This window comes from Phyllobates terribilis, unplaced genomic scaffold, assembly GCF_046119375.1.
Source record: "Phyllobates terribilis strain yellow unplaced genomic scaffold, ASM4611937v1 Scaffold_8__6_contigs__length_399053987, whole genome shotgun sequence".
Classification (NCBI taxonomy): Eukaryota; Metazoa; Chordata; class Amphibia; order Anura; family Dendrobatidae; genus Phyllobates; species Phyllobates terribilis.
Window position 1 is genome coordinate 308,688,265 of NW_027362768.1, and position 576,716 is coordinate 309,264,980.

At 44.4% G+C, this 576,716-nt stretch overlaps 1 protein-coding gene and 1 long non-coding RNA gene across 9 annotated transcripts; one reads left to right on the top strand and one right to left on the bottom strand.

Moving 5' to 3' along the window:
* Window positions 1–171,300: 171,300 nt before the first annotated feature.
* On the top strand, window positions 171,301–175,793 carry LOC141156539 (uncharacterized). Its single transcript, XR_012247660.1, has 3 exons — window positions 171,301–171,373; window positions 175,231–175,275; window positions 175,628–175,793. It is a non-coding gene; the product is annotated as an uncharacterized lncRNA (long non-coding RNA).
* A 9,915-nt stretch (window positions 175,794–185,708) lies between these two features.
* On the bottom strand, window positions 185,709–425,514 carry PHF2 (PHD finger protein 2). 8 transcript variants are annotated; one of them, XM_073644532.1, is made up of 23 exons: window positions 425,196–425,514; window positions 309,469–309,554; window positions 298,061–298,175; window positions 281,574–281,734; window positions 279,384–279,525; window positions 277,728–277,914; window positions 276,188–276,350; window positions 254,288–254,375; window positions 252,855–252,961; window positions 250,566–250,657; window positions 247,960–248,049; window positions 246,109–246,516; window positions 244,106–244,228; window positions 237,852–237,970; window positions 235,506–235,684; window positions 234,987–235,060; window positions 232,832–232,989; window positions 229,070–229,338; window positions 222,068–222,163; window positions 206,577–206,686; window positions 201,016–201,084; window positions 200,107–200,377; window positions 185,709–191,266 (listed from the first exon to the last, which is right to left on the bottom strand). In XM_073644532.1, the coding sequence occupies exons 1-23, from the start codon at window positions 425,291–425,293 to the stop codon at window positions 191,184–191,186; spliced, it is 3,288 nt and encodes a 1,095-aa protein (XP_073500633.1). In that variant the 5' UTR covers window positions 425,294–425,514; the 3' UTR covers window positions 185,709–191,183. The 8 variants fall into 8 exon arrangements, with proteins under 8 accessions (XP_073500633.1, XP_073500635.1, XP_073500634.1 ...); XM_073644534.1 differs by lacking the exon at window positions 222,068–222,163; XM_073644533.1 differs by lacking the exon at window positions 201,016–201,084.
* Window positions 425,515–576,716: the final 151,202 nt, after the last annotated feature.

Consider the following 576,716-nt stretch of genomic DNA (forward strand, 5'->3'; position numbering starts at 1 on the left):
AGGAAGAGGAGCAGAGCAGCCCCAGGCCCAGAGAGAGTGAGAGAGGAGAAGAAAGAGAGACCCAGAGGGGGAAACGAAAAGGAACTCTAAGAACCCATATACAAACACAGGGTGAAGAGTTGGCAAAAGGGAACCGGATCCCAAACTGGTGGGGGCTAAAGCACACCTCAGCCGGAGGCCGTGGGCAGGATCTGCCACGGCCACCCACCACATCCACCCTGAAGGCAAACCACGAGTAGGGTCAGGGAACCCAAGGCCAAGGGTTTCCCAACAGAAGGCCCGAGGGAGCTGGACCTAGGTGGATCCCTGGTGGGGACGGCCAGAAGACAGGACAGGAAGGAGGGCTCAGGGTCACGCTCCGGACTTGCTTGGGGGTTGGCTGAATCCAGGACCTGGTGGACGCAGCACGGCTCGGGTGGTCACTTGAAGCTGGAGTGACCGGAACATCAGCAGTAAGTAAATACCCTAAACTGCACAACCCGACTCTGTCTTTAATTACCATCTATGCTGCACCACCACAACCCCCATCCTCTGCACCTGACCCCCTGAGGCTATACCCCACCCGTTGGGGGTTATACTATCAAAAGCTGCACCAACACCATCAGCCTCAGCGGACCCTGCTGCAGCGGCGGCCGTAGTGACCGCAATACAACGGGTGGCGTAGTCGACATTAAGAACTTTATAACATCTGTAGGACTGCCACATACTCTGAGCTTGACACCCTGGGCACGGACCGGGTCACAGCCACTCGGAAGACTACAACCCCCATCTGATCCGGCTCCGGGTATTCCCCTAAAAGAATATGGCCCAGGGGGTGCGTCACATGCAGCTCCCTAAATACATTATGGGGCCGCACGCAGCTCCCTATATACACTGTGAGGCCGCACGCAGTTCCGAAGATAAAGTGTGAGGCCGCACGCAGCTCCGAAGATAAAGTGTGAGGCCGCACGCAGCTCCCTAGATATACCGTGAGGCCGCACGCAGCTCCCTATATACACTATGAGGCCGCACGCAGCTCCCTAGATACAGTGTGAGGCCGCACGCAACTCCCTAGAAACAGTGTGAGTCTGCATGCAGATCCCTAGATACACTGTGAGGCCGCATGCAGCTCCCTAGATATAGTGTGAGGCCGCACGCGGCTCCCTAGATACAGTGTGAGTCTGCACACAGATCCTTAGATACACTGTGAGGCCGCACGCAGCTCCCTATACAGATTATTAGACTGGACGCAGCTCCCTAGATGCACTGTGAGGCCACACGCAGTTCCCTAGATACACTATGGGGCCACACGCAGCTCCCTAGATAGACTATGAGGCCGCACGCAGCTCCCTAGATAAACTGTGAGGCCGCATGCAGCTCCCTAGATACACTGTGAGGCCGCAGGTAGCTCCCTAGATACAGTGAGAGGCTGCACGCAGATCCCTAGATACACTGTGAGGCCGCACACAGCTCCCTAGATACACTGTGAGGCCACATGCAGCTCCCTAGATAGAGTGTGAGTCTGCAGGGAGATCCCTAGATACAGTGTGAGGCTGCACGCAGATTCCTAGATACACTGTGAGGCCGCACGCAGCTCTCTATATACACTGTGAGGCCGCATGCAGCTCCCTAGATACACTGTGAGGCCGCAGGTAGCTCCCTAGATACAGTGAGAGGCTGCACGCAGATCCCTAGATACACTGTGAGGCCGCACACAGCTCCCTAGATACACTGTGAGGCCACATGCAGCTCCCTAGATAGAGTGTGAGTCTGCAGGGAGATCCCTAGATACAGTGTGAGGCTGCACGCAGATTCCTAGATACACTGTGAGGCCGCACGCAGCTCTCTATATACACTGTAAGGCCACACGCAGCTCTCGAGTTACAGTGTGAGGCCGCACGCAGCTCACTGGATACAGTGTGAGGCCGCATGCAGCTCCCTGGATACAGTGTTAGGCCACACGCAGCTCCCTAGATACACTGTGAGGCCGCACACAGCTCCCCAGATACAGGGTGAGGCCGCAGGCTGTTGCCTAGATACACTGTGAGGCTGAAAGCAGCTCCCTATATACACTGTGAGGCAGCACGCAGCTCCCTAGATAGAGTTTGAAGCTGCATGCAGCTCCTTTGATACAGTGTGAGTCCGCATGCTGCTCTCTAGATATAATGTGAGGCCGCATGCAGATCCCTAGATACACTATGAGGTCACACGCAGCCCTCGAGATACAGTGTGAGGCCACATGCAGCTTCCTAGATACACTGTGAGGCCGCACGCAGCTCCCTATATAAAGTGTGAGGTCGCTCACAGCTCCCTAGATACAGTGTGAGGCGGCACGCAGCTCCTTAGAAATAGTGTGAGTCTGCACGCAGCTCCCTAGATACACTGTGAGGTCGCAAGCAGCTCTCTAAATACAGTGTGAGGCCGCACGCATCTCCCTAGATACAGAGAGAGTCTGCACGCAGATCCCTAGATACACTGTGAGGCCGCATGCAGCTCCTTATAAACATTATGAGGCCGCAAGCAGCTCCCTAGATACAGTGTGAGGCTGCACGCAGATCCCTAGAACACTATGAGGCTGCAAGCAGGTCCCTATATACACTGTAAGGCCGCACGCAGCTCCCGAGATACAGTGTGAGGCCGCACGCAGCTCCCTAGATACAGTATTAGGCCGCACGTGACTCGCCCCCTGGGCCGTGGGGCACTCGGATCCAGGCAATAGGGAAACGGTGGGAGTAGTAGTGGCAACCTGGTTCCGTGGCTCAGGGTGGTCAGGCCAGTGGTAGTCCGTTATGCGCTGATGATTATGTCCGACTAAGCCACCCGTGGATTGCGGTTATTAGGAACCGCCGCTGCATGCAGAATGCTGGGGCTGATGAGGTGTGCAGCTAGGGTAGTGTGACTCCCCACGGGAAGAGTGCGGCCCCAGGGCAGTATAATGGATGGTGGGAGTGATGGTGGTGAGAGTCCCAGTACCGGTAGTGCTGGAGGCACGAAGGATCACACAGACAACAGGTTGCAGTCCAGGGCCTTTACTAAAACAGGTAAATAGACCCATAAACAGTCCCAGCTAGGAGGGGACCTGGATGTCTGAGAGCAATGGGGAAATTGGCCCTGGTCAGGGTGAGGGTGTAGGCCTACCGTACTTTCTGCGCTCCTTCTGGCTATCTCCTCCTTATAGGGTAACAGCCCACGTTTCCGAGCTTTCCGTGTACTCTCGCCTGTATGGCCTGCGACGTGGGTTCCTTTCTGCTCCCGGCCTGGTACGGCTTTACTGGTCCCTTCTGTTGTGGCAGAGCCTCCAGGTTTCTTAGGCCAAGGAACATACAGTCCCCTGCGGACTGGTTATCTGCTGTGGGATGTGGAATCCTCCCAGCCTCAGACACCAAAGTCTGGTTAATTAAGTCCTTTATCTGCCAAGACAGGCTCACTTCGCCTCTTGTCTCTGGCTTGTGGCTCTCCCCCTGCCACACTTCCTCTTAGGTGCAATACAACTTTCTGTCCCTGCTCTGCTCCGGGACACGTCTCAGTACCGAGACAGGTCATCCAGTTCTCCCTAACCCTGCCCCCAGCACCAGCTTTTATAGGGGCAGCCTGCTCCCCCTACTGGCCTGAGACAGGAGGTACTGCATGCTAATGTTCCCCTGACTAGAGAACCTCCCCCTTGCTCTCAGACACAGCTTTATTACATTTTGTGGCATCCAGGCCAGGGTGACACATTCCCCCCTAGTAAAATTTAGTACTCCGGGACTAAACAGTAAATAAAGAATAACATGCATAACCATAAAACATTATCAGGAAAGTGACGCACAAATTGAGTTCTTTAGGTCACAGTGTGGTCTGTGACCGGGTGTCCATATCACCAATACAACGGGGAGCCTTAACCAGGTGGGGGTCTGTCCTACCCCAAGTCCTTTACAGTCTTAGTTCATTCCTTGGTTAGGCTCCGAATGCAGTCCATACAAGGTCCCGGTTATAAAAAGTCCATAACCTTTGAGTCCTTACGGTAGCTGCAAGAAACTGAAACACAGAATTACCAAACATGCATGTAACTTGGCAATCAATTCAACATTTGGCAACAGGGTTATTTACAATTTTAGTGCACTCTATATTCTCCAGCGAGCGGGTATCTGTCCCTTTGTGCTCCTGGTTGACCTCCTTAACCCACTGTCTGGTGGTGGACTGACCTGGCTTTCCCCACTAGCTTTAGGGGTACAGCTACCAGCTGGACTTACAGGCAGGGCAGGCAGCTGTCTGCGGGTCCTTTGGCTTACCGCAGGCATGGCAGGCTCACTGTCAGCAGAGGGTTGACTCTCCTGGGCTGCTGATACAGGCTCTTCTGCCTCTGGAACCGCTTGCTCCTCTTCACCTTCCGGCTCTGGTGTTGGTTGTTGCTGTGCCGGTTGCAGGAAATGCAGGACGGGTACCACTATGGCATCATTAATTCGAGTCCAGGACTGAGGGAACTCTCCGAGAACGGTGCTGATCATTTCTTCCTTGTCCTCTGCGGGTTCAAGGTCACTCTGATCCTCTTCTGCACTACGGAGTTGCTCGGGGCACCTTTTGAGGTGGTCTCTGGAGACGGTACTAGTGGTTTCTCCTCCGTCCTTGGTGATCACGCACACCTTCGGGTTGTCGTGGTCAGACTGCAGTACGGTGTAGGGCTCCCTTTCCCACTGGTCGTCTAACTTATGTAGCCTTCTCTTCCGCTTCAGGACCTGCTCACCAGGTTCCAGGGGACCAGCAGGGGCGTGTTGGTTGAAGAGTTTTTCTTGCCTCTCTCTCACCAGGGCCAGGCTCTTCTCCACACTCTCCTGTACCTTCTTGTACTGCAGTTGCCTTTCCGTATCCCAGTCCGCATCCGGGGAGGTGTCCTCAGGTGTTAGGACTCCCATCTCCAGGTCTAGGGGCTGCTTACCTGGTCTAGCTCGCATCAGGTAAGCCGGGGTGCAGTTGGTAGCATTCACCGGGATATGATTGTATAAGTCTATCAGGTCCGGTAGTTTTTCTGGCCACAGGCTGCGTTCCTCCAGGGGCAACGTCTTTAGGAGATCAATGACTATGTTGTTCATTTTCTCACACATCCCGTTGGTTTGTGGGTGGTAAGGCGTTGTCCGAATCTTCTTACAGCCATAGAGGTTGCAGAACTCTTGGAAGATTTCAGCCTCGAACGCTGGACCCTGGTCCGCCAGGACCTGTTCCGAATACCCGTGTGGACGGCAGAAGTATTGCTAGAAGGCTCTGGCCGCTGTTTGGGATGTCAAGTCCTATACCACTAGAAAACGGGAATAGTGATCCACGATTGTCAGGGCATGGATGTATCCTGACCGGCTTGGAGCCAATTTGACGTGGTCCAGAGCTACCAGCTCAAGAGGCTGCGTGGTGACGATGGGCCTCAAGGGTGTCTTCTGGCTGGCACGGTCCTTCCTCCTTAGGTGACAAGGACCACAGTCTCTGCACCACTTCTCTACCGCCCCCCTCATGCCGACCCAAAGGAACCGTCCTCTTAGCAGGAATTCCAGTTTCTTCCAACCGAAGTGCTCCGCTCTGTCATGGTAAGCCCCCAGGACCATAGCTGCATCCCGCCTTGGGACCACGACTTGCCAGGTCAGCTCGTGCGTCCGGTGGTTGACAATCCTTCTGCACAGCTTGCCTTCGTAGAGGAACAGCTTGCTCCTCTCCTTCCACAGCTGCTTGGCTTCCTCTGGTGCATCCGGATCCATGCGGGCGTCCTCCTGGGTCAGCAGATCTTTCACCAGGCGGATGGCAGGGTCACTATCTTGGGTCTCGGCCCAGCTGTGGTGAGGTAGGGGATTGATCATCACGGCTGTTAGATCCTCCTCCTTCACGCGGTGGGAGTATTGAGAGGCTCCATACCGGTGAAACACGGGGAGTTCTACCTCCTCCAGCTCTTCTGGGTCTTCGTCACCTTCAGGTAAGTGAGGCATCCTCGATAGGGCGTCAGCGTTGGCATTGGTTTTGCCGGCCCGGTACTTGATCACAAAGTCATAGTTGGAGAGACGGGCCATCCACCGCTGTTCTAGGGCACCCAGTCTTGCATTGTCCAGGTGTGTCAACGGGTTGTTGTCCGTGTACACGGTGAACTTTGCGGAGGCCAGGTAATGCTTGAAGTGTTCTGTCACGGACCACACCACTGCCAAGAATTCTAGCTTGAAGGAGCTGTAATTCTCCGGGTTCCTCTCGGTGGGCCTCAGCTTCCAGCTGGCGTACGCGATCACCCTTTCTCTGCCCTGTTGGTTTTGGGACAGTACTGCTCCCAGTGCCACTTACTGGCGTCCGTGTGGAGAATAAAAGGCTGACCATAATCAGGGTAGGCCAGGATCTCATCCCCCGTGAGGGCCATCTTCAACTGGCGGAAGGACTCCTCTTCCGGTTTATCCCACTTGAAGGGCGGCTTTTGGCTCCTGGACTTAGACTATCCGATTAGGAGGTCCTGCATAGGAGCTGCCATCCTAGTGAACCCGGGGATGTACCTTCGGTAGTAGCCTACCAATCCGAGAAACTGTCTCACCTCTTTGATGTTCGAGGGGCTTGGCCAGCTCTTGATTGCTGTGACCTTGTCAGGGTCGGGGGCCACTCCTTCCGCGCTTACCACGTGCCCTAGGTACTGGACCTTTGGTTTCAGCAGGTGACACTTCGATGGTTTCACCTTCAGGCCATAGCCTGCCAGGGCTTCGAACACCTCGGCCAGGTGCTTTAGATGATCCTCGTAGGTTTTCGAATAGACGATCACGTCGTCCAGGTAAAGGAGGACCGTCTCGAAGTTTCGGTGCCCTAGACAGCATTCCATCAACCGCTGGAAGGTCCCTGGTGCGTTGCAGAGCCCGAAAGGCATACAGTTGAACTCGCTCAGTCCCATCGGGGTGGTGAAGGCGGTCTTCTCCTTGTCAGTCTCTGCCACAGGAACCTGCGAGTACCCGCTAGTAAGGTCCAAAGTAGAAAAGAAGTTAGCTGATTTTAGTGCGGCTAAAGACTCCTCTATTCTAGGCAGCGGGTATGCGTCTTTATGGGTGATACGGTTGATTTGTCTATAGTCTACGCACATTCTCATGGCGCCGTCTTTCTTTTTCACCAGAACCAAGGGGGCTGCCCAGGGGCTACAGCTATCTCTAATGACCCCAGCTTCTTTCATTTCTTTTAGCATGCCCCTTGCGTTCTGATAATGTGCAGGGGGTACAGGTCTGTGTCTTTCTTTTATCGGTGGGTGACTCCCTGTGGGGATGTGGTGTTCTATCCCCTTTACTCTGCCGAAGTCTAGCGGGTGCTTACTAAAAATTCTCTCGTACTCCTGGACCACCCGGTAGACTCCTTGTTTTTGGTGCAGGGGAGTGGAGTCAGCACCCACATGGAGTTTCTGGCACCAGTCCTCCTTTTGTTTCTGGGAGCCATTACCCTCCGCCTGTGGAGATGGAGGCAAGGGTTCCACGGCCCTGATAGCTTTGTGTTCGACAACAAACAGTTTGGCTAGTGTAGCGTACCTGGGTAAGTGTACTTCCCTCTCCCCAATGTTGAGGATGCGGACGGGCACCCTCCCATGACGGACATCAACCACCCCCCGGGCTGTCAAAATGGTGGGCCTGCTGTCTGAGTACACGGGTTCTACCATGGTTTGGTAGTCTCTACCTCTCAACCCGATTGTAGTCCGACACCAGATCATCATTTCACTTTTGGGAGGCATGGAAATGGGGAATGGGTCACTCAGTCTTATGCTACCGATCTCACCACCAGACAGTTCTACCTGCTGCCGTCTCATCAGGGCTTTTATCTCCTTGTTGAGGACTCTCTGTTGGCTGGAACTAGCATTCACCGCCACCTGTTGTAGAATTACAATTACCTCTGAAAGACAATTTTCAATCACGTTAGTACCCACATTTATTTTAGGGTGACTTTCACGACGGTCAATGTCCACAATAATTACTCCCTGTGCCGGCAGTTCAACTTTACCAATTTTAATGGTCATCTCCTTGAACCCCATCTGCGGCACGGGTAAGCCATTACTGGCGATGATGCTCAAGTTACTGTCTGGATACCGTGTGATATCAGCATCAGTCCAATACTGCTTAAAAAGTACATAAGGGATAGTGGTTACTTGCGACCAGTATCCAGCAAGGCGCTCATGGGGATACCGTCCAGCACCACGGGTAAAACCGGGCGCCCCCCAACATACTTATTACGCCAATTGTAAGGGCCTGGTGATCTTATGCCTGGGGGTTGGCCCTCTGCCCCAGGTTGGACCCGTTTAAATTACAGTACCTGGAAAAGTGTCCGGGCTGGTTGCATCGGCGGCAAATGGGCAGTTCATCCTCTGCGTAGCGGTCTGTGGGTCTCCCTTGGAACGACGGGATCCTCCTCTGTTGACGCCACGGGACATCCTCCGGACTTGAAGCCAGCTCGATGGATCTTGACGGGTCCACTTGTAACGCCTGGACGGTCCTAGTCAACGCCGCGACGCTCCTGGTGAGCTCCTGGACTTGGTGGTGCAGATCTTTCGACGGGGCTTGGTTCAGGGCCTGTGCATCAGCCCCCACGGAGTTCATAGAGGAGGGCGCCGTCTCCTGGTGGTAGGTGAGAGCAGGGCGCCGGGGGTTTATAGCGCCACTTGTTGCGGATTCACAGAGCACCCTTATGGCCTTGTCCTTGAATTGGGCAAAGGTCAGATCAGGGTTCTGAAAGAACATGAGGCGCAGCTGGGTCCTGTGGGCGCTAGACAGCAGACCTTCTATAAACTGTTCTGTTAGTAGCTTATCCGTTTCCTGCACGCTGCCAGGGTCAGCTTGTTGGATGGCCCTCAAGGCTTCCTGCAAATTTAGGGCATAGTCTCTGATGCTGTCCTGTGCCCGCTGCTTACATCCATAGAACCTCATTTTAATTTCAGCGGAGGTACGTGTGTCAAAGGTACCCCGCAGCCGGGCCAGAATACCCTTCACGGTACTTTTCTCCTCAGTGAGCCATGATTTTACCTCCCTTTGGGCTGCACCAGTTAACTGCCCTGTTAATATGCTGACCTTCTGTTCCTCTGTCAGGGGGTAGACTTGGAACAAACTGTACAGCCTTTCCTTAAAGTCAGTTAGGGCATGGGGCTCCCCTGAGTACTTGGGCAGCCAGGCCGCTCCAGGGTTTAGGGCAGGGAAAATGGCATCACCGCTGCTGCAGCTGCGTTGGTGGTAGTGGGCGCCTCTGTGTCCGACATCTTCCTTCCCCCTAGTTAAGCGTTGCCTACCTTCCGACGATCCTCTTCTGTAGGCCGCGGCTCCGCTGATGCTGCTCTGGACGAGGACCTTGCGTCGCGTCCTGGTGACGTCAGCGTCGCTCTCTTTCCCTTCCAGGACCTTGCGCAGCGTCGGTGCGTGGGGCGGAGCTTCGGGTCTCGCGCAGTTTGGACGTCCACGCCCCTCTTCTTCCCGCGCGGCGTCCTGAAGATGGCGTCCGACGTCGGGAAAACGGCTGAAGATGGCGGGAACCGATGGAAGATGGCGGGAGACGGCTGGAAATGGCGGGAAACGGCTCCGGACGGCGGGAAACCTCTTTTCAGGTAAGTGCAAAGTCTTTTTCAGGCACGCAATACCCGTTTGTGGCGGATTGGTTGCGATCCTGCCGACTACGCCAAAGCTGACTCGCCCCCTGGGCCGTGGGGCACTCGGATCCGGGCAATAGGGAAACGGTGGGAGTAGTAGAGGCAACCCGGTTCCGTGGCTCAGGGTGGTCAGGCCAGTGGTAGTCCGTTATGCGCTGATGATTATGTCCGACTACGCCACCCGTGGATTGAGGTTATTAGGAACCGCCGCTGCATGCAGACCGCTGGGGCTTATGAGGTGTGCATCTAGGGTAGTGTGACTCCCCACGGGAAGAGTGCGGCCCCAGGGCAGTATAATGGATGGTGGGAGTGATGGTGGTGAGAGTCCCAGTACCGGTAGTGCTGGAGGCATGAAGGAGCACACAGACAACAGGTTGCAGTCCAGGGCCTTTACTAAAACAGGTATACTGACCCATAAACAGTCCCAGCTAGGAGGGGACCTGGATGTCTGAGAGCAATGGGGAAATTGGCCCTGGTCAGGGTGAGGGTGTATGCCTACTGTGCTTTCTGCGCTCCTTCTGGCTATCTCCTCCTTATAGTGTAACAGCCCACGTTTCCGAGCTTTCCGTGTACTCTCGCCTGTATGGCCTGCGACGTGGGTTCCTTTCTGCTCCCGGCCTGGTACGGCTTTACTGGTCCCTTCTGTTGTGGCAGAGCCTCCAGGTTTCTTAGGCCAAGGAACATACAGTCCCCTGCGGACTGGTTATCTGCTGTGGGATGTGGGAATCCTCCCAGCCTCAGACACCAAAGTCTGGTAAATTAAGTCCTTTATCTGCCAAGACAGGCTCACTTCGCCTCTTGTCTCTGGCTTGTGGCTCTCCCCCTGCCACACTTCCTCTTAGGTGCAATACAAATTTCTGTCCCTGCTCTGCTCCGGGACACGTCTCAGTACCAAGACAGGTCATCCAGTTCTCCCTAACCCTGCCCCCAGCACCAGCTTTTATAGGGGTAGCCTGCTCCCCCTACTGGCCTGAGACAGGAGGTACTGCATGCTAATGTTCCCCTGACTAGAGAACCTCCCCCTTGCTCTCAGACACAGCTTTATTACATTTTGTGGCATCCAGGCCAGGGTGACACACACGCAGCTCCCTAGATACACTGTGAGGCCGCACACAGCTCCCTAGAAACATTAAGAGGCCGCACGCAGCTCCCTATATACACTGTGAGGCCGCACGCAGCTCCCTAGATTAACTGTGATGCTGCACGCAGATCCCTAGATAGACTGTGAGGCCTCACGCAGTTGCCTAGATACACTGTGAGGCTGCACGCAGCTCCCTATAAACACTGTGAGGCCACACGCAGTTCCCTAGATAGAGTGTGAGGCCGCACGCAGCTCCCTAGATACAGTGTGAGGCTGCATGCAGCTCCCTAAATACATTATGGGGCCGCACGCAGCTCCCTATATACACTGTGATGCCGCACGCAGCTCCGAAGATAAAGTGTGAGGCCGCACGCAGCTCCCTAGATAGTGTTAGGCTGCACACAGCTCCCTAGATATACCGTGAGGCTGCACGCAGCTACGTATATACACTGTGAGGCCGCAAGCAGCTCCCTAGATACAGTGTGAGGCCGCACGCAGCTCTCAAGAAACAGTGTGAGTCTGCATGCAGATCCCTAGATACACTGTGAGGCCGCACGCAGCTGCCTAGATATAGTGTGAGGGCGCATGTGTCTCCCTAGACACAGTGTGAGTCTGCACACAGATCCTATACAGATTATTAGACTGCACGGAGCTCCCTAGATGCACTGTGAGGCCACACGCAGTTCCCTAGATACACTATGGGGCCGCACGCAGCTCCCTAGATAGACTATGAGGCCGCACGCAGCTCCCTAGATACACTGTGAGGCCGCATGCAGCTTCATAGATACACTGTGAGGCCGCAGGTAGCTCCCTAGATACAGTGAGAGGCTGCACGCAGATCCCTAGATACACTGTGAGGCCGCACACAGCTCCCTAGATACACTGTGAGGCCACATGTAGCTCCCTAGATACAGTGTGAGTCTGCACGCAGATCCCTAGATACACTGTGAGGCTGCACGCAGCTCCCTATATATATATTATGAGGCCGCAAGCAGCTCCCTAGATTCAGTGTGAGGCTGCACGCAGATTCCTAGATACACTGTGAGGCCGCACGTAGCTCCCTATATACACTGTAAGGCCGCATGCAGCTCTCGAGTTACAGTGTGAGGCCACACGCAGCTCCCTGGATACAGTGTGAGGCCGCATGCAGCTCCATGGATACACTGTGAGGCCACACGCAGCTCCCCAGATACAGTGTGAGGCCGCAGGCTGTTGCCTAGATACACTGTGAGACTGAACGCAGCTCCCTATATACACTGTGAGGCCGCACGCAGCTCCCTAGATAGAGTTTGAAGCTGCATGCAGCTCCTTTGATACAGTGTGAGTCCGCATGCTGCTACCTAGATATAATGTGAGGCCGCATTCAGCACCCTAGATACACTATGAGGCCGCACGCAGCCCCCGAGATACAGTGTGAGGCCACACGCAGCTTCCTAGATACACTGTGACGCCGCACGCAGCTCCCTACATACAGTTTGAGGCGGCACGCAGCTCCATAGAAACAGTGTGAGTCTGCACGCAGATCCCTAGATACACTGTGAGGCCGCATGCAGTGTCACTAGAAACACTGTGACACTGCACGCAGCTGCCTAGATACACTATGAGGCTGTACGCAGATCCCTAGATACACTGTGAGGCCTAAAGCAGCTCCCTATATATACTATGAGGCCACACGCAGCTCCGTAGATAAACTGTGAGGCCACATGCAGTTTCCTAGATACACTGTGAGGCTGCACGAAGCTCCCTTTTTACACTGTGAGGATGCACGCAGCTCCCTAGAAAGAGTGTGAAGCCGCACGCAGCTCCCGAGATACAGTGTGAGGCCGCATGCAGCTCCCTAGATACACTATGAGGCTGCACACAGCTCCCTATATACACTGTGAGGTCGTACAAAGCTCTAGAGATACAGTGTGAGGCCGCCCGCAACTCCCTGGATACAGGGTTAGGCCGCACGCTGCTCCCTAGATACACTATGAGGCTGCACGCAGCTCCCTATATACACTGTGAGGTCGTACAAAGCTCTAGAGATACACTGTGAGGCCCCACGCAGCTCCCTAGAAACAGAATGAGTCTGTACGCAGATCCCTATATACACTGTAAGGCCGCACGCAGCTCCCTAGATAAACTATGAGGCCGCCCGCAGCTCCCTAGATACACTATGAGGCTGCACGCAGCTCCCTAGATACACTGTGAAGCCGCACGCAGCTCCCTAGATGCACTGTGAGGCCGCATGCAGCTCCCTAGGTACACTATGAGGCCACGTGCAGCTCCCTAGATACAGTGTGAGAATGCACGCAGCTCCCTAGATACACTGTGATGCCGAACGCAGCTCCCTAGATACACTGTGAGGCCGCACGCAACTCCCTAGATACACTGAGAGGCCGCACGCAGCTACCTATATACACTGTGAGGCTGCACGCAGCTGCCTAGATACACTATGAGGCTGTACGCAGATCCCTAGATACACTGTGAGGCCGAAAGCAGCTCCCTATATACACTATGAGGCCATACGCAGCTCCCTAGATACACTGTGAGGCCGCACGTAGTTGCCTAGATACACTGTGAGGCTGCACTCAGCTCCTTATATACACTGTGAGGCGTCACGCAGCTCCCGAGATTCAGTGTGAGGCCACATACAGCTGCCTAGAAACAGTGTGAGGCGTCACGCAGCTCCCGAGATACAGTGTGGGGCCGCATGCGTCTCCCATGATACAGTGTTAGGCCACATGCAGCTCCATAGCTAAACTGTGAGGCCGCATGCAGCTCCCTATATACAATGTGAGGCCGCACGCAGCTCCCTAGAAACAGAGTGAGACTGCACGCAGATCCCTGGATACACTGTGAGGTAGCACGCAGCTCCATAGATACAGTGTGTGGCCACACGCAGCTCCCTATATACACTGTGAGGTCGCACAAAGCTCTAGAGATACACTGTGAGGCCCCACGCAGCTCCCTAGAAACAGAATGAGTCTGTACGCAGATCCCTAGATACACTGTAAGGCCGCACGCAGCTCCCTAGATAAACTATGAGGCCGTCCGCAGCTCCCTAGATACACTATGAGGCTGCACGCAGCTCCCTAGATACACTGTGAAGCCGCACGCAGCTCCCTAGATACACTGTGAGGCTGCATGCAGCTCCCTAGGTACACTATGAGGCCACACGCAGCTCCCTAGATACAGTGTGAGAATGCACGCAGCTCCCTAGATACACTGTGAGGCCGAACGCAGCTTCCTAGATACACTGTGAGGCCGTACGCAACTCCCTAGATACACTGAGAGGCCGCACGCAGCTACCTATATACACTGTGAGGCTGCACGCAGCTGCCTAGATACACTATGAGGCTGCACGCAGCTGCCTAGATACACTATGAGGCTGTACGCAGATCCCTATATACAGTGTGAGGCCGAAAGCAGCTCCCTATATACACTATGAGGCCACACGCAGCTCCCTAGATACACTGCGAGGCCGCACGTAGTTGCCTAGATACACTGTGAGGCTGCACTCAGCTCCTTATATACACTGTGAGGCCGCACGCAGCTCCCGAGATTCAGTGTGAGGCCACATACAGCTGCCTAGAAACAGTGTGAGGCGTCACGCAGCTCCCGAGATACAGTGTGGGGCCGCATGCGTCTCCCATGATACAGTGTTAGGCCACATGCAGCTCCATAGCTAAACTGTGAGGCCGCATGCAGCTCCCTATATACAATGTGAGGCCGCACGCAGCTCCCTAGAAACAGAGTGAGACTGCACGCAGATCCCTAGATACACTGTGAGGTAGCACGCAGCTCCCTAGATACAGTGTGAGGCCACACGCAGCTCCCTATATACACTGTGAGGTCGCACAAAGCTCTAGAGATACACTGTGAGGCCCCATGCAGCTCCCTAGAAACAGAATGAGTCTGTATGCAGATCCCTAGATACACTGTAAGGCCGCACGCAGCTCCCTAGATAAACTATGAGGCCGCCCGCAGCTCCCTAGATACACTATGAGGCTGCACGCAGCTCCCTAGATACACTGTGAAGCCGCACGCAGCTCCCTAGATACACTGTGAGGCTGCATGCAGCTCCCTAGGTACACTATGAGGCCACACGCAGCTCCCTAGATACAGTGTGAGAATGCACGCAGCTCCCTAGATACACTGTGAGGCCGAACGCAGCTCCCTAGATACACTGTGAGGCCATACGCAACTCCCTAGATACACTGAGAGGCCGCACGAAGCTACCTATTTACACTGTGAGGCTGCACGCAGCTGCCTAGATACACTATGAGGCTGTGCGCAGATCCCTAGATACACTGTGAGGCCGAAAGCAGCTCCCTATATACACTATGAGGCCACACGCAGCTCCCTAGATACACTGTGAGGCCGCACGTAGTTGCCTAGATACACTGTGAGGCTGCACTCAGCTCCTTATATACACTGTGATGCCGCACGCAGCTCCCGAGATTCAGTGTGAGGCCACATACAGCTGCCTAGAAACAGTGTGAGGCGTCACGCAGCTCCCGAGATACAGTGTGGGGCCGCATGCGTCTTCCATGATACAGTGTTAGGCCACATGCAGCTCCATAGCTAAACTGTGAGGCCGCATGCAGCTCCCTATATACAATGTGAGGCCGCACGCAGCTCCCTAGAAACAGAGTGAGACTGCACGCAGATCCCTAGATACACTGTGAGGTAGCACGCAGCTCCCTAGATACAGTGTGAGGCCACACGCAGCTTCCTAGATACACTGTGAGGCCGCACGCAGCTCCCTATATACAGTGTGAGGCCACACGCAGCTCCCTAGATACAGTGTGAGGCCGCACGCATCTCCCTAGATACAGTGTGAGTCTGCACGCAGATCCCTTGATACACTGTGAGGCCGCACGCAAATCGCTAGATACACTGTGAGGCCAAAAGCAGCTCCCTATATACACTATGAGGCCGCACGCAGCTCCATAGATAAACTGCGAGGCCGCACGATGTTGCCTAGATACACTGTGAGGCTGCACGCAGCTACCCATATACACTGTGAGGCCGCACGCAGCTCCCTAGATAGAGTTTGAAGCCGCATGCAGCTCTTTAAATACAGTGTGAGTCCACATGCAGCTCCCTAGATATAGTGTGAGGCTGCATGCAGCTCCCTAGATACACTATGAGGCTGCACGCAGCTCCCGAGATACAGTGTGAGGCCACACGCAGCTTCCTAGACACTTTGTGAAGCCGAAAGCTGCTCCCTATATACAGTGTGAGGTTGCTCGCAGCTACCTAGATACAGTGTGAGTCTGCACGCAGTCTGCATGCAGCTCCCCAGATACACTGTGAGGCCACACGCATCTCCCTAGATACAGTGTGAGTCTGCACGCAGATCCTTAGATAAACTTTGAGGCCGCACGAAGCTCCCTATAAACATTATGAGGCCGCAAGCAGCTCCCTAGATACAGTGTGAGGCTGCACGCAGATCCCTAGATACACAATCAGGCCGCAAGCTGCTCCTTATACACACTGTAAGGCCGCAGCAGCTCCCGAGATACAGTGTGAGGTCACACCCAGCTCCCTAGATACAGTGTTAGGCCTCACGCAGCTCCCTATATACACTGTGAAGCTGTACGCAGATCCCTAGATACACTGTGAGGCCGAAAGCAGCTCCCTATATACACTATGAGGCCGTACGCAGCTCCCTAGATAAACTGTGATGCCTCATGCAGTGCCTAGATACACTGTGAGGCTGCACGCAGCTCCCTATATACACTGTGAGGCCGCACGCAGTTCCCTAGATAGAGTGTGAGGCCGCACGCAGCTCCCTAGATACAGTGTGAGGCCGCATGCAGCTCCCTAGATACACTGTGAGGCCACACGCAGCTCCTTAGATACACTCTGAGGCCGCACGCAGCTCCCTAACAGTGTGGGGTGATCAAGGGGTGCCATGCATTCCAGGATAGGTGATAAATGGGTGCCATGAAAACTAGCATGGGGATCAGAGGGTGCCATGCAAACCAAGATGGTAGATCAAAGGGGTGCCATGAATACCAGGATGGGGGATCAAGGGGTGCAATGCATTCCAGGATGGGGATGAGGGCCACGTATACCAAGATGGGATGGGGGCCACATATACCAGGAAGGAGGGGCCATACATACCAGGATGGAGGATATTAACAGAATTGGGGGACATTACCCCGATACCAGTGTCAGCAGCAGACTCCCTCCCCTATAACAGGGCATCATTACCACATTTTTTGCTTAAATATTCTTTTTCCTATTTTCCTCCTCTAAAACCTAGGTGTGTCTTATGGTCCGGTGCGTCTTATAGTCCGAAAAACACGGTAAGTGGTGGAAAAGAAATCCATAGTTTGCTAAAAAAAAAAAAAGAAAGTTGCAATTTTCCGAGACCTCTAGCTTCTCGATTTTTCATCATCTGGGGCTGGGTGAGGTCTTATTTTTTGCACACCGAGCTGACGTTTTTATTGATACCATTTTGGGGTAGATCTGATGTTTTGATCGCGTGTTATTGCATTTTATTCCAATGTTGCGATGACCAAAAAACATAATTCTGGCGTTTAGAATTTATTTCTCATTACGCCGTTTACCGATCGGAATAATTCTTTTTTTATATTGCTAGATCAGGCGATTCTGAACACGGCGATACCAAATATGTGTATGTGGGGGTTTTTTTTATTATTTTATTTTGAATGCGGCGAAAGGGGGGTGATTTAAACTTTTATGTTTTATTTTTTTAATATTTTTAAAAACTTTTTTTTACACTTTCTGCTTGCTTCTATATTCTCCACGGGAGAATAGAAACAGCACTTATCTGATCATTTCTGTTACACACAGGCGATCAGCATATCGCCGGTGTAGCAGAAACAGCGGCTCTCATAGCAATCTAGACATGACAACCACATGGGTCTGCTGCAGACCCCGGGTTGTCATGCCAACCCATCGGTGACCCGCGATCATGTAACGGGGTCACTGATGGGCGGGGCAAGTGACGCACATCCGGTTTGCGTGAGTTAAATGCTGCTGTCAAAGATTGACAGCGGCATTTAGCTAGTTAACAGCCTTGGGTGGATCATGATTCCACCCGCGGTTGTTGCGGGAACATGTCAGCTGTATAAATCAGCTGATATGTGCCCGGTTCAGTGCAGGCTCAGCGCTGGAGCCCGCACTGAACCGGGGGTTACGACGTGGGGCGCACTATTACGTACCACGTCGGAAAGGGGTTAATAATAATTGTATCACTTAATATTGAGCAGTATATTGTACTGTCATCTGTTATATAAGAACTGTGCCTTCTATACTGGTACTGTCATCTACTATCTGGGTACCGTGTCCTCTATACTCTTACTGCCAACTAATATATAGGTACTGTGCCCTCTATACTTGTACTGTCATATATTATATAGGTAGTGTGCATTCTATACTGGCACTGCCATCTATTATATAGGTGCTGTGCCTTCTATACTGGTACTGTCATCTATTATATAGGTACTGTGCCTTCTATACTGGTACTGTCATCTATTATATAGGTACTGTGCCTACTATACTGGTACTGTCATCTACTATCTGGGTACCGTGTCCTCTATACTCTTACTGCCAACTAATATATAGGTACTGTGCCCTCTATACTTGTACTGTCATATATTATATAGGTACTGTGCCTTCTATACTGGCACTGCCATCTATTAAATAGGTACTGTGCCTTCTATACTGGTACTGTCATCTATTATATAGGTACTGTGCCTTCTATACTGGTACCGTTATCTATTATATAGGTACTGTGCCTTTTATACTGGTACTGTCATCTATTATATAGGTACTGTGCCATCTATACTGGCACTGCCATCTATTATATAGGTATTGTGCCTTCTATACTTGTACTGTCATATATTATATAGGTACTGTGCCTTCTATACTGGCACTGCCATCTATTATATAGGTACTGTGCCTTCTATACTGGTACTGTAATCTATTATATAGGTACTGTGCCTTTTATACTGGTACTGTCATCTATTATATAGGTACTGTGCCATCTATACTGGCACTGCCATCTATTATATAGGTACTGTGCCTTCTATACTAATACTGCCATCTATTATATAGGTACTGTGCCTTCTATACTGGTACTGCCATCTATTATATAGGTACTGTGCCATCTATACTTGTACTGTCATCTATTATATAGGTACTGTGCCTTCTATACTGGTACTGCCATTTATTATATAGGTACTGTGCCTTCTATACTGGTACTGTCATATATACTATCTGGGTACCATGACCTCTATACTCTTACTGCCAACTAATATATAGTTACTGTGCCCTCTATACTTGTACTGTCATATATTATATAGGTACTTTGCCTTCTATGCTGGTACTGTTATCTATTATATAGGTGCTTTGCCATGTATACTGGTACTGCCATCTATTATTTAGGTACTATGCTCTGTATATCGGTACTGACATCTATTATATAGGTACTGTGCCTTCTATACTGGCACTGTCATCTATTATATAGGTACTGTGCCTTCTATACTGGCACTGTCATCTATTATATAGGTACTGTGCCTTCTATACTGGTGCTGTCATCTATTATATAGGTACTGTGCCTTCTATACTGGCACTGTCATCTATTATATAGGTACTGTGCCTTCTATACTGGCACTGTCATCTATTATATAGGTACTGTGCCTTCTATACTGGCACTGTCATCTATTATATAGGTACTGTGCCTTCTATACTGGTGCTGTCATCTATTATATAGGTACTGTGCCTTCTATACTGGCACTGTCATCTATTATATAGGTACTGTGCCTTGCATACTGGCACTGTCATCTATTATATAGATACTGTGCCTTCTATACTGGCACTGCCATCTATTATATAGGTACTGTGCCTTCTATACTGGTGCTGTCATCTATTATATAGGTACTGTGCCTTCTATACTGGTACTGCCATCTATTATATAGGTACTGTGCCTTCTATACTGGTACTGTCATGTATACTATCTGGGTACCATGTCCTCTATACTCTTACTGCCAACTAATATATAGGTACTGTGCCCTCTATACTTGTACTGTCATATATTATATAGGTACTTTGCCTTCTATGCTGGTACTGTTATCTATTATATAGGTGCTTTGCCATGTATACTGGTACTGCCATCTATTATTTAGGTACTATGCTCTCTATATTGGTACTGACATATATTATATAGGTACTGTGCCTTCTAAACTGGCACTGTCATCTATTATATAGGAACTGTGCCTTCTATACTGGCACTGTCATCTATTATATAGGTACTGTGCCTTCTATACTGGCACTGTCATCTATTATATAGGTACTGTGCCTTCTATACTGGCACTGTCATCTATTATATAGGTGCTGTGTCTTCTATATTGGCACTGTCATCTATTATATAGGTACTGTGCCTTCTATACTGGCACTGTCATCTATTATATAGGTACTGTTTCTTCTATACTGGTACTGTCATCTATTATATAGGTACTGTGCCTTCTATACTAGTACTGCCATCTATTATATAGGTACTGTGCCTTCTATACTTGCACTGTCATCTATTATATAGGTACTGTGCTTCTATACTGGTACTGCCATCTATTATATAGGTGCTGTGCCTTCTATACTGGCACTGTCATCTATTAATATAGGTACTGTGCCTTCTATACTGGCACTGTCATCTATTATATAGGTACTGTGCCTTCTATACTGGCACTGTCATCTATTATATAGGTATTGTGCCTTCTATACTGGTACTGCCATCTATTATATAGGTACTGTGCCTTCTATACTTGCACTGTCATCTATTATATAGGTACTATGCCTTCTATACTGGTACTGCCATCTATTATATAGGTGCTGTGCCTTCTATACTGGCACTGTCATCTAATATATAGGTACTGTGCCTTCTATACTGGCACTGTCATCTATTATATAGCTACTGTGCCTTCAATACTGGCACTGTCATCTATTATATAGGTACTGTTCCTTCTATACTGGTACTGTCATCTATTATATAGGCACTGTGCCTTCTATACTGGTACTGCCATCTATTATATAGGTACTGTGCCTTCTATACTTGCACTGTCATCTATTATATAGGTACTATGCCTTCTATACTGGTACTGCCATCTATTATATAGGTGCTGTGCCTTCTATACTGGCACTGTCATCTAATATATAGGTACTGTGCCTTCTATACTGGCACTGTCATCTATTATATAGGTAAAGTGCCTTCAATACTGGCACTGTCATCTATTATATAGGTACTGTTCCTTCTATACTGGTACTGTCATCTATTATATAGGCACTGTGCCTTCTATACTGGTACTGCCATCTATTATATAGGTACTGTGCCTTCTATACTTGCACTGTCATCTATTATATAGGTACTATGCCTTCTATACTGGTACTGCCATCTATTATATAGGTGCTGTGCCTTCTATACTGGCACTGTCATCTAATATATAGGTACTGTGCCTTCTATACTGGCACTGTCATCTATTATATAGGTAGTGTGCCTTCAATACTGGCACTGTCATCTATTATATAGGTACTGTGCCTTCTATACTGGCACTGCCATCTATTATATAGTTACTTTGCCTTATATACTGGCACTGTCATCTATTATATACAGTTATATGAAAAAGTTTGGGCACCCCTATTAATCTTAAGCTTAATGTTTTATAAAAATTGGTGTTTTTGCAACAGCTATTTCAGTTTGATATATGTAATAACTGTTGGATACAGTAATGTTTCTGCCTTGAAATGAGGTTTATTGTACTAACAGAAAATGTGCAATCTGCATTCAAACAAAATTTGACAGGTGCATAAGTATGGGCACCTCACCAGAAAAGTGACATTAATATTTAGTAGATCCTCCTTTTGCAAAAATAACAGCCTCTAGTTGCTTCCTGTAGCTTTTAAAGAGTTCCTGGATCCTGGATGAAGGTATTTTTGACCATTCCTCTTTACAAAACAATTCCAGTTCAGTTAAGTTTTATGGTCGCCGAGCATGGACAGCCCTCTTCAAATGATCCCACAGATGTTCAATGATATTCAGGTCTGGGGACTGGGATGGCCATTCCAGAACATTGTAATTGTTCCTCTGCATGAATGCCTGAGTAGATTTGGACCGGTGTTTTGGATCATTGTCTTGCTGAAAGATCCATCCCCTGCGTAACTTCAACTTTATCACTGATTCTTGAACATTATTGTCAAGAATCTGCATCCCTCAACTTTAACAAGATTCCCGGTGCCGGCATTGGCCACACAGCCCCAAAGCATGATGGAACTTCCACCAAATTTTAATGTGGGTAGCAAGTGTTTTTCTTGGAATGCTGTGTTTTTTTGCCACCATGCATAACGCCTTTTTGTATGACCAAACAACTCAATCTTGGTTTCATCAGTCCACAGGACCTTCTTCCAAAAAGAAATTGGCTTCCCCAAATGCGCTTTTGCATACCTCAGCCGACTCTGTTTGTGGCGTGCTTGCAGAAACGGCTTCTTTCGCATCACTCTCCCATACAGCTTCTCCTTCTGCAAAGTGCATTGTATAGTTGACCGATGCACAGTGACACCATCTGCAGCAAGTTGATGCTGCAGCTCTCTGGAGGTGGTCTGAGGATTGTCCTTGATTGATCTCACCATTCTTCTTCTCTGCCTTTCTGATGTTTTTCTTGGCCTGCCCCTTCTGGCCTTAACAAGAACTGTCCCTGTGTTCTTCCATTTCCTTACTATGTTCCTCACAGTGGAAACTGACAGGTTAAATCTCTGAGACAGCTTTTTGTATCCTTCCCCTGAACAACTATGTTGAATAATCTTTGTTTTCAGATCATTTGACAGTTGTTTTGAGGAGCCCATGATGCCACTCTTCAGAGGAGATTCAAACAGGAGAACAACTTGCAAGTGGCCACTTTAAGAAGCTTTTCTCATGATTGCATACACCTGGCTATGAAGTTCAAAGCTCAATGAGGTTACAAAACCAAAAAAAGTGCTTTAGTAAGTCAGTAAAAAGTAGGTAGGAGTATTTAAAGCAAGAAAATGATAAGGGTGCCCATACTTATGCACCTGTCAAATTTTGTTTGAATGCAGATTGCACATTTTCTGTTAGTACAATAAACCTCAGTTCAAGGCAGAAACATTACTGTGTCCAACAGTTATTACATATATCAAACTGAAATAGCTGTTGCAAAAACAACAATTTTTATAAAACATTAAGCTTAAGATTAATAGGGGTGCCCAAACTTTTTCATATAACTGTAGGTGCTGTGCCTTCTATACTGGTACTGCTATCTATTATATAGGTACTGTGACTTCTATACTGGCGCTGCCATCTATTATATAGGCACTGTGCCTTTTATACTGGCACTGTTATCTATTATAGAGGTTCTTTGCCCTCTATACTGGTACTGTCATCTATTAGATACTGTGCCTTCTATACTGGTAATACTGTTTGTAATATGGGTAATGTGGTACTGAAGCCAGATGCTGCACCTTTCCTTCTGAGCCTTCTGCCCAAACAATAGATTCCAATCACATATGCGGTATTGCTACTTTCATGAGAAATTGCATAAATAAATTATTGGGTGCATTTTCTCCTACTCCTTATAAAAATGAAAAATTTGTGGTTAGCACCCCATTTAAGTAGAAAAAAAAAATCTCATCTTTTTTTCACATTACAATTCTATAAAATTATGTGAAACACACCTGGGTTGAAAATGCTCATAACACCCATAGGCGGATTATAATGAGGGCAATCTGGGTTACCGCCCGGGGCCCAAGGCTCTGGGGAGGCCCACGGCCAGTTTGCCCCATGATAATGTTTTGTATTTCGCCGCCAGTGAAGCACATCTCCGAGAGGGAGCTTTCCTGGTACTTCGCTTCCGGCTATGCTGAATGGCTGTTCAGTTCCAGGGGAGCTCCCGAGTAGTGTTGAGCCACCCCCGTAGTGTTCGAGTTCGGTTCGGTTCATCGAGCACCCGTGTGTTCGCCAAACTGTTCGTCGAACTGTTCGTCGAACACCGTTAAAACCAATGGCAGGCAAACAAAAACACATAGAAACACATAGAAAACACCTTCAAAGGTGTCCAAAAGCTGACAAACTGCTCAGAAGACATAACTAACACATGGAAAAGTGACAAGTACATATAGTCATGCGAAAAGAAAAGAGGTGGAGGAGTAAAAGGAGGGGGAGACACAGATATAGGCATGTCATGCCCTTCTAAAATCCAAAAAGTGAGAAGCCGACACGGCCAGTCCGTTCCTGCCTGTGCCACCTCTGTGTCGCCGGGTTTGTGCCAGAACCGCGGTGGACCCTGACGGCCAGCCCCCCTCTCCCAATACTGGTGCCTGTCTGCTGGTGGGTCGAGCCCCCCTTGCAGTGGGGGGGGAGTAACATCTGCAGAAGAAAGACCATCTTCCAGCCAAACTAAGATGTCGACTTCTTTTCGTGGACAATGTGATACGATCCCTTTCTTACGGACACGCCCATCGCTACAAATTCCAGATGAGGCACAAAAACAGCAGGTGCTTCAGCGGATATCAAGTGCTCCTTCAAGTGGGCTCTCCTCCACCTCAATTTCAACATCACAAATACTCCAGTCCTCAGAGGTGTCACCCCAATCGCACTTGCTTCCTCACAGCTCCCAAGTCTCCAGCTGCCCATCTGAGTATGAGGTAACACAGATGGTTGAGTCTGCAGAGCTGTTTACTCATACTATAGCCTGGGAAACGGAGGTCTACTCCAGAGCTTCTGTTAATCCAGACGAGGAAATGATCTGCACTGATGCCCAGAATCTTTATAAGTCGGATCCAGAACCAGATGAAGAAGGTTCTGAGCATAATGTAGACCCTCGTTCCCAAACTGTAACTCCTCTTGGTGGAGACAATGATGAAGACGATGATGAGACTCAAATACCTGATTGGAGCGACAACTTGACTTTTCGGTCAGGGCAGGAAGAGGTTGGCTTTGAGGACGACGGGTGTGATAACACACAGGGTGATGATGACGAGGATGGAGATCCCACTTACTGTCAACCCACAGTCAGCCAGTCGATGAGGTCAGTGGAGGGGGTGGAGGAGGATGTGACTAGCCCAGGGGATGGGGATGACTCGGTACCCGGGCCTTTGCCTGGCCTTGGGGATGTCGCGGTGGTCGGCTCCCTGGCCCGTACCCTGTCACTCTTTAAAAGGGTGGATAATTGTTAATTTTATAAGAGTTCGTGACGCCACCTGTGGTATCTGGTGAGAAGCACCAGTACTGCAGCAGTCCACTGAGACCCGTGATAAGGCAGCTCGATGGTATAGCTCCCCACAGGTGGAGCTAGGTCTCAGGGCAGCGTATAAAGGGGGAATGCAGGACAGGCGAGACCCAGCTGGGTCAGAGCAAGAACGGGAACGGACACGGTAGTCACTTCAGTACCTTTTACTGGAGGAAATTCAGGCACATCCCGGAGCACTGTAGGGTGAAGGGTGCATATCAGGATCCTCCCCAATGAGCGGGTGTAGGGCCTCCTGTTTCTTGCCTCTGCATAGTAAGTTTCTGACCTGCCTGGAGCTAGGCCTAACTTTGTCTCTGTCCTGCGCTGGCTGACCTTGTGGTAGGGCCTTCTCTTGGAGTTCACGCTCCCAGTATGCGGGGCCTAAGCGTTTCCTGGCTCTGTTACGTATCAGCACCTTAGCGATCCTGGGACTTGTAGTTCTCCAGGGATTCCGGTTATGCCTTACTGGGTCATAGAGATCCCGGTAAGCTCGGATCCGGTGTCCGGTAAATGCTTCGGGGTGAGCTGGTTAAGCTCCTCTGCCCCTTATGTACTAACTCGCCACTCGCCTTCGGCCTACTCGGGCCCTCTCTAGGCTATACACACTAACGGCAGCTTGCCGCGCTTCACCGATCTTATGGCGCCGGCACACCTTAAGCTCTATCTGGGCTCCCTGAATCTAGCTAGCAGGAGCCTCATGCTCCACTGCTGAACTATTAACTGAGTTCTCTAGACTAGACTGAGCTCCACTGCAGACTGACCTCTCTTAGGCTTCTCTACTGCAGGAACTCTTAAGAGGAACTGAACTGCCTAGCTCCACCTTCCCTATTTATATCCCAAACGGGCTCCCTCTGCTGGTCTGAGGTGGAAGGTGGAGATGTGTGAATGTTTATGGGGGCCTCTTGTGGAGGATTCCATCAATACACTCTTCTAGGATCTGTGATACCAAGCGCAGCGGGGCGTCACAGATGCTATTGACGACGAGGTTAGGTTGCGCCTTCCTGGACAGAGACGGAGTACTGGAAGCACGTCAACAACTGAATCCTCAACCACAACTATGCCTCTGACCACAAGTCGTAGTGGCTCTTCAGGTCGCATGGGCTCTAAGCCTTGCATAGCCTGGGCATTTATTCAGATCGATAAGGATGACCCAACTCGTGTTATCTGTATTATTTGTCACCAAAAGCTAAGTAGAGGCCAAAAAATCCATAGTTTGAGTACTTCATGCATGTACCGTCACATGGATATGAAGCATAAGTTGCAGTGGGAAGCTCACTGTGCTACAATGCGGCCTAGCAGGCTGGGCCAACCACCGTCTGCCCCATCTTGTGCATCCGCGGCCTTTTCATCCTCTGTGACTGGGGGGACAGCAGTCACACATGTTTTTGGACGCAGACCTGCCACCTCTTTACCTGCAACAGCCAGTGTGATTGGCAGGTCGTCAGTTCATTGGGAAGTGGAAACACCTGCTGGTGTTGAGCGCTCTCTGACATCGAGAGCACCACCTTTGGATCAAGGCAATCTAACATGTCTGTCTGCATCTTCCTCACAGACCGGCAGTTTGCCAGGGACACCCTACTCAACCCAGTCTAAGCACAACAGCCAGCCCTCGGTCCCTCAGATGTGGAAAAGTAAAAGACCATTTCCTCCTAGCCATGACAAAGCTAAGAGGTTGAATTTCACCATCTGCAAGCTGTTGGCTACAGAAATGCTGCCTTTCCGCCTGGAGGACACAGTGGATTTTCGAGACCTTATGTCCGTCGCAGTGCCCCAGTACCAGATGCCCAGTCGGCACTACTTCTCAAAGAAAGGTGTGCCTGCGCTCCACCAGCATGTCGCACACAACATCACCGCTTCTTTGAGAAACTCTGTGTGTGACAGGGTGCATTTCACCACAGACACTTGGACGAGTAGGCATGGACAGGGGCGTTACATGTCGCTGACTGGGCACTGGGTAACTATGGTGACAGCAGGACAAGGGGCTGCTGTCCAAGTCTTACCGTCCCCACGAGTTGTGCGTCAATCCTCTTTATCTCGAAGTTCCTCCACTGCTTCTGCCTCCTCAACCTCCTCTCGGTCCTCCACCTGCACCCAAAGCCTGTCTGGTAATGCCACCTGCTTTCTAACTGCGCAGAAGGAATCCTGCACACCTCCTTACTATGCTGGTAGCAGGGCTCAACGGCATCAGTGTTTACTTTGAAATGTCTGGGAAATGTGAGTCACACAGCTGAGGAGTTGTGGTCAGCTCTGGAGACCCAGTTTCATGAACGGTTGTCTCCACTGGACCTGCAACCAGGGAAGGCCGTGTGCGACAATGCTGCAAACCTGGGTGCGGCCCTTCGCCGGGGCAATTTCACACACGTGCCTTGTATGGCTCACGTGTTGAACCTGGTTGTCCATAAATTTTTAGCCCACTATCCCGGACTAGATGGCCTTCTGCAGAGGGCACGGTCGCTGTGTGCTCACTTCTGCCATTCGCATCCCACAGCTCAACGACTTACATCTCTACAGAAGTCGTTGGGCCTGCCAGTTCACCGGCTGAAATGCGATGTGCCGACATGGTGGAATTCAACTCTGCACATGTTGCAGCGACTGTGGCAGCACCGACAAGCCCTGGTGCAATACGTTCTGACGTATAGCCTGGGCCAACGAGATCCAGAGGTGGGGCAAATCACGCTGCAGGAGTGGTCTCAGATCATGGACCTATGAAGTTGACGCGCCCCCTGGGTCATGGGGTACCCTGAGCCGGGCCGGTAGACACTGGGGGTTGTAGTCACTGTGGCGGTGACCCGGTCCGTGACCCAGGGCGGTCAATCCAAGGGTAATTTGTATATATGGATTTTATAATGTCCGACTACGCCACGTGTGGAGTGCGGCCAAAGGGGCCGCCGCTGCGGAACAGTCCTCTGAAGCTGGTGGTTTTGCAGCAATGGTATTATTACTCACCACAGGAAGAGTGTAGCTTCAGGGCAGTGTGGGTGGATGATGGTGGTTGTAGTGCAGGGAGTCAGTAATGAACACAGAGTCCATGTGATGCAGTCCCAAGATCTTTACTCACAGTTGTTGCAGTCCAGATTACAGATACCAGAGCAATCTCACCCGTCGTGCTGTGTGTACTCAGTGAGGGGCTCAGTCCACCCCCAGATAGCTCCGGAGTACTTAGCAGGACCCCCTTCTGTGTGTCCTTTCTCTGGCCTTCTCCCTGCACCTCACACCCAGTGACACTGCTATCCGGTATCCTCGGGCCTTGGCGGGCGACTTGTGTTCCGTCCCCTGGGTCCTATGTGGCTACCTTCTTAGTGAGACTGGTGTGGACTTTTGCCTGCAGTACATGAAATGCTGCAGCCTCCGGTTTCTAGTTGAGCCTTGCTGTTTCTCCGCTAGTTGAGGGACCGGTTCCCCTTATCTGGCCTGACCCCTCTACCTCCTGGTAGCAGCGGAAGTACGGGTAGCCTTCTGCACGGCCCGTAGCCCTAGGGTCCCTTCGGTTCCTGGAGCCTTCCTGCTCCCACTCCTCTCTTCTCTCCTTCAGTCCTGGGCCTCCCAGGCTAGGCCCGCCTCCGGAGCAGAGCTCATGCCGAGCCTCTGCTCCTGTCACTTTTCCTCCTCTGACTGGCTTGCTCTTTCTAAGATGGCTTCCTATTTATACTCTCCCTGTCATGTGCTCCCCTAAGCTGCTCCCCTAAGCACCCACTACATAGGACCCTCCCACCAGCTAGGGACCTGGGACTGTGCTCTCCCTTAGGAGCAATCTCACCCTACCCCCACTGCGGGTATGTGTTGGATGCAGGTATTAGGGTCCCAAGCCATACGCCTTCCTTACCTGAGGGTGAGATACCACACCTCTGGGAGAGATGCAGTAACTCTGTGGCGACTGAACCCTCAGGGGCGCCACACACCCTTCTGCACAGTTTTGAAATGGTGACGAAGATGTTTAGTGCTGACGACGATGCCATTATCAGCATGACTATTCTGGTGATTTACATGCTGGAGCACATGTTAAACAGAATTCAGAGTCAGGTGGTGGGACAAGAGGAGGTGGAGGAAGTAGAGGAGGAGTCGTATGCGGAAGGGATAACATCTCCAAGGTCCAGACGGTTGGCAGCACCAAGGCGGCAGGCATGGAAGGATGGGGGAGAGGGATTAACCAGGGCGCATGGTAGCAGCCAAACTGTTGAGGAAGGTGCAGGAGCCGAGGAAGAAGTGGAGGACGAACTGGCGATGGGCATGGAAGACTCATCAGTTGAGGGAGACCGTGATCACATTTCTGTTGTGCGAGGTTGGGGCGAGAGGGCAGAGGAAGGAAGCATGATTGTTACCTCGCTACCAACACAACAAGAACTTGGTCCTCCTGGATGCGCAAGACACATGAGTGCCTTCTTGCTGCACTACCTGCAACATGACCCTCAGATTGTCAGAATTCGAAGTAATCCCGACTACTGGGTTGCCACACTCTTAGATCCCCGGTACAAAAGTAAATTTGCCGAAATAATTCCTGCCATAAAAAGGGATTGACGCATGCAGGAGTATCTGCAGACGCTGTTGCAGAATCTTACATGTGCTTTTCCACAAAGCACCAGTGGTGCACGTAGTGAATCTCACAGTTCTAACTTGCCAACCGTGGGACTGTCGAGTCTTCATCACTCAAACCGTAACAGTAACACAGTATCTGCTGGTAACAGCAATTTTGTGGAATCGTTTCACCACTTTTTTAGACCATCTTTTGCAAGGCCACAGGAGACAAGAAGTCTGATACATAGTCAATGCCTAGAGAGGATGGTGCAGGAGTATCTTCAAGTGAACATCGAAGCCATGACTGTGTCACTGGACCCTTGCTCATTTTGGTATTCCAATCTGGAAAAATGGCCGGAGCTCGCCACTCACGCCTTGGAGATCTTGTCATGCCCTGCAGCCAGTGTTCCCTCTGAACGTGTGTTCAGCGCTGCTGGTGGTGTGCTGACAGATAAGCGCACGCGGCTGTCCACTGAGAATGTAGACAGACTCACGTTCATAAAGATGAACAAATCATGGATTCGCAAGGACTTTTCTACCCCTGTGTTATCCTTGGGAGACTAAAAGCTTGAGGATTTGGTAAAATCACCTCACCAACCGTTTTAAGCAACTGTGGGGCAATTGATGCCACTTAACCCTAGAACGCATGACCATAAAAATCTACACTTTCATATACCTAGGGCCTTTCAGGCCCGTGTGCAAATAGCATGGAATAACTCAAACTCAAATGACAAACAACTATATACATGAAGAATACCTAGAGTTTCAAAATTCTAACTAAAGTAATCTTGCAGAAAATAGAAAACAATTAACAGGGCGGGCCTGCGAGGCCCCAGGTATGCGTTCTAGGGTTAAGTGGTGTCTGTGCCACAATTTTGGGAAAAAATGGAGACTCTTTTTGGAGTCCCCTTGCTGTGTCTTACGTGACGTTGGCATTGTCAATTCCAGGTGGGTTGGGTCGCTCCCCCCCCTTTTAACTGTAAGAAACTACATACACTATGGCTTGGGGTAACACAGATGGTTGAGTCTGAAGAGCTGTTTACTCAGAGGTCTGCTCCAAATCTTCAGTGTCTGCTAGTCAGCGTAGAATTTTTAACTGCATCTAGCCTAGGCAATACTTTGGGCGTAGTAGCCCAGCTGCGAAGCAAGCTGCACCGCCTGTGTATCTAATAAGAATTTTTAAATGCATCTAGCCTAGGCAGACTGTGGGGACCCCCAACCAAACCCAGACGCTCAGCCCCCCTACCGCCCCCCTTTCCTTGACAATACAATAATGTAACTCTTACAACTGGATGGGTGAGGATCGGTCACAGCTTTATTAACTCTTTATACTCATTCCTTCAAAAAGGCATTTTATTTCTAAAATAATTCAGCTTGTTGCAGCATGCCCTGGGTCTCCACTCCGGCAAGTTGGCCAACAAGTGTAACTCTCCAACATGTCCTTTCTATTTCTAGGCCACGGAGGATCCTGCGTACTCGTATGCAGGACTCTGACCCCCACCCATCACTCTTAACGCTTGTTCCACTCCGTCCTGGAGTCCTGACAGGAATATGTCCAGTACAATATCCATTAAGTGAACACCGTCGGGCCGTATGAGGCCTGCTTTATCTCCTTCCAGTTGTCAGTGTCGTACCACTACACCGCCTCTGTCTCTTCTAAATTTTGCCATCCGAATATTTATTACCCGCCTTGTCCGTTCGATGGCCGTGATGTCTCGTGCACCTTGCCATACCGCTATCGGCACAATCTCTGACCATACTATAGCTAGTTTTGTGAAAAATTCTCTGAAGCGCTCAGTGTCTAGTTTCATTATTGCCATTAGTTATGCGCTCTTGTGATGACCTAGGTTGTTTCCCCCGGCCTGTATAACTAAGATGACCGGACATCTTGCCTCTCTCCCTACCTTGATTACCTCCATTAGTACCTGTGGCCATAGCAGGCCTCTAATACCTCTCCAGTTGAAATATGTGTTATGAAACTCTAATTTCCTCCCGCCTGGGCGGACTTTCGCCCTTTTTTCTGCCCAATATATATACGAGTGGCCTATCACCCACACTGTTGGCTTAGCGTCACCTGTAAAAGAAACAAACCACGTTAGGATAACAAGTCCGGTCTTATGTATCTTGCCAAACACGTGGATCGCCATCTCCCTATCCTCTGAACTTCCATTTCTGACAGTCCTGCTCTTGCTGCTTCCGTGGCCGAGCCTATGCAGCATGAGTGTGTCCCGTAATCTTTGGAGTGGTTCCCTGCCGATGTTATGCATTTATTAAATATAGCTTGGAACTGGTATCTTGATAATGGCATTCCATCAATGTGTGATAGGAAGAAATTACTTTGTGATCTGATGGTTAGATATGTTTTTACTATTGTTACCCGACTCAGTGTACCGTTTGTGGGTTGTAGAAGTACCCAAGTGCCCCTGCCCGCTGGAACCGTTTTCGATTTGTGTATGCGTAGACATACTGCATTATTGGCTATGACTACGTCCTGGTGTAATAAGCCTCCACTGGTGGTAATTTTGGATTGAGGGACTAATTCGCTTATGCATAGCGCCCTGAAGAAGGCGATCACAAATGCAGTAGACAGTAGTGTTGCTTCAAATTGTGAGTGTCATGTTAATGGTGTTAGGGATATGATGTGAGAAATCAGTTTTAGTGACACGGGACGGGACGTCTACACTCCTGACTTGGCTGACCCCTTTTCCACCCTTTTATGGATTGTCTGATGATGAATCTTTGTCACATCTCCCCAATTCAGTAGTTGGAAGTGAAATGCTACTCCGGTCAGACACCGCTGCGCTGACGCCCCTGATATACCCCTCATCATTAGCTGGTGGAGACATTCTATGGTGACTTGTGATCTGGCTTGTTCACATTGGTCAACCCGTCTGCCTGCTACTAGTCGTGTCCACTCTTCCCATGCCTTACCGTATGCTTGCCACGTCGACGGGGCAACTGACGCTCTGATTAATGGCATCAACTATTCGCCACTAGATCCCATAGGGAAGGTGGGCAACTGTTGCCCGATGGGTGGGCGTTGTGGAAGAGCTCTGTGAAAATCTGCCAATTGAATTGTTATAAAGCGTTAGCAGCAGCTTTAGACCCCTCAGCATAGTGGCTAGCGCGGACCCATACATTGTGTTTTAGGCACAGGAATGCTAGCCTGGGTAGTAGGCCTAGCACTGGGAGAGACGATGATGCCATCTTATTAATGCAGTGCGCTAGGCTGGTGTTTTTTGTTATGAAGCGTATATTTTTATAAGCCAGGCGCACGCCCCATATTTCTATTGCTACCACTATTGGGAAGAAAAATTATTTTCAGGGCTAGATGCAGCTAAAAATTATTATTAATTTAAAAGCTGGTGGAGCTTGGTATAGATGGCCTAATACAATGAGTCCCACACACTGCTAGAAGGCCAAATATTTTTTCAGAGCTAGATGCAGAAAAAAATTATATTCAATTTGCAACCTGATGGAGGTCAGTATAGATGGACTAATAGACCAAGTCCCACACACTGCTAGAAGCCCAAATATTTTTTCAGAGCTAGATGCAGAAAAAAATTATTTTTAATTTGCAACCTGATGGAGGTCAGTATAGATGGACTAATAGACCAAGTCCCACACACCGCTAGAAGCCCAAATATTTTTTCAGAGATAAATGAAGAAAAAAATTATTTTTAATTTGCAACCTGATGGAGGTCAGTATAGATGGACTAATAGACCAAGTCCCACACACTGCTAGAAGCCCAAATATTTTTTCAGAGCTAGATGCAGAAAAAAATTATTTTTACTTTGCAACCTGATGGAGGTCAGTATAGATGGACTAATAGACCAAGTCCCACACACCGCTAGAAGCCCAAATATTTTTTCAGAGCTAGATGCAGAAAAAAATTATATTCAGTTTGCAACCTGATGGAGGTCAGTATAGATGGACTAATAGAATGATGCTATGCCCAAAAGATTTTACTTCACTAGGTGCAGTAAAAAAATTGGTATTCTATACACAGGTGGTATATCTTGCAACACAGATAGGCTACTCCACTGACTAACACACTCTGCAATAGGCCAAAAAGGATTAGCTTTGCTAGATTTAGCCAAATGCTGTGAAAAAAACTTGCACAGCACTGGCACAGACCTGCCTGGCAAAAACTGATAGGAACTGATGTAACTTAGTCCTGAAAAGGACTGCAATTACAATTAGTCTTTACTCCAACAACCTATCTATTTAAGAGCACAGACCTGCCTGATAAAAGTCGTAGGAAATGCTGTAACCTAGTCCTTAAAAGGACTGCAATCACAACTATTCCCTACTCCCAAGCTATCTGTAGATTTGTGCGAAAATTGGCTTGAAATTAACAAGGTATAGCGCACACAGCAACAGCGGTGCCGTCTAACACGCAGCTGCAGCAGTGAGAAAATGGTGGCGACGGGGAAAATGCCTGGGTCTTATAGGGCAAGGACATGTGACATACACTGCCAATGACACATGCCCTTGCTTGTGTGAAAAAAGCACTTCGCTCCGTGTGTGCGCTGCTGATAGGCTGACAGATTGCACCTCCCCACTGCAAATGCGGGAAAGAGAAAAAAAAATGGAGATCTTCATTGTTCCTGCAGAGATCCATCCCCTGCCCCTCCCCCCACCCCGCTGTACACTCAAACTGCGTATTAACATTAATTTTCAGCATTACTGAGAAAAAATCCAGTTATGATTTTGGTGCACGAACAGTTATCGAACATAACCTCGAACAGCCGAATTTTTCTCAAATTGTTCGTGTTCGCCGAACGGCTCGAACACCGCCCAAAACAGCTCGAATTTGAGATTGGCGAACAGTTCGAGTCGAACAACGCTCATCTCTACTCCCGACGCCTCTGACGCATGTGTGACATCATCAGCCAGATGTCATCACTCTAGCACCAGCATGTACGCACCACCAATGAGAAGAAATGGAGCTCTGGGTACCTGAGGACAGCTCCGGGGAGCGAGGTGAGTATGTGCTGTTGTTTTTTTTTAGTAATATGTGTATGGGATGTGTACCTATATATATGGGCTATGTGAGGGCTCATACTGTTTATAGGCAGCTATGTGGGGTTCTTACTGTATATAGGCGGTTATGTGCAGGCTCATATTGTAAATAAGCAGCTACATAGGGGCTCATACTGTATATAGCAGGCTATGTGGGCGGCTCATAATGTATATAGGGGCTATATGGGGGTTCATATTATATATAGGCAGCTATGTGGGGGCTCACATAGGAGGTTATGTGGGGCTCATACTGTATATAAGCAGCTATATGGGGGCTCATACTGTATATAGTGGATATGTGGGGGCTCATACTGTATATAGGAGGCTATGTGGGGGTTCATACTGTATATAGGAGGCTCTGTGGGGGTTCATACTGTATATAGGCTATGTGGGGACTCATACTCTATATAGGTATCTATGTGGTGTCTCATACTGTATATAGGAGGCTATGTGGGGGCTCATATTGTATATAGGCACATATGTGGGGATTCATACTGTATATAGGCACCTATATGGGGGCTCAGACTGTATATAGGAGGCTATGTGGGGGCTCATATTGTATATAGGAGGTTATGTGTGAGCTCATACTGTATATAGGAGGCTATGTGGAGGCTCATACTGTATATAGGAGGCTATGTTGGGGCTCATACTGTACATAGGAGGCTATGTGTGAGCTCATACTGTATATAGAAGGCTATGTGGGGGCTCATACTGTATATGGGAGGCTATGTGGAGGCTCATACTGTATATGGGAGGCTTTGTGAGGGCTCACATTGTTTAAGCTGGCTGAGGAACTAGGTGGTTTATCTAGGACAACGAATGTCCATGTGTGAGACAAACTACTACTGATTGTAAATAATAGATTTCGTTACTAACTACAATAAATACGTTTCTTAAAGCATCACTCCAGAGTTTTTTTTTTTATTGCACTGCTGGAGTGGTGCTTTAAATGTAAATCCCCTGCCCCCTGTCTGATACTTACCTGCTGCCACCTTCATCCGTTTCCAGCGTTGCTCCAGTTGGTCTCCGGTGAAAAGTGACCTGCACGCAGTTCCAGTGTTTCATGGAGCGGCGCGGAGGTCACTTTTCAATACAAGTCTATGAACGCCTTGTTTTGGCCTCATTCTGCCTCTCATAGACTGGCATTGCTCTGTTGTTACTTCCAGACAGTCAGAAGTTGCGCTCACTTAGATGACCCTGGGGCACCAGAACCGAGAAAACTATGATGACGCCGGGGGGGGGGTGAGTATATGACCATGGGCAGGGGGCTAACATTTAAAGCACCACTCCAGCGCTGAAAAAAAAACAAAATGCTGGAGTGGTGCCTTAACAAGAAATACTTTGATATAGTGCAGTGCACAATACAGTTCTTTTGCACACTGTATAGTTTGCTAAAAGGCACACATTTTAGTGAGAGGTTGAAAAATTAACAAGTAATAAAACTGTTTATGGTAGCTGTAGCATGGGCCCCTAGAGCCAATTCCACTGGTGGGCCCCAGTCCGACCCTGGATGGGTCCCAGTACGATATTTGGACCTAAGCCCCCCAGCATGTTGGTCAGATGTATGGACCTTTTTAGCATTCTAAATGCTATAGAGACATACGTGTTTGACCCCCTTTCATTATGTAGTAATGTCCACAATGCTGTACTAATGTCCACCATCCTGGTATATATGTCCCCCATCCAAGGCCCCTTCCCGGAATATATGTCCACCATCTTGGTTTTACTCTTTGGATTTTGGAGTCTGAAGAAGAAGCCTGTATTGGGCTGGTTTCAGAATTGGGCTGGTTCCATGTACATTTTACTCTTTTGATTTTCAGAAAAAAATATACTTTAACAAGCCGACTAGGGACTACACGTTTCAGCTGTTTAGTCAGAGGCAGGTCACTAGTGGCTTCTCCTTGACCCAATCCTCTAGACTTACAGGTCTCTTCCTATATTCATAAGAAGAGACCAATCAGTCAAAGGGACTGGGACGGGAGAAGTCACAGGAGACCACCTTGGACTACTCCTCTGAAACGTGGTGTAGTCCGCAGCTGCCTTTTCTATGTATGTTTTCTATAAAATGGCACAATGGTCTAGAACAGGGATGTCAAACTCAAATACAGAGAAGACCAAAATGAAAAACTTGGACATAGTCGCGGGCCAACCTTGATATCTATTAAAAATGTCTACAAGTTTTTCCTTATTATCAAATATAACGATAAACCTTTTCATAAGGAAACAAACTTAAAGAGGTTGTCCCACAAACAAAGTACATTTCAATTAATATATCTTAGAATATAATAAACACATAATCACAAATGGGGCATACTGGAATAATATAATATGTTATGTTAGAGCAGTAATAAGCACATGGCCCAATGGCCTAATATAAATATGTACGGTAATAACAAAGGATAAAAAAACGTAAATGAATAAATACAGATAATAAAGTATGATGCCAACAAAAGTGCCTTCCAAACAAAGTATGATATCCCCACAGTAAATGCCTCAACAGTACCCTCAACACGCACAGTATAATGACTCTACTGTACCCCCACAACAAAGTGTGGTGACCTCAACACAGTATGATGCCCCAACTGCGCTCCCCACACAGCCCTCCACACAGTATAATGGGCCCCACATAGTATTCCATACAATATAATGAGCCCCTCATAGTCCTCTATATAGTATAATGGGCCCCATATAGTGCTCCATACAGAATAATGGACCCCACATAGTCCTCCATACAGTATAATGGGCCCCCACATCGTCCTCCATACAGTATAATGGGCCCCACATAGTCCTCCGTACAGTATAATGGGCCCCACATAGTCCTCCATATAGTATAATTGGCCCCACATAGTGCTCCATACAGTATAATGGGCCACACATAGTCCTCCATACAGTACAATGGGCCCCACATAGTCCTCCATACAGTATAATGGGTCCAACATAGTTCCTTCATACAGAATCATTTGCCCCACATAGTCATCCTTACAGTATAATGGGCCTCACATAGTCCTCCATACAGTATAATGGGCCCCATATAGTGCTCCATACTGAATAATGAACCCCACTCAGTCCTCCATACAGAATAATGAGCTCCACACAGTCCTCCATACAGAATAATGAGCCCCACATAGTCCTCCATACTGAATAATGGGCCTCACATTGTCCTCCATACAGAATAATGGGCCCACATAGTCCTCCATACAGTATGATGGGCCCCCACATAGTCCTCCATACAGAATAATGACCCCCACATAGTCCTCCATACAGAATAATAGGCCCCACATAGTCCTCCATGCAGAATAATGGGCCTCACATAGTCCTCCATATAGAATAATGGGCCTCACATAGTCCACCATACAGAATAATGGGCCTCACATAGTCCTTCATATAGAATAATGGGCCTCACATAGTCCTCCATATAGTATAATGGGTCCCACATAGTCCTTCATACAGAATAATAGCCCCACATAGTCCTCCATACAGAATAATGGGCCCCACATAGTCCTCCATATGGTATAATTGGCCCCCACATAGTCCTCCATACAGTATAATGGGCCCCACATAGTTCTCTGTACAGTATAATGGGCCCCACATAGTCCTCCATATAGTATAATTGGCCCCACATAGTGCTCCATACAGTATAATGGGCCACACATAGTCCTCCATACAGTACAATGGGCCCCACAAAGTTCTCCATACAGTATAATTGGTCCAACATAGTTCCTTTATACAGAATAATTTGCCCCACATAGTCATCCATACAGTATAATGGGCCTCACATAGTCCTCCATACAGTATAATAGGCCCCACATAGTCCTCCATACAGTATATAGGGCACGACATAGTGCTCCATACAGAATAATTATCCCCACTCAGTCCTCCATACAAAATAATGAGCCCCACACAGTCCTCCATACAGAATAATGAGCCCCACACAGTCCTCCATACAGAATAATGGGCCTCACATTGTCCTCCATATAGAATAATAGGCCCACATAGTCCTCCATACAGAATAAGAGGCCCCACATAGTCTTCCATACAGAATAATGGGCCTCACATAGTCCTCCATACAGAATAATGGGCCTCACATAGTCCTCCATATAGAATAATGGGCCTCACATAGTCCTCCATATAGTATAATTGGCCCCCACATAGTCATCCATACAGTATAATGGGCCTCACATAGTCCTCCATACAGTATAATAGACCCCACATAGTCCTCCATACAGTATAATTGGCCCCACATAGTGCTCCATACAGAATAATGAGCCCCACTCAGTCCTCCATACAGAATAATGAGCCCCACGCAGTCCTCCATACAGAATAATGAGCCCCACACAGTCCTCCATACAGAATAATGGGCCTCACTTTGTCCTCCATACAGAATAATGGGCCCCACATAGTCCTGCATACAGTATGATGGGCCCCACATAGTGCTCCATACAGAATAATGAGCCCCACTCAGTCTTCCATACAGAATAATGAGCCCCACACAGTCCTCCATACAGAATAATGAGCCCCACACACTCCTCCATACAGAATAATGGGCCTCACATTGTCCTCCATACAGAATAATGGGCCCCACATAGTCCTCCATACAGTATGATGGGCCCCCACGTAGTCCTCCATACAGAAAAATGGCCCCCACATAGTCCTCCATACCGAATAATTAAATGCCTCACATAGTCCTCCATACAGAATAATGGGCCTCACATAGTCCTTCATACAGAATAATGGGCCTCACATAGTCCTCCATATAGAATAATGGGCCTCACATTGTCCTCCATACAGTATAATGGGCCCCACATAGTCCTTCATACAGAATAATGGCCCCACATAGTCCTCCATACAGAATAATGAGCCCCACACAGTCCTCCATACAGAATAATAGCACTACATAGTCCTCCATACAGTATAATGGGCCTCACATAGTCCTCCATACAGTATAATAGGCCCCACATAGTCCTCCATACAGTATAATGCGCCCCACATAGTGCTCCATACAGAATAATGAGCCCCACTCAGTCTTCCATACAGAATAATGAGCCCCACACAGTCCTCCATACAGAATAATGAGCCCCATACAGTCCTCCATACAGAATAATGGGCCTCACATTGTCCTCCATACAGAATAATGGGCCCCACATAGTCCTCCATACAGTATGATGGGCCCCCACATAGTCCTCCATACAGAAAAATGGCCCCCACATAGTCCTCCATACAGAATAATAGGCCCCACATAGTCCTCCATACAGAATAATGGGCCTCACATAGTCCTTCATACAGAATAATGGGCCTCACATAGTCCTCCATATAGAATAATGGGCCTCACATAGTCCTCCATACAGTATAATGGGCCCCACATAGTCCTTCATACAGAATAATGGCCCCACATAGTCCTCCATACAGAATAATGAGCCCCACACAGTCCTCCATACAGAATAATAGCACCACATAGTCCTCCATACAGTATAATGGCCCCTCATAGTTCTCCATACAGTATAATGTGCCTCACATAGTCCTCCATACAGAATAATGAGCCCCACACAATCCTCCATACAGTATAATGGGCCCAACATAGTCTTCCATACAGTATAATGGCCCCACATAGTCCTCCATACAGAATAATGGGCACCACATAGTCCTACATTCAGAATAATGAGCCCCACATAGTCCTCCATACAGTATAATGAGCCCCACGCAGTCCTCCATATAGTATGATAAGATGCAGTGCCAGTGTCGTGAGCCAGATATTATCACCCTCCAGGCCAGATTAGTCTCGCGGGCCAGAGTTTGACATGTGTGGTCTCGGGTAAAACATACATGACTGCCAAGGCGCATGGGTCATGGTTAAGGCAGCATGAAACAGTTGACATATTCCTTTTAAAGACGATAATTTCAGTGGGTTCAAGAACTTTTAGACAACTCCTTTACACATACAAACTATACTACCTGACCCTTGAGTGGGAGTCGAAATGGGGGAACCCCTGTATCACCTCGATCTTCCATAATAAGATCTATAGATAAGGTTTTCTTCATCAGTTAACCTCCTAAAATAACTCAAGACAACACTGTCATGATTACAAGGAAGGAACAAGAAGGCTCGGACTAGTCATGTCTTGACAATCCATATTTCAGCCTGCATTATTCTCAATGCTGTCCTTCAGCACATGGACAGATTTTAGCAATCATAGTTTGGGAGTGTTCATGATATTACGTTTTATACAGTTTTCTTTCCTTCCTTTTCTGTAAATTACACCATTCTGACCAACAGAGCACATTATGTTTGGTGCCGAAAGCATTTTTTCAGCTGTCTCACAGTAGAGCGGAGCGCATATGGAGGCCACATGGAGCAGAATCCTATATATTTGCAGGCGAGGAGTCAGGGCTGTGCTGCATGTGTCAGAATATTAACAATGACGTAACCGATTAATGAAACTTTCATTGTATTTAACACTAAACAGAGGCCGAAGACCATACAGAACAAGACATCATCCGGATGTTAATAACATGGCAAGATAAATTGATTAAAATCCCCGGACCAGTGATGTGCTAACCTACAAATGTGCTGAGCTGTGTCTGCTGTGCTACACACACATATCTTTCAAAGCAGTCAACCCAGAAGCCTCCTGAGAAAGGAAAGACCTCCTGGGTGCGTTGCCTGGAAGAATAGTAAGGCTCTCCAGCACAGAAAGTTCTCACTCCCATTGGCAGAATACTATACTTCAGCATTTATCTTTTCTGATAGAGAGGTGGGAGCAAGGAGAAATTCAGGGACCAATTCATCAAAGCAATTTTGCCAGAATTTTCACCAGGGACTGGAGTAAGATTTCGCGAATGGCACATGGAGGTGCATGCCACTGGTTAGATGCTCGTAATTCATTAAGAGGAGTGTACCCCTTAATCAAGGAGAATCTGACTTCTACATGCCCCCTCATCAAGACTGGCGAGAAAATTGAATCAAGGACTCAATTAGTGTACAAGTGTATGGAGTGAGGCCACGTCCACTGGACGGGCTTTGGCCTGGAGTATATATAAGTCAAACATACCCTACAATCCCGACTCAGAAACCGGCAAATACCCACAGCGCACAGTGCGTGAGTTAGGTGGATTCATAAGTCTGCAGTCACATGGAGTGACTGCAGACTTATTGATTTGGACTGGACAACCCCTTTAATTTTTCATGGGTGCCATCTGACTGGATCTATTTAAAGGGGCACTTTTTCTTTATTTATCCTGGCCAAAACTATTCGTAGAGCATTCCTACTGGCCCTATTAATGGTGTCACTGTGGCTTTAACTATCCATCGATCACTCTTGCCAGAACTACAGTCTTTACGGAGGCATTCTGGCATAAACTATTTATGGGGCTCTCTGGATGGCACTATGTATAGTGGGCACTATGTGAGGACATTTATGAGGACTCTGCAGTTGGAAAATATTCATGAAGCACTTTGGGTTGAATTTTTCATGGGTACCCTGGCAGGTACTGTATAGGGCTATATATTGGCTTACACTATCTCTGGGTACACTCCAGAAAATATTAATGAAGTAGTCTGGGCTGAAATATTTATTGGGCACTATGGCTTGCTCTATGTATAGGATCAAACTATATATGAGTATGCTCCAGACAGAATATTTTAATAAAGACGGCACTATTAATGGGGGGCACTATGGCTAGAACAATTTAGAGGGTACTCTGGTTGGCTCTATGTATAGGATAAATAGAATCAAGCCATTTATGGGTATGCTCCAGACAGTAAATTTTAATAAAGCACTCTGGCTGGCACTATTAATGGGGGGCACTCTGGGTGACACTATTAATGGGGGGCACTCTGGCTGACTCTATTAATGGGGGCACTCTGGCTGGCTCTATCTGGCTGGCTCTATTAATGGGGGGCTCTCTGGGTGACACTATTATTGGAGGGCACTCTGGCTTACTCTATTAATGGGGGGCTCTCTGGGTGACACTATTATTGGAGGGCACTCTGGCTTGCTCTAGTAATGTGGGGCACTCTGGCTGGCTCTATTAATGGGGGCACTCTGGGTGACACTTTTTATGGGGGGCACTCTGGGTGGCTCTATTAATGGGGGGCACTCTGGGTGACTATTAATGGGAGCACTCTGGCTGGCTCTATTAATGGGCGCACTCTGGCTGGTTCTATTAATGGGGGACACTCTGGGTGACACTATTAATGGGGGGCACTCTGGCCAGCTCTATTAATGGGGGGCTCTCTGGCTGGCTCTATTAATGGGGGGCACTTTGGCTGGCTCTATTAATGGGCGCACTCTGGCTAGCTCTATTAATGGGGGCACTCTGGGTGACACTATTAATGGGGGGCACTCTGGGTGACTCTATTAATGGGGGCACTCTGGCTGGCTCTATCTGGCTGGCTCTATTAATGGGGGGCACTCTGGGTGACACTATTATTGGAGGGCACTCTGGCTTACTCTATTAATGGGGGGCACTCTGGGTGACACTATTATTGGAGGGCACTCTGGCTTGCTCTAGTAATGTGGGGCACTCTTGCTGGCTCTATTAATGGGGGGCACTCTGGGTGACACTTTTAATGGGGGGCACTCTGGGTGGCTCTATTAATGGGGGGCACTCTGGGTGACTATTAATGGGGGCACTCTGGCTGGCTCTATTAATGGGTGCACTCTGGCTGGCTCTATTAATGGGGGGCACTCTGGGTGACACTATTAATGGGGGCACTCTGGCCAGCTCTATTAATGGGGGGCTCTCTGGCTGGCTCTATTAATGGGGGGCACTTTGGCTGGCTCTATTAATGGGCGCACTCTGGCTAGCTCTATTAATGGGGGGCACTCTGGGTGACACAATTAATGGGGGGCACTCTGGCTGACTCTATTAATGGAGGTACTCTGGGTGACAATATTAATGGGGGGCACTCTGGCTGGCTCTATTAATGGGGGCCACTCTGGCTGGCTCTATTAATGGGCGCACTCTGGCTAGCTCTATTAATGGGGGGCCCTGGGAGACACTATTAATGGGGGGGCACTCTGGCTGGCTCTATTAATGGGGGGCACTCTGGGTGACACAATGGGGGGCACTCTGGCTGGCTCTATTAATGGGGGGCACTCCGGGTGACTATTAATGGGGGCACTCTGGTGGGCTCTATTAATGATCACACTCTGGGTGACACTATTAATGGGGGGCACTCTGGCTGGCTCTATTAATGGGGGGCACTCTGGGTGACTCTATTAATGGGGGCACTCTGGCTGGCTCTATTAATGGGCGCACTCTGGCTGGCTCTATCTGGCTGGCTCTATTAATGGGGGGCACTCTGGGTGACACTATTATTGGAGGGCACTCTGGCTTACTCTATTAATGGGGGGCACTCTGGGTGACACTATTATTGGAGGGCACTCTGGCTTGCTCTAGTAATGTGGGGCACTCTGGCTGGTTATTAATGGGGGGCACTCTGGGTGACACTTTTAATGGGGGGCACTCTGGGTGGGTCTATTAATGGGGGGCACTCTGGGTGACTATTAATGGGGGCACTCTGGCTGGCTCTATTAATGGGCGCACTCTGGCTGGCTCTATTAATGGGGGGCACTCTGGGTGACACTATTAATGGGGGCACTCTGGCCCGCTCTATTAATGGGGGGCTCTCTGGCTGGCTCTATTAATGGGGGGCACTTTGGCTGGCTCTATTAATGGGCGCACTCTGGCTAGCTCTATTAATGGGGGGCACTCTGGGTGACACTATTAATGGGGGGCACTCTGGCTGACTCTATTAATGGAGGTACTCTGGGTGACACTATTAATGGGGGGCACTCTGGCTGGCTCTATTAATGGGGGCCGCTCTGGCTGGCTCTATTAATGGGCGCACTCTGGCTAGCTCTATTAATGGGGGGCCCTGGGAGACACTGTTAATGGGGGGCACTCTGGCTGGCTCTATTAATGGGGGGCAATCTGGGTGACACAATGGGGGGCACTCTGGCTGGCTCTATTAATGGGGGGCACTCTGGGTGACTATTAATGGGGGCACTCTGGCTGGCTCTATTAATGATCACACTCTGGGTGACACTATTAATGGGGGGCACTCTGGCTGGCTCTATTAATGGGGGGCACTCTGGGTGACTCTATTAATGGGGGCACTCTGGCTGGCTCTATTAATGGGCGCACTCTGGCTGGCTCTATTAATGGGGGGCACTCTGGGTGACACTATTAATGGGGTACTCTGGCCAGCTCTATTAATGGGGGGCTCTCTGGCTGGCTCTATTAATGGGGGGCACATTGGCTGGTTCTATTAATGGGCGCACTATGGCTAGCTCTATTAATGGGGGACACTCTGGGTGACACTATTAATGGGGGGCACTCTGGCTGACTCTATTAATGGAGGTACTCTGGGTGACACTTTTAATGGGGGGCATTCTGGCTGGCTCTATTAATGGGGGCCACTCTGGCTGGCTCTGTTAATGGGTGTACTCTGGCTAGCTCTATTAATGGGGGCACTCTGGGTGACTATTAATGGGGGCACTCTGGCTGGCTCTATCAATGGCCACACTCTGGCTGGCTCTATTAATGGGGGGCACTCTGAGTGACACTATTAATGGGGGGCACTCTGACTGGCTCTATTAATGGGGGGCACTCTGACTGGCTCTATTAATGGGGGGCACTCTGGCAGGCTCTATTAATGAGGGGCACTCTGGCTAGCTCTATTAATGGGGGGAACTCTGGGTGACTATTAATGGGGGCACTCTGGCTGGCTCTATTAATGGTCACACTCTGGCTGGCTCTATTAATGGGGGGCACTCTGGGTGACACTATTAATGGGGGGCACTCTGACTGGCTCTATTAATGGGGGGCACTCTGGTTGACTCTATTAATGGGGGGCACTCTGGCTGGCTCTATTAATTCGGGGCAATCTGGGTAACACTATTAATAGGGGGCACTCTGGCTGGCTCTATTAATGGGGGCCACTTTGACCAGTTCTATTTATGGGGGATACTCTGGTTGGCTCTATTAATGGGGGGCACTCTGGGTAACACTATTAATGGGGGGCACTCTGGAGGGGGCACTCTGCGTGACACTATTAATGGGGGGCACTCTGGTTGACTCTATTAATGGGGGGCACTCTGGCTGGCTCTATTAATTCGGGGCACTCTGGGTAACACTATTAATAGGGGGCACTCTGGCTGGCTCTATTAATGGGGGCCACTTTGACCAGTTCTATTTATGGGGGATACTCTGGTTGACTCTATTAATGGGGGGCACTCTGGGTAACACTATTAATGGGGGGCACTCTGCGTGACACTATTAATGGGGGGCACTCTGGCTGGCTCTATTAATGGGGGGCATTCTGAGTGAAACTATTTATGACGGGCACTCTGGCTAGCTCTATTAATAGGGGGCACTCTGGGTGACACTATTAATGGGGGCACTCTGGGTGACACTATTAATGGGAGCACACTGGCAGGCTCTACTTATAGGGACACTCCATACAAATTATTCTTGGGTTAAAACATTTGTGGGGACACTCTTACATGAACTCTACATAGGGCCATTCTGCTTTGAGCTATTTTTTTTTACTTTTTTTCTAGGATAAAGTTTTAAAGATGCACCTTATGAACATAATATTTTCCAATAATTTAATCTCAAATGGTAATGCTTCAAGGTGAAAATCTTCTTAAATATTTTTCTTAAATGTCTTTTTTTTTTCTTACGAGAAAGTGAGATTATATTCATTTTACATGGAGTTCCAGGCTCTTTAGTTTAATCCTGGGCATTAGAGCAAGAATTTTCCCCATTCATTGCTGATTGATCATATAGTAAGGGGATCAGTCATTAGATGACATCTGTATACAGAGATAACGTCGTTTATCAAATATTCACTTACTGAAATGGAACGTTAATCCTCCATTGACAGAAAGGAAGGGATGGCACATCTATTATTCTTCTCTATTTTAACAGTCAATGGTATACACAGCTTTTTTATTTTTGCATAGGGATTATCGGAACGAACAGTGTGACCATTGAATTCAATTCTATTATGTGTTTTAAACTGAATGAACTGGTTTATGTGAATGTAGAGTCTACTATACAGATATTGAAGAATAACTTCAGCTTCCCAAATAATTACAAAAAGGTCCATTGTGATATGCTTAAAGGTATTTTTATTATTGGGAACATCTTATTGCAGGTATCCCCCAATAATAAGAAGTCAGTTGGTGTCCCACTACAGGGTTCATCAGTAATCAGCAGGAATTGTAATTATTATTCTAAAATTGTAGCTGAGTGATCACAATGTGAATTTTCTTCCAAATGATAGTAGAGATGTCAATCCTTCTTTTGCTCGCTCCTTCCCGTTCTGGCACAGTCCTTCCACGTTCCTGGTCTGCAATGCCAGGAACCGGTGCATGACGCTCATGTTACCAGCAGACCACTTTATTCAGAAAGCATAGCTAATTCTAAGGCCCCGAGACATCAAGACCAGCTCACGTCCATTTAATTCGCTTGTCTGAGCGAACCCTTAGGGTTCGTGCACATGACCATATTTTTGGTCCAAGTGTGATCCGACAAAACATCAGATCGCACTTGGACCAATTTTATTCTATGGGCTGCACTTGGATGACGTCCGAGTGCAGTCCAATTTGATGATAGAATCTACAGTCGTCTGCACCTGTCCTTAGGCTGTGTTGCCCTTTCTCCGTTTCATATGACAAATTCTTACTGCTGCAGGAAGGCCATTGTTAATTGTTCCAGGTTATGAGCTCTGCTACTCTGCAGCTGTTTCTCATGAGGTCATCAAAGGTCCGCAATATAATCCAGCTAGCCAAAGTTAGTTTATCACTCTGAAAATGCATTTTAAATGGGCTATACAGTTTTCTAGGGGACTTAACCCCTATAACAACCACACTACAACTGTGCCTGTTACTGGTACTGTGCCTGAGAAAATAAGTTTTAATTAATGTGCAAAAAAGGAGGCATCGGTGCACCCTTGGTGTGGCCAATAGTTTGGTGCACAATTACAAATCCTCATTTGCATATTCTGGGCCTTCTACCACTTCTGATTGACAGCGCTCACTTCCCAGAGCAAGCACTGCCTGAATGCTGCTAGTGTGTGTGTGCAACCACATGCGCACGTAGTGGCCGTGCGCTGTGTTCTTTTTTGTAACTAACAAATAAAGTTGCACTCAGCGCTATAGCATGTAAACGTGAAATATATGAAATTTGAATTGCATTACTGATTCAGATAATAGGAAAAAATCAAGATACTTAGCTCATAATTTGACCAATTCATGCATGCCCAGCAGACAACGACAAGGTGATCTCCTTTTGTTGGGGGCCTATCCTAATTTGAATCCTCTCCAAGGCTGAAGCCTACATTTATATGGGTAGGTCTGACTGAGTTCTCCACCTATCAGCATGTGGTGGTTTTAATTACAGCAGAATCCTACCTACCACTATAAATAAAGGCTTCAGCATAGGAGAGGATTCACATTAGGTTAGGTCCCGAACAAAAGGATATCACCTTGTCGTTGGCTGCTTGGCATGCATGAATTGACCAAATTATGAGCAAAGCATCTTGATTTTTTCCTATTATCTAGAGTAGCAATGCAATTAAATTTCATATATTTCATGTTTACATGCTATAGCGTTACAGAGTGCAGCTTTATATGTTGGTTATATATGGAGAATAGATGGCTACTCCTAGTATGCACCTGTACACACCAGTGTTCTGTTTGGAAGAAACGGTCAGTCTTTTTTTTTATTTATGTGTCTTTTTTGTGACGTCGCTTGCTGCAGTTCCTGGTGTATTAGTGCAGAAGGAAGGAGACAGAGAGGAGAACGTGCGCGGCTGCACACACGCCAGTAGCATTCAGACAGTGGTCGTTTTAGGGAGCAAGTGCTGTCAATCCGAAGCGGAGGAAGGCCTAAATATACAGATTAGGAGGCGTAACAGTGCACCAAACTTTTTGCACCGAAGCCTCTTTATTTGCATATGATTAAAAGTTACTTTCTCAAGCACTGTACCAGTAACAGATACAGAGCTAGTATGGTTATTATAGGGGCTAAGTCCCCAACAACACTGTATAGCCCATTTAAAAGGCATTTTGGGGGTGATGGAGTCCCCTTACGTCCAATAGTGACAATGTGTGAAGTTAGTTTTTGTCAGTTACTAATGTGGGGCAGGAATATTGCTGCTGATTGCCTGTCTATGACCGAGCTCCGCATCTGGATTCTGCAGTTTTACACCAGAAATTTGCTTCTGACTTATCTTCTGCCTTGTCCCAATGGAGTCACATCTGTTACATGCAGGGCCGGCTCCAGGTTTTTCTGGGCCCCGGGCGAAAGAGTCTCAGTGGGCCCCTTTAACACACATACACGATTCATGATGCACAGATACCACAGAGAAATATATATATAGTACAAGGCAAAGATTTCACTTACTACATTACATGAGTGATATCTATTGTAAATTCTACAATAGCTCAGAAACCGGCGAATCCTCAACGCACAGTGCAGACCGGACAGTATAGTCCTCCATACAGTATAATGGACCCCATATAAAGCTCCATACAGGATACTGACCCCCATATAACGCTCCATACAGGATACTAGCCCTCATATAATGCCCCATACAGGATACTGACCCCCATATAACGCTCCATACAGGATACTGGTCCCCATATAAACTTCCATACAGAATACTGGCCCCCATAAAATGCTCCATACAGGATACTGGTCCCCATATAAAGCTCCATACAGGATACTGGTCCCCATATTATGCTCCATACAGTATACTGGTCCCCATATAACGCTCCATACAGAATACTGTCCCCCATAAAATGCTCCATACAGGATACTAGTCCCCATATAAAGCTCCATACAGGATACTGGTTCCCATATAACGCTCCATACAGAATTCTGGCCCCCATATAACACTCCATAGAGAATACTGGCCCCCTTATAATGCTCCATGCAGGCTGTTCCCCCTTTATAATGCCCCATGCAGGATGTCACCCCCCTTATAATGCCCCATGCAGGATGTCACCCTCCCCCCCTTTTAATGCCCTATGCAGGATGTCACCTCTCCCCCCATATAATGTCCCATGCAGGATGTCACCTCTCTCCCCCATATAATGCCCCTTGCAGGATGTCACTTCCCCCCTTTAATGCCCCATGCAGGATGTCACATCCCCCCTCCCTTATAATGCCCCATGCAGGATGTCACCCCCCTCCCTTATAATGCCCCATGCAGGATGTCACACACACCCCCTCCCTTATAATGCCCCATGCAGGATGTCACACCCCCCTCCCTTATAATGCCCCATGCAGGATGTCACACACACCACCCCTCCCTTATAATGCCCCAATCAGGATGTCACACCCCCCCTCCCTTATAATGCCCCCATGAAGGATGTCACTTCCCCCCTCCCCCTCTTATAATGCCCCATGCAGGATGTCGCACCCCCCCTCACCTTATAATTAATGCCCCATGCAGGATGTCACCCCCCCCTTCCTTATAATGCCCCATGCAGGATTTCACATCCCCCCCTTATAATGCCCCATGCAGGATGTCACACCCCCCCTCCCTTATAATGCCCCATGCAGGATGTCACACCCCCCCCCTTATAATGCCCCATGCAGGATGTCACACACCCCCCCCCCTTATAATGCCCCATGCAGGATGTCGCACCCCCCCTCACCTTATAGTTAATGCCCCATGCAGGATGTCACACACCCCCTTCCTTATAATACCCCATGCAGGATGTCACCCCCCCCAACCATATAATGCCCCATGCCTACATGAAAAAAAAAATCCAATACTCACCTCACTTCTCACCTGTTGCTGCTGCTGTTCCGGACTCCAGCGTTGCACTGTGTCGGCTCAGGAGAAAGCGCGCACGGTGTACAGACGTCACCGCGCCCTCTGACCTGAGACGTCACAGTCAGAGGACACGGAAGACGCTGCGGAGGCTCGGGGAGGGGTAAGTATTGTGCCAGCTGCTGGGGCCCTGAGCCAGCGGGGGGGGGGGTGGCGGGCGCTGACACAGCTCTCCTCCGCTCACGGATCCCATAGCGCGGCGGGTGCCCAATGGCAGTGGGCCCCTCCGCCTGCTCAGGGCCCCGACACTTGCCCGGGTGCGCCGGGTGCTGACGCCGGCCCTGTGTTACATGTAGTTCTGATTTCAGCCTTGACTTTTCTCCTATCTTCCACCCTCTTTGGTCGCAGCCTCAATATCAGAATTTGGTCAGTATTTGGTCAGTAATTTTTCTCAGAAGTGGGAGCCAAAACCAGGAGTGGGTGATAAATGCAGAATTGGTGACTTGTTTCTGTGGCACCCCAGGGGTCTGGTCTCCACAATAATAGCAATATTATGTCTGAGAGCAGGTGGGAGGTCTCTTGGTCAGGGATCCTATGCATGCCACACCTCCTGCCCAGTCCTGGGAGGGGAAGAACTTCCCCTATATAAACCTGGGGCTGAGGCAGGGTAGAGAGGGAGAGAGAACAAGAGTAGAGAAGAGAAGCAGCATAGGAAGAAACAACAGGAGCTCTGTGGGAGCAGTGCTACAAGGAGTCAGGGGCTGGCAGCTGCAGAGCTCGCCCTGACTGAGAAGTTATCACCGGACCCGGAGTCCGAGGCTGTGGGGACTAATCCTTACCCAGCAGCAGAAACCAAGCGGCAGGGGATTGCAGGTCCTCTGGCCCAGAAACCCGAAGGCACGGCCACACGCGTGGGACCAGCACCGCCATCGTGGAGCGGAAGCCATTAGAAGGCCCCGAGTCACCGGCCATACGGGTGAGCACCACACGGTACACTCAGGGACGTGGGCTACTTTTACCCGCCTCTAGCAAGGTAGCCAGAAGAGTACAGTTAGCTGGGAAGGCCTACAACTCCGGATGGCCAGGGGAGATCCCATCTGCTCAAGGACTGACCAGGCCCCGATCGCTAGCAAGTACTCCGGGAGGGTCTATCTTTGTCACCAGTAAAGACCCTGAACTACACGCATCGTCTCTGAGTGGTTCCTGCTACCCCCATCATCCACGTCGGCTGCCCTGAGGCCATACCCCTCCCGTTGGGGGTTATACCATCCCCGCTGCACCATCCTTCCACCGGCCTCAGCGGTCTGCCCTGCAGCGGCAGCTCCAAAGCTGCATTCAACGGGTGGCGTAGTCATCCAACATCTACTGCTAATAGACTCGCCACTTAGTTTGACTCCCTGGGCACGGACCGGATCACCGCCACGAGACTACTACCCCTATCAGATCCGGCTCCGGGTAGTCCCTGCGTGCGCAACACTACATCACATAGGCCCAGGGCGCGTCAACTTTTGGCGTAGTCGGCAGGATTTCGTGCCCGCAACCACCGGGTACTGCGTGCCTGAAAAAGACTGTTCAAACTTACCTGTGGTGAAGATTCCCGCCATCCGGCGCCATCTTCAGCCTTCTTCCCGCCATCGGTGAAGATTCCCGCTATCCGGAGCCATTTTCAGCCTTCTTCCCGCCTTCCGTGGAGTTTTCCCGCCTTTGGACGCCATCTTGAAGACGCCGCGCGGGAAGAAGAGGGGCGTGGACTCCGAAAGAGCGCGAGAACTGAAGCCCCGCCTCACGTCCGGACGTCGCGTAAGGTCCTGGAAGGAGCCCAGCAGACGCCGACGTCACAGGAGCGCGACGGAAGGTCCTCAACCCTGACGATCCACTGCGGAGCCGCGGCCTATGGAAGAGGATCATCGCAAGGTAGGCCACGGTCCACTAGGGGGGAGGAAGATATCGGATACGGAGGAGAGCTTCACTGCCTCAACCCCCGCCAGCGCCAGCGCTGCTGCAGTCATGCCTTTCACCATGCCCTATATCCCGGGAGCAGCCTGGCTACCCCAATACTCAGGGGAGTCACATACCCTGAATGACTTTAGAGAAAAGCTGGATAGCCTCTTCCAGGTGTACCCCCTCACAGAAGAGCAAAAAGTGAGCATCCTGGTGGCCCAACTAACCGGGGCAGCCCAAAGGGAGGTAAAGTCCTGGCCACCTGGGAGGAGGACTGTCGCAGGGATACTAACCCGGCTGAGGGACACCTTTGATACCCGCACCTCAGCCGAGATTAAGCTTAAATTCTATGGGTGCAAGCAGCGAGCACATGAGAGTATAAGGGACTATGCACTAAACCTACAAGAGGCCCTGAGAGCCATTAAGCAGACCGACCCCGACAGCGTGGGAAACGAGGACAGGCTGTTGACCGAACAATTTATAGAGGGACTATATTGCAATGTCCACCGAACCCAGTTGCGGGCCATAGCCTTACAGGATCCTCATCTGGACTTTGCACAGTTCAAGGACAGAGCCATCCGGGTGCTCCGAGAACCGGCACCGGGTGGCGTTGTGACCCACAGGCGCCCAGCTATCACTTACCACCAGGAGGCGGCGCCCTTGTCGGCAGGGCCTGTGGGGGCTGATGCGCAGGCTTTGGACAATGACCCGGCTCCAGACCTGCACCATCAGGTCCAAGAGCTAGCTAAAAGCGTTGCTGCGCTAACCCGAACTGTGCAGTCTTTACAGGTTTCCACTCCAGGGAAGATCCAGCTGGCATCCGGACCGGAGGACATCCCGTGGCGTCGACCAAGGAGGACCCCACCGGCCAGAGGAAGACCCAGCGACCGATACAACGAGGACGGACAACCCATCTGCCGCCGCTGCAATCAACCCGGACGCATGAATTAATCTGGCAAGTAATGGTGCCAAGAAGAGACGCAGCTATGGTGATGGAGGCATACCACGACGGAGCTGGGCACTTCGGATGGAAGAAGCTGGAGTTCCTGCTGCGTGGGCGGTTCCATTGGGTGGGCATGAGAGGAACCATCGAGAGGTGGTGCAGAGACTGTGGCCCGTGCAACCTAAGAAGGAAGGACCGTGCCAGCCAGAAGACTCCCCTGCAGTCCATCGTCACCCGGCAGCCGTTGGAACTGGTAGCCTTGGATCATGTAAAACTGACCCCAAGCAGAAGTGGCTACGTCTACGCACTAACCATCGTGGATCACTACTCCCGGTTCTTGGTTGTCGTCCCCGTCAAGGACTTAACAGCTCGAACAGCAGCTAGAGCCTTCCAGCAGCATTTCTGCCATCCACACGGGTACCCGGACCAAGTGTTGACGGATCAGGGACCTGCCTTTGAAGCGGAGGTCTTCCAAGAATTCTGCACTCTGTATGGCTGCCGGAAGATAAGGACGACACCCTATCATCCGCAAACTAATGGACTTTGTGAGAAAATGAACCAGGTGGTGATAGATCTTCTAAAAACATTGCCCCTGGAAGAACGCAGTCTGTGGCCCGAGAGGTTGCCCGACCTAGTGGACCTATACAACCACATCCCGGTAGGTTCCACTAACTGTACCCCGGCTTACCTGATGAGGGCAAGACCTGGTAAGCTACCTTTTGACCTGGAGATGGGAGTCCTGACACCCGAGGACACTTCACCAGAAGCAGACTGGGACACAGAGAGGCAGCAGCAGTACCGGAAAGTACAGGAGAGCGTGGAGCGTAGTCTCTGTCAAGCTAGGGAAAGACAAGAGAAAACTTACAACCAGTATGCTCCCGCTGTTCCCCTGGTGCCCGGAGAGCAGGTCTTGAAGAGGAAAAGACGGCTCCATAAGTTGGACGACCAGTGGGAGAAGGACCCGTACACCGTACTGCCCTCAAGCCACGACAACCCGAAGGTCTGTACCATCAGCAAAGACGGAGGGGAAACCACAACCATTGTATCCCGGGATCACCTGAAGAAGTGTCCCGAACAGCTACGGAACCCTGAAGAGGAACAAGAAGACCCTCGACCCGTAGAGGAAGGGAAAGATATGGTTAGTACTGTGCTCGGAGACTTCCCTCGGTCCTGGACTCAAGTCAATGGTGCAGTTGTGGTACCCGTCCTCACGTTCCTCCAACCAGCATCCCAAGTACTTACAGAGCAACCGGTAGAGCTGGAAGAACAGCCGGTCCAGGAGGCAGAAGACTCCACACAAGCAGACCAGGAGGATCAACCCTCTGCTTATAGTGAGCCTGCCATACCCCTAGTGAGCCAAAGGGTCCGTAGACGGCTGCCCAGTTTACCCTTGACAGCTCCTATACCCTGTAGCTCAGGACCAGTCAACCAGCTTCGTAGGTCCACTAGGGTCACTAGAGGCCAGCTGCCCGTACGGTGGAGGATCTAAGTGTTTAAGTTATTTTATTAATGTTTATCTGTTATTGTTGCTTGTGTATAATTTTGTGTTTCTAGTTATTTACAGGAGTCTTTGGTGGATTTACCGGGAATCCTTTGTGTATAGTTGGAGCGTAACCCAGGACGGACTAAAGACTGTTAAGGACTCGGGGCAGGACAGACCCCTACCTGGTTACGTCTCCCTGTTTTGGTGAAATGGACACCTTTGTTTTCTTCAAAGACTGCACTCGGTTGCGGACACACCGTGACCATCTTTATGTGTTTCCTTATTGTATTTTATTGTTGTTGTTATACCCTGTTATGTTTTTGTAAAATATGTTTAGTCCCGGAGTACTAAATTTCACTAGGGGGGAATGTGGCACCCCAGGGGTCTGGTCTCCACAATAATAGCAATATTATGTCTGAGAGCAGGTGGGAGGTCTCTTGGTCAGGGATCTTATGCATGCCACACCTCCTGCCCAGTCCTGGGAGGGGAAGAACTTCCCCTATATAAACCTGGGGCTGAGGCAGGGTAGAGAGGGAGAGAGAACAAGAGTAGAGAAGAGAAGCAGCATAGGAAGAAACAACAGGAGCTCTGTGGGAGCAGTGCTACAAGGAGTCAGGGGCTGGCAGCTGCAGAGCTCGCCCTGACTGAGAAGTTATCACCGGACCCGGAGTCCGAGGCTGTGGGGACTAATCCTTACCCAGCAGCAGAAACCCGAAGGCACGGCCACACGCGTGGGACCAGCACCGCCATTGTGGAGCGGAAGCCATTAGAAGGCCCCGAGTCACCGGCCATACGGGTGAGCACCACACGGTACACTCAGGGACGTGGGCTACTTTTACCCGCCTCTAGCAAGGTAGCCAGAAGAGTACAGTTAGCTGGGAAGGCCTACAACTCCGCCTGGCCAGGGGAGATCCCATCTGCTCAAGGACTGACCAGGCCCCGATCGCTAGCAAGTACTCCGGGAGGGTCTATCTTTGTCACCAGTAAAGACCCTGAACTACACGCATCGTCTCTGAGTGGTTCCTGCTACCCCCATCATCCACGTCGGCTGCCCTGAGGCCATACCCCTCCCGTTGGGGGTTATACCATCCCCGCTGCACCATCCTTCCACCGGCCTCAGCGGTCTGCCCTGCAGCGGCAGCTCCAAAGCTGCATTCAACGGGTGGCGTAGTCATCCAACATCTACTGCTAATAGACTCGCCACTTAGTTTGACTCCCTGGGCACGGACCGGATCACCGCCACGAGACTACTACCCCTATCAGATCCGGCTCCGGGTAGTCCCTGCGTGCGCAACGCTACATCACATAGGCCCAGGGCGCGTCATTTCTATTATACCTTTTCTCTGATTGTTCATCATGGTTTTGGCTCCCACTCCTGAGAAAAAATTCTGACCGAATACTGACCAAATACTGATAGTGGGGACGAGGCCTTAGTCTCTTTCTCTTGTTTGCATTTCTTCTTTGACTTATCCATGTCCACGCACAATACTATGACCACACTCCAGACCAACACTCATAGCTCCTACTTGTATCCAGTTCTGTTCAGGCTCCTGTCTTCTGTCATCACTGCAGTTTCTTGGTGCCAACAGGTGGCTACAGTGAGGACTACAACCTGCCCGGGGCCGCACACAGGCAGAAAAGGGCTCCTGTGCAAGAACAGCATATGGGCCCTTTGCAGTCCATTAGTTCTGTCTATGGGAGAAGCTGCTTGCTGATATGTAAGTAATCATGGGCCTGTTTACTCCTTGGGCCCCTGTGCTGCTACACCAATGATATACCAAAGAACCTGTCAATACCTTGCAGCAAACGCTCATTTCGATATTACATTTGAACCATTTTTATGTAGTTTTTTTGCTTGTTTTTTATTTGCTTCAAATTCTTTTAATTTACACTTTTTTAAGAATCTTATATTTATTCTCCTGTTTGGTTTCATGTTCTCGATTATGGCCGAGGTTAGACCCAGACTGCTAATCTGCATTATAGGGCAGATGCCCGGTGGGCTGGTCTGTTAGGTCATAAAATGGACTGCCTGGCTACTGTTGTCAGAGTACCATTGTGTATCAGTGAGTCATGCATTCTGTGTGGAGTCTGAGGTTATCTGCTTATCTACTTATCTTTATGGTAGGCAAATAAACAAATGACTGGACAACTCAGAGTTCTAAGGCTGTGTTCCCACGATGTGTTCTTTAAGCGTTTCCGCAGGGTCAAAAACGCTGCAGAAACGCTTAAAAAACGCATGGTAGAAGGCCTGCCATGTTCCTCAGTGATAATCCGCATGTGCTGTGCACATTCTGCAGAAATTTCCGCTGTGGATTATCTTTGCGGAAAAAAACACAGCACTACCAATTATTTTGCGGAAACGCTGCATTTTCACCGCCATTGACTTGCATTGGAACGCTTGGATTCCGCATTTATTTTTTTATTTTTTACCATTCTTTATGGTCACACTATATAAATCCATGCTGTTTGTATGGATTTATATAGTGTGACCAAGTTGTCAAGCACTTTCCAAGTGATGCTAAAATCGCTTGGAAAGCGCATGACAACCCGCATGCGGAAATGCATGTGAAGAACGCTTCACATCCGCTTGTCCCTGGCAGGAAAAACGCATGTACAATCCACATGTACAATCCGCATGTACAATCCGCATGTATAATCCGCATGTACAATCCGCATGCGTTTTTTTCTGCCAGGGAGATGCAGAAACGCTCAGGAAAAATCCAGAGCATTTCTGCATCGTGGGCACATAGCTTAAAAGTGTAGGATGGGCAAACCAGACACAGATTTGACTTTGAAAAGCTGGTCTTGTTTATTGTGCACTAATTAATAGCTTTCTAATGCCTCTAACTGCAGAGTTTGCTCTGAAGAGTTTGTCATTGTCAGAACAGTCATTTACAGTCAGAACAGTCAATTATACCATTCCTCCAGTATTCACTGGGAAAATACTAAAGTGGTTACAAAATGACAGTGTTCATGAAGCAGAGCTGGGCTATGGTAAGGTGGCAAGGGTTCCAGAAGTGACAAGGTGCCAGACTGAGACTGTGCAAATCTAAGTATCTGTATATACACACACTGCACAGTGCCACTTCTCCTGTCCTGTATATATACACTGCACAGTACCACTTCTCCTGTCCTGTATATATACACTGCACAGTGCCACTTCTCCTGTCCTGTATATATACACTGCACAGTACCACGTCTCCTGTCCTGTATATATACACTGCACAGTGCCACTTCTCCTGTCCTGTATATATACACTGCACAGTACCACGTCTCCTGTCCTGTATATATACACTGCACAGTGCCACTTCTCCTGTCCTGTATATATACACTGCACAGTACCACGTCTCCTGTCCTGTATATATACACTGCACAGTGCCACTTCTCCTGTCCTGTATATATACACTGCACAGTGCCACTTCTCCTGTCCTGTATATATACACTGCACAGTGCCACTTCTCCTGTCCTGTATATATACACTGCACAGTACCACGTCTCCTGTCCTGTATATATACACTGCACAGTGCCACTTCTCCTGTCCTGTATATATACACTGCACAGTGCCACTTCTCCTGTCCTGTATATATACACTGCACAGTGCCACTTCTCCTGTCCTGTATATATACACTGCACAGCGCCACTTCTCCTGTCCTGTATATATACACTGCACAGTACCACGTCTCCTGTCCTGTATATATACACTGCACAGTGCCACTTCTCCTGTCCTGTATATATACACTGCACAGTGCCACTTCTCCTGTCCTGTATATATACACTGCACAGTGCCACGTCTCCTGTCCTGTATATATACACTGCACAGTACCACGTCTCCTGTCCTGTATATATACACTGCCCAGTACCACTGCTCCTGTCCTGTATGTATACACTGCACAGCACCACTTCTCCTGTCCTGTATATATACACTGCACAGTACCACCTCTCCTGTATATATACACTATACAGTGCCACTCCTCCTATCCTGTATATACACTGCACAGTACCACTTCTCCTGTCCTGTATATATACTCTGCACAGTACCACGTCTCCTGTCCTGTATATATACACTGCACAGTGCACTATACGGACTTTGTGATTATTTCTGCACCGCGACACCCTGCACAACCACCATCATCCACACTGCCCTGAAGCTACACTCTACCTGTGGGGAGTTATACCACCCTTACTGCCAAACATCAGCTTCAGAGGACTGTTCCGCAGTGGCGGTTCCTATTGACCACATTCCACAGGTGGCGTAGTCGGACATTTACATTCATATACAAATACTACCCCTTGGATTGACCGCCCTGGGTCACGGACCGGGTCACCGCCTCAGTGACTACAAACCCCAGAGTCTACAGGCCCAGCTCCGGGTACCCCACGGCCCAGGGGGCGCGTCAACTTTGGCGTAGTCGGCAGGATTTCGTGCCCGTTGCCACCTGGTACTGTGCGCCTTCACGAACTGTGTCGCATACCGTGGTGAAGTTTCCCGCCAATTGCCGCTGTTTCCCGCCATTGTCCGCCATTTTCGGGTCGACGCGCAGGAAGAAGAGGGGCGTAACCGCTGGAAGCACGCGAAGCCCAAGCCCCGCCTCACGCACTGACGCAGCGCCAGGTCCTGGAAGGAGCCCCAGCGAGCGCTGACGTCAGACGCGTGCGATGCCAGGTCCTACAAGGAGACCATCACCTGCAGAACTGCGGCCTACGGAAGAAAAGTGAAAGAAGGTAGGCCACGGTTCACTAGGGGGGAAGAAGACGCCCAATATGGAGGGAACTTCAGCCGCAGGTGCGGCCGCTGCCGCGGTAATGCCATTCTCCATGCCATATATACCGGGGGCGGCGTGGTTGCCCCAGTACTCAGGAGAGTCGCACACCCTGAGTGACTTTAAAGAAAGACTGAGCAGCTTATTTAAAGTATACCCCCTGTCTGAGGAGCAGAAAGTGAGCATCCTCATAGGCCAGTTGATTGGTGCAGCCCAGAGAGAAGTAAAGTCCTGGTCAGCCAGGGACAAAGGGACTGTAAAAGAGATACTGACCCGCCTAAAGGACACTTTTGACACCCGCACTACGGCTAAAAATGAAGTTTTACGGGTGTAAACAACGGGCGCAGGACAGTGTACAGGACTATGCTTTAAACCTGCAGGAGGCGCTGAGGGCCATCAAACAGGTAGACCCTGACAGTGTGCGTGATGAAAACAGACTATTAACTGAGCAGTTTATTGAGGGTCTACTGTCCAGCGCCCACCGGACACAGCTGCGCATAATGGCTCTGCAAAACCCTGATCTGGACTTTGCTCAATTTAAGGACAGAGCCATCCGGGTACTGCGAGAACCGGCACCAGGTGGCGCTATATCTCACCGGCGCCCAGCTATCACCTACCACCAGGAGGTGGCTCCCTTTTCCCCAGAGCCTGTAGGAGCTGATGCACAGACTCTGGACAATGCCCCGTCTACAGACCTGCACCTTCAGGTCCAAGAGCTAACTAAAAGTGTCGCTGCGCTAACCAAAACGGCGCAGTCCTTGCAGGTGTCTCCCAAAGGAAAGATCCAGCTGGCTTCCAGTCCGGAGGACGTCCCGTGGCGCAAACAGAAGAGGATTCCACCATCCAGAGGGAGGAACAGCGACCGCTACCACCAGGACGGACAACCCATCTGCCGCTGCTGTAACCAGCCAGGACATTATGCAAGGTACTGTCATTTATACGAGCAAAACCTGGGGCAGAGGGCCAACCCCCAGCATAAGATCACCAGGCCCACGCAGCTGGCGAGACAAGTACGTGGGAGAACGACCGGTCCTACCAATCGTGGTTGATGGCTTCCCCATGAGCGTGTTGCTGGACATTGGATCACAGGTGACCACTATCCCCCACGTTCTGTACCAACGATACTGGACTGATTCAGATATCACCCGCCGTCCAGATGAACATTTGAGTATTTATGCCAGCAATGGTCAGCCCGTACCTCAGGTGGGGTACAAAGAAGTGACCATAAAGGTTGGCAAAGTGGAACTGCCTGCGCAAGGAATGATAATTGTTGACACTGATCGCCGAGAAAGTCATCCCATGATAACCTTAGGCACTAATGTCATTGAAAATTGTCTTTCAGAAATAATTGTATTGTTACAGCAGGTTGCGGAGACCGCCAGTTCCAGTCAGCAGCGGGTTCTACAGAGAGAGATCAGAGCCTTGATGAAAAGACAACAGGTTGAACTGTCTGGTGGTGAAATTGGCAGTGTCAGGATGAGTGACCCATTCCCTATTGCCATGCCCCCAAGAAGTGAAATGCTGGTATGGTGCCGTGCAGCCATTGGCCTCAGAGGTAGAGATTACCAGGCCCTGGTAGAGCCCGTCTACTCTGACAGTAGGCCCACCATCTTGACAGCCCGGGGGGTGGTTGATGTCCGCCATGGGAGAGTGCCCGTCCGCATCCTGAATATTGGGGAAAGAGAAGTCCATTTGCCCCGGTATGCTACCCTGGCCAAACTATTCACCGTCAGTCAAAATTCTATAAAAACAGTGGAACCCTTACCTCCATCCCAACAGGCGGAGGATAATGGCTCCAAGGGACAGATGGAGGACTGGTGTCAGAAGCTGCATGTGGGCACTGACTCTACCCCTCAACACCAAAAACATGAAGTATACCGGGTGGTCCAGGAGTATGAAAGGGTCTTCAGTAAACACCCATTAGATTTCGGGCAAGTAAAAGGGGTTCAACACCATATACCCACGGGAGACCACCCACCAATCAAAGAAAGGTACCGGCCTGTACCACCAGCACATTACCAAAATGCCAAAGGGATGTTACGAGAGATGAAGGAGGCTGGGGTAATAAGAGACAGTTGTAGCCCCTGGGCAGCTCCATTAGTTCTTGTAAAGAAAAAGGATGGCACAATGAGAATGTGTGTAGACTACAGGCAAATTAACCGCATTACACATAAAGATGCATACCCGCTACCCAAGATAGAGGAGTCACTAGCTGCATTAAAATCTGCTAATTGCTTCTCTACTTTGGATCTTACTAGTGGGTATTGGCAGGTTCCTGTAGCAGAGGCGGATAAGGAAAAGACCGCGTTCACAACCCCGATGGGCCTCAGCGAATTCAACTGCATGCCGTTCGGGCTCTGCAACGCCCCAGGAACCTTCCAGAGTTTGATGGAGTGTTGTTTGGGACATAAGAACTTCGAGACAGTCCTGTTGTATCTGGATGACGTCATAGTATACTCCAGGTCGTATGAAGATCATCTGGAGCACCTGGCAGAAGTGTTTGAAGCCCTAGCTGGTTTCGACCTGAAGGTGAAGCCGTCAAAATGCCACCTGTTGAAGCCCAAGGTACAGTACTTAGGTCACGTGGTAAGCGCTGAAGGTGTAGTGTGACGCCTCTACTCAGAGAAGCCCATGTTTTACCCTGGGTGATGGGGGGACTCGGTGTCGGGCCCTGTGATGGAGAGATGGGATGCAGCCGTGGCCTGGGCCCGACCCGTGCTCAGGGCCGTCACCTTAGAAAGAGATGGTGTGGGCTTGTCCAGGTTGAGTGGCTTATTTTAACGACTACGCCACCTGTGGTGCCTGGTGAAGGGGTCACCAGCGCCGCTGCAGTCCGCTGAGGCCCGGTGTCATGGCGGCTAAAGTTCTCGCTGCTCTCCACAGGCGGAGCAAGGCCTCAGGGCAGGCAAACAGGAAAGAGAGGGGGTAGCAGTGCGGGGAGTACGGGCACCACGTCGCATGGTATGGCGCGTAATGAACAGTCCGGAGGCCATAGGGGTGAACTTCCAAGGCTTTACTTACTTAGAGATGTCAGCGGGAAGGCGACTCCCTGCTCCCCGCGGAGTCCTGCGGCCACCAGGGATGGGGGTCCGACTACCTCCGAGAAAGTCCAGTGTTCGGTAGCGACCCTACACCAGAGTGTTCCTGCACTAGAAACTTCACCCATTCCCGTCTGTGCTTGTGTAGATAGGCCGGGTCTCCCTCTGAGCTCCTCTCAGGACTAGGGTACGGGTGGCAATTCCTCTCCATCCGATGCCCGGTGGGATCCTCAAGGCCTAACCGGGCTTTCCCATCCAGGACATAGAGTACAAGGTCGGGTGTCGGGGGCCGGTACCCCTCTTGCAGCCGGAATCCCTCTGAATAGATCAGGTAGGCGAGGACAGGTGGCGAGCTCTGCTCCGTCTGCATCCTCCCCATTTGCTGGGGAGCCACACTCTAAAGCTCCCAGGGCCTTCTTGATCCTGGCCCTTGGCCGGGTTGAGACATTCCTTGTCTACAACCTACCTCTCGTCCCAAGGCCAGGGTACGAGGTCTCGGTCCCTAGCCGGCGCAGGCCCACACAGGATCTGCGCTCCCGGAGGGAGGTCACATTACACACAGTAGTTTGACAGCAACCAGGACCGCTTGACAGACCAAAGACCAAGAACAACAACAACCACGATCCTAACCACCCAGGATCAAAGATGGCTTACTATTAAATATTAAATTTAAGGTGTAACTAACTTGTAAGTTCTCCACCCTCACCCACTAACTTGTTCCTACCACTTTGTGTTCCCCAGTCTCCCTGTAACCAGGGGAGCAACACCTAATGCATACTAGCTCCCTCTGGTGGAGAAGTGTGGTGTTGGATGCAAGGCTGGGTCACAACTATCACACCGGGCTTACCTCAGAGGAGGAACACTACACTCCATTAGAGAAGTGCAGCATTCCTGTGGCGGTCGAACCCTCAGGGGCGCCACAGTAGCACCAGACCCTGACAAGGTCACAGTAATCAAGGACTGGCCAAGACCCTCCACGATCAAGGAAGTGCGGCAGTTCCTCGGGTTGGTGGGCTACTACCGAAGATTTATCCCAGGCTTCGCAAAGATGGCAGCATCCATGCAGGACCTCCTAGTAGGACAGTCCAGGAAGGCTAAAAACCTGAAGCCTCCATTCAAGTGGTACAAGCTGGAAGATGAATCCTTCACCAGACTGAAGATGGCCCTCACAGGAGAGGAGATCCTGGCCTACCCCGACTATGGTCAACCCTTCATCCTCCATACGGACGCGAGCAATGTGGGACTAGGAGCGGTGCTGTCCCAGATCCAGCAAGGCAGGGAGAGAGTAATTGCCTACACCAGCAGGAAGCTCCAGCCTACAGAAAGAAACCCCGAGAACTACAGCTCCTTCAAGTTGGAATTCCTCGCCATAGTCTGGGCTGTGACAGAGCGCTTCAAGCATTATCTCGCCTCCTCCAAATTCACCGTCTTCACAGATAACAACCCGCTGACACACCTGGACACTGCAAAACTTGGTGCCCTGGAGCAAAGATGGATGGCCCGACTGTCTAGTTTTGAACTCACCATCAAGTACCAGGCTGGGCACAAGAATGCAAACGCAGATGCGCTGTCCAGGATGCCTAACTTGCCAGATGGGGGAGAAGACCCGGAGGAGCTGGAAGAGATAGAGATCCCCACTTTCCACCGTCACGGGGTAACTCAGTGCTCCCACTGTGTGAAGAACAGGTGCTCTGCCAACAGGGAGGCCACATTTAATCCATTGCCCCACCATGGATGGGCAGAAACACAAGACAGTGACCCGGCTGTCCGCCTAGTCAAAGAGTTGCTGACCCGAGCTGACGCACACCCTGATCCAGATGCTCCTGAGGAGACCAAACAGCTGTGGAAAGAGAAAGGCAAGCTGTTCATCTATGAAGGGAAGCTGTGTCGAAGAGCCATCAACTCCCGGACACATGAACTGGTCTGGCAGGTGGTAGTCCCGAGGCGGGATGAGTCTATGGTCTTGGAAGCGTACCACGATGGAGCAGGACACTTCGGATGGAAAAAGCTGGAAGTCCTGCTACGTGAATGGTTCTATTGGGCTGGCATGAGGAAAGCAATCGAGAGGTGGTGTCGAGAATGCGGACCATGCAACCTGAGAAGAAAAGACCGTGACAGCCAGAGGGTTCCCCTGCAGCCCATCATCACCAAACAGCCACTCGAACTGGTAGCCTTGGACCACGTGAAGCTAGCCCCAAGCAGGTCAGGCTATGTCTACGCCCTCACCATCATAGACCACTACTTCCGGTTCCTGGTAGTAGTGCCAGTAAAGGACCAGACAGCTCAGACAGCAGCCAAAGCTTTCCAGCAGCACTTCTGCCACCCGCACGGTTACCCTGACCGTGTGCTTACTGACCAAGGTCCAGCCTTCGAAGCGGAGGTGTTCCAGGAATTCTGCAACCTGTACGGCTGCAAAAAAATCAGGACAACGCCTTATCACCCCCAGACCAACGGGTTGTGTGAGAAGATGAACCAGGTGGTGATAGACCTGTTGAAGACGTTGCCCCTGGAAGAACGCAGTCTGTGGCCGGAAAAGTTGCCAGATCTGGTGGACCTCTACAATCATATCCCAGTGAATTCCACCAACTGCACACCTGCTTACCTGATGAGAGCCAGACCTGGTAAGCTGCCCATCGACCTGGATATGGGAGTCCTAATGACGCGCCCCCTGGGCCGTGGGGAACCCGAAAACGGGCCTTTTAGGATGAATGCTGGGGGTTGTAGTCTCCGTGGCGGCGACCCGGTCCCGTGGCTCAGGGTGGTCAAACCAGTGGCAGTCTTTATAGGGTTTTTGTGGGTTACTGTCCGACTACGCCACCCGTGGATTGCGGTCAGGGTGTACCGCCGCTGCGAGGCAGACCGCTGAGGCTGGTGTTGTATGCGCAGCAGAGAATGGGATGACTCCCCACGGGAGGAGTATAGCCTCAGGGTAGTGAGTGTGGATGATGGGAGTGATGGTGCACGAGCGCAGCAGGAACGACTCAGAGTCTTTGCAGTGCAGTTCAGGGTCTTTACTGATGATAATAAGGCAGACCCTCCTGGGAGTACTGGCTAGCATAAGAGGCCTGGTCAGTCTGTGAGCAAATAGGAGTTCCCCTGGCCAGGTGGAGTTGTAGGCCTCCCCTTCTATCTGCACTCTTCCTGGCTACCTTGCTGTAAGCGAGTAGAAGTAGCCCACGTCCCTGAGTGTACCGTGTAGTGCTCACCCGTATGGCTGGTGACTTGGGGCCTTCTGATAGCCTCCACTCCTCGATGGCGGTGCTGGTCCCTTGCTCGTGACTGAGCCTCCGGGCTTCTATGGCCAGAGGACCTGGAATCCCCTGCTGGCTGGTTTCTGCTGCTGGACTTAAAGATCCTTGCAGCCTCGGACTCCGGTGTCCGGTTCTGAGATTCTTCTGCCAGGGCGAGCTCTGCTCAGCTCCAGCCCCTTGTCTTCAGCTCCTGCTCCTACAGAGCTCCTTGCTGTTACTTTCCCTGTGTCTGGAACTAACTCCAGGCTCTGACTGTCTAACCCCACCCCAGACCCAGTTTATATAGGGCAGATTCCTCCCTTCCCAGGACTGGGCAGGAGGTGTTGCATGTTTAAGGGCTCCTGACCAGGTAACCTCCCACTTGCTCTCAGACGTAATATTTCTATTACTGTGGTAACCAGACCCCTGGGGTGCCACACTAACACCAGAGACCGTCTCACCAGATGCAGATTGGGATACTGAGCGGCAGCAGCAATACCGCAAGGTACAGGAAAGTGTTGAAAGAAGTCTGTCTCAAGCAAGACAAAGGCAGGAGAAGACTTACAATCAACATGCACCTGCTGTTCCCCTGTCACCTGGAGAGCAAGTCCTAAAGAGGAAGAGGAGACTCCACAAGTTGGATGACCAGTGGGAGGAAGAACAGTACACCATTCTACCCTGAAGCCATGGTAACCCCAAGGTGTACCTCATTAGTAAGGATGGAGGAGAAACATCAAGAACAGTTTCCAGAGACCACCTGAAGAAATGTCCCGAGCAGCTGCAACATCCTAAAGAAGACCAGGATAGCCCTCAACCCGCAGAGGAAGTGGAAGAAATGGTCAGCACGGTACTCGGAGAATTTCCCCGGTCATGGACACAAGTGAATAATGCAATAGTTGTGCCAGTCCTTACATTTCTCCAACCAGCCCCTCAGGAAACTGCAGAAGTCCCAGTAGAGTTGGAAGAACAATTGGCCCCGGAGGCAGAAGATTCCTCATCAGCAGACCAGGAGAATCCACCCTCTGCTAGTAGTGAACCTGTCGTACCCACAGTAAGCCAAAGAGTACGTAGGAAGTTGCCCAACCTACCAGTGTCACCTCAAAGTACCTGTGGTACAGTTCATGCAGAGCCCACTACACCAGGGGTAGATACAGGGGACCAAGGTAGAACACAGACAGACAGTGTGTTACGTAGGTCTACCAGAATTACCAGAGGTCAGATCCCTGTCGATGGAGAATTTAAAGTGTAATGTATAACTGTATTATTGCAAATGTTGAAATGTTTATATGTGTGTACTAAATATATTTTTCCAGTTACCCGACAGGGTTCAAAGACTTTCAGGTTATGGACAGTGGATAACCAAAAACTTTGCCTGTAAATAGTTGCACCTGTAAAGTGCCCCTTTGTGCCGGACCACTGAACAAAAACTCGTGGAGGTGGCTGAAGACGTGGTCCAACACAGGATCATCAATGCCCTGCAGCCACCCCAGGGCCTCCGTGGACAGTTTGAGACCGGTCCCTCAAGAAGCGCACCTTGTTTCAGTGGAATGGACACCTGGTTATGGATTATGCCGTGACCTCTAATGACTATAATGCCTTGTAAATATTTCTAATGTATCCTTATTGTTGTTGTTACATGTTATTTTGAAAAATGTGTTCAGTCCCGGAGTACTGAAATTTACTAGGGGGGAATGTGGCACCCCAGAGGGTCTGGTTGCCACAGTGGTAGTAATGCCATGTCTGAGAGCAAACAGGGGTTTCCTGGTCAGGGACACAGTGCATGCAACACCTCCTGCTCCAGACCAGAAAGGGGAGGATCCTGCCCTTTATAACTGGGTCCGGAGGCGGGGTTAGGTTAGTCAGAGTCTAGTGTCAGAGTCGAGTTGTAGACACCCAGGAGCAAGGGCTGAGGACTGGAGCTGGAGATAGCTCGTCCTAGCCAGAGCATACACGGAGAACCGGACACCGGAGTCCGAGGCTGTGGGGATTGCATACCCAGCAGCAGATACCGTAGGGCAGGAGATTGCAGGTCTCCTGGCCCCATCAGAAGCCCGGAGGCTCAGCAGCACCAAGGGACCAGTACCGCCACAGAGGAGCGAGGAATCCACAAGGCCCGAGTTGCCAGCCATACGGGTGAGCACAGCACGTTACACTCAGGGATGTGGGCTACAACACAGCTGCAAGCAGAATAGCCAAAAGAGTATAGTCAGAACGGCAGGCCTACAACTCCACCTGGCCAGGAGGACTCTATGATTGCTCCCAGACTGACCAGGCCCTCATCACTAGCCAGTACTCCCATTTGGGCCTACATCATTGCCACCAGTAAAGACCCTGGGATTGCACTATACAGACTTTGTGATTATTTCTGCACCGCGACACCCTGCACAACCACCGTCATCCACACTGCCCTGAAGCTACACTCTACCTGTGGGGAGTTATACCACCCTTACTGCAAAACATCAGGTTCAGAGGACTGTTCCGCAGTGGCGGTTCCTATTGACCACATTCCACAGGTGGCGTAGTCGGACATTTACATTCATATACAAATACTACCCCTTGGATTGACCGCCCTGGGTCACGGACCGGGTCACTGCCACAGTGACTATAACACCCAGCGTCTACAGGCCCGGCTCCGGGTACCCCACGGCCCAGGGGGCGCATCATATACACTGCACAGAACCACGTCTCCTGTCCTGTATATATACACTGCACAGTGACACTCCTCTTGTCCTGTATAAACACACACTGCACAGTACCACTTCTCCTGTCCTGTATATATACACTGCACAGTGACACTCCTTCTGTTCTGTATAAACACACACTGCACAGTACCACTTCTCCTGTCCTGTATATATACACTGCACAGTACCACGTCTCCTGTCCTGTATATATACACTGCACAGTGCCACGTCTCCTGTCCTGTATAGATACACCGCACAGTACCATTTCTCCTGCCCTGTATATGCACTGCACAGTACCACTTCTCCTGTCCTGTATATATACACTGCACAGTACCACTCCTCCTGTCCTGTATATGACTCGCCCCCAGGGCCGTGGGGTACTCGGCAGCCGGGCCTTATGGCTGCTTTTGGGGGAGGTCACGGTGGCTGGCCCGGTCCGTGACCCAGGGCGGTCAGTGCAAAAAGGGGATATTTATAGGGGATTTGTCGTGACGCCACCTGTGGTGTCTGGTGAGGATCACCAGCGCTGCGACAGTCCTCTGAGGCAGGTGTTAGGGCATCTTGAGATGGAACGTCTCCCCACAGGTGGAGCAGGCCTCAGGGCAGTGTAAATGAATGGAGGTGCGCTGGGCGTTGTAGTGCAGGGAGGGAAATGGCGCCTGTGAAAGAAAGGAACGGAGGCCACTCAGTGCAGTCATCTAAGATTTACTCACAGTTCTTAGACAGCCCACAGGTGCACTGTACTGGTGCAAGCCTCCCGCGTCGCACTGCGTTCACCGGGCAGGGGTTCAGTCCTTCCTCAGGCAGCTCGGGTGTACCTGGCAGAACCCCACTTTCTTATGTGCCTCTCTAGACCGACTTCACGCTGGGTCTTACTCCCTCCTGCCCTGCGCTTCCCACTGTGAATCCTGTTCGGGTGCTGCGAGGTCCCCCCTGTCCGTCGGAGTTGCTCAGACCTGCTTGACCTTACTTGGATTGAAGTGGGGGTTTGGCTTCTGGCTGTAGAAGTCAGAAGCCTCCGGTTTTTCCAGCCGAGGCCTAAAGCTGCAAGACTGGGCCAGGGGCCGGTCCCCTTCTTGCGGCCAAGATCCTCCTGACACTTGGCAGGTTCGGGATGTACGGGTCCTGCCTGCACTCGCAGTACCCCCCTAGGATCCTTTCTGCAGAACAGAGCCTACTCCCTGCTCCCCTCCTGGGCCTCTGTCCTAGGCCCTTGTAGTGGAGCAGAGCTCCTACTGAGACTCTGCTCCCGGACTGTTCCTCTGAACTGTCCCTCCTCAACCACGCAACCTTTTAAGATGTCTACCTTTATATATATCTACTGTGTGAGTGCTCCCCTAAACTACTTCCTCCACCCACACCCACTACTGGTTCCCCCTACCTTTGGGTTCCCCCCACCTCAGCCAGGGACAGGGCTCAGCAGAAAACTACATTGCGTCTTGCCCCTCCTGCTGGACTGGGGTAGTGTAGTGTTGGATGTAGGTGTTGGGGTCCCCTGCAGCACTCCATCCTTACCTGAGAGAAGGGAGACACTACACCTCTGGGTGAGGTGCAGTACCTCTGTGGCGACTGAACCCTCAGGGGCGCCACATATATATACACTGCACAGTACCACTTCTCTATATACACGGCACAGTACCACTCCTCCTGCCCTGTAAACATACACTGCACAATACCACTCCTCCTGTCCTGTATATATACACTGCACAGTACCACTTCTCCTGTTCTGTATGCGCACACTGCACAGTACCACTCCTCCTGTCCTGTATATATACACTGCACAGTGCCACTTCTCCTGTCCTGTATACATACACTGCACAATACCACTCCTCCTTTCCTGTATATACTCACTGCACAGTACCACTCCTCCTGTCCTGGATATACACACTGCACAGTACCACTTCTCCAGTCCTGTATATATACACTGCACAGTACCATTCCTCCTGTCCTGTATATATACACTGCACAGTACCACTTCTCCTGTTCTGTATGCACACACTGCACAGTACCACTCCTCCTGTCCTGTATATCTACACTGCATAGTAGCACTCCTGTCCTGTATATATACACTGCACAGTACCATTCCTCCTGTCCTGTATACATACACTGCACAATACCACTCCTCCTTTCCTGTATATATACACTGCACAGTACCACTCCTCCTGTCCTGTATATACTCACTGCACAGTACCACTCCTCCTGTCCTGGATATACACACTGCACAGTACCACTTCTCCAGTCCTGTATATATACACTGCACAGTACCACTCCTCCTGCCCTGTATATATACACTGCACAGTACCACTTCCCCTGTCCTGTATATATACACTGCACAGTACCACTTCTCCTGTCCTGTATATATACACTGCACAGCACCACTTCTCCTGTCCTGTATACAGTATAGACCAAAAGTTTGGACACACCTTCTCATTTAAAGATTTTTCTGTATTTTCATGACTATGAAAATTGTACATTCACACTGAAGGCATCAAAACTATGAATTAACACATGTGGAATTATATACTTAACAAAAAAGTGTGAAACAACTGAAAATTTGTCTTATATTCTAGGTTCATCAAAGTAGCCACCTTTTGCTTTGATGACTGCTTTGCACACTCTTGGCATTCTCTTGATGAGCTTCAAGAGGTAGTTACCAGAAATGGTTTTAACTTCACAGGTGTGCCCTGTCAGGTTTAATAAGTGGGATTTCTTGCCTTATAAATGGGGTTGGGACCATCAGTTGTGTTGTGCAGAAGTCTGGTGGATACACAGCTGATAGTCCTACTGAATAGACTGTTAGAATTTGTGTTATGGCAAGAAAAAAGCAGCTAAGTAAAGAAAAACGAGTGGCCATCATTACTTTAAGAAATGAAGGTCAGTCAGTCTGGAAAAATTGGGAAAACTTTGAAAGTGTCCCCAAGTGCAGTTGCAAAAACCATCAAGCGCTATTAAGAAACTGGCTCACATGAGGACCGCCCCAGGAAAGGAAGACCAAGAGTCACCTCTGCTTCTGAGGATAAGTTTATCCAAGTCACCAGCCTCAGAAATCGCAGGTTAACAGCAGCTCAGATTAGAGACCAGGTCAATGCCACACAGAGTTCTAGCAGCAGACACATCTCTACAACAACTGTTAAGAGGAGACTTTGCGCAGCAGGCCTTCATGGTAAAATAGCTGCTAGAAAACCACTGCTAAGGACAGGCAAAAAGCAGAAGAGACTTGTTTGGGCTAAAGAACACAAGGAATGGACATTAGACCAGTGGAAATCTGTGCTTTGCCCTGATGAGTCCAAATTTGAGATCTTTGGTTCCAACCACTGCGTCCTTGTGCGATGCAGAAAAGGTGAACAGATGGACTCTACATGCCTGGTTCCCACCGTGAAGCATGGAGGAGGAGGTGAGATGGTGTGGGGGTGCTTTGTTGGTAACACTGTTGGGGATTTATTCAAAATTGAAGGCATATTGAACCAGCATGGCTACCACAGCATCTTGCAGCGGCATGCTATTCCATCCGGTTTGCGTTTAGTTGGACCATCATTTATTTTTCAACAGGACAATGACCCCAAACACACCTCCAGGCTGTGTAAGGGCTATTTGACGAAGAAGGAGAGTGATGGGGTGCTACGCTAGATGACCTGGCCTCCACAGTCACCAGACCTGAACCCAATCAAGGTGGTTTGGGGTGAGCTGGACCGCAGAGTGAAGGCAAAAGGGCCAACAAGTGCTAAGCATCTCTGGGAACTCCTTCAAGATTGTTGGAGTGCTAAGCATCTCTGGGAACTCCTTCAAGATTGTTGGAAGACCATTTCCGGTGACTACCTCTTGAAGCTAATCAAGAGAATGCCAAGAGTGTACAAAGCAGTCATCAAAGCAAAAGGTGGCTACTTTGAAGAACCTAGAATATAAGACATATTTTCAGTTGTTTCACACTTTTTTGTTAAGTATATAATTCCACATGTGTTAATTCATAGTTTTGATGCCTTCAGTGTGAATGTGCAATTTTCATAGTCATGAAAATACAGAAAAATCTTTAAATGAGAAGGTGTGTCCAAACTTTTGGTCTGTACTGTATACACACTGCACAGTACCACTTCTACTGTCCTGTATATATACACTGCACAGTATCATTCCTCCTGTCCTGTATATATAATACACTGCACAGTACCACTTCTCCTGTCCTGTATATATATACTGCACAGTACCACGTCTCCTGTCCTGTATATATACACTGCACAGTACCACTTCTACTGTCCTGTATATACACTGCACAGCACCACTCTTCCTGTCCTGTATATATACACTGCACAGCACCACTCCTCCTGTCCTGTATATATACACTGCACAGCACCACATCTCCTGTCCTGTATATACACTGCCCAGTACCACTCCTCCTGTCCTGTATATATACACTGCACAGCACCACTTCTCCTGTCCTGTATATACACTGCCCAGTACCACTCCTCCTGTCCTGTATATATACACTGCACAGCACCACTTCTCCTGTCCTGTATATACACTGCACAGTACCACGTCTCCTGTCCTGCAGGGGCGGAACTACCGCCCATGCAGCCCGTTCATTGAACAGGGGCCCCGAAGGAGAGGGGGCCCCTCCAGCCTCCAGCAGGGCCGCCATCAGGGCATGACTGCCCTGACTCCAGTATGGGGCCCAGCCGGTAGGGGCCCCCTCGAAGCCCCTTTGGGGGCCCCCCTCTTGTGCGTCTCTCTCATGGGGCCCCCGGCCCCATGCTAAGCGCCGGGTCCAGGACATCTCAGCGCTGCGCTGCTGCGGCAGCGCCTTCATGATTCCCCTGACTTCCGGTCATGTGACGGCGCCGTCACATGGCCGGAAGTCAGGAGAACCTGGTGTCAGCGATTTGGACGAGCGCCAGGATTCTGCAGGGATCGCATGGGGGTAAGTATAACAAGTTTTATTTTTTTTTAAATACAATTAACTAGGAGTGGGGGGAGATGAGAGATGCACATGTGTGTGGGGGGGGAGATGAGAGATGCACATGTGGGGGGGGGTGAGAGATGCACATGTGGGGGGGTGAGAGATGCACATGTGGGGGGGTGAGAGATGCACATGTGGGGGGGTGAGAGATGCACATGGAGGGGGGGTGAGAGATGCACATGTGGGGGGGAGATGAGAGATGCACATGTGGGGGAGAGATGAGAGATGCACATGTGTGGGGGGGAGATGAGAGATGCAGATGTGTGGGGGGGGAGATGAGAGATGCACATGAGGGGGAGATGAGAGATGCACATGTGGGGGGGAGATGAGAGATGCACATGTGTGGGGGGGGAGATGAGAGATGCACATGTGGGGGGGTGAGAGATGCACATGTGGGGGGGGGAAGATGCACATGTGGGGGGGTGAGAGATGCACATGTGGGGGGGTGAGAGATGCACATGGAGGGGGGGTGAGAGATGCACATGTGGGGGGGAGATGAGAGATGCACATGTGTAGGGGGGGAGATGAGAGATGCACATATGTGGGGGGGGAGATGAGAGATGCAGATGTGTGGGGGGGGAGATGAGAGATGCACATGTGTGGGGGGGGAGATGAGAGATGCACATTGGGGGGGGATGAGAGATGCACATGTGGGGGGGGAGATGAGAGATGCACATGTGGGAGGGGAGATGAGAGATGCACATGTGGGAGTGGAGATGAGAGATGCACAAGTTGGGGGGGGTGAGAGATGCACATGTGGGGGGGGTGAGAGATGCACATGTGGGGGGGTGAGAGATGCACATGGAGAGGGGATGAGAGATGCACATGTGGGGGGGAGATGAGAGATGCACATGTGGGGGGGAGATGAGAGATGCACATGTGTAGGGGGAGATGAGAGATGCAGATGTGCGGGGGGGAGATGAGAGATGCACATGGGGGGGAGATGAGAGATGCACATGTGGGGGGGAGATGAGAGATGCACATGTGTGGGGGGGAGATGAGAGATGCAGATGTGCGGGGGGGAGATGAGAGATGCACATGGGGGGGAGATGAGAGATGCACATGTGGGGGGGAGATGAGAGATGCACATGTGTGGGGGGGGAGATGAGAGATGCACATGTGGGGGGGTGAGAGATGCACATGTGGGGGGTGAGAGATGCACATGTGGGGGGGGGTGAGAGATGCACATGGAGGGGGGGTGAGAGATGCACATGTGGGGGGGAGATGAGAGATGCATGTGTGGGGGGGAGATGAGAGATGCACATGTGTGGGGGGGAGATGAGAGATGCAGATGTGTGGGGGGGAGATGAGAGATGCACATGTGGGGGGGGGAGATGAGAGATGCACATGTGTGGGGGGGAGATGAGAGATGCACATGTGTGGGGGGGAGATGAGAGATGCAGATGTGTGGGGGGGAGATGAGTGATGCACATGTGGGGGGGGAGATGAGAGATGCACATGTGAGGGGGAAGATGAGAGATGCACATGTGGGAGGGGAGATGAGAGATGCACATGTGGGAGGGGAGATGAGAGATGCACATGTGGGAGGGGAGATGAGAGATGCACATGTGGGGGGGATGAGAGAGGCACATGGAGGGGGGGTGAGAGATGCACATGTGGGGGGGAGATGAGAGATGCACATGTGTGGGGGGGAGATGAGAGATGCACATGTGTGGGGGGGGAGATGAGAGATGCACATGTGGGGGGGAGATGAGAGATGCACATGTGGGGGGGGAGATGAGAGATGCACATGGAGGGGGGGTGAGAGATGCACATGGAGGGGAGGGGAGATGAGAGATGCACATGTGTGGGGGGGGAGATGAGAGATGCACATGTGGGGGGGAGATGAGAGATGCACATGTGGGAGGGGAGATGAGAGATGCACATGTGGGAGGGGAGATGAGAGATGCACATGTGGGGGGGGATGAGAGATGCACATGTGGCACCCCAGGGGTCTGGTTTCCACAGTAACAAGCAATGTTATGTCTGAGAGCAGGTGGGAGGTCTCTTGGTCAGGAATCTTATGCATGCCACACCTCCTGCCCAGTCCTGGGAGGGGAAGAACTTCCCCTGTATAAACCTGGGGCTGAGGCAGGGTTAGAGAGTTCAGAGGGAGAGTGCAGCCAGGAGGGCTGACAGGGAGCTGTGGCTCCGGCTGGGCCCAGCTCCTGGGCCATGCCAGAAGTAGAGAAGAGAAGCAGCATAGGAAGAAACAACAGGAGCTCTGTGGGAGCAGTGCTACAAGGAGTCAGGGGCTGGCAGCTGCAGAGCTCGCCCTGACTGAGAAGATTTCTTACCGGACCCGGAGTCCGAGGCTGTGGGGACTAACTCCTACCCAGCAGCAGAATCCGTCAGGCAGGGGATTTCAGGTCCTCTGGCCAAGAAACCCGAAGGCACGGTCACACGCATGGGACCAGCACCGCCGTCATGGAGCGGAAGCTACTAGAAGGCCCCGAGTCACCGGCCATACGGGTGAGCACCACACGGTACACTCAGGGACGTGGGCTACTTATACCCGCCTCTAGCAAGGTAGCCAGAAGAGTACAGTCAGTTTGGGAGGCCTACAACTCCGCCTGGCCAGGGGAGATCCCATCTGCTCAAGGACTGACCAGGCCCCGATCGCTAGCCAGTACTCCGGGAGGGTCTATCTTTGTCACCAGTAAAGACCCTGAATCACACCGCAGCGTCTCTGAGTGATTCCTGCTACCCCCATCATCCACGTCGGCTGCCCTGAGGCCATACCCCTCCCGTTGGGGGTTATACCATCTACGCTGCACTATCCTACCACCGGCCTCAGCGGTCTGCCCTGCAGCGGCAGCTCCATAGCTGCATTCAACGGGTGGCGTAGTCGTCCTACATCTACCGCTGATACAGCGCCACTTAGTCTGACTCCCTGGGCACGGACCGGGTCACCGCCACGAGACTACAACCCTCAACAGATCCGGCTCCGGGTAAGCTCCCGCCTGCGCAACGCAGCGCGACACAGGCCCAGGGGCGCGTCAACTTTTGGCGTAGTCGGCAGGATTTCGTGCCCGCAACCACCGGGTACTGCGTGCCTGAAAAAGACTGTTCAAACTTACCTGTGGTGAAGATTCCCGCCATCCGGCGCCATCTTCCGCTTCCTTCCCGCCATCGGTGGAGTTTTCCCGCCATCCGGCGCCATCTTCAGCCTTCTTCCCGCCATACGTGGAGTTTTCCCGCCATTGGACGCCATCTTGAGGACGCCGCGCGGGAAGAAGAGGGGCGTGGACTCCGAAAGCGCGCGAGAACTGAAGCCCCGCCTCACGTCCGGACGTTGCGTAAGGTCCTGGAAGGAGCCCAGCAGACGCCGACGTCACAGGAGCGCGACGGAAGGTCCTCAACCCTGACGATCCACTGCGGAGCCGCGGCCTACGGAAGAGGATCATCGCAAGGTAGGCCACGGTCCACTAGGGGGGAGAAGGATGCCGGATACGGAGGAGAGCTTCACCGCTTCAACCCCCGCCAGCGCCACCGCTGTTGCGGTCATGCCTTTCACCATGCCCTATATCCCGGGGGCAGCCTGGCTACCCCAGTACTCAGGGGAGTCACATACCCTGCATGACTTTAGAGAAAAGCTGGATAGCCTCTTCCAGGTGTACCCCCTCACAGAGGAGCAAAAAGTGAGCATCCTGGTGGCCCAATTAACCGGGGCAGCCCAAAGGGAGGTAAAGTCCTGGCCACCTGGGAGGAGGACTGTCGCAGAGATACTAACCCAGCTAACCGAGGAGGAGCTGCAGTACTACCAATAAGAGGAAAGCCAAGAGGACCCGGACGGGTCTGAGGACTACCCTCAGGAGGGAGCACAAAGAGGACATAGCTACTGAAGGAAAGTAGCGTGAATAAAGAGCTGTAAATAGTTACCCGTAAGGGTACAAGGACTGCTGCTAATTAAAATATGGTCCCCGTTGGGATTAGTGAATTGTTCCCCATGTGCCCCTATCTTAAACCAGGCTGAGGACTGTGAGCAGCCATTCCTTATCCCCACTGGCCGAGGACTGAGAGCGGCCATATCCAGTAAATAATTATGTGTTTCTAGTTATTTTTAGGAGTCCTTGGTGGATTTACCGGGAATCCTTGTACAATTGGTTGGAGCGTAACCCAGGAATGGACTAAAAGACTGTTAAGGACTCGGGGCAGGACAGACCCCTACCTGGTTACGTCTCCCTGTTTTGGTGAAATGGACACCTTTGTTTTCTTCAAAGACTGCACCCGGTTGCGGACACGCCGTAACCATCTTTATGTGTTTTTCTTATTGTATTATTATTGTTTATACCTTGTTATGTTTTTCTAAAAATATGTTTAGTCCCGGAGTACTAAATTTCACTAGGGGGGAATGTGGCACCCCATGGGTCTGGTTTCCACAGTAACAAGCAATGTTATGTCTGAGAGCAGGTGGGAGGTCTCTTGGTCAGGAATCTTATGCATGCCACACCTCCTGCCCAGTCCTGGGAGGGGAAGAACTTCCCCTGTATAAACCTGGGGCTGAGGCAGGGTTAGAGAGTTCAGAGGGAGAGTGCAGCCAGGAGGGCTGACAGGGAGCTGTGGCTCCGGCTGGGCCCAGCTCCTGGGCCATGCCAGAAGTAGAGAAGAGAAGCAGCATAGGAAGAAACAACAGGAGCTCTGTGGGAGCAGTGCTACAAGGAGTCAGGGGCTGGCAGCTGCAGAGCTCGCCCTGACTGAGAAGATTTCTTACCGGACCCGGAGTCCGAGGCTGTGGGGACTAACTCCTACCCAGCAGCAGAATCCGTCAGGCAGGGGATTTCAGGTCCTCTGGCCAAGAAACCCGAAGGCACGGTCACACGCATGGGACCAGCACCGCCGTCATGGAGCGGAAGCTACTAGAAGGCCCCGAGTCACCGGCCATACGGGTGAGCACCACACGGTACACTCAGGGACGTGGGCTACTTATACCCGCCTCTAGCAAGGTAGCCAGAAGAGTACAGTCAGTTTGGGAGGCCTACAACTCCGCCTGGCCAGGGGAGATCCCATCTGCTCAAGGACTGACCAGGCCCCGATCGCTAGCCAGTACTCCGGGAGGGTCTATCTTTGTCACCAGTAAAGACCCTGAATCACACCACAGCGTCTCTGAGTGATTCCTGCTACCCCCATCATCCACGTCGGCTGCCCTGAGGCCATACCCCTCCCGTTGGGGGTTATACCATCTACGCTGCACTATCCTACCACCGGCCTCAGCGGTCTGCCCTGCAGCGGCAGCTCCATAGCTGCATTCAACGGGTGGCGTAGTCGTCCTACATCTACCGCTGATACAGCGCCACTTAGTCTGACTCCCTGGGCACGGACCGGGTCACCGCCACGAGACTACAACCCTCAACAGATCCGGCTCCGGGTAAGCTCCCGCCTGCGCAACGCAGCGCGACACAGGCCCAGGGGCGCGTCACACATGTGGGGGGGATGAGAGATGCACATGTGGGGGGGATGAGAGATGCACATGTGGGGGGGATGAGAGATGCACATGTGATGGGGGGATGAGAAATGTGCACATGGGGGGGATGAGAGATGTGCACATGGGGGGGATGAGAGATGTGCACATGGGGGCGTGAGAGATGTGCACATGGGGGGGATGAGGGATGTGCACATGGGGGGATGAGAGATGTGCACATGGGGGGGATGAGAGATGTGCACATGGGGGGATGAGAGATGTGCACATGTGGGGGAGGGGGATGAGAGATGTGCACATGGGGGGATGAGAGATGTGCACATGGGGGGAGATGAGAGCTGCACATGGAGGGGGGGTGAGAGCTGCACATGGAGGGGTGAGAGCTGCACATGGGGGGGTGAGAGCTGCACATGGGGGGGTTTGAGAGCTGCACATGGGGGGGTTTGAGAGCTGCACATGGGGGGGTGAGAGCTGCACATGGAGGAATTGGGAGAAAATGAGCTGCACATGGGGGAATTGGGAGCAGGGGGATAATGAGCTGCACATAATGAATGTGGGGAGAGTAAATGATGATGGGGTGGGGAGAGCACGGACATGATATAATGAATTGGGGCAGGGGGTGCATGTAAATAATGAATGCGGGGAGCAGGAAGTATAGAGTAGGGGGCGTTGCGGATGCAGGAGTGTAACTGGTAACAAATTGTCGGAAAGAGTAGAGGTTCTAATTAAATTATATATTAAGTGCCTATTTACAGTTAATGGGGGCACCGTGGTGGATTACAATTTATATTTGGAATGGTAGGTTGTATAATAACTAACCATATATTGATGGTGGATGCATGTCTGTATTCAGCTGCGTAATGTAGAAGTTGGGGAATGTGCTATAGATAACTGTGTAAAATAACATGCAGAGACGAGTCCTGGCTGGAAGACGTGATGGCGGTCTGTGCTGGATGAAGGAGAAAAGCGTAGCTGAAGGACTTCACCTAGAGACGTCACCAGTGAGTCAGTGTATTACATGTACACTTACACTATATACTATGTACTATATACTATGTACCGGGTTCCTGTGTATAATGTCCCTGGTGATCACTGTATTACCTGTACACTATATACAGAGCTCCTGTGTATAATGTCACTGGTGATCACTGTATTACCTGTACACTATATACAGAGCTCCTGTGTATAATGTCACTGGTGATCACTGTATTACCTGTACACTGACACAATATACAGAGCTCCTGTGTATAATGTCACTGGTGATCACTAGATTACCTGGACACTTACATTATACATACCATGTATAGAGCTCCCGTGTATAATGACACTTATGGTAATATTAGTAATGTGGTGGTAATATTAGTAATGTGGTGGTAATATGTGGTCTGGTCATGGTGTGGCAGTTTTTCTCCCTTCTGTGTGGCATTATTCGGTCACTATGTTGTGGTAATATGTGGTCTGGTCATGGTGTGGCGGTATTCCCTGTATGTGGTATTATTGGTCATTTTAAAAAAAAATGTATATGACACATTCCCTTAAAGAAAACTAAATAAAAATATATCTAAAAAGAGTATTGGATATTTTAAGAAAATTTTGATAGGTTAGAGTAGGGCCCGGCCAGAAGAGTCTACCTTATCGTGGTGGCGGCTTTAAAAATCTTTTGGCCAAAACAAAAGCTGCTGGCTATGCATGTGGCGCCGTCACATGGCCGAACGTCAGGAGAACCTGGTGGCAGCGACGTGGACGAGCGCCAGGATTCTGCAGTGATCGCATGGGGGTAAGTATAACAAGTTTTATTTTTTTTAAATATAATTAATTAACTAGGAGTGGGGGGAATCAGAGATGCACGGGGGGGATGAGAGATGCACAGGGGGATGAGAGATGCACATGGGGGGATGAGAGATGCCTGGGGGGATGAGATGCACGGGGGGGGTGAGAGATGCACAGGGGGATGAGAGATGCACATGGGGGGATGAGAGATGTGACGCGCCCCCTGGGCCTGTGTTGTGCTGCTGCTGTACAGGGGGAATACCCGGAGCCGGATCGCTGGGGGTTGTAGTTCTCCGTGGCGGTGACCCGGTCCGTGCCCAGGGTGGTCAAACCAGTGGCAGTCTATTTGTATTGTAATAAGTGTCCGACTACGCCACCCGTGGATTGCGGTCAGTGGGGACCGCCGCTGCGCTGCCGACCGCTGAGGCTGGTGTTGGTTGCGCAGCTGAGTATGGGATAACTCCCCACGGGAGGAGTATTGCCTCAGGGCAGCTAATGTGGATGATGGTGGTAGTGATGGTGTGAGTGTCCCAGTACTGATGGTGCTGGTGCGGCGATGAAACACAGAGACTTGTAATTGCAGTTTCCAAAGCTTTACTCACGGTTGTTATTCAGGTCAATGCTGCAGGCGATGACTGCCCAAGCCGTGCTGCGTCCACCAGGTGAGGGACTCGGTCAACTCCCAGGCAATTCCAGAGCGTGGTTCAGAGCTCCCCTCTCTTCCTTTCTACTGGCCGTCCCCACCAGTGACCCACCTTTGTCCAGCTTCCTCGGGCCTTCTGTTGGCGAAACCTCTCCCGGTTTCCCTGACCCTATGCGGTATGCCTTTCTGGTGGATGTAGTGAGGGGTCGCACCAAGATGTGGTCACAACCTCTGGTTTTGGCTGAGGATTAGTCGCCTCCACCAATTTGGGTTTTGGTACCCTATTCTGCCAACCCTTCACCCAGTATCTCCTCTGGGCATATGGGGTTCCTTCTGCCTTCGTGTCTCTGGGCCTTTCTCTATGTTCCTTGCTTCCTTTCTCCTCTGTTCCAGTTCCTTTCTTACTTTCCTTTCTGTTCCTTCTTCTCTCTCTCTCTCTCTGGCTCCAGCCTCCTGACAAGGCCGGCCTGCAGAGCAGAGCCCATGCAGGGGCTCTGCTTCCTGTCTTCTCCTCAGACTGTCTCCACTGAACTGAACACTGATCTAAGATGGTGCCCACCTTATATACCTCCCTCTATGTGTGAGCCCAGGTGACTAGCAACCAATGGGCTCCTATCTATGCCCAGAAACCCACCCCTATCTGCTCCTACACCACTGGGTGTACTTTCCCCTCCCCACTCCAGCCAGGAACAGAAGCTGTCGTGCCTGCACTCTGTCTAGTGGGAGCACCGTTGGTCTGTTCCTCGGAAATGGGGTGTGTGTGGTGCATGCAGCCTACCGAGCCCTGGTCCACACTCCATCCTTACCCGGGAGTGGAATATCACACCTCTGGTTTGAGGTGCAATACCCCTGTAGCAGCCGAGCCCTCGGGGTGCTACATTCCCCCTTGGTAAATCACAGCACGTCCTCGGGCTGGAAAAGAGCAAAAACAATTCAAAAACATACAAAATTTTAGAATGCATTCGTATATAAGACATTAACTTTTCACCCATCCCTTTATGGGAGGTACCCTTCTCTTTTTAACGTTACTGGTATAAAACATTTTTATAAAACATTCTACTAATGCCACTGGAACTCTTTTTGCAAAACACCATATAAAACTTTTGGCATTACTATTTTAGCAGCATATTAAACTTTCCATTATAAGACATTTTCACATAAACATTTTCAAAACATATTCTTGAGCTCTGGCCGCTGTGCAACTTGCGACCAGGTAAAGGTGCAACAGTCCATTTTAATTTTGAGGTAGACGTTGCGGTTCTTGTATAAAACCAGTAGGGGGCGCTTTAAGAAGCGCAACTATGTACAAGGGTATGGCCACTCTCAGTCCTCGGCCAGTGGGGATAGGGGAATGGCTGCTCACAGTCCTCAGCCTGGTTAGGGATTAGGGGCACACAGGTAACAGTCCTTTAACTATTCCACACGAGTCCCAACGGGGACCACACTTCACTCAGCAACAGTTCCACAACAGTAAACAGTTCCTGTACCCTGACGGGTAACTATGTACAGTTTGTGTACCATCACCTTTCAGTGGCGATGTCCTCCTGCTTCATACTCTTCAGACCCGTCCGGGCCCTCTTGGCACTCGGCCTTGCGACCAGGCCGGTGGTCGCTTGTTGGTCGCGCCCGGGGGTGGCACCGCCAAGGTAGGGGGCGCTGGTGAGGCAGCGGCGCCCGGGTGTGCTGGGTCTTGCGTCCTGGCCCGTGACTAGTGTTGAGCCACCCCCGTAGTGTTCGAGTTCGGTTCGGTTCGTCAAACACCCGTGTGTTCGCCGAACTGTTCGTCGAACTGTTCGTCGAACACCTTCGAACACCGTTAAAACCAATGGCAGGCAAACAAAAACACATAGAAACACATAGAAAACACCTTCAAAGGTGTCCAAAAGCTGACAAACTGCTCAGAAGACATAACTAACACATGGAAAAGTGACAAGTACATATAGTCATGCGAAAATAAAAGAGGTGGAGGAGTAAAAGGAGGGGGAGACACAGATATAGGCATGTCATGCCCTTCTAAAATCCAAAAAGTGAGAAGCCGACACGGCCAGACCACTCCTGCCCATGCCACCTCCGTGTCGCCGGGTTTGTGCCAGAGCCGCGGTGAACCCTGACGGCCAGCCCCCCTCTCCCAATACTGGTGCCTGTCCGCTGGTGGGTCGAGCGAGCCCCCCTGTGGTGGAGGCAGCTCTAAGCTTTTTAATTTAAATTGTCTCTCTAATTTGAATGAATACACTTTAAATCCATTTACAAGGATCTATTGGAGGGCAAGTCTCATGCCAGCAGCCGCGGTAATTCCAGCTCCAGTAGCGTCCACTAAAGCTGCTGCAGTTAAAAAGCTTTTATAAGGATCGAGCTCGGCTGTCCACCGCAAGGCATCCTACTGCCAGTCCCAGCCCCTATGCCTTGGGGTGCCTCCTGATGCTCTTCACTAAGTATCCCATGGTCCCGAAGCATTTCCTTTGAAAAAATTAAGTGTCTAAACTACAGGTGGTGTAGCTTGCTTAACAGCCGGGATAATCCGCTGACTAGCAGACACTGCTACTAGGCACAAAGTATTTCCTGGGCTAGATGCAGTTAAAAATTTGTAATTAGATACTCTCGTTGGATGCTGAGAAAGCATTCCATAGAGTCTCCTGGCACGCCATATATGATTCTCTTAAAAAGCTTGGGGTAGGGGTCTAGGGGACCCTTTTATAGCCAAAATCACGGCCCTGTATCGCAATACGTCACCTAGGCTGAAGATAAATGGAACTGTAGCACCCTGAAGGCTCGGTTGCTACAGACGTATTGCACCTCACCCAGAGGTGTGATATCTCACTCTCAGGTAAGGATGGAGTGTGGATCAGGACCCGACACCTGCATGCATTACACCACATTGCCGTGGGGCAGGGCGACCAATATGCCCCTGAGATGGGCACGACAGTCCCTGTCCCTGGCTGGAGTGGGGGGAGGGAACACTGAGGAAGGGGAACCCTGTAGTGCAGGAGCAGGGAGGAAGCAGTTCCTGGGTGCATTGAGAAGGGAGTATAAAAGGTGGGCACCATCTTAGTTCAGTGCAGAGAAGTCTGAGCAGAAGTGGCAGGGAGCAGGGGCTCTGCATGAGCTCTGCTCCGGAGGCGGGCCTAGTAACAGAGGCCCAGGCCTGGAAGAGGGAGAAGGAAGGAAGAGGAGCGGAGAAGGCTCCAGGAACGAGGAATGAAGGGATCCCAGGGGTGCGGACGGGCGAGTTGCCACCGCACGCCCGAATCCACCTGCGTGGAGGGGTCAGGCCAAAGGGGGAGACCGGTCCCCGAACTAGTGGAGGCAGGAAACGACCCTCAGCTAGAAACCGGAGGCTCTGACATTTTATGTGGCGCAGCCCCTCGCTACACCCGCTAGGAAGGCACCACATAGGGTCAGGGAAACTGGCGCCAAGTTTACCAAGAGGAGGCCCGAGGCAGCCGGACAGAAGTGTTGGTAAGAAAGGCCAGACAAAGGACACACAAAGGGGGTCCTGTGAAGTGCTCCAAAGTTATCTGGGAGTTGTCTGAGCCCCTCACCTGGTGAGCACAGTACGACGTGGGCAGCCGTTACCTGCAGACGTGGTCTGGATAATAAGAACTGTGAGTAAAGGCCCTGGACTGCATCACTGACTCCGTGTCGTTACTGCTGCTGCCCTGCACCATCACCCCCATCCTCCGCATACACTGCCCTGAGGCTATACTCCTCCCGTGGGGAGTTATGCTACGCTCTGCTGCACCCACAACACCAGCCTCAGCGGTCTGCCCTGTAGCGGCGGTTCACTCTGACCGCAATCCACGGGTGGCGTAGTCGGACATTTAAACATCAAAACCACATAAATAGTTCCGCCACTGGTTTGACCGCCCTGAGCCACGGAACCGGGTCGCCGCCACGAAGACTACAACCACCAGCATCCACCAAAAAGGGTCCGGCTCCGGGTGTCCCAAGGCCCAGGGGGTGCGTCAGAACATTTTCATCACCTTTCACAATCACCAATGGGACAAGGCAGGGATGTCCTCTGTCCCCTCTCTTATACATCCTAGTGACGGAGCACCTGCTCTCATCAATTCGCCATAACCCCAATATTAGGTGGATTGAGGTGGGAGGCACCGAGTACAAGTGCTCTCTATTTGCTGATGATGTCCTAGTATATATCACTCAATCACATATATCCATCCCTGCTGTTATGGCTGAAATAGATCACTTTGTTACATGGTAAAATTTTAAAATCAATGCAGCGAAGTCTGAGGCCCTCGATGTCTCCCTCCCTAAATCCATATAGGATTCCATCCAGTCCAACTTTCCCTTTGCCTGGCCCTCACAGGGTATCAAATACTTAGGAATTCCTATTCATAGAGACCTCTCCCATCTATGTTATCTTAATTTTGGGCCCTTTATTGAACAATTCCATACAGACCACGGTTGGCAAGTTAGAACTGTAAGATTCACTACGTGAACCACTGGTGTTTTGTGGAAAAGCACATGTACACTGCGTTCCAAATTATTATGCAAAAAGTGTTTAGGAGTGATAAGGGAAGAATTTGTTTGTTTCGCAGTTAAACTCATTGATGGTGATGTGTGTCAGGGCTCTTTATATCACTGTAAGCAATTGCAGACACCTGTGCTAATTAGTTTGGCAGGTGTGTCCAATGAAAGGCAAGACTACTTAAGAAGGCTCTCTCACATTATTAAGCAGCCTACATTTTCTGCCAAAATGGGAAAGAAAAAGGATGTGTCGGCTGCTGAGAAGCAACAAATTGTGGAGTGTTTAGGTCAAGGCATGACTACAATCAACATTGTGCGATGATCAGGATGAAGTGTCTTGGCAATCAAGAAGTATGTAGCTGATTCACAGTACACACGTGTGCGTGCTGATAAGGGCAAATTGAGGACTCTTTCCTACAGGCAATTACGTCAGGTTAAAAGAGCAGCGGCAAGAAAGCCTTGTCATAGCAGCAGACAAGTTTTTGAAGCTGCTGGTGCCTCCAACGTCCCCCGAACAACAAGATGCAGGGTCCTTCAGAGGTTTGCAGCTGTGCATACGCCATCCTGTCGACCTCCTCTATCCACTTCACACAAGCAGAAACGGCTCCAGTGGGCCAAACATTACATGAAGACTGATTTCAAAACTGTTTTGTTCACGGATGAGTGCCGTGCAGCGCTCGATGGTCCAGATGGATGGAGTGGAGGATGGCTGGTTGATGGACACCCCACGCAAACACGGCTACAGCGCCAACAAGGAGGAGGTGGAGTAATGTTTTGGGCTGGAATCATGGGGAGAGAGATTGTCGGCCCCTTTAGGATCCCTGAAGGCGCTAAAGATGAACTCCATAATGTATGTGGATTTTCTCAAACAGCACTTCCTGCCATGGTTCAAGAAGAAGAACCGTGTATTTCACAGCAAGATCATTTTTCTGCATGATAATGCACCATCTCATGCTGCACATAAAACATCTGCATCTCTGGCTGATATGGGCATAAAAGGGGACAAACTTATGGTGTGACCCCCATGCTCCCCTGACCTCTACCCCATTCAGAACCTTTGGAGCATCATTAAAAGGAGTGTCTATGATGGCGGGAGGCAGTTCACATCTAAGCAACAGCTCTGGGAGGGTATTCTGTCCTCATGCAAAACAATTGAAGCAGAAACCATCCAAAACCTGACAAATTCAATGGACGAGAGAGTTCAGAAGCTCCTTTCGAACAAGGGGTCCTATGTGAAAATGTAACATCACCTACAATAAAGTTTTGAGTTGAAAACTGTTTGATTTCAGTTTCTAACAACCTGCTAATGCTTATAATTTCAAAAATGACCATTTTTTTGGTCTTTATTAAAATGAAAAGGTTGATCGAAAAGTTTGGGGGATCTAAGAGTGTGGCAACCCAGTAGTCATGATTACTTCGAATTCTGACAATACGAGGGTCATGCTGCAGGTAGTGCAGCAAGAAGGCACTTATGTGTCTTGCGCATCTCGGAGCCCCAAAATTATTTTCCGGGCTAGATGCAGCTAAAAATTATTTTTAATTTTAAATCTGGTGGAGCTTATTATAGATGGCCTAATAGGATCAGTGCTGCACACTGCTACAAAGCCCAAATTATTTTCCAGTCAAGATACAGATAAACATGATTAGTAATTTGAAAGCTTAAAACGGTTGGTAGGGTGATTTTAACCAATCATCAAGCTTTTACTCTCCCCAGGATGACACAGGGGTAGAAAAGTCGTTTCGGATCCATGATTTGTTCATCTTTATGAACGTGAGTCTGTCTACATTATCAGTGGAGAGCCGCGTGCGCTTATCTGTCAGCACACCACCAGCAGCGCTGAACACACGTTCAGACAGAACGCTGGCTGCGGGGCATGACAAGATCTCCAAGGCGTAAGTGGCTAGCTCCGGCCATTTATCCAGATTGGAAGCCCAAAAAGAGCAAGGGTCCAGTGACACAGTCGTGGCTTCAATGTTTACTTGGAGATACTCCTGTACCATCGTCTCTAGGCGTTGACTATGTGTCAGACTTCTTGTCTCCTGTGGCCTTGCAAAGGATGGGCTAAAAAAGTGGTGAAATGATTCCGCAAAATTGATGTTACCAGCAGATACTGTGGTTCTGTTACGGTTTGAGTGCTGAACACTTGACGGTCCCACGGTTGGCAAGTTGGAACTGTGAGATTCACTACGTGCACCACTGGTATTTTGTGGAAAAGCACATGTAAGATTCTGCAACAGTCTCTGCTGATACTCCTGCATGCGTGCATCCCTTTCTATGGCAGGAATAATTTCTGCAAATTTACTTTTGTACCGGGGATCTAACAGTGTGGCAACCCAGTAGTCAGGATTATTTCTAATTCTCACAATTCGAGGGTCATGTTGCAGGTAGTGCAGCAAGAAGGCACTCATGTGTGTTGCGCATCCAGGAGCACCAAGTCCCTGTTGTGTTGGTGGCGAGGTAACAATCATGCTTCCTTCCTCTGTCCTCTCCCCCCAACCTCGCACAACAGAAATGTGATCAAGGTCTCCCTCATCTGATGAGTCTTCCATCAGTTCGTCCTCCACTTCTTCCTGGGCTCCTGCACCTTCCTCACTAGTTTGTCTGCTACAATGCGCCCTGGTAAAACCATCTCCCCCACCCTCACATGCCTGCCGCCTTGGTGCTGCCGACCGTCTGGACCTTGCAGATGTTAGCCCTTCCGCATACAACTCCTCCTCCTCTACTTCCTCCACCTCCTCTTGTGCCACCACCTGACTCCGAATTCTGTTTAACATGTGCTCCAGCATGTAAATCACCGGAATAGTCATGCTGATAATGGCATCGTCAGCACTAAACATCTTCGTCGCCATTTCAAAACTGTGCAGAAGGGTGCATAGGTCCCTGATCTGAGACCACTCCTCCAGCGTGATTTGCCCCACCTCTGAATCTCGTTGGCCCAGGCTATACGTCAGAACGTATTGCACCAGGGCTTGTCGGTGCTGCCACAGTCGCTGCAACATGTGCAGAGTTGAATTCCACCGGGTAGGCACATCGCATTTTAGCCGGTGAAGTGGCAGGCCCAACGACTTCTGTAGAGATGTAAGTCGCTGAGCTGCGGGATGCGAACGGCGGAAGTGAGCACACAGCGACCGTGCCCTCTGCAGAAGGCCATCTAGTCTGGGATAGTGGGCTAAAAATTGCTGGACAACCAGGTTCAACACGTGAGCCATACAAGGCACGTGTGTGACATTGCCCCGGCGAAGGGCCGCACCCAGGTTTGCAGCATTGTCGCACACGGCCTTCCCTGGTTTCAGGTCCAGTGGAGACAACCATTCATGAAATTGGTTCTCCAGAGCTGACCACAACTCCTCAGCTGTGTGACTCACATTTCCCAGACATTTCAAAGTAAAAACCGCCTGATGACGTTGAGCCCTACTGCCAGCATAGTAAGGAGGTGTGCAGGATCCCTTCTGCGCAGTTAGAAAGCTTGTGGCATGACCAGACAGGCTTTGGGTGCAGGTGGAAGACCGAGAGGAGGTTGAGGAGGCAGAAGCAGTGGAGGAACTTTGACATAAAGAGGATTGACGCACAACTCGTAGGGACGGCAATACTTGGACAGCAGCCCCTTGTCCTGCTGTCACCATAGTTACCCAGTGCCCAGTCAGCGACATGTAACGCCCCTGTCCATGCCTACTCGTCCAAGTGTCTGTGGTGAAATGCACCCTGTCACACACAGAGTTTCTCAAAGAAGCGGTGATGTTGTGTGCGACATGCTGGTGGAGCGCAGGCACACCTTTCTTTGAGAAGTAGTGCCGACTGGGCATCTGGTACTGGGGCACTGCGACGGACATAAGGTCTCGAAAATCCTTTGTGTCCACCAGGCGGAAAGGCAGCATTTCTGTAGCCAAGAGCTTGTAGATGGTGAAATTCAACCTCTTAGCTTTCTCATGGCTAGGAGGAAATGGTCTTTTACTTGTCCACATCTGAGGGACCGAGGGCTGGCTATTGTGCTTAGACGGGGTTGATAAGGGTGTCCCCGGCAAACTGCCGGTCTGTGAGGAAGATGCAGACGGACATGTTAGGTTGCCTTGAACCAAAGGTGGTGCTATCGATGTCGGACAGCGCTCAACACCAGCTGGTGTTACCACCTCCAAAGAAAATGATGACCTGCCAATCACGCTGGCTGTTGCGGGTAAAGAGGTGGCAGGTCTGCGCCCCAAAACAGGTGTGACTGCTGTCCCCCCAGTCACAGAGGATGAAGAGGCCGCGGATGCACAAGATATGGCAGACGGTGGTTGGCCCGGCCGGCTAGGCCGCATTGTAGCACACTGAGCTTCCCACTGCAACTTATGCTTCATGTCCATGTGCCGGTTCATGCATGAAGTACTCAAACTATGTATTTTTTGGCCTCTACTTAGCTTTTGCTGACAAATGTTACAGATAACACGAGTTGGGTCATCTCTATCGATCTGAAAAAATGCCCAGGCTATGCAAGGCTTAGCACCCATGCGACCTGAAGAGCCACCACGACTTGTGGTGAGAGGCAGAGTTGTGTTTGAGGATGCAGTTGTTGACGTGCTTCCAGTACTACGTCTCTGTCCAGGAAGGCGCAACCTGACCTCGTCGTCACTAGCATCTTCCTCCACCTCCTCTGCTGACCTCATCTCTTGGCTGACTGTGGGTTGACAGTAAGTGGGATCTCCAACCTCATCATCATCACCCTGTGTGTTATCACACCCGTCGTCCTCAGAGCCAACCTGTTCCTGCCCTGACAAAAAACTAAAGTTGTCGCTCCAATCAGGTATTTGAGTCTTATCATCGTCTTCCTCATTGTCTCCACCAACAGGAGTTACAGTTTGGGAATGAGGGTCTACATTATGGTCAGAACCTTCTGCGTCTGGTCCTGGATCCAACTCATAAAGATTCTGGGCATCAGTGCAGATCATTTCCTCGTCTGGATTCACAGAAGCGCTGGAGTCAACCTCTGATTCCCAGGCTATAGTATGAGTAAACAGCTCTGCAGACTCAACCATCTGTTCTACCTCATACTCAGACGGGCAGCTGGAGATTTGGGAGCTGTGAGGAAGCAAGTGCGATTTGGGTGACACCTTTGAGGACTGGAGTATTTGTGATGTTGAAGTTGATGTGGAGGAGAGCCCACTTAAAGGAGCACTTGATATCCGTTGAAGCACCTGCTGTTTTTGTGCCTCATCTGGAATTTGTAGCGATTGGCGTGGCCGTAAGAAAGGGATCTTATCACATTGTCCGCTAAAAGAAGTAGACATTTTAGTTTGACTGGAAGATGGTCTTTCTTCTGCAGATGTTACTGTTGCTTTAACACCTACCCCACGGACACAACCTTTTTTCCCCTTCCCAACACGCCTATTCCCCTTTCCACCAGCAGCAGGCCTTTTTCCACTCATTTTGGTGGTTAACTAATTCACAACTCTGGAGTTGTTTGCACAAAAAAACAATGGATGGTAACCGAGCAGAGCTGAGTGGCCAAACTGTGGTATTAGGCCAAAACTATTGGCTGGGTTAGATGCAGAAAAAAATTATATTCAATTTGCAACCTGATGGAGGTCAGTATAGATGGACTAATACAACAAGTCCCACACACAGCTAGAAGCCCAATATTTTTTCAGAGGTAGATGCAGAAAAAAATATATTCAGTTTGCAACCTGATGGAGGTCAGTATAGATGGACTAATACAACAAGTCCCACACACAGCTAGAAGCCCAATATTTTTTCAGAGGTAGATGCAGAAAAAAATATATTCAGTTTGCAACCTGATGGAGGTCAGTATAGATGGACTAATACAACAAGTCCCACACACAGCTAGAAGCCCAATATTTTTTCAGAGGTAGATGCAGAAAAAAATATATTCAGTTTGCAACCTGATGGAGGTCAGTATAGATGGACTAATACAACAAGTCCCACACACAGCTAGAAGCCCAAATATTTTTTCAGAGGTAGATGCAGAAAAAAATATATTCAGTTTGCAACCTGATGGAGGTCAGTATAGATGGACTAATAGAGAAAGTCCGACACACTGCTAGAAGGCCAAATATTTTTTCAGAGCTAGATGCAGAAAAAAATATATTCAGTTTGCAACCTGATGGAGGTCAGTATAGATGGACTAATACAACAAGTCCCACACACAGCTAGAAGCCCAAATATTTTTTCAGAGGTACTGTAGATGCAGATAAAAATTATTTTGAATTTGCAACCTGATGGAGGTCAGTATAGATGGACTAATAGAGAAAGTCCGACACACTGCTAGAAGGCCAAATATTTTTTCAGAGGTACTGTAGATGCAGATAAAAATTATTTTTAATTTGCAACCTGATGGAGGTCAGTATAGATGGACTAATAGAGAAAGTCCGACACACTACTAGAAGGCCAAATATTTTTTCAGAGCTAGATGCAGAAAAAAATTATATTCAGTTTGCAACCTGATGGAGGTCAGTATAGATGGACTAATACAACAAGTCCCACACACAGCTAGAAGCCCAATATTTTTTCAGAGGTAGATGCAGAAAAAAATATATTCAGTTTGCAACCTGATGGAGGTCAGTATAGATGGACTAATACAACAAGTCCCACACACAGCTAGAAGCCCAATATTTTTTCAGAGGTACTGTAGATGCAGATAAAAATTATTTTGAATTTGCAACCTGATGGAGGTCAGTATAGATGGACTAATAGAGAAAGTCCGACACACTGCTAGAAGGCCAAATATTTTTTCAGAGCTAGATGCAGAAAAAAATTAGATTCAGTTTGCAACCTGATGGAGGTCAGTATAGATGGACTAATAGAATGATGCTATGCCCAAAAGATTTTACTTCACTAGGTGCAGTAAAAAAATTGGTATTCTATACACAGGTGGTATATCTTGCAACACAGATAGGCTACTCCACTGACTAACACACTCTGCAATAGGCCAAAAAGGATTAGCTTTGCTAGATTCAGCCAAATGCTGTGAAAAAAACTTGCACAGCACTGGCACAGACCTGCCTGGCAAAAACTGATAGGAACTGATGTAACCTAGTCCTGAAAAGGACTCCAATTACAATTAGTCTTTACTCCCACAACCTATCTATTTAAGAGCACAGACCTGCCTGATAAAAGTCGTAGGAAATGCTGTAACCTAGTCCTTAAAAGGACTGCAATCACAACTATTCCCTACTCCCAAGCTATCTGTATATTTGTGCGAAAATTGGCTTGAAATTAACAAGGTATAGCGCACACAGCAACAGCGGTGCCGTCTAACACGCAGCTGCAGCAGTGAGAAAATGGTGGCGACGGGGAAAATGGCTTGGTCTTATAGGGCAAGGACATGTGACATACACTGCCAATGACACATGCCCTTGCTTGTGTGAAAAAAAGCACTTCGCTCCGTGTGTGCGCTGCTGATAGGCTGACAGATTGCACCTCCCCACTGTAAATGCGGGAAAGAGAAAAAAAAATGGAGATCTTCATTGTTCCTGCAGAGATCCATCCCCTGCCCCTCCCCCCACCCCGCTGTACACTCAAACTGCGTATTAACATTAATTTTCATCATTACTGAGAAAAAATCCAGTTATGATTTTGGTGCACGAACAGTTATCGAACATAACCTCGAACAGCCGAATTTTTCTCAAATTGTTCGTGTTCGCCGAACGGCTCGAACACCGCCCAAAACAGCTCGAATTTGAGATTGGCGAACAGTTCGAGTAGAACAACGCTCATCTCTACCCGTGACGTCTCACGCTGTACGGCGCCAGGGTTCAGAGGGCACAGCGCAGGGCGGGGCGTGACGACGGTGCTTGCTGCCTGAGGCCTAGCTGGTGGCGGTGGAGGCGTGGTGTCAGGTACGGTCCCCGGGGCTTCGGGTCCCGCAACGGAGGGTGAGGGCAGGCTGGTGTTCCCCGGGCTTGGGGTGGTGGCGTCCCCATTACCTGCCTCGGTCTCCGTGGCCTCCTCCGCGGCTTCATCTGCAGCTGCCGGTCCCTCTTCTCCGCGCCCAGTGGTAAGCGCGCTGCCCGGTTCCGGCGGGGTCCTCTGCTGGTCACCTCCGTGCTGCCGGGCCATCTCCTCTCTCCACCCGGCAAACACATCCCGCTGCGCCCGGACCATCCTCCTATTCAGATCTTCCAGCGCTGCGCGCGCACGATCCGGGTCTCTAGGCAGTTGGGCCAGCAGTTCTGTCAGGCTGCAGGGTGGCTCCGCTTGCAGCAGGCTGCGGGCCAGGGTGCTGGTGGAGTTTTCTGCTCCCTCCATCTCCGGGTGCAGCAGGTCCAGACTGATCCAGGCCGCACCCAGCCCCTCAGTTTTCTTTCCTATCCGCCCCCATGGGGGTTGGTCTTGGGGGCATCTGCTGACAATCACCTTCAGGGGCAGCCCCCCCACGTTGATGGACATCTCCATTGCTGCATTCATGGCTGGTGGGGGCGGGCTCCTTCTTTGGCGCCACTCTGGGACCTGGCCCACGATGGGAGGTGGCTTCCTGCTGTCCTTTGGTGCGCACATAATGGCGTCCGCTCTGCCAGGGCGGGAAAAACTGATGAAGATGGCGGGAAACGGTCCAAAATGGCGTCTGATGGCGGGAATCGGCTCCGGATGGCGGGAAACGACTCCGGACGGCGGGAAACTTCTGGAAATGGCGGGAGACTTCTTTTTAAGGTACATGTGCAGTTTTCTTTAGGCACGCAATACCCGCTTGTGGCGGGTTGGTAATGATCCTGCCGACTACGCCAAAGTTGACGCGCCCCCTGGGCCTGTGTTGTGCTGCTGCTGTGTAGGGGGAATACCCGGAGCCGGATCGCTGAGGGTTGTAGTTCTCCGTGGCGGTGACCCGGTCCGTGCCCAGGGTGGTCAAACCAGTGGCAGTCTATTTGTATTGTAATAAGTGTCCGACTACGCCACCCGTGGATTGCGGTCAGTGGGGACCGCCGCTGCGCTGCCGACCGCTGAGGCTGGTGTTGGTTGCGCAGCTGAGTATGGGATAACTCCCCACGGGAGGAGTATTGCCTCAGGGCAGCTAATGTGGATGATGGTGGTAGTGATGGTGTGAGTGTCCCAGTACTGATGGTGCTGGTGCGGCGATGAAACACAGAGACTTGTAATTGCAGTTTCCAAAGCTTTACTCACGGTTGTTATTCAGGTCAATGCTGCAGGCGATGACTGCCCAAGCCGTGCTGCGTCCACCAGGTGAGGGACTCGGTCAACTCCCAGGCAATTCCAGAGCGTGGTTCAGAGCTCCCCTCTCTTCCTTTCTCTGGCCGTCCCCACCAGTGACCCACCTTTGTCCAGCTTCCTCGGGCCTTCTGTTGGCGAAACCTCTCCCGGTTTCCCTGACCCTATGCGGTATGCCTTTCTGGTGGATGTAGTGAGGGGTCGCACCAAGATGTGGTCACAACCTCCGGTTTTGGCTGAGGATTAGTCGCCTCCACCAATTTGGGTTCCGGTACCCTATTCTGCCAACCCTTCACCCAGTATCTCCTCTGGGCATATGGGGTTCCTTCTGCCTTCGTGTCTCTGGGCCTTTCTCTGTGTTCCTTGCTTCCTTTCTCCTCTGTTCCAGTTCCTTTCTTACTTTCCTTTCTGTTCCTTCTTCTCTCTCTCTCTCTCAGGCTCCAGCCTCCTGACAAGGCCGGCCTGCAGAGCAGAGCCCATGCAGGGGCTCTGCTTCCTGTCTTCTCCTCAGACTGTCTCCACTGAACTGAACACTGATCTAAGATGGTGCCCACCTTATATACCTCCCTCTATGTGTGAGCCCAGGTGACTAGCAACCAATGGGCTCCTATCTATGCCCAGAAACCCACCCCTATCTGCTCCTACACCACTGGGTGTACTTTCCCCTCCCCACTCCAGCCAGGAACAGATGCTGTCGTGCCTGCACTTCTATCTTGTGGGAGCACCGTTGGTCTGTTCCTCGGAAATGGGGTGTGTGTGGTGCATGCAGCCTACCGAGCCCTGGTCCACACTCCATCCTTACCCGGGAGTGGAATATCACACCTCTGGTTTGAGGTGCAATACCCCTGTAGCAGCCGAGCCCTCGGGGTGCTACAGATGCACATGGGGGGGATGAGAGATGCACATGGGGGGGATGAGAGATGCACATGGGGGGGATGAGAGATGCACATGGGGGGGATGAGAGATGCACGGGGGGGTGAGAGATGCACGGGGGGGTGAGAGATGCACGGGGGGGATGAGAGATGCACGGGGGGGATGAGAGATGCACGGGGGGGATGAGAGATGCACGGGAGGGGGGATGAGAGATGCACGGGGGGGATGAGAGATGCACGGGGGGTGAGCTGCACATGGGGGGATGAGAGATGCACGGGGGGGATGAGAGATGCACGGGGGGGTGAGAGATGCACGGGGGGGATGAGAGATACACGGGAGGGGGGATGAGAGATTCATGGGGGGTGGATGAGAGATGCATGGGGGGTGAGCTGCACATGGGGGGATGAGAGATGCACGGGGGGGGTGAGAGATGCACATGGGAGGGTTATGTTTACATAACCTTGTTGCCTTATGAAGGGCAGGGGGGGGCCCCCAAAAATTTCTTGCACAGGGGCCCACTACAGTCTGTGTCCGCCCCTGCTGTCCTGTATATATACACTGCACAGTACCACGTCTCCTGTCCTGTATATACACTGCCCAGTACCACTCCTCCTGTCCTGTATATATACACTGTACAGCAACACTTCTCCTGTCCTGTATATACACTGCCCAGTACCACTCCTCCTATCCTGTATATATACACTGCACAGCACCACTTCTCCTGTCCTGTATATACACTGCCCAGTACCACTCCTCCTGTCCTGTATATATACACTGCACAGCACCACTTCTCCTGTCCTGTATATACACTGCTCAGTACCACTCCTCCTGTCCTGTATATATACACTGCACAGCACCACTTCTCCTGTCCTGTATATACACTGCACAGTACCACGTCTCCAGTCCTGTATATATACACTGCACAGTACCACGTCTCCTGTCCTGTATATACACTGCCCAGTACCACTCTTCCTGTCCTGTATATATACACTGCACAGCACCACTTCTCCTGTCCTGTGTATACACACTGCACAGTACCACTTCTCCTGTCCTGTATATATACACTGCACAGTATCACTCCTCCTGTCCTGTATATATAATACACTGCACAGTACCACTCCTCCTGTCCTGTATATATACACTACACAGTACCACTTCTACTGTCCTGTATATATACACTGCACAGTACCACTTCTACTGTCCTGTATATATACACTGCACAGTACCACTCTTCCTGTCCTGCATATATACCCTGCACAGCACCACTTCTCCTGTCCTCTATATACACACTGCACAGTACCACTTCTCCTGTCCTGTATATATACACTGCACAGTATCACTCCTCCTGTCCTGTATATATAATACACTGCCCAGTACCACTCCTCCTGTCCGGTATATATACACTGCACAGCACCACTTCTCCTGTCCTGTATATACACTGCTCAGTACCACTCCTCCTCTCCTGTATATATGCACTGCACAGTACCACATCTCCTGTCCGGTATATACACTGCACAGCACCACTCCTCCTGTCCTGTATATATACACTGCACAGCACCACGTCTCCTGTCCTGTATATACACTGCCCAGTACCACTCCTCCTGTCCTGTATATATACACTGCACAGCACCACTTCTCCTGTCCTGTATATACACTGCCCAGTACCACTCCTCCTGTCCTGCATATATACACTGCAAAGCACCACTTCTCCTGTCCTGCATATACACTGCACAGTACCACGTCTCCAGTCCTGTATATATACACTGCACAGTACCACGTCTCCTGTCCTGTATATACACTGCCCAGTACCACTCCTCCTGTCCTGTATATATACACTGCACAGCACCACGTCTCCTGTCCTGTATATATGACGCGCCCCCTGGGACATATTCCTTTTTGAGGGGAATACCCGGCACCGGATCAGATGGGGGGTTGTAGTCTCCGAGCGGCTGTGACCCGGTCCCGTGCCCAGGGCGTCAAGCTCAGTGTTATGTGGCAGTCCTACAGATGTTATTAAAGTTCTTTTGTGTCGACTACGCCACCCGTTGTGATGCGGTCACTGTGGCCGCCGCTGCAGCAGGGTCCGCTGAGGCTGATGGTGGATGTGCAGCTTGGTGGGATAACCCCCAACGGGAGGGGTATAGCCTCAGAGGGGACAGGCGCAGAGGATGGGGGTTGTGGTGGTGCGGTGCAGCCGGCAATGAAGACAGACTCGGGTTGTGCAGTTAAGGGTGTTTACTTACTGCTGATGTTCCGGTCACTCCAGCTGCTAGTGACCACCCGAGCCGTGCTGCGTCCACCAGGTCCTGGATCCAGCCAACCCCCAAACAAGTCCGGAGCGTGGCCCTGAGCTCTCCCTCTGTCCTTTCTTCAGCCGTCCCCACCAGGGATTCACCTAGGTCCAGCTCCCTCGGGCCTTCTTTTGGGACACCCTTGGCCCTGGGTTCCCTGACCCTTCATGTGGTGTGCCTTCGGGGTGAATGTGGTGGGTGACCGTGGCAAACGCTGCCCACGGTCTCCGGTCTCTGGCTGGGGAATGTCTTTGCCCCCACCAGCTTGGGTTCCGGTACCCTCTTGCTGACTCCTCACCCGGTGCTCTAATTTGGGTTCTTGGGTCCCTTCAGTCTTCCCCCTCTGGGTCTTTCTCTTTCTTTCTCCTCTCTCTCTCTCCAGGGCTGCTGTTTCCTGCTCTCTGCATCTGACTTGTCCTCTGCAGCTGACTGACCCTGATCTAAGTTGGTGCCCTCCTTATATATCCCTCTATGTGTGAGCTCAGGTGACCAGCACCCAATGAGCTCCTATCACTACCCAGACTGCTCCCCCTATCTGCCCCTACACTACATGGGATGTACCACCCCCCTCCCACTCCAGCCAGGAACAGGCTCGGTTGTACCTGCACATTTCTAAGTGGGAGTACCGTCGGCCTGCTCCTCTGGAATGGGATGTATGTAGTGCATGCAGTCTATCTGAGCTCAGTTCCACACTCCTTCCTTACCCGGGAGTGGAATATCACACCTCTGGGTTGAGGTGCAATACCCCTGTAGCAGCCGAATCCTCAGGGTGCTACATTCCCCCCTGGTAAATCACAGCACGTCCTCGGGCTGTAAGACATAAAACACCAAAACATACAAAATTTTTATATGAACATAATAAAACATATAAAACATTATATATATAACATATCTTATCAGATAAAACTTTCTCGTAGACTTCTCTTGTCTCTGGTTCCTCCTCCGGACACTGTGCAACGTGTGTCCGGGAAAAGTGCGACAGTCTCTTAGAAAAAACTGGTTTTCTATAAAACCGGTAGGGGGCGCTTTAGGACGCGCAACTATATACAGGGAAAGTTGGCCGCTCTCAGTCCTCGGCCAGGTAGAGGGAAGGGAATGGCTGCTCACAGTCCTCAGCCTGTAGGATTAAGGGGTTAACGGGTAACACAGTTCACTGGTCCCAACGGGGACTATTTTAGCAGCAACAACAGTTCCAGTTTCAGTTCCTTTATACCCCGATTGGGTAACTATTTACATCACTTGCTCCGCCGCACTCAACGGCGTCTTCCTCCTGCTCTTTCTTGATATGATGTTTCTTCAGACCCGTCCGGGTCCTCTGGCTCCTCCTCTCCGTACCGCAACTCCTCCTCCGTCAAGCGGTGTACGTGGAGGGCGTAAGGTCCTTTGGCACACTTGTGCCGGGTGAAAGTGACCTCGTCTCCGACGTAGAGGTCACGGCCTTTGTGACCTTCCGGCAGGTGGGACTCGACGTCTCTGCGGGTCACAAAAACGTCACCGCGGTTGTTACGGTCCCGAATAAAGCCCCACCCATGCTGCGGGTTGAACTTTATCACTGTCCCGATGGTGCGGGGACAGTGCGCTGCACGGGGGTTCCTCCTAGTCCGGCTCTTCTGCTCCGCGCTCTGGATTTGGGCCTGTTGTTCTCTGACCCGCCTCTCCTCCCGTTCTCTCTTAAACTCTGCCAGCTGTTGACGGCAACACTCTGTACGTTCAGCTGCGGCTGCCCGAGTTTCTCCGGTGAACCCCATCAAATCTTCTCCCGTGGGGTCCCACACGAATTGGGCTTCTGCTAGAGGAGGCGAGACCCGAGCCACGGGCTTCGGAGCCGGGATTAGGGGCTCACACAAGGGCCCTAGTCTTTGCTGCCGTTCCAGCTCAGGGTACCCTTCGGGCCAGATGAAGGGCCGCCCGTCCGGCCATGTGAGCTGGCCGAAGAGGTCCTCCCCCAGGTGTGGCACCCTAGGTATTGCGGGCGCGGGCGCGGTGGTGGTGGCGCCCGGGTTGCCCAGGCCTTGCGGCCAGGCCTGGGGCACCTGGAAGGTGAAGGGCACCGTTAGGACGGCGGCGCCCTGGGCTACCTGGCCTTGCGGCCAGGCCGGAGGCTCCGCGGAGGTAGGGGGCGCTGTTGGTGGTGCGGCGCCCGGGGGTACTAGGCCTTGCGACCAGGCTGGTGGTATTTCCTGCTTTGTCACGCTCCGGGTCGGGGCGCGTGACGTCACAGGGGTCGCTGCGGCGGCTTCCGGTCGGGGCCTAGTCCATGGCGGTGACCTGGCGGCTACGGGCACAGCAGGGGGACTTTCGGGCTCTGCGACGGGGAGCTGGGGCAGGTAAGCGGTGTCACGGCTTGGGGTATAGGCGTCCCCTTTACCTGCCTCCATGCGTTCGGCTCCCTCCTCAGCGCCGTCTCCGGCCTTGGGTCCTCCCGCGCCATCCTCAGAGGCGGTCTGCTTCCTCTTCCAGGGTAGCGTGCTCCGTCGACTGGTCTCTGCTTGCTGGGCCATCTCCCGGCTCCATTCCGCCAGTATCTCGCGCTGTACCCGGGCCATCCTCCTTGCGAGGCCCTCCAGGGCAGTTTGTGCACACTCCCGGTCTCGGGGGAGCTGCGCTAGGATCTCCGCTAGACCTAGCGGGGTTGTGGACTCTAGCAGGCTCCTGACCATCGGGTCGGTGCTGCTCTGCTCGGCTTCCGGCAGGCTCCTGGCCAGCGGGCCGGTGCTGCTCTGCCCTCCTTCCTCGGTCTCTAGCAGACTCCTGGCCAGCGGGCCGGTGCTGTTCTGCTCTCTTTCCATCTCCGGGTGAGCTTTTCTGCTGCTCCTTTCCAGGCTTCCTGCCTCCGGGTGCGCTCGCTCCAGACTCTCCAAGCGACACCCATCTTTTCTCTTCTCTTTCGTCTCCTCCCACTTAGAGGGCGGTCCCGGGGCAACTCGGTGACTGTCAGCTCCAGGGGGAGTTCTTTCACGCTGACAGACACCTCCAGCATCACAGTCTCTGTTGGTGGGGGCGGTTTCCACTTTTGGCGCCATTTTCTGTCCTGGCCCACGATGGGAGGTGGCCTCTTGCCCTCCTTTGGCACGCCCATAATGGCGTCCGCTGCTCTTCCAAGGCGGGAAATCTGCGGTTTTGGCGGGAAGCGTCGCCCAGTGGCGGGAAACTCTGCAGATGGCGGGAACAAGCTGGAAATGGCGGACAATCGGCGGGAAACGACTGGTGATGGAGTCCGATGGCGTGGACCCTCCGGAACCGGCGGGAGACTTCTTTCTGAGGTAAACTTGCACTTTTCTTCAGGCACGCAGTACCCGGGTGTTGCGGGCACGTAATCCTGCCGACTACGCCAAAGTTGACGCGCCCCCTGGGACATATTCCTTTTTGAGGGGAATACCCGGCACCGGATCAGATGGGGGGTTGTAGTCTCCGAGCGGCTGTGACCCGGTCCCGTGCCCAGGGCGTCAAGCTCAGTGTTATGTGGCAGTCCTACAGATGTTATTAAAGTTCTTTTGTGTCGACTACGCCACCCGTTGTGATGCGGTCACTGTGGCCGCCGCTGCAGCAGGGTCCGCTGAGGCTGATGGTGGATGTGCAGCTTGGTGGGATAACCCCCAACGGGAGGGGTATAGCCTCAGAGGGGACAGGCGCAGAGGATGGGGGTTGTGGTGGTGCGGTGCAGCCGGCAATGAAGACAGACTCGGGTTGTGCAGTTAAGGGTGTTTACTTACTGCTGATGTTCCGGTCACTCCAGCTGCTAGTGACCACCCGAGCCGTGCTGCGTCCACCAGGTCCTGGATCCAGCCAACCCCCAAACAAGTCCGGAGCGTGGCCCTGAGCTCTCCCTCTGTCCTTTCTTCAGCCGTCCCCACCAGGGATTCACCTAGGTCCAGCTCCCTCGGGCCTTCTTTTGGGACACCCTTGGCCCTGGGTTCCCTGACCCTTCATGTGGTGTGCCTTCGGGGTGAATGTGGTGGGTGACCGTGGCAAACGCTGCCCACGGTCTCCGGTCTCTGGCTGGGGAATGTCTTTGCCCCCACCAGCTTGGGTTCCGGTACCCTCTTGCTGACTCCTCACCCGGTGCTCTAATTTGGGTTCTTGGGTCCCTTCAGTCTTCCCCCTCTGGGTCTTTCTCTTTCTTTCTCCTCTCTCTCTCTCCAGGGCTGCTGTTTCCTGCTCTCTGCATCTGACTTGTCCTCTGCAGCTGACTGACCCTGATCTAAGTTGGTGCCCTCCTTATATATCCCTCTATGTGTGAGCTCAGGTGACCAGCACCCAATGAGCTCCTATCACTACCCAGACTGCTCCCCCTATCTGCCCCTACACTACATGGGATGTACCACCCCCCTCCCACTCCAGCCAGGAACAGGCTCGGTTGTACCTGCACATTTCTAAGTGGGAGTACCGTCGGCCTGCTCCTCTGGAATGGGATGTATGTAGTGCATGCAGTCTATCTGAGCTCAGTTCCACACTCCTTCCTTACCCGGGAGTGGAATATCACACCTCTGGGTTGAGGTGCAATACCCCTGTAGCAGCCGAATCCTCAGGGTGCTACATATACACTGCCCAGTACCACTCCTCCTGTCCTGTATATATACACTGCACAGCGCCACTTCTCCTGTCCTGTATATACACTGCACAGTACCACAGAAAGCAAGACCCTCATATCGAGGAGTTTCTTCGGGAGGGACCTCACCTCCCACATTCCCAGACCCCACCGGCGGATCATTTTCAGAACCGGGGTAACATAAGCCGGGAGATGCCCGTGTGGTGTGCGAAGGTCCTTCAATCTTCCCCCTGTCTCCCATTCCTGGAAGAAAGGCTGAAACCATCCCTTGCAGGAGAATACCCACGGAGGAGCCCTCTCTTTCCAGAGGTTTGCCACGTTCACCTTCAAGAAAGTGTTCACTAGGAACACCACGGGGTTTACCATATTCAAACCCCCTAGTCTCCTCGTGCGGTAAGTGACCTCCCGCTTGACTAGGTTCAGTCCGTTCCCCCATAACATCTGGAAGAACAGACTGTAGACCCGTGTCCAGAGAGGCTCTGGCAAGACACAGACGCTGCCCAGGTAGATTAGCAAGGGGAGCAGGAAAGCTTTGCACAGGCCAACCCTTTCCCTCAGGGTCAAAGACCAACCCCTCCATTGGTCCACTCTTTGGGCGACACCTTTGATTCTGCCTTCCCAGTTTTTCGTGGGGTAATCACCCTGGCAGAATTCGATGCCCAGGACTTTGGCATGTTCTTGGGGTTCGGGGAGGGTGTCCGGAAGATCAAACCCGGGATCTCCGCCTCCCAGCCAGAGACTCTCACACTTATCCTGGTTGACCTTGGACCCGGATGCCTCCGAGTAGCGCTCCACTTCTGACATCACCGCCGCTGCCTCCTCTTGCGAAGAAACAAAGACGGTGACATCGTCCGCGTAGGCCACCACCCTCAGGATAGCCTCCGGCGCCGCCCCGCCCATCCGCACCCCCGCCAACGGTCTACAATCGATCCTTCTGAGGAAGGGATCGATCGCAAACGCGTAAAGCAAAGGGCTAAGAGGACAGCCCTGACGGACACCGGATCCTACCCCAAAAGGTCGTCCAATCCACCCATTCACCAGAGGGAAAGTCTCAGCCCCTGCATACAAGGTCTTAAGCCAGTCCACAAACCCTCCAGGCAGACCATACCTCAAAAGAGTGGACCAGAGGTACTCGTGGTTAACCCGATCAAAGGTTTTTGCCTGATCCAGGGTCAGCAAGAACCCCTTCCAGAGGCCCGCCCTGCCTTGCTCCACGGCCTCTCGGACACCTAGAACAGCACTAAAAGTGCTACGGCCAGGAACGCAACAGTGCTGAACCTCCGAAAGGAGCCGGGGTGCAAACTTCACCAGCCTGTTGAAAAGTATCTTAGCCAAAATCTTCCTGTCCACATTGAGAAGTGCTATGGGACGCCAGTTCTCAATGCGTGACGGATCCTTACCCTTTGACAAAATGATCAAAGCTGACCTCCTTAATGATCTCGGCAGAGTGCCCGAGGAGAGACACTCGTTAAACACCTGAGTCAAGAGGGGGACCAAAGAGTCCCTAAAGGTCCTAAAGAACTCGGATGTTAAGCCATCCGGACCTGGCGACTTTTTGGGCCTAAGCCCATCGATCGCCAGTCTCACTTCCTCTTCTTTGATCGCTTCTGCCAAATCGCCCAGCGAGAGGTCAGCCCCTGGCTCAGGAACAGATTCAGCCAGGAAAGCCGACATCCCGTCACGATCAAGCTCCCTCCTTCCCAAGAGGTGCGAGTAGTAGGAACTGACAACCTCCAAGATCCCTGATCTGGACATTCTCAGGGACCCCGTACTGTCCACCAGCCCCATCACTATCTTACTATTCACTGACATCTTACAGTTTCTGTAAGGGTCGGGTGAGCAGTACTTCCCGTAGTCCCTCTCGAAAACCAAAGATGCGTGCCTATCGTACTGACACCTCTTCAGCAAGGACTTCACTCTGGAGATCTCCTCGCGGCTACCTCCAGTCGAGACAAGATGCTCGAGTTTCCTCCTCAGGCTCTGATACAGGCGATCCCTGTTCAGGCTTCTGAGGTTCGAGAGCTGCCGGAAGAATCTCGCCACCTGATGTTTGAACATCTCCCACCACTCTGACTTAGTGTTACTTAGGCCCAGCAATGGTACCTGGCTCTGAAAGAATTCCTCAAAAGACCGTCTTACAGCTTCTTCCTCAAGGAGTGACGAATTCAGCTTCCAATAGCCTCTTCCCATCCGAGGAGTCTCTGTAACATTCAGAGAAAACATAATCAAACAGTGATCGGAGAACTCCACCTCCACAACCGACAACGGTGAAGAGACGGCCTCCTCCTTCAAATAAAACCTGTCTAGCCTAGACCTGCACTGACTACCTCTAAAAAAGGTGAATCCCGTTTCGCCCGGGTTGTGCCAGATGTGGACATCCACCAGGCGAGCCTCACTCACTATCCTTTTTAACGCGACGCAGTCATAAGCCAGCCGGTCTCCGGAACCTCCTCTATCACAGGATCTCGTGACATTGTTGAAATCCCCTCCAAAGACCACCTGCCGACTCGAAAATAAAAAAGGTTTCATCTTCAGGAAGAGACATTTGCGGTCCCACTTGGACTGGGGACCATAGATGTTAATGAGCTGAAGCTCTTGTCCCCCCATGGAGACATCTAGGATCAAGCATCTCCCCATTTCTAATTCGATCACTCGTCTGCATTCAACCGCTGCGGTCTTAAAAAGGACTGCCACCCCGCTATACGGCTCGGCCGCAAGAGACCAGTAGGGGGGCCCATGCCTCCACTCCCATCTTGCTTTATGCAAGGTTGATATATCGGTCAACCTGGTCTCCTGCAAAAACAAAATGTCGGCGTCAAGTTGGCCGAGAAAATGAAAGGCCGTGTACCTTGCCGCGTCTGACTTTATGCTGCAAACATTAATAGCTGCCAGCGTCAACGGGGTGGGTGCCGCCATCATGATCGATTGAATTAGATAGCCTTTTTCTTCCCACCACTGACAGTCCCAACCTCTTCCTCTGATAATGACGGGTTTTTAGTGCGCTTAAGACAAACAGACTCATCCATTCTCTCCTTACATACATTCTTGCACTCGTCTGGTGGTCCTGGGTTAGTCGTCCCCCCAGAGGGCTTTGTATTTGCCCCCCGAGAGGAAGACCCAGCCATCTCCTGAGCCCCAACCACCTTGTCCGCAACCTCTGGCCCCGGGTCCCCACTTCCCCCCTCCAGAGGGAGGTCCTGGAGAGCCCCAAACCGGTTGGAGAGATCCACCAGAGGGGGGGCGGCTGAACCCTCCAATGGCGCTTGGATCACGGCCAGAGAGTCAGAGGGGTCGCACTCCAAAGAGGCAGCTCGAGATCTGGTCCCCCTCCTACCTCTGGCCATTTTCCTGTTACCCTTTTTCTTTTTCTGTGACCACTCCCCCTCTCCCTCATCTAGACTGTCACCAGAAGAGGGTTCCTGGGAAGACGTGGCGTCCTCTCGCTCTTCCCTTTCAAGTCTCTTGACTTCCTCGCTCAATTCGCTGTCTTTAGGATCCTCAGCTGAAAGTGAAGTACCTGGGTCAGAGTTTAGGGACATTACTCCCTGCCCCCTGTCCCCACGGCGCTGCTCCTGCCGCCTGATGGTGGATGGTGGCAGCTTGCTCCTCACCGGTTCCCTGCCTCCCCCGCCCCTACTGGTTCCTTCACCGGCAAGATTAGTCCCGGCTTTCGCCTGTCCCGCACTCGCCGCTTTCAGGACCGCATTGGCGAAGGAACGCGGACAGCGACTGAACGGGTGACCGAGGTCAACACACAAGTTACTCCTAATCCTGCGACAGGCAGCAGCAAGATGACCAAGGTCCCCACACAGTGCGCATTTCTGGGTGGTACACTGCGCACTGAAGTGTGTGGGGCTACCGCACCTGTGACAGACCTTAGACTGCCCCCGGTAGAAAATCAAGATCCTATCCCTCCCCAAAAAGGTTGAGGAGGGGATATGGGTAACAGTGTTTCTCGAAACCTTCAATCTCACCATGAAGGTCCAGGCCCCTGACCAGATACCATGGTCATCCAGATTCTTTTTGGGAATATTGGTGACCTCTCCGTATCGACTCACCCAGGTCGTAATGTCAATACAGGAAAGCGACTCGTTACTAGTCAAAACGGTCACTTTCCTGACTGAATCTTGGCGGGTTATTGCCAGGGGAAAGAGACCATGCCATTCGGGGCGACTCCGAGCCAGCTCATGGCGAGACCAGAAAAGCTCAAGGCCCTCCGGTCTCACGAAGCTGACATCGAAGTAGGAGGTCCCGTAGGGATGGATCAAGGCAAAGATGTCATATGCCACAAAGCCCATCCCCAGCAGGAGCTCAACCACCTTCGACCTATCAGGACAGGCATCCTTGCTTACCCACTGGAGACGGACCACGTTCCTACGGTTACTCCTCTGCCCCGTTGTCGGCAGAGACCAGACAGTCTCTGCCCCTCTATCTCGGAAGGCTGAAAGACCATGTCTCTCTATCCAGAAAGACAGATCAACCTCCCTCCCCTCTACAGTGATGGAGCTCTCCCCTCTCCTCAGGGCGTCCAGGAGCTGCTGTTGCAAGTCACCATCCCCAGGGCCACCAGACGAGGGCGCACTACTACCCCCAGCACTGACAGCTCCAGAATAGCTTTGGGCTGAAGCCCCCGCCAATGCTGGGGGGGCAGCGGGACCAGCGCCTACTTCCCCCCCACCAACACCAGTGCTGCTCCCACCATTCACTCCACTATTACTCACACCATTCGCAGGACCATTACTCCCATCATTCACTCCACTACTTCTCCCACCATTTGCTGCATCACTACTCCCACCATTCATTACACCACTACCCCCAACATTTGCTACGCCACTACTCCCACCATTCCCACTACTCCCAGCATTCATTCCACCACTACCCCCACCATTTGCTGCATCATCATTCACTGCACCACTACTTCCCCCATTCCTACTACTCTCACCATCTGCTCCACCATTACTCCCACCATCTGCTCCACCATTACTCCCATCATTCACTGCACCACTACTTCCATTCCCTTTACTTGTCACCCCATTACCTCTGCTGTTCTCTTGCACAGTCACCTCCATTCCTTCTTCCCTTGTGTCTGGTGTCTCTGCACTCACACCTGCTGGGCCGGGGGAGGGGAGCACTTCCAGAGACTCCTTTCCCTGCAGCACCACACCCGTTTCCCTTTGGTTGCTGCTGGCTTTCTGCAGATCGTCTCCTGGAGCGCCCCGCCCCGCTACTGGAGCATTTTGGTCCTTGTGCTGGGCAGACTGTTTGTTTGGCACCGCTGCCCACCCTGCACCCACAGACTTTGGGGTCTTAGTGTCCCTGTCGCAGTAGTGTGCCCAGTGTTCCTCGCAGATGTGTTTTTCACTTCCTTCTCTGCCCCCCCCAGCCCCGGCTTAGCCGCAGAGGGCAGGGAGGGAAACTCCACAGAACTCCCTATGTCCGGCGCTGTGAGTACCTCCACATCCTCGCCCCCTGCACTGTTCCCCGCACAGATGGCAGCATCGCCGGACGTCCTTCTCCTCTCCCCACCTTGCCTCTGCCTCGAGCCCACTGCACAGCCCGTGCCTTTAGGTTTGGTGGGGTTTAAACAGAAGGTGGCAGGCGCAACATCAGACATTGGTACATACTTGTAACTCACCACCTCCTGTGCGCCTCCTCCGGTCTTCCTCTTCCTCCTCTTGGTCTCCTCCATTGGTTTGTCCTCACCGAAGGAAAACAGTGTCAGGTCCACTGGAGACTCCAGCAGTCGGATCTCCCTCAGCATTCCTCCTTCCTCCTCCTCCCCCGACACTCCAGCCTCTGCTGTCGGATTCCTCTGCACTGCAGGGAGACCACTTGGGCTCCGGCTCTGCCCCTCACTGGCTCCAGCAACTGAAACTCCTGTCACCTCTTCATCCTCCTCCTCCTCTTCACTAAGGACGCCAGCTGGCGGTTCTCCTGAGGTGTTTAACCCCTTCATTTCTGAGAACCGCCGCTGGTTCTTAAACCTCTCCAGGAAGGGACCTGCGCTTTTCTCAATCCCCTCCCTGAGGAGCACTAACCTGACCACCTCGTCTCTGAGGGCTTTAAACCTCTGGGAGGTCGCGGGTCTTTCCTTGTTGGACGCCTGGGTGTTCAGGATCCGGGCCTCCCTCAGCTCCTCTTTCAGCTGGGTTAGTGCTTTGCCGGCGTCCTCGTACTCTCGCAACGTGGCGACCACTCGGGAGGAGAAGGAACTTGTGAACTCGCTGGAGCTCATCTCCCCCCAGGATCTTGCTGGGCTCTTGTTCCTGGGGCCTGGGGTGCCCCGGTCTCCCTCTCTGGGCTGGCGGTGAACAGTCTCGGGGTTGGAGCAGGTGGATGTACTCTTCCTCACCCTTCCCGATCTCCTCACTCCCTCCTGGGCCGGTTGTTGAGGCTCCTTCTCCCCCGCCGGCATAGACCGGGGAATAGGAGGCTGGGAAGCCATGCCGGCCTCCCAGTAGGCCTGCCTCTCCCTTGGGAGAAGAGAGGCAGACGACGACCCTCCTCCTGGAAGTGCTTGAGCTCAGGAGGCAGGTGCTACTCTCAGCACCACTCCTCCTGTCCTGTATATATACATTGCACAGTACCACGTCTCCTGTCCTGTATATACACTGCCCAGTACCACTCTTCCTGTCCTGTATATATACACGGGACAGCACCACTTCTCCTGTCCTGTATATATACACTGCACAGCACCACTTCTCCTGTCCTGTATATACACTGCCCAGTACTACTCCTCCTGTCCTGTATATATACACTGCACAGTACCACTTCTCCTGTCCTGTATATATACACTGCACAGTACCACTCCTCCTGTACTGTATATGTACACTGCACAGTACCACTCCTCTTGTCCTGTATATATACACTGCACAGCACCACTTCTCCTGTCCTGTATATACACTGCCCAGTACTACTCCTCCTGTCCTGTATATATACACTGCACTGTACCACTTCTCCTGTCCTGTATATACACTGCACAGTACCACTCCTTCTGTACTGTATATGTACACTGCACAGTACCACTCCTCCTGTCCTGTATATATACACTGCACAGCACCACTTCTCCTGTCCTGTATATACACTGCACAGTACAACGTCTCCTGTCCTGTATATATACACTGCACAGTACCACTTCTCCTGTCCTGTATATACACTTCACAGTACCACTTCTCCTGTCCTGTATATATGACTCGCCCCCTGGGCCGTGGGGCACTCGGATCCGGGCAATAGGGGGAACGATGGGAGTAGTAGTGGCAACCCGGTTCCGTGGCTCAGGGTGGTCAGGCCAGTGGTAGTCCGTTATGTGCTATTGATAATGTCCGACTACGCCACCCGTGGATTTGCGGTCATTAGGAACCGCCGCTGCAGGGCAGACCGCTGGGGCTGATGATATATGCAGCTGGGATGGTGTGACTCCCCACGGGAAGAGTGCGGCCCCAGGGCAGTGTGGTGGATGGTGGGAGTGATGGTAGTGAGAGTCCCGGTGCCGATAGTGCTGGAGGAGCAAGGAGCACACAGACAACAAGTTGCAGTCCAGGGTCTTTACTAAAACAGGAAAACTGACCCATAAACAGTCCCGGCTAGGAGGGGACCTGGATGTCTGAGAGCAACGGGGAAATTGGCCCTGGTCAGGGTGAGGGTGTAGGCCTACCGTGCTTTCTGTGCTCCTTCTGGCTATCTCCTCCTTATAGGGTAACAGCCCACGTTTCCGAGCTTTCCGTGTACTCTCGCCTGTATGGCCTGCGACGTGGGTTCCTTTCTGCTCCCAGCCTTGTACGGCTTTACTGGTCCCTTCGGTTGTGGCAGGGACTCAAGGCTTCTTAGGCCAAGGAATATACAGTCCCCTGCGAACTGGTTATCTGCTGGGGGATGTGGAATCCTCCCAGCCTCAGACACCAAAGTCTGGTAAAGTAAGTCTTTTATCTGCCAAGATAGGCTTGCTTCGCCTCTTGTCTCTGGCTTTTGGCTCTCCTCCTGCCACACTTCCTCTTAGGTGCAGTGCAACTCTCTGACCCTGCTCTGCTCTGGGACAAGTCTCAGTGCTGAGACAGGCCATCCAGTTCTCCCTAACCCTGCCCCCAGTACCAGCTTTTATAGGGGCAGCCTGCTCCCCCTACTGGCCTGAGACAGGAGGTACTGCATGCTAATGTTCCCCTGACTAGAGAACCTCCCCCTTGCTCTCAGACACAGCTTTATTTACACTTGTGGCATCCAGGCCAGGGTGACACATTCCCCCCTAGTGAAATTTAGTACTCCGGGACTAAACAATAAACAAAGACAATATGCACAACCATAAAACATTAACAGACAGACGATGCACAGATTGAGTTCTTAAGGTCACAGTGTGGCCTGTGACCGGGTGTCCATATCACCAGCACAACGGGGAGCCTTAACCAGGTGGGGGTCTGTCCTACCCCAAGTCCTTTACAGTCTTAGTTCATTCCTTGGTTAGGCTCCGAACGCAGTCCATACAAGGTCCCGGTTACAAAAAGTCCATAACCTTTGAGTCCTTACGGTAGCTGCAAGAAACTGAAACACAGAATTACCAAACATGCGTGTAACTTTGCAAACAATTCAACATTTGGAAACAGGGTCATTTACAATCTTAGTGCACTCTATATTCTCCAGCGAGCGGGTATCTGCCCTTTTGTGCTCCTGGTTGATCTACGTAGCCCACTGTCTGGTGGTGGACCAACCTGGCTTTCTCCACTAGCGTTAGGGGTACAGCTACCAGCTGGGTGTACAGGTAGGGCAGGCAGCTGTCTGCGGGTTCTTTGGCTTACCGCAGGCATGGCAGGCTCACTGTCAGCACAGGGTTGACTCTCCTGGGCTGCTGGTACAGGCTCTTCTGCCTCTGGAACCGCTCGCTCCTCTTCACCTTCCGGCTCTGGTGTTGGTTGTTGCTGTGCCGGTTGCAGGAAATGCAGGACGGGTACCACTATGGCATCATTTATGCGAGTCCAGGACTGAGGGAACTCTCCGAGAACGGTGCTGATCATTTCTTCCTTGTCCTCTGCGGGTTCAAGGTCACTCTGATCCTCTTCTGCACTACGGAGTTGCTCGGGGCATCTTTTGAGGTGGTCTCTGGAGACGGTGCTAGTGGTTTCTCCTCCGTCCTTGGTGATCACGCACACCTTCGGGTTGTCGTGGTCAGACTGCAGTACGGTGTAGGGTTCCCTTTCCCACTGGTCGTCCAACTTATGTAGCCTTCTTTTACGCTTTAGGACTTGCTCACCAGGTTCTAGGGGACCAGCAGGGGCGTGTTGATTGAAGAGATTTTCTTGCCTCTCTCTCACCTGGGCCAGGCTCTTCTCCACACTCTCCTGTACCTTCTTGTACTGCAGTTGCCTTTCCGTATCCCAGTCCGCATCCGGAGAGGTGTCCTCAGGTATTAGGACTCCCATCTCCAGGTCTACGGGCAGCTTACCTGGTCTAGCTCGCATCAGGTAAGCCGGGGTGCAGTTTGTAGCATTCACCGGGATATTGTTGTATAGGTCTATCAGGTCCGGCAGTTTTTCTGGCCACAGGCTGCGTTCCTCCAAGGGCAACATCTTCAGGAGATCAATGACTATATTGTTCATCTTCTCACAAATCCCGTTGGTTTGGAGGTGGTAAGGCGTTGTACGAATCTTCTTACAGCCGTAGAGGTTGCAGAACTCCTGGAAGATTTCAGCCTCGAACGCTGGACCCTAGTCTGTCAGGACCTGTTCCGGATACCCGTGTGGACGGCAGAAGTATTGCTGGAAGGCTCTGGCCGCTGTTTGGGCTGTCAAGTCCTTTACCGGGACCACCACTAGAAAACGGGAATAGTGGTCCACGATTGTCAGGGCATAGATGTATCCAGACCGGCTAGGAGCCAATTTGACGTGGTCCAGAGCTACCAGATCAAGAGGCTGCGTGGTGACGATGGGCCTCAAGGGTGTCTTCTGGCTGGCACGGTCCTTCCTCCTTAGGTGACAAGGGCCACAGTCTCTGCACCATTTTTCTACAGCTCCTCTCATGCCGACCCAAAAGAACCTTCCTCTTAGTAGGAACTCCAGGTTCTTCCAACCGAAGTGTCCCGCTCTGTCATGGTAAGCCCCCAGGACCATAGCTGCATCTCGCCTTGGGACCACGACTTGCCAGGTCAGCTCGTGCGTCCGGTGGTTGACAATCCTTCTGCACAACTTGCCTTCGTAGAGGAACAGCTTGCTCTTCTCTTTCCATAGCTGCTTGGCTTCCTCTGGAGCATCCGGATCTATGCGGGCATCTTCCTGGGTCAGCAGATCTTTCACCAGGCGGATGGCAGGGTCACTATCTTGGGTCTCGGCCCAGCTGTGGTGAGGTAGGGGATTTATCATCACGGTTGTTAGATCCTCCTCCTTCACGCGGTGGGAGTATTGAGCGGCTCCATACTGGTGAAACGCGGGGAGTTCTACCTCCTCCAGCTCTTCTGGGTCTTCGTCACCTTCAGGTAAGTGAGGCATCCTCGATAGGGCGTCAGCGTTGGCATTGGTTTTGCCGGCCCGGTACTTGATCACGAAGTCATAGTTGGAGAGACAGGCCATCCACCGCTGTTCTAGGGCACCCAGTCTTGCATTGTCCAGGTGTGTCAACGGGTTATTGTCCGTGTACACGGTGAACTTTGCGGAGGCCAGGTAATGCTTGAAGCGTTCTGTCATGGCCCACACCACCGCCAAGAATTCTAGCTTGAAGGAGCTGTAATTCTCCGGGTTCCTCTCGGTGGGCCTCAGCTTCCGGCTGGCGTACGCGATCACCCGTTCTCTGCCCTGTTGGTTTTGGAACAGTACGGCTCCCAGTCCCACATTACTGGCGTCTGTGTGAAGGATAAAAGGCTGGCCATAATCAGGGTAGGCCAGGATCTCATCCCCCTTGAGGGCCATCTTTAGCTGGCGGAAGGACTCCTCTTCCGGTTTATCCCACTTGAAGGGTGGCTTTTGACTTCTGGACTTAGACTGTCCGATCAGGAGGTCCTGCATAGGAGCTGCCATCTTAGTGAACCCGGGGATGAACCTTCGGTAGTAGCCTACCAACCCGAGAAACTGTCTCACCTCTTTGATGTTCGAGGGGCTTGGCCAGCTCTTGATTGCCGTGACCTTGTCAGGGTCGGGGTCACTCCTTCCGCGCTTACCACGTGCCCTAGGTACTGGACCTTTGGTTTCAGCAGGTGACACTTCGATGGTTTCACCTTCAGGCCGTAGCCTGCCAGGGCTTCGAACACCTCGGCCAGGTGCTTTAGGTGGTCCTCGTAGGTCTTCGAATAGACGATCACGTAGTCCAGGTAAAGGAGGACCGTCTCGAAGTTTCGGTGCCCTAGACAGCATTCCATCAGCCGCTGGAAGGTCCCTGGTGCGTTGCAGAGCCCGAATGGCATACAGTTGAATTCGCTCAGTCCCATCGGGGTGGTGAAGGCGGTCTTTTCCTTGTCAGCCTCTGCCACAGGAACCTGCCAGTACCCGCTAGTAAGGTCCAAAGTAGAAAAGAAATTAGCTGATTTTAGTGCGGCTAAAGACTCCTCTATTCTAGGCAGCGGATATGCGTCTTTGTGGGTGATACGGTTGATTTGTCTATAGTCCACGCACATTCTCATGGTGCCGTCTTTCTTTTTCACCAGAACCAAGGGGGCTGCCCAGGGGCTCCAGGGGCTACAGCTATCTCTAATGACCCCAGCCTCCTTCATTTCTCTTAGCATGCCCTTTGCGTTCTGATAATGTGCGGGGGGTACAGGCCTGTGTCTCTCTTTTATTGGTGGGTGGTTCCCTGTGGGGATGTGGTGTTCTATCCCTTTTACCCAGCCGAAGTCTAGCGGGTGCTTACTAAAGACTCTCTCGTACTCCTGTACCACCCGGTAGACTCCTTGTTTTTGGTGCAGGGGAGTGGAGTCAACACCCACATGAAGCTTCTGGCACCAGTCCTCCTTTTGTTTCTGGGAGCCATTACCCTCTGCCTGTGGAGATGGAGGCAAGAGTTCCACGGCCCTGATAGCTTTGTGTTCGACAACAAATAGTTTGGCGAGTGTAGCGTACCTGGGTAAGTGTACTTCCCTCTCCCCAATGTTGAGGATGCGGACGGGCACCCTCCCATGACGGACATCAACCATCCCCCGGGCTGTCAAAATGGTGGGCCTGCTGTCTGAGTACACGGGTTCTACCATGGCTTGGTAGTCTCTACCTCTCAACCCGATTGCAGTCCGACACCAGATCATCATTTCACTTTTGGGAGGCATGGAAATGGGGAATGGGTCACTCAGTCTTACGCTACCGATCTCACCACCAGACAGTTCTACTTGCTGCCGTCTCATCAGGGCTTTTATCTCCTTGTTGAGGACTCTCTGTTGGCTGGAACTAGCATTCACCGCCACCTGTTGTAGAATTACAATTACCTCTGAAAGACAATTTTCAATTACATTAGTACCCACAGTTATTTTAGGGTGACTTTCACGACGGTCAATGTCCACAATAATCACTCCCTGTGCCGGTAGTTCAACTTTACCAATTTTAATGGTCATCTCCTTGAACCCCATCTGCGGCACGGGTAAGCCGTTACTGGCGATGATGCTCAAGTTACTGTCTGGATACCGTGTGATATCAGCATCAGTCCAATACTGCTTAAAAAGTACATAAGGGATAGTGGTTACTTGCGACCCAGTATCCAGCAAGGCGCTCATGGGGATACCAGCCAGCACCACGGGTAAAACCGGGCGCCCCCCAACGTACTTATTACGCCAATTGTAAGGGCCTGGTGATCTTATGCCTGGGGGTTGGCCCTCTGCCCCAGGTTGGACCCGTTTAAATTACAGTACCTGGAAATGTGTCTGGGCTGGTTGCATCGACGGCAAATGGGCTGTCCATCCTCTGCGTAGCGGTCTGTGGGCCTCCCTCGGAACGACGGGATCCTCCTCTGTCGACGCCACTGGACATCCTCCGGACTTGAAGCCAGCTCGATGGGTCTTGACGGGTCCACTTGCAACGCCTGGACGGTCCTGGTCAACGCCGCAACGCTCCTGGTCAGCTCCTGGACTTGGTGGTGCAGGTCTTTCGACGGGGCTTGGTTCAGGGCCTGTGCATCAGCCCCCACGGGGTCCATAGAGGAGGGCGCCGCCTCCTTGTGGTAGGTGAGAGCAGGGCGCCGGGGGTTTATAGCGCCACTGGTTGCGGATTCACGGAGCACCCTTATGGCCCTGTCCTTAAATTGGGCAAAGGTCAGGTCGGGGTTCTGAAAGAACATGAGGCGCAGTTGGGCCCTGTGGGCGCTAGACAGCAGACCTTCTATGAACTGTTCTGTTAGCAGCTTATCCGTTTCCTGCACACTGCCAGGGTCAGTTTGTTGGATAGCCCTCAAGGCTTCCTGCAGATTTAGGGCATAGTCTCTGATGCTCTCCTGTGCCCGCTGCTTACATCCATAGAACCTCATTTTAATCTCAGCGGAGGTACGTGTGTCAAAGGTACCCCGCAGCCGGGCCAGAATACCCTTCACAGTCCTTTTCTCCTCAGTGGGCCATGATTTTACCTCCCTCTGGGCTGCACCAGTTAACTGCCCTATTAATATGCTGACCTTCTGTTCCTCTGTCAGGGGGTAAACCTGGAACAAACTGTACAGCCTTTCCTTAAAGTCAGTTAGGGCATGGGGCTCCCCTGAGTACTTGGGCAGCCAGGCCGCTCCAGGGATGTAGGGCAGGGAAAAGGGCATCACCGCTGCTGCAGCTGCGTTGGTGGTAGTGGGCGCCTCTGTGTCCGACATCTTTCTCCCCCCTAGTTAAGCGTGGCCTACCTTCCGACGATCCTCTTCTGTAGGCCGCGGCTCCGCTGATGCTGCTCTGGACGAGGACCTTGCGTCGCGTCCTGATGACGTCAGCGTCGCTCTCTCTCCCTTCCAGGACCTTGCGCAGCGTCGGTGCGTGGGGCGAAGCTTCGGATCTCGCGCGGTTTTGACGTCCACGCCCCTCTTCTTCCCGCGCGGCGTCCTGAAGATGGCGTCCGATGGCGGGAAACAGCTGCGGATGGCGGGAAGACGGCGGGAAACGGTCCAAGATGGCGTCTGATGGCGGGAATCGGCTCCGGATGGCGGGAAACGACTCCGGACGGCGGGAAACTTCGCCACAGGTAAGTTACAAAAGTCTTTTTCAGGCACGCAGTACCCGGTGGTTGCGGGCACGAAATCCTGCCGACTACGCCAAAGCTGACTCGCCCCCTGGGCCGTGGGGCACTCGGATCCGGGCAATAGGGGGAGCAATGGGAGTAGTAGTGGCAACCCGGTTCCGTGGCTCAGGGTGGTCAGGCCAGTGGTAGTCCGTTATGTGCTATTGATAATGTCCGACTACGCCACCCGTGGATTTGCGGTCATTAGGAACCGCCGCTGCAGGGCAGACCGCTGGGGCTGATGATATATGCAGCTGGGATGGTGTGACTCCCCACGGGAAGAGTGCGGCCCCAGGGCAGTGTGGTGGATGGTGGGAGTGATGGTAGTGAGAGTCCCGGTGCCGATAGTGCTGGAGGAGCAAGGAGCACACAGACAACAAGTTGCAGTCCAGGGTATTTACTAAAACAGGTAAACTGACCCATAAACAGTCCCGGCTAGGAGGGGACCTGGATGTCTGAGAGCAACGGGAAAATTGGCCCTGGTCAGGGTGAGAGTGTAGGCCTACCGTGCTTTCTGTGCTCCTTCTGGCTATCTCCTCCTTATAGGGTAACAGCCCACGTTTACGAGCTTTCCGTGTACTCTCGCCTGTATGGCCTGCGACGTGGGTTCCTTTCTGCTCCCAGCCTTGTACGGCTTTACTGGTCCCTTCGGTTGTGGCAGGGCCTCCAGGCTTCTTAGGCCAAGGAATATACAGTCCCCTGCGAACTGGTTATCTGCTGGGGGATGTGGAATCCTCCCAGCCTCAGACACCAAAGTCTGGTAAAGTAAGTCTTTTATCTGCCAAGACAGGCTTGCTTCGCCTCTTGTCTCTGGCTTGTGGCTCTCCTCCTGCCACACTTCCTCTTAGGTGCAGTGCAACTCTCTGTCCCTGCTCTGCTCTGGGACAAGTCTCAGTGCTGAGACAGGCCATCCAGTTCTCCCTAACCCTTCCCCCAGTACCAGCTTTTATAGGGGCAGCCTGCTCCCCCTACTGGCCTGAGACAGGAGGTACTGCATGCTAATGTTCCCCTGACTAGAGAACCTCCCCCTTGCTCTCAGACACAGCTTTATTTACACTTGTGGCATCCAGGCCAGGGTGACACATATACACTGCCAGTACCACTCCTCCTGTCCTGTATATATACACTGCACAGTACCACTTCTCCAGTACTATTGTCGGAGAGGTGTCAATATTGGTTTAGTATATTCAATGTTACTATGGCCAAATAAAATAAATATTGGAAAACCTGTTAAAATTGATTATCACAAGTAATTCCCTCTCCTCTGAATAAGGGATAACTGTCCAATCGCTGGAGATCCGACTGTTGGGACCCCCATGATCCCGAGAATTGGAACTCTGTAGAGCACCATGTAAATGTAGTTGTGGTCGATCATACGTACTGTGGCGCCATTCACATGAGGCTCTTTTAGGAGAGTGAGGGGCACGACAAAGAAAAGCAAGATTCACTGATCGGGGGTAATGAGTGTTAGGGTACGTGCACACAATCAGTAATTGCTGCGGATTGCACGCAGCGCACTGTGCTGTGTGCAATCCGCAGTGGCCAGATGTTACAGCATAGTGGATGGGATTTGTAGAAATCCTATGCCCACTATGCGTCTCCATGCACCTGCGGATCAATTGCAGACACGGATATGTGGCGCGTCTTTCCACACCCCGCAGCATGTCAATTTCTCTTGCGGAGACGCTAGAGAAATTCTATCAGTGCAATGTATAGGATGCGGTGAATCTGCATAGTTCAATGAACACATGCGGATTCACCTGCGTGCAGCGCTTTGGATGCAGCATAAAGTATACTGCGTTTAAAGCGCTGCCAATACCAACTGTGTGCACATACCCTTATTTCATGTGGGCTGGGGAGTTTTTGTGGCAGGGTGACTTTTTTTACCCAGTCCAGCCCTGGCCGAGGTTTAGGGTATCAATTTGTTTTTGGCCAATTAGTCAATCACAACTTTTAAAAAAAAATGAAATCAACTAATGGGTGTACATACCCCTCTTGGGATGGAAATTCCTACATCCAAATTACCCAAAGAGTAAATAGACCCAAATAAAGGCATGTATTAAAAAGTAACTTTTATTATATTCTATTTAAAAATTATGAAGAGTTAAAATTACAGTAGTGCCCCTGTATTTTCCTTTTCAAACTGGACTCATACATATTTAATGTCCTCTCCTCTCTGCTGACAGGCTTCCTCAGGGGGCTGGGGCTATAATGTATAGCCTGTATAGGCGAAACTTGTTGGGGAGGCTATGTGCATTTCATAAATATTAGCTATGCTATAGTTAGGACAGTATATACTGTATAGTGCATTATCAGCGGAGAGGAGAGGACATGTTTAGAGTCCTCTCCGCTGATAATGCATTTGCACTGTACGGTATATACTGTCCTAACTATACCATGGCTGCAGTCTATGGGTCAATACAGCATCATTTGCATAGCTAATATTTATGAAATGCACAGGTATCACTAAAGCTGATAAGATCAACACATAGCCTCCTCAACAAGTTTTGCCTATACAGGCTTCCTCAGGGGGCTAGGGCTATAATACAGCCCCAGCCCCCTGAGGAAGCCTATCTGCAGAGAAGAGAGGACTATAACTACTTATGAGTCGAGTTTGAAAAGGAAAATACAAGTGCACTACTGTAATTTTAAATCTTTACCACTTTTAAATAGAATATAATAAAAGTTAATTTTAATACATCTCTTTATTTGGGTCTATTTACCCTTTGGGTAATTTGGTTTTTAAAAATTTTTGGCACAAATGTACTCAAGTCCTCCCCGGAGTGATTTTATGTACGTCAAAATTTTTTGCGCAAATCTTGCAAGATTTTAGCAGTATGTGTGGCATTTTTATCTAAGGTGGTAAAAGACAAAAATAACGAGCCATTTTTCTTTTGCTCAAAATTGATGAACCGTGAGCACCATTTTAAAGAATTAGGCAGAAAACAAAACAAATACAGGAAGGCGAAAAAAGAAAAGTGACTTAAAATGCAAATGATGATGTCCTTGGACTTGGATCTCCTTGCAGTGGCCTCCACATCTCAGTTGAGCCAGTGCTACCCAATTGAAGCCACAACAGTCCCCATTTCACTTTGTGACATGATCCTTATTTATCCATCCGTTAGATGTATTTATTCACATTTTTACCAGGTTACAGACAAAATATAGATGGTCTTATGGATCACCTCCATCGATGAAACATAACACTGAAAAATTCAGACTGTAAATTGACTTCTTCCTCTGCTTTCCACAAAGTGGAACATTCCTTCAATGGCACCGAACCTTTAAATTCTCACTTTTGCTAATTGGAACCTACGTCCTACAAATCGTTAATCTTTGTCCATGCCGTGGAAATGTATAATTGTGTAGACTGACTGTGGAAATTAGCTTATACAGAAGGAAGTTTTCTGCTCTAGTTGAAATGCACCAGCTGGTAACGTCATCGTACGGTATGGCGGTACTTAATAATTGCTTTCTAAATATTTGGCCAGCCGCCTAAGCATTGTAAGCCTTTAAAAGACTAACTGTGCCATCGCCAAATGCACAGTAGATCAGGGGCAGCCGCAGCGTATTGAAGCCCGGTGGAAAGTGAATACATATTTATTTAAGGACAACACAACTTGTAAGTAAGATCAAAGAACGCCCAGTTGGCTGTATACATGGAACTGTCTATGGTAGGGAACATCAAGGCTAAGCTAGAGGACATGTTTAGAGGAAAATTATGTTATGTAGGGTCTTGAAGAGAAAAGTGGAGAACGTCTTTGAGTTAATCACTATATATATGGATTCGATACATGTAAGAAGGATCATCTAAACACATTCTCAAGTCTAGATTAATTGTTTGCAATATATTAATTATACCTTTTCCAAATATGTCACTCGAAAAAACCCACTCCCGGAACTTAATAAAAGGATATTCTGTAGCAGTTTATTTTAGGGATAAACCAGCTTAGTCCCTTTATGTACTGTGCATTGCAGGAACATATCATGAACGATAATAGCAGCGGTGTAGCTGGCACCAAGGGGACATGCTCTGATTTTCTTGCTTGGTACCCTGGGCAGGGGTAGACATACCATTGGTGTAACCTGTAAGCTGCACAGGGGCCAAAGAGGTAAGGAGGCCCACTTATACCTCCAAAGCAGGTAGAATTGGGAATATGATGAGCTATTCAACTGCAAAGGTGACCTTTTTTGTCTGTGTTCACTCCTGACCCTGGGTCTCATAGTGACAGCGGTTAGAACATTAAAGAGAACCTGTCTCATTGCACATGCGATCTTATCTCTGGACAGCATGATATAGGGAAGGAGAAGCCGAGCAGAATGATATATTGGTTTGTTGGAAAGGATTCAATATAACTTGTATTTTATTCATTGAAATCCCCGGTGTTTGTATGTATATGAGTCCAGTGGGCGGTGCTACTAGTGATCACTGCTAGGACCGCCCACTGGACTCATATACATACAAACACCGGGGATTTCAATTAATAAATGCAAGTCTTACTGAAACTTTTCCCACAAAAATGTTTATCAATCTGATCAGCTCCTCCTGCTCAATAACATTTTGCCTGCAGATCAGAAATAATTTTCAACATGACAGGTTCCCTGCAAGTTGTGCCATGGTCCTACCGTTGTGCCAGTGGTTTATTGTGCCTCAGCTTCGATAAAGTTTACCAACACTCTTAGACAATAGCATTTATTGGCTATCAATTAATTACCCCTGTGCCCAGAAGGCAGAAGTAGCAGATGAGAAATCTAAGTTGGGAAATCAGAATATAGCATTGGATGCCAACAAAGTAAGTAACAAAACTTAAGATCATGAGATTTACTTAAAGGGAATCTGTCAGCAGATTTTTGCTAACTCATCTGAGAGCAGTCTGATGTAGGCAAAGAGAAGCTGAATCCAACGATGTATCACTTTGTTTACTGGGTGCAGCGGTTCTGACACAATCAGAGATTTTAGATTTAGCAATGCAGCAGAGCTGAGGAAGCTAACCCCGCCCACACCAGGCTCTGTATGCACAATGTCCATATACAGTGAGCTGCCTATCACAGAAGGGGGTGTGTCAGACTAGCATGCAGTGCTGCTGTGTCCCAGCAATGATAAGCTCCTGGTGCTAAAACAATCATTGCAAGCAAACAAATCTACACAGCTTGATAAGAGAGGCATGGCTGAAATCTGTGTTTTAACCCCTACCTCATGCTGTCTTCAGATTACATAGCAAAAACCTGAGGACAGATTCCCTTTAAAGCGTAAGTCTCATGATCTTAAATAGGTATATGGGTAAAACTGCAAAGTATAATGACAGGCACTGTTCTTAGTCACCTGCCAGCTCTAAGAATGGCTATCACATATAGACTAGGGGCTAGCCACTACGTTTACCAGATGCCATGGAGCTCACTTTTTGCTTTCAATCCCATTGTCCCATCCCGTAGATTAAACAATTTCTAAAAATGGCGCAGCAATAAAATAATAGTTTGATGTTAAGTGCCTTATATTTTAACCTGGAAATGTAATGTAATTACTGAACTCAATCACACGCTACCAGGGCAATATCCGGACTTGCGAGGAGATTTTTAGAAGGCGTTGTACCGTGTTTTTCTTCAAGTGAAAACTGTAAAACATCTAAATGATATGTAAATCACAGCTTTTTTCACATAATAAATCACTGAAGCTTATGGATGGAGGTGAATGTCCTAATTAACTGTTCTGCATGTAAAGCCAAGGAAAACAATGTAATATAGACCAGTAGATTTATTTTACATTACATTCAAAGACCTGGCGGCTATAAGCGGCACAGCACAATTCTTGCGGCCAGTATCATTGTCAGCAGGCTATTAATAAAGGAGTCAACGGTGAAACCTGAGGCAGACAACTAGATGGCGTAGAAATACTGCAGAACAATGAAAGAGAGTAAGCAGATGTGAAAATCCATGCAAAATACACAAAAAAGGAGCAGTGTGGGAAAATCACAGGAGGGGAACTATATACAGTACAAAAAGTTTAAAAAGTTTCTTAAAAACATTTTTGTGTTTCTGATCTCACGTTTGTTTGGTGTTTGGTCAGTTTTATACTTGTTGGTTCTGATTTGATTAGGCCAGTGACAAGCAATTTGTGGCCCAGAAACTTCCTGATAGTTGTCACTACTCTTCTCCTTTTCCTTCTGGGTGGTGATGAGCAAAATTTGAATTCACCTGTTTGTACAGTTTTTCCCAGGAAATTTGTTTCGTAGAGAAGTTATTCTGCGCACATTTATTATCCATAATTATGATCTGGGGTACAAATGTAATATGTAAAAAATAAAACAAAATCACAATACTCACCTCACCTCTCCAGACTCTTCACTCCTCACCGTCACCCCTCTGGTCCTCGTATTTTCTGATCCCTGCCAGTTGCATTGACATCCCTGGGCCTCTCATAAGGTTAGTTTTGTGCATGCGTCAGCAAGGTCTTGGTGCACATTTGACGCGCCCCCGGGGCCGTGGGGTACTCGGCAGCCGGGCCTCTGGTTGCTGGGGGATATCACGGTGGCTGGCCCGGTCCGTGGCCCACGGCGGTCAATCAACAACGGGGAATTATATTATTTATAGGGGATTTGGAAAGTGTTCGTGACGCCACCTGTGGATTGCGGCTAAAGGGTGCCGCCGCTGGGGAGCAGTCCTCTGGAGCTGGTGTTACGGCAGCAGGGATGGTGTGGCTCTCTACAGGTAGAGCTAGCTCCAGGGCAGTGTAGGGGTGAGGTGGATGCTGGGGAGAGATGGCAGGACGGTCCCGGAGGAAGGACGGACACTCACACGGGGGTAAGCTTCAATACCTTTACTGGTGATGATGCAGGCACGGTCCAGGGTACTCCAGACGAAAGGCGCACTTTTGGACTCTCCCCAGTGAGCGGGTATAGGGCCTCCTGATCCGTGGCTTTACTCGCTAAGCTTCTGACCTGCCTGGAGCTAGGCCTAGCTTGGTTACTGTCTCTCTCTCTCTCTCCCTTGCACCTGCTGACCTGGTGGTAGGGCCTTCTTTTGGAGATCACTCTCCCTGGTCGCGACTCCTAGCCCTGGTACTGTAGTCAGTGTTTGGTAAACCTGGGACCTGTAGTCCTCCAGGGGTTCCAGTGGTCCCTACTGGGTATGAAGGGTCCCTGTAGGCGCGAATCCGGTGTCCAGTATATATCTCGGGGTGAGCCTGGTTTGCTCCTCTGCCCCTTTGTTACTTCTTCCTTCTCCTCTCGCCTTCGGCCACACTCAGGGCCCTCACTAGGCCTTCACACGTGCTGTAGGCCTCAACTTGCCTCACACAGCAGCCTGCGTGCTGCTCTCTCACTGAGCACACTAAACTCTAAACTAGACTGAGCTGCCTGGCTCCACCCTCCCTATATATATCCCTGACGGGCTCCCTCTGCCGGTCTGAGGTGGTAGAGTGGAGGTGTGTGAATGTAGTGAGGGCCTCTTGTGGAGAAGTTCATCCATGCACCTTTCTGGGTTCTGTGGCACCATGCGCAGCAGAGAGCCACATCCCTCCCTAGTAAAACTCAGTACTCCTGGACTGAAGCATTTTTCTCAAAACAGGTTAACAAATAACAATAATAACAATAGAGTTACAGTAAGTCTCGTATCCTGGTGTCCATTTCACCGCTGAAAGAAAATGAGGGAACCGCCTGAAAACCCTCAACGTAGGCCCTGGGCGTGGCTACAGGGCATAGGTGATCTCGGTGCTGGACCACGTCTTCCGCCACGCCAAACGGGTTTTTGTTCCGTGGTCACTTAAGGGGCACTCCAGGGAGTGCAACTATTTACATGACAGTTTTTGGGCTGCTCACAGTCCTCAGCCACCGAGTCCTTTATATATACCCTTACGGGTAACTAAATGCAATTAGAAGTGTCCGTGTCACATAAATTGTCCATTAGCAAGGCAAGATAAATAAATAAATAAATACATGAAATTATTGCAAGAACATACCCTACGGGATAACTAATTATACTGTCAGTGTTTCTCTATTCACTCTCTATACCTGACAGGGGTCTGACCTTTTGTGCTACGTGATGACCTAGCAGTACTGGAATGCGTGTAGTGTGGATGCTTGCGCTATTTTCCGCTCTATCAGTTCTATGTGTTGGTGGACTGCAAGACTGCCCTAACCTCTCCATGGGACTGGCAAGTACACTGCTTACTGGGCCTGATGGCTCTGCTTCAACCAGTGATCCTTCTTCCGGGGATTCTTCCTGAGCAGGCTCTTCCGGGGCACTTACAGGTCTTACTTGCTGTGGAGAGTCTTCTGGCTGTCGGTAGAAGTGTAGCACATGTATTATTACCGCTCCATCCAGTTGAGGCCAATCTGCCAGGAAATCTCCTAAGACAGTATGGAGTACTTCTTCTTTAGGCTCCTCCTGTACGGTGAGAGGCACTTCCTCCTTGGGCTTCAGCGGACTTGGGCACAACTTAAGATGGTCTCTTGATACCGTTGCAGTTGTTTTTTCTCCGTCTTTGCTAATTAGACAGGTTTTTCTATTGTCGAATCTGGAATTCAACACAGTGTTAGGTTCCCTTTCCCACTGGTCATCAAGCTTGTGGCTTCTTCTCTTTCGTTTCAGCACAACTTCTCCAAGTGTCAAAGGTTCGGCTGGTGCACTCTTGTTGTACTGTGCTTCCTGCTTATCTCTCACCCTACTTAGACTGTCTTCGACACAGGCCTGTACTCTCCTGTACTGCTCCTGTCGAGTCGTATCCCAGTCTTCAGTGGACATATCTGCTTCTGGCTCTACCACTCCAAGCTCCAGGTCCATGGGCAACTTTCCAGGTCTTGCTCTCATGAGGTACGCTGGAGTACAATTGGTGGAACTCACAGGTATGTGATTGTACAGATCTACCAGGTCAGGTAGTTTGTCTGGCCACTGATTCCTTTCTTCTAGAGGTAAGGTCTTCAGCAGGTCTATGACGATATTGTTCATCTTCTCACATAGACCATTGGTTTGAGGGTGGTACAGCGTAGTCCGAATCTTCTTACACCCGTACAGATGACAAAACTCTTTGAACAGCTCGGCTTCAAAGGCAGAGCCTTGATCCGTCAGCACCTTATCCGGGTATCCATGGGGCGTGCAGAAGTATGCTTGAAACGTCCTTGCTGCAGTTTCTGCTGTCAGATCCTTGACGGGGGCTACCACCAGGAACCGGGAGTAGTGATCCACCGTGGTCAGTGCATAAGAGTAGCCCGACCTGCTGGTTGACAGCTTGGCTTGATCCAGGGCGACGATCACCAGGGGCTGGGTTGCCTTGATGGACTGCAAGGGTGCTTTCTGGCTGCTGTAGTCTTTTCTTCTGAAGTTACAGGGTCCACAATCCCGGCACCACCTCTCTATGGAGCTCCGCATTCCAACCCAATAAAACCGACTCTTCAGGAGAGTTTCCAGCTTCTTCCAGCCAAAGTGCCCTGCTTGATCGTAGTAGATCTCCAACACCATCTGGATGTCTGTCCTGGGCACTACGATCTGCCATACCATCTCATGGGTCCTAGGGTTGACGTACCTTCGGCACAGCTTCTCTCTATAGGTGAACAGCCGGCTTCTCTCATTCCACAGTTGCTTGGCTTGTGGAGAAGCGTCCTTCTCCAGGGAGGAACCTTCCTGGGTTATCAGTTCTTTGATACGGCTGACAACCGGGTCGCTGTCCTGGGTCTCCTTCCTACTGTGATGGGGTAAATGGTTTAATGTCTTACCACGATACCTCCTGGAGGTGCGCTGCTCGTGGACCATCCCATTTCTATGGAAGGCAGGTAAGCTCAATCTTCTCCAGGTCATCCACTTCTTCTTCAGTGTCCGACTGGTGAGGCATTCTGGATAGGGCATAGGCGTTGGCGTTCTTGTGGCCTGCCCTGTACTTGACGGTGAACTGATAGTTTGACAGTCGGGCCATCCAACGCTGTTCCATGGCACCCAACTTGGCTGTCTCTAGATGTGTCAGGGGTTTGTTGTCAGTATAAGCCGTGAACTTAATGGAGGCCAGGTAGTGCTTGAATCGTTCAGTGATGGTCCAGACCAAGGCCAGGAGCTCCAACTTGAAGGAGCTATAGTTTTCTGGGTTACTCTCGGTAGGACAGAGGTTCCTGCTGGCATAGGCAATCACCTTCTCTTTGCCATACTGTTTTTGGCTTAACACAGATCCTAATCCCTCGTTGCTGGCATCAGTGTACAGCAGGAATGGTTGGCTGTAGTCAGGGTAGGCCAGGATTTCTTCGCCAGTCAGGATCTCTTTCATCACTGCAAAGGACTCAGCCTGCTCTTTACCCCACTGGAAGGGGGGGGGGGTTTGCCTCTGTTGGACTGTCCTACCAGGAGATCTTGCAAAGGCGCTGCCTTCTTGGTGGAGTCCTTTACAAATCTCCAGTAATACCCGACCAGTCCCAGGAACTGACGTACCTCCTTGAGATTCTTCGGTTCGGCCATTTCTGGATGGCAGTGACCTTCTCCGGGTCTGGTGCTACTCCTTCTGGACTGACGATGTGCCCCAGCTACTGAACCTTCTGTTTGAGCAGGTGGCACTTGGGAGGTTTCAATTTCATTCCATACCGGGACAACGACTCAAATACCTCCGCCAGGTGCTTCAAATGGTCCTCATACGTCTTGGAGTACACTATCACGTCATACAGGTATAGCAGCATGGTCTCGAAGTTACGGTGTCCCAAACAGCACTCCATCATTCTCTGGAACGTTCCAGGGGCGTTGCAGAGTCCGAACGGCATACTGTTGAACTCGCAGAGTCCCATCGGGGTACTGAAGGCCGTCTACTCCCGGTCCTCCTCAGCAATAGAGATGAGCGTTGTTCTACTCGAACTGTTCGCCAATCTCAAATTCGAGCTGTTTTGGGCGGTGTTCGAGCCGTTCGGCGAACACGAACAATTTGAGAAAAATTCGGCTGTTCGAGGTTATGTTCGATAACTGTTCGTGCACCAAAATCATAACTGGATTTTTTCTCAGTAATGATGAAAATTAATGTTAATACGCAGTTTGAGTGTACAGCGGGGTGGGGGGAGGGGCAGGGGATGGATCTCTGCAGGAACAATGAAGATCTCCATTTTTTTTTCTCTTTCCCGCATTTACAGTGGGGAGGTGCAATCTGTCAGCCTATCAGCAGCGCACACACGGAGCGAAGTGCTTTTTTTCACACAAGCAAGGGCATGTGTCATTGGCAGTGTATGTCACATGTCCTTGCCCTATAAGACCAAGCCATTTTCCCCGTCGCCACCATTTTCTCACTGCTGCAGCTGCGTGTTAGACGGCACCGCTGTTGCTGTGTGCGCTATACCTTGTTAATTTCAAGCCAATTTTCGCACAAATCTACAGATAGCTTGGGAGTAGGGAATAGTTGTGATTGCAGTCCTTTTAAGGACTAGGTTACAGCATTTCCTACGACTTTTATCAGGCAGGTCTGTGCTCTTAAATAGATAGATTGTGGGAGTAAAGACTAATTGTAATTGGAGTCCTTTTCAGGACTAGGTTACATCAGTTCCTATCAGTTTTTGCCAGGCAGGTCTGTGCCAGTGCTGTGCAAGTTTTTTTCACAGCATTTGGCTGAATCTAGCAAAGCTAATCCTTTTTGGCCTATTGCAGAGTGTGTTAGTCAGTGGAGTAGCCTATCTGTGTTGCAAGATATACCACCTGTGTATAGAATACCAATTTTTTTACTGCACCTAGTGAAGTAAAATCTTTTGGGCATAGCATCATTCTATTAGTCCATCTATACTGACCTCCATCAGGTTGCAAATTGAATATAATTTTTTTCTGCATCTAGCTCTGAAAAAATATTGGGCTTCTAGCTGTGTGTGGGACTTGTTGTATTAGTCCATCTATACCAGGGGTCTCAAACTCGGCTGGGTATATGGGCCGCACATGGAAAAAATTTGAATTTGGGGGGCCGCATTCTTTGTTCAATGTGACATTTTTAGTGATACCAATTTTTTGTATACACCTTTTGAACATTTTTGCCGTGTTTATTTTTTTATGGCTTGGATGTGGCGATAATAAACGTGCACTTTTTTGTGTTTACTTTAGTTTACATATAAAACAGCATTTTTAGTGCCCAATATTTTTTCATGCTTTATTTTATTTTTTATTTTTTTTACAACTTTATTTCCCCCAATTGGCCACATACAGTAATATTGTCTTACAATTAGCATCATATAGTAATAATGGAAAACATCTTGTAGTAATGTTCCCCATCCAAGTCCCCATCTTGTACTAATGTGCCCCATCCAGGTCCCCATCCTGTGGCTATGTGCCCCATCCAGGTCCCCATCCTGTAGCAACGTTCCCCATCCTGGCGCCCATCTTGTACTAATGTGCCTCATCCAGGTCCCCATCTTGGGGCTATGTGCCCCATCCAGATCCCCATCCTGTGGCAATGTTCCCCATCCAGGTCCCCATCTTGTGGCTCTGGTCCCCATCTTGTGGCTCTGTGCCCCATCCAGGTCCCCATCTTGTGGCTATGTGCCCCATCCAGGTCCCCATCTTGTGGCTATGTGCCCCATCCAGGTCCCCTCTTGTGGCTATGTGCCCCATCCAGGTCCCCATCCTGTGGCTATGTGCCCCATCCAGGTCCCCATCTTGTGGCTATGTGCCCCATCCAGGTCCCCATGTTGTGGCTCTGGTCCCCATCCCTCTGATTGGCCAGCGGCTGGCATTGGAAATGCAGTGCTGGGAAACAGTCTCTGTGTGGCAATTCAGCGCTGCTGTCGGCGGCTCCTCCTGGACCAGGTCGGGATCGTCAAGGGGTCTGTGCCTGCGGGCCGCATAAAGCAGCCTCAGGGGCCGCATGCGGCCCGCGGGCCGCGTGTTTGAGACCCCAGATCTATACTGACCTCCATCAGGTTGCAAACTGAATATATTTTTTTCTGCATCTACCTCTGAAAAAATATTGGGCTTCTAGCTGTGTGTGGGACTTGTTCTATTAATCCATCTATACAGACCTCCATCAGGTTGCAAACTGAATATATTTTTTTCTGCATCTACCTCTGAAAAAATATTGGGCTTCTAGCTGTGTGTGGGACTTGTTGTATTAGTCCATCTATACTGACATCCATCAGGTTGCAAATTAAAAATAATTTTTATCTGCATCTACAGTACCTCTGAAAAAATATTTGGGCTTCTAGCTGTGTGTGGGACTTGTTCTATTAGTCCATCTATACTGACCTCCATCAGGTTGCAAATTGAATATAATTTTTATCTGCATCTAGCTCTGAAAAAATATTTGGCCTTCTAGCAGTGTGTGGGACTTTCTCTATTAGTCCATCTATACTGACCTCCATCAGGTTGCAAATTAAAAATAATTTTTATCTGCATCTACCTCTGAAAAAATATTTGGGCTTCTAGCTGTGTGTGGGACTTGTTCTATTAATCCATCTATACAGACCTCCATCAGGTTGCAAACTGAATATATTTTTTTCTGCATCTACCTCTGAAAAAATATTGGGCTTCTAGCTGTGTGTGGGACTTGTTGTATTAGTCCATCTATACTGACCTCCATCAGGTTGCAAACTGAATATATTTTTTTCTGCATCTACCTCTGAAAAAATATTGGGCTTCTAGCTGTGTGTGGGACTTGTTCTATTAATCCATCTATACAGACCTCCATCAGGTTGCAAACTGAATATATTTTTTTCTGCATCTACCTCTGAAAAAATATGTGGCCTTCTAGCAGTGTTTGGGACTTTCTCTATTAGTCCATCTATACTGACCTCCATCAGGTTGCAAATTCAAAATAATTTTTTGTCTGCATCTAGCTCTGAAAAAATATTGGGCTTCTAGCTGTGTGTGGGACTTGTTGTATTAGTCCAGCTATACTGACCTCCATCAGGTTGCAAACTGAATATATTTTTTTCTGCATCTACCTCTGAAAAAATATTGGGCTTCTAGCTGTGTGTGGGATTTGTTCTATTAATCCATCTATACAGACCTCCATCAGGTTGCAAACTGAATATATTTTTTTCTGCATCTACCTCTGAAAAAAATATTGGGCTTCTAGCTGTGTGTGGGACTTGTTGTATTAGTCCATCTATACTGACCTCCATCAGGTTGCAAACTGAATATATTTTTTTCTGCATCTACCTCTGAAAAAATATTGGGCCTTCTAGCAGTGTGTGGGACTTTCTCTATTAGTCCATCTATACTGACCTCCATCAGGTTGCAAATTCAAAATAATTTTTTGTCTGCATCTAGCTCTGAAAAAATATTGGGCTTCTAGCTGTGTGTGGGACTTGTTGTATTAGTCCATCTATACTGACCTCCATCAGGTTGCAAATTTAAAATAATTTTTATCTGCATCTACAGTAAATCTGAAAAAATATTTGGGCTTCTAGCTGTGTGTGGGACTTGTTCTATTAGTCCATCTATACTGACCTCCATCAGGTTGCAAATTGAATATAATTTTTATCTGCATCTAGCTCTGAAAAAATATTTGGCCTTCTAGCAGTGTGTGGGACTTTCTCTATTAGTCCATCTATACTGACCTCCATCAGGTTGCAAATTGAATATAATTTTTATCTGCATCTAGCTCTGAAAAAATATTTGGCCTTCTAGCAGTGTGTGGGACTTTCTCTATTAGTCCATCTATACTGACCTCCATCAGGTTGCAAATTAAAAATAATTTTTATCTGCATCTACCTCTGAAAAAATATTTGGGCTTCTAGCAGTGTGTGGGACTCATTGTATTAGGCCATCTATACCAAGCTCCACCAGCTTTGAAATTAATAATAATTTTTAGCTGCATCTAGCCCTGAAAATAATTTTTCCCAATAGTGGTAGCAATAGAAATATGGGGCGCGCGCCTGGCTAACAAAAATATACGCTTCATAACACAAAACACCAGCCTAGCGCACTGCATTAATAAGATGGCATCATCGTCTCTCCCAGTGCTAGGCCTACTACGCAGGCTAGTATTCCTGTGCCTAAAACACAATGTATGGGTCCGCGCTAGCCACTATGCTGAGGGGTATAAAGCTGCTGCTAACGCTTTATAACAATTCAATTGGCAGATTTTCACAGAGCTCTTCCACAAGCCCACCCATCGGGCAACAGTTGCCCACCCTCCCTATGGGATCTAGTGGCGAATAGTTGATGCCATTAATCAGAGCGTCAGTTGCCCCGTCAACGTGGCAAGCATACGGTAAGGCATGGGAAGAGTGGACACGACTAGTAGCAGGCAGACGGGTTGACCAATGTGAACAAGCCAGATCACAAGTCACCATAGAATTTCTCCACCAGCTAATGATGAGGGGCATATCAGGGGCGTCAGCGCAGCGGTGTCTGACCGGAGTAGCATTTCACTTCCAACTACTGAATTGGGGAGATGTGACAAAGATTCATCATCAGACAATTCATAAAAGGGTGGAAAAGGGGTCAGCCAAGTCAGGAATGTAGACGTCCCGTCCCGTGTCACTAAAACTGATTTCTCACATCTTATCCCTAACACCATTAACATGACACTCACAATTTGAAGCAACACTAATGTCTACTGCATTTGTGATCGCCTTCTTCGGGGCGCTATGTATAAGCGAATTAGTCCCTCAATCCAAAATTACCACCAGTGGACGCTTATTACACCAGGAAGTAGTCATAGCCAATAATGCAATACGTGTACGCATACACCAATCGAAAACGGTTCCAGCGGGCAGGGGTACTTGGGTACTTCTACAACCCACAAACGGTACACTGAGTCGGGTAACAATAGTAAAAACATATCTAACCATCAGATCACAAAGTAATTTCTTCGTATCACACATTGATGGAACACCATTATCAAGATACCTGTTCCAAGCTATATTTAATAAATGCATAACATCGGCAGGGAACCACCCCAAAGATTACGGGACACACTCATTCCGCATAGGTGCGGCCACGGAAGCAGCAAGAGCAGGACTGTCAGAAACGGAAGTTCAGAGGATAGGGAGATGGCGATCCACGTGTTTGGCGAGATACATAAGACCGGACTTGTTATCCTAACGTGGTTTGTTTCTTTTACAGGTGACGCTAAGCCAACAGTGTGAGTGATAGGCCACTCGTATATATATTGGGCACAAAAAAGGGCGAAAGTCCGCCCAGGCGGGAGGAAATTAGAGTTTCATAACACATATTTCAACTGGAGAGGTATTAGAGGCCTGCTATGGCCACAGGTACTAATGGAGGTAATCAAGGTAGGGAGAGAGGCAAGAGGTCCGGTCATCTTAGTTATACAGGCCGGGGGAAACAACCTAGGTCATCACAAGAGCGCATAACTAATGGCAATAATGAAACTAGACACTGAGCGCTTCAGAGAATTTTTCACAAAATTAGCCATAGTATGGTCAGAGATTGTGCCGATAGCGGTATGGCAAGGTGCGCGAGACATCACGGCCATCGAATGGACAAGGCGGGTAATAAATATTCGGATGGCAAAATTTAGAAGAGACAGAGGCGGTGTAGTGATACAACACCGACAACTGGAAGGAGATAAAGCAGGCCTCATACGGCCCGACGGTGTTCACTTAATAGATATTGGACTGGACATATTCCTGTCAGGACTCCAGGACGGAGTGGAACAAGCGTTAAGAGTGATGGGTGGGGGTCAGAGTCCTGCATACGAGTACGCTGGATCCTCCGTGGCCTGGAAATAGAAAGGACATGTTGGAGAGTTACACTTGTTGGCCAACTTGCCGGAGTGGGGACCCAGGACATGCTGCAACAAGCTGAATTATTTTAGAAATAAAATGCCTTTCTAATGGAATGAGTATAAAGAGTTAATAAAGCTGTGACTGATCCTCACCCATCCAGTTGTAAGAGTTACATTATTGGGTTGTCCATGAAAGGGGGGCGGTAGGGGGGCTGAGCATCTGGGTTTGGTTGGGGGTCCCCACAGTCTGCCTAGGCTAGATTAATTTAAAAATTCTTATTAGATACACAGGCGGTGCAGCTTGCTTCGCAGCTGGGCTACTACGCCCAAAGTATTGCCTAGGCTAGATGCAGTTAAAAATTCTATGCTGACTAGCAGACACTAAAGATTTGGAGCAGACCTCTGAGTAAACAGCTCTTCAGACTCAACCATCTGTGTTACCCCAAGCCATAGTGTATGTAGTTTCTTACAGTTAAAAGGGGGGGGTGCGACCCAACCCACCTGGAATTGACGATGCCAACGTCATGTAAGACACAGCAAGGGGACTCCCAAAATTGTGGCACAGACACCACTTAACCCTAGAACGCATACCTGTGGCCTTGCAGGCCCGCCCAGTTAATTGTTTTCTATTTTCTGCAAGATTGCTTTAGTTAGAATTTTGAAACTCTAGGTATTCTTCATGTATATAGTTGTTTGTCATTTGAGTTTGAGTTATTCCATGTTATTTGCACACGGGCCTAAAGGGCCCCAGGTATGTGAAAGTGTAGATTTTTATGGTCATGCGTTCTAGGGTTAAGTGGCATCAATTGCCCCACTGTTGCTTAAAACGGTTGGTGAGGTGATTTTACCAAATCCCCAAGCTTTTAGTCTCCCAAGGATGACACAGGGGTAGAAATGTCCTTGCGAATCCATGATTTGATCATCTTTATGAACGTGAGTCTGTCTACATTCTCAGTGGACAGCCGCGTGCGCTTATCTGTCAGCAGACCACCAGCAGCGCTGAACACACGTTCAGAGAGAACGCTGGCTGCATGGCATGACAAGATCTCCAAGGCGTGAGTGGCGAGCTCCGGCGATTTTTCAAGATTGGAATACCAAAATGAGCAAGGGTCCAGTGACACAGTCATGGCTTCGATGTTCACTTGGAGATTCTCCTGTACCATCCTCTCTAGGCATTGACTATGTGTCAGACTTCTTGTCTCCTGTGGCCTTGCAAAGGATGGTCTAAAAAAGTGGTGAAACGATTCCACAAAATTGCTGTTACCAGCAGATACTGTGTTACTGTTACTGTTTGAGTGATGAAGACTCGACAGTCCCACCGTTGGCAAGTTAGAACTGTGAGATTCACTACATGCACCACTGGTGTTTTGTGGAAAAGCACATGTAAGATTCTGCAACAGATACTCCTGCATTCGTCAATACCTTTTTATGGCAGGAATTATTTCGGCAAATATACTTTTGTACCGGGGATCTAAGAGTGTGGCAACCCAGTAGTCGGGATTACTTCGAATTCTGACAATCCGGGGGTCATGTTGCAGGTAGTGCAGCAAGAAGGCACTCATGTGTCTTGCGCATCCAGAAGGACCAAGTCCTTTTTGTGTTGGTAGCGAGGTAAGAATCATGCTTCCTTCCTCTGCCCTCTCCCTCCAACCTCGCACAACAGAAATGTGATCAAGGTCTCCCTCATCTGATGAGTCTTCCATGCCCATTGCCAGTTCGTCCTCCACTTCTTCCTCGGCTCCTGCACCTTCCTCAACAGTTTGGCTGCTACCATGCGCCCTGGTTAATCCCTCTCCCCCACCCTCCCATGCCTGCCGCCTTGGTGCTGCCAACCGTCTGGACCTTGGAGATGTTATCCCTTCCGCATACGACTCCTCCTCTACTTCCTCCACCTCCTCTTGTCCCACCACCTGACTCCGAATTCTGTTTAACATGTGCTCCAGCATGTAAATCACCGTAATAGTCATGCTGATAATGGCATCGTCAGCACTAAACATCTTCGTCGCCATTTCAAGACTGTGCAGAAGGGTGCATAGGTCCCTGATCTGAGACCACTCCTCCAGCGTGATTTGCCCCACCTCTGGATCTCGTTGGCCCAGGCTATACGTCAGAACGTATTGCACCAGGGCTTGTCGGTGCTGCCACAGTCGCTGCAACATGTGCAGAGTTGAATTCCACCGTGTCGGCACATCGCATTTCAGCCGGTGAACTGGCAGGCCCAACGACTTCTGTAGAGATGTAAGTCGTTGAACTGCGGGATGCGAACGGCGGAAGTGAGCACACAGCGACCGTGCACTCTGCAGAAGGCCATCTAGTCTGGGATAGTGGGCTAAAAATTGCTGGACAACCAGGTTCAACATGTGAGCCATACAAGGCACGTGTGTGACATTGCCCCGGCGAAGTGCCGCACCCAGGTTTGCAGCATTGTCGCACATGGCCTACCCTGGTTGCAGGTCCAGTGGAGACAACCTTTCATGAAACTGGGTCTCCAGAGCTGACCAAAACTCCTCAGCTGTGTGACTCACATTTCCCAGACATTTCAAAGTAAACACTGATGCGTTGAGCCCTGCTGCCAGCATAGTAAGGAGGTGTGCAGGATTCCTTCTGCGCAGTTAGAAAGCAGGTGGCATTACCAGACAGGCTTTGGGTGCAGGTGGAGGACCGAGAGGAGGTTGAGGAGGCAGAAGCAGTGGAGGAAGTTCGAGATAAAGAGGATTAACACACAACTCGTGGGGACGGTAAGACTTGGACAGCAGCCCCTTGTCCTGCTGTCACCATAGTTACCCAGTGCCCAGTCAGCGACATGTAACGCCCCTGTCCATGCCTTCTCGTCCAAGTGTCTGTGGTGAAGTGCACCCTGTCACACACAGAGTTTCTCAAAGAAGCGGTGATGTTGTGTGCGACATGCTAGTGGAGCGCAGGCACACCTTTCTTTGAGAAGTAGTGCCGACTGGGCATCTGGTACTGGGGCACTGTGACGGACATAAGGTCTTGAAAATCCTCTGTCTCCTTCAGGTGGAAAGGCAGCATTTCTGTAGCCAACAGCTTGCAGATGGTGAAATTCAACCTCTTAGCTTTCTCATGGCTAGGAGGAAATGGTCTTTTACTTTTCCACATCTGAGGGACCGAGGGCTGGCTGTTGTGCTTAGACGGTGTTGAGTAGGGTGTCCCCGGCAACTGCCGGTCTGTGAGGAAGATGCAGGCGGACATGTTAGGTTGCCTTGATCCAAAGGTGGTGCTCTCGATGTCGGAGAGCGCTCAACACTAGCAGGTGTTTCCACTTCCCAATGAACTGACGACCTGCCAATCACACTGGCTGTTGCGGGTAAAGAGGTGGCAGGTCTGCGTCCAAAAACATGTGTGACTGCTGTCCCGCCAGTCACAGAGGATGAAGAGGCTGCGGATGCACAAGATGGGGCAGAAGGTGGTTGGCCCAGCCGGCTAGGCCGCATTGTAGCACAGTGAGCTTCCCACTGCAACTTATGCTTCATATCCATGTGACGGTACATGCATGAAGTACTCAAACTATGTATTTTTTGGCCTCTACTTAGCTTTTGCTGACAAATATTACAGATACCACGAGTTGGGTCATCCTTATCGATCTGAATAAATGCCCAGGCTATGCAAGGCTTAGAGCCCATGTGACCTGAAGAGCCACTACGACTTGTGGTCAGAGGCAGAGTTGTGGTTGAGGATGCAGTTGTTGACGTGCTTCCAGTACTCCGTCTCTGTTCAGGAAGGCGCAACCTAACCTCGTCGTCAATAGCATCTGTGATGCCCCGCTGCGCTTGGTATCACAGATCCTACAAGAGTGCATTGATGGAATCCTCCACAAGAGGCCCCCATAAACATTCACACATCTCCACCTTCCACCTCAGACCAGCAGAGGGAGCCCGTTAGGGATATAAATAGGGAAGGTGGAGCTAGGCAGTTCAGTTCCTCTGAAGAGTTCCTGCAGTAGAGAAGCCTAAGAGAGGTCAGTCTGCAGTGGAGCTCAGTCTAGTCTAGAGAACGCAGTTAATAGGTCAGCAGTGGAGCACGAGGCTCCTGCTTGCTAGATTCAGGGAGCCCAGATAGAGCTTAAGGTGTGCCGGTGCCGTAAGATCAGTGAAGCTCGGCAAGCTGCCGTTAGTGTGTATAGCTTAGTGAGGGCCCGAGTAGGCCGAAGGCGAGTGGCGAGTTAGTACATAAGGGGCAGAGGAACTTAACCAGCTCACCCCGAAGCATTTACCAGACACAGGATCCGAGCTTACCGGTATCTCTATGACCCAGTAAGGCATAACCGGAATCCCTGGAGAACTACAAGTCCCAGGATCGCTAAGGTGCTGATATGTAACAGAGCCAGGAGACACTTAGGCCCCGCATACTGGGAGCGTGAACTCCAAGAGAAGGCCCTACCACAAGGTCAGCCAGCGCAGGACAGAGACAAAGTTAGGCCTAGCTCCAGGCAGGTCAGAAACTTACTACGCAGAGGCAAGAAACAGGAGGCCCTACACCCGCTCATTGGGGAGGATCCTGATATGCACCCTTCACCCTACAGTGCTCCGGGATGTGCCTGAATTTCCACCAGTAAAAGGTACTGAAGTGACTACCGTGTCCGTTCCCGTTCTTGCTCTGACCCAGCTGGGTCTCGCCTGTCCTGCATTCCCCCTGCATACGCTGCCCTGAGACCTAGCTCCACCTGTGGGGAGCTATACCATCGAGCTGCCTTATCACCGGCCTCAGTGGACTGCTGCAGCGCTGGTGCTTGTCACCAGATACCACAGGTGGCGTCATGAACTCTTATAAAATTAACAATTATCCACCCTTTTAAAGAGAGACCCCAGGGTACGGGCCAGGGAGCCGACCACCGCGACATCCCCAAGGCCAGGCAAATGCCCGGGTATCGAGTCATCCTCATCCCCAGGGCTAGTCACATCCTCCTCCACCTCCTCTGCTGACCTCATCGACTGTCTGACTGTGGGTTGACAGTAAGTGGGATCTCCAACCTCGTCATCATCACCCTGTGTGTTATCACACCCGTCGCCCTCAGAGCCAACCTCTTCCTGCCCTGACCGAAAAGTCAAGTTGTCGCTCCAATCAAGTATTTGAGTCTCATCATTGTCTTCATCATTGTCTCCACCAACAGGAGTTACAGTTTGGGAACAAGGGTCTACATTATGCTCAGAACCTTCTTCATCTGGTCCTGGATCCAACTTATAAAGATTCTGCGCATCGGATCAGATCATTTCCTCATCTGGATTAACAGAAGCTCTGGAGCAGACCTCCGTTTCCCAGGCTATAGTATGAGTAAACAGCTGGGCAGACTCAGCCATCTGTGTTACCCCATACTCAGACGGGCAGCTGGAGACTTGGGAGCTGTGAGGAAGCAAGTGCGATTGGGGTGACACCTCTGAGGACTGGAGTATTTGTGATGTTGAAATTGAGGTGATGGAGAGCCCACTTGAAGGAGCACTTGATATCCGTTGAAGCACCTGCTGTTTTTGTGCCTCATCTAGAATTTGTAGCGATGGGCGTGTCCGTAAGAATGGGATCGTATCACATTGTCCACGAAAAGAAGTCGACATCTTAGTTTGGCTGGAAGATGGTCTTTCTTCTGCAGATGTTACTCCCCCCCCACCGTGGGGGGCCTCGACCCACCGGCGGACAGGCACCAGTATTGGGATAGGGGGGCTGGCCGTCAGGGTCCACCGCGGCTCTGGCACAAACCCGGCGACACAGAGGTGGCACAGGCAGGAACGGACTGGCCGTGTCGGCTTCTCACTTTTTGGATTTTAGAAGGGCATGACATGCCTATATCTGTGTCTCTCCCTCCTTTTACTCCTCCACCTCTTTTCTTTTCGCATGACTATATGTACTTGTCACTTTTCCATGTGTTAGTTGTGTCTTCTGAGCAGTTTGTCAGCTTTTGGACACCTTTGAAGGTGTTTTCTATGTGTTTCTATGTGTTTTTGTTTGCCTGCCATTGGTTTTAACGGTGTTCGAAGGTGTTCGACGAACAGTTCGACGAACAGTTCGGCGAACACACGGGTGTTTGACGAACCGAACCGAACTCGAACACTACGGGGGTGGCTCAACACTACTCAGCAACTACTACTTGCCAGTATCCACTAGTGAGGTCAAGGGTAGAGAAGTAATTTGCAGACTTTAATGCAGCCAGGGATTCCTCTATATGGGGCAAAGGGTATGCATCTTTATGTGTTATGCGATTTACCTGTCTGTAATCTACACACATTCTCATGCTTCCATCCTGTTTCCTGACCAGGACCAGGGGAGCTGCCCAGGGGCTACAGCTATCTCTTATTACCCCTGCCTTCTTCATGTCATGCAACATTTCCTTCGCTTTCTGGTAGTGTGCTGGTGGTATGGGCCTGTAACGTTCTTTGATGGGTGGATGGTCACCTGTGGGTATATGGTGTTGTACCCCTTTAATCCTCCCAAAATCAAGTGGGTGTTTGCTGAATACCTGTTCGTATTCCTGGACCACCCTGTATACACCTTGTTTTTGATGGACAGGAGTGGCGTCAATCCCAACATGGAGCTGTTGACACCAATCCTCCAGCTGAGCTTCGGAGTCATTGTCTTCCATTGTATCTGGTGGGGTCAAGGATTCCACCGTGTGTATGGCATTATCATTCACGGTATACAACCTGGCAACAGTGGCGTATCTTGGTAATTTTACTTCATCCTCCCCACAATTTAGGAGACGTACGGGTACCCTCCCATTGCGTACATCAACCACCCCCCTGGCAGTTAAGAGTGTAGGTCTGTGCTCCGAGCTAATGGGCTCCACTAACGCCTGGTAGTTCTGTCCTTTGAGACCTATTGCTGCCCTACACTAAATCAGCATTTCACTCATCGGGGGAATCACAATGGGTATCGGGTCTGTCACCCGTACATTACCAATTTCACCACCTGTTAGCTTTACCTGTTGCTGGTACAGGAGGACTCGTATCTCTCTCTGGAGCACCTTCCTCTGCCCTGGTTTGGCAGTGTCAGCAATCTGTTGGAGCAAAAACAACACTTCTCCCAAACAGTTACCAACAATATTTGTACCAAGTATCATATACAAGTCTGTATCACTAGGGTTAGCTTCCACTACAAGCAGTCCCTGGTCCTTTAGCTCCGCTCTCCGCACCTTCACTGCACATCCTTAACCCCTACTAGGTTAAGAGGAAGGCCGTTAGAGGCATACACAGAGAGGTTCGGAGCTGGCGGCCGGAGTTCATCTACGGACCAGTACCTTTTGTAGAGGACATCAGATATGATGGTTACCTGTGAGCCGGTGTCCAGCAACGCAGGTGTTGCTATCCCGTCCAGCACGATGGACAGGAAAGGCCGTCCTCCTATGAACCGGTGGTACCAGCTTGATGGGCCTGCTTGATTTACTCCTGGGTGTCGGCCCTCGGCCCCAGGGTTTGCTCGTTTAAAGGACAGTTCCGCGCTGTGTGGCCTGCCTTCTGGCAGCGGTAGCAGATGTATTCTCCTGGAGGGTGACGTTGGTCATTGGTCCTCCCACAGGGTGGCATTGTCCTCCGCCGGGGTGGCGTTGTCCTCCTACGGGGTGGCATTGTCCTCCTTCTTCTCATCCAGGGGACATCCTCAGGGCTGTCGGCGAGTAGCATCCTTCCTTCCGGCTCGGGCTCCTACTTTAGCTGCAGGGTGCTCAGGACAGTAGCCAGGGTTTTACTTAACTGGCACACTTCAGAGCGTAGGCTGTCCAGTTCGCTAGGAGGCACTGTTTGCATCTTTGTTTCCGCCGTTAATGAAGGAGCAGTGGGTGCTGCGGGCACTGGGGTGGCCCCACCCTGGTAACGCTGGATAGCAGTAACTGATGTTTCCAGGGGCTGCAGACCCTTTATAGCCATGTCCTTAAGGGTGTCAAAGGTGGCATCTGGATGGTCTAAGGCCCACCACCTTACAGTTCTACTCTCTTCCTGGGACCTTAACCTCCGGATGAACTGTTCCGTCAGCATTTTATTTTCACTTTGTAAGCTGGCTGGACTAACCTGTTTCAGGGCCTGCAGGGCTTCCTGTAAGCGCCAGGCATAGTCCCGGATACTGTCCTCAGGTTTCTGGACACAGTGATAGAACCTCATCCGGAGATCTGTCTCAGTGCGGTTTTCAAACACAGTTTGCAGTCTCTTAAAGATGATGGATACTGATTCCTGGTCTGCGGCTGGCCAGGTTTCAACTTCCCGTTCTGCGGCATCAGTCACTTGTCCCAGCACAACAGCAGCTCTCTGCTTACCAGTCATAGAATACATGTCTAGCACACCGCATATTTTTCTCTTGAATCCGGACAGGGTGTCTGGTTTGCCATTATACTGGGGAAGCCATTTCCCTCCAGGGATATACGGCAGGGCTATGGGTATCAACGGAGTCACAACCCCTGCTGGTGGAGCGGCCGCTCCGGCCTCTGCAGCGCCGGGCGCAGGTTGGGCATCAGGAGCGTCAACCAGTGCTCATGCGGCTTGCTGGTCGTCGGCCATGGTTGCGCACTGCTAGTGAACCGGAGCCTACCTTCTTCACTTCTTATCAGGTAGGCCGCAGCTCCGCGGGCAACGGTCTTCTTCCAGGACCTTGCATCGCTCGTGTCTGATGTTAGAGCGTCCTTCTAGGACCTGACGCTTCCTGGTTCGACGTCAGGGGCGGCGCATGTCCTGGGCTTCACGCGCTTCCAGCGGTTATACCTCTCCAATTCCCACGGTTACGCCCCTCTTCTTCCCGCGCGGCGACAGGAAGATGGCGGACAATTGCGGGAAATCTCGGGAATGGCGGGAAACCTTCAACACAGTGAGTATTGCAGTCTTTTAAGGCGCACAGTACCCGGTGGCAACGGGCACGAAATCCTGTTCGTGATGCCAAGTTTGACGCGCCCCCAGGGCCGTGGGGTACTCGGCTGCCGGGCCTCTGGTTGCTAGGGTATATCATGGTGGCTGGCCCAGTCCGTGGCCCAGGGCAGTCAATCAAAAAAGCGGAATTATATTATTTATAGGGGATTTGGTAAGTGTTCGTGATGCCACCTGTGGATTGCGGCTAAAGGGTGCCACCGCTGCGGATTAGTCCTCTGGAGCTGGTGTTATGGCAGCAGGAATGGTGTGGCTCTCCACAGGTAGAGCTAGCTCCAGGGCAGTGTAGGGGTGAATGGTGGATGCTGGGAAGAGACGGCAGGATGGTCCCAGAGGAAGGACGGACACTCACACGGGGGTAAGCTTCAGTACCTTTACTGGTGATGATGCAGGCACGGTCCAGGGTACTCCGGACGAAGGGCGCACTTTTGGACTCTCCCCAGTGAGCTGGTATAGGGCCTCCTGATCCGTGGCATTACTCACTAAGCTTCTGACCTGCCTGGAGCTAGGCCTAGCTTGGTTACTGTCTCTCTCCCTTGCACCTGCTGACCTGGTGGTAGGGCCTTCTTTTGGAGATCACTATCCCTGGTCGCTGGGGCCTCCGCGGCTCCTAGCCCTGGTACTGTAGTCAGCGTTTGGTAAACCTGGGACCTGTAGTCCTCCAGGGGTTCCGGTGGTCCCTACTGGGTATGAAGGGCCCCTCTAGGCGCGGATACGGTGTCCAGTATATATCTCGGAGTGAGCCTGGTATGCTCCTCTGCCCCCTTGTTACTTCTTCCTTCTCTTCTCGCCTTCGGCCACACTCAGGGCCCTCACTAGGCCTTCACACGTGCTGTAGGCCTCAACTTGCCTCACACAGCAGCCTGCGTGCTGCTCTCTCACTGAGCACACTAAACTCTAAACTAGACTGAGCTGCCTGGGTCCACCCTCCTTATATCTATCCCTAACGGGCTCCCTCTGCTGGACTGAAGTGGTAGGGTGGAGGTGTGTGAATGTAGTGAGGGCCTCTTGTGGAGAAGTCCATCCATGCACCCTTCTGGGTTCTGTGGCACCATGCGCAGCAGGGCGCCACATCGTGACGTTGTGACTAGGGTTGAGCGAGTATGTTCTGTCCGAGTATGCTCGGGCCGAGCTTCCAGTATTTATAGCTGCTCGGTGATATGGTTGAATCGCTCCCATGTGCATGATTTGCAACTGTTTGACAGCTTTATTACATGTGAGGAATGTGTAAGAAATAGACATTCCTCACATGTAATACAGTAAAGCTGTCAAACAGTTGCAAATCATGCACACGGGAGAGATTCAACCATATCACTGAGCAACTATAAATGCTCGAAGCTCGGCCCGAGCATGCTCGGCGAAAGTGTGGCACCCAGGGGATGGGGACTACTCGGCGCCCGGGCCTTAATGCCTGGCCTTGGGGGATGTCGCGGTGGTCGGCTCCCGGGCCCGTACCCTGGGGTCTCTCTTAAAAAAAGGGGTTAAATGGAAAATGAAAGTTCGTGACGCCACCTGTGGTGTCTGGTGAGGACCACCAGCGCTGCGGCAGTCCACTGAGGCCGGTGTTACGGCAGCTATGATGGGGTAGCTCCCCACAGGTGGAGCTAGGCCTCAGGGCAGCGGTGTTCGGTAAGGTGCACTATATGGCGGTGACCCAGCCGGGTCCAAGGAAAAATGGGAGACACACTCACGTTTGGCTTCAGTACCTTTTTACCGGTGGAGTTGCGGTACCGGCCGGAGCACTGTAGGGTGAGGGGTGCACTGCAGGTCTCTCCCCAGTGAGCAGGTATAGGGCCTCCTGTATCCTTGCCGCTTGTGTAGTTTATGGCCTGTCTGAAACTAGGCCTAACTTAGTCCTTGTGTTGCGCCGGCTGACCTGGTGTTAGGGCCTTTTGCTGAAGAGCACGCTCCTGGTATGGCGGAGCCTCCGTGTCTCCTGGTCCTGTTACGTGTCAGCTCCTGGGCTATCCTGAGACCTGAAGTCTTCCAGGAAAGATCCGGTTGTTTTCCACAGAGGGTCTACTGCTCTGCAGACTCGGAGCCGGTGTCCGGTATATTTCTGGGGTGAGCTTATGAAGCTCCTCGGTCCCCGATGCTACTGTTCCACTAGCCTTCGGCCTACTCTGGGCCCTCACTAGGCTATACACACTGGCAGTAAGCTGGCTGCCTCTTCTGCCGCTCTTTAGAGCGTCGGCAACGCTCCTAGCTGTCTCTCTCTGAGCTGCTTGCAGCAGACTCCAAACAACTCCTCTCAGCAGAAACCTGCTGAGTCACTAACCTTCTGTGTCTCAGCAGAGACTCCTGACTGGACTCACTCCTTAGACAACTGACTGAACTCCCTTCCTGCCTCCACCCTCCTTTATATATTCACTAAAGGGCTCCCTCTGGTGGTTCTGAGGTAGGGTGGAGGTGTGTGTATGCTCTGAGGGCCTCTTGTGGAGAAAACCTGAAATGCACCCCCCTTTGGTTTGTGACTCCATGCACAGCAGGGCGTCACAAAAGGGTTAATAGAACATACTCGCTCAACACTAGTTGTGACCTTTTGAGCTCTTGCGCAGAACCCTCCGGGGCCTCATCAGAGCCAGAAGTCTCCGCTCAGTGTGAGAAGCCTGGGGATTTCAGCGCAAGTGGTGGGGATCAGAAGATGTGACGTTGACTGGACGGGTGACGCTGAAGAGCAAAAGGGTCAGAGAGCTTAGTGGTAAGGTAAGTATAAGTATTTTTTTATTTTTTAACCTTTTGATGACCCTATATGGTTCCATAAAATTACAGCCAGTGGGCCACCATTTTGCTCTATCCAAAAAAAATCCGCATTTTACTGAATGTAGATTTTTGTAAGATTCTAGAAGAATACAATTCCACTCAAGTTTATTCGCTCATCTCTACTTCCGGGAGATTACACAGTGAATTAGATTGAAGCATCTTGGCCCTAATGCAACATCTAATACAGGGCACCCCTCTGAGCATATGGCATTTTAAAGGGAACCTGTCACATCATTTGTCAATACTAAACTGTCCCCAATGTCTTATTAGGCTGTGTGCCCACGATGCGGATTTAATGCGTTTCCGCTGCTGCATTTCCGCCATGGAAGCACATTAAAATCACTTGTTAAGAGGTCTGGAATGTATCCCAATGATAATCCGCATGTGCTGTGGACATGCTTTGGAAATTTCCGCTGGGGATTATCATTGCGAAAAAATACGCAGCACAACCAATTTGGCCGTGATTTTGCGGCGAAATCACGCCCATTGACTTGCATTGAACCGCATGTATACATGTATACATGCGGATGTTATGCAGTTCAATGCGCAGATGGTACCCGGGTCTGGAGAAGAGGAGACTCTCCTCCAACCCGGGTACCATCGTACCTGTAAGTAAAAAGAGAATAAGGTAAAAAATAAAAAAAATTATTCATACACACCCCTCTAGAGGCCCCCGGTCTCCTCCCAGCCGCGTCCTCTCTCCTCAGCGCCCTGCGGTGTACTGGCAGGACCTGCGGTGACGTAATTTAGACAGCTGATGGTCATGTGACCGCTGACGTCAGCTGACTAAATGACGTCACCGCAGGTCCTACCAGTACACCGCGGGACGCTGAGGAGAGAGGACGCGGCCGGGAGGAGACCGGGGGCCGCTAGAGAGGTGAGTATAAGGTTTTTTATTTCTTTTTACTTTTTTAATTCTTTTTTTTACTTTAGATGCAGTATTTGAAGCAGAAATCTCCTCATAAGTTGGTCACACAATATAAATCCATGCCAGTTGCATGGATTTATATTGTGTATCCAACTTGTCAAGCCCTTTTTCCAAGTGATGCTCAAAATCGCTTGGATAAATGCTTGAAAAAAACGTATGCATAAACGCATGTAAACACGCTGAAAAATGCATGTAAAATCCGCATGTGTTTTTTTCTGCCAAGGAGATGCAGAAATGCTCAGGAAATTTCGGCTTCAAATCTGCATCGTGGGCACATAGCATCACTAAGGGTATGTGCCCACTATGCGTTTTCCAAGCGTTTATGCTGCGGAATTTCCGCAGCATAAACGCTTGGGAAACGCTTGGTAATCCACCCCCCATGGTCCCCAATGACAAGCCGCAATGTCAATGCCCATGCTGCGGATTTTTCCGCAGCGTTTATGCTGCGCTCAAAAATCCGCAGCATGTCCATTAATTTTGCGGACACGCAGTGTAATCGCCGCCATTGACTTGCATTGAAACGCATAATATCAGTGTCAGTACATTTGTACACACTGATATTATGCGTTTCTATGTGCGGATGGTACCCAAGTCTGGAGGAGAGGAGACTCTCATCCAGACCTGGGTACCATAGAAACTGTAAAAAAAAGAATTTAAAATAAAAAATAAAGTTTATACTCACCTTCCGGTGTCCTCCCGGTGTTTTGTCTGCTCCCTCCGGTGTCTTGCACTGCTTGCGCTGTTGTGAAGGACCTGCCATGACGTCACTGAGTCATGTGACCCATCACATGGCTCAATGACGTCACCGCAGGTCCTTCACACCACCGCGAGCATTGCAAGAGACCGAACGCAGCAGAGATAACACCAGGAGGACATCGGAAGGTAAGTATAAACTTTTTTTTATTATTTTTACCATTCTATTCTTTTTTTTAACTATTACTTGGTCACACTATATAAATCCATGCCGGTTGCATGGATTTATATAGTGTGAACAAGTTGTCAAGCACTTTTCCAAGTGATGCTAAAATCGCTTGGAAAAGCGCTTGATAACCCGTATGCAAAAACGCTTGACAAACGCTTCTACCTGGCGGGAAAAACGGATGTAAAAACGCATGCATTTTTCCTGCCAGGGAGAAGCGTAAAAAATATGCAGCATTTCTGCATCGTGGGCACATAGCCTAAGGCTATGTGCATCACTAACATGGTGTTCTCAAAGTAAAATGCCCAAGTATTCATGTCAATAAAACACTTTTTATGCTTAGGCAATTGACCTTGTCTTTTTTCAGTCATTTGGGTGGCACTTCCGATCGTTCCAGTCACAGTCCTCTTCATAATATTCACACCAACGGACTGTGATTGATGTTTTGGACTGCCCCAACATCACGGCAATCTCTGGGTAAATCCCTCGCTTGCGCACTGACAACCAGCTCCCTGGGCATGCGCAGTGAATCTGGGTGTAGGTCCCCAGCTTCATTTCCTATCTGCACAATCTCCAACGCTTGAGAGTGGCGCAAATGGTGTGCGCAGTCAGTCACGGACCCACTGAATCACAGCTGCTCCAAAGCATGTAAGAGGGTTGATCTGAGTGAATTTAGCACTACCATCTCACCCTCTTCTTTTTGGGCATATGCCAAAGCCCCATGAGCTTCATTCTGGACGGGTCCAGTATATTAATGACACAACAACCACACATCGTGGTCAGCAGAAGGTTATCAATAAGGGCGTATGACAAATCACATGTCAGCAAAATAGCGCAAAAATGAGCTACAGCAGTGATAGCACTTGAGGCTGGAGTTAGGTCTCAAATAGAGGAGAAAATCCTGAAATCCTCTAAAGTTATTGCAGACCATGGTATATCACCTGAGACGTGCTGTGGACTGTGGACGTGTGGCCTCCACACACATTATGACATTGACTTGTTCGGCTGACAGTATAAAGTGTATGGGGGCCCTTGACACTCCCCCAACCGGTGAAGTCGGAGGAGATAAGGATGTGACATGTCAAATTTCAGAATGTCGATCCTTTTGTTCTCAGCGAGATAATCCACTGAAAGAGATGTCTGGAGGCAGCTCTCTCATAAAGAAGCGAGAAGCGCTCGACAAAGTGGGTGATCCTATGTATGAGAGAGTTGGGTGAGATAGCTGCCGGCCGAGCCATCGTTCAGCCAACAGCTATCGGACGTGTATTGGGGGCTTTAGATAAACCTGCCGGAGGAATCACTTGTAGAAAGAAGTGCCCCAGATATATCGAATGATTACAGATAACACCATGATGAATACCATAGATAGGCAGCTATAGAAAGAGACATGTCCTGGCCAAAATTATGACTACCTGAGCAAGAACTGAGTGATTCATCCTTACGTGACCTGCCATAATGAACCGAGTCAGCCTGCCTGTCCTGCAACCGGTGTGGTCTGAAAAAATGAAAGGACTGTGGCCTGTGATGATAAGCTCTGCTTTGGCCAGGAGCTTTGTGTCTCCTGAGATTGTGATGAAGACTGAGTCCTACCCAGGCAGTTCTGTTGTATAATCAGGCTCATCTGTGTCCTTCATCCGCTTGTAAAATCACAGACTATTCTTGTGAGAGACCTACAGTGCCCTGAATACAAAGCCATTGGCATTCTTGCCAACAGTCCTGAATTTGCAGATTTTGTAGAAGCAGTCCTGGCAAATTCCAAAAAGATATGTAAAAAGCGTGGCACTCACCCACCACTAAACACATCACTTTATTAGTATCCAGGGCAAAGCGCTTTTACAATATAAAAAGGGAGCAGGTATTGTTACAGATGACGTGTCCTCATGCTTCTAGAGGTCTGTCCCAGCAAATGTGAGTTGGTATCAGAACCACCAAGCTCGGTGCCTCTGTACTAAAGTGTAACCCGCAAGCTAGATAATAATTACAGTTATTATCCGAGAGCCAACACATTATTAATCCATACTTCAAAAATGTTGCACTCATTGTTCCGTTGTGCCTTTTTCTGACCAGCAGGTAACCTCGGGGTCCATATTTCTCCCTTGTGGCTGTGATCCTGCTCTATGTTGCCCAGTCGATAACATACATGAGAGTTTTGCAGGCCATTCACGAGTATGGGAAGTCCATTCTCTTTTAGTTCTGGAGTTATCTCTTCAAAGAGTAACGTGGCAAGGGGCCGGTAGCCATGGGCGAGGTATTTGTCCCTTGTGCCTCAGCACGTTACATGAAGGTGGGGGTCCTGGCTGGGTGTGTGGACTTGTGCTATGGGGGCACTACAGTCCAGCAAGTAAGAGTCCTTTTCTTAACCTGCGGTTCTGCTTCCTCTTCCCTCTTAACGGAACTAGTTTACCAATATAGCCGGTACTTAGATTCTCTTCATCTTAGACGTTCTCTCCCAGGACCAGTCTCTGTCCTTTGGTCACTTCTCTCTCTCAAACCAGGATCACTCTATCCATAGCCTCGGTCTCCACTTGCATCAGGGACACCCACGTCACGCGGCTCTGCTCACTAGTCAGATCATAGGTCCTTTTACTGCATGCTGGGCCCTATCTGTCTTCCTGACAGGAACTGTCTCTGTCCCTTTACCTTATCTCCTCCCATTCTGGGCTAATCCCAAATATTAGCCCTAACTCTCCCTACTGTCGGGCAGAACACAACACTATCACCAATAATGCATGTCACAATACATATTATACTTTAGAATACACTTCAACAATACATGTGTCTTCAAGGGGAAATGTGGGCAGTATGTCCGTCTCCTTACAATGACATAGACTATTGGCAGAAGCAGAAATACTGCTGGTGCAACCTGGGCAGTTGCACAAGGGCCCGATGGGTAAGGGGGTCCACTGTCACATAAAAGCAGCAAACTACATGGAAATTTGATGCAAATTAATTTAATGGCTAATAATTAGTGATGGATTTTAGGAACCCTCATCATGATCCCTCATTGGGGTGCTTTTTTCTGTTTATGTTCACCAATGGTTACTGGAGTGTGTATTAGATCATATGCTTATAATTTTTCATTGACGTCAGGAGAAGTAATCACTGCAAAAATCTCAGCGTCCTAAAATCTAATTAAGACAAGGATACAAATCAATAATCACTTCCCTTTATAGTTACAACCTATTATAATATTGAGCTGACATTTTCCTTTCAGCACCTCTACGTCCTCATGTTCTTGATTTGTTCTTCATGTAGTGGGTTTTAGCCTACTTGACCACAACTATACTGTGGTTTGTTTTTCTTTGCAATCTGCATTTTCATACGAGGCTGTGAGATCAAAGCCGCGCGCTATGGTAATTGCTCAGATTGATCTCACTCTTGTGTGCTTATTGCAGATCAAAAACAAATTTGGGCAAAGTGCTGGGGGCCTGAATGTAATTATAAGGATTTCTTCATGTCCAAGGTTTTTGCAGAACATTTAAGATTTTTTCCCATATGGTGAGGGCCATACTGAGCCTCCTCCTCAGCTGCTCCCCAGGATTGATATGTACAGCTCTTTGGTAACAGAGGTTACCCCAATGATTTGATTCCTGCTGATACAGGAACATGAAACATTTGTTGGGTCAATGGGATACCTTGCCTTCAGATGAAGGGGAGCAGGGCTGTAGAGTGAAATGTGTATTATCCATGGACATCAGGGACTCATGGTCATCAGATAGAACCTGAAAGGGGTCATCCAGGACTAGAACAATTTTTTTGTGTTATGGGCCTAAGAACTAACAGGCAGCTACTTGCTAACTACCTGCCTTTTGTGCCCAGTGCCGATCTCTGCCGGCAGAGACCGCTCTTGCCAGCGATTCAGCAGCTTCTCTTCCTCTCTGCTCTATTGACAGGGTGTGATTTCCGACATCATGCTGATTGACAGCCAGCTCCCTGCAGTAAGGCAGCGGGGAGCCAGCTGTCAATCAGCATGATGTTGGCAGTCACACCCTGCTGACAGAGCAGCACAGAAGAAGAAGAGCTGCTTTGATGACTTGGAGCAGCTGAATCGCCAGCAGGAGCAGTCGGGTAGAACAGGCAGGTAGTTTCCTGTTTTAGCAACTACTTGCCTGTTATATTTTTTTTTTACTATGGGCCTAAAAGTCCTGGACAGCCACTTTAAAGTTATTTTTTGTATAATTTCTTAAAGTATCTTTATAGGATTAGACTTTAATAAACTCCAAACTAATGAAAGCTTAGGAGTTTAGTGCTTTTTAACACCTTCGCACTGTGGTTATTTATCTTCTTTTTTTTTTTTTTGCTTTAGTTTCTTCATCTTTATCTTCCAAGAGTTATAATTTGTCTCAGTCTCCTGTTTACATAGCGGTTTGACGTGTTTTGTTTTTTTCCTGCAGAACAAGTTGTAGTTTTGAAGATCACATTTGAATTTATCATATAATGTACTAAAAAAAAAGAAAAAAATTTGTGGAATGACATGAAACAAAAAAACACTATTATTGCGCGAGTTCAATTTTACAGGATTCTCTGTGTTACCAATTTACAAAGACAAAAATATAAGTGTGTATAAAGAGAGAATTATATAACCTACAAGAAGAAATACCCCACTTAAATAGAAAATTAAAATAACATGAGTTTTTTTAAATAAATAAGTTATTTATTTATTTCATATAATATACATACAAGAATTCCAGAGAAATGGTGAGCACAAACAACTAATTGGGTAAAGGGAGAATCAGTTATGCTGATAAATACTATATAAAGTTTGATGGATACAAAAATGATTAAAAACAAAAATAATAAGAAATCATGAAACATAAAGATAAACATTAAATAACTATAAATAAATAAGAATTCATATAATAAAAGTGCAAATGCATAGTGGTACCAATACTCTCATGCAAAATAGCACACACTAAGGAATAAGAATGTGATACACAATATATCAAATAGATGTATCAGGCTAGAGTCATATAAGGATGTCCCCCCTGAAGATGGAAATGTGCAAAGCGCGCGTCGGGGCATGGGTATTTGTTAACTAACTTGGGTAACTATTATTAATGATCGAGCACTAAAATGCTTGAGTGCTTGTTACTCGAATCGAACAGGTCAGACACTCAGACAGGCTCGACTTGAGTACTGAATATAATAGAAGTCAATGGGGAACTCAAGCATTTTTCCGGAAGACCCTAACAGGAGGGCTGGGGGGTGTTAAGAAAATCGCTGAAATGGATGTAAACAGCTCTGAAATGGAATGTGAACTGCACAGGGAAGACGCCTGGATGCATTTCTGACTCCCAGGTCGCTGTTGGGAACAATATTGTTAGAGTATTAGTCCACTTTTATGCACTGTCAATAAGACATACAAAACCAAAGATAAAATGGATTTTACAGGAAAAAATGTTAGGAAACATTCTTTCCTGTATAATGACTTGTATATAAGGCAAAATTAAAAAGTGAAAAAATAGACAGCCTCCTCCACCCCATTAACAGCTAGGCCATCTCTCACAGTATTTCCCCGTCACCTATGACTACAGTAGATGACATAGTAGAGGGTTGAAATAAAACTACACCCACCGGTAGTCACCAGTAAATGTAATTTTAATATTTTACTATGGTATCTGGGCATGTGGTGTGTGACATCGTCAGACACATCCTCACTGTATTTATGTACTGAGCTTTGTTGTAGTACTGCATCTAAATATTGAGCTTAGTTCTGTTAGCATATCTTAGAGCTAAGCTTGATGCTGTTAGTGTATCTATGTTTTGAGCTTGGTTCTATTAGTACATTTATGTATTGAACTTGGTTCTGTTATTGTATCAGTTTTATAAAGCTTGGTTCTGTTATTGCATTTATGTATTGAGTTTGGTTCTGTTAGTGCATCCATATTTTAATCTTGGTTCTGTTAGTTCATCCATGTGTTGAGCTTGGTTCTGTTTATGTATCTATGTACTCTACCTCCCGGTAGATTCAGGCGTACGGGTGGCTTCCAGCACTGCCCGTAGCCCTGGGGTCCCGTCTTCCGTTCCTGGAGCCCTTCCTGCTCCCTCTCCTCTTTCTTCAGTCCTGGGCCTCTCCTCAGGCCCTCTGCCTGAGCAGAACTCCTGCAGAGCCCTGCTCCACTCCTCTCACTGTAGACTGTTCTCTCTCTCTCTGCTCACTGTTCTGATGTCACTAAACAAGATGGCTTCTCTATTTATACCTTTCTTCCATGTGCTCCCCTAAGCTACTTCCTCCACCCACACCCACTACATAGCTCCTCCCAACAGCTAGGGACCCGGGACTGTGCTCTCCCTTAGGAGCAATCTCGCCCTACCCCCACTGCGGGTATGTGTTGAATGCAGGTGTTAGGGTCCCGAGCTGTACTCCTTCCTTACCTGAGAGTGAGATACCACACCTCTGGGTGAGATGCAGTACCTCTGTGGCGACCGAACCCTCAGGGGTGCCACACATCCATGTGTTGAGCTTGGTTCTGTTAGTGTATCCATGTACTCAGCATTGTTTTGTTAGTTTATCTAAGTACTCAGCTTGGTTCTGTATCAATGTGTCCATGCATCCACTAAACAACGGTGCACCAGCTAAAGACCCACTGAAAGCAGGGTTCAAAGGATAGTTTTCACTTGTCATCTTTGGGAGCATACCGTTCTTCTTCCTCCAGACTTCCTGTTTTCTGGGAGCTCTGTGCTTCTGAAGATTAACAATTCACATCAGATCCTGTTCTCCAACAATTCAGACAGATTTAAATCAGTGCTTACACTACTCTATTGAAAAGAGCTTGTCAGCACTGTGCATACCTGGCGAAAGCTACTAGACTGCAATGATGGCTGGAATTCTATGCAATGAGTATTAATTGATACAATTAGGGGCACAGTCAGACGGCCTTATAAATCAGACTGAGATTGGAAGGCAGTGCACCGACTGGCTGGCAGCTCTCCTGACCCGAATGTGATAGCTTTGTGTATTTCTATGCAGGTGTCATGCTTAGGTCGGGAGAGCCGCCAGCCATTCCGTGCACTGTGTTCCGATCGCAGTGCATTTATGCGGCCCTAAAAATTCCTCCATCCTTGAGAACGGAGAGGGATTTTAATATGATTAAAATTGCAAAGTTTCTTGTTTTTACAAATACTTTCCAATCTTAACCATTATTAAGACTACCCCTTAAAGGGGTGGTCCGAAGCTAATACTAATGTAATCCTAAATCTCTATTTCATGTAATAATCCAATTACTTTTCTAATATACTGCATAGAAAAAGAAAATCATCTCATAGTACTCACATTGAAGAAACACCTGTCTCAGGAGTGCCATTCCGATACTGCTGAGCAACAGAAATGTCCAAACAAAAAAAAGAAAAATGGATAGACACATCCAAATATAAAAAAAAATCTGCATCTTTAATAAAGTCTGAAGTTTTTTTTATATTTGGATGTGCCTTTTTCTTTTTTTTTGTTTGTGTTTTTCTAATATACTTTAATTAAAAATCCCCTACCATTCCCTCTCTACACTATCTTAACTGCTTTATTTTTTTTACCAACTTCCTGTTTGATGACAGTTAATTTGAAAATCCACAATACATGATGGGATACTCAAACAAGTTGTCATCAGGGGGTAGAGGCTGCAACCTATGTGCCCACCCTGAAACTAAGCATCATCAATGATTTCTGTCACTACTGAGCATGAGTCGGTTGTTAATTCCAATGTATGCTTAGTACAATATTGTCACTGTGCAATATTCTTTTTGATGCACAGTGACAGTGCGCTCCCTCATCAGTTTTGAAAGGTAAGGAGCTGGCAACAGAGTACACTGTAAGAGTGGCAATTGTATGGAGAGAGACCGGCAAGCAGGAAAAGCAAAATACAAGCCCCGTCCCTGAAACCAACATCACTTTCGGTGGTGGGACTTGTCTCTGTTCTCTCTGCTCGCCGGGTTATCTCCTTACAATGCATACTGAAAGTGCATTCTCGTGCCGGCTCGTCACTTCTCATCACAGCCGACGAGGGAGTGCACTGTCACTATGCATTAAAAAGAATATTGCATGGTGATAAGATCCTACTAAGCATACATTGGTATTGACAACTCACACATGCTCAGTAGAGCAGGGACTAGCCCAGCCCCTGGAGTGGATGTCACTGATGAAGCTTAGTTGCAGTGTGGGGACAGAGGCTGCGAAAGCGACCACAATTTTCTATGGCAATTTGTGAGCTAAGCATGAGTCTATGGGTACCCTTTACATTTATGTTGGCACTGTATGATACCTATTGGGCAAATTACAGTACTAACTGGATTGTACATGTACTGTGAAAAATATGCAGAAGATGTGCCCAGTATGGCACACACTATTGTATACTATTTATCTGGGCACTGAATGGCAATATACTCATATTAAGATATAAAGGTTACATTTTGAATGGAGGGGTCCTTTAAATATCACCCAGTATAATGTCAGATTATTCTCAGTTTTTGCACCTGGTACAGAATTTGGGAACACTTATTCTGTAGAAAGATGGACGTCTCCAGCTAACAATAAGTAATCAATTCTCTTGTCTGAATATATTGGACTTCAGAAATGGACAGTATTAAAAAGCGCGTATTAAAAATAAACCGTCAATTTACTGCGGCTGCCAAATGGAAATGGTGATCTACTTCATTGTACTTTGTCTCCTGATTACCTTCTAATGTCAGAGCCGAGCCAGAACAGAATGTTAAAATAACATGACGTGAGGTTATGAACTCTGCAGATATTAAAGCTGTCTTTCATTTAAATGCTGGCACTTTCAGAGCCTGTCTCCTTCCAATTTTCCCATAGTCTGAAGTTTAGTGAAGTCACCCTATAAAAACTAAAACAAATATTTTATTCAATTGTTACATGTGCTGGGGAGTGGTCCCATGCCAGGAATATACACAGCAAAGTGCCTAAAAACAGATATTACATGGTGCCGTAAATGGGGAGAAAGATTACTACAACTACTGCTGGAGGCTGATTCACTGATCTGTGCCAACCAGTATTTCTGGGATCCAGTGACCAAGAGCCATCCGTCACCAGTTTACAGACCGGGAGCTCGTGTCTTTCTAGTGGTTTTCTTTATCCTAAGTCACGTGAAAAGGCTTGTTAGAGAGTCGATATTGACTTTTAGGATTGCTACTTCCTATAGGTGGCACTAGAGTTCTATTCCTCTTCCTCTCTGAAGAGACAATTTGCATATTTCCCCGAAGAGCATTGCGTCTTAAAAGTCTCCTCACCTTGGCATGTCAGACTTGACATGTCACTCTCCGCAAGGATCCCGGTCAGACATCGCTCACCCAGCCAAACCAAATCTCACACTTTGCACTGATGAGGGGCAGTGCCCCGAAACACAGTGTCTGTAAATTGAGATTTTGGCTTTTATCCCAAGTCATGTGACAAGGCTTGTTAGAGAATCGATATTGACTTTTAGGATTGCTACTTCCTATAGGTGGCACTAGAGTTCTAGTCCTCTTCCTCTCCGAAGAGACAGTTTGCATATTTCCCAAAGGAGCATTACATCTTAAAAGTCTTCTCACCTTGGCATGTCAGGCTTGACATGTCACTCTCCGCAAGGATCCTGGTTAGACGCCTGTCACCCAGCCAAACCAAATCTCACACTTTGCACTGATGAGGGGGAGTACCCCGAAACACAGTGTCTGTACATTGAGATTTTGGTTTTGGCTTTTATCCTAAGTTACGTGACAAGGCTCGTTAGAGAGTCGATATTGACTTTTAGGATTGCTACTTTCTATAGGTAGCACTAGAGTTCTAGTCTTCTTCCTCTCTGAAGAGACAATTTGCATAGAGGTTTTCTTCAAAGAGTAACTATAGGGTTTTTTTTATAATTTTGTCCAGCATGGAAAGCTATGAAACTTTGCAAATCACTTTTTTAGGGGTTTGTCTCTATTCCTGTTAAAAAAATGCATGTAAATAGCTTCCAATCCCCTGCTTTTCCCCATTCATGTTATCAGAGCATACTCATTTGGAGTACAGATGATGGCAGTGAAGGCTCAGTGCCTGTATCTCACTGACTCTGGGGATAAGCTGCTGCAGGAGATTGTTCTAATAAGAAGAGCACTTAGAGGAGGAGACAGGAGCTGACCCATCACTGCCATCATCTGTACTCCACATGCTTACCGTCTGATTTCAGTGCAGCTGAAGGCAGGAAAATAGACTGGGAAAAAGCCGGGGTTTGGAAGCCAGTTACGTACAATTTTTTTTTTTACAGGAATGAAGACAAATTCCCTAATAAAGTGATTTGCAAAGTTTCATAACTTTAAATACTGGGAATAAAAACTTTGAAAACAAATATGAAAGTTTAGTTTTTATATATGTTATCCTATTGCTGATTAGTGCGCTCCTGGAAGAAAAGTAAATCTCACAAGCACCAACTATAGGAGATAGTTACTCTGTAAGTCAATGTTTGGAGCTTTAACAAGTCTGCGATATGATGACTTGGGACATTTGTGGAAACATGAGATCGTGCTCAAATGACAGCGCTGATTATCCCAGCGTTTCCACTGTAAATCTAGAATTAAAGTGTCCTACAAAGAGTCTCAGGTCACTTACTCCAGAATTATTGAACAGCTGGTACTCTAGGTAAAAGTCACTTAAAGATAGACATGTCAGCATTGGTGACAGGTTATTTTAGTAAGTAGAAAGTATTCTTATAAATAAATAAGTAAATAAAGTATGCTTAATTATTTCCTTTCTTAGAAGTCTGGGTTATCCAGCTCTTTTGGTATTCCTCCTATAAATTGATGAATAAATTAATAACCGGGTGCTCCAAGGATAAGTCCCTATTCAGTCCGTCACCGTGCATCAATCAATAAATGATATACTTTTTATTGAATTATACTGATACAATTCCTGATATAAAAACAGGTGAATACAGTCTGTTACTATTAGTGTCAGTCTATGTAAGGACACATCCCAATGGGTAACACCCTGTTGTCAATTTAGTCATACAGTTGTGGAGGTAATAACAGAGGAACCACAAACGCTCTAGAAATAGAGTTGGGAAACAAAATTCCCAGGACCCTGGTCCAGTGGCCAGGTAAGTAGTCCATGGTCCTTGCGAACCTTCTGATTAGTTGGCCCAGCGCGACATCATGCTTCAAAAATGACGTTGCCCTGGGATTACTAATCAGAACAGGCACCAGGAATGGCAGCAAGTAAGAGGAAATTCGTACTCTTTAGTCTCGTGGCCATGGATTACCAACATGACCATTGGACCAGGATCCTGCAAATTGTTTGCTCATTTTTATCCAGAATTGATATTTCATGGGGAATACAAGCATTTACTAAAAAATACCGGTAAGGAGTAGGGATAAAGTGCTCCCCTAGCCAACAATGAAATATCCATTGTAATGCAGCTACCGGACATATAGTTGATGGGAGGTATGTATCACAGAGATGGTTGTCATCTGTGATGTAATCCTTCAGTGTTACTCTAGTGCACATAGCACTAAGAGGATTGTTTGGTGTATCCAGACCCAGGTGTTATGGGCAACCAGAGATACGGGCGGGCCTGGCTGCCCACATACCTCACCTCTGGATGTGGTTAAGAGGTTAAAATGGAGTCCGCTGTTTAACACGTGGTCTGTGAGTGTGGAGGGAAAAGGCCTCCTGTGCATTGTTATCTGCAGACTGAGACAGTGTACTGGACGATATCCAGCCTGTGTGACCACAGGACTGGCTAACCAGAGACTTTGTCTAAAGAACTGTTTTCTTTGTTTTTGCCTGCACTGAAGGCTGTTTATTTTCCTTTTTGCCTGTGGACTGTTTATGGAGCAATAAACTGACTTGGACATTTAAAAGGAAACACTTCCTGTTTTGACTCCCGACACACCCTAGTGAGTAGCGCCCCTACATCATGTAGTCACGATCAGGAAGAGTCAAACCTTAGGTTGCAGTCTTGGTCTCATGGTCTCCGGTCTCTGCCTACAAGCAGTTTGTTATTAATCAACATGAATGCACTTCCCCTGTCCTTTCATATATGCAACCACTTGGTGAAGCAAAACATTTAAGGCTTGTAGATGTGCAGAAAGGAAGAAGTCAAGCATAGATTGTGCTGAAATGCCTCCACGCTAGGGACCATGCAGAGAACTAGGTTTATAGTGAAGACATTGAGAAGGAAGGTGCTGGCAGGGTTGTACCTGAATGTCTCCTAACAAGCACAGTATTATTATTATGTACTGTACAATACACCCTGGTTCCTATTCAGTGGACGTCTGTGGCGCCCTGCTGCGCATTGGTGCCACAGCACCCAGAAGGGTGCATGGATGGACGTCTCCACAAGAGGCCCTCACACATTCACACACCTCCACCCTACCACCTCAGACCAGCAGAGGGAGCCCATTAGGGATATATATAGAGAGGGTGGAGCCAGGAAGCTCAATTTCAGTTTAGTCTCTCAGTCAGAGAGGGACAGAGCTCAGAGTTGAGCTGAGAGCGTGCTGAAGCTCAGAGAGCAGCGAAGAGGTAGCGCGCTGGCTGCTGTGCTTAGGCGAGCCAAGGCCTACAGCACGTGTGAAGGCCTAGTGAGGGCCTTGAGTGGGCCGAAGGTGAGAGGAGAAGGAAGAAGTAGCGAGGGGGCAGAGGAGCATACCAGGCTCACCCCGAAATATATATACCGGACACCGGGTCCACGCCTACAGGGACCCTTTACGCCCAGTAGGAACCACCGGAACCCCTGGAGGACTACAGGTCCCAGGTTCACCAAACGCTGATTACAGTACCAGGGCTAGGAGTCACGGAGGTCCCAGCGTTCAGGGAGAGTGATCTTCAAGAGAAGGCCCTACCACCAGGTCAGCAGGTGTAAAGAGAGACAGTAACCAAGCTAGGCCTAGTTCCAGGCAGGCCAGAAGCTTAGCGAGTAAAGCAATGGATCAGGAGGCCCTCCGCTCACTGGGGAGAGTCCAAAAGTGCGCCCTTCGCCCGGAGTACCCTGGACTGTGCCTGCACCATCACCAGTAAAGGTACTGAAGTTTGTGAGTGTCCGTCATTCCTCCGGGACCGTCCTGCCGTCTCTCCCCAGCATCCACCATCTACCCCTACACTGCCCTGGAGCTAGCTCTACCTGTGGAGAGCCACACCATCCCTGCTGCCGTAACACCAGCTCCAGAGGACTGCTCCGCAGAGGCGGCACCCCTTAGCCGCAAACCACAGATGGCGTCACGAACTTTCCAAATCCCCTATAAATATTCCCCTTTTTACTGACCGCCCTGGGTCACGGACCAGGCCAGCCACCGTGATATTCCCTATACTGGCATCCATAAGAGGCCCGGCTGCCGAGTACCCCACGGCCCAGGGGGCACGTCAGCTTTGGCGTCACGAACAGGATTCCGTGCCCGTTGCCACCGGGTACTGTGCTCCTTAAGAGACTGTAATACTCACTGTGGTGAAGTTTTCCTGCCATTCCCGAGATTTCCCGCCATTGTCCGCCATCTTCCTGTCGCCGCGCGGGAAGAAGAGGGGCGTAACCGCGGGAATCGGAGAGGCGTAACCGCTGGAAGCGCGCGAAGCCCAGGACACAACCTGCCCCTGGCGTCGAACCAGGAAGCGTCAGGTCCTGGAAGGTGCCCAGAGGACGCTCTGACGTCAGATGCGAGCGACGCAAGGTCCTGGAAGAAGACCGTCGCCAACGGAGCTGCGGCCTACCTAATAAAGAAAAGTGAAGAAGGCAGGCTCCGGTTCACTAGGGGGGTGCAACCATGGCCAACGACCAGCAAGCCGCCGGGGCACCGATTAACTCTCCTGATGCCCAACCTGCGCCTGGTGCTGCACAGGCCGGGGCGGCCGCTCCACCTGCAGGGGTCATGCCCTGCCGTATATCCCTGGAGCGAAGTGGCTCCCCCAGTATAATGGCAAACCGGACACCCTGTCCGGATTCAAGAGAAAAATATGCGGTGTGCTAGACATGTATTCTATGACCGGTAAACAGAGAGCCGCTGTTGTGCTGGGACAATTGACTGGTGTCGCAGAGCGGGAAGTTGAAACCTGGCCAGCCGCAGACCAGGAATCAGTATCCATCATCTTTAAGAGACTGCAAACTGTGTTTGAAAACCGCACTGAGACAGATCTCTGGATGAGGTTCTACCACTGTGTCCAGAAACCTGAGGACAGGGTCCGGGACAACGCCTGGTGCTTACAGGAAGCCCTCCTTGCCCTGAAACAGGTCAGTCCAGCCAGCATACAAAATGAAAATAAAATGCTGACAGAACAGTTCATCCGGGGGTTAAGATCCCAGGAGGAAAGCAGAACTGTACGGTGGTGGGCCTTAGACCATCCAGATGCCACCTTTGACACCCTTAAGGACATGGCTATAAAGGGTCTGCAGCCCCTGGAAACATCAGATACTGCTATCCAACGTTACCAGGGTGGGGCCACCCCACTGCTCCTTCACTAATGGCCGAAACAAAGATGCAAACAGTGCCCCCTAGCGAGCTGGACAGGCTACGCTCTGAAGTGCGCCAGTTAAGTAAAACCCTGGCCACTGTCCTGAGCACCCTGCAGCTACAGGAGGAGCCCAAGCCGGAAGGAAGGATACTACTCGCCGACAGCCCTGAGGATGTCCCCTGGATGAGAAGAAGAAGGAGGACAACGCCACCCCATAGGAGGACAAAGCCACCCCGTGGGAGGACCAACGACCAATGTCGCCCTCCAGGAGAGTTCATCTGCTATCGCTGCCAGAAGGCAGGCGACACAGCGCGAAACTGTCCTTTAAACGAGCAAACCCTGGGGCCGAGGGCCGACACCCAGGAGTAAATCAAGCAGGCCCATCAAGCTGGTACCATCGGTTTGTTGGAGGAAGACCTTTCCTGTCCATTGTGCTGGATGGCATTGCGACACCTGCCCTGCTGGACACTGGATCTCAGGTAACCATCATGCCTGATGTCCTCTACAAAAGGTTCTGGTCCATAGACGAACTTCATCCGCCAGCTCCAAACCTTTCCGTGTATGCCTCCAATGGCCTTCCCCTTAACCTAGTCGGGGTTAAGGATGTGGCAGTAAAGGTGGGAAGAGTGGAACTGAAGGACCAGGGACTAATTGTAGTGGAGTCCAATCCTGATGATACAGACTTGTACATGACACTTGGTACTAATGTTGTTCGTTACTGTTTGGGAGAAGTGTTATTCTTGCTCCAACAGATGGCTGACACTGCCAAGCCAGGGCAGAGGAGGGTGCTCCAGAAAGAGATCCGAGCCCTTATGTACCAGCAACAGGTAAAGCTAACAGGTGGTAAAATTGGTAATGTACGGGTGATAGACCCGATACCCATTGTGATTCCCCCGATGAGTGAAATGCTGATTTGGTGTAGTGCAGCAATAGGTCTCAAAGGACGGAACTATCAGGCGGTAGTGGAGCCCACTAGTTCGGTGCACAGACCTACACTCTTAACTGCCAGAGGGGTAGTGGATGTACGCAATGGGAGGGTGCCCATACGCCTCCTAAACTATGGAGAGGATGAAGTCAAATTACCACGATATGCCACTGTTGCCAGATTGTACACTGTAAATAACAATGCTATCCACACAGTGGAGTCCTTAACCTCACCAGACAGGGTGGAGTATAACGACTCGGAAACCCAGGTGGGGGATTGGTGTCAACAGCTCCATGTTGGGACTGACGCCACTCCTGTCCATCAGAAACAGGGTGTACTCAGGGTTGTTCAGGAATACGAGGGAGTATTCAGCAAACACACACTTGATTTTGGGAGGATTAAAGGGGTACAACACCATATACCCACAGGTGATCATCCACCCATCAAAGAACGTTACAGGCCAATCCCACCAGCACACTACCAGAAAGCGAAGGAAATGTTGCATGACATGAAGAAGGCAGGGGTAATAAGAGATAGCTGTAGCCCCTGGGCAGCTCCCCTGGTCCTGGTCAGGAAAAAGGATGGAAGCATGAGGATGTGTGTAGATTACAGACAGGTAAATCGCATAACACATAAAGATGCATACCCTTTACCCCATATAGAGGAATCCCTGGCTGCATTAAATTCTGCAAATTACTTCTCTACCCTTGACCTCACTAGTGGGTACTGGCAAGTAGCAGTTGCTGAGGAGGACCGGGTGAAGACGGCCTTCACTACCCCGATGGGACTCTGCGAGTTCAACAGTATGCCGTTCGGACTCTGCAACGCCCCTGGAACGTTCCAGAGATTGATGGAGTGCTGTTTGGGACACTGTAACTTCGAGACCGTGCTGCTATACCTGGATGACGTAATAGTGTACTCCAAGACGTATGAGGACCATTTCAAGCACCTGGCGGAGGTATTTGAATCGTTGTCCCGGTATGGGATGAAATTGAAGCCTTCCAAGTGCCACCTGCTCAAACGGAAGGTTCAGTACCTGGGGCACATCGTCAGTCCAGTAGGAGTAGCACCAGACCAGGAGAAGGTCACTGCCATCCAGAAATGAAGAATCTCAAGGAGGTAGGTCAGTTCCTGGGACTGGTCGGGTATTACTGGAGATTTGTGAAGGACTACACCAAGAAGGCAGCGCCTTTGCAAGATCTCCTGGTAGGACAGTCCAACAGAGGCAAGAACCCCCCTTCCAGTGGGGTAAAGAGCAGGCTGAGTCCTTTGCAGTGATGAAAGAGATCCTGACTGGCGAAGAAATCCTGGCCTACCCTGACTACAGCCAACCATTCCTGCTGTACACTGATGCCAGCAAGGAGGGACTAGGAGCTGTGTTAAGCCAGAAGCAGTATGGCAAAGAGAAGGTGATTGCCTATGCCAGCAGGAAACTCCATCCCACCGAGAGGAATCCAGAAAACTATAGCTCCTTGAAGTTGGAGCTCCTGGCCTTGGTCTGGGCCATCACTGAAAGATTCAAGCACTACTTGGCCTTCAGTAAGTTCACGGCTTACACTGACAACAACCCCTTGACACATCTAGAGACAGCCAAGTTGGGAGCCATGGAACAGCGTTGGATGGCCCGACTGTCAAACTATCAGTTCACCATCAAGTACCGGACAGGCCACAAGAACGCCAACGCTGATGCCCTATCCAGAATGCCTCACCAGTCGGACACTGAAGAAGAAGTGGATAACCTGGAGGAGATTGAGCTACCTGCCTTCCACAGAAATGGGATGGTCCACGAACAGCGCACCTCCAGGAGGTATTGTGGTAAGACACTAAACCCTTTGCCTCACCACAGTTGGAAGGAGACCCAGGACAGCGACCCGGTTGTCAGCCGTATCAAAGAACTGATAACCCAGGAAGGTTCCTCCCTGAAGAAGGACGCGTCTCCACAAGCCAAGCAACTGTGGAATGAGAGAAGCCGGCTGTTCATCTATAGAGAGAAGCTGTGCCGAAGGTATGTCAACCCTAGGACCCATGAGATGGTATGGCAGATCGTAGTGCCCAGGACAGACATCCAGATGGTGTTGGAGGCCTACCATGATCAAGCGGGGCACTTTGGCTGGAAAAAGCTGGAAACTCTCCTGAAGAATCGGTTTTATTGGGTTGGAATGCCGAGCTCCATAGAGAGGTGGTGCCGGGATTGTGGACCCTGTAGCCTCAGAAGAAAAGACTACAGCAGCCAGAAGGCACCCCTGCAGTCCATCAAGACAACCCAGCCCCTGGAGACTGTCGCCCTAGATCACGTCAAACTGTCACCCAGCAGGTCAGGCTACTCGTATGCCCTGACCATGGTGGATCTGTGACGCCTCTACTCGAAAAGCCCTTTGTTTTACCCTGGGAGATGGGGGACTCGGAGTCGGGTCCTGTGATGGAGAGATGGGGTGCAGCAGTGGCCCGGACCCGACCCGTGCTCAGGGCCGTCACATTAAAAGGATGGTGTGGGCTTATCCGGGTTGAGTGGCTGATTTACGACTACGCCACCTGTGGCACCTGGTGAAGGCCACCAGCGCCGCTGCAGTCCGCTGAGGCATGGTGTTATGACGCCCAAAGTTATTACTACTCCCCACAGGTGGAGCAAGGCCTCAGGGCAGAGGGACATCATGGAGGGGGTAGTAGTAGAAGGAGACGGGCGCCACGTCGTGCGGTGTAGCGCAGAATAAACAGTCCGGAGGCCATAGGGGTGAACTTCCAAGGCTTTACTCACTTTAGAGATGGCAAAAGGAAGGCAACTCCCTGCTCCCCGCGGAGTCCTGCGGTCACCAGGGACGGGGGTCCGACAACCTCCGAGTAAGTCCAGCGTTCAGTTGGGACCCTACACCAGAGTGTTCCTGAACTACAGACCGAATCCTTTCCTGTCCGTGTGTGTGCGAATAGGCCGGGTCTCCCTCTGAGCTCCTCTCAGAACAAGGGCACGGGTGGCAGCTCCGCTCCGTCCGATACCCGGTGGGATCCTCAGGGCCTACCGGGCTTTCCCGACCAGGACATGGAGCAGCAAGGTCGGGGGCCAGTACCCCTCTTGCAGCCGGACTCCCTCTGAATATATCAGGTTGGCGAGGACAGGTGGCGTACACCGCTCTGTCTGCATCCTGCCTGGGATCCATTTGCTATGGAGCCACACTCTTAAGCTCCTGGCCTTCTTGGTCCTGGTCCTTGACCGGGTTGAGACATTCCTTTTCTGCAACCTGCCCCTCGTCCCAAGGCCGGGGTACGAGGGCCGTGTCTCCATCCGATGCGGGCCCACACAGGATCCGCGTTAGGGTGGGAGATCACAGTCCACTCAGCAATTGACAGTATAGAGACAGTCAAAGAGCGATTGAAGGCAGTCAAAAGAACCAAGAACCAAAATGGCTTTTTATTAAATATGAAATTTAAAGTGTAACTAACTTGTAGGTCCTCCACCCTCACCCACTAACTGGTTCCCCTCAGTCTTGGTTCCCCAGTCTCCCTGTAACCAGGAGAGCAGCACCTAGTGCATACTTGCCCCCTCTGGTGGAGAAATGTGGTGTTGGATGCAAAGGTTGGGTAACGACTATCACACTGTTCTTACCTCAGAGGAGGAACACTACACTCCATTAAAGAAGTGCAGCATCCCTGTGGCGGTCGAACCCTCAGGGGTGCCACAGATCACTACTCCTGGTTCCTGGTGGTAGCCCTCGTCAAGGATCTGACGGCAGAAACTGCAGCAAGGACATTTCAAGCCTACTTTTGCAGGCCCCATGGATACCCGGATAAGGTGCTGACGGATCAAGGCCTGCCTTTGAAGCCGAGCTGTTCAAAGAGTTTTGCCATCTGTACGGGTGTAAGAAGATTCGGACTACACCGTACCACCCCCAAACCAATGGGTTATGTGAAAAGATGAATAACATAGTCATCGACCTGTTGAAGACCTTACCTCTAGAAGAAGGAAACCAGTGGCCAGACAAACTACCTGACCTGGTATATCTGTACAATCACATACCTGTGAGTTCCACCAATTGTACTCCAGCATACCTCATGAGAGCAAGACCCGGAAAGTTGCCCATGGACCTGGAGCTTGGAGTGGTAGAGCCAGAAGCAGATATGTCCACTGAAGACTGGGATGTGACCCGACAGGAGCAGTACAAGAGACTACAGGCCTGTGTCGAAGACAATCTAAGTAGGGTGAGAGATAAGCAGGAATCACAGTACAAGAAGAGTGCACCAGCCGAACCCTTGACACCTGGAGAAGTTGTGCTGAAACGAAAGAGAAGAAGCCACAAACTTGACGACCAGTGGGAAAGGGAACCTTACACTGTGTTGAATTCCAGATTAGACAATAGGAAAACCTGTCTAATTAGCAAAGACGGAGGAAGAACAACTGCAACGGTATCAAGAGACCATCTGAAGTTGTGCCCAAGTCCGCTGAAGCTCCAGGAGGAAGTGCCTTTCACCGTACCGGAGGAGCCTAAAGAAGAAGTACTCCATACTGTCTTAGGAGATTTCCCGGCAGATTGGCCTCAACTGGATGGAGCGGTAATAATACCTGTCATACACTTCTACCAACAGCCAGAAGACCCTCCACCGCAAGTAAGACCTGTAAGTGCCCCAGAAGAGCCTGCTCAGGAAGAATCCCCGTAAGAAGGATCAGAAGCAGAGCCAATAGGCCCAGTAAGCAGTGTACTTACCAGTCCCGTAGAGAGGTTAAGGCAGTCTTACAGTCCACTAACACAGAGAGCAGAAAATAGCGCAAGCATCCAGACTACACGCATTCCAGTACTACATAGGTCATCGCGTAGCACAAAAGGCTAGACCCCTGTCAGGTATAAGGAGTAAGTTAAAAATACCTGTAGTATAAATAGTTACCCAGTAGGGTATTGCATAATGTTTATTGCATAAACTGAAATTAACTATATGTGTTTATTTAATTACCCATCAGGGTATATATAAAGGACTCGGTGGCTGAGGACTGTGAGCAGCCCAAAAACTATCGTGTACATAGTTGCACTCCCTGGAGTGCCCCTTGAGTGACCACGGAACAAAAACCCGTTTGGCGTGGCCGAAGACGTGGTCCAGCACCTGGATCACCTATACCCTGTAGCCACGCCCAGGGCCTACGTTGAGGGTTTTCAGGCGGATCCCTCATGTTCTTTCTTCGGTGAAATGGACACCAAGTTACGGAACTTACTGTAACCGAATTAATGTTATCTATAGTTGTAATTATTGTATTATAATGTTACCTGTAATGTTCAAGAAAAGTGCCTCCCATAAAGGGAAGAAATGTTATTGTTTAACCTGTTTTGGAAAAAAATGCTTCAGTCCAGGAGTACTGAGTTTTACTAGGGGGGAATGTGGCGCCCTGCTGCGCATTGGTGCCACAGAACCCAGAAGGGTGCATGGATGGACTTCTCCACAAGAGGCCCTCACACATTCACACACCTCCACCCTACCACCTCAGACCAGCAGATGGAGCCCGTTAGGGATATATACAGGGAGGGTGGAGCCAGGCAGCTCAGTTTCAGTTTAGTCTTTCAGTCAGAGAGGGACAAAGCTCAGAGTTGAGTCAGAGAGCAGCGAAGAGGCAGCGCGCTGGCTGCTGTGCTTAGGCGAGCCAAGGCCTACAGCACATGTGAAGGCCTAGTGAGGGCCTTGAGTGGGCCGAAGGCGAGAGGAGAAGGAAGAAGTAGCGAGGGGGCAGAGGAGCATACCTGGCTCACCCCGAAATATATATACCGGACACCGGGTCCGCGCCTACAGGGACCCTTTACACCCAGTAGGAACCACCGGAACCCCTGGAGGACTACAGGTCCCAGGTTCACCAAACGCTGATTACAGTACCAGGGCTAGGAGTCACGGAGGTCCCAGCGTCCAGGGAGAGTGATCTCCAAGAGAAGGCCCTACCACAAGCTCAGCAGGTGCAAGGGAGAGAGAAACAGTAACCAAGCTAGGCCTAGTTCCAGGCAGGCCAGAAGCTTAGCGAGTAAAGCAACGGATCAGGAGGCCCTATACATGCTCACTGGGGAGAACCCAAAAGTGCACCCTTCGCCTGGAATACCCTGGACCGTGCCTGCACCATCACCAGTAAAGATACTGAAGCTTACCCCCGTGTGAGTGTCCTTCTTTCCTCCGGGACCGTCCTGCTGTCTCTCCCCAGCATCCACCATCTACCCCTACACTGCCCTGGAGCTAGCTCTACCTGTGGAGAGCCACACCATCCCTGCTGCCGTAACACCAGCTCCAGAGGACTGCTCCGCAGCGGCGGCACCCTTTAGCCGTAAACCACAGGTGGCATCACGAACTTTCCAAATCCCCTATAAATATCGCCCCTTTTACTGACTGCCCTGGGTCACGGACCGGGCCAGCCACCGTGATATTCCCCATACCGGCATCCGTAAGAGGCCCGGCTGCCGAGTACCCCACGGCCCAGGGGGCGCGTCACGTCTACCTTACGGTGCTTGAGAAACTGTGGAATTTTGTAATCCAGGATTGTGGTAGAGTGTGTTCTGCGTCTAGCTTGCTTAATAGGCTCCAACATTATAAAGAATAAGAACAAGGCAAGTATAAGTAAAATCAGATCTTGTGCCTTTTAGAATTATCCTGTATGTCCCTTTAATTACAATTCTTATATATAATACATGAGCCAAACTTTAGTAATGCTATAATACCTGATGCACAATAGGGTTTACAAAGACAGAAACAGGAGTTAAGCCCAGTGATACCAGCTGTTCATATTTGCATATACAAACCATAAAAATAGGAAGTTTAAAGGGGAACTGTCAGCCCAAACTGCCAGGATAAGCAAATTACATAGCCTTGTAGGGGATATAGTCCCTATAAAAACTGCACCTTTAGTGATCTAATCACTGCCTCCCTACTGAAGTTTAATCAGGCATGCCAATTAGGGTGCTCGGTGCACCCTCGGTGTGGCAAAGAGGCTCAGTGCACCGTTCCGCCCACTGGTTTTGCATTTCCCGCCTCCAGCACTGGTAATTGACTGCACTGGCTTGCCTTGAGTGAGCACTGTCTGCAGAGAAAACTCAGGCTAACCAATCACCAGTGAGGGAGGCGGCGACATGCAAAACTAATGGGCGGTATGGTGCACCAAGCCTTTTGGTCACACTCAGGGTACACTGATCAACATAATTAGCATATTTGATTAAACTTCAGTTTCTGTAAAATGGAAGCAATGATTACAACACTAAAGGTGGGATTTTTATAGGGGTTGTGTCCCTAAATGGCTACGTGCTTAGTTTATACTGTCAGAATACTTTAATGACGCTATGACAAATCTGCTGTAGTTAATGGATATGATGTTAACATTTATTTCTGTAGCCCGATGATCAAAAGCCACCATCCCCACCAATAATGGAAGTCAGGTCCGCCAGTTAATAATGTGACATGATTTCCTTTCGTATGGCAAGAGGTTCTAAAAATGTTTCCAAATTTATTACATCCCAACAGAATATTGCTTTTGCTCATAGTGACCGATAATGACACTTGCTGGTAGTAATCGCTAAATCTCTTGTACTAAATGAAGTTTTAAAAAAATAAAATCTTAATACTTTTCTTTAAAAAAAAAAAAACTGACTAAAGATGTAAAATGTGAATGTAGTCTAATGGATCTGCAATTTCCTGCATTCATGGAATAGCAGGTGCAGTTTTTTATTTTTTAAAATCTTATTTGGGAATTGAATTTTAAAATGAAAGATATAAAGAAATAAAACATTAATATATTTAATAAATATGACGATAAAACTTCTTGGGAAAGTAAAATGTATCACGTATTGACATCAAGTCTTGGCCCTAAACAACATATATGATCTAACAGTGGTCATATGTTGTGTACGCACCTCACTACCCGGATGGAGGTCCGTGGCACTGGTTGTTTTGACTCATCTGGAGCCTATTGAGGATGTTTTAAGAGGTTGGGATAGCCATTGGTGAGTGGAGCTTTTATAACCTTAGGCTAAGTGCTGGCCAATAGATGTCTCCCTCCTGTCTATCTGTAATTTGTATCTAGCAGCAGAGGCACAGAGATGGATTATAGGAAGTGAGGCTGGGTTTTATCGCTCTGCTTCTATCGTCATGTTGGTCAAAAGTCATGGCAATGTAACAGAGAGGTGAGCTTTCAGTATGGGGCAGGCAATCCATTGGATAACAGCATGCTGGTAAGTTAGGGGAAAGGAAGTTCCAGCACGTTTAGTGCTGACAGAATACTGAAGAATAAGGATAGTTCCTGGACATATTAGACTGGACTGTGCACCAATAACAGTTTTATCTTCTTGTGGTGCACGAGGGTGGCAAGACCATGATTTTTTTTTTTACCAATTTTATATAAAAGGACAAGAACACTTTAAGAACAGGCTTTCACCTAGGCTTAAAAGGATTGCCAGCCTTACACTACAGGTCTGCAGTCACTCTATGTGACTAAAGATTTGTGAATCCTCATATCCTGCGCACTGCAAGGATTCTCCGATGCCGGGAGCGGGCAAGTATGCAATTTAAACACTTCTGGACACATTCTGATTAGACGTGTCTGGTCTTGCTCAATACACTTGCATTGAGCAAGGCTGCACATGTCTAGTCGGCATGTGACTGCATGTATGCAATTTGCATACTTGCGGTCATGCACATAGAGTCACTGCAGACTTGTACCCTAAGAACCTAATAGTCCAGCAGGTGCACATTCTTCAAAAGTGAGCGACCTCCCCCTGTTCTCAGCAATTAGTATCAGGAACCTTTCTGGAGTGATAAAATAATCACTTACATGATTTTCTTGTAAGTAACATAGCATCACTCCAACAATGGCAGACGCAATCACAGCATCTGTTACATATGTAGTTCATCTGGGTCCAAGAGTCCCATAGTATGAATCAGCCAGAGCAGATTTACTGTACTGCGATGCCGGGATATATAATAACTTTTCCCCATTGTAATGGTAATTCTTTTTGACTAGAAGACATTACAATCGTAATCCCAAGAGGAGAAGGCGATCGCTGATGGAGGCTAAAATAAGTAAGTAAATAAAGGGGTTTGGAGAAACTCTAAGATCCTTGGCCAAGATTTCTGGCAGGAGATAAATGGAGCGAACCCTTAATGATTGTTAAATTCAATCTACTCAAATTTGTGCCAAGTAAGACCTCCTGCAAATCTGCAAAGTGCTCTCAGCTCGCACGACCATGAGGCACCTCTCACTGGAGCATAACTACCATTATACGCTGGGCAGAGACGGTTACTGTATCTGTGTAATGAGCCACAATTAGCAGAATGACTTTATTAAGCAGAGGTCAGATTTCAGATTCCTCCTGTACGTTGGGAGCCAGGATCCAGGGTGAACGCTGGGAGAAGGGGACAGAATTCGGGTAATTGGCAGATATTACACCTAGCATGGATGGTGCAATCTATTGTTTGTCCTATCAACGTATTAAATGACCCCGAGCAAAGTGGTGAGAGATCCGATGAAGAACTTATTATACATGCATTAACAGATTAGGGCTGTCAAGAGAAATAGCCCAGTTGCTTTCATATAGAAGGAGGACTAATTAAGGTGGATTATTTTCAAGAAAACGACATATCCAATTACACAAAAAATCAAGCTGCCTGTTATACCAGCGAGGGTTCAGCAGTTGATATCGTGCTCTCTACATATTTTTACAGCACTGTAGGATTCCTATAGCACGGACAGTTATTTGGGAGTGGAAGGTATGCGGCTAACAAGGGCGCTAATGGGAATACAAATGTCCTTTAGGTCTCCTGTACAGGGCACAGAAAGGTAACATGGCGGCCAATGGAGCATGCCACGACTTATTGCCATCTGTTTAAAGGGAATCTGTCACCAGGATTTTCTATGTAATCGGAGAGCAGCATGATGTAGGGACAGAGACCCTGATTCCAACGATGTGTCACTTACTGGGCTGCTTGCTGTCATTTTCTTACAATCACAGTTTTCTCTGCAGTTCTCTGAATGCTGAGCTCCGTATAATCCCGCCAACACCACTGATTGGCAGCTTTCTGTGTACACTGCGCATAGACAGAAAGCTGCCAATCAGTGGTGGGGGCTCATGAATATGGAAGACTACATAGCAGCAGGTTTACTAGTCCTCTAGTGATAATCTCCTGCTGATAAAACAGTGATTTTATCAAAATTACACCAAGCAGCCAAGTAAGTGACACATCACTGGAATCAGCGTCTCTGCCCTTATATCATACTGCTATGTTATTCAGACCCCACATCATGGAACACCCAGCACACGTTTTGCTGTTGGCTTTGATGAGGGAATGAAGAAAAGGTAAGTATTATGGGTATTTAAACCCGAACTAGCCAATCAGATACTTGCCTTTTCCTCATTCCCTCATCAAAGCCACCAACAAAACGCGCGTCGGGTCTTCCATGCTGTGGAGTCTGTATTTACTTAATTTGTTTTGTTGATTTCTATACCATTTTTCTACCAGTATCTCCTGATGTTTTATTGATCTATATGTGTCTCTTGGTTTAAACATTTCAGTGGGGGCCATTTTAGTTTGGGCTCTTACCATCACCATACAAAAAATCGGTCCGATGTTGTTCCTGAAAAGTCGGACGAATGTCATGCAAGTGGCATGCAATTTTTATCACCTAGCATCCAATTTACATCCAATTGTCATGTGAATGCAATCTGTATGCAATGCAATTTTAACATGGTCTTTTACACAGTAATTCTCTGTCATTTAAACAGTGTTCAAAGGAAATATTCTTCAATTCATATAGATAGATATATGGATAGATAATAGAGATAGAAGGATAGATAGATAGATAATAGATAGATAATAGATATATACATAGATATGTGATAGATAGTTAGCTATATGGATAGATATAGATAGATAGATAATGATAGATATAGATAGATAATAGATAGATAGATAGATAGATTATAGATAGATATAGATAGATGGACAGATAGATAGATAGATAATAGATAGATATAGATAGATGGATAGATAATGATAGATATAGATAGATAATAGATATATACATAGATATGTGATAGTTAGATATATGGATAGATATAGATAGATATAGATAGATAATACATATATAGATATATGGATAGATCGATATATGATAGCTAGATAATAGATAGATGGATAATAGATAGAAATATGTGCGTGAGATATATAATCCGTGCTTTGCGTGTGTAGCTTACTGTAAATGTATTTTAGTAATAAATAAATAAATTTCTGAAAAAAATGGGGTGGGATTCCCTGAAATTTTATTAACCAGCAGAATTATAATTATATATCTCATGGACATCTTTCTACCTATTCTATTCTGACGGTTCACGCTGTGATTTTACTATACTCGGTTGATGAAATGTTGGGTTTTCTATGAGATGGGTGCATAAAAATCGGACGACACACGCATGGTCCGAGTGGTGTGCAATTTATTTTCTCGCGCTCATTGACTTGCATTGGCGAGTCTCGTCCGATATATGCGGTCACTCGCAGCATGCTGCCACTGTTTTCTCAGTCCGATCCGAGCTGAGCAAAAAAAAATTGCAGATGAGCAGGGAATCATTGAATAACATTAGTCAGAGTGCAATCCGATTTTTCATCCAATTGCACGCTTCCGGTTTTCTCACAAATGAGTATGAATTGCAATACAGATTAAGGACAAAAATGAAGAGAATATTAGATTTCGCGTAAAATTCCAGAACCATGTGCGTTCAATGTATCTTGCGGTCACCACATGCGGATCTACACTGCAGCGGTGGCCGCACGATACATTGACTGCGCACGCGCCGGGAGCCACAGGTCACAGCACGTGTGCACTGAAGCTGGTAATCACACAGCCTCAGTGCGCACGCGCCGGACCAGCAGCCCGACGTGTGGAAATGCGCATGCGCCCCTCAAACCTAGCGCTTGCCAGGAGCAGCATTCAAATGTCATGGGCGGCGCCAGCACTATCTGAACGCAGCGACCGCCCATGACTGAATCTGAGAATCACTCCCCTATGACTGAATACCAGCAGGTAAAAAATCATTAGAATACCTCCGATTTTCATGAAAACAGCTTGCTAGTGATGCACATTGCACATTGCATCACTAACAAACCAATGGAGGCAGTGTACATAGCAACTAGGACGTGACAGGTTCCCTTGAAATATTTTGTGTTTTAATTTCTCGTCATTTTCTAGATCTGTGTTTGCGGTCAGTGAATGAGAACACTTTTGCTTAGGCTTTATTCACACATCAGTATTTGTATGCCAAAAGCAAGAATATCTCCAAAACACAGAACAGGTGTCCATCTTTCAATTATAGGTTTTTCTCTGTAAGTTTCACTCCTGGCTTTGGCGTACAAACATTGATGCAAAATACTGACCAAAATTGTCTCCAGCCCAGGCAATGCTCTGCGAGATAAGGCTAAGTTCACATTTCCATGTCAGCATCAGACACAGTGTCGGATTGAGTTGGCAAAGGCCCACCAGTAACGTTGATTCTTCACTGTTCAGCTACATGTAAAAAAATCCTGATCCTAATACTCAAATTTACTTTTGTATGTAATATTAATTTGGCTAGCTTGTTTAATAAATGATTAGATGATACATTTTTCTACAAATTGTGACAAATATAATAAGATTACTCAGTAGCAATCCTTCACAGCGGCCTACCGGAGGATTCCCCTGTTCTCCTGTCGGCCAGTCCGAACCTGATCAGACATATACATAACGTACTGTTATATGCTTCAATACATCTCCCATTGAAAGTAATGGAGAAAAAACAAATATGACTTTCATGGGGGACCAAAAATGTGGTCAGTCACATTTCCTTTTTAATTTATCACAAAAAAAACGCAATCCACTGTAAGCCTGACCAAACTTAGTTTCTTTAACCACATCTTGCCCATTTTAGTCTATGGATATACTTCCATATATGTATAAATACAGGGCTTGTTTTTTTTTTTTTTTGCAATTCAGGCGTATACATCCAGCAGAATGTACTGTATAAATGTCAACCTAGCCTACAAAGGATCAATCTGGAGTCTAAGGGCTTGTTCACACAAAGCGCCTTTTTTTTTTCCCAGAAAAAAAACAGCATTTTACAGTAACAGAAAAATTAATGAGATTTTTAAAATCTCATTCACACAGTGCGTTTTTTTCCCTTGCATTTTTTGACCTATGGAGCTTTAAAAAAAAACACAAAAAAACGTAACGTCAATTTTTTCTGTGTTTTTACTGCAGTTTTACCCCAACTGAGATCAAAATGGCACAGCATCAAAAACGTGTGTAAGTTACACTTTATTTTTCTGACAATGGCCTGCATTTTTCATGCAGAAAAAAAGCTGTGTGTGAACAAATCTTCGGGGTATTTCACGTTTCATATTTGCTGTGGATTTTGTTGCAGAAAGTTCTGCAACTGGTCCATTCATCTGAAACAAACCCAATCAGTTACAGAATTCACCCAAAGGGTCAATGCACACATTGCATATTTTTATTTGCTATTTTTCACACACATATTTTTTCATGCGGAAAATTGTAGCAAAATACAGCTAACACTGACTTGTGGTGTGGATTTTAAGACCCGTGCTATGTCAATTGTTTCTGAGTTGTTGATGCACTTTCTTTTTTTCTTCTTTAGACTACAATAAGGAGCTCATCTCCCGTATACGTACAAGTGCTGCTGTGTTTTATGTCTTTTACATGCATTTTCACCCCAAACAATGCAGGAAGTGCCTTACAGAAGAAGGGGAGGTGAGGTCAAAGGAGGAGGGAGGTTCACCCCCCAAAAATACATGATTAAATGCTGCAGAGAAAAGGAAGAAAATCCAAGATAATTCATGTACAATACTTGTAGATTTTCAGCCTTTGATGCATTTCTTTAATGTGGAAATAAATGCTTAAACAGCACATTGTGTGAATTGTCCCCTGTGGTTTAACTAGAGTCTGATGGGCCCCGATGTCCCCCATCCTGGTATTATATATCCCATCCTGGTATGTATGTCCCCCATCCTGGTATGTATGTCCCCCATCCTGGTATGTATGTTCCCCATCCTGTTATATATGTTCCCCATCCTGGTGTATATATCCCCCATTCTGGTATGTATTTTCCCCATCGTGGTATATGTCCCCCATTTTGGTATATATATTCCCCATCCTGGTATGTACAGTTGAAACCAGAAGTTTACATACACTATATAAAAAGACACATATGATGTTTTTTCTCAATATCAGACATGAAATCAGAATAGACCTTTCCCGTTTTAGGACAATTAGGATTACCAGAATTTTTAATATTTGCCAAATGCCTGAATAATGAGAGAGAGAGAGAATGTTTTAAGGCATTTTTATTACTTACTGCAAAGTCAAAAGTTTACATGCATGTCATTAGTATTTGGTACCATTGCCCTTAAACTGAATGACTTGGGTCAAATGTTTGTGATATCCTTCCACAAGCTTCTCACAATAGTTGGTTGGAATTTGAGCCCATTCCTCCTGACAAAACTGGTGTAACTGATCCAGGTTTGTAGGTAGTCTTGCTCGCCCCTGACTTTTCAGCTTTCCCCACAAATTTTCAATAGGATTGAGATCAGGGCTTTGTGATGGCCACTCCAAAACATGGACTTTGTTATCCTTAAGCCACTTTGTTACCATTTTGGCAGTATGCTTTGGGTCATTGTCTATTTGGAAGACCCATTTTCACCCAAGCTTTAACTTCCCGGCTGATGTCTTGAGACGTTGCTTCAATATTGCCACATATCTTCTTTTCTCATGTTGCCATCTATTTTGTGAAGTGTACCAGTCCCTCCTGCAGCAAAACAACCCCACAACATGATGCTGCCACCCCCGTGTTTCACAGTTGGGATGGTGTTCTTAGGCTTCCAAGCTTCTCGTTTTTTCCCTCCAAACGTAACGATGGTCATTATGACCAAAAGGTTCAATTTTAGTTTCATCAGACCACAGGACATGTCTCCAAAAATTAAGGTCTTTGTTCCTGTGTGTATTTGCAAACATTAATCTGGCTTTTTTATGTTTCTTTTGGAGTAATGGCTTCTTCCTGGCAGAGTGGCCTTTCAGCCCATGTTGATACAGTGCTCGTTTCACTGTGGATATTGACACAATCTTTCCAGCTTCCTCCATCATCTTCACAAGGTCTTTTACTTTTGTCCTTGGGTTGATATGCACATGTCGGACAAAAGCACGTTCATCTCTGGAACACAGAACCCGTCTCCTTCATGAGCGGTATGATGGCTGGAGATTCTTATCTTGCTTGTACTTGCGTATAATTGTTTATAGAGATGAACAAGGCACCTTGAAATTGTACCCAAGGATGAGCCAGACTTGTGCAAGTCCACAATTCTTTTCCTGATATCTTGGCTAATTTCTTTAGAATTTCCCATGATGCTACAAAAAGAAGCAGTTTGTTTCAGGTGTGCATTGAAATACATCCACAGGAGTGTCTCTAACTCAGATGTTGCCAAAAACCTATCAGAAGCTTCCAAACACATGACATCATCATATGGGCAGTCCAGAATTGTTTAAAGGCATAGTAATCTTAGTGTATGTAAACTTTCGACTTTGCAGTAAGTAATAGTAACATAACATAGTAACATAGTTTTTAAAGCCGAATAAAGACTTGCGTCCATCAAGTTCGACCTATTAGTTCTGTAATTGCTAAAGTTGATCCAGAGGAGGGCAAAAACCCCAAATGATTTGGCCAATCTTCACCTGAGGAAAAATTCCCTCCCGACTGTGAAACCAGCAGTCAGAATAAATCCCTGTATCAACCTACTATTTTATTTTATTTTTAAGTATACGCTGAAATCTGCCTGGTATCTAGAAATGCATCCAGTCCCCGCTTGAACTGGTTTAGTGAATCCGACATTACCGTCTCCTCACTCAGTGAATTCCATATTCTCACTGCTCTTACCGTAAAGAACCCCTTCCTATGCTGGTGCTGAAACCTTTTCTCTTCCAGTCTTAGTGAGTGCCCTCTTGTTACCGTAATATCCCTCCTTTTGAACAAATCCCGGGCAAGATCTCTATACTGTCCCCTAACATATTTGTACACATTTATTATGTCCCCCCTCAACCTTCTCTTTTCCAGGCTGAATAGTCCTAGTTTTGCCAACCTCTCTGGGTATTGCAGTCCCTCCATTCCCTTTATTAATTTTGTTGCCCTCCTTTGTACCTTTTCAAGCTCATTTATATCCTTTCTATATATTGGGGCCCATAACTGAGCACAGTATTCCAAGTGTGGTCTGACCAGTGATTTGTACAGTGGAAGAACAATGTTCTCCTCCTTTGCAGCTATACCTCTTCTGATACATCCCATTACCCTGTTTGCCCTTACAGCAGCCGCCTGACTTTGGGCACTCCAATTTAGTTTGCTATCAATCAAGATGCCCAAGTCCTTCTCCATCTCTGAATTCCCCAATGATTTCCCATTCAGTGAGTACTGGTGACTTCCATTTTTCCTTCCCATATGTATGACCTTACATTTCTCCTCGTTAAACCTCATTTGCCATTTAATGCTCCACCACCTTTAATGCCTTAAAACATTCTCTCTCTCTCATTATTCTGGCATTTGGCAAATATTAAAAATTATGGTAATCCTACTAGACCGAAAACGGGAAAGGTTTATTCTGATTTCATGTCAGATATTGAGAAAAACATGCATATGTGTCTTTTTATATAGTGTATGTAAACTTCTGGTTTCAACTGTATATCCCCCCATCCTGGTATACAGTTGTGCTCAAAAGTTTACATACCCCAGCAGAATTTTTGCTTTCTTGGCCTTGTTTCAGAGAATATGAATGATAACAAAAAAACTTTTTCTCCACTCATGGTTATTGGTTGGGTGAAGTCATTTGTCAAACTACTGTGTTTTCGCTTTTTAAATCTGAATGACAACCAAAAACATCCAAATGACCCTGATCAAAAGTTCACATACCCTGGCTACTAAAGGTAACATCCTCACCTGTGACCTGTTTGCTTGTAATCAGTATGTGTGCATAAAAGCTGAGTGAGTTTCTGGGATCCAGACAGACTCTTGCACCTTTCATTCAGCCACTGACATTTGTGGATTGTGATTCATGGGGAAAGCAAAAGAATTGTTAACGGATCTACTGGAAAAGGTAGTTGAACTGTATAACACAGGAAAGGGATACAAAAATATATCCAAGGAATTGATAATGCCAGTCAGCAGCATTCAAACTGTGATTAACAAATGGAAAAGCAGGGGCTCTGTAAAAACCAAACCACGGTCAGGTAGACCAACAAAAATTTCGGCCACAACTGCCAGGAAAATTGTTTGGGATGCAAAGAAAAACCCACCAATTACATCAGCTGAAATTCAGGACTCTCTGAAAACTAGCGGTGTGGCTGTTTCAAGATGCACAATAAGGAGGAAAATAAGAAAAATGGGTTGCATGGTCAAGTCACCAGAAGAAAGTCATTACTGCGCAAATGCCACAAAGTATCTCACCTACAATATGCCAAACAGCACAGAGACCAGCCTCAAAACTTCTGGAACAAGGTAATTTGGAGAGATGAGACCAAAGTTTAACTTTTTGGCCACAACCATAAACGTTATATTTGGAGAGGTCAACAAGGCCTATGATGAAAGGAACACCATTCCTACAGTAAAGCACGGAGGTGGATCTCTGATGTTTTGGGGATGTGTGAGCTACAAAGGCACCGGAAACTTGGTAAAAGTTGAAGGAAAGATGAATTCAGCACGTTATCAGCAAATACTGGAGGCAAATTTGCACTCATCAGCCCGGAAGCTGCGCATGGGACGTACTTGGACGTTCCAACATGACAACGATCCAAAACACAAGGCCAAGTCGACCTGTCATTGGCTACAGCAGAACAAAGTGAAGGTTCTGGAGTGGCCATCTCAGTCTCCTGACCTCAATATCATTGAGCCACTCTGGGGAGATCTCAAGCGCGCAGTTCATGCTAGACAGCCCAGGAATTTACAGGAACTAGAGGCTTTTTGCCAAGAAGAATGGGCATCTTTACCATCTGAGAAAATAAAGAACCTCATCCACAACTACCACAAAAGACTTCAAGCTGTCATTGATGTTAGAGGGGGCAATACATGGTATTAAGAACTGGCGTATGTGAACTTTTGATCAGGGTCATTTGGATGTTTTTTGTTGTCATTAAGATTTAAAAAGTGAAAACACAGTAGTTTGACAATAAATGGCTTCACCCAACCAATAACCATGAGTGGAGAAAAAAAATTTTTTTGTTATCATTCATCTTCTCTGAAACAAGGCCAAGAAAGGAAAAATTCTGTCAGGGTATGTAAACTTTTGAGCACAACTGTATATGTCCCCCATCCTGGTATATATGTCCCCCATCCTGGTATATATGTCCCCCATTCTGCTGCTGTTCTTTAATGCATAGAAAAAAAAGATTTTACTCACCTTCCCAGACTTCAGCATGCAAGCGACGGGAGCACATGATGTCACTGCCATGCCCCCAGTCACGTACACGCCGGCATCAGTTGCTGGCCTGATTGGCCGTCAGCGTGTAATGCAGTGCATAGACCTGGTGGGTCTGTGCGCAGAAGTACACTTGAGCTGAACGTGCATCCAAGGACGCACATCCAGTTGAAGTTTGCGCTGGCGTTGGTAGCCCCTCACCCGCCCAAGGACCCGGTCGTGACCTCTGCGACCATGATCGTTACACCCCTGCCTATGGTGTATCCTGCCAGACTGAATATGATTGTAGCCACTTAACAGCTGAAAGTAGGTTGAATTGTTCAGTATCAGGCCCAGGGCCGGTGGCTTGCTCGGCCTCACTGGTGCCAATTGTTAGTTTGGATAGACCTATAGCCAATATACGGTACTTATAAACAGATTTAATCTAGATGACAACCAACATTACGACAATTACAGCTCCTGGAAAACCCCTAAAGGGCAACAGCTGAATATGCAGAAATACGGGATCCGGGTACAGTATTATTATTAGTAGATAATCAACCAGATTTCTATACGTCGGTAATGTTGAACAACTTGTGGCTTTTCTAGATTCTTATATTTTTGCACATATGAATATATGAATTCATTGTTTTCTGTCTGATTCTTGCAGAGCCCAATAGTTTTCATTGAGAAATCCAACTTATAGATCTTGTATTTTAACAAAGCAGAAACGATCACACAAGGCTGTGGAAGTAGCAAAAGTTGTAGGATAACGTTTTCTTATTTTTATTAAGAATATACAAGAGATGAAGTCTCAGATTTCACTCATTTAATATATAGATCGCTCGTAAATCACATGGGGGTCATAGAATTCATGGGCTAGAAAATAAAACGTAGGTGGGAGTCGCCATCTAGTGGACAGCCAGTGATAGGACTTTTTTTTTTATTATTTAGGAGACAACATAATATTAATAAGTGGCACGAAGGCTCCTCCTGTCCTCTTTTTGCAATGATCATAAAGTGTAACCGGTACAATGTGACAAAGATCAGCACCGATAATGCACAGAGCAGAGGAGATGGGCTTCTGTGGTGACGAGTTGTTGGAACACGTCAACTTGTGGGGGGGTTTTTTTGCATCATTTTCAGAATTTTTTTTTCCTGCAAAGGTAATCTGACAGCAGCATGACATAGGGGCAGAGACCCTGATTCCAGTGATGTATCACTTAGTTTACTGGGTGCAGCAGTTGTGATGGAATCACAGTTTTCCCTATCGCAGATTTAGCAGAGCTCGGAATGCTGAGCTGTGTATAACCCCGCCCACACCACTGATTGGCTGCTTTCTCTGTATATTGTATATGGAAAGAAAGCAGCCAATCAGTGGTGCGGGCGGGGTTGGACCAGGAGGCACAAGATCCCTAGTCCTGCAGTGATAATCTGCTGATAAAGCACTGAGGTTATTGAAACAGCAACACACAGCCTAGTAAGTGACACATCGCTGGAATCAGGATCTCTGCCACTACATGATGCTGCTCACAGATTACACAGCAAAAAATTGTTGACAGATTCCCTTTTAAAGGGGTTTCCACAGGCTGCAACCAATAAACTTACCATTATAGTTTAAGAGGTAACTGTCATTTAATTTTCATATATAGATTTCTCATGGGGTCTGTTATGTGCGGACAATCAGAGGAGTCGATCAGTGATCGGTCATAACACTGCTCTGAAGGTCAAGCTCAATATTAAGTCTATGGATCCACCGCTCTATGAGACTTACTACTAAATCATACGCCAATGTGGACATTTCAGAGCAGTGTTTTGACCAATAAGTGGGGGTTTCAGGACCCGGACCCCCACCCATCATATTTTTTTTTTCCCAATATTAGAGGTACCCTTTAAAGCTTAATGCAAACGTAGCATAATAATGTACCAGCAATGTAGGTGAGAATTAAAAAGGGTTGTCCGGGACTTTAACAATGATGGTCTATACTTAGGATAGGTCATCAATGTCTGATCGGTGGGGGTGCGACAGCATAGTGGTCGCCGCTGGGTCCTGCACATCCACCCCTTATGGATTTGAATAGGGGGCGGATGTGCAGTACCCGGCTGCGACCACTATACAGTCAGTGGAGCTGTGCAGCCCCGTAACTGAGCAGTTCCAGCTGCCAACACCGGGAACAGCTGATCGGCAGGGGGTGCCGGGTGTGGTCAATCATGTGGACTACTACTGCATTCACATGGGAGACATGGGAACCCCATTGTCAGACTCCCATCAGTCATACATGTTGTTGTTCATGGTGAAAGCTGCAGCAGAACTTCGGAGCGTTCCATCGCCGGCTGACAGCTCCATCTACCTCTGAATCAGGAACATATATGAAGGGGGCTGGCTGGCTGGATAAACCCGCTTACTTTTATGTCTCTACATGAAAGGAGAATTTAATAAATTAATCTGGAAATGTTAAAAATAATTAAAAAATAAATCAAATATTAATTACTTAATCTGTAAAATCCCCCTAGATCCAGCGCCGACGATCTCATGATTTCCGTCAGTCTCATTTTGTGCATGCTGTACATCCGCGCGATGGCTGCAGCTGACACATGGATGTCCGGCATGTCATTGGTGCAGGTAAAAAGACAGAGATTGATGGAGATTTAACTTGAACCTGTCACCAGGTTTCCTGGATGTAAATTGCGGCCACCACTGTCTGTGTCACTCCATTAGGACCCTCACCATCCGTTCTTTACAGCTCTGCTGCTTGGCATACCAGGAGAAAAATCAAATGGTCGGCTCTACTCAATTATTCCTCCTGGCACAGTTGTACAAAGCTTGAATCAAGCAATGGAGGACCTGGAGAAATTACAAATTATAGATCACTCTGCCTGTATGGTAATCAGACCCGAGCATGCCTGATGGGCGGGTAAGGACCGACCTCTGCGCCTGGAACCCAGTCCATCAAAGGCGGAGGAACTGGGTTACCAGGAATATGGAAGAAGCTAAGGATGGTCCCCACCTGCCCATCGGACCTTCTCGGTGCGGAATACCATTTAGGGAAAGTTACAGGTGCATCTCACTAAATTATAATATCAAAAAGTTAATTTATTTCAGTTCTTCAATACAAAAAGTGAAACTCACATATTATATAGAGTCATTACACACAGAGTGATCTATTTCACGTGTTTATTTCTGTTAATGTTGATGATTATGGCTTACAGCCAATGAAAACACAAAAGTCATTATCTCAGTAAATTAGAATAATTAACAAAAAACACCAGCAAAGGCTTCCTAGGCGATTAAAAAGGTCCCTTAGTCTGTTTCAGTAGGCTCCACAATCATGGGGAAGACTGCTGACTTGACAGATGTCCAGAAGGCAGTCATTGACACACTCCACAAGGTCCCAGAGTCTGGAGGAAGAGTGGAGAGGCCACAATCCAAGCTGCTGGAGGTCTAGTGTGAGGTTTCCACAATCGGTGATGGTTTGGGGAGCCATGTCATCTGCTGGTGTAGGTCCACTGTGTTTTATCAAGACCAAAGTCAGCGCAGCCTTCTACCAGGAAATTTTAGAGCACTTCATGCTTCCCTCTGCCGACAAGCTTTTTGGAGATGGAAATGTCATTCTCCAGCAGGACTTGGCACCTGTCCACACTGCCAAAAGTACCAATACCTGGTTTACACACAACAGTATCACTGTGCTTGATTGGCAGCAAACCCGCCTGACCTTAACCCTATAGAGAATCTATTATAGAGACTCTATGGGGTATTGTCAAGAGGAAGATGAGAGACACCAGACCCAACAATGCTGTCGAGCTGAAGGCTGCTATCAAAGCCACCTGGGCTTCCATAACACCTCAGCAGTGCCACAGGCTGATCACCTCCATGCCACGCCGCATTGATGCAGTAATTGATGCAAAAGGAGCCCCGACCAAGTATTGAGGGCATTTACTGAACATACATTTCAGTAGGCCAACATTTCGGATTTTAAAAACATTTTTCAAGCTGTTGTTATAAAGTATTCTAATTTACTGAGATAATGACTTTTGTGTTTTCATTGGCTGTAAGCCATAATCATCAACATTAACAGAAATAAACACTTGAAATAGATCACTCTGTTTGTAATGACTCTATATGAGTTTCACTTTTCGTATTGAAGAATTGAAATAAATTAACTTTTTGATGATATTCTAATTTAGTGAGATCCACCTGTATGTCTATAGGATCTTAATTAAAGGGAATCTGTCACCAGGTTTTCGCATGATGTAAGCAATATGTCACTTACTGGGCTGCTTGCTACAGTTTTCTCTCTGCAGCAGATCTACTAGTTCTCTGAATGCTGAACTGGGTATAGCCCCGCCCACACCACTGATTGGCTGCTGTTTACACTGTGAATAGTCAGAAAACTGGCAATCAGTGGTGGGGGCGGGGTTATACAGAGCTCAGGAAGATGGAGGGCTATGTGGCAGCAGGTTAATCTCCTGCTGATAAAACAGTGATTTTATCATAACTACAGTAAGCAGCTCAGTAAGTGACACATCACTGGAATCGGGGTCTGTGTCTCTATATTATGGTGTTCTTAGATTAGGTGGCAAAAACCTGCTGACAGATTCCCTTTAAGTGACATGGAAGGTGGTGGCAGCATCTTTGGGGATGTCCCTAACAATAGAAATACAATGAGAAATCTTATTAATATGTCATCCCATTATATAAGAATGTCCCTTAATGTAGTTTTATTTTCTCCTGGTTTGGGGCTAAAATAAATGTCTAATACTTGAACACAGTCATGTATTGCACAAGTAACACCGAAATGACAAATTCAGCTCTTGCTCCATCTGCACAAAACTGTGATATTTGGAGGTTAAAAAATAAAATAAAAATAAATAAATAATACACAGACACATTTGTATACAAAACCTGAAATATTTTACTTCTCTTAAACTTTGATCTAAGTTGACTTAGATTTCAGTGACTTAATACAAGAGCATTTGATTTAATTTTGTAAATAAAACACTGTAATAGCCACAATAAACTTCATTAAAAATGTACATGATGCAAAAATAAAAATAACCATAAAAAAACAGCATGAAAGGGGATGGAAGAAGGGGGGGATTATATGCTAGAATATAGATGCTGAGCAAGGACAATACACAATCTTAAAGGAAGCTTTCTGCAGAACTCTGGGACCCTATTAGATGCACGTGCCTGGACCACTTTCCCTACAGGGGTGAGGGGCGCTCGTAGCAAGTCGATACTCCTTTTAGTTAATAAGGCCGCCATTGTTTCCCATAGCTGGATTATTATTTTTTCTTTTTTTTTTTTTTAATAGACAGAACATCCGGATAATGTGTATATAAACGAAGGTCATACGAAATGTACAAGTATAAAAGATTACAAACATTAATAAATTATTACATCATCACAAAACACAGAACACTTCACAAGGTGCTATTAAAATAACTGCATCATCTTCTCATAATACAAGAATTCAGACAAGGAGCTGGTATATCACTTGAAGGCCAGTCTTCAAAATAGGATTTTTTTTTTTTATTTTTTTTTTTTTTTTTTTTTTTTACATTTTTTGTCCTGTTTTTGAATTTTACGTATTTTTTTTTTTTTTTTTTTTAACATTGCTGTGTTGTTTTTTTTTATTTATTATAAGACGTCTTTTATGGCTGCACAAATTACCTTGCGGGTTTTTTTTTACTTTTCCTTTCTTGTTTCCCAGCGAAAAAAAAAATAAAATATATATATATATATAATATAAAATAAAATAGTTTATTATACTTGGTAAAGTTCTGCATAAATGCAACTGAAATTGTCTATAGAAAAAAATGGAAATCCTAAAAGTTACTGTATTTGATCTTGTAGAAAAAAAAAAGTATTTAAAAAGCCATTTACAAGCTACATTCTATGAAAAAAAAAAATGATGTAGCCAACAAAAAAAAAAAAAAAGGAAAACCTAAAAGGGTGGGATTGCCTGAGAAACAATGGTGTCTCCTTATAAGTGCCAAAGTGCAGAGGAGTCAATCCTACACTACACAATACCTGTCCCAGTCACATTGACAGTACATGACACCTTCATATGGTACTGGGAAAAATTGGGGTTTTGTGCAGCCGCAAAGTTTAATAAAAACATCTGTGTTATTGATAGAGCACCGGTTGAGTATCTGATAGGGCGTAAGAATGGCCGTGGAAGTGACAGCTAGGAAAAAAAAAAAGGCAGTTTTGTACGTAGCATCATAAAAAAGAAAAAAATATATAAAGGGAATGGCTTACGTTAAGTGCTTGCCTTACTATTGTTTCCAGCAGTTAGATGCCATTTCTGATATTTCAACTAAAATATGTAAAATGTAACCAGAAAATGTATATAAAAAAAAAAATTGCTTCCCGTTTTGTGTATACAGCGTCTATGCAGATCTATATGTCTCCAAGGCAAAAGACTACAAACATGTGGCCCAACAAGATTGCATCATTTTCTCTCCGTCCCCCTTACTTCTTGTTTGCCTTGTAAATATATGTTGCTAGAACTTGAGGACAGATGGAAGAGAGGATTACAAGTCTACGGAATCAGACTACAGAGAGATCGTTTGTAGTCTGTTACCAAGGAGACGCAGGTTTGCTTAGGAGATGTAAACTCAAAACAGTTGAATAATTTCAATTAAGACTTTTGTTTCCCGAGTCTCGCATCATTTTTGATGTACTGCGGCAATACAAAATTGAGGGGCAAACTTGGAGATAAGTCTTTAGAGGATCACCCGATACGGTGTTACCCTAGTTTAGAAATTACGGGAGGGGAGCAGGACAGATTCTCTCTTCAGGTTCTGTATTAGGCATAACAGCCTTGAAGTGTTCGTTAAAGGGGTATTCTCAAGTTAGGAAGTCATCCCCTACCCTTTGGCTGGTCTTTGGCACTCCCATAAGAATGAATATAGTTGGCAGTGCGCATGATCAACCACAGCCCCATTTCACAGGGGTTCTCGGGATTGGTCGGACCCCCACTGATTGGGCAGTTATCTCCTATCCAATGGGAGATACAGGATAACTTCCTATTAGCGAATACCCCTTGAATGATGCAAAGATTCACCCTCTTCTCTGTGTAACTAGGCGCTGCTGATCCTCACTTTTGGGAAGTTTTTTAGGGGCCAGTTTGGGGAAACTAACTAAGGGCGGCAATAAAAACTGGAATATCTGGAGGAGGGTATTTATGAAGGAGACGGGAGCAGATCATGACAACATTGTGCGAGTGTGCCGATGGTGTTGAAAGCTGAGGGATTGAAACTCACTTACGAGATGGCCACTGTTGGGCAGTTTTTGGAGGCCAGTTTGGGGAATCTGGCTAAGGGGGCGGCAATAAAAACTGGAATATCTGGAGGAGGGTATTTATGAAAAAGATAGGAGCAGATCACGACAACTTTGTGCGAGTGTGCCGATGGTGTTGAAAGCTGAGGGATTGAAACTCACTTACGAGATGGCTACTGTTGGGCAGTTTTTGGAGGCCAGTTTGGGGAGTCTGGCTAAGGGGCGGCAATAAAAACTGGAATATCTGGAGGAGGGTATTTATGAAAAAGATAGGAGCAGATCACGACAACATTGTGCGAGTGTGCCGATGGTGTTGAAAGCTGAAGGTTTGAAACTCACTTACGAGATGGCCACTGTTGGGCAGTTTTTGGAGTTGGGAGCCCGGCCTAGAGCTGGTACCATTTTTGACCAAAGTTACATAAATATACGCTATACCGATATCACTTAATAACGAAGTGCTGTATGATATGACTAGGCTGGATCTAGCAGAAACCAACAAAACTTATAAAAGTTGGTCGGATTTCATTGGTAAAAACACTAATGAATGATATCTTGATAAAAGAAAGAAAGCAATGACGAATATTTAGGAAATGTTACACTGTGGTCCCTGCTTGCAGTGCAGAAGGATAAGAAGCCATTGGGACAGACATGTTTTTTTTTCCTTCATATATCAATAGTACACGTGAAAATAAGAAACAATGTAATATAGATATCAGAGAAATCTGCTTCTTTCTCTTCCTGGACTTTCATTTTTAAAATTCTCAATTCTTCAGTAAAAACTGTCTTCAGTGAAGGCAGATTTTCCCATTAATGAGATAGGAGATGACAGTTGGTGCTTATAAACTTCTATGGAGAATTGTAACTGTAATTTGATGAGAACTTGCAGCAGAATGTCGGTGTGTTCCTCTAGCTCCTCCCATTTCCATAGAATTTTAAAAGCACCAACTGTTGTCTTCTATCTCAGTAATGGGAAAATCTGTCTTCACTGAATACACATTTTGAATATGAAATGCGAGTAAAAAAATCAGTCCAGGAGGAGAAAGAAGCAGATTTGTCTGATAAGATATCTTATAAAGATGCTTATTTTCATGTATACTATTTATTTATGAAATAAAAAAAATTAAAACGTTGGTGACTCTTTAATTCTGCCATGTAAACCTTCCAATAGATGACGATGATATATTATAATATGGAGATCATGCAATCTCCCATCATTTCATTTTATAATCAGATTAATATCCGATAATCCAACCAAATCCATACCATTATGCCTATTTTATACTCTAATAAGTGCAATCATTAACCCTGTCATTTCCCTAATTGGAATCCTTTAAAAACCCTCCAGGTTTAGTACAAGGGGGGGCGGAGCATGACACAATGAAGAGAGGATTACCTTGTCATGCTCCACCCAGTCAGACCCTGCACTGAGCGTAACACAATATCGCCCATAGAGCTCCATTAATGGACTGCATTCAGTTCCTCAGAGTTCAGCTCCGCAGGTAAACAGAAGCTCAAAATTAAAGAACAAGAAAAACATACTATGGCTTCAAAATCAAATTAGACAGCAAGTGAAAGCAAAGGGAATTTTTTTTTTTTTTTTACACATGTTTTGGGTACGAATGTTTCTTTCTGAAACTGGTGTTGCAGGAGTTCTACAGTTTCCACTTTATTTTCTTGACAAAGAACTACCCTGAAAATGGATATCCTCTGGTAGAAATGACCCAACGTTGGCAGAATTCTCCATGCTAGTCTATGTAAGAATCCCATTTACAGATGTGGCCTTACGTTACTAGAGATCAGTGGAGTTGGGGGAGAATTGTGTTACTCTGTCGGATGTTGTTCACGCTATAAGTGACTGCATTGGAAGGCATCAAATTTGTATCATTTCCTTAATGATGTTCACATCTGTATACGAACAAGATACAAGTGACCTAACATTGCCCCAAAGTTTGGTGGTTGGTTATAAATGTAATACCAGTTTGAATAAATTTATTAAAAAATATAGAAACCCTGTAAATTCCAACTTTAATGAACATCCCCTTCTTTAAAGAGGAACCATCACTTGTCATAAATACAATATTTTTTATCCGGTGAAAATGCTGCTGTTCTCCTGAATCCGGCGTTATTTTTCGTTTGCTTCTACGCCTCTCTGATCTTGAGATATGGCCTCCTCTTTCCCTTATGTAAATCTAGTCTTGTTAGCCAAGTCTTCTTGAGGACCATGCCCAGTTGGCTAAAAACACTAGATTTCTATACAGGGAAGATGAAGTCATATCTCAGGAACGGAGAGGCGCAGGAACAAAAGAAAAACATCGCCGGATTCAGGAGAACAGCAGAATTTATACCAGGTTAAAAATATATAGATTTATGGCAAGTGACAAGGACTCAAAGTCTGTAAGGTGTTAATATGTCCATAAATCTACTAAGCTGCCGATGCCCAGCACCAGCCTTTGAACCATGAATACGTCACAATCTTGGAAAAGATAATTTAGTCAATAAGTTGTTTCCTTCTTTGAGATTTTTTTTTTTCTTAAATACCAACCTAAACCCAATGATAAAGCTAAATGGATGTTCCATGATTAATAAATAGTAAAGTGGATTCTGCACCAAAGTTGAGAAACAGCGCCATTATTGTCCTGAAGGCCATGTCTGATATTGCAGCTCCTCCATATTCACATGAATAATACTGCAATACCAGACACAGCCAGAGTGGCGCTGTTGTCCCAAAATACTGGACTTAATTGAAATTTGGTCCTCATTTGACTACGTGCTGACATAACTATGGACTGGGGTCCAGGAGGTGTCGGCTTGGGGACTCATCTGAGTGTAGAACACTTAGTCTTTATAGTTTTTCTTGGATATATCAACGTGGAAAGCCAAATAGGAAAAAATGAAATTTCATGGCAGTGGGTTAATGCTTTGATAGTTGGGGCTTTGAGTCGTAGTAACTTAAGAAGTGAACGATGATGACTCTGCTCATCAAAACAAGGAGGACACTGATGACACAAAGCACGTGACACTGGGATGAGTGAAGGGTTCCTGACCGGATGCAGCCGCCGTCTTGTGTGCTGTACGTCGGTAACATGGTGGCAAGAAACAAAACCCAAGCAATGCACTGACCGGGTTCTTTCCTAAGACTGGAATGATCCTTTTTTGTTTTTTTTTCTTTTTTTTTCGTTTTCTTCTTTCCTGCAAACTAGTCACTCTCAGCAATTTGAGAAAGGACAATATTATTATCATTATTAAAAAATATTAGCAGTATTCTGTACATGTCAACTGCTGGAAGGTAAAAAGAATTACTAAAGTGGTGGTAGGAAGGTGGAGCGGGGGGAGGGGTGGGGGGTGGGTTTCCTCCTAGCACATTTTGCTGAGCGCCACTGCAGTCCTTCGAGAGTTCAAAAGTTTAGTGTCGGCTCGCGAGTCCATGAGCCGCGAGGAGAAAAGTCAAAAAGTCTTGTCTGACTTGCGTACAAACACTAAAGGAGGAGTTTTCCGTTCCGGTGGATTTTCAGGATCTTCCCAAGCCTCTGTTTAGCTGTTGCCATGCCTTTTTTTGTACGTTTACCTGCAATGATAACACAAAAAGAAAAAATCAGAGCAAGGAAGCGACCATCACGATTTACAAGCTTTAATGGCTTCCTCGGTACTGCAGTACCATCAAGGTTGCAGCATCGGAGCCTCAATCCAGAAAATGTAAGGAAATCTACAAAATGCCAACACAGAGCACTCTGTATACCGATTGGTAAGATAAGGCCCTGTGCACATTAGATGAAAATCCAGCTGAACCCACTAACAGTCTGATGTATATGGAAGACTTCCAACTTTTCTCTCACAGATGTCGAGGAAAAGTATTGGGAAAAGTTGGAAGCTGTTTTCGGAAAAGATAAGTCATTGGTGGTCACTTTCTCCTCTCTCCCCATTAAAAGCACACAAACGCTTGGTTGAGCGCCCCTTGTGTATGGTGAAGTCGGAAGGGATGGTTGTCTACTGATCGACGGCTATCTCATGGGTATGGTCAGCCATAGTTTGATCTACCACCTTCTCTTCTCACGGCTCCAGGCACATGAACTCAGTTGAGGGTTCATGTTTCCAATGGGCAGAGAAGAGAAAGCTGCTGCTAGACTCCTCCAACAGAGGCTTATCTCCCTTGAAAACAAAAGCTAAAACTACCCAATCCATATCGCCCAGAACCTCAACTGTCAGGGGAGAGTCGGTAGACCCCTCATACACATCAGAGTTGGTCCCAAAAGAAATCGGCGAGTTTGGCTAACTTTAGTCTAATGGGTATGGAAGTGTTAAAGTGTGCATGGTGATTTATAGATTGGGAACCACTGTCAGACCAAATGTCTAAAATAAAGCCCCCTGCTCAATAAATTTCATTCAGCCTTCATTTGGAAAATTATTTTTATGCATTCATTATATGCAACCTCTTTTTTAATGCACCAAAAACATTTTGATGATAGACATAACGTGATCTTCAGGGGCTCTCAGGGGGTACACAATGTCGGCGAAACAGAGCACAAGATGTGCTTCATCTTCTAATAAACTCGCACAATCGCCCCCGCCCCCCGTGTGGATCATGAGGGCCGCAGCCGCATTGGAGAACTGAGTGTTTACTTCTGAGATGCGTCCGAAGGGAACGGTGTACAGATCCTATCCATATGGAGACACAACGTGGAGCACATTAGTAAACTACACCATGACTTGTGCACTGGCCTGTGTCCAGGAGGACATCATACACACAGGACAGCCTGCCGGCATCATGTTCCCAAGAAAAAAATCTGAATACAGAAGTGCAGTAGACTATTATGGCCCCGTTGCCTAACTAAGTTTAAAGGGTACCTGTCCTCAGATTCTAAACTTCTGCCACACTGTCACCAACTAAAAAGCTTTCTGTGTCCCCATGTAATCCTAATACCTGAGAAAAGAGACTTTATACTTGTCCTATGCCACTAGCAAATCAGGGCTGAGCAGTACAGATGGGCGGCCACTAGCAAATCAGGGCTGAGCAGTACAATGGGCGGCCACTAGCAAATCAGGGCTGAGCAGTACAGATGGGCGGCCACTAGCAAATCAGGGCTGAGCAGTACAATGGGCGGCCACTAGCAAATCAGGGCTGAGCAGTACAATGGGCGGCCACTAGCAAATCAGGGCTGAGCAGTACAGATGGGCGGCCACTAGCAAATCAGGGCTGAGCAGTACAATGGGCGACCACTAGCAAATCAGGGCTGAGCAGTACAGATGGGCGGCCACTAGCAAATCAGGGCTGAGCAGTACAATGGGCGGCCACTAGCAAATCAGGGCTGAGCAGTACAGATGGGCGGCCACTAGCAAATCAGGGCTGAGCAGTACAATGGGCGGCCACTAGCAAATCAGGGCTGAGCAGTACAGATGGGCGGCCACTAGCAAATCAGGGCTGAGCAGTACAGATGGGCGGCCACTAGCAAATCAGGGCTGAGCAGTACAATGGGCGGCCACTAGCAAATCAGGGCTGAGCAGTACAGATGGGCGGCCACTAGCAAATCAGGGCTGAGCAGTACAGATGGGCGGCCACTAGCAAATCAGGGCTGAGCAGTACAATGGGCGGCCACTAGCAAATCAGGGCTGAGCAGTACAGATGGGCGGCCACTAGCAAATCAGGGCTGAGCAGTACAATGGGCGGCCACTAGCAAATCAGGGCTGAGCAGTACAGATGGGCGGCCACTAGCAAATCAGGGCTGAGCAGTACAATGGGCGGCCACTAGCAAATCAGGGCTGAGCAGTACAGATGGGCGGCCACTAGCAAATCAGGGCTGAGCAGTACAGATGGGCGGCCACTAGCAAATCAGGGCTGAGCAGTACAATGGGCGGCCACTAGCAAATCAGGGCTGAGCAGTACAGATGGGCGGCCACTAGCAAATCAGGGCTGAGCAGTACAGATGGGCGGCCACTAGCAAATCAGGGCTGAGCAGTACAATGGGCGGCCACTAGCAAATCAGGGCTGAGCAGTACAGATGGGCGGCCACTAGCAAATCAGGGCTGAGCAGTACAATGGGCGGCCACTAGCAAATCAGGGCTGAGCAGTACAGATGGGCGGCCACTAGCAAATCAGGGCTGAGCAGTACAATGGGCGGCCACTAGCAAATCAGGGCTGAGCAGTACAGATGGGCGGCCACTAGCAAATCAGGGCTGAGCAGTACAGATGGGCGGCCACTAGCAAATCAGGGCTGAGCAGTACAATGGGCGGCCACTAGCAAATCAGGGCTGAGCAGTACAGATGGGCGGCCACTAGCAAATCAGGGCTGAGCAGTACAGATGGGCGGCCACTAGCAAATCAGGGCTGAGCAGTACAATGGGCGGCCACTAGCAAATCAGGGCTGAGCAGTACAGATGGGCGGCCACTAGCAAATCAGGGCTGAGCAGTACAGATGGGCGGCCACTAGCAAATCAGGGCTGAGCAGTACAATGGGCGGCCACTAGCAAATCAGGGCTGAGCAGTACAGATGGGCGGCCACTAGCAAATCAGGGCTGAGCAGTACAGATGGGCGACCACTAGCAAATCAGGGCTGAGCAGTACAGATGGGCGACCACTAGCAAATCAGGGCTGAGCAGTACAGATGGGTGACCACTAGCAAATCAGGGCTGAGCAGTACAGATGGGCGACCACTAGCAAATCAGGGCTGAGCAGTACAGATGGGCGGCCACTAGCAAATCAGGGCTGAGCAGTACAGATGGGCGGTCACTAGCAAATCAGGGCTGAGCAGTACAGATGGGCGGCCACTAGCAAATCAGGGCTGAGCAGTACAGATGGGCGACCACTAGCAAATCAGGGCTGAGCAGTACAATGGGCGGCCACTAGCAAATCAGGGCTGAGCAGTACAGATGGGCGATCACTAGCAAATCAGGGCTGAGCAGTACAGATGGGCGGTCACTAGCAAATCAGGGCTGAGCAGTACAGATGGGCGACCACTAGCAAATCAGGGCTGAGCAGTACAGATGGGCGACCACTAGCAAATCAGGGCTGAGCAGTACAGATGGGCAGTCACTAGCAAATCAGGGCTGAGCAGTACAGATGGGCGGCCACTAGCAAATCAGGGCTGAGCAGTACAGATGGGCGGTCACTAGCAAATCAGGGCTGAGCAGTACAGATGGGCGGCCACTAGCAAATCAGGGCTGAGCAGTACAGATGGGCGACCACTAGCAAATCAGGGCTGAGCAGTACAGATGGGCGGCCACTAGCAAATCAGGGCTGAGCAGTACAGATGGGTGACCACTAGCAAATCAGGGCTGAGCAGTACAGATGGGCGATCACTAGCAAATCAGGGCTGAGCAGTACAGATGGGCGGCCACTAGCAAATCAGGGCTGAGCAGTACAGATGGGCGACTACTAGCAAATCAGGGCTGAGCAGTACAGATGGGCGATCACTAGCAAATCAGGGCTGAGCAGTACAGATGGGCGGCCACTAGCAAATCAGGGCTGAGCAGTACAGATGGGCGACTACTAGCAAATCAGGGCTGAGCAGTACAGATGGGCGATCACTAGCAAATCAGGGCTGAGCAGTACAGATGGGCGGCCACTAGCAAATCAAGGCTGAGCAGTACAGATGGGCGGCCACTAGCAAATCAGGGCTGAGCAGTACAGATGGGTGGTCACTAGCAAATCAGGGCTGGGCAGTACAGATGGGCGGTCACTAGCAAATCAGGGCTGAGCAGTCCCGATGGGCCGCCAGTAGCAAATCAGGGCTGAGCAGTACAGGGGCGGTCACTAGCAAATCAAGGCTGAGCAGTACAGATGGGCGACCACTAGCAAATCAGGGCTGAGTAGTACAGATGGGCAGTCACTAGCAAATCAGGGCTGAGTAGTCCCGATGGGTGGCCACTAGCAAATCAGGGCTGAGCAGTAGAGATGGGTGGTGACTAGCAAATCAGGGCTGAGCAGTCCCGATGGGCGGTCACTAGCAAATCAGGGCTGAGCAGTCCCGATGGGTGGTCACTAGCAAATCAGGGCTGAGCAGTACAGATGGGTGGTCACTAGAAAATCAGGGCTGACCAGTCCCGATGGGCGGTCACTAGCAAATTAGGGCTGAGCAGTACAGATGGGCGGTCACTAGCAAATCAGGGCTGAGCAGTACAGATGGGCGGTCACTAGCAAATCAGGGCTCAGCAGTCCCGATGGGCGGTCACTAGCAAATCAGGGCTGAGCAGTACAGATGGGCGGCCACTAGCAAATCAGGGCTGAGCAGTACAGATGGGCGGTCACTAGCAAATCAGGGCTCAGCAGTCCCGATGGGCGGTCACTAGCAAATCAGGGCTGAGCAGTACAGATGGGCGGTCACTAGCAAATCAGGGCTGAGCAGTCCCGATAGGTGGTCACTAGCAAATCAGGGCTGAGCAGTACAGATGGGAGGTCACTAGCAAATCAAGGCTGAGCAGTCCTGATGGGTGGTCACTAGCAAATCAGAGCTGAGCAGTACAGATGGGCGGTCACTAGCAAATCAGGGCTGAGCAGTACAGATGGGCGGTCACTAGCAAATCAGGGCTGAGCAGTCCCGATGGGCCGCCACTAGCAAATCAGGGCTGAGCAGTCCCCATGGGCGGTCACTAGAAAATCAGGGCCGAACAGTACAGATGGGCGCTCACTAGAAAATCAGGGCCGAGCAGTACAGATGGGCGATCACTAGCAAGTCAGGGCCGAGCAGTTTTTATTTTATTTAAACGAGCTGGTGTTTATTTACCCTGTCTGCCCCATACTCCAGAGCGTAACTTGCTCGTGCCTTGGCTGCCATCTCTTCTAGTAACTGAAGTGTAACTAACGATTAGCTGCTTATTTAGTCAGGCAGGGATCCATGGAGGAATGTTAAAAGCCTCCGATGAATCAAAGGCCGGGTTACTACATTACTGGGTTATGTCAAGTGGAATCGCTGTCATTTTCTACCTCCGTGTCTGACTTCATTACAAGTGTCAATGCTTTAAGATCTTCCAATCAAAGGATTCAATGTTGACATCTGTAATGACAGGACTTCTGGGAACTGCCTGTAATCAGCGGCCGATCCACGGTGCGATCAGCGTCCAGTTCAAGGACTTTCTCTGGGATTCCTGGAAGCGGTGGTAGGCTTCATACCTGGACCTCACATTTCTAATATTATTATTTGTAGGAGGATTTTCTCTAGTTCCTGTCTCATTTACCTACTCGAAGACACATACATTTTAGAGAACAGATCTTAAATTGACATGACGTAATGGGTTTAGGAAAGTGTAAGAAATGTGTAGGAGTTACAACGGCTTCTTTATAGGGGAATTTTAAAGAATCCACTAGGAACCAATAGAGCACCTAAGGCCATGTTGAGAATTTGGTCAACATTTTCCATCAGTATTTGTAAGCCAAAACCAGGAGTGGAAGAATCAGAGGAAAAGTATAATAGAAACAAGTCACCACTTCTGTATTTATCACCCACTGTTGGTTTTGGCTTACAAATACTGATGTAAAATACTGACCACATACTGAAAAAGGCCTAAAGCAAGACAGAATTTCCAAGCAAAACTTGGTTCCAGTAGTCGACCTTGGCTCCGAGTCATTCAGACTTGTACACCAGTGTTAGACCTCATTCACAGGTCAGTGATTTTTCTCTTACTAAAAAATCAGTCTGAGTTTCATCAGTATTTTTTTTTTTTAACAGAGTTTGGTCAAAGTTTCATCAGTTTTTCTCAGATGAGAAACAAAAACAAAAAAGTTAAAGTTTTTCTAAAGTTTAACTTTTCCTATCAAGCAGTCAGTAAAAAACTGATGGCATCTGAGTGCGGTCAGATTTTTTCACGACCGATTTTGATTGGACACTTGGATCAAAATTGTACACCTGTTGGACAGGTGAATGGCCTCAGTCATTGTTATAGGTATGAGTGGAGAAAAATTAACATGTGAATGAGGCCTTAATGAGAAGTGCTCACTTTGGTGGAGCGGCCTGACCTGGTGTAAAAACTCCAAAAGTTGCAAAACGGCTGAAAACTGCATAAAGTCCTTGTGTCCTTGGTTGAGGAGGTGGTGTCCATTTACTTTGCCAGGTCGCAAAGGGTTATTCCCATCTCCGGCTTCCATGGCCAAGATAAGAATACCTGCTTTTAGGACTCAGCTATTTCCCACAGAAATGAATGAGAATTATAGACAAGGCTCAGCCAGTGAGGGAACACAATGCCATATACGTTATTTAGACAGTAAAGTTTCTTTACTATTTGAAATGATACCCATTGAGGCAAGGCCAAAAGTGATATTTTTCTTGTACCCCGAGGTCCAAAATAAAACGAATAGTCAAAAGTAGACCACGACAGAGAGGGCCAGAAGACAGTGATGTCTGGTTTCATGTACTCCTGCACTGGTTAGAAGAACTTCACCATCTTATTAAACGGTGCAGGATTTTTCCTTGCTAGCAGTGCAAAGGTTAAGCTATTCAGTAGAAGGTCCTGGAGCTTTCCTACCTGGATTGTCTCAGCTGTTCAGTGTTGGCCTCTCCCCTCTGCTATATATTCTTGCATCTGGCACTTAGAGATTGCCAGTGTTAGTTCATACTGCCTGGTTCTGAAGTTGGAGGTGAAGTTTGTGGTTGGAGTAGGCATTTGCAGATTTGTTAAGGAGACTGTTGCTTGAAGTTTGTTTGTATGCACATCCTCATCCTCTCCGATTTAGTTTCTCCTTAATTTAACTCCCGTGTCCCACTCTGTTGTTTGGTGTGTGAATTTAGTATGGTTGGTATTTTCATTTATCCCGGTCTGTCTTCCCTTGTTTGTCTGGTTAGTATGTTCCTATACACTTCAGCTTCCCACTACGCTGAGTGGGGAAGGGGACAGATAAGGGTAGATATAGAAGCATAGCAAGGCATGTGAACCCAGCGTCTCCACCGTCACGAGTAATCTGGGGACAGGGATAGACAAGGGAACTCCCTAGTTCTAATGAAGTGCTTAGAGCCCATAGTCCCTACACCATCAAGACACTAATATGAGGCCTGTCCATCTGGGGACCTCCTATAATTTAAATCCACATTGGGTCTTATAAACTTTTATTCATCTGCACACAAAAACACAAAGATAAAAAAAATAAATGAATTTTAGAATCATCGATCAATCACACAAGACCAGAGAAGCAGTGCTGAGGACCTTGCCATAGATACAAATGAGAAAAATTTCATAATGAATGCTTACAGAATTTAGTTAAAGGGGTTTTCCATTTAAATCTTTAAATGCAGAAGCCCCTTACAGAATTTGCAGGAGGGTAGAGCTGGGTTTACATCAGTCGACCAGTGGTGTTGAGCAACCACCAAGCGGCAACATATTTTGCTTCACAGAATGCATACAGAATAATCAGTAATAGATCGTTCAGTGCTCATAGGCTGCCAATGTTCTCTGCAGCTTGTGTCCTGTTTACACAAAACGATGCACCGCCGAGAACAGATTACCTTTTAACCAAGCCAAAAGATCAGGTCGATCTTTTTGCTCGTTCGTCTGGTGATCGACACCTGGTTTGCACTTACAATTATTCGTAAACAAGGGCTTCTAGACAATCATGCAACACAAATGCATCTTAAGATGGTACGGCTTTGTTTCGATTGTGCTAATTTTTTTGTCCTGTTTACATGGAACGATGTGCTGCCGAGAACGATGATCTTTTAACCAAGCCAAAAGATCATTTCGATCCTTTTCCTCATTCGTCGGGTGTTCGACACCAGGTTTGCACTTACAATTATTTGGAAACAAGGGCTTCTAGGACAATCGTGCAACACAAATCCATCTTAAGATGGTAAGGCTTTGTTTCGATTGTACTAATTCTTTTTGTCCTGTTTACATGGAACGATATGCTGCCGAGAACGATGATCTTTTAACCAAGTCAAAAGCTCATTTCGATCCTTTTGCTCATTCGTCGGGTGATCGACACCCGGTTTTCACTTACGATTATCAGGAAACAAGGGTTTCTAGGACAGTCGTGCAGCATAAATGGATCTTAAGAGTGAAAACAAGTGTATATGACTGGTGCGGAGAGTAATCGATATGTCTACCCATTGATCCTTTTTGTTGGCTACTGGTACGGCTTTGTTTCGATTGTACAAATTTTTGCATCTTTCCTCAAATGAGTCTTTCTATATTGGTCCTAATGAAGGTATAGGGATATATGGAAGATTTGTGTGCGTCTATGGGACTCACAATGTAACATAGCAAAACATATATGTATCTTAGCTCCGATCGGCATAATTCTAGTTCCCAAAACGGATCATAAAACCAATTCTGCAATAACACTATGACCATTTCCAAAGGAAATCCTGGAGTAACACCAACCGATAGGACCAGGGTCACATTTGCTGTGTTTCATGCCAAGCTCATGACGGCGATACTACGGACACATTGCTCAGGTAAGTCCAGCATACACTCCACACTTAGGTTTACCTTTGGCAGCTGAGTTATTTTGTGAAGACACAGACGGTCTCCTTTGTGTGAGGAACACCCCGGGGGCCATAGGCTGAGACCCTCTGTTTACTTGGGCTACACCAAACGTGCTGACGCCAGCCGTGTACTCGTGGTCTGTTAGACTAGTGTCCAGAGATTCCAGCTTTGTGGCTTCGGGAGAACTGCTTTCCTGACAAAGATTATTTGTGTTGTTAGGTGAAAGCTTCTTTTTTGTATTCTTTTTCTTCTTGACTTTTTTTTCCTCCTTTAAGGAAGCAAATCATTATCATGAGGCTGCTTTCACATAAGGATCGAAGCGAACAGCTGAGCAGAGACGTAGAAAAGAAACATCCACAGAAGGTGATGCCAGAAAGCGTGTGGCTCCCTATTTACCGGAATGGTGGACTTCGCTTTGTTACGTTAATAGCAGTGTCTAGATTTGAGTTTGGACATTTTTTTTTTAGAGGGGGATGTGGATTTATTACTTTTTTTTATTTAAAGGGAATGTTTTAATATAGAATTTAAGGGCATATTTGCTTACCCAAGTTAAAGGTCCCTATTCACATTAGACCAACGTTAGCCGAACCCACTGATATAGTTTTGGCCAAATTTCGGTATAGATAGTTTCGGCCAACGGTCTATTGTGTATGAGGGTCCCAGACAGATGATGTCAGGGCAGATAAGAATCTTGTATGTATGATTTCGGACTGCTGATCCTTTTGCTTTCTAAAAGAAAAGCTGCCGCTAAAGATGTCTCTCTCATAGTGAGTCGGGCAAGACATCAAACGATCAGTCGAACCATCATTTGGCTGACCGCCATTTATAGTGTATAGGGGGGCTTAACATCTTATATAATACTCTTTGTGCTGCCTATCACAAATGAAGGCACACAGCACCACTTACTCTCAGAACATCGGTTGGGGCCTCAGCTTGTAAACTCGGATTCCTACTGATGGGGCCTTCTAATAAGTCCTAAAAAAAAATAAAAAAAAGCATTTATGTTGTACATGATCTGTATTGTACAACCATGTAATGTGGACCAAGTTTTGTTTTTGTAATAAATGCCACTGCTATAAAGGTACAATCTGACACTCTGACATCCTCTCTAGTGTGCATATACAACTAAATACAATGGTGGAGTGGGGAGCGCCGGCTCCCTGCTCCACTGTGCCATCTGAGGCTTGGCGCAGGAGGCGGGATGACATAACTAGTTTTTAGTGTTGAAGGCAGACACAAGCCCACCAAGTTCAAGCCATAACTACACCGTGCCTCCTACGCTGGGACACCCACAGCCCATAGCGGAGAGCTTCTCCGCTCCTTCTGGGCACGGAGGTAGGGGAAAAGTTCTTTTTATTTGGCATTGAGGTGGAGAAGCATCATCCAGTAGAAGAACTGATCACTCTGGTGCATTATAATTGTCTGTCGGGGGGGTGGGAATTATGTTTGGGCATCATATTCTCTTGGGAGAACACTGGGAAGGTTATTATGCCGTCTGGGGGGACTGTAGGGACATTATACTGTGTTGGGGGGGTATCATTTGAGAAGGCACTGTTGGACGCACTGTGGAGATCTTAAAGTGTCTGGGGGGCATGGTACGTTAATCAATGTGTGGGTGGGCACTGTGGGGGCTCTATACTGTGTAAATGAGGCACGACAGATAATATACATGTGGCAGCTGGACCATACTGTGCATAGGGGCGTCGTAGGGGAAATCATACTGCATGGGGGCCTTAAAAGTGCTATTAAGGTTGGAGGGAACAGTAAGGGGCTTAACTATTTCTGCTTGGGCACACAAAAATTATTGGGTGGAGTTAGGGGGTTAAATAATTCGCCAAGGTGCTCTGCACTTGCCCCAAAAAGTGTCCCTCATTCTGTCCTTCAGCATTGGAAGGAACGTTCATGCTGCTGCTAAGTTGTCATGTAGTCCCCGCTTATGATAAAAACTGCAAAATAATTATGCTAAAATTTATATCCGCTACTAGAGAATTACAACGCAAGTATGATATTTTTGAAATATATATAAATCTAGTCCCCATCACCTTTAACTTTACCTGTTCTGGCCAAAGAAATGATCGCCTATGAGTGGTCAGACTCCATGAAAACTATGGAGTCATTGATATCAAAGCAGTAATTTTTTTTCCTCTGTATTGTTCCAGAATTTCCTAGAGCTATACAATACTGTGCCAACTCCATCTGTGCAAATAAAATAAATGACTACAGAAAGCTGAAACTCCCTTTCTTGGGGTCAGTTTGCAGCTGACACGCTTGTATTTAGAGAGCAGTATGCTCCAGACATGGAGGAAGACATCAGCCAATTACTCCCCCAATTTACATTTTTGATACCCCCAAAAATAGGAAAAAGTTATGCCAAACGTGAACTTTATTTAAAGTTTGTATATATAAAATATATGTATCCCATATATTTTATTACCAATCAAAATCTACTTATTTGCAGACATTTTACAAGCACCAACTGCATGTGACATGCCAGAGATCCAATCCACAACACTATAAATCTCTACTGATTGCTCTACAGGAAGATATAACATGGGTGTAGATGGGGGATCGCTGAGAACACTAGTCAGCATGCACAAGTTGCCTAAAACTACCGAAAAAAATTCTTATCTTTAATCAGAAAATAACTTCTTTTTTTTTTTATAATATCTAGTTGATTGACACTCAGGATCAGAAGGGGAAAAATTGTTCTTTCAGGGTAGATGAATTATGGTTGTATCTATCTACCTTTCCCTCCCCTCGATTGAACATTATGGACAAGTGTCTTTTTTTTTTTTTTTTTATCTCCAACTGAACCATCAGAAACGTTAAGGAATAAAACTGGTCTCACTACTAAATATTTTAGGTGTTGCTTAAAAATAATAAAGAGCCCAGGAGACAAATTTTGTGTACAAAAAATATTTTATATTTATATAAAATATTTATTTATATATATATATATATATATATATATACATATATATACATATATATACATATATATACATATATATACATATATATACATATATATACATATATATACATATATATACATATATATATATATATACATATATATATATATATATATATATATATATATATATATATATATATATATATATATATATATATATATATATATATATATAGTACAGACCAAAAGTTTGGACACACCTTCTCATTTAAAGATTTTTCTGTATTTTCATGACTATGAAAATTGTACATTCACACTGAAGGCATCAAAACTATGAATTAACACATGTGGAATTATATACTTAACAAAAAAGTGTGAAACAACTGAAAATATGTCTTATATTCTAGGTTCTTCAAAGTAGCCACCTTTTGCTTTGATGACTGCTTTGCACACTCTTGGCATTCTCTTGATGAGCTTCAAGAGGTAGTCACCGGAAATGGTCTTCCAACAATCTTGAAGGAGTTCCCAGAGATGCTTAGCACTTGTTGGCCCTTTTGCCTTCACTCTGCGGTCCAGCTCACCCCAAACCATCTCGATTGGGTTCAGGTCTGGTGACTGTGGAGGCCAGGTCATCTGGCGCAGCACCCCATCACTCTCCTTCTTGGTCAAATAGCCCCTTACACAGCCTGGAGGTGTGTTTGGGGTCATTGTCCTGTTGAAAAATAAATGATGGTCCAACTAAACGCAAACCGGATGGAATAGCATGCCGCTGCAAGATGCTGTGGTAGCCATGCTGGTTCAGTATGCCTTCAATTTTGAATAAATCCCCAACAGTGTCACCAGCAAAGCCCCCCCACACCATCACACCTCCTCCTCCATGCTTCACGGTGGGAACCAGGCATGTAGAGTCCATCCGTTCACCTTTTCTGCGTCGCATGAAGACACGGTGGTTGGAACCAAAGATCTCAAATTTGGACTCATCAGACCAAAGCACAGATTTCCACTGGTCTAATGTCCATTCCTTGTGTTCTTTAGCCCAAATAAGTCTCTTCTGCTTGTTGCCTGTCCTTAGCAGTAGTTTCCTAGCAGCTATTTTACCATGAAGGCCTGCTGCACAAAGTCTCCTCTTAACAGTTGTTGTAGAGATGTGTCTGCTGCTAGAACTCTGTGTGTCCAATAGGCAATTCTCTTAGCGCTCGATTTTCCAACCTGGGATCAGTAGTTCCACTGCCCCATATCAGGTGAAACCCACTGTCCCCCAACTTTTGGTTGGCCCACAGCTTTTTGTATCTCCCGCCGGTATATTGGCAGTGACAGCATATGCTCCTTCGGATGATGGATATCACGACCGCAGCCCATGATACCACCCAGCTTTCAGTCCGACTAGCAATGCATCTTCTCTTTCTCCTGCACAGGGTTCAGCCCCATGAATTGGCAGAAGAGCTCACCCCTCCCTCCCCCAGCTAATTGTGCCTTAGTGGAGATATTTTCTCAGGTGGAACCTATCCCCTGGGTTTGCATGTGAGACTACCTGTGGTGAGGGAGAGAACAATGGCCCAAGGTCTCGGAGATATGGTCACTGAATGGAATAGATACCTGAGGTTGAACTGATGAGCAAACAAATCACTAACAAAACACAGCAAGCAAATTTCTAACAAAATACAAAAATAAGATCAATGAAAATGGGTGCTCAGTGCTGGAAAAGTATTTAGTAAGTGGCCAGGTCCTCACATCATGTGAGCCAGTTTCTTTGTAGCGCTTGATGGTTTTTGCAACTGCACTTGGTGACACTTTCAAAGTTTTCCCAATTTTTCGCACTGACTGACCTTCATTTCTTAAAATAATGATGGCCACTCTTTTTTCTTTACTTAGCTGCTTTTTTCTTGCCATAATACAAATTCTAACAGTCTATTCAGTAGGACTATCAGCTGTGAATCCACTAGACTTCTGCACAACACAACTGATGGTCCCAACCCCATTTATAAGGCAAGAAATCCCACTTATTAAACCTGACAGGGCACACCTGTGAAGTGAAAACCATTTCCGGTGACTACCTCTTGAAGCTCATCAAGAGAATGCCAAGAGTGTGCAAAGCAGTCATCAATGCAAAAGGTGGCTACTTTGAAGAACCTAGAATATAAGACATATTTTCAGTTGTTTCACACTTTTTTGTTAAGTATATAATTCCACATGTGTTAATTCATAGTTTTGATGCCTTCAGTGTGAATGTACAATTTTCATAGTCATGAAAATACAGAAAAATCTTTAAATGAGAAGGTGTGTCCAAACTTTAGGTCTGTACTGTATATATATTAGTTTTAAGATTTCAATTATTATTTTTTTAAACAGAAAAGCAAAAAGGGAAAGTAAAAAGAGCAAAGAAGGAAAGCAAAAAAAGATGGAGACATATGGAGCTAAGAAAAAGTAGAACATAATAATGCAGATGACGGCAGAACATAATAATGCAGATGACAGCAGGGTTCCTGAGTGGGTATGACCTTCATCGCAACTTCTAAGAACCCCAAAACTTTTTTTTTTTTTGCATCCCCTGTTACTAAATTTCGAAACATTTCCCCAATTTTGATCCAATCAGATAGATCAGTGCTTCTCAAAACGTGTGGTTGGCTATAATGTATATAGAGGAGAGAGAACCTCAATTATGGTGGTGGGTTTGGCAGCTTCTGACCTGATGTTACTCTTATTTGTTCACTTCTTTCAATTTCCATCAACCTTGAGTCAATTCGCAACCCAACCCCTTGTTGGCTAGCACTGCAATTCCTTGCGGAGAGGGAAAAGCCCATAATTTCTAAGGCCTGGGAAAGCCCTGGTAGTTGGGGAGGTGCAACAAGAGCAGCCATCATGTTACATTGGACTTCGTTTGGCTGCATCAATTTCTCATTAAAAACTTATTTAATTTTTCTGGTTGGTGAGACCCAGTAGAAAGAAGGTTGAGAAGATTTGACATTTATCATAAATGGGAACCTAATTGACCTTGAGGACAACAGGGTTCTTGCTTTCCATTTTGGCAGGAGCGTCCTTTCATTCTTAGAAGTCAATGGTCAATGTGTCCTCCAGATCGGAACGCTAAGACTGACCATTTCTTAAATGTCAAATTTGGGGGGGGGGGGGGGGACCCTTTCATTGCTATTTAAAAAAAAACACTACATTTTTGGATTATTTTTTATTTTATTTTTTGAGGAAATTAGAAAGTGAAAATATAAAATAACCGCTGGCTCAAATGCAAAAAAAATGTATATTTTTTATTATATAACATGCACGTTATTATTTTAATTTTTCATGAAATGTACTAACATTTGGGCAATGGTGAGATCCAATTCTTGGTGAAATATATTGTTTCGTTTTTATTCCACATGCGTCTATTATAATACATTTCTTTAAAAAAGACAATTGGTACTGAGAGGTGTAGAACTACACTGCGTGTGATCTTTGGGGTTTCTCCACTACAGCAACAGTTTTTTGGGTTTTTTTTGTAAAGTGACATCACATAAAAGTCGAGGCTGTGTAAAGAGAGACTGTCGCATTGTCTCACCTGCTGGGATAACTTGGCTGCAGCAGCCGCAAGTCCAGTTTCAATGGAGGCAACTCTCGTACCTTCACGGATAGGTCTGTCTTGCCGCGGTATGGAGGGGCCAACTCTTGCTAAATAATAAACATTTAATAAGGAACCGGCATGAATATGATAACATGCGAGGACCTTACACAGTCAATCAATTCACAAGACCATCCCTGAGGATATAAATGGGGGGAGGGGGTATTTGTGTGGTGGTTTGGAGGGAAGCGGACAAATTTCTACAATAGGATCGAGTGAATAACCCTTACGAGTTCCCATCACAGGGCCAAAACAAGGCTCAGACAGATGGCTCACAGATTGGAAAAGACATTTGATGGGCTGTTTAAAAAGTAACCATTGTTTTATTTATTTATCTATTTTTTCCATAAATCAATAGTACCCATGAAAATAAGCAACTTTGTAATATATCTTATCAGAGAAATCCGCTTCTTTCTCCTCCTTGACTGAGGAGGAGAATCCTTTTTATTGCTTTTGGATTCCCTTGCAAGCCTCACTTCAGTACTGGCTTTAGCTCTTCTAACGCTCGCCCTGCATTCCCTGCAGACAGCATTATATTCTACTTTAGGTATAGCCCCCGCTTTCCAATTGATATACATTTCTTTTTAGCAAGAAAAAGAGGGAGAAGAAAGAAAGAAAGGGAGAAAGGGGGAAAGGGGGGGGGAGAGGGGGAAAGAAAGGAGGGGAAAGAAAGGAGGGGGAAGAAAGAAAGAAAGGGGGAAGGGGGGGAGAGGGGGAAAGAAAGAAAGGGGGAAAGGGGGGGGGAGAGGGGGAAAGAAAGGAGGGGGAAGAAAGGAGGGGGAAGAAAGGAGGGGGAAGAAAGAAAGGGGAAGAAAGAAAGGGGAAGAAAGAAAGGGGAGGGGCAAGAAAGGTGGGGGAAGAAGGGGGGGGGAGGGGGCAGGAGAAGGAGGGGGGTGAAGATTCACTGGTAAAATCTGTCTTCAGTGACTACAGAATTTCCCATTATTGATGACAGTTGGTGCTCATAAAGTTCTATGGAGAACTCTAGCTCCTCTCTCTACATAGAATCTTAGAAGCACCAACTGTCATCTCCTATCTGAGTAACGGGAAAATCGGTCTTCACTGAATACAAATTTTACCCATGAATTGAGAGTGAAAGATCAATCCAGAAGGAGAAAGAAGCAGATTTCTCTGATAAGATGTATCACAAAGTTGCTTATTTTCATGTGCACTATTGATTTATGAAACAAAAATGATGGTTACTCTTGAATAAAGCTCTGTCACTGGTCCTGACATGTCTGTTTCCGTAAAGAACAGAATTCCCCAATAATTAACAAGTCTTCATCATTTTTTTAGAACTTTATATTGTGCTGTTCCTCCAAAATATTAATGAATAAAATGACAACTGGGTGTAACAAATCATTCTTATCAAATGGGTGTGTCCATACAAAGTTGGGCACAATCAGCACTGATTGGACAGAGTCTGACTGTTTTAGGACACCCTCAACTCGTAAAACCCACTGTCAATTTATCGATGTATTTTTGGGAGGATCCGCACCATATAGAAGACTTCCAAGGCCAGCTTCCACATCCGACTTTCACAGTCCAAGTACTGACCGTGAGGTCCAGGCCAGCCGCCATCTCCTGACCTAAAGTTTACAGCCTCATAAGCATGTCTGAAATCGGGTCAGGAGACTCGCGGCCAGTTTGGACATTTCGGTCTGTACTCAGACCGTGAAAGTCGGATGTGTGAAAATGACCTGAGAAAAATGCTACAGAATTTTGATATCCTTTCATATACAATTATTTACTAAAAATTAACATGTCAGGACGGTTGACCAGTCGTCTTAATTGGGAATTTGTCAGCACAAAATGACTGTTCAGACCAAGCACAGGCACCAAACAGTTCAGTACATCTACCTACCTACTTGTTTTGCATATACAGGTGCTTCTCACAAAATTAGAATATCATCAAAAAGTTAATTTATTTCAGTTCTTCAATACAAAAAGTGAAGTTCATATATTATATAGAGTCATTACACACAGTGATCTATTTCAAGTGTTTATTTCTGTTAATGTTGATGATTATGGCTTACAGCCAATGAAAACACAAAAGTCATTATCTCAGTAAATTAGAATACTTTATAACAACAGCTTGAAAAATGATTTTAAAATCCGAAATGTTGTCCTACTAAAATGTATGTTCAGTAAATGCCCTCAATACTTGGTCGGGGATCCTTTTGCATCAATTACAGAATCAATATGGCATGGAGGTGATCAGCCTGTGGCACTGCTGAGGTGTTATGGAAGCCCAGGTTGCTTTGATAGCAGCCTTCAGCTTGTCTGCATTGTGGGGTCTGGTGTCTCTCATCTTCCTCTTGACAATACCCCATAGATTCTCTATAATAGATTCTCTATGGGGTTAAGGTCAGGTGAGTTTGCTGCCAATCAAGCACAGTGATACTGTTGTGTGTAAACCAGGTATTGGTACTTTTGGCAGTGTGGACAGGGGCCAAGTCCTGCTGGAGAATGACATTTCCATCTCCAAAAAGCTTATCGGCAGAGGGAAGCATGAAGTGCTCTAAAATTTCCTGGTAGACGGCTGCGCTGACTTTGGTCTTGATAAAACACAGTGGACCTACACCAGCAGATGACATGGCTCCCCAAACCATCACTGATTGTGGAAACTTCACACTAGACCTCCAGCAGCTTGGATTGTGGCCTCTCCACTCTTCTTCCAGACTCCGGGACCTTGATTTCCAAATGAAATGTAAAATTTACTTTCATCTGAAAACAACACCTTGGACCACTGAGCATCAAGGTCTTTTTCTCCTTGGCCCAGGTAAGACGCTTCTGGCGTTGTCTATTGGTCATGAGTGGCTTGACACAAGGAATGTGACACTTGTAGTCCATGTCCTGGATACGTCTGTGTGTGGTGGCTCTTGAAGCAATGACTCCAGCAGCAGTCCACTCCTTGTGAATCTCCCCCAAATTTCTGAATGGCCTTTTCTTAACAATCCTTTCAAGGCTGCGGTTATCCCGGTTGCTTGTGCACCTTTTTCTACCACACTTTTTCCTTCCATTCAACTTTTCATTAATCTGCTTGGATACAGCACTCTGTGAACAGCCAGCTTCTTTAGCAATGACCTTTTGTGGCTTACCCTCCTTCTGGAGTGTGTCAGTGACTGCCTTCTGGACATCTGTCAAGTCAGCAGTCTTCCCCATGATTGTGGAGCCTACTGAAACAGACTAAGGGACCTTTATAACCGTTTAGGAAGCCTTTGCAGGTGTTTTTTGTTAATTATTCTAATTTCCTGAGATAATGACTTTTGTGTTTTCATTGGCTGTAAGCCATAATCATCAACATTAACAGAAATAAACACTTGAAATAGATCACTCTGTTTGTAATGACTCTATATAATATATGAGTTTCACTTTTTGATGATATTCTAATTTTGTGAGAAGCACCTGTATCTCCGCCCTCCTTTTCCTTGATTCACAACTCTTCCTTTACATAAGTCAGAGAAGGGCAGTGATAGATGAAGAACAAGTAGGTGGGAGGTCCATTGAACGGTTTCGACACGCCCATGGTACATTGATCACCTGTGCTTGGTCTGAACAGTCATTCTGCGCTGACAGATTCCTGGTAAATATCATGACCCTCATTACAGTCATGAGGCCACCGTACAAGTATTGTTGCCTAATTTTTGCCAAAATTGTCCAACATTAATCTAAGGGCTCAAGCAAATGTTCATATACTTGGTCTGAGAGCGAACCGCAATGCCCGGACTGTCCGCAGGTCTCCCAACCTGAACTCGGCAGTGTCATATATGTCTATGAGGCTAACGAGCTTAGGTCAGGATACCGACAGACAGTCCGTGCACTGCGGATTCTCATAAAAAGGATAATTGCATTAATCAGAAAGAGATTTTACAACATATTGCATAACCTCCTTCTGAAAAATCACATGCTTCTTACCCTTCCATCTATCCTCCTTGGTGCGGTCTTATGGCTAATACAGGACTTGAGGGGTGACGGAGCGAGACTTGTCTCTTTGATGCTCTTTAAATACCCCATGTGCCACCCTCTTTAGCCCTGAAATTGGTGTAACACTGCATATAATTTAGCCTGGAGCCAAAATTGGCACTTATCCCTATTAATAATTTACACTTCATACCACTCTATTATTCTTGTGAAGCTGGCAATACATATAGCTGATCTTAGCAATGATTAGATAACTGGGAAAGTTGGATGCATGAAATTTATTTCCGAAAGAGTCATAACTGATCCTGCGACCTTCTTTGTTAACTTCTCGTACTAATCTACATGTAGATATATTTTGTTTTCAAATCAATGGGGTTATACCGAAAAAGAACAAGATCGTCGTTTTCTCCCAAAAACAGCGCTCTAACTATCCACAGGTTGTGTGTGGTATTTCAGCTCAACCATCATACAGTGTGGGGACTACTGTGGGGGCCATCATACAGTGTGGGGACTACTGTGGGGGCCATCATACAGTGTGGGGACTACTGTGGGGGCCATGATACAGTGTGGGGACTACTGTGGGGGCCATCATACAGTGTGGGGACTACTGTGGGGGCCATCATACAGTGTGGGGACTACTGTGGGGGCCATGATACAGTGTGGGGACTACTGTGGGGGCCATCATACAGTGTGGGGACTACTGTGGGGGCCATCATACAGTGTGGGGACTACTGTGGGGGCCATCATACAGTGTGGGGACTACTGCGGGGGCCATCATACAGTGTGGGGACTACTGTGGGGACTACTGTGGGGGCCATCATACAGTGTGGGGACTACTGTGGGGGCCATCATACAGTGTGGGGACTACTGTGGCAACCATTATACAGTGTGGGGACTACTGTGGGGGCCATCATACAGTGTGGGGACTACTGTGGGGGCCATCATACAGTGTGGGGACTACTGTGGGGGCCATCATACAGTGTGGGGACTACTGTGGGGGCCTTCATACAGTGTGGGGACTACTGTGGGGGCCATCATACAGTGTGGGGACTACTGTGGGGGCCATCATACAGTGTGGGGACTACTGCGGGGGCCATCATACAGTGTGGGGACTACTGCGGGGGCCATCATACAGTGTGGGGACTACTGCGGGGGCCATCATACAGTGTGGGGACTACTGTGGCGGCCATCATACAGTGTGGGGACTACTGTGGCGGCCATCATACAGTGTGGGGACTACTGTGGGGGCCATCATACAGTGTGGGGACTACTGTGGGGGCCATCATACAGTGTGGGGACTACTGTGGGGGCCATCATACAGTGTGGGGACTACTGCGGGGGCCATCATACAGTGTGGAGACTACTGTGGCAGCCATCATACAGTGTGGGGACTACTGCGGGGGCCATCATACAGTGTGGAGACTACTGTGGCAACCATCATACAGTGTGGGGACTACTGTGGCAGCCATCATACAGTGTGGGGACTACTGTGGGGGCCATCATACAGTGTGGGGACTACTGTGGGGGCCATCATACAGTGTGGGGACTACTGTGGCAACCATTATACAGTGTGGGGACTACTGTGGGGGCCATCATACAGTGTGGGGACTACTGTGGGGGCCATCATACAGTGTGGGGACTACTGTGGGGGCCATGATACAGTGTGGGGACTACTGTGGGGGCCATCATACAGTGTGGGGACTACTGTGGGGGCCATCATACAGTGTGGGGACTACTGTGGGGGCCATGATACAGTGTGGGGACTACTGTGGGGGCCATCATACAGTGTGGGGACTACTGTGGGGGCCATCATACAGTGTGGGGACTACTGTGGGGGCCATCATACAGTGTGGGGACTACTGCGGGGGCCATCATACAGTGTGGGGACTACTGTGGGGACTACTGTGGGGACCATCATACAGTGTGGGGACTACTGTGGGGGCCATCATACAGTGTGGGGACTACTGTGGCAACCATTATACAGTGTGGGGACTACTGTGGGGGCCATCATACAGTGTGGGGACTACTGTGGGGGCCATCATACAGTGTGGGGACTACTGTGGGGGCCATCATACAGTGTGGGGACTACTGTGGGGGCCTTCATACAGTGTGGGGACTACTGTGGGGGCCATCATACAGTGTGGGGACTACTGTGGGGGCCATCATACAGTGTGGGGACTACTGCGGGGGCCATCATACAGTGTGGGGACTACTGCGGGGGCCATCATACAGTGTGGGGACTACTGCGGGGGCCATCATACAGTGTGGGGACTACTGTGGCGGCCATCATACAGTGTGGGGACTACTGTGGCGGCCATCATACAGTGTGGGGACTACTGTGGGGGCCATCATACAGTGTGGGGACTACTGTGGGGGCCATCATACAGTGTGGGGACTACTGTGGGGGCCATCATACAGTGTGGGGACTACTGCGGGGGCCATCATACAGTGTGGAGACTACTGTGGCAGCCATCATACAGTGTGGGGACTACTGCGGGGGCCATCATACAGTGTGGAGACTACTGTGGCAACCATCATACAGTGTGGGGACTACTGTGGCAGCCATCATACAGTGTGGGGACTACTGTGGGGGCCATCATACAGTGTGGGGACTACTGTGGGGGCCATCATACAGTGTGGGGACTACTGTGGCAACCATTATACAGTGTGGGGACTACTGTGGGGGCCATCATACAGTGTGGGGACTACTGTGGGGGCCATCATACAGTGTGGGGACTACTGTGGGGGCCATCATACAGTGTGGGGACTACTGTGGGGGCCATCATACAGTGTGGGGACTACTGTGGGGGCCATCATACAGTGTGGGGACTACTGTGGGGGCCATCATACAGTGTGGGGACTACTGTGGGGGCCATCATACAGTGTGGGGACTACTGTGGGGGCCATCATACAGTGTGGGGACTACTGTGGAGGTCATCATACAGTGTGGGGACTACTGTGGGGGCCATCATACAGTGTGGGGACTACTGTGGCGGCCATCATACAGTGTGGGGACTACTGTGGCGGCCATCATACAGTGTGGGGACTACTGTGGGGGCCATCATACAGTGTGGGGACTACTGTGGAGGTCATCATACAGTGTGGGGACTACTGTGGGGGCCATCATACAGTGTGGGGACTACTGTGGGGGCCATCATACAGTGTGGGGACTACTGTGGGGGCCATCATACAGTGTGGGGACTACTGTGGGGGCCATCATACAGTGTGGGGACTACTGTGGGGGCCATCATACAGTGTGGGGACTACTGTGGGGGCCATCATACAGTGTGGGGACTACTGTGGGGGCCATCATACAGTGTGGGGACTACTGTGGAGGTCATCATACAGTGTGGGGACTACTGTGGGGGCCATCATACAGTGTGGGGACTACTGTGGAGGTCATCATACAGTGTGGGGACTACTGTGGGGGCCATCATACAGTGTGGGGACTACTGTGGGGGCCATCATACAGTGTGGGGACTACTGTGGGGGCCATCATACAGTGTGGGGACTACTGCGGGGGCCATCATACAGTGTGGGGACTACTGCGGGGGCCATCATACAGTGTGGGGACTACTGTGGGGGCCATCATACAGTGTGGGGACTACTGCGGGGGCCATCATACAGTGTGGGGACTACTGTGGGGGCCATCATACAGTGTGGGGACTACTGTGGCGGCCATCATACAGTGTGGGGACTACTGTGGGGGCCATCATACAGTGTGGGGACTACTGTGGGGGCCATCATACAGTGTGGGGACTACTGCGGGGGCCATCATACAGTGTGGAGACTACTGTGGCGGCCATCATACAGTGTGGGGACTACTGCGGGGGCCATCATACAGTGTGGAGACTACTGTGGCAGCCATCATACAGTGTGGGGACTACTGTGGCAGCCATCATACAGTGTGGGGACTACTGTGGGGGCCATCATACAGTGTGGGGACTACTGTGGGGACTACTGTGGGGGCCATCATACAGTGTGGGGACTACTGTGGGGGCCATCATACAGTGTGGGGACTACTGTGGCAACCATTATACAGTGTGGGGACTACTGTGGGGGCCATCATACAGTGTGGGGACTACTGTGGGGGCCATCATACAGTGTGGGGACTACTGTGGGGGCCATCATACAGTGTGGGGACTACTGTGGGGGCCATCATACAGTGTGGGGACTACTGTGGGGGCCATCATACAGTGTGGGGACTACTGTGGGGGCCATCATACAGTGTGGGGACTACTGTGGGGGCCATCATACAGTGTGGGGACTACTGTGGGGGCCATCATACAGTGTGGGGACTACTGTGGAGGTCATCATACAGTGTGGGGACTACTGTGGAGGTCATCATACAGTGTGGGGACTACTGTGGGGGCCATCATACAGTGTGGGGACTACTGTGGAGGTCATCATACAGTGTGGGGACCATCATACAGTGTGGGGACTACTGTGGGGGCCATCATACAGTGTGGGGACTACTGTGGGGGCCATCATACAGTGTGGGGACTACTGTGGGGGCCATCATACAGTGTGGGGACTACTGTGGGGGCCATCATACAGTGTGGGGACTACTGTGGGGGCCATCATACAGTGTGGGGACTACTGTGGGGGCCATCATACAGTGTGGGGACTACTGTGGGGGCCATCATACAGTGTGGGGACTACTGTGGGGGCCATCATACAGTGTGGGGACTACTGTGGGGGCCATCATACAGTGTGGGGACTACTGTGGGGGCCATCATACAGTGTGGGAACTACTGTGGGGGCCATCATACAGTGTGGGAACTACTGTGGGGGGCCAGGGCTGTGCAGTCGGAGTCGTGAAGTTGGTATAAAATGGACCAACTCCGACTCCTAACATATATAATAAATTGGGTACAGTAGTTCAATGCAGTTTGTGGGGAATATTTTTTCATAAGAATTTGGGAAAGTTATGAAATGTCCTATAAATGTCTGTCCTATTCTTGATCTAAGGGTCTAGACTTTTAGCTGAGATGAATCTGTGCTACAGTAAATTTATCACTTAAACATGAGCCATGTATGAGGGAGTCGGAGTAGTGGAGTCGGTGTCATGGAAATTGAGGAGTCGGAGGTTCGGCTTACCAACTCCACAGCCCTGGTGGGGGCCATCATACAGTGTGGGGGCTACTGTGGGGGCCATTATATAGTATGGGAACTACTGTAGGGGCCATTATACAGTATGGGAACTACTGTGGGGCCATCATACAACGTGGGGGCTACTGTAGGGGCCATTATACAGTATGGGAACTACTGTGGGGCCATCATACAATGTGAGGGCTACTGTAGGGGCCATTATACAGTATGGGAACTACTGTGGGGCCATCATACAATGTGAGGGCTACTGTAGGGGCCATTATACAGTATGGGAACTACTGTGGGGCCATCATACAATGTGAGGGCTACCGTAGGGGCCATTATACAGCATGGGAACTAGTGTGGGGAACTACTGTGGGGGCCATTATACAGTATGAGAACTACTGTGGGGGCCATTATACAGTATGGTCACTACTGTAGGAGACATTATCCACAGGTTGTGTGTGGTATTTCAGCTCTGTTCCCTTTAATAGAGCTAAGGAGCAATACCAGACACAAAATTATCAGAGGTGATTTCCTAAGGGCTAAGATTGTTGTAGGCATAAAAAATCATTCTTACGGCCCCCGTACACATTAGGCAGCTATCTGTCCAGACTCCTCCATACACAGGAACACTCCTGTGTCCCCTACAATAGATCTGCTGCCAGACTCCTCTCATGCAGGGGCTTATTTCTGGGGAGAACTTGGGGATCAGCCATTTGAAATTCAAAGACCTGATCCTTCTCACTTCCAATATCATCTTATGGTGGATAGTCAGGAGGTCCCCCATAAATAACACTGTCCAATCCCACCAATATCAATGGGTTGGACCAACTTTAGTCTAATGTGTATGGGGGGCTTAAGTCTGCAAACTCCAGAACAGTTTTACAGATAATACAGAGATCAACCCCTAATCCTCTCCACATTCACTAAAAACTAACCCCTCGAGTCGAGGTTTAGTTACAGGGGCGGGTTTCGTTTAAAGGGAATCTTTTTGCTATGTAATCTCTCAGCAGCATGATGTAGGGGCAGAGACCCTGATTCCAGTGATGTGTCATTTATTAGACTGTGTTTTACTTTTTCAATATATTAAGTGTTTTATTAGCAGGAGATTATCTCTGCAGGACAAAGTGCCTTGTGCCTCCTAGTCCGACTACGTCTCCTGGATTCCATAGAGAAGTTTTGTGCAAAAGGAATCCAAACTGGAGTGGTCTCCTCCAAGAGTGGATTATACTTAAAGGGAATTTCTCACCTGGTTTTTGCTATTTAATCTGAGAGCAGCATGATATAGGGGCAGAGACCCAGCTTCCAGCAATGTATCACTTACTTAGCTGCTTGCAGTAGTTTCCATAAAATCAGGGTTTTATCAGCAGGAGATTATCATGAGAGGACTAGTTGTCTTGTGCCTCCTGGTCCACATCCGCCCCCACCATTGATTAGCAGCTTTCTGCCTATGCACAGTGTACACAGAAAGGGCCAATTAGTGGTGTGGGCGGGGTTATACAGAGCTCAGCATTAAGAGAACTGATAGATCTGCATCAGATAAATCAGTGATTATATCAAAACTGCAGCAAGTAGCCGAGTAAGTGATACATTACTGGAATCAGGGTCTCTGACCCTACATCATGCAGCTCACAAATTACATAGCAAAACCCTGTTGACTATATCCACATCTCCATTTGATCTGTTAATAGCCTCTACCCTATTATTAGTTCACTTTTTTATACTAGTTCAATACTAACGAAAATTGTATTATGAGGTTTTTATAAAAAGCGCTTCATTGTTCATTAAAAATACCAAGTAAAAATCTAAAATACAATAGGATAGTGAAATGAAAATATGCAATGCAAGCAGAGTAAAAAAATGTTCTACATGCATATTTACCTGCGCTCATTTTATTAGAAAATTTGGGGGACTGTATCTCTACAAACACATCCCATATGTAATCAAGTAATGCCCAACATTGTCGTATAACATTGCCATCATTTAGTAGCTAATTGGGGGGTCCGATCTGTGGAACCCCACCTATTCTGGAGATGAAGGGCTGTAGCGCTGGTTTGGAGTTCCTTAGAAGAGGACAGTCTTGGCCACCCAGCTGTGCAGGGACCTGCAGCCAACCCCAAATGCTTAAATGGGTTATCCAATTTACGGGACACATTTTTTTTTCTACTTAAATACATGTATTTTTAAACTAAAAATAATTTTTGCAGTTAGGATTCAATAAAAAATTTACACCATTTGCCTTTTTATAGCCTTTGCGTGTTTAACCATCTGTTGGCTGCAGAATCTACTACTACCGCTCTCTGTTCCGTAGACCTCAGACCCGGTGCAGGCGCGACGACAACACCACCACGCTGGTCCTCCTGGTGCACTCAGCGGGATTCTGGATTAGGGGGGAGTATAAAATGTTTTTTTTTATTTTACTTAAAACTTTTTGTGTGATTATGGGGGCATCATATGGTATGGGGATTCTTCATACATTGTTGGGGTTACTGTGTCGAGCCCTGAAAGTGTGGGGGACATTATACAGTTTGAGGATTACTGTGGGGGCAATCATACAGTGTGAGGACTACTGTAGAGGCCATTATACAGTGTGAGGACTACTGTGAGGGTCATTATACTGTGTTTTGGGGAGTAGTGAGGACATCATACTATGTATAGGGGATCTGGGGGCCCATCACACTATGTATAGGGGATCTGTGGAGCCTATCATACCATGTATAGGGAAGCTGTGGGTCCATTATACAGTGTCTAGGGGGATCTGTGGGTCCATTATACAGTGTCTAGGGGGATCTGTGGGCCCATTATACAGTGTCTAGGGGGATCTGTGGGCCCATTATACAGTGTCTAGGGGGATCTGTGGGCCCATTATACAGTGTCTAGGGGGATCTGTGGGCCCATTATACAGTGTCTAGGGGGATCTGTGGGTCCATTATACAGTGTCTAGGGGGATCTGTGGGCCCATTATACAGTGTCTAGGGGGATCTGTGGGCCCATTATACAGTGTCTAGGGGGATCTGTGGGCCCATTATACAGTGTCTAGGGGGATCTGTGGGCCCATTATACAGTGTCTAGGGGGATCTGTGGGCCCATTATACAGTGTCTAGGGGGATCTGTGGGCCCATTATACAGTGTCTAGGGGGATCTGTGGGCCCATTATACAGTGTCTAGGGGGATCTGTGGGCCCATTATACACTGTCTACGGGATCTGTGGGCCCATTATACAGTGTCTAGTGGATCTGTGGGTCCATTATACAGTGTCTAGGGGGATCTGTGGGCCCATTATACAGTGTCTAGGGGGATCTGTGGGTCCATTATACAGTGTCTAGGGGGATCTGTGGGCCCATTATACAGTGTCTACGGGATCTGTGGGCCCATTATACAGTGTCTAGGGGATCTGTGGGCCCATTATACAGTGTCTAGGGGATCTGTGGGCCCATTATACAGTGTCTAGGGGGATCTGTGGGCCCATTATACAGTGTCTAGGGGATCTGTGGGCCCATTACAGTGTCTAGGGGATCTGTGGGCCCATTATACAGTGTCTAGGGGATCTGTGGGCCCATTATACAGTGTCTAGGGGATCTGTGGGCCCATTACAGTGTCTAGGGGATCTGTGGGCCCATTATACAGTGTCTAGGGGGATCTGTGGGCCCATTATACAGTGTCTACGGGATCTGTGGGCCCATTATACAGTGTCTAGGGGGATCTGTGGGTCCATTATACAGTGTCTAGTGGATCTGTGGGCCCATTATACAGTGTCTAGGGGGATCTGTGGGCCCATTATACAGTGTCTAGGGGGATCTGTGGGCCCATTATACAGTGTCTAGGGGGATCTGTGGGTCCATTATACAGTGTCTAGGGGGATCTGTGGGTCCATTATACAGTGTCTAGGGGGATCTGTGGGCCCATTATACAGTGTCTAGGGGGATCTGTGGGCCCATTATACAGTGTCTAGGGGATCTGTGGGCCCATTATACAGTGTCTAGGGGATCTGTGGGCCCGTTATACAGTGTCTAGGGGATCTGTGGGCCCATTATACAGTGTCTAGGGGATCTGTGGGCCCATTATACAGTGTCTAGGGGATCTGTGGGCCCATTATACAGTGTCTAGGGGATCTGTGGGCCCATTATACAGTGTCTAGGGGATCTGTGGGCCCATTATACAGTGCCTAGGGGATCTGTGGGCCCATTATACAGTGTCTAGGGGATCTGTGGGCCCATTATACAGTGTCTAGGGGATCTGTGGGCCCATTATACAGTGTCTAGGGGATCTGTGGGCCCATTATACAGTGTCTAGGGGATCTGTGGGCCCATTATACAGTGTCTAGGGGATCTGTGGGCCCATTATACAGTGTCTAGGGGATCTGTGGGCCCATTATACAGTGTCTAGGGGATCTGTGGGCCCATTATACAGTGTCTAGGGGATCTGTGGGCCCATTATACAGTGTCTAGGGGATCTGTGGGCCCATTATACAGTGTCTAGGGGATCTGTGGGCCCATTATACAGTGTCTAGGGGATCTGTGGGCCCATTATACAGTGTCTAGGGGATCTGTGGGCCCATTATACAGTGTCTAGGGGATCTGTGGGCCCATTATACAGTGTCTAGGGGATCTGTGGGCCCATTATACAGTGTCTAGGGGATCTGTGGGCCCATTATACAGTGTCTAGGGGATCTGTGGGCCCATTATACAGTGTCTAGGGGATCTGTGGGCCCATTATACAGTGTCTAGGGGATCTGTGGGCCCATTATACAGTGTCTAGGGGATCTGTGGGCCCATCATACAGTGTGTAGGGGATCTGTTGGCCCATTATACAGTGTTTAGGGGATTTGTGGGTCTATCATACAGTGTATAGGGGATCTGTGAAACCATTATACTGGGTCTACGGGATCTGTGGGCCCATCATACTGTATATAGGGGAGCTGTGGTAGCATCATACTGTATGTAGGGGAGCTGTTGGCCCAATAAACTGTGTATACAGGAGCGGTGGGCCCATTATACTGCATTTTTCTCTTAAGACAAAATATGTTAATTGTTGAGTTCTTTTGTCTAAGCTAAAACCTCAGTATTTAGGTTAAACTGCCATGTTGACGCTTTGCGATAAATAAGTGGGTTTTGGGTCACATTTTGGACAATCGATCTGCCATCACTGCCTTCTATGATGAGAATGGTCTGGTCTTAAACTGGTTAAAAAAAGTTTTCACTTCTGATCTAACTCTTTCTTGATGGAATTAATTTCATGCATCCAACTTTTTACATAAGTCAGCGATTGCAGCATTCTTGGTATCGTGGAATTGTTCGTTGTTCTTCCAACATTTCAGATATTAACATTAGCTATATGTATATATTTTCCCCCGTAAAATGCCCACTTAAAGATCATATTATGTAAAAACATTAAATTTGCTACTCCTTAATATACGGTCTGTTTAAATCCAAACCTCCAAATGCCTATTATAGGGGTGAAATTTATTGGGAGGAGTCCCAAAATAGGTTTTAATTGTAACAGAGAGTATAACAGAAAACTAGGGTATAAGCAATGCCCTGTTACTTGAGTTTCTATATATCTGCTTTACATATTAAAGGGGTACCCCAGACTACACTGGATAAGTGATAATTAATAGCTGGAGGTCCCCACCAATCACCAGATAAGGGTAGATTTTCCCCAAGCTCTTCACTTGCTGCAAGATCGCAGTCAGAAGTTGAATGGAGCAGCTAGTTGCGCGTGTGCCCTCCAACTCCATACAAAGTCTATGGCTCAAAAGAAAAATCGCTGAGTGCAGCGGTGCACTCAGCTGTCTTCAGTACCATAGACATGCAATAGAGAAAGAGGGAGCGCATGGGCAATCTGTTGCTCCACTCATGGTCAAAGTTTAGCAGCCAGGGGGAGAACCAGAGGAGAATGGGGGGACACAAACTCCTTATCCTGTTGATCAATGGGTGTCCTGGTGGATAGGTGATAGTTTTTGTAAACTGAAATACCCCTTTTACATAAATCAATCGCCAACAATCCTGTCCATCCCCCACCTCCAGCAGCATTTTTTCAGTTATCATCATCATCTGCTATTTATATAGTAGTAGTGATGAGATTGTTAATGTTTAATATTACACAATCCACTGCAACAATGAATTATGTGATGATTTGATGGTATGGGTGCTTTGACAAAATGACAAAAATTAAAAGTATATATAAACAAAATAAAATAAATAAAGGCCTAAACAAAAAAGGGATTACGTTTATATATTTTTTTTTTATTTTATAATTTTAGTTAGAATAAAAATTAGGCTCCACTGAGTTCAGATTCTTCTCAGTTGAGTTTTTGGTGTCTTGGGTAAACTGAAAAAACACTGCTGTGCTCTGTACAAAGACAAGGTAGTGGGCGGCTATACAGCAGGTGGATTACAGAGATGCATGCTCACCTGTGGGGCTATATGGAGCATCATCAGAACATTTTCTCTTCCGTGATCGAGATTTGAACACAGGATTATCTTCGTCTGACTCGAGAGATGGGTAAACTACACAAACAGAGATCAGTGTTACTGGAGCGTACGGCACAATCTCCAATACAAGCGGTGAGCAATTATTCTCGCTGTTCTGCGGACACACCATAAAGTTTAGACAGGAAATCAACTGGGAAATATACAGCACTTATCTATTTAAAGAGACGCTCCGATTTTGCAGCAGCCATAAAAAAAAAAAAAATTTAGGGAACTGATTGGCAATTTACTAAATATGGCGTGGTCCTCAAAAGGTACTACCAGTAGTGTGTGGCGCGAGAGATTCAATTTCAACACTACGTGGCTACAGAAAAAAAAAGGTCGGTAAACAGATGGCTTTGTAAGCAATTTGCTTAAAGGGGTTTTCTAAGATCCCAAAAGATTTGGCCAGAGGAAAGAAAATGGCCCTAAAATAACTTAAAGTCACCTATTAAAGAGCCTGACAGTCTGAGGGTCCTCATCATTTCATATTTACTCCGTCCAGTCCACCAGAATTGGCTCTTATGTTATTTTACACCATTCCCTTCCTATGGCCAAGGTTTTTAGAATCATAGAAATACCCTTTAAGGGCCATCATCAGAAAAAAAGACCTATTGTTTAAATCAGGTTTTTGTCTTACATGTATTTTTCCCCTTATCACAATCTGTATTAAAAGTAAAAAATAGAAATCTTGTAATTTTCACACCAGTCACTGGGGCTTTTTTAGAGGCTAATTTCCTGTTGTTTCAGGAAAAAACACATGTACATTGTCAGATTCCGTCTCTATCTTTGGTATTGAAGCATATAATGAGTGTAGGCAAAAGTCATTGTGAAAGGAGGGGGAGCTGTGACATTGCCTATTGTGATTGGTGAACCTTGTGTTATCAATTGTGTATAGAGGTGTTACCTGTCATTGTAATCCTGCCTCTGATGATAATGAGTCTGCTGAAAACGCTTCCTGAAAAGACCAAAAGTCTGAGTTTTTTATTAAAAATCATGATGTGAAAATGAAAAAAATAAATAAAAATCCCAATTTTTTTTTTTTAAAAAAAGACAGGGAGCACAAAAAAACAGATTTAAACAATAGGTCATTTTTTGATGCTTCCCTTTAAAGCTTACAGATTGCCACGAAGAGCAGCCAATGCTCTGATGAACATATCTGCTGGAACTTTATTACTTTCTCGTTCAGATCTCATATTTATGCAACTATTTTATGTTATTTGTTAAGACAGAGTTACCAAGATATTAGCTTATGGGGTTTTCCTACTTAAAACATTTACTACTTATCCACAGGATAGGTGGTAAATGTATAATGAGTGGGGTCAGACCAACAACGAAGGTCCGAAAGTCCACTGGGTAAATGGAGGAAATGTGAGCACTCTCTACCCCTGCTCTATTCACTTCTATGGGACTGAATAGACTCCGGATCAGTGAGGGGGCCAGGAGTCATCTTGTGGATTGAGGACACCCCCTTTAAATTAGTATAATTTTTAATACTCATTATTTAAACCCCTGGCAGCACATGTCTCCCACACTGCTGATCCCACACCCCAAACCCTTGCCTAATTATTAACCGTAATACTCCATTTTTAATAATGCAAAAATCTCTTTTTAAAGTGTATTTTAATTTCAGCAAATAAAATGCATTACCGTAATTCTATAACAAAATTTTTTTTTTTCAACTTTTCACTACACAATCAATAAGTTAAATTTGCTAAAAAACAGGAAAACTATTTAGAGGGAGGCAAAATTAAATTGTAATAAATCGGTATCTGTTAAATTAACAAAATATGATGAATGGTAAAGGGTGGTAAAAGAGCGACCGTCGCTCCATAAAACTTTTGACATGTCGGTGAAAGTCCTGGAGCCGAACCCCCAACTGATCACTAAGTGACAGCAGTAATGGGCCCCTGCAGCGCTGTATGGATCCATAGAAAGAATATGGGTACGTTCACATGCAGCATTTTGCTGTGCTTTTGTGCATAAAATTTGTGTGTTCTTTATCTCATTATTGTCAATGGGTAAAAAAAACACAAACGCTGAACAGAAAAACGCAAGTGTGCATGAAATTTTCGGAGTCTCATTTGTGTTGCTGCTACTGTAAAATGCTGCATTTTTTGGGCATTAAAAAAAAGTGCAGATAAAAACGCTACATGTGAACAAGCCCTATGGGTCCATACTGCATAAAGGAAGGTCAAGAACAGTTCTGCCATTCCATTTCCACAACGGTGGGATCTCGCCGGAATGTCCGATCTGTCACTAAGAGACGTGAAAAAGTTTTATGGAACTAAGAAAACCCTAAATTAGTTAATAACGGTCATCTAAACATTGGTGTATCTCAACAGCAGCTACCATGGATGAGGTACGCAACACAACAGAAAACCACAAAGGAGGGGTGAAGTGGCTGAAATGATCGGAGGACAAGTAGGTTCCAACTCCAAACACCGGTTGTACAATGTGAGGTGTAAAATGATGGTACAAACAGGAAAACAATGAAACAGACGCTGAAAAGTGATGAAACCAACGACAGAAAATGACTAATTAATAATCATCACTAACGAATTTGAAGGATATCCTGCCAACACCAACATTTAGGAACACAAAAGTCTTGAATCCCCATCCATGGGTCATGTTTTTGGCCATCAGGGTAGTACAGATATTGGGGGTAAGCAATGGTAGGCTCACTGTGTGTAGCACTTTTTGGTGGTTGGGTGCATTAGTATGGGAGAGCCCGCTGTATGGTGGGCACGGTGTAGCTGGCACCGGCACACTCATCTTATCTGCTGTAGACCCACATTTTCACTAAGGTTTAGTCCCATCTTATAAAGTGATGGCATGTCACTCGAATTACTTTATGATCAGTGTGCATTTAATGGGACCCTCTTCAAAGTTTTCCCTGAAGAGCAGCCCCTTCATTCCCTGGATCGGTGGGGGTCTCGGAGGTTGGGACTGATAATGACCGCCAGTGCTAATAACTATGGGATCCTATTGGCTTCAGCTTACAGACCACCAATATCCAAAATGTACAGTGTACGGGTGATCGGCTACACAGTTCTGCATGGGAGCCGTAGCACACAAAGCTGCGGTGTGCGAGTATTGCCCAGCACCACTTCTCTGACACTGCACACAGCACCACTTAGAGTAGGCGGCCAGGAGAGTAGGCGGCCAGGAGAGTAGGCGGCCAGGAGAGTAGGCGGCCAGGAGAGTAGGCGGCCAGGAGAGTAGGCGGCCAGGAGAGTAGGCGGCCAGGAGAGTAGACGGCCAGGAGAGTAGACGGCCAGGAGAGTAGACGGCCAGGAGAGTAGACGGCCAGGAGAGTAGACGGCCAGGAGAGTAGACGGCCAGGAGAGTAGACGGCCAGGAGAGTAGACGGCCAGGAGAGTAGACGGCCAGGAGAGTAGACGGCCAGGAGAGTAGACGGCCAGGAGAGTAGACGGCCAGGAGAGTAGACGGCCAGGAGAGTAGACGGCCAGGAGAGTAGACGGCCAGGAGAGTAGACGGCCAGGAGAGTAGACGGCCAGGAGAGTAGACGGCCAGGAGAGTAGACGGCCAGGAGAGTAGACGGCCAGGAGAGTAGACGGCCAGGAGAGTAGATGGGTCCTCTTTAATGATGGTAATAGTGACTAAGTGCAATTTAGGAAAAAATTAAAACCAGGATGAGGGGGAATTCCCGATTTCTGAGGAATACAAATGATGATCCTCTTGGAATATCTATACTTGCCTCCTTTTTTCTATAGAGCTGTTACAATGCTTCCCAATGCTGCATTCACCCCATATATTACCCTCGTATAGCCATTACGATGCACCGGGCAATGGATCGTCTAACGGGAACCTTTTTGGAATATGTATTTCAATTATTTACAATCTGAGTCTTCACAATTCTTAAAGAAAAAAAAATTCTGCGTTGAAGTCTGGAAACCAAATTTCGTTTACTGGCCTGCATTCACCACTGGAAGCAAAGCCGAAATCTATTTACATCGGACCGCCGGCTGTTTCTGATTTCAATCACAAATGGAGCTTTAAATTAAAGGAGAGCTATTGCCTAATGTGCGCCCGGGATCGGCCATCTCCTACATAGTCATTCGCCTTGAGAAAGAAATTGAGTTCACAGCATTAAACAAAATGATATAAGTTCCCTCCATCAATGCAAGGAGAGGAGAAGAACGACCCCCTCTCCACTCCCGAATCTCATGTAACCCCCATAGTGTCCAAATTGCTTCATTACTATGAGGCAGTGGGCTCCCATACATCTCAATGGAGCGGTGGTGGTCCTCTATGCTCATCACCGACCCAGTCTTCAGAATTTGTCCTAACTGTCCACCACCTACAGACTAAAATGTCCTAAAGGCGTCTGGTCCCTTTAAAGTGGATCTACTACCAGATCCATGATCGATAAATTATTAAAGGGTTATTCCCCAGACGACAGGGCATAACTTGGTGATCGCTGGGGGCGTCCTTATCAGTACGTTATCCCTTATACTATGGGCAGATCTTCTAGACCTGATGAGGCTGGTGTACTTAGTGTGAAATGTCAGAAAAGCTATGTAATGTTAAACTTGATCATTTTATGATTCCAGATCTAGTAAAACGCTCATGTTAATATCAGTCTTTCAAAGAGGATTATCCAGTGCTCTGAACTTGGGTTTCAAAGTAAGTCCACCAGCCTCATCAGGCCTAAGAGATCTATCTATTTCATATATGTATAGAGTTTGTATTGTAAAATCTGGCGGAGGATCTCATTGAAAGGGGAATTTTCAGCTTCCATTAAAAATAAATCAATCATTAATCCTCTTGGAAATATAAAAATAAATGACAAATAGGGGGTTTACCATTCCCTTTGTCAAAGGGGCATATCCCTACGGCAGTTTGACACTGTCCAATCCGACTGTGAACACAGGACACACTCCTATTGACCAGAACAGTGGTAAGACACATCGGTCATTCATTTTAGACATTTCCAGAAGGAACAATTGAGGGACAGCACAGTGCAGGATCCTAAAAAAGCATGCCCCAAATTGCTTATTTCATATGGAATAAAAGTATTAGCCTTTTGGCTTCTGATACAGATATAAGTATTGTTCACATCCTTCCGACGGACATTTCTAGTCATTCTGTCCATTCTATTAACCTTCCCAGTGGCCATTAATCCTGAGTTATAGAATAATACAGAGATATAATCACAATATATTCATCAGATCTCACAGATTTTGAGGGGGATGACATGTCTGCGGGTGTTCAGCGCGATGTGATGTTTAGGTTATTCGGATGTACGGTATATACTGTACCTGCTGCAGAGATCCTTTATGAACGGTCTGGCGGCACTTCTGTCCTCTATACTGAGAGCCCAGTAAATCCAATTATATATTCATATAAAAAAAATACTGCATCTTTCCTTGTATTGTACTGTTTTATGGAACTGATGGCCAATCATTAGTATTAGATGGATGGGGGTCCCCACTAACCAGATCCCCAGTGATCCGCCAGATATCCTTCCATGTCTACCAGGCTCAGCTCTGTACTTTTAAGACCCCCATACATATTAGACTAAAGTCAGCTGAAGCCGCTGATATCGAATGACAGTCTGTTGTGTATGGGGGTCTCCAGACTCTCCCCAGACAGATGATGTTGGGAGAGAGAAGGGTCCGGCACCAAAGATTTCTAATGACCGAATAAGCTGGTGACACAGGAGTATGGCAGCATCTTTCTCCTAGAGAACACAGGAGCGCTCCATCGAGCAGAGGGTCCCTGTGTTTGGGGATGTCACCTGATTGTCATCTAACGTGTATGGGAGTCTCCCGACTCTCCCCTGACATATGATGTTGGGAGAGAGAAGGGTCCGGCACCAAGGATTTCTAATGGCCGAATAAGCAGGTGACAGGAGTATGGCAACGTCTTTCTCATAGAGAACACAGGATCATTCCGTCGAGCAGAAGGTCCCTGTGTTTGGGGATGTCACCTGATTGTCATCTAACGTGTATGGGGGTCTCCCGACTCTCCCCTGACATATGATGTTGGGAGAGAGAAGGGTCCGGCACCAAGGATTTCTAATGGCCGAATAAGCAGGTGACAGAGAAGTATGGCAACGTCTTTCTCATAGAGAACACAGGATCATTCCGTCGAGCAGAGGGTCCCTGTGTTTGGGGATGTCACCTGATTGTCATCTAATGTGTTTGGGGGTCTCCTGACTGTCCCCTGACAGATGATGTTGGGAGAGAGAAGGGTCCAGCACCAAGGATTTCTAACGGCCGATCCTTTTGTTTTCCAAGAAATAAACCGGTGACACAGGAGTATGGCAGAGTCTTTCTCATAGGGAACACAGCAGCGCAGCGTCGAGCAGAGGGTCCCAGTGTTTGGGGATGTCACCTGATTGTCAGCTAATGTGTATGGGGGTCTCCCGACAGATGATGTCGGGGAAGTTAAGGATCCGCTAGGACAGATTTCCAACAGATTTCTGCAGGAGATAAGCCGATGTCAGAGGAGTCGGCTCTTTCGTATAGAGAACACCGGGGGGCCATAACTGGGGGAGATAGGTGTCGGCCAGAAAATCATTTGGACGCTGTCATCTAATGGATATGGGGGGGTTTTAGTAGCTGCTGTGCCTGGTATAACAGCTAAGTGTAGCTCATTTGCATTCAATTGTATGCAACCAAGGTGCCATACCGGGCACAGCCACCACTAAAGGGATGGCGCTGTGTCTGGTAAGCATAGGAGATACGGGCTCCTTTAAACAGCTGATTGGCCGTCTTCCTAGCTATAGCGACTCCCATGATAATAGAAGATCATCGGCGGCCTCTGATTCAGACCCTTGTGTTTAGAAGAAACCTTCTTGTATGTATGTTGCACAATAACATAAGCAGAAATCCTGCAAACCTGCGCCACTCCGGCCAGCGCTGCGGGGTGACCGTTTACTCATGCAGTGCGTATTATACAGCGGACGCATCTTACCAAAGTCGGAGTCCTTGAAGCACGCTCCTAGGTTGTCCTGCTCCTCCTCATAGTCGTCCACTGTGATGTTGATCTTGGCGGCTTTCTTGCTGACCCGCTTGCTCGGGCACTTGTTGTTGCCTGACTTCTTGGAGTTTTGGGCTGATATGGAGTTATTCTTAGACTGGTTTGTATTCCACGACGTCTGTAGACAGGAGTCAGAAGGCAGGTTAGCCATCGACAACATGCCCTGTATTGCTTCTTGTGTGCTTGGTGATGCGGGGGGCTGGCTGTGGGGCAAAACATAAAACCTGGTTACTACACAGCCCAAAAAATACCTTCTCCGACCGCTCCGGCACGTGCCTAATGCACAGATCTGGCCCTACCTATTGGATAATTTCACTGCCTTGTGATCCAGGGGATCTTTATAAGATTAAAGGGGATGTCCAGGATTACACAAACATGGTGGATTTCTTCCAAAACCAGCCCCAAACTGTCCATGGGTTTCTGCTCAGCTTCATGAAAGTGAATGGCACTGAGTTTCAATACCACACACAACCTGTGGACACATGTGGTGCTGTTTTTGCAAGAAAGAGGCCAAGTTTTCTCACCTTGGACAATTCCTTCCCATCACAGAGGGTTGAAGATTCAGGAGGCACCCAAGTATGTAAAGCCTAAATGACCAATTCTCGGAAGAGCAAACCTCTCTTCTTCTATCCCCCAGTTTGTATGCGTCTCTCTAAGCTTTGCATGAGTGGCTATTAGTCTTGCGAACTTAAAGGGGTTGTCCAGTGAAAACAAGTCCGCAGGATAGGGGATAACTTGCTGATTGGTGGGGGTCTGTTTAATTTTTGTTCCCAATGCAAAACTTTTATAACAGGAATAATGGGAATAAAAGTGCCCCAGTGCAAATCCCAGCGGCCGGACCCCCATTGATTAACAAGCTATCGCCTATCCAGTGGATTGGTGATAACTTGTTTTCCCCAGACACCCCCTTTAAGTTACCTTCAACTGCCAATCATCTCAATGGCGCCGTGGTATACCACATACTTCCCGCAAGGCTTGTGATTTTCCCCGGCAAAATCATGGTGACCTGGAGCAATTAGCTGATTGCCCCCAGGGGGCCACGTATAGAAATGAGTTGTGTCTGATGGAGTCAACCCCTTTAAAGACCAAGACTAACATCCCAATTCATCCGGTTTTCACCAGAAAAAGTTAGTGTCCTAAAATTTTTGAGCAAAAATTTTGCAAGATTTGGAGTTTTTACACTTTTTGAAAAGTGGTAAGAGCTTAGCTGTAGATAAAGGGGGCCAAGCACCAGAATTTATGCCGAAAAAAAGTTGTGGAAATTATAATAGAAATATACTCCAGTCCTCCAATGGATTACAATTCTTTTGGCAGTGCATACCAGCAGAAAGATGAGCCCAATCCATTTGGGGGCGCACCCCTCTCGATAAATTTCATCAAGCCAGGAGTGCACAACACCAACTTTGATGAATCGGGGTCTAATTAGCTAGATATTATGTCTATAATGTTTATAGTTATAATATTATGTCTTTCCGCCTTGCCCCAGATGTGTGAGTATATAGGATTGGTGGAAGTCCATGACCCCCAATGAAAGCTACAATGTAGGGCCCTGCATACCTCGATCCCTTTAATCTTTCTACGTCGCTGATCTGTGTTAATAGAAGCACCATCAATATATCTCAGAGATACGGATATCTCATAGCTATAAAGTATGTGCTCCTTGGAGAGCTTTGTACTAGCAGACACGGGTAGGACCAGCTCAGAGATCCCATCCGCCGCTGCCTTCTGATACGCCACAAGCCAAATGAGCGTTCGGCTCCTTTGATGCATTGTCCTTACATAACCTATTGATAGAACGGTAAGAAATCAGCACATCGCTGGTGAAGTCTGCAGCTTGTTCCTGCGTCTGATCTCCTCCCAGAGGTAATTGTAGGTGAAATAGACCATCAAACCTGCAGGAAGTACTGCTGCTGGGTGGATCTGGAGCTCTGCGCAATTAACCACCGCATAGAAGGGGCCAGATCATTGAGAGATGCATGTTCCCATTGATGAGCAGAAAACCTGGCAATGTATGGCTACCACCAGGACTGCCAGCAATGACGGACCTTACTAACAGATGAATGTAACATATGAGTAATTAATACCCATAATTTTTTTTCTTATTAAAATCATATCTCCAATCATTAGCTCACAATTCCTGGCAGATACAGTATGAAAATGTTATTTTTCTATACATCTTTAAAGGGGTCGTCTCCTATCAGAAAAGTTTTTCCTACAAGCTCCGTTAGTAAAAAAGAAAAAAAAAAAAAAACTTCCTTACTCACCCTCCCGAGGTCTAGCGCTGAGTCTCCTCTGCTGTTCCCGGTGTCTTTTATTATCTGGAGCGCTGCCGTGACATCGACAGCGCTGCCGTGACATCGACAGCACAGCGACTCGTGCCATAAACTCGGGCAGAGCCACAAATCTCACTGATTGGCTGCAGCGTTGTTGACGTGAGGTCAGCGTTGTAGACAATAATAGACGTAAAATAGGGGGAGTAAAGCGAAATTTATTTTTCTACTACTAAACGGAGCTTAAAGGAAAAACTTTTCTGAAAGGGGACAACCCCTTTTACTGTTCTTTCCATTAAAATAAAATGTAAAAAAAAACGTATTCGGTGGGCTGTTATGTGGCCATTTTTACTGTTGTTAATAGAGTAGCTACAGAAAGTGTGAGATTTGACAATGGGAGAATCATACAGCAGACAGACGAAGGCACTTTGCAATGTTACCCAATTATGATGATGTCTCATAGCTAAAAAGTATGTACTCTACGATGGAGAGCTTTGCACTAGCAGACACGGGTAGGATTGGCTCAGAGATCCATCTGCCGCTGCCTTCTGATATGCCACAGGCCAAACGTGAGAAAAAAAAAATACTTTACGTAATGAAAAAGCAGGAAGGGGTCTGTACAAAAGGTGACTACATCCAGTCCTCTTTAACTATTTCATCGGTTATGATTTTGCATTTTACACTAAGGAGTGCAGCTCTGCAGCACAAACTGCTGCGGCAAGCAAACTATATCAATAGCAGAGAGACTATTTTTTTTTAATACGATAAAGTCATAAAAAAATAATTAGCTATTTTATTTCAAGGGGTGGTCAGGTGCCGTTGTGTATACTGTTGGAGGCCCTTCATTCTTAAAATCATGGGGGTCCCAAGATGCCATTGCAATATTAGATGGGAATAACCCTTTAAGTCCCTTTTATTCTTTTTTTTTTCAACGTTTAACGTGGAGACATACATTCAAGTAGCTTTTAATAAATTCTCAGCATGACCAGTTCTAGTTTCTCAAGTGTAGGGCCGGCCATACACGTCAGATAGCAGACAGTCATCTCGGTCTAGCGTGCATGTGTTCCGCATGGGGAGAGGAGAGAAAGGCCATGTTCACACTAGGCATTTTTGATGCTTTTTTAAGTCAATTTTCTGCTGCGTTTTCCAGTACCAGCAAAGTACGGACAGACCCCAGATCATAATAGGGAACATTCAATTTGTGGCAAATAACTTTGATGCAAATTCCCTGATTTGAATTTACAGATTTGTCTGGTCCCACCAATATCAGCAGCTTTCCATTTCCAAAAATAATCCAGTACGACTGTCTGGATTATTACTCTCTGGATACAGCGCGGGGTTGCAGGCGTTCTCTATATAAAATGGTCATGACCCTTCACACCTCCGTCATATCCAGATAAATCCTGGGAAGGAACATTTCACCTACCTATTAGCGTTATAGTCCAAGCCTCCGACTTCCTTACTTGCTTGCAGAAGGTCCAGGATGCCCCCAGAACTGGTGCTGTCCTTCTTCACTTTGGAGTTTCGGGCTGGTTTTGCTTCTGTGTCAATGTGAAGAGATCCCTCGTCTGAAGAGTCGTCGCTCTGTATTGGAGGGGAGGCAGTGTTATAGATGATCTATCCGGGAAGCGATCTGAGCCATCGGAGCGCTTCCTCCACCGCGTTGTGTATCAAGATCAAAGACAACTCGGACAGATTGCTCTATATGTGCGTGACCATGATCAAAGACATACAACGCCCAGGCTTGTACATCTCTGCACCCACAAGAACAGAAGTGCACCCCACTCTCCTCTACGAATCTACCATGCGTATGGCTTTGCGTCCTGTCTTATGTATTGTGTCTTAATGGGGTCGTCCAAGACTAAAGTTGTTCATACAAATGAGATAACTGTTTCTCCGGACTCCAACATACACAAACAGTCGAGCATTCATGGGTCTTCAATGGGGAGAGAGGAGAAAGCTGCGGCAGAAACCCTGGAAGCTAAAGGTTCGGCCATTGAAATTCTAAATGCCCAAACTTTCTCTTCCCCCAACATTGGGAGAAAGTCCGAAGGGCCCCCCCATACACATCAGATGGTCGGGCGATCCAGCCGAGCTTGACAAGTTCGGCCAACATTCATCTAATGTTAGATATTGGTGACCTAACTTTACGATAGTTCATCATCATTGGATTGGTGAGGGTCGGACATCTGGTCCCACCACCGATCAGCCACTGTCTGTACACTGGTGGCTGAGCTGAACTGCAGCACCCACCAAAATCTAAGTCCTGCACAACTTCTGTAATACATGAACGGAGTTTGTCACCACCCCAAAACTGAAATAAAAGTATTTATATACAATCCTATAGGGGACTTAGCCCCTAGAAGAATCATATTTTAGTGTGGATTTTACATTAAAGAAATATTTGATCTTCGGTGCACCCTTGGTGTGGCGAAAAGCTTAGTGCAATGTTGCACCCTCTCAATTACAATTGTGCACACCTCCCCTTATGCTGATTGACATCGCTCCTGCCTGAGCTGAATCCTCAGCCCTGCACGCACTGACACTGCAAGAGCCGAGAGCGCACACAGTGTCAGTGCGGGCAAGCGTGTTCTCATCCGCTCGCTGCAGACAGGATTGCACAGTACTGCGCGGCTGATGCTGACAGGAGGTAGATGAGAGAGCGCTTGACACTGTGTGTGCCCGTACTGGCTGGGACCCTGCAGTGTCAGTGCGTGCAGGTGATAATAAACCAAAGTGTGAACAACCCTAGGTATGAACTATTCAAAATAACATAATACCCAGAGGGTAAATAGACCCAATATAAGGGATGTATTAAAAACTAACCTTTATTAATTTTATTTAAAAGTGGTCTATATTTAAAACTACTGGAGTGGACCTGTCTTTTATCCTTATGTAGGAGGTTTTCCCAACATTGGTACACCTCTATAATCAGTTACAGATAACCGGCATCTCTTTATATGGGATTGTTCCCCTAACTAGAATCATGGCTGCAGTCCATGCATCTAAGTAACCTATTATAGAAATATTTACATGTATTTAATTTCCATCCTGACAGGTGACACTTCAAAAACTAAAAATCACTCAAGACCAGTTTCGCCTATACAGGCTTCATCGGGGGGCCTGTATAGCTCTGGCCTCCTGATGAAGCCTGTATAGGCGAAACTGGTCGATTATCTGTAACTGATAAGGGGAATCCCTCCTACATGAGGATAAAAGATAGGTCCACTCCAACAGTTTTAAATAAAATTAATAAAGGTTAGTGTTTAATACACCCCTATAGTGTGTGCAGGTGTGCTCTCATCTCCCCTAAGTCCCTGTATTAAGCAAAACATGTGAATAATTTTTGCCTGGAGTGATTCTTACATAAGGACAGATCCCCTAATGCCTCTTGGAGAAATGTGAGGATGCAAATGGAGCCGTGAAGTCCATGGGTAGACGAATGCAGATGTATGGCAATGTTTGCACAGTACACAGTTGGATCCATCTAAAATATATTGATTCTTGAACTTCTAAGTACTTTTCTAATATGTTCAATGATTCACATGAAAATTACCTAATAGGAGCTACAAGATCCTTACCTTAAACTTCTTTTCCAGGATTTTGGGTTTCTTGGGCGGCACAAGAGGAGGCGTTTCCTTCGCATCTGATAAAACTGGACACAAATCACAAGTAAGTTCTACATTTATTGACAGATCGAGGAAGGATAGATCAGTTTATTTTTAATACAATATCTTTTTATTCCATCTTTACTAGACATAATACGTTGATTGCTTTACGTGACATTTTCATTTTGCGCAGTATTCTCAGCAATGCCACATGGATGCACAATCGTTGGGTGAAATGATTTTTATGCCGACACAAAAATCATCATTATTGGATTGTTTTTATAAAAAAAAAAACTAAAATGTAGCTAGAGGATAATAGTTTTCCCAAACTGTTAAACCACTTTAAATCATGCACTATGACAGGAATCTGTAACCTGCGGCGCTCCAGCTCGCCAGCTGTTGTTAAACTACATCTCCCAGTATGTCCTGACAGGGCATCCTGTGAGTTGTAGGTTGCTGACGCACGCTCTAGGTATTTGTGTGACATCTTACATGATAAGTCCCTCTTTGTCGTCGTTTTCTTTCTCCTGATTGGAAACTCGTCGATTTTGAGTTCTCCGTCATCGGAGACGTACTCGTACTCGTCCCTGATGGGCTTGTTTTTGTCTTCTTTGAAATTCTGCAAGGATCCGAAGATGCTGGGGCTGTTCTGCGGCTTGATTCCCTTATGACTGTGAAGAATAACCAGGGGTTACAAAAGAACAAAAACTCACATGAAAAAGAAAGTGAGGGACAATAAAGGCGAATTACAAGGGAATACTAAAAGCACCCGGCCAGCGGCAGTGGGATGTGAGTTTCTGCAATGTTCGGGGGTCTCCGTCATCTATCCACCTCTCTGATAAGTGCATCATTTACACCCTCAAGGCAATGTTAGGAAATGTTTAAAGCACAAATCAAACTCTGGTCAGCGGGCCAAAACTGGCCCACAGGGTGACTATATTTGGCCGGCGACGCCGGCACCGCCCACCCATTATACTATATGGAAGTCTATGTGGGGCCCATTATTCTGTATGGAAGTCTATGTGGGGCCCATTATACTGTATGGAGGACTATGTGGGGCCCATTATTCTGTATGGAGGACTATGTGGGGCCCATTATTCTGTATGGAGGACTATGTGGGGCCATTATTCTGTATGGAGGACTATGTGGGGCCCATTATACTGTATGGAGGACTATGTGGGGCCCATTATACTGTATGGAGCACTATATGGAACCCATTATACTGTATGGAGGACTATGTGGGGCCCATTATACTGTATGGAGCCATTATACTGTATGGAGCACTATATGGAACCCATTATGTGGGGCCCATTATACTGTATGGAGGACTGTGTGGGGCCATTATACTGTATGGAGCACTATATAGAACCCATTATACTGTATGGAGCACTATATGGAACCCATTATGTGGGGCCCATTATTCTGTATGGAGGACTATGTGGGACTATTTTACTGTGTGGAGGGCTGTTGATGTATATGAAGGTTGGCCCGCGACTTTGTCCAGGTTTTTTATTTTGGCCCCCTCTGTATTTGGGTTTGAAATCCCTGGTTTAAAGGAATATTCTCATCTACATAAATTATCATTGATCAACTAGATAGATCGCACAGGCTACATGAAGATAGCGATACGCTCTGTTATCTCAGTCAGTGACGCACACATGGCATAACGCAGCAGGGCGCAAGTGCGACCTGCCGATCCGCACAACATGACCATAGGAGAATAGTGGACACGAGTATCAAGTATCTAATTAACAGCTAATAATTTAGGTAGACCAGAAAACCAATTAATTTGCTGTATTAGCCCGATGAAACTAAATATCTCAGTGCCTAAGTGCCAAGACTGAAATCTCTTTATAGCTCTTTATAATTATTTTTTTTTTATCTAGGCTTTTTTTCCCCCTTTCTTTAATCTATTTGCATTTATTAGGTATTGTATTATACACTTCTCAACATTGAAATTGCTACACCAAGAAGGAAAAGTCGTGGAGTTATGAAAATCACAGGGTGAATAGACGTGTTAATGATAAGCAAATAGTGAAAAAATGCCAACAAAATATATGAGTGCCAAGTGCAGAAATCCCCGCACTTATACGTCTTGGCTGCAATCCAAGAGGTTAATAATGGTCGTATGAGGAATGTTCTGCTGCTGAAAGCACTTGGGCAAATCATCAAGGTCCGCTGCTGGCAGCTCCTTTTACAATTGCCGACCAATGACGTCCCAGATGTGCTTGATGAGAGACAAGTCCGAAAACACTGCAGGTCATGAACGATGTTTACAGTGGCACGAGCAACATACGACCTGGAGTTGTCGTGTTGAAAAACGGGACACTTTGGAGAAATGTTCGGAAATTGCAAAAGGAGCTGTCAGCAGCTGATCTTGATGATTTGCATTCGTAAGTGCTTTCAGTGTGGCAGGACATTCCTAAGACAACCATTAATAACCTCATTGATTCCAGCCAAGGGTGTACATGCGGGGATTTTTGAACGTGGTGCAATAGATTGTAAGCAGCACTCCAAAAATTTTCACTAATTTCCATTGGAGTGCTGCTTCCAATCTATTATACATGTGTATATAGCCCCCCCACTTTCAGTTTTAGCCTGGAGATTTACAAGTTACTGCTCGTAATAATCCGTGGGGTCCCTCTGCTTCCATTTGTATCAGTTATCTGATAGATCCGGTTTTTACATTAACTCCATTTGTCTGTTCTTATAAAAGGGAATAAATGGAATGTCAAAACGCAAGTGTGAACATGGCCTAAAATGAACGATAAATGTTGAGCAGGGGAACAGCTAGCATACATCAACTACATTTGCATTGTATCTTAAAACATCACAAACCTGAATAGTTTCTTCCCGGAGAAAGAGAACTTGAATTTGCTATCCTTAAGTGAGGAGAATGGACTTTTCTGTATTTTATGCTCTTCTTCCATTTTTAGTAAGGAATCTGGCTTGCTGTTCTGAAACGTAAGGAAGTAAATGGGTTAATCAGACTTGCAGCGCATTTCCCGTTAAACATCCCGCCATGATTGCTTTCGTGTTTACCGTTTCAGGTCCGCTTTGCGCATTTCCATTGTACTGTAAACACATTTGGCGCACGGCGGCCGACGGTACCAAGTTTATTTCAGTCTGCCGAGTGTGCTACTCATCATTACAACGACTGCACGTGCCCGTCACCGTCTACATTAATGTAATGATCTCATTTTTATTTTACCACTAAATTGCTTTAGAGAACAATAAGAATCGCTTAGGAAAAATGAAAAATTGCAATTCAAATTTTTCTTTTTTTTTGCAGATCTCGGTTTCCCTCGATGTTTATGTGAAGATGCAAGAAATACAGTCGGGGAATACAGCTCCCTGTAGATAGAATAATGTTTCTTCTTTTTTTTTTTCAGCTCATTGCTGGAGCGTGGAGACATCCCGCGACGTCGTGTATACCAGGGAAGAGACTATTTCTTGATTTCATGGTGCATTATTATAAAAAAAAAAAAAAAAATGAAGATAAAAACTTCCAAGTCTTATTCGTATCAATAGTAAGTGACTCCAGTAAGGAGACAGCAGATGTGCTCATAACCTTTAATTAGCGAGTTTGTTTTCGGAATATTTCCGCAAGTATGGAAGGTACGTAGATGACCGTTACGGTAGCTTCTAAGCTCGGCGCCTCTTCCCCGGCGTCGACTGGACGTGCCACAGTGAGGCGCGCGACTAATAGTGTAAGTATTATGGCGTGACTAACAATAGGTTAAATGGGTGATCCAGTGAAAAAAAGTCCTGTATATAGGTGATAACTTTCTGACTGATGGGTGACCGACCACTTGGACCCGTACTGATGGCTAGATTGGGAAACTTTTATCACTGTTACAGGCCGGATGCCAAACTGCCGATCAATTCATTCACTACCAAAAAAGTGGAGCGCAGTCTTACAGAGAATGAATGTATCTACGGTCGGACAAGTGCAATGCCGCTCCATTCTAACGGGATTCAAGTGCCCCACTCTGCCGATCGGTGCGGGTCCCAGCGGATCAAAAAGTTATCATCTATCCAGGTGATAGAAGACAACTCGATTTCACCAAACAAGGGTAATTCATTAGGAATAGAAACCCGTGATCACAAATCGTCCAGTCATACAAATGAGGCATTGCACGGCGCCAAACTATATGAAAGGCTGATAAAGCAATAAGGTCCCCAGAACAGCAGTCACTTACACTTAAAGGGGTATTCCCATCTACAAGATCTTATTCCAATATGTAGTAGGTGTAATAATAATAATATTAGCAAATACCTCCAATTAGAAAGGTAGTATAGTTTTTCTGATAAGCTACCGGTATGTCACTTACCCCATGTGCAGGGCATTGTAGTAACTTAGATATCCATGGTTACGCCCACTAACAACTAACTGTCACTATATGAGTGACCATAACCATGGATACATAAGCTACTGCAATGCCCTGCACATGGGGTAAGTGACATAGCGAATCAGAGGAACTATACTACATTTCTAATTGTAGGTATTTGCTAATATTATTATTATTACACCTAGTGGGTATTGGGATATGATCCTGGAGATAGGAATACCCTTTAAAGGCAGCTTGTCACCTCTTCTGACATGTCTGTTTTAGTAAGTCCTTGTACTACTCCCTGTGATATAACGATTCTGGGGCATCTTTTCTTTTTGATACTCCTAATAATTTACAAAATAAAAATTGACAAAGGGGCGTTTCCAGTAGGGGGCGTATCCCTACATACCCGCACGCCGTCCAATCAGTGCTGAGAGGTCAGACAGTGCAGGGACACACCCCCTTTGGTGAAGGAAATGGCAACACCTAGTTGTCAATTTATTCACACATTTCTAGGAGGAACTACAGAGGAACAATAACACAGAGTTATTAAAAAAATGCTATAGGATTATAAGTAATTACTAAAACAGATATCTAAGCAGTGGTGATGGGTCGCTTTTGAGAAACTCTCTGCCACCGCCAGTCCGTGCTTGGACCGATCTGCACGGATATCTGCATGAGTCCTTAGGGATTGACCTGATACAATAATGGCTTTTTAATAGTTTCCTTTAATTAAAATTGAACACCAAAATGTAGAAAGTAAAAATGGTTCTTTGATAAAACTTAGAAAAAAAAAAAAAATCCTCCACATACGCCCTGGGCGCCAAGCATCCATAAAAACAGTCGGATTTTTCCAGTGACTAATAGGTTTTATTTCTTCGCTTTCATTCCGTTCCCGCAGATCTGCGAGCGATGATAGCACAAGTGATAATTACATGTAATTTACCACGTATCAGATACATTGTGGCAGAGAAGTAAAATTACTGGTTCGGGTTTAATGTAACGGCATCAGAGACCAAGCAGCAAAACTAATCCCAGTGTTTAAAAGAGAATTTTTTTAAAAAATATGTCGGAAAATATCTTAAAAAGACAAAAAAAAAACTATTGAGGGAGTGATGGTAAAGTGATGGCCTCAGTGAGAAGTTCCTGCTTGCAAAGAGTAGGCAGCTTTTATTCATTTTAAATTTTACCATTTGATTCATTTTTTCTTTCTAATGTTCATCCCCTTACACATCCTGAGGACAGCTGGATCCTGAGCCCCCATCAATCACTCAGAAGACTGCTCGAGAGCACGATGGTTGGCAGTGAGAGTGCGCACAGAGTGGTGTACAGACCCACAGACGTTCTACTGAGCCCGTAACACCGCTGTGTGCACACACTCCTTGCTGAGCTGCACGCTTTTGGGCAGTCTTTTCAGTGATTGGTTGGGGTCTCATTTTACTTTGCAGTGATATCCTAAAATAGACATGGCAAACTCTGACCCGCAGGGTGGTTTTATTTGGACCAGAACCACAACCCCTATGTGGGGCCCATTATACTATATGGAGGACTATGTGAGGCCCATTATACTGTATGAAGGACTATGTGGGGCCCATTATACTGTATGAAGGACTATGTGGGGCCCATTATTCTGTATGGAGGACTATGTGGGGCCATTATTCTGTATGGAGGACTATGTGGGGCCCATTACACTGTATGGAGGACTATGTGGGGCCCATTATACTGTATGGAGGACTATGTGGGGCCCATTATACTGTATGGAGGACTATGTGGGGTCCATTATACTGTATGGAGGACTATGTGGGGCCCATTATACTGTATGGGGCCCATTATACTGTATGGAGGACTATGGGGGGCCATTATACTGAATGGAGGACTATGTGGGGCCAATAATACTGTATGGAGGACTGTGTGGGGCCCATTATTCTGTATGGAGGACTATGTGGGGTCCATAATACTGTATGGAGGACTATGTGGGGCCCATAACACTGTATGGAGGACTATGTGGGCCCCATTATTCTGTATGGAGGACTATGTGGGGCCCATTATTCTGTATGGAGGACTATGTGGGGCACATTACACTGTATGAAGGACTATGTGGGGCCCATTATTCTGTATGGATGAGTATGTGGAACAATTATACTGTATGGAGCACTATGTGGGGCCCATTATACTGTATGGAGGACAATGTGGGGCCGATTATACTGTATGGAGGACTATGTGAGGCCCATTATACTGTATGGAGGACTATGTAGGGCCATTATTCTGTATGGAGAACTATGTGGGGTCCATTATACTGTATGGAGGACTATGTGGGGCCATTATTCTGTATGGAGGACTATGCGGGGCCCATTATTCTGTATGGAGGACTATGAGGGGCCCATTATTCTGTATGGAGGACTATGAGGGGCCCATTATTCTGTATGGAGGACTATGTGGGGCCAATTATTCTGTATGGAGGATTATGTGGGGCCATTATTCTGTATGGAGGACTATGTTGGGAACATTATACTGTATGGAGCACTATGTGGGGCCCATTATACTGTATGGAGGACTATGTGGGGAAAATTATTCTGTATGGAGGACTAGGAGGGGTCCATTATTCTGTATGAAGGACTATGTGGGCCCATTATACTGTATGGAGGACTATGTGGGCCCATTATACTGTATGGAGGACTATGTGGGGCCCATTATACTGTATGGAGGACTATGTGGGGTCAATTATTCAGTATGGAGGACTATGTTGGGCCCATTATTCTGTATGGAGGATTATGAGGGCCTATTATTCTGTATGGACGACTATGTGGGGCCCATTATTCTGTATGGAGGAATATGTGGGGCCTGTTATTCTGTATGGAGGACTATGTGGGGCCCATTATACTGTATGGAGGACTATGTGGGGCCCATTATACTGTATGGAGTACTATGTGGGGCCCATTATTCTGTATGGAGGGATATGTGAGGCCCATTATTCTGTATGGAGGACTATGTGGACCCATTATTCTGTATGGAGGACTATGAGGGGCCCATTATTCTGTATGGAGGACTATGTGGGGCCCATTATTCTGTATGGAGGATTATGTGGGGCCATTATTCTGTATGGAGGACTATGTTAGGAACATTATATTGTATGGAGCACTATGTGGGGCCCATTATACTGTATGGAGGACTATGTGGGGAACATTATTCTGTATGGAGGACTAGGAGGGGTCCATTATTCTGTATAGAGGACTATGTGGGCCCATTATACTGTATGGAGGACTATGTGGGGCCCACTATACTGTATGAAGGACTATGTGGGGCCCATTATTCAGTATGGAGGACTATGTGGGGCCCATTATTCTGCATGGAGGACTACGAGGGCCCATTATTCTGTATGGAGGACTATGTGGTGCCCATAATACTGTATGGAGGACTATGTGGGGCCCATTATTCTGTATCGAGGACTATGTGGTGCCCATAATACTGTATAGAGGACTATGTGGGGCCCATTATTGTGTATGACGGACTATGTGGGGACAATTATACTGTATAATGGTTGGCCCGCAACTTTGTCCAATTTTTCCATTTTGGCCCTCTGTGTGATTGAGTTTCACATCCCTATCCTTAAACATAACTGTATAATAGAACAGCTGCGAGAGCGGGGAGCGGGCTATCATACACTGTTGAGCTCCCAACAATAAAGACAGAGATGATTTATTACCGTCTCTGCCTTCCCAATCACTTGTTTAGCTCTCTGAATGCAGTAATAGGAAGCTCTGACAGCGCTTCCTCCTCCGAACACAGTGGTCATGTGATCGTTGGGTGTAGGGAGAGAGCAGGAGCTGCTCTGTTTTAGGAGATCCAGTCAACCTTGCTATGCAGGCAGGAGGCTGAATTTCCCCTGTAACTGGGGCTAATATACATGCCACAGTTACAGGGGAAGTCAGCAAAAAAGTATTTAAAGACTGAAACGCCAGCTTTATTTTTATTTCACATATTGTGCCCTAATAAAATAAGAAAAGACCATTGGGTGGCATTTAAATATTTAAATACTTTTTTTTCTGACTTCCCCTGTAACTGCGGCATGCATCTATCCCCCAGTTACAGGGGAAATCAGAAGAAAACATATTTAAATATTGAAATGCCACCCAATGGTCTTTTAATGACTTTATTAGGGCACAGTATGTGGAATGAATGAATGAATGAATGAATGAATGAATGAATGAAAGAATAAATAAATAAAAAGCAGGAAAAAAATGTAAAAAAAAAAAGAAGGTGCTGACAATCTAAATCGCTGTTGCTATCTCTTTCCTCATCAAAACACTGAAAAATCAAGCCTGATGTATAAAAATATTTTTTTTACAGAAAGGGGAGTACATTTTAAAATGTATTTCAGTGCTCTTTTGTGGTCATAAAAAAAAATGTGAAAAGACATTTTTACTATATTTTCCCACCAATATCGGCAAAAAATAGAAAATGAAAAAAAGAAAAGAATATAAAAATTAAGCCCTATGTATCACAAAACAAATGCAAAAAGTCTTTGAATATCCAAGCGAGATAAAATTTAACAGCTCCTTATATCGGATGTATAAAAAAAAAAAAAAAAAAAAAACGAAAATGTGCCTGTTCGGGAATGGGGAGAAAAGGAGGAAGAGTAAATGGTCTGGTCTTGAACTGGCTAAAGCTTTGCCACCAATCCTAAAGTTCTGCTCCCATTTAATGTGCCTAGTTTTGTAGAAATCTCCCCGGCGCTCCTATAAGTATACTATACCATACCTTATATTTCCACTTTGCTTCTGTTTTGATTTTATTCTGCTCTCGGATCTCAAACTTTTCGATCTCGTTGTTCTGTTTAGCCGTTTCCTCTTTGTTCGGGATGCTCATCTCTTCTTTAGGTGTCTGAAAAAGAGAAACAGCCGTAAATACCAAAAAGGAGATAAAGAGATTTATCAGCACCTGTAAGGTCAGAAGTACCTTCCTACAGCTCGTGGTACCCATCATTAAAATCCACACTATGTAGTCCACCCTCCCTATTACAGACCATAAGGTGGCCATAAAGGAGAGTAATGATGGACAAATGATCGGATGCTGAAATTCAATATGCCGAAACCAACTGAAATCAGCGGGTTCAGCAAACGTTCATCTAATGTGTATGGAGACCTGAAATGCAAACCAATTTCTACCTAAAACCCATTTGTGGCTGGCTGAACTATCTATCCCTAGAATAAGTTATGTAAGGTTTATTGAATCAACCATCTGCCTACTTGTCTGTCTGTCTTTCTGTCCGCCTGCCCACTTGACTGTCTGTCTGTAAGCCTGCCCACTTGACTGTCTGTCTGTCCGCCTGCCCACTTGACTGTCTGTCTGTCCGCCTGCCCACTTGACTGTCTGTCTGTCCGCCTGCCCACTTGACTGTCTGTCTGTCCGCCTGCCCACTTGACTGCCTGTCTGTCCGCCAAACTGACTGCCTGTCTGTCCGCCAAACTGACTGCCTGTCTGTCCGCCAAACTGACTGCCTGTCTGTCCGCCAAACTGACTGCCTGTCTGTCCGCCAAACTGACTGCCTGTCTGTCCGCCAAACTGACTGCCTGTCTGTCCGCCAAACTGACTGCCTGTCTGTCCGCCAAACTGACTGCCTGTCTGTCCGCCAAACTGACTGCCTGTCTGTCCGCCAAACTGACTGCCTGTCTGTCCGCCAAACTGACTGCCTGTCTGTCCGCCAAACTGACTGCCTGCCTGTCTGCCAAACTGCCTGCCTGCCTGTCTGCCAAACTGCCTGCCTGCCTGTCTGCCAAACTGCCTGCCTGTCTGCCAAACTGCCTGCCTGCCTGTCCGCCATACTGCCTGCCTGTCTGTCCACCATACAGCCTGCCTGTCTGTCCGCCATACAGCCTGCCTGTCTGTCCGCCATACAGTTATCTAAGTTGTAAGGCCACGTTTAGAGGGAAGCTATTATCTGGCCTAGTATTTAAATCAGGTTTTGTGTTACATGTATTTTTTTTTTTTTAAATGGCAATTTTTTTTCATATCACTTTCTTTATTAAAACACAAAATTAGTCATCTTGAAATGTTTACACCGGCCACAAGAGCCATTTTAGGCTCTTACTTCCTATCCATTCAGGAAAAGTTTTCAGCAGTCTCATTACCATCAGAGGCAGGATTGCAATTATTGGTAACACCTCTATACACAACGAATAACAAAGCATCTACAAATCACAATAGGTGATTTTACAGCTGACCCTGCTGTCCTTCCCTTCACAATCACCTTTGCACACGCTCATTGGACGCTTACAGAAGATAGGGTCGGAGTCCGACCATTATGGCTATGTACATATGTTGTTTCCTGAAACAGGAGGTTAGAGTCTAAAGAATAGTCCCTGTGGCCAGTGTGAATTTATATTTTTTTAATTTTTAATACATGGGATATAGGAAAAAAAACATTGCCAAAAAAATGCACTAATACAAAAATCTCACTTTCTGATGATTGCTTTCCTTTAGTATTAATCAACTATTACCTTGAGGCTTGTTTTAGCAATGTAGCCAATAATCCTATAGTTCACAAAGTACTTAAAAATATATGTAGGATATGGTATAATACAAATAGGGGGAAATGGAGGAAACTACCCCCCAGTCTTCTAGTCATAAGGAATTAAAGATAAGCATTGATAAGAATATAAAATATAACATCAAGTACTAAAAGTCTTGTTCGTCCGCTGCCGTAGTGTTGGCCCGGAGGTCACATTAAAATGGGGGCATACATACAGGAGCTGTATACTCACTATCCCCTTCTTTGGTGTGTCAACTTTAATCAGAGCGTCCTTAGTGTGAGCTTCCAGAACATCGAGGTCAGGGGAGTCGGGCTCTGAAGATGGGGAATCTTTGACCTTCTTCGTCTTCTTTTTTCCTCCCTCTTTATTTTTAGGTGGTTTGGGAGGCTTGGGGGGTTTTGGAGTTTTGGGCGGTTTGGCACCTTTTGGAGGTTTTATCTCTTTGGGGGGTTTCGGCGGTTTTGGAGGCTTGGGTAACTTTTCGCTCTTAGGAGTCTTTTTTTTCAGAACTTTTTCCACAGGTGGAGGGGAGTCTGGCACAGGCGAGGGGGGTTCTTCTTTTTCGACTTTCTCTGAAATGTTGTTCCCCTCTGGAATCGTGTTGGCACAAATGTCCGTTTTACTGACTTTCGACGCATTCTAAAACCAGAAAAAAATGGTGACAAAATCGCATCTATATATTAAAGTCTACCTGTCTAGTCTAGACTGCACCTGTTGGAACAGCTTTGGAGACATCTGACATAGGTCTTTCCCCAACGGCGTATAGGACAATCACTAGAGTTGGTGCAAATCCATTTGTAGGACCTAGTCCATAGGCCACGTGATTAATCTGTGGCCACTGAATGGGAGACTGAGAATGGCTTCCTACTTGACGACTCTTCTTTTGATTAGCCGGCCTGGCGCGACGTCATATGGTATCCCGCAACAATGACTGGTTAATCAAAGGAAGAGCCGCGGATGCCAAGGGGAAGGTCTCATGGCCTTTCTAATATTCAAGCACAGCCAAAATGAGCAAGTGTGGTGATAGGAGACTTGGGGGAGACATCGGTCCTAACAGTTTGGTTAGCACTTGAGGGACATAACTCCTCCGGGCAATGAAGTTTATTTTTTAAGATATTTTCTGTATCCGTTTCTCATGGTTTTGCAATCAATGGACAGAAGCCCTCACTATTTACCTCCATGGGATATCAAATCTGTACTGATCATGTGAAGGGACACTCAGATGCCCAAAAATGTTACAGTACAGTTATCAGATCGCTCTACTTCCAATCACTTGTTCCTATTCAATGACTGCAAGACCAAAAAAATCTTGAGAGTGTGGAACAACGCAAAAAGTTGTATTACAAAACCGTATAACTTTTTATCACACGATAAATAAGCTTTTTGGCCGATAGCACTACGAGTTAACTCTTTACATCCTACCACACACAATTAGTCTGCATTCTATCAATGGGGTTTGTATTTCTGTGGCAGTTTTAATGTGAGATTGCAATAATATCAAACAAAATAAAAGGAAAGGGTTATTCTCATCGTGTTGTTCCCCTTTACCAGTTTCCTGCCCTGGAGAAAGAAGGAGCTGTGGTCTCCTGGATGATTGACAGTTTGGGCCGGCGGCATGGTTAAGGGGTGAGAGGCTGACCTGAACTGTGAGCCTTCTTGCTGCAAGCAGAGGCAGTATCGGAGGGATGTAGGGGGTCTGTCGTTGGCCGGATCCAGCCAAATGAATGAAGAAACAAGTGTGAGGTGCTCATACGTGTGGTGCACATATTAATATTTTCCTAATCTTTACCCAGGGCAAAGAAATGTTAACTACAGCGCTCACAGATTTCTGTACCTGAATCATTTTTGGAGAAATCAATGCACTGCAGAAACTGCCTCTTATAGATACACAGAAAACATATATTTTTCGCCACAGAAATTTCCGCAAAAAGAAAGGTCTTAGCAAAAAATTCTGACCTTCTTACAGTATTTGCAACTAATGTACAAAGTCATCAAGAATTATCACATTTGCTGCTGACATAAAAGAAATTAAAGCTAATTGGGCTGCCAATGTCTCAGCTGTCAGCTGCAGTCAAGACCCACCTCTGTTAACCGTATTTCTTTGGCGAGGTCCTTGATTATCTGGGAGGGTTTGAAATGTTCCGGAAGTTCATCTTCATGTTCTAATAGGGCCTAAAAGACAAAATGGTAATATGTTACCCACTGGAGACACAGCACAAGGCCTCCTGGATATGACGTCTACCACAGATCATGGCAAAGTTATGAATTGCTGGGATTGGGGACTGTCTATACAAAAGATGAAGAGGTGACATGCAGATCCAGATGTCATGGGATTCGGCTCTACTGGCCGGTTCCAGAGGTCGTTGCGTGTCTGCAAGTTTTTGATTTCGAAACTTTCAGTCAAATGCCGATTAGAGTCTCAGCCGTGTCTTTCAACACAACATCACGACATGTGGCAGAAACTCTGGTCGGCACATAATCACAAGTGTGCAAATCGCGTAATTGGGGCCACGTAATGACTGCATAACTGGTAACCGAGCCGAATCCTAAGGATGTGTGCATTACACACCATTAGGATTCGACATACTGCAGCACTTGCCAAAAAATTTCACCAGGGGTGAATGATACCTTTTTGGGAGAGAAACTGGCACCAATCAGACATTTAGGCTTATTTTTCAAATCTAACAATGTTTTAGATGGTAATACCCTTTAAAGTTTTATGGTGGCCATTGGGATTGGCTTAATTTGACAAGGGTGACCCTCGAACTAAGATTGGCTCAATCTCACAAGGGAGATCCTCGGATTGGGATAGGTTCAATCTGACAAGGGTGACCCTTGGATTGGGATTGGTTCAATCTGACAAGGGTGCATTTCTTTGGAGGGCCGCACAGCCCTCCATGTGCTCGCCAGAGGTAGCCTGACTGCCATTAGGTACCGAGATGAGATCCTCAGAACCCTTGTGAGACCATATGCTGGTGCGGTTGGTCCTGGGTTCCTCCTAATGCAGGACAATGCTAGACCTCATGTGGCTGGAGTGTGTCAGCAGTTCCTGCAAGATGAAGGCATTGAAGCTATGGACTGGCCCGCCCGTTCCCCAGACCTGAATCCGATTGAGCACATCTGGGACATCATGTCTTGCTCCATCCACCAACGTCACGTTGCACCACAGACTGTCCAGGAGTTGGCAGATGCTTTAGTCCAGGTCTGGGAGGCGATCCCACAGGAGACCATCTGCAACCTCATCAGGAGCATGCCCAGGCGTTGTAGGGAGGTCATACAGGCACGTGGAGGCCACACACAATACTCAGCCTCATCAGGAGCATGCCCAGGCGTTGTAGTGAGGTCATACAGGCACGTGGAGGCCACACACAATACTGAGCCTCATTTTGACTTGTTTTAACGACATGACATCAAAGTTGGATCAGCCTGTAGTGTGTTTTTCCACTTTAATTTTGGGGGTAACTCCAAATCCAGGCCTCCATTGGTTAATAAATTTGATTTCCATTGATGATTTTTGTGTGATTTTGTTGTCAGCACATTCAACTTTGTACAGAACAAAGTATTCAATGAGAATATTCCATTCATTCAGATCTAGGATGTGTTATTTGAGTGTTCCCTTTATTTTTTTGAGCAGTGTAGATGCCTAACGTTTGCCAGAGAAGATCTAAAATCTTCTCCTGATGAGACAACCCCGTTAACAGGGTTGGTAACTACTTTTTTTTATTGATTGCTTATCCTTCGGATAGGCTATCAATATCCGATCGGTAGGGGAGCACAACAGGCATCGCCAAAAATCAGCTGTTACCGACGTTGGTGAGTGCCAGAAACTCTTGAATCCTGCTGGAACACAGCAGCTCCATTAAAACTATAGTGGCAGTGTTCGGGTACTGATCCAGGCCCTACTCATCTAAGTGGATCTGCAGTATCCGGCCTTGGCCACTATAGTTTTGACGGAGCTGCTGTGTTCCGGAAGCATCCGAGACCTTCCAGCCACCACCAGTAACAGATGATCGGGGGTGGTTCCAGGTGTCATACCACCACCGATTAGATATTGATGACCTATCCCTAGGATATGAAGTAATGGCCAATCACTTTAAGCTTAATTTATATAAATGTTAAATACCCCATTAAATAAGAAAATAAAAGGATGTATGATTATTAGAGCTCATTCACACTACCGTATAACACGGCCGAGTGCTATGATGTTTTATCGGATAGTACACGGCCCAATGTTAACCTATGGAGCAGTGCAGATCTACAATTATTTTCTCATGCTAATTCGGCAGCATGCTTTAAGTGCATCCTATATTCGCATCACGTGCACCCATACAAGTCTATGGGTGCGTGTGAAACATTGGACTGCACTCCGATGTATGCAGGCGGAGACCGTGGGGAAGACGGAGACCGTGGGGAAGACGGAGACCGTGGGGAAGACGGAGACCGTGGGGAAGACGGAGACCGTGGGGAAGACGGAGACCGTGGGGAAGACGGAGACCGTGGGGAAGACGGAGACAATGGGGAAGACGGAGAAGATGGAGAAATTACGTTTTCCATCTTCTCCGCACCTGTGCTGTGAGTCTCTCTCAAGTGTCATTAGAATAATCGTTCTGATTCTCTCACATGAAAGAATCGACACCAGCGTGAGCGAGCCCTTAGAGTGATACTTACGGGTTACAGAGAAAACTTACATGTTTTTTCGTCCATGATCTAAAGGCTCCATTCAGTATTTTGGCCCCTTGCACAAGGTGAGGCGCTGGCTGCTTCCCCGACTTATGTAATGCTGGAGAAATACAACACAAGGGATGATTTAGTGCAAGTTCTGGCACACAGACATCAAAGGATCAGTCTGGAAATGATCCATAATCAAACTCAAAGTCAAAGGGAGAAATTCTGAAAAGTTTCTACAACCATTTTAGTGTTTTCAGTACCCCAAGATACTTCTCAGCCAGCAACACTGATATATCTTTGCCCCCCAGTTAGAGACTATGGTGTATGGGGGCTGTTAGCAGGAGGTGTAAATCCTGTAGGATGACATTGTCCAGATGGTGCATGGGATGTATCTAGCTCAGTGATTGAAATCATGAAAACATTAGTATTTTTTTTTTTTTTTTTTAAAAACAAACAATGTACAGTGCATTGTGAAAGTATTTGGCCCCCTTAAACTTTTCTACCTTTTACCACATTTTTGGCTTCAAACATAAAGATATAAAATTCTAATTTTTTGGGGAAGAATCAACAAGTGGGACACAATCGTGAAGTGGAACGAAATTTATTGGACATTTTAAACTTAAAAAATAAAAACTGAAAATGGGGCGTGCAATATTATTAGGACCCTTTACTTTCAGTGCAGAAGTTCAGCGAGGATCTCTGAATGATCCAATGTTCTCCTAAATGACTGGTAATGATAAATAGGATCCACCTGTGTGTAATCAAGTCTCTGTATAAATGCACCTGCTCTGTGATAGTCTCAGGGTTCTGTTTCAAGTGCAGAGAGCATCATGAAGACCAAGGAACAAACCAGGCAGGTCCGAGATACTGTTGTGGCGAAGTTTAAAGCCGGATTTGGATACAAAAAGATTTCCCAAGTTTTAAACATCTCAAGGAGCACTGTGCAAGCGATCATATTGAAATGGAGGGAGTATCAGACCACTGCAAATCTACCAAGACCCGGCCGTCCCTCTAAACTTTCATCTCGAACAAGGAGAAGACTGATCAGAGATGCAGCCAAAAGGCCCATGATCACTCTGGATGAACTGCAGAGATCTACAGCTGAGGTGGGAGAGTCTGTCCATAGGACAACAATCAGCCGTACACTGCACAAATCTGGCCTTTATGGAAGAATGGCAAGAAGAAAGCCATTTCTCAAAGATATCCATAAAAAGTCTCGTTTGAAGTTTGCTACAAGCCATGTGGGAGACACACCAAACATGTGGAATAAGGTGCTCTGGTCAGATGAAGCCAAAATCAAACTTTTTGGCCACAATGCAAAACGATATGCTTGGCGTAAAAGCAACACAGCTCATCACCCTCAAAACACCATCCCCACTGTCAAACATGGTGGTGGCAGCATCATGGTTTGGGCCTGCTTTTCTTCAGAAGGGACAGGGAAGATGGTTAAAATTGATGGGAAGATGGACAGAGCCAAATACAGGACCATTCTGGAAGAAAACCTGTTGGAGTCTGCAAAAGACCTGAGACTGGGACGAAGATTTATCTTCCAACAAGACAATGATCCCAAACATAAAGCAAAATCTACAATGGAATGGTTCAAAAATAAACGTATCCAGGTGTTAGAATGGCCAAGTCAAAGTCCAGACCTGAATCCAATCGAGAATCTGTGGAAAGAGCTGAAAACTGATGTTCACAAACGCCCTCCATCCAACCTCAATGAGCTCGAGCTGTTTTGCAAGGAAGAATGGGCAAGAATTTCAGCCTCTCGATGTGCAAAACTGATAGAGACATACCCCAAGCGACTTGCAGCTGTAATCGCAGCAAAAGGTGGCGCGACAAAGTATTAACTCAAGGGGGCTGAATAATATTGCACGCCCCACTTTTCAGTTTTTAATTTTTTTAAAAAGTTTAAAATATCCAATAAATTTCGTTCCACTTCACGATTGTGCCCCACTTGTTGTTGATTCTTCCCAAAAAAATTTGAATTTTATATCTTTATGTTTGAAGCCAGAAATGTGGCAAAAGGTAGAAAAGTTCAAGGGGGCCAAATACTTTCACAAGGGGCTGTATATTGTTTATATTGTGTAGAAACATTTGGGCATTTTGTGTTTTTTTGGAAACTAAATTTTGGACATTCTGATAGTGAAACAACAAGGTTGATAACGCCCAACAATTAAGCTGTCACCAGGCCAGTCAATGGTTGGAAGGAATAGAAGTGGAGCGATTTATGGTATAGTTTTCCTTTTCCTTTAATTACAGCCTTGTGCAGTGAATGGCGTTTTTCGGGAATAATCTATTTTGCATACCTTTGAACTTCTCGAGTAGGTGTCTTCCCACGTACCAACAGGCCGTCTCATAGTTCGGGAACTGCGTTAGGCTGACAATCTTCAGTCTCTTTTCTACCTCGTATGCTCTGTGGGATTGGTGATGGCAAACGAAAAAAAACAAAAACAAATACAATATGGTCATATGGGCTTTTAAAAAATGCTGTGCAGCTTATATCTTTTCAACGTATTTTAATAAAGGGTTATTCTCAAGTTTGCAAGATTTGACTTTTGCAATCTACTTGTTATAAATTACTGCCCATTGCTTAGGTTACCGACCACAGCTGCAGTTTATCAGCAGTGGCCGATCACCCAGGCAAGGAGATCAGCTGTCTGCAACAAAGCCTATAAGTGCCGTTATGAAACTGACCAATCTATGGATCTGGCCACCTACGACGCCCCTGCGCTCCTCCGATGCTGCAGAGGTAAAGCTGCAGAAAATAGCACGACAATGCTGCAGGTCCAAACTGTCAATCATTCAGGAGTGCACCGCCTACCAGCAAGCAGGAAGCTGGAGGGCAGGGGAGCAGTATGCTCCTGAAGAAAGAAGATGCAAAAACTCCTTTAAAGTGGGTTATCTAAATTTTGTAAATGAATGGCGTATCATAACGACAGGTAGTCTATAGGGAGTCAACACAGGCTACAGATCACCTGACAAACGCGCTTTTTTGCTCCTTGGTCGGGTGATTGGCAGCTAGTATCGACTCCACGATTATTGTTAAGCGAGCATTCTCAGGAAAGGTGTAAATACTCTCTGCAGCGCATTATCCTGTGTAAACAAGACATGTGCCGCCGAGAACACTGGCAGCGTCTGCTCACCGAGTGATGCAGAACTAATCATTCTGTGTGCAGCCGGCCTGTGTACACAGGATATTACATGGCCGGTATAGATCATGTATTTTAATACCGCAGAGTTGGCTAATGTAAATGCACCTTTGTTCGCAATAATACCGCACAGCTGGCATTTAACTATTGGCAGAATGATCACTCAGCTGACCGCCATCTCTTCCGGCTAAACCCGAGTGTTCCCGTGTCCTCCATAAAAGCCGCTGAAGACTCTACTGGCAGCGACTTATCTCGACACCAAACATCTCTACCTTCAGATCAGCGCCAATCGTGGGATATGCCACATGGTAACAACTTTTAAAAAGTTGGTGTCTATCAGGGAAAAATCGCCTGTCCCAAGTGACCCTGCTGTTGGCCCTGACACCTGCATGTATGCTAAAAGCAGACAATTCGCCACGTAAAAGACACACGATCAAGAGCAAAAATAGAGGAGAATGTTTTAGGTGACTCTCCCTCCAGAAGATGTGTCTGATTACACAGGGATCAGGGGGAATGCAAAAAATGACTTTTTCCCAATTCCATTTTTATTCATCCAGGATTTTCGTTTTTTAAGTGTAGTTGGATTATACCTCATCTGCATTTCCACGCTCATGCTGTGAAGAAAGTGACCGGAAAATGCTAAACAGTCCACGGGGGTTAATGTTGCGTAGATCCACCCTACAAGGAAAACAGAGGATTTCTTTAGTAAGTATGTAATGAAATCGATCACATTAATCAGTATATACTGTATATTCTCCCCGAGGGGGGAATCCGACCAAGCATGGACGCAGCATTACCAAAGTATTCCCCCTAAACACTGGAGAAAATCCCACATAATCCAGTCCGCAGACCGTGACATGTAAGCACTGAGCCATAGCGCCGCCGCCGGTGCAAACGGACGGCTCTGTCCACAATGTGCACAACTAATCTTAAAGACTCAAAAACAAGATCAGAATTGCGGTGGGGTTTTTTATTCCCCCCAGGTCATTTCATATGGATAATTTTCCAATTGTTCTGTACATTACATGGTAACACGAATGACGTCTTTCTAAACAACATCTCGTCCACCAAACAGAAGCCCTGAAATGGCTGTGTCAACGGGGAAAGGCAAAGAAAAATAATAAGAAAGCTCTTGGAATAAGGAGAGAAAAAAAATAATCGCCCAGTCATTAAGGGGTTAACGAGGTTGTCGCAAATGTCAAATTATCATGATATGTGACAACTCACTGATCGCTTGGGGGCCCACCAATAGGGCCCCTCAATAATCCTGAGAATGGGGCTCTGAAATGCCTGAATAAAATGGAGAGGTGGCCACAGATCTATTCATCATCTATGGGACTGTACCTGGCTATCTGCAGCAATCCCATACACAATGACTGTAGCACATCTATTCATCATCTATGGGACTGTACCTGGCAATCTGCAGCAATCCCATACACAATGAATGTGTAGCACATCTATTCATCATCTATAGGACTGTACCTATCAATTTCTGGTATATATTTTTCACTGCTTGTGTGATCTGTCCTGAAAACTGCATTATATCTCCATGCAATGCTCTGCAGCCTATCAATTTCTGGTATATATTTTTCACTGCTTGTGTGATCTGTCCTGAAAACTGCATTATATCTCCATGCAATGCTCTGCAGCCTATCAATTTCTGGTATATATTTTTCACTGCTTGTGTGATCTGTCCTGAAAACTGCATTATATCTCCATGCAATGCTCTGCAGCCTATCAATTTCTGGTATATATTTTTCACTGCTTGTGTGATCTGTCCTGAAAACTGCATTATATCTCCATGCAATGCTCTGCAGCCTATCAATTTCTGGTATATATTTTTTCACTCCTAGCTTTTTTATTCCATGATACTTAAAGGTCATCACACTTACTTTAAGAGTTTTTGATCCATGCCGAGTTTACTAGTCTGTTTTTTTTTTTTCCCCTGCACTTTATGGTCTCCTGTTGTCTTTTAAGCTAGTGATTGATTGTTAATGAGTTAAATCTGTGCAGATCTAAGCAGATACGTCCCTATATATTGAGACTTAGTTAAGGGGAGGCATTTATGCGGGGGCATTTATGCATATAGCATTTATGCATACTTTATCGAAGTGCCATAATTTAGCAAAGTGCCCTGGCAGTTAGAAAATGGCATTGCTAATATTCATCTTTCTTCTCTTCTTACAGGTATATATTTTTCACTGCTTGTGTGATCTGTCCTGAAAACTGCATTATATCTCCATGCAATGCTCTGCAGCCTATCAATTTCTGGTATATATTTTTCACTGCTTGTGTGATCTGTCCTGAAAACTGCATTATATCTCCATGCAATGCTCTGCAGCCTATCAATTTCTGGTATATATTTTTCACTGCTTGTGTGATCTGTCCTGAAAACTGCATTATATCTCCATGCAATGCCCTGCAGCCTATCAATTTCTGGTATATATTTTTTCACTCCTAGCTTTTTTATTCCATGATACTTAAAGGTCATCACACTTACTTTAAGAGTTTTTGATCCATGCCGAGTTTACTAGTCTGTTTTTTTTTTTTCCCCTGCACTTTATGGTCTCCTGTTGTCTTTTAAGCTAGTGATTGATTGTTAATGAGTTAAATCTGTGCAGATCTAAGCAGATACGTCCCTATATATTGAGACTTAGTTAAGGGGAGGCATTTATGCGGGGGCATTTATGCATATAGCATTTATGCATACTTTATCGAAGTGCCATAATTTAGCAAAGTGCCCTGGCAGTTAGAAAATGGCATTGCTAATATTCATCTTTCTTCTCTTCTTACAGGTATATATTTTTCACTGCTTGTGTGATCTGTCCTGAAAACTGCATTATATCTCCATGCAATGCTCTGCAGCCTATCAATTTCTGGTATATATTTTTCACTGCTTGTGTGATCTGTCCTGAAAACTGCATTATATCTCCATGCAATGCTCTGCAGCCTATCAATTTCTGGTATATATTTTTCACTGCTTGTGTGATCTGTCCTGAAAACTGCATTATATCTCCATGCAATGCTCTGCAGCCTATCAATTTCTGGTATATATTTTTTCACTCCTAGCTTTTTTATTCCATGATACTTAAAGGTCATCACACTTACTTTAAGAGTTTTTGATCCATGCCGAGTTTACTAGTCTGTTTTTTTTTTTTCCCCTGCACTTTATGGTCTCCTGTTGTCTTTTAAGCTAGTGATTGATTGTTAATGAGTTAAATCTGTGCAGATCTAAGCAGATACGTCCCTATATATTGAGACTTAGTTAAGGGGAGGCATTTATGCGGGGGCATTTATGCATATAGCATTTATGCATACTTTATCGAAGTGCCATAATTTAGCAAAGTGCCCTGGCAGTTAGAAAATGGCATTGCTAATATTCATCTTTCTTCTCTTCTTACAGGTATATATTTTTCACTGCTTGTGTGATCTGTCCTGAAAACTGCATTATATCTCCATGCAATGCTCTGCAGCCTATCAATTTCTGGTATATATTTTTCACTGCTTGTGTGATCTGTCCTGAAAACTGCATTATATCTCCATGCAATGCTCTGCAGCCTATCAATTTCTGGTATATATTTTTCACTGCTTGTGTGATCTGTCCTGAAAACTGCATTATATCTCCATGCAATGCTCTGCAGCCTATCAATTTCTGGTATATATTTTTTCACTCCTAGCTTTTTTATTCCATGATACTTAAAGGTCATCACACTTACTTTAAGAGTTTTTGATCCATGCCGAGTTTACTAGTCTGTTTTTTTTTTTTCCCCTGCACTTTATGGTCTCCTGTTGTCTTTTAAGCTAGTGATTGATTGTTAATGAGTTAAATCTGTGCAGATCTAAGCAGATACGTCCCTATATATTGAGACTTAGTTAAGGGGAGGCATTTATGCGGGGGCATTTATGCATATAGCATTTATGCATACTTTATCGAAGTGCCATAATTTAGCAAAGTGCCCTGGCAGTTAGAAAATGGCATTGCTAATATTCATCTTTCTTCTCTTCTTACAGGTATATATTTTTCACTGCTTGTGTGATCTGTCCTGAAAACTGCATTATATCTCCATGCAATGCTCTGCAGCCTATCAATTTCTGGTATATATTTTTCACTGCTTGTGTGATCTGTCCTGAAAACTGCATTATATCTCCATGCAATGCTCTGCAGCCTATCAATTTCTGGTATATATTTTTCACTGCTTGTGTGATCTGTCCTGAAAACTGCATTATATCTCCATGCAATGCTCTGCAGCCTATCAATTTCTGGTATATATTTTTTCACTCCTAGCTTTTTTATTCCATGATACTTAAAGGTCATCACACTTACTTTAAGAGTTTTTGATCCATGCCGAGTTTACTAGTCTGTTTTTTTTTTTTCCCCTGCACTTTATGGTCTCCTGTTGTCTTTTAAGCTAGTGATTGATTGTTAATGAGTTAAATCTGTGCAGATCTAAGCAGATACGTCCCTATATATTGAGACTTAGTTAAGGGGAGGCATTTATGCGGGGGCATTTATGCATATAGCATTTATGCATACTTTATCGAAGTGCCATAATTTAGCAAAGTGCCCTGGCAGTTAGAAAATGGCATTGCTAATATTCATCTTTCTTCTCTTCTTACAGGTATATATTTTTCACTGCTTGTGTGATCTGTCCTGAAAACTGCATTATATCTCCATGCAATGCTCTGCAGCCTATCAATTTCTGGTATATATTTTTCACTGCTTGTGTGATCTGTCCTGAAAACTGCATTATATCTCCATGCAATGCTCTGCAGCCTATCAATTTCTGGTATATATTTTTCACTGCTTGTGTGATCTGTCCTGAAAACTGCATTATATCTCCATGCAATGCTCTGCAGCCTATCAATTTCTGGTATATATTTTTTCACTCCTAGCTTTTTTATTCCATGATACTTAAAGGTCATCACACTTACTTTAAGAGTTTTTGATCCATGCCGAGTTTACTAGTCTGTTTTTTTTTTTTTCCCCTGCACTTTATGGTCTCCTGTTGTCTTTTAAGCTAGTGATTGATTGTTAATGAGTTAAATCTGTGCAGATCTAAGCAGATACGTCCCTATATATTGAGACTTAGTTAAGGGGAGGCATTTATGCGGGGGCATTTATGCATATAGCATTTATGCATACTTTATCGAAGTGCCATAATTTAGCAAAGTGCCCTGGCAGTTAGAAAATGGCATTGCTAATATTCATCTTTCTTCTCTTCTTACAGGTATATATTTTTCACTGCTTGTGTGATCTGTCCTGAAAACTGCATTATATCTCCATGCAATGCTCTGCAGCCTATCAATTTCTGGTATATATTTTTCACTGCTTGTGTGATCTGTCCTGAAAACTGCATTATATCTCCATGCAATGCTCTGCAGCCTATCAATTTCTGGTATATATTTTTCACTGCTTGTGTGATCTGTCCTGAAAACTGCATTATATCTCCATGCAATGCTCTGCAGCCTATCAATTTCTGGTATATATTTTTTCACTCCTAGCTTTTTTATTCCATGATACTTAAAGGTCATCACACTTACTTTAAGAGTTTTTGATCCATGCCGAGTTTACTAGTCTGTTTTTTTTTTTTCCCCTGCACTTTATGGTCTCCTGTTGTCTTTTAAGCTAGTGATTGATTGTTAATGAGTTAAATCTGTGCAGATCTAAGCAGATACGTCCCTATATATTGAGACTTAGTTAAGGGGAGGCATTTATGCGGGGGCATTTATGCATATAGCATTTATGCATACTTTATCGAAGTGCCATAATTTAGCAAAGTGCCCTGGCAGTTAGAAAATGGCATTGCTAATATTCATCTTTCTTCTCTTCTTACAGGTATATATTTTTCACTGCTTGTGTGATCTGTCCTGAAAACTGCATTATATCTCCATGCAATGCTCTGCAGCCTATCAATTTCTGGTATATATTTTTCACTGCTTGTGTGATCTGTCCTGAAAACTGCATTATATCTCCATGCAATGCTCTGCAGCCTATCAATTTCTGGTATATATTTTTCACTGCTTGTGTGATCTGTCCTGAAAACTGCATTATATCTCCATGCAATGCTCTGCAGCCTATCAATTTCTGGTATATATTTTTTCACTCCTAGCTTTTTTATTCCATGATACTTAAAGGTCATCACACTTACTTTAAGAGTTTTTGATCCATGCCGAGTTTACTAGTCTGTTTTTTTTTTTTCCCCTGCACTTTATGGTCTCCTGTTGTCTTTTAAGCTAGTGATTGATTGTTAATGAGTTAAATCTGTGCAGATCTAAGCAGATACGTCCCTATATATTGAGACTTAGTTAAGGGGAGGCATTTATGCGGGGGCATTTATGCATATAGCATTTATGCATACTTTATCGAAGTGCCATAATTTAGCAAAGTGCCCTGGCAGTTAGAAAATGGCATTGCTAATATTCATCTTTCTTCTCTTCTTACAGGTATATATTTTTCACTGCTTGTGTGATCTGTCCTGAAAACTGCATTATATCTCCATGCAATGCTCTGCAGCCTATCAATTTCTGGTATATATTTTTCACTGCTTGTGTGATCTGTCCTGAAAACTGCATTATATCTCCATGCAATGCTCTGCAGCCTATCAATTTCTGGTATATATTTTTCACTGCTTGTGTGATCTGTCCTGAAAACTGCATTATATCTCCATGCAATGCTCTGCAGCCTATCAATTTCTGGTATATATTTTTTCACTCCTAGCTTTTTTATTCCATGATACTTAAAGGTCATCACACTTACTTTAAGAGTTTTTGATCCATGCCGAGTTTACTAGTCTGTTTTTTTTTTTTTCCCCTGCACTTTATGGTCTCCTGTTGTCTTTTAAGCTAGTGATTGATTGTTAATGAGTTAAATCTGTGCAGATCTAAGCAGATACGTCCCTATATATTGAGACTTAGTTAAGGGGAGGCATTTATGCGGGGGCATTTATGCATATAGCATTTATGCATACTTTATCGAAGTGCCATAATTTAGCAAAGTGCCCTGGCAGTTAGAAAATGGCATTGCTAATATTCATCTTTCTTCTCTTCTTACAGGTATATATTTTTCACTGCTTGTGTGATCTGTCCTGAAAACTGCATTATATCTCCATGCAATGCTCTGCAGCCTATCAATTTCTGGTATATATTTTTCACTGCTTGTGTGATCTGTCCTGAAAACTGCATTATATCTCCATGCAATGCTCTGCAGCCTATCAATTTCTGGTATATATTTTTCACTGCTTGTGTGATCTGTCCTGAAAACTGCATTATATCTCCATGCAATGCTCTGCAGCCTATCAATTTCTGGTATATATTTTTTCACTCCTAGCTTTTTTATTCCATGATACTTAAAGGTCATCACACTTACTTTAAGAGTTTTTGATCCATGCCGAGTTTACTAGTCTGTTTTTTTTTTTTCCCCTGCACTTTATGGTCTCCTGTTGTCTTTTAAGCTAGTGATTGATTGTTAATGAGTTAAATCTGTGCAGATCTAAGCAGATACGTCCCTATATATTGAGACTTAGTTAAGGGGAGGCATTTATGCGGGGGCATTTATGCATATAGCATTTATGCATACTTTATCGAAGTGCCATAATTTAGCAAAGTGCCCTGGCAGTTAGAAAATGGCATTGCTAATATTCATCTTTCTTCTCTTCTTACAGGTATATATTTTTCACTGCTTGTGTGATCTGTCCTGAAAACTGCATTATATCTCCATGCAATGCTCTGCAGCCTATCAATTTCTGGTATATATTTTTCACTGCTTGTGTGATCTGTCCTGAAAACTGCATTATATCTCCATGCAATGCTCTGCAGCCTATCAATTTCTGGTATATATTTTTCACTGCTTGTGTGATCTGTCCTGAAAACTGCATTATATCTCCATGCAATGCTCTGCAGCCTATCAATTTCTGGTATATATTTTTTCACTCCTAGCTTTTTTATTCCATGATACTTAAAGGTCATCACACTTACTTTAAGAGTTTTTGATCCATGCCGAGTTTACTAGTCTGTTTTTTTTTTTTCCCCTGCACTTTATGGTCTCCTGTTGTCTTTTAAGCTAGTGATTGATTGTTAATGAGTTAAATCTGTGCAGATCTAAGCAGATACGTCCCTATATATTGAGACTTAGTTAAGGGGAGGCATTTATGCGGGGGCATTTATGCATATAGCATTTATGCATACTTTATCGAAGTGCCATAATTTAGCAAAGTGCCCTGGCAGTTAGAAAATGGCATTGCTAATATTCATCTTTCTTCTCTTCTTACAGGTATATATTTTTCACTGCTTGTGTGATCTGTCCTGAAAACTGCATTATATCTCCATGCAATGCTCTGCAGCCTATCAATTTCTGGTATATATTTTTCACTGCTTGTGTGATCTGTCCTGAAAACTGCATTATATCTCCATGCAATGCTCTGCAGCCTATCAATTTCTGGTATATATTTTTCACTGCTTGTGTGATCTGTCCTGAAAACTGCATTATATCTCCATGCAATGCTCTGCAGCCTATCAATTTCTGGTATATATTTTTTCACTCCTAGCTTTTTTATTCCATGATACTTAAAGGTCATCACACTTACTTTAAGAGTTTTTGATCCATGCCGAGTTTACTAGTCTGTTTTTTTTTTTTCCCCTGCACTTTATGGTCTCCTGTTGTCTTTTAAGCTAGTGATTGATTGTTAATGAGTTAAATCTGTGCAGATCTAAGCAGATACGTCCCTATATATTGAGACTTAGTTAAGGGGAGGCATTTATGCGGGGGCATTTATGCATATAGCATTTATGCATACTTTATCGAAGTGCCATAATTTAGCAAAGTGCCCTGGCAGTTAGAAAATGGCATTGCTAATATTCATCTTTCTTCTCTTCTTACAGGTATATATTTTTCACTGCTTGTGTGATCTGTCCTGAAAACTGCATTATATCTCCATGCAATGCTCTGCAGCCTATCAATTTCTGGTATATATTTTTCACTGCTTGTGTGATCTGTCCTGAAAACTGCATTATATCTCCATGCAATGCTCTGCAGCCTATCAATTTCTGGTATATATTTTTCACTGCTTGTGTGATCTGTCCTGAAAACTGCATTATATCTCCATGCAATGCTCTGCAGCCTATCAATTTCTGGTATATATTTTTTCACTCCTAGCTTTTTTATTCCATGATACTTAAAGGTCATCACACTTACTTTAAGAGTTTTTGATCCATGCCGAGTTTACTAGTCTGTTTTTTTTTTTTCCCCTGCACTTTATGGTCTCCTGTTGTCTTTTAAGCTAGTGATTGATTGTTAATGAGTTAAATCTGTGCAGATCTAAGCAGATACGTCCCTATATATTGAGACTTAGTTAAGGGGAGGCATTTATGCGGGGGCATTTATGCATATAGCATTTATGCATACTTTATCGAAGTGCCATAATTTAGCAAAGTGCCCTGGCAGTTAGAAAATGGCATTGCTAATATTCATCTTTCTTCTCTTCTTACAGGTATATATTTTTCACTGCTTGTGTGATCTGTCCTGAAAACTGCATTATATCTCCATGCAATGCTCTGCAGCCTATCAATTTCTGGTATATATTTTTCACTGCTTGTGTGATCTGTCCTGAAAACTGCATTATATCTCCATGCAATGCTCTGCAGCCTATCAATTTCTGGTATATATTTTTCACTGCTTGTGTGATCTGTCCTGAAAACTGCATTATATCTCCATGCAATGCTCTGCAGCCTATCAATTTCTGGTATATATTTTTTCACTCCTAGCTTTTTTATTCCATGATACTTAAAGGTCATCACACTTACTTTAAGAGTTTTTGATCCATGCCGAGTTTACTAGTCTGTTTTTTTTTTTTCCCCTGCACTTTATGGTCTCCTGTTGTCTTTTAAGCTAGTGATTGATTGTTAATGAGTTAAATCTGTGCAGATCTAAGCAGATACGTCCCTATATATTGAGACTTAGTTAAGGGGAGGCATTTATGCGGGGGCATTTATGCATATAGCATTTATGCATACTTTATCGAAGTGCCATAATTTAGCAAAGTGCCCTGGCAGTTAGAAAATGGCATTGCTAATATTCATCTTTCTTCTCTTCTTACAGGTATATATTTTTCACTGCTTGTGTGATCTGTCCTGAAAACTGCATTATATCTCCATGCAATGCTCTGCAGCCTATCAATTTCTGGTATATATTTTTCACTGCTTGTGTGATCTGTCCTGAAAACTGCATTATATCTCCATGCAATGCTCTGCAGCCTATCAATTTCTGGTATATATTTTTCACTGCTTGTGTGATCTGTCCTGAAAACTGCATTATATCTCCATGCAATGCTCTGCAGCCTATCAATTTCTGGTATATATTTTTTCACTCCTAGCTTTTTTATTCCATGATACTTAAAGGTCATCACACTTACTTTAAGAGTTTTTGATCCATGCCGAGTTTACTAGTCTGTTTTTTTTTTTTCCCCTGCACTTTATGGTCTCCTGTTGTCTTTTAAGCTAGTGATTGATTGTTAATGAGTTAAATCTGTGCAGATCTAAGCAGATACGTCCCTATATATTGAGACTTAGTTAAGGGGAGGCATTTATGCGGGGGCATTTATGCATATAGCATTTATGCATACTTTATCGAAGTGCCATAATTTAGCAAAGTGCCCTGGCAGTTAGAAAATGGCATTGCTAATATTCATCTTTCTTCTCTTCTTACAGGTATATATTTTTCACTGCTTGTGTGATCTGTCCTGAAAACTGCATTATATCTCCATGCAATGCTCTGCAGCCTATCAATTTCTGGTATATATTTTTCACTGCTTGTGTGATCTGTCCTGAAAACTGCATTATATCTCCATGCAATGCTCTGCAGCCTATCAATTTCTGGTATATATTTTTCACTGCTTGTGTGATCTGTCCTGAAAACTGCATTATATCTCCATGCAATGCTCTGCAGCCTATCAATTTCTGGTATATATTTTTTCACTCCTAGCTTTTTTATTCCATGATACTTAAAGGTCATCACACTTACTTTAAGAGTTTTTGATCCATGCCGAGTTTACTAGTCTGTTTTTTTTTTTTCCCCTGCACTTTATGGTCTCCTGTTGTCTTTTAAGCTAGTGATTGATTGTTAATGAGTTAAATCTGTGCAGATCTAAGCAGATACGTCCCTATATATTGAGACTTAGTTAAGGGGAGGCATTTATGCGGGGGCATTTATGCATATAGCATTTATGCATACTTTATCGAAGTGCCATAATTTAGCAAAGTGCCCTGGCAGTTAGAAAATGGCATTGCTAATATTCATCTTTCTTCTCTTCTTACAGGTATATATTTTTCACTGCTTGTGTGATCTGTCCTGAAAACTGCATTATATCTCCATGCAATGCTCTGCAGCCTATCAATTTCTGGTATATATTTTTCACTGCTTGTGTGATCTGTCCTGAAAACTGCATTATATCTCCATGCAATGCTCTGCAGCCTATCAATTTCTGGTATATATTTTTCACTGCTTGTGTGATCTGTCCTGAAAACTGCATTATATCTCCATGCAATGCTCTGCAGCCTATCAATTTCTGGTATATATTTTTTCACTCCTAGCTTTTTTATTCCATGATACTTAAAGGTCATCACACTTACTTTAAGAGTTTTTGATCCATGCCGAGTTTACTAGTCTGTTTTTTTTTTTTCCCCTGCACTTTATGGTCTCCTGTTGTCTTTTAAGCTAGTGATTGATTGTTAATGAGTTAAATCTGTGCAGATCTAAGCAGATACGTCCCTATATATTGAGACTTAGTTAAGGGGAGGCATTTATGCGGGGGCATTTATGCATATAGCATTTATGCATACTTTATCGAAGTGCCATAATTTAGCAAAGTGCCCTGGCAGTTAGAAAATGGCATTGCTAATATTCATCTTTCTTCTCTTCTTACAGGTATATATTTTTCACTGCTTGTGTGATCTGTCCTGAAAACTGCATTATATCTCCATGCAATGCTCTGCAGCCTATCAATTTCTGGTATATATTTTTCACTGCTTGTGTGATCTGTCCTGAAAACTGCATTATATCTCCATGCAATGCTCTGCAGCCTATCAATTTCTGGTATATATTTTTCACTGCTTGTGTGATCTGTCCTGAAAACTGCATTATATCTCCATGCAATGCTCTGCAGCCTATCAATTTCTGGTATATATTTTTTCACTCCTAGCTTTTTTATTCCATGATACTTAAAGGTCATCACACTTACTTTAAGAGTTTTTGATCCATGCCGAGTTTACTAGTCTGTTTTTTTTTTTTCCCCTGCACTTTATGGTCTCCTGTTGTCTTTTAAGCTAGTGATTGATTGTTAATGAGTTAAATCTGTGCAGATCTAAGCAGATACGTCCCTATATATTGAGACTTAGTTAAGGGGAGGCATTTATGCGGGGGCATTTATGCATATAGCATTTATGCATACTTTATCGAAGTGCCATAATTTAGCAAAGTGCCCTGGCAGTTAGAAAATGGCATTGCTAATATTCATCTTTCTTCTCTTCTTACAGGTATATATTTTTCACTGCTTGTGTGATCTGTCCTGAAAACTGCATTATATCTCCATGCAATGCTCTGCAGCCTATCAATTTCTGGTATATATTTTTCACTGCTTGTGTGATCTGTCCTGAAAACTGCATTATATCTCCATGCAATGCTCTGCAGCCTATCAATTTCTGGTATATATTTTTCACTGCTTGTGTGATCTGTCCTGAAAACTGCATTATATCTCCATGCAATGCTCTGCAGCCTATCAATTTCTGGTATATATTTTTTCACTCCTAGCTTTTTTATTCCATGATACTTAAAGGTCATCACACTTACTTTAAGAGTTTTTGATCCATGCCGAGTTTACTAGTCTGTTTTTTTTTTTTTCCCCTGCACTTTATGGTCTCCTGTTGTCTTTTAAGCTAGTGATTGATTGTTAATGAGTTAAATCTGTGCAGATCTAAGCAGATACGTCCCTATATATTGAGACTTAGTTAAGGGGAGGCATTTATGCGGGGGCATTTATGCATATAGCATTTATGCATACTTTATCGAAGTGCCATAATTTAGCAAAGTGCCCTGGCAGTTAGAAAATGGCATTGCTAATATTCATCTTTCTTCTCTTCTTACAGGTATATATTTTTCACTGCTTGTGTGATCTGTCCTGAAAACTGCATTATATCTCCATGCAATGCTCTGCAGCCTATCAATTTCTGGTATATATTTTTCACTGCTTGTGTGATCTGTCCTGAAAACTGCATTATATCTCCATGCAATGCTCTGCAGCCTATCAATTTCTGGTATATATTTTTCACTGCTTGTGTGATCTGTCCTGAAAACTGCATTATATCTCCATGCAATGCTCTGCAGCCTATCAATTTCTGGTATATATTTTTTCACTCCTAGCTTTTTTATTCCATGATACTTAAAGGTCATCACACTTACTTTAAGAGTTTTTGATCCATGCCGAGTTTACTAGTCTGTTTTTTTTTTTTCCCCTGCACTTTATGGTCTCCTGTTGTCTTTTAAGCTAGTGATTGATTGTTAATGAGTTAAATCTGTGCAGATCTAAGCAGATACGTCCCTATATATTGAGACTTAGTTAAGGGGAGGCATTTATGCGGGGGCATTTATGCATATAGCATTTATGCATACTTTATCGAAGTGCCATAATTTAGCAAAGTGCCCTGGCAGTTAGAAAATGGCATTGCTAATATTCATCTTTCTTCTCTTCTTACAGGTATATATTTTTCACTGCTTGTGTGATCTGTCCTGAAAACTGCATTATATCTCCATGCAATGCTCTGCAGCCTATCAATTTCTGGTATATATTTTTCACTGCTTGTGTGATCTGTCCTGAAAACTGCATTATATCTCCATGCAATGCTCTGCAGCCTATCAATTTCTGGTATATATTTTTCACTGCTTGTGTGATCTGTCCTGAAAACTGCATTATATCTCCATGCAATGCTCTGCAGCCTATCAATTTCTGGTATATATTTTTTCACTCCTAGCTTTTTTATTCCATGATACTTAAAGGTCATCACACTTACTTTAAGAGTTTTTGATCCATGCCGAGTTTACTAGTCTGTTTTTTTTTTTTCCCCTGCACTTTATGGTCTCCTGTTGTCTTTTAAGCTAGTGATTGATTGTTAATGAGTTAAATCTGTGCAGATCTAAGCAGATACGTCCCTATATATTGAGACTTAGTTAAGGGGAGGCATTTATGCGGGGGCATTTATGCATATAGCATTTATGCATACTTTATCGAAGTGCCATAATTTAGCAAAGTGCCCTGGCAGTTAGAAAATGGCATTGCTAATATTCATCTTTCTTCTCTTCTTACAGGTATATATTTTTCACTGCTTGTGTGATCTGTCCTGAAAACTGCATTATATCTCCATGCAATGCTCTGCAGCCTATCAATTTCTGGTATATATTTTTCACTGCTTGTGTGATCTGTCCTGAAAACTGCATTATATCTCCATGCAATGCTCTGCAGCCTATCAATTTCTGGTATATATTTTTCACTGCTTGTGTGATCTGTCCTGAAAACTGCATTATATCTCCATGCAATGCTCTGCAGCCTATCAATTTCTGGTATATATTTTTTCACTCCTAGCTTTTTTATTCCATGATACTTAAAGGTCATCACACTTACTTTAAGAGTTTTTGATCCATGCCGAGTTTACTAGTCTGTTTTTTTTTTTTCCCCTGCACTTTATGGTCTCCTGTTGTCTTTTAAGCTAGTGATTGATTGTTAATGAGTTAAATCTGTGCAGATCTAAGCAGATACGTCCCTATATATTGAGACTTAGTTAAGGGGAGGCATTTATGCGGGGGCATTTATGCATATAGCATTTATGCATACTTTATCGAAGTGCCATAATTTAGCAAAGTGCCCTGGCAGTTAGAAAATGGCATTGCTAATATTCATCTTTCTTCTCTTCTTACAGGTATATATTTTTCACTGCTTGTGTGATCTGTCCTGAAAACTGCATTATATCTCCATGCAATGCTCTGCAGCCTATCAATTTCTGGTATATATTTTTCACTGCTTGTGTGATCTGTCCTGAAAACTGCATTATATCTCCATGCAATGCTCTGCAGCCTATCAATTTCTGGTATATATTTTTCACTGCTTGTGTGATCTGTCCTGAAAACTGCATTATATCTCCATGCAATGCTCTGCAGCCTATCAATTTCTGGTATATATTTTTTCACTCCTAGCTTTTTTATTCCATGATACTTAAAGGTCATCACACTTACTTTAAGAGTTTTTGATCCATGCCGAGTTTACTAGTCTGTTTTTTTTTTTTCCCCTGCACTTTATGGTCTCCTGTTGTCTTTTAAGCTAGTGATTGATTGTTAATGAGTTAAATCTGTGCAGATCTAAGCAGATACGTCCCTATATATTGAGACTTAGTTAAGGGGAGGCATTTATGCGGGGGCATTTATGCATATAGCATTTATGCATACTTTATCGAAGTGCCATAATTTAGCAAAGTGCCCTGGCAGTTAGAAAATGGCATTGCTAATATTCATCTTTCTTCTCTTCTTACAGGTATATATTTTTCACTGCTTGTGTGATCTGTCCTGAAAACTGCATTATATCTCCATGCAATGCTCTGCAGCCTATCAATTTCTGGTATATATTTTTCACTGCTTGTGTGATCTGTCCTGAAAACTGCATTATATCTCCATGCAATGCTCTGCAGCCTATCAATTTCTGGTATATATTTTTCACTGCTTGTGTGATCTGTCCTGAAAACTGCATTATATCTCCATGCAATGCTCTGCAGCCTATCAATTTCTGGTATATATTTTTTCACTCCTAGCTTTTTTATTCCATGATACTTAAAGGTCATCACACTTACTTTAAGAGTTTTTGATCCATGCCGAGTTTACTAGTCTGTTTTTTTTTTTTTCCCCTGCACTTTATGGTCTCCTGTTGTCTTTTAAGCTAGTGATTGATTGTTAATGAGTTAAATCTGTGCAGATCTAAGCAGATACGTCCCTATATATTGAGACTTAGTTAAGGGGAGGCATTTATGCGGGGGCATTTATGCATATAGCATTTATGCATACTTTATCGAAGTGCCATAATTTAGCAAAGTGCCCTGGCAGTTAGAAAATGGCATTGCTAATATTCATCTTTCTTCTCTTCTTACAGGTATATATTTTTCACTGCTTGTGTGATCTGTCCTGAAAACTGCATTATATCTCCATGCAATGCTCTGCAGCCTATCAATTTCTGGTATATATTTTTCACTGCTTGTGTGATCTGTCCTGAAAACTGCATTATATCTCCATGCAATGCTCTGCAGCCTATCAATTTCTGGTATATATTTTTCACTGCTTGTGTGATCTGTCCTGAAAACTGCATTATATCTCCATGCAATGCTCTGCAGCCTATCAATTTCTGGTATATATTTTTTCACTCCTAGCTTTTTTATTCCATGATACTTAAAGGTCATCACACTTACTTTAAGAGTTTTTGATCCATGCCGAGTTTACTAGTCTGTTTTTTTTTTTTCCCCTGCACTTTATGGTCTCCTGTTGTCTTTTAAGCTAGTGATTGATTGTTAATGAGTTAAATCTGTGCAGATCTAAGCAGATACGTCCCTATATATTGAGACTTAGTTAAGGGGAGGCATTTATGCGGGGGCATTTATGCATATAGCATTTATGCATACTTTATCGAAGTGCCATAATTTAGCAAAGTGCCCTGGCAGTTAGAAAATGGCAGTTGGACAGGGCAGGAGACAGGTAAGACATGCAAGACAAACCAACAAACTTGCTTCCAGGTCATCTTTTTGGCAAACAGTATTCACCATTTGTATCTGTGCCATTTATACTCTGGTTGCTACAATCATCCACATTCACCGTTCACCCACAAATGCGGCACACTTCATCCATATTAATCCCTCACTCCTCTCTTCTCCTATGTACAGTTGTCATGCTCTCTTCACAATGTTATACCACGCAGATCCATTCATTCCCACCATACAACGCAGGAAACGCTCTCACAAATCACTCAATCATCTGCTCACTCTCTGTATCTTCCTTCTATTAGTCGCAGGTGATATTTCTCCCAACCCAGGACCCTCCAGTAATAATAACACTAACTCTTTCCCTGTTACATTCAGAAACCCTGCTAATCTCATTAATATTCCCTGCATATCTTCTGTCTCATTCAACTGTGCCCTTTGGAATGCACGCTCAGCTTGTAATAAACTCTCTTACATCCATGACTTTTTCCTCTCTAATTCCCTCAACCTTCTGGCTCTCACTGAAACCTGGATCCAGCAGTCGGACACCACCGCCGCTGCAGCTCTCTCCTATGGTGGCCTACATTTCTCTCATACCCCACGACCTGACAACAGATCAGGTGGAGGTGTTGGTCTGCTTCTTTCAAAAAATTGTACTTTTCAGGTTATCCCCCCTGTACCCTCCCTTATCTTCCCGTCCTTTGAGGCCCACACAGTCAGACTCTACCGGCCCTTCTCCCTGCGAGTGGCGGTTGTCTATCGCCCCCCAGGTCCCCCCCGTCAATTCCTGGATCACTTTGCTGCCTGGCTTACAAATTTTCTATCCTGCGACATCCCCACGATAATCATGGGAGACTTTAACATCCCAATTGGCGATCCTCTTTCCCCATCTGCCACGCATCTTTTATCATTAACCTCCTCCTTCGGCCTTTCACAGCTTGCTAATTCTCCTACACATGAGGACGGGAACACATTGGACCTGATCTTCTCCCGGCTTTGCTCAGTACATGACTTTACTAACTCTCCCCTTCCACTCTCTGACCATAATCTTCTTTCATTCTCTGTCAAGAACTGTGACTCTACTCAAGACACTCCCACCGTCCACACTTATAGAAATTTACGCGCCATTAACACCCAGAAATTTATAAAAAGGTTGCAATCATCATTGGCCCCAATCTCCTCCCTCTCATGTCCCGAATCTGCATTGAAGCATTATAACAAAATAATGCTATGCACCCTGGATGAAGCCGCACCTCCTACACAAAGAACAATTCGGCATAGACGGCGACAACCCTGGCACACGCCTCAAACACGTCTTCTCCAGAGGTACTCCAGGTGCGCTGAACGGCTGTGGAGAAAATCAAATCTGCCCGAAGATTTCCTCCACTATAAATTTATGCTGAAAACATATAACTCTGCCCTTCACCTCTCCAAACAAACCTACTTTAACAACCTCATCATCTCACTTTCCAATAATCCTAAACGACTCTTTGACACGTTTCATTCTCTCCTCAATCAAACAGCACAGGCCCCGACCACCGACCTCAGCGCTGACGATCTGGCTAACTATTTCAAAGAAAAAATTGACCATATCCGACAGGAAATTTTCTCCCAATCCCCAAATGTTATGCATGCATTGTATCTTGCTCATTTTCTGACTTCGAACCAGTCACGGAAGATGAAGTGATCAGGCTCCTTGCATCTTCTCGCCCTACCACCTGCACCAGCGACCCTATTCCCTCACATCTCCTTCAGTCCCTTGCTCCAGCTGTCACCTCTCACCTAACTAAAATTTTCAACCTTTCCCTCTCATCTGGTATCTTTCCCTCTTCTTTTAAACACGCCAGCATACAACCATTACTTAAAAACCATCCCTTGACCAGAACTGCACGGCCAACTACAGACCTGTTTCCAATCTTCCCTTTATCTCTAAACTCCTGGAACGCCTGGTCCACTCCCGTCTAATCCGCTATCTCTCAGACAACTCTCTTCTTGACCCTTTACAATCTGGTTTCCGCTCTTTACATTCTACTGAAACTGCCCTCACTAAAGTCTCTAATGATCTACTAACAGCTAAATCTAATGGTCACTACTCCCTGCTGATTCTCCTGGATCTCTCTGCAGCATTTGACACGGTGGATCACCAGCTCCTCCTCACTATGCTCTGCACTATTGGCCTCAAGGACACGGTTCTCTCCTGGTTCTCCTCTTATCTCTCTGACCGCTCCTTCTCTGTGTCTTTTGCCGGCTCCTCCTCCTCCCTACTTCCTCTTACTGTCGGGGTTCCTCAAGGATCAGTCCTAGGCCCCCTTCTTTTCTCCTTATACACCGCTCCTATTGGACAAACAATCAGTAGATTCGGTTTTCAGTACCATCTCTATGCTGATGACACCCAATTATACACCTCTGCTCCGGACATCACCCCTGCATTACTACAAAAGACCAGTGATTGTCTTTCTGCTGTGTCTAACATTATGTCCTCCCTCTGCCTAAAACTGAATCTGTCAAAAACTGAACTCCTCGTCTTTCCTCCCTCCACTAACCTACCTGTGCCCGATATTGCCATCTCCGTTTGTGGCTCAACCATTACTCCCCAGCTACAAGCCCGCTGTCTTGGGGTCATTTTTGATTCAGATCTTTCTTTCACTCCTCACATCAAATCACTCGCTCGTTCATGTCATCTACACCTCAAAAACATCTCAAGAATCAGGACTTTTCTCACCTTTGACTCGGCAAAAACTCTTACTGTCGCTCTTATTCATTCTCGTCTTGACTATTGCAACGCTCTACTAATCGGTCTCCCTCTTACTAAACTCTCCCCTCTCCAATCCGTCCTGAACGCAGCAGCCAGGATCATATTCCTCGCCAACCGCTACTCAGATGCCTCTTCCCTGTGCCAGTCATTGCATTGGTTGCCCATCCAATATAGAGTTCGTTTTAAACTTATCACGCTTACCCACAAAGCGCTCCATGCTTCAGTACCCCCCTACATCTCCTCCCTCGTCTCAGTCTACCACCCTACACGTGCCCTCCGTTCTGCAAATGACTTGAAACTAAAATCCTCCATAATCCGAACTTCCCACTCCCGTCTCCAAGATTTCTCGCGTGCTGCGCCAATTCTCTGGAATGCACTACCCAGGACAGTTCGATTAATTCCCAATACCCACAGTTTCAAGCGAACCCTAAAAACACATTTCTTTAGACTGGCGTATCACCTAAACACACTCTGTCCATCCCAGCTTTCCCCCATATTAAAATCTTCTTCAACTTCGGGTTCAAACCAACCATGCACATAAAAGCCTCTGTCAGGACTGCACACATACTGGCTGGCGACCAGTCCATGTATTATTATTCATCCTATTCAGTATATCAAGGCTGCATTATACAATATATGTACTTTTTACCTTTTGTGTCTCCCCCACTTCCTCATAGACTGTAAGCTCGCGAGCAGGGCCCTCACTCCGTTCGATATGAGATATGCTTATTCTGTATTGTCTGTATAAGTCCCCCCTAAAATTTGTAAAGTGCTGCGGAATATGTTGGCGCTATAAAAATAAACTATTATTATTATTATTATTATACCTGGCTATCTGCAGCAATCCCATACACAATGAATGTGTAGCACATCTATTCATCATCTATAGGACTGTACCTGGCTATCTGCAGCAATCCCATACACAATGACTGTAGCACATCTATTCATCATCTATGGGACTGCACCTGGCTATCTGTCGCAGTCCCATACACAATGAATGTGCAGTATATCTATTCATCATCTATAGGACTGTACCTGGCTATCTGCTGCAGTCCCACACACAATGACTGTAGCAAATCTATTCATCATCTATAGGACTGTACCTGGCTATCTGCTGCAGTCCCATACACAATGAATGTGCAGTATATCTATTCATCATCTATAGGACTGTACCAGGCTATCAGCGGCAGTCCCATACACAATGAATGTGCAGAACATCTATTCATCATCTATAGGACTGTACCTGGCTATCTGCAGCAGTCCCATACACAATGACTGTAGCAAATCTATTCATCATCTATAGGACTGTACCTGGCTATCTGCTGCAGTCCCATACACAATGACTGTAGCACATCTATTCATCATCTATGGGACTGCACCTGGCTATCTGTCGCAGTCCCATACACAATGAATGTGCAGTATATCTATTCATCATCTATAGGACTGTACCTGGCTATTTGCTGCAGTCCCACACACAATGACTGTAGCAAATCTATTCATCATCTATAGGACTGTACCTGGCTATCTGCTGCAGTCCCATACACAATGAATGTGCAGTATATCTATTCATCATCTATAGGACTGTACCAGGCTATCAGCGGCAGTCCCATACACAATGAATGTGCAGAACATCTATTCATCATCTATAGGACTGTACCTGGCTATCTGCAGCAGTCCCATACACAATGACTGTAGCAAATCTATTCATCATCTATAGGACTGTACCTGGCTATCTGCTGCAGTCCCATACACAATGAATGTGCAGAACATCTATTCATCATCTATAGGACTGTACCTGGCTATCTGCAGCAGTCCCATACACAATGACTGTAGCAAATCTATTCATCATCTATAGGACTGTACCTGGCTATCTGCTGCAGTCCCATACACAATGAATGTGCAGTATATCTATTCATCATCTATAGGACTGTACCAGGCTATCAGCGGCAGTCCCATACACAAAGAATGTGCAGCATATCTATTCATCATCTATAGGACTGTACCTGGCTATCTACGGCAGTCCCATACACAATGACTGTAGCACATCTATTCATCATCTATAGGACTGTACCTGGCCATCTGCGGCAGTCCCATACACAATGGCTGTAGCACATCTATTCATCATCTACGGGACTGTACCTGGCTATCTGCGGCAGTCCCATACACAATGAATGTGCAGTATATTCCTTTATCATCTATAGGACTGTACCTGGCTATCTGCCGCAGTCCCATACACAAGGAATGTGCAGTATATCTATTCATCATCTATAGGACTGTACCTGGCTATCCGCGGCAGTCCCATACACAATGTCTGTAGCAGTCGCTCTATTCTAATGGGGTATTACAAAACCCTATTCTCAGGATCGATGGTGGGCACTACATAAATTATCATCTCAACTGTGGAAAGATGGAAGCTTGCCAAGTTGGGAAAGCCCTTTTAAAGGGAATCTGTCACCAGGTTTTAGCTATGTAATCTGAGAGCAGCAGGATGTAGGGACTGAGACCCTGATTCCAGCGATGTATCACTTGCTGGTCTGCAGGCTGTCATTTTGATATACACACAGTTTTCTTTGTTGCAGATCTAGCAGAGCTCAAACTGTTGAGCTCTGTATAACCCCGCCCACACCACTGATTGGCTGCTTCTGTGTACATTGAGCATAGGTGGAAAGGAGCCAATCAGTGGTGGGGGCGGGTTTGGACCAGGAGGCACAAGACACCTAGTCGTATAGTGATAATCTCCTGCTAATAAAGCACTGATTTTTGTTGAAACAGCAACACACAGCCCAGTAAGTGAAACATCGCCGGAATCAGGGTCTCAGCCCCTTTAGCATGCTGCTCTCAGATACCATAGCAAACATTTGCTGACAGATTCCCTTTAATGTCATTTATTATCTGTGATAATCTGCCCCATCATTTCACCTGGGGGCCACGTAAAACCATATGGAATGTGTCTTGGTCTCACCTGATGGAATGAACAGCGTCTGCCCTTGTTTTACTGTGCACTTGTAACATTTGTCTACTTGATCAGCAAAGAACATCTCGTAGTGATTGGCCGCTGATCTCCAGCGCTCGTATAGAGAGATATTGGCTGATGCTGGTCTGATCAGATAAAATATTTTTTCCCCCTGCAAAAAAAAAAAGAAAATGAATTCCATCTTGCAGCTGACAATCTTCTAAGACGATGGGTCACTGCCTCCTGTAAAACCCGCACAATCTTCTCCAGCTGCCGACACCTTATGTCATCACTAAGGGTCCATTGACACTGCGCAATGTGCAATTTATGCAGGCCAACCAGCACAAAGGCTACCATGTTCTCGGCAGCACATATCCTGCAAGTGCTGCCAAGAATGATGACCATTTGTGCAGCACATAAGATCACTTCATCCAATGAATGAGAATTTTGCTCGTTCATGGGGTGATCGTCAGCCCATTTACTCTGCAAGATTACCGAGAAACGCGCGTTCCTAGGATAATCGTGAAATGTAAAAGCACCTTAAACGGGTATTCCCATCTCTAAGATCCTGTCCAAATATGTGGTAGGTGTAATAATAATAATATGAGCAAATACCTCCAATTAGAAATGTAGTATAGTTCTTCTGATTCGCTATGTCACTTACCCCATGTGCAGGGCATTGCAGTAGCTTAGGTATCCATGGTTACGACCACTCATATAGTGACAGTTAGTTTGCTAGTGGTCGTATCCGTGGATACCTAAGCTGCTGCAATGCCCTACACATGGGGTAAGCAACATAGCGAATCAGAAGAACTAGACTACATTTCTAATTGGATGTATTTGCTAATATTATTATTATTACTATACCTACTACATATTGGAGCTGGGAATACCCCTTTAAGCTTTAACGACATGCACATTAATTAATTAATGCTTATTTGATTATTATCTGAAGGAATTATCAGATTTTGTCCCAATTTGGGGGTAAAAAGATTATGAGCTGTGATTGGTATTATGGGGTCATGGGTTCAAATCCCACCAAGTGATAAAGTTTGTATATTCTTCCCATATTTACATGAGTTTTAGCCCAAACCCCAAAAATATACTAAGAGATTAAAAGGGTAATGCGGCTCCACTCACTTCTGCATCGGGAGATCAGCAAAGGCGGTGATATCCTGTCGACAAATATCGCTTCATTAGGATTGAACGGGAGCAGGATTTTCTGCCGCCCGCGCTACACAAGCCAGCAGAAATCTTTAGACGTGATGTCACCAGCCCAATAATCGATGCAGAAGTGAGTGGAGTCAGACTATCCCTTTAATTGACCTTTTATTAAATTGAGACTATCGTGTGTTTAAAAGAAAAAAGGAAAATTAGATTGTGAGCCCCATTGGGGGAAGGGACTGTTGGGGATGGTGATGATCTTTGTACAGCGCTGTAGAATATGCTGGCACTATGTAAGGAATGGAAGATAAATATAATAATTGTGGAGGAAAAGACAATAAAATTATAATAAAAGACCAATGAAATTTTGGAGGTGGCAGCTTACTTTAAGCACGTGGTACCAGGCAGACGCGCCTCCCGAGTCTATGTGGAAGTCGGTGTAACTGTCTTTTACGCATATCAAACAATACTTGGTCACTTTTGGTTTTGCCAGGAGAGCATCGTCGGGCCAATGGTTGTCCACCCACGAGAGCTTCTTAACTATCTCCGGAGACTCCACGAAGCTGGACATTCTGCAGACGAGAGGTCAAACACAAAATGGTGACCATTTGTAGATATACACATTCATGCAATACACGGGGTCATAAAGACCACGTGTATTATTCAGGATGGCTCCCAACGACTGCCGGTGGCTCATGTGTCATATCAGTGATGTCACCGGTGAGATTTGTCCCGGCCGATGGAATAAATGGGAGTTTTCAGCAGTCTCTTTATCAGCAGAGGCAGGATGACAATGACAGGTAACACTTCTATTCACAACTGATAAGAGGATCCACAAATCACAATAGGTGACGTCACAGCTGACCCTGCTCTCTCCCTTCACAATCACCTCATTGGATGCTTCGTTATAGAAGTCGGAGTCTGACCATTATGTCTATGTACATGTATTGTTTCCTGAAACAGGAAGTTAGAGTCTAAAGGCCCCGTCACACTAAGCGATATCGCTAGCGAGATCGCAGCTGTGTCACGGTTTTGGTGACTCACCAGCGACCTCACCAGCGATGTCGCTATGTGTGACACTTTGCAACGATCAGGCCCCTGCTGTGAGGTCGCTGATCGTTGCAAAGTGTCCTGGACCATTTTTTGGTCGTTGGCCTCCCGCTGGCCAGCACACATCGCTGTGTGTGACCAGCGGGACCAACGATCTGGCTGGTAACCATGGTAAATATCGGGTTACTAGGGGCACGCGCGCACTTAGTAACCCGCTGTTTACCATAGATACCACTCTGCTACGGTGAGCGGAGGCTCCAGCGCACAGTAGCAGAGTGGTATCCATGGTAAACAGCGGGTTACTAGGGGCACACGCGCACTTAGTAACCCGATATTTACCATAGTTACCAGCCTGCTCCTGCTTAAGCAGCAGGCTGGGAACGGGAGCAGGACATCGTGGAACGATTCTTTCCACAATGTCGCTGCTCCCCTCATCGCTGGTGAGCCTGCCTGTTTGACAGCTCACCAGCGATGTATTAGCGATGCAGCAACGATCCCTGACAGGTCGTATCGTTGTCGGGATCGCTGCTGCATCGCTTAGTGTGACGGGGCCTTAAAAAAAGCCCAAGTGGCCAGTGTGACAATTTATGCTTTTTTTTATTTTTAATACACATTGGGATATATAAAAAAAAAACATTGCCAAAAAAAGTACACGCTCATTAGATGCTTCAATTCAAAAGGTAGGGGCAGAGTCTGTTCATTGCTGCTAATGTACATGTGTTGTTTTCTGTAACAACAGGAAGTTAGAGTCTAAAAAAAGCCCCAGTGGCCAGTGTGAGAATTGCAAGACCGATGTGTTAACGACAATCCTTATGATGAAAATCAGATGTGCTTTGCAAGGTTTCTTGGTCACAGCAAGGTAACGGATGGTAAAGATTATTACGACTCAGAAATTCTTCCCATCGCAGCAGAACATGACGGTGTGCGCTGAACATATCTTTCCCCACGTGTAATATTATTACGTCAATGGACACATCTCGGCCGTGCTCACCTGGTGTCAGAGAATTCGAGGTTGATCACATTAAGAACCCTTTTCCTATTAGTGCTGTAGTAATAATCCACAAACTCCTTCAGCTTCATCTTGCAGTCCTTCTGTTTTGTGACGTCTGTAACATCAACCACTCGCTCAGGACCTGCAAACCAAGGAAAGAGAGCCGCTAGGGTGCGTGCATTGTATCTGATCGATGACGTGTGGGAATGTCGGCAGGAATACTCACAGCTAGTCAGATTACAGTAACCGCTGTGTTGGTCAATGATTGGCTGCAGCAGTCACAAGTCTACGCGAAACTGAACGGGAGCTACAGAGACCAGAGGGGAAACCCCAGCAGCATTGGAAAAGTGCGGTGGAGGATTGTTACTTATTTCAATATTAAAAAAAAATCAGGTCTGGGCAACCCCTTTAAGGAAGCTTAACTCAAAGGGGTTTTCCACTTAAAAAAAAAAACAACTTGTGACCAAACACTTTTATATCTACAAAATAACAAATAAAGATAGTACTCGCCCTCCCTGGGTCCAGCGCTGCTGCTCTGGTCTCGGTCTATTGGCTGGAGCAGTTTCGTCGCGATCAAATTGCACATCATCGCTGCAGGCAATCACTGAGCTCAGCGGCTCTGCAGATGTAGACGGCACGAGTCGCTGAGCTCAGTGATTGCCTACAGCGGTTATGTGAGCTGTAGTTGTGACGTCACCGCTTCAGTCAATACACAGAGACCAGATCAGCTGCGGACTGATGTCGCTGAACCCAGAGGAAGGTGAGTACTATCTGTGTTTTTTATTTCATATGTACAAAAAAGTTTTTGGGCACAAGTGGAAAACCCCTTTAAATGCGACCGGTCGCTACGCCTGACATCGTTAATAATTAAAATCCACATTAAATAGCAATTACTTTTGTACTGTTCCTCTGTTAATCCTCCTAGAAACTGATAAACAAATTGACAACTGGGTGTCACTATAGTTGGGGGTTGTCCAGGTTTGGGACCAAAGTATGCAGTCACTCTATATGACTGCAGACTTGTGAATCCTCACAATGCGCACTGGCAGGATTATCCGGCACCGAAGTCGTGTGATTTGCATACTTCCGACCACATTCCGACTAGACGTGCCCGGTATTGCTCAATCCACCTATATTGAGTGAGGCCGCGCACGTCTAGTCTGAACATGATTGCACGTATGAAAATCACATAATTTTAGTCACGTGCCTGCCTGCTCCCGATACCGACACAGGAGAGTCCTGACAATACTTGCGCTGCGCACTGTGAAGGATTCACAAGTCTGCAGTGAAATAGAGTGACTGCAGACTTGAACCCAAAGGTTAGACAACCCCTTTAATTCCTCGGCATCACTAGCAGACAATAACATTAATTAGCTACTTAACATAACAGTAGAAGAGGGATGGGACAGCGCAGGAGAACTACACCTACAACCTAAATTATTCATCCTCCACAGCAAATATGGCTTATTAGTAAAAAGTAAAACCTTTCTGCCGTTTGCAATAAACCAATCAAACAAGAACTTCAATAACTCAACACAACTAATAGAACAAGTCTCCAAATTCCACACAAAATGCCACATTTACGAACTACTGCAGTCTCAGAATTGTCCACCCCACCACAAAAAGTCTCTTTAACACTTAGTAGAGGACCTCTGGCTGTTATGACCTGCCGCAAACAAAAGGCGTAGCCAGATACCAGCTTCTGCAGCATTCCTGAGGAAGCTTAGCCCCATCCTCAGGTACAATGGCCTCCAGATCACTAATATTCTAGGGTCTGAATGCTGCGACCGCCTTGTTCAAAGCCATCCAAAAATTTTAAATGGGGTTCAAGTCATTGAGCCTGTGATGGCCGCTCCAGTATACTCAAGGACTTCTTCTGAAACTAAGCCTTGGTTGCCTTACAGGTATGTTTGGGATCATTGTCCTGCTTGATCAGAGAAGGCATGACATTTTTTCTTAGGATCTTCTGATACTTAAAAGGGGTTGTCCACTACCCTTACATTTTTGGACCATTTTCTTGAATTAGTCATATTTTTAACATGCAATGAAAAGTCAGTGTCAACAAGTCCCTAGCCAGTACGGGTATTTGATGTTTTATCTCAAAGAAGCCCTTGATGCTTGAGACACACATGATTCGAAGATGTTCGACAAGTACCGTATATAACAGTATCATTGTGACTGACAACTTACCAACATAGTTTTCCACATCGCTGACGTAGAACGTGGGCGCGGGCACAGACAGACCCAGACCATCCTTCTTTGGCACCAGAATTGGTTCTGTAAACCCAGTGTCTTCAAAATATTCCACTGTTAACTGACTGCCATTCACCTTGGTGACCACATCCTCGGCACTGCAAGAGAGAGGTCCCGGAGGTTACGCTGGATGTCTAACGCAGCAATTACCGAGAGAACCGTGCCAATAAGATTCAAGTTGTATCGACCATAACATGTCTCCATATGTGTGTAAACGGAGAGACCTGTCAATCTAATCAGAGAAGTCGCCGGGGACATACCTCTGGGACTAGTCACCTCGTCCCCAGCTGTGCTGTCAACTAGGTTTTTCTCTCCAAAGCGTTTCAGACTAAAAAGATACAGGTTTTCAATGCAGGAGCCGGTCTCTGATTCATGCTGCTCATGGTTGGAACAGATTCCTCCTTAAAGGTGTTGTTTCAGGAGAACAGTGTCCCCCAGCCTTCCTGCTTGTTGGGGGGCAGTGTGCTCCAGATTGATTGACAGTTCTTACCAGCAGTATGGTCAAGCCACTGGATCGAAGCCTACTCTCTCCAATGCTGCAACCAAAGTTAGCTTTACTTCTGCGGCATCAGACGGCACTGAAGCTCTGTGATTCCGGCCAGCCACAGAGCAGCGCTTACAAGCTCATTCTGAAAGATCTTGTAAGCGCTGTGACCCTTGCCTAGGATAGTGGCCACCACCAACAGACTGTGCGAAGTGGCCAGCGACTTAGGCAACAAGCAGTAAACAATAAAAGTTAAAATATTTTAATCATTTTTAATAACAAGTAAATTGTGAAGTTGCTGGTTTTTACGAGCACATAACTTTGAAAGAACTTGAAAATAACCATTTAAAGGGAGTCTGTCAGTAGGATCAAACCTCCTAAGCCGTCATAGAAAGCTGAATAAAATGACACCTTGATATCTGCGATCCGATGTCTTATTCCAGAGAAATGCACAGTTTTCTAAATATGTAAATGAGCTGTTAAGATCTATGGGCCGGACATAGATCTCCCCGAGAATCTGCCTCCACAGCTTATTTTATTTTAAAGGTGACGTTACCAGTGTGACACATGTAGATCAGGAGAGCAAAACATCCCTCCGATTGCTCATTTAAAATAAGCTGTGGAGGCAGATTCTTGGGGAGATCTATTTTCCGCCCATAGATCTTAACAGCTCATTTACGTATTTGAAAAAAAGTTGATTTCTTTAGAATAAGACATCAGATCGCAGATATCAAGGTATCATTTTATTCGGCTGCCTAAGACCTACATGCCCATATAGACGGCTTAGGAGGGTTGATCCTACTGACAGATTCCCTTTAAGTGTTATATCAGGGAGTTGCACTATGAGATGAAGAAAGAACAATCGACAGAATTCCGCTGATGAAGACGAGAGCCTTCGAGTCGCTGCCTCGCGCCTCTCCATGATGGGCAGTAATGACAAACACAGCTCTGCTGCATCTGTAGGTGATCACTGATTGGCCACCACAACCTCTTCTCCTATAACAAATCCCTAATCTAAAACAGCAAAGTACAAAGTAAAAGGGAGTGTGAGTGTCGGCTCCTTTGTTACTTCCAGACTCTGAATTATTGATCCCGTCTATGGATTATATAAATAAAATACCGGCTCGTCTATTGCGCTTTTATTGATTCCTATGAAAACATTTATTTAAACAAATTGCTTACATGATGTGAGAAATGAGACATGACAGGAGACGGATGGGAACAGCCACTTGCGAGGAATTAGTCATTCAGCACACAGCAGTGTATTAACAATTCATGTATTCTCCGATGAGAAACGCAATGTAAGCACGTGGCGCTCACTGACACGCTGGGAGTCTACTACAGATGTAGCAGAGCTGACTATGTCAAAGTGACAATCTTCAACGTTCAAAGGGTGTGGATGGATAAGGACTGGATTTTTGCCCGGAAATAATTTTTGCAATATGGTTTGATGTACACTTTTTGTAACGTTGGATTTCTACAGCCTCTAAGTGTCACAGTACACAGCAGACTGCGGAACGAGCTACCGGAGAATCCATCAGCGAGCTCCTCCACATGGTCTCTAACCCTAAAAAAGTCAAATGGTTCAAAATCTCCAATGAGACCCTTCTGCAAAAATGCTTTTTTTATTATTAAATATTAACATATTGTGCTTTATTATTATTATTATTATTGTGTGCTTTTTTTAGCACCATTTTGCCTGATTTATTATCTTTTATGCAATTTCATCATTGTAATTTCTTTGTCACCATGTACCTATACTGCTTTTATCTTTTCGTTGTCGTGACTGTACGGTGGTTTATATTTTGCAGGACGAGTTTTTTTTTTTTTTTTTTTTACTTTGCCACATTTTGGGGGTAAATATAATTTTATTTGTTTGTCGTTTATTTATATGCAAAAGGGTTTCCACAGTCCACAGTACCGCCACTCTATTTCTGTAACTCGCACCTGTTTCTAGAGTCGCCAGTACACAGATAGATTTTCCCCATCACAGTCATGAATGGCTTAAACAAGAAACCCCCTTTAAGGAATTAAAGGCTTATTCCCAGAATCATAGGTTATCCTCAATCCATAATAAAGAAGATTATTGGCGATCACTGGGAGGCCTAATTGCTGGGACATCCCCCCAATGATCCTAAGAATGGGGGTCCAAAATCATAAGAATGGCACTTTGAAGAATGGAACGGAGGTGCACATTCTCTATCTCTGCTCCATTCATTGTCTATGGGACTGCCGGAGGCAGCAGAGCACTCTACTTCGCTTTTTCGGTTTGTCCCATAGTCAATGAACAGAGAAAAGGATGAGCAGTTATAGTCAAGGCCAGTTCCAGGATTCCAGAGCACCGATCTCAGGATGGTCCCAGCATGTGAAACCCAATTTTGGGTGCGTATTCATGTTTGAGTCTCCAATGACTTTTACTACAAATTTTGCAACTCGTCCTGCAAAAAAAATAAACACAAAAAAAAAAAAAAACACATACATAAATATTTTATAATATATATATATATATATATATATATATATATACACACACACACACACACACACACACACATACATATGCACACATATATATATAGATATGTATATAGATATGTATATATACAGTACAGACCAAAAGTTTGGACACACCTTCTCATTTAAAGATTTTTCTGTATTTTCTTGACTATGAAAATTTTACATTCACACTGAAGGCATCAAAACTATGAATTAACACATGTGGAATTATATACTTAACAAAAAAGTGTGAAACAACTGAAAATATGTCTTATATTCTAGGTTCTTCAAAGTAGCCACCTTTTGCTTTGATGACTGCTTTGCACACTCTTGGCATTCTCTTGATGAGCTTCAAGAGTGTCACGCTGTCTCTGTATACTGGAGGTAGGGGGCCTAAGCTGACCCTAAGCTGGGGCCCTGACTAATCCCTCAACCTGGAGGTACTGTTAAAGGTACAGAGGTCCAGGCCGCCAGCGTAACCCCTACCTCCTGAGGATCCCTGCACCTAAGTAATCTAGTCCTGAGAAGGACCCCGATCACAACAAAAGAGGACAAGTAATAATATGCCCACACACAGTACTTAGACGAACGAGACAGTACAAGGGAGAAACCAAAACCACCTTGCATACAAAAACTACACAACTACAACAGAGGGAACACCAACGGGAAAGGAGATAAATGATAAAGCGAGGAAGGGAAAAAACACTCCAAATACACTTATCTCAGAAACTCCAAGTACCACGATCCGCTCTGTAAGTCTGTATGAAATGCTTTCACCGACACTTCCCAAACAGACCAGCAGGTATATGAAGGAGTCTCACTACAGCAGCATTGATTGCAGCTGGGCGAGGCTGGACCTCGTCTAGCACAGAGAGAGAGAGAATTAACTCCCTCACTGCCGAAAACACAAAGCACCAAAAAGTCAGCTGCGAGAAGTCAGGCTGTGTAATCGTGACGATCTTCGTGGCGACACACCCGTGACAAAGAGGTAGTCACCGGAAATGGTTTTCACTTCACAGGTGTGCCCTGTCAGGTTTAATAAGTGGGATTTCTTGCCTTATAAATGGGGTTGGGACCATCAGTTGTGTTGTGCAGAAGTCAGGTGGATACACAGCTGATAGTCCTACTGAATAGACTGTTAGAATTTGTATTATGGCAAGAAAAAAGCAGCTAAGTAAAGAAAAACGAGTGGCCATCATTACTTTAAGAAATGAAGGTCAGTCAGTCCGAAAAATTGGGAAAACTTTGAAAGTGTCCCCAAGTGCAGTTGCAAAAACCATCAAGCGCTACAAAGAAACTGGCTCACATGAGGACCGCCCCAGGAAAGGAAGACCAAGAGTCACCTCTGCTTCTGAGGATAAGTTTATTCGAGTCACCAGCCTCAGAAATCGCAGGTTAACAGCAGCTCAGACTAGAGACCAGGTCAATGCCACACAGAGTTCTAGCAGGAGGCACATCTCTACAACAACTGTTAAGAGGAGACTTTGTGCAGCAGGTCTTCATGGTAAAATAACTGCTAGGAAACCACTGCTAAGGACAGGCAACAAGCAGAAGAGACTTGTTTGGGCTAAAGAACACAAGGAATGGACATTAGACCAGTGGAAATCTGTGCTTTGGTCTGATGAGTCCAAATTTGAGATCTTTGGTTCCAACCACCGTGTCTTTGTGCGACGCAGAAAAGGTGAACGGATGGACTCTACATGCCTGGTTCGCACCGTGAAGCATGGAGGAGGAGGTGTGATGGTGTGGGGGTGCTTTGCTGGTGACACTGTTGGGGATTTATTCAAAATTGAAGGCATACTGAACCAGCATGGCTACCACAGCATCTTGCAGCGGCATGCTATTCCATCCGGTTTGCGTTTAGTTGGACCATCATTTATTTTTCAACAGGACAATGACCCCAAACACACCTCCAGGCTGTGTAAGGGCTATTTGACCAAGTAGGAGAGTGATGGGGGGCTACGCCAGATGACCTGGCCTCCACAGTCACCAGACCTGAACCCAATCGAGATGGTTTGGGGTGAGCTGGACCGCAGAGTGAAGGCAAAAGGGCCAACAAGTGCTAAGCATCTCTGGGAACTCCTTCAAGATTGTTGGAAGACCATTTCCGGTGACTACCTCTTGAAGCTCATCAAGAGAATGCCAAGAGTGTGCAAAGCAGTCATCAAAGCAAAAGGTGGCTACTTTGAAGAACCTAGAATATAAGACATATTTTCAGTTGTTTCACACTTTTTTGTTAAGTATATAATTCCACATGTGTTAATTCATAGTTTTGATGCCTTCAGTGTGAATGTGCAATTTTCATAGTCATGAAAATACAGAAAAATCTTTAAATAAGAAGGTGTGTCCAAACTTTTGGTCTGTACTGTATATTATATATATATATATATATACACACACACACACACACACACACACACACATTATATATATTATTATTTTTTCATTGCTCTTGGAAGAAGAGGAAAAATATATATTATATATACACACACACATTATCTATCTATCAATATATATTTATTTTTTATGGCTCTTGGAAGAAGAGGAGGGAAAATAAACAACCAAAAGTGCAAAAAGGAAAAATCGCTGTCCTTTAAAGGGTTAAAGGGACAGTCAAATAGGCGGCAATGCAAAAAAACAAAAACAAACGCCATCCAAACCATAAGATAATGAGTGTATTGTATGATACCACTAAGCACGTGAATGTTGCGCGCTGATGAAAACAACGGCAAATTTATCAATCCTACTCAAATTGTCAAGATTATATTATTTCACATTTTTCCATGTGTAGCCATCCTCACAGTTCAGAGCGACATTTATATAGAATGCTCGTAATCCTCCGATCGGCCAGCAGGTGGCGGTGAGGAGTTCTTCCACACGTCGCCTGTTTGTTTACATTTCATACAGTATGGAAGATTTGGTTTTCTGACAAAACAAGGGGAGGGAGCGCTGCCTGAAATATCCTGTGATCGCCCCTGTGAAGTCAGATTATGGCAAAAACAGACGGCCTTTCATTGCAGTCACTGTAAGATCAGCAACCAATGCCTTCAAAATGAAAAAGAAAACAGATAAAAGAAAATAATAAAGGGGCAGAAGCAATCGTTAGATGATCAGGAGGTTTATGTGACCAGATCAGATATTTATGTGCTAAAAGATAACGGAAAATAAATAAATGAATGAATGAATGAATGAATGAATGAATGAATGAATACACAATACTTATATGAAAAATATAAATAATACATAAATAAAAAATAAATAAAATGATAATAAAAAAGAACAAAACATGGATTAGAAAATCATAGCTGCTTTCTTAAAAAGAAAAACCAAAAAACCACCTAGCTGTGGGTTATATGCGGTATTGCAGCTGAACACTATTTACTTCAATGCAGCCGAGATGTAATATCAGATACAACCAGCACACAGAGAGGCACAATTTTTAGAAAAAAAACAATAAGGACAGATTTTCTAAAAAAAAAAAAAAAAAAATAGATTGCTTTTTTTTTTTTTTTTTTAACTTATGTAAAAAGTGAAAAACAGATGACACAATGTACATCAGTAGTAGGCAACCTACATATTGACTGTTTCCCAGTTTCTCATCCACTCCCATTGCCCCATTCAGCCCCTCTTCCCCCAGTGTATAACATCCGTCCTCTCGCCCTCCAGGTGTATAACATCCGTCCTCTCGCCCTCCAGGTGTATAATTCCGGCCCCTCGTACCCCGGGGTATAATATCCGGCCCCTCGGTGCATAATATCCGGCCCCTCGGTGTATAACATCCAGCCCCTCGCCCTCTGGGTGTTTAACATCCGGCCCCTCGCCCTCTGGGTGTTTAACATCCGGCCCCTCGCCCTCTGGGTGTTTAACATACGGCCCCTCGCCCTCTGGGTGTTTAACATACGGCCCCTCGCCCTCTGGGTGTTTAACATACGGCCCCTCGCCCTCTGGGTGTTTAACATACGGCCCCTCGCCCTCTGGGTGTTTAACATACGGCCCCTCGCCCTCTGGGTGTTTAACATACGGCCCCTCGCCCTCTGGGTGTTTAATATACGGCCCCTCACCCTCTGGGTGTTTAATATACGGCCCCTCGCCCTCTGGGTGTCTAACATACGGCCCCTCGTACCCCGATGTATAACATCCATCCCCTCACCCCCGGTGTATAACATCCGGCCCCTCGTACCCCGGTGTATAACATCCGTCCCCTCGTACCCCGGTGTATAACATCCGTCCCCTCGTACCCCCGGTGTATAACATCCGTCCCCTCACCCCCGGTGTATAACATCCGGCCCCTCGTACCCCGGTGTATAACATCCGTCCCCTCGTACCCCGGCGTATAACATCCGTCCCCTCACCCCCGGCGTATAACATCCGTCCCCTCACCCCCGGCGTATAACATCCGTCCCCTCACCCCCGGTGTATAACATCCGGCCCCTCGTACCCCGGTGTATAACATCCGTCCCCTCGTACCCCGGTGTATAACATCCGGCCCCTCATCCCCGGTGTATAACATCCGGCCCCTCGTACCCCGGCGTATAACATCCGTCCCCTCACCCCCGGTGTATAACATCCGGCCCCTCGTACCCCGGTGTATAACATCCGTCCCCTCGTACCCCGGTGTATAACATCCGGCCCCTCATCCCCGGTGTATAACATCCGGCCCCTCGTACCCCGGCGTATAACATCCGGCCCCTCGTACCCCGGTGTATAACATCCGGCCCCTCGTACCCCGGTGTATAACATCCGGCCCCTCGTACCCCGGTGTATAACATCCGGCCCCTCGTACCCCGGCGTATAACATCCGTCCCCTCACCCCCGGTGTATAACATCCGTCCCCTCACCCCCGGTGTATAACATCCATCCCCTCACCCCCGGTGTATAACATCCGGCCCCTCGTACCCCGGTGTATAACATCCGGCCCCTCGTACCCCGGTGTATAACATCCGGCCCCTCGTACCCCGGTGTATAACATCCGGCCCCTCGTACCCCGGTGTATAACATCCGTCCCCTCATCCCTGGTGTATAACATCCGGCCTCTCGCCCTCTAGTTGTATAACCTCTGACCCCTCACCTGCCATCTGCCTTTATTAACGTGACAGTACGGCCGGTGGTGCAGAGCTCACTGATACCAGCGCGGTTCTGTAATAGGAAAAACCGTTGTAACAAGTCCGTTCATGACATTTCTTCCCTCCTAAATCTTCCCCCATCACCTGTGAGTGACATTATTGAGAAGTGAAAGGAACTGTAGCAACTCGGCCACGAAGTGGAGACCCCCGTAACGTTACAGAGCGGGGGCCGAGTGCTGAGGAGCAGTGGGCAGAAAGTCACCAACACTCGGCTGACTCCATAACTGCAGAGTCCAGACCTCCTCTGGTAATAACAAAAGCACAAACGCTGCATCCCCGCCGGGAGCTTCATTGCCGAGCAGCTATATGGAGCCTTACATCACCAAGCACAATGCTGAGCGTCGGTTGGAGTGGTGTAAAGCCACCAACACTGGACTGTGGTAGAAACGTGTTCTCTGCAGTGATGGATCACACTTCTCTATCTGGTGTCTGATGGACGAGTCTGGGTTTGGTGAATGTCAGGAGAACGTTACCCCCTGACTGCATTGTGTCCTCTGTATAGCTTGGTGAAGGAGGATAATACCGTGGGGCTTCAGAGTTTGGCCTTGGCTGCTTTGTTCCATTGATGGAAAAAGGTCTTCTAGAAAGGGTCCCCAGAAGAATGGAAGATGTGAAGGGATCAACTCCAAACTATGGTGTATGAATGAAGAATGGGATGTGATAAAAGCTCCTGAGGGTATAATACGGAGGCGTCTTAATAGTTTATGATATTTGCTAACTGTGGTATTCAGAGTTACGTTTTTCATTGACAAAAACGCTTGAAATTCTCACTTTCATTCTAGTTCGGTCTTTTTATCTTCCACCCTGGCTACAGATTACATCTGCTATTTCAGCTTAATATACTGCCAGAACCGCAAAGTGGGTGAGCTGCAATACAAGGCACATCCTAAAGGACAAGAGAGGCGCTGTTCTGTGACAAAAATAATTCGATTTTTAACCCCCTAAACTCCAAACATCCCTGGATAATTCCTGATGAACGTTGTGTTCTGATTTCTTTTTTTTATCATCTTCAGTTCTGTTTAGCGTCCGAGCCAAACGTTCAGATCAATTCCTTTCCAGTTGGGCAGGCAGATGAGAGCGGAGCACCTTCCCTTTCAGAAGCTCTGCCAGAGCCTCCTGCCAGGAGGACATCTGCGGTCAGATGGCGGCTCTTCACAGTCCCCGTGCTGCACTCTGAAGCCGCGCAGAGCGGCCACTGGATGAATGAGGGTTTAATCTCATCAAGAAGACGGCTCCTCGCCGCTGACCAGAGAGAGTGGAATTACAGAGATTAATAAGGCGAGTGTCGGGGCGAGCCGCCCGCGGAGCCTTCTCCTCCATACATAGCGCTCTTACATCTTTTCTTTGATTTCTTTATTTTTACACATAAATGCCATGTACATATTATCACACGTCAGGCTGTAGTCACCCCCGACGTCTTCAGTTTAATGGCAAGAATAGCGCAACAAGCCGCCATGATGGCGGATGGATCAATCAGACACCATCGTCCGGCAGCCTTGGCACAGGATACCAGCGTCCCCAGTAGGAATAAAGGACAAGTGAGCGACCCTTCACCACCTTCCCATTCACTTGGGGGGTCTACAGGAACAGTAGTGCATGGGTGATAAGCATTGGAGCAAGGGTCTTACAACCGCTCCATTCATACAGGGAACTTTCCGCTTTCGTAATTGGAGGTGGTCTCAGCAATCAAACCCCCATGACCATCTACGTGATGAACATTGCTTATTGGACTGTCCCTTCAAAGGACAAAGCAGTTTTTCCTTTTTGTGCTTTTGGTGATAGATAGATAGATAGATAGATAGATAGATAGATAGATAGATAGATAGATAGATAGATAGATAGATAGATAGATAGATAGATAGATAGATAGATAGATAGATAGATAGAATAAGTAAAGAAAAAAAGTAAAAAAAAATATATATATATACATATAATATGCAAGAGTCTGTCTGGATCCCAGAAACTCACTCAGCTTTTATGCACACACACTGATTACAAGCAAACAGGTCACAGGTGAGGATGTTACCTTTAGTAGCCATTCAAACCCATTTGTGTCAAATTCTGTGCATGTTATCAGGCCTAAATCACTAGGGCATGTGAACTTTTTCAGGGTCATTTGGATGCTTTTGGTTGTCATTAAGAGGTAAAAAGAGAAAACACAGTAGTTTGACAATAAATGGCTTCACCCAACCAATATCCATGAGTGGAGAAAAAGTTTTTTTTGTTATATATTGTTATATGTTATTATATATATAATTTTGGGGGTTGCGCTTAAGTGGTACCATTCTGGGGTATAAATGGCATTTCGATTACTTTTTGTTGCAATTTTTTTTTAAGGAAAGTACAGCAATTCTGGCAATTTGATTTTCTTTTTTTTTTTAAATGTCGCAATTCTCCAATTGGGATAAATCATTTTATATTTTATTAGTTCAGGCAATTCCGCACATGGCAGTATGTCATTTCGCCATTTACATTTGGAGGAAAGGGGTTGATTTGAACTTTTACATTTTGGTAGGCAAATTGCCTCTTCAGAGAGGAAGTGGACTAGAACTCTAGCGCCACCTAAAGGAAGGAGCAATCCTAAAAGTCAATATCGACCCTTTAATGAGCCTTGTCACATGACTTAGAATATAAGCCAGAACCAGATACTCAATTTGCAGACACTGTTTCGGGGGTACTGCCCCTCGTCAGTGTAAAGTATGAGATCTGGTTTGGCAGGGTGAAAAGTGTCTAACCGGGATCCAAGGGGTAACGTTTCTCCTTGCAGAGAGTGACATGCCTGACATTTTGGTAGGCAAAGAGTGAGGAATATACGGCATATAAAAAATATATATATTTTAATTTTTTTTTTTTTTTTTAACACTTTTAATAGTCCCCCTAGGGGACATGAACATAAGATGGTTTGATCATCATACATTGCACTGCAATACTGCAGTATTTCAGTGTTTTGTGAAATTGACGCCTAGCACACAGGCTTTAGTAGTGTAGGCCAATTGGCGCCCCATGATCACATCACAATGAGGCCTTTTAAATAGTTATTATGCGGGACGGCAATATTTAGGAAGTTAAACTCTTGTGATCAGTTCAAGTATGCAGATCCGCAGTACCTGGCAAATGACGGATGCCGCTAAAGGGATAAAATCCCCAGCTGCTATATTTGACCACTGCAGGCAATCACTGAACCCAGTGGTAATGCCCATAAATAAGGCAAATGACCATCAAGGGTGAATTCCTCAGGTGAATTTTTTTTTAGAACACAAACTCCAGTTGGGGAAGAGACATTTTCTAAAATTGTAAAACCCCTTTAATTAAATTGTAAAAGGAAAATTAAAAAAAAAAATATTATATATATAGTTTGTTTTTTTCTTCAATTTTTCATATCCTGTTTTTCTTTTTTTCAAAGATTACAAAAAAATACATTTATATAAAAAAAACGAATTTAACAATGGGTTATTTTCTGGTGGGTAAAGACCCACTGAACAATGAGGGTCCTGCAGTCCGATGCTTTGCAGTATGATACGGGCTGTACGCTCTGGTTATTAAACTTGTCACGTGGAAGATTGTTTACATAATCAAGAGGACAAGTGGAAAATGAGTTCTTTTCCATTTCACCTGTTGATGTGAATTGACACCTATTTCAGATCCACTTCACATTTCACACCTTGTATGGAAATACTTTGCTGCAGATGAGAGGTGAGCGAGGTACAACTTCTTCAATGAAGGATTTGTGTTCAGGCGGCTCTTATCAAGCTTTGTCTTTCCTTATGTATCAGTAAAACGGATGAGGGATTCACCAAAATCTGACACCCCCTTTTTGCTCACTACAGACTAGGTGGGGGGAGGCTCCTGCTGCAGCCGCTGTTCTTCCGGTTATGTTCACATCTGTGCTGCGAATTCCAAATCTCTGTTCTGTTATATGCAAATTGCCTCTTCAAAGAAAAAAAAGAGGACAAAGACTCAATATCTAGCGCCCCCTATTGGAAGCAGTAAGCCTAAAAGTCAATATTGACCCTTTAAAGGGCTTGGCCACATGACTTAGAATCAACTACTTGCATATATAACTCCTCAGTGGCATGGCCTATAAGTCTCCTTACACAGATTTGGCTCTCCTTACAAGGAGAAACTTATCACATTAGACCCCCGTCAGAGGTCTCTCATCCAGCCAACACAGATCTCCTGCTTTGCACAGATGAGGGGCAAGCACCCACAAACATATGTCTGCAAATGGAGTGTCTGGTTTGGCTTCTTATCCTATAAGTCATGTAGCGAGTCCCTTTAAAGGGTCAAAATTGAATTTTAGGATTCCTACCCCAATGTACGGCACTAGAGTTCCTTGCTCTTCCTATTTGCATATTTACAATTCTCAGCGGAGCATTATATGGCCTATAAGTCTCCCTTGGCGCTATCCACCGGAAGAAACGTTCCTTCTTAAGACTCCCTGTTCGGTTGTGTGAACACAAAAATGGAATTTAGGTAAAGGCAGATCCATCAAATGAGGAGCACGAACGGTGCCCTTTAGACAGTTTTGACTATAATGGGGCACACTGGGTTTCGATCACAGTGTCCATCATTTTACATAAATAAATGGCAGAACCTAACACGCGTGTGAACACAAGCCTACCAGCCGCAGACACAACAGTGAGGCGGAGGAATGCATTGCTCATCTAGAAAGTGTTTTTTTGTGTATCAGTTATTTCTAAATAATGCAGTATGGAATGAAATTGGGTGTAAGGGAAGGAGAAAACACTAGTATCACCCAGCAATGGAATCGGCTTTCAACTTATTTTCCACCCTGAGATCAGTATACACTGTGTTCCAAATTATTATGCAAATAATGTTTTCTCAGATTTTCCCAAATTACCTATATGAATTGCAGTCATTGTAATTTTCCAGTCAAATAACTATTAGAGTACAATTGAAAGGTTTTTGTACAAACTGCCTATGATAACAGTATATTTTTATAAAAATAAAAAACTCAAACTGCACTCAAAATGCATGTTCCAAATTATTATGCACAGCAGAGTTTTCAACCTTTTCATTTTAATAAAGAACAAAAAAATGGTCATTTTTGAAATTATAAGCATTAGCAGGTTATTACAAACTGAAATCAAACAGTTTTCAACTCAAAACTTTATTCTAGGTGATGTTACATTTGCACATAGGACCCCTTGTCCGAAAGGAGCTTCTGAACTCTCTCGTCCATTGAATTTGTCAGGTTTTGGATGGGTTCTGCTTCAATTGTTTCACGCATGATAATGCCCCGTCTCATGCTGCACATAACACATCTGCATCTCTGGCTGCTATGGGCATAAAAGGGGACAAACTTATGGTGTGGCCCCCATGCTCCCCTGACCTCAACCCCATTGAGAACCTCTGGAGCATCATCAAAAGGAGTGTCTATGATGGCGGGAGGCAGTTCACATCTAAGCAACAGCTCTGGGAGGGTATTCTGTCCTCATGCAAAACAATTGAAGCAGAAACCATCCAAAACCTGACAAATTCAATGGACGAGAGAGTTCAGAAGCTCCTTTCGAACAAGGGGTCCTATGTGCAAATGTAACATCACCTAGAATAAAGTTTTGAGTTGAAAACTGTTTGATTTCAGTTTGTAATAACCTGCTAATGCTTATAATTTCAAAAATGACCATTTTTTTGTTCTTTATTAAAATGAAAAAGGTTGAAAACTCTGCTGTGCATAATAATTTGGAACATGCATTTTGAGTTTTTTATTTTTTTAAAAATATACTGTTATCATAGGCAGTTTGTACAAAAACCTTTCAATTGTACTCTAATAGTTATTTGACTGGAAAATTACAATGACTGCAATTCATATAGGTAATTTGGGAAAATCTGAGAAAATATTATTTGCATAATAATTTGGAACACAGTGTAGATGTCGTGAGATATTCAGCATCACAATCAGATTTAAAGTAACCGGCCGGCTCATTGCACCTCTGTGAATTTTACCTATTTCGGATCTTGTCCAGGCATTAATGAATTACAGAATAATTCATTCCGTGTTCTCTGCGGATTTAGGCTGTGTTCACACATTGCGTATTTTCCCTGCGTTTTTTTATGCTGCGTATTTTCCTGCTTTTTTTACCTGCGTTTTTTTACGCAGGTAAAAAAAGCACCTCCATTCACACACTGCGTAAAAAAGAGCAGCAAAAAACGCAGTGTGAAATGAAGTGACATGTGTAATGTATGTGTCTGTGTGTCTTGTCTGTGTCTGTGTGTGTGAGTGTCCCCCTAGCAGTGTATGTACAGACAGCTTCTGGCTGCAGTACATACACTGCTTTAAAAGAAAAAAACTATGGATACTCACCTATCCGATGGATGGGAGAGGCATCCGCTCCGGTCCCGCGGCTTCCAGCATCTGCCGTCAAGCGATCAGCTGACTGTCACGTGACCGGCTTGTAAATCAGCTGACCAGAAGCCGGTTACAAGTCGGTTAGCTAACGGCTGATCGCTTCACGGCAGATGCTGGAAGCGGCGGGACCGGACCGGACGCCTCTCCCATCCTTCGGATAGGTGAGCATCCATAGTTTCTCCTGCGCCTCCATAGAAAAGAGCTGGAATTACGCAGTGTGTGAACACCGCTGCGTAATTCCATCGCTTATAATGGGCACAATAGGAGAAAGCGCAGGACGCAGCTGTGTAAAGAATTGACATGCCAATTCTTTATGCAGCTGCACTTTCGCGCTGTGTAAAATCACACAGTGTCTGAACGGCAAAGTGAATTTCCCATTCACTTTGCTGGCAGACACAAGGCACATTGCGTATTTTGAAAAAGCGCGCGCAAAAATACGCAATGTGTGAACGCAGCCTTAGAGTAACAGAGGAATGTAAATCATCCGACAGCCCTAGAGATCCATCACTGCATTTCGACAATAATTATACTTCTATTATGCACTTAAAATGGTTCTGTCGCCAGATTTCACGATACAAGCTGCATATGATTTTAAATATACCCAATGAGGCTGGTGTACTTACTGTGAAAATCAAATACCAGAAAGGCTGCATAATTTTGATATTAAAATCAGCATTTTTCTGAGTCTAGCTAAGTGCTAATTATAATATGAGGAAGGAAGGCCTTCAAAAAGGGATTGCACAAGCGTGGATTTTCAGAGTAAATGGACCAGCCTCTTCAGGTCTAACAGATCTATTTAATTATGTATGCAGTTTGTCTTGTGAAGTCCTGGTGACAGATCCATCCCTGAGGCATGTCCCGCGAGGCAACAAATCTGTGATATTTTCTTCTTGGCGTTTCCTCTCTAGCGCTGATCTCGGACTCGACAGGATCCAATATCTGCAATCAAAGCCAGGTCCGAATACAGACCACAACGCACAAACTGGCAGCGGGTTTCCTGACTTGAGCTTGACAGCTTCACAGGCAGATATAATACTGACCTCTTCATTCTCAGGATCGGTGGGGACTCCAGCAGTCAGATTCTCTCTAATCTCCAACTTTAATTTTCTATGCTCACTTCTAGGCCACTGATCAGCTGCAGCGGTTATGTAACGCCCTGTCACGGATGTGTCAGAGGTGACAGACAGTCGTCCTGCAGTGGGTTGCAGGAGATCTCTACATTTGGCATTACAGACATCTTCTTAGAGGCTGTCTCTAGGACCCAGAGGCTACCTCCCTCTGGCTAATTAGCGCCCTGGCCTGGGTGTATAAATACCTGGTGTGTCTGAGAGGGAGATGTCGGCGATATTCATTACTACTTGTGAGGCTTTAGCAAGAGCAGTACTTCGTCCTCTCTGGAGCTTGAGGCCGTGTGCGCATTTGTCTGGAGTTGTCTAAAGCTAAGCATTCTCTCCCCGCTTGTCTACCCTTGTTGTCTATAGAGTTTAGTGGAGATCGACTAGTGCTCATCTCCTCCCTTCCCTAGCCTTAGTCATGCGCCAGGGAAAATCAGGGCGAGGCACGCGTGTGGTAATTGGTGAAGAGCCAATATAGGGACTCTAGTTGAGACAGGGTGACACTAGACCAGACTAGGAGGTCTCCCATTTCCCCCTTTCCCTAGTGTCTGGGCTACCTTTCCCTTTTCCCTTTGTGTTGCACTAAGTCTTTCCCACACCTGGAGTGACACGCCCCCTCCGAATGTTAATGTCAGAGACCAGCAGGGAACAGAGGGGCTGCGCCGGTGGGTCCAGGATTTTTTTTTATTTTTTATTACCCACCTGGTCCATTGAGAATAATTTTTAAAGTTCTTTAAAGTTATGTTAAAGTGATAACTATGAAACTAAAAATCTGTATTTCCTAAAACTTTTTCACCAAAGTAACTTGGCTACATATTAGGATTTCTGATCTTTACCTTGGGAAGGTTCGACTCCGGAGCTCCTTAATGAAGACCTGACTGCCATTTTGAACCGGTTTGACGTCTGTCGCCTGTCCCGTGTCATGCTTGTGCCAATTTCTTTTCTTTTTTACTAGAAAAAAAAACAGAAAGAGAAAAAAATAAGATCACAGATTTGCCTAAATCTGCCACGGACTTATAAGAACTGGCTCGCGGATTTCTGCTGAGGATGTACAGTTCGTGTGCTGTGGATCCGCACAAGGACTAATGTCAGTGAATAGCGTGCCTTCTAGCACATGTGACCTCCGCAGTGTTTCACGAGACTGTCTGCAGGGGCCACTTGTGGTAGATCGTAAGTTAGCACTGCAGTCAAGTACACAGATGGGAGGAATAGAACTAGGCAACAGCATGTGTAAAAAAGACTTGAGTATGCTAATAGATCACAGACTGCACATGAGTCAACAGTGTGATGCAGCAGCAAAAAAGGCAAACACAGTTCTGGGATGCAAGTTCAGAGAAGGCAACCAGGATGGTGAGCGGACTGCAAACTATGTCCTACGAGGAACGGTTAAAGGATCTGGGAATGTTTAGCTTTCAAAAAAAGAAGACTGAGAGGAGACTTAATAGCTGTCTACAAATATCTGAAGGGCTGTCTACTGTGTAGAGGGATCACCCTTATTCTCATTTGCATATGGAAACATGAGAAGCAATGTAATTAAACTGAAAGGGAGAAGATACAGATTAGATATTAGAAAAAACCTTTTGACAGTGAGGGAGATCAATGAGTGGAACAGGCTGCCGCGAGAGGTGGGGAGTTCTCCTTCAATGAAAGTCTTCACACAGAGGCTGGACAGACATCTCTCTGAGATGATTTAGTGAATCCTGAATTGAGCAGGGGGTTGGACACGATGACCCTGGAGGACCCTTCCAACTCTAACATTCTATTGACGCTCCCGGAAGAAGCTTGTGGCAAAACGCACGTCGGGGTGGGGGGACACCGCTCCTTCCTTGAGCAACCCTTGACCTCCTTAGTACACAGGTATCTATTGGGCTTCCACATTTAAAAGTCTATGCATGTCATTCTTGTTAGCCCATATAAGGCACTATTCATGTACTGAATCTTTAAGTGACGAATAGTGTATGTGACAAAAAATTGTTTGTAACCCTACAAACACCAATATATTGCTGTGTTTCCATGTCCTTTTGTGGGAGGATTACAATTGTGTTAGTTTGGTCTGCCCTTTTTCTTTACACCTTGTACCAGGTGTCATAATGCACAGCTAAAATTCTATTCTTATCCATTTTATATTATAGTAGAGATTTTTTTTTTATCTCACAGCTAACTATACTGGGCTACATGAGGAGCCACTTGACTAGATTTATATAGATCCTCATCCCTCTAAATTACATTATATTCAGGCAGTGGTTCTTTCTTGGTCAAGGGGGCAGTAGCGTCCCTCTTACGAAGCACTCAGTAATGTTTACCCCTTTTTAACTGAATTTATATTTGATTCTAATAAAGATTTTAACTATGGTTCTCTCCTTGTCTTGGGCTCACCTGTAGTCTGGGTGTTTTGCTTATGGCTTATGAAGTGCCAGTAATATAAATTTATTGGACGGTTAGGCTTTACTATCTGACATTCTATGAGTCTATGATTCCAAATAATCTCATCCCTCCTTCCTTCTTGGGAAAACAGGGCGGCAAATAGAAATGCGATGCAGAACATGACGTCCTATTTTCTGTTTGTGCCGAATATTTCATGTTTTAATCCAATCCAGGAATAATTGCCTTTTCCCAAATCGAGTCACAGAACTTTAGAGTGAATATTAAAATTATATGGAGAGTCATTAAATCTAAAGTACGAAGTCAAAAGAGGGCAAATGCTGAAATTCTAATTAATCGAGCGCGTTACACGTGTCGGCGAATGCGGGGAAGTCACTTCACTATGACATCCAAGGACAAGCATACAACTAACAGGGTGTGAGGTTTGGGGGGCTTTTTGGAAAAAGGTAATTTTTCAAATGTTTTTTGGCCACATGCAACAGTCGCCTTTATTCTAGATATATCTCCGGAACCTGCATCTAATAGACATTTATAATATACTATAAGAATAAAAGGTTGGAATTCCCCTTTATAGAGGATCTATCACCAGGTCAAAAGTGGAAAGTTTTTGCTTTTATTTTATTCCCGCTACTCGCCTGGGTGAGCAATTTTTTTTATAACTATTACTCATCCTCCCCTGGTCCAGCGCTGAGTCTACACTGCTGCTCTGGTTTCTATTTGTCTGCAGAGCTGATGTCACATCAACAGCACTACAGCCAATCATTGAGTTCAGCATCTCTGCCTGAGTAGACATAATGAGTCACTGAGCGAGCTCAGTCGATGTGACTGCAGCTCCGTCGATGTGACTGCAGCTCCGTCGATGTGACTGCAGCTCCGTCGATGTGACTGCAGCTCCATCGATTTGACTGCAGCTCCGTATATGGGACTGCAGCTCCGTCGATGTGACTGCAGCTAAACAACATAGACCCTGGCAGCCGCGGAGACCCAGAACCTGACCCGGGGCAGATAAGTAATGCTCAGTTTTGTTATAACTAAATTGGGCTTATAGCCCACAGTTTTCAGAAAGGACAACCCCTTTAAGGGTAAGCGGATGAATGTGGGAGATCTTCCTAGAATAACAGATTATCCTGTTACAGGTTCATTCACACCGAACAATTATCATAAAATCATGATAATCTTTCAGTCTAAACAGGCTGCCGATCACTCGATGAAGGAGCAAAACCCTGGTTCATTTGGTGAAATGATCATTGTTCTCAGCAGCACATCGACCTTTGTAAACAGGACCTTTGCTGACGAGAACAATGGCACTGATCTATTACAGATCACTCAGAGCACAGTGTTAAGCGTGGTCTACCTGTCTGAATAAGCTATTAATCGACCGATTGATAAATAATTATCGATAGATGGTCATTTAATGTCACTGGTCGGTTAGTGGAAACAGTCCTGGACTGGGGTGCCAAAGGCCCACCAGTAACATTGACTCTGGTGGACCACTGTTAAGCTACATACAAATATCACATTACCCTCATTCACAAATTTGTCTATGTTTCTAGATAATAATAAAAGGGTTAGTTTGTTAAATGAAAGTTGAGATGATTCCCTTTTCTGTATATAGTGAAACAAATGCATTGTGCCAACTGCTTCTCATATAAATGGAATGGAGAGAACATTACTGCATGGGGGCCCACCGGAGGATTCTACTGTTCTTCTGTTGGCCAGTCCGAGCCTGAACGGAAATGAACCTTAGCTATTCAAGACTTTTTCTGATCCCTAACCATCCACCGTCATCACAATAGCACCGGTGAACACTCATGTGCTGTTATTCTATCATGTCAGGTATTATACTTGATGGGCTTTTGCTGTATTCACCTGTGAATTTACTCCTTTATGTATTATTCGAAAAAAGAATACATAAAACATACATACATTCACAAACTCTAGGCAAGACAGTCAGCAAGGTCTATGCACATCTCACAAGAGGGTAGCACGTAGAGTGACTGGTGGGCCTACGAGGGGGCAATTCATGGGTTATCCTGAAATAAAAAGTCACCAACAACTAGCAATATCACTGAAATGTCGGCTAAACGTAATTATAAAAATGATGTTATTATACTGCAAGACAAGATATATTTTCTAGTATTTCCGTTATTTACAAAGCGATCATACAAAAAGTACCGTAGATAAAAAAAAGCAAACACCACAAGAAAACATGAAAAGGACAAAACATCAAATAAAAGCAAGAACACGAGAAAGAACACAGATCAAACAATGGAGAAGAAGAGAACGACACCCGAGAAATAGAATGGAAATCAACAATGAATAACAAGTAGAGGTGATGGAGGGGATCCGGATAATACCGTCACACAAGACAGACCTATACGGGGGCACGACAAAGGAAAGCAGGAAAATACAAGACAAAGCGATGGCTTCATTACCAGGCCACCCGCACGTCAAATACACGTGTCTATGAATCATTATTTTGTCTGACCTCCTCTGGCAGCGTATGACAGGTTCTCTTTGCAAAACAAAGGAATAAAATGCTTAATTATGCCCTACTCGTAGAAAAGGTGAGGAGGAGAAAAATTGTCCAGGAATGTGGTTTTAATAGTCAACGCGTTTCAAAGTTTCAAACTTCTTCATCAGGACAAAACCACAGATACTGTGGTTGTGTCCTGATGAAGAACTTTGAAACGCATAGATTATTAAAACCGCATTCCTGGACAATTTTTCTCCTCATCATCTTTTCTATGGGCAATGCAGAATTAACCCTTTTAATCCTTTGTTTTTTCTCCAAGCCATGGGACTGCAGCAGCCTTGAGCTTTTTGGCTGTTGTGGGTACACAACCACATCAGTTGAGTACCATCACTTGTGGTCTCCCCATTTGTTCTCAGACAAAACCCTATTGCGCTTTTTGTTATTCCAGTTTCCTCGTATCGAATTTTTCTTTTCCACATTCCAAATGATCTTTTAGGTTCTGCGCAAAAAAAAATATAGCGCTAGCTCATGCCCTTTATTTATGTGCCAGTTGGGTGCCAGGTAAAAGAAAACTTTGCCCAGCAATAAGAGCTGATCGCCCCGGGAGGTTCCAGGAACCGGACAAGAGATAGTTCATCGACAGGATCATTGTCTTTAGATAAGGCGTTGCACAACCCCTTTAAAGAGTCTTTGAACAAAATTTGACACTAATTTTGACAGTAATGCTATAGGGTTATGAAAGTGACAGCCCATGTATGGCCATCTCTACAATACTAGGTTTCCAATGGTCTTAAGATCGGTGAGGTCTTCGCTATCAGACCACTCTGATTTGACACTGAAGCTTGCAATTACGTATCTTAAAGGCAGGAGCACCAAAAACAAAAATACGGCCATGTGCACATGCCCTAAAGGCAACCTGTCAAGTTGAAAATTGTATCTGATCTGCAGGATGTTATAGAATCGGAGGAGCTGATCAGGTTGATAATTTTTTGGGGGGAAAAGTTTCAGTATAGCTTGTATTTTAATCATTGAAATCCCCTGGTATTTGTATGCATGAGTCCAGTGGGCGGTGCTACTAGTGATTGATCGCCCTTCCTGTATGACTGTGCATGCAGAGAGAGCTGTCAATCAGAGTAGCACCGCCCACTGGACTCCTATACATACAAATACTAGGCATTTCAATGATTAAAATACAAGTTATACTGAATCTTATCCAACTAACCTATATATCATTCTATGCAGCTTCTCCTTCACTATACCGGGCTGCCCGATAGGTTCCTTTAAGTGCTAAATTTGTGAACAACCCTTTAAAAAGGTTTTTTTTAAACTTCCAGTTTACTATCTTATCCTTGGGATAAGATCAATGGGGGTCAAAGGAGTCTCTGACTACTGGAATCCACTACTAATTAGCTAATTGAAGGGGGTCACTGCACTTTTTGGCAAGTTGTGCGACTCAATATGTTTCCCAGGTACGGCTCTGTACATTTTGTAGCATCTGTGCCTGGTATTGCATTTCTTTAAAGCCTGGTCCCATTCAAGTCAATGGAGCAGAGCTGCAATATCAGGCACTGCAAAATGCACTAAGCTCTACCCCCAAAAAATAAAGGTGCACACAATAACACTTTTAGTCAGTGAGGGTGCTTTAAAAAAAATCAATCAACACCAAAGTCTTGGAAAAAACCCTAAAACTGAATTGTAGTATTCTATACGAAATTACAAAAACTTCTAGACCAAGATGTGACTATCATCGCCATTCACGATGCCAGTAATGTGCCAAGAGATCACTGAGGCCACCGAATGGCTGCAGTGGTCACGTGTCAGCAACTTGTAAATAAAGTTTGGGGGATCACAGGAACGACCAGGCTGGATTTCTGGGGCAAAGAAGTGCAGAATTCTGTTTTTTTCTTTTGTTTTTTTAATTTTTTTTTTTCAAAAATTGAAGAGCCCAATGACAATGACATGAGCGATGAGAGCATCAGTCGAACACAAGCACATAACGATGCCGCCAGTGCCGAAGAGATGGAGGCAGACAGTTGCCTTGGACTATGGGAGAACTTGCAGGATTTTCATTCCAAATATAAAAAGGGATTAATAAGGACAGAAAGCAATCTGAACACGGCGAAGGATACATATAACCGTATGGCACAATACAGTGAGCTTCTCCATCGCTGTTGCCGACCTTGCAGACAATGAAGATGACAAGAATTGGCTGCCTGCAGTAATAGACCCAACGCGCGTCTGGAGCACAATTTAATAATTTTTTCTTTTTCACTTGCAGACATTTCCAGTGCTGGTATCCACTTACTACTTTCAATGAAACGTACCAATTATGGAGTCAGACGTGACAATTCAAGGTCAAAATGAGCAGCGCAGAAGATTATTCCTTCCATGGGATATTGCGAGATTTAGGGGTTGTATTAATAGAATACCAATATAATTTATCCCAGCCGAAAAGATCCGGTGAGACCATATTATTATTATGTATTGGGTGGTCCGTATATGGACATTTTTTGCCTTTTTTAACCTTGGATTATATTTCATAAAGTATCTTTTTTCATTGACTTTGGATTGTTCTGGTATTTCTTTTATTGCTCCAATAGACCTAAAATAAAAAATAAAGCAACTTTCTAAGTGTTATTCCCATTTCCAAGATCCTATCCCAATATGTAGTAGGTATAATAATATTAGAAAATATCTTTAATTAGAAATGTAGTATAGTTCTTCTTATTCGCTATGTCACTTACCCCATGTGCAAGGCTTCACAGAACCTTAGGTATCCACTGATATAGTGACAGTTAGTTAGCTAGTTGCCAGTGGTTGTAACCATGGATAACTAAGGTAATGCAATACCCTGCACATGAAGAAAGAGACATCGCGAATCAGAAGAACTATACTGCATTTCAAATTGGAGGTATTTGCTAATATTATTATTATTACGTCTACTACATATTAGGATAGGATCTTGGAAATGGGAATACTCCTTTAAAAAAAAAAAAGCCCTACTGTTTTGTGTCTATAGCTCCTATGCAAACCTTTGTGTTTCCATGACAAATCCTGCATGTAATGGCTCATTCAGAAGACTGTGGAAATCAGTCCTAGATTAGACTGGCTGCGGCTCTCTCCCAGCCCGAGCGGGGCAGCCTCATAGAAATACAAGAAGCTGTCACGCTAGGGTTGGGAGACCCGCGGCCAGGCCGTGCATTAGTGGTTCGTGCGGATCGTGCAGCCATACTCCCTCCCATCTGAACATTACTTACCGCTACATATGCTGGATAAGGCAGCCCATACCCTTCCATTACCACCATCCGTTACACTACTCCTGCCATTGCCATTTGGTCAATGGATCTCCATAAGATCAGTTAAAGGGATCGTCCCAAATTAGCAAGTTATCACCTATCCCTGCTCACTTGCTGAAGATGTGGAGGGAGGGGTAACACCAATGGGACCTCCAATAATCCAGAGAATGGGGATCTGAAGTGCCCCACTTCAATACAATGATAACCTGGCATAAGCCCCTCACACTCCATCCATTGGCTATAGGACTGCCGGGGATATTCGAGTACAGCGTCCTATTCTCAGGATCAGTAAGGCTTCAGGCAGAGAGACCTACGGCGATGAGTTGGCGAGACCGAACACCTCATGTGTATGGGGCAGAATATATAGGATAAGGCCAGCAGTACCTATAGTATTAAATGAATACTTTATCAAAAGTACATGAGCCCATATTCCGGCAACAAGGCTACCTGATTTTAGATGGGACCCTATACTAGTAGACTCACCTTTGTTTGTACTTGGACCTCAAATGACCTGGGAAAACGCTGGATCCAGATTTAAAAATAATAACTTTTATTTTTAAAGCAGCAAAATATTTCAGCTTTAACTTTCTTCTAAATAAAAAACATCTTGGCATGATGGAAGATAGGGTGCATATTTGATAAGGCCTGCAATACTTACAGTATTAAATGAGCTGGTGAAAGAGTTTTAGTATACGGACCCGTATAGAAAGAGGATTTTTTTTGTTACTGGCGGATGGGCTCATGCGCTTTGATCAAATGTGAACCTCAAACTTTTATAAAAGTGTATAGTAGAATTTACATTTGCAGACTGCTACGGAGTAAAATGTATATGGTCTTAATGCCAGATGTCAGGGAAAGAAGGATTGGGCATGTTGAATTTCAACATGCCCAATCCTTTTGTCCTTAAAAGCAATAAGCCGGCATCTGAAGCGTTTGGTAGCAGAATATTACCCTCTCCCCATTGAGAACACATGCATGCTGGATAAATCCTGTAGATATCTTCATGCAAGTAGTACTGCATAATTATTACTACACCTAAAGGGGATGATAATCAGGCTGACTGGTGAGAGTCCAGGAGTTAACAATACATTATTTTCATCATTGATGCAAATGTAGGGAGTATATAACAGTCCGTGCTGACGCTGCCCTTGATCAGAGTATATAACAGTCCGTGCTGACGTTGCCCTTGGTCAGAGTATATAACAGTCCGTGCTGACGTTGCCCTTGGTCAGAGTATATAGCAGTCCGTGCTGACGCTGCCCTTGGTCAGAGTATATAACAGTCCGTGCTGACTTTGCCCTTGGTCAGAGTATATAGCAGTCCGTGCTGACGCTGCCCTTGGTCAGAGTATATAGCAGTCCGTGCTGACGCTGCCCTTGGTCAGAGTATATAACAGTCCGTGCTGACGTTGCCCTTGGTCAGAGTATATAGCAGTCCGTGCTGACGTTGCCCTTGGTCAGAGTATATAACAGTCCGTGCTGACGTTGCCCTTGGTCAGAGTATATAGCAGTCCGTGCTGACGCTGCCCTTGGTCAGAGTATATAACAGTCCGTGCTGACGCTGCCCTTGGTCAGAGTATATAACAGTCCGTGCTGACGTTGCCCTTGGTCAGAGTATATAGCAGTCCGTGCTGACGCTGCCCTTGGTCAGAGTATATAACAGTCCGTGCTGACGTTGCCCTTGGTCAGAGTATATAGCAGTCCGTGCTGACGTTGCCCTTGGTCAGAGTATATAACAGTCCGTGCTGACGTTGCCCTTGGTCAGAGTATATAGCAGTCCGTGCTGACGCTGCCCTTGGTCAGAGTATATAACAGTCCGTGCTGACGTTGCCCTTGGTCAGAGTATATAGCAGTCCGTGCTGACGTTGCCCTTGGTCAGAGTATATAACAGTCCGTGCTGACGTTGCCCTTGGTCAGAGTATATAGCAGTCCGTGCTGACGCTGCCCTTGGTCAGAGTATATAACAGTCCGTGCTGACGCTGCCCTTGGTCAGAGTATATAACAGTCCGTGCTGACGCTGCCCTTGGTCAGAGTATATAACAGTCCGTGCTGACGTTGCCCTTGGTCAGAGTATATAACAGTCCGTGCTGACGTTGCCCTTGGTCAGAGTATATAACAGTCCGTGCTGACGTTGCCCTTGGTCAGAGTATATAACAGTCCGTGCTGACGTTGCCCTTGGACAGAGTATATAACAGTCCGTGCTGACGTTGCCCTTGGTCAGAGTATATAACAGTCCGTGCTGACGTTGCCCTTGGTCAGAGTATATAGCAGTCCGTGCTGACGTTGCCCTTGGTCAGAGTATATAGCAGTCCATGCTGACGTTGCTCTTGGTCAGAGTATATAACAGTCCGTGCTGACGTTGCTCTTGGTCAGAGTATATAACAGTCCGTGCTGACGCTGCCCTTGGTCAGAGTATATAACAGTCCGTGCTGACGCTGCCCTTGGTCAGAGTATATAACAGTCCGTGCTGACGTTGCTCTTGGTCAGAGTATATAGCAGTCCGTGCTGACGTTGCCCTTGGTCAGACTATATAACAGTCCGTGCTGACGTTGCCCTTGGTCAGACTATATAACAGTCCGTGCTGACGTTGCCCTTGGTCAGATTATATAGCAGTCTGTGCTGACGTTGCCCTTGGTCAGATTATATAGCAGTCTGTGCCGACGCTGCCCTTGGTCAGAGTATATAGCAGTCCGTGCCGACGTTGCCCTTGGTCAGAGTATATAACAGTCCGTGCTGACGTTGCCCTTGGTCAGAGTATATAACAGTCCGTGCTGACGTTGCCCTTGGTCAGAGTATATAACAGTCCGTGCTGACGTTGCCCTTGGTCAGAGTATATAGCAGTCCGTGCTGACGTTGCCCTTGGTCAGAGTATATAGCAGTCTGTGCTGACGTTGCCCTTGTTCAGAGTATATAACAGTCCGTGCTGACGTTGCCCTTGGTCAGAGTATATAACAGTCCGTGCTGATGTTGCCCTTGGTCAGAGTATATAACAGTCCGTGCTGACGCTGCCCTTGGTCAGAGTATATAACAGTCCGTGCTGACGTTGCCCTTGGTCAGAGTATATAACAGTCCGTGCTGACGTTGCCCTTGGTCAGAGTATATAACAGTCCGTGCTGACGTTGCCCTTGGTCAGAGTATATAGCAGTCCGTGCTGACGCTGCCCTTGGTCAGAGTATATAACAGTCCGTGCTGACGCTGCCCTTGGTCAGAGTATATAACAGTCCGTGCTGACGCTGCCCTTGGTCAGAGTATATAACAGTCCGTGCTGACGTTGCCCTTGGTCAGAGTATATAGCAGTCCGTGCTGACGCTGCCCTTGGTCAGAGTATATAACAGTCCGTGCTGACGTTGCCCTTGGTCAGAGTATATAGCAGTCCGTGCTGACGTTGCCCTTGGTCAGAGTATATAACAGTCCGTGCTGACGTTGCCCTTGGTCAGAGTATATAGCAGTCCGTGCTGACGCTGCCCTTGGTCAGAGTATATAACAGTCCGTGCTGACGTTGCCCTTGGTCAGAGTATATAGCAGTCCGTGCTGACGCTGCCCTTGGTCAGAGTATATAACAGTCCGTGCTGACGTTGCCCTTGGTCAGAGTATATAGCAGTCCGTGCTGACGTTGCCCTTGGTCAGAGTATATAGCAGTCCGTGCTGACGCTGCCCTTGGTCAGAGTATATAACAGTCCGTGCTGACGCTGCCCTTGGTCAGAGTATATAACAGTCCGTGCTGACGCTGCCCTTGGTCAGAGTATATAACAGTCCGTGTTGACGTTGCCCTTGGTCAGAGTATATAGCAGTCCGTGCTGATGTTGCCCTTGGTCAGAATCAAACCCTTGTTAGTTGTCCGTGCTATAAAGCTTCAGCGCTAGTCACAGGGCCAGAATAAGGACTCTGTGCACACATCAGTTGCGGTACATTCAAAGTAAAGTCCTCTTTTATATGGACGGGAGGTATGGAAGCAGAGTGAGGAAGTCCCCAAATGAGTGGGAGGTGACCGTACAGGTGCTGCTACCTCTCCTGTGACAGTGGTCACCATCCTCTCTAAAAATGTCACATTACATAATACCTGGTGGACGTTAGAAGTGACGAGTACTCACATGTAGACTTCCCGTGGGTCTTTTCACAAATTGGACAGTGGTAGATATCAATATCAGGAGCTTCATCTTCCTCTACGCCAACACAGCTGCAAAAGAAGAAATCAGAGTGAATCTCCTGACTAGCGTCATCGTCATCTTCCAGAGCTCATGTCAAGCGCTACCTCTCCATAATGTGAATGAAAGACATCTGACAAGGTCATTCATCCTTGGACGACTCTTAAAAAGTTTTTTTTCATGAAATGACTGGCTTTCAAAAACTTTAAATAAAAAACAGCACCACAACTTTCCACGGGTTGGGTGTGGTATTCCAGCTCAGCCTCAATAACTTCAATGAAGCCAAGCAGTAACACCATACGCAGCCCATAGACGGTGTGGAGCTATTTCTTCAAATGCTCAGCCATGTTTTTCTTACTCCTTTAAGTTTTCCATTTACGGTCGATAGATTCGAGAGTCTTGTACGAGTTTCATTCAGTAAAACCACTTTTTACTGACATTTTTTTGAAGGGGTTGTCTCAGTAAGACATCACCCCGGGCATGTGGACAACATAGTAAATATGGCCCAACACATCACCAATATTAGCAGGAGCAGCCGACCATCTAATGAGTATAGTGGTGTCCCGACCCATTCCCCTATTGGTAGATATTAGTGAAAAGATTATGATTGGGCCTATTGGATTTCAACATGCCCAATTTTTTGGGGGCTCATCGAAGATGTGTCAAATAAAATGATTGCCATTTTCTTACGCTGCCCTCCCTTTGAGAGTGGGGAGGGATAGCTGTCGACAAAATGAGCATTCAGCTGACAGCTTTCTAAGTCTGAGTTCACACATCCGACTTTCACGATCTGAATACGGACCACAAAGTCCTGACTGACAGCGGGTCTCTTAATCCGAACTCATCAGCCACATATGTGCCTAGAAATCATATGATCAGGACATCGCAATCCATACTCGGATAGTGAATGTCGGACATGCAAAATCGGTCTAAGGTGAATAATCGACTTAAAAGGGAACCTGTCACCTTGGAAAATGCTATTTAACTGCCGATATAGGGTTAATCTGCAATAAATAGCGTTACAAAGTTGTCCAGCCACAGTACTGGCTTCCTTGAGGAAGCGGCCGTTGCGGGCTGCGAAACGCGCATCGGGGGGCTGCCTTTGCGCACCTTCTATCACTGGTTTACTCCTGGCCCATTACTGGGTAAGATGATTTGTTATCATACACTTCTCCTATACTAATCCCTCTTATTGGCAGGTAGCATTGCTATATTACATGGGTTATACATTTAGGTCTGTCTGGTATTTATGGTAAATAGTCTATTTACAAATACAAAATTCCTTACTACCCATTCCCTTGAACAATTCATTATCTAGCTGCCCTTAGGAATTTTCAGATATAATCTGGGACTTTGGGGATGTGATCATTGGCCTTTTCACCAGTGACCATTGCTGCCATCTATACGCAATTTTAATTCATACTATCTTTATTGTCTTGTATATTTTTAATAATGATGTAATAAAATTGTAATTTTTTACGCCTACAAAAAAACTCTTTTTTCTCTCCATTTTGATTATATGTAATATGAGTTGGCATATCTTGGTGCTCAGGGAAAGTACCCTCTCCCAGATGCACCAATACGGTTACAATAGGGTTAAACTCCTGTTATTACAGTACTGAAAGTGCAGGTACCAGGAAAAAAAGGAAGTTACTTCCTCCCGGGAGCCGCCGGCTTTCAGTCATAGAGGCGTGCCCTGAGCGGCTGCAGTCATCGCTCACTATACTATGTACGGAGGCTATAAGCATTTTGTTTGACAAAGATACACTGCAGAGACATCCATCAATCAAAGTGCCGGGGCGTGGTTATAGCAGCACAGTGTAGTGAGCGGTGACAGCAGTCGCTCTATCCATGACCTCATGACTGAAAGCCGGTGGCTCCCGGGAGGAAGTAACTTACTTTTCTCAGAGTAGTTGCACTTTCAGTACAGCGGCCGGGCACCATCCTAATGCTATTTACCTGCAGATAAATAGCGTTTTCCAAGGTGACAGATTCCCTTTAAACATTCTCCAGATCAGGAAGCAGAACAGAGAGCTGTGGCTCTCGCCCCCGCCTATGTATTACATGGCTATCCATTGATCTGTAAAGCTCGGAGAGGTTTTCCTCTGCTTCTGCAGGCTCGGCTTAGGTATTTTTCCCTCCTTTCAGAGAACCTGCGCACGTTTGTGCATCTTTTCCCACGGTGCTTCCAGGAGTGAGTTAATCAGAGATCAGCGCACTAAATGAACTCCCAATGAGGACTTAATAGAGGCGGCAACGCAATGCCGGGAGGCAGGCGCACAAAATCAGATTCTCCCAGAACCACATATAGACCATTTGTATCATCATTAAATATACGGAAACCAGCCACAAAACACACGAATACGTAATACACCCATCTATTGCTCGGGGAACCTCCTGCGGATCCTTAATTCCTCTTTCACATATTGGACATGTAGAAATACTGCAAATTCACATGTAAGGGTGACCTAATAACATGACGCGCTACAGATATAAAGGCGCAGCAGCCTTACAGCGCTGGGGTCCTGGGTTCAAATCCCACCAAGGACAACATCTGTAAGGAGCTTGCATGTTCTCCCTGTGTTTGTGTGGGTTTCCTCCGGGTTCTCTGGTTTCTTCCCACACTTCAAAGACATACTGATAGGGAATGTAGATTGTGAGCCCCAATGGGGACAGTGATGATGAGGACTATAAAGCGCCGAGTAATATAAGGATAAATAATAATTTAAAAAGAAAAGTGGATATATTATACAATGATGTGCAACATCCTTATTAGTTCCTGCATGTAACTATCTACCATGTGATACATTTCGGCTACCCGTCCATCGGTAATCAGGTGCAATCATCAGGACAGGAGCGTGCACTATGAAGCAGAAATTTTTATTCTATGGCTTCTCTTGAATGATTTTCTCCATTTCTTTCTCTGTAATAGAAGTATCGGTTCAGTGATGTCAAAATATCACAGGTTGTGAGCAGAGACTATGCAAACTTATCAACGGCTGCCGTCACGGTGTACTTCTCATACTACAGGTGGGGGAACGGCAGAATAACACTCTGTAAGGTGAAGACATAACGCAGGGCGCCATTACTTCATCCAGGTACTGATGGCGTCCAGCCACTGCCTTTTCCATGTATGTCAGAAGCGCCGTATCCAATTATCCGATCAGATAATATATAGGCAGCCATGAGAAAATTAAGGTCTGTTCACACCTGCCAACTAGTGGCACTAAACGATCACCGATCAGCAGTTGTTTATTACCCTTTCTACACAGTCCAACCTGGCGATCTATAATAGACCACTCAGGTCCATTGTTCTCGGCAGCACATGTCCTGTTTACACAGAACGATGCGCCGTCAAGATCTTTTGAGAAGCACAAAAGATCATTTCACCTGACGAACGACTATTTTGTCCATTCAACGGGTGATTTACAACCTGGAAAATTATCTTGAAACAAGAGTTAATAGGACAGCTCATTTATGATAATTGTGCCGTGCTCAGAGATAGCTGCACCGTCCAGTGATGGACTATACAACAGGTACTCCAGAGGTTCGAGCATCTGCGAGTGGTGGGAAAATTTGAGATTAAATTTTTACTATGTTCCCTTTCGACAAACTTTTCGGTTCTGCTTAAGACGGGGTAATACCGCAACTTTACTGTGGCTCTAAGTGACCTTAAGTCATCATGTAACCTTAAAGGGGTTGTCCAGTAAAAAATAAGTTTTCGACTATCTGAAAGATAGGTGATAACTTACTGATCAGTGGGGATCCGATCGCTGGGACCTGCATCGAAGAACGGGCATTGGCATTAGATTGTCCGATGATCCTCCCCGAAAGTCAACAGGATCTTCTATGAGTTACCATCTATCCACAGGCAAGGGATAACTTATAGATCAATTTGGGTTGGACCAATCGGCAGAATGGGGAACTTTTATCTGAGCTAGTCATCATGTATGGTGCTGCCAAGCTTCGCGCTTGGCTTTTTCAGGCGGCCCCATAGAGAATGAATGGAGCGACGGTCAATCATTGTAACAGGGATAAAAGAGTCTGGTTGAGGATAAAAAAAAAATCCCAGTTGTGCCGATCAGTCAGACCCAAATTGATCAGCGAGTTATCCCCTGCCTGTGGTAGATGATAACTGATAGATGATCCTGTTGACTTTCGAGGAGGATCATCAGACAATCTAATGCCAATGGAGCTGCTACTACCGTATTAATGAGGACCAAGAACTCCGAAACAGGTTGGTGACTCTGGTTTGACGAATATCCCAAGTCATTTCTCTGAAGGGTTTAGGTAACACTACAGCCTTTTATTCTGGAGAAGAGCTGATTTTATACTTTTTTTTCCCCAGGAAAAGCAACATGTACACTCTGGATCTCCATGAGGAGAACCAGTACTTTTCTAGAATTTCTCAAAACACAGAAAAAAAACCAAATAGGACTAGGTCCCAAGACAAAGGAAAAAGAATACTTTCTTTTTTCGCTGAGCTGGATTTCCTATTTCAGGTAAGAAAGAAACAAGACTACGCGGACTCAATAAACAGGAGCCATAAAAGTCAATAATTGAAGTATTGAGTTGTAGGACATTTCTAACCAACGCGTAACCAAAGTTCACTTATGTTCCTGGTGATTAAATGAAAATGTGAAAAAAAAAACTTGCAAATCAGAGAACAGAGATGAAGACAAGTGCAGGAGAACAGATCAGAGTCGAAATGAGAGCTGGCAAATTGTCAGAGCCAATTAGGCTTCCAGTATCACTTGTCAAATCAAGCGCCGAGCCTCGAGATGCCGACTTACACTCTAACTCAACTCGCCTCTTTCTCAGGCTTTACCAAGGTCGACATCGCAAATGTAGATGAGATCTTCATCTCGTGTGATCTGATTATTGAGTAGGGGAGACAAGACCACCAAGTCATCGATGGAAGAACATCACACGAAAGGATCCGACGCACTGCAGATGGAAATGTACAATCGTTCTCAGAATCAATAGTTTACTAGAGACGCATCTGACTGTGAAGGATCTGATGGATACCTTATACCTACAAAAGACATCCAGCATTGATCTGCCGCTAACACCTGGTCGGCCCTCTTACCGAGGAGCCCCCCGCTGTGCCTTCAACAGAAAACCGAAATGTGCACCGCTAAGTCTCCACTGCACAATACAGCTCTAATTCTCGTAACAAGGATCAAGCCACTGACCTCCTCGGGAAAAAAAAAAGCACAAAAATAAAATAAGCCTCTAACAGAAGAAATGAGACATCAAGTCAGATCCAGCCCTTGTATATTAACCATTAGTGGGGAGGATTTGGAACTGAAATGCTAATTTTCTGATCAAGAAAGTATTGGAGGTCACGAATGAAATGTGTCCTGGGGTATGAATAGTAAAGCTTCTTCGAGAGGACCACCCAAAATTGCATTTAGATGGTCTTCTTCAGAGGTGGCTAAACTAAAAACATCTCAGACATTTGGTCTGTGTGGAAGGGTTTTTGGAAAGGTTTCAGTGTGTAAATGTTATTGTAGTTATCTACAAGAATAGGGTTCATAAAGGGGTTGTCTCAAGAAGACAGCTTGGAAATGCAGAGAAATCTATGGGCAGAGTGGGTTGTAGAGCAGGAAGAGATGAACAGATGGATATATAAATTTGTAGGGAAAGATTCAGTATTACTTGCAATTACTCATTGAAATCTCTTCTGGGGTTAAGAGTCCACTCAGTGATCGACAGCCTTCATTGAAAAAATGTGTATACAAAGATTAGCACCGCCCACAGGACACCTAAGCCCATAGGACTCCTAAGCCCACAGGACTCCTAAGCCCAGAATAAGCAAATAATAAAATACATATTACACTGAATCGTTCCTTACAAAAGTATATCAATCAGCTCTGATTTTTCTTCTCTACAACATGATGCTGGTAGATCGGACAGTATATGTTCAATGTGACAGATTCTCTTTAACGATAAAGGCAGGTTCACACTAAGACTTTTTGTTGAGTTTTTTGGGCGGAAACTCCCAAGTTTTTGAGCAGTCTCGAGTTTCTCAGGATTTGGAGAGTTTCCACTCCTCCAAAAACTATTTAAAAAAAAAACCTCAGTGCCCGATACATGAAAGCTTTTACGCCGGTATAAAAAGCTTTGAAAAGACGCATGATTTTGACACAATTGACGGTTGTGTTAAAATTTTGCGACTTTTGGCGTTCTCATGCTATTTTAACCCAGTTCCAACAAGGACAATTATTTCAGCATTTTTGCAGAATTTTTCACCCAGTCAGATGAATAAAAAAAAAAAAAAAAAAAAAACGCAAGTAAAACGTGAGAAAATCATACCTATAACTGCGTTTTTCCTGCCACGACTTTGTTTTTATTGCGCAGAAAAAAAAGCTGCAAAAATGCAACATATCCTTAGAGTTTATGCGCACAGAGTGTTTAAGATTTTTTTTTTAAGAGAATTCTCTCCAAAATCCTCCTGAAAAAAACGGATTCAAAAACTTTTGGAAAACCCTTCCAATTAATTTTTATGGGAAATCCACTTATTTTAAGCTTTTCTTTTCCTGAAGAGGTTTGGAAAAATGGCTGATGAAAAAAAAAAGTGCATGTTACTTCTTTGAATTGGTTCCTGAAGGAAACTTCTCCAAACTAGACACTATCCAATCAGGCTACAAAGAACGCTGCAGGAAGAAAAAAAAAAAAAAAAAAAAACTCTTCCAAAACCACTTTAGGAAATGCTCCAGGAAATAAAAACTCTTCCAAAAACTCAACCAAAAAGGAAAATTTCCATTAGAAAATGCAGCATTTTTGACGCAAAAAAAATCTTTATGGCCACAAACCCTTAAGCCTCAGTCACGTCAAATTATTTTCATGCACAAGAAACACTGACTAAGCTTCATCAGAAATTTCAATCAGAGCTTGGTCTGAGCTTCAACAGTTGTGTGAAAAAAAAACATTTCTCTATTCTTTTCCTATCTATTGCAAAGTCTATAGTGTTTGTCACACAGTTGTTCCATCATACAAAACTGCTTTGCTACTATTCGGCTTGAGTGTCAGTTTTCACTGAAATCCTGGCATTTTATTCATGAAATCAGGATGAATTCCGTCATAAGTTAAAATCAGATAGAAGAGGGTCTAACATAATAATCAGTGAACTAATGCTTAATTCGCTCATTCTAGGAGATATCGTGAAATCCATTACTTTCTACTTCTGATTTATTATTTGTGTTCTTCCGACTCTTTCGAGAAATCTCAATATAAGAATTTTACTAGAATATCAGAAGGTTTAATAATTCTATTAAATTTCCTAAATCATACTGATTTGCCTTAAGATTCCTTGCTGCTCTGAGAAACCTACCATTAAAGTAATAATATACACTTATCTTCTGAAGACTGACCGGGCGATTTTTAGCTTTTGCGCTTTCGTTTTTTTCCTCCCTTTCTTCCAAGACACAAAACTTTCTTGTTTTATTGAAGCTTTGAATTACACCATTCATTTTACCATATTATATACTGAAAGATGGAGGGTGGGTAATTTCAAGTGGGGTGAAATGGTGAAAAAAAACGTAATTCCGCCACTGGTTTTTGGGTTTCATTTTTATACTGACTGTTCAAAGTGCATGTAAAAATGACCCAGCAACAGGAATGTCGAGTTTAGTTTCCGCTTGTGAAACGCTAGGTAATCCGCACCCCATGGTCCCCAAGGGGATTCCGCATGTTCTATGCACATGCTGCGGATTTTTCCGCAGCGTTTATGCTGCGTACAAAAATCCGCAGCATGTCATTTAATTTTGCGGAAGCGCAGCGGAACTCCCGCCATTGACTTGCATTGAAACGCATAGAAACCGCGACTGTACATTTGTACAAGCGGCTTCTATGCGTCACTATGTGCGGATGGTACCCAGTTCTGGAGGAGAGGAGACTCTCATCCTGACCTGGGTACCATTGTACCTGTAAAAAATGAATAAAATAACAAATAAAGTTTATACTCACCTTTCCGAAGGCTTCTCTCTGAATGCCGGCATCGCTGAAGGACCTGCGGTGACGTCACAGTCATGTGACCGCAGGCCCTTCACCGCTCTGTCTCGCGATATGCCGGCAGTCGGGAACCAGACAGGAAGCAGCGCTGCAGCACACACCGGGGCCTCGGAGGTGAGTATAGCTTTATTTGTTTTCATTTTTACGGTTCACACTATATAAATCCATGCCGTTTGCATGGATTTATATAGTGTGACCTAGTTGTCAAGCACTTTCCAAGTGATGCTATCGCCTGGAAAGCGCTTGTCAATCTGCATGTGGATCCGCATGTATTCTGCAGGAAAAACGCATGCACAATCTGCATGCGTTTTTTCTGCCAGGGAGATGCAGAAATGCTGCAGAAATTTTCTGCTTCATTTCTGCATCGTGGGCACATAGCCTAAGAAACTGGAAGTAGATTCATTGTGTGGCAGTCTCCTGGGGGAGGTGTGTCAATCTACTGGATGAAGCAGAGTTGAGTGTGCTGCTGGTGACACCAGCCAAGATGTGAACTGTAGCTGAGAGAAGGATGCTCGTCGGGGTCTTTCTCTGAATGGAGTGACTGAGAAGTCAGTCAGTCTGCTGGATGTAGCAGAGGTAAGTGTGTTAGCTTGTGAATGCACAGACCAGACCAGACTGGATGTGTCTTGGAGCAGAAGAGAGGCCAGAATCCCTCTCTGAGAAAAGTCTGCACAGGCCATGTGCAGAGAACCACAAGTATCACTATTTTTTATTTTTTATTCACATTTTTAAAAACTTTTTTGCCTCCCTAGGGGCTTGGTCGTGGAATGACTTGATCACTTCTACTCTATATTGAAATACTAGAGAGCAAATGATGCCCTGATCTCCGTTACGTCACGTCACGCACATTCATATTTTGGTAAATAATTCATAGTCCATTTCTGTTAGCATTGTGCCACTCCTCTGTTACTCCACCTAGAAATATACAAATTCATTGACAAATGGGTGTTAGCAGTTAGTCATCACTGATTGGACAAGTTAAAATTGGGCAGAAACACACCCCCAACTGGTGACACAAATTTTTACATTTATTCAAATATTTCTAGGATGCATAACAGAGGAACGCTACAATGCAGAGGCTACAGAATTGCTTTTTTTTATGGGGAATACAATTATTTACTGAATTCAAGGTGTCAGGGCAAGTGACAAATATTCTTTAAATAGAAAAAAAATGAATCAAATAATAATACCGCACAAACAGTTGGAAGTAAAACATTAAGAATAACTCGCAAAACAAAACAACGTTGCAAGTGATGTTGTGTTTAAACACCTGCTGGGACTGTTTGCTCGAGAGGAGCGTGCAGCGCTGCAGGACGGGATGTTTCATGTGCACACACAGGCCTATCTCATAACACAAAGGCAGTGTAAATACAGAGACATAAAAAGGATAGTCAGTTATATGGCAGCACTATTTTGTGCCTCAATTCCCATGCTAGTGCTCTCTTGTAAGAGTTACATTATCTGATTATCTGCATTAGCTCCATTTTGCAGATGCGCAGCACCAAATCCCTCATCGGAGAGCTAAAGCGTGCCTGTCGATTCTGATGACTTTTCAGAATGAGCCATAGAGCAGTATGTACATGAAAAATAACACCATTTCTGGCCAGTATGTGACTTGTGTCCTGTATTTTTCTCCTCCGTAGGCTCTCTACTTTTTAGTTGTCTCTAAGCTGGTGGGTTAGGATTAACTGCTATGACGTCTCCTATACACAAAAACATGAGGGATCCATGTTCTTCTTTGTCTGTAACACACAGAAGCAGCAACATGGAAAATATTATACAGCAGCACTGCGCCGTGCAGCCGTGGATCCAGCAGCACTGCGGCGTGCAGCCGTGAATCCAGCAGCACTGCGGCGTGCAGCCGTGAATCCAGCAGCACTGCGGCGTGCAGCCGTGAATCCAGCAGCACTGCGCCGTGCAGCCGTGAATCCAGCAGCACTGCGCCGTGCAGCCGTGAATCCAGCAGCACTGCGCCGTGCAGCCGTGAATCCAGCAGCACTGCGCCGTGCAGCCGTGAATCCAGCAGCACTGCGCCGTGCAGCCGTGAATCCAGCAGCACTGAGCCGTGCAGCCGAGAATCCAGCAGCACTGAGCCGTGCAGCCGAGAATCCAGCAGCACTGAGCCGTGCAGCCGAGAATCCAGCAGCACTGAGCCGTGCAGCCGAGAATAGAGCAGCACTGAGCCGTGCAGCCGAGAATCCAGCAGCACTGAGCCGTGCAGCCGAGAATCCAGCAGCACTGAGCCGTGCAGCCGTGAATCCAGCAGCACTGAGCCGTACAGCCGTGAATCCAGCAGCACTGAGCCGTGCAGCCTTGAATCCAGCAGCACTGAGCCGTGCAGCCTTGAATCCAGCAGCACTGAGCCGTGCAGCCGAGAATCCAGCAGCACTGAGCGGTGATGCCGTGAATCCAGCATAACTGAGCCGTGCAGCCGTGAATCCAGCATAACTGAGCCGTGCAGCCGTGAATCCAGCAGCACTGAGCCATGCAGCTGTGAATCCAGCACTGGAACAATATACATTTCTTTAAAGCTGCTAGTGTCTGCCAGGACTCTGACTCTACCGAGTGCTCCTCATTCCGCCTCTATTCTGCAAAGAGATAAATAGGAGATATAACCAGATTCTTCAGAGAGCTGGATGTTCATTTTGCTTTTATCAAGACAGATCTAAAACGGTTTTCCAGAGGGGACGATAAGTTCAGGATAGAGGGGAAGAAATGGCTCCTATGTGGAGACAGAAATAGATTTCTTTCGATGATAAGAAATATTACAAATTGATTACATTAGCTTATTATAGTACTAATATTTATGTGAAGTTAACAATGTTGTTTGTGAAAGCAGTGACTATTTAAAGGACACCTTCCACTAGATTTTTGATTTGCCGCTGCGCCGCTGATTTTGGAAGTTTCTTTTTTTCTGTGATCCTCTGTTTCAAATGGATTTCCCCCTAGTAATAATGGTGCAAGTTTTCCCTTCAACCAACTGGGCGTACACCACAGAAAATATGTGTGGGCGCAGCTTTGTTTTGATAGGCCAGAGTTAGAGGAGGAAAAAACAGAGAAGTTCTGTGGAATACGTCCAGTTGATTGAAGGAAAAATGTATTATCATGGGTTTACTGCGACAGAGAGGGTCAGAAGATCTCAATGTCTGATTTCTCCTACTCCTGCAATGATTAGAAGCACTTCACCATCATATTAAACAGTGCAGGTTTCTTCTAGCAGTGCAGGGGTTAATCTGTTCAGTTGACAGCTTCTGAGCTTTTCTGCTTTGATGGTCTCAGCAGTTCAGTGTTGGCCACTCCCCTTTGCTATATATACTCACCTCTGGCAATCAGGAATTGCCAATGTTAGTTCCATACTGCCTGGTTCTGGAGTTGGAGGTGCTGGTTGTTTGTGGAGGCGTTTGGAGTGTTGTTCTAAAGACTGTTGCTTGGGGATTTGTCTGTGTGCATAGCCTCATCCTCTCCTATTTGTTTTTTTTTCTTCCCTTTACTTCCCGGTGTTCCACTCTGTTGTTTGTGAGAGCACGTTCGTATGATTTTTATTTTCATTTATGCCTGTACTTCTTCCCTTGTTAGTCTGGTTTGTATATACGACTACTCCCCATTTTTCTGTGTGGGGGACGGGACAGAAGAAGGCTGTTTTAGGAGCTCAGTAAGGCATGTGGCCCCAGCGTCTTCACCATCAGAAGTAATCCGGGGAGCAGGGATAGCTAGGGCGCCCCTAACTTTAGGGACAGGGAAGGAAACCAGGGTTATCTGACAACATTGTTGTGACATGCATCTTTCAAGGTGTGTAACTTTGGAACTGAAGGGCACAGAGAAAAAAGAAAAACTGTTCGAGAATTGGCGGAGCAGCATCAATTGGAGGAGGTACTCAAATTAAAAAATTCAATGAAAAGTCCTTTTTAAATATAATTTTGTTGAAAAATCTAAAATGGCTATTTATTTCGTATCTTTTCTTTTCTTTTAAAAATTTTAAAATTAATTTCAATAAAAATTACAATTTAAAAAATATAATTTTGTTTAAAAAATATAATTTTGTTTCTATATAGATACCATTAGGAGAGCTCAAGAGTGAACTCTCCCTAGTGGATGAACGCAAATCCTGTGTAGGGACCAGTTGATTATGGGATCTATATTGAGGCAATCATTTAGAATCCCCCTTTAAATATACACAGGAGTACTTTCAGTTTAAAGGGCTCATTTTATAAAATATTATTTCTATTCTGCCACTAAAATATGTGAACCATATTGACGCCTGACGCTGTTCACAGTCCTCTGGCAGGGAATTGCCCTGTTCCCGAGAATCATTAGTACAGAGAGCAGAGAAGCATGAACACGTTCGGCAGAGCTATGCACTTCCTGCTGGTCCCCTCCATCTGCCCATAATGTACAAATTGGAAAAACACAGCTCGTTATTTGAAAAACTTAGATAAATATGTGTACACCCGATGAACAGTCAGCCAGGTCGGGGGCAGAAAAACTGAAGGAAACATTAATGGATCTGCAGTTGTCGGGAAAACAGCCAAAAACTTACATTTTGTCACTTTGCATATCCTTAAATTGACGGAAGCACCATATTGACTCTGTAAGCGATAACCTCCTTGGATAATCTCTTGCTCAATAAAGCAGGGACTATTGAAAGAGGAGGTAAAAAAAGATAATTTGTCTAGTTTTACCTATTTTACTCTTAGTTCATGGTCAGAGATACTGGACGATCATTTTTTAATCTATTCCATTAGTTAAATTGGGATTTTTCTTTCTTGAGGTGTCACGCAAGGTGAGGGAAGGAACAAGTGTACAACGACGGGAAGTGGGGGAAGGGAGCCCAACAACAAGGAAAGGGGGAGTTGAGACCCCCCCCTAGGCAGACCTAATATCACCCTGACTACCCTATCGTCCCTATATAGGTTTCGCACCTATTGCTGAGCAGGACACCTAATCCCTGAATGTCCCCAGAGATAGGCCCTAGGTATCGAGGGGACGGGGTGAGCGCTAGTCAGGGCCCACTGTAACTAAAGACAACAAGGTAAACAAACAAAGGGGATACACTTAGCTTAAAAAGACACCAGAGAGATAACGCCAACTGTCCTCCAAGGGAAGACCAAGAAGACCCTAGCCGACTACTAGTGCTCCAGGCATGCACAGAGAAACATAGAATTATCACCGGCGACTCTCTGGAGACACGGAGAGTTTTTAACTACCAAGCAAGGGTGTGACAATTAGCAGCAGAAGGAGGAGGTTGCTGCTGGGTCCTCAAGGAAGAAGGATATCACTACACTACAGAGATGAGAGGATCAAGAAGGCGTCTGCAATGCCAACTGCAGTGACCTTCTACAAACGGATCCAGAGCGACTGTCTGTCACACTTGATAAACCCATGACATGGGGCCACTTTTGATTTCTCCAGTGATCTGGTTTAATGTGAATGATTAATAGTGAAAGGTTTGCCTAAATGTGGCCACAGCTTTGTGTAAGGATCCATTAACTTTAGATGATGTGCGGCACTAAACACCTACCGATATATAGGCAGAACCCATTTCTTACATGCACTGGGCAATCTGTAAAATAGATAACTCAGTGCACATAGACTACCATGGTTCTTGGCAGCGCGAGTGTTGTTTACACAGGACAATGTGTTGCCGAGAACTGTGCGTAGCACAAAAGATCATTTCACCTGATGAACAAGCGTTCCGCTCGTTCATGCAGCGATCGTCCACCTGTTTCGAATGCACAATTATCATGAAACGAACGTTCCTAGGAATGCTCAATCCCAATAATCTTGCTGTGTAAATGTACCTTACCACTACATTAAAGGTTTAATCTGCATTTCACAATCCCTTTGACTTGTGTCCCACAAAGAGTGGATTACAAGGTGTCCCCAACTATCACCAAGAAATATAAAAGTGACATGAAACAATCTAAAACACAAAAAAGGAAAACCTAAAAACAGAGGACATGCATCAATCCAGTCATGCCATTGAACCCATCTGCCTAACATTGTGTAGGTCCACCCAAGTTTCCATCAAAATAGCTCTGACCTACTAATGCATGGACTTAACAAGTCCTCTGATGGTGTCCAGGTAGTCAGATTCCTCTTCCTCGATTGACATTTCTGGATTTATAGGTGCCAGATAAAGGTGAAGAGATAGATAGCAAACAAGTAGGTGGAAAGGTGCACTGAACGGTTGACTACGCCAAGGGTGCACAGAGCGCCTGTGTTTGGTTTGAACAGTCATTCTGTGCTGACAGACTCCTTATAAGGTCTATCCTCTTCAATGAGTCCCACTTTAGTCTTTGATGCAATAACAGCCAGAGATTGTTCTACAGAACACGCGGGTAACGTCATCAAGGATGAGGGAACATGAAAGTGTCCCAAGAGCTATTTTTCAACACAACAACCCCCAGGCCTCATGTGGCTCGTACTACGATAAGCAACTTATGCGGGCCCAAATGTGCCACCATAGCCTGCAGCATCTCCAGACTTGCATGTCTGGTCCCATCAATCACATCTGGGACAGCATTGGTCGGCAACTGCAAAAGGAGCTGCCTGCAGCGGATCTTTATGATTTTCCCAAGGGCATTTAGCACAGCAGACCATTTTTTAGACAACCATTAATAATCTCACTGATAGCAGCTAAATCTGTAAGTACAGGCATTTCTGCGCTCATACTTGAATAATAAATCAAAACGTTTTTAAAATGTTTCTACTTTTTCATCTTTTGCAGATCATTAATAAGTCTATCCATCCAGTGATTTCCACAATTCCACAACTTTTCCTTGTCGTTGTTGAGTATAGTTGATACCCCTATAGTTAGATCAGGTTCATATTGTGCCAGTGTCGGACTGGGGTGCCAAGGGCCCACCAGTAACCAACTCCATGGCCCCACTTTTCAACTATATTGACATTTTCCTCAATCACAAATTTATATAACAATAAACTGGGTAGATTGTTAAATGAATAAGATGTTGCCTGTGTCTGTACATAGTGATTTAAGTATATAGTGCCAAGTACTGCTCATATAAGAGAGCGGTGGCCCACCGGAGGATTCTCCAGTTGTCCTGTGGGCCTGTCCACATCTGTGCTTTGGGATCGGACAGGTGGCATTGGTAATAAATGGCAGCAAATGCTTTTTCTACAACCCAGACTTTTATGCCATGTTTCTCTAGACATCTAGAAATGTGACAGATGTCTTCAGCCATTTCATCACACTGTCTAGGCTGAGAATAATGTAACGTTCTGACGAGTCACATTCACAGCTCTTGATGACCACAACGTCACGTGGCCCGTGCTAAGAGGTGATAAGAGCCGCTCCGCACCAGTGCACAGGACATTTATTCCTACCAGGCGCTCACCTGATCTGCTGCTCATTACACTCAGATCTCTTTGGTTTGCTGGAGATTACAATACAGTGCTTTGGCAACTGATATGTCCTACAAAGATGATTTAATATATTCTGCATGGCAGTGCCAGCTGTCTTTTCCCGTTGTTGCAATGGTGCCCAATCTGATGCACTGTAGTCCATTCGGTGATTGCTGTGGAATATCCCTGCCTAGCAACCGATCGCTTAATGCTGGTTCCCCACTGACCGTCGTTACTTATTTATGCCACTCAAGACCCTTAAGTGAACAGTGCATCATATTCAAGAACCATTTTCACACAAGAAAAGAGCATCAATGAGGTGGACGAATAAGATGCCGTTCTGCACCGCAACATCTGCAGATAGAGCAAAGACTTGTTGTGGATTTTTCCTGCTGACTTTAATAGCGAAGTAAAAAAAAAAATTCACAAAATCGAATTTTCGAACTCGAGTTTCGAATTACCTGCGGATCTACAGCAACTTCAGCAGTTGCAGAACATAGTGTAAAATACACAAAAAAAGCAGTATGCTAATTATCCAGCTTTTTGACGCACCTCTCTTGAGGTTTTCTTGATCCCCTAGCCGGTCTCGTTTAACCCCTTGGATGACGTGCTGACACATCACTGCCAGAGCTGGAAATACAGGGGATCAAGGAAGTCTCACAAAAGGAAGGTGGAAAGTCAGTGAGTTTTTTAATTTTTTGCCAGATCAGTTGTTGGAAAATCTGCACCAAAATCAGCACAATTTGATGCATATTTTAAGGTGAATTTCCATGGGTATTTTTGTTTGTATTTGCGGTTATAGTATCCGCAGCAAATCAAACTCCTGTGAAAGCATAAGAAAATAAAATTGTGAGCCCCATTACCTACCGGCGGAGAGCCCCATTACCTACCGGTGGTGTGCCCCATTACCGACCGGCAGAGAGCCCCATTACCGACCGGCATAGAGCCCCATTACCTACCGGCATAGAGCCCCATTACCTACCGGCATAGAGCCCCACTACCTACCGGCAGAGAGCCCCACTACCGACCGGCAGAGAGCCCCATCACCGACCGGCAGAGAGCCCCATCACCTACCGGCAGAGAGCCCCATCACCTACCGGCAGAGAGCCCCACTACCTACCGGCATAGAGCCCCACTACCTACCGGCAGAGAGCCCCATCACCGACCGGCAGAGAGCCCCATTACCGACCGGCAGAGAGCCCCATTACCTACCGGCAGAGAGCCCCACTACCTACCAGCAGAGAGCCCCATTACCTACCAGCAGAGAGCCCCATTACCTACCAGCAGAGAGCCCCATTACCTACCGGCAGAGAGCCCCATTACCTACCGGCAGAGAGCCCCACTACCTACCAGCAGAGAGCCCCATTACCTACCAGCAGAGAGCCCCATTACCTACCAGCAGAGAGCCCCATTACCTACCGGCAGAGAGCCCCATTACCTACCGGCAGAGAGCCCCACTACCTACCAGCAGAGAGCCCCATTACCTACCAGCAGAGAGCCCCATTACCTACCAGCAGAGAGCCCCACTACCTACCAGCAGAGAGCCCCACTACCTACCGGCAGAGAGCCCCACTACCTACCGGCAGAGAGCCCCACTACCTACCGGCAGAGAGCCCCACTACCTACCGGCAGAGAGCCCCACTACCTACTGGCAGAGAGCCCCACTACCTACCGATTGTGAGCATTTGAGTGAACAGATTCTGTATCACCCAGAGGAAATTTTTTTTTTTTTAGTGCTGCAAAGCGGTGTTCATTTGTGATGCGTTTGTTTTTTCCTGCAAATTTTCAAAAACGCTGTAAAACGGCATCAGTTTTATCATATTTTTGGAAAATCTGAGCAAAAATTAAATAAAAAATAATCTCAAATGCTTTGTGTGAATATGGTCTAATTTAGAAATCATAAATCAATTCATTGCCTTTAAATATTTAGTCCACATTAAGGAGAAAAACTGTACTGAACATCCCAACACCAGAATTTTGGCCGAAAATTACCAGATACCGCTTTCTTAACATTCAAAATTAAAAATAAAAATCCAGAGAACACCGTTCATTCATGGATCCATGATGGCATAAAGTGACGAGCAGAATGTATAATAAAAATGATTCCTTAAATCAAATTGCTCCCTTGAGAACCCATCAAGTTCACAATAAATGATTACCGAGGTATTTTTCCATTTTGCCTCTTTGGAGCCATTTAAAGCTACAGATGCTGAATGTCATTAGCGCTTTAAGAACAATTTACAACAGTTTTATTTATGAACCATTTCTGAATACGCTCAAAAGAAATTGCAGGAATTTTAATAAAATGGCCTCATTATTGTGAATTGAATAAAACATAAAGCAGATTCAATTTACACCCATCGATATCAGAGCAACTCAAAGCCATAAGCATACACCTTAGATAGGTGTCAGCCGAACGCTGGGCCGGCAACTTGTTAGGTCAACATCCATCTCCGCCGGCTCTCCCGTACAGAGAAGGGCTCAGTAGGCCGAGACCTACTGTCTTCTCCATGAAAGAGACACCACCTGACAGCGGTAGCTTATCTCAGAGAGAAAAAGGGGACCGGCAGTCCGAAATGAACCTTAACTCCCTCAACAATCCTCTGTCCAGGGCTTTAACCAGATGAGGTCAGCGAATTCGGCCAATGTTAAGTCCCCCATACACATTCGACTAATGTGTACCTACATTGACGGGTTTGGTCAACGGTCTAATGTGTGTGGGGCAACAGCCGTCTGTTGGTCGGGACAGATGTTGATCGGATATGTTGGATTTGGACTGACGACTGCATTCCTCAATGCCGACGGCCGATGTGTCCTACAGAACACAGGAGTATTAACCCGAGCGAGCGAGTGTGGGAATGTCGGCTGAAACATTGTTCGGATAACAGTCATCTAGTGTGTATGGGGGGGGAGGCTGTAAAATCCTGCAAAATCAGCTACTGGAGCTTCTAGTGGTGCAGTCTCAGGGCCAAAAGGAATTGTGATGGTCGTCTACCACAGAATGTTTGCAGAAGACAGTGGGAAGAGGAACAGCGTGGTTGACTCCGACCATGGACTAAAGGTTCCCAAGTCAGCAGATTTCAATGGGACGGGCAAACCATATGAGGTCTACGGGAATCTTCAAAGAAAATCAGTTGGATTTTCAACTCCAGATCCTTTTGTTTTCAGAGAAGATAAACTATTGCCAGAAGTGTCTGGTAGACGCTTCCTCCTCTACCTATTGCAAACACATGAATGTTTGGAAGAGTGATCCTGTGGAGTCACAGCTAATCTGATGTGTATTGACCAAGTAAACTTTTGCATTACCCTCTTCTGGCAATTGCGAAACTTTTTTTTTTTTTTTTGTAACTTCTGCTAAACGTTTCCTAGTATAAGTGGGTCAAGTAACGTTTTCTCTTAGTTATTACACTTAACAGACTTACCTAGCTTCAGTAGCAGATTTCTCCTTACAGCCCTAGTAACGTGGAGCCAGGATAAAGGGTGCGGAGAAGCGTGCCAATAACAAAACGTAGTCTATAGTAAGACATCAGAACATAAACTTGGTAGAAATTATACCGAGATGTGTAATATATTAGCACCCCGCGAATAAAAAAAAAAACAAAAAAATCTAATAATGTAGGTGCAGGTGTGAGAGAAACATGCAAGTCAATAAATCAAAGTCATCGTAAGATAGAAAACCCCTTTCATCTCGGCAGCCAAGAATCAAGAATATCTATGAATGACATTAGCAAGGCTCCATTAAATCTTATCTAACATTTTAATCAATGTCGACTTCCTTTAAAAAAAAAAAAAAAAAGAAAGAAAGAAAGAAGAAGTATTGGTACATCCGCATAGTTATTCTAGGTAAGTTTCAGCTCATCAGGGAAACACTCGAGGACGCGCTGTTCACATCTCCCGTTACATCCGATCAGTGGTCACTTGTGGTGCCGACGCAGACCGTGGAGCAGCCTGGATCCATGGGGGTGATAGCAGACGTGAATGGGACCTTTAGCTTGTTTTCAGCTCACACCACTGGCTGGCAGCTTCCTGTGTACATTGTGTATTGTCAGTAAGCTGCTAATCAGTGATGGTGGCGGAGTTACACAGATCAGCCTGACTGGCTGGCACATGACACCTAGTTCTGCAGTTAATCTCCTGCTGATAAAACACTGATTGTATCGAAATTACAGCACACAGTCTAACAAGTGATACATCCCTGAAATCAGACTCTCTTCCACTATATTATTCTGCTCAGAGATTAAATGGAAAAAATCTGCTGACCTATTCCCTTTAAATGTGGCTACTAAAGCATGAATGTTATTGGATGACCCAGGAGAGGTGGCCACTGACAATTATCGTTAGGTACTGACATCATTAAAATATCAGTCCTAACGGGGACAGTCTTAATAGCGTAACCAACACCCACAATGTATGGCTGGTATTGGAGCTTCAAATAAAGCGCCATCTTTCCTCTCTACTGGTGATATGTACCATCTCAGGGTTTCTTCCTCTCCACAGGCATCTCAATATTCACAAACAAACCATCCACTGTAAATAAGAGCATTTAGAAGCGCTGATTTTGGCCCATCAATGCTCGCATCAATTATATAAGGGCTCAATGACTTTTCTTGTATGCAAAAAAAAAACGGTCCAAGTGTTACAGTTTCATCACGGACTGTGGCCAAGGGACGCTGTGAGTGACAGCTCAGCCGCCCTGTGGAATCTGGAGTGTGGTGAGCTGCCAGCATTTTGACTGACAGCCCTGCTATCCTATCTGGTTTAGTCTGTGGGCATTTCTCCCAGGTGTCTCCCATCCTTAAATCATTTGCAAGGTATTTAGCTAGCTAGCTGCTAGGAGTCTGTGTCAGTTGTAACTCTGCTTTGCTGGATGTGGTTGCTTAGCTCTGTCTCTTTTCCTCTGACCCTGTTGCCAAACCTAGGATTTGTCGTGACTATTCTTGTTGATTTCCCCTTCTGCTTTTGACGTACCCTCCTGGCATCTGACCACAGCTTTGACCTTTGACTATCAGTTTGTTGTATTCCCTGGTTTTGACGTACCCTCCTGGCATCTGACCCCGGACTGTTTCCTGACCACAACTTTGACTTACCCCTCTGTACTATGAGCCCTCCTGGTATCTGACCTCGGACCACCTGACTACCGTCTCCCGACTTGCTCGTGAGTAGTGACTCAGCGTCACACCGAGTTTCGTCAGTGAATCCATAGGACCCTATTTACCCAAAAAAGGCCAAAAGTGTGTCATTATGGCCGCTGCTAGCCCGTTACACATCAGTATGGGTTTACAAGGAAAGCATATATTATATACACTTATTAATAATGGCATCCTACAGGCATCGGATACCAGTGCATGCCAATCCTCCCAGGAAATTCTCACAACTGCAAAAAGAAGTGTGAAAAGCCCCCAAATCATCATGATGTAACGTAACCTGGACATGAAGTTTGCATCATAAATCAATATGGCCGTAAGTGTAATTACTGCAGGGAAAGAAGACGGAAAGCTCAAACTCACTGACAATGTCATTTATCTACTGATGGAGGAGATGGCCCTCGGTGGAAAGGGAATCTCAAGCTTCAATTTAATCCCACTTTGTAACTCTTAATAATGAGACTTTCTATGGCCCGAGATGAAATATTAATCCCATATTTTATTAATGAAAATGAATCAATGTGAATCGGAACAGGGAAACGCTGAGGGATTTTGCGGCTCCGGATGGTTGTAAGTTTAATGATGTAAATTGTAGGAGCCGTGTCACGTTTTATGGTCGGCTTTAAACGGTAAGCGTGCGGTTGTAAACACAGCGGAGGATTTGCTATGATAGGGCTGTTTATGGCAAATTAGGGCGCTAGATTGGGAACACAGGCGATGGCTGATGAATCACCCCAGGGCTTTGGATGTTTACCATACGTGTGAGCGGACGGGATGGCGATCAATAATGTTTTACTATCAAATAAGCAAATATCTCGACATAAAAGAATAGTAAAACCGAGCCGTCATACAAATCTGATTGTAATTTTAATTTATTATTAGGTCATATTCCAATAAGACACTAGACATTTTTATAGGGTTCACCAACAACACAATCTGGGCAAAGTAACAATGAACGATCTGAAAAAAAAAAATATATATATATATATATCTTGCCTGGAGCGTAGTAGTCCAGTGCGCGGTGTCATTGGCTGGAGCTTAGTAGTCCAGTGGGTGGTGTCACTTAATGACAAACAGACTTATGACCGCCCACTGGACTCCTAAACTCAGAATGGGCAGGGATATAAATAAATAAAATACAAGTTGTATTAAATCCTTTACAATAACTCTAAATATAAATCTGTTCAGCTCATCCCATATTTTATCATGCAGCTGGCAGATCAAACACCATGACAGGTTCCCCTTAAAGGGGTATTCCCATCTCCAAGATCTTATCCCAGTATGTACAGTCATGGCCAAAAGTATTGAGAATGACACCAAAATTATATTTTGACATGATCTGCTGGCCTCTGGTTTTTATTAGTGTTTGTCTGATGTTTATATCACATACAGAAATATAATTGCAATCATATTATGAGTACCAATAGGTTATATTGACAGTTAGAATGAGTTAATGCAGCAAGTCAATATTTGCAGTGTTGCCCCTTCTTCTTCAAGACCTCTGTAATTCTCCCTGGCATGCGCTCAATCAACCTTTGGACCAAATCCTGACTGATAGCAGTCCATTCTTGCATAATCAATGCTTGCATTTTGCCAGAATTTGTTGGTTTTTGTTTCTCCACCCGTCTCTTGATGATTGACCACAAGTTCTCAATGGGATTAAGATCTGGGGAGTTTCCAGGCCATGGACCCAAAATCTCTATGTTTTGTTCCATGAGCCATTTAGTTATCACCTTTGCTTTATGCAAGGTGCTCCATCATGCTGGAAAAGGCATTGTTGGGCGCCAAACTGCTCTTAGACGGTTGGGAGAAGTTGCTCTTGGAGGACATTCTGGTACCATTCTTTATTCATGGCTGTGTTTTTAGGCAAGACTGTGAGTGAGCCGATTCCCTTGGCTGAGAAGCAACCCCACAGATGAATGGTTTCAGGATGCTTTACAGTTGGCATGAGACAAGACTGGTGGTAGCGCTCACCTCTTCTTCTCCGAATAAGCTGTTTTCCAGATGTCCCAAACAATCGAAAAGGGGATTCATCAGAGAAAATGCCTTTGCCCCAGTCCTCAGCAGTCCACTCCCTGTACCTTTTGCAGAATATCAGTCGGTCCCTGATGTTTTTTCTGGAGAGAAGTGGCTTCTTTGCTGCCCTCCGTGATACCAGCCCTTGCTCAAAGAGTCTCCGCCTCACAGTGCGTGCAGAAGCACTCACACCAGCCTGCTGCCATTCCTGAGCAAGCTCGGCACTGCTGGTAGTCCGATCCCGCAGCTGAAACAGTTTTAAGATACGGTCCTGGCGCTTGCTGGTCTTTCTTGGGCGCCCTGGAGCCTTTTTGACAACAATGGAAGCTCTCTCCTTGAAGTTCTTGATTATGCGATAGATTGTTGACTGAGGTGCAATCTTTGTAGCTGCGCTACTCTTCCCTGTTAGGCCATTTTTGTGCAGTGCAATGATGGCTGCACGTGTTTCTTTAGAGATAACCATGGTTAACTGAAGAGAAACAATGATACCAAGAACCAGCCTCCTTTTAAAGTGTCCAGTGATGTCATTCTTACTTAATCATGACTGATTGATCCATTAACACAGGTGTGGGTGTTGATGAGGACAGGGCTGGCGATCAATCACTAAAACGATGTTAGCTGCTCCTTTTAAGGCAGGACTGCAATGATGTTGAAATGTGTTTTGGGGGTTAAAGTTCATTTTCTGGGCAAATATTGACTTTGCAAGTACAGTAATTGCTGTTAAGCTGATCACTCTTTGACATTCAGGAGTATATGCAAATTGCCATTACAAAAAATGAAGCAGTAAACTTTGGAAAAATTACTATTTGTCTCATTCTCAATACTTTTGGCCATGACTGTAGTAGCGGTAATAATAATAATATTAGCAAATACCTCCAATTAGAAATGTAGTATAGTTCTTCTGATTCGCTATGTCTCTTTCCTCGTGTGGTGGGCATTGCAGGACCTTAGGTTACGACCTATGATATAGTAACAGCTAGTTGCTGCAGCATGATATGAGTGACTCTCCAGAGCTCTACACGCATTTCTTTAAGGTTGCAATCCTACAAACAGTCCCGTAAGGCATCTGCACTATACACAGCAGAGACGAGAGGCCGTTCACAGGACAGATAAATGGTGCATATACGCAAAGAAATATTGCATAAATATCCTCCGCGCTCTCGTATACCAGAGCGAAACCTAAACGGAGCCGTATTCAGACGGCACTTGCTTTGCTGTAGTCTTTAGAGTGAAACATCTCTAAAAAGCCTCATAGCTGTCAGCGGGAAGAGATTTACATACAGACGATGCTGTGGATTTTTTTTGTTTTTTACTACGATTCATTTCTTTAATTGAGAGACTGGAGTAAATGTTTAATACACATTCCTGGAGAAATTGCTAAATTATAATCCTTGTTCAAATTACTATGAACGATTGCAAAGCGGTACCCATTAGCCAGCAGGTTCCCAGCGCTGCTCATACTCACGGATGTAAACTGCTTTCAGAATGCGGGTCAGTAAATGAAGTCATCGCCTTGCGTAACACGACCATACCTTTCTAGATTGTAAATGGCTTTCTGCAGAACTTACCTATACATTACTCCTAGTAAAACAAGACACCGAACAATAGCTCTTAATTAAACCACAGCGTTCTTGTTGCATGAATCACGGCTACACGGCTGCAGCAGCGAATGTCAAGTATCATTTTAATGCACAGAGTACACTGATCACTAAATGCAGCCATTGCAATGCAATCTGCACTCAGCTTTTCACACAAACGGGAGGTTTACACATTGGCATCATTATTTACAGTTGTGACCGTCGCTATGGTATGCTATTCATATAATAGGAGCTTAAGTTATACCTACAACCTGTGTACCCCTATCTCAGTCAAAGTTTGGCACCTTTACACTATATGACCCCCCCCCCCCCAAAAAAAAAAAACCCTGGGCTCTGCTTCCTTCACCTATGTCCACTGCCCTCTGTTGTGCTCCACGTCAGGTTTTGCAGGTTGCCCGGCGTGACTGAGTAACGTCATCTCCTTCTTAAGGCCCTTTAGGGGACACATCTGTGTCTTAGGACTGAGATTCAAGACTTTAGTTTGGCATACCCCATCTTCTGTGCACACCATGCTTCATTCCCTGCTGACTTCACTTCATTCATCCTGCTGCTTCCAAGATTCCGGAATGTGCCACGTCCTCACTACCCAAATGCCATACTGCCGCCTACACCAACACCCAAGGTGTTGTACCCACCCGGATAAGCTCAAAGTGATATGCAAGTTACTATTTATAGGAGAGGCTTAGCTATTTCTTTGTGGTGGCTTTTTATCTTCACTCCAATACAGCAAAGCTGTGATTTGTGACTACAGTTTAGCTGCAGTGCCTATAGGGAGTGTGTGGTAGTCTGAGACACACCTCTCTATGTCCCTGATTGACGGTAAACACGTGTTTCGCAACACACTTACAGATGCGGACAAGGGGGCTATGTGAAGTAGGAGGTTAAACTATCATCCCCATTGTGGAAGAGAATGATGTGAGCAATAATAAATTAAAGGGGTTGTCTGGTGAAAACAAGTTATCTTCTATCCACAGGATAGGTGATAACTTCTCTGGCGAGGATCAGACCACTGAACAGTACTCATCGTTAGAACTGGGAACGTTTATCCCGTCAGGGATACAGTGGGGAAAAAAAGTGTTTAGTCAGCCACCAATCGTGCAAGTTCTCCCACTTAAAAAGATGAGAGAGGCCTTTAATTGACATAGGTCGACCTCAACTATGAGAGACAAAATGAGAAAACAAATCATGAAAATAACATTGTCTGATTTGGAAAGAAAAAGTTTTCAAATTTTGGTGGAAAATAAGTATTTGGTCATTTCTGGCTCTCACACACTTGTAACTTCTTCTTTAAGAGACTCCTCTGTCCTCCACTCATTGCCTGTAGTACTGGCACCTGTTTGAGGTTGCGGACAGGTGTCTTTTATACTGATAACAAGTTCAAACAGTCACACTCCAAACTCCATTATGGTGAAGACCAAAGAGCTGTCGAACAACATCAGAAACAAAATTGTAGCCCTGCACCAGGCAGGGAAGACTGAATCTGCAATAGGCAAGCAGCTTGGTGTGAAGAAATCAACTGTGGGAGCAATAATTAGAAAATGGAAGACATACAAGACCACTGATAATCTCCCTCGATCTGGGGCTCCACACAAGATCTCACCCCGTGGGGTCAAAATGATCTCAAGAACGGTGAGCAAAAATCCCAGACCTAGTGAATGACCTGCAGATAGCTGGGACCAACATTACACAGGCTACCATCAGTAACACAGTACACCGCCAGGGACAGATCCTGCAGTGCCAGACGTGTCCACCTGCTTAAGCCATTAAATGTCTGGGCCCGTCTGAAGTTTGCTAGAGAGCATTTGGATGATCCAGAAGAGTATTGGGAGAATGTCATATGGTCAAATGAAACCAAAGTAGAACGGTTTTGGTAGAAGCACAACTCGTCGTGTTTGGAGGAGAAAGAATGCTGAGTTGCATCCAAAGAACACCATACCTACTGTGAAGCATGGGGGTGGCAACATCATGCTTTGGGGCTGTTTCTCTGCCAAAGGACCAGGACGACTGGTCCATGGACATGAAAGAATGAATGGGGCCATGTATCGTGAGATTTTGAGTGCAAACCTCCTTCCATTAGTAAGGGCATTGAAGATGAAACATGGTTGGGTTATTCAGTATGACAATGATCCCAAGCACACCGCCAGGGCAACAAAGGAGTGGCTTCATAAGAAGCATTTCAAGGTCCTGGAGTGGCCTAGCCAGTCTCCAGATCTAGACCCTATAGAAAACCTTTGGAGGGAGTTGAAAGTCCATGTTACCCAGCGAAAGCCCCAAAACATCACAGCTCTAGAGGAGATCTGCATGGAGGAATGGGCCAACATACCAGCAACAGTGTGTGCCAACTTTGTGAAGACTTACAGAAAACGCTTGACCTCTGTCATTGCCAACAAAGGATATATAACAAAGTATTGAGATGAACTTTTGTAAATGACCAAATACTTATTTTCCACCAAAATTTGAGAAAAATTACTTTCCAAATCAGACAATGTGATTTTCAGGATTTGTTTTCTCATTTTGTCTCTCATAGTTGAAGTCTACCTATGATGTCAATTACAGGCCTCTCTCATCTTTTTAAGTGGGAGAACTTGCACAATTGGTGGCTGACAAAATACTTTTTTCCCCACTGTATTTCAAGTAAAATAAAGAAAATTTCTATATAAATGCATCCTTTTTATTCTCCTGTAAGATAACCCGCCACCAGCGATGATTGACCTTAATTTATTTTATACCTTTGATAAGGAATAAAAAATTTTTTTTTTACATGTGTTAGGTAATAGAATTTCAAGTTTCAGTTTGTAATCTTCATTTCTTCAGTCATTTTCAGACCCTTTGATATGCAGTTTGCAGTATGATCCAAGTTTCAGATTTTTTTCAGGTGTGAGTGGCTCTCCCAGTAATACAGGCTGGATGCTAGCTGTCTTTGATGGCTTTCATATATCAGCACAGCTTCTATCCTGCACTAATTTTCTTTCTATGTGCTCTCCTCCTTCTCTACAAGCTTGCTTTCTCTGCCCTCTGAGATACTTTCTCCCCTCTAAGCTGCAGATCAGTGTGCAACCTCTTGGCTCTCCCTACTGATAATTTCTAAGACTGCGTTCACACAGTGTTGACCGGTGCAGATTGCAGCAATTCTGTACCCGTTTGGTGTGGTTTTCAAATATCACAACAAAATTGACACCGATGAAAAAAGGCAAAAAAAACGCACTGTGGACGCAATGTGTGAACGCTGCCTAACCTCATAGAAGGGAAGGAGGAGCAGAGAGCTGCCAGAACCAGGAGTTCTGATGGATTTCCAACATTTCTGCAAATGCACAAAAGGTGCAGATATCCTTTAAGAGCAGATGCACACTCAGCTAAGTGTGCACCTATATACTTGACATAGGCCAAAAAAATGGCCTTGTATACAGTCTACATTTTTTTGCTGCATAGAGTAATGCAGACGATGATGCCATTCTATACAATAAAAATAAGTATACTGCGCACATCCCCTTGTGCATGGTAAATCATAATAAAAAGTGAATTACGGTGACATATCCAGACAAAGGCGTTATACTTGAATACTTCTCTTCAGAAAATTTTGCTTAATGGCTTGAAATAAGCCCCATACCATCTTCATGAAATTAAAGACAACAGGTATCGTGGTTCTAATGAGATCCGGCTCTCCACCGCCCGTCAATAAATGCACCGCCCGTCACTTATTAATGACAATGAATAATAAAGGCTTTCCCGGAAAATGATGAAGGTGCATGGGATTTTCTAATTATTTCCAGCGAGGGATATCTATAAATCTATACACCTTGCTTCTGTGGAACAGAGATGATCACCAAACACAACCACATGAGGAATGCTCGAGGGGTCATTTATCTCATCGCCACAAATATTTTCTCAGCCTCGGACGCCATATTTTTCACCCCTCCGGCTACTGGAGGGAGCTGATAAGGTCTTCGATAACTTTCGAACAGCTCCTGCCATTGACATGCAGGTTATTCCTCGCCATACTGTTCTGTCGTACCAATGTGGTCAATGTCCCTTTTACAAGGAGAAAGACTATTGAAGTCATCTGCCCGGGCAAAATAATGGCGAGTAACTGTGAAATTGTGGCACTACTGTGACCCTCATGCTTATTTTTGACAGAAAAGGTCACCAGTTAGACAGAAATCCACATTTTGGGAGTTTTTTTTTCCGCATGAGTAAAAACAGACCATTTTTTATCGGTTTGCTGGATCCAATTTTTACTATGTGCTCTCATAGGCCCCTTGGACGGGCGAGTTTAATTCACAAATTAGATCAAAAAAGGACCAAGAAAACAGACACGCGAACATGCCCATAGACTACAATAGGTATCAACGCAGAACATCTGACGAGGATATTTTATTTTAAATTACTAGGCCTTTAAGTCTCCTTACAACTTGGAGCTCTCTACAAGGAGAAACGTTACCCCTTAGCTTCTCACCAAGCTAACCAAGATCACCCGCTTTCCACTGATGAGGGGCAAACACCCCAAAATAGGTGTCTGTAAATGGAGTTTCTAGTTTAGCTCCTTATCCTAAGGCGACGTGCACACGTTGAGTATTTGGGGGAGTTTTTAACCTCAGAATTTGTAAGCCAAAACCAGGAGTGGAACAATCAGAGGAAAATTAAAATAGAAACACGTCACCACTTCTGCATTTGTTACCCACTCCTGGTTTGTGGCTTACAAATACTGATGTAAAATACTGACCAAATACTGAAAGTGTGAACGTGGACTAAGTCATGTAGCAAAACTCATTAAAGGGTCGATATTGACTTTTAGGATTGCTACCCCTTACAGGTGGCTACTGATCCTGTCCTCTTTCTCAATGAAGAGGCCATTTGCAAACATACTAGAGGACACATACGTGAAAGACGGACGTTTGACTGAGACCTAACTTGTCAGACACGTCAAGAAAAGACCTCGCTATGGTCTTGCAACTTTTCCCCAAATGGGAATCAACGAGATTGTGTGTAAAATTAGATTTTGCCAAAAATGGTCGTGCCTTGATGCCAGCTGTAGGATACATGACTGCTGGGCCGCTGTCATAACCTGGATCATGGATTAGCATGGAAGTGAAGAGTTCAGCACCGTTTTTCGGTATTGTCGGATATTTGTTGCCTGTCTTTTTATTTTAGCACTTTTTGCCAATTTATGGAGGGGTTAAAACCCTGCATCGTGCACCCCTCTCCCCCTCCCCACTCATATTTCGGTACTGGTGAGGCATTAATAATGTCTTCTGCGTGAATTTCTGAATAAAAATGGCGCTCATAGTATTAAGCGACAGAGTAATCACACATTTTACTTAATAATTCTTCACAGATTTGCTCAAAGTGTTCCTTTAAGGAAAACAGAGTTAATTTGGCATTTTCTTAGGACAAAATAAAGAAGTGACAGAGACCCCCGATTCCAGGGCCGGATTAGCTATTTCCATGCTGTACTTTTGTATATAAGTGCTGACGACAACCAATCACAGAGCAGCTTTCACTTTACCAGAGCAATTTATGACATCAAAGCTGAGCTCTGATTGGTTGCTATGGGCAACATAGGCATTGGGTGACTTCGGCCTGCAGATACGACAATATAAACCTAGCGAGATTCCTTATAAAAGTCACGTTATCTGCTTTACCTCACGTCTGAGAGAAAGAGGAAGATGATGTGTGAGGTGTCCAAGTCTTTGAGGGACGATAATATGTCATGTACAGCGACAGGACGCGATAGTTACACCTCCGAATACCGGATATCATGGCGCATACAAAGAGGGAAGGGGAGGGATTTGTTGACCCTTTTTTTGTGCCAAATTCTTCAAAATGGGGCACACGGTTTCTAAATTTTGAGTCAAAAGTGTTCTTTATTTATGTCTTTAACCTTTTTTGCACCCTTTTAGTGTAAAAAGTTGCTAAAATGTCTTAAAAATTGTCCAGACGTTGATAAGTATCACTCTGGACGGTGATTGTAGTACATTTGAGCCAAAATTTTGCCCCTTTTTAAAGAGTCGTAATTGATAAATCAGCCGAAAACATAAATAAAAGGCGCAAATGTAAAAAAAATAAAAGACCGAAACGCAAATGTAAAACAGTAAAAACGAGACGAAAAAATAAGGCACAAAAGCAATAATGAATCGAGCCCAACGCGTACGTCCCCCCAGGACTGATCCACTGTGGATTTTCTGCCGCACTTTTCACCATTTGCGGTAAATTTACAATACAATAAATGGACAAATGTGCGGATTTTAGCCTTCTTATCCGCGGCCCTGTACAGAACAGCGAGCTGCGGAGTTACAGGAAATTTCTAGAAAAGTTTAAAGAAAGCGGCCAGGAAGAACGAGTTTCTCAGATCATTCAAGACTAAAAGCGCTGAGCGGTGTTCTCCTCATTGTGGGGAGTGCGGAGCGTGAAATTACACTTCATGAAATGAAGAACAATGTGCGATGAGCGCTTTTTCTCACCTGCCGGGAAAGTACTGCAGGTTTTAGACAGGCCGTAATATTAAGAAATCGACGTTGACATCCCGAGGCATCGAAATGCACAAGAAACCAGAGCAGAGAGTCACCATCATCCACCGATATGTCTCCTCACGCTCCATGATTTGTCTCTCAAGTTTACCTCTATGGAAAGAAAAGATGGGGGGCGCAGGGATGACGCTGTGCGCACTGCAGTCAGTCAAGCAGGACAGGCAGGCATCATCTAAGACCATATTCACACTAAAAAGCAATGATTTCAGCAAAATTGTGGCAATTTGTCAATGTTGAAGTCACTAAATTGTGATATATGGTAATAGCACATTGTAAATACACTCTTATACTTAAAGGGAATAGATCGGCAGATATTTACACCCTAAACGAACGTCATGTATGGAAAGCATCAGAAATGTTGATGACATCTATAGTTTTGTATTATAAGTCCGGGCCTCCATTATCTAGAAATCCATTGGCGAATGTTTATGCAAAGTGGGCTTGGACCTGCACTTACAGCGCTCTGGACTTTCTTCCACTTTTTCCATCCGCCGCCGGCCTCTTGTCTGTGACTGACAGGTCACTCTTCTTGGTGACCAGTTCCCCCGCCCGACATCTTGCACAGGGGCTGCCATTCCTGGGAGCGGCGCATGCGCAGTCAGGTCCTGATGGCGTTGCGAGAGCCAGAGAAGCAATCTGCGCATCATGTGCAGCCCCAAAAAATAACAACACTTGCGCAGACTTAGGATGAGGGAACAGGCCACAGAGAAGAGTGACCTGTCAATCACAGACAAGAGGCTGGCAGGGACGAAAAAGAGGGGGACAGGCGGGAGAGCTGTAAGTGTGGCGCGTAGGTGAGAGAGGCCGGAGAGCTTTAAGTGCAGGGCCTAGGGGAGAGAGGTCAGAGAGCTGTAAGTGCAGGGCCTAGGGGAGAGAGGCTGGACAGCTGTATGTGTGGGGCCTAGGGGAGAGAGGCCGGAGAGCTGTAAGTGCAGGGCCTAGGGGAGAGAGGCCGGAGAGCTGTAAGTGCAGGGCCTAGGGGAGAGAGGCTGGACAGCTGTATGTGTGGGGCCTAGGGGAGAGAGGCCGGAGAGCTGTAAGTGCAGGGCCTAGGGGAGAGAGGCCGGAGAGCTGTAAGTGCAGGGCCTAGGGGAGAGAGGCCATAGTGCTGTAAGTGCAGGGCCTAGGGGAGAGAGGTCAGACAGTCGTAAGTGTGGGGCCTAGGGGAGAGAGGTCGGAGAGCTGGAAGTGCAGGGCTAGGGGAGAGAGGTTGGAGAGCTGTCAGTACAGGGCCAAGGGGAGAGAGGTTAGAGAGCTGTAAGTACAAGGCCTAAGGGAGAGAGGCCATACAGCTGTAACTGCAGGGCCTAGGGTGGAGAGGCCATAGAGCTGTAAGTGCAGGGCCTAGGGGAGAGAGGTTAGAGACCTGTAAGTGCAGGGCCTAGGTTGAGAGGCCATACAGCAGTAACTGCAGAGGCTAGGGTGGAGAGGCCATAGAGCTGTAAGTGCAGGGCCTAGGTTGAGAGGCCATACAGCTGTAACTGCAGGGTCTAGGGTGGAGAGGCCATAGAGCTGTAAGTGCAGGGCCTAGGGGAGAGAGGCCGAGAGCTGTAAGTGCAAAGCCCTCTCCCTCCCTGCACTTGCAAGCTCATGTGCATAAACATTCGCTGATGGATTTCTAGATAATGGAGGCATACACTTATAATACAGAGGTATGGACGCCATCAACATTTCTGATGCTTTACATTGGTGACAGTGAAGTGCTCAGCAGGGGAAGCCATATTTTAAAGGGGATCCCTGACTTTCAAAAAAAAAGTCTCCTTGTTTTCCAGAACTGTTGGCTGTGTCTGACACTGCTACATATACCTGAGAGATAACGCTCCGCGGTCTTTACAGATATATATATAAAACATTTTTTCACTATCAGTCCTTGTACATTCATACAATGACCTGCGACATCTAACGTCATCGTGCAGAGCATTCATAGGAGGTCCCCAATTATTGCAGTCACAGATACCAAGGGCTTACTGATAATAATCACGTCGTATTTTAATAAAAATATAAAAGCAATTATCACATAACTTCTACTAGTCTCGTTTAATGTATACAGTCTATCTCTGCGTGACCGGTACCGATAGTGATGCTCATCCTGCACCTCCTGATTCATACAAATACACTGTGTTCCAAATTATTATGCAAATAATATATTTTCTCAGATTTTCCCAAATTACCTATATGAATTGCAGTCATTGTAATTTTCCAGCCAAATAACTATTAGAGTACAATTGAAAGGTTTTTGTACAAACTGCCTATGATAACAGTATATTTAAAAAAAAATAAAAAGCTCAAACTGCACTCAAAATGCATGTTCCAAATTATTATGCACAGCAGAGTTTTCAACCTTTTCATTTTAATAAAGAACAAAAAAATGGTCATTTTTGAAATGATAAGCATTAGCAGGTTATTACAAACTGAAATCAGTTTTCAACTCAAAACTTTATTCTAGGTGATGTTACATTTGCACATAGGACCCCTTGTTCGAAAGGAGCTTCTGAACTCTCTCGTCCATTGAATTTGTCAGGTTTAGGATGGTTTCTGCTTTAATTGTTTTGCATGAGGACAGAATACCCTCCCAGAGCTGTTGCTTAGATGTGAACTGCCTCCCGCCATCATAGACACTCCTTTTGATGATGCTCCAGAGGTTCTCAATGGGGTTGAGGTCAGGGGAGCATGGGGGCCACACCATAAGTTTGTCCCTTTTATGCCCATAGCAGCCAGAGATGCAGATGTGTTATGTGCAGCATGATACGGGGCATTATCATGCATGAAATGATCTTGCTGCGGAATACACGGTTCTTCTTCTTGAACCATGGAAGGAAGTGCTGTTTGAGAAACTCAACATACACTATGGAGTTCATCTTTACCCCTTCAGGGATCCTAAAAGGGGCCGACAATCTCTTTCCCCATGATTCCAGCCCAAAACATTACTCCACCTCCTCCTTGTTGGCGCCGTAGCCGTGTTTGCATGGGGTGTCAATCAACCAGCCATCCTCCACTACATCCATCTGGACCATCGAGATCATTTCATGCATGATAATGCCCCGTCTCATGCTGCACATAACACATCTGCATCTCTGGCTGCTGTGGGCATAAAAGGGGACAAACTTATGGTGTGACCCCCCCCCCCATGCTCTCCTGACCTCAACCCCATTGAGAACCTCTGGAGCATCATCAAAAGGAGTGTCTATGATGGCGGGAGGCAGGTCACATCTAAGCAACAGCTCTGGGAGGGTATTCTGTCCTCATGTAAAACAATTGAAGCAGAAACCATCCTAAACCTGACAAATTCAATGGACGAGAGAGTTCAGAAGCTCCTTTTGAACAAGGGGTCCTATGTGCAAATGTAACATCACCTAGAATAAAGTTTTGAGTTGAAAACTGTTTGATTTCAGTTTGTAATAACCTGCTAATGCTTATCATTTCAAAAATTACCATTTTTTTGTTCTTTATTAAAATGAAAAGGTTGAAAACTCTGCTGTGCATAATAATTTGGAACATGCATTTTGAGTGCAGTTTGAGTTTTTTATATTTTTAAAAATATACTGTTATCCTAGGCAGTTTATACAAAAACCTTTCAATTGTACTCTAATAGTTATTTGACTGGAAAATTACAATGACTGCAATTCATATAGGTAATTTGGGAAAATCTGAGAAAATATTATTTGCATAATAATTTGGAACACAGTGTAATACTAGACCTTTAGTTCTTGCTGGTGCACTGGCTCTTGCCATTTACATAATTGCCCACCCGGCCATATGCATTTATTTCTATATTTCCTATTCATATACGGCCTAAGATTGACTAAAACTGGGATTAGAGGGTCTGATTTCTGCTCATAACAAATGCCGATCAACGACGTAACTCGTTTAAAGCTTTATTCTCTTCTTCAATCTTCAGGAGTGGACCGCAGCACAGCCTCTCAGCTTCCTGCTTGCCGTGCGCTCAATAAGACCAGTTTTCTATTGTTTGGCTGCAGCGGTGATGTCATGTTGACAGCGCTGCAGCCAATCACTCCCCGCAGGTTTGTTTTTGTTTTTTTTTAACACCTAACACTGTGCCTGTGGGTAGAAGACTGGTGAAAGACGACAACCCCTTTAATGTGCATATTAAATAATTTTATTTTTCTATTATTAAATAAATCTAATTTATCTAAATTCTATTTATACGGAAATGCAGACAAACAAAGACATAAATGTGATTCTTCATGATGAGTGACATCACAAGTCTACGTGACATACACATCCCACGCTTTCAGGTTTTCGTGCAATATGGATATAATCCTGGATAATCCGCCAGCCTCGCTGATATTTCAGATCTTAATAATGCAGAACTGTCTGTGTATGGGATCACTAATACAAATACGTCTTATGGGAAACCAGCGCTAATATCATAGTGACCAGACCCCCGAAATGTTAATATTCTGTCAATTCAATCAAAACCGGGTCAGCAGAGGCAGATGGCGTCTGTAACCACTGTAATATACATGACAAATGAATCTATGCCATAAAGCGCTACTCCGGGGGGCCACGGAGATTGCAGCTACAGATGCGGCACTGCTTACTGATGGTAATCATTCAGATCCTCTGCGAGATGGAAATAAAGGACGGCACCCTGGGCTTCCTGCATCAACAACATAACCAGAACTGCCAAGCCGCCTGTCTGGAAGTCGCCTTAGAAAAATCAACATGGCAAGGTAAGGCCACGTTCCCTGTGCACAAGCATAGCCCACTGCAGGTGACATATTGTGGCTTCATTGCTTTCTCTCATTTTGCATCAGTCACCAGACTGCATAAAGTATGAAATAATTCTCAGGCCTGATGAGACTGGTGCACTTACTCTGAAACTAATTTGAAGTACACCAGTCTCATCAGGCCAAAGAGATGTCATTATAATCAATACAGTTTGTATTGTGAAATCTGGAGAAATATTCGCTTTAGAATAGGTCAAACCTGAGATCACAGCGAGGGGTCTGACACTCAGTACCCTGAGCATCTCTCAGGCCTGGAAACGCGTATGCTCGCCGGTACAACCGACATATCAACCTGCATCAGAGGGATTGTTACCGCTAAATGGGTACAAATAAACGGAAGGAATCGCCGTGACAGATGCCCCCACATCAGCCCTGAAGCAACAGATATTTTCTGACGCTCCCTTTGTTGTTATGCCATAGACCTGTGTTATATCTGCCCAGCATGGAGCCTGCATCACAGACCCCACTCTCTAGTATGTCATACTATTATGTCATGGGAGTTGGAAAGAGTTAAATGAACTTGTGCGAGAGCTGCGGCCTCTTTGTCACTGACATTACTCTGCCCTCCTGCTTGAGGTCGAAGTAAGTATTGGCAGTGGAAGGTATTGCAGCATTATGCCATTCAAGTGAATGGAAGAACGCTGTATGGCCCTTTAAACGGCTGATCAGCGGGAGATGCCTGGACTCAAACCATCATCTGTCTGATATGAATATAGTCTATCCTAATATTCTGATCCCAAAGGAACATTTTAAATGCAGGATGAAGCTCTGCTGTGCACATAAACTTTTTTTTCAGCAAGATTTTTTGCAACTAACTTTCTCAGAAATCTACTCTTTAGAAATGACTACAGAGCGGTTAAAGATGACCTGTCATTTGCTAAAAAACTGAATTAAATACCGTAAGAATACTTGAACTCCCCTGATTCTGCAGCTCTTTTCTGTTTACACTGCGTCGCTCCATTGCAGAGATATTCACATTTGATGCTTTTGGAGCGCAGTATGTGAAATCTCTGCTGGCAGACTCTTCAGAGTCTTCTCCTGAGGGTGTGCGCTTTCAGCCCTCCCTTTCAGAGACTGCCAATCACAGCTCGGCAGCATCTGAGACTGTACTTGTAATTGGCAGTACCTGGTAGGGAAGGGTGAAAACGCACGCCCCCAGAGAAGACTCGGAAGAAACGCCCAGTTGGTCTGCAAGCAGAGATTTCACATACTGTGCTCCAAAGGCAACAAATGTGAATATCTCAGCCATGGAGTGACGTAGCACAAAACGGAAAACAGTGGCAGAATCAGGGGAACTCAGGGATTATTACAAGGTATTTAATTCTAATTTTTTTTTGAGAAAGTGACAAAACCTATTTAAATTTCCTTTTGGTCATCCATAGGGCTTCATCAATAGCTTGACTTTTTTTCGTTTCCTATTGTAGATAAAGAAGCCAGTTGTCTTCCAGGCAGACACGGGTCAGTAAGGAGTAGGAAATAACTGAGCTCCTAGCACGCAGAAGATTTCTGTTTCTCAGTCCTGATTGCGATGACAGGCAATAAGGCATCATAGAAAAGGACGGGTACGTGTGAAACATTTTGAAAACCGACATTTTTTGAAATGCTTTCAAGGACTCGCAGTTCCATTTCTTATTTTAGGAAAATCTTCCAAATAAAGTTGCAGTGTATTAATATGATTACATGTCGTGTTTATGGATATCAGGCCGACGACAAAACTCACAGTAATGATCGCGGGGGTCCTTCTGAAACGTCTATTCATCACATCATCATTGATATATTAAAGGTTTGAATGAAAATCTATAAGACAGTGAGTGCTCACATTATGCTAATGGCCTGACGTCTGCACAACCTCACTGGCAATCAGCGAGCGATGGGATATTTGCAGCTGGCGCTTACAAGGAGACGTGGTTCACAAGGTGACAGCTTTCTCCTCTACCTGGAATTGAACATGCATCATAATTACATCTGTCAGCATCTCTCCGGCCTGGAAACGCGTGTGCTCGCTGGTACAACCAACATATCAACCTGCATCAAAGGGATTGTTACCGCTAAATTGGTACAAATAAACGGAAGGAATCGCCGTGACAAATGCCCCCCACCAGCCCTGAAGCAACAGATATTCTCTGACAATCCCTTTGGTGGATGGAGGGGGGGTGGGGGGGGTTCTTGTTTCAGTCGTTCCTTATATAATTGCAATGTCTCTCTGGTGGCGTCAGTTCAGGGACAACCAAGGTCCCCTGAACACCTGATGACTACGCTACAACGCCAATCACTAAATCGCTGTTCAATATATTGTGTCGCACAGAAAATGTTCCAATTAATCAGGTGGTGGAAATTAAAAGGGGCTATTGACATAAAGAAATAAATGTGCAAAAAACAATTCGCCCCCAATGTTTACACTGCTGAGCAGCCCAGTGATGGTGGAACTGTTGTTATGCCATAGACCTGTGCTATATCACAGCCTCAGCAATGTAGGTCAGATTTTGACAACCAGACTTTCCCATCCATGTGTGGAGGTGTTAGTGTTACAATTTGCACTGACTGTTCCACTGCAAACTCGGGATATACACAGAAAAATTGCCCTTAACCCCTTAAGCCCCGCGGGTGGTTTGCACGTTAATGACCGGGCCAATTTTTACAATTCTGACCACTGTCACTTTATGAGGTAATTACTCTGGAACGCTTCAACGGATCCCCCTGATTCTGAGACTGTTTTTTCGTGACATATTGTACTTCATGATTGTGGAAAAATTTCTTCGATATCACTTGCGTTTATTTGTGAAAAAAATGGAAATTTGGTGAAAATTTAGAAAATTTTGCAATTTTCAAAATTTGAATTTTTAAGCCCTGAAATCAGAGCGATATGTCACACAAAAGATTTAATAAATAACATTTCCCACATGTCTACTTTACATCAGCACAATTTTGGAACCCAAATTTTTTTTTGCTATGGAGCTATAAGGGTTTAAAGTTGACCAGCGATTTCTCATTTTTCCAACAAAATTTACAAAAACATTTTTTTAGGGACCACATCACATTTGAAGTCACTTGGAGAGGTCTTTATGACAGAAAATACCCAAAAGTGACACCATTCTAAAAACTGGACCCCTCAAGGTGCTCAAAACCACATTCAAGAACTTTATTAACCCTTCAGGTGCTTCACAGGAATTTTTTGAATGTGGAAGAAAAAAATGAACATTTAACTTTTTTCACAAAAATGTTACTTTAGACCCAATTTTTTTTATTTTTACAGGGGTAACAAGAAAAAATGGACCCCAAAATTTGTTGTGCTATTTCCCCTGGGCACGCAGATACCCAATATTTGGGGAAAAAACACTGTTTGGGCGCACGGTAGGGCTCGGAAGGGAAGGAGCGCCATTTGACTTTTTGATTGTAAAATTTGCTTGAATAATTAGCGGACGCCATGTTGTGTTTGGAGAGCCCCTGTGTGCCCAAACTTTGGAGCTCCCCCACAAATGACCCCATTTTGGAAACTAGACCCCCCAAGGCACCTTCCTAGATGCATAGTGAGCACTTGGAACCCCCAGGTGCTTCACAAATTGATTCGTAAAAATGAAAAAGTGAAAAAATAAAACGACAATTTGTTAGCGGATATCATGTTGCATTTGGAGAGTCCCTGTGTGCCCAAACATTGGAGCTCCCCCACAAGTGACCCCATTTTGGAAACTAGACCCCCCAAGGCACCTATCTAGATTCATAGTGAGCACTTGGAACCCCAGGTGCTTCACAAATTGATTCATAAAAATGAAAAAGTGTTTTTTTTTTCACTTTTTCATTTTTACGAATCAATTTGTGAAGCACCTGGGGGTTCCAAGTGCTCACTATGCATCTAGATAGGTGCCTTGGGGGGTCTAGTTTCCAAAATGGGGTCACTTGTGGGGGAGCTCCAATGTTTGGGCACACAGGGGCTCTCCAAACGCAACATGGCGTCCGCTAACAATTTGAGCCGATTTTCCATTCAATTTGTTAGCGGACACCATGTCGCATTTGGAGAGCCCGTGATGTGCCTAAACAGTGGAGCTCCCCCACAAGTGTCCCCATTTTGGAAACTATACCCCTCAAGGATTTTATTAAGGTGTATAGTGAACATTTTGAACCCAGAGGTACGGCACAGAATTTGTTTACATTAGGTCATCATATTGAATAAGTTGTCATTATTCTTGAGCGCAAGTGCTCGCTACTTGAGTTTGCATCGGGTACTCAGGTATGCACCATGTACAGCGTGTGCTCGAGTGACATGCTCGAGTCCCTGCTCCGCATGTTTCACGGTTATTAGACACCCAAAAAAAAACATGCGGGGATCGCTCGTGCATGGCAGGCAATCCCCGTAAAGTTTTTTGGCCGCGAAGCATATGGGGCAGAGACTCGAGCATGTCACTCAAATACCCACGATACTCAATGCATACCAGAGCACCCGATGCAAACTCAAGTAGCGAGCACTTGCTCTCAACACTAGTCACCATATCGTCATCTTTTTTTCTTACTTTTGAAAAAAATCCCAACCCCAGCCCTAACCCTAGCACAACCCTAGCCCTAGCACAACCCTAGCCCCAAACCCAGCCCTAACCCTAGCCTAATCCTAACCCAAGAGTTTATTTTTGACGCCGTTCCTTGTGCGGTATAAGTGATTAGACGACTTTATTCTTCGGGTCGGTGTGATTACAGCAATGCCAGAATCATATGGGGTTTTTATGACTGACAGCTGTCACACACTAAAAGATGCATTTTTTGTAAAATCTAGTTTTTGCATCGCCATATTTTGAGAGCTATAATTTTTCCAGATTTTGGCAGACAGTCATGTGACGGCTCGTTTTTTGCGGGATGACTTGACGTTGTTATTGGTGCCATTTTCAGGCACGTGACATTTTTTGATCGCTTTCTATTCTGATTTTTGGGAGGCAGAATAAACAAAAACCAACAATTCAGGAATTGTTTTTTTTTTTGTTTTTTTTTATTCTGTTCCGCGTGTGGTAAAATTGATGAGGTAGCTTTATTCTTCGGGTCAGTACGTTTACAGCGGTACCACATTTGTATCATTTTTCTATGTTTTGGCGCTTATACACAATAAAAGCTATTTTATAGAAAAAAATATTTTTTAGCATCGCTTTATTCTGAGAGCTATAACTTTTTTATTTTTCGGCTGATGGAGCTGTATGGCGGCTTGTTTTTTGCGGGACGAGATGACGTTTTCAGCGGTATCATTTTTATTTATATGCGTCTTTTTGATCGCGTGTTATTCCACTTTTTGTTTGGCGGTATGGTGATAAAGCATTGTTTTTTGCTTCGTTTTTTTTTTTTTTTTTTTTGACCGTGTTCACTGAAGGGGTTAACTAGTGGGACAGTTTTATAGGTCAGGTTGTTCCGGACGCGGCGATACCAAATATGTGTACCTTTATTTTTTTATTTTTTTTTATAATAATAATATTTATTGATGGGTACATTATATTTTTATTTTTGGTGTATTATTTTTTTTATTTTTTTATAATATTTTTGCACATTTTTTTTTTTTTTTTCCACTTTCACACAGTTTATACACTTTATTACTTTGTCCCACTCTGAGACTTTCACTTTTTTTTTTCTGATCGCCTGCATGGCACAGGAATGAAGCACCATCCCTATGCCATGAAGGCTGTCAGAAGTGCACAGTGTGAAGATTGCTTGGAGATGCACTGCGCATGCCCAAGCAATCTTCCTGCTCTCTGGTGACCCGGATGTTGTCATGACGACATCGGGTAGTCATGGCAACACCCGGGGAGCCTTTGCAGACTGCGCTGGAAGCCGGAAGAGGAGGTGAGTATCGCCGATCACCTCCCCTTGCCCCCGCAATGCCGCGATCTAATTCGATCGACTTCGATCACAGCATCGCGGGGGTTAATGTGCTGGGAGCGGTGCAGGACCGCTCCCTGCACATAGTACCGGGTGTCAGCTGTGAGAATCAGCTGACACCCGGCGGCGATCGCGCCCGCACAGCCTGTGTGCGCGCGCGATCGCCATGACGTACTAATACGGGTCTGGCTCTTAAGTCCCAGGGTACAGACGCGTATTAGTACGTCAGATGTTATTAAGGGGTTAAAGGGGTTTTCGCACAAACAAAAGTTCATTTTAATCAATAGATCTTGGAATAATAATAAGTTCCACAACTGGATGTGATTAAATAAAATGTTCCTGTGCTGAGATAATCTTATAAATGTGTCCCTGCTGTGTGCTGTGTAATGGCTGTGTCTGACCGTTATGGGACATGGTCTGATCATACCACAGCTCCTGGGCAGGGGAGGAAGCGTACACAGACAAGACAGCAGGGGATCACAGCGGATTCTATGAGTTGAAACATTTCACTGCCTGATGTTATTAAACAATGTTTTATTTCAAAGAAAGAATCAGCTGCGATCTCCTGCTGTCTTGTCTGTATACTCTTTTGCTTCCTCCCCTGCCCAGGAGATGTGGTATGATCAGACCATGTTCCTGCACGGTCAGACACAGCCATTACACAGCACACAGCAGGGACACATTTATAAGATTATCTCAGCACAGGAACATTTTATTTAAACACATCCAATTGTGGAACTTATTATTATTCGAAGATCTATTGATTAAAATGAACTTTTGTTCATGGGAAAACTCCTTTAACATCATTTGATCGCATTGGCTGACCTGTAAATGGTACAAACATGGGGCAAAAAGGGGTAAATTTATCAAAATTGGTGCAAAGTAAAAGTTGAGCAGTTGCATAAAGCAATCAGCTTTCTGCGCTCATTATTTATTTATTTTTTTTAAAGTTGCACCTAGATTGGCTTCAATGGACAACTGCTCACTTTGTCCTTTGATAAACCTCCCTGAGCGTATATTAATAAATTATGTACATTTATTATTACTATATATAAAAACTTTATGGAATCAACAAGGTCCTGTGTTTGACTTAACGAGGTTCTCCAAAATATTAAATTAAATAACTTTTTAGAATAAGTTATGTGTATGTACAGGAGGATCTAAGGGGTAACATTTCTCCTTGTTGAGAGTGACAAGCCAAGCCTGGCATGTCAGAGTGAGGAGACTTATAAGCCATGCATGCTCCTCTGGGAAGAGGCAATTTGCATATGTACATGAGAAATAAACCCACTTCTGGTCATTGTATGATTTGTATCCTGCATTTTTCAACAGCTCTCACCTCTGCAAGCTCACGCAGATGACCATATAACTCGGACGAGTGCTACCCGCCGTTTTGATGGATATCACTCGTCCCCATGTTATTCTATGAGGCCGTGCAAATATCCAATTATTTCCTTGGAACGATAATTGGATCGCACTCGGTCGTGGAATGGCTTCCGAGTACGGTCTGATTCTCACAGATTCACTGAATGGAGAGAGTGGAGAAACTTTTCCACCTCTGAGAAAATCAGCTAACGCTCTGATCACCCTCTGGACTAACGCTGATCAGAGTCTAATCAGAATCTGATTGGCATAATCAGACCGTTTTTCTTGGATGGAGAACATACAGTCGTGTGACCCTAGCTTAATTTTAATTTGTCTCTGAGCTAGTGAGTGGAGACTAGCTACTAGGATGACTTTCAGCACAGGCCAAAGAGAAGGATTCCTGCTCTTTTTTTCTCTGTTGCACATGAGAAGCAGCATGGAAGAAATTATAGAGCAGTACTGAGCTGTGTGGCTGTGAATCCAACTATGGAGTCAAGTAAAACAGTTGCATGAAGTTACAGCAAAAGCGGCCTGTGTCTGCCTGGGCTCTCCCTGTGCTGAGTGCTCCCCGCTCCTCTTCCCCTCTCCATAGAGTATTGTAGTAGATATAACCTGACGCTTCCCTGTGCTAGCAGTTCATCTTGCCTTGTCCAAAAGGAGTTTGAGATGTTTTTTTTTTTTAAAGAATGGATGAAGAGTTCAGAAGGCACAGGGTGGGGGGATAGACATGGCTCATAAGTGGAGAAAAAAGCCAATTTCTCTGATAAGAATTATTACAAAAAGTTTCTAATATTTACCTGTATTATTGATTTATGCAAAGTTTATTGATTTGACTTGACTAATCAATAAGCTCCGCTCATTGTTGGGGTTCGGGAGGACAGACCAACACAGATCAAACTTTAATTGCCTAGTCAGCAATATAAACATCACGGAGGTGAGTGTATGAAGCACATACTGAACAATCCAGACAAAAGGGTTAACTTGCGCTCAAGTCGACTTTCCAGGACTTGCCAGAGTTTTCACAGGTGAAAAACTTATTTTACATTTCGGCAGTAAAAAAAAAAAAAAAAAAAGACACCAAGAATTACAACTTTGTAAAACTGTGAAAAATCACAGTAAAGCATATGCAGCTTTTCAGATGACTCCATCACGACATCTTAATACACCCTTCATATACACAGCTTTGGACTGTTCTTTTGGGGACAAATAATGTAAACTACGCCGTTCTTCATCAAGACCTTGGTATAATAAATTGTGGCAAATTAATTAAGAGGTAATGCCTCTTGATAAATTTAGTATATCTAGGGCAGCTTGTGGAAAAATAAAGTCAAAGGGAATCTGTCACCAGGTTTTGTTATGTAATCTTAGTGCACGCATGATGTAGGGGCAGAGACCCTGAGTGCAGTGATGTATCACTTGCTAGGCTGCATGGTGTCATGTTGATACAATCACTTTTCTCTACTAGTTCTCTGAATGCTGCGCTCTGTATTATCCCGCCCACACCATGGATTGGAAACTTTCTGCCTATGTACAGTGTACACAGAAAGCTGTCAATCAGTGATGAGTGCGGGATTATACAGAGCAGTTGACTAGGAAGCACGAGACACCTAGTCCTGTAGTGACAATTTCCTGTTCATTTTATTGAAACCGCAACACACAGCCCAGTAAGTGACATATCGCTGGAATCAGGGTCTCTGCCCCTACATCATGATGCTCTCAAATTACATACTACAAATCTGCTGTCAGATTCCCTTCAATGGGAGTAGAGGACAGTACAAAACATCGCACATTCGAGTGCAACTATGAAATTTTAATGTAAAATTGTGGCACAGGGCCCTTGATAAATGTTCCCTTATGACTTCATCTATATCTGCACCCAGAACACAACATATAAGATTTCAGAACCTCAGCCAGATCAGCAGCGTTCCGTGACTTTACATTAACAGGATTAGAAAACCTCCCAAAGTGGAGAAAATACTCCATATAAATTAAACCTCAAAGCGTTAGGTGAAAGTATTTCCTCTCTCTTTTTTCGATGTGGTACTTGTCAGTGGAGAGCAGATTGTAGACTTCATAGTGATTCCAATGAAGCACCATATCCAGCAGGGTAACAACTGGGGTGGGAGGAGGGGGATAGGGAACGAAACTGCAACCCATATTCCAAAAATCTGAGACACTACCAAACCAGTCATATACGATTCAATGTCGGGTCTGATCGCCCTGAGCAATAACGGAGTCATTTGAAAAGAAAAACAAACAAATTAATTTCCCTGCAGTGCCTCCGCAGGTAGAATGGAGTATTACATTGTTCTTCTTTCACTTAATTGACTGTCGATGGAATATATGGATGTGTCGGGTCTTCCAAAGAGAAAGGCGCTCTTTGTAGCTCATTGCTTCTGCTAACAGAGGACGGTCCAGAATGGGAGACCTCCCCTGAATTAATATTTCTGAAAAAGGGTCTTCTAATCAAGACAACTGCATTAAATCCAATATTTATTATGGCTCAAGCATTTTTTTGGTGGAGGCCATTGATAGAAATATAAGATCTAGGGAGGAAGGGAAAACGAAAGTCTCCGAGAATCCCATCAGATTGAAAATAAGTAACATCTGTTGGAGTTGTAAGCTGCGATCTGGCTCTGAACGAGGCCAGGGAGAGACCCTCAGAGCGTTACTATCCAGCCACAGGATAGGAGCGGTTACAATGCACACTTATTTCCAGCCAAAATAAATACACACGCAAAGTCCATTTTACTTCTAGAGTTCATAGCGCCTGTACGTACCACCCACTTCGCCCGCCCGCCCACCGACCCTCGGCACCTTCAGTGTTAACATACAGCAATCTTCTCCCAACCTCTCATTCAGATTCAGTCTAAACAACTCTTCTCACTCTGTTTTTCTTATGACAGAAGATGCCAAGCGGCTGCTACAAGCAAATTCTCCCGTCCCGCAGCCCTGTTCCCAATAGAGAGCAAAACAATGGAGTGACGTTTTAGGATCACAGGTTATATCTGGCGCTGGAAGCACGGTCGTTGGAAAACCCACAGTACGGTTCCTGAGACTTGTTTCTCAAAGCGTTAAAAGTCCTAATAAGCATTTTAAGTGGCTGAACGGGAGTACAAAAATGGGTCTCCTTTAAGCCCATTTGGTATTGCAACTTAAAGGTTGTCTTTCGTCATTTACAAGACCAACTGGGAGAGCACTGTAGACATACCTGGAGTGATGGTCCTGAAATTCATGTTTCATGTGTGCAGTGCCCAGGATTCCCTGTACTGAACACTCCTCAGTCTCTCTCCTTTGTTCTGAGTGATGCCTCTAGCAGTCAGTCAATCATTCTAGGAAGCAGAGAGGAAGGACTGGCGGGTTCAGTGCATTGAGCCCTGGGCAAGGCTCGCCTACTGGACACCTGAACAAGTTCCGCCTCCTGGACACTTGGGCAAGGGACGCCTCCTGGACAACTGAACAAGTTCCGCCTCCTGGACACTTGGGCAAGGGACGCCTCCTGGACAACTGGACAAGGGACGCCTCCTGGACACTTGGGCAAGGGACGCCTCCTGGACACTTGGGCAAGGGACGCCTCCTGGACACTTGGGCAAGGGACGCCTCCTGGACACTTGGGCAAGGGACGCCTCCTGGACACTTGGGCAAGGGACGCCTCCTGGACAACTGGACAAGGGACGCCTCCTGGGCAAGGGACGCCTCCTGGACACTGGGGCAATTGACAGCTCCTGGGCAAGGGACGCCTCCTGGACACTTGGGCAAGGGACACCTCCTGGACAAGGGACGCCTCCTGGACAAGGGACGCCTCCTAGCGCTTACGCAAGGGCAGCCTACTGGACACCTGCAATAGTGGTGGAAGTGACATTAAAATGTGGATTTCTTAGTCAAGCAACCGTCATATCCATCACCCTAATAAGTATGAACTGCTTTCCTGGTCTCTATAGAGAGCTGTGAGCTGTGAGATGTTTGGAAAGATCAAAAATGTTTATCGACTACCTTTATACAGGGATGAGCTGCCCATATCAGACACTGCCCCTGGATAACGGTAGCAATATTCTCGGGAGGGGAGCAGACCCTTGTTACTAACCCGAGACCTTTTATTACTTTTGATAAATATGTTGCAAGAAATAAAAAACACATAAAAGGCTATGTTCACACGCAGCATTTTTTTAATGTTTTGTAGTAGAGGCAAAAGCTATTTTTGTTTTGTTTCCTGAGTGAATCTGACAACTGGAGCATTTTTTTTTTTTACATTTGCAGCAGATCAAATCTTTTAATGTTTTTGCAGTATTTTACCACCCATAGAAAGCAATGAGAAGGTGAAAAAAAAACCCTACAGCTATAAAAACACTTAAAAAACGAATGCAGAATGTGCGGAACCCGAAGCACATTTCTGCTGGAAGCCTTCTCCTCCTGAATCCTGGGATTTGTCCAGCCTTGACTCAAGGAAGAGAGTCTAGACTTCAATTGGAAATGCCTTTGAAATAAATAGGCAAGAAAACAAAAGTCTCACCCAAAACCATTCACTTTCACCAATGCGGACATTTACTGCCGCAGATGTGTGGTGTAAACGGGCTCTTAGACTTCAGCGACCATCTCGCAAGGAGCCATCTGAAGCCCATTGTTCTTTTCTGTCCTTAAATCCAATTGCATCAATTTGATTCAATTACCCATTGGTTAAATGACTTCTAAGTAATGGCTTTCCATCCCAGTGCATTAAGGTGACGCAAGAAGCGGATCAGGAATGTGTCACTTAGTGCTTCATGAGATCTTTGGAGGAAACAAGCAGAAGATACGATTAACGGGAGGTCTAATGAAACCACTTTCACTTCACATTAGTCCACGGATGAATCTTGGTTACCAGAATAAAAAGAAATGGTTAAAGAAACCACCACGTGTTATCGTGAGGAGCAACAAAGAAATTAGGACCCAGTTCTTGCAATATAAGACCCAGGACAATGTTCTCCACGTTGTGCGGTTCCTCTGCTTTCCCTACTAGACATTTATGAATAAATTGACAACTGGATGTTACTGTTCCAAGTGTCCTTACAAAGTCCAACACTGTCACCGCTCATGGGACAATGTCATATTGTGCGGAGAAACATTTATAAGTTTGTACGAAGCCCACGAATTTCCATGGTGGCCATTCTCAGGTACTGCCATTCAGCTACTTATTTAAAGGGGAGTGTCACCCCCAAAGTGCAAATTAAAATTGCTAAACATTTATATCATACAAGGAATATATATTTTAATCTTATGTTTGCAAAAAGAAATCTATTTCTATTTAATATGCAAATGAGAGCAATTCGGTGCACACTTGGTGTGGCTCCATGGCTCGGTGCAACGCTACACGTTATGGCCAGTCCCTAGTCTTCATCGACAGTGATGTAAAATCAATCAATGGATGAGCAATATAGGGATATATACAGTGGGGAAAAAAAAGTATTTAGTCAGCCACCAATTGTGCAAGTTCTCCCACTTAAAAAGATGAGAGAGGCCTGTAATTGACATCATAGGTCGACCTCAACTATGAGATACAAAATGAGAAAACAAATCCTGAAAATCACATTGTCTGATTTGGAAAGAAAATTTTTTCAAATTTTGGTGGAAAATAAGTATTTGGTCATTTACAAAAGTTCATCTCAATACTTTGTTATATATCCTTTGTTGGCAATGACAGAGGTCAAACGTTTTCTGTAAGTCTTCACAAGGTTGGCACACACTGTTGCTGGTATGTTGGCCCATTCCTCCATGCAGATCTCCTCTAGAGCAGTGATGTTTTGGGGCTGTCGCTGGGTAACACGGACTTTCAACTCCCTCCAAAAGTTTTCTATAGGGTTTAGATCTGGAGACTGGCTAGGCCACTCCAGGACCTTGAAATGCTTCTTATGAAGCCACTCCTTCGTTGCCTTGGCGGTGTGCTTGGGATCATTGTCATCCTGAAAGACCCAGCCACATTTCATCTTCAATGCACTTGCTGATGGAAGGAGGTTTGCACTCAAAATCTCACGATATATGGCCCCATTCATTCTTTCATGTCCATGGATCAGTCGTCCTGGTCCTTTGGCAGAGAAACAGCCCCAAAGCATGATATTGCCACCCCCATGCTTCACAGTAGGTATGGTTTTCTTTGGATGCAACTCAGCATTCTTTCTCCTCCAAACATGATGAGTTGTGTTTCTACCAAACAATTCTACTTTGGTTTCATCTGACCAGATGACATTCTCCCAATACTCTTCTGGATCATCCAAATGCTCTCTAGCAAACTTCAGACGGGCCCAGACATGTAATGGCTTAAGCAGGGGGACATGTCTGGGACTGCAGGATCTGAGTCCCTGGCGGCGTAGTGTGTTACTGATGGTAGCATGTGTAACGTTGGTCCAAGCTCTCTGCAGGTCATTCTCTATATCCCCCCGTGCGGCTCTGGGATTTTTGCTCACCGTTCTTGAGATCATTTTGACCCCACGGGGTCACATCTCGTGTGGAACCCCAGATCGAGGGAGATTATCAGTGGTCTTGTATGTCTTCCATTTTCTAATTATTACTCCCACAGTTGATTTCTTCACACCAAGCAGCTTGCCTATTACAGATTCAGTCTTCCCTGCCTGGTACAGGGCTACAGTTTGGTATCTAGTGTCCTTCGACAGCTCTTTGGTCTTCACCATAGTGGAGTTTGGAGTGTGACTGAGGTTGCGGACGGGTGTCTTTTATACTGATGATAAGTTCAAACAGGTGCCAGTACTACAGGTAATGAGTGGAGGACAGTGGAGCCTCTTAAAGGAGAAGTTACAGGTCTGTGAGAGCCAGAAATCTTGCTCATTTGTAATTGTCCAAATACTTATTGTCCTTATTTTTTGAAAAAAAAATTCTTTCCATATCAGACAATGTGATTTTCAGGATTTGTTTTCTCATTTTGTCTCTCATAGTTGAGGTCGACCTATGATGTCAATTACAGGCCTCTCTCATGTTTTTAAGTGGGAGAACTTGCACAATTGGTGGCTGACTAAACACTTTTTTCCCCACTGTACACACACACACACACACACACATATATATTTGACCAATCCTGCCAAAATGGACAGGTTCAGATGACTTATCTAATCTGTAAAGAGAATCTGTCACCAGCTTTCTGCTACCAAACCTGAGATCAGCATCATGTGGAGACAGAGACCCTGATTCCAGCGATGTGTCACTTTCTGGGCTGCTTGCTCTAGTTTTGATAAAATCACAGTTTTATCAGCAGGAGATTATCACTAAAGCTGCTCCCATGTAGTCCTGCATATTCATGAGCTCTGCATAATCCCGCCCTCAGCACTGATTGGCAGCTTTCTGCCTATGCACAGTGCACACAGGAAGCTGACAATCAAGTGGTGTAGGCGGGGTTATACAGAGCTTAGCATTCCAAGAACTGCTAGATCCGCTGAAGGCAAAACATTGATTTTATGAAAAATACAGGAAGCAGCCCAGTAAGTGACACATTGCTGGAATCAGGGTCTCTGTCCCTACATTATGCTGCTCTCAGATGGGGAAGAAAAAAACCTGGTGACAGATTCCATTTAAGACCGTCCATGATAATGTGATACATGATGTATATCTATGCTAGTGTTACTTGTGTATCTGCTCTTTACCGGCCTTTATACCACAGGTCACACAGACAGGGGCATCCTGAGCTCTTAGATTCTAGATTTCCGGTTAGGTAGCTGCAGAAAGTTCTAGCCTGGGGCGATGTTTGACCCCCTGATGGAGGGTGACAGCCAGGAAACGTCAGTCATCTTACATGTGCCTGTTAACACAGGCAGCTAATAGACTGCTGATAACTCTGTAACATATCACACATTTATCACACTGGTGGATTACAGGCTAGAAAAGCAGAGACATAATCATCTGTCAGCGATCCTGATTCCTAGGATAAACCTACGGGGAGAACGCTTTCTTCAGACTCAAAGATGCAATCACGCTTTAAATATGTCACATGCTATATTTCCATACTTTTATTATACCAGTCAGCTACAATGGCCAATTAAAGCTTTCGGACACCTTTGGGGTTTTAAGTTTGGTTAATTGCATGTCATTTTTGGCTAAAAAAAACACATTTTTGCAATAAAGAGTTTAGACAAGTTTTTTTCTGCAGCCTCTGTGTAACACAGAACATAGCAGACTGTACAATGAGCTAACGGTAAATCAGTCAGTGAGCTCGTTTTATGGTAGGGTCTGTAAAGTGTATAATTTTTGTCCCTAAACAATCTTCTTAGCTGATTCATCACCATTTGAAAGTTGAACTTTGATGTCATAAATCAGATTAGAAAATAGTTAAAGAAAAGAGAAATAATAGCAACAAACTTGACATCAGATGCGCTCACTGTTGGATTCACTGCTCGCTCATTCTGCAGCCAGCTATGTACAGTGATGCATAGAGGCTGTAGAAGCCAAACAGCTCAGATTTTTTTTTTAATGAAACACTAATGCAAAAAATATATCAATTTTAGTTAAAAATAAAAAGCCACCATGGTATTAGTAATTGACAACTAACATTAGACACAATCCCTGCTCCAAGAGGATACGAGCTCCAACAATCTCAGGAAGAAATCAAAAACATACATTTTACCCTGCCGAACACAAAATTGTAGGTTTCTCTCCAAGAACAGGAAAACCACTTTGACTTATACACACAGGTTTAAGGCTGCGGTAGCTATAGAATAACATAAATGGGGCCCTCACCACTTGGCATAAAAGTTTCTTTATTGCAGTTCCACAAAGAAAACAGTGATTGCTGCAATAAAGCTTGGCTAATAGCCGTTTCGCATGAAAATCACGCTTCTTCTGGGGCATCATGATCAAGGCTTTTTTATTTGTGTGTGTGAAAGAGGTCTTAGGTAATATTATTGACAGCAATATGAATACGGTGTTTCTCCGAAAATAAGACTGGGTTTTATATTATTTTTCGCTACGAAAGATGGGTTAGGGCTTATTTTCAGGGGATGTCTCTTTTTTTCCCAATGAACAAAAATCAACATTTATTCTTGTACAAAAAAAAAAAATCAATAATTATTCAGATACAATCATGTCATCACAAAACACTGCACATATGGTACATACCAACCCGTCTCCTCTTCAGTTCCTCTAGACTCCTGCAGTTAAGGGACCTTTGGCAACATCATGGGTCACATGACCATGATGTCACCAAAGGTCCTGAAGCAGTCTTAACCTCAGAATAGAAATACTAAGAGAGTGAGGGCCCTGGGCAATTGACCAGTTTGTCGCCCACCACCACCCAAACGCCTGACTGTAACTAGGGCTTATTTTTGGAGTGAGGCTCATATTTCAAGCATAGTCCAAGAAAGTTGTCAAAATCGTGCTGGGGCTTATTTTCGGGGAAACACGGTAATACAATTCAACATACGTCCACTACTAACGTCATCAAAATGGACCCGTGTGCTCACATGGAAGCTTATTGCCCATCAGTTTCATCAGGAGGGGATGCGATTTAACAAGTATCTCCATGCGAGTTTGCAGAGAAGCCATTTAATTAGAACCTGTACGTATTCGCCGTATGTTCGGGCTACAGCACAAGGCTTTTACCATAAAACAATAGACTTCAAAGGCCTGACAAATTGAGGTTAACGCAAGTATCATGGCCACGATGAATATCCAGTACTTGTGCATGCAGGAATAGGAACGTGTGTGCAATCCTGAGTGCATAATACAATAGGATGAACATGTTCAGAACAAAGGATTCTGTATAATTTAGCACCGAGAGGGATTTATCTCTTCGTTTGTTAACTAATATACATCAATTATTCAACCAATTTTACCAGCAGGAACATCAGAAACATGGAGAAAGAAAACCGTCACGTATCTCCACAGAATCATCCGAGTGATAGTATAAAAGGTAATTATTAACTACCAGCCTGTAGTGTCCGACGCCTATCTTGGCCGGAGCTCAGACAATCAAGAGGCTTCCGCTGACGTTGCGTCGACAGAGCAGCAGCTTCTCATCCGCTCTGCTCTGTCTACGGGGCGTGACTGCCGACGTCATGCTGATTGACAGTCGACTCCAATTATTGACTATGTTAGACTGGTATGTGCACCAAAAGCAGATTTTTAACTTGTTGTGGGGGAAGGATGTTCAGCACCGGTAGTGCTGACAGAATACTGAGAGAAGAAACCACTGAAAATAAGTGGATGCCAAATTACACAGCATGAGAATAGGGACAGTTCCTGGTCTTGTTAGACTGGTATGTGCACCAAAAGCAGTTTTTAACTTGTTGTGGGGGAAGAAGAGAGTGGAAGGATGTTCAGCACCTGTAGTGCCGACAGAATACTGATAGAGAGGAAGAAAAAAGTGGATGGAAAATTACAGAGCATGAGAATAGGGACAGTTCCTGGTCTTGTTAGACTGGTGCATCAAAATGAGTTTTTAACCTGTTGTTGGGGAGGAGAAGGGTAGAAGACTGGTAGACCTGGGGTTTGAGTGACAGGGCAGGTTGGCTTTAAGTTCCACTTCTGCACACCATATAGGATGATTTATATGGCTCTCGGAGCTTACTGTTTGCTTAAGACTCGGGATAGTTTGCTCTTTACACATACAGAGTAATGATGAGGTGTATATTCTGGTGAGCTCGTTGTAAATCACTGCTCAGAACATTTGTTTTATATTCGGTTTCAATTACATTTCCACCGGCTTTTCACCCATGAAATCATTTCACTTTATGGATGGCGGTGCTAGTCTTTCCCAACGCTTAGAAAACAAATTAGGTTTACAAACAAAATTTCCAAAAGAGCGGCAACGAAATGTACAAAGCTCCACGACGCAGGGACGTGCTTCTCCTATCAGGTTGTCAGCTTTCATGAAAACCTCAGATTCATCTGCTATAAATATGAAAGGATGAATATTAGTTCCCATGGGATAATAAGCCTGTCAGCAAACATTACAGCCCCCTGGAAACCAGAATTTCCACTTAAAAAAACAATAAAAATGTTCTATAATAATCTTGCATTGTGTTCTTCCTTTAAAATACGATTGTGCGGCTCCCCCACTTATTCATTTCTTCGGCAGCTAAACGGAAATGTAGTATTCCACAGTCATGCAAATAAATGGCTGTCCAATTAAAGGGGTATTCTTCTTGATAGGATATAGCCACACAATGATAAGGAGAGGTCCAACCTTTGAGATGGCTACCGTTCCTGAGAAGGAAGGGGATGAAGCACTCATGTAGCGCTGTGATCCGTATGCCGCTTTACTCTACACAGTGGCCGTGTGTTCAGCAGGGAACTGCAAAGGGATCCCAAATAAATTGAATGGGGCTGATGAGACGTTTTCCACAGCAGGTGGCCAGGAGCTCAATATCTGTGTGCAGGGAAAACGGGACACCCAACAAAAGTCGTCACGATACGTCATCACTTTATAAGAACACTTGAAAACACACCTGGGGTAATTTAAGGAGATTTCCATTTTTTTCACCATCAATTTATAGCATTTCGATATTACACATGAAAAAAAAAAAAAGAGAAAGAAAAAAATAAAGACCATTTTTCACTTGCAAAATTCATGAGCCGCGCGTGTTTGAAGATTTTGTATCAAAAAATGGCAACGAATACCACAAGACAAAAAAAATTACTTAAAAAAAAAAAAAAGACGATGCTACCTCTTGTGCGCTTGTGCAGAACCTTACTGTGCCCTCGTAAATGCTGGAAGTCCCGGTCCAGTGTGAGAGGCCCAAGGATTTAAGGTGTAAACGGAGGTGGAGGCAATGTGAAGATACGGCGAGGACCGGACAGGTGGCACAGAGGGGCCGGACACAGAGGGGCCGGAGAGGTAAATATAGAGGGTTTTTTTGTTTGTTTGTTTTTTTACCACTTTGATGGCCTTTTACAGTTCAGAAAAATGGCAATTTTGCTGAGTCTGCCCGAAAGAAATCTGCAAACTCAAGTAGAATTCAGTTCCTCTCGAATTTGTTTGCGCACCTCTAATATTTCTAATGAGATTTTTTGATAACCTAAATTCATTTTCACCTTGCAGAACCTATTATATACCAGTAACAACGGTGCGTAAAGTGATAATAAGATTGTGCACTCCACGATCCTGGCTCTCTTGGCCGGAGAACAGTACAGCGCATGCGCCAGCTCGCTTGATCTCGACGCACATGTCCCACTATGAAGAGTAGACACATATCATCCGGTGCGCTTATCTTCTACAAATCGTTTTTCTTTTTACCCTCCCAAAGAAACTTCTTTTCCGACACATTTAGCACGAGGAAATCCAGCATTTATCTGTAAAGCAGGATAAGTAATGAAATGCTGGGAATTGATTTTCTTCCCCAGATTTCGATATCTATGCAGGCTATCTCCTTTCATTTACGTACAATCCAATTTAATTCCATCTGTTTGGTGAGATACTTTTTTTCTCCTGAAGCATCAAAGTGCTAAACCCACAGCACATCTGCCGTCATCAGAGCTGCCAAGACTGACCCAGACTGTGCCGCCAGGAGAATCCAGTGATAATGGCGGGAGAATGAAATGTTGTCGGAGCAGAACCAGCCAGCACCCCTGGATATAGAAAAACATTATATATAAATATATTACATCTAGAAGACCACTCAACACAGCCGGAGCAACTGTCCAAATCAGCGATATTTGCCGACTCCAACTCAAAAATATTTCCCGGATCCACACACTCTCAATCAGCTAAAACACCAGTGCATGCCCTTATCATCTCCCACCTCAACTACTGCAACCTCCTGCTCTGTGGCCTCCCTTCTAACACTCTCGCACCCCTCCAATCTATCCTAAACTCTGCTGCCCGACTAATCCACCTACCCCCCGGCTATTCCCCGGCCTCTCCTCTCTGTCAATCTCTTCACTGGCTCCCCATTGTCCAGAGACTTCAGTTCAAAACCCTAACCCATGCCATCTACAACCAGTCTCCTCTATATATCTGTGACCTAGTCTCCTGGTACATACCTGCACGCAACCTCCCATCCTCACAAGATCTCCTTCTCTACTCTCCCTCTTCCCACAATTGCATATAAGATTTCTCCCGTGCGTCCCCCCTACTCTGGAACTCTCAACCCCAACATATCAGGCTCTCGCCTACCGTGGAAACCTTCAAAAGGAACCTGAAAAACCAACCCTTCCGACAAGCCTACAACCTGCAGTAACCCTCGCTCCACGACCAGTGGTACTCTCGCCTACTGTATCCTCACCCATCCCTTGTAGATTGTGAGCCCTCGCGGGCAGGGTCCTCGTTCCTCCTGGATCAGTTGGTGACTTGTGTTGTTCATGATTATTGTACTTGTTTTTATTATGTACACCCCTGTAAAGCACCATGCAATAAATGGCGCTCTAATAACAAATAATAATACAGAAGGGTCTTAAAAATTGCTTGCACCATGTCACTGGGGCAGGTTATGAAAGACAAACAGCAGCTGTACCCCTTATACTAATCCTTATGAAGCACAACACCCTAATACAGAGAACCGACTATAAATGGCCTTTATTATATAAAATAAAAATAAAAAACGAGGCCTTTGTTTTCTTTTATTTATCATTTTTGTGCTCTTTTTTGGGAGTGAAAGTTTGGATTTTAAGCATTTTTAATTTTTTGCACCAAGTTCATTATTGCTTTTTGTACTATCATTACAATAGTTTTTCAGTCTTTGTAATTTTTGGGAGGGTTTGTTCAACTATGTGGGCCAAATTTTTTATTTAGGGGGTGGAGAGCTAAATTTATAAATTGTGTCTTTTCGAACGAGGCAACATTTTTGTGGCATGTTGCTCCAGTATCCTCAGAGTTCAGAATCTTAGTTTTTTTGTGATAGTTAAAGACTGATGTGTCACATAAAGCTTATTGATGGGATCTTGGAACATTTTACTTTTAAAAAAGTTCAAAATGGAGAGACAAAATAAAAAAAAAAGACAATTGATGAATCAGGGCCAAAGTGTCCAATTTGTCGCCTTCTTTGAAGCCCATTAATGTTCTGCTCTTCCATTCTTGAGTTATCTTGGGTTTCCTTACTAGTGGCACAGATACTGGATTACAGCCAATAACCTTCATAGCGCCCGAGAATCAATAAGATATGCAGAGTTGCATTCTCTCAAATCCCTCTTATTGCTCAAAGTAAGTTTCAGTCGTCGCTGTATCTTTAGTATTCTCTTTATGAGCCGTTTTGTAGAGTAATGGATGCGGTAATGTGGCTGCAATTTATAGGGGGGGTGGGCTCATGAACCTACAAATTATGTGCAAAGAAAAAAAATATCATAGGGGTACTCTGTTTTGCAAAACTTTTCATAGTATGCCCAAGGAGCTGGGCTGGAGTAAGCTCACCAAGTGGCATTGACCGATGCAGGCTCGGCAAGTAGCCTGTTCAAACTTGGCAAGTGTCCTAAGTTGTAGCAAGTTTACCAAGTAGCCTTTGTTGGTGTAAGCTCTGCGAGGGTCACGGGCCGCAAAAGGCTCGGCAAGGGTTATGGGCCAGAACAAGCTCGACGAGCGGCACGGGCCGAATGAGCCTGGTCTACGATAAAATCACCAAAGGGCATGACTTTGTGATCTCGCCCCCGGGCCACCTGGAGATCTCGCCCCCGGGCCACCCGGAGATCTCGCCCCCGGGCCACCCGGAGATCTCGCCCCGGGGCCACCCGGCGATATTGACCTGGGGAGAGATAACCATGGGGTCTTGGTTGGGTTCCACATTAGTTACTTGACTGTAATCCAGAATAGGACACAGCACACCGCTAATTACTTTTCTTTATAGAAACCTTGATCTCTGCTCTCACAGAGGAGAAAGCAGTACCATCCGAAGCCTTACTATGGACTATAAGATCAGCACCTCCGCTCTACAGATACGTGCCCTCATACCAATGTCAAATCATTGAAGATGGTCACGTGTAGCTGAAAAGTTAAATAATTCCAGGCATCATTAGGCCTAGTGGTGTAATGATTATAGGACAAACGTAGCATTAATGATCATCTCTTTCCAACCTGCAGTAAAGCAAATCACATGAGGATCGCCGGTAACTAAACTAAAAAAAATAGAACAAGAAAAACCCCACATGAAACCACATCAAGACCACAGAAACCCCGGCCCGTGCGGCATCCGGAGAAATGCGAGGAAAATACACAGCTAATTACCTGAATTCCAGAATTGTTACATTGTATCAGATTTATTTTATTTGCTTTTGATAGCTCTTCACACTCCGGAGATTAATAGAATGGAGGGAACACAATCTCCTCTAGACTGGCGTTTTATGGAGCCGCCATCGAGAGGTAAATGTAAAGCAATGGAGAATAAAGCGTATGATCTGTATCCTGGAGACTGCACAATCAGCTCCTTCCTTCCATGCTGAATAGACATCAGCGTTAACCCTGTGTCCTGATGCTATCCGCCGCACATCTGCATAATAACAGCAATGACATCAGTGATACCGCAACCTTTACACGAGCGGTCGCTGCATCGTAGGACACATCACAACTCGACAGACAGACCCCGCTCATACATCATCCGGATCATGTGCCCAACATCTGGAGGAGATCTTATCCGCAAACCTCGACGGAAGCAACGCACCAGAAATGTATGAATGAGACGGCAAACGACACCCGGGGCTCAGCGCTGGACCCGGAGAGGGTGAGTACAGGACAGAATTTTTTTTTTTTTGCGAACAGGGTCTTCTGTAAAACCTCTGTAAAAGGAACAGTCAGCACAAAAGACTGCTCAAACAAAGCACTGGCTCACGGTGCACCTTTTGTGTCCACCTTCTCGTCTCGTATTTTTGATTTCCTCTTCCTTAAATGGAATGTGTAACTAAGAATTTGTTATCCTATCTGAGAGAAGCATGATGTAAGGGCAGAGACCCTGATTCCAGCAATAGATCACTTACTGGGCTACTTGCTGCAGTTTCAATAAAATCACAGTTTTCTATGCAGTTCCCTGAATGCTGAGCTCTGTATAACCCCGCCCCACACCACTGATTGGCTGCTTCCTGTGTACACTGTGCATAGGCAGAAAGCTGCCAATCAGTGGTGTGGGCGAGGATATACAAACCCCATGAATATAGAAGACTACCTGGCAACAGGTTTACTAGTCCTCTAGTGATAACCTCCTGCTGATAAAATTGTGATTTTTATCAAAACTGCTGCAAGCAGCCCAGTAAGTGACACATGGCTGGAATCAGGGTCTCTGTCTCTATATCGTGCAGCTCTCAGATTAGGTGACAAAAACTTGATGAGTAATTCACTTTGAAAAGTGATAGTTCTGGCTGTACAAGAGCCAAAGGAGGGGGAGATAGATGGGAAATTGGACTAAACTATTGGGCTACACAGGAGTGCACTGAGCCCCTGTGCTTGGTTTGAACAGTCATTTTGTACGATGAGACTCCCACTAGAACCGCTAATAATATTTTTTAGAATCAATTGAATTATTTTTTTATAGAACCGAAAAAAAAAGATAGTTTGTAAATTGTAATACATATTGTAAAGAGAACAAACAAATACAAGTCACAGTACTTGGAGGAAAACAGTAATAAAACAAAATAAATTATTGAAGGAAAAATAAAGCCATGGGGTCATTATGACCCCTTTCGCAGTTCTATTGTTAAAGGGTACTTACACTTGTGTTTTTTTGTATTGCAACAATGCATCAAAAATTACATATAGTCAGAATAAAACATCTCCTGCTGCTTTTCATTGCAGCCCCTATGCAGATCTCTGTGTCTCCATGGTTACAGACTACAAACAAACCTTTTATTAGTTTGATCCTGTAGTCACATCCGAACCCAGCTTCTTGCTTCCCTACCAAAGCACAATACCACCAAGTAGGGAGTGACTGCACAGGGATTGTTTGAGACAAGAGACATCACAAACTATAAATGGAAATGCGTTAGAGCAATACAAAATAATTGCTTGCAAATGTGCAAAAGGTCCACCAGCTAACATAAAATCTCCATTAATTTGGATTATGTGCAGAAAGTGGCTGTATATACAGAACAAGCTATCACGTGGCCTCCCTTCACTTTTGGATGGATAATCGGAGGGCCGTCACGTGGGCGCAGAATCGGAGGGCCGTCACGCGGGCGCAGAATCGGAGGACCGTCACGCGGGCGCAGAATCGGAGGACCGTCACGCGGGCGCAGAATCGGAGGACCGTCACGCGGGCGCAGAATCGGAGGGCCGTCACGCGGGCGCAGAATCGGAGGGCCGTCACGCGGGCGCAGAATCGGAGGGCCGTCACGCGGGCGCAGAATCGGAGGGCCGTCACGCGGGCGCAGAATCGGAGGGCCGTCACGAGAGCGCAGAATCGGAGGGCCGTCACGCGGGCGCAGAATCGGAGGACCGTCACGCGGGCGCAGAATCGGAGGACCGTCACGCGGGCGCAGAATCGGAGGACCGTCACGCGGGCGCAGAATCAGAGGGCAGTCATGGGGATGCAGAATCAGAGGACCGTCATGCGGGCGCAGAATCGGAGGGCAGTCATGGGGATGCAGAATCAGAGGACCGTCATGCGGGCGCAGAATCGGAGGGCAGTCATGGGGATGCAGAATCAGAGGACCGTCATGCGGGCGCAGAATCGGAGGGCCATTATGCGGGCGCAGATGCAGTTCCTTTATACAGGATTATATAATGGAGTGACAGGTATACAGAGCCATTATAGGGATCATCGGACAAATGTATGAATATTAGCAATCATGAAATCCCATTATTCCAGCCGTACATTATCGGATCCAGCAGGCGGCTCCTTGGGCATCCCCGATACATTAGCCTTTGTCACGCTCTGTCTCTAGTTAGTTCTGCTCAAAGTCTTTCAATGGGCAGTCCCAGAAACCTTTACTTAGCTTCTCCAAGTAATACAGCACTCGGAAAAGACGCTGATAATAAGCTGGACATCCAGCAAGTGCATCACAGAGGCAGACACAGAATGGGCCGCGGATTACGCCACTCTCTAAGTGGAGCTGGAGCCGTAAGGAGGAAACTTTGGATTTAACAATCTTAATGTAAAGGTGTACAAAAAGGAAACTTGCAGTGGTAACTCTCCATTAACAAGATCGGGTCATAAATCTACAGGAAAACTCGCCAAAAGTGTACGATCAAACACACATGACTTAACCAGCTATATAGCGCCCACGGTGCCCTAATGCCCAAATAAGTGTCCAAATTCTAGATATCTGCTTCTGTCACTGAACGCCACACACGTGACCGCGCTGACCGCTCCGCACCACTCATGGCTGCTCCTCTTTTACTACTTTCTTCACGTCAGGAAGTCATTTCTGAGCTTGGTAGGACTCTGATATTTAGGGGGGCACAGTGACCGACACTGTTACCAACATGTGCGGGTCTGAAGCTGAAACTTTCAGAGTTTCTGCACATAACTTGATTTTTTGGGGGGGATGGAAATGTGGCGTCCACATGGAGGTTGTTGGGTCCAAGCGTCCGCGCAGAGGTTGTTGGGTCCAAGCGTCCGCGCGGAGGTTGTTGGGTCCAAGCGTCCGCGCGGAGGCTGTTCCGTCCAAGCGTCCGCGCGGAGGCTGTTCCGTCCAAGCGTCCGCGCGGAGGCTGTTCCGTCCAAGCGTCCGCGCGGAGGCTGTTCCGTCCAAGCGTCCGCGCGGAGGCTGTTCCGTCCAAGCGTCCGCGCGGAGGCTGTTCCGTCCAAGCGTCCGTATGAGGGCTGTTGCTTCCCAGCAGTTGTGCTCACAGTGATCATGCATCCCCTATACTGTGGATAGATAATATATGATGTTTAGGGACTTTCAATATTTCTCTTATAGTTTACATATAGTCTAAGTGTCTCCTTTATAGTACCTATTACAAACCAAACTAATCCCAAAAACACAGGAGAAGCCCTCTTCAATAAAAATATTGCAAAGTTTTCTCAAATTTTTATTTCCTTTTTTTTTTTTTTAAAGTTTGCGTTGAACATTGCAAAAAAGCACTGCGCATCATTACTGCCTTTCTATCTCTTCTGGACCGTCCACTACTAGTATTTTATATTTGTGTTACACTACTACAGACGGTATGGAAGTACCTATTTAACAACTCGAATAAAAGAGAACAAAGGAGTAACAAAAAAAAATAAGAAACTGAGAAAAGATGTATGGGAGGGAATTCCCTGGCAGCCCGGGCTCTCGACATCGAGGCTGCAGCCGCGGCTGAGCAGGAGTTATGGCCGTGCTCCGGGGACACATGATGTAGACAGAAGGTCATTGCCGCATGTGTCATTTGGGAAAAAGGAATTTGCTTCTGCAAAGAAAACCGTGTCAAGGTGGAAGTATAATTTATTTGTCAAAATGAATGTGTGTCCAGGGGTGAAATGTACCTGGTGGTAATAAACCGGCTTCTCCGTTCCTGAGCCGTCTGAAGGCCCATAAAGATGAGTATTACAAGCCCTGGAAGTGGCCGTGTTACAGAAGTGACCTCTTTTTGGGCAATATTACGAGAGGACACGAATGTAAGAGCAGTGTAGGCCATTGGTCCAACGCATGTAATTTAAGGTGGACGTAGGGGGTTTCATGAATTTTGGACATGGCTTATCTTGCTTAAACATGGCCTACAGCTTGGCTGTAAATGGCTCCAGCGTGTGTTGACCAGCAGGTAATGCCGGGTTAGCCATCATACAATGCTTTTCCTAATAAATGAAAAGTTGACCATGTGACATAATGCTTCCGGATGGTGGGATCATACAACTCGCGGAAAATATTAGTATACATTGAAATTATGTTATGCAGTTATGAGTTACGGGGAGCGCAAAATTTGCAAAAATTATTTGGTTTCCCATTCTTAACTAATTTGGAGATGACACAGGGAAGAGAAGCACACACAGATCGTAGAGACATACAGCTGTGACGGCCAGTAAACCACAGGAAATTTCCTCACACAGGTGCTTGTCGAAAATGCCCTAAAAATGTACAAAAATTCATCAAGTTCTCCGAGCCTCTCGATAGCAACCACTACAGAACTAGAAGTCTCCATGAATATTCCCTGATTTTGCACATCAGTCTGTTATGATAGTGAAGCAACTCACTCAGGAAAATAGGTTACACCCTAAAAACTACAACTGACCCTACTAGTTCCTATACAGACTAGAGATCCTGACCCCGCAGTCCCTAGTGTTTCCTGCGTGAGCTGAGATAGCCCTAACCAAAGGCTAGATGATGGCCACTCGGACCTAAGCTGCCTGAAAGGCCGTTGAGCCCTTCAGGTTCCTCCTAAATTGTTGCTACGTTTCCTCTAAATAAATATCAGAAAATTGTCAAAACAAAATATTCTGCAACTTTATATTTGCAAAAATGATAATGTTTCAAAGTATGGAAACTTTTATGCATTAATTATACGAAGCAGTAAAAGGAAAAATCTTTGATATCATAGAAACAAGTAAAAATTTTCATTGTCGGATGTGAATTCAGGAGGTGAAAATCATTAAGAAATGGCTGATTCCATAACTGAACCGGACAACTTTTGAAAATGTGTAGAACATTGTTAAAGCTGTCTGTGAATTTAAGAGGAACATCACAACATAGAGCCGTGAGAAAAGATTCTCCAAGTCTGTTATTACATGGGGAATACAAGTATTAGCTAAAACTAACATGTCCATGGAGCGAATATGTCCTCTAGGTCCGTAGCTACACGCAGCAAACATACTATATGGACAAAAGCTCTAAGACTCGTCCATATTACACCGACAGGAGCTTTTATTGCACGACATTCTACATCCAAAATACATTAATATGGAGTTGGATCCTTTGCAGCTTCCAGTTATCTGGGAAGAATTTTTACAAGATTTTGGAGATGTCTGTGGGAATTTCTGCCCCTTCATCCAGGAGAACATTTGTGAGGTCAGACAGTGATGTTGGAGGAGGTTCAGGCTCTGTGTGGCCGCCACTCATGTGCTTTTAAATTAAATTCAGCCAACCATTTTAATGGGCACAGTTATGGGGAACAGAATAGGGCCTTCCCCAAGATGTTCCCACAAAGCAAACACCCAAAGTATCTTGGAATGCCGAAGAATTAAGATTTCTTTTAAATGAATCTAAAAGGTCTAGGCCAAACCCTGAAAAACATATCATTAGCATAGCATTAGCTCTCCTCCACCAAACTGTACAGCGGGCACAATGCAGTCAGGAGGGTAATGTCCTCCTGGAGTCACCAAACCCAGACTCATCCATCAGACGCCAGACAGAGCAGTGATCCATCACTGCACAGAACACACTTCCTCCAGAGTCCAGTGGTGTTGGCTTTACACCACTTCATCCGACGCTCAGCATTGTGCTTGGTAATGTAAGGCTCCACATAGCTGCTCGGCCATGAAGCTCCCAGCGGGGGGCGCAGTATTTTTGCTATTGTTAATACCAGATGAGGTCTGGAGTCAGCAGTCGTAGAGCCAGCAGAGTATTGGTGACTTTTCTGCCCTCTGCACCGCAGTACTCGGCCCCCCGCTCTGTAATATTATGGGGTCTCCACTCCGTGGCTGAGTTGCTGCGGTTCCTTCCACTTCTCAATAACTTCACTTATAGGTGATGGGAGAAGATTTAGGAGGGAAGAAATGTCATGAACGGACTTGTTACACCGGTTTTTCTTATTACAGAACCGCGCTGGTATCAGGGAGCTCTGCACCACCGGCTGTTCTGTCACAGGTTAGTAAAGGCAGACGACAGACGAGGGGCCGGATGTTATACACTGGGGGGGACGAGGAGCCTGATGTTATAAACCGGGGGGCAAGAAGCCTGACGTTATACACCGGGTGGGGGGGAGGGGGGCGAGGAGCCTGACGTTATACACTGGGGGGGGGGGGGGGGCGAGGAGCCTGACGTTATACACCCGGGGGGGGGTGGGGTGGGTGAGGAGCTTGACGTTATACACCGGGTGGGGGGGAGGGGGGCGAGGAGCCTGACGTTATACACTGGGGGGGGGGGCGAGGAGCCTGACGTTATACACCCGGGTGGGGGGGGGGGCGAGGAGCTTGACGTTATACACCCGGGTGGGGGGGTGGGGGCGAGGAGCCTGACGTTATACACCCGGGTGGGGGGGGGGGGCGAGGAGCTTGACGTTATACACCGGGGGGGCGAGGAGCCTGACGTTATACACCCAGGGGGGGGGTGGGTGAGGAGCTTGACGTTATACACCGGGGGGGCGAGGAGCCTGACGTTATACACCGGGGGGGCGAGGAGCCTGACATTATACACCCGGGGGGGGGTGGGGTGGGTGAGGAGCTTGACGTTATACACCGGGTGGGGGGGAGGGGGGCGAGGAGCCTGACGTTATACACTGGGGGGGGGGGCGAGGAGCTTGACGTTATACACCCGGGTGGGGGGGTGGGGGCGAGGAGCCTGACGTTATACACCCGGGTGGGGGGGGGGGGGCGAGGAGCTTGACGTTATACACCGGGGGGGCGAGGAGCCTGATGTTATACACCGGGGGCGTGGGGCCGGATGTTAGACACTGGAGGCAATGGTACTGAATGACTAACTTGAATTCAATCATTTAGGGGAATGTCCTAACCCTTTTGTCCATATAGAGTAACTTAGCATCTTATGGATGGGGGCTTAGTCCAGACAGAGCAAAAAGCTGGCGCTAGCCAAGCAATGGACGACAGCTTCAGAAATATAGAAACCAGGACACAGCCTCAAATAAACATGAAAAATAATATAAATCACCAAAAACAAACACTGGATTACATTACCAATAAAGTGGTCCCACCCTTCAAACCTGCATGGAGATTTCGGGGCCATGGCTGCAAGAACTTGCCTTTTCGAGTACACCTTTTACCTACAGAAATCTTTCTCCATCATTCATAAAAAATTAAGGATTTTCTTTGCAAATTTTGACATTCACTCAAGGACACCATCATTTCTGTGATAGCAAAGAGAAAATAATTTCCACCAGTGCAGGTGTATTGTAATATATGTGCCTTTAACGACCAGGGTTGCAATGATGAACAGTATCGAGATGCTGGTGGGAATGGGGGAAAGTGACCCGTATACAGTGAGCTGTAAATGTTATCCATTTCTACATTAGAAGAAATAAAGTGATGGACGAGCAGCAAGGCCCCGTAAATAATTTCTAAACATGCACATACTCCACCGTCATCCACACAAACAGCCGACATTACTGGGCGCAGAGGCTTTACACAGAAACCAGGCCGTCCATAGATGTCAAAGAAATGTCTTCATGCTTCAGGGAAAATCTATTTCATATTAAGCCTAGCAGAGCGTGGCTTTCATTTACCGAAGGAATGTTTCTTTGTGGCATACATAAGACATTAGGGACGACTGGAAAGGACGTTTGTGAATGGCGTCATTTAGAAATGCAGAAATCAATGAGATCCGATGGACAATGCGATATAGTGTGCATGTATAAGAAAAGAATCACCCAACGTGAAGATGATATCTATACGTACCGACCCCAATATGACCATCTGTATCCTGAGATCACGACCCTTCAGCTCAGTGGGTGAATTATCAAAACTAGGTCCACTAGCAGGCTTCCCAACATCCAAGAAACAAGGACCTGAATACCCGGCCTGACCAGCGGCTTTCCTGACCAGCGGCTCTCCTGACCAGCGGCCCTCCTGACCAGCGGCCCTCCTGACCAGCGGCCCTCCTGACCAGCGGCCCTCCTGACCTGAGCCGACGGTTCATAGGCACCCTTCTCTTTCTATGATTAGGAGTCCAGTGGGCGGTTCCCATCACTCCTGTATAAGTGTGCTTACATAGATAGCGGTGAGCAGATTAGGCCCCCTAACTATAGAGATGGGAGAATCGATTCCAGTCCATCATCCAGGTCAGTACTCTGCAACCACTGGACGGGAGAACGGCAAATCTCCTTAACTCCCGGCTCTTTTTTTGGTTAGACGGGTCTCCATGACGTCATCATTGTAGCATGTCGCACACACACCACGTTGTCACAGCCCAACTAATCAAAAGAAGGGCCGAGAATGGCGGGAGAAAATGAGATTTGTTGATCTCCCATCCGGTGGTCCCAGATTACTGACCTGGTCCATGGAGGAAAGTCCTGCGAATCTCCTCAACTCCCGGCATTGCCAGCTCTTATTTTGATTAGACAAACCGGCGTAATGCAATAATTGCAGTATGACGCCATGCCAGCCCGGCTAATCAAAAGAAGAGCCGGGAATGGCAAGAGAAAAGGAGATTCGCAGGGTTCAAGTCCATGGGCTAGGTTGGTAATCCGTGACCACCGGATGGGAACCCTATGAATCTCTTTTTCTCTTGGCATTCCTAGTTCTTTTGATTAGCTGGGCTGGCATTTCCAATCTGACAAGCTCCCTTTAAAGTTGGTTACACAAGTCCATGATACAGAGAATCCTAGAATGGTAGAGTTGGAGGGGACCTTCCGGGGTCATCGTGTCCAACCCCCTGCTCAAAGCAGGATTCACTAAATCATCTCAGACAGATGTCTGTCCAGCCTGGATCAAAATGCTTGGATCAGAATACCTGACCTGACTGACGGCTCTCCTGACCTAAGCGGACTACCTCATGTGCGCCTATGAACCGCTAGCTCAGGTCAGGAGAGCCACTGGTCGGACCGGGTATTCAGGTCCTTGTTTCTTGGATGTTGGGAAGTCTGCCTAACGGACCTAGTTTTGATAATTCACCCATGGAGCTGAAGGGTCGTGATCTAAGGATACAGATGTTCATATTGGGGTCGAAACGTATAGATATCATCTTTGCTTTGGGTGATTTCTTTCTTATACATGCACACTATATTGCATTGTCCTTTCCAGTCGTACCTAATGTCTTACCGTCCAATTACTGATCAAGTCCATGGATGAAAGTTCTGCTAATCTCCTCAACTCCCGGCTCTTCTTTTGATTAGATGGGCTGGCGGACATCATCATTGCAGTGTGACGCACACACACAACGCCATGCCAAAAAGAAAAGAAGATTCGCAGGGTTCTTGTCCAGCGGTCACAGATTACTGATCTGACCAATGAAAAGAAAACCTGCAAATTGATTCCCCTATCTGTACCCCTAACCCCAGAATAAGTCGAGATTATTTCACATCTAAGAAGGGACCCATCATTTATTTTTCCGTGTTGTGCTTTTTAAAACCACGTATGAAAAAAATATTCGTATGACTATAACCATTGAAGTTAATAGGAAGTGAATTCTGACTTCATTTCGAGTGGACTAGGGTGTTGAAAATTTACATAAAAAATTAGGCTGCTAAAAACTGATAAATGGATTCCTTTAAGGTACGATTACACACAGTTTTCTGACATGAATTATTCTGGTAAAAAAAATAAAAAAAAACTACCTAGGAAACAAGTTTTTTTACCCACACGGAATAATATGCCCCACGTGCACCTTACACGTGTTTTCCAATTTAAAATCTTATTTAAAGAATATTTTAAGCTTTTTTTTTTTTGTTTACGAGGATTTGAGTAAAATTTCCAAGTCAGCAAAGTTTCCATAGACAATTTCTGTCCTCTAATCTAAAGCCGCTTTCGCTTTTCACACTCTTTCTGTACTCCATCCCGTTGTACTAAAGTGCTTATTTAATACTATGCTTTAGGGAAAATTAAAGTGCACATTATTAGCTCAGGAGCCTGCGATCGACACCTCATATAAAATAGCTGGAAAAAAAAAAAAGGTTTGCCATAGCATAACAGTGGGCTTATTCTTTTTGATCAAAATCTTAGCTAAGAATCTTGTGTAGTTTTGAATTTTTTTTTTATTTAATACCGGTTTTAATTACAGCAGGATCCTACCTTCCCATATACACGCAGGCTTCCGTCTAAGAGAGGATTCACGTTAGATAGGTTCCCAGCAACGAGAATCGCCTTATTGTGGTTGCCGGGTACACAAGAATTGGCCAATTCTTGCGTACCAGGCAGCCACAATAAGGCGATTCTTGTTGCTGGGAACCTAAGAATTTTCCAATTTATGTGCCAAGCATTCTCAATATTTCCTATTTTCTAGAGCAGTAATGCAATTCAAATTTCATATTTCATGTTTCCATCCTATAGCGCTGCAGAGTGCTACTTTATTTGTTAGTTATATCTGGATATGGCTACTCTTAATAAGCACCGGTACACACCTGTTTTCTGTTTGAAAATGACGGTCAGTCTTTTGAAAATTATTAGGAAAAAGTAAAGCGCACATTAATAGCTCAGGATCCGACACATCATATAAAATAGCTGTTAAAAAAAAAAAAAAGTATCCAATAAAGTGACAGTGGGCTTATACTTTTTGATCAAAATCTTAGCTAAGAACCTTATATATAGTTTTGAAAATTTTGTTTATTTAATGCCATGCTTTAGGAAAAAGTAAAGTACACTTTAAAAGCTCTGAAGCCTGCGATCTGACATCGTATAAAATAGTTGCTCCATGCCAGTGGGCTTATACATTCTGATCAAAATCTTAACTGAGAAACTTGAAAGTAGTTTTGAAAATTTTGCTTATATCAATGTATAGTATTTGTCTTTTTTTTCTAGAAACGCAGCTGGTAGGAATGGTTTTAATATTTACTGTAATTCCCTCCACCCACCCAAAAAAAAAGCCCCCCGCCAGCCGTTTCTGGTATAATTGTGAGTGATCATTTTCTGGAGCTCAGGGTTTCACAAATCTTTTGTACTCCAGTAAAATCTCATACTTGCTTCAATGAGCAAGTGACTGGGGCAGCTGAGCTGGAAATTATGCCCTGCTACGAAAAAGTGGCGTCGTACCATTCAAAACGCTGACAATCTTCTGGGGCGGTGTATGTTATTTCGTAACGCAGCTAAATGCAGCGCCAGAACGAGAACACACAGTAATAATGTCAACTGTATAAAGAAGAAGAATAAACAGTTCATCTACAGATATAAACGCTAAGTAGAAAGCAAAAATGGATGAAGTCGGGAGAATTTACGAAATGTAACACAATAGAACTTCACCTCTCTGCCAGGCCACGCACCGTCAGTGCTGAGCAACGCAACAATTTTATGCACTTTCCTTTCATAAGGAATAGATCATCAGAAAATTAACATACATTTTTGAGCTAAATGAATTTTTAAATAATTTTATTCATTTTCTTTTCATATTATTTAAAAAAAAAAAATCATTAAAAATCCTGCAGTTTTTACAGTAGCCACTGGGGCAGTTTTGAACTCATATTTCCTATTCTTTACAGAAGACTTTTCAGAAGTCTCATTATCATAACAGGCAGGATTACAATGACGTGTTATTATACAGAGCTGATAACTCAGGATCCACCAATCAAAATAGACTCTGCTCCCCCTCCCTTCACAATGACCTTAGCACACGCCGGTTAGATGCGTCAATACAAAGTATAGGGTCTATTGCTGCTAATATACGTGTGTTGTTTTTTTTTTTAAAAAAAGAGGACCCAGTGATCAGTACGAAAATTGAGGAAAACTTTTTTTTAAACAGATTGTGATACTAAAACACCAAAATACATTTAATATGAAAAAATGGATTTAAACATTATGTAATTTTCTGATGACGCATTCCCTGTAAATACCTGGCCATAGATTGAAAAACAACTTTTTAACATATGGGTTTATATACCAGTAATTAGCCAAGAGGACTAGATTGTAGACAACTAATGCACTAAAGCATCAAGAGAATACCAAGAGTGTGCAAAGCAGTCATCAAGGTAAAAGGTGGCTACTTTGAAGAACCTAGAATATAAGACATATTTTCAGTTGTTTCACACTTTTTTGCTAAGTATATAATTCCACATGTGTTAATTCATAGTTTTGATGCCTTCAGTGTGAATGTACAATTTTCATAGTCATGAAAATACAGAAAAATCTTTAAATGAGAAGGTGTGTCCAAACTTTTGGTCTGTACTGTATATGGGGACCTTAAAGTGTTACCGTTGTTTTAACTTCAATTTCATAAATCAATAGTACGTATGAAAATAAGAAACTTTTTAATATGTCTTATCAATGAGATCTGCTTCTTTCACCTCCTGGACTGAATTTTCATTATTAAAATTCTCAAGTCTGCCTGTAGTGAATACAGATTTTCCCATTACTGAGATAGGAGGCTTGGACTGGCCCACGGGAGAGCAGGAGAATCCTCTGGTGGGCCACCACCCTCTTATATGAGCGGTACTTGGCACAATATACTTGAATCACTATATACAGACAAATGCAGCATCTTATTCATTTAACAATCTACCCAGTTCATTGTTATATACATTTGTGATTGAGGATAATGTCACATTTGCATGTAGCTGAAAAGTGGGGCTCTGGAGTTGGTTACTGGTGGGCCCTTGGAACCCCAGTCCAACAGGGATGACAGTTGGTGCTTATAAGATTCTATGGAGAACTGTAGCTGTTGTTTCAGGGGAATGCTTGTGTCGGCCTCTAGCGCCTCCCTCTCCATAGAATATTATAAGCACCAACTATCATCTATCTTAACAATGTTGACATTTGTCTTCACTGAATACACATTTTACCCATAAACTGAGAGTGAAAGATCAGTCCAGGAGGAAAAAGAAGCAGATTTCCCTGATAAGATATACACTGCTCAAAAAAATAAAGGGAACATTCAAATAACACATCCTAGATCTGAATGAATGAAATATTCTCAGTGAATACTTTGTTCTGTACTAAGTTGGAATGTGCTGACAACAAAATCACACAAAAATCATCAATGGAAATCAAATTTATTAACCAATGGAGGCCTGGATTTGGAGTTACCCCCAAAATTAAAGTGGATATAAACACTACAGGCTGATCCAACTTTGATGTAATGTCCTTAAAACAAGTCAAAATGAGGCTGAGTATTGTGTGTGGCCTCCACGTGCCTGTATGACCTCCCTACAACGCCTGGGCATGCTCCTGATGAGGTTGCGGATGGTCTCCTGTGGGATCTCCTCCCAGACCTGGACTAAAGCATCCGCCAACTCCTGGACAGTCTGTGGTGCAACGTGACGTTGGTGGATGGAGCGAGAGATGATGTCCCAGATGTGCTCAATCGGATTCAGGTCTGGGGAACGGGCGGGCCAGTCCATAGCTTCAATGCCTTCATCTTGCAGGAACTGCTGACACACTCCAGCCACATGAGGTCTGGCATTGTCCTGCATTAGGAGGAACCCAGGACCAACCGCACCAGCATATGGTCTCACAAGGGGTCTGAGGATCTCAACTCGGTACCTAATGGCAGTGAGGCTACCTCTGGCGAGCACATGGGGGGCTGTGCGGCCCTCCAAAGAAATGCCACCCCACACCATTACTGACCCACTGCCAAACCGATCATGCTGAAGGATGTTGCAGGCAGCAGATCGCTCTCCACGGCGTCTCCAGACTCTGTCACTTCTGTCACATGTGCTCAGTGTGAACCTGCTTTCATCTGTGAAGAGCACAGTGGAGACTTTGCCAATCCTGGTGTTCTGTGGCAAATGCCAAGCGTCCTGCACGGTGTTGGGCTGTGAGCACAACCCCCATCTGTGGACGTCGGGCCCTCATACCACCCTCATGGAGTCGGTTTCTAACCGTTTGTACAGACACATGCACATTTGTGGCCTGCTGGAGGTCATTTTGCAGGGCTCTGGCAGTGCTCCTCCTGTTCCTCCTTGCACAAAGGAGGAGGTAACGGTCCTGCTGCTGGGTTGTTGCCCTCCTATGGCTCCCTCCACATCTCCTGGTATCTGCTCCATGCTCTGGACACTATGCTGACAGACACAGCTCCCCTTCTTGCCACAGCTCGCACTGATGTGCTATCTTGGATGAGCTGCACTACCTGAGCGACTTCTGCGGTTTGTACTGTAGACACCGCCTCATGCTACTGTACCTCTAGGGGTGAGAGCAGTGGCAAAATGAAAAAGTGACCAAAACAACAGCCAAAAAGGATGAGAACAGAGAAATGGTCTGTGGTCACCACCTGTAGAACCGCTCCTTTATAGGGGGTATCTTGCTAATTGCCGATCATTTCTACCAGTTGTTTGTTCCATTTGCACAACAGCAGGAGAAACTGATTCACAATCAGTGTTGCTTCATAACTGGACGGGTAGATTTCACAGAAGTGTTATTGACTTGGAGTTACATTGTGTTGTTTAAGTGCTCCCTTTATTTTTTTGAGCAGTTGCTTATTTTCATGAGAACTACTCATTAATGAAATAAAAATTAAAGTGACGGTTACACTTTAAGGCTTCCCAGTAGTAGTGATGATATAATAACAACAGAGCTGAATACAATGGTGAACAATGTGACAACACTAAAGTCATTTCTTCTTCTTTTTTTTTCAGGCATAAATCCTTCGTAATTAATTTGATGAATCGGAACTGAACTTCCCACAGCAAAGTCATAAATCCAGAGGAGAAATAATTCTCAAAGCGTTTTCGTATCATTTAGGAGATATATAATGAAAAATGTGCGCTCTTCGGTTTGAAGAAAGCGCTGAAGACGTAGTGACGGGTCATGGCGGATGACCTTGAGAGATGATGGCATCCTATATATTATGTGACACTTTATTTCTTCAAGGGGTATTCCCATCTCCAAGATCCTAGCCCAATATGTAGTAGGTGTAATAATAATAATATTACCAAATACCTCCAATTATAAATTTAGTATAGTTCTTCTGATTCGCTATGTCGCTTACCCCATGTGCAGGGCATTGTAGTAGCTTACGTATTCATGGTTACGACCACTAAGAGCTTTTTGTCACTATATGAGTGGTCGTAACCATGGATACCTAAGCTACTGCAATGCCCTGCACATGGGGTAAGCGACATAGCGAATCAGAAGAACTAAACTACATTTCTAATAAGAGCTATTTTCTAATATTATTATTATTTTTACACCTTCTACATATTGGGATAGGATCTTGGAGATGGGAATACCCCTTTAAGTTATTGTGGTTCAATCTGTGTGATTTGAAAACTTTAGGGTCACATAATTTGGCACATTTCCCCATCCCCCCAAGGGTTACAAGACATGTGGGTATCTGGGTAATGCGAAATACTGGCATAAGACACAAATATACTGAATACTACAATAAAACAACTGGAATACAAAAACTGGCCATCCCCAGCGATTTTCATAACCATCAACCCTCCCTCCCAGAAATGCGCCCCATACAGGTGCCAGCATGTAATTACAGTGATACAGCTTGGAATGTTCTTTATAACAGCATGTCAATTAAAGAAGAAGGCGCACAGAAATGCTGAGAAAAATCTTTGCAAATCAATCACTCAAGACAGAGGCATCTTAAAGGGAACCTGTAGGGATGATCTGACTACTAAAACTAGTGCTGCAGCTATATAGGTCTTAGTACAACGATAAAAAAGATACCTGTCTTGTAGCAATCCAATGTACCAGCACTGAGGAAATCAAGCTTTTATGCCACTTGCAAATAAGCCTAAAAGTGCATTTGGGCGTGGCCATGCACACTGACACGCCCCCAATGCACTTCCAGCTTCAAAGAGCAATTTCTCAGCACTGGTACATCCGTTATCTACAAGACAGGTGTCATTTTTATCCTTGTACCGAGATCTATACAGGCATACCACTACTTTTAGTACTAAACTGTTCAGACACGTTGCTTTTAAAATAATCAACTAATCACATTCCTCCCCCTTCCCATTCTTCTTAGCAATTAAGCCGGCACCGGAAGCAATTGAAGTCAGCAAGAATACCATAGATACAACAATTCATGGGCCCAATCATTATGGCCATTTACAAAAAGTGTAAAAACCCTTTAAACACAAATGACATCATAAGGAATTGCAGATTCAGAATGAAATCCTGTTTCCCCTGTTCTTCCTGTGAAATTCCCTGACTCTTGTAGCTGAATCAATATTGGTAACCGATCTGATAAAATTAGTGTTAATAAGGACGTCATAAAAAAAAAAACGAGTGAGATCAATACTCCTCCTCAAGAACAACAAAAAATCTTAAAGAAAAACCCCATGAGCAGCTGTAAGGTCTGGGATTGCAGTGATAAAGGGGGTTGTCCGAGATTTAAAAACAGGCTAGTGGCCCCCATATACATTAAATAAGTCACCGAACTTGCCGCCAATCGAATGTGTATGGGGGGCTGCTGACTGTCCTGCGACGTCAGGGAGCACAGGAGCGCTTGGCTAAAACGAACGTTACCACTTGTGGGAGAGAAAGCGGTCGACAGAACAATAATTAGTAATCTAATGTGTATGGGAGCCTTAAAGGGAATCTGTCACCTAACCTAAGAGCAGCATGATGTATGGTCATAGACCCTGATTCCAGCGATGTGTCACTTACTGGGCTGCTTGTATTTTTTTTTTTGATATATAAAATCGTTGTTTTATCAGCAGGCGATTATCACTATTCATGAGCTCTGTATAACCCCGCCCCCACCACTGATTGGCAGCTTTCGGCCTATGCACACAGAAAGCTGCCAATCAGTGGTGAGGGTGTGGTTATAAAGAGCTCAGCATTCAGAGAACTGCTACATGTGCAGCAGATAAAACAGGGATTTATCAAAACTGCAGCAAGTAGCATAGTAAGTGATACATCGCTGGAATCGTGGTCTCTGCCCCTACATCATGCTGCTCTCAGGTGGGCTACATTTTCCTCTTTTTGGCACATTTTTATATGTTTCTTTTAGGGCAGAAACATTGCATTTTTTCCCTAAAAAAAACTGTTTTATTCGTGCTTTTTTTCAGGTTCTTCATAGAATCAAAAAAATTGCACCAAAAAACAATGCAGTTTACAATGATGCTGGGAGATTGGACAATCACAATTCTGTAATAGAAGTTGAATTCTTATCATTTAAATGCCTTAGTTTAATGGCTATAAAATGTGAAATGACGGTGTAAAGACCCTGCTTTTCATTCCCCACATCTTAGTATTTTTGTCTAGACCTAAATAAGGAGTTTCTGATACTGATAACATATTGTCAACCTGTTAATATTGTGATTATTAAAGGGGTGGCCTGCTTTTTTTTTTCTTTAATAAAAAGTTTAGAAATGGTTAAAAAAAAATAAGCAATACGCACCGATCCCCCATCCCCCTGATGCGCTCACTGTCCTAGTCCTTCTGGACACATAGGAAATGACTGATCAGTCAATCACAGGCTGCAACAGTGACAAGATACAGCCAGTGATTGGCTGCAGTGGTCACGTGTCGAAAAAGGAATCATGAAGTGGACACAGCAGCATCAGAACCAAACCGATCGGGAATCGTGACAACCACTTTCGCAATGTGACCGTTGACTAATTAGCCGATCGGTCTACGTCATACTGCGGGGTAGGTAGGTAGTGCTACTTGGTGACTATTCGGAGAAATCGAGAGGGGTTACTGAGCAAAAGTCCCGTTTCTCTATGATGTTCATATGTTCTAAAATTGGGGAGAAAGCGAGGTTTTTTTCTAGGGAGAAAACCCCCTTTAAGAGGCTACATAGGTCAATGTTCAGAGAGACATGCCTTTAAGAGGCTACAAAGGTCAATGTTTGGAGAGACATCCCTTTAAGAGGCTACAAAGGTCAATGTTCGGAGAGACATCCCTTTAAGAGGCTACAAAGGTTAATGTTCGGAGAGACACCCCTTTAAGAGGCTACAAAGGTCAATGTTCGGAGAGACTGCCCTTTAAGAAGCTACAATGCTTGGAGAGGCATCAAACTTGAATTCTGAGATAAGGCCATATTGTAAAAACAAACAAAAAATCTAAATTTACAGAAGGTAAACCTGTTTTGTTTCCTTTAAAGAGAATTTGTCAGCAGGTTTTTGCTAAGTAATCTGAGGACAGCATGAGGTAGGGGTTAAAACACTGAATTCAACCATGTTTCACATGTCAGGCTGTGTGCTATTGTTTACTTACAATGAAGGTTTCATCATTGCCCGGACTACAGTGGCGCGTGCATGCTAGTCAGACTCCGCCTCTTCCTGTGATGACTAGCTCACTGTCTATAGACTGTGTACATACAGGGCCTGGTGTGGGCGGGGGCAGCTTTCTTAGCTCTTTTGCATTGCTAAATCTAAAAACTCTGTGTTAGAATGGCTGCACCCAGTAAACTAAGTGATACATCGTTGGATTCAGGGTCTATTTGCCTACGTTATGCTGTTCTCAGGTGAGGTGGCAAAAACCTGTTGACAGATTCCCTTTAAGGTAACATGTAGTGGGTGCCATCAGCTGGAGAGAAGCTGCAGCCCTCGAGCCATGTTTCTTCATTTACATCCGTCTGTGTTAATACATAATATCGCGCACTTGAGACGTTTTTTTTTCTTTTTCTTTCTTTCACATTGTCTGCGTTGGTATAATTAATACATGCACGTTGTTCTCGGCTCGTCCTGTGATTTCCTACGACTTCCCACAATATCATCCCACACTTGTGCTCTTCTGAGCTGAAAGAGAACTTCAAAGTGCAGAAAACAAAGAGGCTCCTCGCAAAAGTATAAAAGGAGAGGAGAGGAAACAGCTTCACACAAAGCAAAGGTATAATCAAGGTTATCACGGAGAGCGATTGCTCTGCAGACCTCCTCACCGCTACACGCCACGGGTTAACTCCTCTGATCTTCTACAGTATACAGAAAACATCCAGCGGCCAGTCGGCGTCTTGCCCCTTTATTGGACCTCTAAGACTTGTAAAGGAAAATTAAAGCACAACGCTATCCAAATATTAGCCCTCGAAATACGGAGGCACCAAAAATTAAATTTTAAAAAATCTTTACTCACCCTCCCCAGGTCCAGCCGAGTCTCTGCTGCTGCTCCCAGTGTCTGTTATTGTTTGCAATGACTATCAGATCACTGATCGGCTGCAGCACTGTCAACATGACGTCAGCGCTGCAGACAATAACAGACACCGGCAGCAGCGGAAAAGACTGTGCTGGACCGGGGGTGGGTGAGTAAAGCACTTTTTTTTTTTTTTTCTAACAGACTGTAGCAAGAGGACAGAGGTTTTCTGAAACAGGAAAACCCCTTTAACATCTTGTTAAAGAGGTTGTCTGGTCTTTTGCTACAAGTCTACAGTCACTATATATGACTACAGACTTCTGAGTTCTCACAGCGTGTGCGCCGCACGAAGTCAGGATTCTCCGGTGTTGGCGACGACACTGGGTGGTTGCGAATATGCATACTTCGGGCCCCATTCCTACGAGACGTGCACTCTATACAAGTGGATTAAGTGAGGCCACGCACGTCTAGTCGTAATGTGGCCGGAGGTATGTGACAGTGTGCGGTGTGCACGCTGTGAAGATTCAAAAGTCTGCAGTCACAGACTTTTAGCAAAAGATCGGACAACCCCTTTAAATGACGGCATATCGGTAAGATATGCAACCGCTTTACAATCCATGGACGTCTGACTTTTGGGGCCTCCCTAACACAGAGAACAAGGGGGGTACCATGTATGGATTCATGTCCCTTATACTGCGACATTTCTGTCCACCCAACTGTCCAGGGAGAACCACAGCCGGCCCCATCCACGTGGCGATGGAAAAATCTGTAAAGAGGACATAGTAACACCCCATTCATTCTCATGATTGCTGGGTACCCAGAGGTCGGACCCCCACCGATCATAAAGTGAAGGCATAATCCTAGAAATATACAACATAACTAAAAAGGATAAGCCACGACAAAGACGTTCCAAGTATTTTGCTTAGTTCCAGGGGTCAGACCCCCACAAACTTAACACCGATCACCTAAAACTGCTTATAGTTGGGGGGAGAAGAGCCAAAGAGGGAGTCCTATTATTTTAGCTGCAAACCCTGGAAATTTGATAACCCAGAGACTCCAACCCTCGAATTATCCAAATTGCTCCCAGCGGAATTCCGGAAGTAGAAGGTCACGGAAAAGCAAAAGGTGAATCTCTATGTTTTATATACAAAAACATATATGATACATTCAATAAAACCACCAAATACATAAAAATAAAACAAATCAGGAGCAGGCGGCGCTGGGAGGAGTCGGCGGCGATGATCTAATATACTATTATTACACCCCTCCTCCCGCACTCGTACAGCGTATCTGATGCAACATCAGCCCTGGCAGAGAGCGGTCGGCGCTGGCTTCAGGCTCCTTTCATCCCAGAAGCCTCACGAATGCAGACAGGGTATCATTAAAGCCCAATTATCAGACTTGGCAATAAACACCGGGATGCTGGGACTCTATAGAAATGATATCTGACAAGTGCGGTGCAGAAAATGCCCATCAGGACTTCATTTACGGAAGGCAGAACATACAGCCGCTCTCTAATAAGACCACAGACACATTCATGTACGGCATCTATCACTGGGTGCCGCAGTACTTCATACGACATATTAAAGGGACATCATATTTATCATGGCATATTGATCCACAATATGAAGCTACCTGCCCGGGGGCCACGTACGAATATTAAAATTATATATGTATAAACCCCGGAAGACAGAGCTGCCATGATTACTGATATATTCAGCAATGATCTCGATTCTCACTAATACTATCTAAGTCCTCAAAATGATTAAAGCAGTTATGGCTTCTTTCTTCTAAAAAAAAAAAAAAAAAAAAAAGCGCCACCCCTATCTACAGGTCACATGTGGTACTGCAGTTGAGCCCAATTAACAACGGAAACTGTAGGGATACATACAATGAGACATTTCCAAGAGCGTATAACACCTTTGGCATGGAAAAAAAACAAACAATTTTTACATATGTAGAGGGAAATTATATTCACTAAAGGCGACCGCTACATTTTAGTCTGCATGCTTAGTTGCTTCATTCATTGTCAGACCCACTGATATTGCAGTTTGCACTTTGCAGCCTGATCCAAGCTGCAGATTTTGCTCTAGTGGGAGCGTCTCTCCCAGTAATATGGGCTGGACATGAGGTCTGTGTATATCCATGAAGCTGCTGTTTTGATTAGCTAATATATCAGCACAGCTTCTATCCTGCACTTATTTGCTCTTCATGACTATTTTTTCCGCCCTCCATGAGACTGTACATGCTTTCACGATGTCCACAATGTGGAGATGTATGTACAACCCTGTCTGCTGATATGTCTAACACTGTAAAAAGGGAAAAAGGGAACCAGGAGCTGAAGCTCTGATGAATTTGTATCAGATCACTCAGCTAGATAAAGGATTTCTAGAAACTTAGCAACAGCAATATGTTAGAAAAATTTTAATTAAGACTATATAGAAAGTTGATTAAATTGATATTTAGGAAGCAAATGAACAAAAACAAAAATAATGAGTCTCTAATATTTTCCCCTAGGCTCCGTGAAGGGGAAACCAAACTTTACCGGCTCCTATAGTTCTGCCACATATTTTGTTTTCAGTTCATGCAATCTAAAAATGTGTTCTATTACTTAAAAAGGAGATCACTCCATGAGAATTTTTATATAAAAATTATTCTTTCATTGTTTGCTTCCCTGGGCCCAACTGTGCTGCTGAGGAAAGAGCTATGGATAGAAGGAGTCTCCTTCCCCCTCTGGCAGCTAACAGTTTAGCCACTTCTTACTTCCCTACACTAGTCGTGTCATCTTTTCCACACAGGCTCTGCTTCTTCTGGGGACAAAATGCTATTTTTATTAGCTGCTTCACAGTCAACAGAGGATTACTATGCAGTGGCTGTGTGAACAGTGACAGAGCAGGTGTGTCAGTAGGTGGACATGGACTTTGCTATACACTCTGAACACAAGGTGGCGCTATGCTATATAAGTAAATGTCATAACTCTTCATTGGGTGGTTTCGCTTAAAGGGAATTTGTCAGCAGGTTTTTGCGGTTATCTGAGAGCAGCATAATGTACAGGCAGAGACCCCAATTCCAGCAATATATCACTTTCTGGGCTGCTTGGTGCAGTTTTGATAAAATCACAGTTTTCTCTGCTGCACATCTAGCAGTTCTCTGAATGCTGAGCTGTGAATAACCCCGCCCACACCACTGATTGGCTGCTTACTGTAAACACTGTGAACAGGCAGAAAGCTGTCAATCAGTGATGAGGGCGGGGTTACACAGAGCAGTTGACTAGGAGGCACCAGACGGGTAGTCCTGTAGTGATAATCTCCTGCTGAGAAACACTGATTGTATTGAAACAACAACACACAGCCCAGTAAGTGACACATAGCTGGAATCAGGATCTCAGCCCCTACATCATGCTGCTCTCAGATTACTTAGCAAAAATCTGCTGATAAATTCCCTTTAACACTGTCATGGCTGGAAAAAAAAACACCAATTTTTGAATCTTCAATAAGATCTTTTACTTCGGACTCGAATATGATTACTGCTTATGATCTGGATTGGTCGGTCTGCGGCTCACTGTCAGCGTGCGCCTGTTTACGCTCCACACGTCTCTATTGCCAGTGTACGGAGAACCGTCAGCGAGACGCACAGTCGCTGCCGGCTGTCACTCATCGCCCACGCATCGTCACAGTGTTGTGGCACATAAATAGCTCGGTGAAAACAATCCCGCTCACTGTCATTATCCAATTGTAGTAACAGAGATTAAACCTAAAATAATAATAATGACAGATACGTCGGGAGCACAAAAGGAGTACGAGATATTGAACGTCCGCCTTCTCCCCAAGCCTCAGGATGCAGAAGGAGCAGCGGTCGTAAGATAAGCGCCAGCTCCATCCCAATGCCCGGCTATTAGTAATCCGGATCTGTCAGTGATACGGCGCTTTGGGAAGGAGCAGTTAAGGTGCGTGTCACAGGCAGCGTCAGATGAGAGATGACAAAAAGCCTGCACGTATCATATCATCTGCTGAACGGAGGAATAAAAAGAGCCTTTTATCCGTCTGTCCCCCGCAACAAATGTTAGCAACTAGTCCAACAACAGTGTGGATTGTGGTGCTACACAGACACAAACATGTCTGCGCCATGTGCCGTCCAAAAGAAGGTGCCAAGCACAGATCTCCCGGCAGCACTACACCACTAGCAGGGTAGCCCAATTCAGTCTTAAAAAGGGCATCATTTTTTTTTTTACTATGGGCCTAAGAACTAATAGGCAGGCACTTGCTAACTACCTATCTGTGCCTCCAGTAAAATGACTATGATTTATCTCCACCGTGGTGCAAAAATTGTCCCAGTTTTTTTGCAAAAGCCTCATTTACATATAGGTTTTCAGCCTGATGTGGAATCTGTGACAAAATCTGTTGCAAATCCAACGCATGTGAACAGAATCCAAAATGCTGATTCTGAACTTTTCAAGACTCCTGAATGGGTGTTTGTTTTGACCTTAAAGGTCGTCCAGGCTTGGGGTCCAAGTAGTGACTGCAGACTTGTAAATCCTCAAAAGGCACAGTGTGCACGCTGTTAGGATTTTCCAGTGACGGGAGCAGGCGAGCACATGACCACAAGTATAAGATTTGCATACATGTGGTCACATGAAGACTAGACAATACAAGTGAACTGAGCAAAGCTGGATACGTCTAGTCGGAATGTGGCCGGAACTTTGTAAATCGCATATTTGTGGTCTCATCCACCTGCTCACAGTGCCGGCATTGGAGAATCCTGACAGCACACACTGTTCGCGCTATGAGGAGTCACAGGTCAGCAGTCACAGAGTGGAACAGGATGACTGCAGACTTGAGCCCCAAGCCTGGACAACCCCTTTAACTGATATATATTTATGGAATATCTAACTTGGCTGTTACCATAATCTTCCATATGCATTAAAGAAATAGGGGCAGTCTTATGATAGTTGGAGGACCAAGAGGTCGTACCCCCACCTACTGAACTTTATGTCATATCCCCTCACTATGCTACTGAGGTCAATGTTGGGAAAATCCTAAAATTAAAACAACTACAATAAAATATAATAAAAAAATACATTTTCTCCAGCACTAGAAGGGTCCTGCATATTGTTCTGGTAGCCAGCAGCCATAAAACACTACAAAGAATATAGAGGGAAAAATTGTGGATGCAGAAAGACAGAGGAGCTAAAGGTGAGCAAGATTATCCTACTATTCAGTGATGGTAATAGAGGGGTCGTGGAGGTGACAACCTCTCGTGCTCATGAAAATAAGAATAGCTGATGTAATGAATATATTTAAAGAGCTGTTACTGCAAAGCGTGTGATCATGGTGGATCTTCTGAACATCTAATGCAAGCGGAGGATGATGGAATAAATGAATAGAGGAGTGAAACGCTGGAGATTTCCACCATCGTTGATCAAGGTGACCTTCATTCCTAATGGATAACTTCTTGCCCTGGAGTTTGGTTAGTGGCCACGATCAATGTGTCAGGGCAGTTGATGCCACTACAGGGCACAGTGATTGGATGACACATCTAGATCTTCAAGATCTTGTAGAAAAAATGGGATTCTCATGACGTTCTGCAGATGGCCAACACTCATCGGTGCAGGGATATGGTTCTCTTCCATACTTCACTTAAAGGGCTTGTCCAGTCTTAAGCTACAAGTCTGCAGTCACTCTATGTGACTGCAGACTTGTTAATATTCACATAACGCACTATGAATGCTATGAAGATTCTCAGATGCATGTGCTGGGAGCGGATGATGGTCATGTGACCGCAATTAAGATCCTCTCGGCAACATTTAGACTAGACTGTTTCCAGCCTCGGTCAATACACTTGCATTGAGCGAGGCCGTGTTCATCTAGTCGGAATGTGCTCAGGTGTATGCACATCACATACTAGCAGTTCCGGTGTGGGCACCGGAGAACCTTTACAGCGCGCAGTGAGCACGATGTTAGGATTCATGAGTCTGCAGTCACACAGGGGACAGCTCCTGAGGTTTTGCTAATGTTTTTTCTAGAGACGAGGTATGGGGAACGTCCAGCAGAAGACTTGATATGATCCTACAACTGGCGGACACAGAAAGAAGAAGACCCATGTGCAAGAACAATATATGGGCGCTTTGAAGTCCTGTAATTCATCAGAATGCAATATTCTACTTGCTATTGAGCTGGATGTGGGCCCCTTTACCTCTTGAGACCCTGTGGTTGCACCAATGACATGTCCCCCCCAAATCCAGCACACCAACTGGCAGAGAATAATGCTTCAAACACGATCTATTAATTAATATCTCATGTCCATTAATCACACCGTAGAAGGTATAGGGCTAAAAGGCAACGTTTCCGGTATAAAACCCTTCATCAGGCGTAAAGAAAAGAGCAAAGGCACAGATTTCAGAGAAGACACGTAGCATCTGAGATGTACAGATGTGTCCTGGGTTACCTTCTGGGAAAGTCCATCCAAGACCCTGTATCGCCTCTAAAATAGAAGCATTGATTCTTTTCTATGTAAGCCTGATGAAGGGTTTCATAGCGGAAACGTTACACTCTAGCCTATCTAGTCTAATGACTAAGTGGCTTTAAGACTCGGCAGACATGATGCGATCTCATGTCCAGTTCTACGGTGAACACCCATTAATCATCTTCCCGTACTGGAAAAAAAGATTTCTGGATTTTCTGCCGAACATTGGTGTATTTTCGAGACACAGACATGTCAGATCGCTGCCGACTGGTGGTAGATACCTGTTAAAAACTTGACCTGCTGTGTTGGATTTTTTCTTCTATGATCGATAAGAGTTTAGGGCGTGAAATTTTACTTCTAATGGCGGAGTTCTACATTTTTCTGATTATAACATGGACACCCCTTTTGGGTATGGAGCCATAATAGAGCACTCAGAGACCTTACCGTTCCACCATATACCTCTTTTTTGGGTGCTACATGAATCTGTCACAATAAATTTGATGAAATTCCCATCAGAAGAATGATTACAGAGGTACCCTCCATTACAAGCATTGCAATACTGCGAGTACAGTGCACCATACAGAATTAAAGGGAATTCTTTGCTGCCCCATCTGAGAGCAGCGGCAGCGTGATTACAGCGATGAATCACTTTACTGGGCTGGGTCATTCCACATCAAGTGGACCAGTTTTAAAAATTGTCCCCACTCGACCTTCTGCGATTTTGTTGAAAATTTATAAGGATGTACATGTATGTTTGAAAAGAGGTTCTGTAAATTTTTAGGGCCAGATCTCAAATACATTGGGCACTGTTGACCTTTCACTGGAGGTTCCACCAAGCCTGCGGCTTCAGCTAAGAGGATTTTGCAAACTTTGCAAATTAGTTTTTTTTAAGTTTTTCATCATATGTGGGTGTGAATATTTCCACAAATACATATGGTTTGACCGTGATATTGCAGCAATGCAAAGTCATGTAGATGTTTGGTGTACAGGGCAAAGCACCAGTTACTATTGGTTTTTGGTCTTGAGTTATATATGGGCAAAGTTTGGCATAAATTTTATGCGACGCGTTTTACAAGCTACTTGGACACAAAACTGCGGCCGAAATATTGTTTGGTCATAGCCGGTAATAATTTTATCGTGTTTAGCAGCAAAAGTTGAGCTAGTATGCCAAATTTCAGCATCATAGCCAGTATAGAACTCTAATGGCTATGTGCCAAAGTTTGCAAAATCCTCTTAGCTGAAGCCGCAGGCTTGGTGGAACCTCCAGTGAAAGGTCAACAGTGCCCAATGTATTTGAGAACTGGCCCTAAAAATTTACAGAACCTCTTTTCAAACATACATGTACATCCTTATAAATTTTCAGCAAAATCGGAGAAGGTCGAGTGGGGACCACTGGTCCACTTGACATGGAATGACTCGGCTGCTAACTGTAGTTTTGATAAAATCACTGTTTTATTTACCATGTGGTCCTACATATTCATAAGCTCTGTGTAACCTGTCCCACACTACTGATTGGCAGCTTTCTATGTCCACTGTGCATAGGCAGAAAGCTGCCAATCAGTGGTAGGGGCGGGTTTACACAGAGCTCATGAATATGAAGGAACACATGGCAGACAAAACAGTGATTTTATCAAAACTACAGCAAGCAGACCAGTAAGTGACACATTCATTACAGGATTCAGGATCTCTGGCCAAACATAATGCTGATCTCAGATTAGGTGGCAAAAACTGGTGACAGTTTCCCTTTAAAGAGGGTGCCCCACACAGTATAAAAGGGGTTGTCTAGTCCAGGGTTCCCCAACTCCAGTCCTCAAGGCCCACCAACAGGTCATGTTTTCAGGATTTCCTTACTATTACACAGGTGGTGGAATTATCACCTGAGCAATACTAAGGAAATCCTGAAAACATGACCTGTTGGTGGGCCTTGAGGACTGGAGTTGGGGAACCCTGGTCTAGTCGATCATTTTTCATTATTATTTAAGGGCTCCAAGTGGAATTTAAAAAGGAAGAAAAAAAAGCAATCCTTTCACTGATTCTCTACTAATCCCATTCCAATGCCCTTTATGTACTTGCTGGTTTTCGCTTCCCACAATTCCCTCCCAACACACAGGAATAAAACATTTTGTGTGTGTCGAGCAGGACCGGGAAATAGAGACCAGCAAGGACAAGGTAAACAGTAGAATAGGAGCAGCAAGGCAATGGTGGACGCAAGTAATTTTTTTTTACCACTTGATAAAAATTGACCCTTCAAATAGAGACAAATACTACTGTAAACCGCTCCTGAGTCCAATAGTTTTAATGAGATTTTTTTTTCTTAATTTTGTCCATCTAGAGTTGGTTATAGCCTACTGTCTGGCGAATTAAGAAATCTGCCCTACCTGCTTCATATTCCTCCCATGTAATAATCATTGCCGTTACGGTGGAATATTTACACTTTGCGGGTTATTTCTTTTTGCATTATCAATTGACATGGAGTGAAATTAATCACAGAAATAAACGGCATCCCTGGTAATAAAACCGCATTATTCTAGCAGTTCCAAGCAAAAAAATAAAATGAAAAACACAACTTGTATTGACGAAAGCATAATCTACTGGATAAGTCCTCACCACAAAGCTGGATCTGGCTGTGTAATGATGTGCGTAATCGATGGACATACATTAATTGACGAGCGGCCAGCAAATTATATATCATAGAAAAATTTCAAGGACTCCGAAGTGCAAGACGGCAAACAAAATGTCTGACGGGAGCTTTCCGACGTTCTGTTTGTAATAGGAAGCGTCGAATCAGCGGAAATGCGGGATGTGATGACTCGGAGTGATATGTAATATGGGAATCTTGGTAGGAAATTTTATAGTTTGAGACGCCAAAATCCAAACTCTCGACATCATATTAGTCTGTCATTTTATTAATGCACCACCAGGAAGTTTTGTGATTCTGCACAGACTTTTATATTCAGGTCTCAACTCTATCACATTGGAGATGCCGACTGTCTCAAAAAATAGAATATCTGAATGAGTGCGATTTTGGTGGAAGTCAATAGTAGTGTTGGTGCAAATAGATTCAAGCCGCCAGGTCGGTAATCTGTGATAGTCGGACAGTAAGTCACAAGATCCACTTCCTACCTACCGGCATTTGCGGCTCTTCTGTTTATAAGTCAGCCTGGCGTGACGTCACATGAGTGATACGCCACGATGATGGTGTCGCATCAAGCCGGTTAGAAGATCCACTTCCTACGTACCAGCATTCGCAGGCTCTTTTGTTGATTAGCCAGTGAGGCATGACGACACATGAGCGATACGCCACGATGATGATGTCGCACCAAGCCACCTAATCAAAAGAAAAACCATGGATACTGGGAGATAAGAGACAATTTCTCAGGGCTCCCCACTTGATGGCCACAGATTACTGACCTGACCTTTGGCCTGAATCGATTTGCACCAACTCTCTCCAACATCTGTCTTTGAAAAGGATTGTGGAAGGGTTCATGGACACGGTAGGTCGAAGAGATACTCAACATCCACAGAAATCTGTGGAGCTGCTCTGTACGGCAGGGAAGCACAAACTGTTATAGTCTTATGGTCGCATTGTCAAACTGAACCAATCCCAAAATATATCATCAACATCTGGATGCTGGTTCCACTTCATGGACGCCCAACTATTAGGACAATGGGGGCCACCATCTTACAAATCAGCCCTCCAGAAAGAAGAAGATCAAGTATGTGTCTATCTCGATTGAACACAATGGGTGTAAAGGTAACAGTCTACCATTGGCACAACTCCATTCTCCTGATCTATGAAGAACTCAGAAATGTCTATGCAGTGCCCCATTGGCGCAGGTCCGTCCCTTCTTTTGTCTATGCGTCACTCTCCCGACATGAAAACCAAATATGATCAATAACTACACACAGACAAGCAAGACTCGGACGAGACGGTGGGGCCGCACAGAATGTGGATTGCATGTGGCGCCAGGTCACAGGTTGTGCACCCTGCAGTGTACAGAAAAAAAAGTCCATATCTTGTTCCATCAGATGCCATATTATGGTAATAAAAGAAAGTATCTCTGTGAAATTGTGCCCTATGGAGGCACCATATGGCACCACACTCTGCAGCGTGCATCATTTTTTCCTTCAAATTCAATAATAAAAAAAAAAAAAGTGTCATGCTTGCAAAAAAAATGCTCCCATACAAAGTGGTGGGGTGGGCGGGGGGGCGATGGAATTTGCCTTAGGCAAAGCTTTTCATAGAATCATTAAATCAGAATCCTTATGTATTTAATATAAAAGTGCAGAATCTTACAAAAACCCTTTTAGGCCATCTTTAAAGGGAATCTGTCAGCAGGATTTCACCCTCCAAACTATTTATACAAGCATGTAGTTCTTCCAAAGACAAATTTAGTGATACCTTTACATGGCCAGTCTGTTACTCCGTTACGGAGAAATCAGAGTTTGAATTGATATACAAATGAGGTAGATCTAAAGCCTCTGTCACTCCAGCTCTATTTGGTGCCCAGCCCCGCCTCCTGCTTAACTCACAGTCTCTATGCTGTGTGCCTTAGCTCCAAGGTCAGAAGTCACACAGCATAAAGGTAATCAGTCAAGCAGGAGGCGGAGCTGGTCACTGCATAGAGCTGGAGTGACTGAGGATTCTGCTCTTCAGCTTCATTTGTATATGAATTCAAATGCTGATTTCTCAGTAATGGAGGAATGGACTGACCATGTAAAGGTATCCCTAGACTTTTCTTTGAATGAGCTACATGTGCATATAAATAGTTTGGAGTGTGAAATTCTACTAAAATATTCCCTTTAAACCCACATTTTAGTCTTGGAAAATTTTCCTAGTATTATGGAAGATTTATAGAGAAGGCTATGAGCCCAAAAACAAATGATTTCCCCACAGTTTGCTACATTTTGCTCTACAAAAAAAAACAGGAAAAGAAAAAAAAAAAAAAAACAATAAAATGGTAATAATAAAAAAAAATAAATAAAATGCAGGACATTTAGTCTTTGACCGGATAAAAATGCACGGGATCCATATCTGGACACTAAGATAAAACAGTAAAAAAATCACTCCTTAAATTGTGCCAACACTGAGAACCCAGCCTAAATAAGCTTACTACTCAGCATCATCCCATAGAAAGCGCACAACCCGTCAGAAAAAAACGCTATTTTCGAGAACCAATCAGAATTACAAAACTAGACCAAGAACAAATAAACCATTAAATGTCACATTTTTTAGAGTAAATGATGAGACTCTTTGACTTGACACAGATTGAAGAATTGAATTCCTGCCTTACAAAAATAAAAGGTGCCTAGAAAATAATCACTAATGGAATCTGAGAAACAGGTTTTTCTGGATGGACATGTCTGGATCCGGAAAAGACAAGAGTGTTTTGTTTGCTAGTAATGCCAGGGATAAGCACACCTCTTAGTAATGTAAGATTTACTGTCTCCAGCTCGCTTCGTAAAGATACAAAAGATCTCCGAAATATTATGACCTGCATGAAGAATATCAGTTCAATGACTGCTACTCAGCAAAATCATGGACCATGGAGGAAAACAACTAGGAAGCCATTATCGTCTCTGACTTCAATCTTGAGACTGCAATTGACTTTGGACTTTTCAAAAAAAAATATATAATTCACATCCAACCAAAGAGGCCAAAAATATGAAGATTCATCAGTTACCACGAGGCAACAGAGAAAGTTCTTCAATTCTTCTCCTTGGGGGTTGTACCTGTACAGAGACGGCAAAACAGAGGAGGAGTGAACCGCTCCCAAGGAAGGAGTCATCATTGCTAAGAGTTGGAAAGGGGCAGAGCAAGCACAAGTCCTGAACCTTTTGGTTTCAGGACTGGAAAGGTCTAGGAAAGTGAACCAGCAAAAAGTTTAGTAAAGAAATCAGTTTTGTAGCTCCTACACACAACTTTCTTCTCCATCTTCATCTTAAAAGTTTCCTTTAAGTTGTGATTACTGTTAGACTTAGGACTTATATAAAAAAAAACATAATTCACATCCAACCAAAGAAGCCAAAAGAGGACAAAAATGTGGAGATTCGTCAGTTACCAAGAGGCACTAGAGAAAGTTCTCCAGTTCGTCTCCTTGGGGGGTTGTACCTGTGCAGTCAGCAAAACAGAGGAGGAAGGAACGGTCCCCCAAGGAAAGACATCATTTCTAAGAGCTGGAAAGGGGCAGAGCAAGCACAAGTACTAAACCCTTTGGTCTCAGGACTGGGAGGGTCTTGAAAAGTGAACTAGTGAAAAGTTTAGTAAAGAAATCAATTTTGTAGCTCCTACACACAAGTTTCTTCTCCACCTTCATCTTAAAAGTTCTCCTTTAAGTTGTGAATACTGTATAGACCTCCTAAGAACGAGGTCAAAACCTAAGAACTCAATGAGAGAATGCCCAAATCATGTGTTCATTACTCAGTGTCTCTTGAACCAGCTTCTTTACGTAAACTATAACTATGGACCTACCTTCACTTTTTATGATGGACATTAGAGACTTCTCCTTGGCATCATCATTACCACCAAACACTATACTTCTACTGGTGGCGATCATGGAAACTTTACAATTCCTTCTGAGGATCATCCCATGTGTACAACTAATTTGTGATGATTAGGTCTTCAGGTTGGTGGAGTAGACAGGTCACACCCAGAGACGACACTTCCGTAAGGCTAAATCCTAACAGAAGGCTAAAAATAGGGCACAACAGAATGCCAAGTGGTCCTGCTAAACCACAAGTACAAATATGAATGAAAAGGCATAAACCCATCATTCATACCCACATTACATACACGGTGGAAAGCAGCATCCCGGCAAGCAAATATTATTTCTCCGAGATCTCCCAGGTCTCATGCTCCTCGCCAGCTACTTCCGGAAATAAAAACTTTGGCTGGAGGGGCTCCAGAAAACCAGCAAATGGCTACAGAGTAAACCGGTATCTAGAACTTCTGGGAATAATTACAATTTTGGGATCAAAATGGCAAGTGTGTGTTACTGTCAGGTGTATATACTTCACTATAACACAGGGAATGGATTATACATGTTACATTTTCATTTTGTGTAATAATATTTGCTACTTTTGGTTTGTTTTTTTGTATTTTTATGTAGTTGCCTTTTTTTTTTTTTTCCATTTCTAAAAGTTTGTCTGTGGTCTGCTATATTGTGACATACCTATCCGGTAAATAGAGTGCTGCTGCTGTGTTCTCTATGAGAGAACCGCTGCAAGACATCTCTAGTGTCGGCTTATCCCAGGGAGAACCAAAGGACCGGCAGTCCGAAATTGGGACATGCTGGATCCTTAAAGGGAATCTGTCAGCAGGTTTCGCTATGTAATATTAAAGCAGCATGGTGTAGGGACAGAGACCCCGATTCCAGAGATGTGTCACTTTTCGGCGCTGTGTTGTTGTTTCAATACAATCAGTGTCTTATCAGCAGGAAATGATCACAACAGGACTAGGTGTCTCCTGCCTCCTGTACCACCAATTAGCAGCTGTCAATAGACAGTGTACACAGAAAGCAGCCAATCAGTGGTGTCGGCGGGGTTATACAGGGTTCAGCATTCAGAGCTCTGCAGCAGAGAAAACTGTGATTCTATCACAACTGCTGCACCCTGAAAACTTAGTTATACATAGCTGGAATCATGGTATCTGTCCCTACATCATGTTGCTGTCAGATTACATAGCAAAACCTACTAATGGATTCCCTTTAACTTCCCAGACAACCAGTTGCCGGGGCTCCTATACCCATTAGGCTGTCAACCGAATGCGTTGTTATCGGCAGGTAAGGGGGCGTTACTATTGTGAGACATGTAATAACTGACAGCCTGCTCTCCTGATCTACACATCTCACACAGGTAACCCCCCTTTTCATTTAAAATAGATCTCCCTGAGAATCCACCTCCAGAGCTTATTTTAAAAGAAAATGGGAAGTTACCAGTGTGAGATATGTAGATCAGGAGAACAGACTGTCAGTCATTACATGTCTCACACTGGTAACTTCCCCTTTTCATTTAAAAAAAGCTCTGGAGGCAGATTCTCGGGGAGATCTATGTCCCACCCATAGATCTTAACAGCTCATTTGCAGATTGTGAAAAACGTGGATTTCTCGGGAATAAGATATCGGATTGCAGATATCAAGGTATCATTTTATTCAACTTCCTAAGACCTACATGCCCATATAGATGGTCTAGGAGGGTTGATCCTACTGACAGATTCCCTTTAAAAGCGAGCTGCAGAAAACAGGTAATGCCAGTCTATCCAGTGCTCTATAGACTGGTGTAAAAACTGATTCATTTTAGTAACAGAAAGAAAAAAATTACAAAAAAAATAAATAAATCTAAAAATAAAAATCAATTTGCCCATTCTCATACCTCCATATCTAGCACCAGAACACTGGGGAAATACTTGTAATCTGGTATAATAATCCTTATATACAATACTCAGTGCTAGTATTTTCCCTGGTGTCGGTCTAGACCAGGGGTCTCAAACACGCGGCCCGCGGGCCGCATGCGGCCCCTGAGGCTGCTTTATGCGGCCCGCAGGCACAGACCCCTTGACGATCCCGACCTGGTCCAGGAGGAGCCGCCGACAGCAGCGCTGAATTGCCACACAGAGACTGTTTCCCAGCACTGCATTTCCAATGCCAGCCGCCGGCCAATCAGAGGCCAGCAGCTGATATCTGCGTGTCGGCGCAGCGAGTATGACGTCATTGCCATATGCAGATGTCAGCTGCTGGCCTCTGATTGGCCGGCGGCTGACATTGAAAATGCTGTGCTGGGAGACAGTCTCTGTGCGGCAATGCAGCGCTGCTGTCGGCGGCTCCTCCTGGACCAGGTCGGGATCGTCAAGGGGTCGGACTCTGTGGTGCCTGCGGGCCACATCTGCAGGAAGGCCGCCGAGGGAACGGAGGACAGGTGAGAATCATCTTTTTTTTTTCTATTTTATGTGTGTGAAGAACAGCACAGGGGGCACATAGCCACAAGAGGGGACCTGGATGGGGCACATAGCCACAAGAGGGGACCTGGATGGGGCACATAGCCACAAGAGGGGACCTGGATGGGGCACATAGCCACAAGATGGGGACCGGGATGGGGCACAGAGCCACAAGAGGGGACCTGGATGGGGCACAGAGCCACAAGAGGGGACCTGGATGGGGCACAGAGCCACAAGAGGGGACCTGGATGGGGCACAGAGCCACAAGAGGGGACCTGGATGGGGCACATAGCCACAAGAGGGGACCTGGATGGGGCACATAGCCACAAGAGGGGACCTGGATGGGGCACATAGCCACAAGAGGGGACCTGAATGGGGCACATAGCCACAAGAGGGGACCTGGATGGGGCACAGAGCCACAAGAGGGGACCTGGATGGGGCACAGAGCCACAAGAGGGGACCTGGATGGGGCACAGAGCCACAAGAGGGGACCTGGATGGGGCACAGAGCCACAAGAGGGGACCTGGATGGGGCACAGAGCCACAAGAGGGGACCTGGATGGGGCACAGAGCCACAGGATGGGGACCTGGATGGGGCACAGAGCCACAGGATGGGGACCTGGATGGGGCACAGAGCCACAGGATGGGGACCTGGATGGGGCACATAGCCTCAAGATGGGGACCTGGATGGGGCACATAGCCTCAAGATGGGGACCTGGATGGGGCACATAGCCACAAGATGGGGACCTGGATGGGGCACATAGCCACAAGATGGGGACCTGGATGGGGCACATAGCCACAAGATGGGGACCTGGATGGGGCACATAGCCACAAGATGGGGACCTGGATGGGGCACATAGCCACAAGATGGGGACCTGGATGGGGCACATAGCCACAAGATGGGGACCTGGATGGGGCACATAGCCACAAGATGGGGACCTGGATGGGGCACATAGCCACAAGATGGGGACCTGGATGGGGCACATAGCCACAAGATGGGGACCTGGATGGGGCACATAGCCACAAGATGGGGACCTGGATGGGGCACATAGCCACAAGATGGGGACCTGGATGGGGCACATAGCCACAAGATGGGGACCTGGATGGGGCACATAGCCACAAGATGGGGACCTGGATGGGGAACATTGCCACAGGATGGGGACCTGGATGAGGCACATTAGTACAAGATGGGCGCCAGGATGGGGAACGTTGCCACAGGATGGGGACCTGGATGGGGCACATAGCCACAAGATGGGGACCTGGATGGGGCACAGAGCCACAAGATGGGGACCTGGATGGGGCACAGAGCCACAAGATGGGGACCAGAGCCACAAGATGGGGACCTGGATGGGGAACATTGCCACAGGATGGGGACCTGGATGGGGCACATAGCCCCAAGATGGGGACCTGGATGAGGCACATTAGTACAAGATGGGCGCCAGGATGGGGACCTGGATGGGGCACATTAGTACAAGATGGGGACTTGGATGGGGAACATTACTACAAGATGTTTTCCATTATTACTATATGATGCTAATTGTAAGACAATATTACTGTATGTGGCCAATTGGGGGAAATAAAATTGTAAAAAAAATAAAAAATAAAATAAAGCATGAAAAAATATTGGGCACTAAAAATGCTGTTTTATATGTAAACTAAAGTAAACACAAAAAAGTGCACGTTTATTATCGCCACATCCATAACGACCCAAGCCATAAAAAATAAACACGGCAAAAATGTTCAAAAGGTGTATACAAAAAAAATGGTATCACTAAAAATGTCACATTGAACAAAGAATGCGGCCCCCCAAATTCAAATTTTTTCCATGTGCGGCCCATATACCCAGCCGAGTTTGAGACCCCTGGTCTAGACCAATAACAGAGCCATGATGTATTCCCTGGGATTACCATGACAAGACTCCTCAAATCATCAAGCTTTGATTATCCAAGTACCAAAAAAAAACAAAAAAAGGAGAAATCTAATACAACAACCTTGGGTCTATCCCCGAGTAAAGGAAAATAACTCATCAGTAGAGAAACAAATCATAAATTCTCCTTTAGCTCCACTTTTAAGATTACACTTCTCTATTCTTTTAACAAATAATCAGCAAAAGAAATGTTTGATTTCTCTTTCCTCTTTTAACATGCGTTGTCAGCTTAATCCGCTGAAAGCCCAAAGACAAGGTATTATACACAGGAAAACCTCCTAATCCGCGGCAGACAATGCGTTTCATTCCAAAAGTAAGTGTGGCCGAAAACATGTAATAATCAAGATATAAAAGAGGTCAAAAAACACTAAGAAAAAAAAAAGAAGATGAATTTTTCGGGTTTTAGCGGAATCCAATATTGTGCCCCTCAAACTCACAGCTACGTTAGGATTTTTTTGAGGAGATTGATTCAGTGGGATCACATGGCAGTGATGTCCCCCTTCTGATGCCGGACACATCAAACTGCAGTAATAACGATAGACCCCTTTGATTCCATTTTTTATATCTCATAAAAATGATATGCCAGAAAGTTTGCTTTGCCCAAACATATCTCAGCTCAAAGCAAACCTGCTCCTTCATACAAAACCTGTGAAAATAACATGGTCTTGCTGCCCTTATACTGCACAAAAAGTTAAAACTGCTTTTGGTGCACATACAGTACAGACCAAAAGTTTGGACACACCTTCTCATTTAAAGATTTTTCTGTATTTTCATGACTATGAAAATTGTACATTCACACTGAAGGCATCAAAACTATGAATTAACACATGTGGAATTATATACTTAACAACAAAGTGTGAAACAACTGAAAATATGTCTTATATTCTAGGTTCTTCAAAGTAGCCACCTTTTGCTTTGATGACTGCTTTGCACACTCTTGGCATTCTCTTGATGAGCTTCAAGAGGTAGTCACCAGAAATGGTCTTCCAACAATCTTGAAGGAGTTCCCAGAGATGCTTAGCACTTGTTGGACCTTTTGCCTTCACTCTGCGGTCCAGCTCACCCCAAACCATCTCGATTGGGTTCAGGTCTGGTGACTGTGGAGGTCAGGTCATCTGGCGTAGCACCCCATCACTCTCCTTCTTGGTCAAATAGCCCCTTACACAGTCTGGAGGTGTGTTTGGGGTCATTGTCCTGCTGAAAAATAAATGATGGTCCAACTAAACGCAAACCGGATGGAATAGCATGCCGCTGCAAGATGCTGTGGTAGCCATGCTGGTTCAGTATGCCTTCAATTTTGAATAAATCCCCAACAGTGTCACCAGCAAAGCACCCCCACACCATCACACCTCCTCCTTCATGCTTCACGGTGGGAACCAGGCATGTAGAGTCCATCCGTTCACCTTTTCTGCGTCGCACAAAGATACGGTGGTTGGAACCAAAGATCTCAAATTTGGACTCATCAGACCAAAGCACAGATTTCCACTGGTCTAATGTCCATTCCTTGTGTTCTTTAGCCCAAACAAGCCTCTTCTGCTTGTTGCCTGTCCTTAGCAGTGGTTTCCTAGCAGCTATTTTACCATGAAGGCCTGCTGCACAAAGTCTCCTCTTAACAGTTGTTGTAGAGATGTGTCTGCGCCTAGAACTCTGTGTGGCATTGACCTGGTCTCTAATCTGAGCTGCTGTTAACCTGCGATTTCTGAGGCTGGTGACTCGGATAAACGTATCCTCAGAAGCAGAGGTGACTCTTGGTCTTCCTTTCCTGGGGCGGTCCTCATGTGAGACAGTTTCTTTGTAGCGCTTGATGGTTTTTGCAACTGCACTTGGGGACACTTTCAAAGTTTGCCCAATTTTTCGCACTGACTGACCTTCATTTCTTAAAGTAATGATGGCCACTTGTTTTTCTTTACTTAGAATTTGTATAATGGCAAGAAAAAAGCAGCTAACAGTCTATTCAGTAGGACTATCAGCTGTGTATCCAGCAGACTTCTGCACAACACAACTGATGGTCCCAACCCCATTTATAAGGCAAGAAATCCCACTTATTAAACCTGACAGGGCACACCTGTGAAGTGAAAACCATTTCCAGTGACTACCTCTTGAAGCTCATCAAGAGAATGCCAAGAGTGTGCAAAGCAGTCATCAAAGCAAAAGGTGGCTACTTTGAAGAACCTAGAATAGAAGACATATTTTCAGTTGTTTCACACTTTTTTGTTAAGTATATAATTCCACATGTGTTAATTCATAGTTTTGATGCCTTCACTGTGAATGTACAATTTTCATAGTCATGAAAATAAAAGAAAAATCTTTAAATGAGAAGGTGTGTCCAAACAGTTGGTCTGTACTGTACAAGTCTAAGACGTCCAAGAATTGCCCCGATTTTAGCGCTCTACTAGCAGCCCGCGTTCCGAAACAAAAGTTACGGAAGCTAGAAAAGTGTGCTCTACATAATAAAAACTAACTCAAATTACCCATGTCCATTTACATTCAGCCTTTTTAAACAAAAAAGTTGTCATAATTAATAAATTAGTAAATGGCATTACGGAAAACAAAAATAAAATTTAGAAGATTACAGAGACGTTCGCCAATTCAAAAAGCGAATTGCCCAGGGCACGTCGCGTGGAAATCACTCTGTATGTTGCTCCTCTGGCCTACTGAACTAGACGTATGCATGGCAACCCTCATCCCCAATCCTGGAAAGCATGCTCCCCATCCTGGTAAGAATGGCCCCCCTCATCCCCAATCCTGGTACGTATGGCCCCCTCATCCCCAATCCTGGTATCTGTGACCCCCCTCATCCCCAATCCTGGTATGTATGCCCCCCCCCCCCCCCCCATCACTGCACACACACACACACACACACACATGAAAAACAATAAACACTTCTACTCAACTTCCTTCCTCACCTCTGCTCCAGCATCTGAGCAGCGCTTGACATCACTGCCATGCGCCCTCAGGCGCTGAGGTGAGCTGTGGGGATATTCACTCCTCTCCACGCCGGGACTATGTGGGTGGAGAAGAGTGGATATGCATTTTCTTTAATGTCAATTGCAGCCACAGCTCAGAGCTCCTCTGTGCCCACTATTAAAGAAAGTGAATATTCACTCTTCTCCACTCCCATGGGCATGGAGAAGAGTGAATATTCATTTACCTTTAGCAGCGGGCACCGCTCCTCCGCCGCCGCAACCATCCCCCCCACCACTATCCACCACTGGAATGTATACACTTGAGTATAAGCAGAAGGGGGGCTTTTACAGCAAAAAAAACGTGCTGAAAAAGTCAGCTTATACTCGTGTATATACCGTACAACGTCAGCTGATGTATTTCTTGGACTCACCTCAACATTAAGCTCTTTATGTAGTAAGATAACTTGCCATACACTTCTTTTCAGTGGTTGGTTAGTCCCAGTTCCTATAGTGCTGAGAGAATGCTTTCTGTCGGCACTATAAGTTCTGGGATTTCCTTTACCTCACGTCTCAACATACCTTTTGTCTGCTGGCTTCATTGTTATGCCTATATATGGAGATTGACAGACAGGAAAGCAAGGCACAAGAGAGATAAAGCTCTGCACACACTTCCTGTAATCTGTTTAAAGAGGTTGTCCACTATTTTTACATTGATGGCCAATCCTTAGGATAGGTCATCCATATCTTATGCGCCGGTGTCCCGACACCCAGCATTCCCGCCAATCAGCTGTTATCAGTGTCAGCAGCCCCTGACCAGAAGTACTCACTTGCAGAGCTGTCCATCTACTTGTAGTGGCTGCAGCAGGGTACTATACATCCACCTCCTATTCAAAGCAATAGAAGGCAGATGTCTAGTACCCTGCCTCGGCCACTACAAATAGACAGCCAGCTCCACAAGTACTTCCAACGCCGCCAACACTGGTAACAGCTGATTGGCGGGGGTGCCGGGAGTCGGACCCCGGGTGATCAGACATTGATGACTTATACTAAGGATAGGCCATCAATGTAAAAGTAGTGGACAACCTGTTTAAGCACGCTTAGACAGATTACAGAAAATGTGGGCAGAGCTTTATCGCGCTTATGCTCTTACTCTCCTGTCTGTCAGTCTCGAGAGGATTGTACTTGACAACAGGCAGCGGACAGAAATTTAGAAAGTAAGGAGACACCAAGTGGAGTTATTATTTGGTGACAAAACCACATATTAGATTTTAGTGTGATAAACAGAGAAGTTGTCTGAAGACTGAAGTTACCATTTACAAGGTGAGAATCCAGGCGTCAGGACTCGAACCCAGCTGCTCTTGTGCACCAGGCGGCAGCTTTTCCTTCTGAGCTATTCTGCTTGCTGGACAGTTCCTGGCTAACCTTGATTCTAGTACTTGTGTTCTTCCTGAGTGGCTTCATCCTTTGAGTTCCTATTTAAACTTGGCGTGGCACCTCTTTTCTTGCGAGATTATTGAGCTCCCAGCCTTTAGTCAAGCTCTCTCTTCACCTGCTGTCTCATCCAAGACTCTACTGACTACACAACCTGCTAAATCCTTCAAAATTATACTGCTGTTCCTGTGTACCGACTTCTAGCTTTTCCTGACTACGCTACCTGCTGGTGCGGCCTCCTACCTACTCCAACCAGGGTAGTTCCCAACACCAGGTCTCTAGAAGTACAACAGACCTGGGCTCCTGTCATCGTAACCGTAGCCATTTAAATGATAAGACCAAGGTGCCTTTACCACAGACTGCACAGCAAAGCTGAAAAGCGAGCTGCACTTGTGACCAATTACCGTTAACTTAAAACATCAGAATGTATTTCTATACTTAAAGTCCAATGAAATGTTTCTGCGGCCGTCTAATAAGGCCCTTGTCCTCGCTTCCCCTCTCCTCCTGGTGCACAGGTGTCCTCAAGTTATTTCAGGCCTATTACCTTGAACACGTCATTAACCAGCAGCTTCTTCTGAAAGGGTCCGTCGTAATGAAACTATACATGAGCAGTTTGATGTTCCCATTAGCTCCATGTTATTCAATGTTCTTTACGTACAGAAGAACATTTGATTTCTTCTTTCATCACAAAGAAAAACACCAGCGAATCTCATCATTTCAAGTTTCCTCATTATGGCTAATGGACTTCTTTTTTTTTTTTCTTTTTCTCCCTGAAGAACATCTTCATACCGGTAAAATAAGTCTGAGAGAGGAATCCGGCATCACAGAAGTGACTGCGTGGGGGACCAAATGGAGCAATCTCCTAATATTTAGGCTGAGTTCACACGATGCGTTTTTCATGCGTTTCCGCGGCGTTTTTGCAGTTGCGTAAACGCAGCGGAAACGCATGAAAAACGCATGGTAGAAGGGCAGCAATGTTCCCCAATGGAAATCCGCATGTGCTGTGCCCATGATGCGGATTTTTCCGCAGCGTAAACGCCTGTCACTGTGCACCTGCCAGAGTATATAGACACTGTCTGCACTGTCCTGGGAGATATCTACACATTGCATCACTCCTGTGAACACTACGATAATGAAATTTGACATTAGTCTACATACTAATGTCTTCTATTTACTTATGGAGACTAATTACCACTATTAACAACCTCAGTAAGAGCTCAAGAGTTCAAGTGTATTCATTCTTCATCCACCAAGCCTGACTGACAGCTGCAGCTTGTACTGAACAGTGCGAGATCTCAGCAGGGAGGAGGGACACTGAGGAGCTGCCAATCAGGCTGGATGGGTGGAGATTAAGTATACACCGTTCAACAAGCATTATACATCCAGTCTGACAAACTGTCAAAGTAAGTACACCTGCATCATCAAGTTTATTTAACAATGTACACAAATTGAAATTGTGAATTTTAGTGATAGATCTGCTAAAAAGGGGTTTTCCACTGAGAGTGAAAGGGAGAAAAAGAGGGAGACAGAGGTAGATAAGGAGAGAGGGAGACAGAGAGGTAGATAAGGAGAGAGGGAGAGGGAGACAGAGAGATAGATAAGGAGAGAGGGAGAGGGAGACAGAGAGGTAGATAAGGAGAGAGGGAGAGCGAGACAGAGAGGTAGATAAGGAGAGAGGGAGAGCGAGACAGAGAGGTAGATAAGGAGAGAGGGAGAGCGAGACAGAGAGGTAGATAAGGAGAGAGGGAGAGGGAGACAGAGAGGTAGATAAGGAGAGAGGGAGAGGGAGACAGAGAGGTAGATAAGGAGAGAGAGAGAGAGGTAGATAAGGAGAGAGGGAGAGCGAGACAGAGAGGTAGATAAGGAGAGAGGGAGAGCGAGACAGAGAGGTAGATAAGGAGAGAGGGAGAGGGAGACAGAGAGGTAGATAAGGAGAGAGAGACAGAGAGGTAGATAAGGAGAGAGGGAGAGCGAGACAGAGAGGTAGATAAGGAGAGAGGGAGAGATAGATAAGGAGAGAGGGAGAGGGAGACAGAGAGGTAGATAAGGAGAGAGGGAGAGCGAGACAGAGAGGTAGATAAGGAGAGAGGGAGAGCGAGACAGAGAGGTAGATAAGGAGAGAGGGAGAGCGAGACAGAGAGGTAGATAAGGAGAGAGGGAGAGGGAGACAGAGAGGTAGATAAGGAGAGAGGGAGAGGGAGACAGAGAGGTAGATAAGGAGAGAGAGAGAGAGGTAGATAAGGAGAGAGGGAGAGCGAGACAGAGAGGTAGATAAGGAGAGAGGGAGAGCGAGACAGAGAGGTAGATAAGGAGAGAGGGAGAGCGAGACAGAGAGGTAGATAAGGAGAGAGGGAGAGCGAGACAGAGAGGTAGATAAGGAGAGAGGGAGAGCGAGACAGAGAGGTAGATAAGGAGAGAGGGAGAGCGAGACAGAGAGGTAGATAAGGAGAGAGGGAGAGGGAGACAGAGGTAGATAAGGAGAGAGGGAGAGCGAGACAGAGGTAGATAAGGAGAGAGGGAGAGGGAGACAGAGGTAGATAAGGAGAGAGGGAGAGGGAGACAGAGAGGTAGATAAGGAGAGAGGGAGAGGGAGACAGAGAGGTAGATAAGGAGAGAGGGAGAGGGAGACAGAGGTAGATAAGGAGAGAGGGAGAGGGAGACAGAGAGGTAGATAAGGAGAGAGGGAGAGGGAGACAGAGGTAGATAAGGAGAGAGGGAGAGGGAGACAGAGAGGTAGATAAGGAGAGAGGGAGAGGGAGACAGAGAGGTAGATAAGGAGAGAGGGAGACAGAGAGGTAGATAAGGAGAGAGGGAGAGGGAAAGGGAGAACACAAGACAAAGAAATAGGGAGATAAGACAGAAAGAAGGAGAAAAAAAAACACATCAAACTAACCGCCCGGACTGAGGCCATTCCTCTATACTCAGAGCTGTGTCATTTCACATTCCTTCTGAGTAGAAGAAGCAGGTTCAGATGGAATGTTAACGCTGCAGCTGATTAGTGGCCACTGATTGGCTGCAGTGCTTATATGATGCCCCCATTAGATACTGATCCCAGGAGACCGATGAAGGATGTATCTCAGAGAATGGAGGAGTGGTGCTGATCCAGGACGTTAGTATTTTCTTCCTCCCTGGGTCCATTAATAAGGAGTACCACTGTGCCAAATCAATATCTATCCTGGGAGTTGTAGTTTCACAACTAGTGAAGAACCAGGCAAGTGACGCCGGCCATAGTTTTACTACAACCCCGGTAATGATGTGTGGAGCCCTGACACACAGATAAAGTTTAAGTTAATGAAATTAGTGTTTTAGATCATTCATGGAGTAACGTTCCCGAGAAGCAGGCAGCCGCCAATAAAGTGACAACAATCCAGACATAAGTCTTGGGGAAATTGACAGATTTAATGGCCACGCTGCTTCCTTCATGCTGTGAAATTCTAAGCTACATAGAGAATTACTGGCAGTGGATTTTACACATTATGTAATGAATGCTTTTTACTAAGCGCAAATCTGCACGCGTTGTTCTTTATTTTATTTTTTTGCAGTCCGGATGTAAAAGAAAGTAAGCAAATAAAAATAAAAAATAAAAAAAAGTGTGTGACAGAAATGGAGAGGACGCAATAAAACATGACATGGGACTGCCTGATAATCACAATTCTCCTGGGTCTGACGGGTAAAGTTATTTTCCTCTCTATTAGAGCTCATTTCTCGACTCTGAGAGCAGAGCACTTGGCAAAAGCCGGCGCAGGTTGCCATAGAAATTCCTCTTCTCTCCGCTTTCATTACAAACATTTCGGCAACACTCCCCCCTCTTCAGACCTTTCACCCCACCCGACTGAAAACGCACTTTCATTACAGAGTAATTGGCAGCAATCTACAATCTTATACTAAAAATCCAGAATACGTAAAAGTATTAAAGCTGAAAAAAAGCATGCTTCATCGGTGACGTCATTCCTGGATATCTAAACCCAGGCATGGACTGGCACACCGGAGGACAGGGGAATGCAACGGTGGGCCACCACCCTCTTATATGAGCACATTATACTTGAATCACTATATACAGACAAAGGTGGCATCTTATTCATTTTCCTTCTTTTTACAGACATTTTTGATCTATACATAAGATTGCATTGGTTTGTATGCACGGAGACATAGCAGACACCCAGACAATTGTCGGGGAAGATAAGGAACTGGCATGTCCGACAGCTGATCTTTTTGTTCTTTCAGAGATAACCGACAAGAAATGTCGGTCAGTAGCAGAGCGAGCGTTCCCGTGTACGGTAGAAATGGCCAAGATGGCTGCTGGATGAAAAGTTGTTCGCCTGGAGCCCATCTAAAGTGTATGGTGGTCTTTCCAACAGCTTGTAAGGGCTGCTCCGCAAACCTGCCTGATCGGTACATTCAGCCAGTTTAAAGGGGGTTGTCCGGCTTTAAAGTACAAGTCTGTACTCACACAGCACTGGAGCCGAGAGCAGGCGGGCATGTGAATGCAAGTATGTGATTTGCACACTTCCTGGCACATTCAGACTAGACGTGTCCAGCCTTGGATTGCATTGAGCAAGGCAGCGCAAGTCTAGTTGGCACGTGACATGTATTCAAATTGCATACCTGCAGCCAGAGAATCCTCACACTGTGCAGTGCACATGATGTGAGTACACTCAAGTCTGCAGTCACATAGACTTGTACCCTAAGACTGGACAACCCCTTTAAGTGCCTCATCCAATGATGCAGAGGCAAGACTACCTCAGCTTACAGCATCGAAAAGCGCACAGATAGGGCCAGCAACACAACCGATGCAGCTTATCCAAGCAGTCAATCATTCACAAGCGCTTCTGAAGATAGATAACAAGACAACCCCTTTAATAAATTGGGCTCATTTTCAGACTTTCTAGTCCAAGCTTACAGTATCTAAACTATAAGCTTGATAATAAAATCTGTCCCATTATTGGAGTTTCTATCCTCAGGGTCACATGGAGAGACAGAGATGTGGTCGTAGGCAGCTGATGTACTGGATGGAATTCAGCTGCTGAGAGTTTCCACTGTGAGAGGGAGGAGAGATATGCCACATTCACAGTCAGGACACAGTTGTTCAGCAGAAATACAGGAAAATAGAAAAAATTAAAACAAGTGTAGATTTACGCAAGTTTATTATTTTCTCTCATGTTGTAGGGAAATTTAGGTTTATAGCTCCTTGATGAATTTGTATTTCCCTTATGTTTAGTTAGTAAGAGATGGGGGTCCTCAGATTAGAGCCCCCAGTAGAGCGGTGATGATAACGCCACCAATGCAGGTGTCCTAACCTTCCATATTTCCCATAGATCAGCTATTTATATTCAGGGTGGGACGGCTGATATAAGAATGGCTTAGCCGGCTCTTCTTCTGAAGATCAGCATTCCGCAAAGTGACAAATCAATTTAAGACATTGCTCTAAAGACGTGACATGTAGCTTCAACTGTTGTGGTGTGACGACAGCGCGCACTGGGGTAAAGCAGAAAACCAATCCATGTGTTATCTGCAACCTACAGATACAAAATTATATATATATGCGTCCATCTTTATGTAAGTTAATCAGCAGTGGTGGCACATTTTTGATGGACAACATGGCCAAACAACTTAGTAAGACACTGAAGCCTGAAATATTCGTCAACAACCCTCTCTGTGCAATCCATGTACAGTCATGGCCAAAAGTATTGAGAATGAGACAAATAGTAATTTTTCCAAAGTTTAATGCTTCATTTTTTGTAATGGCAATTTGCATATACTCCTAAATGTCAAAGAGTGATCAGCTTAACAGCAATTACTGTACTTGCAAAGTCAATATTTGCCCAGAAAATGAACTTTAACCCCCAAAACACATTTCAACATCATTGCAGTCCTGCCTTAAAAGGAGCAGCTAACATCGTTTTAGTGATTGATCCATTAACACAGGTGTGGGTGTTGATGAGGACAGGGCTGGCGATCAGTCATGATCAAGTAAGAATGACATCACTGGACACTTTAAAAGGAGGCTGGTTCTTGGCATCATTGTTTCTCTTCAGTTAACCATGGTTATCTCTAAAGAAACACGTGCAGCCATCATTGCACTGCACAAAAATGGCCTAACAGGGAAGAGTATCGCAGCTACAAAGATTGCACCTCAGTCAACAATCTATCGCATCATCAAGAACTTCAAGGAGAGAGCTTCCATTGTTGTCAAAAAGGCTCCAGGGCGCCCAAGAAAGACCAGCAAGCGCCAGGACCGTATCTTAAAACTGTTTCAGCTGCGGGATCGGACTACCAGCAGTGCCGAGCTTGCTCAGGAATGGCAGCAGGCTGGTGTGAGTGCTTCTGCACGCACTGTGCGGCGGATACTCTTTGAGCAAGGGCTGGTTTCAAGGAGGGCAGCAAAGAAGCCACTTCTCTCCAGAAAAAACATCAGGGACCGACTGATATTCTGCAAAAGGTACAGGGAGTGGACTGCTGAGGACTGGGGCAAAGTCATTTTCTCTGATGAATCCCCTTTTCGATTGTTTGGGACATCTGGAAAACAGCTTATTCGGAGAAGAGGTGAGCGCTACCACCAGTCTTGTCTCATGCCAACTGTAAAGCATCCTGAAACCATTCATGTGTGGGGTTGCTTCTCAGCCAAGGGAATCGGCTCACTCACAGTCTTGCCTAAAAACACAGCCATGAATAAAGAATGGTACCAGAATGTCCTCCAAGAGCAACTTCTCCCAACCGTCTAAGAGCAGTTTGGCGCCCAACAATGCCTTTTCCAGCATGATGGAGCACCTTGCATAAAGCAAAGGTGATAACTAAATGGCTCATGGAACAAAACATAGAGATTTTGGGTCCATGGCCTGGAAACTCCCCAGATCTTAATCCCATTGAGAACTTGTGGTCAATCATCAAGAGACGGGTGGACAAACAAAAACCAACAAATTCTGGCAAATGCAAGCATTGATTATGCAAGAATGGTGCTGCTTTTGTCTGTACATAGTGATTCAAGTATATAAGAGGGGGGCCACCAGAGGATTATCCTGTTCTCCTGTGAGCCAGTCCAAGCCTGCATATACAAATATATTTAGTCATAACAGTGGTGATCATTTTTGGAATATTATATTTTTGATGATTATTCTTAATATATGACTTATATTATTTTTATCCTGTTAAAATCTGATTCAAGTATATTGTGCCAAGTACTGTTCATATAAGAGGGTGGTGGCCCACAGGAGGATTCTCCTGTTCTCCTGTGGGCCAGTCCAAGCCTTCATACAACACATGCATAGACTATAGTCTATGTGACCATTCACGTGGTCATTTTTGATCAGACTCTCGGATCAAATTCGCCAGTTCAAATTAATGGGTCTGTAAAATATATTATAATATATATATATATTATACATACACACACACATTTCCAATCTTCTCCTACCCACTAAACAGTAAAAAAACAGAAGCAACTTCATCCAAGTGTTGTCCACTTTTTACTGTTTAAAGGGTTACTCCCCCCCCAAAAAAAATCAAGTGATTCCCCTATCCACATGATAGAGAATAACTTGCTGATCACTGGTGTCCGACTTCTGGTGATCCCAAGATCGGGATTTTGGAAGCCCAAGAAAGGGGCTCTGTTCAGCCCTGTCCGCAATGGAGCGGTGGTGTGCATGCACGGCCTCGGCTTCATTCATTGTCTATGGGACTTCCAAAAAAAGTTCTACTCGCTATAGAGACAATTCAGGACTGGGCAGAAGAGCTCCTTTCTCAGAACGATTAGCCCTATTCTATGAATGGGGGATCACTTGATTTTTTGGGGAATAACCCTTTAATGGGTAAGAGAAGCTTATGGGATGCACCTAGGGAACCCCATAATGAGAAGGAGAGGATCTGTTACACGAGTACAGGTCCAAGAATATTTGCACTCCTTTTTATGATGAGGAGAGTAGTAGTACAGAAGAATTTTCTTTTGTTACTTTTCCATTATTTCTTTATATTGCTATTTCCGACAAGTGTTTTATAGCACGGCACTGGATTTCACTACAGCCAAGACTATCAACGTAACAAGATAGTCATAATGAAACTGATGAAACTGCAAAATCAATTAGTTCTTCAATTAAGGACGTCCCTGGGTTCTAGTGAACAGGTAGGAGGAATCATACGGATAAAAATCGTGTACACCGACACGACGCCCATCCAGAGGCATTATTGGGGACGGTGCGGGTCATAAAGTTATTATAGCATATCTTACACCAGCAAGTGACCCTATAGATCTGCCAGATCTTATTGAGATCCCACAGCCCCTAGTACTGGACCATGCCTCTTTCTTTAACCCCTTCCCTACCATTCACTTTTGAACTTTTTTTTTTATTTTTTTTTCCCCTTCCTCCTAGAGCCATAACTTTTTTTTTTTTTTTTTTATATATATTTCTTCACTGATATAAGAACTTGTTATTTGCAGGACAAGTTGTAGTTTTAAATAAGGACATTAACATTTTACTATATAATGTGCTTTAAAAAAAAAAAAAAAAAAAAAGAATAACTAATAAAATTTGTTAAGAAAAAAAAAAAACGCAATTCCGCCATTGTTTTTTTTTTAAATTTCATTGTTTGGTAAAAATGACCTGAAAACATAATTCTCCAGATCAACAGGTTTATGGAAGCTTGGTGATTACACACATATACATACATACACACACACACACACAGTACAGACCAAAAGTTTGGACACACCTTCTCATTTAAAGATTTTTCTGTATTTTCATGACTATGGAAATTGTACATTCACACTGAAGGCATCAAAACTATGAATTATCACATGTGGAATTATATACTTAACAAAAAAGTGTGAAACAACTGAAAATATGTCTTATATTCTAGGTTCTTCAAAGTAGCCACCTTTTGCTTTGATGACTGCTTTGCACACTCTTGGCATTCTCTTGATGAGCTTCAAGAGGTAGTCACCGGAAATGGTCTTCCAACAATCTTGAAGGAGTTCCCAGAGATGCTTAGCACTTGTTGGACCTTTTGCATTCACTCTGCGGTCCAGCTCACCCCAAACCATCTCGATTGGGTTCAGGTCTGGTGTCTGTGGAGGCCAGGTCATCTGGCGTAGCACCCCATCACTCTCCTTCTTGGTCAAATAGCCCTTACACAGCCTGGAGGTGTGTTTGGGGTCATTGTCCTGTTGAAAAATAAATGATGGTCCAACTAAACACAAACCGGATGGAATAGCATGCCGCTGCAAGATGCTGTGGTAGCCATGCTGGTTCAGTATGCCTTCAATTTTGAATAAATCCCCAACAGTGTCACCAGCAAAGCACCCCCACACCATCACACCTCCTCCTCCATGCTTCACGGTGGGAACCAGGCATGTAGAGTCCATCCGTTCACCTTTTCTGCGTCGCACGAAGACATGGTGGTTGGAACCAAAGATCTCAAATTCGGACTCATCAGACCAAAGCACAGATTTCCACTGGTCTAATATCCATTCCTTGTGTTCTTTAGCCCAAACAAGTCTCTTCTGCTTGTTGCCTGTCCTTAGCAGTGGTTTCCTAGCAGCTATTTTACCATGAAGGCCTGCTCCACAAAGTCTCCTCTTAACAGTTGTTGTAGAGATGTGTCCGCTGCTAGAACTCTGTGTGGCATTGACCTGGTCTCTATTCTGAGCTGCTGTTAACCTGCGATTTCTGAGGCTGGTGACTCGGATAAACTTATCCTCAGAAGCAGAGGTGACTCTTGGTCTTCCTTTCCTGGGGCGGTCCTCTTGTGAGCCAGTTTCTTTGTAGCGCTTCATGGTTTTAGCAACTGCACTTGGGGACACTTTCAAAGTTTTCTCAATTTTTTGGACTGACTGACCTTCATTTCTTAAAATAATGATGACCACTCGTTTTTCTTTACTTAGAATTTGTATAATGGCAAGAAAAAAGCAGCTAACAGTCTATTCAGTAGGACTATCAGCTGTGTATCCAGCAGACTTCTGCACAACACAACTGATGGTCCCAACCCCATTTATAAGGCAAGAAATCCCACTTATTAAACCTGACAGGGCACACCTGTGAAGTGAAAACCATTTCCGGTGACTACCTCTTGAAGCTCATCAAGAGAATGCCAAGCGTGTGCAAAGCAGTCATCAAAGCAAAAGGTGGCTACTTTGAAGAACCTAGAATATAAGACATATTTTCAGTTGTTTCACACTTTTTTGTTAAGTATATAATTCCACATGCGTTAATTCATAGTAGGGGAAATAATTATTTCATCCCTTGCTGTTTTTGTAAGTTTTCCTACTGACAAAGACATGAACAGTCTATAATTTTAAGGGTAGGTTAATTTTAACATTGAGAGATAGAATATCCAAAAAAAAAATCAAGAAACTCACATTGTATAAATTAGGGAAGAGAGCTTAAGTGAAGAGTCAGATGGTCATATAACTCAGACGAGGATGGTAACGTAATGCTCGTACTGGCCGTCGGCTCTCCCCACCTGAGCCTGACAGCCGCATAGAAATACATGCTGTCACGCTCAGGTGGGGAGAGCCGAAAGCCAATCCGAGCATTACGTTTTGATTCTCGTCTGAGTTATACAATCATCTAACTCTTTCCTAATGGTGTTTTTCTACATTACAGACTCTCATTCACACTTTTCTCAAAACTTTGCATTGTGCCATTCCTCTTGGAAATAAACAAACTGTATGTCCCCACTGTCATGGGGAAATATCCCTGCTGTCAAGCAAGGTGAGGGAAAGACTAAGTGCAACATGAAGGGAAGAGGGGGAGGAAGCCCAGGCACTAGGGAAATGGGGAGTGGAGACCCCTAGGCAGATTTAATATCACCCTGCCTTCCCTACCGTCCCTATATAGGTTCCACACCTATCATCGAGCAGGACCCTAAAGCCTGTATGACCCTAGAGCTTGGCCCTATATAGGGAGGGGGAGGGATGAGCACTAGTCAGGCCCCACTACAAACCAAAGACACCAAGGTAGACAAACAAAGGGGATTAACTTAGTTTGAGCAGACACCAGAGGAATAACACCAACTGTCCTCCAAGGGCACCAGAGAAGAAGCTAACCGACTGCTAGTGCTCCAAGCCTGTACATAGAAGTAACACCGGCGATTCCCTGAAGCAAACTGAGTGTTTTAAACCCCCAGGCAAGGGTGTGTCAATCAGCAGCAGGAGGGAGGTCGCTGATGAGTCCTAAAGGCAGAAGGATTAAGAAGGCATCTGTATTGCCAAGCGCAGTGACCTTCCACAGCCAGATCCAGAGCGACTGTCTATTACACCTGACACACCCGTGACACCTGAACAGACACTGTCGCAATGAGGGATGACAATATCGACTGTTTAACACTGGTTTTATCCCTTCATACATTTCCAGGAGGCATAACAGAGGTACGTCACAACAACACAGAGACGATCCAGCATTGATATTTTATGGGAAATAGAAGTATCTACTACAACTAATGTCAAGTGCGGTGCCAGGTTCTCATTCACACTGACGGTACGGCAAGTAGATATTCCCTTAATTGTCTGATCGCTGGGAACCCCGCTGATACATAAAGTAGGGACTGCGGAGGACTGAAACAGATCTCTAATTACGCCCATGAACTATATGAAATGACCATATATATTTAGGAAATGAACGGTTAAACGCTGTTCGGATTTTAGGCACTGGATTTCCATGCCATGAATAAAATATCTCAGTAAATAAAATCCCATCACGGCTCAGGGACACGATCCTTGACATTGGAGGAGGCCTCCTTTTCGACAGGACGCGGCAGCTGTTGTTCCCTACACGTCGCTGCACCATATCTGCCTGCCGTAACAGAGCGCTGCACATGATGAGGGCGATCGCCAATATCATAGGGAGCAGTCACCAGGCATAGCAGTCATCCGTGGATGGGTCCGTACAGTCACGATGGATGCATGCCCAACGAGCGGGAGCAGCGCCACTCTATGCTTAATTGTCGGTGTCAAAGAAAATGCCATAAATGTCCGAGATGAGAATTTGCCCTTTAAAGCCCCTTTCACACGAGCTCTTGATCACACGGACAAACGTTCGTCATTTGATCGCAGCTTTTACGTGGACATCACCGCGATTATCACTGTAAACGAGCGATCGCACTAATGAGCACATGAGCCAAGCGGGCACCGGTCTACGGGACGGATCATCGATCGGCGCTCCTTTCAGGCCAAAAATGCCGCCCCCCCTTCCACCAGTATAAAAGGGCCCATATGGCCCACCGATAATCAGCCAACGAGGGAACGTGGCAATTATCGGCCCGTCTAAGGAGGCCAGCGATTACCCAAAACACTCGATTAGGTTCAATGTTTTTTTTCATGCACACAGAAACATCATCATTATCAGCAGATGTGCTGCCAATAATACTGTATATGGGGGCAGAATGGTTGTACTAAAAATCATCGTTAGAAGATGCGCTGCCAATAACACAATACTGTATATAAGGGCAAATTGATCGTACTAGAAATCATTGTTATCAGATGTTGTGCCAATACAATACTGTATGTGGGGCAGAATGGTCGTACTGAAATCATTATCAGCAGATGTGCTGCCAATAATATGATACTGTATATGGAGGTAGAATAGTCATACTAGAAATCATTGCTATCAGGTGTGCTGCCAATAATATGACACTGTATGTAGGGGCAGCATGGTCATACTAGAAATCATCGTTATCAGCAGATGTGCTGCCAATAACACAATACTGTATATGGGGGCAGAACGGTCGTATTAGAAATCATCGTTATCAGCAGATGTGCTGCCAATAATACAATACTGTATATGGGGGCAGAACGGTCGTATTAGAAATCATCGTTATCAGCAGATGTGCTGCCAATAATATTATACTGTATATGGGGACAGAACGGTCGTATTAGAAATCATCGTTATCAGCAGATGTGCTGCCAATAATACAATACTGTATATGGGGGCAGAACGGTCGTATTAGAAATCATCGTTATCAGCAGATGTGCTGCCAATAATATTATACTGTATATGGGGGCAGAACGGTAGTATTAGAAATCATCGTTATCAGCAGATGTGCTGCCAATAATATTATACTGTATATGGGGGCAGAACAGTCGTATTAGAAATCATCGTTATCAGCACATGTGCTGCCAATAATACAATACTGTATATGGGGACAGAACGGTCATATTAGAAATCATCGTTATCAGCAGATGTGCTGCCAATAATATACTGTATATGGGGGCACAACAGTCATATTACAAATCATTGTTATCAGCAGATGTGCTGCCAATAATACAATACTGTATATGGGGACAGAATGGTCGGAGTAAAAATCATCGTTATCAGCAAATGTGCTGCAATTAAAACATGACTGTACACGGGAGCAGAGTGATCATACAGCGACAGAACTGTCCTCGCTGTTTTCTTGGCCTGGGTATATGACCGGCTTGAATGCAGCCGATCGGCGGATGTGTAAATAGGCCATTAGTGTTGTTAATGTATCTGGAATTGCATTTTAAGCAGGTAAATTAATATTATAAGATTAAAGGGGTCGTCCATTGAAATCAAGTTATCACCTATCTACAGAGGATGAGTGATAACTTATTGATCAGTGTCTGTCCAACCGCTGCTGGGCCCCGCACTGATTAGCAGGGATAAAAGTCCCCCATTCTGCTTGACTGGAGCGACTCCATTCATTCCCTATTTTTTTCAGACAGCCCCATAGAGAATGCCTATAGGGCTCCCCATTTGCTCATATTGTGCAAGGATCAATTCACAAAGAACCCACAGGAAAAAAAAAAGTAAATCACAACTTGCTCTAATGCAAATAACTTTTTCGGAACAAGCAATATGTGCATGTGGATGTGCCGTTTGCTGGGAACTTGGGCCACATTCGTGGTCCGAATACATACAGCAAGGAGCGGACCCGGCAGAAACGAGCGGACCCGGCAGTGGGTCTCCAAGGAAGCTGTTGAGGCTTTTCATGAATCTCGGAGGTGTGAAAGCAGGCATCTCCCAGGGTATACCTCCGATTATACAGTAGCATACGTGGCTACGATATAAAGAAAACTGAGTGTATAGTTTGTATGGAATAGTGTGGTCTGCTAAAGCCAGGTTCAGATGGTCATATCGAAAACTGAACCAGTTATGACTGCAACTTACGGAAAAGACTGGCCCCGTGTGCCCGTCCACATGCCAGAGATGCCTTTACATTGCATGCATTATCCCGAACCATGCAAAGTGGCGCACGATGCGATCATTTTTCATGCTCACCATTGGAAATCGGCCCTGTGCACTGGCTATAATATACGGTACGGACCAATCATATGCCCTAAAGTAGGGCCCAAACGGACACCGCCAGATGAACGGAAAACACAATCTGACTATGCCTTTGCCCACAGATTGCATACGAGGTCCAGTACGGGCCCACAGAGGAGCCATCTGTGCCCGGCAGGGAGCGTGCGGCCTTACACTGTCCAGCTCGTCAGCGCCATCCATCAGCTGTGTCTTGTGAGCGCGCACCAATGTATACGGCTCATCTACAGGCAGTAAATGTGTCACCCCGAGGCTGGAGACGTTCCGGCACAATCTGATTCTTTTACTAGCCAAACATCAATAAAAATCAAAAAAAAATTAAGGCTGGCGGCAAACTGTTCTACCAGTCCGGGTATAAACGTTACATGGGAGGCACTGCTCTAGGATGCAAACCGAGGGGTTAACCAGCGATGATGAGAGTAGTCGTCTAATTTTCAAAGAAAAGACGACGCAAGGAGAAATCGTGGTAGTATTGCCCCGATCCCCGGGTATGGGACCACAACATCGCCCCCCGCAGCTGGTACTTAACCAGGGATGATGAGTGTAGTAGTCCAATTTTCAAAGCAAAGACGATGCAAGGAGAAATCGTGGTAGCATTGCCCCGGTCCCTGGGTATCGGACCACAACATCTCCCACAGCTGGTACTTAACCAGGGATGATGAGTGTAGTAGTCCAATTTTCAAAGCAAAGACGATGCAAGAGTGAAGGAGAAATCGTGGTAGTATTGCCCCGGTCCCTGGGTATCGGACCACAACATCTCCCACAGCTGGTACTTAACCAGGGATGATGAGTGTAGTAGTCCAATTTTCAAAGCAAAGACAATGCAAGGAGAAGTCGTGGTAGTATCGCCCCGGTCCCCGGGTATGGGACCACAACACTAAACATTTCCCCCCCATTTCGGGCACATCTGGCTGTCGCTGGGCACGGTGGCACTCGTCTCCGCCAGCAGAGGCAGGAAGCAGTTAATGGAGCACAAGCTCCTTATTGTTCGCCTGTCAATGAAGCGGCAGCGCGAGCAGCTGATCCCCAGCCCCAGCCACTAAAGCCATTCACAGCGGCAACATTTCCTCCTGATGGTGCCGTCCGCAGCGCCGGGCGACCATCCTGCCCCTCTACAGCCCCCCTCACCTCTGGCGGTGGAGGAGCCTGCGCCCGGTCACTTTCCCGTCGCCCCCCCCATACAAGTTCTCACGATATATAATCGATCCCATACATTATAATCCCCCCACCACCACCTCCATTATTGTAATCTATAGGACGGCTGCTTATATCCTGACGGATGGCGACGGGACGATCAGATATCACAACAATCAGTCACTATCGCCATGATATAAAGTCACAGGAGAGGAGGGGGATAATGATATTATGTGACAAATCCAGAAACAGCTGCAACAATGTAACAAACCAGCAGTAACAATAGCAGAGACAGGAGGGATGGAGGCAGCAGAGACGGGAGCGATGGAGGCAGCAGAGACAAGAGCGATGGAGGCAGCAGAGACAGGAGCGATGGAGGCAGCAGAGACAGGAGCGATGGAGGCAGCAGAGACAAGAGCGATGGAGGCAGCAGAGACAAGAGCGATGGAGGCAGCAGAGACAAGAGCGATGGAGGCAGCAGAGACAAGAGCGATGGAGGCAGCAGAGACAAGAGCGATGGAGGCAGCAGAGACAAGAGCGATGGAGGCAGCAGAGACAAGAGCGATGGAGGCAGCAGAGACAAGAGCGATGGAGGCAGCAGAGACAAGAGCGATGGAGGCAGCAGAGCGATGGAGGCAGCAGAGCGATGGAGGCAGCAGAGACGGGAGCGATGGAGGCAGCAGAGACGGGAGCGATGGAGGCAGCAGAGACGGGAGCGATGGAGGCAGCAGAGACGGGAGCGATGGAGGCAGCAGAGACAAGAGCGATGGAGGCAGCAGAGACAAGAGCGATGGAGGCAGCAGAGACAAGAGCGATGGAGGCAGCAGAGACGGGAGCGATGGAGGCAGCAGAGACGGGAGCGATGGAGGCAGCAGAGACGGGAGCGATGGAGGCAGCAGAGCGATGGAGGCAGCAGGGACAAGAGCGATGGAGGCAGCAGAGACGGGAGCGATGGAGGCAGCAGAGACGGGAGCGATGGAGGCAGCAGAGACGGGAGCGATGGAGGCAGCAGAGCGATGGAGGCAGCAGAGACAAGAGCGATGGAGGCAGCAGAGACAAGAGCGATGGAGGCAGCAGCACAGAAAGCGGCGATAATCGTCATCAGGAGGACGGGAGCGCGATATTCTCCAGCACCGACACGGTTAATGCCTCCTTCAGCCCCGGCAAGGCTTATGTCGCGATAAGAGAGTCGCGCATCGCAACCAGGCGGCAGAAGATGTCAGTGTGTCGCGACATACAAGGCGAGGCTGTCATCCCCCGCCCGCCGGGCACAAAAGACACGACATGACAATAAGCCCCGGAGTCAGAGGCGGCGGCGGCGGCGGCAGCCCGGGCACAGGCCGGAGACACCCGCCCGCTGCCTGCACACCCCACACCCGCGCCCTCCCTACCTGCCGTGGAACCAGTCCTTGCAGGCGTCGCACTCGATCATAAACCGGGTCACGTCGTAGGGCAGGCGGCAGATGCAGTACACAGGCACCGTCGCCATGTTAGATCCCCGCTCACAACAACACTCCCAGGGAGGGACTGACAGGACACCGGGGAGGGAAGGAGGGCGCACGGCGGAGAGGCGGGAGGACGAGCCGCCCCCGGGACTCCGGATCCGGACACAATGCGGGCAAAAATGCGGGAAACTTTCCGTGGTCTCCCCGCGAGCTCCTCCCGGATCAGAGCAAGAGGGAGGCGGCGGCTGAGCGGCCAGGAGCGGGGACAGGCTTTGTCTGTGTGCCCCCTGGTGACGGCTCCATATACCGAGAGCTCCCCTCTATACCGCTGCTGCACGCTGGCTATAATGCTGCCTGTATACAACACTGCCCTCGTATAGCACCCTACCCCTTGTATAATACTAAGTATAAATGCCTGTATATAATGCTATGTATATCCCCCATATAACGCTGCCTGTATACAACCCTGCCCCTTATATAATACTGAGTATAAACCCCCTGTATAACACTGCCTGTGTATAACCCCCATATAACGCGGCCTATCTACAGCACTGCCCTCGTATAGCACCCTGCCCCTAACATAATACTGTGTAAAAAAAAACATATAACGCTGCCTGTATATCATACTAAACTGTATATAAAACACTGCCCTGTGTATAACACTACACTGTATATAACACAATGTTCTGTGTATAACACTACACTGTATATAACACACTGTCCTGTGTATAACACTACACTGTATATAAAACACTGCCCTGTGTATAACACTACACTGTATATAACACAATGTTCTGTGTATAACACTACACTGTACATAACACACTGTCCTGTGTATAACACTACACTGTATATAACACACTGTCCTGTGTATAACACTACACTGTATATAACACACTGCCCTGTGTATAACACTACACTGTATATAACACACTGTCCTGTGTATAACACTACACTGTATATAACACACTGCCCTGTATATAACACTACACTGTATATAACACACTGCCCTGTGTATAACACTACACTGTATATAACACACTGCCCTGTGTATAACACTACACTATATATAACACACTGTCCTGTGTATAACACTACACTGTATATAACACACTGCCCTGTGTATAACACTACACTGTATATAACACACTGTCCTGTGTATAACACTACACTGTATATAACACACTGCCCTGTATATAACACTACACTGTACATAACACACTGCCCTGTGTATAACACTACACTGTATATAACACACTGTCCTGTGTATAACACTACACTGTATATAACACACTGTCCTGTGTATAACACTACACTGTATATAACACACTGCCCTGAGTATAACACTACACTGTATATAACACACTGCCCTGTATATAACACTACACTGTATATAACACACTGCCCTGTGTATAACACTACACTGTATATAACACACTGCCCTGAGTATAACACTACACTGTATATAACACACTGCCCTGTGTATAACTCTACACTGTATATAACACACTGCCCTGTGTATAACACTACACTGTATATAACACACTGCCCTGAGTATAACACTACACTGTATATAACACACTGCCCTGAGTATAACACTACACTGTATATAACACACTGCCCTGTGTATAACACTACACTGTATATAACACACTGCCCTGAGTATAACACTACACTGTATATAACACACTGCCCTGTGTATAACACTACACTGTATATAACACACAGTCCTGTGTATAACACTACACTGTATATAACACACTGCCCTGTGTATAACACTACACTGTATATAAAACATTGCCCTGTGTATAACACTACACTGTATATAAAACACTGTCCTGTGTATAACACTACACTGTATATAACACACTGCCCTGAGTATAACACTACACTGTATATAACACACTGTCCTGTGTATAACTACACTGTATATAAGACACTGTCCTGTGTATAACACTACACTGTATATAACACACTGCCCTGAGTATAACACTACACTGTATATAACACACTGCCCTGTGTATAACACTACACTGTATATAACACACAGTCCTGTGTATAACACTACACTGTATATAACACACTGCCCTGTGTATAACACTACACTGTATATAAAACATTGCCCTGTGTATAACACTACACTGTATATAAAACACTGTCCTGTGTATAACACTACACTGTATATAACACACTGCCCTGAGTATAACACTACACTGTATATAACACACTGCCCTGTGTATAACACTACACTGTATATAAAACATTGCCCTGTATATAACACTACACTGTATATAACACACTGCCCTGTGTATAACACTACATTGTATATAAAACACTGCCCTGTCTATAACACTACACTGTATATAACACACTGCCCTGTGTATAACACTACACTGTATATAACACACTGCCCTGTGTATAACACTACACTGTATATAATACACTACCCTGGTGTATAACACTACACTGTATATAACACACTGCCCTGTGTATAACACTACACTGTATATAATACACTACCCTGGTGTATAACACTACACTGTATATAACACACTGCCCTGTGTATAACACTACACTGTATATAACACACTGCCCTGTGTATAACACTACACTGTATATAACACACTGTCCTGTGTATAACACTACACTGTATATAACACACTGCCCTGTGTATAACACTACACTGTATATAACACACTGTCCTGTGTATAACACTACACTATATATAACACACTGCCCTGTGTATTACACTACACTGTATATAGCACACTGCCCTGTGTATAACACTACACTGTATATAACACACTGCCCTGTGTATAATGACGCGCCCCTGGGCCTGTGTCGCGCTGCGGTGCGCACGCGGGAGCTTACCCGGAGCCGGATCCGTGGAGGGTTGTAGTCTCGTGGCGGTGACCCGGTCCGTGCCCAGGGAGTCAAACTGGACGGCAGTCTACTAGTAGTAAATAGTTGATGACTACGCCACCCGTTGAGTGCAGCCAGGGAGCTGCTGCTGCGGGGCAGACCGCTGAGGCCGATGGTAGGATTATGCAGCGTGATAGTATAACCCCCAACGGGAGGGGTATGGTCTCAGGGCAGCCGACGTGGATGATGGGGGTAGCAGGAACCACTCAGAGACGGTACGGTGTAGTTCAGGGTCTTTACTGGTGACAATGATAGACCCTCCCGGAGTACTTGCTAGCGAACGGGGCCTGGTCAGTCCTTGAGCAGATGGGATCTCCCCTGGCCAGGCGTAGTTGTAGGCCTCCCAAACTGACTGTACTCTTCTGGCTACCTTGCTAGAAGCTGATGTAAGTAGCCCACGTCCCTGAGTGTACCGTGTGGTGCTCACCCGTATGGCCGGTGACGCGTGTGACCGTGCCTTCGGGCTTCTGGGCCAGAGGACCTGAAATCCCCTGCCTGACGGATTCTGCTGCTGGGTAGGAGTTAGTCCCCACAGCCTCGGACTCCGGGTCCGGAAAGAAGTCTTCTTAGTCAGGGCGAGCTCTGCGGCTGCCAGCCCCTGACTCCTTGTAACTCTGCTGTTTCCTATGCTGCTTCTTGTCTCTACTCCACTTGTCTGACTCACCCTGCCTCAGCCCCGGGTTTATACAGGGGAAGTTCTTCCCCTCCCAAGACTGGGCAGGAGGTGTGGCATGCACAGGATCCCTGACCAAAGGACCTCCCACCTGCTCTCAGACATAACATTACATTACTGTGGAAAACCAGACCCCTGGGGTGCCACATTCCCCCCTAGTGAAATTTAGTACTCCGGGACTAAACACATTTAGAAAAACATAACAAGGCAAAAACATTAATAATACAATAAGAAAACATATAAAGATGGTTACGGCGTGTCCGCAACCGGGTGCAGTCTCTGAAGAGAGCAAGGTGTCCATTTCACCAACACAGGGAGACGTAACCAGGTAGGGGTCTGTCCTACCCCGAGTCCTTAACAGTCTCTAGTCCATCCTGGGTTACGCTCCAACTATGTACAAGGATTCCCGGTAAATCCACCAAGGATTCCTAAAAATAACTAGAAACACAACATTATACACAAGCAACAAGACACAGAAAAACATAAATAAAACAATTTATACACTTTAAATTCTCCAGCGTGCGGGTAACTGGCCTCTAGTGGCCCGAGTGGACCTACGGAGCTGACTGTCTGGCCCTGAACTACAGGGTGTAGGAGCTGTCAAGGGTAAACTGGGCAGCTGTCTACCGGCTCTTTGTCTCACTAGGGGTACGGCAGGCTCACTATAAGCAGAGGGTTGATTCTCCTGTTCTGCTTGTGTGGAGTCTTCTGCCTCCTGGACCGGCTGTTCTTCCAGCTCTACCCGTTGCTCCGTAGGTTCTTGGGATGATGGTTGGAGGAAGGTGAGTACGGGTACCACAACTGCACCATTGACTTGAGTCCAAGACTGAGGGAAGTCCCCGAGCACGGTACTAACCATATCTTCCCTTTCTTCCACGGGTCGATGGTCTTCTTGTTCCTCTTCAGGGTTCCTCAGTTGTTCGGGACACTTCTTCAGGTGGTCCCGGGATACAATGGCTGTGGTTTCCCCTCCGTCTTTACTGATGGTACAGACCTTCGGGTTCTCGTGGCTTGAGGGCAGTACGGTGTACGGGTCCTTCTCCCACTGGTCGTCCAACTTGTGGAGCCGTCTCTTCCTCTTCAAGACCTGCTCTCCGGGTACCAGGGGAACAGCGGGAGCATACTGGTTGTAAGTTTTCTCTTGTCTTTCCCTAGCCTGACAGAGACTTCGCTCCACGCTCTCCTGTACTCTCTGGTACTGCTGCTGCCTCTCTGTGTCCCAGTCTGTTTCTGGTGAAGTGTCCTCGGGGGTCAGGACTCCCATTTCCAGGTCAACAGGTAACTTACCAGGTCTTGCCCTCATTAGGTAAGCCGGGGTACAGTTGGTGGAACCTACCGGGATGTGGTTGTATAGGTCCACCAGATCGGGCAACTTTTCAGGCCACAGACTGCGTTCTTCCAGGGGCAACGTTTTTAGAAGATCCATTACCACCTGGTTCATTTTTTCACAAAGTCCATTAGTCTGCGGATGGTAGGGTGTCGTCCTTATCTTCCGGCAGCCATACAGATTGCAGAATTCCTGAAAGACCTCCGCTTCAAAGGCAGGTCCCTGGTCCGTCAGCACTTGGTCCGGGTACCCGTGTGGACGGCAGAAGTGCTGCTGGAAGGCTCTAGCTGCTGTTTGAGCCGTTAAGTCCTTGACGGGGACGACAACCAAGAACCGGGAGTAATGATCCACGATGGTTAACGCGTAGACGTAGCCACTTCTGCTTGGGGTCAGTTTTACATGATCCAAGGCTACCAGTTCCAACGGTTGCCGGGTGACGATGGACTGCAGGGGAGTCTTCTGGCTGGCTCGGTCCTTCCTTCTCAGGTTGCACGGGCCACAATCTCTGCACCACTTCTCGATGGTTCCCCTCATGCCTACCCAGTGGAACCGCTCGCGCAGCAGGAACTCCAGCTTTTTCCACCCAAAGTGTCCAGCTCCGTCGTGGTATGCCTCCATCACCATGGCTGCGTCTCTTCGTGGCACCACTACTTGCCAGAGTAATTCATGCGTCCGGGAGTTAACCATTCTGCGGCACAACTTCCCTTTGTAAAGGAACAGTCGACTCTTCTCTGCCCATAGTTGTTTGGCTTCCTCCGGAGCGTCTGGTTCAAGGCGAGCCTCCGGCCGAGTCAGCATCTCCTTCACCAGTCGGACGGCAGGGTCGCTGTCTTGCGTTTCCGCCCAGTTGTAGTGGGGTAAGGGGTTCAACGTAGCAGCCTGCTTACTCCTTACCCGGTGGGAATACTGAATAGTCCCATGACGGTGGAACGCAGGGAGTTCAACTTCTTCCAGTCCCTCCGGATCTTCTCCTCCGTCCGGCAGGTTGGGCATCCTGGACAGGGCGTCCGCGTTGGTATTGGAGCGTCCTGCCCGGTATTTAATTGTGAACTCGTAGTTGGACAGACGGGCCATCCACCTCTGCTCCAGGGCACCGAGTCTTGCCGTGTCCAGGTGTGTCAGCGGGTTGTTATCCGTGTACACGGTGAACCGGGAAGAAGCGAGGTAATGCTTAAAGCGCTCAGTGATTGCCCATACTACGGCCAGGAACTCTAACTTAAATGAGCTGTAATTCTCGGGGTTCCTTTCGGTGGGTCGCAGTTTTCGGCTGGCGTAGGCGATTACTCGTTCCTTCCCCTGCTGGATCTGGGACAGTACGGCTCCTAGCCCGATGTTACTGGCGTCGGTGTAGAGGATAAAGGGCTGGCTATAATCCGGGTACGCCAGGATTTCGTCCCCCGTGAGGGCCATCTTCAGCTGGCGGAAGGACTCTTCTTCCAGCTCTTCCCATTTGAAGGGCGGCTTCTGGTTCTTGGCCTTCCGGGACTGGCCTATCAGGAGGTCCTGCATAGGTGCTGCCTTTTTGGTGAAACCGGGAATAAACCTTCGGTAGTAGCCTACCAACCCGAGGAACTGCCGCACTTCTTTTACGCTGGAGGGGCTTGGCCATTCCTTAATTGCGGTGATTTTATCAGGGTCGGGAGCCACTCCGTCAGCGCTCACTACGTGTCCCAGGTACTGCACCTTTGGTTTCAGGAGGTGACACTTGGAGGGTTTCACCTTTAGGCCGTAACTCGCCAGAGCCTCGAACACTTCCGCCAGGTGTTTCAGTTGGTCCTCATACGTCTTGGAATATACGATGACATCGTCCAGGTACAACAGGACCGTCTCGAAGTTTCTGTGGCCCAGACAACACTCCATTAGGCGTTGGAAGGTTCCTGGTGCGTTGCAGAGTCCGAACGGCATGCAGGTGAACTCGCTAAGTCCCATCGGGGTGGTGAATGCGGTCTTCTCCCGGTCCGCCTCTGCTACAGGAACCTGCCAGTACCCGCTAGTGAGATCCAAGGTAGAGAAGAAGTTAGCAGATCTTAAAGCAGCCAATGACTCCTCTATCCTTGGTAAGGGGTACGCATCCTTGTGTGTGATACGCTTGATTTTCCGGTAATCTACACACATCCTCATGGTGTTGTCTTTCTTTTTGACTAAAACTAATGGGGCTGCCCAGGGGCTACAACTATCCCGGATTACCCCAGCCTCCTTCATGTCTCTAAGCATCCCCTTGGCGTGTTGGTAATGTGCAGGGGGTACGGGTCGATACCTCTCTTTTATGGGAGGATGATCTCCCGTGGGGATGCGATGTTCTACCCCCTTGACTCGCCCGAAGTCTAACGGGTGTTTACTAAACACTCTCTCATACTCTTGAACCACCCGATAGACTCCTTGTTTCTGATGTGAGGGAGTGGAGTCAGTACCCAGATGTAGTTGCTGACACCAGTCCTCCATGTCTTTCTTAGAGCCGTTACCTTCCTCCGGGTGAGATGGAGGCAAGGGTTCCACAGATTGTATAGAATTTTGATTAGTGATATATAATTTGGCTAGCGTGGCATACCGGGGCAGGTACACTTCCCTCTCCCCGATATTTATTATGCGAACGGGCACCCTCCCATGGCGTACATTGACGACCCCCCGTGCTGTCAAAATGGTGGGCCTACTGTCTGAGTAAACTGGTTCTACCATTGCCTGGTAATCTCTACCTCTCAGACCAATAGCTGCCCGGCACCAAATCATCATTTCACTTTTTGGGGGCATGGCAATAGGAAAAGGGTCACACATTCTTACGCTACCAATCTCACCGCCGGAGAGTTCCACTTGTTGCCGTTGCATCAGTGCCCGGATCTCTTTCTGGAGCACCCGCTGCTCGCCGGAGCTGGCATTCTTGGCAACCTGCTGTAAAAGGAAAATCACCTCTGCAAGACAATTTTCAATTACATTAGTTCCTAGAGTTATTTTTGGGTGACTCTCATGTTTATCAATATCTACAATGATCAGTCCCTGTGCGGCCAGTTCGACTCTACCAATTTTGATGGTCACCTCTTTAAATCCGATCTGTGGCACGGGCTGACCATTGCTGGCGATGATACTCAAGTCGTCGTCGGGGTAGCGGGTAATATCCGAGTCATTCCAGTACTGCTTGAAGAGCACGTACGGGATGGTGGTGACCTGTGACCCGGTGTCCAGTAGGGCACTCATGGGAATGCCATCCAGTACCACAGGCAAGACTGGACGTCCTCCCACATATCTGTCGCGCCAGTTCGATGGGCCTGGTGATCTTTTTCCTGGGGGTTGGCCCTCTACCCCAGGTTGTGTCCGTTTAAAGAACAGTACCTTGCCATATGTCCGGGTTGATTGCAGCGGCGGCAGATGGGTCGTCCGTCCTCACTGTATCGGTCACTGGGTCTTCCTCTGGCCGGTGGGGTCCTCCTTGGTCGACGCCACGGGATGTCCTCCGGTCCGGATGCCAGCTGGATCTTCCCTGGGGTGGAAACCTGTAAAGACTGCACAGTTCGGGTTAGCGCAGCAACGCTCTTAGCTAGCTCTTGGACCTGATGGTGTAGGTCTGGAGCCGGGTCATTGTCCAAAGCCTGCGCATCAGCTCCCACAGGCCCTGCTGACAAGGGCGCCGCCTCCTGGTAGTAAGTGGTAGTGGGGCGTCTGTGGGTCACAACGCCACCTGGTGCCGGTTCTCGGAGCACCCGGATGGCTCTGTCCTTGAACTGTGCAAAGTCCAGATGGGGATCCTGTAAGGCCATTGCCCGCAACTGGGTTCGGTGGGCATTGCAATATAAACCCTCTATAAATTGTTCAGTCAACAGCCTGTCCTCGTTTCCCACCCCATCAGGGTCGGTCTGCTTTATGGCCCTCAGGGCCTCTTGTAGGTTTAGTGCATAGTCCCTTATACTCTCATGCGCTCGCTGCTTGCACCCGTAGAATCTAAGCTTAATCTCGGCTGAGGTGCGGGTATCAAAGGTGTCCTTCAGCCGGGTTAGTATCCCTGCGACAGTCTTCCTCCCAGGTGGCCAGGATTTTACTTCCCTTTTGGCTGCCCCTGTTAGTTGGGCCACCAGGATGCTCACTTTTTGCTCTTCTGTGAGGGGGTACACCTGGAAGAGGCTATCCAGCTTTTCTCTAAAGTCATGCAGGGTATGTGACTCCCCTGAGTACTGGGGTAGCCAAGCTGCTCCCGGGATATAGGGCATGGTGAAGGGCATAACTGCAGCAGCGGTAGCGCTGGCGGGGGTTGAGGCAGTGAAGCTCTCCTCCGTATCCGACATCTTCCTCCCCCCTAGTGGACCGTGGCCTACCTTGCGATGATCCTCTTCCGTAGGCCGCGGCTCCGCAGTGGATCGTCAGGGTTGAGGACCTTCCGTCGCGCTCCTGTGACGTCGGCGTCTGCTGGGCTCCTTCCAGGACCTTACGCAACGTCCGGACGTGAGGCGGGGCTTCAGTTCTCGCGCGCTTTCGGAGTCCACGCCCCTCTTCTTCCCGCGCGGCGTCCTCAAGATGGCGTCCAATGGCGGGAAAACTCCACGGATGGCGGGAAGAAGGTCGAAGATGGCGCCGGATGGCGGGAAAACTTCGCGGATGGCGGGAAGAAGGTAGAAGATGGCGCCGGATGGCGGGAAACCTCCACGGATAGCGGGAATCTTCACCACTGGTAAGTTTGAACAGTCTTTGCTTTTCAGGCACGCAGTACCCGGTGGTTGCGGGCACGAAATCCTGCCGACTACGCCAAAGTTGACGCGCCCCTGGGCCTGTGTCGCGCTGCGGTGCGCACGCGGGAGCTTACCCGGAGCCGGATCCGTGGAGGGTTGTAGTCTCGTGGCGGTGACCCGGTCCGTGCCCAGGGAGTCAAACTGGACGGCAGTCTACTAGTAGTAAATAGTTGATGACTACGCCACCCGTTGAGTGCAGCCAGGGAGCTGCTGCTGCGGGGCAGACCGCTGAGGCCGATGGTAGGATTATGCAGCGTGATAGTATAACCCCCAACGGGAGGGGTATGGTCTCAGGGCAGCCGACGTGGATGATGGGGGTAGCAGGAACCACTCAGAGACGGTACGGTGTAGTTCAGGGTCTTTACTGGTGACAATGATAGACCCTCCCGGAGTACTTGCTAGCGAACGGGGCCTGGTCAGTCCTTGAGCAGATGGGATCTCCCCTGGCCAGGCGTAGTTGTAGGCCTCCCAAACTGACTGTACTCTTCTGGCTACCTTGCTAGAAGCTGATGTAAGTAGCCCACGTCCCTGAGTGTACCGTGTGGTGCTCACCCGTATGGCCGGTGACTCGGGGCCTTCTAATGGCTTCCGCTCCACGATGGCGGTGCTGGTCCCACGCGTGTGACCGTGCCTTCGGGCTTCTGGGCCAGAGGACCTGAAATCCCCTGCCTGACGGATTCTGCTGCTGGGTAGAAGTTAGTCCCCACAGCCTCGGACTCCGGGTCCGGAAAGAAGTCTTCTTAGTCAGGGCGAGCTCTGCGGCTGCCAGCCCCTGACTCCTTGTAACTCTGCTGTTTCCTATGCTACTTCTTGTCTCTACTCCACTTGTCTGACTCACCCTGCCTCAGCCCCGGGTTTATACAGGGGAAGTTCTTCCCCTCCCAAGACTGGGCAGGAGGTGTGGCATGCATAGGATCCCTGACCAAAGGACCTCCCACCTGCTCTCAGACATAACATTACATTACTGTGGAAAACCAGACCCCTGGGGTGCCACAATAACACTACACTGTATATAACACACTGCCCTGTGTATAACACTACACTGTATATAACACACTGTCCTGTGTATAACACTACACTATATATAACACACTGACCTGTGTATAACACTACACTGTATATAACACACTGCCCTGTGTATAACACTACACTGTATATAACACACTGCTCTGTGTATAACACTACACTTTATATAACACACTGCCCTGTGTATAACACTGCACTGTATATAACACACTACCCTGTGTATAACACTACACTGTATATAACACACTGTCCTGTGTATAACACTACACTGTATATAACACACTGCCCTATGTATAACACTACACTGTATATAACACACTGTCCTGTGTATAACACTACACTATATATAACACACTGACCTGTGTATAACACTACACTGTATATAACACACTGCCCTGTGTATAACACTACACTGTATATAACACACTGCCCTATGTATAACACTACACTGTATATAACACACTGTCCTGTGTATAACACTACACTATATATAACACACAGCCCTATGTATAACACTACACTGTATATAACATACTGCCCTGTGTATAACACTACACTGTATATAACACTCTGCCCTGTGTATAACACTACACTGTATATAACACACTGCCCTGTGTATAACGCTACACTGTATATAACACACTGCCCTGTGTATAACACTACACTGTATATAACACACTGCCCTATGTATAACACTACACTGTGTATAACACACTACCCTGTGTATAACACTACACTATATATAACACACTGACCTGTGTATAACACTACACTGTATATAACACACTGCCCTGTGTATAACACTACACTGTATGTAACACACTGTACTGTGTATAACACTACACTATATATAACACACTGTCCTGTGTATAACACTACACTATATATAACACACTGACCTGTGTATAACACTACACTGTATATAACACACTGCTCTCTGTATAACACTACACTATATATAACACACTGCCCTATGTATAACACTACACTGTATATAACACACTGCCCTGTGTATAACACTACACTGTATATAACACACTGCCCTGTGTATAACACTACACTGTATATAACACACTGCCCTGTGTATAACACTACACTGTATATAACACACTGCCCTGTGTATAACACTACACTGCATATAACACACTGCCCTGTGTATAACACTACACTGTATATAACACACTGCCCTGTGTATAACACTACACTGTATATAACACACTGCCCTGTGTGTAACACTACACTGTATATGACACATTGCCCTATGTATAACACTACACTGTATATAACACACTGCCCTGTGTATAACACTACACTGTATATAACACACTGCACTGGGTATAACACTACACTGTATATAACACACTGCCCTGTGTATAACACTACACTGTATATAACACACTGCCCTGTATATAACACTACACTGTATATAACACACTGCCCTGTGTATAACACTACACTGTATATAACAAACTGCCCTCTATATAACTCTACACTGTATATAACACACTACCCTGTGTATAACACTACACTGTATATAACACTACACTGTATATAACACACTGCACTGGGTATAACACTACACTGTATATAACACACTGCCCTGTGTATAACACTACACTGTATATAACACACTGCCCTGTATATAACACTACACTGTATATAACACACTGCCCTGTGTATAACACTACACTGTATATAACACACTGCCCTATGTATAACACTACACTGTATATAACACACTGCCCTATGTATAACACTACACTGTATATAACACACTGCACTGGGTATAACACTACACTGTATATAACACACTGCCCTGTGTATAACACTACACTGTATATAACACACTGCCCTATGTATAACACTACACTGTATATAACACACTGCACTGGGTATAACACTACACTGTATATAACACACTGCCCTGTGTATAACACTACACTGTATATAACACACTGCCCTATGTATAACACTACACTGTATATAACACACTGCCCTGTGTATAGCACTACACTGTATATAACACACTGCCCTGTGTGTAACACTACACTGTATATAACACACTGCCCTATGTATAACACTACACTGCATATAACACACTGTCCTGTGTATAACACTACACTATATATAACACACTGACCTGTGTATAACACTACACTGTATATAACACACTGCCCTGTGTATAACACTACACTGTATATAACACACTGCCCTATGTATAACACTACACTATATATAACACACTGTCCTGTGTATAACACTACACTATATATAACACACTGACCTGTGTATAACACTACACTGTATATAACACACTGCCCTATGTATAACACTACAATGTATATAACACACTGCCCTGTGTATAACACTACACTGTATATAACACACTGCCCTGTGTATAACACTACACTGTATATAACACACTGTCCTGTGTATAACACTACAATGTATATAACACACTGCCCTGTGTATAACACTACACTGTATATAACACACTGTCCTGTGTATAACACTACACTGTATATAACACACTGCCCTGTGTATAACACTACACTGTATATAACACACTGTCCTGTGTATAACACTACAATGTATATAACACACTGACCTGTGTATAACACTACACTGTATATAACACACTGTCCTGTGTATAACACTACACTGTATATAACACACTGCCCTGTGTATAACACTACACTGTATATAACACACTGCCCTATGTATAACACTACACTGTATATAACACACTGCCCTATGTATAACACTACACTGTATATAACACACTGCCCTGTGTATAGCACTACACTGTATATAACACACTGCCCTGTGTGTAACACTACACTGTATATAACACACTGCCCTGTGTATAACACTACACTGTATATAACACACTGCCCTATGTATAACACTACACTGTATATAACACACTGTCCTGTGTATAACACTACACTATATATAACACACTGACCTGTGTATAACACTACACTGTATATAACACACTGCCCTGTGTATAACACTACACTGTATATAACACACTGCCCTGTGTATAACACTACACTGTATATAACACAGTGCCCTGTGTATAACACTACACTGTATATAACACACTACCCTGTGTATAACACTACACTGTATATAACACACTGCCCTGTGTATAACACTACACTGTATATAACACACTGTCCTGTGTATAACACTACACTATATATAACACACTGACCTGTGTATAACACTACACTGTATATAACACACTGCCCTATGTATAACACTACAATGTATATAACACACTGCCCTGTGTATAACACTACACTGTATATAACACACTGCCCTGTGTATAACACTACACTGTATATAACACACTGTCCTGTGTATAACACTACACTATATATCACACACTGACCTGTGTATAACACTACACTGTATATAACACACTGCCCTGTGTATAACACTACACTGTATATAACACACTGCCCTATGTATAACACTACACTGTATATAACACACTGTCCTGTGTATAACACTACACTGTATATAACACACTGCCCTGTGTATAACACTACACTGTATATAACACACTGCCCTCTATATAACTCTACACTGTATATAACACATTGCCCTATGTATAACACTACACTGTATATAACACACTGTCCTGTGTATAACACTACACTATATATAACACACAGCCCTATGTATAACACTACACTGTATATAACACTCTGCCCTGTGTATAACACTACACTGTATATAACACACTGCCCTATGTATAACACTACACTGTATATAACACACTGTCCTGTGTATAACACTACACTATATATAACACACTGCCCTATGTATAACACTACACTGTATATAACACACTGACCTGTGTATAACACTACACTGCATATAACACACTGCCCTTTGTATAACACTACACTGCATATAACACACTGCCCTGTGTATAACACTACACTGTATATAACACACTGCCCTGTGTATAACACTACACTGTATATAACAAACTGCCCTATGTATAACACTACACTGTATATAACACACTGTCCTGTGTATAACACTACACTATATATAACACACTGACCTGTGTATAACACTACACTGTATATAACACACTGCCCTGTCTATAACACTACACTGTATATAACACACTGCCCTATGTATAACACTACACTGTATATAACACACTGCTCTGTGTATAACACTACACTGCATATAACACACTGCCCTTTGTATAACACTACACTGCATATAACACACTGCCCTGTGTATAACACTACACTGTATATAACACACTGCCCTTTGTATAACACTACACTGCATATAACACACTGCTCTGTGTATAACACTACACTGTATATAACACACTGCCCTATGTATAACACTACACTGTATATAACACACTGCTCTGTGTATAACACTACACTGTATATAACACACTGCCCTTTGTATAACACTACACTGCATATAACACACTGACCTGTGTATAACACTACACTGCATATAACACACTGCCCTTTGTATAACACTACACTGCATATAACACACTGCCCTGTGTATAACACTACACTGTATATAACACACTGCCCTGTGTATAACACTACACTGTATATAACAAACTGCCCTATGTATAACACTACACTGTATATAACACACTGTCCTGTGTATAACACTACACTGTATATAACACACTGCCCTGTGTATAACACTACACTGTATATAACACACTGCCCTGTGTATAACACTACACTATATATAACACACTGACCTGTGTATAACACTACACTGTATATAACACACTGCCCTATGTATAACACTACAATGTATATAACACACTGCCCTGTGTATAACACTACACTGTATATAACACACTGCCCTGTGTATAACACTACACGGTATATAACACACTGACCTGTGTATAACACTACACTGTATATAACACACTGCCCTATGTATAACACTACAATGTATATAACACACTGCCCTGTGTATAACGCTACACTATATATAACACACTGACCTGTGTATAACACTACACTGTATATAACACACTGCCCTGTGTATAACACTACACTGTATATAACACACTGCCCTATGTATAACACTACACTGTATATAACACACTGTCCTGTGTATAACACTACACTATATATAACACACTGACCTGTGTATAACACTACACTGTATATAACACACTGCCCTATGTATAACACTACAATGTATATAACACACTGCCCTGTGTATAACACTACACTATATATAACACACTGACCTGTGTATAACACTACACTGTATATAACACACTGCCCTGTGTATAACACTACACTGTATATAACACACTGCCCTATGTATAACACTACACTGTATATAACACACTGTCCTGTGTATAACACTACACTATATATAACACACTGACCTGTGTATAACACTACTCTGTATATAACACACTGCCCTATGTATAACACTACAATGTATATAACACACTGCCCTGTGTATAACACTACACTGTATATAACACACTGCCCTGTGTATAACACTTCACTGTATATAACACACTGCCCTGTGTATAACACTACACTGTATATAACAAACTGCCCTGTATATAACACACTGCCCTGTGTATAACACTACACTGTATATAACACACTGCCCTCTATATAACTCTACACTGTATATAACACACTACCCTATGTATAACACTACACTGTATATAACACACTGTCCTGTGTATAACACTACACTATATATAACACACTGCCCTATGTATAACACTACACTGTATATAACACACTGACCTGTGTATAACACTACACTGCATATAACACACTGCCCTTTGTATAACACTACACTGCATATAACACACTGCCCTGTATATAACACTACACTGTATATAACAAACTGCCCTATGTATAACACTACACTGTATATAACACACTGTCCTGTGTATAACACTACACTATATATAACACACTGACCTGTGTATAACACTACACTGTATATAACACACTGCCCTGTCTATAACACTACACTGTATATAACACACTGCCCTATGTATAACACTACACTGTATATAACACACTGTCCTGTGTATAACACTACACTGTATATAACACACTGCCCTGTGTATAACACTACACTGTATATAACACACTGCCCTGTGTATAACACTACACTATATATAACACACTGACCTGTCTATAACACTACACTGTATATAACACACTGCCCTATGTATAACACTACACTGTATATAACACACTGACCTGTGTATAACACTACACTGTATATAACACACTGCCCTGTGTATAACACTACACTGTATATAACACACTGCCCTGTGTATAACACTACACTATATATAACACACTGACCTGTGTATAACACTACACTGCATATAACACACTGCCCTTTGTATAACACTACACTGCATATAACACACTGCCCTGTATATAACACTACACTGTATATAACAAACTGCCCTATGTATAACACTACACTGTATATAACACACTGTCCTGTGTATAACACTACACTATATAGAACACACTGACCTGTGTATAACACTACACTGTATATAACACACTGCCCTGTCTATAACACTACACTGTATATAACACACTGCCCTATGTATAACACTACACTGTATATAACACACTGTCCTGTGTATAACACTACACTGTATATAACACACTGCCCTGTGTATAACACTACACTGTATATAACACACTGCCCTGTGTATAACACTACACTATATATAACACACTGACCTGTGTATAACACTACACTGTATATAACACACTGCCCTGTGTATAACACTACACGGTATATAGCACACTGCCCTATGTATAACACTACACTGTATATAACACACTGACCTGTGTATAACACTACACTGTATATAACACACTGCCCTGTGTATAACACTACACTGTATATAACACACTGCTCTGTGTATAACACTACACTTTATATAACACACTGCCCTGTGTATAACACTACACTGTATATAACACTCTGCCCTGTGTATAACACTACACTGTATATAACACACTGCCCTATGTATAACACTACACTGTATATAACACACTGTCCTGTGTATGACACTACACTGTATATAACACACTGCCCTATGTATAACACTACACTGTATATAACACTCTGCCCTGTGTATAACACTACACTGTATATAACACACTGCCCTATGTATAACACTACACTGTATATAACACACTGCCCTATGTATAACACTACACTGTATATAACACACTGCCCTGTGTATAACACTACACTGTATATAACACACTGCTCTGTGTATAACACTACACTTTATATAACACACTGCCCTGTGTATAACACTACACTGTATATAACACTCTGCCCTGTGTATAACACTACACTGTATATAACACACTGCCCTGTGTATAACGCTACACTGTATATAACACACTGCCCTGTGTATAACACTACACTGTATATAACACACTGCCCTATGTATAACACTACACTGTGTATAACACACTACCCTGTGTATAACACTACACTATATATAACACACTGCCCTATGTATAACACTACACTGTATATAACACACTGACCTGTGTATAACACTACACTGTATATAACACACTGCCCTGTGTATAACACTACACTGTATGTAACACACTGTCCTGTGTATAACACTACACTATATATAACACACTGTCCTGTGTATAACACTACACTATATATAACACACTGACCTGTGTATAACACTACACTGTATATAACACACTGCTCTCTGTATAACACTACACTATATATAACACACTGCCCTATGTATAACACTACACTGTATATAACACACTGCCCTATGTATAACACTACACTGTATATAACACACTGCACTGGGTATAACACTACACTGTATATAACACACTGCCCTGTGTATAACACTACACTGTATATAACACACTGCCCTATGTATAACACTACACTGTATATAACACACTGCCCTGTGTATAGCACTACACTGTATATAACACACTGCCCTGTGTGTAACACTACACTGTATATAACACACTGCCCTGTGTATAACACTACACTGTATATAACACACTGCCCTATGTATAACACTACACTGCATATAACACACTGTCCTGTGTATAACACTACACTATATATAACACACTGACCTGTGTATAACACTACACTGTATATAACACACTGCCCTGTGTATAACACTACACTGTATATAACACACTGCCCTATGTATAACACTACACTGTATATAACACACTGTCCTGTGTATAACACTACACTGTATATAACACACTGCCCTGTGTATAACACTACACTGTATATAACACACTGCCCTCTATATAACTCTACACTGTATATAACACATTGCCCTATGTATAACACTACACTGTATATAACACACTGTCCTGTGTATAACACTACACTATATATAACACACAGCCCTATGTATAACACTACACTGTATATAACACTCTGCCCTGTGTATAACACTACACTGTATATAACACACTGCCCTATGTATAACACTACACTGTATATAACACACTGTCCTGTGTATAACACTACACTATATATAACACACTGCCCTATGTATAACACTACACTGTATATAACACACTGACCTGTGTATAACACTACACTGCATATAACACACTGCCCTTTGTATAACACTACACTGCATATAACACACTGCCCTGTGTATAACACTACACTGTATATAACACACTGCCCTGTGTATAACACTACACTGTATATAACACACTGCCCTGTGTATAACACTACACTGTATATAACAAACTGCCCTATGTATAACACTACACTGTATATAACACACTGTCCTGTGTATAACACTACACTATATATAACACACTGACCTGTGTATAACACTACACTGTATATAACACACTGCCCTGTCTATAACACTACACTGTATATAACACACTGCCCTGTGTATAACACTACACTGTATATAACACACTGCTCTGTGTATAACACTACACTGTATATAACACACTGCCCTATGTATAACACTACACTGTATATAACACACTGCTCTGTGTATAACACTACACTGCATATAACACACTGCCCTTTGTATAACACTACACTGCATATAACACACTGCCCTGTGTATAACACTACACTGTATATAACACACTGCCCTTTGTATAACACTACACTGCATATAACACACTGCTCTGTGTATAACACTACACTGTATATAACACACTGCCCTATGTATAACACTACACTGTATATAACACACTGCTCTGTGTATAACACTACACTGTATATAACACACTGCCCTTTGTATAACACTACACTGCATATAACACACTGACCTGTGTATAACACTACACTGCATATAACACACTGCCCTTTGTATAACACTACACTGCATATAACACACTGCCCTGTGTATAACACTACACTGTATATAACACACTGCCCTGTGTATAACACTACACTGTATATAACAAACTGCCCTATGTATAACACTACACTGTATATAACACACTGTCCTGTGTATAACACTACACTGTATATAACACACTGCCCTGTGTATAACACTACACTGTATATAACACACTGCCCTGTGTATAACACTACACTATATATAACACACTGACCTGTGTATAACACTACACTGTATATAACACACTGCCCTATGTATAACACTACAATGTATATAACACACTGCCCTGTGTATAACACTACACTGTATATAACACACTGCCCTGTGTATAACACTACACGGTATATAACACACTGACCTGTGTATAACACTACACTGTATATAACACACTGCCCTGTGTATAACGCTACACTATATATAACACACTGACCTGTGTATAACACTACACTGTATATAACACACTGCCCTGTGTATAACGCTACACTATATATAACACACTGACCTGTGTATAACACTACACTGTATATAACACACTGCCCTGTGTATAACACTACACTGTATATAACACACTGCCCTATGTATAACACTACACTGTATATAACACACTGTCCTGTGTATAACACTACACTATATATAACACACTGACCTGTGTATAACACTACACTGTATATAACACACTGCCCTATGTATAACACTACAATGTATATAACACACTGCCCTGTGTATAACACTACACTATATATAACACACTGACCTGTGTATAACACTACAATGTATATAACACACTGCCCTGTGTATAACGCTACACTATATATAACACACTGACCTGTGTATAACACTACACTGTATATAACACACTGCCCTGTGTATAACACTACACTGTATATAACACACTGCCCTATGTATAACACTACACTGTATATAACACACTGTCCTGTGTATAACACTACACTATATATAACACACTGACCTGTGTATAACACTACACTGTATATAACACACTGCCCTATGTATAACACTACAATGTATATAACACACTGCCCTGTGTATAACACTACACTATATATAACACACTGACCTGTGTATAACACTACACTGTATATAACACACTGCCCTGTGTATAACACTACACTGTATATAACACACTGCCCTATGTATAACACTACACTGTATATAACACACTGTCCTGTGTATAACACTACACTATATATAACACACTGACCTGTGTATAACACTACTCTGTATATAACACACTGCCCTATGTATAACACTACAATGTATATAACACACTGCCCTGTGTATAACACTACACTGTATATAGTATACTGCCCTGTGTATAACACTACACTGTATATAACACACTGCCCTGTGTATAACACTTCACTGTATATAACACACTGCCCTGTGTATAACACTACACTGTATATAACAAACTGCCCTGTATATAACACACTGCCCTGTGTATAACACTACACTGTATATAACACACTGCCCTCTATATAACTCTACACTGTATATAACACACTACCCTATGTATAACACTACACTGTATATAACACACTGTCCTGTGTATAACACTACACTATATATAACACACTGCCCTATGTATAACACTACACTGTATATAACACACTGACCTGTGTATAACACTACACTGCATATAACACACTGCCCTTTGTATAACACTACACTGCATATAACACACTGCCCTGTATATAACACTACACTGTATATAACAAACTGCCCTATGTATAACACTACACTGTATATAACACACTGTCCTGTGTATAACACTACACTATATATAACACACTGACCTGTGTATAACACTACACTGTATATAACACACTGCCCTGTCTATAACACTACACTGTATATAACACACTGCCCTATGTATAACACTACACTGTATATAACACACTGTCCTATGTATAACACTACACTGTATATAACACACTGCCCTGTGTATAACACTACACTGTATATAACACACTGCCCTGTGTATAACACTACACTGTATATAACACACTGCCCTGTGTATAACACTACACTATATATAACACACTGACCTGTGTATAACACTACACTGCATATAACACACTGCCCTTTGTATAACACTACACTGCATATAACACACTGCCCTGTATATAACACTACACTGTATATAACAAACTGCCCTATGTATAACACTACACTGTATATAACACACTGTCCTGTGTATAACACTACACTATATATAACACACTGACCTGTGTATAACACTACACTGTATATAACACACTGCCCTGTCTATAACACTACACTGTATATAACACACTGCCCTATGTATAACACTACACTGTATATAACACACTGTCCTGTGTATAACACTACACTGTATATAACACACTGCCCTGTGTATAACACTACACTGTATATAACACACTGCCCTGTGTATAACACTACACTATATATAACACACTGACCTGTGTATAACACTACACTGTATATAACACACTGCCCTGTGTATAACACTACACGGTATATAGCACACTGCCCTATGTATAACACTACACTGTATATAACACACTGACCTGTGTATAACACTACACTGTATATAACACACTGCCCTGTGTATAACACTACACTGTATATAACACACTGCTCTGTGTATAACACTACACTTTATATAACACACTGCCCTGTGTATAACACTACACTGTATATAACACTCTGCCCTGTGTATAACACTACACTGTATATAACACACTGCCCTGTGTATAACACTACACTGTATATAACACACTGCTCTGTGTATAACACTACACTTTATATAACACACTGCCCTGTGTATAACACTACACTGTATATAACACTCTGCCCTGTGTATAACACTACACTGTATATAACACACTGCCCTGTGTATAACGCTACACTGTATATAACACACTGCCCTGTGTATAACACTACACTGTATATAACACACTGCCCTATGTATAACACTACACTGTGTATAACACACTACCCTGTGTATAACACTACACTATATATGTCATGAAAACAACACCCACTCTTGGGTCAGACCTTGCAGCTCTCTGGCGCCCCCTTATCCTGCTGGTCAAACACGGTATTGACAGAGGATAAGCACGGGTGCCGCTGCTCTCATTTATGTCGACTATTGCGGCACGTGATGTGACAGGACGTATATATACCACCAGTTCCTTCCAGGAACGTATATATACCTCCGACCAGCCACCCTCAAACCACAATATCACATAAATACTGGTATACTGCCACCACCGATCGCTTAACAGGTGGATCGGGTACCTGGTAGGTAACGTGAATTAGCGGGTGAGGAACGTGTTTGCTCGACATAGGACAAGAAGAAAGAAACTGGTAAATAATAATGATTTACTCCCAAAAGGGGGCAGTGTTTACAAAAGATATACAAGATATTATAAAGGAGACAATTTACATGTATGCATAAACAGTTATTAAAATAAAAGGGATAAGTAATAGCAAAACCTGCTTCACAAGGTGATGGTCTCAGATTCTGTGGGAGGGACGGCTCCCCGGAAATTAGAGGTGATTCTTCTTACGCCGCGTGAAGTGCGTGCGTTCGACGTCCCTGAGAAGAATGACCTGAAAATGGCCGATTTGCTTTTTAGTAAGCAGCCAAAACTCTGGGGAACACCCCTTATTTACCTTACAAGGGGGGCTCGGCTTTGCGAGCCCACCCAGCTGCAGAAGACCTAACAGATCCTTCAGATTCCATATCTTGGTGTGGGGGGGTCCCACATCCAAGAGGGAGACATCATCTTGACCGTCACCAATATTCATGAAGATAGATATTAAATATGAAACCTCTATGACGCTCAGAAGCTCAGAATCCATTATCTCAGTTCCCGGTCATTCCTCAGTTATGCAAGTTATACTATTGTAATGGGAAAAAGGTGAGCATTCAAAAAACGTGGTTCCGATGTTTCTGTCAGACCTGTGCGTGATTAAAATTGGCATAAAACGTTTGTACAATTAAACAATGGGATTTTTTGGAGGGATTTTCCGGTTTGTACTAGCGCTTGCCCTGGACTGAGGTTTTATGGCGGGTCATAAAAATTCCTGGTTTGGGGAAAAGCAAAAGTGAGTTCTGTGTCTTCACTTACAAACAGATAGGGGGTGGGGTTTTTTTTTCCTTTTTTAAAACATCTCTCATTTTTAAAAACTCGGGCAAAAATACCTTTTGCCTGACACCTCCCCCTTTTTGACTGCGCTATGGAGGTAGGACCTTCTGGTACTCCTCCAAGCGTATGTCTGGAGGCTCCCCTCGCCGGGACAACCCATCGGCATTGCCATGCTCGCTGCCCTTGCGGTGTTGAACAGTAAAGTCGTACTGCTGGAGGGTGAGGCTCCAGCGTAACAACCTTCCGTTGGCACCTGACATGGTGTGCAGCCAACTCAGGGGGTTGTGGTCAGTCACGACAGTGAAGGGGCGCCCGTACAAGTAAGGCTGTAAGCGGTTGAGGGCCCATACAATGGCCAGGCACTCCTTCTCTATGGTGGAATAGGCCACTTCCCTCGGCAGCAGTTTCCGGCTTAGGTACAACACGGGGTGTTCTTGGTTCCCCGAGTCGACCTGGCTGAGTACAGCACCGAGGCCAAATTCACTGGCGTCGGTCTGTACTAAGAGTGGCCGTGTGCCGTCGACCGCCTTTAGTACAGGAGAGCTGCTCAGGGCAGTCTTCAAAGCCCTAAAGGCCACCTCGCATTCATCCGTCCATTTGACGGAATGGGGTAGGCTCTTCCTGGTGAGGTCTGTCAAGGGCTTCGCAAGGCTACTATAGTCCTGCACAAAGCGTCTATAGTACCCTGCGGTGCCCAAGAAGGACTGCACCTGCTTCTTGGTCCTGGGGGTGGGCCAGGACACGATAGCGTCCACCTTCCCAGGCTCTGGCTTCAGAGTACCCCCACCTACCCGGTGCCCCAGGTAGTGGACCTCGTTCATGCCCATCTGGCACTTTCCCGGCTTGATGGTCAAGCCCGCCTGGTGAATGCGCCCGAGCACCTGCTGCAGATGCTCGAGGTGATCCTCCCAGGTGGGACTGAAGATGGCAATGTCATCCAGGTACGCTACTGCGTACCTCTCCAGTCCCTGGAGCAGGTGGTTGACCATTCGCTGGAACGTGGCAGGGGCATTTTTCATGCCGAAGGGCATGACCGTGGATTCATACAATCCGAAGGGGGTGATAAAGGCGGACTTCTCCTGAGCCCCGGGGCTCAAGGGAATCTGCCAATATCCCCGACTCAAATCCATAATGGAGAGATAGCTCGCGCTGGCTAACCGCTCCAGCAGCTCCTCAATGCGTGGCATTGGTTGTGCGTCAGAGGCGGTGATAGCGTTGAGCCCCCTGTAGTCCAAACAGAACCGGGTGGTCCGGTCCTTCTTAGGCACCAGGACTACAGGTGAGGCCCACGCGCTCTTGGACCGCTTAATCACCCCCAACTGCAGCATCTCCTCGACCTCCTGGCGCATGACATGCTGCACCTCGTCGGAGATTCGATAGGCTGTCCGCCGGAGTGGGGCATGATTCCCGGTGTCCACTTCATGGACCGCCACTTCAGTCCTGCCAGGCAGGTTGGTGAACACTGCTTGGAATGGTTTCAGCACTGCTTGCATCTGAGACCTCTGGTCTGCGGATAGCAAGTCGCTTAGCTCTACATCCTCTAGGGACCCGCTGGCCTTTGCTTGGGCGAGCATGTCCAAGAGGGGGTCATCCTCCCCATCCTCGGGCAGGTTGCAGACCGGTAGGACGCAGGTTCCACGTTCTTGATGAGCCTTCATCATATTAACGTGAAACGCCTTCCGCCTACCCCGCTCGTGGTCAAGGGTGATCACGTAGGTGACCGGGTTGAGCTGTTGGTGAATGACGTACGGGCCTTCCCAGGCCGCCTGAAGCTTGTCCTTTGGTACGGGGACCAGCACCCACACCTTCTGACCCACCTGGTAGGTCCGTTCTCGGGCGTTCTGGTCGTACCAATGCTTCTGGTCAGCCTGGGCTTGCGCCATGTTGTCATGCACCAACTGCGTCAAGGTCTGCATCTTGTCACGGAAGCGCATGACATACTCCACGATGGACACTCCTGGGGAGCTCGGCTCTTCTTCCCAGAATTCCCTTATCAACCCAAGGGGTCCTCGGACACGCCTGCCATACAGGAGCTCAAAGGGGGAGAACCCCGTCGAGGCCTGTGGAACCTCTCTGTAAGCAAATAGCAGGTGTGGGAGGTAACGCTCCCAGTCGCGACCCTGGGTCTCAACCAGCATTTTTAACATCTGTTTGAGGGTACCGTTGAATCGCTCACACAAACCATTGGTCTGTGGGTGATACGCACTCGATACCAGATGCTGCACCTGCATTTTCTTACATAGGGCCTCCATTAAGCGTGACATGAACTGAGTCCCCTGGTCGGTAAGCATCTCCCTGGGAAATCCTACTCGCGAAAAGATGGCCAAGAGGGTGTCCGCCACCTTATCCGCCCTAATTGAGGACAGGGCTACTGCCTCCGGATACCGGGTAGCATAGTCTACCACGGTAAGGATGAATCTTTTTCCAGAGCTGCTGGGTATGGCCAGTGGTCCCACAATGTCCACAGCAATCCTCTGGAAAGGCTCCTCTATCACTGGCAAAGAGATCAGGGGGGCTTTGGGGGCCGGCCCTGACTTTCCCACTCTTTGACACGTGGTACAGGATCGACAGTAGTTCACCACATCTGTCCTCATTTTGGGCCAATAAAAGTGATGAGACAGCCGGGCCTTGGTTTTGCTAACCCCCAAGTGTCCAGCGAGTGGAATTTCATGGGCGATCCGCAACAACTCATCCCTGAATGGGTAGGGGACGACCAGCTGTCTTTCCCTCAGCCACTCCTGTTGGGGTGTACAGGGAACTGTCTCCCGGTACAACCTCCCTTGGTCCCAGAATACCCTCTCCTTATCCGACTCGGAGGTGGGTTTCTCCGCGAGGCTCCTTAACGTCTCCAGGCTATCATCTGAGTGCAGAGCTGCCTGAAACTCCTGGCTGGAGGAAGCCAGAAGTGAGGTTAAGGCCACGTCCTCACTGGGACCCTCTGGGACCGGCTCTGGGTCCATACCTGATCCTGTTATTCCTCTGTCCGAGGAGGGTCCAGAAGGCAGGGCGTTACTTGCATTCTGGGCACTCTGACTGCGGGTAACAGCGGCTATATAGGCCGTCTCCCCGGGGAATAACACCGTCTCATTAGCCTGAGAGGCCATGAGAACTACTTCTCCATCATCCTCCATTACCTCAGGCACAGTGCTACGTATGCGGCAGCTACCATCAGCCAGGTCACCTTCTGTTGTGACACTGGTCACTGGCACAGCACCACCTGCTTCATGGTCCTCGTGCCTCTCCCCATTACCCTTGGCACTGACATTTGCTCCTGCTAGGGGATCCTCAGCAACATCACCCCGCAGAGTGACATGGCTGAGTTCTCCTGCACCTTCCAATACAACAACATCATCATCATCATCATCATCATCATCATCATCATCAGCATCATCATCACCATCATCATGTAAAGCATTGACATTCACATTATTAGCATTAACCTTACCAACCGTATCAGATCGGGGAGGGGTGTCAGGGACATAATAAGCAAACATCCTCCCCAAATCAGTTCCCAACAAAACATTTGCAGGTAGGTTTTTGGATACTCCCACTTCCTTCACCCCACTCCCCGCACCCCAATCAATAAAAACCCGGGCCATGGGCAAGGGGCATCGGACGCCCCCAATCCCAGTGACAGTCAGGGTCTTTCCTGGAATAAGCGCTTCAGGGGACACCAGTTCAGGTCGGATGAGGGTTCGTTCGGCCCCAGTGTCCTTGAGGCCTACAGTGAGAGTGTCCCCCACCCTGACAGACTGAAAGTTTTCACAGGCCCTCCCAACCGGCCCACCCACCAAAAGAACTGAAGCATTAGGCCCTGGGGCCTTGGATGGGGGGTTCTTCCTCTGCTTCTCTGGGCAAGTGGCGCTGAGATGACCAGTCTGGTTGCAGGAATAACACCTGCGGGCATCGGATGCAGGCAGGGCCTTGGCAACGGGAAAAAGGCCTCCGGAAGGTCGGCTGGCAGGGGCAGGGATGGTGGTTGATGGCTTACCCCCTTTCCAGCTGGCGACGACCGGCTTCCGCACCTCTGGTCTCCGGTTGGCCTCGTAGGTGTCTGCGATCTGCGCTGCTTTATTGGCATCAGGTGGCTCCCGATCCATCACGAACTGCCGTACCTCAGTCGGACACAGATGCAGGAACTGGTCTTTCACCATCAGGTCCTTTAGCTGCTCAAAGGTGGTCGCTGACAGTCCTTGGATCCACTGCTCAAAGGTGATTCTGAGCCCGTCTACCACATCACGGTAGGTGTCCTGTGGTCCACGCTGGAGGGTTCTGAATTTTTTCCGGTAAACCTCCGGAGTCAGCTGGTACTTTTTTATCAGGGCCTGCTTGACGGCCTCATAGTCTCCATCCTGCTCTCGAGGGAGGGAAGCAAACACCTCCAAAGCTTTTCCTCGGAGCCCTGGAGTCAAATATCTTGCCCATTGGTCCATGGGCAGCTGATACTGCCTGCAGGCCTTTTCAAAGCCTCGCAGAAATGTGTCCAAGTCCCCATCCTTTTCCATCACAGGGAAGTGCTCAGGACGAGGTTTAAAGCAGCTGGCACTGTTGGACTCACGGGTCTGCGTAGAGGGCGACTCCTTCTGAATCCGGGCTAGCTCCAGCTGGTGTTGTCGGTCAGCTTGTCGCTCAGCAGCCTCTCGGTCAGCTTGTCGCTCAGCCCGCTCCTGGAATTTCAGGATCAGCTCCAGTCGTCCATCATGATTGTCTGTGGCGAGCTCCTCCAAGGCCATCTGCAGGTGGGGGTCCACACTACCCTGGTTGCGGGTATGGCTGGCAATCACCGGTTGGACCCCGGCAGCAGCGCCATCCGGGCCTTGGCTGGCCGCCCCCTCATCAGGGCTCTGCTGTCGGACGGGCTCTGCAGCACCTTGTAACAGTTCAGAAATCATTTGTTCTTTGCTTTTGCCGTGGGGTTCAATGCCTTTGGTTATACATATTCCAGTAAGAGTGTCCTTTTTCTGCTGGTGATACCAGGACTCCCCAACTACGACCATGATCACCAAAATAAAAATAGAAAAGAAAAAGCGAAGAAGGGTAGGGGTAACTGCTACACATACAGTATTGTCTCAGATCTAATAAACACTGAGTTCGATCTTCAAAACTTTTGTGCAAGTTTTTAGTGAGAGGAATGATTGCTCAAACCAGATCACTAATGTCCTATGATCCCACCGCTTGCCACCAATTTGTCATGAAAACAACACCCACTCTTGGGTCAGACCTTGCAGCTCTCTGGCGCCCCCTTATCCTGCTGGTCAAACACGGTATTGACAGAGGATAAGCACGGGTGCCGCTGCTCTCATTTATGTCGACTATTGCGGCACGTGATGTGACAGGACGTATATATACCACCAGTTCCTTCCAGGAACGTATATATACCTCCGACCAGCCACCCTCAAACCACAATATCACATAAATACTGGTATACTGCCACCACCGATCGCTTAACAGGTGGATCGGGTACCTGGTAGGTAACGTGAATTAGCGAGTGAGGAACGTGTTTGCTCGACATAGGACAAGAAGAAAGAAACTGGTAAATAATAATGATTTACTCCCAAAAGGGGGCAGTGTTTACAAAAGATATACAAGATATTATAAAGGAGACAATTTACATGTATGCATAAACAGTTATTAAAATAAAAGGGATAAGTAATAGCAAAACCTGCTTCACAAGGTGATGGTCTCAGATTCTGTGGGAGGGACGGCTCCCCGGAAATTAGAGGTGATTCTTCTTACGCCGCGTGAAGTGCGTGCGTTCGACGTCCCTGAGAAGAATGACCTGAAAATGGCCGATTTGCTTTTTAGTAAGCAGCCAAAACTCTGGGGAACACCCCTTATTTACCTTACAAGGGGGGCTCGGCTTTGCGAGCCCACCCAGCTGCAGAAGACCTAACAGATCCTTCAGATTCCATATCTTGGTGTGGGGGGGTCCCACATCCAAGAGGGAGACATCATCTTGACCGTCACCAATATTCATGAAGATAGATATTAAATATGAAACCTCTATGACGCTCAGAAGCTCAGAATCCATTATCTCAGTTCCCGGTCATTCCTCAGTTATGCAAGTTATACTATTGTAATGGGAAAAAGGTGAGCATTCAAAAAACGTGGTTCCGATGTTTCTGTCAGACCTGTGCGTGATTAAAATTGGCATAAAACGTTTGTACAATTAAACAATGGGATTTTTTGGAGGGATTTTCCGGTTTGTACTAGCGCTTGCCCTGGACTGAGGTTTTATGGCGGGTCATAAAAATTCCTGGTTTGGGGAAAAGCAAAAGTGAGTTCTGTGTCTTCACTTACAAACAGATAGGGGGTGGGGTTTTTTTTTCCTTTTTTAAAACATCTCTCATTTTTAAAAACTCGGGCAAAAATACCTTTTGCCTGACACCTCCCCCTTTTTGACTGCGCTATGGAGGTAGGACCTTCTGGTACTCCTCCAAGCGTATGTCTGGAGGCTCCCCTCGCCGGGACAACCCATCGGCATTGCCATGCTCGCTGCCCTTGCGGTGTTGAACAGTAAAGTCGTACTGCTGGAGGGTGAGGCTCCAGCGTAACAACCTTCCGTTGGCACCTGACATGGTGTGCAGCCAACTCAGGGGGTTGTGGTCAGTCACGACAGTGAAGGGGCGCCCGTACAAGTAAGGCTGTAAGCGGTTGAGGGCCCATACAATGGCCAGGCACTCCTTCTCTATGGTGGAATAGGCCACTTCCCTCGGCAGCAGTTTCCGGCTTAGGTACAACACGGGGTGTTCTTGGTTCCCCGAGTCGACCTGGCTGAGTACAGCACCGAGGCCAAATTCACTGGCGTCGGTCTGTACTAAGAGTGGCCGTGTGCCGTCGACCGCCTTTAGTACAGGAGAGCTGCTCAGGGCAGTCTTCAAAGCCCTAAAGGCCACCTCGCATTCATCCGTCCATTTGACGGAATGGGGTAGGCTCTTCCTGGTGAGGTCTGTCAAGGGCTTCGCAAGGCTACTATAGTCCTGCACAAAGCGTCTATAGTACCCTGCGGTGCCCAAGAAGGACTGCACCTGCTTCTTGGTCCTGGGGGTGGGCCAGGACACGATAGCGTCCACCTTCCCAGGCTCTGGCTTCAGAGTACCCCCACCTACCCGGTGCCCCAGGTAGTGGACCTCGTTCATGCCCATCTGGCACTTTCCCGGCTTGATGGTCAAGCCCGCCTGGTGAATGCGCCCGAGCACCTGCTGCAGATGCTCGAGGTGATCCTCCCAGGTGGGACTGAAGATGGCAATGTCATCCAGGTACGCTACTGCGTACCTCTCCAGTCCCTGGAGCAGGTGGTTGACCATTCGCTGGAACGTGGCAGGGGCATTTTTCATGCCGAAGGGCATGACCGTGGATTCATACAATCCGAAGGGGGTGATAAAGGCGGACTTCTCCTGAGCCCCGGGGCTCAAGGGAATCTGCCAATATCCCCGACTCAAATCCATAATGGAGAGATAGCTCGCGCTGGCTAACCGCTCCAGCAGCTCCTCAATGCGTGGCATTGGTTGTGCGTCAGAGGCGGTGATAGCGTTGAGCCCCCTGTAGTCCAAACAGAACCGGGTGGTCCGGTCCTTCTTAGGCACCAGGACTACAGGTGAGGCCCACGCGCTCTTGGACCGCTTAATCACCCCCAACTGCAGCATCTCCTCGACCTCCTGGCGCATGACATGCTGCACCTCGTCGGAGATTCGATAGGCTGTCCGCCGGAGTGGGGCATGATTCCCGGTGTCCACTTCATGGACCGCCACTTCAGTCCTGCCAGGCAGGTTGGTGAACACTGCTTGGAATGGTTTCAGCACTGCTTGCATCTGAGACCTCTGGTCTGCGGATAGCAAGTCGCTTAGCTCTACATCCTCTAGGGACCCGCTGGCCTTTGCTTGGGCGAGCATGTCCAAGAGGGGGTCATCCTCCCCATCCTCGGGCAGGTTGCAGACCGGTAGGACGCAGGTTCCACGTTCTTGATGAGCCTTCATCATATTAACGTGAAACGCCTTCCGCCTACCCCGCTCGTGGTCAAGGGTGATCACGTAGGTGACCGGGTTGAGCTGTTGGTGAATGACGTACGGGCCTTCCCAGGCCGCCTGAAGCTTGTCCTTTGGTACGGGGACCAGCACCCACACCTTCTGACCCACCTGGTAGGTCCGTTCTCGGGCGTTCTGGTCGTACCAATGCTTCTGGTCAGCCTGGGCTTGCGCCATGTTGTCATGCACCAACTGCGTCAAGGTCTGCATCTTGTCACGGAAGCGCATGACATACTCCACGATGGACACTCCTGGGGAGCTCGGCTCTTCTTCCCAGAATTCCCTTATCAACCCAAGGGGTCCTCGGACACGCCTGCCATACAGGAGCTCAAAGGGGGAGAACCCCGTCGAGGCCTGTGGAACCTCTCTGTAAGCAAATAGCAGGTGTGGGAGGTAACGCTCCCAGTCGCGACCCTGGGTCTCAACCAGCATTTTTAACATCTGTTTGAGGGTACCGTTGAATCGCTCACACAAACCATTGGTCTGTGGGTGATACGCACTCGATACCAGATGCTGCACCTGCATTTTCTTACATAGGGCCTCCATTAAGCGTGACATGAACTGAGTCCCCTGGTCGGTAAGCATCTCCCTGGGAAATCCTACTCGCGAAAAGATGGCCAAGAGGGTGTCCGCCACCTTATCCGCCCTAATTGAGGACAGGGCTACTGCCTCCGGATACCGGGTAGCATAGTCTACCACGGTAAGGATGAATCTTTTTCCAGAGCTGCTGGGTATGGCCAGTGGTCCCACAATGTCCACAGCAATCCTCTGGAAAGGCTCCTCTATCACTGGCAAAGAGATCAGGGGGGCTTTGGGGGCCGGCCCTGACTTTCCCACTCTTTGACACGTGGTACAGGATCGACAGTAGTTCACCACATCTGTCCTCATTTTGGGCCAATAAAAGTGATGAGACAGCCGGGCCTTGGTTTTGCTAACCCCCAAGTGTCCAGCGAGTGGAATTTCATGGGCGATCCGCAACAACTCATCCCTGAATGGGTAGGGGACGACCAGCTGTCTTTCCCTCAGCCACTCCTGTTGGGGTGTACAGGGAACTGTCTCCCGGTACAACCTCCCTTGGTCCCAGAATACCCTCTCCTTATCCGACTCGGAGGTGGGTTTCTCCGCGAGGCTCCTTAACGTCTCCAGGCTATCATCTGAGTGCAGAGCTGCCTGAAACTCCTGGCTGGAGGAAGCCAGAAGTGAGGTTAAGGCCACGTCCTCACTGGGACCCTCTGGGACCGGCTCTGGGTCCATACCTGATCCTGTTATTCCTCTGTCCGAGGAGGGTCCAGAAGGCAGGGCGTTACTTGCATTCTGGGCACTCTGACTGCGGGTAACAGCGGCTATATAGGCCGTCTCCCCGGGGAATAACACCGTCTCATTAGCCTGAGAGGCCATGAGAACTACTTCTCCATCATCCTCCATTACCTCAGGCACAGTGCTACGTATGCGGCAGCTACCATCAGCCAGGTCACCTTCTGTTGTGACACTGGTCACTGGCACAGCACCACCTGCTTCATGGTCCTCGTGCCTCTCCCCATTACCCTTGGCACTGACATTTGCTCCTGCTAGGGGATCCTCAGCAACATCACCCCGCAGAGTGACATGGCTGAGTTCTCCTGCACCTTCCAATACAACAACATCATCATCATCATCATCATCATCATCATCATCATCAGCATCATCATCACCATCATCATGTAAAGCATTGACATTCACATTATTAGCATTAACCTTACCAACCGTATCAGATCGGGGAGGGGTGTCAGGGACATAATAAGCAAACATCCTCCCCAAATCAGTTCCCAACAAAACATTTGCAGGTAGGTTTTTGGATACTCCCACTTCCTTCACCCCACTCCCCGCACCCCAATCAATAAAAACCCGGGCCATGGGCAAGGGGCATCGGACGCCCCCAATCCCAGTGACAGTCAGGGTCTTTCCTGGAATAAGCGCTTCAGGGGACACCAGTTCAGGTCGGATGAGGGTTCGTTCGGCCCCAGTGTCCTTGAGGCCTACAGTGAGAGTGTCCCCCACCCTGACAGACTGAAAGTTTTCACAGGCCCTCCCAACCGGCCCACCCACCAAAAGAACTGAAGCATTAGGCCCTGGGGCCTTGGATGGGGGGTTCTTCCTCTGCTTCTCTGGGCAAGTGGCGCTGAGATGACCAGTCTGGTTGCAGGAATAACACCTGCGGGCATCGGATGCAGGCAGGGCCTTGGCAACGGGAAAAAGGCCTCCGGAAGGTCGGCTGGCAGGGGCAGGGATGGTGGTTGATGGCTTACCCCCTTTCCAGCTGGCGACGACCGGCTTCCGCACCTCTGGTCTCCGGTTGGCCTCGTAGGTGTCTGCGATCTGCGCTGCTTTATTGGCATCAGGTGGCTCCCGATCCATCACGAACTGCCGTACCTCAGTCGGACACAGATGCAGGAACTGGTCTTTCACCATCAGGTCCTTTAGCTGCTCAAAGGTGGTCGCTGACAGTCCTTGGATCCACTGCTCAAAGGTGATTCTGAGCCCGTCTACCACATCACGGTAGGTGTCCTGTGGTCCACGCTGGAGGGTTCTGAATTTTTTCCGGTAAACCTCCGGAGTCAGCTGGTACTTTTTTATCAGGGCCTGCTTGACGGCCTCATAGTCTCCATCCTGCTCTCGAGGGAGGGAAGCAAACACCTCCAAAGCTTTTCCTCGGAGCCCTGGAGTCAAATATCTTGCCCATTGGTCCATGGGCAGCTGATACTGCCTGCAGGCCTTTTCAAAGCCTCGCAGAAATGTGTCCAAGTCCCCATCCTTTTCCATCACAGGGAAGTGCTCAGGACGAGGTTTAAAGCAGCTGGCACTGTTGGACTCACGGGTCTGCGTAGAGGGCGACTCCTTCTGAATCCGGGCTAGCTCCAGCTGGTGTTGTCGGTCAGCTTGTCGCTCAGCAGCCTCTCGGTCAGCTTGTCGCTCAGCCCGCTCCTGGAATTTCAGGATCAGCTCCAGTCGTCCATCATGATTGTCTGTGGCGAGCTCCTCCAAGGCCATCTGCAGGTGGGGGTCCACACTACCCTGGTTGCGGGTATGGCTGGCAATCACCGGTTGGACCCCGGCAGCAGCGCCATCCGGGCCTTGGCTGGCCGCCCCCTCATCAGGGCTCTGCTGTCGGACGGGCTCTGCAGCACCTTGTAACAGTTCAGAAATCATTTGTTCTTTGCTTTTGCCGTGGGGTTCAATGCCTTTGGTTATACATATTCCAGTAAGAGTGTCCTTTTTCTGCTGGTGATACCAGGACTCCCCAACTACGACCATGATCACCAAAATAAAAATAGAAAAGAAAAAGCGAAGAAGGGTAGGGGTAACTGCTACACATACAGTATTGTCTCAGATCTAATAAACACTGAGTTCGATCTTCAAAACTTTTGTGCAAGTTTTTAGTGAGAGGAATGATTGCTCAAACCAGATCACTAATGTCCTATGATCCCACCGCTTGCCACCAATTTGTCATGAAAACAACACCCACTCTTGGGTCAGACCTTGCAGCTCTCTGGCGCCCCCTTATCCTGCTGGTCAAACACGGTATTGACAGAGGATAAGCACGGGTGCCGCTGCTCTCATTTATGTCGACTATTGCGGCACGTGATGTGACAGGACGTATATATACCACCAGTTCCTTCCAGGAACGTATATATACCTCCGACCAGCCACCCTCAAACCACAATATCACATAAATACTGGTATACTGCCACCACCGATCGCTTAACAGGTGGATCGGGTACCTGGTAGGTAACGTGAATTAGCGAGTGAGGAACGTGTTTGCTCGACATAGGACAAGAAGAAAGAAACTGGTAAATAATAATGATTTACTCCCAAAAGGGGGCAGTGTTTACAAAAGATATACAAGATATTATAAAGGAGACAATTTACATGTATGCATAAACAGTTATTAAAATAAAAGGGATAAGTAATAGCAAAACCTGCTTCACAAGGTGATGGTCTCAGATTCTGTGGGAGGGACGGCTCCCCGGAAATTAGAGGTGATTCTTCTTACGCCGCGTGAAGTGCGTGCGTTCGACGTCCCTGAGAAGAATGACCTGAAAATGGCCGATTTGCTTTTTAGTAAGCAGCCAAAACTCTGGGGAACACCCCTTATTTACCTTACAAGGGGGGCTCGGCTTTGCGAGCCCACCCAGCTGCAGAAGACCTAACAGATCCTTCAGATTCCATATCTTGGTGTGGGGGGGTCCCACATCCAAGAGGGAGACATCATCTTGACCGTCACCAATATTCATGAAGATAGATATTAAATATGAAACCTCTATGACGCTCAGAAGCTCAGAATCCATTATCTCAGTTCCCGGTCATTCCTCAGTTATGCAAGTTATACTATTGTAATGGGAAAAAGGTGAGCATTCAAAAAACGTGGTTCCGATGTTTCTGTCAGACCTGTGCGTGATTAAAATTGGCATAAAACGTTTGTACAATTAAACAATGGGATTTTTTGGAGGGATTTTCCGGTTTGTACTAGCGCTTGCCCTGGACTGAGGTTTTATGGCGGGTCATAAAAATTCCTGGTTTGGGGAAAAGCAAAAGTGAGTTCTGTGTCTTCACTTACAAACAGATAGGGGGTGGGGTTTTTTTTTCCTTTTTTAAAACATCTCTCATTTTTAAAAACTCGGGCAAAAATACCTTTTGCCTGACAATATATAACACACTGACCTGTGTATAACACTACACTGTATATAACACACTGCCCTGTGTATAACACTACACTGTATGTAACACACTGTCCTGTGTATAACACTACACTATATATAACACACTGTCCTGTGTATAACACTACACTATATATAACACACTGACCTGTGTATAACACTACACTGTATATAACACACTGCTCTCTGTATAACACTACACTATATATAACACACTGCCCTATGTATAACACTACACTGTATATAACACACTGCCCTATGTATAACACTACACTGTATATAACACACTGCACTGGGTATAACACTACACTGTATATAACACACTGCCCTGTGTATAACACTACACTGTATATAACACACTGCCCTATGTATAACACTACACTGTATATAACACACTGCCCTGTGTATAGCACTACACTGTATATAACACACTGCCCTGTGTGTAACACTACACTGTATATAACACACTGCCCTGTGTATAACACTACACTGTATATAACACACTGCCCTATGTATAACACTACACTGCATATAACACACTGTCCTGTGTATAACACTACACTGTATATAAAACACTGCCCTGTGTATAACACTACACTGTATATAACACACTGCCCTATGTATAACACTACACTGTATATAACACACTGTCCTGTGTATAACACTACACTATATATAACACACTGACCTGTGTATAACACTACACTGTATATAACACACTGCCCTATGTATAACACTACAATGTATATAACACACTGCCCTGTGTATAACACTACACTGTATATAACACACTGCCCTGTGTATAACACTACACTGTATATAACACACTGTCCTGTGTATAACACTACACTATATATAACACACTGACCTGTGTATAACACTACACTGTATATAACACACTGTCCTGTGTATAACACTACACTGTATATAACACACTGCCCTGTGTATAACACTACACTGTATATAACACACTGCCCTATGTATAACACTACACTGTATATAACACACTGCCCTATGTATAACACTACACTGTATATAACACACTGCCCTGTGTATAGCACTACACTGTATATAACACACTGCCCTGTGTGTAACACTACACTGTATATAACACACTGCCCTGTGTATAACACTACACTGTATATAACACACTGCCCTATGTATAACACTACACTGTATATAACACACTGTCCTGTGTATAACACTACACTATATATAACACACTGACCTGTGTATAACACTACACTGTATATAACACACTGCCCTGTGTATAACACTACACTGTATATAACACACTGCCCTATGTATAACACTACACTGTATATAACACACTGTCCTGTGTATAACACTACACTATATATAACACACTGACCTGTGTATAACACTACACTGTATATAACACACTGCCCTATGTATAACACTACAATGTATATAACACACTGCCCTGTGTATAACACTACACTGTATATAACACACTGCCCTGTGTATAACACTACACTGTATATAACACACTGTCCTGTGTATAACACTACACTATATATAACACACTGACCTGTGTATAACACTACACTGTATATAACACACTGCCCTGTGTATAACACTACACTGTATATAACACACTGCCCTATGTATAACACTACACTGTATATAACACACTGTCCTGTGTATAACACTACACTGTATATAACACACTGCCCTGTGTATAACACTACACTGTATATAACACACTGCCCTCTATATAACTCTACACTGTATATAACACATTGCCCTATGTATAACACTACACTGTATATAACACACTGTCCTGTGTATAACACTACACTATATATAACACACAGCCCTATGTATAACACTACACTGTATATAACACTCTGCCCTGTGTATAACACTACACTGTATATAACACACTGCCCTATGTATAACACTACACTGTATATAACACACTGTCCTGTGTATAACACTACACTATATATAACACACTGCCCTATGTATAACACTACACTGTATATAACACACTGACCTGTGTATAACACTACACTGCATATAACACACTGCCCTTTGTATAACACTACACTGCATATAACACACTGCCCTGTGTATAACACTACACTGTATATAACACACTGCCCTGTGTATAACACTACACTGTATATAACAAACTGCCCTATGTATAACACTACACTGTATATAACACACTGTCCTGTGTATAACACTACACTATATATAACACACTGACCTGTGTATAACACTACACTGTATATAACACACTGCCCTGTCTATAACACTACACTGTATATAACACACTGCCCTATGTATAACACTACACTGTATATAACACACTGCTCTGTGTATAACACTACACTGCATATAACACACTGCCCTTTGTATAACACTACACTGCATATAACACACTGCCCTGTGTATAACACTACACTGTATATAACACACTGCCCTTTGTATAACACTACACTGCATATAACACACTGCTCTGTGTATAACACTACACTGTATATAACACACTGCCCTTTGTATAACACTACACTGCATATAACACACTGCCCTGTGTATAACACTACACTGTATATAACACACTGCCCTGTGTATAACACTACACTGTATATAACACACTGCCCTATGTATAACACTACACTGTATATAACACACTGCTCTGTGTATAACACTACACTGTATATAACACACTGCCCTTTGTATAACACTACACTGCATATAACACACTGACCTGTGTATAACACTACACTGCATATAACACACTACCCTTTGTATAACACTACACTGCATATAACACACTGCCCTGTGTATAACACTACACTGTATATAACACACTGCCCTGTGTATAACACTACACTGTATATAACAAACTGCCCTATGTATAACACTACACTGTATATAACACACTGTCCTGTGTATAACACTACACTGTATATAACACACTGCCCTGTGTATAACACTACACTGTATATAACACACTGCCCTGTGTATAACACTACACTATATATAACACACTGACCTGTGTATAACACTACACTGTATATAACACACTGCCCTATGTATAACACTACAATGTATATAACACACTGCCCTGTGTATAACACTACACTGTATATAACACACTGCCCTGTGTATAACACTACACGGTATATAGCACACTGCCCTATGTATAACACTACACTGTATATAACACACTGTCCTGTATATAACACTACACTATATATAACACACTGACCTGTGTATAACACTACACTGTATATAACACACTGCCCTGTGTATAACACTACACTGTATATAACACACTGCCCTATGTATAACACTACACTGTATATAACACACTGTCCTGTGTATAACACTACACTATATATAACACACTGACCTGTGTATAACACTACTCTGTATATAACACACTGCCCTATGTATAACACTACAATGTATATAACACACTGCCCTGTGTATAACACTACACTGTATATAGTATACTGCCCTGTGTATAACACTACACTGTATATAACACACTGCCCTATGTATAACACTACAATGTATATAACACACTGCCCTGTGTATAACACTACACTGTATATAGTATACTGCCCTGTGTATAACACTACACTGTATATAACACACTGCCCTGTGTATAACACTTCACTGTATATAACACACTGCCCTGTGTATAACACTACACTGTATATAACAAACTGCCCTGTATATAACACACTGCCCTGTGTATAACACTACACTGTATATAACACACTGCAATATGTATAACACTACACTGTATATAACACACTGCCCTGTGTATAACACTACACTATATATAACACACTGTCCTGTGTATAACACTACACTATATATAACACACTGCCCTATGTATAACACTACACTGTATATAACACACTGACCTGTGTATAACACTACACTGCATATAACACACTGCCCTTTGTATAACACTACACTGCATATAACACACTGCCCTGTATATAACACTACACTGTATATAACAAACTGCCCTATGTATAACACTACACTGTATATAACACACTGTCCTGTGTATAACACTACACTATATATAACACACTGACCTGTGTATAACACTACACTGTATATAACACACTGACCTGTGTATAACACTACACTGCATATAACACACTGCCCTTTGTATAACACTACACTGTATATAACACACTGCCCTGTATATAACACTACACTGTATATAACAAACTGCCCTATGTATAACACTACACTGTATATAACACACTGTCCTGTGTATAACACTACACTATATATAACACACTGACCTGTGTATAACACTACACTGTATATAACACACTGACCTGTGTATAACACTACACTGCATATAACACACTGCCCTGTATATAACACTACACTGTATATAACAAACTGCCCTATGTATAACACTACACTGTATATAACACACTGTCCTGTGTATAACACTACACTATATATAACACACTGACCTGTGTATAACACTACACTGTATATAACACACTGCCCTGTCTATAACACTACACTGTATATAACACACTGCCCTGTGTATAACACTACACTGTATATAACACACTGCCCTGTGTATAACACTACACTGTATATAACACACTGCCCTGTGTATAACACTACACTGTATATAACACACTGACCTGTGTATAACACTACACTGTATATAACACACTGCCCTATGTATAACACTACAATGTATATAACACACTGCCCTGTGTATAACACTACACTGTATATAACACACTGCCCTGTGTATAACACTACACGGTATATAGCACACTGCCCTATGTATAACACTACACTGTATATAACACACTGTCCTGTATATAACACTACACTATATATAACACACTGACCTGTGTATAACACTACACTGTATATAACACACTGCCCTGTGTATAACACTACACGGTATATAGCACACTGCCCTATGTATAACACTACACTGTATATAACACACTGTCCTGTATATAACACTACACTATATATAACACACTGACCTGTGTATAACACTACACTGTATATAACACACTGCCCTGTGTATAACACTACACTGTATATAACACACTGTCCTGTGTATAACACTACACTATATATAACACACTGACCTGTGTATAACACTACTCTGTATATAACACACTGCCCTATGTATAACACTACACTGTATATAACACACTGCCCTGTGTATAACACTACACTGTATATAACACACTGCCCTGTGTATAACACTTCACTGTATATAACACACTGCCCTGTGTATAACACTACACTGTATATAACACACTGCCCTGTATATAACACACTGCCCTGTGTATAACACTACACTGTATATAACACACTGCCCTCTATATAACTCTACACTGTATATAACACACTGCCCTGTGTATAACACTACACTGTATATAACACACTGTCCTGTGTATAACACTACACTGTATATAACACACTGCCCTCTATATAACTCTACACTGTATATAACACACTACCCTATGTATAACACTACACTGTATATAACACACTGTCCTGTGTATAACACTACACTGTATATAACACACTGCCCTGTGTATAACACTACACTGTATATAACAAACTGTCCTGTGTATAACACTACACTATATATAACACACTGCCCTATGTATAACACTACACTGTATATAACACACTGCCCTGAGTATAACACTACACTGTATATAACACACTGTCCTGTGTATAACACTACACTGTATATAAGACACTGTCCTGTGTATAACACTACACTGTATATAACACACTGCCCTGAGTATAACACTACACTGTATATAACACACTGCCCTGTGTATAACACTACACTGTATATAACACACAGTCCTGTGTATAACGCACTGCCCTGTGTATAACACTACACTGTATATAACACACTGCCCTGTGTATAACACTACACTGTATTTAAAACATTGCCCTGTGTATAACACTACACTGTATATAACACACTGCCCTGTGTATAACACTACACTGTATATAACACACTGCCCTGAGTATAACACTACACTGTATATAACACACTGCCCTGTGTATAACACTACACTGTATATAAAACATTGCCCTGTATATAACACTACACTGTATATAAAACACTGCCCTGTCTATAACACTACACTGTATATAACACACTGCCCTGTGTATAACACTACACTGTATATAACACACTGCCCTGTGTATAACACTACACTGCATATAACACACTGTCCTGTGTATAACACTACACTGTATATAGCACACTGCCCTGTGTATAACACTACACGGTATATAGCACACTGCCCTATGTATAACACTACAATGTATATAACACACTGCCCTGTGTATAACACTACACTGTATATAACACACTGCCCTGTGTATAACACTACACTGTCTATAAAACACTGCCCTGTGTATAACAGTACACTGTATATAACACACTGCCCTGTGTATAACACTACACTGTATATAACACACTGCCCTGTGTATAACACTACACTGTATATAACACACTGCCCTGTGTATAACACTACACTGTATATAACACACTGCCCTGTGTATAACACTACACTGTATATAACACACTGCCCTGTGTATAACACTACACTGTATATAACACACTGCCCTGTGTATAACACTACACTGTATATAACACACTGCCCTGAGTATAACACTACACTGTATATAAAACACTGCCCTGTGTATAACACTACACTGTATATAACACACTGCCCTGTGTATAACACTACACTGTATATAACACACTGCCCTGTGTATAACACTACACTGTATATAACACACTGTCCTGAGTATAACACTGCACTGTATATAACACACTGCCCTGTGTATAACACTACACTATATAAAACACTGCCCTGTGTATAACACTACACTGTATATAACACATTGCCCTGACTATAACACTACACTGTATATAACACACTGTCCTGTGTATAACACTACACTGTATATAACACACTGCCCTGTGTATAACACTACACTGTATATAACACACTGCCCTGTGTATAACACTACACTGTATATAACACACTGCCCTGTGTATAACACTACACTGTATATATCACACTGCCCTGTGTATAACACTACACTGTATATAACACACTGTCCTGTGTATAACACTACACTGTATATAACACACTCCACTGTGTATAACACTACAATGTATATAACACACTGCCCTGTGTATAACACTACACTGTATATAACACTCCACTGTGTATAACACTACAATGTATATAACACACTGCCCTATGTATAACACTACACTGTATATAACACACTGCCCTGTGTATAACACTACACTGTATATAACACACTGCCCTGTGTATAACACTACACTGTATATAACACACTGTCCTGTGTATAACACTACACTGTATATAACACACTGTCCTGTGTATAACACTACACTGTATATAACACACTGTCCTGTGTATAACACTACACTGTATATAACACACTGTCCTGTGTATAACACTACACTGTATATAACACACTGCCCTGTGTATAACACTACACTGTATATAACACACTGCCCTATGTATAACACTACAATGTATATAACACACTGCCCTGTGTATAACACTACACTGTATATAACACACTGTCCTGTGTATAACACTACACTGTATATAAAACATTGCCCTGTGTATAACACTACACTGTATATAACACACTGCCCTGTGTATAACACTACACTGTATATAACACACTGCCCTGAGTATAACACTACACTGTATATAACACACTGCCCTGTGTATAACACTACACTGTATATAACACACTGCCCTAGGTATAACACTACACTGTATATAACACACTGCCCTGTGTATAACACTACACTGTATATATCACACTGCCCTGTGTATAACACTACACTGTATATAACATACTGTCCTGTGTATAACACTACACTGTATATAACACACTCCACTGTGTATAACACTACAATGTATATAACACACTGCCCTGTGTATAACACTACACTGTATATAACACACTCCACTGTGTATAACACTACAATGTATATAACACACTGCCCTGTGTATAACACTACACTGTATATAACACACTGCCCTGTGTATAACACTACACTGTATATAACACACTGCCCTGTGTATAACACTACACTATATATAACACACTGTCCTGTGTATAACACTACACTATATATAACACACTGTCCTGTGTATAACACTACACTGTATATAACACACTGTCCTGTGTATAACACTACACTGTATATAACACACTGTCCTGTGTATAACACTACACTGTATATAACACACTGTCCTGTGTATAACACTACACTGTATATAACACACTGCCCTGTGTATAACACTACACTGTATATAACACACTGCCCTATGTATAACACTACAATGTATATAACACACTGCCCTGTGTATAACACTACACTGTATATAACACACTATCCTGTGTATAACACTACACTGTATATAACACACTGTCCTGTGTATAACACTACACTGTATATAACACACTGTCCTGTGTATAACACTACACTGTATATAACACACTGCCCTATGTATAACACTACAATGTATATAACACACTGCCCTGTGTATAACACTACACTGTATATAGTATACTGCCCTGTGTATAACACTACACTGTATATAACACACTGCCCTATGTATAACACTACAATGTATATAACACACTGCCCTGTGTATAACACTACACTGTATATAGTTTACTGCCCTGTGTATAACACTACACTGTATATAACACACTGCCCTGTGTATAACACTTCACTGTATATAACACACTGCCCTGTGTATAACACTACACTGTATATAACACACTGCCCTGTATATAACACACTGCCCTGTGTATAACACTACACTGTATATAACACACTGCCCTCTATATAACTCTACACTGTATATAACACACTACCCTATGTATAACACTACACTGTATATAAAACACTGTCCTGTGTATAACACTACACTGTATATAGTATACTGCCCTGTGTATAACACTACACTGTATATAACACACTGCCCTATGTATAACACTTCACTGTATATAACACACTGCCCTGTGTATAACACTACACTGTATATAACACACTGCCCTGTATATAACACACTGCCCTGTGTATAACACTACACTGTATATAACACACTGTCCTGTGTATAACACTACACTATATATAACACACTGCCCTATGTATAACACTACACTGTATATAACACACTGCCCTGAGTATAACACTACACTGTATATAAGACACTGTCCTGTGTATAACACTACACTGTATATAACACACTGCCCTGAGTATAACACTACACTGTATATAAAACATTGCCCTGTGTATAACACTACACTGTATATAAAACACTGTCCTGTGTATAACACTACACTGTATATAACACACTGCCCTGAGTATAACACTACACTGTATATAACACACTGCCCTGTGTATAACACTACACTGTATATAAAACATTGCCCTGTATATAACACTACACTGTATATAAAACACTGCCCTGTCTATAACACTACACTGTATATAACACACTGCCCTGTGTATAACACTACACTGTATATAACACACTGCCCTGTGTATAACACTACACTGTATATAACACACTGCCCTGTGTATAACACTACACTGTATATAACACACTGCCCTGTGTATAACACTACACTGCATATAAAACATTGCCCTGTGTATAACACTACACTGTATATAACACACTGCCCTGTGTATAACACTACACTGCATAAAACACACTGTCCTGTGTATAACACTACACTGTATATAGCACACTGCCCTGTGTATAACACTACACGGTATATAGCACACTGCCCTATGTATAACACTACACTGTATATAACACACTGCCCTGTGTATAACACTACACTGTATATAACACACTGCCCTGTGTATAACACTACACTGTATATAAAACACTGCCCTGTGTATAACACTACACTGTATATAACACACTGCCCTGTGTATAACACTACACTGTATATAACACACTGCCCTGTGTATAACACTACACTGTATATAACACACTGCCCTGTGTATAACACTACACTGTATATAACACACTGCCCTGTGTATAACACTACACTGTATATAACACACTGCCCTGTGTATAACACTACACTGTATATAACACACTGCCCTGAGTATAACACTACACTGTATATAAAACACTGCCCTGTGTATAACACTACACTGTATATAACACACTGCCCTGTGTATAACACTACACTGTATATAAAACACTGCCCTGTGTATAACACTACACTGTATATAACACACTGCCCTGTGTATAACACTACACTGTATATAACACACTGTCCTGAGTATAACACTACAATGTATATAACACACTGCCCTGTGTATAACACTACACTGTATATAACACACTGCCCTGTGTATAACACTACACTGTATATAACACACTGCCCTGAGTATAACACTACACTGTATATAACACACTGCCCTGTGTATAACACTACACTGTATATAACACACTGCCCTAGGTATAACACTACACTGTATATAACACACTGCCCTGTGTATAACACTACACTGTATATAACACACTGCCCTGTGTATAACACTACACTGTATATATCACACTGCCCTGTGTATAACACTACACTGTATATAACACACTGTCCTGTGTATAACACTACACTGTATATAACACACTCCACTGTGTATAACACTACAATGTATATAACACACTGCCCTGTGTATAACACTACACTGTATTTAACACACTCCACTGTGTATAACACTACAATGTATATAACACACTGCCCTGTGTATAACACTACACTGTATATAACACACTGCCCTGTGTATAACACTACACTGTATATAACACACTGCCCTGTGTATAACACTACACTATATATAACACACTGTCCTGTGTATAACACTACACTATATATAACACACTGTCCTGTGTATAACACTACACTGTATATAACACACTGTCCTGTGTATAACACTACACTGTATATAACACACTGTCCTGTGTATAACACTACACTGTATATAACACACTGTCCTGTGTATAACCCTACACTGTATATAACACACTGCCCTGTGTATAACACTACACTGTATATAACACACTGCCCTATGTATAACACTACAATGTATATAACACACTGCCCTGTGTATAACACTACACTGTATATAACACACTATCCTGTGTATAACACTACACTGTATATAACACACTGTCCTGTGTATAACACTACACTGTATATAACACACTGTCCTGTGTATAACACTACACTGTATATAACACACTGCCCTGTGTATAACACTACACTGTATATAACACACTGCCCTATGTATAACACTACACTGTATATAACACACTGCCCTGTGTATAACACTACACTATATATAACACACTGTCCTGTGTATAAAACTACACTGTATATAACACACTGTCCTGTCTATAACACTACACTGTATATAACACACTGTCCTGTGTATAACACTACACTGTATATAACACACTGCCCTGTATATAACACTACACTGTATATAACACACTGCCCTGTGTATAACACTACACTGTATATAACACACTGTCCTGTGTATAACACTACACTGTATATAACACACTGCCCTGTGTATAACACTACACTGTATATAACACACTGTCCTGTGTATAACACTACACTGTATATAACACACTGCCCTGTATATAACACTACACTGTACATAACACACTGCCCTGTGTATAACACTACACTGTATATAACACACTGTCCTGTGTATAACACTACACTGTATATAACACACTGCCCTATGTATAACACTACACTGTATAAAACACACTGCACTGGGTATAACACTACACTGTATATAACACACTGTCCTGTGTATAACACTACACTGTATATAACACACTGTCCTGTGTATAACACTACACTGTATATAACACACTGCCCTGAGTATAACACTACACTGTATATAACACACTGCCCTGTATATAACACTACACTGTATATAACACACTGCCCTGTGTATAACACTACACTGTATATAACACACTGCCCTGTGTATAACACTACACTGTATATAACACACTGCCCTGAGTATAACACTACACTGTATATAACACACTGCCCTGTGTATAACACTACACTGTATATAACACACTGTCCTGTGTATAACACTACACTGTATATAACACACTGCCCTGTGTATAACACTACACTGTATATAACACACTGTTCTGTGTATAACACTACACTATATATAACACACTGCCCTATGTATAACACTACACTGTATATAACACACTGCCCTGTGTATAACACTACACTGTATATAACACACTGCCCTGTGTATAACACTACACTGTATATAACACACTGCCCTGTATATAACACTACACTGTATATAACACACTGCCCTGAGTATAACACTACACTGTATATAACACACTGTCCTGTGTATAACACTACACTGTATATAAGACACTGTCCTGTGTATAACACTACACTGTATATAACACACTGCCCTGAGTATAACACTACACTGTATATAACACACTGCCCTGTGTATAACACTACACTGTATATAACACACAGTCCTGTGTATAACACTACACTGTATATAACACACTGCCCTGTGTATAACACTACACTGTATTTAAAACATTGCCCTGTGTATAACACTACACTGTATATAAAACACTGTCCTGTGTATAACACTACACTGTATATAACACACTGCCCTGTGTATAACACTACACTGTATATAACACACTGCCCTGTGTATAACACTACACTGTATATAAAACATTGCCCTGTATATAACACTACACTGTATATAAAACACTGCCCTGTCTATAACACTACACTGTATATAACACACTGCCCTGTGTATAACACTACACTGTATATAACACACTGCCCTGTGTATAACACTACACTGCATATAACACACTGTCCTGTGTATAACACTACACTGTATATAGCACACTGCCCTGTGTATAACACTACACGGTATATAGCACACTGCCCTATGTATAACACTACAATGTATATAACACACTGCCCTGTGTATAACACTACACTGTATATAACACACTGCCCTGTGTATAACACTACACTGTCTATAAAACACTGCCCTGTGTATAACAGTACACTGTATATAACACACTGCCCTGTGTATAACACTACACTGTATATAACACACTGCCCTGTGTATAACACTACACTGTATATAACACACTGCCCTGTGTATAACACTACACTGTATATAACACACTGCCCTGTGTATAACACTACACTGTATATAACACACTGCCCTGTGTATAACACTACACTGTATATAACACACTGCCCTGTGTATAACACTACACTGTATATAAAACACTGCCCTGTGTATAACACTACACTGTATATAACACACTGCCCTGTGTATAACACTACACTGTATATAACACACTGCCCTGTGTACAACACTACACTGTATATAACGCACTGCCCTGTGTATAACACTACACTGTATATAACACACTGCCCTGTGTATAACACTACACTGTATATAACACACTGTCCTGAGTATAACACTACACTGTATATAACACACTGCCCTGTGTATAACACTACACTATATAAAACACTGCCCTGTGTATAACACTACACTGTATATAACATTCTGCCCTGTGTATAACACTACACTGTATATAACATTCTGCCCTGTGTATAACACTACACTGTATATAACACACTGTCCTGTGTATAACACTACACTGTATATAACACTCTGCCCTGTGTATAACACTACACTGTATATAACACATTGCCCTGACTATAACACTACACTGTATATAACACACTGTCCTGTGTATAACACTACACTGTATATAACACACTGCCCTGTGTATAACACTACACTGTATATAACACACTGCCCTGTGTATAACACTACACTGTATATAACACACTGCCCTGTGTATAACACTACACTGTATATATCACACTGCCCTGTGTATAACACTACACTGTATATAACACACTGTCCTGTGTATAACACTACACTGTATATGACACACTCCACTGTGTATAACACTACAATGTATATAACACACTGCCCTGTGTATAACACTACACTGTATATAACACTCCACTGTGTATAACACTACAATGTATATAACACACTGCCCTGTGTATAACACTACACTGTATATAACACACTGCCCTGTGTATAACACTACACTGTATATAACACACTGCCCTGTGTATAACACTACACTGTATATAACACACTGTCCTGTGTATAACACTACACTGTATATAACACACTGTCCTGTGTATAACACTACACTGTATATAACACACTGTCCTGTGTATAACACTACACTGTATATAACACACTGTCCTGTGTATAACACTACACTGTATATAACACACTGCCCTGTGTATAACACTACACTGTATATAACACACTGCCCTATGTATAACACTACAATGTATATAACACACTGCCCTGTGTATAACACTACACTGTATATAACACACTGTCCTGTGTATAACACTACACTGTATATAAAACATTGCCCTGTGTATAACACTACACTGTATATAACACACTGCCCTGTGTATAACACTACACTGTATATAACACACTGCCCTGAGTATAACACTACACTGTATATAACACACTGCCCTGTGTATAACACTACACTGTATATAACACACTGCCCTAGGTATAACACTACACTGTATATAACACACTGCCCTGTGTATAACACTACACTGTATATAACACACTGCCCTGTGTATAACACTACACTGTATATAACATACTGTCCTGTGTATAACACTACACTGTATATAACACACTCCACTGTGTATAACACTACAATGTATATAACACACTGCCCTGTGTATAACACTACACTGTATATAACACACTCCACTGTGTATAACACTACAATGTATATAACACACTGCCCTGTGTATAACACTACACTGTATATAACACACTGCCCTGTGTATAACACTACACTGTATATAACACACTGCCCTGTGTATAACACTACACTATATATAACACACTGTCCTGTGTATAACACTACACTATATATAACACACTGTCCTGTGTATAACACTACACTATATATAACACACTGTCCTGTGTATAACACTACACTGTATATAACACACTGTCCTGTGTATAACACTACACTGTATATAACACACTGTCCTGTGTATAACACTACACTGTATATAACACACTGCCCTGTGTATAACACTACACTGTATATAACACACTGCCCTATGTATAACACTACAATGTATATAACACACTGCCCTGTGTATAACACTACACTGTATATAACACACTATCCTGTGTATAACACTACACTGTATATAACACACTGTCCTGTGTATAACACTACACTGTATATAACACACTGTCCTGTGTATAACACTACACTGTATATAACACACTGCCCTATGTATAACACTACAATGTATATAACACACTGCCCTGTGTATAACACTACACTGTATATAACACACTGCCCTATGTATAACACTACAATGTATATAACACACTGCCCTGTGTATAACACTACACTGTATATAGTTTACTGCCCTGTGTATAACACTACACTGTATATAACACACTGCCCTGTGTATAACACTTCACTGTATATAACACACTGCCCTGTGTATAACACTACACTGTATATAACACACTGCCCTGTATATAACACACTGCCCTGTGTATAACACTACACTGTATATAACACACTGCCCTCTATATAACTCTACACTGTATATAACACACTACCCTATGTATAACACTACACTGTATATAAAACACTGTCCTGTGTATAACACTACACTGTATATAGTATACTGCCCTGTGTATAACACTACACTGTATATAACACACTGCCCTATGTATAACACTTCACTGTATATAACACACTGCCCTGTGTATAACACTACACTGTATATAACACACTGCCCTGTATATAACACACTGCCCTGTGTATAACACTACACTGTATATAACACACTGCCCTGTATATAACACACTGCCCTGTGTATAACACTACACTGTATATAACACACTGCCCTATGTATAACACTACACTGTATATAACACACTGCCCTGAGTATAACACTACACTGTATATAACACACTGCCCTGTGTATAACACTACACTGTATATAAAACATTGCCCTGTGTATAACACTACACTGTATATAAAACATTGCCCTGTGTATAACACTACACTGTATATAAAACACTGTCCTGTGTATAACACTACACTGTATATAACACACTGCCCTGTGTATAACACTACACTGTATATAACACACTGCCCTGTGTATAACACTACACTGTATATAACACACTGCCCTGTGTATAACACTATACTGTATATAACACACTGTCCTGTGTATAACACTACACTGTATATAACACACTGCCCTGTGTATAACACTACACTGTATATAACACACTGCCCTGTGTATAACACTACACTGTATATAACACACTGCCCTGTGTATAACACTACACTATATATAACACACTGCCCTGTGTATAACACTACACTGTATATAACACACTGTCCTGTGTATAACACTACACTGTATATAACACACTGCCCTGTGTATAACACTACACTGTATATAAAACATTGCCCTGTGTATAACACTACACTGTATATAAAACACTGCCCTGTCTATAACACTACACTGTATATAACACACTGCCCTGTGTATAACACTACACTGTATATAACACACTGCCCTGTGTATAACACTACACTGCATATAACACACTGTCCTGTGTATAACACTACACTGTATATAGCACACTGCCCTGTGTATAACACTACACGGTATATAGCACACTGCCCTATGTATAACACTGCACTGTATATAACACTGCCCTGTGTATAACACTACACTGTATATAACACACTGCCCTGTGTATAACACTACACTGTATATAAAACACTGCCCTGTGTATAACACTACACTGTACATAACACACTGACCTGTGTATAACACTACACTGTATATAACACACTGCCCTGTGTATAACACTACACTGTATATAACACACTGCCCTGTGTATAACACTACACTGTATATAACACACTGCCCTGTGTATAACACTACACTGTATATTACACACTGCCCTGAGTATAACACTTCACTGTACATAACACACTGACCTGTGTATAACACTACACTGTATATAACACACTGCCCTGTGTATAACACTACACTGTATATAACACACTGCCCTGTGTATAACACTTCACTGTACATAACACACTGACCTGTGTATAACACTACACTGTATATAACACACTGCCCTGTGTATAACACTACACTGTATATAACACACTGCCCTGTGTATAACACTACACTGTATATAACACACTGCCCTGTGTATAACACTACACTGTATATTACACACTGCCCTGAGTATAACACTACACTGTATATAAAACACTGCCCTGTGTATAACACTACACTGTATATAACACACTGCCCTGTGTATAACACTACACTGTATATAACACACTGCCCTGTGTATAACACTACACTGTCTATAAAACACTGCCCTGTGTATAACAGTACACTGTATATAACACACTGCCCTGTGTATAACACTACACTGTATATAACACACTGCCCTGTGTATAACACTACACTGTATATAACACACTGCCCTGTGTATAACACTACACTGTATATAACACACTGCCCTGTGTATAACACTACACTGTATATAACACACTGCCCTGTGTATAACACTACACTGTATATAACACACTGCCCTGTGTATAACACTACACTGTATATAAAACACTGCCCTGTGTATAACACTACACTGTATATAACACACTGCCCTGTGTATAACACTACACTGTATATAACACACTGCCCTGTGTACAACACTACACTGTATATAACGCACTGCCCTGTGTATAACACTACACTGTATATAACACACTGCCCTGTGTATAACACTACACTGTATATAACACACTGTCCTGAGTATAACACTACACTGTATATAACACACTGCCCTGTGTATAACACTACACTATATAAAACACTGCCCTGTGTATAACACTACACTGTATATAACATTCTGCCCTGTGTATAACACTACACTGTATATAACATTCTGCCCTGTGTATAACACTACACTGTATATAACACACTGTCCTGTGTATAACACTACACTGTATATAACACTCTGCCCTGTGTATAACACTACACTGTATATAACACATTGCCCTGACTATAACACTACACTGTATATAACACACTGTCCTGTGTATAACACTACACTGTATATAACACACTGCCCTGTGTATAACACTACACTGTATATAACACACTGCCCTGTGTATAACACTACACTGTATATAACACACTGCCCTGTGTATAACACTACACTGTATATATCACACTGCCCTGTGTATAACACTACACTGTATATAACACACTGTCCTGTGTATAACACTACACTGTATATGACACACTCCACTGTGTATAACACTACAATGTATATAACACACTGCCCTGTGTATAACACTACACTGTATATAACACTCCACTGTGTATAACACTACAATGTATATAACACACTGCCCTGTGTATAACACTACACTGTATATAACACACTGCCCTGTGTATAACACTACACTGTATATAACACACTGCCCTGTGTATAACACTACACTGTATATAACACACTGTCCTGTGTATAACACTACACTGTATATAACACACTGTCCTGTGTATAACACTACACTGTATATAACACACTGTCCTGTGTATAACACTACACTGTATATAACACACTGTCCTGTGTATAACACTACACTGTATATAACACACTGCCCTGTGTATAACACTACACTGTATATAACACACTGCCCTATGTATAACACTACAATGTATATAACACACTGCCCTGTGTATAACACTACACTGTATATAACACACTGTCCTGTGTATAACACTACACTGTATAGAAAACATTGCCCTGTGTATAACACTACACTGTATATAACACACTGCCCTGTGTATAACACTACACTGTATATAACACACTGCCCTGAGTATAACACTACACTGTATATAACACACTGCCCTGTGTATAACACTACACTGTATATAACACACTGCCCTAGGTATAACACTACACTGTATATAACACACTGCCCTGTGTATAACACTACACTGTATATAACACACTGCCCTGTGTATAACACTACACTGTATATAACATACTGTCCTGTGTATAACACTACACTGTATATAACACACTCCACTGTGTATAACACTACAATGTATATAACACACTGCCCTGTGTATAACACTACACTGTATATAACACACTCCACTGTGTATAACACTACAATGTATATAACACACTGCCCTGTGTATAACACTACACTGTATATAACACACTGCCCTGTGTATAACACTACACTGTATATAACACACTGCCCTGTGTATAACACTACACTATATATAACACACTGTCCTGTGTATAACACTACACTATATATAACACACTGTCCTGTGTATAACACTACACTATATATAACACACTGTCCTGTGTATAACACTACACTGTATATAACACACTGTCCTGTGTATAACACTACACTGTATATAACACACTGTCCTGTGTATAACACTACACTGTATATAACACACTGCCCTGTGTATAACACTACACTGTATATAACACACTGCCCTATGTATAACACTACAATGTATATAACACACTGCCCTGTGTATAACACTACACTGTATATAACACACTATCCTGTGTATAACACTACACTGTATATAACACACTGTCCTGTGTATAACACTACACTGTATATAACACACTGTCCTGTGTATAACACTACACTGTATATAACACACTGCCCTATGTATAACACTACAATGTATATAACACACTGCCCTGTGTATAACACTACACTGTATATAACACACTGCCCTATGTATAACACTACAATGTATATAACACACTGCCCTGTGTATAACACTACACTGTATATAGTTTACTGCCCTGTGTATAACACTACACTGTATATAACACACTGCCCTGTGTATAACACTTCACTGTATATAACACACTGCCCTGTGTATAACACTACACTGTATATAACACACTGCCCTGTATATAACACACTGCCCTGTGTATAACACTACACTGTATATAACACACTGCCCTCTATATAACTCTACACTGTATATAACACACTACCCTATGTATAACACTACACTGTATATAAAACACTGTCCTGTGTATAACACTACACTGTATATAGTATACTGCCCTGTGTATAACACTACACTGTATATAACACACTGCCCTATGTATAACACTTCACTGTATATAACACACTGCCCTGTGTATAACACTACACTGTATATAACACACTGCCCTGTATATAACACACTGCCCTGTGTATAACACTACACTGTATATAACACACTGCCCTGTATATAACACACTGCCCTGTGTATAACACTACACTGTATATAACACACTGCCCTATGTATAACACTACACTGTATATAACACACTGCCCTGAGTATAACACTACACTGTATATAACACACTGCCCTGTGTATAACACTACACTGTATATAAAACATTGCCCTGTGTATAACACTACACTGTATATAAAACATTGCCCTGTGTATAACACTACACTGTATATAAAACACTGTCCTGTGTATAACGCTACACTGTATATAACACACTGCCCTGTGTATAACACTACACTGTATATAACACACTGCCCTGTGTATAACACTACACTGTATATAACACACTGCCCTGTGTATAACACTATACTGTATATAACACACTGTCCTGTGTATAACACTACACTGTATATAACACACTGCCCTGTGTATAACACTACACTGTATATAACACACTGCCCTGTGTATAACACTACACTGTATATAACACACTGCCCTGTGTATAACACTACACTATATATAACACACTGCCCTGTGTATAACACTACACTGTATATAACACACTGTCCTGTGTATAACACTACACTGTATATAACACACTGCCCTGTGTATAACACTACACTGTATATAAAACATTGCCCTGTGTATAACACTACACTGTATATAAAACACTGCCCTGTGTATAACACTACACTGTATATAACACACTGCCCTGTGTATAACACTACACTGTATATAACACACTGCCCTGTGTATAACACTACACTGCATATAACACACTGTCCTGTGTATAACACTACACTGTATATAGCACACTGCCCTGTGTATAACACTACACGGTATATAGCACACTGCCCTATGTATAACACTGCACTGTATATAACACTGCCCTGTGTATAACACTACACTGTATATAACACACTGCCCTGTGTATAACACTACACTGTATATAAAACACTGCCCTGTGTATAACACTACACTGTATATAACACACTGCCCTGTGTATAACACTACACTGTATATAACACACTGCCCTGTGTATAACACTACACTGTATATAACACACTGCCCTGTGTATAACACTTCACTGTACATAACACACTGACCTGTGTATAACACTACACTGTATATAACACACTGCCCTGTGTATAACACTACACTGTATATAACACACTGCCCTGTGTATAACACTACACTGTATATAACACACTGCCCTGTGTATAACACTACACTGTATATTACACACTGCCCTGAGTATAACACTACACTGTATATAAAACACTGCCCTGTGTATAACACTACACTGTATATAACACACTGCCCTGTGTATAACACTACACTGTATATAAAACACTGCCCTGTGTATAACACTACACTGTATATAACACACTGTCCTGTGTATAACACTTCACTGTACATAACACACTGACCTGTGTATAACACTACACTGTATATAACACACTGTCCTGTGTATAACACTACACTGTATATAACACACTGCCCTGTGTATAACACTACACTGTATATAACACACTGCCCTGTGTATAACACTACACTGTATATTACACACTGCCCTGAGTATAACACTACACTGTATATAAAACACTGCCCTGTGTATAACACTACACTGTATATAACACACTGCCCTGTGTATAACACTACACTGTATATAAAACACTGCCCTGTGTATAACACTACACTGTATATAACACACTGCCCTATGTATAACACTACACTGTATATAACACACTGTCCTGAGTATAACACTACACTGTATATAACACACTGTCCTGAGTATAACACTACACTGTATATAACACACTGTCCTGAGTATAACACTACACTGTATATAACACACTGCCCTATGTATAACACTACACTGTATATAACACACTGCCCTGAGTATAACACTACACTGTATATAAAACACTGCCCTGTGTATAACACTACACTGTATATAACACACTGCCCTGTGTATAACACTACACTGTATATAAAACACTGCCCTGTGTATAACACTACACTGTATATAACACACTGCCCTATGTATAACACTACACTGTATATAACACACTGCCCTGTATATAACACTACACTGTATATAACACACTGCCCTGTGTATAACACTACACTGTATATAAAACACTGCCCTGTGTATAACACTACACTGTATATAACACACTGCCCTGTGTATAACACTACACTGTATATAACACACTGTCCTGAGTATAACACTACACTGTATATAACACACTGCCCTGTGTATAACACTACACTATATAAAACACTGCCCTGTGTATAACACTACACTGTATATAACACACTGCCCTGACTATAACACTACACTGTATATAACACACTGTCCTGTGTATAACACTACACTGCATATAACACACTGCCCTGTGTATAACACTACACTGTATATAACACACTACCCTGTGTATAACACTACACTGTATATAACACACTGCCCTGTGTATAACACTACACTGTATATAACACACTGCCCTGTGTATAACACTACACTGTATATATCACACTGCCCTGTGTATAACACTACACTGTATATAACACACTGTCCTGTGTATAACACTACACTGTATATAACACACTCCACTGTGTATAACACTACAATGTATATAACACACTGCCCTGACTATAACACTACACTGTATATAACACACTGTCCTGTGTATAACACTACACTGTATATAACACACTGCCCTGTGTATAACACTACACTGTATATAACACACTGCCCTGTGTATAACACTACACTGTATATAACACACTGCCCTGTGTATAACACTACACTGTATATATCACACTGCCCTGTGTATAACACTACACTGTATATAACACACTGCCCTGTGTATAACACTACACTGTATATAACACACTGCCCTGTGTATAACACTACACTGTATATAACACACTGTCCTGTGTATAACACTACACTGTATATAACACACTGCCCTATGTATAACACTACACTGTATATAACACACTGCACTGGGTATAACACTACACTGTATATAACACACTGTCCTTTGTATAACACTACACTGTATATAACACACTGTCCTGTGTATAACACTACACTGTATATAAAACACTGTCCTGTGTATAACTCTACACTGTATATAACACACTGCCCTGTGTATAACACTACACTGTATATAACACACTGCCCTGAGTATAACACTACACTGTATATAACACACTGCCCTGTATATAACACTACACTGTATATAACACACTGCCCTGTGTATAACACTACACTGTATATAACACACTGCCCTGAGTATAACACTACACTGTATATAACACACTGCCCTGTGTATAACACTACACTGTATATAACACACAGTCCTGTGTATAACACTACACTGTATATAACACACTGCCCTGTGTATAACACTACACTGTATATAAAACATTGCCCTGTGTATAACACTACACTGTATATAAAACACTGTCCTGTGTATAACACTACACTGTATATAACACACTGCCCTGAGTATAACACTACACTGTATATAACACACTGTCCTGTGTATAACACTACACTGTATATAAGACACTGTCCTGTGTATAACACTACACTGTATATAACACACTGCCCTGAGTATAACACTACACTGTATATAACACACTGCCCTGTGTATAACACTACACTGTATATAACACACAGTCCTGTGTATAACACTACACTGTATATAACACACTGCCCTGTGTATAACACTACACTGTATATAAAACATTGCCCTGTGTATAACACTACACTGTATATAAAACACTGTCCTGTGTATAACACTACACTGTATATAACACACTGCCCTGAGTATAACACTACACTGTATATAACACACTGCCCTGTGTTAAAACACTACACTGTATATAAAACATTGCCCTGTATATAACACTACACTGTATATAACACACTGCCCTGTCTATAACACTACACTGTATATAACACACTGCCCTGTCTATAACACTACACTGTATATAACACACTGCCCTGTGTATAACACTACACTGTATATAACACACTGCCCTGTCTATAACACTACACTGTATATAACACACTGCCCTGTGTATAACACTACACTGTATATAACACACTGCCCTGTGTATAACACTACACTGTATATAACACACTGCCCTGTGTATAACACTACACTGTATATAACACACTGCCCTGTGTATAACACTACACTGTATATAAAACATTGCCCTGTGTATAACACTACACTGTATATAAAACACTGCCCTGTCTATAACACTACACTATATATAACACACTACCCTGTGTATAACACTACACTGTATATAACACACTGCCCTGTGTATAACACTACACTGTATATAACACACTGCCCTGTGTATAACACTACACTGTATATAACACACTGCCCTGTGTATAACACTACACTGTATATAACACACTGCCCTGTGTATAACACTACACTGCATATAACACACTGTCCTGTGTATAACACTACACTGTATATAGCACACTGCCCTGTGTATAACACTACACGGTATATAGCACACTGCCCTATGTATAACACTACACTGTATATAACACACTGCCCTGTGTATAACACTACACTGTATATAACACACTGCCCTGTGTATAACACTACACTGTATATAAAACACTGCCCTGTGTATAACACTACACTGTATATAACACACTGCCCTGTGTATAACACTACACTGTATATAACACACTGCCCTGTGTATAACACTACACTGTATATAACACACTGCCCTGTGTATAACACTACACTGTATATAACACACTGCCCTGTGTATAACACTACACTGTATATAACACACTGCCCTGTGTATAACACTACACTGTATATAACACACTGCCCTGAGTATAACACTACACTGTATATAAAACACTGCCCTGTGTATAACACTACACTGTATATAACACACTGCCCTGTGTATAACACTACACTGTATATAAAACACTGCCCTGTGTATAACACTACACTGTATATAACACACTGCCCTGTGTATAACACTACACTGTATATAACACACTGTCCTGAGTATAACACTACACTGTATATAACACACTGCCCTGTGTATAACACTACACTATATAAAACACTGCCCTGTGTATAACACTACACTGTATATAACACACTGCCCTGACTATAACACTACACTGTATATAACACACTGTCCTGTGTATAACACTACACTGTATATAACACACTCCACTGTGTATAACACTACAATGTATATAACACACTGCCCTGTGTATAACACTACACTGTATATAACACACTGCCCTGTGTATAACATTACACTGTATATAACACACTGCCCTGTGTATAACACTACACTGTATATAACACACTGTCCTGTGTATAACACTACACTGTATATAACACACTGTCCTGTGTATAACACTACACTGTATATAACACACTGTCCTGTGTATAACACTACACTGTATATAACACACTGTCCTGTGTATAACTCTACACTGTATATAACACACTGCCCTGTGTATAACACTACACTTTATATAACACACTGCCCTATGTATAACACTACAATGTATATAACACACTGCCCTGTGTATAATACTACACTGTATATAACACACTGCCCTGAGTATAACACTACACTGTATATAACACACTGTCCTGTGTATAACACTACACTGTATATAAGACACTGTCCTGTGTATAACACTACACTGTATATAACACACTGCCCTGAGTATAACACTACACTGTATATAAAACATTGCCCTGTGTATAACACTACACTGTATATAAAACACTGTCCTGTGTATAACACTACACTGTATATAACACACTGCCCTGAGTATAACACTACACTGTATATAAAACACTGCCCTGTCTATAACACTACACTGTATATAACACACTGCCCTGTGTATAACACTACACTGTATATAACACACTACCCTGTGTATAACACTACACTGTATATAACACACTGCCCTGTGTATAACACTACACTGTATATAACACACTGCCCTGTGTATAACACTACACTGTATATAACACACTATCCGTGTATAACACTACACTGTATGTAACACACTGCCCTATGTATAACACTACACTGTATATAACACACTGCCCTGTGTATAACACTACACTGTATATAACACACTATCCGTGTATAACACTACACTGTATGTAACACACTGCCCTATGTATAACACTACACTGTATATAAAACATTGCCCTGTGTATAACACTACACTGTATATAAAACACTGCCCTGTCTATAACACTACACTGTATATAACACACTGCCCTGTGTATAACACTACACTGTATATAACACACTGCCCTGTGTATAACACTACACTGCATATAACACACTGTCCTGTGTATAACACTGCACTGTATATAGCACACTGCCCTGTGTATAACACTACACGGTATATAGCACACTGCCCTATGTATAACACTACACTGTATATAACACACTGCCCTGTGTATAACACTACACTGTATATAACACACTGCCCTGTGTATAACACTACACTGTATATAAAACACTGCCCTGTGTATAACACTACACTGTATATAACACACTGCCCTGTGTATAACACTACACTGTATATAACACACTGCCCTGTGTATAACACTACACTGTATATAACACACTGCCCTGTGTATAACACTACACTGTATATAACACACTGCCCTGTGTATAACACTACACTGTATATAACACACTGCCCTGTGTATAACACTACACTGTATATAACACACTGCCCTGAGTATAACACTACACTGTATATAAAACACTGCCCTGTGTATAACACTACACTGTATATAACACACTGCCCTGTGTATAACACTACACTGTATATAAAACACTGCCCTGTGTATAACACTACACTGTATATAACACACTGCCCTGTGTATAACACTACACTGTATATAACACACTGTCCTGAGTATAACACTACAATGTATATAACACACTGCCCTGTGTATAACACTACACTGTATATAACACACTGCCCTGTGTATAACACTACACTGTATATAACACACTGCCCTGAGTATAACACTACACTGTATATAACACACTGCCCTGTGTACAACACTACACTGTATATAACACACTGCCCTGTGTATAACACTACACTGTATATATCACACTGCCCTGTGTATAACACTACACTGTATATAACACACTGTCCTGTGTATAACACTACACTGTATATAACACACTCCACTGTGTATAACACTACAATGTATATAACACACTGCCCTGTGTATAACACTACACTGTATTTAACACACTCCACTGTGTATAACACTACAATGTATATAACACACTGCTCTGTGTATAACACTACACTGTATATAACACACTGCCCTGTGTATAACACTACACTGTATATAACACACTGCCCTGTGTATAACACTACACTATATATAACACACTGTCCTGTGTATAACACTACACTATATATAACACACTGTCCTGTGTATAACACTACACTGTATATAACACACTGTGCTGTGTATAACACTACACTGTATATAACACACTGTCCTGTGTATAACACTACACTGTATATAACACACTGTCCTGTGTATAACACTACACTGTATATAACACACTGCCCTGTGTATAACACTACACTGTATATAACACACTGCCCTATGTATAACACTACAATGTATATAACACACTGCCCTGTGTATAACACTACACTGTATATAACACACTATCCTGTGTATAACACTACACTGTATATAACACACTGTCCTGTGTATAACACTACACTGTATATAACACACTGTCCTGTGTATAACACTACACTGTATATAACACACTGCCCTGTGTATAACACTACACTGTATATAACACACTGCCCTATGTATAACACTACACTGTATATAACACACTGCCCTGTGTATAACACTACACTATATATAACACACTGTCCTGTGTATAACACTACACTGTATATAACACACTGCCCTGTATATAACACTACACTGTATATAACACACTGCCCTGTGTATAACACTACACTGTATATAACACACTGCCCTGTATATAACACTACACTGTATATAACACACTGCCCTGTGTATAACACTACACTGTATATAACACACTGTCCTGTGTATAACACTACACTGTATATAACACACTGTCCTGTGTATAACACTACACTGCATATAACACACTGTCTTGTGTATAACACTACACTGTACATAACACACTGCCCTGTGTATAACACTACACTGTATATAACACACTGCCCTGTGTATAACACTACACTGTATATAACACACTGTCCTGTGTATAACACTACACTGTATATAACACACTGTCCTGTGTATAACACTACACTGTATATAACACACTGCCCTGTATATAACACTACACTGTACATAACACACTGCCCTGTGTATAACACTACACTGTATATAACACACTGTCCTGTGTATAACACTACACTGTATATAACACACTGCCCTATGTATAACACTACACTGTATAAAACACACTGCACTGGGTATAACACTACACTGTATATAACACACTGTCCTGTGTATAACACTACACTGTATATAACACACTGTCCTGTGTATAACACTACACTGTATATAACACACTGCCCTGTGTATAACACTACACTGTATATAACACACTGCCCTGAGTATAACACTACACTGTATATAACACACTGCCCTGTATATAACACTACACTGTATATAACACACTGCCCTGTGTATAACACTACACTGTATATAACACACTGCCCTGTGTATAACACTACACTGTATATAACACACTGCCCTGAGTATAACACTACACTGTATATAACACACTGCCCTGTGTATAACACTACACTGTATATAACACACAGTCCTGTGTATAACACTACACTGTATATAACACACTGCCCTGTGTATAACACTACACTGTATATAAAACACTGTCCTGTGTATAACACTACACTGTATATAACACACTGCCCTGTGTATAACACTACACTGTATATAACACACTGCCCTGTGTATAACACTACACTGTATATAAAACACTGTCCTGTGTATAACACTACACTGTATATAACACACTGCCCTGAGTATAACACTACACTGTATATAACACACTGTCCTGTGTATAACACTACACTGTATATAAGACACTGTCCTGTGTATAACACTACACTGTATATAACACACTGCCCTGAGTATAACACTACACTGTATATAACACACTGCCCTGTGTATAACACTACACTGTATATAACACACAGTCCTGTGTATAACACTACACTGTATATAACACACTGCCCTGTGTATAACACTACACTGTATATAAAACATTGCCCTGTGTATCACACTACACTGTATATAAAACACTGTCCTGTGTATAACACTACACTGTATATAACACACTGCCCTGTCTATAACACTACACTGTATATAACACACTGCCCTGTGTATAACACTACACTGTATATAACACACTGCCCTGTGTATAACACTACACTGTATATAACACACTGCCCTGTGTATAACACTATACTGTATATAACACACTGTCCTGTGTATAACACTACACTGTATATAACACACTGCCCTGTGTATAACACTACACTGTATATAACACACTGCCCTGTGTATAACACTACACTGTATATAACACACTGCCCTGTGTATAACACTATACTGTATATAACACACTGTCCTGTGTATAACACTACACTGTATATAACACACTGTCCTGTGTATAACACTACACTGTAAATAACACACTGCCCTGTGTATAACACTACACTGTATATAAAACATTGCCCTGTGTATAACACTACACTGTATATAACACACTGCCCTGTGTATAACACTACACTGTATATAACACACTGTCCTGTGTATAACACTACACTGTATATAACACACTGCCCTGTGTATAACACTACACTGTATATAAAACACTGCCCTGTCTATAACACTACACTGTATATAACACACTGCCCTGTGTATAACACTACACTGTATATAACACACTGCCCTGTGTATAACACTACACTGCATATAACACACTGTCCTGTGTATAACACTACACTGTATATAGCACACTGCCCTGTGTATAACACTACACGGTATATAGCACACTGCCCTATGTATAACACTGCACTGTATATAACACTGCCCTGTGTATAACACTACACTGTATATAACACACTGCCCTGTGTATAACACTACACTGTATATAAAACACTGCCCTGTGTATAACACTACACTGTTTATAACACACTGCCCTGTGTATAACACTACACTGTATATAACACACTGCCCTGTGTATAACACTACACTGTATATAACACACTGTCCTGTGTATAACACTACACTGTATATAACACACTGCCCTGTGTATAACACTTCACTGTACATAACACACTGACCTGTGTATAACACTACACTGTATATAACACACTGCCCTGTGTATAACACTTCACTGTACATAACACACTGACCTGTGTATAACACTACACTGTATATAACACACTGTCCTGTGTATAACACTACACTGTATATAACACACTGCCCTGTGTATAACACTACACTGTATATAACTCACTGCCCTGTGTATAACACTACACTGTATATAACACACTGCCCTGAGTATAACACTACACTGTATATAAAACACTGCCCTGTGTATAACACTACACTGTATATAACACACTGCCCTGTGTATAACACTACACTGTATATAAAACACTGCCCTGTGTATAACACTACACTGTATATAACACACTGCCCTATGTATAACACTACACTGTATATAACACACTGTCCTGAGTATAACACTACACTGTATATAACACACTGTCCTGAGTATAACACTACACTGTATATAACACACTGTCCTGAGTATAACACTACACTGTATATAACACACTGCCCTATGTATAACACTACACTGTATATAACACACTGCCCTGAGTATAACACTACACTGTATATAAAACACTGCCCTGTGTATAACACTACACTGTATATAACACACTGCCCTGTGTATAACACTACACTGTATATAAAACACTGCCCTGTGTATAACACTACACTGTATATAACACACTGCCCTATGTATAACACTACACTGTATATAACACACTGCCCTGTATATAACACTACACTGTATATAACACACTGCCCTGTGTATAACACTACACTGTATATAAAACACTGCCCTGTGTATAACACTACACTGTATATAACACACTGCCCTGTGTATAACACTACACTGTATATAACACACTGTCCTGAGTATAACACTACACTGTATATAACACACTGCCCTGTGTATAACACTACACTATATAAAACACTGCCCTGTGTATAACACTACACTGTATATAACACACTGCCCTGACTATAACACTACACTGTATATAACACACTGTCCTGTGTATAACACTACACTGCATATAACACACTGCCCTGTGTATAACACTACACTGTATATAACACACTGCCCTGTGTATAACACTACACTGTATATAACACACTGCCCTGTGTATAACACTACACTGTATATATCACACTGCCCTGTGTATAACACTACACTGTATATAACACACTGTCCTGTGTATAACACTACACTGTATATAACACACTCCACTGTGTATAACACTACAATGTATATAACACACTGCCCTGACTATAACACTACACTGTATATAACACACTGTCCTGTGTATAACACTACACTGTATATAACACACTGCCCTGTGTATAACACTACACTGTATATAACACACTGCCCTGTGTATAACACTACACTGTATATAACACACTGCCCTGTGTATAACACTACACTGTATATAACACACTGCCCTGTGTATAACACTACACTGTATATATCACACTGCCCTGTGTATAACACTACACTGTATATAACACACTGCCCTGTGTATAACACTACACTGTATATAACACACTGCCCTGTGTATAACACTACACTGTATATAACACACTGTCCTGTGTATAACACTACACTGTATATAACACACTGCCCTATGTATAACACTACACTGTATATAACACACTGCACTGGGTATAACACTACACTGTATATAACACACTGTCCTTTGTATAACACTACACTGTATATAACACACTGTCCTGTGTATAACACTACACTGTATATAACACACTGCCCTGTGTATAACACTACACTGTATATAAAACATTGCCCTGTGTATAACACTACACTGTATATAAAACACTGTCCTGTGTATAACTCTACACTGTATATAACACACTGCCCTGTGTATAACACTACACTGTATATAACACACTGCCCTGAGTATAACACTACACTGTATATAACACACTGCCCTGTATATAACACTACACTGTATATAACACACTGCCCTGTGTATAACACTACACTGTATATAACACACTGCCCTGAGTATAACACTACACTGTATATAACACACTGCCCTGTGTATAACACTACACTGTATATAACACACAGTCCTGTGTATAACACTACACTGTATATAACACACTGCCCTGTGTATAACACTACACTGTATATAAAACATTGCCCTGTGTATAACACTACACTGTATATAAAACACTGTCCTGTGTATAACACTACACTGTATATAACACACTGCCCTGAGTATAACACTACACTGTATATAAGACACTGTCCTGTGTATAACACTACACTGTATATAACACACTGCCCTGAGTATAACACTACACTGTATATAACACACTGCCCTGTGTATAACACTACACGGTATATAACACACTGCCCTGTATATAACACTACACTGTATATAACACACTGCCCTGTGTATAACACTACACTGTATATAACACACAGTCCTGTGTATAACACTACACTGTATATAACACACTGCCCTGTGTATAACACTACACTGTATATAAAACATTGCCCTGTGTATAACACTACACTGTATATAAAACACTGTCCTGTGTATAACACTACACTGTATATAACACACTGCCCTGAGTATAACACTACACTGTATATAACACACTGCCCTGTGTTAAAACACTACACTGTATATAAAACATTGCCCTGTATATAACACTACACTGTATATAACACACTGCCCTGTGTATAACACTACACTGTATATATCACACTGCCCTGTGTATAACACTACACTGTATATAACACACTACCCTGTGTATAACACTACACTGTATATAACACACTGCCCTGTCTATAACACTACACTGTATATAACACACTGCCCTGTGTATAACACTACACTGTATATAACACACTGCCCTGTGTATAACACTACACTGTATATAACACACTGCCCTGTCTATAACACTACACTGTATATAACACACTGCCCTGTGTATAACACTACACTGTATATAACACACTGCCCTGTGTATAACACTACACTGTATATAACACACTGCCCTGTGTATAACACTACACTGTATATAACACACTGCCCTGTGTATAACACTACACTGTATATAACACACTGCCCTGTGTATAACACTACACTGCATATAACACACTGTCCTGTGTATAACACTACACTGTATATAGCACACTGCCCTGTGTATAACACTACACGGTATATAGCACACTGCCCTATGTATAACACTACACTGTATATAACACACTGCCCTGTGTATAACACTACACTGTATATAACACACTGCCCTGTGTATAACACTACACTGTATATAACACACTGCCCTGTGTATAACACTACACTGTATATAACACACTGTCCTGTGTATAACACTACACTGTATATAACACACTGCCCTATGTATAACACTACACTGTATATAACACACTGCACTGGGTATAACACTACACTGTATATAACACACTGTCCTTTGTATAACACTACACTGTATATAACACACTGTCCTGTGTATAACACTACACTGTATATAACACACTGCCCTGTGTATAACACTACACTGTATATAAAACATTGCCCTGTGTATAACACTACACTGTATATAAAACACTGTCCTGTGTATAACTCTACACTGTATATAACACACTGCCCTGTGTATAACACTACACTGTATATAACACACTGCCCTGAGTATAACACTACACTGTATATAACACACTGCCCTGTATATAACACTACACTGTATATAACACACTGCCCTGTGTATAACACTACACTGTATATAACACACTGCCCTGAGTATAACACTACACTGTATATAACACACTGCCCTGTGTATAACACTACACTGTATATAACACACAGTCCTGTGTATAACACTACACTGTATATAACACACTGCCCTGTGTATAACACTACACTGTATATAAAACATTGCCCTGTGTATAACACTACACTGTATATAAAACACTGTCCTGTGTATAACACTACACTGTATATAACACACTGCCCTGAGTATAACACTACACTGTATATAACACACTGTCCTGTGTATAACACTACACTGTATATAAGACACTGTCCTGTGTATAACACTACACTGTATATAACACACTGCCCTGAGTATAACACTACACTGTATATAACACACTGCCCTGTGTATAACACTACACGGTATATAACACACTGCCCTGTATATAACACTACACTGTATATAACACACTGCCCTGTGTATAACACTACACTGTATATAACACACAGTCCTGTGTATAACACTACACTGTATATAACACACTGCCCTGTGTATAACACTACACTGTATATAAAACATTGCCCTGTGTATAACACTACACTGTATATAAAACACTGTCCTGTGTATAACACTACACTGTATATAACACACTGCCCTGAGTATAACACTACACTGTATATAACACACTGCCCTGTGTTAAAACACTACACTGTATATAAAACATTGCCCTGTATATAACACTACACTGTATATAACAAACTGCCCTGAGTATAACACTACATTGTATATAACACACTGCCCTGTCTATAACACTACACTGTATATAACACACTGCCCTGTGTATAACACTACACTGTATATAACACACTGCCCTGTGTATAACACTACACTGTATATAACACACTGCCCTGTCTATAACACTACACTGTATATAACACACTGCCCTGTGTATAACACTACACTGTATATAACACACTGCCCTGTGTATAACACTACACTGTATATAACACACTGCCCTGTGTATAACACTACACTGTATATAACACACTGCCCTGTGTATAACACTACACTGTATATAAAACATTGCCCTGTGTATAACACTACACTGTATATAAAACACTGCCCTGTCTATAACACTACACTATATATAACACACTACCCTGTGTATAACACTACACTGTATATAACACACTGCCCTGTGTATAACACTACACTGTATATAACACACTGCCCTGTGTATAACACTACACTGTATATAACACACTGCCCTGTGTATAACACTACACTGTATATAACACACTGCCCTGTGTATAACACTACACTGCATATAACACACTGCCCTGTGTATAACACTACACTGTATATAGCACACTGCCCTGTGTATAACACTACACGGTATATAGCACACTGCCCTATGTATAACACTACACTGTATATAACACACTGCCCTGTGTATAACACTACACTGTATATAACACACTGCCCTGTGTATAACACTACACTGTATATAAAACACTGCCCTGTGTATAACACTACACTGTATATAACACACTGCCCTGTGTATAACACTACACTGTATATAACACACTGCCCTGTGTATAACACTACACTGTATATAACACACTGCCCTGTGTATAACACTACACTGTATATAACACACTGCCCTGTGTATAACACTACACTGTATATAGCACACTGCCCTGTGTATAACACTACACGGTATATAGCACACTGCCCTATGTATAACACTACACTGTATATAACACACTGCCCTGTGTATAACACTACACTGTATATAACACACTGCCCTGTGTATAACACTACACTGTATATAAAACACTGCCCTGTGTATAACACTACACTGTATATAACACACTGCCCTGTGTATAACACTACACTGTATATAACACACTGCCCTGTGTATAACACTACACTGTATATAACACACTGCCCTGTGTATAACACTACACTGTATATAACACACTGCCCTGTGTATAACACTACACTGTATATAACACACTGCCCTGTGTATAACACTACACTGTATATAACACACTGCCCTGTGTATAACACTACACTGTATATAAAACACTGCCCTGTGTATAACACTACACTATATATAACACACTGCCCTGTGTATAACACTACACTGTATATAAAACACTGCCCTGTGTATAACACTACACTATATATAACACACTGCCCTGTGTATAACACTACACTATATATAACACACTGCCCTGAGTATAACACTACACTGTATATAAAACACTGCCCTGTGTATAACACTACACTGTATATAACACACTGCCCTGTGTATAACACTACACTGTATATAAAACACTGCCCTGTGTATAACACTACACTATATATAACACACTGCCCTGTGTATAACACTACACTGTATATAACACACTGTCCTGAGTATAACACTACACTGTATATAACACACTGCCCTGTGTATAACACTACACTATATAAAACACTGCCCTGTGTATAACACTACACTGTATATAACACACTGCCCTGACTATAACACTACACTGTATATAACACACTGTCCTGTGTATAACACTACACTGTATATAACACACTCCACTGTGTATAACACTACAATGTATATAACACACTGCCCTGTGTATAACACTACACTGTATATAACAAACTCCACTGTGTATAACACTACAATGTATATAACACACTGCCCTGTGTATAACACTACACTGTATATAACACACTGCCCTGTGTATAACATTACACTGTATATAACACACTGCCCTGTGTATAACACTACACTGTATATAACACACTGTCCTGTGTATAACACTACACTGTATATAACACACTGTCCTGTGTATAACACTACACTGTATATAACACACTGTCCTGTGTATAACACTACACTGTATATAACACACTGTCCTGTGTATAACACTACACTGTATATAACACACTGCCCTGTGTATAACACTACACTTTATATAACACACTGCCCTATGTATAACACTACAATGTATATAACACACTGCCCTGTGTATAACACTGCACTGTATATAACACACTGCCCTGTGTATAACACTACACTGTATATAACACACTGCCCTGTGTATAACACTACACTGTATATAACACACTGTCCTGTGTATAACACTACACTGTATATAACACACTGTCCTGTGTATAACACTACACTGTATATAACACACTGTCCTGTGTATAACACTACACTGTATATAACACACTGCCCTGTGTATAACACTACACTTTATATAACACACTGCCCTATGTATAACACTACAATGTATATAACACACTGCCCTGTGTATAACACTGCACTGTATATAACACACTGCCCTGTGTATAACACTACACTATATATAACACACTGCCCTGTGTATAACACTACACTGTATATAAAACATTGCCCTGTGTATAACACTACACTGTATATAACACACTGCCCTGTGTATAACACTACACTGTATATAACACACTCCACTGTGTATAACACTACAATGTATATAACACACTGCCCTGTGTATAACACTACACTGTATATAACACACTGCCCTGTGTATAACACTACACTGTATATAACACACTGCCCTGTGTAAAACACTACACTATATATAACACACTGTCCTGTGTATAACACTACACTATATATAACACACTGTCCTGTGTATAACACTACACTGTATATAACACACTGTCCTGTGTATAACACTACACTGTATATAACAAACTGCCCTATGTATAACACTACACTGTATATAACACACTGCCCTGTGTATAACACTACACTGTATATATCACACTGCCCTGTGTATAACACTACACTGTACATAACACACTGACCTGTGTATAACACTACACTGTATATAACACACTGCCCTGTATATAACACTACACTGTATATAACACACTGCCCTGTATATAACACTACACTGTATATAACACACTGCCCTGTGTATAACACTACACTGTACATAACACACTGACCTGTGTATAACACTACACTATATATAACACACTGCCCTGTATATAACACTACACTGTATATAACACACTGCCCTGTATATAACACTACACTGTATATAACACACTGCCCTGTATATAACACTGCACTGTATATAACACACTGCCCTGTGTATAACACTACACTGTATATAACACACTGCCATGTGTATAACACTGCACTGTATATAACACACTGTCCTGTGTATAACACTACACTGTATATAACACACTGCCCTGTGTATAACACTACACTGTATATAGCACACTGCCCTGAGTATAACACTACACTGTATATAACACACTGTCCTGTGTATAACACTACACTCTATATAACACTCTGCCCTGTGTATAACACTACACTGTATAAAACACAGTGCACTGTGTATAACACACTACCCTGTGTATAACACTACACTGTATATAACACACTGCCCTGTATATAACACTACACTGTATATAACACACTGCCCTGTATATAACACTGCACTGTATATAACACACTGCCCTGTGTATAACACTACACTGTATATAACACTCTGCCCTGTGTATAACACTACACTGTATAAAACACACTGCACTGTGTATAACACACTACCCTGTGTATAACACTACACTGTATATAACACACTGCCCTGTGTATAACACACTGTCCTGTGTATAACACTACACTGTATATAACACACTGCCCTGTGTATAACACACTGTCCTGTGTATAACACTACACTGTATATAACACACTGCCCTGTGTATAACACTACACTGTATATAACACACTTCCCCGTGTATAACACTACACTGTATATAACACACTGTCCTGTGTATAACACTACACTGTATATAACACACTGCCCTGTGTATAACACTACACTGTATATAACACACTGCCCTGTGTATAACCCTACACTGTATATAACAAACTGCCCTGTGTATAACACTACACTGTATATAACACACTGCCCTGTGTATAACACTACACTGTATATAACATACTACCCTGTGTATAACACTACACTGTATATAACACACTGCCCTGTGTATAACACTACACTGTATATAACACACTGCCCTGTGTATAACACTACACTGTATATAGCACACTACCCTGTGTATAACACTACACTGTATATAACACACTGTCCTGTGTATAACACTACACTGTATATAACACACTGCCCTGTGTATAACACTACACTGTATATAACACACTGCCCTGTGTATAACACTACACTGTATATAACACACTGCCCTGTATATAACACTACACTGTATATAACAAACTCCACTGTGTGTTACACTACAATGTATATAACACACTGCCCTGTGTATAATACTACACTGTATATAACACACTGCCCTATGTATAACACTACACTGTATATAACACACTGCCCTGTGTATAACACTACACTGTATATAACACACTGCCCTGTGTATAACACTACACTGTATATAACACACTGTCCTGTGTATAACACTACACTATATATAACACACTGCCCTGTGTATAACACTACACTGTATATAACACACTGCCCTGTGTATAACACTACACTGTATATAACACACTGCCCTGTGTATAACACTACACTGTATATAATACACTACCCTGGTGTATAACACTACACTGTATATAACAAACTGCCCTGTGTATAACACTACACTGTATATAATACACTACCCTGGTGTATAACACTACACTGTATATAACACACTGCCCTGTGTATAACACTACACTGTATATAACACACTGCCCTGTGTATAACACTACACTGTATATAACACACTGTCCTGTGTATAACACTACACTGTATATAACACACTGCCCTGTGTATAACACTACACTGTATATAACACACTGCCCTGTGTATAACACTACACTGTATATAACACACTGTCCTGTGTATAACACTACACTATATATAACACACTGCCCTGTGTATTACACTACACTGTATATAGCATACTGCCCTGTGTATAACACTACACTGTATATAACACACTGCCCTGTGTATAACACTACACTGTATATAACACACTGTCCTGTGTATAACACTACACTATATATAACGCACTGACCTGTGTATAACACTACACTGTATATAACACACTGCCCTGTGTATAACACTACACTGTATATAACACACTGCCCTGTGTATAACACTACACTGTATATAACACACTGCTCTGTGTATAACACTACACTTTATATAACACACTGCCCTGTGTATAACACTACACTGTATATAACACTCTGCCCTGTGTATAACACTACACTGTATATAACACACTGCCCTGTGTATAACACTACACTGTATATAACACACTGCCCTGTGTATAACACTACACTGTATATAACACACTGCCCTATGTATAACACTACACTGTATATAACACACTACCCTGTGTATAACACTACACTATATATAACACACTGCCCTGTGTATAACACTACACTGTATATAACACACTGCCCTGTGTATAACACTACACTGTATATAACATACTACCCTGTGTATAACACTACACTGTATATAACACACTGCCCTGTGTATAACACTACACTGTATATAACACACTGCCCTGTGTATAACACTACACTGTATATAGCACAGTACCCTGTGTATAACACTACACTGTATATAACACACTGTCCTGTGTATAACACTACACTGTATATAACACACTGCCCTGTGTATAACACTACACTGTATATAACACACTGCCCTGTGTATAACACTACACTGTATATAACACACTGCCCTGTATATAACACTACACTGTATATAACACACTCCACTGTGTGTAACACTACAATGTATATAACACACTGCCCTGTGTATAATACTACACTGTATATAACACACTGCCCTATGTATAACACTACACTGTATATAACACACTGCCCTGTGTATAACACTACACTGTATATAACACACTGCCCTGTGTATAACACTACACTGTATATAACACACTGTCCTGTGTATAACACTACACTATATATAACACACTGCCCTGTGTATAACACTACACTGTATATAACACACTGCCCTGTGTATAACACTACACTGTATATAACACACTGCCCTGTGTATAACACTACACTGTATATAATACACTACCCTGGTGTATAACACTACACTGTATATAACAAACTGCCCTGTGTATAACACTACACTGTATATAATACACTACCCTGGTGTATAACACTACACTGTATATAACACACTGCCCTGTGTATAACACTACACTGTATATAACACACTGCCCTGTGTATAACACTACACTGTATATAACACACTGTCCTGTGTATAACACTACACTGTATATAACACACTGCCCTGTGTATAACACTACACTGTATATAACACACTGCCCTGTGTATAACACTACACTGTATATAACACACTGTCCTGTGTATAACACTACACTATATATAACACACTGCCCTGTGTATTACACTACACTGTATATAGCATACTGCCCTGTGTATAACACTACACTGTATATAACACACTGCCCTGTGTATAACACTACACTGTATATAACACACTGTCCTGTGTATAACACTACACTATATATAACGCACTGACCTGTGTATAACACTACACTGTATATAACACACTGCCCTGTGTATAACACTACACTGTATATAACACACTGCCCTGTGTATAACACTACACTGTATATAACACACTGCTCTGTGTATAACACTACACTTTATATAACACACTGCCCTGTGTATAACACTACACTGTATATAACACTCTGCCCTGTGTATAACACTACACTGTATATAACACACTGCCCTGTGTATAACACTACACTGTATATAACACACTGCCCTGTGTATAACACTACACTGTATATAACACACTGCCCTATGTATAACACTACACTGTATATAACACACTACCCTGTGTATAACACTACACTATATATAACACACTGACCTGTGTATAACACTACACTGTATATAACACACTGCCCTGTGTATAACACTACACTGTATTTAACACACTGTCCTGTGTATAACACTACACTTTATATAACACACTGCCCTGTGTATAACACTACACTGTATATAACACACTGCCCTGTGTATAACACTACACTGTATATAACACACTGCCCTGTGTATAACACTACACTGTATATAACACACTGCACTGGGTATAACACTACACTGTATATAACACACTGCCCTGTGTATAACACTACACTGTATATAACACACTGCCCTGTATATAACACTACACTGTATATAACACACTGCCCTGTGTATAACACTACACTGTATATAACATACTGCCCTCTATATAACTCTACACTGTATATAACACACTACCCTGTGTATAACACTACACTGTATATAACACTACACTGTATATAACACACTGCCCTGTGTATAACACTACACTGTATATAACACACTGCCCTATGTATAACACTACACTGTATATAACACACTGCCCTATGTATAACACTACTCTGTATATAACACACTGCAATGGGTATAACACTACACTGTATATAACACACTGCCCTGTGTATAACACTACACTGTATATAACACACTGCCGTATGTATAACACTACACTGTATATAACACACTGCACTGGGTATAACACTACACTGTATATAACACCCTGCCCTGTGTATAACACTACACTGTATATAACACACTGTCCTGTGTATAACACTACACTATATATAACACACTGACCTGTGTATAACACTACACTGTATATAACACACTGCCCTATGTATAACACTACAATGTATATAACACACTGCCCTGTGTATAACACTACACTTTATATAACACACTGCCCTGTGTATAACACTACACTGTATATAACACACTGTCCTGTGTATAACACTACACTATATATAACACACTGACCTGTGTATAACACTACACTGTATATAACACACTGTCCTGTGTATAACACTACACTGTATATAACACACTGCCCTGTGTATAACACTACACTGTATATAACACACTGCCCTATGTATAACACTACACTGTATATAACACACTGCCCTATGTATAACACTACACTGTATATAACACACTGCCCTGTGTATAGCACTACACTGTATATAACACACTGCCCTGTGTGTAACACTACACTGTATATAACACACTGCCCTGTGTATAACACTACACTGTATATAACACACTGCCCTATGTATAACACTACACTGTATATAACACACTGCCCTGTGTATACCACTACACTGTATAGAACACACTGTCCTGTGTATAACACTACACTATATATAACACACTGACCTGTGTATAACACTACACTGTATATAACACACTGCCCTGTGTATAACACTACACTATATATAACACACTGACCTGTGTATAACACTACACTGTATATAACACACTGCCCTATGTATAACACTACAATGTATATAACACACTGCCCTGTGTATAACACTACACTGTATATAACACACTGCCCTGTGTATAACACTACACTGTATATAACACACTGTCCTGTGTATAACACTACACTATATATAACACACTGACCTGTGTATAACACTACACTGTATATAACACACTGCCCTGTGTATAACACTACACTGTATATAACACACTGCCCTATGTATAACACTACACTGTATATAACACACTGTCCTGTGTATAACACTACACTGTATATAACACACTGCCCTGTGTATAACACTACACTGTATATAACACACTGCCCTCTATATAACTCTACACTGTATATAACACATTGCCCTATGTATAACACTACACTGTATATAACACACTGTCCTGTGTATAACACTACACTATATATAACACACAGCCCTATGTATAACACTACACTGTATATAACATACTGCCCTGTGTATAACACTACACTGTATATAACACACTGCCCTATGTATAACACTACACTGTATATAACACACTGTCCTGTGTATAACACTACACTATATATAACACACTGCCCTATGTATAACACTACACTGTATATAACACACTGACCTGTGTATAACACTACACTGCATATAACACACTGCCCTGTGTATAACACTACACTGTATATAACACACTGCCCTGTGTATAACACTACACTGTATATAACACACTGCCCTGTGTATAACACTACACGGTATATAGCACACTGCCCTATGTATAACACTACACTGTATATAACACACTGTCCTGTATATAACACTACACTATATATAACACACTGACCTGTGTATAACACTACACTGTATATAACACACTGCCCTGTGTATAACATTACACTGTATATAACACACTGCCCTATGTACAACACTACACTGTATATAACACACTGTCCTGTGTATAACACTACACTATATATATCACACTGACCTGTGTATAACACTACTCTGTATATAACACACTGCCCTATGTATAACACTACACTGTATATAGTATACTGCCCTGTGTATAACACTACACTGTATATAGTATACTGCCCTGTGTATAACACTACACTGTATATAACACACTGCCCTATGTATAACACTACAATGTATATAACACACTGCCCTGTGTATAACACTACACTGTATATAGTATACTGCCCTGTGTATAACACTACACTGTATATAACACACTGCCCTGTGTATAACACTTCACTGTATATAACACACTGCCCTGTGTATAACACTACACTGTATATAACACACTGCCCTGTATATAACACACTGCCCTGTGTATAACACTACACTGTATATAACACACTGCCCTCTATATAACTCTACACTGTATATAACACACTACCCTATGTATAACCCTACACTGTATATAACACACTGTCCTGTGTATAACACTACACTGTATATAGTATACTGCCCTGTGTATAACACTACACTGTATATAACACACTGCCCTATGTATAACACTTCACTGTATATAACACACTGCCCTGTGTATAACACTACACTGTATATAACACACTGCCCTGTATATAACACACTGCCCTGTGTATAACACTACACTATATATAACACACTGCCCTATGTATAACACTACACTGTATATAACACACTGCCCTATGTATAACACTACACTGTATATAACACACTGCCCTGAGTATAACACTACACTGTATATAACACACTGTCCTGTGTATAACACTACACTGTATATAAGACACTGTCCTGTGTATAACACTACACTGTATGTAACACACTGCCCTGAGTATAACACTACACTGTATATAACACACTGCCCTATGTATAACACTTCACTGTATATAACACACTGCCCTGTGTATAACACTACACTGTATATAACACACTGCCCTGTATATAACACTACACTGTATATAACACACTGCCCTGAGTATAACACTACACTGTATATAACACACTGTCCTGTGTATAACACTACACTGTATATAAGACACTGTCCTGTGTATAACACTACACTGTATATAACACACTGCCCTGTGTATAACACTACACTGTATATAACACACTGCCCTGTGTATAACACTACACTGTATATAACACACTGCCCTGTGTATAACACTACACTGTATATAACACACAGTCCTGTGTATAACACTACACTGTATATAACACACTGCCCTGTGTATAACACTACACTGTATATAAAATATTGCCCTGTGTATAACACTACACTGTATATAAAACACTGTCCTGTGTATAACACTACACTGTATATAACACACTGCCCTGAGTATAACACTACACTGTATATAACACACTGCCCTGTGTATAACACTACACTGTATATAAAACATTGCCCTGTATATAACACTACACTGTATATAAAACACTGCCCTGTCTATAACACTACACTGTATATAACACACTGCCCTGTGTATAACACTACACTGTATATAACACACTGCCCTGTGTATAACACTACACTGTATATAAAACATTGCCCTGTGTATAACACTACACTGTATATAAAACACTGCCCTGTCTATAACACTAAACTGTATATAACACACAGCCCTGTGTATAACACTACACTGTATATAACACACTGCCCTGTGTATAACACTACACTGTATATAACACACTGCCCTGTGTATAACACTACACTGTATATAAAACATTGCCCTGTGTATAACACTACACTGTATATAAAACACTGCCCTGTCTATAACACTACACTGTATATAACACACTGCCCTGTGTATAACACTACACTGTATATAACACACTGCCCTGTGTATAACACTACACTGCATATAACACACTGTCATGTGTATAACACTACACTGTATATAGCACACTGCCCTGTGTATAACACTACACGGTATATAGCACACTGCCCTATGTATAACACTACACTGTATATAACACACTGCCCTGTGTATAACACTACACTGTATATAACACACTTCCCTGTGTATAACACTACACTGTATATAACACACTGCCCTGTGTATAACACTACACTGTATATAACACACTGCCCTGTGTATAACACTACACTGTATATAACACACTGCCCTGTGTATAACACTACACTGTATATAACACACTGCCCTGTGTATAACACTACACTGTATATAACACACTGCCCTGAGTATAACACTACACTGTATATAACAAACTGCCCTGTGTATAACACTACACTATATAAAACACTGCCCTGTGTATAACACTACACTGTATATAACACACTGCCCTGACTATAACACTACACTGTATATAACACACTGTCCTGTGTATAACACTACACTGTATATAACACACTGCCCTGTGTATAACACTACACTGTATATAACACACTGCCCTGTGTATAACACTACACTGTATATAACACACTGCCCTGTGTATAACACTACACTATATATATCACACTGCCCTGTGTATAACACTACACTGTATATAACACACTGTCCTGTGTATAACACTACACTGTATATAACACACTCCACTGTGTATAACACTACACTGTATATAACACACTGTCCTGTGTATAACACTACAATGTATATAACACACTGCCCTGTGTATAACACTACACTGTATATAACACACTGCCCTGTGTATAACACTACACTGTATATAACACACTGCCCTGTGTATAACACTACACTGTATATAACACACTGTCCTGTGTATAACACTACACTGTATATAACACACTGTCCTGTGTATAACACTACACTGTATATAACACACTGTCCTGTGTATAACACTACACTGTATATAACACACTGTCCTGTGTATAACACTACACTGTATATAACACACTGCCCTATGTATAACAGTACAATGTATATAACACACTGCCCTGTGTATAACACTACACTGTATATAACACACTGCCCTATGTATAACACTACAATGTATATAACACACTGCCCTGTGTATAACACTACACTGTATATAACACACTGTCCTGTGTATAACACTACACTGTATATAAAACATTGCCCTGTGTATAAGACTACACTGTATATAACACACTGCCCTGTGTATAACACTACACTGTATATAACACACTGCCCTGAGTATAACACTACACTGTATATAACACACTGCCCTGTGTATAACACTACACTGTATATATCACACTGCCCTGTGTATAACACTACACTGTATATAACACACTGTCCTGTGTATAACACTACACTGTATATAACACACTCCACTGTGTATAACACTACAATGTATATAACACACTGCCCTGTGTATAACACTACACTGTATATAACACACTCCACTGTGTATAACACTACAATGTATATAACACACTGCCCTGTGTATAACACTACACTGTATATAACACACTGCCCTGTGTATAACACTACACTGTATATAACACACTGCCCTGTGTATAACACTACACTATATATAACACACTGTCCTGTGTATAACACTACACTATATATAACACACTGTCCTGTGTATAACACTACACTGTATATACCACACTGTCCTGTGTATAACACTACACTGTATATAACACACTGTCCTGTGTATAACACTACACTGTATATAACACACTGTCCTGTGTATAACACTACACTGTATATAACACACTGCCCTGTGTATAACACTACACTGTATATAACACACTGCCCTATGTATAACACTACAATGTATATAACACACTGCCCTGTGTATAACACTACACTGTATATAACACACTATCCTGTGTATAACACTACACTGTATATAACACACTGTCCTGTGTATAACACTACACTGTATATAACACACTGTCCTGTGTATAACACTACACTGTATATAACACACTGCCCTATGTATAACACTACAATGTATATAACACACTGCCCTGTGTATAACACTACACTGTATATAGTATACTGCCCTGTGTATAACACTACACTGTATATAACACACTGCCCTATGTATAACACTACAATGTATATAACACACTGCCCTGTGTATAACACTACACTGTATATAGTATACTGCCCTGTGTATAACACTACACTGTATATAACACACTGCCCTGTGTATAACACTTCACTGTATATAACACACTGCCCTGTGTATAACACTACACTGTATATAACACACTGCCCTGTATATAACACACTGCCCTGTGTATAACACTACACTGTATATAACACATTGCCCTCTATATAACTCTACACTGTATATAACACACTACCCTATGTATAACACTACACTGTATATAACACACTGTCCTGTGTATAACACTACACTGTATATAGTATAATGCCCTGTGTATAACACTTCACTGTATATAACACACTGCCCTGTGTATAACACTACACTGTATATAACACACTGCCCTGTATATAACACACTGCCCTGTGTATAACACTACACTGTATATAACACACTGTCCTGTGTATAACACTACACTATATATAACACACTGCCCTATGTATAACACTACACTGTATAAAACACACTGCCCTGAGTATAACACTACACTGTATATAACACACTGTCCTGTGTATAACACTACACTATATATAACACACTGCCCTATGTATAACACTACACTGTATAAAACACACTGCCCTGTGTATAACACTACACTGTATATAACACACTGCCCTGTATATAACACACTGCCCTGTGTATAACACTACACTGTATATAACACACTGCCCTGTGTATAACACTACACTGTATATAACACACTTCCCTGTGTATAACACTACACTGTATATAACACACTGCCCTGTGTATAACACTACACTGTATATAACACACTGCCCTGTGTATAACACTACACTGTATATAACACACTGCCCTGTGTATAACACTACACTGTATATAACACACTGCCCTGTGTATAACACTACACTGTATATAACACACTGCCCTGAGTATAACACTACACTGTATATAACAAACTGCCCTGTGTATAACACTACACTATATAAAACACTGCCCTGTGTATAACACTACACTGTATATAACACACTGCCCTGACTATAACACTACACTGTATATAACACACTGTCCTGTGTATAACACTACACTGTATATAACACACTGCCCTGTGTATAACACTACACTGTATATAACACACTGCCCTGTGTATAACACTACACTGTATATAACACACTGCCCTGTGTATAACACTACACTATATATATCACACTGCCCTGTGTATAACACTACACTGTATATAACACACTGTCCTGTGTATAACACTACACTGTATATAACACACTCCACTGTGTATAACACTACACTGTATATAACACACTGTCCTGTGTATAACACTACAATGTATATAACACACTGCCCTGTGTATAACACTACACTGTATATAACACACTGCCCTGTGTATAACACTACACTGTATATAACACACTGCCCTGTGTATAACACTACACTGTATATAACACACTGTCCTGTGTATAACACTACACTGTATATAACACACTGTCCTGTGTATAACACTACACTGTATATAACACACTGTCCTGTGTATAACACTACACTGTATATAACACACTGTCCTGTGTATAACACTACACTGTATATAACACACTGCCCTATGTATAACAGTACAATGTATATAACACACTGCCCTGTGTATAACACTACACTGTATATAACACACTGCCCTATGTATAACACTACAATGTATATAACACACTGCCCTGTGTATAACACTACACTGTATATAACACACTGTCCTGTGTATAACACTACACTGTATATAAAACATTGCCCTGTGTATAAGACTACACTGTATATAACACACTGCCCTGTGTATAACACTACACTGTATATAACACACTGCCCTGAGTATAACACTACACTGTATATAACACACTGCCCTGTGTATAACACTACACTGTATATATCACACTGCCCTGTGTATAACACTACACTGTATATAACACACTGTCCTGTGTATAACACTACACTGTATATAACACACTCCACTGTGTATAACACTACAATGTATATAACACACTGCCCTGTGTATAACACTACACTGTATATAACACACTCCACTGTGTATAACACTACAATGTATATAACACACTGCCCTGTGTATAACACTACACTGTATATAACACACTGCCCTGTGTATAACACTACACTGTATATAACACACTGCCCTGTGTATAACACTACACTATATATAACACACTGTCCTGTGTATAACACTACACTATATATAACACACTGTCCTGTGTATAACACTACACTGTATATACCACACTGTCCTGTGTATAACACTACACTGTATATAACACACTGTCCTGTGTATAACACTACACTGTATATAACACACTGTCCTGTGTATAACACTACACTGTATATAACACACTGCCCTGTGTATAACACTACACTGTATATAACACACTGCCCTATGTATAACACTACAATGTATATAACACACTGCCCTGTGTATAACACTACACTGTATATAACACACTATCCTGTGTATAACACTACACTGTATATAACACACTGTCCTGTGTATAACACTACACTGTATATAACACACTGTCCTGTGTATAACACTACACTGTATATAACACACTGCCCTATGTATAACACTACAATGTATATAACACACTGCCCTGTGTATAACACTACACTGTATATAGTATACTGCCCTGTGTATAACACTACACTGTATATAACACACTGCCCTATGTATAACACTACAATGTATATAACACACTGCCCTGTGTATAACACTACACTGTATATAGTATACTGCCCTGTGTATAACACTACACTGTATATAACACACTGCCCTGTGTATAACACTTCACTGTATATAACACACTGCCCTGTGTATAACACTACACTGTATATAACACACTGCCCTGTATATAACACACTGCCCTGTGTATAACACTACACTGTATATAACACATTGCCCTCTATATAACTCTACACTGTATATAACACACTACCCTATGTATAACACTACACTGTATATAACACACTGTCCTGTGTATAACACTACACTGTATATAGTATAATGCCCTGTGTATAACACTTCACTGTATATAACACACTGCCCTGTGTATAACACTACACTGTATATAACACACTGCCCTGTATATAACACACTGCCCTGTGTATAACACTACACTGTATATAACACACTGTCCTGTGTATAACACTACACTATATATAACACACTGCCCTATGTATAACACTACACTGTATAAAACACACTGCCCTGAGTATAACACTACACTGTATATAACACACTGTCCTGTGTATAACACTACACTATATATAACACACTGCCCTATGTATAACACTACACTGTATAAAACACACTGCCCTGTGTATAACACTACACTATATATAACACACTGCCCTGTATATAACACACTGCCCTGTGTATAACACTACACTGTATATAACACACTGTCCTGTGTATAACACTACACTATATATAACACACTGCCCTATGTATAACACTACACTGTATATAACACACTGTCCTGTGTATAACACTACACTGTATATAAGACACTGTCCTGTGTATAACACTACACTGTATATAACACACTGCCCTGAGTATAACACTACACTGTATATAACACACTGCCCTGTGTATAACACTACACTGTATATAACACACAGTCCTGTGTATAACACTACACTGTATATAACACACTGCCCTGTGTATAACACTACACTGTATATAAAACATTGCCCTGTGTATAACACTACACTGTATATAAAACACTGTCCTGTGTATAACACTACACTGTATATAACACACTGCCCTGAGTATAACACTACACTGTATATAACACACTGCCCTGTGTATAACACTACACTGTATATAAAACATTGCCCTGTATATAACACTACACTGTATATAAAACACTGCCCTGTCTATAACACTACACTGTATATAACACACTGCCCTGTGTATAACACTACACTGTATATAACACACTGCCCTGTGTATAACACTACACTGTATATAACACACTGCCCTGTGTATAACACTACACTGTATATAACACACTGCCCTGTGTATAACACTACACTGTATATAAAACATTGCCCTGTGTATAACACTACACTGTATATAAAACACTGCCCTGTCTATAACACTACACTGTATATAACACACTGCCCTGTGTATAACACTACACTGTATATAACACACTGCCCTGTGTATAACACTACACTGCATATAACACACTGTCCTGTGTATAACACTACACTGTATATAGCACACTGCCCTGTGTATAACACTACACGGTATATAGCACACTGCCCTATGTATAACACTACACTGTATATAACACACTGCCCTGTGTATAACACTACACTGTATATAACACACTGCCCTGTGTATAACACTACACTGTATATAAAACACTGCCCTGTGTATAACACTACACTGTATATAACACACTGCCCTGTGTATAACACTACACTGTATATAACACACTGCCCTCTGTATAACACTACACTGTATATAACACACTGCCCTGTGTATAACACTACACTGTATATAACACACTGCCCTGTGTATAACACTACACTGTATATAACACACTGCCCTGTGTATAACACTACACTGTATATAACACACTGCCCTGAGTATAACACTACACTGTATATAAAACACTGCCCTGTGTATAACACTACACTGTATATAACACACTGCCCTGTGTATAACACTACACTGTATATAAAACACTGCCCTGTGTATAACACTACACTGTATATAACACACTGCCCTGTGTATAACACTACACTGTATATAACACACTGCCCTGTGTATAACACTACACTGTATATAACACACTGCCCTGTGTATAACACTACACTGTATATAACACACTGTCCTGAGTATAACACTACACTGTATATAACACACTGCCCTGTGTATAACACTACACTATATATAACACACTGCCCTGAGTATAACACTACACTGTATATAAAACACTGCCCTGTGTATAACACTACACTGTATATAACACACTGCCCTGTGTATAACACTACACTGTATATAAAACACTGCCCTGTGTATAACACTACACTGTATATAACACACTGCCCTGTGTATAACACTACACTGTATATAACACACTGTCCTGAGTATAACACTACACTGTATATAACACACTGCCCTGTGTATAACACTACACTGTATATAACACACTGCCCTGTGTATAACACTACACTATATAAAACACTGCCCTGTGTATAACACTACACTGTATATAACACACTGCCCTGACTATAACACTACACTGTATATAGCACACTGTCCTGTGTATAACACTACACTGTATATAACACACTGCCCTGTGTATAACACTACACTGTATATAACACACTGCCCTGTGTATAACACTACACTGTATATAACACACTGCCCTGTGTATAACACTACACTGTATATATCACACTGCCCTGTGTATAACACTACACTGTATATAACACACTGTCCTGTGTATAACACTACACTGTATATAACACACTGCCCTGTGTATAACACTACACTGTATATAAAACATTGCCCTGTGTATAACACTACACTGTATATAAAACACTGTCCTGTGTATAACACTACACTGTATATAACACACTGCCCTGAGTATAACACTACACTGTATATAACACACTGCCCTGTGTATAACACTACACTGTATATAAAACATTGCCCTGTATATAACACTACACTGTATATAAAACACTGCCCTGTCTATAACACTACACTGTATATAACACACTGCCCTGTGTATAACACTACACTGTATATAACACACTGCCCTGTGTATAACACTACACTGTATATAACACACTGCCCTGTGTATAACACTACACTGTATATAACACACTGCCCTGTGTATAACACTACACTGTATATAAAACATTGCCCTGTGTATAACACTACACTGTATATAAAACACTGCCCTGTCTATAACACTACACTGTATATAACACACTGCCCTGTGTATAACACTACACTGTATATAACACACTGCCCTGTGTATAACACTACACTGCATATAACACACTGTCCTGTGTATAACACTACACTGTATATAGCACACTGCCCTGTGTATAACACTACACGGTATATAGCACACTGCCCTATGTATAACACTACACTGTATATAACACACTGCCCTGTGTATAACACTACACTGTATATAACACACTGCCCTGTGTATAACACTACACTGTATATAAAACACTGCCCTGTGTATAACACTACACTGTATATAACACACTGCCCTGTGTATAACACTACACTGTATATAACACACTGCCCTCTGTATAACACTACACTGTATATAACACACTGCCCTGTGTATAACACTACACTGTATATAACACACTGCCCTGTGTATAACACTACACTGTATATAACACACTGCCCTGTGTATAACACTACACTGTATATAACACACTGCCCTGAGTATAACACTACACTGTATATAAAACACTGCCCTGTGTATAACACTACACTGTATATAACACACTGCCCTGTGTATAACACTACACTGTATATAAAACACTGCCCTGTGTATAACACTACACTGTATATAACACACTGCCCTGTGTATAACACTACACTGTATATAACACACTGTCCTGAGTATAACACTACACTGTATATAACACACTGCCCTGTGTATAACACTACACTATATATAACACACTGCCCTGAGTATAACACTACACTGTATATAAAACACTGCCCTGTGTATAACACTACACTGTATATAACACACTGCCCTGTGTATAACACTACACTGTATATAAAACACTGCCCTGTGTATAACACTACACTGTATATAACACACTGCCCTGTGTATAACACTACACTGTATATAACACACTGTCCTGAGTATAACACTACACTGTATATAACACACTGCCCTGTGTATAACACTACACTATATAAAACACTGCCCTGTGTATAACACTACACTGTATATAACACACTGCCCTGACTATAACACTACACTGTATATAGCACACTGTCCTGTGTATAACACTACACTGTATATAACACACTGCCCTGTGTATAACACTACACTGTATATAACACACTGCCCTGTGTATAACACTACACTGTATATAACACACTGCCCTGTGTATAACACTACACTGTATATATCACACTGCCCTGTGTATAACACTACACTGTATATAACACACTGTCCTGTGTATAAGACTACACTGTATATAACACACTGCCCTGTGTATAACACTACACTGTATATAACACACTGCCCTGTGTATAACACTACACTGTATATAACACACTGCCCTGTGTATAACACTACACTGTATATAACACACTGCCCTGTGTATAACACTACACTGTATATAACACACTGTCCTGTGTATAACACTACACTGTATATAAAACATTGCCCTGTGTATAACACTACAGTGTATATAACACACTGCCCTGTGTATAACACTACACTGTATATAACACACTGCCCTGAGTATAACACTACACTGTATATAACACACTGCCCTGTGTATAACACTACACTGTATATAACACACTGCCCTAGGTATAACACTACACTGTATATAACACACTGCCCTGTGTATAACACTACACTGTATATAACACACTGCCCTGTGTATAACACTACACTGTATATATCACACTGCCCTGTGTATAACACTACACTGTATATAACACACTGTCCTGTGTATAACACTACACTGTATATAACACACTCCACTGTGTATAACACTACAATGTATATAACACACTGCCCTGTGTATAACACTACACTGTATATAACACACTCCACTGTGTATAACACTACAATGTATATAACACACTGCCCTGTGTATAACACTACACTGTATATAACACACTGCCCTGCGTATAACACTACACTGTATATAACACACTGCCCTGTGTATAACACTACACTATATATAACACACTGTCCTGTGTATAACACTACACTATATATAACACACTGTCCTGTGTATAACACTACACTGTATATAACACACTGTCCTGTGTATAACAGTACACTGTATATAACACACTGTCCTGTGTATAACACTACACTGTATATAACACACTGTCCTGTGTATAACACTACACTGTATATAACACACTGCCCTGTGTATAACACTACACTGTATATAACACACTGCCCTATGTATAACACTACAATGTATATAACACACTGCCCTGTGTATAACACTACACTGTATATAACACACTATCCTGTGTATAACACTACACTGTATATAACACACTGTCCTGTGTATAACACTACACTGTATAAAACACACTGTCCTGTGTATAACACTACACTGTATATAACACACTGCCCTGTGTATAACACTACACTATATATAACACACTGCCCTATGTATAACACTACACTGTATATAACACACTGCCCTGTGTATAACACTACACTGTATATATCACACTGCCCTGTGTATAACACTACACTGTACATAACACACTGCCCTGTGTATAACACTACACTGTATATAACACACTGCCCTGTATATAACACTACACTGTATATAACACACTGCCCTGTATATAACACTACACTGTATATAACACACTGCCCTGTGTATAACACTACACTGTACATAACACACTGACCTGTGTATAACACTACACTATATATAACACACTGCCCTGTATATAACACTGCACTGTATATAACACACTGCCCTGTATATAACACTGCACTGTATATAACACACTGCCCTGTGTATAACACTACACTGTATATAACACACTGCCATGTGTATAACACTGCACTGTATATAACACACTGTCCTGTGTATAACACTACACTGTATATAACACACTGCCCTGTGTATAACACTACACTGTATATAGCACACTGCCCTGAGTATAACACTACACTGTATATAACACACTGTCCTGTGTATAACACTACACTGTATATAACACTCTGCCCTGTGTATAACACTACACTGTATATAACACACTACCCTGTGTATAACACTACACTGTATATAACACACTGTCCTGTGTATAACACTACACTGTATATAACACACTGTCCTGTGTATAACACTACACTGTATATAACACACTACCCTGTGTATAACACTACACTGTATATAACACACTGCCCTGTGTATAACACACTGTCCTGTGTATAACACTACACTGTATATAACACACTGCCCTGTGTATAACACACTGTCCTGTGTATAACACTACACTGTATATAACACACTGCCCTGTGTATAACACTACACTGTATATAACACACTGCCCTGTGTATAACACTACACTGTATATAACACACTGTCCTGTGTATAACACTACACTGTATATAACACACTGCCCTGTGTATAACACTACACTGTATATAACACACTGCCCTATGTATAACACTACACTGTATATAACACACTGCCCTGTGTATAACACTACACTGTATATAACACACTGCCCTATGTATAACACTAAACTGTATATAACACACTGCCCTGTGTATAACACTACACTGTATATAACATACTACCCTGTGTATAACACTACACTGTATATAACACACTGCCCTGTGCATAACACTACACTGTATATAACACACTGCCGTGTGTATAACACTACACTGTATATAGCACACTACCCTGTGTATAACACTACACTGTATATAACACACTGTCCTGTGTATAACACTACACTGTATATAACACACTGCCCTGTGTATAACACTACACTGTATATAACACACTGCCCTGTGTATAACACTACACTGTATATAACACACTGCCCTGTATATAACACTACACTGTATATAACACACTCCACTGTGTGTAACACTACAATGTATATAACACACTGCCCTGTGTATAGCACTACACTGTATATAACACACTGCCCTATATATAACACTACACTGTATATAACACACTGCCCTGTGTATAACACTACACTGTATATAACACACTGCCCTGTGTATAACACTACACTGTATATAACACACTGTCCTGTGTATAACACTACACTATATATAACACACTGCCCTGTGTATAACACTACACTGTATATAACACACTGCCCTGTGTATAACACTACACTGTATATAATACACTACCCTGGTGTATAACACTACACTGTATATAACACACTGCCCTGTGTATAACACTACACTGTATATAACACACTGCCCTGTGTATAACACTACACTGTATATAACACACTGTCCTGTGTATAACACTACACTGTATATAACACACTGCCCTGTGTATAACACTACACTGTATATAACACACTGTCCTGTGTATAACACTACACTATATATAACACACTGCCCTGTGTATTACACTACACTGTATATAGCATACTGCCCTGTGTATAACACTACACTGTATATAACACACTGCCCTGTGTATAACACTACACTGTATATAACACACTGTCCTGTGTATAACACTACACTATATATAACACACTGACCTGTGTATAACACTACACTGTATATAACACACTGCCCTGTGTATAACACTACACTGTATATAACACACTGCTCTGTGTATAACACTACACTTTATATAACACACTGCCCTGTGTATAACACTACACTGTATATAACACTCTGCCCTGTGTATAACACTACACTGTATATAACACACTGCCCTGTGTATAACACTACACTGTATATAACACACTGCCCTGTGTATAACACTACACTGTATATAACACACTGCCCTATGTATAACACTACACTGTATATAACACACTGCCCTGTGTATAACACTACACTGTATATATCACACTGCCCTGTGTATAACACTACACTGTATATATCACACTGCCCTGTGTATAACACTACACTGTATATAACACACTGCCCTATGTATAACACTACACTGTATATAACTCACTACCCTGTGTATAACACTACACTATATATAACACACTGACCTGTGTATAACACTACACTGTATATAACACACTGCCCTGTGTATAACACTACACTGTATATATCACACTGCCCTGTGTATAACACTACACTGTATATAACACACTGTCCTGTGTATAACACTACACTGTATTTAACACACTCCACTGTGTATAACACTACAATGTATATAACACACTGCCCTGTGTATAACACTACACTGTATATAACACACTCCACTGTGTATAACACTACAATGTATACAACACACTGCCCTGTGTATAACACTACACTGTATATAACACACTGCCCTGTGTATAACACTACACTGTATATAACACACTGCCCTGTGTATAACACTACACTGTATATAACACACTGCCCTGTGTATAACACTACGCTGTATATAACACACTGTCCTGTGTATAACACTACACTGTATATAACACACTGCCCTGTGTATAACACTACACTGTATATAACACACTGCCCTATGTATAACACTACAATGTATATAACACACTGCCCTGTGTATAACACTACACTGTATATAACACACTGCCCTGTGTATAACACTACACTGTATATAACACACTATCCTGTGTATAACACTACACTGTATATAACACACTGTCCTGTGTATAACACTACACTGTATATAACACACTGTCCTGTGTATAACACTACACTGTATATAACACACTGCCCTGTGTATAACACTACACTGTATATAACACACTGCCCTATGTATAAAACTACACTGTATATAACACACTGCCCTGTGTATAACACTACACTGTATATATCACACTGCCCTGTGTATAACACTACACTGTACATAACACACTGACCTGTGTATAACACTACACTGTATATAACACACTGCCCTGTATATAACACTACACTGTATATAACACACTGCCCTGTGTATAACACTACACTGTACATAACACACTGACCTGTGTATAACACTACACTGTATATAACACACTGCCCTGTATATAACACTACACTGTATATAACACACTGCCCTGTGTATAACACTACACTGTATATATCACACTGCCCTGTGTATAACACTACACTGTATATAACACACTGTCCTGTGTATAAGACTACACTGTATATAACACACTGCCCTGTGTATAACACTACACTGTATATAACACACTGCCCTGTGTATAACACTACACTGTATATAACACACTGCCCTGTGTATAACACTACACTGTATATAACACACTGCCCTGTGTATAACACTACACTGTATATAACACACTGTCCTGTGTATAACACTACACTGTATATAAAACATTGCCCTGTGTATAACACTACAGTGTATATAACACACTGCCCTGTGTATAACACTACACTGTATATAACACACTGCCCTGAGTATAACACTACACTGTATATAACACACTGCCCTGTGTATAACACTACACTGTATATAACACACTGCCCTAGGTATAACACTACACTGTATATAACACACTGCCCTGTGTATAACACTACAGTGTATATAACACACTGCCCTGTGTATAACACTACACTGTATATAACACACTGCCCTGAGTATAACACTACACTGCATATAACACACTGTCCTGTGTATAACACTACACTGTATATAACACACTGCCCTGTGTATAACACTACACTGTATATATCACACTGCCCTGTGTATAACACTACACTGTATATAACACACTGTCCTGTGTATAACACTACACTGTATATAACACACTGCCCTGTGTATAACACTACACTGTATATAACACACTGCCCTGTGTATAACACTACACTGTATATATCACACTGTCCTGTGTATAACACTACACTGTATATAACATACTACCCTGTGTATAACACTACACTGTATATAACACACTGCCCTGTGTATAACACTACACTGTATATAACACACTGCCGTGTGTATAACACTACACTGTATATAGCACACTACCCTGTGTATAACACTACACTGTATATAACACACTGTCCTGTGTATAACACTACACTGTATATAACACACTGCCCTGTGTATAACACTACACTGTATATAACACACTGCCCTGTGTATAACACTACACTGTATATAACACACTGCCCTGTATATAACACTACACTGTATATAACACACTCCACTGTGTGTAACACTACAATGTATATAACACACTGCCCTGTGTATAACACTACACTGTATATAACACACTGCCCTGTGTATAACACTACACTGTATATAACACAGTGCCCTATATTTAACACTACACTGTATATAACACACTGCCCTGTGTATAACACTACACTGTATATAACACACTGCCCTGTGTATAACACTACACTGTATATAACACACTGTCCTGTGTATAACACTACACTGTATATAACACACTGCCCTGTGTATAACACTACACTGTATATAACACACTGCCCTGTATATAACACTACACTGTATATAACACACTCCACTGTGTGTAACACTACAATGTATATAACACACTGCCCTGTGTATAACACTACACTGTATATAACACACTGCCCTGTGTATAACACTACACTGTATATAACACAGTGCCCTATATTTAACACTACACTGTATATAACACACTGCCCTGTGTATAACACTACACTGTATATAACACACTGCCCTGTGTATAACACTACACTGTATATAACACACTGTCCTGTGTATAACACTACACTGTATATAACACACTGCCCTGTGTATAACACTACACTGTATATAACACACTGTCCTGTGTATAACACTACACTGTATATAACACACTGCCCTGTGTATAACACTACACTGTATATAACACACTGTCCTGTGTATAACACTACACTGTATATAACACACTGCCCTGTGTATAACACTACACTGTATATAACACACTGCCCTGTGTATAACACTACACTGTATATAACACACTGTCCTGTGTATAACACTACACTGTATATAACACACTGCCCTGTGTATAACACTACACTGTATATAACACACTGTCCTGTGTATAACACTACACTGTATATAACACACTGCCCTGTGTATAACACTACACTGTATATAACACACTGCCCTGTGTATAACACTACACTGTATATAACACACTGTCCTGTGTATAACACTACACTATATATAACACACTGCCCTGTGTATAACACTACACTGTATATAATACACTACCCTGGTGTATAACACTACACTGTATATAACACACTGCCCTGTGTATAACACTACACTGTATATAACACCCTGCCCTGTGTATAACACTACACTGTATATAATACACTACCCTGGTGTATAACACTACACTGTATATAACACACTGCCCTGTGTATAACACTACACTGTATATAACACACTGCCCTGTGTATAACACTACACTGTATATAACACACTGTCCTGTGTATAACACTACACTGTATATAACACACTGCCCTGTGTATAACACTACACTGTATATAACACACTGTCCTGTGTATAACACTACACTATATATAACACACTGCCCTGTGTATTACACTACACTGTATATAGCATACTGCCCTGTGTATAACACTACACTGTATATAACACACTGCCCTGTGTATAACACTACACTGTATATAACACACTGTCCTGTGTATAACACTACACTATATATAACACACTGACCTGTGTATAACACTACACTGTTTATAACACACTGCCCTGTGTATAACACTACACTGTATATAACACACTGCTCTGTGTATAACACTACACTTTATATAACACACTGCCCTGTGTATAACACTACACTGTATATAACACTCTGCCCTGTGTATAACACTACACTGTATATAACACACTGCCCTGTGTATAACACTACACTGTATATAACACACTGCCCTGTGTATAACACTACACTGTATATAACACACTGCCCTATGTATAACACTACACTGTATATAACACACTACCCTGTGTATAACACTACACTATATATAACACACTGACCTGTGTATAACACTACACTGTATATAACACACTGCCCTGTGTATAACACTACACTGTATATATCACACTGCCCTGTGTATAACACTACACTGTATATAACACACTCCACTGTGTATAACACTACAATGTATATAACACACTGCCCTGTGTATAACACTACACTGTGTATAACACTCTCCACTGTGTATAACACTACAATGTATACAACACACTGCCCTGTGTATAACACTACACTGTATATAACACACTGCCCTGTGTATAACACTACACTGTATATAACACACTGCCCTGTGTATAACACTACACTGTATATAACACACTGCCCTGTGTATAACACTACGCTGTATATAACACACTGTCCTGTGTATAACACTACACTGTATATAACACACTGCCCTGTGTATAACACTACACTGTATATAACACACTGCCCTATGTATAACACTACAATGTATATAACACACTGCCCTGTGTATAACACTACACTGTATATAACACACTGCCCTGTGTATAACACTACACTGTATATAACACACTATCCTGTGTATAACACTACACTGTATATAACACACTGTCCTGTGTATAACACTACACTGTATATAACACACTGTCCTGTGTATAACACTACACTGTATATAACACACTGCCCTGTGTATAACACTACACTGTATATAACACACTGCCCTATGTATAAAACTACACTGTATATAACACACTGCCCTGTGTATAACACTACACTGTATATATCACACTGCCCTGTGTATAACACTACACTGTACATAACACACTGACCTGTGTATAACACTACACTGTATATAACACACTGCCCTGTATATAACACTACACTGTATATAACACACTGCCCTGTGTATAACACTACACTGTACATAACACACTGACCTGTGTATAACACTACACTGTATATAACACACTGCCCTGTATATAACACTACACTGTATATAACACACTGCCCTGTGTATAACACTACACTGTACATAACACACTGACCTGTGTATAACACTACACTATATATAACACACTGCCCTGTATATAACACTACACTGTATATAACACACTGCCCTGTATATAACACTACACTGTATATAACACACTGCCCTGTATATAACACTGCACTGTATATAACACACTGCCCTGTGTATAACACTACACTGTATATAACACACTGCCATGTGTATAACACTGCACTGTATATAACACACTGTCCTGTGTATAACACTACACTGTATATAACACACTGCCCTGTGTATAACACTACACTGTATATAGCACACTGCCCTGAGTATAACACTACACTGTATATAACACACTGTCCTGTGTATAACACTACACTGTATATAACACTCTGCCCTGTGTATAACAGTACACTGTATAAAACACACTGCACTGTGTATAACACTACACTGTATATAACACACTGCCCTGTGTATAACACACTGTCCTGTGTATAACACTACACTGTATATAACACACTGCCCTGTGTATAACACACTGTCCTGTGTATAACACTACACTGTATATAACACACTGTCCTGTGTATAACACTACACTGTATATAACACACTGCCCTGTGTATAACACACTGTCCTGTGTATAACACTACACTGTATAAAACACACTACCCTGTGTATAACACTACACTGTATATAACACACTGCCCTGTGTATAACACACTGTCCTGTGTATAACACTACACTGTATATAACACACTGCCCTGTGTATAACACACTGTCCTGTGTATAACACTACACTGTATATAACACACTGCCCTGTGTATAACACTACACTGTATATAACACACTGCCCTGTGTATAACACTACACTGTATATAACACACTGTCCTGTGTATAACACTACACTGTATATAACACACTGCCCTGTGTATAACACTACACTGTATATAACACACTGCCCTATGTATAACACTACACTGTATATAACACACTGCCCTGTGTATAACACTACACTGTATATAACACACTGCCCTGTGTATAACACTACACTGTATATAACACACTGCCCTGTGTATAACACTACACTGTATATAGCACACTACCCTGTGTATAACACTACACTGTATATAACACACTGTCCTGTGTATAACACTGCACTGTATATAACACACTGCCCTGTGTATAACACTACACTGTATATAACACACTGCCCTGTGTATAACACTACACTGTATATAACACACTGCCCTGTATATAACACTACACTGTATATAACACACTCCACTGTGTGTAACACTACAATGTATATAACACACTGCCCTGTGTATAACACTACACTGTATATAACACACTGCCCTATGTATAACACTACACTGTATATAACACACTGTCCTGTGTATAACACTACACTGTATATAACACACTGCCCTGTGTATAACACTACACTGTATATAACACACTGTCCTGTGTATAACACTACACTATATATAACACACTGCCCTGTGTATAACACTACACTGTATATAACACACTGCCCTGTGTATAACACTACACTGTATATAACACACTGCCCTGTGTATAACACTACACTGTATATAATACACTGCCCTGTGTATAACACTACACTGTATATAATACACTACCCTGGTGTATAACACTACACTGTATATAAAACACTGCCCTGTGTATAACACTACACTGTATATAACACACTGCCCTGTGTATAACACTACACTGTATATAACACACTGTCCTGTGTATAACACTACACTGTATATAACACACTGCCCTGTGTATAACACTACACTGTATATAACACACTGTCCTGTGTATAACACTACACTATATATAACACACTGCCCTGTGTATAACACTACACTGTATATAACACACTGCCCTGTGTATAACACTACACTGTATATAACACACTGTCCTGTGTATAACACTACACTATATATAACACACTGACCTGTGTATAACACTACACTGTATATAACACACTGCCATGTATATAACACTACACTGTATATAACCTTCTGTTCTGTGTATAACACTACACTGTATATAACACACTGCCCTATGTATAACACTACACTGTATATAACACACTGCCCTATGTATAACACTACACTGTATATAACACACTGCCCTGTGTATAACACTACACTGTATATAACCTTCTGTTCTGTGTATAACACTACACTGTATATAACACACTGCCCTATGTATAACACTACACTGTATATAACACACTGCCCTATGTATAACACTACACTGTATATAACACACTGCCCTATGTATAACACTACACTGTATATAACACACTGTCCTGTGTATAACACTACACTATATATAACACACTGACCTGTGTATAACACTACACTGTATATAACACACTGCCATGTATATAACACTACACTGTATATAACACAATGCCCTGTGTATAACACTACACTGTATATAACCTTCTGTTCTGTGTATAACACTACACTGTATATAACACACTGCCCTGTGTATAACACTACACTGTATATAACACACTGCTCTGTGTATAACACTACACTTTATATAACACACTGCCCTGTGTATAACACTACACTGTATATAACACTCTGCCCTGTGTATAACACTACACTGTATATAACACACTGCCCTGTGTATAACACTACACTGTATATAACACACTGCCCTGTGTATAACACTACACTGTATATAACACACTGCCCTATGTATAACACTACACTGTATATAACACACTACCCTGTGTATAACACTACACTATATATAACACACTGACCTGTGTATAACACTACACTGTATATAACACACTGCCCTGTGTATAACACTACACTGTATGTAACACACTGTCCTGTGTATAACACTACACTATATATAACACACTGTCCTGTGTATAACACTACACTATATATAACACACTGACCTGTGTATAACACTACACTGTATATAACACACTGCTCTCTGTATAACACTACACTATATATAACACACTGCCCTATGTATAACACTACACTTTATATAACACACTGCCCTGTGTATAACACTACACTGTATATAACACACTGCCCTGTGTATAACACTACACTGTATATAACACACTGCCCTGTGTATAACACTACACTGTATATAACACACTGCCCTGTGTATAACACTACACTGCATATAACACACTGCCCTGTGTATAACACTACACTGTATATAACACACTGCCCTGTGTATAACACTACACTGTATATAACACACTGCCCTGTGTGTAACACTACACTGTATATGACACACTGCCCTGAGTATAACACTACACTGTATATAACACACTGCCCTGTGTATAACACCACACTGTATATAACACACTGCACTGGGTATAACACTACACTGTATATAACACACTGCCCTGTGTATAACACTACACTGTATATAACACACTGCCGTGTATATAACACTACACTGTATATAACACACTGCCCTGTCTATAACACTACACTGTATATAACACACTGCCCTCTATATAACTCTACACTGTATATAACACACTACCCTGTGTATAACACTACACTGTATATAACACTACACTGTATATAACACACTGCCCTGTGTATAACACTACACTGTATATAACACACTGCCCTATGTATAACACTACACTGTATATAACACACTGCCCTATGTATAACACTACACTGTATATAACACACTGCACTGGGTATAACACTACACTGTATATAACACACTGCCCTGTGTATAACACTACACTGTATATAACACACTGCCCTATGTATAACACTACACTGTATATAACACACTGCCCTATGTATAACACTACACTGTATATAACACACTGCACTGGGTATAACACTACACTGTATATAACACACTGCCTTGTGTATAACACTACACTGTATATAACACACTGCCCTATGTATAACACTACACTGTATATAACACACTGCCCTGTGTATAGCACTACACTGTATATAACACACTGCCCTGTGTGTAACACTACACTGTATATAACACACTGCCCTGTGTATAACACTACACTGTATATAACTCACTGCCCTATGTATAACACTACACTGTATATAACACACTGTCCTGTGTATAACACTACACTATATATAACACACTGACCTGTGTATAACACTACACTGTATATAACACCCTGCCCTGTGTATAACACTACACTGTATATAACACACTGCCCTGTGTATAACACTACACTGTATATAACACACTGCCCTGTGTATAACACTACACTGTATATAACACACTGTCCTGTGTATAACACTACACTGTATATAACACACTGTCCTGTGTATAACACTACACTGTATATAACACACTGTCCTGTGTATAACACTACACTGTATGTAACACACTGACCTCTATATAACTCTACACTGTATATAACACATTGCCCTATGTATAACACTACACTGTATATAACACACTGTCCTGTGTATAACACTACACTATATATAACACACAGCCCTATGTATAACACTACACTGTATATAACACACTGCCCTGTGTATAACACTACACTGTATATAACACACTGCCCTATGTATAACACTACACTGTATATAACACACTGTCCTGTGTATAACACTACACTATATATAACACACTGCCCTATGTATAACACTACACTGTATATAACACACTGACCTGTGTATAACACTACACTGCATATAACACACTGCCCTTTGTATAACACTACACTGCATATAACACACTGCCCTATGTATAACACTACACTGTATATAACACACTGCCCTGTGTATAACACTACACTGTATATAACACACTGCCCTATGTATAACACTACACTGTATATAACACACTGCCCTGTGTATAACACTACACTGTATATAACATACTACCCTGTGTATAACACTACACTGTATATAACACACTGCCCTGTGTATAACACTACACTGTATATAGCACACTACCCTGTGTATAACACTACACTGTATATAACACACTGTCCTGTGTATAACACTGCACTGTATATAACACACTGCCCTGTGTATAACACTACACTGTATATAACACACTGCCCTGTGTATAACACTACACAGTATATAACACACTGCCCTGTATATAACACTACACTGTATATAACACACTCCACTGTGTGTAACACTACAATGTATATAGCACACTGCCCTGTGTATAACACTACACTGTATATAACACACTGCCCTATGTATAACACTACACTGTATATAACACACTGTCCTGTGTATAACACTACACTATATATAACACACTGCCCTGTGTATAACACTACACTGTATATAACACACTGTCCTGTGTATAACACTACACTGTATATAACACACTGCCCTGTGTATAACACTACACTGTATATAACACACTGTCCTGTGTATAACACTGCACTGTATATAACACACTGCCCTGTGTATAACACTACACTGTATATAACACACTGCCCTGTGTATAACACTACACTGTATATAACACACTGCCCTGTATATAACACTACACTGTATATAACACACTCCACTGTGTGTAACACTACAATGTATATAGCACACTGCCCTGTGTATAACACTACACTGTATAAAACACACTGCCCTATGTATAACACTACACTGTATATAACACACTGTCCTGTGTATAACACTACACTGTATATAACACACTGCCCTGTGTATAACACTACACTGTATATAACACACTGTCCTGTGTATAACACTACACTATATATAACACACTGCCCTGTGTATAACACTACACTGTATATAACACACTGCCCTGTGTATAACACTACACTGTATATAATACACTATCCTGGTGTATAACACTACACTGTATATAACACACTGCCCTGTGTATAACACTACACTGTATATAACACACTGCCCTGTGCATAACACTACACTGTATATAACACACTGTCCTGTGTATAACACTACACTGTATATAACACACTGCCCTGTGTATAACACTACACTGTATATAACACACTGTCCTGTGTATAACACTACACTATATATAACACACTGCCCTGTGTATTACACTACACTGTATATAGCATACTGCCCTGTGTATAACACTACACTGTATATAACACACTGCCCTGTGTATAACACTACACTGTATATAACACACTGTCCTGTGTATAACACTACACTATATATAACACACTGACCTGTGTATAACACTACACTGTATATAACACACTGCCATGTATATAACACTACACTGTATATAACACAATGCCCTGTGTATAACACTACACTGTATATAACCTTCTGTTCTGTGTATAACACTACACTGTATATAACACACTGCCCTATGTATAACACTACACTGTATATAACACACTGCCCTATGTATAACACTACACTGTATATAACACACTGTCCTGTGTATAACACTACACTATATATAACACACTGACCTGTGTATAACACTACACTGTATATAACACACTGCCATGTATATAACACTACACTGTATATAACACAATGCCCTGTGTATAACACTACACTGTATATAACCTTCTGTTCTGTGTATAACACTACACTGTATATAACACACTGCCCTGTGTATAACACTACACTGTATATAACACACTGCTCTGTGTATAACACTACACTTTATATAACACACTGCCCTGTGTATAACACTACACTGTATATAACACTCTGCCCTGTGTATAACACTACACTGTATATAACACACTGCCCTGTGTATAACACTACACTGTATATAACACACTGCCCTGTGTATAACACTACACTGTATATAACACACTGCCCTGTGTATAACACTACACTGTATATATCACACTACCCTGTGTATAACACTACACTATATATAACACACTGACCTGTGTATAACACTACACTGTATATAACACACTGCCCTGTGTATAACACTACACTGTATGTAACACACTGTCCTGTGTATAACACTACACTATATATAACACACTGTCCTGTGTATAACACTACACTATATATAACACACTGACCTGTGTATAACACTACACTGTATATAACACACTGCTCTCTGTATAACACTACACTATATATAACACACTGCCCTATGTATAACACTACACTGTATATAACACACTGCCCTGTGTATAACACTACACTGTATATAACACACTGCCCTGTGTATAACACTACATTGTATATAACACACTGCCCTGTGTATAACACTACACTGTATATAACACACTGCCCTGTGTATAACACTACACTGCATATAACACACTGCCCTTTGTATAACACTACACTGTATATAACACACTGCCCTGTGTATAACACTACACTGTATATAACACACTGCCCTGTGTGTAACACTACACTGTATATGACACATTGCCCTATGTATAACACTACACTGTATATAACACACTGCCCTGTGTATAACACTACACTGTATATAACACACTGCACTGGGTATAACACTACACTGTATATAACACACTGCTCTGTGTATAACACTACACTGTATATAACACACTGCCCTGTATATAACACTACACTGTATATAACACACTGCCCTGTCTATAACACTACACTGTATATAACACACTGCCCTCTATATAACTCTACACTGTATATAACACACTACCCTGTGTATAACACTACACTGTATATAACACTACACTGTATATAACACACTGCCCTGTGTATAACACTACACTGTATATAACACACTGCCCTATGTATAACACTACACTGTATATAACACACTGCCCTATGTATAACACTACACTGTATATAACACACTGCACTGGGTATAACACTACACTGTATATAACACACTGCCCTGTGTATAACACTACACTGTATATTACACACTGCCCTATGTATAACACTACACTGTATATAACACACTGCCCTATGTATAACACTACACTGTATATAACACACTGCACTGGGTATAACACTACACTGTATATAACACACTGCCCTGTGTATAACACTACACTGTATATAACACACTGCCCTATGTATAACACTACACTGTATATAACACACTGCCCTGTGTATAGCACTACACTGTATATAACACACTGCCCTGTGTGTAACACTACACTGTATATAACACACTGCCCTGTGTATAACACTACACTGTATATAACTCACTGCCCTATGTATAACACTACACTGTATATAACACACTGTCCTGTGTATAACACTACACTATATATAACACACTGACCTGTGTATAACACTACACTGTATATAACACCCTGCCCTGTGTATAACACTACACTGTATATAACACACTGCCCTGTGTATAACACTACACTGTATATAACACACTGCCCTATGTATAACACTACACTGTATGTAACACACTGTCCTGTGTATAACACTACACTGTATATAACACACTGCCCTGTGTATAACACTACACTGTATATAACACACTGACCTCTATATAACTCTACACTGTATATAACACATTGCCCTATGTATAACACTACACTGTATATAACACACTGTCCTGTGTATAACACTACACTATATATAACACACAGCCCTATGTATAACACTACACTGTATATAACACACTGCCCTGTGTATAACACTACACTGTATATAACACACTGCCCTATGTATAACACTACACTGTATATAACATACTGTCCTGTGTATAACACTACACTATATATAACACACTGCCCTATGTATAACACTACACTGTATATAACACACTGCCCTATGTATAACACTACACTGTATATAACACACTGCCCTATGTATAACACTACACTGTATATAACACACTGCCCTATGTATAACACTACACTGTATATAACACACTGTCCTGTGTATAACACTACACTATATATAACACACTGACCTGTGTATAACACTACACTGTATATAACACACTGCCATGTATATAACACTACACTGTATATAACACAATGCCCTGTGTATAACACTACACTGTATATAACCTTCTGTTCTGTGTATAACACTACACTGTATATAACACACTGCCCTGTGTATAACACTACACTGTATATAACACACTGCTCTGTGTATAACACTACACTTTATATAACACACTGCCCTGTGTATAACACTACACTGTATATAACACTCTGCCCTGTGTATAACACTACACTGTATATAACACACTGCCCTGTGTATAACACTACACTGTATATAACACACTGCCCTGTGTATAACACTACACTGTATATAACACACTGCCCTATGTATAACACTACACTGTATATAACACACTACCCTGTGTATAACACTACACTATATATAACACACTGACCTGTGTATAACACTACACTGTATATAACACACTGCCCTGTGTATAACACTACACTGTATGTAACACACTGTCCTGTGTATAACACTACACTATATATAACACACTGTCCTGTGTATAACACTACACTATATATAACACACTGACCTGTGTATAACACTACACTGTATATAACACACTGCTCTCTGTATAACACTACACTATATATAACACACTGCCCTATGTATAACACTACACTGTATATAACACACTGCCCTGTGTATAACACTACACTGTATATAACACACTGCCCTGTGTATAACACTACACTGTATATAACACACTGCCCTGTGTATAACACTACACTGTATATAACACACTGCCCTGTGTATAACACTACACTGCATATAACACACTGCCCTGTGTATAACACTACACTGTATATAACACACTGCCCTGTGTATAACACTACACTGTATATAACACACTGCCCTGTGTGTAACACTACACTGTATATGACACATTGCCCTATGTATAACACTACACTGTATATAACACACTGCCCTGTGTATAACACTACACTGTATATAACACACTGCACTGGGTATAACACTACACTGTATATAACACACTGCTCTGTGTATAACACTACACTGTATATAACACACTGCCCTGTATATAACACTACACTGTATATAACACACTGCCCTGTCTATAACACTACACTGTATATAACACACTGCCCTCTATATAACTCTACACTGTATATAACACACTACCCTGTGTATAACACTACACTGTATATAACACTACACTGTATATAACACACTGCCCTGTGTATAACACTACACTGTATATAACACACTGCCCTATGTATAACACTACACTGTATATAACACACTGCCCTATGTATAACACTACACTGTATATAACACACTACCCTGTGTATAACACTACACTATATATAACACACTGACCTGTGTATAACACTACACTGTATATAACACACTGCCCTGTGTATAACACTACACTGTATGTAACACACTGTCCTGTGTATAACACTACACTATATATAACACACTGTCCTGTGTATAACACTACACTATATATAACACACTGACCTGTGTATAACACTACACTGTATATAACACACTGCTCTCTGTATAACACTACACTATATATAACACACTGCCCTATGTATAACACTACACTGTATATAACACACTGCCCTGTGTATAACACTACACTGTATATAACACACTGCCCTGTGTATAACACTACACTGTATATAACACACTGCCCTGTGTATAACACTACACTGTATATAACACACTGCCCTGTGTATAACACTACACTGCATATAACACACTGCCCTGTGTATAACACTACACTGTATATAACACACTGCCCTGTGTATAACACTACACTGTATATAACACACTGCCCTGTGTGTAACACTACACTGTATATGACACATTGCCCTATGTATAACACTACACTGTATATAACACACTGCCCTGTGTATAACACTACACTGTATATAACACACTGCACTGGGTATAACACTACACTGTATATAACACACTGCTCTGTGTATAACACTACACTGTATATAACACACTGCCCTGTATATAACACTACACTGTATATAACACACTGCCCTGTCTATAACACTACACTGTATATAACACACTGCCCTCTATATAACTCTACACTGTATATAACACACTACCCTGTGTATAACACTACACTGTATATAACACTACACTGTATATAACACACTGCCCTGTGTATAGCACTACACTGTATATAACACACTGCCCTGTGTGTAACACTACACTGTATATAACACACTGCCCTGTGTATAACACTACACTGTATATAACTCACTGCCCTATGTATAACACTACACTGTATATAACACACTGTCCTGTGTATAACACTACACTATATATAACACACTGACCTGTGTATAACACTACACTGTATATAACACCCTGCCCTGTGTATAACACTACACTGTATATAACACACTGCCCTGTGTATAACACTACACTGTATATAACACACTGCCCTATGTATAACACTACACTGTATATAACACACTGTCCTGTGTATAACACTACACTGTATATAACACACTGCCCTGTGTACAACACTACACTGTATATAACACACTGACCTCTATATAACTCTACACTGTATATAACACATTGCCCTATGTATAACACTACACTGTATATAACACACTGTCCTGTGTATAACACTACACTATATATAACACACAGCCCTATGTATAACACTACACTGTATATAACACACTGCCCTGTGTATAACACTACACTGTATATAACACACTGCCCTATGTATAACACTACACTGTATATAACACACTGTCCTGTGTATAACACTACACTATATATAACACACTGCCCTATGTATAACACTACACTGTATATAACACACTGACCTGTGTATAACACTACACTGCATATAACACACTGCCCTTTGTACAACACTACACTGCATATAACACACTGCCCTGTGTATAACACTACACTATATATAACACACTGCCCTGTGTATAACACTACACTGTATATAACACACTGTCCTGTGTATAACACTACACTATATATAACACACTGACCTGTGTATAACACTACACTGTATATAACACACTGCCCTGTCTATAACACTACACTGTATATAACACACTGCCCTTTGTATAACACTACACTGTATATAACACACTGCCCTGTGTATAACACTACACTGTATATAACACACTGCCCTATGTATACCACTACACTATATATAACACACTGACCTGTGTATAACACTACACTGTATATAACACACTGCGCTATGTATAACACTACAATGTATATAACACACTGCCCTGTGTATAACACTACACTGTATATAACACACTGCCCTGTGTATAACACTACACTGTATATAACACACTGTCCTGTATATAACACTACACTATATATAACACACTGACCTGTGTATAACACTACAATGTATATAACACACTGCCCTGTGTATAACACTACACTGTATATAACACACTGACCTGTGTATAACACTACACTGTATATAACACACTGCCCTGTGTATAACACTACACTGTATATAACACACTGCCCTATGTATAACACTACACTGTATATAACACACTGTCCTGTGTATAACACTACACTATATATAACACACTGACCTGTGTATAACACTACACTGTATATAGTATACTGCCCTGTGTATAACACTACACTGTATATAACACACTGCCCTATGTATAACACTTCACTGTATATAACACACTGCCCTGTGTATAACACTACACTGTATATAACACACTGCACTGGGTATAACACTACACTGTATATAACACACTGCCCTGTGTATAACACTACACTGTATATAACACACTGCCCTATGTATAACACTACACTGTATATAACACACTGCACTGGGTATAACACTACACTGTATATAACACACTGCCCTGTGTATAACACTACACTGTATATAACACACTGCCCTATGTATAACACTACACTGTATATAACACACTGCCCTGTGTATAGCACTACACTGTATATAACACACTGCCCTGTGTGTAACACTACACTGTATATAACACACTGCCCTGTGTATAACACTACACTGTATATAACTCACTGCCCTATGTATAACACTACACTGTATATAACACACTGTCCTGTGTATAACACTACACTATATATAACACACTGACCTGTGTATAACACTACACTGTATATAACACCCTGCCCTGTGTATAACACTACACTGTATATAACACACTGCCCTGTGTATAACACTACACTGTATATAACACACTGCCCTATGTATAACACTACACTGTATATAACACACTGTCCTGTGTATAACACTACACTGTATATAACACACTGCCCTGTGTATAACACTACACTGTATATAACACACTGACCTCTATATAACTCTACACTGTATATAACACATTGCCCTATGTATAACACTACACTGTATATAACACACTGTCCTGTGTATAACACTACACTATATATAACACACAGCCCTATGTATAACACTACACTGTATATAACACACTGCCCTGTGTATAACACTACACTGTATATAACACACTGCCCTATGTATAACACTACACTGTATATAACACACTGTCCTGTGTATAACACTACACTATATATAACACACTGCCCTATGTATAACACTACACTGTATATAACACACTGCCCTATGTATAACACTACACTGTATATAACACACTGCCCTATGTATAACACTACACTGTATATAACACACTGCCCTATGTATAACACTACACTGTATATAACACACTGTCCTGTGTATAACACTACACTATATATAACACACTGACCTGTGTATAACACTACACTGTATATAACACACTGCCATGTATATAACACTACACTGTATATAACACAATGCCCTGTGTATAACACTACACTGTATATAACCTTCTGTTCTGTGTATAACACTACACTGTATATAACACACTGCCCTGTGTATAACACTACACTGTATATAACACACTGCTCTGTGTATAACACTACACTTTATATAACACACTGCCCTGTGTATAACACTACACTGTATATAACACTCTGCCCTGTGTATAACACTACACTGTATATAACACACTGCCCTGTGTATAACACTACACTGTATATAACACACTGCCCTGTGTATAACACTACACTGTATATAACACACTGCCCTATGTATAACACTACACTGTATATAACACACTACCCTGTGTATAACACTACACTATATATAACACACTGACCTGTGTATAACACTACACTGTATATAACACACTGCCCTGTGTATAACACTACACTGTATGTAACACACTGTCCTGTGTATAACACTACACTATATATAACACACTGTCCTGTGTATAACACTACACTATATATAACACACTGACCTGTGTATAACACTACACTGTATATAACACACTGCTCTCTGTATAACACTACACTATATATAACACACTGCCCTATGTATAACACTACACTGTATATAACACACTGCCCTGTGTATAACACTACACTGTATATAACACACTGCCCTGTGTATAACACTACACTGTATATAACACACTGCCCTGTGTATAACACTACACTGTATATAACACACTGCCCTGTGTATAACACTACACTGCATATAACACACTGCCCTGTGTATAACACTACACTGTATATAACACACTGCCCTGTGTATAACACTACACTGTATATAACACACTGCCCTGTGTGTAACACTACACTGTATATGACACATTGCCCTATGTATAACACTACACTGTATATAACACACTGCCCTGTGTATAACACTACACTGTATATAACACACTGCACTGGGTATAACACTACACTGTATATAACACACTGCTCTGTGTATAACACTACACTGTATATAACACACTGCCCTGTATATAACACTACACTGTATATAACACACTGCCCTGTCTATAACACTACACTGTATATAACACACTGCCCTCTATATAACTCTACACTGTATATAACACACTACCCTGTGTATAACACTACACTGTATATAACACTACACTGTATATAACACACTGCCCTGTGTATAACACTACACTGTATATAACACACTGCCCTATGTATAACACTACACTGTATATAACACACTGCCCTATGTATAACACTACACTGTATATAACACACTGCACTGGGTATAACACTACACTGTATATAACACACTGCCCTGTGTATAACACTACACTGTATATAACACACTGCCCTATGTATAACACTACACTGTATATAACACACTGCCCTATGTATAACACTACACTGTATATAACACACTGCACTGGGTATAACACTACACTGTATATAACACACTGCCCTGTGTATAACACTACACTGTATATAACACACTGCCCTATGTATAACACTACACTGTATATAACACACTGCCCTGTGTATAGCACTACACTGTATATAACACACTGCCCTGTGTGTAACACTACACTGTATATAACACACTGCCCTGTGTATAACACTACACTGTATATAACTCACTGCCCTATGTATAACACTACACTGTATATAACACACTGTCCTGTGTATAACACTACACTATATATAACACACTGACCTGTGTATAACACTACACTGTATATAACACCCTGCCCTGTGTATAACACTACACTGTATATAACACACTGCCCTGTGTATAACACTACACTGTATATAACACACTGCCCTGTGTATAACACTACACTGTATATAACACACTGCCCTATGTATAACACTACACTGTATATAACACACTGTCCTGTGTATAACACTACACTGTATATAACACACTGCCCTGTGTACAACACTACACTGTATATAACACACTGACCTCTATATAACTCTACACTGTATATAACACATTGCCCTATGTATAACACTACACTGTATATAACACACTGTCCTGTGTATAACACTACACTATATATAACACACAGCCCTATGTATAACACTACACTGTATATAACACACTGCCCTGTGTATAACACTACACTGTATATAACACACTGCCCTATGTATAACACTACACTGTATATAACACACTGTCCTGTGTATAACACTACACTATATATAACACACTGCCCTATGTATAACACTACACTGTATATAACACACTGACCTGTGTATAACACTACACTGCATATAACACACTGCCCTTTGTACAACACTACACTGCATATAACACACTGCCCTGTGTATAACACTACACTGTATATAACACACTGCCCTGTGTATAACACTACACTATATATAACACACTGCCCTGTGTATAACACTACACTGTATATAACACACTGTCCTGTGTATAACACTACACTATATATAACACACTGACCTGTGTATAACACTACACTGTATATAACACACTGCCCTGTCTATAACACTACACTGTATATAACACACTGCCCTTTGTATAACACTACACTGTATATAACACACTGCCCTGTGTATAACACTACACTGTATATAACACACTGCCCTATGTATACCACTACACTATATATAACACACTGACCTGTGTATAACACTACACTGTATATAACACACTGCGCTATGTATAACACTACAATGTATATAACACACTGCCCTGTGTATAACACTACACTGTATATAACACACTGCCCTGTGTATAACACTACACTGTATATAACACACTGTCCTGTATATAACACTACACTATATATAACACACTGACCTGTGTATAACACTACAATGTATATAACACACTGCCCTGTGTATAACACTACACTGTATATAACACACTGACCTGTGTATAACACTACACTGTATATAACACACTGCCCTGTGTATAACACTACACTGTATATAACACACTGCCCTATGTATAACACTACACTGTATATAACACACTGTCCTGTGTATAACACTACACTATATATAACACACTGACCTGTGTATAACACTACACTGTATATAGTATACTGCCCTGTGTATAACACTACACTGTATATAACACACTGCCCTATGTATAACACTTCACTGTATATAACACACTGCCCTGTGTATAACACTACACTGTATATAACACACTGCCCTGTATATAACACACTGCCCTGTGTATAACACTACACTGTATATAACACACTGCCCTCTATATAACTCTACACTGTATATAACACACTACCCTATGTATAACACTACACTGTATATAACACACTGCCCTGTATATAACACATTGCCCTGTGTATAACACTACACTGTATATAACACACTGTCCTGTGTATAACACTACACTATATATAACACACTGCCCTATGTATAACACTACACTGTATATAACACACTGCCCTGTGTATAACACTACACTGTATATAACACACTGCCCTCTATATAACTCTACACTGTATATAACACACTACCCTATGTATAACACTACACTGTATATAACACACTGCCCTGTATATAACACATTGCCCTGTGTATAACACTACACTGTATATAACACACTGTCCTGTGTATAATACTACACTGCATATAACACACTGACCTGTGTATAACACTACACTGTATATAACACACTGCCCTGTGTATAACACTACACTGTATATAACACACTGTCCTGTGTATAACACTACACTGTATTTAACACACTGTCCTGTGTATAACACTACACTATATATATCACACTGACCTGTGTATAACACTACACTGTATATAACACACTGCCCTATGTATAACACTACACTGTATATAACACACTGCCCTATGTATAACACTACACTGTATATAACACACTGCCCTGTGTATAACACTACACTGTATATAACACACTGCCCTGTGTATAACACTACACTGTATATAACACACTGTCCTGTGTATAACACTACACTATATATAACACACTGACCTGTGTATAACACTACACTGTATATAACACACTGCCCTGTGTATAACACTACACTGTATATAACACACTGCCCTGTGTATAACACTACACTGTATATAACACATTGCCCTGTCTATAACACTACACTGTATATAACACACTGCCCTATGTATAACACTACACTGTATATAACACACTACCCTGTGTATAACACTACACTGTATATAACACTACACTGTATATAACACACTGCCCTGTGTATAACACTACACTGTATATAACACACTGCCCTATGTATAACACTACACTGTATATAACACACTGCCCTATGTATAACACTACACTGTATATAACACACTGCACTGGGTATAACACTACACTGTATATAACACACTGCCCTGTGTATAACACTACACTGTATATAACACACTGCCCTATGTATAACACTACACTGTATTTAACACACTGCACTGGGTATAACACTACACTGTATATAACACACTGCCCTGTGTATAACACTACACTGTATATAACACACTGCCCTATGTATAACACTACACTGTATATAACACACTGCCCTGTGTATAGCACTACACTGTATATAACACACTGCCCTGTGTGTAACACTACACTGTATATAACACACTGCCCTGTGTATAACACTACACTGTATATAACACACTGCCCTATGTATAACACTACACTGTATATAACACACTGTCCTGTGTATAACACTACACTATATATAACACACTGACCTGTGTATAACACTACACTGTATATAACACACTGCCCTGTGTATAACACTACACTGTATATAACACACTGCCCTATGTATAACACTACACTGTATATAACACACTGTCCTGTGTATAACACTACACTATATATAACACACTGACCTGTGTATAACACTACACTGTATATAACACACTGCCCTATGTATAACACTACAATGTATATAACACACTGCCCTGTGTATAACACTACACTATATATAACACACTGACCTGTGTATAACACTACACTGTATATAACACACTGCCCTATGTATAACACTACACTGTATATAAAACACTGTCCTGTGTATAACACTACACTATATATAACACACTGACCTGTGTATAACACTACACTGTATATAACACACTGCCCTATGTATAACACTACACTGTATATAACACACTGTCCTGTGTATAACACTACACTATATATAACACACTGACCTGTGTATAACACTACACTGTATATAACACACTGCCCTATGTATAACACTACACTGTATATAACACACTGCCCTGTGTATAACACTACACTGTATATAACACACTGCCCTGTGTATAACACTACACTGTATTTAACACACTGTCCTGTTTATAACACTACACTATATATAACACACTGACCTGTGTATAACACTACACTGTATATAACACACTGCCCTGTGTATAACACTACACTGTATATAACACACTGCCCTATGTATAACACTACACTGTATATAACACACTGTCCTGTGTATAACACTACACTGTATATAACACACTGTCCTGTGTATAACACTACACTGTATATAACACACTGCCCAGTGTATAACACTACACTGTATATAACACACTGTCCTGTGTATAACACTACACTGTATATAACACACTGTCCTGTGTATAACACTACACTATATATAAGACACAGCCCTATGTATAACTCTACACTGTATATAACACATTGCCCTGTGTATAACACTACACTGTATATAACACACTGCCCTATGTATAACACTACACTGTATATAACACACTGTCCTGTGTATAACACTACACTATATATAACACACTGCCCTTTGTATAACACTACACTGTATATAACACACTGACCTGTGTATAACACTACACTGCATATAACACACTGCCCTTTGTATAACACTACACTGCATATAACACACTGCCCTGTGTATAACACTACACTGTATATAACACACTGCCCTGTGTATAACACTACACTGTATATAACACACTGCCCTATGTATAACACTACACTGTATATAACACACTGTCCTGTGTATAACACTACACTATATATAACACACTGACCTGTGTATAACACTACACTGTATATAACACACTGCCCTGTCTATAACACTACACTGTATATAACACACTGCCCTATGTATAACACTACACTGTATATAACACACTGTCCTGTGTATAACACTACACTGTATATAACACACTGCCCTGTGTATAACACTACACTGTATATAACACACTGCCCTGTGTATAACACTACACTATATATAACACACTGACCTGTGTATAACACTACACTGTATATAACACACTGCCCTATGTATAACACTACAATGTATATAACACACTGCCCTGTGTATAACACTACACTGTATATAACACACTGCCCTGTGTATAACACTACACTGTATATAACACACTGTCCTGTATATAACACTACACTATATATAACACACTGACCTGTGTATAACACTACAATGTATATAACACACTGCCCTGTGTATAACACTACACTGTATATAACACACTGACCTGTGTATAACACTACACTGTATATAACACACTGCCCTGTGTATAACACTACACTGTATATAACACACTGCCCTATGTATAACACTACACTGTATATAACACACTGTCCTGTGTATAACACTACACTATATATAACACACTGACCTGTGTATAACACTACTCTGTATATAACACACTGCCCTATGTATAACACTACAATGTATATAACACACTGCCCTGTGTATAACACTACACTGTATATAGTATACTGCCCTGTGTATAACACTACACTGTATATAACACACTGCCCTGTGTATAACACTTCACTGTATATAACACACTGCCCTGTGTATAACACTACACTGTATATAACACACTGCCCTGTATATAACACACTGCCCTGTGTATAACACTACACTGTATATAACACACTGCCCTCTATATAACTCTACACTGTATATAACACACTACCCTATGTATAACACTACACTGTATATAACACACTGTCCTGTGTATAACACTACACTGTATATAGTATACTGCCCTGTGTATAACACTACACTGTATATAACACTGCCCTGTGTATAACACTACACTGTATATAACACACTGCCCTGTATATAACACACTGCCCTGTGTATAACACTACACTGTATATAACACACTGCCCTGTGTATAACACTACACTGTATATAACACACTGTCCTGTGTATAACATTACACTATATATAACACACTGCCCTATGTATAACACTACACTGTATATAACACACTGCCCTGTGTATAACACTACACTGTATATAACACACTGAGCTGTGTATAACACTACACTGTATATAACACACTGTCCTGTGTATAATACTACACGGCATATAACACACTGACCTGTGTATAACACTACACTGTATATAACACACTGCCCTGTGTATAACACTACACTGTATATAACACACTGTCCTGTGTATAACACTACACTGTATTTAACACACTGTCCTGTGCATAACACTACACTATATATATCACACTGACCTGTGTATAACACTACACTGTATATAACACACTGCCCTATGTATAACACTACACTGTATATAACACACTGCCCTATGTATAACACTACACTGTATATAACACACTGCCCTGTGTATAACACTACACTGTATATAACACACTGACCTGTGTATAACACTACACTGTATATAACACACTGCCCTGTCTATAACACAACAATGTATATAACACACTGCCCTATGTATAACACTACACTGTATATAACACACTGCCCTGTGTATAACACTACACTATATATAACACACTGCCCTGTGTATAACACTACACTGTATATAACACACTGCCCTGTGTATAACACTACACTGTATATAACACACTGTCCTGTGTATAACACTACACTATATATAACACACTGTCCTGTGTATAACACTACACTATATATAACACACTGCCCTGTGTATAACACTACACTGTATATAACACACTGCCCTGTGTATAACACTACACTGTATATAACACACTGCCCTGTGTATAACACTACACTGTATATAACACACTGCTCTCTGTATAACACTACACTGCATATAACACACTGCCCTGTGTATAACACTACACTGTATATTACACACTGCCCTGTGTATAACACTACACTGTATATAACACACTGCCCTGTGTATAACACTACACTGTATATAACACACTGCCCTGTGTATAACACTACACTGTATATAACACACTGCCCTGTGTATAACACTACACTGTATATAACACACTGTCCTGTGTATAACACTACACTGTATATAACACACTGTCCTGTGTATAACACTACACTGTATATAACACACTGTCCTGTGTATAACACTACACTGTATATAACACACTGCCATGTTTATAACACTACACTGTATATAACACATTGCTCTCTGTATAACACTACACTGTATATAACACACTGCCCTATGTATAACACAACACTGTATATAACACACTGCCCTGTGTATAACACTACACTGTATATAACACACTGCCCTGTGTATAACACTACACTGTATATAACACACTGCACTGGGTATAACACTACACTGTATGTAACACACTGCCCTGTGTATAACACTACACTGTATATAACACACTGCCCTGTGTATAACACTACACTGTATATAACACACTGCCCTGTGTATAACACTACACTGTATATAACACACTGCCCTGTGTATAACACTACACTGTATATAACACACTGCCCTGTATATAACACTACACTGTATATAACACACTGCCCTGTATATAACACTACACTGTATATAACACACTGTCCTGTGTATAACACTACACTGTATATAACACACTGCCCTGTGTATAACACTACACTGTATATAACACACTGCCCTATGTATAACACTACACTGTATATAACACACTGCCCTATGTATAACTCTACACTGTATATAACACACTGCCCTGTGTATAACACTACACTGTATATAACACACTGCCCTCTATATAACTCTACACTGTATATAACACACTGCCCTGTGTATAACACTACACTGTATATAACACGCTCCCCTGTGTATAACACTACACTGTATATAACACACTGCCCTATGTATAACACTACACTGTATATAACACACTGCCCTATGTATAACACTACACTGTATATAACACACTGCCCTGTGTATAACACTACACTGTAAATAACACACTGCCCTATGTATAACACTACACTGTATATAACACACTGCCCTGTGTATAACACTACACTGTATATAACACACTGCCCTCTATATAACACTACACTGTATATAACACACTGTCCTGTGTATAACACTACACTGTATATAACACACTGCCCTGTGTATAACACTACACTGTATATAACACACTGCCCTATGTATAACAGTACACTGTATATAACACACTGCCCTGTGTATAACACTACACTGTATATAACACACTGTCCTGTGTATAACACTACACTGTATATAACACACTGTCCTGTGTATAACACTACACTGTATATAACACACTGCCCTGTGTATAACACTACACTGTATATAACACACTGCCCTATGTATAACACTACACTGTATATAACACACTGTCCTGTGTATAACACTACACTGTATATAACACACTGCCCTGTGTATAACACTACACTGTATATAACACACTGCCCTATGTATAACACTACACTGTATATAACACACTGTCCTGTGTATAACACTACACTGTATATAACACACTGCCCTGTGTATAACACTACACTGTATATAACACACTGCCCTGAGTATAACACTACACTGTATATAACACACTACCCTGTGTATAACACTACACTGTATATAACACACTACCCTGTGTATAACACTACACTGTATATAACACACTACCCTGTGTATAACACTACACTGTATATAACACACTACCCTGTGTATAACACTACACTGTATATAACACACTACCCTGTGTATAACACTACACTGTATATAACACACTACCCTGTGTATAACACTACACTGTATATAACACACTGCCCTGTGTACAACACTACACTGTATATAACAAACTGCCCTGTGTATAACACTACACTGTATATAACACACTGTCCTGTGTATAACACTACACTGTATATAACACACTGCCCTGAGTATAACACTACACTGTATATAACACACTACCCTGTGTATAACACTACACTGTATATAACACACTGCCCTGTGTATAACACTACACTGTATATAACACACTGCCCTGTGTATAACACTACACTGTATATAACACACTGCCCTGAGTATAACACTACACTGTATATAACACACTGCCCTGTGTATACCACTACACTGTATATAACACACTGCCCTGTGTATACCACTACACTGTATATAACACACTGCCCTGTGTATAACACTACACTGTATATAGCACACTGTCCTGTGTATAACACTGCACTGTATATAACACACTGCCCTGTGTATAACACTACACTGTATATAGCACACTGCCCTGTGTATAACACTACACTGTATATAGCACACTGCCCTGTGTATAACACTACTCTGTATATAACACACTGTCATGTGTATAGCACTACACTTTATATAACACACTGCCCTGTGTATAACACTACACTGTATATAGCACACTGCCCTGTGTATAACACTACACTGTATATAACACACTGCCCTGTGTATAACACTACACTGTATATAACACACTGCCCTGTGTATAACACTGCACTGTATATAACACACTGTCCTGTGTATAACACTACACTGTATATAGCACACTGTCATGTGTATAACACTACACTGTATATAACACACTGCCCTGTGTATAACATTACACTGTATATAGCACACTGCCCTGTGTATAACACTACACTGTATATAACACACTGCCCTGTGTATAACACTACACTGTATATAACACACTGCCCTGTGTATAACACTGCACTGTATATAACACACTGTCCTGTGTATAACACTACACTGTATATAGCACACTGTCATGTGTATAGCACTACACTTTATATAACACACTGCCCTGTGTATAACACTACACTGTATATAGCACACTGTCCTGTGTATAACACTACACTGTATATAACACACTGCCCTGTGTATAACACTGCACTGTATATAACACACTGTCCTGTGTATAACACTACACTGTATATAGCACACTGTCCTGTGTATAACACTACACTGTATATAACACACTGCCCTGTGTATAACACTGCACTGTATATAACACACTGTCCTGTGTATAACACTACACTGTATATAGCACACTGTCCTGTGTATAGCACTACACTGTATATAAAACACTGCCCTGTGTATAACACTACACTGTATATAGCACACTGCCCTGTGTATAACACTACACTGTATATAACACACTGCCCTGTGATTAACACTACACTGTATATAACACACTGCCCTGTGTATAACACTACACTGTATATAACACACTGCCCTGTGTATACCACTACACTGTATATAACACACTGCCCTGTGTATAACACTACACTGTATATAGCACACTGTCCTGTGTATAACACTGCACTGTATATAACACACTGCCCTGTGTATAACACTACACTGTATATAGCACACTGCCATATGTATAACACTACACTGTATATAACACACTGCCCTGTGTATAACACTACACTGTATATAGCACACTGTCCTGTGTATAACACTGCACTGTATATAACACACTGCCCTGTGTATAACACTACACTGTATATAGCACACTGCCCTGTGTATAACACTACTCTGTATATAACACACTGTCATGTGTATAGCACTACACTTTATATAACACACTGCCCTGTGTATAACACTACACTGTATATAGCACACTGTCCTGTGTATAACACTACACTGTATTTAACACACTGCCCTGTGTATAACACTACACTGTATATAGCACACTGCCCTGTGTATAACACTACACTGTATATAGCACACTGTCCTGTGTATAACACTACACTGTATATAACACACTACCGTGTGTATAACAGTGCACTGTATATAACACACTGTCCTGTGTATAACACTACACTGTATATAACACACTGCCCTGTGTATAACACTACACTGTATATAAAACACTGCCCTGTGTATAACACTACACTGTATATAGCACACTGCCCTGTGTATAACACTACACTGTATATAACACACTGCCCTGTGATTAACACTACACTGTATAGAACACACTGTCCTGTGTATAACACTGCACTGTATATAACACACTGTCATGTGTATAGCACTACACTGTATATAACACACTGCCCTGTGTATAAAACTACACTGTATATAGCACACTGTCCTGTGTATAACACTACACTGTATATAACACACTCCCCTGTGTATAACACTACACTGTATATAACACACTGTCCTGTGTATACCACTACACTGTATATAACACACTGCCCTGTGTATAACACTACACTGTATATAACACACTGCCCTGTGTATAACACTACACTGTATATAACACACTGCCATGTGTATAACACTACACTGTATATAACACACTGTCCTATGTATAACAATACACTGTATATAACACACTGCCCTGTGTATAACACTACACTGTATATAACACACTGCCCTGTGTATAACACTACACTGTATATAACACACTGTCCTGTGTATAACACTACACTGTATATAACACACTGCCCTGTGTATAACACTACACTGTATATAACACACTGTCCTGTGTATAACACTACACTGTATATAACACACTGTCTTGTGTATTACACTACACTGTACATAACACACTGCCCTGTGTATAACACTACACTGTACATAACACACTGTCCTGTGTATAACACTACACTGTATATAACACACTGCCCTATGTATAACACTACACTGTATATAACACACTGCCCTGTGTATAACACTACACTGTATATAACACACTGCCCTGTGTATAACACTACACTGTATATAACACACTGCCCTGTGTATAACACTACACTGTATATAACACACTGTCCTGTGTATTACACTACACTGTATATAACACACTGCCCTGTGTATAACACTACACTGTATATAACACACTGTCCTGTGTATAACACTACACTGTATATAACACACTGTCCTGTGTATAACACTACACTGTACATAACACACTGCCCTGTGTATAACACTACACTGTACATAACACACTGCCCTGTGTATAACACTACACTGTATATAACACACTGTCCTGTGTATAACACTACACTGTATATAACACACTGTCCTGTGTATAACACTACACTGTACATAACACACTGTCCTGTGTATAACACTACACTGTACATAACACACTGTCCTGTGTATAACACTACACTGTATATAACACACTGCCCTGTGTAACACTACACTGTATATAACACACTGTCTTGTGTATAACACTACACTGTATATAACACACTGTCTTGTGTATAACACTACACTGTACATAACACACTGCCCTATGTATAACACTACACTGTATATAACACACTGCCCTGTGTATAACACTACACTGTATATAACACACTGCCCTGTGTATAACACTACACTGTATATAACACACTGCCCTGTGTATAACACTACACTGTATATAACACACTGCCCTGTGTATAACACTACACTGTATATAACACACTGTCTTGTGTATAACACTACACTGTATATAACACGCTGTCCTGTGTATAACACTACACTGTACATAACACTCTGCCCTGTGTATAACACTACACTGTATATAACACACTGCCCTGTGTATAACACTACACTGTATATAACACACTGTCCTGTGTATAACACTACACTGTATATAACACACTGTCTTGTGTATAACACTACACTGTATATAACACACTGCCCTGTGTATAACACTACACTGTATATAACACACTGTCCTGTGTATAACACTACACTGTACATAACACTCTGCCCTGTGTATAACACTACACTGTATATAACACACTGCCCTGTGTATAACACTACACTGTATATAACACACTGTCCTGTGTATAACACTACACTGTATATAACACACTGTCTTGTGTATAACACTACACTGTATATAACACACTGCCCTGTGTATAACACTACACTGTATATAACACACTGCCCTGTGTATAACACTACACTGTATATAACACACTGTCCTGTGTATAACACTACACTGTATATAACACACTGTCCTGTGTATAACACTACACTGTATATAACACACTGACCTGTGTATAACACTACTCTGTATATAACACATTTCCCTGTGTATAACACTACACTGTATATAACACACTGTCCTGTATATAACACACTGCCCTATGTATAGCACTACACTGTATATAACACACTCCTTGGTGTATAACACTACACTGTATATAATAAACTGCCCTGTGTATAACACTACACTGTATATAACACACTGTCCTGTGTATAACACTACACTGTATATAACACACTGCCTTGTGTATAACACTACACTGTATATAACACACTACCCTGTGTATAACAGTACACTGTATATAACACACAGACCTGTGTATAACACTACACTGTATATAACACACTGCCCTGTGTATACCACTACACTGTATATAACACACAGCCCTGTGTATACCACTACACTGTATATAACACACTGCCCTGTGTATAACACTACACTGTATATAACACACTGTCCGTGTATAACACTACACTGTATATAACACACTGCCCTGTGTATACCACTACACTGTATATAACACACAGCCCTGTGTATACCACTACACTGTATATAACACACAGCCCTGTGTATAACACTACACTGCATATAACACACTGTCCTGTGTATAACACTACACTATATATAACACACTGCCCTGTGTATAACACTACACTGTATATAACACACTGCCCGGTGTATAACACTACACTGTATATAACACACTGCCCTGTGTATAACACTACACTGTATATAACACACTATCCGTTTATAACACTACACTGTGTATAACACACTATCCGTGTATAACACTACACTGTATATAACACACTGCCCTGTGTATACCACTACACTGTATATAACACACAGCCCTGTGTATAACACTAAACTCTATATAACACACAGCCCTGTGTATACCACTGCACTGTATATAACACACTGTCCTGTGTATAACACTACACTGTATATAACACACTGCCCTGTGTATAACACTACACTGTATATAACACACTGCCCTGTGTATAACACTACACTGTATATAACACACTGCCCTGTGTATAACACTACACTGTATATATCACACTGCCCTGTGTATGACACTACACTGTATATAACACACTGTCCTGTGTATAACACTACACTGTATATAACACACTGCCCTGTGTATAACACTACACTGTATATAACACACTGTCCTGTGTATAACACTACACTGTATATAACACACTGACCTGTGTATAACAGTACACTGTATATAACACACTGCCCTAGGTATAACACTACACTGTATATAACACACTGCCCTGTGTATAACACTACACTGTATATAACACACTGCCCTGTGTATAACACTACACTGTATATAACACACTGCCCTGTGTATAACACTACACTGTATATAACACACTGCCCTAGGTATAACACTACACTGTATATAACACTCTGCCCTGTGTATAACACTACACTGTATATAACACAGTGGCCTGTGTATAACACTACTCTGTATATAACACACTCCCCTGTGTATAACACTACACTGTATATAACACACTGTCCTGTGTATACCACTACACTGTATATAACACAGTGCCCTATGTATAACACTACACTCTATATAACACACTGCCCTGTGTATAACACTACACTGTATATAACACACTATCCGTGTATAACACTACACTGTATATAGCATACTGTCCTGTGTATAACACTACACTCTATATAACACACTGCCCTGTGTATAACACTACACTGTATATAACACAGTGGCCTGTGTATAACACTACACTGTATATAACACACTGCCCTGTGTATAACACTACACTGTATATAACACACTGTCTTGTGTATACCACTACACTGTATATAATACACTGCCCTGTGTATAACACTACACTGTATATAACACACTGCCCTGTGTATAACACTACACTGTATATAACACACTGCCCTGTGTATAACACTAAACTGTATATAACACACTGTCCTGTGTATAACACTACACTGTATATAACACACTGCCCTGTTGATAACACTACACTGTATATAACACACTGTCCTGTGTATAACACTACACTGTATATAACACACTGTCTTGTGTATAACACTACATTGTACATAACACACTGCCCTGTGTATAACACTACACTGTACATAACACACTGTCCTGTGTATAACACTACACTGTATATAACACACTGCCCTATGTATAACACTACTCTGTATATAACACACTCCCCTGTGTATAACACTACACTGTATATAACACACTGTCTTGTGTATACCACTACACTGTATATAACACACTGCCCTGTGTATAACACTACACTGTATATAACACACTGCCCTGTGTATAACACTACACTGTATATAACACACTGCCCTGTGTATAACACTACACTGTATATAACACACCGCCCTGTGTATAACACTACACTGTATATAACACACTGTCTTGTGTATACCACTACACTGTATATAACACACTGCCCTGTGTATAACTCTACACTGTATATAACACACTGTCCTGTGTATAACACTACACTGTATATAACACACTGCCCTATGTATAACACTACACTGTATATAACACACTGCCCTGTGTATAACACTACACTGTATATAACACACTGCCCTGTGTATAACACTACACTGTATATAACACACTGTCCTGTGTATTACACTACACTGTATATAACACACTGCCCTGTGTATAACACTAAACTGTATATAACACACTGTCCTGTGTATAACACTACACTGTATATAACACACTGTCCTGTGTATAACATTACACTATATATAACATACTGCCCAGTATATAACACTACACTGTATATAACACACTGCCCTGTGTATAACACTACACTGTACATAACACACTGCCCTGTGTATAACACTACACTGTATATAACACACTGTCCTGTGTATAACACTACACTGTATATAACACACTGTCCTGTGTATAACACTACACTGTACATAACACACTGTCCTGTGTATAACACTACACTGTACATAACACACTGTCCTGTGTATAACACTACACTGTATATAACACACTGCCCTGTGTAACACTACACTGTATATAACACACTGTCTTGTGTATAACACTACACTGTATATAACACACTGTCTTGTGTATAACACTACACTGTACATAACACACTGCCCTATGTATAACACTACACTGTATATAACACACTGCCCTGTGTATAACACTACACTGTATATAACACACTGCCCTGTGTATAACACTACACTGTATATAACACGCTGTCCTGTGTATAACACTACACTGTACATAACACTCTGCCCTGTGTATAACACTACACTGTATATAACACACTGCCCTGTGTATAACACTACACTGTATATAACACACTGTCCTGTGTATAACACTACACTGTATATAACACACTGTCTTGTGTATAACACTACACTGTATATAACACACTGCCCTGTGTATAACACTACACTGTATATAACACACTGTCCTGTGTATAACACTACACTGTACATAACACACTGTCCTGTGTATAACACTACACTGTATATAACACACTGCCCTGTGTATAACACTACACTGTATATAACACACTGTCCTGTGTATAACACTACACTGTATATAACACACTGTCTTGTGTATAACACTACACTGTACATAACACACTGCCCTGTGTATAACACTACACTGTATATAACACACTGCCCTGTGCATAACACTGCACTGTATATAACACACTGCCCTGAGTATAACACTACACTGTAAATAACACACTGCCCTGTATATAACACTACACTGTATATAACACACTGCCCTGTGTATAACACTACACTGTATATAACACACTGTCCTGTGTATAACACTACACTGTATATAACACACTGTCTTGTGTATAACACTACACTGTACATAACACACTGCCCTATGTATAACACTAAACTGTATATAACATACTGCCCTGTGTATAACACTACACTGTATATAACACACTGCCCTGTGTATAACACTACACTGTATATAACACACTGCCCTGTGTATAACACTACACTGTATATAACACACTGCCCTGTGTATAACACTACACTATATATAACACACTGCCCTGTGTATAACACTACACTGTATATAACACACTGCCCTGTGTATAACACTACACTATATATAACACACTGCCCTGTGTATAACACTACACTATATATAACACACTGCCCTGTGTATAACACTACACTGTACATAACACACTGCCCTGTGTATAACACTACACTGTACATAACACACTGCCCTATGTATAACACTAAACTGTATATAACATACTGCCCTGTGTATAACACTACACTGTATATAACACACTGCCCTGTGTATAACACTACACTGTATATAACACACTGCCCTGTGTATAACACTACACTGTATATAACACACTGCCCTGTGTATAACACTACACTGTATATAACACACTGCCCTGTGTATAACACTACACTATATATAACACACTGCCCTGTGTATAACACTACACTGTATATAACACACTGTCTTGTGTATAACACTACACTGTACATAACACACTGCCCTGTGTATAACACTACACTGTACATAACACACTGCCCTGTGTATAACACTACACTGTATATAACACACTGCCCTGTGTATAACACTACACTGTATATAACACACTGCCCTGTGTATAACACTACACTATATATAACACACTGCCCTGTGTATAACACTACACTGTATATAACACACTGTCCTGTGTATAACACTACACTGTACATAACACACTGCCCTGAGTATAACCCTACACTATATATAACACACTGCCCTGTGTATAACACTACACTATATATAACACACTGCCCTGTGTATAACACTACACTGTATATAACACACTGTCCTGTGTATAACACTACACTGTATATAACACACTGCCCTGTGTATAACACTACACTGTATATAACACACTGCCCTGTGTATAACACTACACTATATATAACACACTGCCCTGTGTATAACACTACACTGTATATAACACACTGTCTTGTGTATAACACTACACTGTATATAACACACTGCCCTGTGTATAACACTACACTGTATATAACACACTGTCCTGTGTATAACACTACACTGTATATAACACACTGCCCTGTGTATAACACTACACTGTATATAACACACTGCCCTGTGTATAACACTACACTGTATATAACACACTGCCCTGTGTATAACACTACACTGTATATAACACACTGCTCTGTGTACAACACTACACTGTATATAACACACTGTCCTGTGTATAACACTACACTGTATATAACACACTGCCCTGTGTATAACACTACACTGTATATAACACACTGCCCTGTGTATAACACTACACTGTATATAACACACTGCCCTGTGTATAACACTACACTGTATTTAACACACTGCCCTGTGTATAACACTACACTGTACATAACACACTGCCCTATGTATAACACTACACTGTATTTAACACACTGCCCTGTGTATAACACTACACTGTACATAACACACTGCCCTATGTATAACACTACACTGTATTTAACACACTGCCCTGTGTATAACACTACACTGTACGTAACACACTGCCCTGTGTATAACACTAAACTGTATATAACATACTGCCCTGTGTATAACACTACACTGTATGTAACACACTGCCCTGTGTATAACACTACACTGTATATAACACACTGCCCTGTGTATAACACTACACTGTATATAACACACTGCCCTGTGTATAACACTACACTGTATATAACACACTGCCCTGTGTATAACACTACACTGTATATAACACACTGTCCTGTGTATAACACTACACTGTATATAACACACTGCCCTGTGTATAACACTACACTGTATATAACACACTGTCTTGTGTATAACACTACACTGTATATAACACACTGCCCTGTGTATAACACTACACTGTATATAACACACTGTCCTGTGTATAACACTACACTGTATATAACACACTGCCCTGTGTATAACACTACACTGTATATAACACACTGCCCTGTGTATAACACTACACTGTATATAACACACTGCCCTGTGTATAACACTACACTGTATATAACACACTGTCCTGTGTATAACACTACACTGTATATAACACACTGCCCTGTGTATAACACTACACTGTATATAACACACTGCCCTGTGTATAACACTACACTGTATATAACACACTGCCCTGTGTATAACACTACACTGTATATAACACACTGCCCTGTGTATAACACTACACTGTATATAACACACTGCCCTGTGTATAACACTACACTGTATTTAACACACTGCCCTGTGTATAACACTACACTGTACATAACACACTGCCCTGTGTATAACACTACACTGTATATAACACACTGCCCTGTGTATAACACTACACTGTATATAACACACTGCCCTGTGTATAACACTACACTGTATATAACACACTGTCCTGTGTATAACACTACACTGTATATAACACAATGCCCTGTGTATAACACTACACTGTACATAACACACTGCCCTGTGTATAACACTACACTGTATATAACACACTGCCCTGTATATAACACTACACTGTACATAACACACTGCCCTGTGTATAACACTACACTGTATATAACACACTGTCCTGTGTATAACACTACACTGTATATAACACACTGCCCTGTGTATAACACTACACTGTATATAACACACTGTCCTGTGTATAACTCTACACTGTATATAACACACTGCCCTGTGTATAACACTACACTGTATGTAACACACTGCCCTGTGTATAACACTACACTGTATATAACACACTGCCCTGTGTATAACACTACACTGTATATAACACACTGTCTTGTGTATAACACTACACTGTACATAACACACTGCCCTGTGTATAACACTACACTGTATATAACACACTGCCCTGTGTAAAACACTACACTGTATATAACACACTGTCCTGTGTATAACACTACACTGTATATAACACACTGCCCTGTGTATAACACTACACTGTATATAAGACACTGCACTGTGTATAACACTACACTGTATATAACACACTGCCCAATGTATAACACTACACTGTATATAACACACTGTCCTGTGTATAACACTACACTGTATATAACACACTGCCCTGTGTATAACACTACACTGTATATAAGACACTGCACTGTGTATAACACTACACTGTATATAACACACTGCCCAATGTATAACACTACACTGTATATAACACACTGTCCTGTGTATAACACTACACTGTATTTAACACACTGCCCTGTGTATAACACTACACTGTACATAACACACTGCCCTATGTATAACACTACACTGTATATAACACACTGCCCTGTGTATAACACTACACTGTATATAACACACTGCCCTGTGTATAACACTACACTGTATATAACACGCTGTCCTGTGTATAACACTACACTGTACATAACACACTGCCCTGTGTATAACACTACACTGTATATAACACACTGCCCTGTGTATAACACTACACTGTATATAACACACTGCACTGTGTATAACACTACACTGTATATAACACACTGCCCTATGTATAACACTACACTGTATATAACACACTGCCCTGTGTATAACACTACACTGTATATAACACATTGCCCTGTGTATAACACTACACTGTATATAACACACTGCCCTGTGTATAACACTACACTGTATATAACACACTGCCCTGTGTATAACACTACACTGTATATAACACACTGCCCTGTGTATAACACTACACTGTATATATCACACTGCCCTGTGTATAACACTACACTGTACATAACACACTGTCCTGTGTATAACACTACACTGTACATAACACACTGTCCTGTGTATAACACTACACTGTATATAACACACTGCCCTGTGTATAACACTACACTGTATATATCACACTGTCTTGTGTATAACACTACACTGTACATAACACACTGCCCTATGTATAACACTACACTGTATATAACACACTGCCCTGTGTATAACACTACACTGTATATAACACACTGCCCTGTGTATAACACTACACTGTATATAACACACTGCCCTGTGTATAACACTACACTGTATATAACACACTGCCCTGTGTATAACACTACACTGTATATAACACACTGTCCTGTGTATAACACTACACTGTATATAGCATACTGCCCTGTGTATAACACTACACTGTATATAACACACTGTCCTGTGTATAAAACTACACTGTATATAACACACTGCCCTGTGTATAACACTACACTGTATATAACACACTGCCCTGTGTATAACACTACACTGTATATAACATACTACCCTGTGTATAACACTACACTGTATATAACACACTGCCCTGTGTATAACACTACACTGTATATAACACACTGCCCTCTGTATAACACTACACTGTATATAACACACTGCCCTCTGTATAACACTACACTGTATATAACACAATGCCCTGTGTATAACACTACACTGTACATAACACACTGCCCTGTGTATAACACTACACTGTATATAACACACTGCCCTATGTATAACACTACACTGTATATAACACAATGCCCTGTGTATAACACTACACTGTATATAACACACTGCCCTCTGTATAACACTACACTGTATATAACACACTGCCCTGTGTATAACACTACACTGTATATAACACACTGTCCTGTGTATAACGCACTGCCCTGTGTATAACACTACACTGTATATAACACACTGCCCTATGTATAACACTACACTGTATATAACACACTGTCCTGTGTATAACACTACACTGTACATAACACACTGCCCTATGTATAACACTACACTGTATATAACACACTGCCCTGTGTATACCACTACACTGTATATAACACACTGCCCTGTGTATAACACTACACTGTATATAGCACACTGTCCTGTGTATAACACTACACTGTATATAACACAGTGGCCTGTGTATAACACTACACTGTATATAACACACTCCCCTGTGTATAACACTACACTGTATATAACACACTGCCCTGTGTATAACACTACACTGTATATAACACACTGTCCTGTGTATAACACTACACTGTATATAACACAGTGGCCTGTGTATAACACTACACTGTATATAACACACTCCCCTGTGTATAACACTACACTGTATATAACACACTGCCCTATGTATAACACTACACTGTATATAACACACTGCACTGGGTATAACACTACACTGTATATAACACACTGCCCTGTGTATAACACTACACTGTATATATCACACTGCCCTGTGTATAACACTACACTGTATATAACACACTGTCCTGTGTATAACACTACACTGTATATAACACACTGCCCTGTGTATAACACTACACTGTATATAACACACTGCCCTGTGTATAACACTACACTGTATATATCACACTGTCCTGTGTATAACACTACACTGTATATAACACACTGTCCTGTGTATAACACTACACTGTACATAACACACTGTCCTGTGTATAACACTACACTGTATATAACACACTGCCCTGTGTATAACACTACACTGTATATAACACACTGTCATGTGTATAACACTACACTGTATATATCACACTGCCCTGTGTATAACACTACACTGTATATAACACACTGCCCTGTGTATAACACTACACTGTATATAACACACTCCCCTGTGTATAACACTACACTGTATATAACACACTGCCCTGTGTATAACACTACACTGTATATATCACACTGTCCTGTGTATAACACTACACTGTATATAACACACTGTCCTGTGTATAACACTACACTGTACATAACACACTGTCCTGTGTATAACACTACACTGTATATAACACACTGCCCTGTGTATAACACTACACTGTATATAACACACTGTCATGTGTATAACACTACACTGTATATATCACACTGTCTTGTGTATAACACTACACTGTATATAACACACTGCCCTGAGTATAACACTACACTGTATATAACACACTGCCCTGAGTATAACACTACACTGTACATAACACATTGCCCTATGTATAACACTACACTGTATATAACACACTGCCCTGTGTATAACACTACACTGTATTTAACACACTGCCCTGTGTATAACACTACACTGTACATAACACACTGCCCTATGTATAACACTACACTGTATATAACACACTGCCCTGTGTATAACACTACACTGTATATAACACACTGCCCTGTGTATAACACTACACTGTATATAACACACTGTCCTGTGTATAACACTACACTGTATATAACACACTGTCTTGTGTATAACACTACACTGTACATAACACACTGCCCTGTGTATAACACTACACTGTACATAACATACTGCCCTGTGTATAACACTACACTGTATATAACACACTGCCCTGTGTATAACACTACACTGTATGTAACACACTGCCCTGTGTATAACACTACACTGTATATAACACACTGCCCTGTGTATAGCACTACACTGTATATAACACACTGCCCTGTGTATAACACTACACTGTATATAACACACTGTCTTGTGTATAACAGTACACTGTATATAACACACTGCCCTGTGTATAACACTACACTGTATATAACACACTGTCCTGTGTATAACACTACACTGTATATAACACACTGCCCTGTGTATAACACTAAACTGTATATAACATACTGCCCTGTGTATAACACTACACTGTATGTAACACACTGCCCTGTGTATAACACTACACTGTATATAACACACTGCCCTGTGTATAACACTACACTGTATATAACACACTGCCCTGTGTATAACACTACACTGTATATAACACACTGCCCTGTGTATAACACTACACTGTATATAACACACTGTCCTGTGTATAACACTACACTGTATATAACACACTGCCCTGTGTATAACACTACACTGTATATAACACACTGCCCTGTGTATAACACTACACTGTATATAACACACTGTCCTGTGTATAACACTACACTGTATATAACACACTGTCCTGTGTATAACACTACACTGTATATAACACACTGCCCTGTGTATAACACTACACTGTATATAACACACTGCCCTGTGTATAACACTACACTGTATATAACACACTGCCCTGTGTATAACACTACACTGTATATAACACACTGCCCTGTGTATAACACTACACTGTATTTAACACACTGCCCTGTGTATAACACTACACTGTACATAACACACTGCCCTGTGTATAACACTACACTGTATATAACACACTGTCCTGTGTATAACACTACACTGTATATAACACACTGCCCTGTGTATAACACTACACTGTATATAACACACTGCCCTGTGTATAACACTACACTGTATTTAACACACTGCCCTGTGTATAACACTACACTGTATATAACACACTGCCCTGTGTATAACACTACACTGTATATAACACACTACCCTGTGTATAACACTACACTGTATATAACACACTGCCCTGTGTATAACACTACACTGTATATAACACACTGCCCTGTGTATAACACTACACTGTATATAACACACTGTCCTGTGTATAACACTACACTGTACATAACACACTGCCCTGTGTATAACACTACACTGTATATAACACACTGCCCTGTGTATAACACTACACTGTATATAACACACTGCACTGTGTATAACACTACACTGTATATAACACACTGCCCTGTGTATAACACTACACTGTATATAACACACTGCACTGTGTATAACACTACACTGTATATAACACATTGCCCTGTGTATAACACTACACTGTATATAACACACTGCCCTGTGTATAACACTACACTGTATATAACACACTGCCCTGTGTATAACACTACACTGTATATAACACACTGCCCTGTGTGTAACACTACACTGTATATAACACACTGCCCTGTGTATAACACTACACTGTATATAACACACTGCCCTGTGTATAACACTACACTGTATATAACACAGTGGCCTGTGTATAACACTACACTGTATATAACACACTGCCCTGTGTATAACACTACACTGTATATAACACACTCCCCTGTGTATAACACTACACTGTATATAACACACTGCCCTGTGTATAACACTACACTGTATATATCACACTGTCTTGTGTATAACACTACACTGTATATAACACAGTGGCCTGTGTATAACACTACACTGTATATAACACACTGTCCTGTGTATAACACTACACTGTATATAACACACTCCCCTGTGTATAACACTACACTGTATATAACACACTGCCCTGTGTATAACACTACACTGTATATAACACAGTGGCCTGTGTATAACACTACACTGTATATAACACACTGCCCTGTGTATAACACTACACTGTATATAACACACTGTCCTGTGTATAACACTACACTGTATATAACACACTGTCATGTGTATAACACTACACTGTATATATCACACTGTCTTGTGTATAACACTACACTGTATATAACACACTGCCCTGTGTATAACACTACACTGTATATAACACACTGCCCTGTGTATAACACTACACTGTACATAACACACTGTCCTGTGTATAACACTACACTGTACATAACACACTGTCCTGTGTATAACACTACACTGTATATAACACACTGCCCTGTGTATAACACTACACTGTATATAACACACTGTCATGTGTATAACACTACACTGTATATATCACACTGTCTTGTGTATAACACTACACTGTATATAACACACTGCCCTATGTATAACACTACACTGTACATAACACACTGTCCTGTGTATAACACTACACTGTATATAACACACTGCCCTATGTATAACACTACACTGTACATAACACACTGTCCTGTGTATAACACTACACTGTATATAACACACTGCCCTGTGTATAACACTACACTGTATATAACACACTGTCCTGTGTATAACACTACACTGTACATAACACACTGTCCTGTGTATAACACTACACTGTATATAACACACTCCCCTGTGTATAACACTACACTGTATATAACACACTGTCCTGTGTATAACACTACACTGTATATAACACACTGTCATGTGTATAACACTACACTGTATATATCACACTGTCTTGTGTATAACACTACACTGTATATAACACACTGCCCTGTGTATAACACTACACTGTATATAACACACTGCCCTGTGTATAACACTACACTGTATATAACACACTGCCCTGTGTATAACACTACACTGTATATAACACACTGCCCTGTGTATAACACTACACTGTATATAACACACTGCCCTGTGTATAACACTACACTGTATATAACACACTGTCCTGTGTATAACACTACACTGTATATAGCATACTGCCCTGTGTCTAACACTACACTGTATATAACACACTGTCCTGTGTATAAAACTACACTGTATATAACACACTGCCCTGTGTATAACACTACTCTGTATATAACACACTGTCCTGTGTATAACACTACACTGTATATAACACACTGCCCTGTGTATAACACTACACTGTATATAACACACTATCCGTGTATAACACTACACTGTATATAACACACTGCCCTGTGTATAACACTACACTGTATATAACACACTGCCCTGTGTATAACACTACACTGTATATAACACACTGTCCTGTGTATAACACTACACTGTATATAGCATACTGCCCTGTGTCTAACACTACACTGTATATAACACACTGTCCTGTGTATAAAACTACACTGTATATAACACACTGCCCTGTGTCTAACACTACACTGTATATAACACACTGTCCTGTGTATAAAACTACACTGTATATAACACACTGCCCTGTGTATAACACTACACTGTATATAACACACTGCCCTGTGTATAACACTACACTGTATATAACATACTACCCTGTGTATAACACTACACTGTATATAACACACTGCCCTGTGTATAACACTACACTGTATATAACACACTGCCCTCTGTATAACACTACACTGTATATAACACACTGCCCTCTGTATAACACTACACTGTATATAACACAATGCCCTGTGTATAACACTACACTGTACATAACACACTGCCCTGTGTATAACACTACACTGTATATAACACACTGTCCTGTGTATAACGCACTGCGCTGTGTATAACACTACACTGTATATAACACACTGCCCTATGTATAACACTACACTGTATATAACACACTGTCCTCTGTATAACACTACACTGTACATAACACACTGCCCTGTGTATAACACTACACTGTATATAACACACTGCCCTGTGTATAACACTACACTGTATATAACACACTGCCCTGTGTATACCACTACACTGTATATAACACACTTCCCTGTGTATAACACTACACTGTATATAACACACTGTCCTGTGTATAACACTACACTGTATATAACACAGTGGCCTGTGTATAACACTACACTGTATATAACACACTCCCCTGTGTATAACACTACACTGTATATAACACACTGCCCTGTGTATAACACTACACTGTATATATCACACTGCCCTGTGTATAACACTACACTGTATATAACACACTGCCCTGTGTATAACACTACACTGTATATAACACACTGCCCTGTGTATAACACTACACTGTATATAACACACTGCCCTGAGTATAACACTACACTGTATATAACACACTGCCCTGTGTATAACACTACACTGTACATAACACACTGTCCTGTGTATAACACTACACTGTATATAACACAGTGGCCTGTGTATAACACTACACTGTATATAACACACTCCCCTGTGTATAACACTACACTGTATATAACACACTGCCCTGTGTATAACACTACACTGTATATAACACACTGCCCTGTGTATAACACTACACTGTATATAACACACTGCCCTGTGTATAACACTACACTGTACATAACACACTGTCCTGTGTATAACACTACACTATATATAGCATACTGCCCTGTGTATAACACTACACTGTATATAACACACTGCCCTGTGTATAACACTACACTGTACATAACACACTATCCTGTGTATAACACTACACTGTATATAACACACTGCCCTGTGTATAACACTACACTGTATATAACACACTGTCATGTGTATAACACTACACTGTATAAATCACACTGTCTTGTGTATAACACTACACTGTACATAACACACTGCCCTCTGTATAACACTACACTGTATATAACACACTGCCCTCTGTATAACACTACACTGTATATAACACAATGCCCTGTGTATAACACTACACTGTACATAACACACTGCCCTGTGTATAACACTACACTGTATATAACACACTGCCCTGTATATAACACTACACTGTACATAACACACTGCCCTGTGTATAACACTACACTGTATATAACACACTGTCCTGTGTATAACACTACACTGTATATAACACACTGCCCTGTGTATAACACTACACTGTATATAACACACTGTCCTGTGTATAACTCTACACTGTATATAACACACTGCCCTGTGTATAACACTACACTGTATGTAACACACTGCCCTGTGTATAACACTACACTGTATATAACACACTGCCCTGTGTATAACACTACACTGTATATAACACACTGTCTTGTGTATAACACTACACTGTACATAACACACTGCCCTGTGTATAACACTACACTGTATATAACACACTGCCCTGTGTATAACACTACACTGTATATAACACACTGTCCTGTGTATAACTCTACACTGTATATAACACACTGCCCTGTGTATAACACTACACTGTATGTAACACACTGCCCTGTGTATAACACTACACTGTATATAACACACTGCCCTGTGTATAACACTACACTGTATATAACACACTGTCTTGTGTATAACACTACACTGTACATAACACACTGCCCTGTGTATAACACTACACTGTATATAACACACTGTCCTGTGTATAACACTACACTGTATATAACACACTGCCCTGTGTATAACACTACACTGTATATAACACACTGCCCTGTGTATAACACTACACTGTATATAAGACACTGCACTGTGTATAACACTACACTGTATATAACACACTGCCCAATGTATAACACTACACTGTATATAACACACTGTCCTGTGTATAACACTACACTGTATATAACACACTGTCATGTGTATAACACTACACTGTATTTAACACACTGCCCTGTGTATAACACTACACTGTACATAACACACTGCCCTATGTATAACACTACACTGTATATAACACACTGCCCTGTGTATAACACTACACTGTATATAACACACTGCCCTGTGTATAACACTACACTGTATATAACACACTGTCCTGTGTATAACACTACACTGTACATAACACACTGCCCTGTGTATAAAACTACACTGTATATAACACACTGCCCTGTGTATAACACTACACTGTATATAACACACTGCACTGTGTATAACACTACACTGTATATAACACACTGCCCTATGTATAACACTACACTGTATATAACACACTGCCCTGTGTATAACACTACACTGTATATAACACACTGCCCTGTGTATAACACTACACTGTATATAACACAGTGGCCTGTGTATAACACTACACTGTATATAACACTCTGCCCTATGTATAACACTACACTGTATATAACACACTCCCCTGTGTATAACACTACACTGTATATATCACACTGCCCTGTGTATAACACTACACTGTATGTAACACATTGCCCTGTGTATAACACTACACTGTATATAACACACTGCCCTGTGTATAACACTACACTGTATATAACACACTGCCCTGTGTATAACACTACACTGTATATAACACAGTGGCCTGTGTATAACACTACACTGTATATAACACACTCCCCTGTGTATAACACTACACTGTATATATCACACTGCCCTGTGTATAACACTACACTGTACATAACACACTGTCCTGTGTATAACACTACACTGTATATAACACACTGCCCTGTGTATAACACTACACTGTATATATCACACTGTCTTGTGTATAACACTACACTGTACATAACACACTGCCCTATGTATAACACTACACTGTATATAACACACTGCCCTGTGTATAACACTACACTGTATATAACACACTGCCCTGTGTATAACACTACACTGTATATAACACACTGCCCTGTGTATAACACTACACTGTATATAACACACTGCCCTGTGTATAACACTACACTGTATATAACACACTGTCCTGTGTATAACACTACACTGTATATAGCATACTGCCCTGTGTATAACACTACACTGTATATAACACACTGTCCTGTGTATAAAACTACACTGTATATAACACACTGCCCTGTGTATAACACTACACTGTATATAACACACTGCCCTGTGTATAACACTACACTGTATATAACATACTACCCTGTGTATAACACTACACTGTATATAACACACTGCCCTGTGTATAACACTACACTGTATATAACACACTGCCCTCTGTATAACACTACACTGTATATAACACACTGCCCTCTGTATAACACTACACTGTATATAACACAATGCCCGGGGGATAACACTACACTGTACATAACACACTGCCCTGTGTATAACACTACACTGTATATAACACACTGCCCTATGTATAACACTACACTGTATATAACACACTGTCCTGTGTATAACACTACACTGTACATAACACACTGCCCTATGTATAACACTACACTGTATATAACACACTGCCCTGTGTATACCACTACACTGTATATAACACACTGTCCTGTGTATAACACTACACTGTACATAACACACTGTCCTGTGTATAACACTACACTGTATATAACACACTCCCCTGTGTATAACACTACACTGTATATAACACACTGTCCTGTGTATAACACTACACTGTATATAACACACTGTCATGTGTATAACACTACACTGTATATATCACACTGTCTTGTGTATAACACTACACTGTATATAACACACTGCCCTGTGTATAACACTACACTGTATATAACACACTGCCCTGTGTATAACACTACACTGTATATAACACACTGCCCTGTGTATAACACTACACTGTATATAACACACTGCCCTGTGTATAACACTACACTGTATATAACACACTGTCCTGTGTATAACACTACACTGTATATAGCATACTGCCCTGTGTCTAACACTACACTGTATATAACACACTGTCCTGTGTATAAAACTACACTGTATATAACACACTGCCCTGTGTATAACACTACACTGTATATAACACACTGCCCTGTGTATAACACTACACTGTATATAACATACTACCCTGTGTATAACACTACACTGTATATAACACACTGCCCTGTGTATAACACTACACTGTATATAACACACTGCCCTGTGTATAACACTACTCTGTATATAACACTCTGCCCTGTGTATAACACTACACTGTATATAACACACTGCCCTCTGTATAACACTACACTGTATATAACACACTGCCCTCTGTATAACACTACACTGTATATAACACAATGCCCTGTGTATAACACTACACTGTACATAACACACTGCCCTGTGTATAACACTACACTGTATATAACACACTGTCCTGTGTATAACGCACTGCGCTGTGTATAACACTACACTGTATATAACACACTGCCCTATGTATAACACTACACTGTATATAACACACTGTCCTCTGTATAACACTACACTGTACATAACACACTGCCCTGTGTATAACACTACACTGTATATAACACACTGCCCTGTGTATAACACTACACTGTATATAACACACTGCCCTGTGTATACCACTACACTGTATATAACACACTTCCCTGTGTATAACACTACACTGTATATAACACACTGTCCTGTGTATAACACTACACTGTATATAACACAGTGGCCTGTGTATAACACTACACTGTATATAACACACTCCCCTGTGTATAACACTACACTGTATATAACACACTGCCCTGTGTATAACACTACACTGTATATATCACACTGCCCTGTGTATAACACTACACTGTATATAACACACTGCCCTGTGTATAACACTACACTGTATATAACACACTGTCCTGTGTATAACACTACACTGTATATAACACAGTGGCCTGTGTATAACACTACACTGTATATAACACACTCCCCTGTGTATAACACTACACTGTATATAACACACTGCCCTGTGTATAACACTACACTGTATATAACACACTGCCCTGTGTATAACACTACACTGTATATAACACACTGCCCTGTGTATAACACTACACTGTATATAACACACTGTCCTGTGTATAACACTACACTATATATAGCATACTGCCCTGTGTATAACACTACACTGTATATAACACACTGCCCTGTGTATAACACTACACTGTACATAACACACTATCCTGTGTATAACACTACACTGTATATAACACACTGCCCTGTGTATAACACTACACTGTATATAACACACTGTCATGTGTATAACACTACACTGTATAAATCACACTGTCTTGTGTATAACACTACACTGTACATAACACACTGCCCTCTGTATAACACTACACTGTATATAACACACTGCCCTCTGTATAACACTACACTGTATATAACACAATGCCCTGTGTATAACACTACACTGTACATAACACACTGCCCTGTGTATAACACTACACTGTATATAACACACTGCCCTGTATATAACACTACACTGTACATAACACACTGCCCTGTGTATAACACTACACTGTATATAACACACTGTCCTGTGTATAACACTACACTGTATATAACACACTGCCCTGTGTATAACACTACACTGTATATAACACACTGTCCTGTGTATAACTCTACACTGTATATAACACACTGCCCTGTGTATAACACTACACTGTATGTAACACACTGCCCTGTGTATAACACTACACTGTATATAACACACTGCCCTGTGTATAACACTACACTGTATATAACACACTGTCTTGTGTATAACACTACACTGTACATAACACACTGCCCTGTGTATAACACTACACTGTATATAACACACTGCCCTGTGTATAACACTACACTGTATATAACACACTGTCCTGTGTATAACTCTACACTGTATATAACACACTGCCCTGTGTATAACACTACACTGTATGTAACACACTGCCCTGTGTATAACACTACACTGTATATAACACACTGCCCTGTGTATAACACTACACTGTATATAACACACTGTCTTGTGTATAACACTACACTGTACATAACACACTGCCCTGTGTATAACACTACACTGTATATAACACACTGTCCTGTGTATAACACTACACTGTATATAACACACTGCCCTGTGTATAACACTACACTGTATATAACACACTGCCCTGTGTATAACACTACACTGTATATAAGACACTGCACTGTGTATAACACTACACTGTATATAACACACTGCCCAATGTATAACACTACACTGTATATAACACACTGTCCTGTGTATAACACTACACTGTATATAACACACTGTCATGTGTATAACACTACACTGTATTTAACACACTGCCCTGTGTATAACACTACACTGTACATAACACACTGCCCTATGTATAACACTACACTGTATATAACACACTGCCCTGTGTATAACACTACACTGTATATAACACACTGCCCTGTGTATAACACTACACTGTATATAACACACTGTCCTGTGTATAACACTACACTGTACATAACACACTGCCCTGTGTATAACACTACACTGTATATAACACACTGCACTGTGTATAACACTACACTGTATATAACACACTGCCCTATGTATAACACTACACTGTATATAACACACTGCCCTGTGTATAACACTACACTGTATATAACACACTGCCCTGTGTATAACACTACACTGTATATAACACAGTGGCCTGTGTATAACACTACACTGTATATAACACACTCCCCTGTGTATAACACTACACTGTATATATCACACTGCCCTGTGTATAACACTACACTGTATGTAACACATTGCCCTGTGTATAACACTACACTGTATATAACACACTGCCCTGTGTATAACACTACACTGTATATAACACACTGCCCTGTGTATAACACTACACTGTATATAACACAGTGGCCTGTGTATAACACTACACTGTATATAACACACTCCCCTGTGTATAACACTACACTGTATATATCACACTGCCCTGTGTATAACACTACACTGTATATATCACACTGTCTTGTGTATAACACTACACTGTACATAACACACTGTCCTGTGTATAACACTACACTGTATATAACACACTGCCCTGTGTATAACACTA

Coding starts and splice junctions, on each gene's coding strand:
- PHF2 (XM_073644532.1), bottom strand. CDS start 425,293: ATGGCGACGGTGCCTGTGTACTGCATCTGCCGCCTGCCCTACGACGTG. Junction 298,176..309,468: donor GACCCACGGGAAGTCTACAT/GTGAGTACTCGT, acceptor TTTTTTTTCTAG/TAAAAAAGAAAAGAAATTGG. Junction 248,050..250,565: donor GATCATGGACGAAAAAACAT/GTAAGTTTTCTC, acceptor TTTGTCTTTTAG/GCCCTATTAGAACATGAAGA.